The 487,587-nt window shown below is 44.5% G+C and overlaps 2 protein-coding genes across 3 annotated transcripts; one reads left to right on the top strand and one right to left on the bottom strand.

Moving 5' to 3' along the window:
- Nucleotides 1–298: 298 nt before the first annotated feature.
- MCMBP (minichromosome maintenance complex binding protein) lies at nucleotides 299–124,460 on the bottom strand. 2 transcript variants are annotated; one of them, XM_069239231.1, is made up of 16 exons: nucleotides 124,294–124,460; nucleotides 116,274–116,359; nucleotides 94,823–94,963; nucleotides 84,087–84,128; nucleotides 83,195–83,296; nucleotides 77,911–78,064; nucleotides 63,846–64,000; nucleotides 60,981–61,078; nucleotides 55,160–55,335; nucleotides 38,241–38,364; nucleotides 25,299–25,416; nucleotides 17,868–18,033; nucleotides 10,615–10,748; nucleotides 9,709–9,873; nucleotides 2,679–2,767; nucleotides 299–756 (listed from the first exon to the last, which is right to left on the bottom strand). In XM_069239231.1, the coding sequence occupies exons 1-16, from the start codon at nucleotides 124,349–124,351 to the stop codon at nucleotides 630–632; spliced, it is 1,935 nt and encodes a 644-aa protein (XP_069095332.1). In that variant the 5' UTR covers nucleotides 124,352–124,460; the 3' UTR covers nucleotides 299–629. The 2 variants fall into 2 exon arrangements, with proteins under 2 accessions (XP_069095332.1, XP_069095333.1); XM_069239232.1 differs by having other exon boundaries at nucleotides 77,935–78,064.
- Nucleotides 124,461–124,523: 63 nt separating this feature from the next.
- SEC23IP (SEC23 interacting protein) lies at nucleotides 124,524–340,923 on the top strand. Its single transcript, XM_069239230.1, has 20 exons — nucleotides 124,524–124,603; nucleotides 138,642–138,935; nucleotides 146,666–147,219; nucleotides 152,325–152,559; nucleotides 157,333–157,526; nucleotides 178,249–178,338; nucleotides 178,572–178,692; nucleotides 181,854–181,943; nucleotides 185,615–185,756; nucleotides 195,431–195,639; nucleotides 201,785–201,906; nucleotides 213,533–213,691; nucleotides 215,264–215,359; nucleotides 225,693–225,902; nucleotides 228,530–228,685; nucleotides 252,155–252,257; nucleotides 289,029–289,214; nucleotides 309,805–309,967; nucleotides 326,695–326,800; nucleotides 339,518–340,923. The coding sequence occupies exons 2-19, from the start codon at nucleotides 138,818–138,820 to the stop codon at nucleotides 326,774–326,776; spliced, it is 3,030 nt and encodes a 1,009-aa protein (XP_069095331.1). The 5' UTR covers nucleotides 124,524–124,603; nucleotides 138,642–138,817; the 3' UTR covers nucleotides 326,777–326,800; nucleotides 339,518–340,923.
- Nucleotides 340,924–487,587: the final 146,664 nt, after the last annotated feature.

Genomic DNA, 487,587 nt, shown 5'->3' with positions numbered 1-487,587 from the left:
CACATGCCTAACTTTCTTCCAAGGGCGGACCTACATTATGTTCCAGTCCCATGTTGTGCCGGGAGGTTATGCTAAGAGTAAGGGGCCAGAAGGAAAGACGGTGGGACAAAGGACTATGTGGTATGTCATCAATGCTGCTGTAGCCGCTTCGTGGCGCACCCGCCTCCCACGCTAATGTGCTGCAGTTGTTCTGAAGCAGAAAGGCGCACTCATCGCTAGGATGTTACTTCCTACTCTGAACAATTAAGTTTCATTTCTTAGGACCGTATGGAATATTACAGGCTTCAGTAAAGGAAAATGCACACAGTATTAAACTTTTAATATCAAATCAAGACATTTCGCAAGAAAAAAATACAAAAAAGCACCGAGAAGTTTCATAAAATCATCAGGTTTTTAGAGTTCAGCGTCCCAACCTCGTACGTGTCAGTTTTTGAAAGGTTGGAAATTTGATGAAGTTACCTTTCGAAACCAAAGGGGTTTCCCGAGAAAGCCTCTGTAAAAAAAGATATTTTGGTATAAAGGGCTCTAGAAAACCAGGCGATATGAATCTTGCGCTTTCTCAAAGTCTTTAAGATGCCCATGCAGCACAGGCTTAGGGAGAGAATGATGCGACAAACGCCGCTTCTTCCTCATGGCTCATTCCCGTTGACAATTCTCTGCTGGTCCAGCCGGCTTTTCCGTAGCATCTCCATCTGCTTGGCCCTCAGCCACCTCTCTCGCGACAGCGTGGTCTGACCTGCGCTCAGGGACAGCAGCCTAGGCAAAAATAACAGCAGTCCAATGATGAACCCAATCCTCACTACAGTGCCCTATGAGGACTTCTCCAAAGATAGCTGTATCCTTTTGTAGGTCTCCTTGTACAGACCTTTACAAATACCTTGCACTTTCAGTCCATGGCAGAAACAGACCCATACCAGTGTTACTGTCTCAGGTCATGTCTACACAACCCCATCATCCTACAAGTCACTGCAGAAGAGTTTCAAAGGACACATTTTCTTTGGATATTTTATGCAAATCCAGCAGTCACTAGCAAGTGATCTTTTGCAGTTAGGGCCAGTTAAGTAGCCTAAATGCCCACGTGTGATTAAACTACCCATTGATATTGCAGACTTCAATTGATTGGTTTCTCTAAGAGGCTGGCTTTATAAACTGTAAATCCATCAAACTTGCACCTAGTGTACAATTGTTAAAGGTTAATATATGCATATTATTCAAGAATAAAAAGTTAGAACCCCTCATTTTAGCCTTAATGCATGGATGGCTTACTCACAGAAAGTTTTAGCATACGAGTGGAGAGGGGGATGTCAGAGCACCATACATCCACCCTAGTTAAACACTAAGGGCCTGATTACAACTTTGGAGGAGGTGTTAATCCGTCCCAAATGTGACGGATATACCACCAGCCGTATTACGAGTTCCATAGGATATAATGGACTCGTAATACGGCTGGTGGTAAATCCGTCACTTTTGGGACAGATTAACACCTCCTCCAAAGTTGTAATCAGGCCCTAAATCACGAACGGCTACCGTAGCTCAAATTGTAAAAAAGTTGAATGTTTGACTTGTACTCCAAAATAAATAGAGTCCAATTAGGGACGCCATAGAACTACTCTTGGGATACGTGGGAAGACCATTCTTATGGAAGAGGAAGCATAACACAGAGTTTGTTTAATGCTTCGTTATTGGCAACTTCTCCCCACCCTGGTAGGACATTGCCACCAGGACGGATTCAACCTCCTGATGGACTCTGACGAAGGAGGGAGTTCTTGAGCCTAAGGATCCCTAAATTTATGTGCCCCAGGCCTGCTTAGGCTAAACATTAGGGCAGAAACATATTGGCTTAGAGAGATGGTTTGTGCCACTGTCCTCAAAATACAATCTTGTGTTTGTTTTCAGACATACCCGAGATCCCAATTACTAAAGGTGATATACCAGGGAAAGGCAAGGTATTTTTAGTTTATCTGGATCCCGCCATTGTCTAATAGATTTTTTTATTTTTTATCTATGAACTCCCTTCTTCGTCTGAGTCCATCAGGAGGTTGAGGGCACTCTGGTGGCAGTGTCCTACCAGGTTGAAGAGGGGTTGAAGATGATGAAGCATAACACAAACTTTGTGTGAGGCTTCCTCTTCCATAAGAATGTTTTCCTATGTATCCCGACCGTAGTTTGGTGACAACCCTAATTGAACTCTGTCGTACGCCTAAATACGGAAACTCTCAACCTTTTTACAATTGGAGCTACTGTACCAGTTTGTGACTTGGTGTTGCTCTTACAAAGACCAATTTAAAATCATATAGCCAACACAGTCTCACTTCTGTCACTTGAAGTCCAGAGTGCAGTGCTAGAGACTAAGACTCAATTCCCACTAAAGTTAAATGAGTTTTTTTATTCAAATGACTACTGTCCCAGGACCTTAAGCTCCACCATTTTGCAGATACAGATCTCACATTACCATGAACCAGTAATATGTAGGGGCTAGACCTCACCAGACTGTCATCTGCATTGTTCAAAGTGGCAGACCACACCAGACTTGTAGTGTTCAAAGCTTATACCTCAGTGGCTGCTCCAGGTCTATGTGAATTTTGGGAAACATCGGATCGCACTCAAGAGTACATCCGATCACCCATCCATGGAACTCAAGACACATCTATGTGACATGCAAAGACTTCTTAACTCACCTGGCAACAACCAGCATTCTGTGGAGGTCATCAGCTGTGATACTCTGGGGGTCGTACTTTCGCATTTCTACAAAATCATCCTCTACAGCCTGTAACAAGACCAACAGTGTAATTAATGATCCCGGATAGAAAGGAAGGATTATGTTACTAACAGTGTAAGCATCTGTTTGTGGCAATAAGTGCTGTAGATTTACATATGCTGCATACTTCTGCCATAGAGAGTTGGGTCCCGATGTGTACAAGTTGTTTTTCTTCGAAGTTGTGAGAGTCACGAGGTTAAGTGACTCCACCTTTTGGTGAAACTGCACATGGGCATCGACTCCATTGTTCGATTGTTTTCCCGCAGTCGGGTGAGAATGGAGTATAAATGTAGTGTTAGAAAGATGTCTATGCATATGAAGAGTAATAAAATCCTGCAACGGCCACAGGTGTATGGTGAGGTGGGTGGGCACATATGAATCTACATCAGTACATGCCACAAACACAGTAAGTAACAATCCGTTTGATGGCAGGTGTGGCTGTAGATACACGTTATGCACAGACTGGAAAGCAGTGCCCACTTCCTAAAACTGTGGCTAACCTGTAGGCATTGCAGTGGTCTGAAAAAGAGTACAGAGCACAGCTTGTCCAACATTTGCTTGTTGTCGTACCAAAACATCCACACAATGTCTAGTAAATGTGTGTGGATTTGACCATGTGGCTGCTTTGCAGATGTCAACTATTGGCATGCCACCCAAAAATGCCACAGATGCACCTATTTTATGTGGTGAGGGATCTCTAGGAGGTACGGGTGGAACTCTTTTAGCTTTAACATAGCATGTTTGGATACATTTAATTATCCATCTTGATATACCTGCTTTCGATATAGCCTTTCCTGTATGTGAAGATGAGAAAGCAAAGTGTTGTTTAATTTTACAAAAGTGTTTAGTCCTATAAATAGAGTACATTATGCATCCAAGGAATGTAGAGCTGTTTCTGCAACTGAATCAAATTGAGGAAAGAAAACTGGTTACTCAACCGATTGGTTAAGGTGAAAAGTAGAAACAACCTTTGGAAAAAGTTTTGAGTTGGTACAAAGGACTACCCTATCCTTTTGTATTTGGAAGAAAAGTTCTTCTAAGGTTAATGCCTGAAGCTCACTCACACGTCTTAGTGAAGTGATTGCTACCAAAAAAGCTACCTTCCAAGACAGAAACTGAAGTGGACAGTTATGGGACCGCCATTTGAACCCTTACCTAAATCTGGTAAGTACAATGTTAAAATTCCATATTGGTGCTGGAGGTACCCTAGGTAGAATTACTCTTAAGACCTTCCATAAGTGCTTTAGTAACAGGAATTTTGAACAATGTTAAATGCTGTCTGTTTTGTAGACATGCTGCTACTGCTGGAAGGTGCAGTCGTATTGAACTGTGTGCTAACCCACAAGTTTATAAATGTAGCAAATAAACAATATTTTGGATAGTTAAATTAAACGGATCAATTTGTTTGTTTTGACATTAAACAACAAACCTTTTCCATTTAGTGGCATAGCATGCTCTGGTTGTGGGTTTGCATGCTTCCTTAAGAAAGGTCATCACTTCTGGAAGCAATTGGAAGTATTCAAACCCTATGACCTCAGGAGCCAAGTCGTAAGGTTGAGTTCTTTGGGATTTGGGTGCTGATTTCTCCATGGGTCTGCGTGAGAAGGTCCAGGAGTAGGGGAAGCTTATCATGTGGAACTACTGAAAGTTCGAGCAGTGTTTTGAAACATGGTTGTTGTGTCCATGTGGGAGCCACCAAAATTAGTGTGAGGTCTGCCTGAGCTTCCTCGCCACAAAGGGAAGGAGAGGTGGAAAAGCGTAGGCTAATATCCCTGACCAACTAATCCACAAAGCATTGCCCTTGGATCCAGGGTGTGATAGCCTGGAGACTAAGTTTGGGCATTTTGAGTTGTTTGCTGTTGCGAACAGATCTATTTGTGGAAATCCCCACAGATGGAAGTATGTTTGTAGACCTTGAGGGAGGAGTTCCCATTTGTGGACTTGTGCTGCATCATGCTGAGTAGATTGGCAAAGTTGCTGTCTGTCCCCAGGAGGTGTTCGACTAGCAATTGAATGTGGTGTCCAATTGCCAAATTGTCTGAGCTAGACAAGACCACTGTAGAGAGTGTGTTCCCCCTATTTCTGCAAATAAAACATGGCTGTTTTACTGTCCGTCCAGACTAACACATCTTGCCTTGCAGGTGAATCAGAAAAGCTTTGAGTGCTAGATGAATGGCTCGAAGCTCCAAGTAATTGATGTGTAGAGCTTGATGTTTGGTGTCACACAGACCTTATATTGAGAGATTGTGTAGATGGGCACCCCAACCTGTGAGGGGATGCGTCGGCTGGGAGAGTGATCTGGGGAACAGAGTCTAGAAACATCCGAGCGTTTCACCATTGCAGAGAAGAGTGCGTGCAGCTGTCTACCAACACTAGCTTGTGTAACTGACCCTGTGCTTGAGACCAGTGAGTCACTGCACACTCCTGCAGCGGACGCATGTGTAGTCGTGCATATGGAACTATTGGAATACAATATGCAATCATGCCTAGAATTCTCTGAACTGTTTGTACCGGAATCTCCTGGTTGGGGAGTATATGTGTCAAGAGAGTTATATTATGAATCCTGAGAGCATTGGGGCAGGATAACCCTAACAATGTTTAGAACAGCTCCTAGAGGGCTGTATCAGAGATGGTCGGAGGTGAGATTTTTGTATGTTGGTGGTAAACCCTAAGTGGTGAAGGATATGAATGGTTGTTTGTGTATGGTAAATACATTGCTGGAGTAAACTGGACTTGATAAGCCACTTGTCCAGATAAGGGAAGACATGAATACTTTGTCAGCATAGACGTACTGAGACTACTGCAAGGCATTTTGTGAAAACATGAGGTGCAGTTGTAACTCCGAAAGGCAGTACCCTTGAACTGGTAATGCCTGCCTTGTATGACGAATCTGAGATATTTCCTGTGTAATTGATGTATTGGGATGTGAAAATAAACATCCTTTAGATCTGAAGTAGACAAGAAGTCTCCTTATTGTAACAGTGGTATTAAATCTTGGAGAGTGACCATATGAAAGTGTTCTGACAGAATGTAATGTATTATTGGTCTGAGAGCTAGAATTAGGTAAAGGGAGCCATCCTTTTTGGGAATAAAAGTATAGGGAATATACCCTTGTTCCTTGTTGATGAATAGGAACTACATCTATTGCTACTTTCTGAAGGAGAGCTATTACTTCTTGATTTAACAGTTGTAAATGTTCTACAGAGAGTTTGTTCTTTCTGGGTGGTATGTTTGGAGGTGTGTTGATGAGCTCCAGGCAATAACCATGTTAGATAATATCCCACACCCACTGTTCTGTTATGTTTTGCCAGTTGGGAAAAAATTGTTGTAGGTGTCCCCCAACAGGTGTTGTGTGATCGGGGGGGGGGGAATGAGAGAGTAACCACTCTTGCCTGAACAACGCATGGCTTTTTTCTGTGCCTTAACCACGCATGCGCTGAGCTACGCATATGCGTTGCTAAGGCACAGAAAAAGCCATGTGGTTTTCGGGAGAGGATGCAGTGAGTTAAGTTAAGTGGGGCTGGCGCAGACATTATGGTGGGTTGGGGTATTTCTATTTTGTTTTTTAAAGGGGCAGGTGTGGGGGATTTGTGTTTTTTTTAAGGGATTAGGGCGGGGTCTGTTTTTTTTTTTTGGAGGAGTGGAGGGAGTTTGAAGGATCGGGAGAGGACGCAGTGAGTTAAGTGGGGTTGGTGGATAGTTTTTAGCTGTGGGGCAGATTTAGAGCTTGTTCGGGGTAATTTAGTTTGTGAGGGCAGGTAGGGGGTGTCTGGATAGTTTTCTTTTTAGGGCTTTGGATGGGGGGGTGGGGGGGGGGGGGGAGGGTCAGGGTAATTTACTTAGGGGAGAAGGTTTTGGGGCTCAGGGTGGGTTGGGGCCATTCCGGGTAGTTTACTTTTTAGGGGTGGGAGGTGGGGGGGTCAGAGTAGTTTTGTTTTATGGGACGGGGATGGGGGTCAGGGTAGGGTTTTTTTTTTTCCTTTTTTTTTTAGGGTTCAGAGTTAGGGGGTGGAAATGGAGGGTCGGGGTACTTTAGTTTCTAAGGAACGGGGTGGGGGCTAGGATAGGTTTTTTTAGGGTGGGTCGGTCGGGCTAGTTTAGGTATCAGAGGTGGGGGCAGTTTTGGGCCTCTGGGCGGGTGGTGAGTTTTTGTGTGATAGAACCACGCATGCGGTTTCACATGCCATTTCCACACATGCCTTTACTAGGCATGCTTTTACAACAAAATTCGTTGTAAAGGTATGTGTGGCAAAGGCATGAGGGGAAACAACGCGGTTGTGGTTCAGACTGCCTTGTTAAGGCATGGGGTGTTCCGGCATTCGTCGTTCCATCATACAACCAGAGGTACGTATGGAGACACCTCTTCCTCGGAGTTGTTTCCCCTTATGAGCCTCTCTAAAACCCTCTAGAAGGGGATGCAGGGTGTTGTTGCCTGAAAGAGGTAGAGGAGTCTGATGTTGTCTGCTTATTGTTTTGTTTGAAGGCAGGTTTGCGAAAGGAACCTCGATTACCAGGAGTTTGAAGGGCTCCCATAGATTTAGAAAAAATTAAAAAAGGATGCTGATGTTGCTAACAAAGGTGTTCCTGATCCGAAGGGGAATACAAAGTGTTTGTTGAACATCATGTTTAAAACCTGATATACACAACCAGGCATGCTGTCATGGTAAGGCACTAGTGTTTATACCCCATGCAGCTGTATCTGTAACATCAAGAGCACATCTAATAGAATTATTAGATATTAACTTGCCCTCTTGTACAAGGTGGTGTCCTTTCTTCTTAAACTCTTCAGGGAGATGTTGAATAAGATCTTCTATCTCATCCCAGTGTGCTCTATGGTATCTTGTCAACAGTCCTTGGGTGTTGGCATTTCTCCAGTGGTTGGTGTTTGAACCCTCACCTTTTGCCAGATGCATCAATAAGTTGGGACTCTGTCTGGAGGAAGTACAGCCCCAGAAGTTTGGGAATTCGATTGTTTACGAGCATTGAAAACTACCAGGAAGTCTGGAGAAATTTGTCCTCTAATATAAGCAGGATCTGAAGGCGCAGCCTTGTAATTTTTTTTTAAATCAACTCTAGGCATGGTTATTCATGCACGGACAGGACCTTTAAAAATTTCAACCACATGACGTGTCATACCCTTTAACCTGAACAGATATTGAGATGCCCTAGTGGTGGAGGAAAGGGGTTTAAATAAGAAAGCATCCTCTATAGGGTCCTTGTGTACTGGGACCTGATGAAATGCAGCCACCCTAGTTACCAATTCATTGAAAGATGTGATGTCATCTGGTGGAGATGGCCAAGGGTCTAATGGTGTCTGCTGGGCGTCATGATCCCCCGATCTTCTATATATGATTGTAGAGATCTCCCGATTAGATCTTTAGCCTCAGTGTGAATGTGGTGGTGAACTAGGTGGAGGAGAGGGTGGTAAAGGTGGAGGTATTGGACTGGTGACCAGGTCCTTTCTCTGTATCTTGTGAGGAGGTGTCTGTACATGAATAGTCTCCTCAAATGAAGTCTGACGTTTCGAATGAGATGGTTTGTCAAGGATCCGACCAGTATTTGGTTGAAAATGGATTGTCTTGTTTTGGATCGAGCTTCTCTGCCATAGTTTGTAAGATAGGCTCTGGTGCCGAAACAGTTATTCTCGACCAAGATTAAAAACTTTCGATGCCAAAGAGGGCTTGAGTTCCGATGCCTATGTTGTCGGAACCAAAGACCGCTCTGGCTGGGTTGATGCCGAAACCGTCGGAGCCAGTTTATGGGTGGAGTCTTTAGGCTTGGCCTTTGGTGCAGAGCCGGAAGGCAGGGCATCCTTGGTAATTTTTTGGTGCAGACCATGGCCTGACTGTTCTTGTTCAGGCGAAGACTAATGTTTTTTGGCAGGTGTAATATGGGCCTTTGTACTCACTGCGTGCTGTGATGGAACTTCTTGTGTCTACAAGCTGGTTTCATTCTCAGAGTCCGATTCAGAAATCGATAAGGCCTCTTCTTCTGCCGAAGAAGCTTCATGGAACTCTTCCTCTGGCTCGATGTCTTGGAGACTGAAGATGTCCGGTGTCTCTTCTACTTCTTTTCACTGCATTTCTTTCTGAAACACCCAACGATCCTGCAGCGTTTTCTTCAATCGAAGCGATCAACAGGCCTCACAATTTTCTCCGTTGTGATCAGGGTATAAGCAGAGGTTGCAAACGGAGTGGAGGTCTGCATGGAGATATTAGGCGTGACACCTGGGACTAAACTGAAAAGGTGTCCGTTCCATCAGTAGCACATTTCTTATGCGTACTGAGCTATGAAATAATGGAGGTCCGACTCAGCAAGGCCCAAAGGTCAGGAATGAAAGTCATCAACCTGACAAAGGGAGATTTGCTTGTGAATGGGACGTGAACTAAAACAATACTGACGAGTATGGGATTGTAAGCTGTTCCAAAGGGAGCCAGAAACTGTCTCGAACTGACGAACACGTCCAAACCCGATGGCGGAAAGAAAACAATTTGACAATGGAGTCGATGGCCATACGCAGTACCACCAAGAGGAGGGGTCATTTTACCTCATGACTCTCACGACTTCTTAGACGAGAAAAAGCTTGTACACATCCGGACCCAACACTAGATGGCAGAAGTATGCAGAGTATGTGTATCTACAGCCACATATGCCATCGAAGACTAAATTACAGAGTGCCGTGAGGAGGAGTCTTGAATCAAACTGTATAAAAACAAACAAAAAAAAAGACTTGTGTCCTGGTACAACCTAATTCTACCACTGTTTCTGACCTATACATCAATGAACTAGCCAAACAAGGGAGCATGTAAGTCTACAGTACAGTGTGCCCTTGTTTCAGACCAGCCCTGTATTGAAACTTTGATAAAGTTTAGGACTCATACATTTCACATGTTGCTGCTTTAAACAGACAGTGTGGACGAATCCATAGGCCTTTTTTAAGCCTCACCCACCTTAGTCACCTCATCTGATATGCTGTAATCCATCAACCTCAATAAGCTGACATACATGCGGAACTTATTCAGCGTGGACGGCAGTACAGCTGCTAGAAGACTGACCATGTACTCTTCCATGTTGGGTGGGATAATCTGCGGCTGGAGATGTACCTGGCAATCAGACTTTGAAAAGGGAAAAATGCTCATTAATATTAAAATATACATTAATCTTTAATGACCAGTGTTCGTAACCATGCACCCTACCAAGCAGGATACAATCACTTCAGTGGCACATAAGGGAAGATTGATCACGCTTTCCACTCATTGGGCTGGTAACGTTTGGTTGGATGACTGCAGCCAGCTGTAGGAATGAACCACCCTTGAGGAAGGATCTGCATGGTACTTTCTCTACTGTTGTCACCAGACTTCCACTTGAGCCCCATAAAGCTGTTCTTGCCATACAAGTAGTGAGTTCCTTGATTAGTTATTTACAGTTTTAGCAAAATAATCTCTTAACAAGATTTTATAGACACATAATTGCCTTGAAGATTGTTAGTGACAGCTGTGGGCTACACAAATTCTCAACAACGTTACATTAGCAATGCCTTTCCTTCTCCTTATGTTTTCATTAGCTGCATATGTACATTTTAATCCCTTCCTTTGCCCCTAGTTCCAGGAAGAGTTCATTAATTCCCAATGCTGCTCTGGGAGCACCAGGAGGTCATTCAAGATTAGTCAAGAACATCACACAAATTTCCATGATCATTCTTCCAAACCTTAAAAGTCAGGTTCTCTCTTACTTGTAGAAATGTGCCTGAAAAAGTGTTACAATTTGCACGTTCCTGACACTTTGAAGTTGGATCTTAAATACTGCCAACAATGTTGTCATTTTTGCCTGCACAGCTTGAGATAACCCTGGCATACCGGCAGAAGAGATTTGCTCTCAGACGTGATCAGCACATTCACATTACTCCGGAATTCCATCCGGTGAAAGCTGAAGTCATAGTCCACCTTTTGCCACGTGATGAGGTTTCCAAGTGCTGTTATGTTGTGCACCCCTAAAGAAAGAACAGGAGCATTAGTGTCGGTCACCAGGACAATTTCAACCTAAAAGGGCAAAAAAAAAAGTAGTAAAGATCTCCTTGCGCCTTTTGTCAGCTTTTCAGACAAACTCTTACAGCTTCAATCCTCCACATAAGGTCACTGACAAAGGCAGCTCCAAACACCCTCTACTAACGACAGGCTCCCCACTGTTTACATTAAAAAACAGTCTACCATAGAATATGCAGTATTTTGATATCCATAGCTTCCATCACTGACCATGGCACCGACACCTCTTTCAATATTTTAATAAAGTGTACCAGAAGATGCCTTTCAGTCGGTGAATAGCCAAGAGCCCCATATTTGCATTTTTGACCATCTATTTGGCAAAGTGATGTGACTAAGGGTGGGGCACAGGCTGGGTAGGTCGATTTGCAGAGGAGAGCACGGGAAAGGCCACCAATCAGATCAGACAAATGCAATATCTGAAATCTCTCAAGCATTAGGATAGCACATATAACAGACCGCAGAGAAAAACATGTATTAGCGGAGACTAAATGGCAAGACAAAAGAGGGGTGTCAAAACCAGTGAACTGTAGAGCAAGGCAAACAAACTTCCACAGACTTCCAAATGCCAGACTCTGAATACTTCTATTGTTTGGAATGTCTAGCTTAATGTTTAGTATTAAGGTTTAAAGCCGATGCACACTAGACACCTTAGATGACATGTGGTTATTCCTAATCTTGGGAGATCAAATACAAAATCAGCAGACCACATATTAAATTCATTTGCAAGAAAATACATGTTTTTCTCTGTTGCTCCTGCATATGTTGGAAGCAAGTCAGTGCAAAGACTTTAGTAAAAGCCTTTAGTAACTGGGCAAATAATGCATGTTCCACATTATTGGTGTTGAGAAATAAATATTGATCAAGAACAATCTCCCTGGAACAGGCTACAGCCACTGGGGGCACCATGTGAGTAGAGCACGGAGAGTCCCAGATCCTGGAGGATGTATTGATAATAAAAAAGTCAATCATCATATCAATTGTAAACGGGCATGGCTGTGGGACATTTTGCTCAGAATGTTTATACAAGGAAGGATTCAGCTTTATGCTATCAAATATAAAATAACAAAATTCTGATAACAAAAATATTTTTAAAAATCCTGTAAAACCAGAGTCCATCACCAAAGACCTGCTACAGTAGGAGAGGTAAGGTGACAGGCTGTAGCCCCAAATCCTTGAGGGGGCACAAGTTGCAGAGATGCCACTGCTGGAAAAGGAGTCCTGGACTACAAAAGACTGTGATGCGAACAGGTATCTGGGTACTAAGAAGCACTACTCCAAACTGATAGGAAATCACAAAGATGTAGTCGGGAGAAAATGGGAGGAACCACTTTGGTGGAAGGGGATGTGGTCTTCAACCATTAATCAGATTTTCTTTTTTAAAGGCACACCAATGAACAGACAAGTGATTGGCTGCAGGATCTCCCCGGGTTCCAGGCCTTGACATGGCTGCAGTGAGCCTGCTGACATGTTATCAGATGATAAAACTGAGCACCTGGATGATCTTTTAGGGAGGGGGAACTATTGGTGGTATTGTGGTTCAAACTGAGTCACTAATAGCGGAACAGAGTACAGCACCTGGAATGGTGCTGGGCACGGAGATGGAATCAGTCACTACAGCTAGTTGTGGGGAGCTGCCCCTAGAAATTTTGCTGAAACACTGACCAAGGAAGCACTGATTACCATCCTTCAAAGCGCTAAGTGGAGAGTGTGATTTGAGCTGCAAATACAAGTAATAAAGCGATGATGGATCATGATGGCTAACATCTCTCTGAGCTGTATCATGCAACACTGATTGGGAAAGGTGTCTTCAGGGATGTAAAAAAAAAAAAAAACAGCTTTGGGGTGAAGGCCATTATGGTGTCATTTGGTTTCCCAGCAAGGCAGAGGGTGGTTTTCATTGGAAAGAATTTCTTGTTGCCACAAGTGAACTTAACCATGAACCTCTGGGAATTAATGGCTTACAGATGTTACAGGGTGACATGGAACTAGGGTAGCTGTCTGGCAATGGTGGCAGGGCAGTACCTTTGTATAACCGGTGATAAAGTTTTGGGATTTTTTTTTTGTCTTACATTGAGTATTGTTATTTCACTCTAAAAGTAATGTTTCAGTTTTTCAGGGCGTCATGTCGCTTACTATTCGATTCTAGAATACAGTGGATTTCAATTTCTTCATTGGTTGAAACTGGGAATTGTGTACTGTCCTATGTCTCATATTCATAAATGTTATTTATCTGCTTTACGTTGTGAGGGGGAATACAATTATTTAACTCAGAAAATAAAGGTGAAACGATTTAAGCAAACTATCATTAAAACGCTTCTCCTTCATCCGTGTGTCTGTATTTGGTAAGCTGCAGCCAGTTAATTTGCAAGATATTTTGGATGCAGATTCACCTTCTGAATTTCCACCTGGCGTGCACCAACCCTGCGTACGAACATCAGTTCCTTCCATTCCATGCTCAATACTGCACATCCAGAGCCCTGCACCCAACTCTTCATCTGTGTTTATCAACTCCAATAAATTTGTGTTAAGGAAAATGAAAATGAAAATGTCAAAGACCACACACTTCAAACCGTGCCAAGGCTGCAGGAAGCAGAGGTCTGTTACAAATCCACAACATTTCTACTTGTGGTGCCTAGGGTCTAGACACAACTCCCAAGTCTTGTGATAAAGGCTCCCTGATGCACCCAAAGTGCCACTTAGAGTGGGGGTGAAAAAATAGGGTAAGTTATCATCCAGCAGCGAACCTGCTCCAAATGGCAATGCTCCCACTCAGAGTTCCTGTCCTCACACAAGTCAAAGGCTAGAGGCAAGACTTGCTACAAACACAAGAACTACTTACCGCTTGAACAATCCTGATTTAAGGGGAATTTGTGCAGTCAGCACTCTAAGGACCTGATTTCCAATCTGGTCCCCACGAGCCGGAGCAACCTTGGCCATTTTCACTCTCAGGGCAGCAGTGGGCATGACGGACACTGCAAGGTCAAAATTACAAATCCAATTTTAGCCCTAGAATATTTGGGGAAAGAGCAACTTTCCCCAAATATTCCAGGGGGCTTATTTTGTATTCCAACTCCACTCCTGGAAATTTTGGGGAAGTTATAAATTCCCCAAGTATTTTTTAGGAATAGTTGAAAAGTAGTATTTTGAATGGCAGAAAATAGTCCCAGTAGGGCGCAGCTCAGAAAAAACAACTAGAATTACTGCCACGCTGGCAGATATAGCTCTTCTGGAAACCCAAACCGCAGCTTTTTAAAACAATCACACCTCCACCGGGAGTGCATTCATGCCCCACATAATGCCAGTGATAAGACATTGACTGGTAGAGCCCAGCCCCACGCGGACTGCCCTGTATGATATTTGGAGGGTGCCTGGGGACCACACTGACACCATTAGCCCACTTCAGCTTGGGCTATGCGGCTCCGTACAGTCAAGTGTGACGTCAGGTTTTTGGCGGTTACATTCCACACATTTCTTTCTTGGGTGCCTACGGATGCAGGGGAGCAGCTTCTCTACTCCAAGGGAGTTCTTATTGAGGATTTGCGAAGCACTGGCAGCTCTCCCAGTTTCTTGGAGGCTGCAGCAGCAGGACAGATCAGTTGCTTCCCGAGGGTCGGGTGCAGCAGGCTTCTTGTAGACTCCTTTTGTGCCCACACAGATCAGAGCATCTGGTATCAGGGGTGTCCCACAAATATTCAATTTAGGGAGTACTAAGGGGAGTGAAGGGTTGTAGCCAATGGGCTACTCACCCTTCGGGTCACCATAACCCCTAGATGACCACTTCCTGTGGGGAGTGGGCGTCACCTTGTCCAGCGATCCTAATTTCCACTAAACTAAAGATGGTGGAATTTCCTAATTAATGTCCACTTCAGGCTGGTCACCCTAGGGGGTTCCCAGTCTGGAATTGTGACACGCCTCCTTCATAGCTCATTTTCCCACCAGAAGGGGCCGGAGAGGAAGGGGGGTTGGCATCTTCCTTGGAGGAAAATCAAAAAATCAAATCTGCATGCCAAAGGCAGTGGAGTTCTTTGAAGCTCCTGCCCTGGAATGCAGGCCATCCTGTGAGGAGGGGCATGCAATACCCTAGCCCGGACAGGCTTTTGTTTCTGGCCCCTCAGGAGCAGAGGCTCTCACCCTGGGAGGTCAGATTCTTATCTGTTGGTGGCAGGTTGGCCAGAACCGGTCACGGTTGGTAGGTTTTTCAGGGGGGACTTCTAAGGTGGGTGCATGTATTAATAAATCCTTCACTGGAATCAGTGAGGGATTAAGAATACAAGATTTTTGATAATAAACATCCCTAGGTTTAGAGAAGCCATCATGTAGCTGGGGAACTCATTGACCAGTGTCCAGGACATGTATTTAAAATGGCTTCCCTTCACAATCACTATGTCTAAGAATTGACAAAGACATAGTAAAGGCATAATTGCTCATGCATATATGCCCTCGCCCTCACTGGCAATATAATGCACCCTGCCTTAAGATTGAAGGTCTGCTGTAGGAGTGACTTACAGATATTACAAGCAGTGTTGCAGGGGACATAGCACAAAAGTGTGTGCCATGTTTTTTTAAAATTTTGGGAGCACCTTGTCACGCAGCCTGCAATTGCAGCCTGCATAAGGTTGGTGCCGGGTCCTTAAGAGTACCACAAGTTGTGCTGCAGCTCTGAGGGTCCCTCTTCAGTACCCATGCCCTAGGTACCAGGGGTACCATTTTACTAGGGACTTATAGAAGGGCTGACGGCCACTAGTCACTAGGGGAGGAATACTGGCACTTGAGACCTCGTTAGCAGGAACCCAGTGGACTTCAGTAAAAGTTGGATCTACAAAACAGGCAAAAAGCAGGAGGGGCGTACTGCATCCAGAACCAAGCTCCCTACACAAGCCCCCCTCTCCCACTCCCCATCCCCAGGCAGACAGGCCAGGAGACTCCGCTAAACCTGGGAGAGTCTTCCTAATCTGTCAGGTGAGGAAAAGTGAGTGAGCATGCCGTATGGTTGCAGGGCCTACGCTACCTCACATCCTACTGCCCAGGTCATTTCCTTTGGGAAGCTGACCTACCTCAACAGTGTTAAGAACCCAGTTAGAATGCTCTTGGTTTGCTTTCTCCTTTTCTTTGGAATGAGAGGTATCCACCTCTTCTAACCTTATCTTAGCCAGGGCAACACCTAGCTTAGCTAAAGAGGCCACCCACAAATGGAGTAACCCCACAATGACCAACAGGGACAGGGGCCCTAGTTTGCTATTTGACATGAGGTCAGAACACCATTCCAAGGACAGTGCAGAAATAAAGGCTAGCACCCAGCAGAGGCCACTGACAGCTGTCAGTGCCCAGAACCACACCTTTATGTCTTTTAAATACTTTAAAAATTCATAACTCAAAAAGTACTCATCTGACACTGGTGATTTTTATCAAAGATTATTTGAACTTGTTATTTTTTTTTTTAAATAGTGCTGGATGTCTTTGAGTGCGCGCCGCACTTGCTGCATGAGTGTGTGCCTTACATGCTTAGTACCACCCTCTGATATGTCTAACTCCTCAACCACACTACCCATTATTTGTTGTGGAAAGCATGTGTTGAAGGCAATTGATGTTTATGAGTGGATTGGTGTTACACTATGCTAAATCCAGTAGACCGGTGTTTTGTTAGACAATCTTACAAATTACCATGGTAGGTAAGGACATACACATATAAATACATACATACATAGGCTTTAGTCAGCTGTCTTCGGTCACCTGCCGGTCTTCTGCTTCTGGTTGGAGGGAGTTTCATTTACACACTGCTTCCATAAATGATAGCATAAATCTATGAGACATGGGTCACTCACATCTGCTATCGTCTCTATTGCCTTTTAAATTATGACATTTATTCCAACATGTGCACATTCTGCTGGAGAATGAGTGCACTTCATTGTCAGGGATGGTATGCCAGCATGTTGGCTTTCAATTGCCCCATTTATGTCTTTCCTTCTCTTTACTTTAATATTTAAGGGCAATTTACAATTCCCTGGACAGTGCTACGAGGCTGTTCACTTGCCTTTTCTTTCATCCACAATATTCCTTGCCCTGTGCTGCTACTGCCTCTAAATAAAGTGAGATGATGGAATAGTATCTGTCGATAACAGAGGTTCTTCACCTACTCGGGGGGTCACTACTGTTTTGAAAATTAGATAATATTCACAGATTAAATATATACATAAAGAAGCAAAGTTTAAAATTGAAAAACTGTCTGTAAAACATTCTGCAAATGCGAAGGAATTTGAAATAGAAGGCTAAAAATTAAGTTGGTATCCTTAAATTGATTTGTGGGAGCAGCACAAGTACAGCAAACATAACATAGTATTGATGTTTGCTGGCCTCAATTGAAACCCTGGATTCCAGTAATGGTTCAGCTGGAGTCTACAGAAGTCTAGAGGTTAGAATTGCTGCTCTATAGTGTTCCATTATTTAACCATTCCAGGTGACCAGCATACTCCTTCTATACATGGTGGTTATAATGGAAATTTAAAGCAATGATACTCTAGGTACAATACCATCGCCAGTGGCTAATTTTATTTGCAAGCATATGCCAGCCTTGTTTAAGCAGCAGCACATTTCTTCCTACTTTTAATTCATCCTGCATATGTTGTTGAGCTTGCTTGTGTTTTATTGTGGTTGTGCATGTGAGTGAAAGCAAGAATGTGTGTGTGGGTAGAGGAAAGTATGCATGAGTGTAGAAAATGAGCAACAGAATGCATGAACAATAACTTAGTGAGTGCCTGAGCCCAACAACGACTGAAGAAGCATTTTTGAAAACAAGACATCCTGGCATCAACAACGTTTTTGTTTTTTTACTTTAACTCATTTGTTAAATATGTTTGGCTCATTAAGTTTGATTGTAATTTGCAATCACTAAATCAGGGTGTTGGACAACAATTGTACAAACATGTGTAAGCAAATTTCAATTCTTCTGCACAAGACAGCAAAATATGTTAAGACAAAGCACACCCTGTACATCTCAAGATCAACCGCTTTTCTCAAAGCACTGCACAATTCTTGCCAAGTCTGCCCAAGTATATTTTGCACCACCTCACCTAATGTGTCTAGCTGTCCTTGCTCCAGGGCAGTTTCATCCACCATGAGGGACGTGTTCCCAGCCAGCTGCAAAAGGCCGCTTACCAGGCGGTTGGCAGTGTAGTCTTTGCGCGGTATAAACTTCAACTCATTCATGTTCTGTATGGTCATTCGCAAATGGTAGGACTGCAAGAAAACACAGGAAGGTGAACCTGTACTCCAGACAAAGCTTTTGCTATATGGTACATGAAGTCTTATTTTTCCTCAATTAGAAAGCACCATTTGTGAATTTCTGAGAATGCGAAATGGCAGATGAGGTACAAGAAAAAAAGTGGAGCTGCTGGTGGTGGTTATGGAAGTGGGCTAACGCAGCCTTGCTGCAGGATAGAGGGAGTGAAAGTGGGGCAATGCTAGGTGTTCATCAGGTGGGATGGAAAATGTCACTTACCCAGTGTACATCTGTTCGTGGCATTAGTCGCTGCAGATTCACATGTTGTGCATAGTCCGCCGTCTGGTGTTGGGTCGGAGTGTTACAAGTTGTTTTTCTTCGAAGAAGTGTTTTCGAGTTCGAGACCGAGGGACTCCTCCTCCTTTGTTCCATTGCGCATGGGCGTCGACTCCATGTTAGATTGTTTTCCCCGCAGAGGGCGAGGTAGGAGTTGTGTATGTTAGTAATAGTGCCCATGCAATGGAATGAATAAGTATGTACCAACTAAGGTTTAAGTAATATATTTACAAATGTACAAATGTTGAAGATAACTTCCAAACGGCTACAGGCTCCCGGGGAGGTGGGTGGGCACATGTGAATCTGCAGCGACTAATGCCACGAACAGATGTACTTTGGGTAAGTGACTTTTTCCGCTCGGTGGCATGTGTAGCTGCAGATACACATGTTGTGCATAGACTAATAAGCAGTTATCTCCCCAAAAGCGGTGGCTCAGCCTGTAGGAGTGGAAGTAGTCTGAAATAAAGTTCTTCGTACGGCTTGACCTACTGTGGCTTGTTGTGCGGATAGCACGTCTACACAGTAGTGCTTAGTAAATGTGTGAGGCGTAGACCATGTGGCTGCCTTACATATCTCGTTCATTGGAATGTTTCCTAGGAAGGCCATGGTAGCGCCTTTCTTTCTGGTTGAATGTGCCCTTGGTGTAATGGGCAGTTCTCTCTTTGCTTTAAGGTAGCAGGTTTGGATGCACTTAACTATCCATCTGGCTTTACCCTGTTTTGATATTGGGTTTCCTCTATGAGGTTTTTGAAATGCAATAAACAGTTGTTTTGTTTTCCTAATTTCTTTTGTTCTGTCAATGTAGTATATTAGTGCTCTTCTGATGTCTAATGTATGTAGGGCCCTTTCAGCTACTGAGTCTGGCTGTGGGAAGAACACTGGTAGTTCTACCGTTTGATTTAAGTGGAACGGCGAAATAACTTTTGGTAAAAATTTTGGATTAGTTCTTAGGACAACTTTATTTTTGTGTATTTGAATAAAAGGTTCTTGTATAGTAAACGCCTGAATTTCACTTACTCTTCTTAGAGATGTGATGGCAATGAGAAATGCAACCTTCCACGTTAAGAATTGCATTTCGCATGAGTGCATGGGTTCAAAAGGTGGGCCCATGAGTCTTGTTAAGACGATGTTGAGGTTCCATGAAGGAACAGGTGGTGTTCTTGGTGGTCTAATTCTTTTTAGGCCTTCCATAAACGCTTTAATGACAGGTATCCTAAATAGTGAAGTTGAATGGGTAATCTGCAGGTATGCAGATATTGCTGCGAGGTGTATCTTTATGGAAGAGAAGGCTAGATTTGATTTCTGTAAATGTAGTAAGTATCCCACTACATCCTTTGGAGATGCATGTAATGGTTGAACTTTATTATTATGGCAGTAGCAAACAAATCTTTTCCATTTGCTTGCATAGCAGTGTCTAGTGGATGGTCTTCTAGCTTGTTTTATGACTTCCATACATTCTTGGGTGAGGTTTAAATGTCCGAATTCTAGGATCTCAGGAGCCAGATTGCTAGATTCAGCGATGCTGGGTTTGGATGCCTGATCTGTTGTTTGTGTTGTGTTAACAGATCTGGTCTGTTGCGCAACCTGACATGGGGTACTACTGACAGGTCTAGTAGCGTAGTGTACCAAGGTTGTCTTGCCCATGTTGGTGCTATTAGTATGAGTTTGAGTTTGTTTTGACTCAATTTGTTTACTAGATATGGAAGGAGAGGGGGAAAGCGTACGCAAATATCCCTGACCAGTTCATCCATAGAGCATTGCCTTGAGACTGCCTGTGTGGGTACCTGGATGTGAAGTTTTGGCATTTTGCGTTCTCCTTTGTTGCAAATAGGTCTATTTGAGGTGTCCCCGAAATTTTGAAGTAAGTGTTTAGAATTTGGGGGTGAATCTCCCATTCATGGACCTGTTGGTGATCTCGAGAGAGATTGTCTGCTTGTTGATTTTGGATCCCTGGAATAAATTGTGCTATTAGGCGAATGTGGTTGTGAATTGCCCATTGCCATATCTTTTGTGCCAGGAGGCACAGCTGTGTAGAGTGTGTTCCCCCCTGTTTGTTTAGATAATACATTGTTGTCATGTTGTCTGTTTTGACAAGAATGTATTTGTGGGTTATGATGGGTTGAAATGCTTTCAACGCTAGGAATACTGCTAACAGTTCGAGGTGATTTATATGCAGTTTTGTTTGCTGTACGTCCCATTGTCCTTGGATGCTGTGTTGATTGAGGTGTGCTCCCCACCCTGTCATGGAAGCATCTGTTATCACGTATTGTGGCACTGGGTCTTGGAAAGGCCGCCCTTTGTTTAAATTTATACTGTTCCACCATAGAAGCGAGATGTATGTTTGGCGGTCTATCAACACCAGATCTAGAAGGTGACCCTGTGCATGTGACCACTGTGATGCTAGGCACTGTTGTAAGGGCCTCATGTGCAGTCTTGCGTTTGGGACAATGGCTATGCATGAGGACATCATGCCTAGGAGTTTTAATACCGTCTTTGCCTGTATCTTTTGTGTTGGATACATGGCTTGTATAACCTTGTGAAAATTTTGAACCCTTTGTGGACTTGGAGTGGCTATTCCCTTTGTTGTGTTGATTGTCGCTCCTAAGTATTGCTGTGTTTTGCACGGCAGAATGTGAGATTTTGTGTAGTTGATGGAGAAACTGAGTTTGTAGAGGGTTTGTATGACATAATCTGTGTGTTGTGAACACTTTGTTAGGGAGTTGGTCTTGATTAGCCAATCGTCTAGGTACGGGAATATGTGTATTTGCTGCCTTCTGATGTGTGCAGCTACTACTGCTAGGCATTTTGTGAATACTCTTGGTGCGGTTGTTATACCGAACGGCAACACTTTGAATTGGTAATGTATTCCCTTGAATACGAACCTTAGGTATTTCCTGTGCGAGGGATGTATCGGTATGTGGAAATACGCGTCCTTTAGATCTAGGGTTGTCATGTAGTCTTGATGCTTTAGCAGTGGTAACACGTCTTGTAGCGTGACCATGTGAAAGTGTTCTGATTTGATGTAGGTGTTTAGTGTTCTGAGATCTAGGATTGGTCTCAGTGTTTTGTCCTTTTTTGGTATTCGAAAGTACAGTGAGTAAACTCCTGTGTTTACTTGTGTACATGGTACCAATTCTATTGCGTCCTTTTGTAGTAATGCTTGAACTTCTAGTTCTAGAAGGTCTAAATGTTGTTTTGACATATTCTGTGTTTTTGGTGGGACATTTGGAGGGAGTTGGAGAAATTCTATGCAATAACCATGTCGGATAATTGCTAAGACCCAAGTGTCTGTTGTTATCTCCTCCCAGGATTTGTAAAACTGACTTAGTCTTCCCCCCACTGGTGTTGTGTGAAGGGGTTGAGTGACTTGTGAGTCACTGTTTGGTTGTAGAGGTTTTTGGACTTTGAAATTTCCCCCGGTTTCTAGGGAATTGTCCTCCTCTGTACTGGCCCCGAAAGCCTCCCCTTTGGTACTGTCCCTGGTAGGTAGACGGTGTTGATTGTGAGGTGCTGGCTTGTGTGGCTTGACCCCGAAACCCCCCTCTGAAAGTTGTTTTGCGGAAGGTGCCGAAAGTGCCTCTGCCCTGCGGGGAATAGAGTGCGCCCATGGCCTTGGCTGTGTCAGTGTCCTTTTTCAATTTCTCAATTGCTGTGTCCACTTCGGGTCCAAACAATTGCTGTTCATTGAACGGCATATTGAGCACCGCTTGTTGTATTTCTGGTTTAAAGCCAGACGTGCGCAACCATGCGTGCCTTCTTATGGTTACTGCGGTATTTATTGTTCTTGCAGCTGTGTCCGCTGCGTCCATGGAGGAGCGTATTTGGTTATTGGAGATGTTTTGTCCCTCCTCAACCACTTGTTTTGCCCGTTTTTGAAATTCTTTGGGCAGATGCTCGATGAGATGCTGCATCTCGTCCCAATGGGCTCTATCATATCGCGCTAGGAGCGCCTGAGAGTTCGCGATGCGCCACTGGTTTGCATCTTGTACTGCGACCCTTTTCCCGGCTGCGTCGAACTTGCGGCTCTCTTTATCCGGAGGTGGTGCCTTGCCTGATGTGTGCGAGTTGGTTCTCTTGCGAGCTGCCCCTACCACGACTGAATCTGGTGGCAGTTGTGAGGTGATAAAAGCAGGGTCTGTGGGCGGTGCTTTATATTTTTTCTCCACCCTTGGAGTTATCGCTCTACTCTTGACCGGTTCTTTGAAGATCTGCTTTGCGTGCCTTAGCATTCCTGGAAGCATAGGCAGGCTTTGGTAGGTGCTATGGGTGGAGGAGAGGGTGCTGAAAAGGAAGTCATCCTCGACAGGTTCTGCGTGTAACGACACGTTATGGAACTCTGCTGCCCTAGCTACCACCTGTGCATACGCTGTGCTGTCCTCAGGTGGCGAGGGCTTGGTAGGGTACGACTCTGGACTATTGTCCGATACTGGGGCGTCGTATAGGTCCCAAGCGTCTTGGTCATCTTGGCTCATGGTGGTATGAGCCGGTGAATGTGACGGAGTCTGTGCCGGTGATGTGTGAGTTACAGGTGGAGGAGAGGGTGGCGGAGTTACCTTCACCATTTTTTGTGGTGTTTGTTCCGGAGTTTGAAACTCGAGTCTCCTTTTTCTCCTGATTGGGGGGGGAAGAGTGCTGATTTTCCCTGTCCCACTTTGTATGAAGTTCCGCTTTTGTGTGTGGTCTACATCAGTGGTCTGTAACTCTTCTTCAAATCTGTGTTTGCGCATTTGAGAGGACAGTGATTGTTCCTCTGTATATGAGCTGGCAGTTGGTTCGGTTGCTGGTCGTTTTGGCACCGAAACTGTGTCTCTGCTTGTTTTCGTCTCAGAGGCGAATTTTTTCTTTTCCGGCGTTGAGCTTTCTCGGCGTCGATCTTCCTCGGTGCCGCTGTCTCTGCGCTGAGCAGCTTGGGTTCCGCTGTCTCTGTGTCGATCTTTTTCGGCAGCACTTTCAGAGTCCCAAGATTGCTGCGTGCCTGTGTCTTGACCCGAGTCGGACGATCTCGGCACCAGTTCGGCCTTTTTCGGTGCCGATGGACGGTCACCTACTTTATGGGTTGAGCCATGGCCTGTTGGCAGTGGCGTCCCCTGGGCCTTGTCTGTTTTCTTGTGTGGTGCTTGCTTCGACGTCTTACTCACGGTTTCTTCGACATCGAATTCCTCCGAGTCCGATTCATGGATGGAGAAGGCTTCCTCTTCTTCTCCTTGTCCCTCGAACTCTCGGTGTCCTGTCGGCGTGGACGCCATCTGCAATCTTCTGGCTCGCCGGTCGCGGAGCGTTTTTCGGGACCGAAACGCACGACAGGCCTCACACGTTTCTTCCTTGTGCTCGGGCGACAGGCACAAGTTACAGACCAAATGCTGGTCTGTATATGGATATTTATTGTGGCATTTAGGACAGAATCGGAACGGGGTCCGTTCCATCAGTGTCGATGTTACACGCGGTCGGGCCGACCAGGCCTCGACGGGGGATCGAAATTTCCCCGAAGGGCTACCGGAGCTCTTCACGATTCGGTGTTGATTCTATTCTTACCCGATCCCGAGCGAAACAATACCGACGTAGTTTTCCGAAGTTAAGACTATCTTTCCGTCCCGAAACCCGGAGCGAAAAGGAACACGTCCGAACCCGATGGCGGAAAAAAAACAATCTAACATTGAGTCGACGCCCATGCGCAATGGAACAAAGGAGGAGGAGTCCCTCGGTCTCGGGACTCGAAAACACTTCTTCGAAGAAAAACAACTTGTAACACTCCGACCCAACACCAGACGGCGGACTATGCACAACATGTGTATCTGCAGCTACACATGCCACCAAACACTTGTTTTCACACACATTTTTAGGTTTCCTGAGTAACCGTGATCGCAAGATTTCCTCACTTAGAACACACTCTGAATACACCATAGTGCAACCGTCGCTGACTGAGATGATGTGGTAACCGAAAAGTTATACTGTCATACCACGGAGTAGGCTTCCTTTACCTACAGAGTAAGTGCCTCACCAACAGTGCAATGAAGGCTTCTGAGGAGCAGCCTCTCCTAATTAAACAGACCACGTACCCAGCAGAGAGCTACAGTGCAGTGATCTTCTACTTGCAGAGAGCGCAGTGTTGTTGCTGGCTAAGGTGAATTTTACTGGTAACCCTTGGTTCCCTTTTCAGCCGGACACAGACACTTTACTTCCAAACATGTCATTTCTGCTGAGTGAAGAAATAGGCAGAGAAATTAAGACATCTAGGTTGCCAATGTGGGATTCCAGAAGCATCAGACCTCTCCCCATCCACCCCAATGGCCTTCAACCAAATCTCACCTCTGATATCTTTAAGGGGGAAGGCCAGTGGCAGGAGCATTCTGCAGCAAGAAGGACTAAGCAATACCAGTACAAGAAATACTTGGAGATTGAATGGATAAATCAATGTGATAGTGAAGATACATATGCTTTTTTGATTTATTATGCATACAACTCTTAAAAAGCAAAAATTATTGGATAAACATGTCCTTTGCTACTTGAGCCTATTCCAAATGCCACCAGGAAAGGTTCGCATTCTCTACAAGACACCCCTATACCCCCCTCTCATCACATCTGACTGCACCATCATTATATTTGTCATTCTGTTGTAAAATATAACAGAGTTAACTGTGCTTTAGCCAAATTTGCCTTTTTAATTTTGCCATTTTTTGCTTTGCCCAAGTTTTAGGGAATTCAAATTTCGAATTGCCTTTTCTAATAAACCAATATCTCTTTTTTTGCTTTTGTCATTGTATTGCAATTCTTTCACACAATTCCTTACAGATGTTGTGATACTCCGCCATACCAAAAGGCGACCAGGTTTAAATTGGAAATGGATGCTTTAGGAAGCCATGTTAATCCTAGAAGCCATTCACTCTCTAACTCGACTGGCCACTAAAATGCAAAGATTAAAAATATTGTACTGGAATGACAATCTTACTGCTGGTACGAGCTGCTGAAGAACCCGGTACAAAAGTTCTGTAAAGGCACTATTCCTGGGACAGCCGCTCAGGTTCAGAGTAAACTTCCCTAATGGCAGAACATCCCTGCGCGAGTACCTGTGGGAAGAAAAGGAATGACAATAGGAGAACAGGGACAGGCTTCAGCCTACGACATATTACATGAGAAGAAATCCCGAGACAAATGTATTAAAGTTTAGTTCCATTAGAATAATTTTAGGGTCACAAAGTTGATTCTCTTTGTGTGCCCTCCCTCTGGCTATATACTCTGTGACCAGAAGCACTCCTGGGCACTTTATATTCTTCCACAGTGAAATTCATCAATTTGCATAGCTTACCTGAGTTAACCAGAGCGTGGGCACAAACTAATATACAGCAAGAAACCTTTACCAAAAGTTACTTTCCACTTTCAACTTTTGGGATCTTGGAGATGGCTAAGGAAATTACTCCCACCTGCAGTTTCACTCAGTCCATCAAATGCGATCACATATGGACGTCACTGCCATATGGTTGTATTCCCACATTAAACCAATTCCATCGTTTTTTCCTGACAAGACAAGTAGCCCCTTGGAGATACGCTGAACTGTGCACACTTAACACAATGGAACCTAAGGAATAGGGGTGCTAAGCACTAGGCTAAACTTCCTCTCATGTTTGGGTAACATCATTGACTTAAAGGACAAGGATTAAGATAAGAGTCTAAGTTTTATTTCATGAAATATAGCGAGATGCATCCCACAGAACTGCTGTTTGATAGAAGACTATAGAATGGAACAAATGCGGACTTGGTTGGTGTAATGAGCACAGCGATCCTTCTGTAGATCAAACTATCAGTGTGTGAGTTGCACATGGTGAGCTACAGCCCTAAAAATATAGGGCCTTTGCCTAGACCTGCAGAAACTACAGCAGTTGGGATCAAGTAGAGACTGAGCCATCCTTCCAAGACTACTGGAGAGATGCAGGTTGTCCAAGCAAATAGCTACATCCAAAATAGCATCCTTCATTATAAGGAGATTAGTTAAATGCAACTCACTCAGTGGTGAGAGGATTCTCATTAGGGATCTCTGAAAGATTTTGTCTTGTGAAGAGTTGTTTTGGGAACCACAGAACAATGCTACTTGGAGGGATTTATCTTAGCCCTTTGGCAATATACTCATGCTGTCGGGTGGCTATTGCCCAGCTGTGAAAAACAATTAAATGTGTATAGGTAAGACGAGGACCCATCTTTTGACAGTACTTCTTAGGCTGAGCACGAAAGGAGAGTCTCCAGTTTTCTCATGTTCACTGGGAAGAACCAAGGAAATGAATGGGCTACACCCCAAAACATTTGTTTACTGACTGAGGCAAGGCAAACATTTTTGAGAAACCACGATTGGGCATGTAGCAGGGTATTAGACAACAGTTTGGTGAAGTAGATGGCATGTGACAATGAAGAGCTTGGGAGGGTCACAAGAATGTGTTGCACTTCCTGCAATCTCATATTAGGACCTAGTTTGAGGATATTATGACTGGGAAGACACTGCCAGACTACCTCTGCACTAAACGTAATGCAGGTATAGCAGAAGATGAGACCAGATGCAGATCAGGTTCTGCGAGTGCTTCAGCTCGTCTTACTAGCCCTATAATTCTAGGTCTACCATATGGACTTTTTTTTTGTAATCATTTCAAGAAATAGAACATCACTGCCCGTGTGCAGTATCTAGGAGCATTAAGGATTAAAATGGTTTATTTTTGAGAAAGTAACCATACCATTACCTACACCCACTGGCCAATGAGGGAATAACAACTAGTTCCCGACAACAAACAAAGCCTCGATGTGATCTTTTACCAATACAACACATGCTGTTTCCTTTCCTCTTATTAGATGGTTTTGAGTGTCCTTCAGTGAATTATATGCTAGTCTTCATCTGGGAGCCCCCAATGTAGCTCCCTCTCCCATCTTTTCTGCCTGGGTGACCTCTCCAAAGAGAGGATTAAGAGAAGAAGTTTGTATACGTGACATTATGAGTTTGTCATGGTACCTCTTCAGCATTCATTTCTTGAAAACCATGAGGTCCTTTCACAGCTCCCTGGCTCCTGGACGGGTGCAGCACCCAATGATTCACTTGGCGATAGTGAAATATTCATTTCAACCTATCAATTTCCTCCACATGTAACAGTAAACCCACCCTCAAGTACGTGTCCTGCTATGCTTTGAACTCTCCACATTATCGCAGGGTGATATTAGAGTTGGCCAAAATGGATGCAGGAAAGAACGGGTAATTAATAAATTCCTCCCTTCAGACTGTGCTTGTCCCACATATCACACGTCAAAATGGCACAGAACTTTACTGATTAGTTCCTCTTGCATTCCTGCATAAGCAGATCACTCGGCTGTTTGCCTAAGCTGCACTGCTGCATCTATTTTGACAACAGTCTCTGTAGGCTCTGTCGCCTCTCCTCCCCAATCGCCGTCTTGTGCCCCTCCATTCTGGGGCATTCAAGTCTCCAGAGCATCTGCAGAAGGGGGAAGGCCTGTCGGTACTGTGATTCAAATGTGAACCATTCCCCTGCAAAGCCATACCCCCCACTCAAAGCATATTTTAAATATAAAATATTAATTTTAAAAGACCTTTTGCATTGACAATATGCTTACAAAAGATAACATTCTTTGTATTTGACATAGCCTTTTGTAATTTAAGATTACATTTCATATAGGCGAGAAAAAAGTTTTGGTTTTTTTTCGTTTTTTTTAAACATACAAGGGTAAAAAAAAAAAAAAAAAAAAGTGTTGCAAAACAGTATCTGTTAATTTGAAGACTACTAGAAGCTGCACTTTCAGGTCCATAAGTAAGGTTCTCCAGCTTACAATTTTATTTACTATCCATTAGGAGTAGTAAGCCCACAGTCAGAAGGAACGGTTTAAGAGAAAGATGCAGAGAATTGTGAGCAAACAAGGTTGTGTAAAGATGTCTTCCACTTCACTGCATCAGCCCTAGCTTTGTTGTGAATACAGCAATGCTGAAGTGTATACATAAACCTTTCAAGCCAATACTTCCTTAATAGACACCTTTAACAACCCCATCTTTCCATGTATGATGTCTATGCTTTCCTAGAAGTATGTTGAATTTCTCTTAAAATGAGGTTATACAAGATGCTATCCACTTGAAGACACAAAACAAAGGATTGGACTCATTTAATCTCCTTTGACGTCAAATGTAAGTAGAAACTTTTCAGCTGGAGGTGTAGACTGGATAGAATACTGGCAAATTTAGCTGATCAATTTGTAAAACAGAAAAACGGGTGCCTTCTTAACCAAACTTTACTACAGGGGAAAACTGCACAGGATTCAGTAATACAAGCTACCCTAGACCATATGGTTGTGGGAACTCAAATCTATTATTTAAAAGTACTAGTATAATTCACTATTGAAATATTAAGTTCCAAGAATTTCATATAAATTACATCTTTAATTATCACTTTTAATTTACAAAAACCTACAATACCATGTTGCACATTTGTAAGATCCTAAGGCTTTTTCATGACATTCAAGACTACATGTGCTCAGCAATTCATCTTCAACTCAATTTGGAGTGCATCAGGAGAGACCTTTGGAAATGTACTACTGCCAGCAGGTTGTCCCATTTGCTCCACTATACAAAGGAATATTTCACTTCTTGGCACAGGACAGGGTTAGTTTGCCATCCCAGGCTCAATTTCTGGCACTATTGGTCTTTCAAATATTCTTGCAATGTTCATATAAGGAAACTGAAATTGCTTCTGTGTGCAAGGGAACACGTCCCGCGCCAAACCACATTTGAACCTTGTAGGGCCTGTTATAGGCAGGTGTCTGACAGACCCTCACATGGTTTGCCTCTGGTGTCTAGGGTACTGTGAACTTGCACGGATGTCAAGGCCCCTCAAACTCTGACCCCTACCAAGGAACCAAACCTCCAACCTGTCCCGATTAACCAAAAGGAGGTGATGGGGATGATGCCCTATATCAAGACAACATGAATTCGTACACATATTTAGGTGTGGGGACAGTGGACTGGATATCTTTCTTACAGTGGGTTTAGTTCCCCACAAGCCCTTCAATGGAGGAACCACCTTCTTTTTAATGTTGTCTGCCAGAATGTGGCTGAAGTTTTTGACCAACAGCTTCCATCCATTGAAGTCAAAACAAATGTGCTGACCAAGGCCAAACAGGAATCTATCAAGCTTCTCCCTTTCAATTAAGCCCTCGCTGACCCATTGGTAGCCATCTGGGATAAGTGTTGCTCTTGCTCCCCCCCCCACCCAACACTAAATAAGCAGGCAACCAGACGTCACAGGTCTACCCTACGTTATACTGTCTTCTTGACCAAGCATTCAACACTAGAAAGCCTGGTTGTTCAGGCTTCAATAAGCAGACAATCTAACTCTTTTCCTAAGACTCGTCCTGATGGAAAATCTAAATGTATGGAGCTATTCTGAAAAAGAGTGTTGTCTTGTCATCCTAGCCCTTTGTGCAGTCATTGCTAGTTGTCTCCTAGGCAGATATTTACACACTTTGTTGGACATGGTTGGTGAAATTTTGCTTTTAACACTTCCGGTCACGGTCTGCAAGTTAAGCACAGATCAGCCAAGATAGCAAGGATGCAACAAAGTATGTGATCCTCTCTGCTTTGGAAACTACTGACTGCTTAGCCAGGACAGTCGGTGCTTTGGCCCCTTTTGAGTCTTTGAAAGGGGTTAAATGCAAAGACAACACCAAAGTCCTCCTCCTTTACAACCTTACTGGTGTCCATGAACATGATGGTGGTTGTGGTCACAGCACATCTTTGGAGGTTGGGGATGCAAGTCTTTCCCTACCTCAACAAACAGCTGTTGAAGGCAGGCACACTACAGTCAGTAGTAGGCCACCTCCAGACAACAGGGAGCCTCCTAACATCTCCAAGGCTCTCAATGAACATCTGGATCTCAGACCTTACTTCTCTGAGGAGTCAGTTCACCAGAGTACAATTTCAAGCCTTCCCCCAGTAAACATTTCATTGGACATTCAGGCTATGATCCACATTTTGGCCTTAGTCCTGGGGCTCTGAGTGGTTCTGAGATTTCCTGGCCTCCTTCATCCTACTGCCCAACTATGCCAGATTGCACAAACCGGCTTGGCAGCAGGATATTAAGTCTCTGGGCGCAGCACCAAGGGAACCTCTTAGATTTTAACCAGGTTTTGGGGGAGACTACAGAAAGCCAGCTGTGGCGGCTGCGAGACTACAATTGGACCACTGGCAGACCCCTCTCCTTAACCCATTCAGAGCCGGCTGTGGTGATGGTTGTGTCACTGTTGGATTGGGGAGGTAGTCTGGGAGAGATGGAGTTAAGAAGACTCTAGTGTTCGACAGAGGAAGGTCTCCACATAAACGTATTCAAGTTGAGGGCTATTAGCTTGGCGTTAAAAGCCAAAGGGAGTTTGATCCACATTCTCAGACTAGACCACCACCACGTGGTACTGCAATAAACAGAATGGGGTGGGATCCTGTGCCCTGAGACTTTGCACCTGTGGAACTGGCTGAGTTGACAGGACATCGCTCTAGTTGTAAACAATCTGGCAGGATCTTTGAATGTAAAGGTGGGCAAACTCTGCTGCCAATGCCTAGTGGATCGCAAATGGCAGCTGTACCTGGAGATGGGGAAGGGAATTTTCAGGGTTGGAGAGAACACTGGCTTAATCTATTTGCTCCTGCCAAGAACATGCAATGTCAGCAATTTTACATGCAGGCATTCCCAAGAAGGCTCTCTCTCAACGGTGCATTTCACCTAGAGTAGGGCTCAAATTCCTGTATGCATTCACACCACTACCTCTCCAGCCCGTGTTCTGAGGATCACGACCGACTGGCATCAAGTCATTCTTGTGGCTCTGCACTGGGCCAGTAGAGTGCTGTACCTGGAACTTCTAAGCATCTGTCCCCCAATCAGGCTACCACTTTTGGAGGGTTTTCAGTCCCAATAGCAGGGCAGGGCCCTGCACACAGATGTACATAATCTACACTGCCATACAAGATGGTTTAGCAGCAACAGATGATGTCCTACAATCTTCCTCTTGAAGTAGTGGATTTCATTCTAGAGGCCAGGCTTACATCTATGAAACATGTTTATGCCAGACGCTGGTATAAGTCTGTGGCCTGGTGTACTTCCCAACAGACATTTCAGGCAAAACTATGAAATGTTTTGCTTTTTGAGGTGCCTTGCTTTGCCACTGTTAACGTCTATATGTAGGCCCTTTCAGCCTTTTTGCATTTAACAGATCTACTTGTCTATATAGATATTCCCTGTTGTGATGGGTTTCCTTGAAGGTCTGGTTCATAGTTCCACCCATGCACTTTGTGAAGCCACAACAGGTTCTAAATTTAGTCCTCACTTTCTTGATGTGCACCTCATTTGAGCCACTGCACAGCTGTTCTTTGCATGTACTGAATTCTCACAGCAAGAGCCTCGACTGCTTGGGGAAGTGAGCTACAAATGGTCTGTTCATCCACCACACCACCTTTTTTTACTGGAGGAACTGGTGTTGTGAACTAGGGTAGCATTTTTGCCATAGTATGCAACACATTTTCATGATGGACAATTCATTACCCTTTTGGCATTCTTTAATCCACTTTACCCCTTTGCAGAGGAGGAGAGACTCCATTGCATTAACCGCAAAAAAGCTCTGAGCTTTTAAATTAATCATACTAATGACCTTTGCTTGAATGTTGAGCTCTACTTGGGGTTTTGCTTAGGCGAAGAAGAGTAAGGCAGTGCAGAAAAAGACCAGCAGAGGGTGTGATGTATTCATAGAAATACTACTGCCTTCGTAGTTCGGTCTGATGGCAAAAACCTCCTGCTGGACGTTTTGGCCTGAGCCATTCCACAGACTCTCCACCTTGGGAGGTACTGCTTTGGTAACTATTCACAAGATGAGAAATTGCAGTTAGAAGTATTCATAAGAATAACAAGTTATATAACTTTGGTAGTGCGCTTTCTTGTGAATACTCTAACTGCAGGTTTCATACGGACCTCTTCTCACCCTCTGGAATAGACTATTTTCACCATCCATAGTGTGATCCAAATTTAGGGCTTTTCAGTGTTTGAAAGCTCCGAATCTGAAGGTGCGGATGGAGAAATTGACTTCAGTATGTAGGGATGATGAACATATGTTGCTTTGGTGTCACTTTGGGGTCAGGATGAAGCCGACAATAAGTGACACAACACAACCTTCCGGCATGCGGAAGCAATGCTGAGCAAAATCTTGAGATCATTTCTGGGAGTATTCAAAATGTGAAGAATTTGTGATTAGCATACTCACCAGGAAGAGTGCTACCAACGGTAATTAACTAGCGCTTTTCAAAAATCCACTCAAAAGGACTTTGGGTAAATACTGCAATGCTGTGCAGATATTCTTTGTAGCTTCTCCCTGTGCCAACTTTAGGAATTATGTCCTCCAAAGCAGGTCAGTTCAACAGAGATGCTCCTGCATACTACAGTAAATTTAATCTGGGCACAGCAGTGATATGGCACATTTATACTGAAAGTGCCCAACTTTACACATTAGACACCCAGGTACATGAGTTTCAAGGTTCTACCTAGAAGTAATGCGGAAAATCTTATTTTTTACATAGCCTAAAACAGTCTACCTTCAGCATGTGCTGCAGCAAACATCAGGAACACAATGGCCGCACTACAGACATGCTTTTAAAATCATGTAAGTGGTGTAAATTTCCTCTACACTTTCTGGGCTAATTTCATATGTACATTACTTATAAGTTAAATGAACCAATAGGGGTTTCGCCAGTCTCAAAATCTTTTGTAGTCAGGGCATAAGCACTGGGTGGCAGTTCAGCAGCATACTAGTGATCCTGATAAAAACAAACAAAAAAAAACCCCCAAAAAACTAAAAAATAGGTGGACCACTCAAACAAATGCTCTGGTGCTCACTTATTTATGCTGTAAATTCTTTCTTGCAAATACTCCATCTTGGTAGGGATGGGTTGATCATAATGAGCACTACAAGTTCAATGTACGTAAGTGTCCTCCCAGGAGTGCATCCATTCAGTGATGTTGTAAATAAATAAAAATAAAAAATAAATCAATGTCTGTGCCAAAAGTATAAACACGTTACTAATGTCACAGCTGGATGTGCAGTCAGGAATGAGACACAGACTCCAATTTGCTGCTACACCACCTACATTGCATGCAAGTGAATTATTAATTAGGGTGGTTGATAGTCCACCAAAAATGATGAAGACACTAACTTGTTAGTTCCAATCAAAGAGGTCAGGAAACCCAAGCTCAACAACGTGTATGCTGTGGCCCAGAGCAGATAGGCTTAATTTAAGGGTAATGACTAAAGCATTCAGAAGTACAAAAACAGTTAAAAAGTCGAACACAAAACAAATTGAAAATGCCACTCCAATTTATAAACATAGAGAAGAGTTTAATAAAAGAAAATGAGACCAAAACAACAACAAAAAAACAAATAAAGGTAACTGGAGATATGACTTTAAAAGAATTACATGAAAAAACTGTCAAAAGGGGCAAAGCGCCAATGGTAGTCAATGGTCAAAGTTGCCAACTGCAGCAGGACCAGTCTGCCTAGCATATTTTCTCAAGTACAGCAGTGTTCGGATGGGGCGGCCTTGGCATACTGCATATATGCCTGGCACTAGCTAGCAAATGGGGATGATTCCTAGGCATTCCCTAACCAATACGGTAAAGGTTTTCAGGGGCAGTCTTACTCACTTTTTCAATAGTTCCTGTATGCCTTAACGCAAACAAGCTCAAAATAACATGAGGCAGGGCACTTTCAAGACAGCAAAATTGTTTAGCTACACTAAACTTGGGCTCAGGCGGCTGGGGTTGTGTGTTGGAGTGTCATAGGGAAATCACGTGTCCTCCCACATCACCTACTAAAATCCAGTTTGAAGCAGGCACGGAATCCACAACAAAACCCTGGACAGATGTCCGGTAGGGCAATAAGTAGGGTCCTTCAGCAACCAGACTGGGAATACACAAGAATAGTCTTGGCATCCTATCATCACTCTTTCAAGTACAACACAACAGTTAAATATGGCACAATAGACATGTAAACCAAATTCAACAGCCTGTTGTCAACAGGATGGACACAAACCTCACACTGAATATTCTGTGGTGTTCAAAGGGCCCGTCTATGCCCATTCAGGCCAGGCTATTTTTTGATACTGGTAGACATTTCACTCCTATTCTCATGCTTGCGCACAGGTTGGGAGGTGGCAGACACTTATGCTAATTAGCCTTTAGACAGTTCAGGCAAGTAAAGCTAATTAAAAGTGAATTTTCCTTCATATTTATAAAAATCCAACTTCAATGTTGAATTGAATTTTTAATAACTATCATAAATAGTGGTTGAATAATTTTTCTAGCTGGTCCGATTCCTGAGATACAGTATTAGTATATTAATCTGTACTCTCGTTTTCTGTGTAGGACAGCTAGGCCTGCCAAGGTCAAACCAGTTCAGGGCCTTGTCACTGTAGGAACATGGTAACATTAATTTTTCTTTATGTCCAACTCTACCTTGTGGTCTTCAAGACTTATAGGGGTGACTTTCTAATCTTTATAAGTTTTTCACCTGTTAAAAATGGGTCATTTCAACAGGTCGCAGATTTTTTTACCTCAATATTCAGTCTATAATGGTAGGACTGAAACCATGTTTTCCTTTGACACACTAGTGCTGCAGTCCACAGGTGAAATTTAACGTTGTCTCATGGCTGTATTTCTGCACAATATACTATGGTCTTACAGAAAGATTATGGTTGCCAATTTTGAGTTAGCCAATTTTGTCAAACCTTAGAGGTCAGAGCACTTGCACTGGAATCTGGTTCACAGAGTCCCAGTGCCCGAGTCAACACAGCAACATCAGTTCAGAAAAAAATGAGGATGATGATGCAGAAAAGGGAGCATGCACTGAGAGGATCTCAGCTTCCACCTGAAGCTGATAAGGACATAGAACCAGGCTTGCAGTTAAGCAGCAGGCAGGCGAGCGGGCAGACCACAGATGGCACAGTGGTGCCAGCATAGCATCCAAATAAGCTAGACCACACGTGGGACAAAGTACAAAGGTGGTAACATATTGCACATGATCACAACCTATCATCATCCAGCTAAGACATTCCGTAATGACATAAGCTCACTACCAGGAATGCCTCAGCCTGTGTAGAGTGACTGGCAGCTAGGACATACCAAAGCACTCTGGCCGACAGTCTTAGTCACCACAAATATGAGCCAGTAGTCCACTGGCACAAATTAAGTACTCTATCCACTAGAACAAGGTCTCCACTACCAACGTTCCTAAATCATATTAACTCGCAGTGGGTAGCAGAAAAATATTTTATGTAATCTTTCCCACCAAATGTATTACCTTCTTTGCAGTCAAACACTGAAGCCTTGTGATAGACATTTTTTTGAGGAAAGAGCATGCCCTCTCCTATATGAGGAAAGCAAATGTCTGCTGTGCCAGGAGCACAAATTCTGTGTACCCAAAAGAGAAGAGTTGCATCTCAAAGGCAAAGTGGTACAGCATGAGAAACTGAGAAGATCCACATAAAAATGTCCAAATGGCCGCTCTGTTGACCAAGAACTAGGAGAAAAAACGTGCAGCGTTGATATGCTGCTTCCCTCCCCATCTGAAATCCCTGCATTCCTGTGTTGCTCCCCCACCTGATCCACTGTGTTGCTCTAACTTTTTTTTAGATGTACATATTTCTTTTCCCACCTACCCACTACCCCTGAGCACCGCTGTTGCTCTCCTAGTTGTATGGGGGTTAAATGCCAATTAGTGAAGGTCCCTTTTTTTTGAGGTGGGAGTTGGGAAGATATGCAGGCTGTGCTGAGAAAGCCTAGCACTAATGCCCTCCTCCTTCAGCACTGGCAGTGCCACAGTGGGCACTCCCACATCCATTGTCCGGGGCAGAAGAGAGAACAAGGTCCACTGGATCGCCCCCTAGCACTCAGAAACTAGTGTGTGGGAGACCAGAAACAAAGTCAGTTTCCCCACCAGTACTGGAGGAGAGAATGCTACATACATGGGTGGGGAACCGGCTGACTACGCATGTTGTGCGGTTCCTGCATTGTTCACTACTGCAGAGTGCGCCATAAAGGTACGGCCATATACTAGCACATCAAAGTGAGCATGTTGTGCCACGAATACATGTCTGTACGCCGTTGCAAGGGCTTCCTTAGTTTATGCATCAGTTATGGTGGTGCCCAGGAGGGAAAGGCACCGCAAGGGAAGACTTGTGGGGGTTGGGGCTGCCAGGAAAGAGGCAGCTCCCCGTCAAAGAGCCCTACTATTTTTAAGTTTGATCTTAAAGTGTGCCTTCACATGCAGTGACTATCTTCGGATACCTCGCAGTACAGAGTTCATGTGTGCAGCTGAAGTAGGAAGGAAACAACAGCAAAGACAGAGAATTATAGTTTGAGTTACTCTCAACAGTGTTTTAGGACGCAGAGTCAGCAACAAGCATAATTCATCCAGTATGGAGGTCCCAGAAGGTTGCATGGTGCGTGTGCAACCTACAGTTGAAGGATAGCTGCAAAGCAGTCTCAGAATGGCACAGCCACTATGTAGGTAAGAAACTAGCGGCAGCCAAACAGAGAAGGATGACACACTTTCATCACCAATGTTTGGTCCAAGAAGAAACATATGAATATGCTTTCTGCTCTGCCTCTTTTCTGGTGCTCAAAACCCACAGATGTATTATGATTATGTTCAAATAAAATGTATTTATTCCTTTCCGAAGGAAAAAAAAATAATCCGTCACCGGTTTTGCCAAGAAATTAATTAATTTAGGAGCAGCTGGGCCCCTCACTGGTATACATTTTTTATAGTAACGCAACGTGTAATATTTAATGTGAAAAATATGTAAGCTGTAGGCTTATAATACTGCCTAACAGTAGACTGATTAAAAACATATTCTGTCTTCCCAATTAAGCATCTGGAAGCTGTGGAAACTGCTGTTTCAATGGTCATAATGGGCAAATATTCAGAGGTAAAATGTCAGCATTATGACGCATAGCATACCCCCAATCTGAGTGATTTACATTTGTAATGGGATTGCAGACCAATACATGATCTGTGCTTATTTTATGCATGAAGTAAAATGTACAATACCACGGGTTATTTCCATCACACTGAAAAGTAATTGGGGTTAGCTGGTAAATTTATTCCTAGCATTTCTGGCAATCTTACTGATTTAGATTCAAATATTAAATGTATGTAGCTAGAGTAACATGAAATGGAAAATATGCAAAAAAGAGGAACACATACATAGAGATTACAGAAAGGGGCTTTTGGACAGTCCCTTCCAGTCATTAGCTACTGTGGTTCAGCTGCATTTACACATTGTTTTTAAAGGTTTGTATCAGTTCGCAGCATTTCACAGATTTAACCTAATCTGAAAGGTAGCTCACATACACATTCTTAATTTCTCTTAATTTGTTTTGTGTTTTCTTTGCCACGTACCACCAAGATGCTCCATTTCCTTGTAGCAATCCCACACATTTTTGTTCACTGTTCCAACATGGAAACCAAGACTGCAAGCCAGCTACACTCTGCTGTGGGGATGTGAAGTTATTACATAAGCAAAGTTAATATATAAGCAGACTTGATTTACAACGCTAGGCAGGTGTGCTTCAGGCTAAGGAAAGCACTAATCAACAGGGGTGTAGGCACGGAACCACTTCTCAGGACAGTCCAGCAAGTTTAGTCAGCCGACTACTTAAGTAAAATTTGCAAGGAAGTCTCTGGTTGGGGAGTGGTCGCAATAGCTCAGTAGTAGGTGCTCATTTGCGGCACGCTTTCATTCCAGAGTCCCACTTGGCAAATGATATACAATACTCCTCAGCTTCACTTTTGCCATTTGTTTCAGAAAGTGCAGGATACTTACACAGTGGATATTAGGTGGAGAATGAGGTACTCTGCTGCCAGGCCGTCCCCCAGAAGGGCATGAGTCAAGAAGCCCAGGAGTTCTGCTCTCACCGAAGAAAGCTCAGACATGAAATTGGAAACCACTACAGAAGAAATTAAAGGATCAGATGAGTTAAGACTACTGCTTCAACAAAAATCTTAAACTTAATCATCTACCTTCCTTCCAATTGGTCACTTCTCCAAGTTGTCCACACACAGCATAATAAGGGTGTAAGGACCAATTCACTGATGCCATATGGGAAATCCAAATTCCATCATTTCTTTCACGGGTTGTTCCTAATTTTGGGACCACGCTCTAGTAACCAGTATTTGGTGTGGTTTTTACTGTCTAAAGTGTCACATAAATATAAAAGCTATAGAATTATATTTTGAGGCGCACCGGATGCCAATGTACCTTATCGTTTCAGTGCATAAGCATTCTCTATGTGACATTTAAAATGCCTTTGCTTTAATGAGACGCAAAATTGATGCTAGTAACTGACAAGTAGTTTGGCTGTAAAATTAACATGTCACAGTTATGTTTTCTCAAGGTAACCATCAATATTCAATAGAGAGGCAATTCATTCATGGGCACAATTGAATTTTGATTCATGGCATACCTGTGTAATGATTAATCCTATCTAAAATAATATAACAAATAATACGTTTGCTTTTACACATTTTAAGTTTATGGTCTAGAAAACTGGACTTCTCTTTGCAGATGTCCCCCCAAGTTTTCCCCTCATTTTAACTGCTAGATGCTGGCTTTTGCCTCGGACAGTGCACAGAAACCTGCTAACCAGGTTCCAGTGTCCGTGTTCTTTCCCCTAAAAACAAAATACTCAATTGTGTACAACTGGCACACACTTTAGCACCTCTGTTGAGTCCCTAGTAAATGGTACCACTGGTACATAGGGCATGGGTACTAAAGAGTGTTTTCTAAAGGCTGCAGCATGTATTATGCCACCCTAAGAGATCCCCATAAACATTACATGCAGACTGCGTGACATGGTGCAAATCATGAGTGAAAACATGACATGGAACACTCTGTGGGCCATGCAAAAGTCACTGCATCTAATTTATTTAAGTTACCCCCTACAGCAGGCCTTGAGGTCCGAGGGGGGCGGTAATTAATCAAATATCTACTTGTCCAGGGGACAGGCTGCTTCTTAAATCCACTTGTCCTGTAAAAAATAAAAATCTACTTGTTCCTTAGGTGACATGTAGTGCAGCGACAAGTTATGGCAGCAATCACTATGCAAAAGCTCTGATAATAGCCTCTCTGATTATGCCAGAGCTAATACTATAGTGGAGCTTGAATACCAGCAATTTCAAGTTATACTATAGCAATTTCCTTACTCTGCCACCTTTCTGCAGATCTACATACTGGAGCTGGAGGAAACAGCAAGTAATAGTTCCAGGGCTGGAGTGCTTTTGAGCCTGTGTAAACCTACTAACTTGCATGTTTTAAGGATTTTCACCAGCTCTTCTCTAATCTTTTCCCATACAAAGAAAAGTTGGACATTTACTCCTGACAAGGGCAGAAGTAGAAGTTCTTCCTGGGTTGGGGAAAAAAGTGGTTGGAGGGAAAGTGAACTTGCAAACGCTCAATAGATTTTCACATTAGTAAGTTTAAACGTGCAAATTTGCTTCTGCTAAAATACAGTTCACAAATATTTTCTAGGAGTACGATTTCCTGGTCTACATCTGTATATTCCTGAAACCCACTAATGCAAAGACATATACAATGGGTGTACTTGTGTGACTTTCTTTAAGAACTGGGCCCCAATCATGTCTGGCTTAATGAAGACATTTTGTTTTTATTAAAATTCTATTTCTCTCTCTAGCTAAGGGCTGGCTTTACTGTGAGTGATAGCATTCTGCTCTTCTACAAGGAGCATATTGGCACACAAAGTAGTTTTGTTCAGTGCCAGGAACTACCGTGGCAATGTGGGCTTTTTGATATCAAAACACTTTTTTTTGCCTTTTGCCAATGTTTGTTACGATGAGGGCCAGACAGCTCCCATAACAATAAAGTGTTACAAAAGCCATGTCAAAACAAGACACGCATTGACAAAACCAAAAGACTTAAAACTAATGTCGGATCCATTTGTTTTTGCCAGTGCTAGTTTATTGTCACGTTTCCCATAATCTTGTTGAAAATGGTTTCACTGATTTTCCATTATGAATATCTTTTTGAAATACTAGCATGCATCAACATTTTACTAAATTATGCTTCAAAGACAATGCCTAAAATGTCACAGTACTTAAACAAAACGTTTTTTTCTTAATTGCATTGTTTTCTGGACATTTTATTTTGAAAGCAAAGAAACATCAATCTTGCTTACAAGCTTCTGCAAACATCTGCATCAAATCAGGGAGCATTATACATAGTTTCATATTGTTAAACTTTTCAGACGTGTGTACACTTATTTTTACTGGCACCAGTATCAGTAGTGCAGTGTAGGAAGTTAGCTCTGTATGCACTATTTCAAAGTAAGGAATAATATGCACAGAGTCCAAGGGTTCCCCTTAGAGGTAAGATAGTGGCAAAAAGAGATAATACTAATGCTCTATTTTGTGGTAGTGTGGACGAGCAGTAGGCTTATCAAAGGAGTAGTGTTAAGCATTTGTTGTACATACACACAGGCAATAAATGAGGAACACACACTCAGAGATAATTCCAGGCCAATAGGTTTTTGTATAGAAAAATATATTTTCTTAGTTTATTTTAAGAACCACAGGTTCAAATTCTACATGTAATACTTTGCATGAAAGGTATTGCAGGTAAGTACTTTAGGAACTTTGAATAATCACAATAGCATATATACTTTTCAAATAAAACACATATAGCTATTTTAAAACTAGACAGTGCAATTTTCAACAGTTCCTAGGGGGAGGTAAGTATTTGTTAGTTTTTGTAGGTAAGTAAACCACCTACGGGGTTCAGGTTTGGGTCCAAGGTAGCCCACCGTTGGTGGTTCAGAGCAACCCCAAAGCTACCACACCAGCAGCTCAGGGCCGGTCAGGTGCAGAGGTCAAAGTGGTGCCCAAAACACATAGGCTTCAATGGAGAAGGGGGTGCCCCGGTTCCAGTCTGCCAGCAGGTAAGTACCCGCGTCTTCTGAGGGCAGACCGGGGGGGGGGGGGGGACAAGTTAGCACAGAAAGTACACCCTCAGCAGCACGGGGGCGGCTGGGTGCAGTGTGAAAACACACGTCGGGTTTGTAATAGGAATCTATGGGAGACCAAGGGGTCTCTTCAGCGATGCAGGCAGGCAAGGGAGGGGCTCCTCGGGGTAGCCACCACCTGGGCAAGGGAGAGGGCCTCCTGGGGGTCACTCCTGCACTGGAGTTCCGATCCTTCAGGTCCTGGGGGCTGCGGGTGCAGGGTCTTTTCCAGGCGTCGGGATCTGAGAGTCAGGCAGTCGCGGTCAGGGGGAGCCTCGGGATTCCCTCTGCAGGCGTCGCTGTGGGGGCTCAGGGGGGACAACTTTGGTTACTCGGAGTCGCCGGAGGGTCCTCCCTGAAGTGTTGTTTCTCCACCAGTCGAGTCGGGGTCGAAAGTCTCACGCTTCTGGCGGGAAACGCTTTTGCCTTTAAGTTGCTCCTTTGGAAACAAAGTTGCAGTCTTGGGTGAACAGGGCCGCTGTTCTCAGGAGTTTCTTGGTCCTTTTAGAGCAGGGCAGTCCTCTGAGGATTCAGAGGTCGCTGGTCCTGGGGAAAGCGTCGCTGGAGCAGTTTTCTTCCGAAGGGGGGAGACAGCCCGGTAGAGCTGGGGTCAAGGCAGTGGGTGTCTCTGTCTTCTCTGCAGGGTTTTTCAGCTCCGCAGTCCTCTTCTTCTTAGGTTGCAGGAATCTGAGTTCCTAGGTTCAGGGGAGCCCTTAAATACTAAATTTAAGGGTGTGTTTAGGTCTGGGGGGTTAGTAGCCAATGGCTACTAGCCCTGAGGGTGGGTACACCCTCTTTGTGCATCCTCCCAAGGGGAGGGGGGTCACAATCCTATCCCTATTGGGGGAACACTCCATCTGCAAGATGGAGGATTTCTAAAAGTTAGAGTCACCTCAGCTCAGGACACCTTAGGGGCTGTCCTGACTGGCCAGTGACTCCTTGTTATTCTCATTATTTCCTCCGGCCTTGCCGCCAAAAGTGGGGCCGTGGCCGGAGGGGGCGGGCAACTCCACTAGCTGGAGTGCCCTGTGGTGCTGGAACAAAGGGGGTGAGCCTTTGAGGCTCACCGCCAGGTGTTACAGCTCCTGTCTGGGGGAGGTGATAGCATCTCCACCCAGTGCAGGCTTTGTTACTAGCCACAGAGTGACAAAGGCACTCTCCCCATGTGGCCAGCAACATGTCTCGAGTGTGGCAGGCTGCTAAAACCAGTCAGCCTACACGGGTAGTTGGTTAAGGTTTCAGGGGGCACCTCTAAGATGCCCTCTGGGGTGTGTTTCACAATAAAATGTACACTGGCATCAGTGTGCATTTATTGTGCTGAGAAGTTTGATACCAAACTTCCAGTTTTCAGTGTAGCCATTATGGTGCTGTGGAGTTCGTGTTTGACAGACTCCCAGACCATATACTCTTATGGCTACCCTGCACTTACAATGTCTAAGGTTTAGCTTAGACACTGTAGGGGCACAGTGCTCATGCACTGGTGCCCTCACCTATGGTATAGTGCACCCTGCCTTAGGGCTGTAAGGCCTGCTAGAGGGGTGACTTATCTATACTGCATAGACAGTGTGAGGTTGGCATGGCACCCTGAGGGGAGTGCCATGTCGACTTACTCGTTTTGTCCTCACCAGCACACACAAGCTGGCAAGCAGTGTGTCTGTGCTGAGTGAGGGGTCTCCAGGGTGGCATAAGACATGCTGCAGCCCTTAAGAGACCTTTCCTGGCATCAGGGCCCTTGGTACCAGGGGTACCAGTTACAAGGGACTTACCTGGATGCCAGGGTGTGCCAATTGTGTAAACAAAGGTACAGATTAGGGAAAGAACACTGGTGTTGGGCCTGGTTAGCAGGCCTCAGCACACTTTCAAATCAAAACATAGCATCAGCAAAGGCAAAAAGTCAGGGGGTAACCATGCCAAGGAGGCATTTCCTTACATGCAGTGTGACCTTACAACATTTATTTAGAGTGCTCACCCTAATAAAGGCTTTGCATTAATGAACAATAATTAAAGGTACGGACAGTATCTTCATATGGACACAAATATTACCTCAACAGCAGACAGTTCCCTTCCCTGTAAACTGGCAGCCAAAGGGTTTGTGCTGCAGGGGGTTGGGGCTATTTGTCCCAAGGCCAAAATAAACATAAAACCTGGTTGTCCTTAACCCCAAACAATACATCCTGGGCATCAGGCTATAGGAATTCCACACCCCTGAAACCCTAAGGCAGGGCGCAGTATAATGTATTAGAGGACATATCTGCCTGAGCAGATATGGCCCTGTGATGTCTAGTTCAATTGCTAGATATTGTCAGTGAACAGGAAACCTATCTGAAGGTTTGTACCAGGCACTGGTCATTATAGGTTACCCTGCTACATAATGGCTTCACTAAAACCCATGGTGACTGGTACCAAGCATCTTGTCTTAATAAATCTACACTGATGCCAGTACTGGATTTATTATGACATGCGCCTATAGGGCGCCTTAGAGGTGCCCCCTGAAGATCTACTATCCCTCTGGTGTGCAGGCCGACTGGTGTTGACCAGCCGGTCATCACAGACAAGCTTCTGACTCCTGGAGGTGAGAAACAATGCCCACTCTGGAGGAAGGTGTTATCACCTCCTTCAGCAGGATGGCTAGTAAATAAGCACATCTGCGCTTGAGACTTCAAAGCCTCTGCACCCGTTGATATGCAACCCTGGCTTCCCCCAGACCTGGAGAATGCAACCCCTTGCCCTGAGGCCCATTTGGCACTAGGATAGGCGGGAAATTAGCTATGCAAATAGGAGTGTTGCACTACCACGCTAGTCACACCCCTGAAGTGGGCTGCCTGATGTGCAACACGAAGTAGAGGTTCCACCATCATGTTTTTGATGGAACTAGGAACTCTGAGACAGGGTTATGCCCAATCCCCACAGGAAGTGGTCATATAGAGGGTGTAGTCGCCCCAGGGAAAAGTAGCCCATTGGCTAATAATCTACATTCCTCTAAACACCCCTGAAGTGAGTATTTAGGTGCCCCTGAAAGCAGGAGCTCCAATTCATCTGACTGAAGGAGGACAAAGAAGAGCCAACCAATGCGAGAACTGTGGACAAGCCTGGACTTGTGGTGCCAAACTCTGCCTACCTGCTGCTGCTCCGACAATCACCCAGATCCAACTCGTCTTACAGCTGTGCATCTCCCAAAAGCTTCGGAGTGCTACCAGCACTTTGCAAACCAGCCAGCTTCTTCCCTGGATTGGAGGAACCGCTCCCTGTAATCTACGGGCTCTGACTGCAACGTCTGGTCCACGGATCTGCTGACCAACTGGTCCACCAACGCAGCAGTCACACAGAAGTTCACCATGCTCTAGGAGGACCGACCGATCTCCCCACACAGTTTGGAAACTAAGCCTGCCAGGAGTCTCCCTGCATCAATACCGAGGGTACCAGAGCAATTACAAGCACCAAGGCTTGTTTGTGTCTGGACTAGACACCACTGCCGCTAAAGATGACCTGACCGCCGAGGGACAATGGAACCGATGAGGCTGACCACAAGAGTGGCCCTTCCACCTCTGCAGATCTAGCCAAAACCAGTGAGCACCTTTAACGCTCAGGATCAGCCAACCAAAACCCTCTGCCCCTGAACTCCCTGGCCAACGTCCACAACTGTGCCCCCTTGCTTCCAGGACCCCGCCCCCTCCATGAACTGCGGCTCCTTAATCCCCCCTGGAGCTCCCAGACTTGTCCCCAAGCCCCCTTCCGCAGCCTGTTTCCATGTGCCCCGCTCTTCGGCAACTGTGCAGTGCGTAAGGCACCCAACCTGTCCAGCACCTCTGCACCCACACACCCCACGGCAGATAAAACTGAACTGTTGGAGTGCTGTTGGGTCAAGGTCACATGAACCACCAAGACCTAAAGAGGACCCGCAAGATACCATTGCAAATACCTGTATGCAGGACCTGTTCTTTTTCCATTGAAAAACATTACCACGTAAAAGCATGTGTGATTTACTTACCTCACTATGCAATGAAATATTCTCAACAGTGCTTACCTAATTCTGAATATTTTGGGTGACGACAATATGAAAAGTGCTGTATGTTTCTGAAACTGGTCACAAGTTTCTTCTTAGGTGTGTCTTATTTATTGACTGTCTGTTCAACAAATGTCTAGCACTACCCTCAGATAAGCCTAAACTCCTTGCCCACACTACCACACAAAAGAACATTTATGGTTATTACTTTAACCTCTGTGAGCAAATAATGGTTGTCTGTACTATCTGCATAGTGTACCCCTACATTGGTACTCTGCACAGATGGCCAGCTTCCTACATATGAAATATTCAGAAATAAGATTTTCGGACTGGGGCGAGATCTGTTTTGTCTTCTTAACAGTTCTGAGGATGGTTCTTTAAAGTTAGGAGGAGCAAAATGTCTACTTTTTGTATCACTGGTTTGACCTACCTAGAATATTGATTCTCAGCAGCGTTTGCTTTGCTGATAGGTGCTCAATTGGTTCAACAGGGTTCTTTTTACACTGTAATTTGTGTGTATATGTTTGTCTGACCTTTGGTCTTGTGCCAGTCAGACCCTGCGCCCCAAACCCCTCTGGGGTCAGCCAAGCCCTCAATCCAAATGGACACTGCATTCCCACCACCTTTTTTTCCCCAAATGTTTTCTGAATCCTGTTGGACTCTTGAGGAAGCAAGGGTATCACACTGATTTCAAAAGGCATTCTAGTGAGCCCAAGCACCCCAAACCTCTCCCACCCCTCCTCTTTTTTTTTCTTTTTTTATTTGACCCCGGAGTGAGGGTACCTTCTGGAACACTCCTCCCTCCCTTCCTCATAACATCCAGGGTACTCCTAACATATCTAACTTTCCTTAAAATTTCCAGAACATTGGGCAGAGTCCCTGACGTCCCAGAGTCCAGTAAAGGCAGCTGCAAAATTTGTCTTCATGTTGTGGCCAGCCTATCAGAGTGCAAGCTCCCACGCAAATCACAGGAGCGAGGTGGCAGATAGGGAGGGGGGTGGGGGGCGGGGGGGGGGGGGGAGAGACATCCAATCAGATCACTCTATTTGAAGTTGTGTTCCCACAAGATTAACAGACCAAACCGTATATCATAATAGGTAAAAATCTAGCTTTCTGCCTAATTTGGTTTAATTCCGTTCAGCTTTAGTGCTAAAAATCTCCCTTTGGAAATTGCGTTGGGAAACTGTTTTGGGACCACCTTTTTTTCCTTGGTCCCTGCTTGATGGATCACACTGAAAATTTCAAGGAAGGAGCTAAGAAGCTTAACTCGGTTTCTTAATTAAAAAAAAAAAAACATATCAGTGGCTGCCTATTGTCAGTGAACACAAACCAAAGTGTCTCAAATTTGTTTTCAGAAAAATCTGGGGAAAGCTTGAGTTCTAACAGACTTCTGGAAGCATTATGGATCATGAAATTGAAAGCAGCTGAGCTAGTATTGAATATTCTGTCTTATTTACTTAAATCACACTTTTCCAAATGCCCCTTTAGCATGGAGGCATTATCGACTGTTTTGATGCCATGGCACCCAAAGTAGTCTGTATATGGGATATGGTACATGCAAGATGGCCGACACTCGTACTTCTGTTTAAACAATGTCCTTGTAAATCCAATTCCGATTTAAATTCTATAAGTTAATTCAATACAGTGGCTTCCTCAACACCATACATTGACATAGGTGCACTTTTTATTTGGCTAAGGGAGCCTGTAACAAAATTGATTTTGTATGCATAGTATTGCATGTTTTTGTAACGGCATTTCATATTGTACATAATGTGGTTTTGAGTTACTGATGGCACGATACAAAGCACCTTTTTTGTAATCAAATGTACCTATTCATTTGGATTAATGTTGGATTAATGTTGCTAAGTAATATACAATGGTTCATTTTAGAAATACGATTTCAATGCAGCTTATGGAGATAGCCTTCAATGTACATTACCTTGCAGAATGTTTGAAACTTTCTAACACAGGGGGCATTTAGGGTTTGGAACTTTATTTTTTCCGTATAAGAGGAATTGGTCATATTTATTTCCAAAGAATAGTGTGCCCCTGGTTCCTCTTTGATATTACAGACGGAGCAGCAGACGCTTGCGCGTCCCCTTCTGTAATACTGATATCACTGGTGCACATAAAGCGCCAGTGCCATCATCAAAGGGGGGTTTCTGTGGCCTATTATAGCCGCGGGCGTAGAAGCAATAAATCTGTCAGGAAGTGCACTGTCAGTGCGCCCCCTGATGGCCACCTTCTGGTGAGGGGAAAGGACGTCCCCCCACCCCCCCAGACATCCCACTGCAGGTGGGTGCAATCACTCACTGCACCTGCCCGAGAGGTGCTCTATAACCCCTCCTAAAAGTGCAGGCGGTTTCTCGTCTGCACAGAAAGACAGCAGCTGCACTGTTTTTCCACATGAATGTGCTTTCCTAGGGCAGCGAGCGTTCATTGGTGCCTTGGTAGCAGCGTATTCATTATAGTGCAGTGCGTTTTCCTTGTTTACGTGGGCGCACCTCTTAAAAGGTGAGCCCGCGCAAACAAGGAAAACGTGCTGTATGTGTGATACACCCATGGTGTGCTCTGTTCTTTAGTTTCATTTCACATCATTTATATCACAGTTAATAGGTGCCATTGGTTCTGGGGCATCACAAAGGAGATTAGAGAACTTGCAACATGTAGGCTAGTGAAGTGAAAAGACTGAACATCGAAGATTAGCTATTTGATCTTTGTGAATAAACACCATGAAGAATACCAAGTTCAAGATGCTAGACTATTTGTGACTAAGATACTAAAACCTTTCTCCTAAACTTGGAAATAATTCTTGTTGAGTGCTTAGGGATCGACTCATAGCCAGTAGATAGGTTACTTAGTTGATGCAAGGCGGTACATAACGGGTATAATTGTCTAATACTAGGACAGTCTTGTTACGAATGAACATGTACAAATCTGAATGCCAATTGGACCGCTGTCAGCTCTAGTAAACTGATATGACTCATCTATTTGTTCCTGCATTCAGGTACCCTGAACAGACAAGTTGTTCAAATGTCATCACCAAGCTGCAAGTGGTGTCAGTGGTAATGGTCACCCACCACCAAGATTCCAGAAATGATTCACCGCATAAAAAAAAGTTGTTGTTCCACCATGAAAGAACTTTGGGCTGTACCAACACTACATCTTCCCACTGACCCATCACTTGTGACCATTGCTCGGACAGATATTCCTAAAGTGGATGCATATGCAGCCAAGCATATGACACTAAGGTGATGCAGGAAGACAATCTCAAACAGTTTCATGATCGTTCTCACGGTCAGAGGACATGAAGTCTGAAGAACAGGAAGCACCCTTTGAAGTGCCATGAACCTCTTTTGGCTGCAGACAGCCTTCATCAGTCACAGTTTAGAACTGTCCCTAAAAAGGGTTGCATTTGCTGAAGGCACAGATGGGACTTAATGGCATGGACTGCAACCCTGACCTGTGCAGGAGCAACAGTACTCTCAAGGTGTGTGCTAGGCATTGCTGATGACTGATGCTCTTTATCAATCGTCCTGACATGGAAAAAGATGAATTGCCCTGTGGCATAGATGCAGTGCGACCACTGCTAGGCATCTGATAAAGACCCTTGGGAGTGTTGACCCCAGAGAGTAGCAATATATTATACAGTAAACAGTGGCAGTGGCCACAGTGTAGTTATAAGCAAGACAGAGTTTTCATAGGAAAAACGGTTTTTGTTTTGCTAATAATTTTGGTGCTGTTTGACAAATGTTCACCAAACTTTCCTAAAAATGCTTATCCACCACTGCTCGATCCTGGAAAGCTTCAGGGTAACCTGTCAAGCCTGCGCACAGAGAAAAAGAGGCCTGGAGCCCCACAACACTTTACCCATCCCCATGCATTTTCAATGGGACAAATTAGACAACGATATAAGAAAAACTGTTAATATTTATACCAAATTGTGTCAGAAAGCTAGATCTTTAATCAGAAAGCATACTTTTTGTGACTGGTGTAATTCAGTTCAACTGTTTTGGAGAGGTCTATACATTTTGAACCTTAATTTCTCTCTCAATGGGACTCCCACAGGAGTCCCTGCATGAAAAAACATACAACAGAGCATTATGAATTGGTCGGCCTAGGTGGGTCTCCCATGGCATATCACTGACAGATCCAGACCAACATCCGTTGGTACACATATTTAACGTCAGTGGTCAGACTTATCACTTGGCTCACCAGAGAACTGGGACACACCACCCAGGACCCCCTACTGCAGACCCGGCAGTGCTGAGAGAGGGATTTAGGCTAGGTTCTGACATCCAAAGAATGGGATAGAGTGCTTTGTTTCCCACAAAAAGTATCATTAAATGCTAAGTTCCAATACATTCAATATAATATCCTTCACAGGGAGTACATCGCACTGACAAGTTTGCTCAGCCTCTCTCTGTCCTAGGTGTTGAGCACCGAAGGATGACATGATGCCATTACACCATTATCATACTTTAATTCAGTGATTGCCATAAGAGCACATAAAATGTACGATAACGATTAAAAATCACTAAAATCATATCAGTAAAAAGTTATTAAAAAGTCAAGAAAGAGCATAAAGTTTGCAGCAGATGGAAGAGGGTCATTTATGACGTTAAGAAGTGCTTAATATTTGGAGAAAACTAGTGACCCCCTATCCATAGTCCAAGAACATTATCAAACTCATAAAATCGTATCCAATTACAGGGTACAAACGAACTGCACGCAAGTCCCATGGCCTAATTTCTAACTAAATCTCCAAATATATAACGAGTAACCAGAGTCTGCAATTAAGATCAGTTGGGCTGTCAGATCTTAATACCCTCCTTACGATTCTGTAATCCCTAAAGCCAAATTTACAACACAGCGGCAGGCTCCATGTCATCCTATGAACATGACAGCACATTAAAAAATACAGGACATGATCTATAGATTCCTTCGCCTCAGGACATAAAGGCCAACTCAACTCTGGTTCGAGAAGGGGGCAATGCCATTTCACAGTAAATATTTGTAGTGGCAAGGTCCCTATATAAAAATTATTGTACAGAGTTCTGGTGGCCAGGGGCTCAATTGTATCCATGTTTTCTTCCAGACAGAGTATCCGTGAACATAAAAGCGGAGGTCAATTACCTCCCCCACCGCAACCTGTGGAATCTAGCAACCACATGGCTACAATACATCCCCCTTGAGCATATTATTGGATACATTATACAATGCCTCAGGGTGGCGCCATAAGTTCACACCCAATCTCAGTTAAGCAACGTTTGATGTACCCCAGCCACTAACGGCCACCGGGAGTTTTAATACTTCTTCTAGTACCACCAGATAGTGCAATAAGTCCTCAGAGTACCACATCCTCTTGTAGTACAGCAAGGGTCTGAGTTTAACTCTGTGGACAAGGGATCACATACTTAGATCTAGCCAGAGCAAGACAAAAGTGGCGCTGGCAGGGAGATTAATAAGGCAGCGTATGAAGCGATTCTCCACTAATGCCATGACGTTGACATTATTAACTGTATAGGGGCTCCAGCTACCCCCCACTCCCTCCCCTCCAGTTTAAAAATTATACATTTCCAAGCAGGGGATATCGTATGAAAACTGTCCTGAGAAGCTCTCAAAATGCCATCAATATAGTGCTCCAGCCCAAGGTTTTTGGATCTGAGGAGACCAGCCAAAGTGGTCGTTGAGTCATCCTAGGTATTCAAAGGTACAAACGCTCTCCAATAAAAAAATCATTAAAAACTGGGTGTGACAGACGAATGGCTGTGATTTAGTACCATATATTTGGTTTTGTTAAGTTTAATCTCTAGCCCTCCCTGTTTGCAAAATACACCAAACTGGTCCAATAGGTTTTGAATATCCATTTCGAAATCAGCAAGGTGTCGTCCCCAAGATGATGTGCTGGGACCTTCCTATCTGCCAAACTCCACGCACCATGCTGACATTGCTCCAGTACAGACACCATATTATTAATGAATAGCAAAAACAGGGTCAGAGATGAAACGCACCCCTGTCTTACACCCAGAGACAGTGTAATGGGGTCTGTTGACTTCCCCAGAGGGGCCACACCTAACCTGTGTAAAGATGTCCAAGTGAACTATCCTAATACCATGTACTAGATATTTCGGAACACCCATGTCAATCAAAACTTCCCACAAGGCCTCCCTTAGGAGAAGATCAAATGCAGACCCAAGGTTGACGAAAATTACATAAAGGTGTCCGCCTACAGCGTAACACATTTCCAGTAGATAAGTTGTAACTGGAGTGCTTGGTCTGTGGTATTGGTCCCAGCCCTGATCCCAACTTGCAAGGCAGTCAACACTCCATCTTTCATCCAAGCTTGTAATTTGCTCAACAGAATTCGACTTAACAGCTTCTGCGAGCCGTCAAAAAGACTAATAGCACGATAGTTGGATGGAAGGGACCTTAAGCCCTTTATGTAAGTACAATATACGTAGGATTGATCTCGGCCCCTGCCCAGGTTCATGGCATAATATGCCAGTCCATAATGTTGTTTGAATAAAAAGCGAGGTAGGGGCTCCAGATATCATTCCCAGCTTTGAACTGCCCAGTACCTTGTCCAACCAGGGCGCTTTCCTTGGGGTGATCCAATCTACAGCATTAGCAACTGGCAGCGATAGGGCAAAAAGTGCAATCAGACTGTATTTCTGGGACAGCCCCAGATGAAATGAGAATTTGTCACCCTCTAACTTGTTCCCCTTGGAAACCTGAACCTCCTGAAAAATAGGACATGGTCATATCAACAAGTGCCTCTTTAACAAGACTCACTACAATGTCAGCAGTTGGCAATATGAGCAGCTCATTCAACCCCGTATCACACGCATAAAGTCCTGTAAAATGATCAACCCAGGTGACAGCTGTTATATTGATACACAAAGGGGCAGCTAAGTCTGGACCATTTTTTGGCCAATATTTGCCGAAAGGAGCTATGTCTTTTCCCTTTCTTTGCAAGAAATAATGCCCCCCCATTTAGCCACTTCGTGATCTCACTTGGCTTTGTCTAGTGCAACTTTATAAGAGGCTCTGGCTTCCTGGATGACCTCTAGTCCCTCCTTCGATAATGCCATTAGGGCGCACCTAGCTAACCTATAAGCCCTGGTATAACGTTTGGCCTTGTGGCCCCATTTAGGGAGAGACTAGGCCACCACCATAAAAAGCTCCTTTGAGGAGCAAAACAGAGAATAGTGAATAGTCATGAAACCCTCCCCTGAGGTCTCCGTGAGAAAACTCAATCCCAGGGACAATACACTGCTTCCAAGGCAGTAGCAATAGCCTCATACAGCTGTACCTGGACTGTTGTGGGTAGAAGCAATAACACCATCTCAGTCTATGTCAGTTGCTACTTGGGAGTAATTCCCTATCAAAGGGTTCCTGTTCTTGAGAAGAAATGGTAAGGGCCATTGAGCACACTGAAAAGGTCCAGGGCGTAACGGTCACTGTCCTTTACAGGGACCACCTTCATATTAACAACTTCGATCACAACATACTGTTTATCAATATGTAGTCTATACGACTGCTGTCTACCTGCGCTGAAGGTGACCTTCACCTTTCGATCTGAGGGGGCGGGGTTTACGATTGCAGACTCTCAGACCATTATTGAGGGTAAATGCGTTAAGTTGCAGTGCAGCAGCAGACCATTTTTTTTATCGTTTGAGCTAATGCTCCGGAACTGCCCACACTTCGTCTCTTTTCCACTATCAGTAGCAATGTCAAGAGGCATGAAACTGCAATTAAGGTCACCAGCAACAACCCTAAAAACACCAGCCGGGAGTTAAGAATATGTGTGTTAGTTACATTGATAGCTGCTATGCTGGATGTGTTACCTTCATGCCTACAATACACATTATACAAACACTGGAAAACCTCATTAGAAAATTAAATTGCAAGAGGCAACAATACATCTGGAGATTCAAGTTTGATAACTTTGGAAATACATACCAAAGTGGTTTTCAGCCAGGTTGAAAGACCCTCCTGATGGTCTGACAATACCAAAAGAGAGGGTAGGACGATCATAGCTAGCAAACCCAGTCCGAAAATTAGATTTAACACTCCAAGTCTACTGGAACATACATATATCAAAATGGTCCTCAAAGTCACACCACTGTGGGCATGATAGTTTGTTTTTGATTCCAGCAAGGTTCTAGGAAAAAAAGCTTAGGGAGAAGAACTGCCTTAGACACAGTATAATTGCCAATGGAAACCCAAGGAGCAACAGAAACTGGGGGCTGGAGGCTGGTGGCTGACTTGATGCATATGTTCTGGAATTGCCCGGCCGCTGAGACCTTGTGGAGAGAAGTTACAGACGCACTGCAAGAAGTAACTGGTTGTGAAGGTCTGATTACAGCAGAGTGGGCATTACTAGGTCTTTTTAAGCAGAAGTAGCTCAGAGGGTGACCAGTCGCTTCATAGCTCTATCTTTACCAATTGCTCATCGTTCCATTGCTATGCATATAAATTATGGAGTGCAGCAATGGTGTGTTGCAACACTTAAATGGGGTAAGGTCGAAGCAATAGTGCTTAGGCAAGAGGAGGTGCAAGGTTTGTGTAGGATTCCTCCTGCAGCATCATGGTTTACAAACATTCAAAGAGGCCCTCACAGGCTTAGCTAAAGCCCACAACGTACTTCAGCCTCATGGTTTACAACGTCAACACAGTAGATACCACCACATTGCTGACTGTCAGCTAGCTCTCCCTGACACATCTACTTCTCACTCTCCCTGTTTGGCCAAACTATCAGGATGCGAGGAATGAAGGGGCAAGGTGAACATTTGCATGGCAGACTAGTGCCAGTGGTGGGGGAGTGGGGGGGGTTTCGGGGGGGGGGTTGAGGGGAGGAAGGGGTTTTGTCTCATTCGTGGTGGAAATGCTATTCTGGAAAGAGACTCCCACTGTCATGACAAATTGTTTGCACAAAATTGCTATAGACTAAATCTTCCTACTTAACTGATACTATGCAGAACCCAATACTACACAGAGAGAGTGTATTATGATGTACCATTCTGACAAAAATCAATAAAATTGGTTAAGGGAAACAAATTACTGGCTAGGCCCGCAATCTGGTTGGTGGTCGCAATGAAAAATAATGGTGTGGCTGCCATTACAGGACAAGGGGACTCAGTCTCAGAGGCCTGAAATTACGGCAGGTTGGGGATAAACTCCACCCCCCCCCATACCCTCCCCTCTACACGGGCTATAGAGAAGAAATAAAATGTCTGTCGTGATCCAGATGAAATACTGGCTGGCCCCACCCCTCCACCCTCCTCTCATCCCCCAACGCCCTGCCGACTTTACCTTGTTTTAAAGCGGTAATGCATTTTAAGTGAATTTATAAGTTTTTTTTAAACATGTTAAAATCTTACTAACTTCCTCACGTGTAACAGCACGTTAACCTTTGTTTTTTTGTTGATTTTTTTCAGGGACTATATATACACACACATACTTGCATCAAGAAAGTAACCGAACTAATGTGTTGGCTTACTATCAAGTAAGTAACCGTTTTGAGTGAAAGTTACACTACTTAGTTGGGTTTCATTATTAACTCCCAAAAGGCAAGCTGCAGCAGTGAATGTAATACAACATTCTACCTAAAAACATAGTATCTACACATAATAATCAACATACATGGACATTTATTCTAAGCCAACCCACAAACAAACTCATGCACTGTAACCAATTAAAGTCTCTGTTGCTGGGTCTTACATGGTTTACTCTCCTGATCATGAATGCTGCTTGGCAACAGAGGATTGAAATGCTGCACTCTGTGCATCTGGATGGCGTGGATCCGGGGAACTAACGAAGCAGGGGGGCTGTGTACACGCTGCTCCTCAGCAGTATCCATACACTCTGCAGGATTCAAGAGGGCCGAAGTGCTATCCCTGCGGGGAGACAAACAATCGGGAGTCTACACCAGCCGGGGCAGCCCTATACATTTCATGATGAAACTTAACATTAGGAAAACCAGTGGTGTTAAAAACATTCTCCCTTAATTTGCATGCGTCAGAAGTGTACGATTTCCTAGACAGAACACACTGGGGTTTTTTGTTGTTTATAAATAGACATTAGATGCACAGCAGCTGTAAAGAATGTGGAGTTTTATTCTGCAATGTCAAACTGTGCTGGTTGAAATCAGTTAATTAGGAAAAACATCTGGAATTAGCCTTAGATCTGTCCAACCAGACAACTGTTGTGGCAAATGTCATTGCAGATCAATAAAAGGCTATTTTTTATGAGCTGATCCCTGATGTAAGTTCATAATAAATTATCAAGTTCAGTCAGTTTCTTTTCATTGCCGGTATTTGGGTCATTTATCTTGCAAGTTATAGGTCTGTGGTTTATAATGCTATTGTTTAAAATAAACTATTGAGCATAACCAAATCTTTGTTTTTTGTTTACCCATGACATACAGTACAGATCTCCGTATACAGTGTTGATATTTATTAAGGTTAAAAAAAAATGCAGTCACTGTACATGCTATGTTTTTCTGACTTTTTCACTCCATTTTCCTTCAAATTCACCCTAGCATAAAGCCTAAATAGCCGACAATGCATGGTGAAAAAAAAGGTTGAACAAGTCCTCAGATGCCAAAGAGGTTTAAAAACGATCAAGACTACTGTACTGCACCAACTTTCCAACATGCACCGCCAATGGGACGCGTACATGTCCTTGTGACTACTTGTAAGAATGTTATGTTTGGAAGGCCTCAGGAATACAATCAGATAAAGTTACCTGTACATCAACTCTGGTGAATCCTCAAGATGATCTCCATTACACAAAGGTAAATTTGGTAGTAAACATGGGTTTATGACCACATTCACCGGTTTTATGCTTGCTAGAAAGATTCCTGGCAGGCGTAAACCAATTTATGTGTGTAAGATCTCCACCACAAGCTCACCACACCTTAGATGACACTCACTGAAGGACAATATCCCCCTGTAACTGTTGGTTTGCAGCTTATAATGTGCTTGTCCTGCAGGTAAATGCCACTACTGCTAAATAAAGCCTACTGGATGTGTATGCCAACCCTGCCTATTAAAAGTATAACAAACAACATTTTACGTCTTGAACCAACGCTTTCAGGGATTCTCGTTGCTTATTCTGTAAGGGACAAAAAGTGTCCATTGTGCTGCATAAACATGTTCGAAGGGTTAGTTTGCTAGTCTCTAGCAGAATCTACATACACTCCAGAGATCTGGATGCTGATGTTGACCGTGACGCGGAGATAAGAGGTCTGCTCAGATGGACAAATTCTTGTGTGGGTGGACAGACATTTCCTTTAGCAAGGAGTACAGCTGTTGCCTTGTCAATGTCAGCGAAACAAGAAAGATTAAGGGACATACGACTCAGTTTCCTGACTTCAGAAAGGTGTAACCAAAACAATGACAAGTTCATCCATAGTACATTGCCCATCTAGGGTGTATAACAGGAGAAAAAGCTTGGACACTGAGTTTTCTATGACAGCGAAGAGGTAGACTGTGGGCGTCTCCTTTTTCTTCTGAAAAGAACACTTCTAAGTACTTGAGTATCCATCTCCCACTCCTGTACTTGGTGTGCTACTTGACATGACCGCAAAGTCACTGTCCACCCAGATAGGTGCTCCGCTATGACCTGGATTTAAGACAGATGCCTCCTTGATTTTGGATGTAATACACAGCATACATGCTAGGACAGTCTTGTTTCGAATGAACATGTAAAAATCTGAAAGCCAATTGGACTGCTGTCAGCTCTAGGAAGTTGATATGACTTGTCTGGTGTTCCTGCATCCAGGTCTCTGGAACAGACAAGTTGTTCAGATGAGCTCCCCACTCCAAGTGAGGAATCAGTGGAAATGGTTACCACCCGCTGAGGCTCCAGAAATTCTTGTTGCTTCACCTTTTGAGATCGTACTGAACTCTCCAGCTGTACGAACACTAGATCTTCCCACTGATCCTTCGTCTGTGACCATCACCTGGACATAAATTCCTGTAGTGGAAGCGGGAGCAGCCGACCATATGGCACTAGGCCACTGCAGGAATTCATAATTTCCAATACTTTCCTAATCGTTCTCACTGTTAATGGACATGAATTATGAAAAATAGGAAGCAGCCTTTGAAAAGCCATAACCTTTCGATGGCTGCTGTAGGCTAGGTCATTCAGAGTTTAGAACTGCCCTTAAAAAGAGTTACATTTTCAGAGATATCACTTTTTGGCATGAACTGTAAACCCTAACCTGTGCAGGAGTGACACTGCTGGATGAGTGTGTGTTAGGCACTGCTGACTGATACTCTTTATCAGTCAATTGTTCAGACATGGAACAATATGAATTGCATTATAGGGCAGAAGTGGTGCAACACCTCTAAGTACTTGACAAAGACTCTTGGGCCTGTTGTGATCCTAAAGGTTAGAACTTTGAATTGGAAGCGTTGTCAACTTTCCACAAATGTGAGGTAGCAATGGTGTCCTGGAAGAATGGAGGTAAGAGATTGTTATAGTGGGCATACGAGATCAAAGGTATCTATGTGATCTTCTGGGCAGAGCAGTGGGATGGAATTCAACAGAAATGGTCTGACAAGATGTAGTGGTTTAGGGCCCAAAGGTCAAGGATAGGCTGTAGGGTGCTGTCCTCCTTTGGGAAGAAATGCACAGAGAGAACAAGCTTTGACCTCACTTGAGTGGGGCCACCAGTTCAATAGCACACCTTTACTGAGAAGCGTTATTTCCTTCTGCAGCAGTCATTGATATCCTGGCTGACTGCATAACAGTGAGGTGGAACGTTTGGTGATGGGTTTGAAACTCCAAGGAGAATCCTTGCTATACTACATAAAGGATACACCTGAGTTAGCCGCCCACAAACAAGTGTTGTGTGATTGGGGGTATTGTAAGTTAGGTCAAAGCTTTGAAGTGGAGTTGCAGTTTCCAGGGCCACCTCTGTTCTTCCTCGACCTTTGCCTCAGAATTATCCCAGGCATAGAACTTCTGTGCCTGTCCCTCCTAAAAAAGTCTGATCCTGCTAAAACCTGTAAGGCTGGCGTAATGTTACAGCTTTTGCACTTCTTTGTGCCGGCTACTACTGAAACCCATGATTAGCAGGTTGTGCTGGAGTGCCCCCATGCTGATGAAGGGTGATACCCTGAAACCGGTCCCAGGATGCTTGTTTCTGGTTCAGGAAGGACCTGGCCTGGCAGTTCAGACTGGACGGTTCCCATGAGGAACAAGGTCATGACTGATTTGCATATGGCTGGGTCCAAACTGGAATGGCATGGCAACCCAAATAACTGATGGATTAAACTCAGATATGTGACTGAGGTGAATGTTTGATTTGCTCTGTATTCCGTCCATCATCTGTTTTTGCCCATGGCTTTTGCAGCGTCTTTCTTGTTTTTCCAAAATAGTGTCCACCAGAGGTCCACTGAGGTGTTCTCCACTGAAGGGGGCATTTATTAGATGTTGCTCGGTGGGACGTAGAGACCATCAGCAAAGCAGGTCTACAGACAATGCTGGTATTGATCTCCTGTGAGGCATTGTCAGCCACATCACATAACGGTTGTTTACATTAAAGATTATCTTCTCTAACTGCCCTAGCTCTCTGCTGCATTTGCAGTATGCCTAAGCTTAACACTTGACAAGCTGCCCCACCTCCTCCCAATGGTGTCTCGTCTACCCTTGTGAAAAGTCAGACAGAACTGGTCTAAATGACACTGCCTTGCTTCCCAGACCACAACATGTTTTCCAGCTGCACCAATTCTGCAGTTCTCTTTTAGGTAGAAGGTGCACCTCCTGTGCCTCATGAAAATGATCTCTTCCAAGCTGCGTGGACAGCTCATGAGTCAGGAGATACACAACCCTGATGTAGGTTGGGTTTAAAGGGGCCAGCCTGTTTTTCTCCCTCAACTGTGGGTGTCACTACCCTAACTTTCACCAGCCCTCTGAAGTTCTCTGCTGTGTACTCAGTCATGCCCCAGAGTATCCGCAGGAAAAACACAGACCTTTGGATTTTAGAGACAGCTTTAACTAAGATGGCCTCCTCCTCCAAGACATGGAGCTCCACCATGTGGTGACCACCCGCTCTTTGAATGACAGAATAGGATTCTCACATCAACAGGTGGTGAATCATTCACTTAGGACTCAAAGTTCAATTTGTCCTCAGGGTCAACACTGTAGTACTGCCAGGGATCCTCCCTATCATATGGTGGGATTGGTTCAAAGTCGTGAGTCAGAGGGATGTAATGATGTTCAGGATCAGTCAGTATGTATGTGCACCAAGTGAACTCAGAGTGGATGGGGCAGAGCCTTTACATTATCCTTTGTCCTGGGTGCAGGTTTCCATGGGTACCCTAAGGCTTGCCCTTCCTCAAAATGTGAGCTCTCCGAGGATGGGATTAAGTGACTGCATGATCTGCCCAGAATCTTGATTGGCTGCCCACTTCTGAGTAATTCCTCTGAGGTCTTTAGGTCCGAACATTGGTGTTGATGTTGTAGGGATGTGATGCTGCACTTTATACTATGCCCACTGATTCTATCTCCTACAGTGGATTGCCTATTTTTCAAGGCCTTGCAGCCAGGACAGGTAGATTCTTATGGTCTCAAGATAAATAGAGATTGTAAACTCAGTGATGGTCCAACCAAATGAACTTGTATTTCAGTTGGGGCAAAATTGGAAGGATGTATTCTCCATATCACTCCCAGACTCACTCCTTCCCTCAAGTCATTAATCTACATCCTGGTACCTAGGAAAAAAATGCAGAGTCCCAATTAAATTTGAAGTGTTGCTGAAAGTGAGACTTCCTATGCTATAGTTAGTGATTTCAGCCAATGGAGTCAAACGGATATTGATTGTTGTTTCACAGTGCCAGTGCAGGAGAAGTATGACCAAACCAGATGGTGGGGGAGGGGGAACCAAACCAAATGTCAACCTTTATACTTGTGCATTGTGGGCTTCAGGTAAGGATCACAAAATCAAAACTTACATTTTGATGAAAAACAACTTTGACACATCCACATCCACACCCAACACTTGATGGCAGGAGTGTGCAGAGTGATCTATAGCAGCAAATTCTACAAAGTGGTATCCCCACAGAGGAAAATTGTGTCTATTTGCATAGTGGGTGTGAATGGGATACCAATGGGACTGTCTCATCACCTTCCCATAAATCTACACAGAAACCTAAGCTTGGAGCATCGTTCCATGCAGATTCCTGGGAATGTCTGTGAAACTCAGAAGCTAGTAAATCTACACTTCCATGTACGTATAAAGCTGAGAATGTAAGAGTGCAGATGTACTTTCTTTGTGAATCAAGCCTCAACCTTTCAACTACTGCAGAATAGTAGAGATCGAAAATGTGCCTTAATCCACACTCCTGTGCATACCACACAGAATGCCTCCCCCCCCCCCCCCCCCAAGCCCCAACCAACCGTATAACATATGATTTATGCATTGCTGCCCATTTACTGTTCCTTATGATGGATGATGCTGCCTTCCACGCCAAAAGAATGTTACACCAATCTCTGTCTCGTCTCAGAGGCAGGAAATTATCCAGGCGCTCACCTATCTTCATGGAGCCCACTCAAGACCGGATCTACTGAAAGAATACCATACACCTCCAATACATCGTTCACCTTTAAGCCATCCCAGTTATCATACACCTGTGCAGAGACAAGAAAACAATATTTTATTGTATTTGGGGGGGGGGGGGGGGGCACTGAAATCTGAGACTGAAAGATTAAGTATTAAAAAAATAAGACAAATGTAACATATAGACAGGGTTAACATTTCAAGTGTCTTGATAATAGTCAGATATAGGGCAAATTAGCAAGGACTGGTGGGGTGTTCTACCAAGAGAAATATAAATTAAAACATCTAGGTTGAAAGCTTAAGTTAGACAATACCATTTCAGCTGTTTCCCCCCCCCCAAAGGTTTTAAGCAAAGCCAAATATGCCACTTAGTTTCAAAGCCAAGAGCCGGAATGGCTGCTGGTTCTTCAAATTGTTAATTTTGTTGAGGGAAGTACAGGCATAATGAAAACTCTAGACCAAGGCCTAACTATATTTTCAAACATTTCTCAAAGTCCTTTCTTCTACAAAAACGTTATTAGATTAAACTAATGCTCTTCAACCTCTGAACGTCACGCTTGGGCTTTCTAAATAAATAATTTCAAGGTTTGACAGGTACACTAACAAAATGGTTAAAGGTAATAATTATGAAAATATGATAGGAGTTTTATTTCATAATGCATTTTAGAGTAATGTGAATACAGCCCTGCACACACCTTCAAATCGCTCATGGGACATAGGAACAGAAATCTAAAAATATACTTATTTTGGGTGGGATTGCAAAATTTCTCATCACCCTTTCTCCATGGTTAAACAGCTACCTACCAGAACTTGGGTAAAATACTAGCACATGGAATTTCACAGCTTCTGACAAATCTGGTTCATTTAAAGCAATCATGGTTTATACAGTCTAGAAACACAACAATGAACGTTAAGGGCCTTGTCTATATCTTTAGTGCCCACAGAGTGTGAAGCTGCCATCAATGGTTCAAAGTGATATGGCGAAGCCTTTTAGACCATGACGTTGGGATAGGAGTTCACTACTGCTGTAAGAGATGCGATTCTGAATGAGAATAACGTGCGTCCAACTGCTACACTTCAACGAGACAGAATTTAAACAGGGAACATGTTTCTATGAATCGTGGCCCATTTACTGAGGCAGGCATTGATATTGATCTACCTTAGCCATGGTGTTCCTTACAAAAGGAGTTTAACAGATGAGCATACTGTGGGAAAACATGACAAGTACAGTAAATGTGTATGATCTCTTTCTATGCAGACAATATACTGCAGTGCTTCAGAGATGCAGGGAGCAACTTTAAAAAGGGTAAGCAATTTATCTGAAAATGTTGGGCTTGTATCAGGCCTGAATTTGACTATGGTTAAGTCCTGCTTACACCTTCAGAAGCTGATGGACAGGTCTAACACTGCAGATCTTTCTGACCTGCTTCTTTCTTTATTTTTTAAAAACACTTCTTGTTATTTATTATTTATATAGTAAAAGAGCAAAGTGAAATCTATATAAAAAAAGAAAACACAAACTCGTTGCATAGGCATTACATTAGCTAATGAGGTGGTTTCCAATTGATCAGACTATTTCTTAGCAGTGTACCACAGATACAAACCTCTATCTGGCAACCTGACCAGGATCATAAGCATGCACAATCTACCTTTTTGAAGCATCTGCCTCTGTCAGCGGGGGGCAGGACTGGTCTAGCCAAAATAATAGTCCTGCCTCAGTTCATTTTCATTGTGACCCCAATAATTACCTAAAAACATATCTGATGGAAAAAAGTACCATATGGGTGGGCACAGATATTAAACATTAAGCATCTGCAACTACCAATGTCAAGGGTGAGCTAACAGCCCAGATTTTGAACTCCATTAACCGACTACCCAACTCTGGTGTGTGGCTAGGTGCTTTAAAGTGGAGGGTTATGTGAGACGGATACCTATCACCAAATATTATCGGAAAGTAAAACAACAGCATCCTTGTGACAAACATACTTACCAACGGACCCAAACAACATGAGGGACAAGGTGTTTTTTGGGGTTTAAAAAAAAAAAAAAAAAAAAGCTTTCTGTATGCAGAGGACTTAAAGGTCTATACTGATGAACATAAAGGTAAACATAGAAGTTCCAGTATCCAAGGCGGTGAAGTGTAAAATGCCAGGACTGCTTAATAACCTTATGGTACGTACAGCCTGATAGCTAAAGACGAAACCTGAAGACTTAGGAGTGTCTAGTTCCGATCAGGTGTACAAATTCCAGACCTCTTGCACCAGGATCAATACATAACAGGCTGTATCTGCAGATAATCAAGTCACTGGCAGATTTACAGTCAGTTCATCTCGGAGCTGAGCGAATGAGACATTTATGATAAGTGAAAAAACAGTCCATCTTTTAATCTGCTTTCCCCTAAAAGCTGACAGGCATCTAATTTCTGCAATACTTGCAGCTGCACTCAGAACATACTTTTGAAACTAGCCACCAAAATACAACTATCAGTGTGTACAATGGAAGAGCCGTAGTCAGTAAGAAATGGGGACTCCTGAGCACTATTGCCTACCTATCCACCAGGTAATTGTAGGTATAGGCATGTTTTACTGGTGAATTTTAGATTGTACTTCACTTTGGTTTTGATTTCATCAGAACAAACTAATAACTATAGGTGGGAAAAAAGGCAGGCATCACAACTACCCCTGCAAAATAATAAGAATCCAGACGGTATTGCACAATGATTGCAGAAGCCACTTAAAACAGCAATTCTTGTAGCACTAACAGCTATATTTAGTTTTATGTTGAGGTAATCTGAAAAATACACCCACTATACATTCACCTCCTTCATCATTACCTTACCTTTACCAAGCAGGCCGGCCCCTTCTCACCAGGAAGGGGGAAGTTAAGGTTGAGTGGAGCGGAACAGTTTGGCGTGACTTGCGGCTGCTGATGTGTAGGGGCTTCCTTCTCCAGCCGCTTTGTCTCTCCATAGCCGTGGTTTTCATTCAGGTTTCCTGTAGATAAATGAAGAGGAATATTTATTTATATATAAGCTACTTTGCTATAAACACTTTAATGAGACACCTCTTCCCACAGATTCCATATCCAGAAATACTACCGGGACCATCATTAATTTTATTCAGCTCTGAATACTGGGACATGCCAGTTACACTCCAATAGTGTGCTCATCGTTAGAAGCTACACACGCAGGTGACCGGGATGAGAGGAACACAGTATTAAGACCTATCTGACCATCATTCACTCACTAAGTTTGAACAGTCGATCAGTCTAACCTCATGTGACTAACACACCATTCACGTTAATTATTAAGCACAAAAATCGGTCAACATTCAGAAGCCGTTTGAAAATAAGCACCCTTAACGTGTCTACAGCAGTTAAGAAGGTAATGTGACTCCAGTACAGCTAATCAAGTACACCTGATTACTGTGCCAGGAGACTGCACCAGCTCTGTATCAAATCAAAAACTGCCAGTTTGGCAAGGGCAATTCAGGGTTGTGGTAACATGCATAGGCAAAGGGGTAACTGATGATCCATTTTCAAATAAAGCCCAGAGAGAGAAAGGTTTACAAATGGAGAAAGTTCAAGAAAGTTGCACATCCACCAAGGTGTTGGTGTGTCTGCAAACTCAACCTAAAATAAGACAATATGTTTCTCCTGACATCTAAAGAATTCCAATGCCACATCCAAGGAATCAATGGACTTTGTCAAGGTAGTAAAAGTTATAACTCTTAATTCTACCATCTAGAAAAAAGCTGAACAAGTAGAATGTTTATGGAAGGGTAGCCAGGTGAAAGACTCTTCTCACAAAATAAACATTACTGCATAGCTTAAGTCTGTAAACAGCACCTTTAAGAACCACAAGACCAGTTGCTCGCTATGTACTGCGACTATTCTAAGTGATGCAATGTTGGCTGTCGTTGATTAATTGAAACTGAATAAATAAAAAAGTGTTTACAAAAATGAACCACAAGACCTTATGGACAGATGACACCAAAGTGGAGTTGTCTGACTAATGCACAGTGAAATGCTTGTAAAAAACACAAGCAATGCATCTCACAAGAACCTCATACCAACTGTTGGGCACAGAGGTGGAGGGGTGATGATTTAGGCCTGCTTTTCAGCTGCAGAAACTAGACACAATCATGTAGGCCTCCATGAATTCCTCTATCCAAGAATAAAATGTGATATCATTCAACAGCTAAGATAGAAATGACAAATGATAATGTAACGGAACAATGATCCAGAACAGACGAGAAAACCTATGACTAAATGGCTGAAAAAGCGAAGAATAATGATATTGGAATGGCTACGTCATAGTCCAGACCTCAACCACTAGAGAAAGGCTACCATGGAGTTTATAGCTCTTTACATACACAAATGTCAAAGTAGAACAAGCTAAAACATGTTGGTTAGTAGGAGTGGGACAAAATGTGTCTCAGGCAATGAGGAAGACAAACACTCATAAGGCAGGTTTACCTCATGTTATTGAAGCTATAGATTGTGCCACAAGATTTTGAATCAGGGGTGGTGACACTTTTTATTTCTCAATAAAAAGTTATTGAATGTTGGCTGAGGTATTCCTTTAATGACAAACTAAAGTCTCCTGACAATATATACTGAGGTCCAGCTTATTTCATTATCCAAACCTGACAGAGATCTCATGATACTAGGATCATATCACCCGCTTGCGATTCTTAACACGGACTACAAAATACTTGCTTGGATATTAGCTGATCGCATGGCTCCTTTGGTTTTTGGTTCCTGCCCTTGTACATCCAGACCAAAACGGGTTTGTACCACTTCACAGCACCTCCTTAAATATACATAGGCTGTTCAGGGCTACGGAATGCCCTCCAGACTACTGGCACAGGTCTGGCTGTTAGGTCCTTGATTTGGAGAAAGCACTTGACTCCTGGTTATGGGACTTCCTCTTCGCATTTTTGCCCCGCTATGGACTTGGCCCCAGATTTCTTAGACTGGTGAGACTTCAATATACTCAAGCATTGGTGCACACAAAGGCAGGTCTACTGATATTGGACCCCATCTTGATACAGAAAGGCACCCGACAGTGTCCTTATATGCTGATGATTTACCTCTTTACCTTCGAGATGTCAATAACATCCCATCAGGTTTGGAAAGTATATTCCGGACATTGCAGACCTTTCTGGAACCAAAGTCAATTGGGAGAAATCCTGTCTATTCATTCTCCACCCCGGTCCAGGATCCAGCTTTCTCTCTTGGGGGGGCTTATCTCACTTGGCAGTCCACTATCTTTAAATACTTAGACATTTGGATCTACTGTGATCCTGTTGATATCATGAATCTAGTGGTTGCTCTGTGTTTCTTATTCTTGTGTGTGAGACCTAAGAAGCTGGACTCCCAGTAGTGTGGAACCAGTGAGCCTGTGGCTTGAGTTAGGCGAGACGTCACACCCCGCCACATAGCAACCACTAGATTCATTGGCCTATGTGTGCTCCTGGCTAGACGTCTCATCACGAGAGGTTGGAAGTCGCCACTGCTGCTAACAGTTGATGCCCGGGAAATGTCTATGCAGGCATGAGCTAATGCTTAGGGTGTGTCCCCGCCCCCTGAATCAGCTATAACTCCTGATGTCACCACACTGTGTTCTACTCCTTTCCCTACTTTTCTTACTCCCATCTATTGAGACTCTTATGTCTCACAACTTTACAATCTGCCAACAGCAGTCACTATCCCTAGCCCCTTTTTTCCACAAACTATGCTCTTTCTCACTAGTTCTCCTCCCATCATGTCTGCGCTGGGCCTTGTATATTCTGTTTTTGTTTCCTGTTATGTTTTGATTTCTACTCGTCTAGCTTGTTGTTTATCATGTTTACTTTGGATCTCAGGCCTTCATTACCCTTGCAATCTCCTGTAGTCCAACTGTGATGCAACATACTTTCCTGTTAACACTGATTATGGTGACTGTATTGTTCGGTTTGTGAATGTAACCTATTTAGAAAATTCAATAAAGAGATTAAAAAAAGAAAAGAAAAAAAAAACTAACTAAAATTTGCCTTTGGTATTCGTCACATGGTTAGTTTTATCTGCTGTTCGGACTTAGTGATCCCTTTTCAATGCTGTTCTTGCCCAGTCTATCTTAGCTCTTTGGTAAAGCAGCCTTTTTTTTTTTAGCTATTTGTATAGAAAAAAAAAAAGCATACCTGCCCTACATGATCCTTATTTCTCAAATGCTCACCTGACTCCAGTGAACATGTCAATGGAGGCTTCTTTGACAATGACAACCTAAGTAGGTTTCCTACACTCCATCTATAGAGGAAACCTTTGAAAATTGACTCTCGTGATTCCAAGGTTTTCACTTCTGGCATATTGGTGGATGCCTCCATACCGTGTTATGATGATGCACTTGGGGCATTGGCCAAGGGGGAACTCAGAGGTCCCCATAGAGAAAACCTCCACCCAGAAGGCTTTGGATGGAATTGAAAATGTTAGTAATTTTCTCACAAGAACCTTGAGTAGGTAGCTATGTCTATTAGTTAAGTGCCGTCTTTATAAATAGCTTTGCCTTAGTTGAACGGTTTTCCCAGATATTTAGTATTTGCTTTCAGTTTCACAAACATACGTTTTGTAGAGTCTCCCTTTCACACAATACTTGATCAAGCAGAAGCCAGACATTCCATTCCTTGCAGTACCGCCTCCCGCTGTCTACCTAGTAATTGTTGCCCACCCAGTGTTCCACTGTGTGTCAGTGAAGGGAGTTATCTGAAGTCTTAAGTGGACTGTTTTTAAGAATTCTTTCAGTGGTCCAGAATCGGGTTGGACATTAGCAAGAAGGTCATTCTGACCCAACCCAAACCGATAAGAGTTTTAGGAAAGTTTTCATCTAATACCCACATCCATGCTTTATCCTCAATCTTGGATACATGATCTACCTAGTTGTGCCAGTCCGATAGACCATGTGCAGATTTAGATTCAATAATCTTAAGTCTTTCGTTTTGCCTTTTAGAACCTGGACAGGGTCACTCTGGTCTTTAGGATCTGCTATAGATATCTACCATGGAACTTTCCTTAAAAAAATAAAAATAATTCAGCTTTCCTGAGTGAATTTTTTAAGTTCCCAGCTCCCCTCTGGTTTGGCCTTGATGATATTCCCTTCAGTTTTGTCCAAGTCTACCTTACAGTCCAACAATATGATAGATTCCCAAAATTGTCAGCAATTGCCACAATTTAGGTAGGTTAGTTTCCCAAGGAAATTTGGGAATTATGATCATCCCTGCCTTGTGCAACTCTCTCTAATAGCGGTTGATCTCACTGTACCTGACAAACTGAGCTGTAGGGTGGTCATACAGTCTCTTGATCCATCCAATGAAAGTTTCTGTTGAGCAGAATTCCTCGAGACATTTGGTCAAGAAAGTCACAAGATCAAAGGCATTTTCAATTTAGATCGAAACCACAGCACACCATATGACGAACATTGTACTGTGGTTGTTTTCTGAGGAGGTTTGGTTTAAATGTAATTCTTCCTGGTGGAGATCAATCATCTGCTGACATATCTGTGTACTCTGTCTGCAAGTATCTTTTCAAGTCCATCTTCAATAATGAGAATGGGTGATAGCTAGGCAGAACGCAGAGCCTTTAGGCAGCTTTGAGATCAAGATAATATGTGCCTGCTTCATCATGGAAGCACATGGTAATAGAGTTTTGTAATTTGTATGGGCAAAATGTCAACAAATCGACTTGTAATATTCTTCTGGGAAGTTGCTGGGTAGCAGGCAAGCCAGCAGGTTTCTTTTTTTTCTCTCTCAAGATTTTTGAAAGATCTTTGTTTTGACAACTGTTTGTGCTTGATGAAATAAGTCAATGACCTATCAATTTGTTGCACGGCTTAGAGGACTTGCATCATGCTCTCTAGCATAGAAACTTTCCTTTTTCTGCAAAAATTGTGTACAGGATTTCTGGGAGTTAAAGGCTTGAAAATTCTCGATTCAGTAGTCGGAAGACTTCCCTTCACAGAGCTAATATTTTCCTTATGGTTACTCCATGATGCGCTTTTCCAATTTTCTTTTAAGAGCCCTTTCAGATATATTCAGCTTCTCAAACGACCCACATGATTTCAAGCAGGAGATCACTCCACTTCTTCCTAATTTTTCCCCTTATTTCCAGGTTATTCCACATGTTAAGAGAAAAAGGCCTTTACTTGCACAAAGGAGGGAGCTTAGTTCTCCCACAAAACGTATGGATGCCACCAGTGATTGATTCAACACCGTTCATAGCTGTATTGTAGCTCCTTGGCGGACTAAAATTAGTTAAAGCACATAAATGTGTATGCCTCGGAGAGGAAAAGGTATAATCTCTTGTTGTGGAGTAATCCATAGATATTAGTTAAGTACCTATCTTCTAATATAGCAGGAAAGCTTCCCAATTAGGGGTGAATACTGTATGCGTAAATTTATATATATGCACACCTGGATCATGCCAGCGTCAGGCTTAAACTGCTCAAAGGAGAAGGGACTACACCAAGTCCAAATGCTTAAGGAAAGGAGATGTGGCCTCCAAAAATCTCAGAGGCCATCAATGCTGTACATTGGTCAATGTGCTTCAGGGATGGAATACATGGTCTCTCACTGACAGCAGTTTAGACTGTCATACCTTTTCAATTCTTGTCTGGATTTTCATATTTATCTGTGAGAAGTGAGTCCAGAAAGGCAACCACATATTTTTTTAATCTCAGATAGTAGAGCACTTTATACATTTCACCTGACTATTTCAATCACCCCCTTAAGGTGACTGCCTTGTGGCCCAGTCTTACAACAGCAGCAGCATAAACCCCAGTTCTATCCCTACATTCCCAGAGATCACTCTAAACACTACAAGTCAGCTGAAGATGTAGTACTGCTTATAGGAGAGCATTCATTCATATGGAGGTGGGAGAGGGGGAGATTTATTTAACCAGAAGTGAATTCTGATTTGGTCTATCCTGTTCCATGCTTTGTTTTAACCCTTACTCTCCCTTTTTGCTCAATTGTCACAATCCACCCAATTCACCTTTGAGCAGAAGTGGTGTGGACGGGATAGCCTTTGCATGGAATGATAACCTGTATACAGATCACAGAACAGTCTCCAATGTGATACACCTTAGGGAAGGCCTTTACTTTGTGCACAATAGCAGGGAGATGTCATGCATCATAGCCAAAAGCTTCAAGCACCAAGACCGAAATTCCAGCTTCTTCAATATCCTGGAGGGAATGTCCACATCTACTCAAAGCATGTATTTGAACTGGTTGCACAATTCTTAATGTGTGTCCCTCAGATTCTGTTATCTTACTGCAAGTCTTTCTAGATGAGGAATCTATGGAAAGTTATCCTTTGGAAGAACAAGTGACTTATGTTTGGTAATTATTTTCAGACAGATACTGTTTTCCTTTAAATTACTTTTCCTTTATATTACTCTCGGAGTCTTCTGAGGAATAGCGTTACCGTTTACAAGTGATTGGCAATATTTTTCCAAGTCCCCATGTCTACCTTACATCGGTTATGTGAAGAACTGTGTCAGCTCCAACATGGTGGGTGCCAGTGGCACATTTATGGATGCATGCTTCTGTCAATGTGATCCTGCCTGCACAGCATCCTTTTAGGAGTCATCCAGATACCCAATCAGCACTGTAAACATTTTCTGGATCAGTTTTCAACTCAGGTGATTTTGTTTTTAAAGAGACAGCTGTAGGAAGACCAGAGTATCCATCAGAAAAAAAAATGTCAGGAAGGGTAAGTAACTCACTCTCTCCAGCACTAGCACCTCAAGTAAAACGAGTAACCTATTGAAAATTTCCTATTTAGACAGGTGTATCTCATAGTAATGAAAATGTCACTTACCCAGTGTACATCTGTTCGTGGCATCAGTCGCTGAGATTCACATGGTATGCATGAGCTCGCCATCTGGTGTTGGGTCGGAGTGTTACAAGTTGTTTTTCTTCGAAGAAGTGTTTTCGAGTCACGGGACCGAGTGACTCCACCTTCTGTGCTCATTGCGCATGGGCGTCGACTCCATCTTCGATTGTTTTCCCCGCAGAGGGTGAGGTAGGAGTTGTACTATAGTAATAGTGCCCGCGCAATGAAAAATGTAAGTATGTACCTATTAAAGGATTAAGTAATATATATACAAATGTACAAAATTGAAGGTAACTTCTGAACTGCTACAGGCTTCCGGGGAGGTGGGTGGGTCCATGTGAATCTCAGCGACTGATGCCACGAACAGATGTACACTGGGTAAGTGACATTTTCAGTTCGATGGCATCTGTCGCTGTAGATACACATGGTATGCATAGACTAGTAAGCAGTTAGTTCCCCATAAGCGGTGGTTTAGCCTGTAGGAGTAGAAGTTGTCTGAAATAGAGTTCTTAATACAGCTTGACCTACTGTAGCTTGTTGTGCGGATAGCACATCTATACAGTAGTGTTTGGTGAATGTGTGAGGCGTAGACCAAGTGGCTGCCTTACAAATTTCTTGCATTGGGATGTTTCCTAAAAAGGCCATTGAAGCACCTTTTTTCCTTGTTGAATGTGCCCTGGGAGTAATGGGCAGTTGTCTTTTTGCTTTAAGGTAGCAGATTTGGATGCATTTAACTATCCATCTGGCTATACCTTGTTTTGATATTGGGTTACCTGCATGAGGTTTTTGGAATGCAATAAATAGCTGTTTAGTTTTTCTGATGTTCTTCGTTCTGTCAATGTAGTACATTAATGCTCTTTTGACATCTAATGTATGTAGTGCTCTTTCAGCCACAGAATCTGGCTGTGGGAAGAATACTGGTAGTTCTACCGTTTGATTTAGATGGAATGGAGAAATAACTTTTGGTAAAAATTTTGGATTAGGTCGTAGGACGACCTTATTTTTATGTATTTGTATAAAAGGTTCTTGTGTTGTGAACGCTTGAATTTCACTTACTCTTCTTAGAGATGTAATGGCGATGAGAAAGGCAACTTTCCAGGTGAGGAATTGTATTCCGCAAGAGTGCATGGGTTCGAAAGGTGGGCCCATGAGTCTTGTTAGAACCACGTTTAGGTTCCATGAAGGAACAGGTGGTGTTCTTGGTGGTATAATTCTTTTAAGCCCTTCTATGAATGCTTTGATAACTGGTATCCTATACAAGGAAGTTGAATATGTAGTTTGCAGGTATGCAGATATTGCTGCAAGGTGTATTTTAATAGAAGAGAAGGCTAGCTTTGCTTTTTGTAAATGGAGCAAGTAATTTACTATATGTTTTGGAGTTGCCTCTAGTGGTTGTATCTGATTATGATGGCAGTACCAAACAAATCTTTTCCACTTACTTGCGTAGCAGTGTCTAGTGGATGGCCTTCTGGCCTGCTTTATGACTTCCATACACTCTTGGCTAAGTTGTAAGTGTCCGAATTCTAGGATTTCAGGAGCCAGATTGCTAGATTCAGCGATGCTGGGTCCGGGTGTCTGATCTGTTGGTTGTGTTGCGTTAACAGATCTGGTTTGTTGGGCAGTTTGATGTGTGGTACTACAGACAGATCTAGCAGTGTTGTGTACCAGGGTTGTCTTGCCCACGTTGGTGCTATTAAAATGAGTTTGAGTTTGTTTTGACTCAATTTGTTTACTAGGTAAGGAAGGAGAGGGAGAGGAGGAAAAGCGTAAGCAAATATTCCTGACCAGTTCATCCATAGGGCATTGCCTTGGGATTGCTTGTGTGGGTATCTGGACGCGAAGTTTTGGCATTTTGCGTTCTCTTTTGTTGCAAATAAGTCTATTTGTGGTGTTCCCCAGAGTGTGAAGTAGGTGTTCAGAATTTGTGGGTGGATTTCCCATTCGTGGACTTGCTGGTGATCTCGAGAGAGATTGTCTGCCAGCTGATTCTGGATCCCCGGAATAAACTGTGCTATTAGACCAATTTGATGGTGGATTGCCCACTTCCATATTTTTTGAGCTAACAAGCTTAACTGCGTTGAATGTGTTCCTCCTTGTTTGTTTAGATAATACATCGTTGTCATGTTGTCTGTTTTGACAAGGATGTATTTGTGGGTTATGATTGGTTGGAAAGCTTTTAGTGCTTGAAAAACTGCTAATAATTCTAGATGATTTATATGCAGTTTTGTTTGATGTATGTTCCATTGTCCTCTTATGTTGTGTTGATTGAGATGTGCTCCCCACCCTGTCATGGAAGCATCTGTTGTTATTACGTACTGTGGCACTGGGTCTTGGAAAGGCCGCCCTCTGTTTAAATTTATACTGTTCCACCATAGAAGCGATAGGTAAGTTTGGCGGTCTAGCAACACCAGATCTAGAAGGTGACCCTGTGCTTGAGACCACTGTGAGGCTAGGCACTGTTGTAAGGGCCTCATGTGCAGTCTTGCGTTTGGGACAATGGCTATGCATGAGGACATCATGCCTAGGAGCTGTAGTATTGTTCTTGCTTGTATTGTTTGGTTTGGAGACATGTGTTGAATGACCCTGTTGAAATTGTGGATCCTTTGTGGAGTTGGCGTTGCTACTCCTTTTGTCGTGTCTATTATGGCTCCTAGATATTGCTGTACTTTGCTTGGCAGAATGTTTGATTTTGCAAAGTTGACGGTGAACCCTAGATTGTAGAGGGTTTGTATGACTTGATTTGTGTGGTTTGAGCATTGTGTGAGCGAACTGGTTTTGATTAGCCAGTCGTCTAGATACGGGAACACATGTATTTGCTGCCTTCTGATGTGTGCAGCGACTACTGCTAGGCATTTTGTGAATACTCTTGGAGCGGTTGTTAAACCAAAAGGCAATACTTTGAATTGGTAATGTATTCCTTTGAATACAAACCTTAGATATTTCCTGTGTGATTGATGTATTGGTATATGGAAATATGCGTCCTTGAGGTCTAGGGTTGTCATGTAGTCGTGTTTTCTGAGCAATGGTAACACTTCTTGTAGTGTGACCATGTGAAAGTGGTCTGATTTGATGAATGTGTTTACTACCCTGAGGTCTAGAATTGGTCTCAGTGTTTCGTCCTTTTTTGGTATCAAGAAGTACAGTGAATAAACTCCTGTGTTTATTTGTGTGCTTGGTACTAATTCTATTGCATTTTTTTGCAGTAGTGCTTGAACTTCTATCTCTAGAAGCTGTGAATGGTATTTTGATAATTTTTGTGATTTTGGTGGTATGTCTGGAGGGAATTGCATGAATTCTATGCAATAACCATGTTGGATAATTGCTAGGACCCATGTGTCTGTAGTTATTTTGTCCCATGCTTCGTAATATTGATGTATCCTCCCCCCCACTGGTGTTGTGTGGGAGGGGTGAGTGACGTGTGAGTCACTGCTTGTTGGTAGTGGTTTTGGGGCTTTGAAATCTTCCTCTATTTCTAGGAAATTGTCCCCCTCTATACTGGCCCCGAAAACCTCCCCTGTACTGTCCCTGGTAGGTGGGCGGTGCGGACTGTGAGGTGCTAGCTTGTGTGGCCTGACCCCGAAACCCTCCTCTAAAAGGTGTTTTGCGGAAGGTGTTATAAGATCCTCTGCTCTGCGGGGAGTAGAGTGCGCCCATGGCCTTGGCAGTGTCAGTGTCCTTCTTGAGCTTTTCTATGGCTGTGTCGACCTCCGGACCGAACAGAAGTTTCTCGTTTACTGGCATGTTAAGCACTGCCTGCTGAATTTCTGGCTTGAATCCAGACGTTCTGAGCCATGCGTGCCTACGGATGGTAACCGACGTATTAATGGTTCTTGCGGCCGTGTCTGCTGCATCCATGGAGGAGCGTATTTGATTGTTGGAAATGTTTTGACCCTCCTCAACAACCTGTTTTGCTCTTTTTTGCAGATCTTTTGGGAGATGTTCAATGAGATGCTGCATTTCATCCCAGTGGGCTCTGTCGTATCGCGCTAGCAGCGCTTGTGAATTTGCGATGCGCCACTGGTTTGCTGCTTGGACAGCAACCCTCTTCCCGGCTGCATCGAACTTCCTACTTTCTTTATCTGGGGGAGGTGCATCCCCAGAAGTGTGTGAGTTTGCCCGTTTTCTGGCAGCCCCTACCACCACAGAGTCTGGTGGCAGCTGAGAGGTGATGAATACAGGGTCCGTAGGAGGCGCCTTATACTTTTTGTCCACCCTAGGCGTCACTGCCCTACTTTTAACTGGCTCCTTGAAAATGTCCTTTGCATGGCGTAGCATGCCTGGGAGCATCGGCAGGCTTTGGTAGGAGCTGTGGGTTGAGGAGAGGGTGTTAAATAAAAAATCATCCTCTACTTGTTCCGAGTGTAGTTCCACATTATGGAATAATGCTGCTCTAGCCACCACTTGTGAGTAGGCTGTGCTGTCTTCCGGTGGTGATGGCCTAGTTGGGTATGTGTCTGGGCTGTTATCAGACACTGGTGCGTCATACAAGTCCCACGCATCCTGATCTTGGTCATCGTGGCTCATGGCGGTGTGAGCTGGCGAATGTGACGGGGTGTAAGTTGGCGAAGCCGGAGTTACAGGTGGAGGCGAGGGAGGAGGTGTTACCTTTTGTGCTGTTTGTTGCTGAGGAGTAAACTGAAGCGTTCTCTTTCGTTTGACAGGTGGAAGGGTACTGATCTTCCCAGTCCCCTGCTGAATAAAGATACGCTTTTGCGTGTGATCCACGTCAGTGGATTGCAGTTCTTGTTCAAATCTATGTTTCTTCATTTGAGAAGACATAGAATGCTCTTCAGTGTAGGAGCCAGAAACAGGGTCTGATGTCGCTTTTTTCGGCTCCGAAAACCCAGTCGATTGTTTTTTCGGCTCCGAGGTAACCTTCCTCTTTTTCTGTGCCGAAAATTCCTGGCCTCTATGGTCTTCGGCGCCACTGTCTCGGCGTCGATCCGTGTCGACACCGAACTCTCGGTGTCGATGCTTCTGTTTAGCACTCTCTCGGTCCCGAGGAGGCTGCGTGCCGGTGTCTCGACCGAAGTCGGACGATCTCGACACTGAATGGGCCTTTTTCGGTGCCGATTGTTGGTCACCGAGAATTTGGGTGGAGCCATGGCCGGTTGGCAGTGGCGTCCCCTGGGCCTTCTTTCCTTTTTTAAGGTTTGATCTCGACGTCATACTCACAGTTCTTGTAGAGTGTAGCTCGTCGGAGTCTGAGTCCTGGATGGAAAAGGATTCCTCCTGTTCCTCTTCTGTCTCGAACTGTGGACGCTCTTTTGGCGTGGACGCCATCTGGAGTCTTCTCGCTCGACGGTCGCGCAGAGTTTTTCGGGACCGGAACGCCCGACAGGCCTCACAGGATTCTTCGCTGTGCTCGGGTGACAGGCACAGATTACAGACCGAGTGTAGGTCCGTATAAGGATATTTGTTGTGGCATTCGGGGCAGAATCGAAACGGGGTCCGATCCATCGGCGTTGTCCTCCACGCGGTCGGGCCGACTAGGCCCCGACGGGGTGCCGAAATCTACCCCGAAGGGCACCGAGGCGCTTCGATGTTGAACGCGTCGTCGTATGTGTCTATCTCTAACCGGATCGCAACGATACCGTCGAAAATCTTCCGTCTTCAGCTATCTTTCCGTTCCGAAACTCGGAGCGACAGGAACACGTCCGAACCCGATGGCGGAAAGAAAACAATCGAAGATGGAGTCGACGCCCATGCGCAATGAGCACAGAAGGTGGAGTCACTCGGTCCCGTGACTCGAAAACACTTCTTCGAAGAAAAACAACTTGTAACACTCCGACCCAACACCAGATGGCGAGCTCATGCATACCATGTGTATCTACAGCGACAGATGCCATCGAACTGTAGATTTTGGCATCATATTTACATTGATATAACCCAAAAATATTTGGGAGACATTTTTTATTTCTTCTGTGAACGTTTTCAGCATTGTCTGGCATTCCTGTCCCACGCAAGGATGACTGACACACCCACATTGTAGAACTATCTTTCAGAGAACGTATTACTCTCTAGAACAGCATATTCTATTGTCTTACAATTATTATAGGACTGCCAGAAATCAATAACAGGCAGCACCGTTTCGAAGGGAATACTTAGAAAATGATTGCAGCACAACAATGGTGTCTGTCCAGGCTACAGATCTCGCACCTAGAGGAAAAGTATGTTCCTTTTCAACTGAAAACAACATAATACAGGTAACCCAACTGCTGTGTTTTAGCAGCTTTAAAACCAGCTTAGCAACACTCTTCTGCAGAGCCACGGAACTAAATATGTTTGCTATAAAACCTACCACCATGACCATAATGCACTGGAGCAGACCATTGAGTGAAGGACTGGAAATCAAGATGAACTGTTTTATACTTACCTACAAGTCCATAATGCAAAGCAAAACGAAAGAAAGGGCTACTTTACCCACACCTGTGAGTAATTACTGCAGTTATGAGCAAGTGCTTTCACAGGATGCGTTTTCCTTTGTTTATCCAAACTAGACCTCTTTACTAGTCTTTTTCATAGACTTGGGATATTTAAGCAACTAAGGCCATGCCAATGATACCAACTTTCTGCAACTCTGAGGTATTTTGAACTCTGGTGCTGTAGAGGTCGACGGCGGATTTTGTTTATTTGGGAGCTTGAGAAGTTTTAGGCATAGAGATGTTTAAAAAAAAATTAAAATCCCCTGGTCAAAAATGTTGACCTGACGAGCACACTTCTGGAACAGCATAGCAAGCATTACGTAGGGGATTTAAGATAGTGATGGTTCTTCTAAAGGCTTTTATTATCTGCCATGGCCAATTGAGTCAATTTGTTGTAGTCTCTTTCATATAAAATGTTTTTGCACAAAGTCAAAAGCAGGCTGTACTAGACATAGGATTCAATAACAGTTCACATATCTGAGTCGTTCTTTAGACACCAGAGTTCTTTAACATTTTGCACACATAGCCCTACACTCATTGTATTTACTTCATACTATACTAAAGAGCAAGATTAGACCACAAGAAAGCACAAAGCAAGGACTACTGCTTACTGCCACAGTAGAACTGGACATCACCTGCTGGATGTTCTTTCTGTTTAGTAGGATGCAGTTCCATGTCCTCATCCTCTTCGTAACTCCTCTTCTGGCGATTGGGAGTGTACGAGGTTGAAGGGCAGACTCTGGCTTGGCTGGAACTTGCATAGATGTGCGGTAAAAGGTTAAGAAAAATAATGTGTCAAAAGTCCTTTCTACCATGTGCCATTCAGAGCCACCAACTTCACCAATCACCGAATTTTCCACAATGATTAAATGCCATCTACCATTACCAGTCATACATCACAAAAGGCCCTACCACCAACACCAGTGCCATTGCCAAGTCAACAATCATCATCAGATGGAATGCATAATTCTAGTCTCAGTCAAACCCATTTCCACTTTTTACCAACCAAAGGCACAGCCAGGAATTCAGTGTATGTTATTTGCTGTTTTGACACTTCTGCTTGTAGATAATCCCTTATATTCATCAGTTTATTGGTAATTATCAATATTAGTTTGTAAAACTTGAACTCCTGAAGTATATAAACACTGTTAACTTAAACACACACATGCGGATACTTTGGGGTTCTATTGGACAGGTGGCCTTGTACAATAGAAATACAAGTGCTTTGTTCCCTTGTTCCAGTCTCGGTGCTGTCAATATGCACAGGGTGTGGCATGCCAGTCAAACCGATATCATGAGACAACAAAAAGACCCAATTTGGATGCTTTTCTAAAATAAATCCTGGTTGGGAAATAGATAGCTCTGGGTTTTGAGAGTAAAAATCAGTAAAAACTAAACGCTTGGACCTTTACTTGCAATTAAGGGGAAAGGTCTAGGACCCACCTCTGCAAAAATGCCTGGCTACCAAATGAGAAGGTTACTGATCAACCATGCCCCATCACCGGATTTGTCAACAATCACTAAAGACTCAGCCCTAGAGAATCCACTTCCTTTGACATAAAAATCACTGCCAGGCTTGTTCGTCAACAAGAAACAGGGCAATCCTAATGTAACTACACAAACATCAGGGATGTGGAATTCCTATCGCCCGACGCCCGGGACATCTTGTTTGGGTCAAGGGCAACAAGTTTTTATGTTTACTTTGTCCTTGGGACAAGTAGGCCCAACCCTCTGCAGCACAAACCCTTTGGCTGCCTGTTTACAGAGAGTGGAACTCTCTGCAGTTGAGGTAATGTGTTTCCAAAAGATAATTCTGATCGAACTTGTATTTATGGTTCATTATTTGAAAGCCTTCATTATTAGGGTGAGTGCTGTAAATAAATGTTTTAAGGTCACACTTCACTACTGACGTTGGTTCCAGTACAACAAAAAAAACAAAAAACGTGTATACACATGTTTGAAAAGTTTTTGCTATGAGGCTAAGTGTAATGCTCCCACAATGCTCTCTGATTAGATGCAAATGAAGTGACATTTCGTAAAATGTTTTGATGCATGCTAGTATTTCCCAAAAATATTTCTAATGGAAAATCAGTGTAACCATTTTCAACACGATTATGGGAAGCATGAAAGTAAACAAACACTGACAAAGCCAACTGATCTGACATATTTTTTATAAGTCTTTTAGTTTCATCAATGCGTGTCTTGTTTTGACATGGCTTTTGTAACACTTTATTGTTGTGGGAGCTACCAGGCCCTCAACATTGTAACAAACACTGGCAAAAAAAACCCAAAACGTTTTTGAACTCTAAAAGCTCACGTTGCCACCAGTGGCATAACAAAGGCCCCGCAGCCGCCCTCCAGGGGGCCCCTTCAGCACAGCACCTGCCCTGAGTGAGTCTGGAGAGGGGGCTCCTCCATGTTCTCTGCAAAGGGGCCCCTCCAGTTTCGTTACGTCACTGATTGCCACTGTAGTTCCTGACACTGAACAAAACTACTTTGTGTGCCAATATACTCCTTGTGGAAAAGCAGAATGCGATCACTCACAGTAAAGCCAGCCGAAAGAGAGAGAAATAGAAGTTTAATAAAAACAAAATGTCTTTGTTAACACCAGACCTAATTAGGGACCAAGACCCACATGTAGGTAGCTTTTTGCATGTCGCAAACAGAGACTTTCGCTGTTTGCGACGTGCAAAAAGCACATTGCGATGCACAAACCCAGTTTTGCGACTCGCAATTAGGAAGGGGTGTTCCCTTCCTAATTGCGACTCGCAGTGCAATGTAGGCTTGTTTTGCGAACGCGGGCGCAAACCAATCGCAGTTTGCACCCATTTCAAATGGGTGCTAACACTTTCGCAAAAGGGAAGGGGCCCCCATGGGACCCCTTCCCCATGGTGAATGTCACTGTAAAAAAAATTGCGGACCACTGCCTGCTCTGAAAAAACGAAAACGTTTCATTTTTCGTTTTTGTAATGCATCTCGTTTTCCTTTAAGGAAACGGGCTGCATTACAAAAAAAAAAACTGTTTTATTGAAAAGCAGTCACAGACATGGTGGTCTGCTGTCTCCAGCAGGCCACCATCGCTGTGAGGGCCGCCATTCGCAAGAGGGTCGCAAATTGCGACCCACCTCATGATTATTCATGAGGTGGGCATTTGCGAAGCCCTTGCGAATCACAGATGGTGTCAGGGACACCATCCTACATTCGGATTTGCGACTCGCAAATTGCGAGTCTCAAATCTGAACCTACCTACATGTGGCCCCAAATTCTTAAAGAAAGTCGCAAAAGTGCACCCCATGGTATATGTCGTACCCATATAAAATATTTGTGAACTGTATTTTAGCATGGGTAAATACGCATGTGTAGATTTGCTCATGTGAAAATCTATTGAGCATTTGCAAGTTCATTTTCCCTCCAGCCACTTTCTTCTCAACCCTGGAAGAAGTTCTAATTCTGCCATTGTCAGGAGTAAATGTCCAACCTTTCTTATTATGGGAAAATATTAGAGAGAAGCTGGTGAAAATCTTTAAAATATGCAGGTTAGTAGGTTTGCAGACTCAAACGCATTCCAGCCCTGGAACTATTGCTTACTGCTTCCTCCAGCCCCAGTATGCAGATCTGCAGAAAGGTGGCAAAATAAGGAAATTGCTACAGTAGGGATTGAAAGTGCATGTATATAAGCCCTACTGTGGTAGTAGCCCTGGCATAATCGGAGAGGCTATTATCAGAGCTCTTACATAATGAGATTGCTGCCATAATTTGGCGCCACACTACATGGCACCAAAGGGACAAGTAGATCTTTATACAGGACAAGTAGATTTGAGAAGCAACCTGTTCCCTGGACAAGTAGATATTTTAATAAATTCCACACCCCTGCAAACATGGGTATGTTTAGTAAATATATGACATGGCTTTTGAGAATTCATTCACTTGTAAATCTGTATTTACTTTATGGAACCATGTTTATCCATATCCATGTTTCAGATTCTAATGTAGGATGAATCAATACATTAGGCCATTTGTTCAAGTCAATTGCCAATAGGCATCCAAGAAGGGAAACGTACAAATAGTTGCAATAATTAAAAGTTCACATGCATTTTAACACGTATATACATAAAGTAATATTTAAGTAAAAGTTCACAAAGCTTTGCTTTGGTGTATGTATTGCCGATAGCCCAGTGCACAGTGAAAAGTGAAAAGTGAAGAAATTTAAAGTGCAAAATGAGCATAAAAGGCTGAGCGAGTATCTTAAGGGAGTATCTTGTATTTAATACTCAGTTTCCATGCGTGATCAGTCCTGTAATACATTCTATATTTCAACCCCTGAATGATAAAAAGGCAAAGGGTCCCTTCAGGAGGTATGCACAGCGTTCTATGTTAAGTCAAAGGGATCCGTCAGGGTTTTTCACCCAGAGTCATTGCCGTAGGAACCTAGATGGCAGCAGTATAGTTGTAGTTAATTAAGTCTCAGGACCTGTCAGCACTGGAGGGATCACCATATGCAGCCTGTGGCTCTACAGTAAAGATCTGTAGAACATATCCTCTCTTCACGCTGTTGAGAGTAAGGATGCTTTGTCCTGTGAGCACAAAGTGGCATGTCTGTAGCATGGTAAAATTAACAAAACGTCTTCCAAGACTAGTTGTGTAGTCAAAATGAGACCCATTACTCCAACTGTATTGTCTACGGCAAGATATCTGACATGGCTGCACAGTCCCTACTACCAGTGATAGCAGTCTTGATAGCGGTCTAGATAAGGATGATATGTGCACCACATTTGAATGGGGAAATCTCAGAACTCCTCTATATTCACTCAGATGTACCTTTTTCCTCAAACGGAGGCTGAAATCACAAATTTAATAACACTGCAATGATAGTGTAGTGGAGTTAGCCCCACAGTAACGACAGAGGAAAAGGTTTGCAAACCATGAAGGTTTAGAAGCAAATTAGTCAAGTTACAATCTTAAATTAAATCAGTCATAGATCAAGATTAACCCAAACACAGCACAAAAGTATGATCCAAGTAGTTCAATTTAGTAAAGGCAAGCATTCCAATATCAAGGCAACATACGCAAATCAAATGAAATCTTGTTATAATAAAGGAAACCACCTAATGCTAAGCTGAAAATGTGGGCAGGTCAAAGGTACTCCGAGGCAGCAAATATAGTATTGGAAGAACCAAATAAAGGCTCCGATTAGAATGAAAAGGAATGTACTAGCTCTCAAGAGTATTTCTAGGAGTAAATATTTAAGGATTGGTCTCAAGTGATGGGAAAAGATGTTCAACACCTAAGGTAGACAGGTCTCCCTAACTAACCAGTTTCACAAAGTAAAAGCATAAATTCTGTCCAGCCGATTCAGTAGTCAGGTTCCCAGAGTGAGGATCAATCAGAACCTAGTGTTCCTTCTGTATACAGTGTTGGCCTTCTTCTCACAAGTAATACAATGTCAATGTCTATCATCATGACTTTTGCAATAGCTCATAACAGAGTATTCACCTCCTTTACTCTATCCAGAGGCATATGCTGGGAATCATCCAAGCTAGTTTACTGCTACTTTATGGCCTTCAAAATGTAAGCTATACACAACAAGCAAAAATACCATGTTTGTTTAATGCCAGGCCTAGCTCTGTATACTGGAAGTAGCAAAATTTGCATTAGGATATTAGGCCAGGTCCTCATTTTCATGCCCATCTGCTCCACAAGGCAAAAGTCTGGAAATAACCATGAAAAGTTTTCATTATGAGAATTAAGCTGCATTAATTAGTTATTCATACCAAGATACAGGCTAAGGGCAGACAACACAAACAATACAACTTTGTGCCAAACCCATCAAATTAAGGATTTGCGTCCTAGGTTACTGAGAAAATCTGAAGCTTCCAGAATTGGCCAAAAGGATATTTCCTTCACCCACAGTGATTCTCCCGGTACCGGAACACAGTAGAAGGTCTGTCTCTCCAATGTGACAGTTTGTTTAGAGTTAACATCCACTTCCTGGTGAGGCTGGAAAACAGTTGAAAAATATGTAATCATTTATTAGTTTGTGTTTTTTAAAATATATTTGAAGCATCCTTTTGTGACTAAAGGCATTTGTATGGTACATGTTACAGACGAAACTGCACCTAGGTGCACTGAGCTCAAGTGCACAAGACACAAAGCTTAAAAAAAAGAAAAGAAAAAAAAACGCATAGGAAGACAGACTCATCTGGGATGACACCTATTAGCAGCACAGCACATGGATCTATGATGGCAGGAAACATAGGAGGCAGCAACAAAAAAAAATTACAAGAAAAAACAGCTGTGATAGGAATACTTCTGAACAAGAATATAGTCTTTGCTCCAGACATAAGACAGATGCTGGGCTAAAAATAGGTTAAAGCACAACTTGCTAAGATTAGGTCACTAAATACAGGCAAAATTGGGTAACTAAAGTAGGGTCTCAGACTGTGAAATATCACTTGATTAAAAAATATATGAATTGACCTAAAACAAAGTTTGAGGTCAGGTGAAACTAAGAAATATTTTGTAAGATTGATGTTCTAGGGAGAGAGAAAAATCCAATCATTTGTCCACAATGCTTTGGTGGCCTCCGGCAGCTTGTCAGTAGCAAATCAATACTTAACCACCCAGGAATCAATGAATCGTGCAGTTTAAAAAACAAAGTAAAACGGACAGCCCATACATGGTGAATAAGAAGAAAATGAGCACAAAGTAGCAAAAAACAGCATTTGGGTTTGTAGAACATGCACATGCATTCCAGGTTTATTTCATTCAGATCTTCTATGGCACTTACCCCACAATCTGCCACATCTCTGTATTTACCAAAATGAAGAACCTAGGAACAAATAAACAGGGTTGTAGTAGGAAACATTATTAGAAGATCACATCTGGCATTTGGACCATTTATAAAGACTCAAGAAGAGGTAACAAAATCATTTTCAATGATTTACTACATTAGTGTTGACCAATAGGAAGAAAGTAGCAAATGTGGAGATTGCAAAATGTGACCAGCACATTTAATAGAAATCAACCATACCAGTAGATTAAAAATGCCATATCTTGTTTTACTTGAAGGAAAACTTTGCAGGTTTCTCACTTAAGTGATTTCTGTACTTGCAGTCCTACGACCAATGCCCGCCTATCCTTTTTTAAATGTTGCGAGATATCCACCTGGTACATAAAAAAAGACCAGAAGACTTTACAGAGCAGGAAGTGAAAGCAAAGTAGAAACCTGGAAGTATGCATAGTGTGAGTTATTTCCTCCGAGTAGCCAGATGCTACAAGGCCTTACTCCTGTGGAATAATGGAGTTCACCACCTGTGTCTTAGGACCACAACACTACTGAGCTACAAGTAAAATGTCCAAGGACCAGCTTTTACCAGAGAATAAGTGAGAGCGAGAGGAGCCCCACCAGTTTTAATTCAAAGAATGTGGTATAACTTTTTAAATGCCCTAACAACAAAATGTGTGTGAAAATACTTATGTGCCATGGTTACTTGCAAACATTTTCCCAGGGGTCCGAATTGTTTGGTCTGTGATGTGACAGAGGGATGCATTGATACCAGCAGGGTAGTGGTCGGACGGGCAATGAGTGGGGTAGTGTTTGCTTGGGGGAGGGGGGAGGTAGTGTTGGTGGTATGGTAGCTATACAGGAAGCAAAACATACATCTAGGGTCTATTTATGAGAATGTCATGCAGTACAGCGCAGCATCACCTTGCTGCACTGTGTGGCAGGGAAACAGCAGAAATGCACCATATTTAAGGCAATATGAAGCATTCCTTTCTTTTCCCCTGCGCTGCCACCCTTTTGGCAGTCTAGCACCAACACAGGGTTGCATGCGGGATAGTTTTTGTGCAGGAAGGGACACCTTCTTGCACAAAAACAATCCTGAGAGGCATATTCCCCTGCAGCAAACATAGAAAGAGAAAGTAACGAAGAAAAATAAAAGATATTTCTCCTTGTTACACCTCTTCAGAGAAGGCGTTATCTTGTTGGCGCATTCACAGTTCTACAAGTTCTAGTAAATCTGGGAATGTGTCAAAAACCATGGAAGTTGCTTGTTAACACCCAAACACCACCCATGGAATGCCTTCCCAGGGACTTACTCCAGATTCATGGAACCAGTGGTGGCCTTCCATGGCTTCATAACTCACATGAAAGGTTTGCATTGGTCTTGCACCACGTTGCTTGGCGCAAAAGTGACGTAACACAGCTTATTAATAGGCCCATAGTGGCTAAACTACATAATATGAAAAAAGAAACCGTGGGACCAATCACGGTTTTCCCCACTTTACCAAACTGTGTGATCCTAGGAAATATTTTAATTTCACTTTTCCACCTTTTTTTTTCATTATTACATATAAGGGAACCACAAAATGCAGGACTTCAGGATGTGCGCTGTACAAAATCTACTCCTGTGTTTGATTTAATAAATTATATTGTTGTTCGTGTAGTATCGGAACCCAGGCCCCCCAGAGGGTGCTTATAACTTGCCTCTTATTTTACTGTTGGCATTGTTGTCAGGGTGTAGGGAAAATGTGTTTCTAAATTTATATTTGAAAATTATCACTCTTAAAATTATGCTTCTCAATGCACTGATATAATCTCATGTACTAAGGAGGAACGGCTCAGCATTTTAATGAAATACACATTTTGCATTTTAAAGAGACTATCATACTTTTACAGGTTTGTTAAAATTATAGGTGTTCCTAATGTTAAGTGGAGCAAGGCAGCGTAGTTGCTTCCTTTCTTTAACCGTTATATGAATGCTTATTTCTTTATTTGGCACTTCTGAATGTTAATGCTGAGTCGATTAAAGGCAGCCTAGCGCTGCCGTTGACTAGAGGGCTGCTTGTGACAGTCAGAAGGGCCGCATGCGGCCCAAGGGCCGTACTTGGAGTATCACTGGTGCATGTAAACATCACAGCAACATCTGCCGCCTGCACACTACTATGTGTTTAATAGCACATTTCCTTGAAAGGAACCATTCTGAGAATGACTTCCAATGGACAGTCACTGAGAAAACAGACAAAACCCAACATGACTAGAGTATTATTAGAAAAAGAACAATGTTGGGAATACAGATCACGTACCCACCTAACGTGAATTAATGACTGCATACCATGGACTCACTTAAATACCTTACAGTAATATTAAGACATCTTAAAACAGCGTGGACATAGATTTTGACCAAGCTGGGTATATAATGTCTATACTTGTTGACTTCGAGTTCCCATTACCACTTCTATAATCTCCCCGTGAGACAGTCAAACAGAAACACATGAAGTGTCAGTTTACCAAGGGTCCACAAATAGAAAAATTTACTTTGCCCCAGAAAATGATGCGATTATGTTACCAGTACCACACCAATGATGAAAATAAAGAATAAAAGAAATGTTACCATCAGTAATGCAACCACAATTCGTTTGAAAGTAATTCCGACAGAGAAATATAAAGCACTACCAAGGAAAGGGGATTATCAAAATAATATCACACATTGGCGCATTATAAGCAGAGTACCTGTCACACCTCTGAGAAGGGGTTTCTTAACAGAGAACCTTGATGGACATGCGCAGTGATACATAGTTAGCACGTTTTACCTCTTGCACATCTGTGGTTTAATGCATTTCACTGGTACTTTATTTCCCCTAAAGCCCTGCTGACGTAATACACATGCGTGGACATGCATTGCAGTACTTTCCGACCTCAGGGTTAAAATGACCAGCTTTTCCAATCCCTGTTATCGTCGGGGAGGTGACGGGGCCCAAGTGAGTGGTACAGGTGACATGACACCTTTGATGGAGTAAGTACAATGGATGCTTCTGAGAGAGAAGAACGATGGAAGGTACGAGTACTGGCTGTTTATTATTCATCCTTTTCTTTCGCTCCACTACATGTCTCCAGACATAACCAATATAGTGTGTGACTACAGGCGTGTGGCCCCCACCCCCACTCCTCTAACGTAGCATATTATCCTGATAACCCAGGGTAGGTTACATGCTTGTGATTATTATACCTGCATGATACTGCATCCTAAAAGTTTCACAGATTAGTGACTACAGGTAACAAGAAAACATTCATATCTGATTGTGTGTTATGTCTGAGAATCTTTTGTGTTCTGTGGTTCCTACCGCAACTATTCTGATTTTTTTTTTTTTTTTTTTAAAGGTGCTGTTTTGCTTACTGTTTGGGGTGATTATGGAACTGCACCACTGCAGTGCATATAAAGCTTGAAACCGGCAAGTCCATTGTTTATCTATGGCAGGACCCAGAAGGAGAATGTCGGGGGTGAGGGGACACTTACCCTTTACATGCTATTTACGTTATATGTTATGTAGTTGTTGTGACAGAATAGTGTTAGGTTAACGGACAACTCTAAATGTCATTTTTCAGGGCATATAGCTCATACAGTCCTGATGAAAGCACAAGCCCTATGGTCATTATACATTGGGGTTGAAAGATGTTGACTAATATATTGTTTAGGATCATTATCTCCGTAGGCCCCCCCACTTTCTTTTCTTTTTTTTTTTAAATCATACCAGAATACCACGAATAAAGGAATACCTTGGTGTTCTGAGGTATTTGTATTCTATGACCCCAGAAGGGGAATATCCAAAGTTGCCCTGGAATATGGTCTAACAAATAAATAAGAAATGATGTGGACTTGTTATGGTCAAGCCCTATACCTTGTATAATAGGATACCTTTTGTGGGACATACTAAGAATGCCGACTGTCACCTTACTGCATGGCACCAAAAGGGACAAGTTGTTTTCCTCTTACAGGAAAAGTAGATTTCTGAAGCATCTAGTCCCTAGGAGAAGCAGACATTTTATAAAATACTACACCCTTGCACAGGCATCTTCTTGCATGGCTCAGACATGATGTTCATGGAGCCAAGTTACAGGGGACTAAACAAACCTTTCACAGGGACAATGTACAGTTTACCATTCATTACCACCCGCACCCAAGAGTGGTATTTAAAAACAAAAAGCCATGCCACTGACTGAAAGTCACAAACAGCCAGAGCAGAGAAGTGAGTAGGCACCCTCCCCACAAGAGGTGCACTTTTTTGAGGAACCCGTGATCCAAGGGTGATGTTGGGGGAAAAAAAAAAAAAAAAAAAAAAAAAAAAAATCAGATACAGGGAACGCTTTGAATTTGCTGTTGCCTGTGAGAGAAATCAACTACTACATCTCCCATGCGGCACAATTTTCAAGTGCTGTGGGTAAACGCAAGACTATAGCTAATCCCCCAGTCTGCAAGCAGGGACTCTCTTCACACTATGCTTGACTGTTTTTAAAAAAAAATAATTAAAGAACATGTGGTGGGTTTAATACCCAAACATAGAGAACGGTCAGAAAGAAGTCTTAAATTGGGGCTTAACTTCCTCCTTTGCACCTTTTGGTTTGCATCCACAATAGCATGGGAATGGAAACTGCTTTTGCCCAAGTTTCTGAGTTCCATGCTGTTCTTTCTAATGATGAGAACTTTCCCTTATCTTGTACAAATTGTCCAGCAGCAAAGCTTAAGGAAAAAGTTCACAAGTCGAGTAAGTGAGCTGAGAGCCAGAGAGGCCTATGACAATTTGCCTACTGTGTCTGGATTGTGAGACCTCTGACAATTTTTTGAGAAAAGTGAATTTATTAACTCAAGTTTTAAACCATTAAATGATCGTTCACAACTCAGGGAAGTAACACTGGACAAAGTTTTAAAGTCTCACAATTCTGTTGTTGTGCCACATTTAACAACTGTAGTTTGTGCTGTCCGTTCTTTTCCTACATGTGCTCCATTCATCCCTTCAGCTCACAATAGTGCTGCAGCTGTTCCAAGTCTTTTAGCACTTTTACTTGGTCCAACCCCTCCCGTTTCATCTGATTTGCCTGCATGACATATAGGGTTATATATTGATTAGGCTGATCCAGTTACAGCGTTACATCCTGATTCTGGCCGATGTTCGTGCCTGTCTTCTGGCATGTCTGAGAATTCCTCTCAACTAAAAAATAAAGTGGTGCACTGGCTTGCTTCACATGTGAATATTAACACTGCTGTATATGAAAGGATTTTGCTTGTTCGAGAAATACCTGGGGTTGATCCTAGGTCAAAACACTGAAAGAAGTTTGTGTGGTTATTTTTTAAATCTGAAGGATTTACTTTTTAAACTTGAGCTTTGTGATACAAGACCTGACTCGACGCTTTTACTATTTGTTTCCAAATAGGCCCAACTTCTCACCCTCAGCAGCAAAACACAAAGTGGGATGTTTTACCAGCTCTGTTATTCAGTAGTGTTACTTCTGTTACTAATTATTTTGCTCCCCTTGAAAGTGACTTGATTGACGATCCAACCCTACAGCAGATTCCAGCTACTATTTAGTACACTTGAATGTGGTCTCCAACAAGCCTTCTTTTACATCCTGGCTGGATAGTAAGGTCCATTTGTAACACCTCGGTAGCTAGAACTTTGCTATTTCACCTAACCTGGCCTCAGACAGAAGACTTATCAAAACTTGATAGGGTTATGTTTCAGGAGAACAGACACCTCTGGACCTAGTTTAGGACTGCTTTACCAGTTATTTACTACCTGCTACACCTTTGTCTCGTGGTAGGGCCAAGGGTGGCTTTTGGTTCAAAGTTTCCTTAACACGCTGTGTGACTCCCATTAGATCTAATCATCATGGCATCCAATCATTTTCTGTTTCCTAGGATGGCAGTTTTCAATTTCATCTTTTTAAGATTTATAATGGGGGCTGGACCTGGCCTCCTCTGCGGTCACCCCAGATTTGTGTCTTCCTTTCTATGCTGAACCAGTTTTCTTGGCTTTTAGGACTCTGTGCACTTTACCCCTGCTAACTAGTGCTAAAATGCTTATGCCATCTCCTTAAAACATGGTACAATTGGACTACACCTAATTGGCACATATAATTTACTTAAAAGTCCCTTGTAAATGGTATGTACCCAGAGCCTGCAAAATAAATGCTACCTGTGGAATAAGGCACCCATTGTGCTGACCACTGAAGTAGCTTTTAAAACATGTATTTGGTCTTCCACTGACACCTGCAGTGAAGTGCATTTAAAACTGGCATTTCAACCTGACAAACCTTTTGCTAGGCTTAGCTCTTAAGGTTTTGACCTTCCTTTTTAACTCTTACATGTCACCCCTAAGTTAAGATCTAAAAGGCTCATGAAGCAGGGTGCATGTTATTTAAAAAGTAGGACATGAATTTTTAAGTTTTACATGTCCTGGTAGTGTTTTTGTCACTGTTGTAAGTCTACTTCTCCCATAGACTAACTCTGGGTTACCTTATTACATTTAATAATGTCATATTGGGGCCAAATAGAGAGATGGTGTACACTAAAATGAATTCTAATCTTAAATTCTCTTTAATAGAAAGTTTGCAATTTAAGCTACCAAAGTGCCATCTTTTAGAAAGTTAGCATTTTTTTGCCTAAGCCAAATGTGCCTTTCTGCCAGTATCTTGGGTCAGGCAGCTGTATGGCTCTCCTGTTGGGGGCTGTGCATTGCTTCCAGACACTAAGCCACAGGAGGTCTGGGAGTAGAGGGAGAAGGTCTTCCGGACAGGATAGTTAGGGGGAGGTGTAACCTACCCCGATTGTACTTGAAAGGGCTCTGCCTACAGCACACACAAGGGAACCTTGTTATAGAACACAGAAGAAGGAATCGCTCTTGAATATACAAGATATTTCAACAAGATCAAGCATTAGTTTTATACAGTTGAGACCCAAACACGAGAGCTCCCTAGAGCAGCCACTGAATGATTCAGTATGACAGAAAATCCTGAAAAACCACTGTAAGGTTTCAAAGAATGCCGGTTTTAAGTGGATCAGATTTTATGTATTAAATATGGTCTACTCAAGTCCTAATAGATTACACCGGATATATGCCACCACCACAGATGCACACCCTCACTGTCATGCTTTCTGAGGTGACAGCCATGCACATGTTCTGTGCCTGTCTCACACTGTGGTGAATCTGGGATGGCGTATCAACAGACATAACAAAGGTCTCGGAGAACACAGACTACTTCCTTGCACAACACTGCAAACTGTGGCACGAAGGGTCCATTAATGTACTTTTTTATTCACGATCTACCAAAACCCCTTAATATACATGATTATATTGATCAACCTCACTTGCCACACCTATGTAGTTGATACACAAATGATGGTCCTGATGACCACTACACATCAGGGCTTGAGGACTGTCACCGAACCCTAAATGCATGGTTTACAAGAAACAACCAAATGCTTACCACTACGAAAACATCATGACCCTTGGACTACCAACATATGACTCAAAGACCTCAACATGCCTCAATTCAATCAAGAGAGGGAAATAACCTATGACTATGCAAAATACAACTAATCCAAAACACTGCTGCAACTCTCCTTCTCCGCCTCCACCCGAGAGGGCAAATGACTAAAGTCTTGCAAGCACTTCCCTGGCTACCTGTTAGATGAGAAACATTAAAGGCGCTTGCATTGTTTAATGAGTCTTTCAAGGAGCTACCCTGTACCTAAAATGTACATTTAAGCAACACTATATAAAAATAGGACAGTGCGATCAAGGTTTGAATCATGAATCGTCATATCACTTTACTATAACAAAAGTATATGATGCACTTCTTTCTAAGTATAAGCCGCTAAGCTCTAGAATTGCTTAGCAGTAAAGATGTGGAAGAATTAAAAGTTAACAACATTCACTGTTCAGAAAAGAAGTGAAAACATGGACATTTTCTAGATAACCATAGCATAATTTTGAGATCGAACCTGGAACAATCACTTGTTCATGGACAGTCTACAGGTATTCAACAGCACGACCAGCAAACTTTACTCATGGTGGCACACAGTAACAACTTTCTATGCTTTCTAAGCTAGGAAGGGCCGATCTGTATCTAGCATGGGTATTTTATATTAATGTAAATCACATAACCCCGCTGACCACCACCAATAAGAATACTGTAACACACTGCAGTCATGCAACCAATTGGAATTCAACCAGTCTGCATAGTTTCCTTGCTTGACCCTTTTACACTCAAGTAAGAGAGAAACACTACAGTTTAGATCTAAAACCGCACATGCCAACAATCTATTCATCATCTTTTGAACAGGCATTAACTGAATGTCTGCCACATACTGATGGCTATTGGAGAATTCTAATTTAGTCCACCAGTCCACGTCTCACTAACATACTGTAACCTATTTTTGACAGCTCAAAATAAGCCATAAAGGATGACTGTAACAATGTGCATCCGATCAGATTTCCTGAACTCTCCCTCCAACCTATGGTTGTTAAAGAACAAACTCAGACTGGACAATCCTGCTACTATTCACCAGCTACCTGCAGTACAGAGTTTAGCATTATTCTCTGTTTCTTCTGCCCATCTGGCTGGGCATGCAGTAAAGAAATACCTTTTCTGTAATTCTTTGTCAGGCAGGCAGTTATTTTTCCCTACACCATATAAAACATATGCATTTAATGTATAGACCAGGTATTATTTTACCCACCTCAATGGTTCTCCAGCAACCTCAGTAGAAAGCAGCTGAACAAAGACAACCATGTCTTTCCAGTTCCAGCTCTAGAGCTGATCAGCTGTTCCTGCTGAAGCAGTGGTTTGCCGGTAGCCTATCAGGGGATAGAGTGCTTGGTTCTAGGTTACATCAATAGTAGCTAATAAAGCATTCTCACAGGCAATCTGCATTCTCAGATTGCAAGCAATTTCAAACACTTCAGCAGTAATCACCAGAAAATTGATTGTGCCTTAAAATTTTGAAATGCTACCTGCCCTTTTCTTTTAAGTGAGCCTGTATGCAATTACTATCCCCCTGCATGCCTCCCACCTCAGAGCGCAGCTCAGCTAAATCACTTGCGTGTTTGCCTTAATCCAGATTATTGTATTTTTGCAATTTGCTCACGCCTCATTTCAAAGATCACAACCTATACTCTAAAAGCAGCCACCACGGCGACCTAACGGTAACTAATCTCCTGTTGCTCAGCTATTTAAAAAAAAATAAAAAAAAATATGAGCAGAAGTGGACATACCCTTCTCCCACTAAAGACTATGTATAACTTCTATTAATTTAATGTACTACATAGAAAGTGGATTCATTGCATTGAATGAGTTCCTCAAAATTACAAGACCAATACCAATAACCAATATTAACTCCTAGGGTACATAAAACCTAATTTTGGGTTCTGGAGAAGTGTGCTGTGCCACGAAAAACACTGTCTCATCAGGGATAGTAAGTGCTATACATATACAATGGCAATACAACATATAACTCATGCCTCCTTGTCCACACAATTACTAAGACCCTAACACCAAGTGGTTAGGTAGTCGGCAATAGTACATAAAAGCTGCATGACAATTCCTTTATACTGTGCGACGTTCTTACACTCACGTAAGAGAAAACTGATATGCGTCCTGTCCACCCAGTCGTGTACCAGTCCACAACATTCAATCACCTACTGAAGAAGTATGGAAGAACTGGAAAGATCTGCCATAATACACTGGTCAACAGAAAGCTTTAATTTAGTCTACCATTTTAGGTCCCAACATGCTACACGCCATGACTGCTTCCGATTACCTCACACTGACAATGCAATAAGGGATAATATTAAAGTCTATGCTAGCAGATCTCTCTACCATCTCTCCATCCAACTGCACGCCGGGCTCATTTTTTCATTCATCACTCTGCTAGGCACTGCATCCTATAGCACAATATCTGCACCTCAGCGATCATTATGTACGACATGGAAATACTTCTCACATACGATGAAAACAAAGACAACAAACTTGCTACCACACACCCTACACAAAGTAGCAATCTACGCACAAAGCAAGCGCATCAGCACACCACAGAGGGCTAGTAAGCGATTTATGAATGGTGCAATACAATCGAGCTGCTGAAACAAAAAACTGACTTCCAGATGGGAGACAAATTTCAGGAGTAGGAAGGCTACCTGCTGAGGAATCTACATGCATCCACTTTTTTTAAAGCTGGTTGTTTGGATAAACGGCCAAAAGAGCTCCTTGGAGTTCTCATTCTTCGACTTCCTGAGACTTCGTTTTTTCCAAATGTCACAGGGGTATGGATTAATAAGTTTTCCTTCCACGTTTCCTTTAGATGTACTTTTTAAATAATTTTGTAACCGTAACAGATATGTTACTTGTGCAGCCAATAGCATCATCAGAACTGAAAGCTTCATTTTCCAGCTGATGTTTATGCAGTTATACCTTTGTTGCAATAAAATAACCCGCAGATTGCATACATTGAAACATCATACAAAAGGAAATTCTTATCCCCATTTCATGAACTATTTTAAGCATTTTCTATCATATTAACATCAGTGATAATGTGTCAAGCACTACATCTTAGGCCTACACATATGACAGTTAAGGGATGTCTAGGTCACATTTCGTCGCTCATATACACAAAGCAACAGTTTAAGCAATATATTTAAAAATAAGGCTCTGATCTTTCTGTGCCCAGTCCGTCAAAAGAACCTCACCCTGGCCTGTGTGAGAGAATCCACTGTCTCATAGATACCCATATAAAACTCTGGGTCAAACATGTCCTGCACCATGCAGCGGAACTTCACCAAGCTATTAGGCTTCAGGTAATGTAGTGGGACATCATTCAGTGACGGCACCTGCAGAGACAAAAAAAGAACCTTAAAGCAAAACTCAGTCATCAGGCAGGGACAGACAAGCGTGAGAAGAATCAAGAAATAGAACACATCCTCTGGCATCCATTTATGTTAGTAACCTAAATAAAGAAACTTACCAGTCCTGGTACCAATCTTCTTTGAAGTAAAGCAACTTAAATTACTTTCAGTTTTTGTATAGCACAACCAAGCATGGTTTATGGGTCTGCGTGATTTTTAAATGCTAAGTAAAGGTGCATTTCACTCACATGTTATAGTTTGAATCTATCTGAGCAATATATGTGTTTTGGGGTGTTTGGTGCAGCATTGCAAATCTTGCTCCATCAGGTCACTCAATACACATCTTGGTGTGTTTGATCAATGAAGAGAGCCCCCCAACACAACACAAAATTGAAGCACGTTTAATTTACAGTGATTTTGCATACCAAAAGTCTTAAATGTAAGAATAATAAAGGTGGAGGCGAGATTGACATGAGTAAACAAATAAGGTTCCTTTCACCATAACCAAAGGGTGGCTTCCCAGTGCATTTTTCTAAGTTTAAAGCTCATTTAAATTTCCCTTTGGGTGTTTTTTGCTGCCGACAAGAACACATCACAAAAATGCCTTTTAATTTCCACTCCATTTAGAGATGGTTTAGACACTAGGTTGACTTTTAACTAGTCCCATAAATTGTATCAAAACTGTTGCCCAAGTAAGTCATAACAGCTATCAGTGAAAATTCTGTCCGGTAGCCAGTCACATGAACACCATGATTGCCCATACACTGAGCTAAGGTTCAAAGCTGTTAGACCAAATAATTCAGTGGTAGTTGATAGCCTCTCATATATATCGTTCTTCATTATATGTGGGTGCCAATTTACCCCAAGCCCTCATAGCTATTACTTGTGCAAGAAGGTCACAGATTTTATACAGCCTCGAAAACTTGAAGTCTGTCAAAATAAATGCAGTAAATAAACGGATGGGTCAAGGTCATATTAGTCCCTTTGTTACCACATGTGAATTTTGCTAGCACATCACTTGTGAAACTTCCATCAAGCCATTTCAATGACGATTCAAAGAAATTCTTCATTACAGATTACATTATTAATTCCTCAGTATTTATGCATCTCACTACTACCAGCATCCTTCAAATTCAAAACAACCAACAATAAAACATCATTAAAATCACTAGCCATAATGAACACGTTGCTCGGGAATTGGCCCAAGAAATCCCCAAACTATGTTTTCCACACAGCTAGTTGGAGTAGCTCCATTTTACAGATTAGGACCGCCCAGGCTCCTCTAAAGAATCCCAGCAGTATCTTAAAGCAATAAAATGACCCTTTACAAATAGTATTGTTACTAAAGTAATGGTTCACTCTAATAAGGATAGAACTAAGAAAACATGCATGGACCTGGTAAGCATGGCAAGCTGCTGAAAAACTACAGCCATTAAAGTTGTACTCATCAATAACACAATATTCACAAAAACAGTGAAATTCATTTACAATCTCCAGAAAAGTCGGATCATTATCATGCCCTTCAAATGCTACCAAGTTCAACAGATGTAGTTCCCATTTGCAACATTAAGTCTTAATGTACCACCAACTTACATGGAATGTGGATTTGTAGAGCACAAACCTTAGCACCCGTGAGGGTAGTCAGGCACTGAGTAGGTTTGGGTTCTGCAAGTAGGAAATCCATAGGTGATGCAGCTGTCCTGATGTGCTGGGGGGAAGTCAATCAAGAAATTGACTGCAAGGTAAGAGAAAGCCCTACATCCTGCCTTGCGTCCATAGATATGTGGGATGTAGGTGAGTGATGCAGAGAGGAGGTTCCTGGTTGGTTGATGGAAGAGTAGACAGTGGATGAGGTAAGTTGGACCCTGGTTGTAAACAGCCTTGTAGTTGTGCGTGAGCATCTTGAACTGGCAGTGTTTCTGAATGGAGAGCCAGTGTAGTTTTCGTCGGAGGTGTGATGTGCGTGCAGCAAGGAAAATTGAGGATGAGTCTGGCGGCAGCGTTGTGTAAGGTTTGCAGCTTGTGTAGTAAGTGTGTAGAGATGTTGTAGTATAATGCGTTGCCGTAGTCCAGTCTGCTTTTGATGAGGTCCTAGGTGACCGTCTTTCTGGTGATAACAGGGAGCAGTTTGATGAATTTTTGAGCATGCAAATGATGTGAAAGCAGGCAGAGGTGACGGCGTTGATTTGATTTCTCATGGTGAGATTGATGTCTAGGATTGTCCAGGTTTCTGGTTTGGTCAGAGGGTGGGGCCTAGTTCCGTGGGCCACCAGGTGGAGTACCAGGGTGAGTTACTGTTGCCAAATATCAGCACTTCTGTCTTGTCAGCACTGAATTTAAGGTCGTTTTCTCATCCAACTACGATGGTCATGCACATTTTGAAATGACTTTCTGGTGTTGGTGTCTTCTGAGAGGGGTAAGATGAGTTGGGTGTCATTGGCATAAGAGATGATGTTGAATCAGTGGATATGAACGATACTTGCAGGAGGAGTCATGTATAAGTTGAAAAGAATGAAGCTGAGTAAAGAGCCTTGAGGGACTCCGCAGATAAGGTCCTTGGGCTCTGAGGTCAACTGAGGGAGCTTGACCCATTGCCTTCTTCTGGTCAGTAAAGAGGCTATCCACATGAGAGCTGGACCTTGATTCTGGTTTCGTGGAATCTGGAGAGGAGTGTGTTCTGGGAGACAGTGTTGAAGGTGGCTGAGAGGTCTAGAAGTATGTGTGCAGCAGTGTGGCTTTGATCTAGTAAGGTGTGAATGTCATCTGGAGGGCAGTCTCTGTGCTGTGGTTGCAGGAGAAATCTGACTGAGGGCTGTCCAAGAGTTAGTGGTGCTCAGGGCAGTCTAAGAGCTGACGTTTGATGACCTTTTCTGTAACTCTGGCTGGGAAGTAGAATAGGGAGATGTGTTGGTAATTGCGGAGGACTTCGGGGGCTGCAGATGTATTCTTGAGGAGCAGGGTAACTTCCATGTGTGATTCCAGGCATCCAGGAAAGTGGCTTTAGCAATAAAGATGCTGATGATGGTTGTGAATGACATGCTTGTCGTAGGTCTCCCTAGGTTGAAGAAGTAGTGGAGACATAGGTCCGTGGGGGCCCACTTTCCCCAAGTAGATGGATGACACAGCTGCTGTGTCATCGCTGGTCAACAGGATCCACTCCATATGTGGGGTGACCTTAGTGGTGGAAGTCAAAGGTGAGGTATGGAGTGGATGAGGGTCGAAGTTCATGTAGATTTTAGATATCTTGTCATGCAAGAAGTAATAGACTTTGTTGCAGAGTTCTTGTAACGCTGGTGGAGTTGGAGGCTGCCACGTGGTCGAATTCCATAACAAAAAGGTGAAGAGTTCTTTGTTTTTGTTGTCGCTGGCTTCAACCCTCTGGGTCAGAGCCTTCTTCTTGGTTTTTCAGTTTGTGGTGGCAGCTTCTGAGTGAGACCTTGTAAGCTTTCCTGGTGGTGGGCTCTTCTGAGGTTCTCCATTTTCTTTGTAACTGTTTACATCACCTCTTGGACTCTCAGAGTACGTTGCAGTACTAGCTTGGACGTTTGTTTGTCCTTTTCAGGTTGGCATTTGTGAGGTGTGCAAGGATGTTGGCAATGGGAAGATCCAGTTATTCAAACAGTCTGTGCTTCTGTTAGTGTGGAACAAGATAGGGTGGTGGATCTGGAGGGTGCAGAGTCTTGTGATTTTAGCCATTTTTTTTTTTCCAGCTGCAGCTTGTGGCGGATAGCCTCTATCGATGAAATGCATGCAATTGAAGTTTGTGTTGAAGTGTATGATGAAGTTGTCAGTCGAAGTGAGCAGGGAGACGTGGCTGATCTTGATTTTGTTGCTGGAGGTAAAGATGGGGTTCAGGGTGTGTCCTGAGGCATACGTGGGCCCTTTCATGAGCTGAGCGAGTCCGATATTTTGTAAGCAGTCTAGTAGTTCTATGGTGTTGGAGGTTGCGTCGTCATCAAGATGGAAGTTGAGGTCACTTAGGAGTAAAGGTCTTAGGAGTTTAAATAGAATGGGGTGAGGAGGTTACTGAAGTTGCTCTGGGATCCCAGAGGCTGGTATGCGAGGATCCCCCCCCTATGGTGGTGCTGCAGTTTGTCTGCAGCTTGTAATGTAGGTGTTCAAAGAAAGTACTTTTTGGGTCATTGGTGGTGGTGCAATTGATGGTATCTGTGGATGACTGCGATGCCACCACCACGTTTTGTGGCTTGGTCATGGTGCAAGATCATGTCCCCTGTTGGACTGGCGCTGGCAATGTCCGGGGCAGATGAAGGGTTGTGCCAGGTCTCAGTGAGGAAGATGAGGTCTTGTGCATGGGGGTGAATGAGGTCCCAGACCACAGTTGCATGCTTGCTGAGAGAGCAGGTACTAAGGAGCATGCATGGGAGTAATTGTTGGTGAGTGGTTGGAATGTGCATGGGTGTTGTGGAGTCAGAAGTAGTGCTGTGTGAGTGGGTGTGGCTGGAGGATGCAAGAGTGCGGCGGCAGGTGAAGAGGCAGTGTAACCATATGATAAGACCGTGGAGTCACAACGACAAACATCAAATAAGGGGAACTTGAGATATAAATTTTTGAAGAATAAAACTGCAACATCGCTAAAAGGTGACCTAAAGGCTTGGTAGACCAAGGTCAATCCAAAGTTCAGCTGACCGCGATGAATGGCAGGCCGGCTACAGGACTCATGCAGGGACTGCTTAAAAGTACCTTGGATGGAGGGTTGCATTGACGGCAAGGAGGCGATACTTCAGTTCCAATCCATGCAGTCTGAGGGATGCCACGGTGTTGAGCTAGACATCTGGCAATGCAATGTTCGAGGTGCGGCATCGAACCCTTGCAATGAAGGCGATGTGCTGTAGTCAAGCTATGCAGCTGGCGATTCGAAGGCGATGCACCGGAGCTGGTGATGTGTCGATCCTGAACCTCTCATTTAGCGAAGAGAGGTCTTCTACCTCAGCAACAGTAGCGATGTGTTGGCATCAACAGAGGATGGGGCAGTTCCAATTGACACAACAGTGTTGATTTTTGCAGGAAAACAGCTGCAGAGTCCCCTTTGAAAGCCCAGGACTGTTTTGGTACCTCTTAGCAGGACAGGACTCACAGTTGGCAGAGTCCTGCATCTCAGTGGGGTTGTAAAAAGGTTTGATGGCCCTCAGACTTCAGAACAGGAGCAAGCCAATAAGTATTTGGAGTCACTTAAGTTCTTTAGAGGGTATAGAGAGCATAGTACAGTCCTTTTCCCTCCGAGGTAAGAAGCAGCAGGCCAACATAGCAAAGCAGTTCCGCAAAGTGGCAGTCCCTCCTGGCAGCACAGCAGTCCTTCCTGACAGAATGTCCACAGATCCAGAGTGAACTGATTTGGGGTCCAATACTTCTACTCAGTTGAGTCTTTGAAGTGGGGAAACTTCAAAGAGAGGCTTTAGACGTGTACAAGGTCCATGCACTTACTTCCATGGCTCCAAACACTACAGGGGGCTAGGCAGCTCTCTGAGCGGGGACAGGCACAGCCCTATTTATGTGCGTCAGCTCCTCCCTCCCATCTAGCCCAGGAAGGCCCATCAACCAGGTGAATGACACCCCAGATCACAGTGTGTGCGACTGTCTACAAGGAATGAACAAAGCCAAGTGGTCAACCACCCCAGAAGTGTACTCCGAGACCGGAAGAGGCACCAAATGGTTAAAGTAAGAAAATGCCAACTTTCTAAAAGTGGCATTTTCAAACTTACAATTTAAAATCCGACATCACCATAAGTTGTGATTTTAAATTGTTAAAGTCCCGAGAAACCAAACTCAAAATTTTATATTTTCCCAATTGGAAATTACATTTTCAAGGTAATTTCCAAGATAACTCATGGGAGAGATAGGTCAAGCAGTGGTGAAAAAAAAAAATGTAATATTTGTTTTTCACTACCAGGACATATTAAACTTAAAAGTACATGTCCAACTTTTTAAATACACTGCACACTGCCCTTGAGGCTAGCTAGGGCCTACCTTATGGTAACTTACATGTAATAAAAAGGAAGGTTTGGGCCAGCCAAGTGGGTGCACTTGCCAGGTTGAAATAAACAGATGAAAACTGCCCACCAAGGATCTACAGTGGCAGACCTGAGATATGTTTAAAGGGCTACTGTAGTGGGTTGCATCAGGGTTGCTGGCCCGCTAGTAGCATTTAATTTACAGACCCTGGGCACATATAGTGCAGTGCATTTAGCAGTGTTAAAGGGCACAGAAACCTAAAGCCAGCAAAAATGGAGTCAGGGCCTAGCCAGGAAAATGGCAGAGAACACGGCGGTCAGTAGCGGAGCTGATTGCGGCGTTTGTTGGGTGAACGGCATGCTGCATGCAATGAAGAGGTCGGAATCGCTGTAGAAGCAGTCTTGGTGGGCTCTGTGGAATAAGGAGAGAGAGAGAGAGAGAGAGAGGGAAAAGGTTTCCTTACCAGCGTGTCTTTGGTGTTTAGGCCGCAGTAGGCAAGTCTACAGGTTTTCCCCAGAGCTGAGAGGGGGTGGGATGATTGGGGGCAGCAGCACAGAGGCAGCACCAGCAAGGAGACTTCGGCGTCCCCTTGTAAACAGCAGGGCCTCGACTGCTCGGTGGAAGGAACATGGAGACAAGCCCCAGATTTTTGGAAAGGTAAGGAGAAGATACAGAAGGAGCCCAAAGACAAGTGGAACAGTGAATTGGCGGGAGGACAGTTCTTCAGAAAAATCAAGGCAGGAAGCTGGATAAATACTCTGTGCGAGCGTCAGACAGAACAGAGCGGGGGGTCCCTTAGAGAATTCAGTCAGGGTGACTGGATTGAGGATACCCTCAAGGGAGTGAGAGCCACCCCCAGCCAAGAAAAATCCCAAACCTAGGCAGCATCCTGGGGGAGGAAACAAACAGCGACAGCAACCCCCCCCCCAAGAAGTAGCAGAGTCGCTCAGGTCCTTTTTTTAAAGCACAGGGAAGCTTATTTTGGACCTCAATTACACCTCAGTCCCCCCCCGCTTTCCGGTGTAGTGACAAGTAGGGGCATGGAGGATAAAAATAAGGAGGGAGTGGAGATAGGCTCGGCATTACCACCTCTAGAACCACATTGGTGAATTCAGGAGGGGAGGTGCCCAACGAATCTGAGCTTGGGGAATCAGTCGAAAATCTAACCACAACAGGACTGACAGAAGCCCCAAAACTGTTAATTTGCAAAACAGGCAGTTACCAAGAGCCCCCAAATGGAATAGGAAATGGAGACCTAAACCCTCAGAAGTCCTGGAGGTCTCAGGGTACCCATATGGATGACATTGGTTCACAGGTTTGTTCAATGGAGAAACTGTTGTAGTCCTTAGCAAAGGAGGTCAGGAATGGTTTCGCTGTGTCCCAGGCCAACCAGAAAGAGATACTAGAAGTCTGAAGGGTTAGCAGACAAGCTGGATGTATTGACACAAAGAACTCAAGCCTTGGAAGTCCAAGTAGAAGACCTTAAAGCAATGTCTATAAAGGACAGGTAAAAGGTAGACAAACTCAAGGTAAAATATAAAGAGAGCTTTGATAAACTTGAATCCCTAGAGAATAATGCAAGGGGAAACAATATCAGGTTGATGAACGTCCCGGAAGGGAAAGAAGGTGAAAATATTAAGACTCTAGTGGTTGAGTTATTGATACAAAGTGGTGCCTGGGAGGGCTCGGAGGAAACGCTGGCTTATGATATTTAGCGAGTGCACCAAGACCCGTTTCGGAAGCTTGCAAATAAAAATAAACTTAGGAAGAATCTTGTGAACTTTCATACTTACTGAATCAAATAAAAAGTACTGACTAAGGCTTTAAAGTTAGGAACGTTGAGTGGGAAGGACTGTTCCTTTGAAGTCTGGTCAGATATTTCTCATACGACCTCAAATAAACGGTGGGCGCCAGGTAAAAGGCTGGATGAATTAAAAAAAATTGGGGCTACAGTATAGTTAAAATTCCCCACTACTTTAAGAGTCACGATGGACAATAAAATGTATAACCTAAAAGATTGGTAAGAGGCGGATAATTTATTGGAGATACTTAGAAAACAGCTATGAGGGATTTTTAAGAACATGGTATCTTCCTTCTTGTCTCCTTTTTTCCCCCTCTTCCTTTCCTCTTCGTGGCTCTCTAACTGTGAGAAATACAATGTCCGCTCTTCTTTCTCTTTTACATTTAATTAGGCCCGACAACGCCCAATGGCTTCTCACAGCCAAACTGGAGCAGAGTTGGGTTCTCTAGGGAGGGGATTTTTTTTTTTTGTTTTTGTTTTTTTAAAGGTATGGAGAGCACCTGGTGGGCAGCACTGGGAGAAATGCAGAGGGAAAAAAACCAGGGGTGTGACTTGAAATATAAATCGGATCCCAGTGGGATTATATTACACACAAAATTTTAAAAAACAGGGAAAGTAATAGCGATGAATGATAAAGAATTCCAAGTCCTATCTTGGAATGTGAATGGTCTCTGAGTGAGGCCCAGGAGAGATTACATTTTTCAATATTTAAGGGACGCCCCGGCTCAGATAGCAATACTCCAGGGGTCACATATCTAAGAAGCAAAGAATCTCACGCAATTATCAAATCTCAGAGATGGGTGAAAAAGATGGTGTGTACAGATATGACTCATTTGAGGGGGAACCTGATTTTAATTAAGAACCATCTAAATGCCTCAATATGGAGTCAAATCAGAAGGGAAGGACAGATGGGTTAGAGTAAATATTAAAATCTTTCAAAATGCCTACACATTAATAGGCTATTATGGCCCTAATGAGGCGGACCGAGAGCCCTTGCAAAAAATGTGTTGAGAATTGTTGGACGCCCCATATCCAATCATAATATCAGGCGACTTTAATGGATTGTCTAGACAACTCACTGGATAAAATAGATCCTTAGGATGCCCAAAATCACAGACATATTAGATCAATAATAAAACAATTGGCAGAGAAAATCATGGTCGCGATTGAGGTTACACATTTCATAATAAAAAATATAAACATAATTCTAGGATAGATTACTTCCTGGTAGATAGGTTAGATAGGTTACTTAAAGGCGACATCAAGCACATAGTGGCCACACCTGTCCAACCATGCAGCAGTGGATTTGAAGATGAAATGTAAATCTGGTGCTCAAATAAGGAGGTGGACATTAGATTGTTCACTTTTAAATGACCTGGAGGTAATAGAAACCTTGAAGGCTAAAACCACTGAGTTTTTCTAATTTAATATGAATACAGTAGTGCTTCATGTGGTATGGGATTCGTATAAAGCTTTTCTAAGGGCTGCGCTGATTAGTCTTTCAGCCCAAAAGGACAGGAAGTATAGGAAGACAATACAGGAATTGGAGCAAGCCATCGCCCTCCTAGAGGGGAAAATGATAGAATCACAGATGCAGGAGGGGAGAGAGGCCTTGTGGAATGAAATCCTATTACAAAGGGGCTCTTTAGCAGCTGTCGTAGAAACTAGAGTGAGAGACAGATGGGAAGTAAGTAAATTAGAGCACTTTGAGTACAGTGAAAGTGCAGGGAAACGCCTGGCCTGGAAAATTAAGACAGATCTTGTAAGAAATGAAGAGAGATAAGATGCAACACTAAAGGGAAATTGTTGAGGAAACCTCAGACGTACAGGACTTCATAGATTTTTTGGGGTCACTATATACTGAAGATCCAACAACAATATCACCACTAAGACAGACTGGCTTGAAAATTTGCAGACAGAAAAACTTGCAGAGGTTAAGATGAAAGAGTTGGAGGAGACAATAACATCGGAGGTGTTGCAAGTTGCCAGCAAGGACAAAAAGGGGAAAGCGGCAGGAGCAAATGGGTTGCTTATCAAGTTTTATCAGGGGGATGAAGGAGATTATTAACTTGGTCCAACTCAGCTATTAAATGGTATCTTCAGAGGAGATATCCCCCTTCCAAAAATCATGGGATAAAGCAGTGATTACTTTGATACTAATACCAGGGAAGGATCCTTTGAAATGTGAATCATATAGACCAATCTCACTGTTGAATAATGATTATAAGCTCTTTACCAATATTTTGGCAAAAAGGCTGGGTAAGCTGGCGAGGAAACTGATCAGGAAAAATCTGAAGTTTTTTTTCCCTTTTTTTTTTTTTTTATATAAAGGGAAGGGATATGTATTTCCCATTTATTAATTGGAGCTATAGATTTGGCAACGGTAAATAAAGTCCCTCTGGCCGTAATTACCCTGGACACCATTAAGGCCTTTGACAGGGTGAACTGGGGATATCTAAACACCCCTTTGGTACATCGCAATTTCAATTTCCGTAGGGTACTTAGAGATATTTATAAGACCCCGACAGCCAGATTACTGCTAAAGGGGAACCTAACTACGGCCTTCAAGATTAAGATCACAAGGGGGACTAGACAGGGTTGTCCACTTTCCCCAGTACTGTTTAATCTTTATATTGAGCCATTAGCTCAGAAGATCAGGAAGGATCACTTAAGTCATTTGTTTATGCTGGCTGGGAAAAGAAAATATCGCTATATGGGGATGACATTATGATTTATAAAAGCAATTTGTGCTTCACGCTGGATAAGCTAGAATGTTTGGTGTCAGACTATGGGAAGGGGTTGGGTTAGGCAGTTAACATGTCCAAAACTGAAAATATGACATGGAGTGTAGAAGAGGAATATAGCCTGGAAAAAAAAATAATTAAGAAATAAAGAAAAAAACATTAATATCTGGGCATTACGTTTTGCAATGCCATGGAAGAAATTGCAGAGGTAAACCTTATTTGTGTTATGAAAGAGGTCAACAAGCTCCTATTAAGTTGGTCCCACCTCCCGTTATCTCTTTATGGAAGAGCAAACTAGATAAAAATGGCCATTCTCCCGAAAGTCACCTTCCTTTTTGATAGGATACCTTTGCATTTTAAGACCTAGATAAAAAAAAATTACAAACCAAAATAGACTCCTTCATTTGGGCATCTAAGGGAATTAGAACTGCAAAGAGGAAATTGAGAAGGAAATACGACAAAGGAGTTAAAGACTTTGAAAGACCCGTTATCTGGGAAAAGGGGGAACTAGGTTAAAGGCAACTATGTTGAAAGGAGTGGGAGGAGAAGGGTCACCCTAGATTTTTTTTTTTTTGTGTGATTGAAAGTTTTACAGGCTGCCACTCAGCTATGGGTCCAGATAAGGAAAACAATTTATCATACTATAGCATTTATGCTCCTGTGTGGGACTCTCCTGGAACACCAGAGTGCCTCAAGAATACCTTATTGCTTCCTCTAAAGGAGGCAGGCATCGTAGAATGGGGTCAGATACTCCAGAATGGGAAACTCTTGGGAGGCACTTGCGGCTAAAACATGGGGGTCCATATCAAATTTTGAATACTATAAATTACAAACTTGGGCCCAAGAGGTGTGAAGTCATACAAATGAGCTGGAGGAGTTGTTGGTTAAAAGGTCCTACCCATAAGAAATAAGTGCCGGCCTATTATAGTACACTTTTGGAGATTCTACATCTGTGTGTGTCTGTGAACTTTGCCCAACCGGAGAGGTCACCCGTCTATGGCTATTATCATGGCGCCTTCTCTACCAAGTGGTAAAACCAGCGTACCTAAGAAGAAACCATCTTTGTCCTTCACAGGTCTTATTACACTCCTAAGAAGACGGCTAAATTTAGAGATGTAGGGATTACAGATTTTAGAAAATGTAGCTTTCCTAAGGCAGATGACCTTCATATGTTTGTTCTTTGTCCCCACATTCAGAATTTCTGGGAAGAGGTTCTAGAGGTGCCAAATGAGGTATTACACCTCCAGTATGATAGGAGTCCAGAATTGTTTTTCTTTGGGTGGTCACCAAAGATAGGAAATTTCTATGGAAACAAAAGAAGTCTGCTGTTTTTTTTTTTTTTTTTTTTTTTTTTTAAATAGCGCTGGGTAGAAGGGAGATTTGTAAGCAATGGACATCTTCGAAAGCCCCCTCCAAGGCCGAATGCGGTGGTTAATATATGCAAGATGGACTCAAATCGATCCCATGCAAAGAAAGCTGCAAAGCTGTGGATACCTTGGATAAGGTGGCTTGAGAGGGGGCGGCTTTATGCCACAACATCTTGATTGCAATCGTCGGCTGATTAAAGTCATATGGGACGCGGTGATGGGTGGCTTTTACTCTCCGACTTCCGTTTCTGAGTACCTGGATCTTCTCGGGGCAGTCGAATAGAGTAAGATGTTGGAGCTCAGTATGGGAACATATAAGGCAAATGAGGACACCCAAAAAAAAAAAGGGAAGGTGTCAGAAAAATAGGAGGTCAGAAGGCAAAACATCAGGGCAACCACACCAAGGAAGCCAGGTCTAACACAAATGTTTAAAGGGAAAATATGGCCAAAAAGGTGTTAAAACACTTACTGTGGGTATCTGGTTGCCTCGGACCAGGACAAAGACAGAAGATCAGGCCAGCCGCAATGGAGCTTCAGTCTGATAAGGGACCAGGTGCAGCCCACTTGGAGCGGTACAGCTTGTCCTTGGTACAGGGGTTGCGATGCGAGGCTCTCTGTTGTGTTGAGCTAGGTCAGTTGAGACACCGATCAAGAGCTGCAAGTTGCTGCAATGCAGGTTTCTGTGTCGGATCCAGTAAAGTGGCCAATTAGGAGAGGAGATGTACTGCAGTGCAGGACTCAGAGTCATTAGACTTCAGTTGAGCACAGGAGAGTACACTTACTCTAATCAAGCGTCCAGGACTTTGAGGACAGCACTTGGTGGGACATGGAGGGAGTGGGTTTGGGGCGGCACAATCAGAACTTACTGCCACAAAGGCCAAGGGTGCCAGGTAAGGTTCAACTGAGTCTGGATGGGTGGAAAGCAGAGAAGCCTCTGGAGCCTTGTTGTGTCCCTGTAGCTAAACCAAGAGGTCAGCCAACTAACCATTTGATTCACTTCCAGAGTCCTGGGTTCAAGGCCAGCAGGTCCAGGTGTCTTTCAGAAAGCAGGGCCTTCCTCCTTCCAAGTCTGCTCAGGTTCAGGCGTGTTCGGATGAGATGTTCTGAGGTTGCCACTTTTATGCCAAGTGCCAGTCTGTCGGTGACACCCCCTTTATCCAGCCTTAAACTGATTCTGGTCAGTTCTTCCTTTCCTCATGGGTCTGGCTCCAGCCCGGCTAGTGAAACAAAGGGGAGGCAGGCCAAGGTGAGCTGCATTTGCCAGACATCTTTTGAAGTCCGGCAGGGGTTGGGTACAACCCCTCTTGGCCATTCTGCTCAATAAAGGAACACCATTCCCCAAAGCAAATGCTCTTTTGTTCCCTGTCTAGAAAAAATACACATCACACTGCAGGCGAGGCATTAACAGTCATAGGACCCGGGAAACTGGCAGAAAGATGTATTTGGTTTAGGCAGATAAATGTTAACTTTCTTATATTGGTATTTTTAAAGTAGTAATTTATAAATCAGACTTTACAATTAAAGAGGATTTTAAATTACAATTCAAACGTGTGGACAAAGTATTTCTCAAGCTCTTATCAAACTTAAGTTACCAGTTATTAAATGTAATAAGGTAACCCAGTTTTAGTCTATGGGAGGACAGCCTCGCCACAGAGAAAATAAAATAAAAGAATCGAGAGGTTTTCACTGTCAGGACATGTAAAATGTTCTACTTTTTAAAATACTATACATCCTGCCATATGAGCCTTTAGAGCTTACCTTTGGGGAGATTAAGAAGTATTAACAAGCATTTGCAATGCAATAGGTCTCGCATTTGCGTGAGTTAGCGCTACTGGCGTAAATTATCATGTATTTTATCGTTCAGTTTTGGTTTGGACTGTAGTGGATGTTTGTGGTGTGGGATTATGTGGGTTGTACTGGAACTGTTAGTTGTGGAATAGTGTGGGGTGGAATTGTGTATTATGGAGTGTATTTGTGTAGTGGAATTATGTGGCTTGGTGGATAGGTGTGAGAGCTGCACATAACAGACAGAAAGGAAGATAGAGAGGGAAAGGTAGTTTGTTTAGGAAGCGGTGAATGATCTTGAGACAGAAGAGCAGGACGTGTGTTTAGCCAGAGCTAATGGCTTTGCCAATGTTTTTAAGCTATGTTGCAGACCAAAAATCACTAGTTTGTAATTTGTGCACAGGTGATCTATGTGACCTTGATGCTCCTGGGCAGCCTTAGTGCGTCAAGATGTTCGCCACACAGGTCACGTTAGGGAGCGGAGCCATGGCTGTTTACAGCCAATGAAGATGCTCTTACTGGAAGCTAAAGGCACCTCACCCCACTGAACACAAAGGGCTTCACAGACAGCTGAGTAGTTTGGGTCCCACACAGATCTCACAAGGTTGCAGGGGTGGTGGGACAATGTACAACACACCAGACCCCACAGAGAGTAAGGTAGGTAGGGGGGCGGCAACACAATGAACTAGCTTGTGGAGGAGACGACACACATTCATGCGTCCTAGAAACCAAGGGCGGGTGGGATCTCACACAGGGGTGTAATATACCATGGAGCCAGCCCATATTTTTAGAAAACCCAGATCCGGCAAAGCAGGTGGGTTTCCATATAGGTCAAGTCTTACAAAAGATACATGTGCCCAAGAGAAGGAGGAGGGATCCGAAGATGGTGCAGGAGTTGCGTCATCCACTTCCACACGTTGTTTCAGGTAAGCACGTGCACTATCATATGAGACCTCACACTCTGCACTTTCCAGCCTCTGAGACAATAGGATGGTTGGTGCTGAACACCTTTAGCTCATCAGTATGAGCAGACCGTGCACGGGTCTCAGCCCCCTTCCGTAGACGCTTGCTTACAAGTCACATTTTACCTAGATAAAATCATGCTATGCCACGTTGAGATTTCATTTACCAAAACACAGCATGTCGGTATACTGAGGGGCGACTAATCACATCAGAGCTCCAGTGCTAGGTACCAAGAAGAGGCTTGTACCCCTCATGGGGGGAAGCTCAGACCACGTGGTAGGACTGGGGAAAGGTGGCACAGCTCTGGAAGCTCTCCTCCCCGGGAGTCTGATAGAGCTCTTTGTACTGAATGGAAGCTGGGCACAAAATTAAACTCGCCAGAGGTAGGGCGGCTCAAGGTCCATTTTAGAGCCATTAGGAGCATATGCTCCCTCTCCCACCCCAATCACAGCAGAGCCAACAACAGGAAGAAAAACAAAGCCAGCTCAAAAAAAAAAAAAAAAAAAAAAAAAACACACAACAACATCAAAAGGAAGAAAATCAGCAATATTTAGAATGAGGATATGGCGTAAAATCCATAGCTGCGGACTTTAGACCTGGGGAGAAGAGTTAGAGTCTCAGCGTCAGTTATCCTATGCCAAAAAGCACATTTAAATACATTCCAATTGAAACAATGAAATAGAAACAAAATGACAAATTCAGAATGCATGCAAAAGAACTCCTGTCGGATGAACGTGTAGCGGTATAGCGACACGTACATCAGAACACGAGCCAAAACAGGAAATAATTTAAAAAAAAAAAAAAGTTTTTACCTCTCACGCCCCAAAAAAAACTGATAAACACTGAAGGTGTAAGGAAACTGTACTTGGCCAGTGCTCCTCACTCAGCCAAGAACAGAAGTGATGTTTCGGCTGCGCAGACCAGTTAGGAGGCAGCAAAGAAGAGCGACGCTGCAGTCAACCTCTGGTAAGCTGGAGGTGGGATCAATGTCCTTTCACTGAACACAGCAGGCCTTGCAGACAACGCATGCGCGCTGCCCTAAAGAGGAAGGTTTTGCTTGGCAAAATGGTTATTTTGCCAAGTTGAAAAGGCAGTTGTAAAGCTGCACTACATGATGCAGTGGCAGGCCAGAAACATGTTTTCAGTGCTACTTTAGTGGGTGGCACAAAGAGTGCTGCAGCTTATTTGTAGCATTTAATTTACATGCCCTAGGTACACGAACTACCATTTACTAAGAAGACTTGTAAGTAAATCAGATGTGCCTAACAGGTTCATACTAATTTTACCACGTTTGGAGGAAGATCACAAGCCCTGTACCACTGGTTAGCACGAGTAAACAGCACAGAGTCATAAAGCCAAGAAAAAAAGTTTAGCAAAACCTAGGGAAAAGAAGTCAAAATATGGGGAAAATACCATGCAGAATGCCAATCCAATTGCTCAGCAATGCAGTAAACAGACTTGAACATTATGTGAAGTTGAATTATTTTTTCCATGCCTACCTTATGGAAACAGACACTGCCATATTTATTATAATACAGATTGAGCAAGCCTCATGTGCCCCTCGGAGCGAAGGAGAAGGCATGAAGATTAAGCATGATGTGTAGGAAGCTGGCTCTTTATATAGTGGACCAAAAAGAACTACAATGTGCAAAGAGTCCAAGCAAACCACAGAGGAATTACAGAGGCACAACGGACACCCCAAATGCTCTTTTTTGTGGTAGTGTGGGAGAGCAGTTAGGCATATCAGAGGATAGTGCTAAGCATGTAAGGAACACACACACACAATAAGTGGGACATGCACTCAAGAGAAATCTGACACCAATTTATAAAAAATAACATACTTTTATATAAATTTAGATATCGAGATCATGGGAATCAGGTGAGTACTTTGAGACAGGAATTTGTTTTGATTTTTCAAAAGTCAACAGTGCATTTTTCTGACACTGCAATTTTACTCTATGGGTAAGAAAACATACACGGCAAAGAGGTACTTCACAGCAACTTACAGACCAATCTTCTGGACTAAGAGGCAGGGTCCTAGGGCACATCAACAGGTCACCTCAGGCAGCACTGGGGTGCAGTTCAGCGTTGGTGGCCCATGTAATTTGAAAGGGATCAGTCCGGTCACAAATATGCTGAAGGGGTGAACTGAGTCTAGTCTGGGTGAACCAGCAAGGGCGTTCAGTTCTTGTGTTGTTTGGGGACATAGGGACAGCTGTGGTCCCGTTCTCCTCAGTCTAGGGCGTCCTGATGCAAACTTGGTTGGGATCGTTGGGTTTCCATCACCAGGGGCAGTCGCGGTAGAGGGGGCCTTCAGAAACAGGCTGCAAGCGTGGACTGGAAGTCCGGTCCAACCGAGCCACAAAGTGAGCTCAAAGCTCATTAGCCTGGGGGGGACATAGGGACACCAGTAGTCTGGGGCATCTGCGTGCAGTGGACCGTCAAAGCTCCATAACCGTAGGAGGTCACAGTGAAGGGGTGGGCTGCAGAAAGAGGCTGCAGACACCATCAGGAAGTCCTCAGCGAGCAAACTGGCAGCTCTCCCGGCTTTTTGGAGGCTGCAGGGACAAGTCAGTTGCTCCCCAAGGGCCGGTGCAGCAGGCAGGCAGGGTTGGTGCCAAGTCCATTGTGTTCCTCAGTTCTTGGGTCAGCAGGCTTCTTGTCACTCTTTTTGTGTCCAGCAAAGATCTGTATTCCTGGTATCAGAAGGTCCCCCAAATACTAATTTTAGGGGGCATAAAGAGGAGCAAAGGTTAGTAGCCAGTGGGCTACTTACCCTTGGGGTCACTACACTGCCCAGATGACCACTTCCTCTGGGGAGTGGGCATCACCTTGTCCCGGAGTGGCTGATTCCACTACAAACCAGATAGTGGAATTCTAAAGGCTGTGTTCACTTCAGGATGGTCACCCTAGGGGTGTGTCCATCTGCAAATACAACATGCCTCCTGCATAGCTAATTTTCCTGCTGGTCCAGGTGCGAAATGGGCCCGGGGGTCAGCAACTCCCTTTTGAGGGATAAAAGATCTGCATACCAAAGGAGGTAGGCTTCTTTGAAGCCTCCTACCTTGGAATGCAGATTTGCAGGTCATCCTCTTGGGAGGGGTGTGGAACACCCCTGCAGAGCAAGCTTTTTTTCCTGACCTCCAGAGAGCAAAGGTCCTTGCCCCTGGAGATTCAAAACTCATCTGCCTGGGGCAGGCTGGCTAGAACTAGTCAGTTAGCCCACCAGCAGTTGGTAGGTTTTCAGGGGCCACCTCTAGGGTGCCCTCTGGGTGCATGTATTAATTAATCCATCACTCAATTCAGGTAGGGTTTATTAATGAGATGTTGGACACCAAACATCCCCATCAGTGAAGCAATCATGTAGCTGAAGAACTCATAATAACCAGTGTCCAGCACATAAAACGGGTTCCCTGTTCACTTACTGGGTCTAAGAATCAGCTAAGACATAGCAGTGGCATATCTGCTCTTGCATATATGCCCACACATGTAATATAACGCTCCCTGTTTAAGGGCTGAAAGGCCTGCTGTAGGGGTAGCAGGCCAATGTTTAGGGGACATGGCACACAGGATGTGTCCCATGTTATGTTTTCACTTTTTGGGAGCACCTTATCATGCAGTCTGCAGTGGCAATCGGTATAAGGTTGATGCTGGGTCCCTTAGAGTGGCACAAGTCGTGCTGCAGCACTTAGGGACTGTCTTTAGTACCTATGCTCTAGGCACGACAGGTACCATTTACTAGGGACTTATAAAAGGTGCTAAAGGCCTGGTCACTTAGGGATCAAGTGACCAAGTGTCCTGTGTATGAGGAAGGAACACTGGCACTGGGGACCCGATTAGCAGGAACCCAATGCACTTGAGTCAAAGTTGCATTGAAAAAACAGGCAGAAAGTGGAGGGGCTTCTGCAACCAGAACCCATCTTCTTACATGATGCAATGCTATTGTTGGCTTACGTGCTGGTTACAAGCACACGATTTGAACACACTACAATATTTTGTACCTCAGTAGGACTACCAGCCACGGCCCGTCCTATAGGGCACAGGGGCCACACACCCCAACCTTTTGCCCCTCATTAAGAGTGCAAAAGAGTGCCTGTCAGGCCGAGCAAAGGTCAGCTTGACAGACCCTCTTCATGTTCAGATCAGGTAGCCAAGAGCGAGACATGGCGATTTGCGCAGACTCCTGGCTGCCTGAGCTGAACTTTGCTGGGCTGAAGAGGTCACAGCTGCTAAGGGTGTGACCTCCTAGGCTCAGCAAAGATGCCTCGAGTCCCTTCCCCTTGGTGACTAGGGGAAGCGTCACCGATTGACTTCAACCTGGTCACATCTGGTTTAAGCCCTGAAGGTCCCAGGGCGAGTGTCAATCAGTGACACCTAGTCACAGAGTACGGAGGGGTCAGCAGTCTCACTGAGCCCACCCACTCTGTGACAAAGTTGGGACTGCTGCCTTTCCTCAGTGGCTGACCTAAGGTCAGTCAGTCAGTGAGTGAAGGCAGCAGTCCCAACGCTCCTAGGACCTCCGAGCTGAAAGAAGAAAAAAACAAAGTGATTTTTAAATGAATGCTTGGTGCGTGCGTGTATGTTTGAATATTTGATGAGTGTTGTGAATGGATATGCATGTGTGAATGAATGTGAGTGTTTCCCACCCACTCCCCTCCTAAAATTACCAAATTAAAAAAATTGAAATAATTTCCATAAGGAATGTATTCCATATAAACAGTATGCTTGATGAGTGTTGTGAATGGATATGCATGTGTGAATGAATGTGAGTGTTTCCCACCCACTCCCCTCCTAAAATTACCAAATTAAAAAAATTGAAATAATTTCCATAAGGAATGTATTCCATATAAACAGTATGCTTGTTATGAAGGGACTTCCTAGGCCACTGACATGAAGATGGAGATATAACTTTCTGTTATCTCAGTAAACTTATTGCTCTTGCAGGTGATGGTGCTGTAAACGCTACTGCTACATAGGCTAGTGTAAGAAATTGGATTATTTTTTGGGGTTGGTGACACCTCAAGGACAAAAATCAGAACCCTTGTCAGGCTGAACCCGCAAAGTCACCAAATTAGTGTGAGCTCAACCTCATGGTAGCTATGGCACAGAGCAGACATACTTAGGGCAATGTGTACAGTATGTAAGCAGTATCAAAACAGTAATAAAGTCGAAATGCAAAAATAACATCTGAACAGAATTAGAAAAGTACAATTTAATAAACAAAAAATGGCAAAAATCCAACAAGTGGAACCAGGGATAAGATGTTTTTACGTTTTATGCAGAAATAGCTTTTTTTAAAGAAAAAGAAAAAAAAAAAAAAAAAGAAAAAGAGCAAAGCGCTGATGATGCTCAATTGTCTTTGTAGACTGGGACATAGGTGCAATTGGACGTTGACCACGCTCTAGTGCGGGAAGGATGCACCAACCAGATTTGTCCCGGTCCAAGATTTTATGTTCCAACTTATTCCTTAAAGCTCCATTTCACAAAATATTTACACTTCTAAAGCTCTCCAGGATCTCACAGGAGGTACTTAGGGACTCACAGGGTGTCAAGCAGAGGCCAACAGCAGGGTGCCATCCAGTACTATGGTTATCCTAGGTTTATTTTGACAGTCTGAACTGCAGTATTTACACTGCTACAGTAAGGATACAGTGGTATGCCTGAAGCCATGTCTGCCCTGCCACTGAAGTGGATGGCACAATAGGTGCTGCAGCTTACTAGTGACATTAAACTTATAGGTACATTTTGTACCATATACTAGGGAATTATAGGCAAGTTAAATACACCAGTTGGGAGCATGAGAAATTCAACCATGTTAAAAAGGGGACCACAGGCACTTTGCTACTGGTCAGGAAGGTAAAGTGCACACAGTTCTAAAGCCAGCTAAAAGGCTTATGGCAGAAATCTGGGGGTAAATCACGCAAACTAGCGTTATTTGCTACAGCCAGTATTTGGGAAAGTTATGCAACTACACCAAATACACCCATTGCACTGCCAGTACAGCACAGCTAATTATTTGCTAAGTAGATGTGGCAATTATTTAATGAGCTAGGAGTGAAGAGTTAATCGCACAAGTTTGCAATTTTACTACTCACTGTATCTCATGCTTTGTTCTTTTTCAAAGAAATAACTAATATTTTCAAAATAACCACAAGAACAAATTATAGGTTTGCACGCTCCTGCCTCTACTATTTTTATTTGAAATATTTTTCTGTCATACACTTCACCATTTGACTAAAACATGAAGAAAATGTATTGCTCTCTTCTACAAATCTACCAAGTACAACCCAGTTGCACAACCTTTTGCTGTTCAAGATCAGCCCCCACCCCCCCTAATTCAGTGGTCAGAGATTACTGAGCTCTAATGTCTTCACAAAGACAATTCTAATTAAATAAAGAGAACAAGGTAGTTGACTTAAGCATTAAGACTTATAATGTCTCAATGTTAAGCCCCAAATCATGTTTGTTTAAATTGCCACAACAGTCAAGAATCCCCCAAAGTCAAAGAGACAACCACCCACTGTGATATGCATGCATTGCCGTGGTCTTAAATGGATAATGTATTTTAAGTATCTGTTAATGCAGTAGAAGGAAAGCAGACTAGCAAGCACCCAAGGATAGCGGCTAATGAACAAGACACTTCTAGTTTTTCAATCGCTACTTACCCAGTTAACTGCATCATTCTCCTTCAACTTCTCTTTGAAGTATTCCGTCACCTTTGCCTGCCAGTCCAGATTTGGCCCATTCTGAGCTACAAAGATAATCAAAGGAATCAGAAGTATAGGAACATGAATTTAAATGCTTAATTTACTCACTACAATCTGTAACAGATTTTAAACCACTGCAAACATGCCATCTGATGAGAAACGTTATGAAAGAGGTTGAACAAGACAAAGTAGAGCTAGACCAACCTAAAAGTCAGGATAAAAAAAAAAAAGAAAAAAAAACACCACACAGGTGAGGAGCTTCTCATACCCACAGCTGATTACTCAGACCAGTTGAAAGACATGCGACCAACATCCTATTATTCAAAATACTACTCAAACCACTTATCAGGGTGTCTTTGTTTAGGGTGCTTTCATTAACAAAACAGGACTAACATATCATTTGCATGAGTTGGCAAAGCAAACCACTACTGGAGTCAGTAGTTAATCACAGCTGAGCTAATGAAAGAGAGATGGAAAAAAAAAAAAGGAGCAAACAGGCTAAAAACGTATGGCCCTGTAGATGCAGGGATATCATTAGGGAGAGGGGTGGAAGGAACAGAAAGCAGGGAATTACAATCAATCAAAAAATTTCTTAAGGGCACTACTCACCCGTTAGGGTCAAAGACGAGGTCTGGGTTTATTTTGCCAGAGGATGATCCCTGGTACAAATGTAGGCAGCCAGGACATTAAAAGAGAGCTGCTGAAAGAGACACTAAATCCAATTTGACCTGCAGTGCCCTGACTTAAGCCATTCATAGGGTTGCCTAAGACAAACAGACCAACACATTATTCCATACACTGCAACATATTTCACAACTGACTTGACTTCCTTCCTCTTCACTAGTCCAATATATCTAGATAGCCAATTTTAATTTGCATTCATATTTAAGAGCAAACAATTAACCTGGACATGGTTTCTTCGAGAGTACACTTTGCCACACTATATTTTCATGTTAACATGAATTGGCTGAAGCTGCAAACTTGGCTGAAATGTCTGAAAATATGGTGTTTGGGGTGGGGTCTTCTCTCAGGATATTCCACATTCAGGGCACACACTTAATTCCCACACTGATCCATGTTCAGGCAGTCAAGTCTGAAATCCTGTTATTGTCTGCCTCTCAAATTAATATTGTGTGATGCCCAGAACTGAACATAGTGTCATTGTTCCTCAATGACCCCCCTCATGTGTGGCTGACTACTAATGTTCACCTCCCCCAAACTACAAAACTTACTTTAAAGATATCCCCTAACACATTGAGAACTGCTTTATTATGTCAATGGGTCCTGCATCAGAAAAGATGAAAACAAGTTGGTCAAGGGATAAGCTGTTTGTTCCATAGCGAAGGTGGTGCAAAGTAGGTCCCAGAGGTGTATTCAGCTCAGGGAGCAGAATTTGTTTCACTCACTAGAGCCTGTATATTTGCCTCATCATAAAAATCACCTTTATCTACACAGATTTCAAGTATGCCTTGGGGTTGCCCATGATTTTATAGAACTATGACTTCAGAGAGGATTTCTCACATATTAAGCACACCGTTCAAAAATGGGTATTACATTAAAAAAAAAAAATATGTCTGGATGCATTGCAGAATTCTAAAGAGATTGCAGCGATCAACAGTGCAGCACACCAAATGCTGTACAGTGACATTCTACAGGTAAAAAGGTTTGTGGAATTTACTTCCAATTTTTTTCCTCTGTACCACCATATGTGTGTGCTAGACCCAGGAAGGTGAAAGGGCCACAGGGCCGCCAGGGGCTACTTGGCCCCTATATGGTGGTTGAGGTTGTTTTACAATGGTGTCCCGGGGCTCTGGAAACTGGGCCAAGAGCAACCCCTTCAGCACTCGATTCTCAGAGTAGGTAGGGTGAGCAGTCAAAGGCTTCTAAAGGAATTAGTGTGGAATGCACAAGCTCAGGGCCTAATCAAGCAACACAGAATAATTTCAACGCGCAGCTGAGTGATTATCCTTTAGGTAAAGAAAGTAATATATTTAATTGAACACTTGTTATTTCATTTTTATAGTTAAAAAAAAAAACAATTAGAACTAAATACATAACTAGGTACCATTATCACTGCTCACATCAACACTGCATCAATAGACTCAGATGAATCATTTTATGCAGGGGTGAGGAATTTAATAAAATATCTACTTGTCCTGGAAAAAAAAAAAAACTACCTGTCCCTTTGGTGCCATGTAGGGCAGCGACAAATTATGGCTGCAATCTCATTATGTAAGAGCTCCGATAGCCTTTCTAGTTATGCCAGGGCTAATACTCTAGTAGAGCTTGAATACTAGCAACTTCAAGCCTTACTACATCAATTTCCTAATTTTGCCACCTTTTGGCAGATTCACATACTGGTGCTGGAAGAAGCAGTAAGCAATAGTTCCAGGGTTGGAATGCCTTTTAGTCTGTGCAAACCTATTAACCCGCATGTTTTAAAGATTTTCACCAGCTCTTTAATTTTTTCCCCTACTGAGAAGGTTGGAAATGTATCCCTGACAACGGCAGAAGTATAAGTTCTTCCAAGGTTGGGTAATAAAGTGGTTGAAGGTAAAGTGAACTTGTAAACGCTCAATAGATAGTCTCATGAGCAAATCTACATATGCATATTTGCTCGTGCTAAAATACAGTTCACAAATATTGTTGAGGAGTACAATTTCCTGGTCTATTTCTGTAAATTCTAATGAATTTATGAAAGCCACTAATTCAAAGACATATTATGGGTGCACATTCGTGACTTTCTTAAAGAATCGGGCTCCTAATTAGGTCTGGCGTTAACCAAGACATTATGGGGGTCATTCTGACCCTGGTGGCCGGTGGCCGCCAGGACCACCGACCACGGGAGCACCGCCAACAGGCTGGCGGTGCTCCCACGAGCATTCTGACCGCGGCGGTTCAGCCGCGGTCAGAAGCGGAAAGTCGGCGGTCTCCCGCCGACTTCCCGCTGCTCGGGGGAATCCTCCATGGCGGCGGAGCGCGCTCCGCCGCCATGGGGATTCTGACACCCCCTACCGCCATCCTGTTCCTGGCGGGTCTCCCGCCAGGAACAGGATGGCGGTAGGGGGTGCCGCGGGGCCCCTGCAGTGCCCATGCCAATGGCATGGGCACTGCAGGGGCCCCCATAAGAGGGCCCCACTGTTTATTTCAGTGTCTGCAATGCAGACACTGAAATACGCGATGGGTGCAAACTGCACCCGTCGCACCCCTGCAACTACGCCGGCTCAATTCTGAGCCGGCGTCCTCGTTGCAGGGGCATTTCCTCTGGGCCGGCGGGCGCTCTTTTGGAGAGCGCCCGCCGGCCCAGAGGAAATGTTTGAATGGCCGCCGCGGTCTTTTGACCGCGGTGCGGTCATTTGGCGGCGGTAGCTTGGCGGACGGCCTCCGCCGTCCGCCAAGGTTATAATCACCCCCTATGTTTTTATTAAAATTCTATTTCTCTATCAGCTGGCTTTACTGGGAGCGATAGCATTCTGCTCTTTCACAGGGAGTATTGTGGCACACAAAGTAGTTTTGCTCAGGAACTACTGTGTCAATGTGTGCTTTTTGAGACCAAAAAAAACTTTTTGGAATTTTGCCAATGTTTGTTACAATGGTGAGGACCTGGCAGCTCCCACAGCAATAAAGTGTTACAAAAGTCATGTCAAAACAAGACACACATTGACAAAACCAAAAGACTGACAACGAATGTCAGATCAGTTGGCTTTGCCAGTGCTTGTTTATTTTTTCATGTTTACCATAATCTTGTTGAAAATGGTTACACTGATTTTCCATTATGAATATTTGTGAAATACTAGCATGCCTCCACGCATTTTACTAAATGATGCTTCAAAGAAATAGTACCTAAAATTTCAGAGTAATTTAACAAAACGTTTTTTTCCTGAACATTTTATTTTGAAAGCAAAGAGTCATCAACCTTGTTTGCAAGCTTCTGCAAACATTTGCATCTAATCAGAAAACATTCTGTGAACATTATAAGTAGCCTCATATTGTTAAACTTTTCAAGTTTGGGTACACTTTTTTCCCCTGGAACCACTGTGGAGAGAGGGGACCAAGTCAAAGAGTCACAGGGGAGTCCAGGAGTAGGAGCTACTACCCACCCAGCTGTGGATGCAGGAGTTTGACGGTGATGAAGAACAGGTCAGTAATGCAGCCCTGGAGCCGGAGAAGAGACCCTGACGGATGTAGATGAAGTCCCACACTGGAAGGAAGATTGCAGATAGGTGTCTGTGCAGGAATTCCACCAACAAGCCTTGGCAAACTCGTGGTTAGTGGAAAAGAGGTGTTGCTGTGGACCAGCAAGTCCACAGACGCAGAGGCAGCATCCAAAGAAGTCCCACAGGAAGGGGAAACAGGAGTCGCAGAAGGAGCCCACACAGCACTACAAAAGAAGATCCCACGCCGCAGGAGAACCATGCAGGGGGCTGTGCTTTGCAGGATGGAGTACTGGGGGCTGGAGCTACACATCGCCTGAAGATCCCTTGAAGGAGCTGCAAACAAGCCCTGGCAGCTGCAAGGGACACAGCGCACGGGGTACTGTCCTGCGTGGAAAGGAAAAGGCTTACATCCACCAAAGTTGGACAGCTGGCAGAGAGGACTACTCCGGACCATCACCTGTGATGCAGGATCCACACAGCTCAAGATGGCAGGAGATACACGCAACTGGTTGTCACTTGCTGTAGGTGCCTGTGGTTGCAGGGAAGTGACTGCTTCACTCCAAGAAAGATTCCTTCTTCTTCTTGTGCAGGCTGAGGAGTTGCAGTCTTCTGAGGATGCACTACCAGCGAAATGTTGCAAAGCTGGCAGGAGACATGGAAACAAAGTTGCAGAAGAGTCTTCTTCGTTGCAGCAGCGTTTGTCTGTTCCTGGAGGGTCCAGTCGCAGTTCCAGTGGCCAGAAGTCTAAGCAGAGGAGTCCTGCAAGCTGAATCTGAGGACCCACGAAGGAGAGAGACCCTAAATAGCCCTGAAATGGGGGGGTGGGATTGGTCACCTAACCAGGTAAGCACCTATCAGAAGGGGGCACTGACGTCACCTGCCTTGCCACTCGGATGTTCCCAGAGTTCCCTACCAACCTTGGAAACAAGATGGCAGAACCCAGGGACCCTCTGGAGGAGCTCTGGGAACCACCACTGGGTGGTGATGGACAGGGGAGTAGTCACTCCCCTTTCCATTGTCTAGTTTCGCACCTGAGTGGGGACTGGGGGTGCCTGAACTGGTGTGGACTGGATTATGCACAGAGGGCAACAAATGTGCCCTTCAAAGCAAACCATTGGTTTGGGGAGGCTACCCTCCCAAGTCAGTCACGCCTATTTCCAAAGGGAGAGGGTGTTTGCTCCCTTTCCCAAAGGCAATCCTTTGTTCTGCCTTCCTGGGCTTGATCAGATCAAGCAGCAGGAGGGCAGAAACCTGTGAGGGGAGGGAGCTGTGGAGTGCCCGGAATACCCTGTAAGACTAGTGGTAGCAATGCTGGGGGTCCTCTAAGGAGCCCCCAGAGTGCATGGAATCATACAACCACTTGCAACAGTATTTGGGTATGGTTCCGACATGTTTGGTACCAAACATGCCCAAGTTCGGAGTTACCATTATGTAGCTGGACATAGGTAGTGACTTATGTCCAGTACATGCATAAAATGGCTTCACCGCTCTCACAAAGTCCATGAAAATGGATCTGGAGTTTGTGGGGGCACCTCTGCTGGTGCAGGGGTGCCCTCACACACAGGTACCTGCACCGTGCCCTCTGGGCTGAGAGGGCCTACCATGGGGGTGACTTTCAGTGACCTGGAGTATGGACCTGTAGTGAAAACAGGTGCATGCACCTGTTTCATAGAGGCTGCAATGGCAGGCCTGCAGAACCTTTTGCCTGAGCTCCTTGTGAGAGGCAGAATAACTTCTGCAGCCAATAGGATCCCCTGGAACCCCAGTGCCCTGGGTACCTATGTACCATATACTAGGGACTTACATAGGGAGACCAGTATGCCAATTGTGGGAAGAAACTGGTACAATTTAGAGGAGAGAGCAAAACTATTAGGGGCTTGGTTAGCAGGATCCAGTAGACATAGTCAAATATACTGACAGCAGGCAGAAAATGGGGGTTACCATGCCAAAAAAAAGAGGGTACTTTCCTACACATAGGTGGTAAGCAGGTGACATACGGCAATTCAAAATACAAGATAACAATCCAGTCAGCCAGTTACAGGGCACAAAACAAAGGATTCAGATTGCAGTAGGGTATTTGTACACACCTAATGGCCTATCCCTTGCATTTCTCAGTCACTGTTAACGGGTGAAGCCCAATACTTAGAAGGGTCAGGTAGTGACATGGGAGGACTGGCCAGACACTAGCCACTCATGTTGTTAAGGCGTTGGCACATGTTATTTGTAGAGTATGATTCACTCTAGAGGGCATACCGACATTGAAAAGCAGAAGCAGCGTGGGATGGGACAAGGTGAAGAGCCAGGTCTTAAGTTTCGAGTGAAATTCAAGAACTAAGGGGGGAGGGGGGTACTCGGATGTACAGAGGTAGATCATTCTAGGCTTTGGAAGTGAGAGAGAACAGGACCCGGTTCAGCCTCATCACTTACTCAGCTATTACCCTGAATAGTCTCATCACTAATTGACCTACCACTCACAGCACAGTCAGTGTGCAGTAGTGTAAGCATGAGATCTTCAGCCAGGCATGACGTTCACCTGTTCGCATTGAAAAAGAAAATTCCGCAGGTGTGTACCTGCGATAGTGGAAACTGATGCACAAGTGAGTTGCAGAATAAATCTTTATGTGCATCCCTTGTGAATAATTAGGCACGGCTACGTGAAGAGCTATAGTTGTCATTTGTAGAGTTTACCTTTCGTGGTATTTTTTTTTGTTATTTAGAGGACACAGGGGGCAGTAAGCTTTGTGGCATTTTTCTTATTAGGAAGATACACGAGGAAAGGTTCTCTGAGTCTGTAAACAGGCAGATACTCGTATAATTTGTAGAAACGTTGTGGATCAGCATACAATACTTACCATACAGACCAGTGGGTGTGCCCCATCCTGAGCAGTTTCGTGCCATGCAGTTCTATGGGCAAGAAAGGCATTTAGGATAGGGTGTATATTTAATCAGTGAGGAAAACCGTAGACACTATTGATAATTATGTTATGCTTGGAAAATTGTCAAAAGAACCTAGAGACTTCACTATGAACCATACAATGCGGGAAACCGGAAGCCGCAAATTACGGACCAATATTCGCGAGGTAAGCATATTGACACAGAACATAAAGAATGTATGGGTCAATGGAAAAACAATCGTTAACTACTTTCGTCCACGATTAAAACAAGTGGTTAGAACGGGTACGGTGCCACTAAAAAAATAAACTGAAGTAGTAACCGGCTGCAGGTACACGAGAATATGAAGAGAATCGCACATTTGGATACAGATTCTCTGCCTCATCATAAAAGTATGAGGAAAAAACACGCTATACACTAGTAGCTGCTAAGCTGCCATCACTCGAAACCTCTTCCTACCTCGCCCTCACCTATACGAGTCTCCTGAGCGCCCCTTACGCCTGTCATAGTATGTGTTCATTCTCGTACCTACAACACATCCCAAAGTAACAATTTCACGCATCCCTGACACTAGTAACCCAACCTCCTGTCAAGTAGCTCCCAAAGACCCTCCCTACCCCTGCCAAGGCTGTCCCGCACACAAGCCCCCGCAGCTGGCCCGGTAGGCAAGCACTTATAACTTACACAAACCCAGCTCAAACTTCAGGCCACTCCAGCCTCGTACAGCAGAGCGCTCTTTCCAGAAGCGAAGTGCTGCTGAAGCCTCCTACGGTTTCCCTTCGCACTCACCCAAACAACCCGCACCTTCTGGGCCAGCTTTAGTTCCTACCTAACTACCCCTTGTGCAAAGTGCACCTTTTCAGACCCCAAATATCCCCTTACCAGGGTTCGGTACGTCCCTCCCAAAGAAGCCTGCTATCCGCACTCACCAAAGAAGCCCTGCACCAGGCTCAGCGGCGCGCTGAGCCAGTCTCCGGCAACAGGCATGGTACAGGCAGGACGGCCTCTTCCCCGAGCTCAGGCTGCTGGCGGGAAACAGACGTCACCAGCATCACCCCCGACCCCGCGCAGCATAGACAGCGAAGACATAACCGTATCATCACAGAAGGAGGACCACACGGACTCTTTGCGCTGCCATCTTGGAAGAGTATTGTATTGTGATTGAATTTATATAACCTTACTACAGCCGACGAGGTGTTGACGCCGCTCTGGAACAGCAGGTCAGCGGGAAATCCAGTGGTAATTGTCGATTGCTGTGATTAGTATTTTTCTCCTAAGGAAACCATTATATGTATTTACTCCAAGACAGAGCCATTTGTAAAACAATGAAGTATACATACTAAAACATTACTCCGTCGGAATGCTGAAATTGTTTGCGTTAATGTCTCATCCGATTTGTGACACTTATCAGATCTTGGCAGATGAGTTCCTGAGATGCACACTAAGAACACAACGCCCAGAATTCATAGTAATAGGAAATCCAGCAATAACGACTTAGGGCCCTTGATGATATGAAATAAGGTGTTTACCCTAAGCATAGTGTTTTAATATATTAATAAACAAATAGGACTTGTTCCTCGAAGTATATAATTTAGCATTGATATTCTCATTTATCAAATTGTACTGGTTTAAACAGAAAACCCTTAATTATACCCTCGCAACTATTGCATTTTGTGAAATGATTGAGCAATAAGTGTTTACAAGACCAAAGCATAATTTAATTCACCACCTATAAAAGAATTATGCAGTTTATTTCAAATGTGTAAGACAGTCTGGACAAAGAAATCTAAAACCATCTAGACAAAACAACACACAGAATTAAAGAGTGCATAAGTAACCCGCTCAACGTTGATCCAATTTGTTCCTCAATTAAAGCCATCCACGGTTCTTTATAAATTAGTTGTAGAGCTGAAAACAACAGTTTTAACTCTTCCAAATTTATGATGAAGTAATTCATTGTATAATTCTTTATTAAATCAAAATGAATTAAAAGTATACTTTAGTTTTGTGTTTGTTAGGCTTCTTGTCTGTTCAATATATACCTAATCTCTACAGAAATAATTTGGTAGCTTTGTACAATAGGTTAAAATTAAAGAGGCATACGTTATGTACTATGGAAGGGCAAATGGAATTGCAGTGTCAATTTTCATGCACATATCTTGCTACTCTGCTGTTGATGCTTTCCGTTACATGCATTGTCTGGACACGCACGCTGGAAACAAATGGACATTGACGGGTAGAGCTGATTTGCAATAGGAGAGTATGGAGAACGGGCAGACCTCATGCTATGCTAAGGCTAGAAGAATTTAGTGAATATAGCACAGACCAACTAATCTATTCATGTGACCACATTTTTCAGTGAGACTTGACCATCCACTTTAAAAACAACGACACTCACTCATCTACTCCCAAATCCTCCTTATTTGAGAATATCCTCTTACAACATTGCATTTGCCATCTCACAGAAAAAGTGTTGCTTTGCACCTGATATTTGCTAAGAAGTATCAATCAATCAATCAATCATTTGTAAAGCGCGCTACAAACCTGTGAGGGTCTCAAGGTGCTGGGGGGGGAGGTAGGGGAGCTGCTACTGCTCAAACAGCCAGGTCTTGCGGTGTCTCCTGAAGGTCAGCAGGTCCTGGGTCTGCCGCAGGTGGATGGGGAGGGTGTTCCAGGTCTTGGCGGCGAGGTGGGAGAATCATCTGCCACCGGCTGTTGTCCTGTGGATGCGTGGAACGGTGGTGAGGTTGGTGGAGCGGATCTGTCGGTTCAGGGTGTAGAAGGTGAGTCGTTCGTTGAGGTATGCTGGTCCGGCGTTGTGGAGTGCTTTGTGAGCGTGGGTGAGGAGCTTGAATGTGATCCTCTTGTTGACGGTGAGCCAGTGCAGGTCTCTCAGGTGGGCTGTGATGTGGCTGTGGCGGGGGATGTCGAGGACGAGGCGTGCGGAGGCGTTCTGTATGCGTTGCAGTCTTTTCTGGAGATTGGCCGTGGTTCCCACATAGAGAGCTTTGCTGTAGTCCAGTCTGCTGCTGATGAGGGCCTGGGTGACCATCCTTCTGGTTTCGGTGGGGATCCACCAGTGGATCTTGCGAAGCATGCGGAGGGTGTTGAAGCAGGAGGATGAGATGGCGTTGACTTGCCGGGTCATGGAGAGCGATGATTCCAGGATGAACCCCAGGTTGCGTGCGTGGTCGGTAGGTGTTGGTGCCGCTCCCAGTGTGGCCGGCCACCAGGAGTCGTCCCAGGCGGAGGCGGTGGATCCGAGTTTGAGGACCGCCGTCTTGTCCGAGTTCAGTTTCAGGCGACTATTCTCCATCCATTCGGCGACGGCCTTCATTCCTTCGTGGAGGTTGGTTTTGGCAGTGGCGGGGTCCTTGGTGAGGAAGAGGATCAGCTGGGTGTCGTCAGCATATGAGACGATGTTGAGGTTGTGAGATTGGACGATGTTGGCATGTACTGTGATACAATGCTCTTTCCAAGATGGCACCCGCAAATAGGGAGTTGTAGTCCCTTTCCTCTTTCTCACTTCACTAACTACCTGTCAATAAAGGACGGACTCTTCTCTATGCCGGCTCGCCTACACACCGACCAGAGAGTGAGATTCTGCTCTCCCGACACGATACCCCGTGTTCCGTTTTTACCGACTCGGTAAGTGAGGTTAGCTTTTGCTGCTAGCGGGTTCGGTTTGACCACGATTCGTTGCTTATATATTTTCGTAATTTTTCTTTGACATTTTTTTATAGATTGCAGACAGGAGGTGTATACACACACGCCTCTTGCATACATGCGAAGTTTAAGTACAATACTGAACGCATGCTTCTTTTTTCAGCTTCTAATACTTGGTGGGTGATATTTTGGATTTTCTCTTACGATTAAATTCGGGCCGCTGGCCTTACTATAAATCACTTTAACTAATAATTGATGTGGTTATTACTTTTATTAAAAATAAAACATTTTAATTGTTAGCTGGAACCCCTGGGGAAGCATTCTATTGAATACTTCCGCATCGCTATTACCATTGAATGGATTATCACACTGAGGTATGAATCTCTATATTTTGATTCACCTCTTGACAACTAAGGACTTTATTTTTAACTTATCCTTCGGAGATTTTGAGAGCACTGATATATCAACTTTATAATTCTTTTTTGAGTGAATGGCTCATATAGGTTGATCCTCGCCTAATCTCTTTTCACGCGGGTGTCATGATTAGTTATGCCTATTTCAATACTATAGCTTAAAATAGGACGCCTTATTTTTCATATTATTCTTGCCTTTAATCACTATACTGAAGTGTGGCTCCACGCATTAACACTCACGAGCTGTCACACTTATCAAACTTAGGTGTTCAGACAGTGATGTTCACCACAATGTCACTTGGGGTTTGGCGACGGAACTTGGCTAATAACTTGCCATAGTGTTATTTTTTATACTTAACACAAATTATATGTGTGTAAATTGGTCATAATTGTATCTTTCACAGTCCTGAGGAAGTCTATGAGATTATCCTCTCACAAGACGAAACACGTGTTGGCTGTTGTCTGTTTACCAGTATATAAGAATTTACTCCTAAAGAATAAACTGGATTTAAGCTAATGATTCCTGGTCTACAGTGTATTTGAATGATTGGAAGAAGACTTCATGTTATCCGAACACGGACTTTTGACCTTTTATTATTTCACGAGTGCCTTGGCGTTATTTTTTTATTATGTTTTGTTTTTCTTAGAGAAACATTGGAGGAGTGGGGAGGACCCTCCTGCCAGGAGCACCGTGCCCGTTATTGGCTGACTTACCAAATCATCTGGTGATTCGTTGTGAGCGCCTATTCCTATAAACCTTCTTCCCCCTGTCTTCTCTATACCTAGATGTTGAAGAGGGTCGGGCTAAGGGAAGATCCTTGGGGTACGCCATAGATGGTCTTGGTGGCTTCAGATCGGAAAGGAGGGAGGCAGACTCTCTGGTTTCTGCCGGTGAGGAAGGAATTGATCCAGTCCAGGGCTTTGTTGTGGATCCCTGCTTCGTGTAGGCGTGTGCATAGGGTGCAGTGGCAGACGGTGTCGAAGGTGGCCGAGAGGTCCAAGAGGATGAGGGCTGCAGTTTTGCCTTTGTCCAGCAGGGTCCTGATGTCGTCGGTGGCGGCGATGAGGGCGATCTCAGTGCTGTGGTTGCCTGCGGAAACTGTATTGGGATGGGTCCAGAGTGTTGTTTTCCTCAAGGAAGTGGGTCAGTTGCCTGTTGTCGATCTTCTCGATGACCTTTGCCGGGAACGGGAGCAGGGAGATGGGCTGGTGGTTTTTGAGGTCCTTTGGGTCTGCCTTGGGTTTCTTGAGTAAGGCGTTGATCTTGCCGTGCTTCCAACTTTCCTGGAAGGTGGCGGTCTCGTAGGAGCTGTTGATGATCATCCAGAGTTGGGGTGGGGGGATGATGGAGCTCGCTTTGTTGAAGAAGTTATGAGGGCAGGGGTCTTGGTGTTGAAGCTGTGATGGATGTCTGCGATCTTGCGGTGAAAAAAGGTGGCAAGGGAGTTGCACAGGTCTTGCGAAGGTGGGATGTCGTTGGAGCTGGGGTTGGAGAGTTACTTCACGATGTTGAAGAGCTCTTTGCTGTTGAGTGCGTTGTTGTCGATGCGTTCCTTGAAGTAGAATCTCTTGGCGGTCCGGATGAGCTGGTGGTGCCTGCGGATGGCGTTCTTGAGGGCCGTGTGGGTGACGGTTGTCTGTTTGTGGCGCCACTTCTTCTCGAGTTTTCGGCACGTCTGTTTGGAAGCCTGGAGGTCGGCAGTGAACCAGATGGCCTTTCTGTTGGTGCGGTTGTTGGAGGGTTTCTTGATCGGGGCGAGAGCATTGGCGCAGTCATCGATCCATTGCCTGAGGTTGCAGGGAGCTGTGTTGGCGGTGTTGGCTGGTGGGGCTCGGGCTGGTCTTCGGTGACCTTGTTCCAACTGCGGCGGGGTATCCGTTGCGGGTGATGGTGCGTGGTGGGTTTCTCGAAGGTGAAGTGGATGCAGCGGTGGTTGGTCCAGTGGAGTTCGGTGGTGTGGCTGAAGGTGACGTGGCTGCTGGCGGAGAAGATGGGGTCGAGCGTGTGTCCGGCGCAGTGGGTGGGTGTCGTGACGAGCTGTTTGAGTCTGAGGTTGGCGAGGTTGTCGAGCAGGGCGGTGGAGTTGCTGTCATTGTTGTTCTCGAGGTGGAAGTTCAGGTCTCCGAGGAGGATGTAGTCTGTAGAAGCAAGGGTGTGCGTGCTGACGACGTCAGCGATGGAGTCACTGAACTGTGTCTGGAGTCCGGGGGGGTCTGTAGATGAGTGTTCCTCCGAGGGTGGTCTTGGGATCGATGTGGATCTGGAAGTGCAGGTGTTCGGCGGTGCTGAGGGTGTCTTCGGTGTTGGTCGAGATCCTGATGGTGTTCCTGTGGATGATGGCGATCCCTCCTCCCGGTCTGTTGGTGCGGTCTCTGCGGGTGATCTTGTAGCTGTCCGGGATGGCTACCGCGATGTAAGGTGCTGAGGAGGGGTTCATCCAGATCTCCATCAGGAAGGCGACGTCCGGGGAGGATGAGTCGAGTAGGTCCTAGAGTTCAATGGCGTGCTTGTGGACAGGTCAGGTGTTGAGAAGATGCATCTGAGGTGGTTGTGTCTGGCTCTGGCGGGGGGGGTGCGGCGGTTCGGGGGCTGGTGAAGGTGCAGCTCCGGCAGAAGAATGGTCCATGGATGAGCTTCGGGGTGGCCTGGAAGCAGGTGGCTGATTGGCCGGCGTTGAGGGTGTTGGCGTCATAGCAGCGTCAAGCGACTTGGCGGTCACGGGGGCCAGGGGGTCTGGTGCTGCCCGCGGTCCAGGTGCGGATGGGCGCAGGCAGGCTTGACTCTGGCGCTCCTCTGGCACCATTAAGAAGGGGAGGTGGGAGGGAGGAGCAGCTGGGAGGCGGGAGTGAAGCGCGAATGAGCGAGTGAGGGGGGCGGGCCGCAGGGGACACAGCTGCGGGTAAAACGAAGGGGTAGCTGGTGAAAGGCAGGGGAAGGCAAAAGGAGGCACAGAGAGAGAAGCAGAAACCATGAAAGGCAAAAAGCAGAAAACAGTGAAGAAGGCCAAAAAAGACAACAGCAGACACAAAAATACTTACAGGCTCATCACTGGCCACCAGGGATGAGGCGCAGGCGGGAGCCTGCGAGTGGAGGAGGGCCTCGAACTCGCGGCAGCGGCAAGAGCCGGGAAGCAGACATGGGCATAGTCAGGAGGAGCTGCGTGGCGTGGGGAGCGATCCAACCTCAAAAACAGGTCAAGGGTTGCTCTCTTCACTGCACAGCGGCTGCCATTAAGAAGGGGAGGTGGGAGGGAGGAGCAGCTGGGAGGTGGTAGCGAAGCACGAATGAGCGAGGGGGACGGGGCGGCAGGGGATGAAGCGGCAGGAAAAACAAAGAGGAGCTGGCGAAAGGCAGGGGAAGGCAAAAGGAGACAGAGAGAGGGAAGCAAAAACTGTGAAAGGCAAAAAGCTGAAAACTGTGAAGAAGGCCGAAAAAGACAATAGCAGACACAAAGGCAGACACAAAAATACTTACAGGCTCACCACTGGCAACCAGGGAAGAGGTGCAGGCTGGAGCCTGTGGGTGGAGGAAAGCCTCAAACTCGCAGCACCGGCGAGAGCGGGGAAGTAGACACGGGCACAGTCAGATGAAGTTGCGCGGCGTGGGGAGCGATCTGACCTCAAAAACAAGTCAAGGGTTTCTCTCTTCACCACGCAGCAGCCGCCATTAAGAAGGGGAGGGAGGAGCAGCTGGGAGGTGGGAGTGAAGCGGGAATGGGCGGGTGCGGGGCCGCAGGGGACGCAGCGGTGGGAAAAACGAAGGGGGAGCTGGCGAAAGGTAGGGGAAGGCAAAAGGAGGCACAGAGAGAGAAGCAGAAACTGTGAAAGGCAAAAAGCAGAAAACAGTGAAGAAGGCCGAAAAAGACTACAGCAGACACAAAGGCAGACACAAAAGTACTCATCGCAGCTACTGATGATATTTGAATCATCCTGGACTGAGGAGAAACAGTGGCCCTCATCCGACTAAACTTCTCTGCAGCCTTCAACACTGTCTCCCATAACACCCTCTTCAGAAGACTCCATAATATTGGCATAGAAGAATCCACTCTCAAATGGATCTGTTGCTTCCTCAAGGGGCAGAATTCTAAGGGACAGGTTTCCACCCTTCACATCAAAGACCAAGAAACTGGATTGCAGAGTTCCACAGGGATGGTCACTCAGCCCCACCATTTTCAAAATATACATGACATCGCTCGCCACCATTATCCGATCACAAGACATCACCGTCATCTCCTGCACTGATGATACCCAGCTCGTCCTCTCTCCATCAGGCAGAAGAGCCACAGTCAGAACTGATTTCACCAACTGCATGACCAGGGTAGCAGACTGGATTTACATCAACTGGCCATCAGGGCTAGGGTCAACACCCTCAGACACACAAGAAATCTAGGGATCATCCTAGACAGGTTCAACATCACAGCTCAAGTCAATGCAGTGTGTACCTCCTGCTTCCTCATCCTACGCATGCTGCTAAAAATCTTCAAATAGTTTCCTCGGAACACCAGACTGATCATCACGTAAGCACTCATCACCAGCAGGCTGGACTATGGCAACACTCTCTTTCCCGGAATCTCAAAACAACTCCTACAGAGACTCCAGACCATCCAGAACACTGCTGGAAGACTCATACTCAACCTCCCACACTACAACCACATGACAACGCACATCAGGATGCTTAAAACTCAGCAAATTCAAACTTCTCACACAGACACATACAAAGCTCTATGCAGCACATGACCAGAATACCCGAATAGCCACATACACTTTTACCAACCCGCCAGACACCTATGCATCCTCATACTCACTCGCACACATTCCCGGCAACCACAAAAGCATAGCTGAAGATCGTTCACTCTCCTAAATCGCACCCAAGAAATGGAACGACTTTCCTCAACACATCAGCCTTCCTACGTCTCAGCGGTGCAGTAACACTTTTGGCCAGATCGTGGTGCCAGTGTATAATTCCACGACTGGGGCAGCCCAGTGTGGTCTAGCAATAGAAGACCGCAAGTAAGTCAGCCATCTCCTGTTGTCTGTTGTGCTTGCGAGGAGTAAGGGAGTGAAAATGGGCCACGATTATAGTGGACCCATTTGAGAGAGCGTTGTGTTGGCCGCTAGCACTGTGCTAAGGGCAGACACAATGCAGGAGTTGCGTTGTATGGCAACACTTCCTCAGTGCTTTGGTTGGGGCGCCGGAAAACAGACCCAGACAAGCCTGGTAGTTGTGCAAACAATGACCGTGTGCCAGGCTGATCTATAAACTGTGGCTACACTTTATCGTCTGTTCTGATGAACCCCAGACGAGACCAGAGCAGCGTGCAGGGGTCACCTTTTTATGTGTCAGCAGACAGGAAAAGCCTTGTATATAAGGGTGGACCTAAATCCCACTCTGTGTATATTGTGAGCAAAATGTATGTCTGACAGCTACTAATAGGGTTGCCAATTTTCCAAAAGAAAAATAACAGCCATTTGTTCATGTTTTAAGAGACTGCAAAGGCAGAGACATAAATAGAACTTCGTATAGTCAACTGTATTCATTTGTAACATAGGGGGTCATTATGACCCTGGCGGTCCTGCCCCGCCACGCCGTTGGCCAGACTACCGACAGCGTGGCGGTGCAGGACTGTCAAATTAAGACAACGATAGTGAACGGACTGCATTGCAGCCAGTTAATCACCTGTACCACCAGGGGGTGAGGGCCGTCTGGGCGAAGGTTGTCCACCTTCGACCTGATGGTCCACTAAACACCGCCCGCGGTATTTTGAGTATCCTTACCGCCAGGGATTCCTTGGTGGCATTCCTGCCACGAAATCCCTGGCGGTAAGGATACTGGCGACAGGAATACTAATTTCTGTTGCCACTACAGGACTCCCCAACTCCCCCCCTCCATGTCGGAGCCCCCCACCCCAGACCTCATCAGAAGCCACCCATCCTCCCAGGCAGCGACACCCCCGCCCTCCCAACCACGCATGCACATACCACACATACATACATACACGCACACACCCACACTCACTCATTCACATGCACACATGGCCACGACCCTCCCCCCGCCCCCGCATACACGCACACATGCGTCCACCCAACCCCGCATACACACAGGCACACAGACACTTGCACACACACGCACACACAAACACCCCCGCGCTCCCTCCATTCACCCACACATACATTCCTCATTCACGCACACAACACTCAATACCCGTCCCTCCCCTGTCAGTCGATCACCTTACTTGGTGGTCATCCGGGAGGGAACAGGGTCCATGCAGCCTGCTGAACCGCTAACGCCCGCCAACACAACACCACCACGCCCTCTACAATGTAGTAATACGGCGGGCAGTGTTGTGGTTGCGTGTCGGTGGCGACGGAGCAGGCTCCACTAGTCCGCTGACCGCCAGTATGGCTACTAGTGGCTTCCCCGCCAAATAATGGCAGAGAGCAACCAGCAGCCATAAAATGGTGGTCTGAAGACCGCCAACAATGGCGGTCATGTGGCGGACGTGACTTCGGCAGTCTGAGAAAAAGACCGCCAAAGTCACAATGAGGGCCCTAATCTTTCTGTTTTAGTTTACTTATCATTTTGGGACCATTAATGCAATTCTGGAGCACATTTTAAAATGCTTTCCTCTTATATTAGCTATGTAAGGTATATACTGATAAGGGGGAAAATACAGGATTCCTGTGGTTTTTCAAATTTTTGTACCAGCAGGATCAGTAAAATACAGGTCATGCTAGTAAAAACCCTGCCAAAGAAAAACTATTTGCCCTGTCTAAACAGAGTTCTAAAATGTAGTTCCCTTGACATGAGAACTGGAAGCACATTATCCATTCAAAAAGATGGCAAAAAGGTATGCTATAGGCAAGGCTGGCTTTTGGCCTGGGCAAGCTGAGCCTATGTGCAGGGCGTCAATCTTCCAAAGGACATAAGCTGTCCACCAGGTTTTTAACACCCTAACAACCTGCTTTCTTGTGCTCCCTCTCACTCAGTCCCTCCCTACTGCTGCCACACACTATTAGCTACCACCCCAACAGATAACTTGGCACCAATGTGAGTAGTTAATTTGTGAGTGATTCATATGAGTTGTTGGAGGTGCAGATATGTATGTGTTTTGAGGCGAGAACAAGTGGGGGGGACACATCAGAAGCTATTTAGAGGAGAATGCGGCTACTGCCCTGTCACCCCAGATACTGTGGGCCGCATTTAAAGTAGTTGTCCGAGGGAGGTGCATAGCCGCATTCATGGAAATTCGGAAGACACTCCTAAGGGACATCATGACAGCAGAAGCTGAGTTACGCACATTAGAAAAACAAAGACCAGAACACCCCGAGCTTCAAGGGGAGGTGGGCGAGGCCAGAGAGAAGGTAGCGGAGCATACTGAGAGGCTCCACTGCTCCGACTACAAACATTATATGGTAAGGGCCCATTCTGAGAGGGACAAAAAGGGTACACTGCTAGCGTGGCTGGCCAACCCTTCAAAGAGAGGGCCTCCCATCGTAGAGATCATTATCCCCACAGGAAACAGATATATACCGTCAAGAAGAGATCAACGTCATTTCCTAGAATACTACACCACCCTTTACACAAGCGTCAGGCAGGGGGAAGGGGAAGATATGCGATCATTCCTTGAACCTCTCCCACACCAATGCCTGACTGAGGAAGAGACAGAAGCTTTAGGAGGCAATATACAGGACACAGAAATCAGAGAAGCCATTGAGGGCCTAGCACAAGGGAAAACCCCAGGTACAGATGGACTCCCCATAGAATTCTACGCCATGTACATTAATGAACTGGTTCCTAAGCTGGCGCAGTTATACGGCACAATAAGAGAGACAAATTGCCTCCAAGACTCCACAAGAGAGGCTATAATAATTCCATTGCTGAAACCTGGCAAACCGGCTAATGACAGCGGAGCCTACAGGCCTCTATCCATGCTTAACTCAGACTACAAGAATCTTAGTCGCATAGTAGCAATGAGGTTGCTTCCATTTATGGCCTGCTTGGTCCACACAGACCAGGCGGGGTTCATCCCCACCCGGAACACTGCTCAGAATATCCGCCGGGTTATCCGCATACTTGAGGCTGACATACCAAAGAAAGGAACTGCGACAATCCTTTCAGTGGACGTAGAGAAGGCATTTGATAGCCTAGAATTGAAATACTTGTATGCAGTCATAGAGCATATGGGGCTAGGAGAGGGATTCATTGGAATGACGCAGCTGCTGTACACAGACCCTAAAGCCCGAGTCAGGACCAGGATTAATATTTCCGGCCAATATAGGGTAGAGAGGGGCACAAGGCAGGGGTGCCCTCTCTCTCCCTTGCTATTCGCGTTGACAATGGAGCCATTGGCTTCCCAGGCGTGAACTGCTACTTGGTACCAGAGACTAAGGTGCAAGGACTAACACCACAGAATAGTGCTCTATGCGGACGATTTACTTATGTTTCTACCGGACACTGGACCGGAACTAGAGGGAGCTCAGGCACTCTTGGCACAATTCAGCAGCTTAACAGGGCTACGGGTAAACTGGCAGAAATCCCATCTATACCCACTCTCTGTGAATAGCAGCCCGCCCGAAGGGCTGCGACATGTCTTTTGGGAACCTCGGTGCATGACCTACCTGGGAGTCAAAGTTTACCACGCCAGGGCTGATATACTAGAGGGCAATGTAGGTAGCGCCCTTAGGGCACTGAAGTCTAATCTGGGATTCTGGAAGACACTTCCATTATCGGTAGCTGAGAGGATAGCACTTATTAAGATGGTGGCGCTACCAAGACTCTTACACTATTTTGCGGTCTTGCCACTCTGGATCCCTGTCGCGCTTTTCAGGGAGCTGGACTCCTCAATAAGTGCGTTCATATGGGGGGGCTGGGAGATGCAGGGTGGCTCTCGTCACTCTGAAAAGACAGTGATCGGAGGGAGGCCTGGCGGTCCTGGACTTCGAATCGTATTACCTGGCGGCCCAATTGCAGTGGCTGACCCGGTGGACGGCAATTCGCCATCTCCAAATGGATGGAGAGCCCCAGCGATTTCTTCCCTCCCCGGGTTGGCTGGCCTTCTCTTTCGGTTCATTGGGGCTGACCCATCGGATACCCCGGAGGTCCGAGTCCTTTGTCTATGTTGGAAAAGATGCCTCCAGAAGACTGACACCAGCACGCATTACATACTTGATATCCCAATGACATGTCTCAAATGGATGCCCCATGAAGGCGACTGGGGGCGGGCCTGGCGGCTTGGGAGGAGGCAGGGGCCACACAGCTTAGAGACTTATACAGGGATGGAAGCTTGATGCCCTTTGAAGACTTCAGACAGGAGTATGATCTTCCACAAGGTCACTTCCTGCTGTACCGATCAGTCACCCACACCATCCATACACATTGGCAAATGGGAGGCGTGGAACCCGGACCTCACATGGCCAGCAGCTATATAAAAACCCCAGATGCAACATACAGGGCCATAACCGGCTAATATGGGGCAATCCGTAGTGGAGCAATGCGCCCCTCGGACGGCCTGCGAGAGAAGTGGGAGGTGGACTTCGGGATCCCGGTACTGGAAAAATCCTGGGAGCAGATACCAGAAAGAGCGCTGAAGGTGTCTTGAAATGCTAAGTTTTAACTCCTACACTTTTATGTTCTACACAAAGTATATCTTACTCTGAGACGGCTTCATGACCACCTCCATGTGGCAGACGCACAATATCCCCGCTGCGGGCAAGAAGCGGCAGACTTTATCCACATGATGTGGGCTTGTGCGAACCGAACCGATTACAGGGAAGAAGTGATGACATATGTAGCTGGGATCATAGACTGTGAAACCTCTTGCACGCCGGGCCACTGTCTCTTTTTGTTGGTTCCCTCATACCCCCAAGAACAAAGCCACTAGTAAGTTACAAGATCTTGCATACACCTTGGCCAAAAGAGAGATAACAAAGAACTGGAAGAGACTGCTGGGCCCCAATCTCCTTTGCTGGAAGGGGGAATTAGAGTGCTGGGCAGAATACGAAAGCTTAATACTACAAAGAGAACTCAGGCAGGGCAGGAGATCCCCCAAAACTAATGTGCGCTTGGGAACAGCTGGTTGCAACCCTGAAAGATGAGACTAGGATACCCCTTACTGAATCTAATGAACCTGCACCATCACCCGTCGCCTAAGGAAGCATTGCTCCTACAACAGGGAGAGAATTAGCCCACAGGGCAAATTGCCCACAAGCTTAGTACTACTGAAACCCTAAGTAGCACAGTGGAAGAATACATGCACTTGCACACATAGCACATAGCAGGCTATGGGTCGGGGAGGTGGAGCGGCATAGGAGGAGGAGGGGGCGTTAGAACATTACTACTCTACACAACATGATTATTAAATGAAACGACGAAGCTTTAACTTAGTCCTAGCAACATGTGAACAAGCATTAGAATCTGGCCCATTAGAGGGCAGGGAAATCGAAACACTGACTGACAGAAGCACCACATATATTACCCAGCCATGAAAGGTGGGGCAAGCGAAACATGCCTAATTACTATGTGATAATGATTCCAATCAATAAAGTTGCCACAATTACTAATGGTTGATTAAAACTAACAATTGCTATAGTGACAACTGTATAAATGTAGAGAAATGCTACAAGTCAGAGGAGGAATGTATTGGTACTAACATTTCAATAAAATCTGTTAAAAAAAATGTATGTCACAACTCTGATATTATCAGTAAATTACATCTGAAAACTAAAGGGATTCCCAGATGTGTTACTTTATTCACCACCAGCAGCGAGGGTGCTAAATGTCTTTTTGCCCGCGGCGCTATCTTGGCAAAGGCCGCCTCTGGCTGTAGGTGAAGGACAAACACAAGAAAAGGGAGGAAAGTTATTGACTAAGAAGCAAACGAGGGTAACAAAGAAAAATACGTGGCAACATTTGTAAACACCAAAAGAGGGACATTTAAAAAAAAATTTGAATGGTGGAATTAATTTTCTCTATTGACTTGTATTGTATGGGTGGGAAATTAGGTGGGAGAAAACTAAAATAAAGCCACATTTGGCTTTAACATTCGTGAATCTCTCGCCTGAATCCAGTGTGTTGGCAAGTATGATAAAGCCAACCAAAGGGAAACAATTAAATTATCCGTAGGCCATTGTAGGCAACAGCTTTTGTCTTATCTTTGTTTCCATGGCCTCTGGTTTAGTTTCTCTTTTACTTTTGACAGCTCCCTGAAAGCGAGGCTTGCAACGCGAGTTCGGACAGAGCCTTTGGAGACTGTCTCAAATGTAAGGTAGTGATTGGTTGGTCTGATGAAAGTGGGCGTTTCCCGGGCCGGATCCGGTTCCTGGTTGTGCTACTGACTGAGGGAGACGTGGAACATTGCTGCAGAGGAGGGCTGCCATGGCGGACCGGAGAACAGGCGTCAGCGGTGGCACTAACTTGCTCTTCAGCTCTGGACCCCCAGACCTCAGCTTCAACGTGCCGTTCATCCCCGTTAGTCGTGCGGGTCTCGTCTCAGGTGAGCTCTGAAAGCCAGTGTTAGAAAGGGAGATGAAAGGGGAAGAGAGTAGTGGGGGGCAACGGATTCAGATCTTAATGGGTGTCAGTGACTTCCTCGGTGGCTTAAGATTGCGAATTTTGTAGTCCGCAGTGCCGCACCATTAAGGGTGTTATGGGTAGCTGAGGGATGCACCTTTCGGGCATACAAAATGCAAGCTCCCCAGTTAAAATCCGTCCTTTTATACAATTCATGAACTTGAAGCACACTATAGTTGATGTGGGCATAGGAACGTCGGGGTAATGTGGGTCATGGTGAAGAACGCATTTTGGGAGATCAGGAGGTGCGTGATTAACCACTGGTAGTGTTAGGGATGTCAGTAGGACGTCAGTGGGGGTCATGAGGAGGTTGTTGTCATTGCAGTGGAGTATCTTGGTGAGATCAAGGACATACGAGTGAGTTTTTTTGGGAGGCCTTTGTAGCACGCCCAGTATCCTATAAAATTTGAGGGAGCTGTTGGTACTGGGGGCTAATGTTTTATAGTAGTGTTTCCCGACCTGTGGTCCGGGGACCCCTGGGGTCCGCGAAGCCTCCTCAGGGAGTCCGCGACTGTTTAGGAGATTGGATAATATTAACAGATTAATAAAGTGAATATAAATAAAGTGGCTACATGTGAAATCGAACATTTTAAAATGTACTGTAAATGTCAAGGAATTTGAAATTGGAGGCTAGGAAATTAAATTAGTATCCTCATACTGATTTGTGAGAGCAGTGAAGGTGCATCAAACTGAAAATAGTATGGACTATACATGGCTTTAATTGAATTTAGAAAAGCTCTTACCTTCCTATTAAAATTATTTAAAAAATCTTTTTATCTATATTTGTTTGCAAATTAAATAAAATGTGTTATCATTTGTGTACATGTTTGAATGCATGTTTCTGTATTTTTTGTGAATTGTGTTACGTTTCAAATCATCGACAATCTGTTGTCCAGGGTCCCCAGCTTCCATTAATAACCCAGTAGGGGGGGTCCCTGGATTCGAATAATGATTCAGTGGGGGTCCGTGGGTTCCAGTAATGATAAAGTGGGGTACCACAGAAGTCAAAACCTTGGGAATCGCTGTACCAGACAGTGCAGCTGTATGGTTGCAAACAACATATTGTCGGCGCTTGGAAAATGACCTCTCTGAAGGGTTACCCCAAACTTTTTGCCTTCCTCCTCTTCTTTTTCTGACCTCATTTTTGCTGGCTTAGGACTCTGGACACTTTACCACTGCTAACCAGTGTCAAAGTGCATGTGCTCTCTCTCTAAAAACATGAGATTATTGGTTGCTACACAATTGGCATATTTATTTATCTATATGTCCCTAGTAAAGTGCACTACATGTGCCCAGGGCCTGTAAATTAGATGCTACTAGATTGTGCCACCCACCTAAGTAGCTCCTTAACCATGTCTCAGGCCTGCCATTGCAAGGCCTTTGTGTGCAGTTTCACTGCCACTTCGACTTGGCATTTAAAACTACCTGCCAAGCCTTAAACTCCCCCTTTTCTACACAGGTCACACCTAAAGTTGGCCCTAGGTAACCCATAGGGCATGGTGCTATGTAGGTAAAAGGCAGGACAGATACTATATGTTTTACATGTCCTGGTAGTGAAAAACTCATACATTTGTTTTCCACTACTGTGAGGCCTGCTCCTCTCATAGACTAGAATTAGAACTATCCACATGTACTTGTGAGTGGTAGATCCTGATCTGGGAGGAGTGACCCTGTCATGTTTAGTATTGCCAGAATAGTAATTGAAAATCCAGCTTACTGGTGAAGTTGGATTTAATATTACTATTTTAGAAATGGCACTTTTAGAAAGTAGGCATTTCTCTGCACTTACTGCCATGTGTGCCTTACAGCCTGTCTCCAATCCTCATCTGGTCTGTCCTGGTTGATAGCTCCCAGCTCCCCTTGTGCATTCTACCCAGACAGCCATAAACAGAAGACACTTGGTCACATCTGCATTCATCTGCATACTGAATGGCTTTCCCTGGGCAGGATGGGTGGAGGGGCTCTCTTTTAAACATTTCAAAGGCCAGTGGCCTGCCCGCACACAAAGGACTTATACCCCCCCACCCACCACAGGGATACTGGCAGACAGGACTGGGCTGAAAGGGGAACTTGTGTACTTCAAACCCACTTTTTGAAGTTTCTCTCACTTCAAAGGCATTTTGGGGTATATAAACTGGGTCTCTGACCCCACCAAATCAGACACTTCTGGATATACACCTCCACTCTGTCAGAGGAACTGCCTGTTTGCCCAAAGGACTCATCTGAACTGCTTTGCTGAGAAGGACTGCTGCCCTGCTTGCTGGCCTCTTACTTTGACGGACGGACTCTGCCTTCCCCAAAAGTGTTCTCTAAGGGCTTGGATTGAGCTTGCCTCCTGTTCTGAAGTCTTGGGGACATTAAAGACTTCACCAGGTAGCTTTTAGCTAGTTTTTCTGACTTCAGGCACACCAAGAATGACTTCAGCGACGCCAGCACCAACGCCGCAGCTACTCCCGCTCTGTGGACATCATGCACGCAATGACCGGGGCCTGTAACTCAAATCAGACGTTGCTGCTACACCGCTGATGCCACGTTGGATCATAGTGAAGTTAACACATCACGTCTTGACGGAGTGAATCCATCAACCCCTGCCGGTTCACGAGGAACCAACGCATCACCACTGATGCTGCACCAGCTCCCTCTGCAACTGGATGGAACTGACGCCTCGTCCCCACCTGCATTGTAGTGCAGAACAGACACCTCATCTCCCCGGACACCGGAAGGGACGCACGCTGCTTCGGCCCCAGTGACGCCTCATCTCCCCGACTCCGTGTGATGTCTTTGTTTCTTCGTTTTAAAAAGGTACTGTACCTGGTGGTCCGTGGGACTTTGTGAGCAGCACTTGTTTTGTCAGATTATGGGGAGCAACTCAGTCAACGACGCCGTGATAGCCCCAGTTCGAGTTATTGTGTTTCTGAGCATTTTACTGGGATTTCCTCTTTAAAAATGTATAACTTGGCTTGTGTACATTGGATTTTCATTTTGACCTTATTTTATTCAGATATGTTATCTATTTTTCTAAACCTGTGTGATGTATTTTTGTGGTGTTTTCACTGTGTTACTGTATGATTTATTGCTCAAATACTTTACACATTGCCTTCTAAGCTAAGCAAGCTACCAGAGGGTGGGCACAGGATAATTTGGATTGTGTTGTGACTTACCCTGACTAGGATTGTGGTCCCTACTTGGACAAGGGTGTATACCTCTGCCAATTTGAGACCAGATCTCTAACATTGACCTTCCAAGAACATGGATGAGTTCGCATTCCGACTATGATGCCTCACCCTCCAGTTTTCAAAGAAAATATTTTGCACATTTTTGGGGTTGAGCACGCAAGCGCTTTGATCTGTTGTAAGAATTGTGGGCTTTTAACCACGCCCACCGCAAGCCCATCACTTTTACTTGTTCGCGGGCTTGCCTTTCAAAAATCCTTTGTTATCATTGGTAAATGCTTTGTTTGTCCATCCTTGGGGCGGTTTTGGTACCGCCTTGCAGACTGCCCCTGTTACGTGAATAATTGCACGATTACCAATACGTTTGATTGTGAGCAAACTTCTTTTTTGTTTTTGTGAATCTGCTCGTTTATGTCAACTGTTATACTTTTCATTTTTAATTTAAGTGACAAGAAAAGTCCAGTCAGGAATTTACTACGCAAATATCACTAACCCGAGCAAACGTGAGACCCATTGCATTGCAAATACTTGTTTCTTCTTTTTATTTATCAATACAACTTGGATCAGTAAACAAAATTAAATCCTAGTGTTATTTTGTAAACGCACAAAACGACATAGGTAGCCTGTTAGTGGCATTTTTTTTTTTTTTTTTTAAATACTCTAGCCATGCTGCTCAGCACTGGGGATACTGTTTGACATCTCTGAAAACTGTTGGCAAAGCCAATAGGTCCAAAACGTAAGAGACACTGGCCTTTTCAATGCTGGTTTTTTAAGATGACGCTGTATGGTTTAAACCAATAAAGTAATTAAATATGACCTAAGCAGCCACATAACAGCGACTACAACTCCCAAATTGCATTAGGATTTGAAAATGAAAGGCCATGACTGGAAATTAGTGTACCTGGTAACATGGAGTCACCTGGTAACCTCATAAATATGCATGACTAATTACGCAAAAGGAGGTCTCTGCAGTCCCCAGGCAAATTTGGAAAAGGTCTTGAGTGATGTGTATCATTTTCCAAACTGACCCTTATTCGCTGGTGCAATTATTCTTTTAGAAAAATGTTGGATTTTTGTAGCGAAGTTTCTGGATTTCAGTGCACTCTGCCCCTCCCATTCCATGTTGCAACTGTGTCGCATTTCTAAGAAACACGTCTATGTCTCTCAACTATGACATATTAGTAAACAACCTGCTCATCACAGAGCTGAGCTCACTGGCCCATCCCCATGTGGCACGGTTCAGAAATGAATACTCCAGGACTATTTATTGTCTTATTTTCTGCTACTAAACGTAACCTACAACATAGGACTACGTAAATACCAGAAACTAATGACCGTCAATAAATGAACATGCCGCAAAAAAAACGTAAGTGTGCCCTAAAATTTCCATTTGCCGCAATAACCTGGGGTTTCTCATTTTTCAAAAATGCTGTCACGTTGAAAGAACTTCTGAACTCCTGGAAAACTTGGTATCAGACCTCCCTAAGACTTTTACTGGAATCTTCCATGAATTCCACAAAACCAAAAATCCACTCTAAACATAATGCTAAGCATATCGAAGTCAATTAGCAACTTTTTTTTAACAATCAGGCACAAAATCATAAAAATGTCTCGGAATTACTTGTAAGTAGTGAAGAGCATGTAGAAGTAAAACGGGATATAGGGACATCTACAGTCCCTTGTGTTGACGCCTTCTGAATGAAACTAAACTAAAGGTTTTTTTAAAATCTAGTTTAAGACCCAGACAAAGGGACTGACCCGTAATCAATGTGGAATAGCACCTGAACTCTGGTTAAATCAATTCCTGACCCATGAGCATTTTTACACAACACAGCTTTAGCTTCAAAGCCGATCTAAGAGGCAGAGTCAAACTTGAACTCTAAGTTTATTACCTGTGTAACTGGGCGATTGTGAGGTCCCGAGATGTTCTTTTCCTCCCACTACCACCATCTCCATCTGATGTGCATTCAATGTCAGTCAGTTGCTCTCCATGTGAAGCATACAAGCTATAAAACAGTGGTTCTCAGCCTTTTAACTTCTGTGGACCCCTACTTTATCATTATTGTAACACAGGTAGCCCAAATGAATCATTATTGGAATTCGAGGACCCCCTACTAAGTCATTACTGGAAGCCGCGGACCACGGCCTAAACACTGTTGATAATTTGAACCGCAAAACAATACATGCATACAGAAACAAGCATTCCATGAAACACATAAACAAAAGATAACACAGTTTATGTTATTTGCTAACAAATATAAATAAATAAAAAAAAATAATTGGCAGGTTGGAGTTTTTCATAATTAACTAGATGCCACACGTTGTCCATACTAAATTGTTTGATGAACCTTCACAACTCCCAGGAATCAATCTGAGGCTACTAATTGAATTTTTAGCCTCCAATTTCAAATTCCTTGACAAGTACAGTAAGTTTAAAAATTTTCAACTGTACATTAAGCTGCCACTTTAATTATATACGCTTTAGTAATCTGTTAATATTATTTAATTTTCTAAGCAGTTACGGACCCCCTGAGGAGGCGTCACGGATCCCCAGGGGTCCCCAATCCAGAAGTTGGGAACTATTGGCCTAGGGTGGTCATCAAGGCCTTTGCTCATAGACAAGTTTCCATCAGACTGTGACTTAGCATTATTTGTTAAAGAAGATAAGCTTACATTTGACACATTTATTTTTCCACCTAATGTATCCACTGCTCAGTAGTTTGGTCTTTCTTGAACCCCCTGTCGATTATACTAATTGCACCATTTAGTGTCCATCTAACCGTCTGTTGTCATTTTTAGCAAACTTCCATGGTGCAGCGTCCTCTTATTGTCTTAACTTAATGCCCCAAACAGTCTTGCATTCTACAACCAATTTAGGTAAACCTAATAATTTTCACCTGGTATCTCGAATGCTTGGTAAATCTTCATGAATACATCTTTCATCGCTGACCATTTCGACCTTAGATTAGGCAATCATGGCTCTTTTCTACTGAATTCCTTAATGCCTTCATGCTGAATTGGTGTCTTAAAGTTTGCGAATCTGACCAAGTGTTGGTTTGACTGACTTGGATCAGCAACTTTCCTTTCTGGTGCCTCATACGGGTGCACATCTTGTTGACACTACCTTCAGCCGAATAAATCCAATGCTGGCTTAATGCACACCGCCTCCTGTCATGATCCGCTGAATCGGTGCTTGAATTCTTGATCCTCCACCAGGCCTAAACCCTACATCTACAGCTCTTTGATACCCACTAAGTCACTCTGACCTGGCTTCTTCCACTCTCAAGACTTCCTTTTTGGGGATTTCCTATTTTTGGTAGGATTTCTTACTTGCTTATTTTGTACTCCAAGAATTTAGTGGAGGGCTAAATGAATAGAAATAGCATATGCAGTAGCTACAGTTTATCTATTGTGTTAATTCAAAATGGATCATTTTCTGGTTTGAGTCAAATAACTTTTAAACTCTCAGAAGATATTTTTTTAATAGTTTTTTTTTTTTTAGCTCTTTATTAACGTTTTTGTGATATTATAGGTACAAGTACAATTATGTTCACTTAACTGTGATGATAATAAACACATACTACATTGTCACGTTTAAATTCAAAATGGATTGTGTAATGTGGTATAATTGTATCTCCACAGCTTTCTGGTTTGGAGACGAATAGTGACGTTATAGTGTCAAGATGCTTTGGCAGAGTGCTGCTGGGTAGTTACAAGAGTTTTTTTTTTTTTTTTTTTTAAATATTTTTTTTTAGTTTAATTGATTCAAAAGATGTGATCTTCACTTAGGTCGACACTATTGTAAACATAAGGACTGAGTTTATGGCTGCTGAGGTATATATAAGTTAAGGCATTAAAACACATATTTTGAAATAAGATTCAGGTGTGTGTTCATATGGATGAGTCTACTCTGGTTATGGTTCACTATTTTGTTACTGCAAATTGTTGCAGCTAAGCTGGTTTTCTGAGGTCTTCATTTCTGACTGTTAGACTTCAGACTATTGGATATTCAGGATTGTGCATTCAAATAAATAGGACGGGTTGTTGACTTTAACATGTAGGAGCAACTTCTAGAATTCTGCTCTAGTAGTGGAGTGGAACACCACTGCACCAGCCTTTTTATAAGTTTTCTGTCCTTGGCTTCCATCGATAGCGTCACAACCTGGACAAGAGGCTGCATGAAATACTTTTTTTATTGCACTAAAAAGATATGGTCTGCAGAGTCAGAAATAGTGGGAGGACCTTCCCGAATGCAGCACACTATTGTAAAATATGGATCTTAGGCTAGAAGTGTATTAACTGGGCAAGTACTTGCTGTTATAACAGATATCATAAGGAATTCTTACTACTTATAGTTACTTGAAAGGGGTATATGTTATTATTCCAAAGTCAGGAAAGTACAGGAATGAGTATTAGGTCAAGCCTTTTGTATAGGTAAACCATGTTAAACACCTTAATTTTCTGTTGTGTTTTGTCTCAGATGATGTTACAGAAGTCGGAGAGGAGGACAGCTTCCTGGGTCAGACCTCTACAGCCACCACCCATGCACCACCAACGTTTAGCTACTTCTCCCAGGCTCCTGGCAACAATGACCCTTTTGCAAGTATTGGTCAGCCTCCTTTGGGTCCCACTGGCCCATCTGTAACAAGCGCACCCTTCTCCAAAGCGCACACATCTATGGCTGTTGCGTCATTCAGTGGACAGACTATGCCTGCCTCACAAGTTCCCAGCATGCCACCTACATTGGGTGGGCCTTCTGTTCCTCAGATAGGGACTGGCACATATTCAACTGTATCCCAGAGCGTCTCCCAGAATTTACCACCTTCCTCGGCCATGACCTCTACAGGGTCAACCCAGCAGGGGTATAATCCCTATCGCCACACAAACCTGAGCAGCCGCGCCAACCCTTATATTACTCCTCCACAGCTCCAACATGGGCAGGTGCCCGGCCAGATGCCCAGCCATCCCTCACAACCGCCAACCTTTTCAGCACCCAGCCAAATGTACCACAGCGCTCCTGCTTCGATGCCACAGGTAACAAAACATTTTTATGACAGACCCGTCGCTTCATAGCCATTGCTTTACTATATTTACAATTCACCTCTCTTGAGAAAACATTGTGACCTTGCAAAAGGAAGATACTTTATTCCAGTAGAAAGCATTGATAATATTGAATATTATTTATGTCATTATGTCAAAAGATGACAGGTTAAAAGTGGTCATGTATATTATGTTAAGTGGCTAGCCACAAGTATAGCCTGTTGTCACTAATGCCGCAGTGAATTCTGTAAATGAGACAAAGAAGCTCAGGCATTAGGAAACAACGTTTTTTCAGGTTGCACCCGAAATCAGGATGGTCTGTGATCTTCATAAAATGTAAAGGGAGCTTGCTTCCTAGGTGTAGTATGACCTGCACTGAAAAAGCTAAAATTCCTGTCTCAAAACCTATTTGAATCTGTTTTATTGTTCTTGCGATTTAGAGTAGCTGTGAGGTAGGTAACCTAGCTAGAAATATTTGTGTGGCCTCACACACAGATCATGATGTCAAACGTTTACATTGTCTGTATTGATGGTTCAGTGGCGGAAGCAGTTTTGATTGTACTGGTTTTGTTTACAATTCTATACAGCTGTTGTTCAATTATGTGGAGAGTGTAGAAAAAAAGTACCTGAAAAATACAGCAAACACTTTATTTCAACATTTTAGTTGCTGGGGATTTACTGTCTGTTGTCTCAGGCCACATTTAAAATATAATGCACATCTCACTAAACATGGAAAGGATACTACAGAATGAAAAGGTGGAAAAATGTGTCACTAATTAATTAAAATGTGTGTAAAATTGTTGAGTAATCGTGTTGAATTGTTATACCAGTTAAAGTATTTCTTATCAAAATGAGACTAAGCTTGGGTTTGGTTGTGCTGCATTATTATTATTATTATTATTATTATTATAAATTGATTGTATCCTTGTTGAATTGATAAATAGGCAAAGTTGGAAAGCTAGAATTTCATCAAGTTTAATACAGTGTGTCTTTCATCTTTTCTCATGCCGGCAATAAGTGGAAAGTCTCTTACTACTTCCAGTTTTAACACAGTCCATATTTCTAAAGTCTCTTTGGAAGAATTGTGACTTTAACCCTTTATTTAAATAGTTTAATGTGGAACAGGTTCGTTCAAGCCTTACAGCACTTAATGGGGGAACATTTCTGACACAGATCAGGATAGTTTGTTAAATTTAGTCTAAATTAGTTGGTTTTTAGTTTCCTGTTCAGTTGTAAAACTAGACACTAGACTGAGGACCACAGGCCGTCGTTCAAAAATGTTGTACATGTCCATACATTGGCATAATGAGTGATTTTTGGAATCGCCAGCCCCAGCATCTTCTTACTGCAGGGCATTCCTGCTCCTTCAAATGTGCAAAAAAGCAAATTCAGGAATTGCTCTGATGTTTCGCATTGGGAAGTTAGGATTCTTTTCTTTCTTTTGAACACCACAAACTCATTCCATAGGTTCTTACAGTTAAGTCTGACAGATCACGCCCCCTTTTATCTATACCACATTTCTGTAATATCTAAGTGTTCCATAAATCTCTTGCAGCTTTTGTCACAGTTCCAACAGACTTGTCTGCTTTGGGTATGTAAGCCCGCTACAAATAAATAAGCCATTTCACTGGTGAAAAAAACAGTTAGAATTTCTTTAAAGTGACTTTAGTTGGTTTGATTACCTACACCAATCCACAGTGATCAAGCCAGACCATACCGAACACTTTTCAGAAATCCATTTCCCAGCCTTTAAAAGTAAAGTAATCCTTGGCTTGTGGTCCTTTAAGGCTCCACTCCCTGTATGGAATGTTGAAGCTTGTGTCAGTTGGTCTGAGGAGAGAATGCATCATGGAGCCTGAAGGAAAAGTGGTAAGAGCATGTGAGCTGTCCACAGATCCCCTTCAATGTGGGCATGTAACCTGTGGGGAAATGGTTAACAGTGAAGTGGGGCAAGATGCTATCAATATCTGCCCCTGCTCCATGTTGTTGATACCTTGCGAGTGATGGGATGGGGTTTCACCATTAGTTCAACTTCACACAGGGTATGGGGGAAACAATGGGATAGCCTCCTTTGCTATCTCTTCTGCAACACATGTAGTATGCAAATATCCAAAGAGAAATGGGGCCGTACTCTGGGTTTGCAAGGATTATATGTTTGAGATTTCATTTGTGGTCTCTGAGGCACTGAAAAGAGGTTATTGGGGGAAGCTGAGCTGTGGCAATCAGAAGGCTTGATGGGGAAAACGGCTTCATACAAAGTGATTATTAGCCAAAGTAGATGGATGGACAGAACACTCTTAATTTGAACTGTAGCACACCAAGAATAGTACCATTTACACTTGAAAGGAAGTTCTTCCATAATAAGTCTTCTTAGACTAGTGAATCTAAAAGGGACAAGAAAACATCTTTGGATCATGGGTGCTTTGCTGTTGTGTGGAAAGATGTGTACGCTTTTGCTGATCTGAAAATGTAAACATGCTGTCTGCTGGTCTCTGGATTGGGCAATGCTGCACAAGGTCTTAGCAGTAAGAAGTAGTACCACTGTGGTCACTTATCTTCATAAATCCAATAGGGGAGGCATTCCATTGTGATGTTGAGCATTTTGTTCTGAGAAAAACGCCTTAGAAACGTGGTTGGTAATGTGTCCATGAGGATGAAACGCCAGTAGTTCTTGCATACTCTCCTTCCACTTTTTTGCGTAGAGCACATCTCTCTCCACTAGACTGCAGTGCCCTCATGTACGGTATGCAGATGTTCTGTTGAAACTTGTGGAAAAACTCTACTGCACACCCACAAACACACACACAAGTTGTGTATCAATTTTGGGAACATCACTGATGCAACCAATTCTGCACTTTTATAGGGTTTTATGTGTTTTTAAGTACTAGTAGTTAGTCTTGGAAACTGTAGGGAGATGGGAGCAGTTGTATTAAGCCACAAATTAAACTGCTGGATTGGACTTCAAGTATAAGTTATGTTTTGCTCAGAAGACTGGATGTGAGTTCAGAGGCTTTACTGGAACTTCCAAAGCAGGGTCATGTTCTGAACAGTAGCCGTCACATTGTTTTTCAAAGTCATGTTTATCTTTTAAAGACAAATGTGTGTTATGCGTTTATCGTTTTTAATTAGAACACTGATCAACACTTGCAGTAGCCTAGTTTTTTTAGGAGATTGGAAATCTAAAGTGATTTTGCTTAATAGAGAATAATATTGATAGTACTAAGGTTGACAGTATAATTCAAGGTGGTCAGGTTTTTGTGGGATCATGTACACTTGGTGGTTCTGACCAATGAGCTGCTGTGATAACCACCTTTTTAGGGTCGAGCCTGCGTTGCATGCGCATGCGTATTGCAGCGAGACGCTTTAGTTATCAGAAAAGGGCTCGGAGCCCTGTCGACGTCACGTCAGTGTGTTTCATTGGTTCGTGGGCTTGCCTAGTAAAATCTGCTTGCTTCCATTAGTCGAAGGCACGCATACGTCATGCCTTTTCCGGTGGCTAGCCCTCCTCGAGCACATCGACCAAGTACAGAAAACATGCGAGGCTCGCTGTTTTCTGTCTGGCTCGTGGACTACTTTTTCTCTAATTTACTAGCGCGATTTCGCTTGGCAGAAGTCGAGCGCTTTACATAGTTAATTGCACTTTTTAGGGTTACGTACATAAATGCACTTTTGCTGATAGGTGAAAAGTCGGGTTAGGAGTTTACAACGCGATCAGCTCTAACATGAGCAAACGCAAGATCCGTTGCATTGCAAATGCTTGTTTATTATTGTTCTTTATTGAAACTTTTTCGTGTGTGACACGTTCCAGTGTAAATTATAAAATATCATATTAATACACAGAACAGGAACATATAGAATTACGGAGGACAGGATGCTCTACACATAACTACAGATCAACTACCCAAGTGTTCCGAAGGTGGGATTCCCCTGATAAAGCGAGACAAAGAGTGAAGAGTAATGGTAGGAACCCTGTGAGTGCGATCGAGCCAAAGTCCCTGTGCGCCTAAAAGAAATAACACCAATATAGACAAAGTCCCTACAGCGAGTGCTCCTTCAACCACCCACAATGATTTGTCAAGTAATGGTACAGCATTGAAACAACAATCTCAGAGATCTAGACAGTTCAAAATATAACATCCTCTGCTTGCTGGAGAAAAAGTGAACAATAAGAGTAGATCAAATCAGAGCAGTTTACAGAGGAAAAGTAGTGAAGTGAAGGTTGAAGCATTTGTGAAATGAAGATGACTGATATGGAAGATGGAGTCATTAACTGGTTCCGTTATTTTGTGACGTTTGCAAGGTGATTGTGATAAACCATTTATGTTTTGCATCTGGTAATGGTTGTTGCAGTGGTTAAATGTTGTTTGAGACCACCAGTAGGGTTAACTGAGACATGTAATTATTGCTTAGATGATCTGCTTCATTGGAAGGGTAACTGTGATTAATATGTATACTTTTCGGACAGGATTGACCCCAAACTCTGCCTACGTTGCAAGTGATAATATCACAACTGATAATTTGTTATCGTTTTCCATGAAGTTTGAAGTGGTTGTGGCTTCAAAAGTTATCTGAATCATATGAACACCTGTCCCACGAGGTTGGTCATTGTTTGAGGAACCTTTCTTCAGGAGAAAGCATACATTGCTGTCACAGCTATGTTTATCCAAAACATGCTTGTTTTGGTGAACAGTGAAACCTTTATTACTTTGAATTTCTCAAGAGATGGATGTAAGTAAGAACTAAAACTTCCCTGGCAGTGTCGTAGTTTCTTTTGAGTTTGGGCAGAACAATTCCTTTATGCTAGCACTGGCTGTGCTTCCCCAGCTCTCTCTGTTTATATATTTGACCATGCTTACATGAGACATTTAGTGGGATAGATGTTGTCATCACTTAACTTATGTGTTACTTTTTGGTGTTGGAGATGTCTAAATTGACATGCATCCTTCAATACCACTGTGGGGGCGCAGGGTGCGGTTGACATTATAAGAGCATTTACTTTTACGTTTTGTTATACAGCAGAGCACCTGAAAATCGTTTGTTTAGAAGTTTAATGTTTGAGAATTACCTACCCACTAATGTAACAGAATGTCTTTTTTCAGCCTTCTCACACACCTCCGTTGATGCCGCCTCCCCCACCAATGCAGGCACAGCAGTCCCAGCAGTTCCCAAGACCAGCTGGACCTTTGGTGCAGCCACCACCGCCTCTTTTTCTGCAGAACCAGTACGAGCCCATCCAACCCCACTGGTTTTACTGTAAGCAAGTGGAGAGCAAGCAAGTCTGGATGCCCTTCAGTGTGCTGGACTCCGTCACCATGGAGGAAGTATACAACTCTGGTAAGCAGGAGAAAGAACTTCTGCTTCCCTTGACATTCATAAATGACTTTACCTTTATTTTATGATTTTCATTATCTAATTTCATATTTGCATTGGGTTTGGCAAATCATTTAATAGAATTCCAATTAACAATGCAAACATTATGAAACAAACACAAACTTACATATGCCTATCAGCGCGAAGCCTGAAACTGTAATTCTGACTAATAATGAATTACTGGACTTGTATAGGACATTGAAAGTACCGTCTATAGCTTGATAATGTAGTGCCTGTAAAACTGTGCTTTTAATTGTGGATTCCTAATGACTAAATGCACGGTCTCTTGAATTTATAGGACTTAATCATAGTTGTTTCAGCTGAATGAATTTCACCAAAATGTATTCACTAAGCTATCATTTTTCTTTTCCGATCTGTTGTTTTTCATTGAGCATGGGGACATCCAGCACCCCCTGCACCACCTTATCATTCTCCCTTCTCCTCTCTGCTACTCTTACAAGCAAATACAGTTGTTCGTCTTGGTTACTATTAAATGCCTGTGCATGTATGTGTTTTTGGCTCTGATGCCGAGAGTGGCAGTGATCCTGGTCTGCATCATATTTTTTTTCGAGCTAAGGTGGAAAAGCCAGTTGGCTGGGATACCCTGGTCAGATCTTTTAATTTTTTTATTTTTATTTTTTTTACTCATCTTAATCCGTTCTTCTAAAAGCATAATTAATTGTTAATGTATTAGTGTGTGTACATCACTTTCTTTTTTCCCTTGTGTGGTCCAACCACCTTTCTGGGTGCTCTGATTGTATTATTTTCATAGCACTTTACAACCACTGGGAGATCATGAAGCTCTCCAGCTTGCATTGGAGTCCTGGTTACCCTCTTCAGTGCATGGTTAGAAGGGTATTGTTTGTATCCTCGCCTGATTGGGACACTCTGAGTGCGGTGTGCGAGGTATGATGAGGTGATGGAAGCATGGACTGTCAACTGTCGCACAGAAGCATGGGGTCTTTCAGAGATCATACGAAAAGTGGCAGTCGTGCATGTAGATTTTTACCATCTTTTGGATTAATTGTATTGTAAGTGGAAAGCCATTTTTGATGTACATCATTGGGGTCCGCTATGATATATGAAGTCCACAAATGGCACAAAAGCCTACCCTTAAGTCTTACTTGGACAGTTCACCCAGTGCCTCGCCACTGTTAAGCAACATGTAAAACGCTTTCTTTACACTTTAGATGAGCATTTATTTTTAACAGAAAAAGCTGACATGGCATGCTGTTGCCGTGTGGCACACTTCTGAATCTATCTTCTAAGCTGTTTGCCCAGCTGAGGAGGTCACACACACAGGGCTGTGAAACGTTTAGCCTGGCAATGTTCAGCTCAGGCAATGAGCTGAAAGCCCTCATAGTGCATGTAGAGTGCTGGGCTGCCTGACCTGAGCATGAGGAGTGTCTATCAGACTGACCTTAGCTCAGCCTGGCAGACACTCTTCATGTCTGCTCTTCCTTTAAGGGTGAGCCATTACTATTATTATTACAGTATGATACTGTGGTATCAAGTCAGGTGTTGTTTATTGGTAGTATTTGTTTTGTGCATAATATTGTTTTAATTTCAGCATTTGTTATTCTCTTGAATAGCCGTGGTGAGGGAGGTATTGGCTTTAGGTGGATGTGGGTACATGGCATTTCCCTCATTTTAGCACAAAGGGATTTTGGTCGCTGATGGCTATAAGAAGGCATTTTAACATTTTAACATCTTTTTATTGCAAGATATGCAACATGTAAAACAAAACATTGCAGCAGTAAAAGCAATAGTGACAAGTTGCAGCCAATCGGTCTTACAGCATCTAAACAATTCCCATTTCTCCCCTCTCTACCCTTGCTCATAGTGAATTCAGGAGATTACCGTAACATTAAGTTGTGGTCCACTCTGGTTGGCTATTGCCTCGCATTAGGCGGGATACATAAGCTACCTCGATAACCATTCCACTTCCCTCAGATTTTAGTCCATTTATTAGGGCAGCTCCTACTCTCGTACACCACCTTTTTATGCCAACATGCACCAGTCAAGATCAGTTTTCCAGTCTGTTAAGTGCAGTGGCTGGTCAGCCTTCCAAGTGCAAGCTCTATTATATTTTGCCACCAAGAGTCACAGAGTCGGCCAAATACGGTCCATACAGGTAACCTCCGACGTGCCCCAGATATTCAATAGGCACCACTGAGGGGATGGGCCAACAGTAGTTCCACACACAGCATTTAAACAGGTCACCCCAGACACCCAGTAAAGCTGCACAATTGGGCAGTGCCATAGCATATGATAAAACGTTCCCATGTGACCATAGTTTCGGGGACAGAGAGGTGAGGCCACATGGCCCATCTTTGCCAAGGTGGTGCAAGCGTAGTAACACCTGTGAAGGATTTTCAATTGGACTAGTTTGAACGTAGAACGGATAGCTACTTTGCATGGGGAAGCTAGGCCCTCCAGCCATTCATCATCATCATCGTCCAGTCCCCCTAAATCTCGTGTTCAGTGTTCCCGCAGGCTGCCAATAGTGTCAGGGATTTTATTAATGAGTTTATGGTAGGTGAGGGAGATTGCTTTCCTTGGTATATAGTGGGTCAATAGTCTATCTTCAATTGGGAAGGATTCGGGGAGGTCCTCACCTTTCATCAGCGTTGTGAATATATGTTGTTGATACAAACATTTCAACTGCTTTTTATGGTGTGGCTTGACAGTGCAGCTGTCGCAAATCAATTATGTAAGGATCACCATGGGAGGGGATTTGGCTCCGCCCAAGTGGTGGGAGCCAGGAGTACATGTGAAGGGTAAGAAGTGCTTCCACCAAAACATCCTTTTCCTCCACACACATGTGATTATTTTGTTTATTTACCAAGCTGCCTGAGGCGGAACTTTCAGGAGCACACACATGACACTATAATGCTCCCAAAGTGTCTTGGATAACTAGATAATTTATAGTTGTTTTTTTTCTCTGGCAGCTGCATAAATGGGAGTAGGGTAGTCATTAACCCATATGTAATTTTAGGTCTGACTTGAGAGTGCAATTGTCACCTGTACTTTTAACCTCCACCAGTATTAGTATACAGTTATTTTATCATACAGTTCTTTGCTTACCCAAAAATATGTGTCCAATCCCCATGCTTTTCTGCTTGTAATACTTCACATTACTATACATTATTTAAAAGGTATGCGTATTGACAATGCCAGTGCTTGTTTAACATTTCATTTTAGATCCAATGCTACCTTTCTTTTGAGTCTAAGGCGTTAAAATGTCAGACAAATTAAAGTAGAACAGAACCAGATATGAAGATGTGTTTGGGAACATTTAGTTTTTAAACAATTCACAGCAGTGTGTCAAGTAGACATTTCTTTGCTGTTCAGTTTCTTTGCATGGTTACAATGAAGGGATTTTGCACTGCTTATCTTTGTAGGTGCAATAGTAGGTTGGAGTGACGCTCAAAATATTTATATATCCCTTTCCTTGACACTAATCTGCTTCCCATTACCCGCTCCATTGATGTCCTGGGATTATGATCTGTTAGGACACTCATTGTGGGTATTGGTGATCATAGCAGACACTTGGAAATTGCCCTCGTACAATAGTTAATAAATATGTCTTTTAGAGTGTGGTTATATTATTAGAAGTAAGTGTGTGTGTGTGTGTGTGTGTGTGTGTGTGTGTGAGAGAGAGCGAGAGAAGATGAATTGAGACTTTAGCTCTGCTTGTCAGCATTCAAGCTATCTTTCTTTGTCTTTACCTAAAAAATGGTATCAGTTTAGTTTTCTTAGTTCTAGCTATAATTGGAATTTGGTCCGAACCTTTGCGGCAGGACTAGAAGGCACGTAGGTTAGTCCTTTGGTTGCTTTGAGGCAGATAGGTTGGGCTAGGCAGTTTGTAAGCTGAGTTGGCTTAAACTGGGTCTGTGTTAAGGGTAATTTATCAGGAAGAATTTCTAGTAGGTTGGATCAGACTGCTGTTAGAGTTGTTTGGAAGATCGTGAATCATATCATAGGTTGTCATTTCTTGTTCCTCTGCCCATTGAAACAAACATAAGTCTTGGTTCATTTTCATTTCCCAAACTTTCAGAGTCTCCTTAATTTTTATTTGAGGCTGTCTCATGGAAGTGTGCAGATGATAGGTAGCTTTGAAGTCCTAATGAATGTGTTTGCATTTGGAGGTTCTAGCAAGACTGAGAGCTTTGTCTCGGAAGTGTGTTAAAGTCCAAACAGGAGATGGAGCAAATGTGGAAGATAACATTTCTCTGGATAACAGGTGGGGGTCATTTGGAGGTGGGGTGGTGGTTATCTGAGCTCTGTGTGAATGAACTTTTGGTGGTACTGGTAGTGTGGTGACAGCCCTGCACTCAGTGTGAGAAGGATATATAAGACCTATGTGGGTTGTACCGAGCATTAGGGGGCCTGTATGACAGGACTTAAAAAGTGTTTGTTCTGGGATGATTGCTCTGGGGCACTTGGTCTTTTATTTGTTGTGAAATATTTGTTGAAACAATGTGAGAGAAGTCTGGAGGTGCAGTGTGATACAGTGTGGTTGGGCATTTAGTGGTTTATTGGATCATTTGGCCACTTCATTAGTTCTGTTATACATTGAGAAATGTCCACAACTGCAGAAAGCATTACAGCCATTTTACTTTATTTGAAGCGTGCTTTAAAACATTAAAACAAGTCCAGTGAGTAGTCAGTGCTAACATTCATATTAAACCCAATTTTGAGAGAACATGCAATAAAATGTGTTGTTGTTTCCAGTCCAGCCTGACCCTGAGAGTGTGGTGCTGAGCACAGATGGTGGTCGTTATGATGTCTATCTGTATGACAGGACGAGAAAGGCGGTGTACTGGAATGAGGAGGAGTCTGAAGTGCGGCGCTGCACCTGGTTTTACAAGGGAGACACAGACAGCCGGTTTGTTCCTTACACCGAGGAATTTAGCGAGAAACTGGAGGTATGTATTGGCTCTGTGGCAGATGGGTTCTTTTAGGGTGCAAGGAAAAACTTAGATTCTTTACATATGATTTGATTTCCAGTTTTAGCCAAAATATTAGGACTATTTGAAGCTATGAAAACATGTTTTCATACTGTATCTGATGGTGTAACTTTGTAATATTCCCATGCATTGCAAAACTAGGGTTCTTGCTTATCATGGCCTGCTTCAGAGCCCTGTTGACAACTTAAGGAAATCTGCTCCTATGGGTTTCTTCCTATGCATTTAGTAAATTCTGACTTTTTAGATATAAAAGAATCCTAGGAGTACACCTGTCTGGCAAAGATAATTTTATAATAAGATGAATGCTCATACTTCTAAAATATACAGATTTTCACCAGGTGTAACATTTGCATTAGTAAGTGATGTAGAAATGTGCATTTACACATTTAACTTGTTTCGTTCACAGGGATTGTTTTTATGAGCGGAGGAAACCGTTCCTCTGTCCCTCCATGCAATATGAGGAAAAGGGGCAGAGGCTTCTCACCTTGCCAAGCAATTACTACTTTATTTAACAGTAGTAGATTTACTTACATACTCTGTATAGGAAATGCTATCCACATTTTTTGACAATACCTTAAGAACTGTGAATTTGTGGGTGCACACTTGATTCTGCATGGTCTCTGTGCAGTACCTAATTTCCAATTCCCACTTTAGGCACACAACAGTTGAAATTCCACCACATTGGTGAGATTTTCACTATTAAAAGGTGTACTTTGCTCATTAAAAGTTCTTTTAGGCCTTAATCAATAAATGGGGATGTGGGATTTCAAACAGTTAATGCCTTTCTTTGGCCACCTATGGGTTTTTCCTAAACTTATGAATAAAGTTTAATGTGTGCAAAACAAAATATGTAACAGTTGCAGCATATAGCATACATTTGCATTTAGCATCGCAAGGAATGCTTGTACAGTAAAACGGAAAGAAACGGAAAGAAATAAAACTATACAGGAAAAAATGCTTCATTACTTTGTTGCCCCCAAGTATCCTCTTCACTATTAAATACATGTGTGATATCTGACCTGTCTGTGAAGTCATCAGCAAGTTTATCTTCCATTCCTAACATTTTCCTTCTAATCTCTTCCACAGTAGCCCCTACTAGTGTATCTTGCTCCCAGGAACTTATTGTAGGGCCTTTTGGGCTGTAGCCACTGAGTAGCAATCCAACGTTTAGCTAGTACTAGCCCCAGTGAGGAAAATTTATTTTGGAGTTTACTTTTTTATTAAACTTTGGGATAATAAGAAGACAATGTCGAACTGACATTTCAGTTGAAAATCTCCCAGTCTGGGTTTTCCAGTAAGTCTGCAGTTGATTGCAGCCAATTTTCATATGACAAAAATCATCCTCTACCTCTGCACATCGTAGGCAACCCTATGATCTAGTTGGATACATTTTGTGTAATCATAGTCAGTTTGAACCTGGCATTATTAGAGATGATTTGAACCACAGCACATGCCTACTTCCGTTAATTTTCGGCTAGAGGTGTCCTCAGGTCAGAGGTGTCCTCAGGTCTGTAGCCAGTCTCTGCTGGGCATCATAGGGTGTTTCAGTCTATTGTTTTTTAATGCGCCATATAATTGCAACAGGCTGTGGGCAATGTGCCTCAGTTGGAGTAGTGTCTAGATGTGCAGTAGACTATCCGATCCAGATCTTTCTCACAGTTTGTGCCAACTCGGCATATTGAAGGAACTCTCCTGCTCCTACCACCATAACATCCCCCTTTTTTCCAATTACTTACAGACCTATATTTACTTATTTTATGAATCTGTCCTCCTCCTCCCCCAAGTTCTTGCTTCCTCAAAAACCCCCAACAGCTTGTCTGGAAGTAAGTTTGCATAATTTTGTTAATCACCCGATCACCAAAGACCCGTAAAATGGGAAACACTTTTACATTTTCTTCCCAGCTATCCCCCCACTTCCCCCAAACAGCATGATTTGCAAGTAAGTGTGCATATGTTTGGTAATCAGATCACCAAACACCTGGAAAAAGGGGGAATGCTTTAAAAAGAAGAAAATCTTCTCAGTCATGCCCTGCACAGTAATCATGTATTGACCAACAGAGGGACAGTGCACAGGAACTCCCCTTCCCTTCATTAACAAGACTGGTAGCGATTCCTCTCATTCGCAACCCATCAGCAGCCTTCTTTCCCCAATTAACCTCAGTATTGCTCCACAGTGCAGCATGCTGCAGCTGTGCTGCCTTGTGGTACTGCTCCAAATCTGAGAGTCTGATGCCTCCTTCCGTTGCGTCAAGTTTGAGGACATCTAATTTCACCCTAGATTGTTTCTTTCCATCCACACCAGAAAAGACAGCAAGCATCTCTTATTTCTTTGAATGTGGAATTTTACATAACCTGTTCTGTAAGTGATATAGGCAAATGGCAGAAGCATCATTTTTGCTAGCGCATTTTGGCCTATGACAGTCGGGGGAAAGAGTCTACCAAATATGAACTGATTTCTGAAGTTCTTCTAATACCCTGACTAATATATTCATATTGTTTCCTTGGCATGTGCGCAACTTGTATGCTCAAATATCGGAAGTGATCAAGTCCCCGTTTCTGACCCACATTTGAAAATCTATCAGGAGCCACTCCCATCAACCTGCCCAATGGGAAGAGCACTGTTTTGTCATGATTTATACGTAAGCCGGACAGCTCACCAAAACTTAGTCAACCCATTTTGTAGCAGAGTTAAGAGTTAGAGATTCTTGTGGGTTACTGAGATGTAACAGAGTGTCATCTGCATACTCAAGATCTGCACGCAAGAGCTGAACGCATGGCAGATCATCTGGACTGGATGGTATGATGACTGAAGCTGGAACAATTGCCTCTGGAAGTCACCTTGCTAGCCAGTGAAGGGCACAAGAAGCTGGATTGTGCTCTCTAAAGGAACTGTCAGGTGGGGGAAAAAAACCTCTAAAATGTACCTGTACAACAACAGTCGGCAAGGGAAAAAAAATGGAAACCAGGAATCTGGGAGCGTTAAGACCTAGGCAGAAAGACCTGGAAGCAATCAGAAGACACGAGGAAGTAAAACCCCTTCATCTTAGATTGGTAGAGTTCCAACGGAAACACTGGATGGCAGCCATAATGAACTTGGAAGATGTAAGAAGCCTTGCACTATCAAGGCTGCGTAGTACAAGCCAGTCAGGAATCATGGACGCTTTTCTCTCTGGAGTGTTGACACCAGTATTCCCCTGCCTACTTCCCGACATCCCCAGTCCACCCATGCCTGGACAGCACCCTGATGGACCCCACCACCTTCTCTCCTCCGTTGGAGCCAGCATTCCCAGGTCAACGTGGGCACAGCCGTCTGCCATGCTGGAACCGAGCTGCCGGACGCGGTTGACAGACACATCTTGCTGCAACACCACAGCGCATTCCGTCGTACATGGACAGTGTGTTTTGTGTGTGTGTCCAGTTGTAACCTGTAAGTCCCACAATACATTTTGTAGTCTGATTGCTAGTGGTTACAGTGCTCAGGCGAATAGCAGGGGTGATAAGTGGCACTCCTCACAGGTACCTCTCTTCATCGTCCAGGTGGCAGATACTATCTTACATAGCCTCACTCTGGCATGGATTCAGCGTATAATAATTTGATCCAACCTTGAAAAGCTTTGTGCTGCAACTCCTCAAATATGTAATCGCAGTAAATTGTATCTAGAGCTTTTTTGATGTTGAGTGCTATTAATGCACCTTCTGTATTCATGTTGTACTGGCATGCAGCACATGAGTGAGCCTCAGAATATTCAGCATTGGACGCCTTCCTGGATTGAAAGCACATTGGTCTTCATTAACCAGGTTACCAATAACCGGACCAAGTTTGTTAGACCAAACCTTTGCCAATAGCTTAACGTTCCATTTTTATAATGGAGAGAGGCCTATACGAGCCCAGATGAATGGGGTCCCTACATGGCTTGGGCACCATCTCTTTAACCGCTTCCCTCCTCGAATCTGGCAGCCACTCCTAAGTTTTTGTTTCCTTAAACACCCCCAAACGCTTGTCTGAAAGTAAGTGTGCTTATGTTTTGGTAAAACGCTGGGAGGAATGTCATCCAACCCAGCGCTGTATTGCGTGGTATGTCTTTCAGTGCCTTGGTCCTCTGTAAGTCGTGGGAGATTGAGAGTAGCCAGGATCTCATCTTTGAGGAAATGATATGATCCCGGTCGACAGTAATATACCTGTACTAAATTTTGATGTATTGTGGATGTGATATTTTTCTGATTGGAAAGAGTTGTTTCATTCAGCCGAAGAAAGATCAAGATCTGAGTATGTGGGACTTCTCTTTTTAATAACCATGCACGTAATACACCCAGCTTGTCCCCCTCTCTATACAGCTGCTGCCTACATTATTAAGTTGCAAAGGCATCCAATGCATCGCAATTTTCCAGTAGATTAACAGTATCATCAGTGGGTTCACTCCCTTGCAAATCAGATGCCCTTCCCAGTTCAAATGGTAACTCTGGAGCAGATGTGGTATGCATATCTTTTTACTAATACATTCCCCCTACCCCATCTAAAGACCCCCTTGAATGCCTCCCACTCATTGGCCCTTGTAGAAGCTGACTACAAATTATTGTCAAAATACCTGTCTATTACTCCTGGAGCTCCGAGTGAAAATTATATTCTATTGAGCTTCTGTACTAAGTCTCCATAAAGGGACCATAGGTGTATTTGGGGTTAGGTTAAAATCAATGAATAGAAACGTAGGAACATAAATGAATCTATACTGGTATGTTGCTGCATTAGCTTTGGCAGCCATATCCCTTGTCACTATGCAGTCTAACCTGCTGTAGGTGCCATAAGTCAAAGAGTGATAAGAGTATTCACGATGAGTCGAATGAAGTTCTTGCCACAGGTCCACACAGCCCACTCTCCCCATCACCTCTGGTAATCCTTGTGTCATTGCAGGTTTTGTGTGCAATCTGGGTGAGTGCCTATCTAGAACCCCATCTAAGGTACAATTAAAGTTAACGGCCCACACAATTGGCATGTGAATTTAGGGCATTGGTATATCCATAAAAGTCCAAAACTAAGTCGCCATCATCTATACTGGGTGCATATGCATTTTATAAAGCGAATCTCTGAGCTATCAAGGAGACCATAAAGCAGTATATAGCCGCCTTCAATATATGACTTGGTATAACAGTGCAAGAAATACCATCCATCCATATAGACACCCCCTGAAGGGAGAATGAAAAGTAGATGAGTACATTTGTCCTTTTAATTTTTCCCATACCATATCTACTTCCTTATTATTTAAAGGGATTTAAACAATAGCCTAGTAGCTTCTGGAATATCCTGTATTTCTCAACATGGTTATTTAAACCTCTCACGATTCAGGTGGCAATTTTAAGGGTCCCTCTATGTCTAACAGAAAAGTGTGTTGAAAATCAGTGAGTATACAAGCATAATGGACAATGATTAATTAAGATAGTACATTTGATATATATTATGCACTGATTCAGATCACATCTGTTTGGCACAAATATTTGTGGTTTCAGAATCCTAGCAGTTAATACCTCTGAACTCTTCCCAACCCCCTACTCCTCCGGGTAAACACTAAACAAACCTCTTTGGAGTTTTCCCATTTCCTTCAACCCTAAGCCGTTTTCTAGCTAAGGTTACCCTTCCCTAGCAACCCTTACCAACAGCAGTCAGTTGTGAGTATATATGTGACATCCCAAATGTGGAGCATTACATTTATGTCATTTATTGTTCATCCTCAGTACCTCGTTTGGCTTTCTACATTACACTAAGTTAGTGCTTAACTATAAAGCTAATCAAGACAAATGAAAGCAGGAAGTCTAAGTCTTCATGAAACAGACTGTTGAACGTCTGGCTGTAAAAGTTGTTTCACTGCTCACCATGCCTTTGTTTGGCAATATTTAGAGTGTTGTGTTTAATGCTTAATTTTGTTGAGGAATATTGACAAGGTTAAAAAATGAATCCCACCAATTAATTAAAGAACTTGACAAAGGGTTAGAGATTCAGATGTTGGGATTTATTAGGTAATAAATTATCCACTGGTTAATTGAAAATGCATATTTCCAAAGAGAGTAATACAAATGTTTGACATGAAATACCTACTATACACATTAAAATATACCAGTTAATTAATAAAATATGTACTAATTATGAGAACCTGCATAGTAAATATGCAGGTATTTGAAAAGAAGGACAGTAAACTTCACACAAAACTGTCTACAGCACACAGCACTTCATGATCCGATCTTCAAAATCCTTGTTGATAATCATTACAGTTAAGCAGTTACTGAACGTATTGGTGAAAACTGCAATTGGGCCTGTGCCCATCTTACCACCAATTACAGTCTTATGTCATCGCTCTTCGAATGGGTATATGTGACAACCGACAACTGTCCTGAAAGACCACCTTACTCCAGCAAGACTAATAGGTGAAAGCCAAGTTTCTGCTTTATTTAGAGTCTGTCAGATGGTGCATCATACAATGAAGTGTCTCCCTACCTCCTCCTTTATCTGGATGTGTAGTTGACCTTTAGTAATTACTTGGCTTCAACCAGGATCTTTACCTTCCGATATGTAGTTAATATGGTTCTTCAGTTAAGGAACAGCTCTTGTCCATGGAAAAATGGTCTGAAGCATTTTTTGTGCTCTAAACTGTTTAATCTGATGGCTAACACACTTCTGCATGACAATCCACAAGAACAATGGCATTGACTGTTGTGCTGCATGCCAATTTATAAGATCTGATGCAGTGTGAGGAACACCATACTCTTTAATGAGGCCCATTGCTTGAGAGGAAAAAAAATACCTGTAACTGTAAATCAGTGTGATTCATGTGTTCACATATGTCCTACCTTCTTTCCCTTTGAGGCTGTTGGATAACTTGGTTTGTACACTAAGGTGAATGGGCTGCCTGGTGTACATTTTGTTATTCATTGATATACCGAAAGTTCAAAGTCTGATGATGGGGAATATTCTCAAAGCACATGAATCTGTGAGTGATATCTACTCTGAGAGATTTGTTTTAAAAAACGTAGGTATGCCTTGTATGCAAGGACCTCAAAGTTATCTTCTACTTGGTCTGTGTTGACCGGTGTTGTAGGCTTCTTTTTCTTCATACTTTAATATAAACTTTTCTCCTAATGCACAACCTTAATCTCAAAGAAGCAGCTCTACAGTTCATCCTGAAAGGTGATTTGTAATAAAATTTCATGTTGATGTTTTCGACAATCATGGTGTTGCTACCAACAGTGCTTTCACCCATGCAATTGACTGCAGTAGACGTTAGACTTTGAACTCAAACCTGCTTGACTGAATGCCACTTTGAAGAATTGAAACCCTGCTTCAGTCTAGCTGAGTTCACTGGAGATCTGAGGCAAACAGAAGGTGCCAAAGAGCTTATGTTCCTCATAACAAATAAAATAAAGTGGTGAGCCAAGTGAGAGCAAGAGGTAGAGCAATGCTGAGCTATGCAACAAGGCATGTGATCAAGCAAGCAGGCAGAATTCTGTACCAGTATATTCACTAACAGTGAGTGCTTTGCCAAAGTATTGTGCCAGTTTCTGAAGGCTGCATCTTAGTAGGATTAGGATGTGTGGGAGATAAGCAATGCCTTCTAGGAAGTAAACTCCTGTAAATTGGATTTACATTGTCAAGAGTGTAACTCAAGGGGGATCATGGCGGTCCACTAGTGCGCTGACTGCGGTCCCGATTGCGTTTTCTTTTTAGTTTTTTTCTACTTGCCTGGCGTCTGCAGCAGATGGGCGCTCCACATATTGGGGTCCCCTTTGACCGGGCAGGTCCGCTGCTGTTGCCACGCTGGATTCAGGCTGCCTGGTCCCTCTGCAAGCACAGAGGGCGGGCGGCTAGGCTGCACTTCCAGAGTAGCAGAGGCAGAGCCAGCCCAGGCTTGCTCCCGGCTCTGCCCTGCCTGCACAAGGATCCACTAGGTGAGCTGGCCTCTGAGCAGCTCTATTTGGGTGATTTGGATGCTTTGGAGCAGCTTTCGTCTCGGGCTCTTCTTTACCAGCCCTCCTGCATGACCCCAAGGTGCCCATCTGGGTCAGGGACCAGAACACGGCTACGAGGGCAGAAGTTGACCTCCTCGAAGGCTGGGTTGGACCATCCAGCTTCTTTTGCAGCTCCATCAGTATTACCTCCTCTGGGTGCTGGGCCAAGAAGTAAATGTGTGGCAAAAGGTAACGCCTCTAAACTTTCTATACCTCCAGATTTGCGAACTGAGGGAGGGGTTTCTATTTCAAACTTTCAAGCTCCATCTGACAAAATCATTGCAAGTTTTACTTCTAGGCAGCAAAAAGTTACCCCGTCCCTTAGCTCTTTCAAAAAAAATTTAGGCCAGTCCAGTGCTTCTCGGACAGACCCACTTCTTTGGTAAACAAGGCTGCAAATATGTCTTAATATGGCAGAAGCTCTACCCCCGCTGGTTTCGCTGCACAGCCTGGTTATGCAGGAGATAGGTCAGGATAATACATTATAGGGGTGGGGGGGGTTCTGTGCTTCCATGTGAGGCAGAGTCCAATAGAACTGATGTAGCACATACTGATTCCCTCCTCCAGTCGTTACTGCATGAGATGAGACAAATTTGCCATTTCTGAATCCAACCAAGCCACAATCCAGGGGCTCTGTGATGGTCTAGATGTGAAAATCACTAATCTTACAGAGAGACTAAGGGCTATGGAATCCTTTATAGGGGCACTACAGGCAGAGGTGGAGTTTAATTCTCATGAGGTTCAAATACTGAAACGAAGTGAGAAGGACCTGAGAGTGAAACTGGAATCCCTGGAAAATCACTGTAGGAGGAATAATCTCAGATTTTTTAATATTCCAGAAGGTATGGAAGGGGACAATATTAAAGACTTCATAATAGCCTTGATCAAAGACCATATCCCGACGGTGACCTCCCATGATCTTGCCTTAGAAATCCAAAGAGTCCATCAATACCCTTTCAAGAGAAATCCTAATAAGGAGAAACCTAGAAAGGTCCTGGTTAATTTTGCCTCATATCGAGTAAAGGAACTGATTCTTGCAGAAGCTCTCAAAGTCCAGGTTTTTCGGCATGAGGGTTGGTCATTCCTAATAAGATCTGATATGTCTAGGGCAATGTTAGATCGACGTTGGGAGCTCGGGGAGGCTTTGCAGGAGTTTTTTTTTTATAAAGTAGTTTTTATTATTATTTTGCAAACAAGTAGAATAACTACGATACAAACATTTAAAACATGATACCAACAGGCACACTAAACATGGTCAATCCCCCGTTCCAGCGACACGTACTTGAACACTAAATGAAAGGAAAAAGCAAGCTGCACACAATTCTACAGGATTGGCCTTGATGGATTATGTATTGCTCAGAGAGGGTGGGATAGGCGGTGGATCTGTTTCGATCCTCTGTGACGAGGTAGTTCTTGGTGGTATAGGGGAGGCCATTGTAGCTGCTTCCCACCTTCCCCATATCTTATTATATTTAATCGGACAACCTCTGGCCTCATATACCAATTTTTCCTGTGTTGCGCACCAATCCACTGCACGCCTCCACTTAATCAAGGCAGGAGCCCCTCTGGCCTTCCAATTCGCCACTATATCCCTCTTCGCCACCAGACAAGCCACCCCCAGAAAGGTCCTGTCCGGTCTTCTCAACCCAGTGTCTCCCATAATTCCCAGAAGGGAGGACAACGGTGATTTCTCCACATCTACCTGTAGGACACTCGAGACATCCTTTAGAACCGCACCCCAATAAGTCGCTATGATCGGACAAGTCCAGACCATGTGAAAAAAATCGGCAGAGGGATCTAGGCATCGAGGGCATTCAGCAGAGGATCGGAGGCCCGCTCTGTGAAGTTTAGTGGGTGTCAGATATGCTATGTGGAGGTAGTAGGTCTGTATTTGTCGGAATCGAGAGGCCATCATTAGGGCGCGGGGGCCATCAGCGCCTCGCCCCAATCCCCTTCCTCTATGGGGCCCACCCATCCCTCCCACTTCTGGCGGAGCAGTTCCAGGGGGCGGGCAGTGTTGGTGACCAGAGCGCGGTATATCTGGGAGACACCTCCTTTGCCAAGACTCCCCATTAGTGTCTTTACCTCCATCGGACTGTATTCTGGTATGGTGTCCCCTGCTTGTATGTGTGGTTGTAGGGCGTGTCGAAGCTGGAAATACTTATGAAATTGCGTCTTGTTTAGCGAGAAAAGTTTCTGGAGCTCCTCAAAGGATCGCATATGTGTCCCATTCGAAATATCGCCTGGTGTTGATATACCAATGGTGTCCCATTTATGGAATCCCTCTAGGCCCGCGACCTCATGTAATTGTTTCCCATGCCACAACGGTGTCTGTTGAGTGAGGCGTCCCCACCACCCTGACACCCTTTGTGCCGCCCGCCAACCCGCAAGGACCACCTTAGTTACATCAGGAGTATCTCGGGAGATCGGGCCACCATATAGGGCATCGAAAATCCGCGGGTAGCTCAGTGTGTGGAGCTCTAATCGGTATGCCGGGTCCGCCCATCCCCCTCCCATCCAATCATTGATCACTTGTAAGTACATTGCAAGGTGGTAATAGTAAATGTTGGACATGCCCAATCCCCCATCGTAAACGTCCCTTTGGTAGGTAACGAGTGCCAGCCGTGGACGACCGCCACTCCATATGAACTGGCGTGCCAACGTGTCCAGCCCCCGAAACCATCTCTTTGGGATGGGGTGTGGGAAGTTTTGTAAAAGATAAAGAAGTCTGGGGAGGACCATCATCTTATAAAGCGCTATTCTACCTAGGAGATTGAGGGGGAGGGTTCTCCAGCGTTGGAGGTCAGTCCTAATTCTCCTGATTGAAGGTGTTATATTAAGTTCCCAGGCTAATTCCGGGAGTAGTGAGACGTATATTCCTAGATATTTGAAGCTGTTTCTTTTCACTGGAATGGTGTGTTGCCAGTCCACGCAGTCTCGAGAGCGGTGGAGGGGGACCAGCAAGGATTTACTATGGTTTAGGGTCAGCCCAGAGGCCTCCGCGAAGAGGTTCAATACGTGTAGAACACGGGGGCCGCTCGTGGCTGGGTTGGAGATGTATAGCAAGATATCATCCGCATAGAGTGCCACCCGGTCCTCAGCGCAGGCGGGCCAAGACCAACCCTCAATCAGGGGATCCCCGCGTAATAGTATCGCCAAAGGTTCAATCATTAAGGCGAAAAGTAGGGGGGATAGGGGTCATCCCTGCCGGGTGCCCCGGCCAATAGGAAACAGGTCAGAAACCACCCCGTTCACCTGTACTCGGGCCGTCGGGTTGGAATAAAGCAGTTTTACCAGGCCGCGAAATTTTGCCCCAAGTCCATTTCTTTGCAGCACCTGGTCAAGGTAGGACCAGTCTACTGTGTCAAAGGCCTTCTCGAAGTCTAGTAGGAATAGTGCCAAGGGATTACGTGACAGAGTCCCGCGGTGTGCTAGGGCCAGGTGCAGCCTTCTAATACAGTGCCTAGTGCCACGGGTTGGCATGAAGCCACATTGGTCAGGGTGTACCAGCGAGGGAATAGCCTCCCTCAATCTTGCGGCCAGGATTGAGGACAGTACTTTGATCTCTGTATTCAGGAGAGAAATGGGCCGATATGCCGAACAGTGTATTGACGGGGGTTGCGATTTAGGGATTACCACAATGGTGGCTTGATCAATCCCATCCGGAAAGCGACCTAGTTTTTCGGCATCAGTGTACATTTCAAGCAAGTAGGGACTTAGGATGTCACTACATTTGCTATATAACTCTGCCGGGAATCCGTCTGGCCCTGGAGATTTGCCCGAAGACAGGCCGGAGATCGCGTTAGTAATCTCAGTTAGATTGAGGGCTTCGTTGAGCCTGTTCCTTGCCTCAAGGGAAACTCTGGGGAGGGATATGTCATTTAAGAGAGGAGACTCTATCTCGGTCATGGGTCAAGGGTGTTTTGCGTAAAGGCGAGTATAGTAGGAGGCAAAGCTTTGTGCAATTTCGGTTGGTGTTTTAGAAAGGGAGCCTGTGTCTTCCCTAATTTCGGGAATGACTCTGTTAGCTCGAGGGTGAGTTGCCAGCCAATGCAAGAGTTTCCCGTTCCCGTTTCCCGTTTATCTCCCCATCCATATATCCCTCCACATATGCTTTGCTGATTCTAGCACTAGGTGTTTAATTTCGTCTCTCACCAAGGTGAGGTGCCTCAAATTGGAGGCTGAATCGGAGATCCCACCTTGCCGCTCCAGTCTTAAAGCCTTTGCCTCTAGAGCAGATACTTGTGAGTCCCGGGCGCGCTCGCGGACACGGAGAAGATGTTTAGCGTGTCCTCTAAGAGTGGCCTTACATGCGGCCCATAGTGTGCCTGGGGACCGAACTGATCCCTGATTCGTTTCAAAGTAGTAACTGAGATGATTCCTAACCTCAAGGGTGTAGTCGTTGTCTTGTAGATACCAAGCATTAAGGCGCCACACCGGGCGTCTGGAGGGATCTGCCCCCCCGAGTCGGACCCTCACTGGTTCGTGGTCAGAAACTCCACGGGGTAGTATATCTGCGCCCGTGACGCTGGTGACGTCAAGGGTGGGCATAAAACCGAGGTAAATTCTGGATTGTGTCGGGTGGGTGGCCGATGTGTGGGTGTATTGACGTTCCCTAGGGTGCCAGATTCTCCATATGTCGCTGAGACCCAGGCTTACAGCCCAGCCCGTAAGACTCGACGCCCGGTTGGATCTGCCCGTGGTAATCTCGCCTGATACGTCTAGATTTGGATCGAGGACAGCGTTAAAATCCCCCCCTATTAAGGTGGCTCCCTGAGGTAACCCCGCAATTACCTGGCGGAGTGAAGTTAAAAAAGCTTCAAACCCTGCCGGAGGGGCGTATACGCTCACCAAGTTTAGTGGTGATCCGTGAAGAACTCCTGTGGTCACCACAAATCTGCCTTGTGGGTCAGAGTGCGTGTCCGTAATTACCATAGGTAGTGAGCGGTGGAGCAGGATAGCTACCCCTCTAGAGCCTCTGGAGAAGCCTGCGTGGTAGACTCTATCATAGCCTCCCCGTGAGAGCATGGGGGCACCTAGTTCCAAGGAGGTGGGTTTCTTGTAATAAGACCACGGAGGGGGAGTATCTACGGAGGGAACTGAATACCGCGGACCTCTTGATTTTATCTAGTAGGCCATTCACATTCCATGAGATGACCTGAGTCAATGAGGGCCAATTATGAGAAGCGTGCTTGCTATGTTATGCCGGGTGCCCTTCTGTAAGTCTGGGGATGACCGTGTCCGTTGCAACAGTGAAGTATTTAAGTAACAAAATAAACTTAATAGCACAATACTATCTAAACCCATGTCAAATCTTTTACCCCCCAACCACCCCCCACCCCATACTCCCTCCCCGGAAGCATCTGTCGCCCTATTACCCAACTGTAACAAAGCAGTCAGCTGGACTGCTGTGGAGTGGAGTGATGGACCCCTCCTTTTAGTCGGATCAAATGCAGTTAACGGCTATTAAGTAAGTCTCACAGAAAGTATATCGCGGGGGTCATGAGACCTCTGAAGTGTCACCTCCAATGGGCGCACATCCGGGATGAGAGTCTCGACCATGTCCCTCCGTTCCGTCAGAAGTTGCTTGTCCCGTCTCAGCCGAGTTCCGGAGATTGGCTCAAGTCAGTATCGTCCATGACCCGTGCTGGGTCTGGGTCCCGAGGACCCGGCGAACCGCCGGAGGCCCCCCCCTCCCGTGCATCGGAGGCCGAGGGTGCTCCACTGTTCGTGTTGGCGTTCAGATCTTTCTGCCTACCCTTTTTGGATCTGGTTCGTCGTCTGCTTCTCCGAGGCCCTTCCAACGGGGGGGGGGGGGCACCTCACAGGTGGGGCCACCCACCAGGCCCCGGGGACCCCGCCGGGCCACAGAGCCCTCCTCAGTCAGCCAGTCCCACGCCTCCTCCGGGGAGTCGAAGAAGAAGGCCTTTCCGGCCATTAGGACCTTGAGTCTGGTCGGGAATAATAACCTGTAGGCGAGTTGCATTGCTCTTAGCTTTTGTTTGACATGCTCATAAGATCGGCGGCGAATCTGCACTTCGCGGGTGTAGTCAGGGAATATTAGGATCTTGTGATTCTCCCATTGAAGGTTATCTGAGCTCCTGGCTGCCTTAAGGATCATATCTCGGTCTTTGAAATTAAAGAAGCGTGCAATCATCGGGCGCCTGGGGCCGCCTGGCGGTGGGCGTGGAGCGAGGGCTCTATGAGCACGTTCGATCGCGAACCAGGGCGAGAGGGATTGGTCCGGGATCCAGGTCTTGATCCACTGCTCCAGGAAATCGGGAGCTTTATCCTCTTCCGCGCCCTCCGGAAATCCGACAAAGCGCAGGTTGTTGCGTCTCGAGCGATTTTCTGCGTCTTCCGCACGGCGGTGTAGTTCGTTAGTACGGGTTTGGAGTTGGGCCACTTTGGTTCTTAGATCGGATAGTTCATCTTCGGTCTGGGAGACCCGGTGTTCTACCTCAGTGATTCGGCCCACCGCGTTTCTGAGGTCCTGCCTAATTAGGCCCATGTCCTCCCGGACTTCTCCGATCTTGGTTTCCACGGCGGTCTGCGATGATTGAATCGCCAGAAGGATGGCATTCACCCCATCCGGGGCTGGGCTTCCGCTGGCTGAGTCTCCGTCTCTCCGTGGACCTGCCGGTGCTGTGAACTGGTCAATCTTTTGCTAGGAGGCAGGAGGCTGTTTGTTCGGTTTATCTCTTCCCATCTTGTTACTCTGGTGGGGTCTCAGTGTTCATGGCGCTCCCCGCATTCAGGGACCACGGGAAGCACCACCCCGGAGTCACAGGGGCCCTGGGAGATGCAGACCCGACTGTGGGAGCACTATTCTTTATACGAAGCTCAGCAGGCTGGGAACTTTCGGTCTCTCCAGTCGGCCAACACGGGGAGCAAAGAGCGGAGGCCCCGGCAGCGGTGCTGAATCCTGCGGGCCACCGGATTCGGGTCCTCTCCCCTGGCACCGTCGAGTCCCCCAAGACCCAGGGGAACTCTTAGCACTCCGAGGCCTCCCCTCGGCACCCCCTGGGCATCAATTTCCCTGTGGCGGGGCCGATCCTGATATTCATCCTAAGGGAGCTCCTTGCCCGTGCTGTAGCCTTATGCACTCGTGGGGGATTTAGTGGATCCCTCCTCCCCTCGCATGGATGCCGCTCAATTCCAACCCTCACGGTGTCCGAGGAAAGGGCTTCTCCACTCCATGCCCCCGGGGTGTTGCCCGGACGACCCGGGTCCTCGCACCCTCCTCTCCTCTCTTCCTACCGGGTCGGGGAGCCCCCGCTCCGCTTATGGCATTTACCTCCTATGATGCACCGTGGTCCAGGTCTAGCACTCGCAGCGCGGTCTTGTGTCCGACCACTCTCCCAGAGGTCGCACACGCCTCTGTCTCCTTCGGGCACTGTGCCCTCCAGTTCGTCTGCTCCGATCTTGGGCCAGCGGGCACGCTATCCTCCCCTCGGGGGGCACCGCACCGTGCTCCGCGCCACCGTCTCCCTCACGACGGCATCTGCGATCCCGCTCCCCCCAGGCAGAGGCACGACAGCGGCCCAACTCAGCAGGCGCCTCACCTACCGGCAGCACTCCGATGCCTCCGGGAGTTTGGGACAGGAGCGCCGCTCCACTTCTTACTGTTAGCCCCTGCGGGGGCTCCGGTCCAGATTGACCTCGACTGAGGCTCCGGGTCTCAGTTTCGCCGCGGCGGCTCGAACCCGGCCGCCATTTTGTTTAGGTTAGGCGAGGTGCGGGAGGGACACAGGGACCGTTATGGATCGCTTTTCACATATCTGCATGCTCCCCAAGGGGAAGGGAGTCTACAGGAGTGCATGGGGTAGTGCCGTTAACCCCGCAGATCGCGGCAAAATCGGGCGGATGACTGAGGGGTCCAGAGCACTCTCAGAGTGCGACCGCCATCTTGACGCCCGAAGCCACGCCTGCTTTGCAGGAGTTTAAATCTTTGGGTGCCACTCTCCACAATTGAGGTTCCCCGCCACTTTGAGAGTAATGTGGAAAAACAAAATGTATAATTTTCATGATCCCCAAGAAGCTAAGGTTTTGATTGATCAGATAAAAGGGGAGAGCTAGCGGTTTGCAGAGGGCTGGGACTTATAGGTAGTATGAGCCACCCAATAAGGTTTCCCCAGGGAGGGTTTGGGGAAGGGCAGTGTGTTATTTTCCTTAATGATCCGATTGAGGTCACAATGGGTAGGAAGCAGATGGGGGGGGGAAATGGAAAATAAAATTGATTCCTTGCAGGATTGTATAACTGCTGAGGTCAGACAAGAGTTTCTTATTATTATTTGGATAAGGACATGATGATGCACTCTGGTAATATATCTAAACTTAAAATTTTGACCTGGAATGTAAATGGTCTTAGAGTGAGCAGTAGAAGAAGGAGAATTCTGGAGTTCCTAAGATTGTTTGATAGCCAGATCATTCTCCTGCAGGAGACCCATTTAAGATATAAGAAGTGGATGAGTATTCTTAGGTCACAAAGATGGATCATCCACTTTGCTTGTACTAATCAATCTTGCAATGTGAAAGGGGTCGTGATTATAGTAAAGAATAGCGTTCTAAGTCAGCTGACCGACATCAGTGCTGATCCTAGGGGGGGATGGGTCTTATCAAATATCAAGGTAGGAGGGCTCCAACACACTTTAGTATCCTATTATGGTCCCAACTTGGATGACCTGGGCCCACTTAGGAATCTTTATGAGCAACTGATCGGAAGAGCTCAGAACATGATAATAGCTGCTGGAGACTTTAATGTTTTGCTTAATCCTTCCCTAAATAGGTCTACCCCTGACTGGCTTTTAGTACACCTAATATGAGAGCGTGCTTACACAGTATAATGGAAAATTTTGGCCTGACTGATCCTTGGCAAAGCAGAATGGGACAAACCGAGGAGTTCACTTTCTGGAATAAGAAACTCAGGCATGCTTCCAGAATTGACTTCTTCCTGATAGACATTAAACTTTTAAATAACCTAACGGCAATTTCCCACCAGCCAAACCATCTCTCAGACCACTCAGCTGTTCAGCTGACTTTAAGTCTGTCTGACTCTCGTACCTGCACTAGATGGGCACTGGAGCGTTCTCTTCTGAGGGACAAAGATATTGTTTTAAAGTTGAAAAGGGACTGCAAGGAATATTTTTAGATCAACTTAGGTTCCGCTCCAATAGCAACGGTTTGGGAAGCATATAAGGCCTTGATCTGTGGAAAACTGATTTGCTATGCTGCTGTTAGAGCCAAGAGAACTAGCACAACAATAGAGACGCTTGAGGATAAACTTCGTACCCTGCAAGCCCAAAGACTATCCTCTCAGGGCGCAATAAGGCAGGCAAACCAACAGTATCAAATCCAGGAAGCCCAAAATTCACTCGAGGTCTTGTTAGAATCAATTGTGAAGAGTAGATGAAAAGCCAGTAAACTGGCACATTTTGAGTATGGCGAAGGCTGTGGCAAATTATTGGCTTGGAAAACTAGGTCTGATAACATTAGGAATAGGATTAACGGAGTAACACTAGGCGAAACTGGCAGAACCTCCTCAGAAGACCAAGACAAAGGAGAATATGTCAATTTTTTTTTCTGAACTATATAGAGACGACTGTGTGATTTCAGCAGAGGCGATTGAAGAATGATGGAAGGGAGACACATTCCCCAGGTTAGATTCAGTTAAGAATTTGAGCTTCAATCAATGCTTTCTCCCTTGCGAGATAGACAGTGTAATTGCCATTTTGAAAAATGGTAAAGCTCGCGGTCTAGACGGAATACCTGCCGAAGTATATAAACTTCTGAGAGACGAGCTTGCGCCAGTCTTGATCCAGTTAATGAACTCGATTCTTATAGATTCCTCTCTGGTCCCGTCCTCCTGGAATGAAGCTATTGTAACTTTAATACTAAAGCCGCAGAAGGATGCTAGAAAATGTGAGTCCTACAGACCTATTTCACTGCTCAATAATGATTATAAAATGTTTGCGCAACTGCTTGCAAAGAGGTTAGATAATGTGGTTAGTGATTTAGTGCATATTAATCAGAAAGGCTTCTTGAGAAATCGACATCTAGGGGACCAGACCCACGATCTAGTTGCTGCAATTGATAATGCATCCACTTTTAACATGCCTCTAACTATATCCACAATTGATGCTGCCAAGGCTTTTGACCGAGTGAGCTGGCTTTTCCTGCTGGCGGTAATGGACCGTAATAACTTGGGCGAACATTTTCTTAATGCAATTAAAACTATTTACAAGGCTCCATCAGCTTGGGTTCTGGTTAATGGCATTCTATCCCCACATTTTAAGATCGAACGTGGGACACAACAGGGTTGCCTTATCTCCCCTCTTCTTTTTAATCTTTATATTGAGCCCCTGGCTAGGAGAATCAGGGCAGATCAGAGACTTGCACCTTTTCAACACCACGGCTGGGCCCTGAAGGAAGCTCTATATGCAGATGATCTTTTGATATACACACAGAACCCCCAATGTGCTCTGCCAGCACTTTTGGAAATTATTGTTAGTTTTGGAGAAATTATAGGTTATTTAATTAACACAGATAAATTCGAAGTAATGACTTGGAATGGCCCTTTGGATAAGCCATTGGAGAAAGATGAAATCCAATATTTAGGGGACAAAGTGGTCAAGAATCCGGCAGAGATGGCTCAATTGAACCTCGAGCATCATCTAAGGGAAACAAAGAAGTTACTCCTTCAAAGGTCACACCTATGTCTCTCTATTTTAGGTAGAACTAATTTAATAAACATGGTGGTACTACCAAAATTCACCTTTTATCTTTAACTCTATCCCTTTATCTTTTAAAAGTGAATGGCTATGGCAATTTATCAGGGTATTGGTTAGCTTCATTTGGCCACATAAAAAAAACAGACTAGCATGGAAAAAATTGAGAAAGAAAAAGCTAGATGGAGGAATTGCACTTCTGGATTTTCAGCTTTACTACTGGGCATTCCAGCTGAAAAATGTTAGATCACTTCTTTATAAGGAGTATCTTTCCCCTTGACTTCAGGCTCTGATAGGGTGTTTGTGGGACCAGGGTACACAGTTTCTTTATAAATTTGGCCATCCCAAGTATTAAAAAAAAGTTAGACTAAAAACTATTTTTAATGCCTGAAGCATCTGGTATGCAATAAGAAGACTGGGTATCCCATATTACAGTGAGTTGGCCCCAATCTGGAATTCTCCCTGTACTCTGGTGTGTCTCCAGGATGTATTAGCTAAACCATTGATAGAGGGAGGAATTGTGCAGTGGGGACAACTAGTCAGTGGGGGCTCTGATAGCTCTTGGGAATACTTATTTGAAGTAACTAATGCTAAATTATCTAGGTTCAAATACGTGCAAATTAAAGGTTGGTTGCAAGGAGAACCTGAGCCTGTGTGTTCTACGGGATGGGAGAAGGAAATTACCAGCCCACAGAGCCAAAAGAAAGAGGTTTCAGAGTGGTATTGGGCATTTATGCAAGCTGAAGATGCATCTTGCCCACCCTCTACAGAGGGATGGGACCTGGTGTTTCCCACACTTGATCTTCCTTATCTCTGGCGGGCCTCCATGAAGATTCTCTGGTCTGTGGTTAAATCTGCCCCCCCCTGCAGCGGAACCACTTGTTTACCATATTTAGGGCTTATTAGACCCCTAAAAGGCTTGCTAGAATAGCTCCTCAAGGTAAGAGTGGTTGCCTAAAGTGTGACCTAGAGGGAGCAGATGATATTCATCTTTGGTGGCAGTGCCCAGGGAGTCATACTTTTTGGGAACAAGTGGGTAAGTCGATCTTGTCTATTATAAATAGGCTTAACAAGATAGCTCTTCCATTGGTTGTATGTGGGTTATATGAGACTGCCGAGAGGAGTCTGTGTGATAGATTAGAGAGACCTCTGACTTATCTTTTTTTTCTATTTGGTTCTGATAGCCCGGCGAGAAATATGTATTAAGTGGATCTCTAGTCTCCCCCCACTCATAGGGATTGGTTGTTGTCAGTTAAGAGAATTTCTGATTTAGACTGTAGTAATGGCTCAGATAGGTCCCTTAGAATGTGGGAACCCTTTTTAGTTTTTTATAGAACCATCTTTTCAGGCATTAGGCCAGTGTGAAATAATTGGACTTGAGTTTTGGTTTTGGTAAGAGTCCAATGATTAAGTCTTTAAGATCTAACAACTAGGAGGATGGGGGCGAACTCGTTCTGCCCTCCCTCTAAGGCTGATGGGGGCCCGCTTGCTACCTGAGCTCTGGTGGACAACCAGGCCGAGGTCCTGATCCGGAATGTTATGTGGCTTCTCTTGTTTGTATTTGGCTATAAATGAGGACTCAAAAAAAAAAAATAATAATAATTGGATTGACATTTAAAAATTGTTCATCACAGTAGGGGTACTTTATGTGTGGACCATTTAAAAAAAAAAAAAAAATGTTGGATTAACAATGATTGTGGCTATAAACAGGGCAGTACTACTGTTTATGTTTGGATGCATTGTAGGATCTGATAATCTTTGAGGGAGTCATGAGGATACTCAACCTAATGCTCATTGTGTTGGGCAGTTCTGTTCATGTATAATAAATTATTGACATTTATTGTCTGGATTTCAGTTTCCTGTATTTGGCCCTACTATTATAACCTTTGCAATGACCAGCCATTAAATTCGCTCACGAATGTCATATGAGTGTTCTTAAATGTTTTGTGTTGTCATTCTAGATTGAGTACAAAAAAGCTGTTATTGGTAACCAGTGGCATAAACGACTGGAGTTTGCCAGCGGAGAAACCATTGTCATGCACAATCCCAAGGTAACCTTACTGTATGTGTGCTTGTTCCCCCTCTAATAGAACTAATTTAGTCAGTTGACAAGTATGTAACCAAATGTTCACACTTGAACATGTATACGTTCCCTATGGTAGAAAGATCTCTGCTTTTCAAAAGACATCCCACATTTCATGCTTAACAATACCATCTTTCTGATGTCTTCGTGAAACACTTCATATTTGTAGAGCAGCACCAAAATTCTTCTTTTCTTTGGCAGGTTATTGTTCAGTTCCAGCCCTCCTCAGTTCCTGATGAGTGGGGCACCACGCAAGATGGGCAGACAAGGCCACGAGTCGTAAAACGTGGAATCGATGATGACCATGATGAAATACCTGATGGTGAGTAAAGCAGGATTTAGACTCTTTTCTTCAGTAATGGTGGCAGTGTTGAAGATGATTATTAGAACTATTCCAATCTACCGGCTAGTGTATGGCTGTGGAGATCTGCATACTCAATTCTTATTCTTCTGCCTCACACTGCTTTGCTGTGGCAATGTTAAGCAGTATGGCTCAACCAGTTGCTATAATAATGTGGTCTACTCCCGGCTGATTGGTGCATGGTCCTGAATATAAAAATTTATTGTTTTCTTTGTGTAACCTTTTTACTGGAGCAAATTGTATGCATTAAAACATCTGTAGGTGTTTTTCAAACATTCAGATATATTTGTCTTATACACAATTACATTTTCCTCCCCATTTAAAAAATAAAAATAAAAAAAGAAGTCAGACTCGCATAGTCAAGTTTAAAGGAGCCACTGTGATAAATGAATGTTGTGGCAGCTGTCAGGTAGGGTTTCCAGAAGGGCACTTTCGTTTGGTAGAGTCCATTCAGTGTTTCACACGTCTGTTCAAATGGCCTGTACCAGAAGGGATCGTTTGTTGATTGTTTACTACAGAGACCAAACAGGCCTGTGGCTCAGCAGAAAAATGTGTCTTCCTTTCTTACTAAAGTTGTTGGAAATGGTCCTTTTTTGCAGGGTTATCCCCAAAAGTGTTCCTTCTGACCTCCTGTGCTGAATTTAGTTTTTGCTGGTTTTAGGACTCTGGGCACTTTACCACTGCTGATCAATGCTACAGTGCAAGTGCTACCTTCCTAAATTGTATTAGTGATTGGTTGATCCATGATTAGCATATTTGATTTACTAGTGAGTCCCTAGTAAAGTGCACTTTGTGTGCCCAGGCCCTGTAAGTCAAATGCTACAAGTGGGCCTGCAGTACTGATTGTGCCATCCACACGAGTAGCCCTGTAAACATGTCTCAGACCTGCCACTGCAGTGCCTGTGTGTTCAGTTTTTTAACTGCCATTTCGACCTGTCCAGAGTATCCACTTGCCAGACACCAACCTTCCCTTTTGCTGCATGGAAGTCACTTTTAAATTAGGCTCGAGAGCCCCATGGGCAGTGTACAGTGTATTTAAAAGGTAAGCCATGCACTGGTGTGTTTTACATGTCATGATAGTGAAATACTACTAAACTCATTTTTCACTTTAGCAAGGCCTACCTCTTTTATAGGGTAACATGGTGATTGCCTTGAAATATCTTAAGTGTCATTTCCCATTGGGAGCAGATTGAGATCTGGAGTTTGGGGTCTCTGAAGTCACAATTTAAAAATACATCTTTTGGTGAAGTTGGTTTTTGAATTGTAATTTTAGAAAGTGGCCATTTTCTTGCTTAAGCGTTCTATGCTTCTGCCTGTCTGTGGAATACATGCTTAAGTCAGGATGACAGTTGGGCTGCTTGTGAATTCACTCTAGACAGACACACAAATGGAGCTGAGGTGTGCCCTGTATTTCCTGCTGAGTCTTCCTGGGCTAGAGTGGTGGAGGAGCTGACACTTGCACCTGATTAGGGCTGTGCTTGTCCTCACACAAAGCAGTCTCCAACCCCCTGAAGTGTTCCTGGGGCCAGGGAAGGGCAGGGTCTTTTGCACTTCAGAGACTTCTCTTTGAAGTTTGCCTACTTCAAAGGCAGAAATGGGTATAAGTACCAGACTTCTGACACCACATAGTTAGAATCCTTCTGGACTGAGGAAATTCTGCCAGGAAGAAGAACTGAATGCCGTAGGTGGGACACCCACTCTGCCTGTTGGTTTGTTGTTCTGTCCTGCTGCTTGCTACTTCTGCCTGGGAGTGAAAGGATTGGACTTTGCTTTGTACATCCTGTTTTCCAAGGTTCTCCAAAGGTTGGAACTGAGCTGGCCTCCTGTTAAGAAGTCTCAGGGACATCAAACACTTCACCTGTCAGTGCCTGGGCTCTCTTGCTGAGAGTCCTGACTTGCCAAGTGGTTCCAAATCCAGTTCCTAGGCTCTTGGAAGTGAGTTCCGGTGCAACCAAGAAGAAACTAAGCACATCGACTCTGGAGCGACTTCTGAACTGACGGCACTCTTTGACTCTGCCCCGCTGCCTGCACCGGAGCCATGGTCCCCACTGAGTGTAACGACCACAACCTGCAACACAGGCCCGACGAAGCACCTCTGAAGTCCCGCCACAGTGTGAGCCCCGAGTGCTGTGTCACAGTTATCCATGACATCCCACTCCGCAGCAGCATCCATGGCCCCTGTGGTGTGATTGCGATGATGCAAAGTCAACGCCTTGCAACTTGACCTACTGGATTATTCGACTCTGCCTTGACGTAAGGATTCAACACCTCTCCACTGCCCCCATCTCGTCTAACTTGCAATTGTAAAGAACCAACGCCTCACCGTCCCAGCCAAGCAGTAAGGAACCGATGCCTGACCTCCCCGGTAGCAGTAAGGAACCAAAGGCTGCACCGGCTCCAGCGATGCCTCACCTCCCCGACTCAGTGCAACATCTTTTTTTCGCGCATTGTTTTCCAAGGTACTGTTACCCGGCGTCTGTGCGACTCAATGACTGGCCCGCACTCCTTCGCAAGTGGCGTCAAACTGTTGGAAGCAACTCCGTCAAGATGCCGTGATAGTCCCCTTGGAGCTATTTTGTTTCCGAGCGCATACTAAGATTTAATCCTTGAAAATTTGTATCTTTACTTGTGTATGTTGGATTTTTTTCATTTTTACCTTGTTATACTCCGATAAATATTGGCTATGTTTCTAAACTGGTGTGGAGTACTTTAGTTTGTGTGTGTGTGGGCGTGCACGCGCCCCCAAATACTCTTCACATTGCCCCTGAGATAAGCCTGACTGCCAAGCTACCAGGTGGGTGAACAGGAGTTATCATGGCTGTGTGACTCCCTTACTCTGACTAGAGTGAGGGTCCCTACTTGGACAGGGTGCAAATCACTGCCAACTAGAGACTCAATTTCTAACCATTGTACACAAGTGTGATTCCTTCTTCCCTGGTTATAAATTCTGTAGTCCCTCTCCCTAGTTATAGTCCCTATGACCATCTCTCTTTGTTATATACAGAGCTCATACACACTTACTAGCCTCTCTCTGTTGGTTGTACATTGATGGTCAAAAACATTTCAGTGGTGAGCTTTTCTTCCTTGGCTTCCAGATAACACACACCTTCTTTCTTCTGCAGGTGAGGTCCCTGCGGTCGACCACTTGGTTTTCATGGTTCATGGCATTGGCCCAGTTTGTGACCTAAGATTCCGGAGCATTGTGGAATGCGGTAAGTCCAGTGCCCCCTTCTGTCTGATTTTATAGGGAATAGTAATTCTGACTCCTCATGTTTCCCAGGATTTGGTCCATAGATTTTTGCTGCATGAGTCTCCTTGATCTATTCTTCTTGCTGTACTGCAAACTCAACAAAAGTGCTTACGGTATTATTTGTTTTAAACTGAAATGCTGATTCTTCAAAGTATCATTCGCATGAACTGCTAACCTTCCAGCCCCTTTTTTCTTCTACCGATCTAAATCTGCCTGCTTGAAGTGCTTTTCAGAGGTAGTTGATGCTGGTGGACATGCCACCATGACTGTTTCATAGACCTCGTACTGATGACAAGAGTAAATCCTGTGAACACACAGCTCTTTTTGCCTTGACTTTCCATTCCCATTGTAGAATATTTAGCAAGCATCCATCTGTGGCTGATTTATTGAGTCATTTCAATTTGGAGGTGATTGCTACTTCTCTTCCTTGCTGGTGTTTGTCACTGGCCTATTCCTATTTTACTTCTCCACGATTTCAGTGTGTGCGAAACAAACTGATAAACAGCAACATTACTGGGGACTTATTAATCTTTTCCAATTGAAAATATTGTATTCAGCATTAAATATTAGTGGGAAATTAATGGTAACCCTAAAAAACAATGATAATCAAATATTTTGAAATAGTGGATTACATCATGGTTTTGTAAGGGAAATGAGTGGCCGGTGAAATTGAGCAAAGCCTTTTGTACTGTTCCACAGAAGAGACTTATAAACAGATTGAAGAGCCTTGGTATTGGCACCAGATTGGTACACAACATTAGTAATGCTCTGAAAGAAAGTGGTGGTAAACAGAAATATTGGAAAGCCAAGGGACCTTTAAATCATTAGGAAGGGAACGTTATTTTAACTGTATACATTAATGGCAAGCATTTCTCTGAGGTAACACAAACAGTTTTTTAGGCCTCGTCTGTAGTATTATGTTGCCTTTGCAGCATTGCCGCCAGTTTTGGAGGCTTCCAGGAATATTGTGTCTTGATTTGGTGACCTCATCTGGAGTTTTGTGACCAATTATGGAGGCCTCTTATTTACAAGAATATAGAGACATACCGGAGTCACAGTAATGTAAGCATAAATTCTCAGATGTAAGGTGGAATCTCATTATTTTTTTAACTGCACAGTGCAAACTCTCACAAGCTTTAAAATGATGACAGCAGACATATGTAAAGCTGGATGACATGTTGGCGAGAGCATTGTTCAGACTTCAAGTCATAATAAAGATTGAAGCAGGATGCTTAAACCTATTTGAAATCCATTAAATACAGAAATCCTAGCTAATGAATGGGACAGCCCTTGCAAAGAGCTAAACACACATTATTATCAATTAGGAGTAGCCAGCAGTAGACATTATTGCTCCTTGCTTTCTTTTTGGTACATTGTGTATGTAGAAGCAAACTGGAAATAAATTTAAAATGCTTTAGTCAGACCTTCTATGAAAGTAGCGCAGAGTGAGCAAGGGTAAAATTAAAGACCAAAGTTGGTGGGGTCTATGCGTTGAGAGTGGGCAGTGAAATGGTTGCTATTTATTTTGAGAGTTTTCTAAAGCGCTGGCAAGACCGAGAGGGTATCAGAGCGCTTTGCAACAGAATAGATAAGAAAGACCCATGAAAGGTCTAAGAATCACATTACAGACCGATAGTACAGGGGGTTGTCATGAACAAAAGGGTAGCGATCTGGAACTGGTAGGGTGGGGGGGTGAGAGATCCTTTTTGATGTGGAGGTTGGTTTAGGAGGTATTTTTTAACTTCTTGAAGACCTGATGGGAAGGGTTCGATCTGATGTGAGTGGGTAAGGAGTTCCATATTCTCAGAGCGTTGTTAGAGAAGGAGCATGACCGAGTTTTTTGCTTGTTGGATTTAGGCAGGAGGAGGAGGGAGGGAGTTTGTGCTTCTAAGAGATCTGGTTTGACCAGCTTTCACAAGTTTATTTGCGAGGTATTATGGTTTCCCAGTGTGAAGGGCTTTGTGTGTTAGGCAAGCAGTGCGGAACAAGCAACGTGCCTCGATCTGGAGCCATTTAAGACTCTTCAAGGCCAGGGAGATGTGGTCATATTTTTTTATTTACCGTCACTAGTCTGGCAGCTGCATGAAGAGTGGACCTCATAGGGGCGAGTCGAGATTTGGCCGTGCCAGTAAGGATGGAGATCCCATAGTCTAGTCTTGAGAGTACCAGTGCTTGAGTGGCCTGTTTGAGGTCATCCTGGGGAATGAAGGATTTGATTTTGTGTTTGTGTTTAAGGCTGAGGAAGGCGTTGTTCGCCTTCTTCTTGATGTGGTCCTGCATAGTTAAGTTGGAGTCCTGAGAGATTCCCAGAGATTTGACCGTGCTAGACAGGGAGAGGGTACATTTGAGAGCGTCTATAAATTTGAGCCATTCTTGCAGTTGAGGGAGTTGGTTTGATTTCAAGACTATTTCCGTCTTGTCATGATTTAATTTGAGATGGTTATTAGAAAGCCAGCAGAGGGCTTCTTTAAGGGTGGTGTTCAGACGGTGAATGTCATCTAAAGAGGATAGTTCAATATAGAGTTTTGTGTCATCAGCATAGAGATGGAAGGGGATATTGGCTCGAGCAAGGATAGTGGTAAGAGGGTCCATGTAGACGTTAAAAAGAGTGGGAGAGAGGACGGGTCCTTGGGGGACTCCTCTGGTAATTAAAGAGGTGGGTGAGGTCGAGTTGAGAAGTTTTACTTGTTGCGTTCGGTTTTGTAAGAAGGAGGAAAACCAGCGGAGGACAGTAGCTTCAATGCAGAGTCTCTTTTGGAGGGAGTCAAGAAGGAGTTTGTGGTCGACAGTGTCAAAGGCCGCTGTTAGATTAAGGAGAATCAGTAGGCAGGGTTGGTCGGAGTCAAGGGAGTTGTGGAGGTCATCTACTATGTTGAGGATGGCTGATTCTGTACTACAGCCTTTCCGGAAGCCTGATTGAAGAGGGTTGAGGAGGTTGTTGTAATCGATATGATGGGTTAATTGTTGGAGAACACATTTTTCAAGAGTTTTGGCAAGGAAGGGAAAGTTGGAAACAGGTCTGTAGTTATGGAAGTTGTTCGGGTCGGCTCCTGGTTTCTTTAGAATCGCTGTGATTTGTCCTAGTTTTAGGCAGTCAGGAAGCACACCGGTTTGAAGGGAGCTATTGATGATCATAGTCCATGTAGGGGAGAGGGACTGGTGGGTTTTTTTTGCCAAGAAGGAAGGGAGGGGGTCAGCTAGGTGGGAGGATGTTTTGGAGGTGGACATAAGTTTGGAGATGTCCGATACCAGGAGGGGTTGGAAGGATCTCCAGCTGGTGGGGGTTGACAGCTGCGTCCGGTAGGAGAGAGTGATTTCAGTTTTGTGGGGCCGGGTAGTCAGAGAGGTATGGAGCAGGGATAAAATGACTTGCGAGTTGCAATCCAGTTTTTTCCTTAACATTCTTTTTTTTTTTTCTGTGGGTAGAAAAATTAAATACACTGTAACAGGTACCAGGCATTGCTATTAAGTGTTGTAGACAGGCCAGCCAACATGGTCCCTTTACCTCGCAATTGGCAGTCTCGTAGTTAGCCGATCAATTTAGCGGCTAGGTTTCACTGTTCCTTGTGTCACTTTGTACCTTTAGCTTCCACTATCATGATTCACTGAGTGCTACTAATGCCTCTCTTGCAGTGGATGATTTCAGGATTGTGTCTCTAAAGCTGCTCCAGACACACTTTAAGAAGCCGCTGGAGGAGGGGAAGGTGAGCCGTGTGGAGTTCTTGCCTGTTCACTGGCACGACTCTCTCCATGGGGATGCCTCTGGTGTGGACAGGTCAGTGGGTTAAGGGGTTCTGCTCTTCTGAACTTGGATTTTACATTATTTCTTAATACTTGGTTCATTTTCAAAAATAACAAGCTACTGTAATATTGAGGACCAAAATATTGAGATGGTAAGTGTATACAAGTAAGTATAGATTTATTATTCTTAACTCGACATCTACGTAATTTGAAGATGCATGTAGTGTCATGGTTTACATATATTTGGAGATGAGTAAACATCAGTATATCTTATCATGTAGATATTTTGACCCTCTGTATTTTTCACTTCATATTATGCTGTCATGATATTTTTAGACAATATTTTGGTGGACTTTCCTTTATTCTCTATACTGTTACTCAGACAGAAAGGGGTTTACATTTTAATTTCTTACACAGTGGGTGTTGGGGAAGGGTATCCTTTTAATGGTGTGTTTACATTTGCTCTTCTCTGGGAGGTTACATATGGTATTTCTAGATGGCAAGCTGCTTTTTTTATGTCTGCGCTTTTGTGTGGTTCTCTGTGTTACTTTCCATGTGGAGATTTTGCCTACTCCTCTTTTGCTACTAGGTATACATGATATTTACCCACCAGTCCCACTGTGGTCCTAATAGTCGGAGGTTCAGCCTCTGTTGATTAACTAGACTAAAACGATTGCCTTGCTGCCACTAAAACGTGAGGTGGAAGTTATGCGCTGCACACATGTGCCTATCTGTTTTCAGCCTCCTTTTGGTTAATAGTGGACATCCATTTTTCTTCTGCTTTAACATATTTTTTTTTAGCTTAGTAACAAACTAGTGTGGCTTTTGCAACACTTCTGTCACTCACAGATCTGTGTCATGGAAATTGTATTTCAACAACTTTGGGTCTATGTCTTTGTCATGCCTATGCTACCATTTACTTAGCTGTAAACTGATGTTAAAATTTGGACAAAACGGTAATTGAATATTGCCTTATTCTTACATAGCTTTAGGGATGTCCTTCTGCCCTACAGATCCAGAAATCCTTTTGTTTCCCTCAAAGTATTGCTAGGGAATCACATTCTTGAGACATTCCATTCCATTACCTAGCCTGTGAAAGAAGGTAAATTCCTCTGAATATCTTTGTGCTCTGTATGATTATTCTAGTTCATGGCGCTTTCCTATCATGATATGCACACACATGTTGACAATATTATACATGAACAAGCTGGTAAACCCACTTTCATTTGTGGATGTATAAGAATAGATAGATATGTTACACTGTACTCTGGTGAGAGTCGTTATCACTCAATGGTACCCACATAGGTGGGAAGCAAAATGTGCATTCGGGCAGATTGACTTCACAGCACCATGTAGACCTCAAGTGATCCCTTCACTTGTATCACTTACTAGTTCCCAGGAATAGATTTTAATATCCGAGGGAACTTCTGCAAGTATGTCTGCTGGATGGGTGTGGCAAGGAAAGGGAAGGGACAGCTTTCTGATTTGAATTGGAGCACTCACAAACACACACTTTCACTCCTGTAGATTGCCAGCTTTTAAGTGAACTACACATTCACTACAAGCTTTCTTTGCAGCATGCTTCTTGTAGCATAGATGTTGGCCAACAGAACATGGTTCCTGGGCCTGCTGTCTCTTTTGTAGGATTCTCGTTACCCTTTCTTGCCAGTGCGTTTTTGATGTGGCAGCTCACTAGTCCAATTCTCCTTTCCTACAGTCACTGAACTTGATAGCCTCTTTTCTGATGACTTAGTAATCATTTGTGTTCCGTGAAGAGAATTGGTTGTTCATTTCAGACCAACAGAAGTGATTCCAGACCAGAAAAAAAGAGCAGATGAATGGAGGATCTCTTTTTTACCATTTGGGTGTTAGGAAGAACAATAAACTGTATTTTTCCATTTTCTCCCAGTAGCAATATCATTTGGCTGGTTTCTTTCAAGATTCTTTGTGAATATATATCTAGTTAGTCATCAAGCCTACATATTGTCCATGAGGACATATAGAAAAAGGACAAGCAGACCCACTCCTTATAAAAAAAAAAAAACACAGTTAAGTGGCATTTGGATGATTTATTAAACACATGCTAATTAGGAGACCTTACCAATCTGAATTTGGACATCAATGCTTTAGCCCATAGGGCCTTTGCCCCAGTGGGCTCTGCCTGCCTCAGGTGTTTGGTGTACTGGAATGTTACATTTCCGAAAATGATCACATTTGTTCATCATGGTAATGCATTGCAGGTTTGTTCAGCCAAGGGACCACTTTCAGCAAGGACTAGGAAGCATTAGAGGCACAAACCTCTTTCCTACCGTATGTTATTGTTAGGTCTCCACCATATTCTTGGAATATGCCTTCTGATCTTTTTCTGTTATCAACACCCTTTTAAATAGCGGAAAGAGCCCTTCACTCTCCGGATGGTGAGAGACGAAATCTGGTTCCCTCTACACTGAAATTTGACTTCTGTTCCTCTACTATGTGTGTTACTCTTGTTAGCCACCTCTCCTAAGCCTTGCCTTTTCAGTAAGTATTACACAGTGGATATTGGCTCCAGAACTGAAGTACTGATTGTAGACTATCTTTAAAAACCACATTCACTAGGTGTCGTGTTCATTTCACTTCCCTCCCTTTGGGTTATTGTGTGGGAATCTATGAAGTGTATAGCTCAAGGGTAAGACATGGGAGAAGGCACTCATTCTGTTACAATGGTTGTCATTCAATGAGATGATATCGCTAAACCCACCCGGTGTATTTGTTGCTTTGTACATTCTTGCTTATTTTATCTTGCATATGAAGAAGGAACAGGCAGGGGAGAGTGAGTGGGCGGGTAAAGCAAAAGGGCCTTAATGTTTCATATTTACACACATACCTTATTTACCAGCCTTTTGGAAGACTGATGACTGAGGCGAATGAGATATTTCATCTGAAAACATCTCAGGAAAGTCTGTGTTCGATGGCATCTGTCGCTGTAGATACGCATGTTCTGCAATAGCTCGCCATCTGGTGTTGGGCCGGAGTGTTACAAGTTGTTTTTCTTCGAAGAAGTCTTTCGAGTCACGGGACCGAGTGACTCCTCCTTTTGTCTCCATTGCGCATGGGCGTCGACTCTATCCTCGATTGTTTTTTTTCCGCCATCGGGTTCGGACGTGTTCCTGTCGCTCCGAGTTTCGGAACGGAAAATTAGCTAATTTCGGAAGATTTTCGTCGGTATTGTTGCGTTCGGGATCGGCGTACTTACATTCAACACCGCATCGAAGATCGAAGAGCTCCGGTGCCCTTCGGGGTAGTTTTTTCGATCCTCCGTCGGGGCCTGGTCGGCCCGACCGCGTGCTGAAGAACGCCGATGGAACGGACCCCGTTTCGTTTCTGCCCCAAATGCCACAATAAATACCCCTACACAGACCAACACTTGGTCTGCAACCTGTGCCTGTCACCTGAGCACAGCGAAGACACCTGCGAGGCCTGTCGTGCGTTCCGGTCCCGAAAAACACTCCGAGACCGTCGAGCCAGAAGACTTCAGATGGCGTCCGCACCGACAGCCCAACGGGAGTTCGAGGAACAGGAAGAGGAAGGTACCTTCTCGATCCAAGACTCCGACTCCGAAGGATTCGACGATACACAAACCGTGAGTAAGACGTCGAAAACCACACAGAGAAACATTTACAAGGCCCAGGGGACGCCACTGCCACCAGGCCATGGCTCGACCCATAAATTCGGTGACCGACCATCGGCACCGAAAAAGGCCCAAACAGTGCCGAGATCGTCCGACTCCGGTCGAGACACCGGCACGCAGCCTTCTCGGGACCGAGAAAGTGCTGGAGACAAGCCTCGACACCGTGATGCCGGTGTGGACACGGCTCGACGCCGAGACAGCGGCACAGAAACAGATCGACGCCGAGAGGTTTCGGCCCCGAAAAGGAAAAAAGTCACCTCGGAGCCGAAAAAACACGCAGACAAAGTTTCGATGCCGAAACAAACTGCAAGCGACCCAGCTTCAGGCTCTTATACAGAAGAGCACTCGCTAACCTCCCAAATGCAGAAGCATAGGTTTGAGGAAGAGCTACAAGCAACTGATGTGGACCATACGCAAAAGCGTATCTTCATTCAGCAGGGGACAGGAAAAATAAGCACCCTTCCCCCCATTAGGAGAAAGAGGAGGTTGGAGTTCCAGACGGAACAAACACCACAACCAAAAGTGGTGAAAAGAGTTACACCACCACCCTCACCTCCGCCCGTGATTGACGTTTCACCAGCACAAACTCCATCACACTCCCCAGCTCACACCACCATGAGCCAGGGTGACCAAGATCAGGACGCATGGGACCTATACGACGCCCCAGTGTCAGATAACAGTCCGGAGGCATACCCTGCGAAGCCATCTCCACCAGAAGACAGCACCGCGTACTCTCAAGTGGTGGCTAGAGCAGCACAATTTCACCACGTAAGCCTCCACTCAGAACAGGTCGAGGATGATTTCTTATTCAACACACTCTCCTCCACCCACAGCTCATACCAAAGCCTGCCTATGCTCCCTGGTATGCTCCGCCACGCAAAAGACATCTTTAAGGAGCCGGTTAAAAGTAGGGCAATCACACCAAGGGTAGAAAAAAAGTATAAGCCGCCTCCTACGGACCCGGTTTTCATCACTACACAGCTGCCACCAGACTCTGTCGTTGTAGGAGCAGCTAGGAAAAGGGCCAACTCTCACACATCTGGAGATGCACCACCCCCAGATAAAGAAAGCCGCAAGTTTGATGCAGCTGGTAAAAGAGTCGCAGCACAAGCTGCAAACCAGTGGCGCATCGCGAACTCCCAGGCACTACTTGCGCGCTATGACAGAGCCCACTGGGACGAGATGCAACATCTCATTGAACATCTGCCCAAGGACTTACAAAATAGGGCAAAACAAGTGGTTGAGGAGGGACAGGCCATCTCCAACAACCAGATCCGCTCCTCCATGGACGCTGCAGATACAGCTGCACGGACAATTAATACATCTGTAACTATCAGAAGGCATGCATGGCTCCGAACGTCTGGATTTAAACCAGAGATTCAACAAGCAGTTCTCAATATGCCTTTTAATGAAAAAGAACTGTTCGGTCCAGAAGTGGACACAGCGATTGAGAAACTCAAAAAAGATACGGACACTGCCAAAGCCATGGGCGCACTCTACTCCCCGCAGAGCAGAGGGAATTACAGCTCATTCCGTAAAACGCCCTTTCGAGGGGGGTTTCGGGGTCAAAGCACACAAGCCAGCACCTCACAAGCCACACCGTCCAGTTACCAAGGACAGTATAGAGGAGGTTTTCGGGGACAATATAGAGGAGGGCAATTCCCTAGAAATAGAGGAAGATTCCAAAGCCCCAAAACCCCTACTACTAAACAGTGACTCACATGTCACTCACCCCCTCCACACAACACCAGTGGGGGGACGAATAGGTCATTATTACAGAGCATGGGAGAAAATCACTACAGACACTTGGGTTCTAGCAATTATCCAACATGGTTATTGCATAGAATTTCTACAGTTCCCTCCAAACATACCACCAAAAGCACAAAATTTAACAACACACCATTCCAATCTCCTGGAGATAGAAGTGCAGGCACTATTGCAAAAGAATGCAATCGAATTAGTGCCAAACACACAAATAAACACAGGAGTTTACTCACTGTACTTTCTGATACCAAAGAAGGACAAAACACTGAGACCAATCCTAGACCTCAGAGTAGTGAACACTTTCATCAAATCAGACCACTTCCACATGGTCACACTACAAGAAGTATTGCCATTGCTAAAGCTGCACGACTACATGGCAACTTTAGACCTCAAGGATGCTTATTTCCATATACCAATACACCCATCGCACAGGAAATACCTAAGGTTTGTATTCAAAGGAATACATTACCAATTCAAGGTACTGCCTTTCGGATTAACAACCGCACCAAGAGTCTTTACCAAATGTCTAGCGGTAGTCGCAGCACACATAAGAAGGCAGCAGATACATGTGTTCCCATATCTAGACGACTGGCTAATCAAGGCCCATTCGTTAATAGAGTGCTCAAATCACACAAATCATATCATACAAACCCTCTTCAAACTAGGGTTCACCGTCAATTTCACAAAATCCAAAATTCTGCCACGCAAGGTACAACAATACCTGGGAGCCATAATAGACACATCAAAAGGAGTAGCCACTCCAAGTCCACAAAGAATTCAAAATTTCAACACCATCATACAACGCATGTATCCAACACAAAAGATACAAGCAAAGATGGTATTACAACTCCTAGGCATGATGTCATCATGCATAGCCATTGTCCCAAACGCAAGACTGCACATGAGGCCCTTACAACAATGCCTAGCATCACAGTGGTCTCAAGCACAGGGTCACCTTCTAGATCTGGTGTTAATAGACCGCCAAACTTACCTCTCGCTTCTGTGGTGGAACAACATAAATTTAAACAAGGGGCGGCCTTTCCAAGACCCAGTGCCACAATACGTAATAACAACAGATGCTTCCATGACAGGGTGGGGAGCACACCTCGATCAACACAGCATACAAGGACAATGGAACGTACATCAAACAAAACTGCATATCAATCACCTAGAACTTCTAGCAGTTTTTCAAGCACTAAAAGCTTTCCAACCAATAATAGTTCACAAATACATTCTCGTCAAAACAGACAACATGACAACAATGTATTATCTAAACAAGCAGGGGGGGACGCACTCCACGCAGTTAAGCCTGCTAGCACAAAAAATTTGGCATTGGGCAATTCACAACCAAATTCGCCTAATTGCACAGTTTATACCAGGGATACAAAATCAACTCGCAGACAATCTCTCTCGAGATCACCAACAGGTCCACGAATGGGAAATTCACCCCCAAATTCTGAACACTTATTTCAAACTCTGGGGAACACCTCAGATAGACTTGTTTGCGACAAGGGAGAACGCAAAATGCCAAAACTTCGCATCCAGATACCCACACAAACAATCCCAAGGCAATGCCCTATGGATGAACTGGTCAGGGAGATTTGCTTACGCTTTTCCTCCTCTCCCTCTCCTTCCTTACCTGGTAAACAAACTCAGTCAAAGCAAACTCAAACTCATATTGATAGCACCAACTTGGGCAAGGCAACCCTGGTACACAACGCTGCTAGACCTATCAGTGGTACCCTGCATCAAATTGCCCAACAGGCCAGATCTGTTGACACAGCACAACCAAAAGATCAGACACCCAGATCCAGCATCGCTGAATCTAGCAATCTGGCTCCTGAAATCCTAGAATTCGGGCACTTACAACTTACCCAAGAATGTATGGAAGTCATAAAGCAAGCCAGAAGGCCATCCACCAGGCACTGCTATGCAAGTAAATGGAAGAGGTTTGTTTGCTACTGCCATATTAATCAAATACAACCATTACACACAACTCCAGAACAGGTAGTGGGTTACTTGCTTCACTTACAAAAATCTAACCTAGCTTTCTCTTCCATTAAGATTCACCTTGCAGCAATATCTGCATACCTGCAAACTACCTATTCAACTTCCCTATATAGGATACCAGTCATTAAAGCATTCATGGAGGGCCTTAGGAGAATTATACCACCAAGAACACCACCTGTTCCTTCATGGAACCTAAATGTTGTCCTAACTAGACTTATGGGTCCACCTTTTGAACCCATGCACTCCTGCGACATACAGTTCCTAACCTGGAAGGTGGCATTTCTCATCGCCATTACTTCCCTAAGAAGAGTAAGCGAGATTCAGGCGTTTACTATACAGGAACCTTTTATACAACTACACAAAAATAAAGTCGTCCTAAGAACCAATCCTAAATTTTTGCCAAAGGTAATTTCACCGTTCCATCTAAATCAAACAGTGGAACTTCCAGTGTTCTTTCCACAGCCAGATACCGTAGCTGAAAGGGCACTACATACATTAGATGTCAAAAGAGCATTAATGTATTACATTGACAGAACAAAAAACATCAGAAAGACTAAACAACTCTTTATTGCATTTCAAAAGCCTCACGCAGGAAACCCAATTTCAAAACAAGGTATAGCCAGATGGATAGTTAAATGCATCCAAATCTGCTACCTTAAAGCTAAACGACAGCTGCCCATTACACCAAGGGCACACTCAACCAGAAAGAAAGGTGCTACCATGGCCTTTCTAGGAAACATCCCAATGCAAGAAATATGTAAGGCAGCCACATGGTCTACGCCTCACACATTCACCAAGCACTACTGTGTAGACGTGTTATCCGCACAACAAGCCACCGTAGGTCAAGCCGTATTAAGGACATTATTTCAGACTACTTCCACTCCTACAGGCTGATCCACCGCTTTTGGGGAAATAACTGCTTACTAGTCTATGCAGAACATGCGTATCTACAGCGACAGATGCCATCAAACTGAAAATGTCACTTACCCAGTGTACATCTGTTCGTGGCATCAGTCGCAGTAGATTCGCATGTGCCCACCCGCCTCCCCGGGAGCCTGTAGCAGTTTGGAAGTTACCTTCAATTATTTATATATGTATCATCTCAACCTTAAATAGGTGCATACTTAGTCACTCCATTGCATGGGCACTATTACTACAATTCAACTCCTACCTCACCCTCTGCGGGGAAAAACAATCGAGGATAGAGTCGACGCCCATGCGCAATGGAGACAAAAGGAGGAGTCACTCGGTCCCGTGACTCGAAAGACTTCTTCGAAGAAAAACAACTTGTAACACTCCGGCCCAACACCAGATGGCGAGCTATTGCAGAACATGCGAATCTACTGCGACTGATGCCACGAACAGATGTACACTGGGTAAGTGACATTTTCATTAGCCTATTATAACAGGGGTTCTACCTCTTAGAGCAAGCCATAAGTGCTGAACCAAGTGTCCATCATAAATTCAAGTGCACAAAGTTAGTGTTTAAGTGCTTTATTTCGGTCAAAGACCTTAAAAGCAGCAAAATGAAATATAATGAACATTACATCATCCATTTTCAGTGCAAAACAACAGTTCCAGCAGACACATTTTAAGATGGTAAAACCTTAATTGAAATCACACGTTTCCTATAAAACGTTACATAAAATAATGAGATAAAATGCATTGGTATTTAGAAACATTAGACCTATGATAAAAGAATGTCATTTTTTACAAATTTATAATAGGTGTATACATCAGGAATACTGCCCAGTAATTCCTACCCTAGCCTGCACCATGAAAAAAGACAGAACCATCCTTTCTTATTTCACATACAATTAACTATTGCTCTTCAGTTGAGCTAAGTTGGTGTACATGAAGTTTTCAGAAAGGAGCATTTGACAGTCGTTTGTATAACAGCTACATGGGCTACTCTATCACCTTTTGTATGCATTGCATTATTACTTAGATCTGCTTTCCAGAAGTAGGTTGAAATTTGGCCAGGCTTCCATGCTACTCTCAGGTATAGCTGTTCACTGTTCTTATCTTTCATGTTTTTCTAGGAAATCTCTTCGTTACTTTAGATTTCAGGAACATACATGGGTGTAAGACAAATATACCATTATGTTGATTTATGTTTTCTCTGTTCTCCTTTTGACTGGTTCTTGAAGTAATAAAAAAATCTGGTGTACGCAGCTTGCTTGAACTTGAGGGACCTCACAGGAAGTAATTTAGTCCTGTTCCAGTGTTTCGGATTTAATTCTTTCTTTATTTTGCATCACCAGGAGTATAAAGAAAATCTCCCTGCCAAGCATTGGTCGTCTTCGGCACTTCACCAATGAAACACTGCTGGACATCCTGTTCTACAATAGTCCTACCTACTGTCAAACAATTGTGGATAAAGTAGGATTGGAGATGAACCGACTGTATGACCTCTTTATGAGCCGCAACCCAGACTTCAAAGGTTCAGCCTCTGTTGCTGGCCACAGTCTTGGTGGGTAATTTCATGGCTATGTATTATCACTTCACCAATACAGTACTTTCCAACCTAACTACAGTGTGCCCTGGTCCTCGTCCACCAGCTGGGTGGGCCACCTCCACAGTTCCAGGTGAAGCTCGGGTTGAGCCTCCCCCTCTGTCCTCTCCCAGGAGGTCCACTATTGCCCCCCACAACTCCAAGTCCCTCTCTGCATTTTTATCCGTGCATACCCTGTGAAGCCTACTTTCTTCAGTCACTGTCCACTCCACTAGGTCAACTGTTCATTTGCCATGCGTTGGTGGTGCCGAACTTATCCAATGAATGGTGATACAATGCCTGGCAAGTACCAATCCCAGTTGGGCAAATCTATACCCCATCTTCCTGCCTTACCTAGGGAGCGACAAAAGGCCTAACACACAATGGCGTAATGTCTTAACCCCTTTTATCCATTGCACCTCCCGCATTATTGCCCCCTTCCCACCGAAGGGTCTCACCCCAATATACGGCTACCTCTTGCACCTGTGCCCTAGTGCGCTTCCATTCCCTGTCTGTGAGGGGCACTTCAGGGCCCCCATTCAGATTGTCTTGGGTGGACGTTACATCAGTCTGCCTGTCATCCTTTAGGGCAGCGTACAATCGGGAAATGAGGCCCCTGCACGAACCAGTGTCCAGTATCACCATCAGGGCATGGGAGTCGCTGAGTTCCTAATGGAAAGTCATCCATATCTGATGGACAGTGCGGGATATGCCATGTACTGTAGAAACTGTCCTGACCCCTCTCCAGTGTCATAAAAGAATAATTCAAAAACAGGTCACCTGTCCTCTGACCGCCTCCATCCGACCATTGCAAGACATCCATGGAGGTGCAGATGCGTATAAAAGGGTGCAGCCACCATGGAGGAAAAAGCGTAGCATACAGCGTTGTTTTGCTATACTTTAGACTGAGAGAAGACAAAATAAAAGGAATGCCAACAATGCAGCACTCCTAGTCTGAGTAATCATTTTTTTAGGGCACTTCTCAAGGTTCGTACAGGGAATACGTTTAGGTCAAATGCAGCAACACAAGTACACTCCTGAAAATAATCACAGCAGTAGGATAATAATGATCATAGAAGCAGACAAAGGAAATACACTACTTCAACCATGGATAATATATATATAGTAATAATTATATATTCATGCACAACGTAAAGCTAAAAATAAGAATTAAAAATGCATCACCATGAGGCTCGACAGTGACATAATCTCTTTGCCAGCTTCAAGTCATGAACCCAGATGACCGCAAAAAGAGAGAACTACCCACAATGGGAATCCAGGCAAATGCGCCCCACCCCCCTCCTGGAAATTAGTTCTGCCTAACCCCGGTCGTCAAGCTTCCTCTTCTAAATTTTAAACAAGCTGGAGTGGAGAATTATAGAAACTCTCCACTCCCATACAGTAAGTTGTTGTTCAAACGCTGGCTGTACCAGGTCAGTGTTGAAAAAGAACGGTTAGAGATTGGCCACATCCCAAGGTGCTCTCCCAAGACCGAACTGTTCCCTGCCATGCCATAAACATTCTCTGGTACATCCTTATGTCTCCCCTCACTCCTCCACGTTATGTCTCTGCTTTGGTGAGAGAGGAGCGAAAAACATGTTGCATAAGTTGTGCGCGAAAAACTACCTGCACCACCAATATGACGGTGATTGAAGCTAAGCGCAAAATGGAGTCAGTGATCAAGATGGAGCTGGTGGTAAAATACAGATCATTGCAGGTGTGCATTTCAAAACATTGGTGATTGCCTTTCCACATGCCTGGGTGGCCTGGGTCACTCTGAAGGGGGTACCTTCTGGTTGAGGAGGTCATCCTCAGTTACCAGCCCCTCCAGGAGTTTCGTGTCCCAATTGGGGCTATCTTTACACCACAGTGTGGCATACTGGAGGAGTCCGGCCAGTTAACATAACTGGAGGACTGGAAGCTGCAATCCGTCCTCTGCGAGGTCCAGTTTTAGGACTTCTAGTCTGACCCTGCTACCTTTTCCTGTCCACTCTAAAACACCAACTGCCTATTTAGATGCCTAGATAAGGAGTTTTGTAAGACAGATTACGAGTTCTGCTTAGTATAGAGACATCTGGGCAGCATCACTATCCCAATTAGTGCCACTCTGCCCATAACAGACAGCGGCAGGGTGTTCCAAAATGTAATGGATGCAGTTAGACCATCCACCACTCAAACCATATTAAAGCTGTATTATTGACTCTGGTCATGCGTTATTTGTATTCCCAGGTAGAGGAATTGCACCGTCTCCCAGGGTAGTCTTCCCTCCGGGAGATCAGCCTCCCCTCAATCAACCAAGAACACCAGGGGAAAGAGCACCATTTTGTGTCAATTGACATGCAAGCCTGACACCTTCCCAATGTCAGCCATACGTTGCAGGAGGCACTGCATCAACCTTTCCGGGTCAGTCACATATACTAGGGTTTAACTTGTGTACATCAACACAACGTGTGTTGATTTACCCACTTGTATTTCCGAGTCCTGGAGTTTGTTCTTCAAGTACACCATCAGTGGCTCCATGGTTAGTGTGAAGAGGAGTGGGGAAAGTGGCATCCCTGCCTCATTCCTCTCTTTAATCTAAACACTTATGATATCACCTATCCAGTATGCACCCTCACTCTGGGTTCCGTATATAAGAGTCACACCCACGACAAGAATCCAGGGTCCATCCCCATCTTCTGTAGCACTTCCCACAGATACTCTCAAAACAAAGTATCAAATGCTTTCACAATGTCCAGGTCATCCAGTGCTGCCTCCATTGCTGTGTCCTGGGTGATATCTATTACATGAGATAGCTGTCGTAAGCTCATAAGGGTGCACCTCCCGGCATAAAGCTACACTGCTTTTTGTGTGACTGCGCGGCCCAGATGCATCACAAGGGCTTTGACATTCACATTAAGCATGGGTAGTGGTCTGTATGATCTGGGGTCCCTTGGTCTTCACCATGTGTAGGAGCATTTTCCTTTTCATTAAAGCCTCTTGCATGTGTATTATTAGGGTAATGCCTGCTTTAGCTTTGTAGAGAGCTTTCAGGAGCCTAGGAAGTAAAGTGGTGCAATATGTCTTGTATTATTCTACGGAGAGGCCATCCAGCACCAGGCACTTCTCCCTCGCACAGTTCCTGTTCCAATTTCGTAAGTCCCAGTATCGTCCTACTTCTTTGTGGAATGGCTGCATTTTTTGGGCTTGGGTCAGCTGTCACCTGGGGAAACATACCAAACCCAGACATTTCGGAAAACTAGGCATCCAGGGCAGTCCAAAGCATGGATCCTATAAAGGTTTCTTACCCATAGTGCCCTGTAAACCACAAACATTGCCTAAATTTGCACATTTTCCTTGCATTTCTGTGATGTAAACTTTCCAGAATCCACAAAATTCCCACCACCCAGCATTCCCCCAAACCCCCCCGACTTATCCCGATTAAAAATGCAACCCCACTTGTGGGACTTGGCCTAGTGCTCCCGACAGGCACAAATTACACCAGGGTCAATGAGAGTTGCTCCACGAGACTCCCATTGACTTGGTTTGATGATTGCCTGTCGTGAAATAAATAATCTTAAAAATTCAGACTAGTGTCACACTCATTTCCATACAGCTTCCCATTCAGAGTAGCAGGAGAGATTTGAGATGCTCCATCTTTTTTTTCCTCAAACTTTCCTCAGGCAAGAGTAAAGGGATGGGGGTCTCACAGTCACCCTTGTCCCAAAGCATCTGGGACTAATATTCCCACTTTTGAGCTGATTGGGAGAGCTAACAAACAATTACTGCCAAAGCATCCTTTGCTATTGTGATAGATTTATCTGTTATCTCTCACCCGTGGGCGAGGTACAGAGCAACACACACTGCCCTCCCCTTGGATAAGGCAGGGGTATTGAAACTTTCTACCCCCTTCCTGTAATGGGGATGAGTGGTTAAGGCCACCTGCCCCACCACCTTCTTTGCAGTAATGAACCTTGAGTTGGGACATGTCAGATTACCTATTTCTCCTTTCAGCTCACTATTTTCTAGCAGTAAGACATGGGCCATTTGACACCATCTACAAGCTATCTCTGGCCTCCTTCACACTAAAAGTAATTAGTTTGAAGGGGGCCTGGCACAAGTATTGGCTAACCCAGCACCATTTATGTGCACCATAACAAGAGCTCAAACTGGACATGCACTAAAAAGAATGACATTTAGTAAAAAAAAAAAAAAAGTAAAATTAAAGCAGTGTTATGGATGACTGAGTATGATACTGGTTACAGCACAAAACCTAGAAGGACAAGAAATTGACCGTCTGTCTTAAAACTGTAGCCTTGCCTCTTCACTATGCTTTATCTCTCACCCCCACTATTCATGGTTTCCAACTTGAAACTTAATTTTGCATATATATTTTAGCACAGTATGTGGTGTACTATATATATAAAAAAAAAAAAACATACATAATCAAGAAACCCCCCACATACTTTTCAGGCTCTGATTTACATGCAGGGGGGGCATATCTGGTAAACGTTATGAATCATCGAGGAAGATGCTAAAGTCGGTTTGGAAAAGAAAGCAGACCTGCATAATTCTGATTGCAACAGAGAAGTTTTCTTGTGTAACATTCTACTATCTCAAGATCTTATGAAAGTTGCTAATGACGTATTCATCCATTCCAGATCCTAAGGTCCCAATGGCCTCTGATGTCTGATTAAATGACATTCACATGAGGTGAAGTGGGTCTCTCTGTGTATTTATAACACACCAGATAGTCTTAAGCACTGATCTCACAGTCCCTATGCCACCTCTAGAGCCCAACAGCGCATCATTCAGTTTTCCTTCAAAGTCTTAACATTGAGGGTTAGCAACAGCTTGCCAAATATATTCCCAGCTGTGTCTTGGATTGTGAGGATACTTTATCTATGTCAGCAGTTCTTCTTTCCTTTATCAGCAATGGGCCTGATACCGGAGTGCAAGCCACGTGAAATAGAATTATGGTTAGGACGTGTATTACGTTATTGTTCCCCATTGGTATTTACGGTCTCAAATTAAATGGTGGCTGCTGCACTTTTATCCCTCTGTAGTGTGTGTAGAAATGGTGTTATCAAAGGTCTCATCTACTTTAGAGGGGAGTAAAGTACTTGACCCAGGTTTTTCCTTCTTTACACAATTCCAGTGTGCCAAGAGGCACTATCTCACAAATTACCAAAGCATCTTTGCATTTTTTGATACTGTAACCTCCAATAAATCGTTCTTTACTCTTTTTTTGTATTGCATATTTGTGACTATTACATGTTTTGTTGTCACTTCTTGACGTTTGTACTTTTGTGGGATCTGGTATTGCAGTACCTCTACCCTGAAAAACAATTGTTAGTTGTTTTAATCTCTGTTCTCTCCTTTCCACCACTTGTGAATAATAAGAGGTACATAATTTTGGATGAATTGAGCATGAGTGAATGGATGACCATGCATTGCCAGATGATCAGTGATTCGAGTAAGGAACTAATGGATGGAGGATTTGAAGGAGAAAATGACGTGTCATCAGCTTAGGACCGTAGGAGAAGCCGACATAGGTGGTGCATTAGGTGCAGAAAAAACTTTAGAGCTAAAAAGGACAAGGTATGTGAGGAGAAATAGGAGACTGACATGAGCAGTTGGAGTGGCAGGAGGTGATCCAGTCTCATTTAGTTAATTGCTTTGCCAGTTAAGTGCAAGGAGGCAGAAGTAGCTGTCCTGATGGATTGGAGACTGTGTCAGATGCTGGCAAGAGGTCATGGAGGATGAGTATGGAGGCATAGCATGGAGTTTGCAGAATCCAGATAGAACGTAGAGGGTTATCAAACTGAAAACCAGATGTTGGAGCATCTTAAGAAGGGAGTTGAGAGACAGGCTAGTAGTTTTGCAGAGAAAGAAGAGTTCAAGATTATTATTCTTTTTAACATATGGCAACTGCCAATGTCAAGCATTGAAAAAGAAGTGGGGGGGAGGAGATAACTGCTTAAAGAGTTTTCAGAGATATATCACTTCAATATGGTGAAGTAGAGTGACAAAGGCAGAGTAAAAATGGTTTGCTAATTTAGGATTGAGACACGCTAAGTTGAGGAACATAGTAAACCAAAGTCATTGGCATGCCTTTTTAGTAAAGATTCATTTATCTCCACAGGTTCTTTGATACTTTTTGATATTTTGTCCAACCAAGAGGACTTCAGATTGGCTACAGACAACTGTCCTACACCGCATGCTGCCAATGGTCTTGGGAACGCTGATCCTCCTACTGAAAAACAGGTATGAGGAATTTTTGTAAGTGGAACCTTCTCTTAAATGTTAAAAGTAAAACAATACTTTTGCACATAGATATCACATGTGCCTTTCCCTACACCCTCCCTCTATTTTGTGCTTCAATGCACGAGCCACAACTCCCATTTCCGTAGCACAGACAAATTATGCCAAAGTAATCCTTTGCACCATGTTCACTTGAACGATCCAAGAATCTTTCCAAGGTTTATACAGCTCTATAAACTGCAGGTAATAATTGGGAATGAGATAAAATAGGAAGAACTGGAAAGCTGAAGTTACTTTTATGGACAAGCAGCACCCGGACTTCATCAGCTATAACTCGTTGCAGACCCAAGTGTGTCACAATGTTGTAACTGTGGGGTACTCTGGACATTTTACAGGACTCACTCTTAGATTTCCAGTGGAACCTTAAGTAAGTCTGTACCTGAATTGCCAAAAAGTTGTAACAAGAACTTAAATCTGAGGTGCTAAATCGGACTAGATCTAAATTAAAATCTAGACTAGTTATTGAGGTTGCCATTGAGGGCAAAAATGGTCCTGTCCATCATTTGACTTCTGTCAGCAAGTGGCTCGTCCTCCAAAGTCTCATATCTGTATTGTCTTGTATCAAGGACAGTAGACATCACTTCAGGGAACACAAGAACTCCTTTATTGGTACTGACTGAAGAATTCCAACTGTCCTGGGACTCAGTGCTTCTGTCTTTATTCAAGAGTGCCAGTCGCAGTGATATCACATACCTCACTCTGCACGAAAGTCTGGCCACAATAAGTTTATAGGTGAATGTGGTACCAGTTTACATCTTAATGGCTTTACAACCATTAGTTATTTCTCCACATTTGATAAATGTTAATTATTTCTTCACTTCAGAGTCCTGCATGTCTCTCAACACCAAAATGTGTAATGCATGTAATTGGATTGTGTTACAAAAGCAATGAAATCATCAGTACGTCACTGTGATCTACATTGTACCCTTTTTTCCCCAAAACATTAGAAGGGCAACAATATTTTAATTCTCTGCTAAAGTATTTTTTTAATAGCTTATGACTGAAACAGAATGTGTGAAGAACCTTTGTTCAGTGACTCAATTAAGGCGATTGTCTCAAATTACCATCGCCTCTATTTTGAAGTAGGAAAAGAAAATGGTTATATTGGGTTAACTCTTTTTATTGGGTATATTTTTTTAACTTTCACATACACCCACCTACATCCAGCGGCTGGTGGAGAAGCATAGAAAAAGGGTAGGAAGAAGGAAAGAAGGTGGTTAGAAAGAAAGAAAAAAACCTAAAGGAACAAGCAACATTATAAAGTGCACTGGTAGGTTCCCCACTCCACTCCCACAGCTTATCCATGCATGTTACTGTATCACTCGCCTATAGTAGATTATAGTAATTACCGTCCAATTTCATAGTTTCTCCATCCACAGACATTAGTGAATGTAGTATTCAGCGTACTCTCTGAGGCCTGTGGATGCTGCTTCTGAATGATCCTAACTATTCTCATGTATCTAGGGCATGAGAGTTTCCGAAAGTCACTAGCCAAAATGAGATACAAAGGCCCCATACTTTATCAAAGCTGTCTGCTTTGTGGTTCACAGCTGCAGAAATGTTCCCATCTCAAGTAGGTGACTTAGTTCAGGTCAGCACTAGGGACATCGGGAAAGCTCAGGCCAAACACTGGTAAAATGGTTTTGAAAGTGAGCATGATCCAGTGACTGCCCAACAAACTCTATTCTTTGGGTACTGTTATTAAAGTGATGAAATGTAAAATGTCCAAGACATATGTGAAGGAAATCTTCAGTTCTCATAAATACATGGAGGCAAAGATTATGCATTTACTTCTCCTATTCCTAAACTCTAGTTGTATAATAAGTTCCAATAATATGAACAGCAGTATTTACAAAATGGCACAACAAACAAAAGGTGACCTAGTGGTAAGGCAACTTTTATGATCTCAACCAGACAGGAGCCACTATCCTCCATAATTCTTGCACGATGGGCCATATACCTTAGTGTCAGCGCATTACTTTTTTCTTTTGCCTCTCTGCTTCGCTCCTGGTGGTATGTTGTTTCTTGCTCTGGCATCTTGCTGTTTCTTTGCGACAAAGGCTGCAAGCTGGAGGAGCTTAACTGGAAGATTAGAGCACTTTTAATTTGCAGCCCCATTCCTGAATTCTTCTCAAGTTTAGCAGCTGAAAAATTACAAACTGGTGCCTTTTAAATAGAAAAACACAAGGGAAACCCTCAATGGGCTCTCCCCAGCACAGCAGGATAGCTGATACTTCAGTATTCACTGCACTCGGGGAAACTCACCCCATAATGCTCTGCAGGGCATTCCTTTTACAACACATTTTTTCCCATAACCTTTGGTGGTCCTAGGACAATAGGGCCACCATCAAAACGTTCAGCACGATGTGCTCTTTCTGTCTAGCTCATCTTCTGGGTCCCCACACTAACCTCTCCCACCATTCAATGTCTTTTTAAGCTCTCTCTCATGGCTGGGAGTAGTTTATGTTCTAAGGGCCTTGTTTGTAATAATATTCTAACAAGCCTGCTATGTTTGAACATGTGTAATGCACTAAGCCGTCTAAGGACAGAATATATGGTTGTATTGCAATGCTCTCTGCACTTCTATTTTCATGTGGTTATGCCCTCTAGGGGTTAACTATAGTTACATGATCATGACTCTTCCAAATGCTATTTTTATTGTGGTGCCCTCTCGGGATATTCTGACCATTATGGTCTAATGCCAAGAGTATGAAGGAGTGCACAAACACAGTTTATTTCTGATAAAGGTTTAAGGTCCTGCATGGCTAAATACTTATAAGGTCGCAAAGGTGAGACCTATTGACTGCCAGTGCTTGTTAAAATATGTTGCTCTGTAGGAGTAATACAAACCAGAAGAAACAGCCTGTCACGTTAGATATATACCTGAACATTTCAAGTTGTCTTCTTAGTATCTCACCAATTCTAATGATTAACAAACCCAGTACTTTCATGTGTCTAGATTTTTCACATTAATCGTTATGCAAAACTATCATCCTATTCCCACCTCGCAAGCCATATAAAAAAGGTAGAACTTGCTTTTAGGGCTACTAATTACATTGAGTGGTCAACAAACGTCTGTGTTGTCACTTTACAGAATAATAACATATCCTACTAATTCATAGCATTCTTCATTCTGTTGCTAGGAAATTCCGTAAGAGTTGCCAAAAGTCTTTGGGTCTTATTTTAAGCAGTTGTAATTGTACCTATAGTCTGCAGTTCTTCCTGTTACAATAGATAAGGTGTTTATGCCAGGCAGTCATCGTAGGCAAAGGGCCACATCCCCATCTCATGGCATGTTGATGTTTGGCTAGTAAGAGTGCCAGCACAGTGAACATACAACATGCTATAGGCATGTCTTTAGCATGCCCTAAAAGTGCAATCACAGGGTCCGGAGCTATTTGCATATCAATCATTGATGACAGATCCATTAACACTCACCCAGTATTGTGCAACGCGAGAGCAGTCCCAGGCCAGGTGCACACCATCTGCGTTGGGCTACCCATACTTCTCACAATCAGCCTCTTCTCTGAGGTAAATGTTTGACTTTGATTGGTGTATAGTATGCCATATGTGAATATTTGTCATGGACTGCCTTCTGTTGGCCATTCATTGAAAACTTCTGAGTTTGTGGACAGCAGTATGTCTATTGTGCTTTGGTTATCTGTCTGTTCAGGCTTTGTCCCCTTTTCACTTTAACTGCTATTCACATTTTGGGATTAGTGGTCTCTGAAATAGAGCTTTAACACTGTTTGATTAGCTCCAGGAGCCACTATATAATGTCTGATAGTTGAAGCCCTTTAAGGTGGTCTTTGCAGAAAGCCACATAGTATTTGTTCAGTTTTAATCTGTGGTTCAAAAATAAGTTTGGCTAAGTTGTTTTATAAGGGGAATTAAATGGTTGGTTATTTAAGTGTATGTTAGTCAAATGCGTAGCCTTTGTAACCAGCCTGCGTAGCTGAAAGGTGCCATGCCTGAGATGTGCTGGTCACAAGATTCATTTCTTGTGTGGGATGGCTTGCTTTTCAGCAAGTTAGAGCATTTAGCAGCATGGGGCCCACTCTATAATTTCCACAACTTTGTGCTAAGAATGCAAGTTCAGAGTTCACTTGCCACCAGAGATGTCACATCCACTACTGTAATAAAGTACAATTTCTTGAAGGTAGGCGCTGTTGGCCAGTCAGCCATGTTAATAATGTCTTTCATGCTACGTCTGAGTGCCAAAGCTTTTTCTGCTATTGCACCTTTAGCAAAATAAGCACTGAAAGTAGAGGTATCAATTCCAGCCTCCAACACTTCCCATTGAGCCCATCTAGCAATAATAGTAGGAGAACCTGCCCCTAATGGCTTTCTGATGGATATCAGGAGTTGGTTCACATCTGCTGTTCTGGAAAAGAAGGTTATGATGCTGCCCTTGTATTGGATTTAGTCCTCCTTGCAATCACAAAGGTTACCCTTTTGAGAGTGAACATTGTGCCTGCCAAGCCCAAAGCACTCACATCTCAGACTCGGCTACAGGAAATCAGACAATGTAACTTTGCCAAAATCTCTTTTCAGAAAGAAATAAAACTTATTTGAGGGTCAAAATAAGAAAATGTGAGCACCAATTTCACATCCTTTAACAAGAATTATCTTTGTTCCTCAGGCAAGCAAAGCAGAGTGTCTCCCAACAGGTTACAAATTAAAAGCGGTCCTCAACCATCGATGAGTGTCCAGTTGAGATACCGGAGTGCACGAGAACTGAGATCACTACTTCCTCACACCCTTTTCTGACATTCAAGCAAGAAAATTTACAGCGTGGAAAAGTCCTGGTGCCATGGGATCCAGACCCCATCTTACACACTAACCAGAAGTTCTCCAGGTGGATGTGTATCTCCTACATGTGTGTGTCCACCCAGGCTCTGTGAACGAGAATCTCAGCTTGTGTTAAGACAAAGAAAACATTCAGTGACCAGGTGGTGTGACTGCCTCTGACAATTTGTCAGAATTTACTAATCCATGGCGGGAAGGATTGGAAAATCCCAAAAATGCTGTAGAAGAACCAGAATCCAGACCTGAGCTCTCCAGAGAGGAGTTACTATCCCCTTTCTTTGGACCTGGGCAACTGTTCATGTAATCATGGCTAATGGGGGAAGCACAAAGCTGCTTATCTTCCACCAGTCCTGGTGAAACACGTCCACTATCCAGTCATCCAGGTCAGGATGCCAGCTGAAGTATTTCGGAAGTTGGTGGATTAGATGGGAAGCAAAGAGGTCTTCCTTGCAAAACACTCATCTGCTTATGAGTGTCCAGAAGATAGAGCAGTCCATCATCCAGTTGCTGAAATTCCCCCAAAATCTGGTTTTCCACTCTACTACAACATTGGAGGTGCCTGTGAGATGGTCTGCCACAAATGAGATCTTCTTATCCAGGTTGTAGAGCCAAAAGTCCTTTGTTAGTCCTCCAGCACTCTGGAGTTGTTATTTAGTGGACCGTGGACATGGTGTCCATTCTTCATGGAATGTAACAGAATGTCTTGCCTTTCGCCAAACACTTCAAAGCAAAGGAGATGGCCAGAAGTTTGAGACAGTCGGAATTTAGCTCTTTCATTGACCACTGTCCTCCTGGAGACACCAATGCTATGGGCACTTTAGCCTTTGTTACTTACATCTTACTCTATAACCAGGCTCGGGCATTCATAAAGATTTTAGTGCTAGTCCAGGCCTTGTGTGGTCTAGCACTATTAGATTTCTGTCTCAGCCTCCCCTCAAAAAGGGGAATAGTTTAAATAGCCCAGGACCATCTGAAGATTAATGGGTGGCATTCAACCTCTGAAGTGATTGGTAATAGGGAGGGTTAGGGAAGATCACCTGGATGGTGGATGACAGGAGGCCTAGTAGATGCACTAGCTTGCACAGGGTAATCCTGTCCAGGGATAGAGACCTCTGTAACTTTCTCCTCCTAGTCATGATCTCTGGCTTTGGAAGGTGAAAGGTGACCGTTGTTAATTTGTTCAAGAAACCAAGAAGGGTAATGTCTTGATGAGGGAGTCTAGCCCAACATCCCCTCTTTGATCACAAAATTGAGACCCTGAAGAAGGTTTTTGGGCATTCCAAATGTGATTGCAGACATTCCTGCAGCAGATCCATAAGAAGGAGGTTGTTTGGATAAACTATCAACTTGACTTCCCTCGTCCTTAGGAACTCTGCCACATTTTTCATGAGCTTGGTGAAGCACAAAGGATCGTAGGAGAGGCTGAAAGGAATGACTTTGAATTAGAAGATACAACTGAGTCAGCAGATCTGAAAAAATTAGCAGTGAGCCCTGAAAATTGGAACTGTAATGCTTTTTTTTTTGGTTCTTGTTTTTTTTCTTCTTTCAAGTGTAACCATCCAGTCTTCATTCCACTGAAGAATGTCCCTGAGGTAATGAATCCCTCCCATCTTCAAATAGCTGTAGATCAACCAGCCTTTGAACTCCTTGAGATTAATTATCGGTTGGAGTCCTTTCTCTTTCCTTTGTACCTAGGTATTGTAGCTCAAGGAATCCCAGGGGGTATAGGGAAGATCTCATGCAGTCCCCTTTAGCTTCCAACTCCACAATTTCTGTGACCACATTCTATATGTGGTCATGTCCAAAGACTAGAGAGTGGGGTTGATGTTCTTGCTTTGGCGACCTAAAGTACTCTATGGTAAACCCCTTTGAGGTTTGAAGAACCCAAGCATTCTTTGTCAGAGTCCTCCAAACCAAAAGGTATTCCGCTAACCCTCAACCTAGTTTTAGATGGGAACAAAAGTCAACTCTTAGCTGTAATCCACCAGGGTCATTGTTTGCTCCTCTGAAATGCAGAAGCTTCCCTTGGCGGGGAATAAAGTCCCAAACCTGGGTTGGTCCTGAAACTGAGTGGAGTCTTGTGATAGACTGGCCTGTCTGGGAGCCTTGACCAAGCGGCTCCCTACATGGACTGGCCCAGGGGCTGTAGTGCCTCAGGCACTGTTCTCCTGACAGAGGAACAAAAGAAAAAGTTGATCCCAAAGAAATTGCTTATACACTTAGGTATAGCAAACATATAGGCCTGAGAATGGTCTTGCTTATTTATTAATTCAGAGACTTCTTGCGCCACATGTAATCATGTGCTAACTTACCAACAACTTGAGCAAGCTTATGGACAATTTAAGGACACTATATCATGCAAGAGCCATTTAGCACTTATATATATGCAGCATAGTTTTGTGGATTGGCTTATTCTGATGGGCATATATGTGTATATGCTTCAGTTGAACCCCTCATGTGTTAAGTATTAAAATAAAGTGACTGCCAATTGAGTCAATGTATGGTTTATAACTTGCCTGTACCCTGCAATTAATGCATTCATATATGATTTTGGATTACATACATTGTTAGAGTGAGATCTGATGTTGCTTATCTTTCTCCTAATGATTCGTTTTGGTAGGGCATTATCAGGTTAGTAATTGACCACCGTAGCCTTCTCATAGAGCTCTCCCATGATGTTCAGAGCCAGAATAAGAAGGGTCAAAAAAGGAAATCTGAAATGCTTAAGGACTCTAAACAAGTGGCCTGTAACTAATCACTGTGCACCCACAGTCAAAAGGCCCAGTCAGTAAACTCAATAAGGAACTTGCACAGTGTACTCCTGTCGTTACCATCATAAGGAGGTAGCTGCTGTATTCTGTGGAATCTCTTGAGTGAAAAATGCGGAGTAAGAGGCCCGAAGTCCTAAATAAGAGAAGAAAAACACAGGTATATGAGAGAGCTGCTCTGTGGCCCTGTGACCAATCAACAGCTCTCTGTCAAATGCAAGCAACTCTCCTTACGGTCTGCTTGTTGGCATCCTCAGATGGTGGGAGAAGTTCATCTCCGATGACTCAAGCATAGTCCACCCCTTTTGAATAGAAGCAAAACTGATCCAGCGCTGCAAATGAGGGCCTAAAGTATGCAAGTCACAGATGAGAAACTCAATCACAAGGTGTTAAGAAATGCAATCATGTTTTAAACAAGAGAAAAAAATACCAGGTGGTAGATAAAACTTGCAAGAAATTCCTTAGAGGTACTTATCTTGCTGCCAGAGCAGAGAGAAAAGAGGACCTCTCAGAGGAAACGGGGTGTGTGATGGAGGATAGAGGTTCTTGATTGGTTAAGGTCATGGGAGCAACCTTGTTGCTGAGATTTGTAGTTTTCTTACAGTTTGCATAGGGAATTGGGAAAGGATTTAGGGAACCCCACAGACACAGAAAGGGCTGGGGGCAGTGCATGCTTACCATTCCTAATGACGGAAGGCGGTAATCCAGCTCCTCAAGCTTGGTAATATTTTTTTTGTCAAATCTTCATTCATGCTCGACTGTGAGGAACGTGTGGCTCTTGGGCTGCCTCAATGCATAGATTGTCATCACTCTAGTCTTCCAGTGAGCACTGATCTTGTGCGTTTTTCTGGAGGAACAAATTACTTATTATTGGTGCAGACTAGCTATTCAGCAGGCAGATAAGCCCTTTCCTTCCACATGTCACAACGGCAAGGTGGATCTGTATGCTTCCCCGACTTTGGCTTAATTATGATTCTGCCCTAGTTCTGGTGCTGTGCCTTTATTCATATATAGGTGTACATACTGCTTTTGTGTCAATAAGTCAAAAAACAAACCCTGTAGTGCCTTTGGGGTCCAATCTAATGTAGCAGAACCAGAACCACTGACCGTTTGCATTGTATGGGTCCTTCCACAATGTCCTTTTATGCTTTCAAATGGAAAATGTTTGGCTCAGTGTGTCAAGGGAAGAAGATAGACCTGACAACTTGCCCAGAGGATATCGTACTACCTTATCTTCTTAAACTGCCTAAATCTTGTTTGCAACGTTACTCTTTTATAGATTGTTTCGCTGTCAATATTGCTTATTGCAAGTGTCCCCTGCAAGCATATTGTGTCATAATTCCTGTTTAATAAATATTTTGTTTTCTCGAAGTTAGAAGCTTACCTTCCTTCATGGAAATGAAATATATATTTTTTTCTTAGTTAATGACTCCTCCTTTTTGAGCCATTGCACAAGGCCAATCTTTGTCAGAAGATCACCGTCTATGTTAATGACTGAAAATGCAAAGGCCCCTTCGAGGAAGCACAAAGCAAATTCGAACCATTGATACTGGCTCTAAAGCACGTACAGTGGCGGGCAGTTTCCCTACAGAAGCATTTTTATTCATGACTAACTATGTTCTGGTTCTCCCTTGATGGTCAGTTATGCTTGGCATTCTATTCTGCTCTTGAAGAATATGATTGAAAATCCCATAATAGAGAAGGAAAGGTAATTTACTCTTCCATCAAAAATATTGCTTCTAGTTTGACAAACATCCTTTTCTTCTGCCTGGATGTCAGGATCTTAGGTAGGCTTTCCTCATTGTGATCTTCAGAAACAAAATGCCTTATAGACCATGCAGTGCATAATGGGACAGATACAGCTTTGGAATCCTTCAAAGAACAGGTTAAGTTTTTAATTATCCTCTACGTCTGTTGTCAAAATGTCTGGGATATCAACATTTCATCAAAAACATTTACATATAGGTATGTTAAAATGCTGCAGTTACAACGTTAACATTTACATTGTATTGTAATATACCTCTATGGAAATTACATTTACATCGCAAACATTTGGATCACATTTGATATAGCAGTGCATTTTACAGATTTTGTTATAGAAGCATTGCTGCCTGTTTTCAACTGTAAATGCAGTGTTACATTTCAATTGCTTATCACATGGTTTATATATTTTTTTTATATGGATCTAAAACTGAAAAGTATTCTTTATACCAATAATATTATTATAGAATTGTATAGTATAAATATATAGTAATTTAAGTATTGTAAATTAATTAATGTTTTACCCACCTTTGCCCCTATTTCACTATCCTAATGAATTAAAAAATAATTACCAATTTAAAAATAATACAATTAACATTATTTAATTTAGAGGACATTGTTAAAAAGAATTCTAGTTCTCAAATACAATATAATATATTCCATTTATATTACTACCCACACTTTGCACCGCAATCACTTAATCAACCCATTCATAGTTAGTGTAATTTGTTAAAATGTATGTAACATGTTAAATAATGTAAATTAAAATGTTAATGTAGTTTGATTTTTATTTTACTTAGCATTTTTTACTTAAATTGCTACCTGCTGATTGTGCCATATCAGTGTAATTATCCATTATTGAAGTGGTCGAAATTCAAATAAATGTGCAGTTATTTAACCATTTCCTATATCAATTCACAAAGGAACTTCTTTATCTTTTTTCAAATTACATTTTATTAAGGAATATGTTTACAAAGTATTTTCTTTCAAATTAAATTAATTCCCACCCTATCTAACCTATAATGAAGAACGCAATCGTTTACCTACATATACTCAGATTTATAAATTATTGCAAAAAAATGCAATATAAATGGGTCTGGGTTATGCAGTTCTAAAAGTGAATTGTAAATGAACCTGTTGTAGCCAAAATGGTCTTAAAGTGGACTTTGTGTCCACCCCTTCATCATGATTTGATGGCTTTCTTGACAGTCTCCTTTTCTTGCTTCTGACTTGCTTCTTTCCTACTTATTCTAGTCTTTTTCCCGTTTTACCGCTTGACACTACCATGTTTTGGTTGCATGAGTTGTATTTTTCCACTGCTAATGTCTGGATCTTGTCTTGCAGTGCATGATGGACTCCTTTTTCTCCTTCACTCTGTCTATCCATGCACATGGTTGCTCAGACTCCTCTTGTTTTTATTGAAAAAATTACCCTTCCCACCAACATCCGTTACCCGTTGTGCTCAGATGCTTTACGAAAAAACATTCCAAGATGTCTAGCGTGTGCAAACGTGCAGAAGCTATCTTGGAATGATTTTCCATAAATCCAAAGGAAAAACATTCCTAAATGGTCACTGCATATTCCTACACGCTTGCTTGCCATATTGCATTCTTTATTTACTTCAAGGACTAGCATTCCGATAGGCTTTGCATGGTTTCTCCTAATGTAAAAGCACCTAAAAATGGCTGCTTTGTGTGCAGCTATACAAAAAAGCCAGAAATAGTCCTCCTCTAGGCTTATTTTCTATACCAAATGTGTTCCAAAATATTGAAATAATTTTTTTGTTTTTGAGATTCTTCACATACATGGGGAGCTATCCTACTTTTTATGAATATCGAAGAGAGTGGCATAATGCAAAACTAGTTACAAGTAAGTAACGTTTTTCCTTTTTCATCTCCAATAAAACATTCTCTTCAGTACATGTAAAGTGTTGAAACTGTGGTGAATAAATTCCCTTGGTGCCAGAAACACTGCCTGTTTCTGATCGACACCCCATGTGAAATTTCTGTGTGTTTGATCCTCCAGCACCATCTCCTCTATCTTTGAAGATGTACTTGTTTTTATGGAACAAGGTTCACAATTAAACATACTATTGGCTGAATTTGCTCCTTTCATCACTACTACTCTCTTTGTACTACAGGCCTATTTGAGGTCCAAGTTTCCTATTGATATATAGATTCTGGCAGTTACTGTTCAGTGTATGTATCATGCTTAGTTATGTTCTCCTCCAGGCATCCAGTACAATACTTGATGACTCTCTTATGGTGGAAGCTGAAGATCTAGAAATGGAACATGACCAATCGCCGACTCTTCAAGAGACCCTGCAGTTGCTGAGCCTATCTGACTACAACAGCACATTTGAGCAAGAGAAGATTGACATGGAGTCTCTGGTAAAGATGATGTTTTCTATTTGTTACTTTTTCGGTCTGTTATGAACGAATTGTTACAACCCCTTAAGCATACAAGGTATTTATTTAAGACTTGTAACACAATATCATTAATCCGAGTTATAGTATTAATCATATATCCTTATATGCTGGTCAAATATACCAATTTGTCTTTTTCCTCTTCTTAACTTCACCTCACCCAACTCCCCACCCTCCCCTCTGCTTTCTCCAGGGAAATGAAGTGAAGTGAAGAGCAGAAGCAAAGACTAGAACAGTCACAATTAGGGTGGGCACAGATTCCCTGACAGGTAGTGGGACTAGTATATAGTAAATCTGTGAGAGGATGTTGATAACAAAGCCACCAGGACACAAACATCAACACAAATAGGAGTCCTGGAAAGTGGGAAGGGAATGGTGTGGCAGAAATGGACATGTAAATTGACACCTATCACAATGACAGAAAAACATAGAGGAGAAGAAATATGCACTTAAACTAGAAGGAAAGTACATAGACATCAGCATTATACCATTGCGAAAGAGATATGAACACAGACAAAATGACAATGGCATAGATAGTGATTTGGATACGGTGACACAAAATACAACATAAATGCTAAAATAGGATCAATGAGGCAAAAACAAAGCTTAGTGGAATATGCAAGTAAGGGAAGGGAGACATTTACTGTCAGACACACTCATTCAATCTTATCCTGTCTCTGCCCCCTTTGTTTCCTCTCTTTCCATCTCTCCTGTGCCTGCCCCCTTACCACTCGGGCAAGAAAAGAAAGAATCAGAACAAGTTTAAGAGTCATACAGAGAGCATCACTAGGATCACATTCTTAGATATATAGGGTGAGTTACAGGGAGACGGAAAAAAGGATAGGTAAACCAAACTATAGGCAGAAGCACAAATATAAATTGACTGCATCAGTGCCAAGAGTTCATGCATTTGGCAAGTGGTATGTTTTACAAATGCAAGCTAGCAATCGAAATTGGATACCTTAAATGTGTGTCATCATTCACTACACTAAGACTGCCCCTAATAATATTTGTCACTGTACAAGTCGTATATGATGTGTTGTGTCCAACTGGTTGCAAAAAGGTTTTGTGTTTCAGGGGTAGATGTTTTGTGAGTCATACGCACTGGCACTCACATTTAGATAGTGATGATAGTTTTCAGCAAAGCATCCTTGAGGTCTGTGTGATACAGTGCTTAGAGAAGAAACTCTGGATTTTGAAAATACATTCCCAGTTTCCTTTGCACTGACAGTATTGCGCTAGTTTGCGACAGTATTTGGAAAGCTTGTACGAGGTCCAGAAATCAGAGCAAGAATTGTGGCAAATCCTCTGGTTGGGAGGCTCAGCAGTGCCTTGAATAGTGAGGACCATGACTTTTTTGATCTTATGTGGACAATATCGGTGTCAGATGAACAGCAAGGTAAAGTTCCTGTATCATGCTCTTTGTACAGTATTAATTGAATTTATTTCTTTTTTTAATCCATAGGTTTTTCAAATACTGTGCCTGAGACTTTTATGTTGACCTTAAAGAAAATGTTGTTTGCTTTTCTTTCCTAGCTGATGTGTACCATTGATGATCTGAAAGAAATGGGCATACCGCTTGGTCCAAGAAAGAAAATCGCAAACTTTGTGAAAGAGTGGGCTTCGAAGCAGGTAGAAGCGTTATTTGGTGGAATTCTCTTTTGTGGCAGGGAATTTGCACACTTGAGCACATAGACTAATTTTCTTTATGAAGGTTTGGATTTCACTCTGTAGTCTTAGCCTTAATAAAAAAAATGCTTTGGGACACGCATGTTTAATGTCTATTTTTGAGTAGGTGTGGCCTATTCTTTATCAGTGCCTGTGATAGGATCTGGTGGTGGGCTTCCAGGTACCTGATGACCTCCTGTACATTTGAGGAGTTTTGAGAGTTTTTTTCTCAGTACTAGGGTGACTATGGATTTTGGGCAAAATCTGTTGGGGAAAGCCATTTACAATTGGTGTGCCACAGTCCTTGGATGATAATGCTGTGTAATTAAATAGCCAGGTTATTCATCATGGGGTCTCCTGTAATAGTCCGACACTAAAACCTCTGCCTATATTTTAGCTTGGCCTGTATAAAAACATATTCTTATGGATACTTCTACCTGTAGATTCCTCATCTGTTGAACCTCCTCCAGGCATCAGACTCAATCTGAAAAACTTCAAAGCAACAAGGTCGCCGGTAGAGGCCTCTGGAGTCAGTTGGCGCCAGAAGTAACGTTGTGCGATGCCACAGAGACCATAAAGCGCCTGCCTCAGTGCATCAATGTCAGTTCCCTTTTTTCCACACCTTGTACATGGATCTGTAGCTTCACTTGCTGAGGAATTTCCTCACCACATTTTCTAAAAGGGGTGGGGCTCCCTTCGGTCATGAGGGTCCTGGGAGCAAGAAGTTCATGGACCTGTGCTGGGGTGCCTGGGTGCAAAATGCTTTGGTCGGCTGCTCCTGTGAGTCAAAGGTGCTCACGGTCACACCTGCAGAGGTGGAAGCCTTGTCGGTTACGTCATCCCTCGGGAGGCAGGTTGGTTTTGGCAGTGGTGGTGTCTGGACTAGACACACAGCAAGCTTCAGTTGCGACAAATGCTCTGGTGCCCCAGGTATTGGTGCTGTGAGGTTCTTGAAGGGGCAGCGCCTCAAAGCTTAGTAGAAGAGGCTGAGTTGGTCTCCTGATCACACAACAACCTCTTCCTGGTTAATTACTCCCTCGGTGGGCCTGATGATCCAGCAAAACGACATACCGGGCTAGTGCGGTCCGTGCCTGCAGATGCAGGGAAGTGTCTCCTCCACTCCAAGGGAGATGCTGGCTGGTTGGGGCCCTCCGAGGCTTTTGGAGGATGCACAGCTGCAGGACGAGTCGAGTTCTTGGCATTTGTTGGGAATAGAGCCAGGCAGGGTTTGGCGAAAAAGTCCATAGCTGGTCCCCAGTTCTCATGCTGGTGCGTGTCTTCTTTGTCTTCCTTCTTCTTTAGTCAGTTGTATCTGAGTTCCTGGTGTCAGAGGGTCACCTAAATACTCCATTTAGGGGCGTTTAAGGGAGTGTGGGGCAGTAGCCAATGGGCTACTTACCCCTAGGGTAACTACACCCCCTATATGACCACTTCCTGTGGGAAGTGGGCATAACCCTGTCTCAGAGTTCCTAGTTTCACCAAAAACAATATGGAGGAACCCTTCGTTCGTGAAGCAGATCAGGCCGCCCACTGTAGGGGTGTAAGTAGCCTGGTAGTGCAACATGCCTACTTACATAGCTAATTTCCCTTCTGTACTGGTGCCAAATGGGCAACGGGCGGCATCTCCCAAGTATGGGGAAAGCCAGGGTTGCATATCAAAGATAGCAGGGACTTTGAAGTGCCTGGCCTTGGGATGCAGATATACTAGCCATCTTGCTGGAGGAGATGACTACACCTTCCTCCAGAGCAGGCATTGTTTCTTGCCTCAGAGTGCGGGCTCTCACCTCCACGGGGTCAGAAACTCGTTTGTGGTGGCAGGCTGGTCGATACCAGTCAGCCAGAACACTACAGGACTGGTAGGTTTTTAGGCGGCAACTCCAAGGTGCCTTCTGGGTGCAGGTCATAATAAATCCAATACTGACATCAGTATGGGTTTATTAAGACTAGGGCCCTCATTAGGAGTGTGACGGTCTTAAGACCACCACACCTTCGGTGGCAGTTTGACCACCGGCATAGTGGCGGTCCGACTGCCACATTACGACTGTGGCGGGGCCGCCACGGTCTGACCGCCGGCGCTGCGAGTTGACAGGCTGGCGGTCGTAATCCACCAGGGCAGCTCTGAAAGCAGTGCTGCAGATTACGAGTTCCCTTTTCACCAGCCTTTGCATGGCGAAAAGGGGCATCGGGGGCCTCATGCCTGCACTGCCCATGCACTTGGCAGGGGCCCCCATTGACAGCCCCGTCGCGCTTTCGTGACGAGTGCTGTTGCACCTGATGCACTGCAACATTGCCGCTGGCTTCATTACGAGCCGTCGTCAATGTTGTGGTGAGTTTTCTGCTGGGCCGAAGTGCAGAAACACTGTGTTCGATGGCATCTGTCGCTGTAGATACGCATGTTCTGCAATAGCTCGCCATCTGGTGTTGGGCCGGAGTGTTACAAGTTGTTTTTCTTCGAAGAAGTCTTTCGAGTCACGGGACCGAGTGACTCCTCCTTTTGTCTCCATTGCGCATGGGCGTCGACTCCATCCTCGATTGTTTTTTTTCCGCCATCGGGTTCGGACGTGTTCCTGTCGCTCCGAGTTTCGGAACAGAAAAAATAGTTAATTTCGGAAGATTTTCGTCGGTATTGTTGCGTTCGGGATCGGCATACTTAGATTCAACACCGCATCGAAGATCGAAGAGCTCCGGTGCCCTTCGGGGTAGTTTTTCGATCCTCCGTCGGGGCCTGGTCGGCCCGACCGCGTGCTGAAGAACGCCGATGGAACGGACCCCGTTCCGTTTCTGCCCCAAATGCCACAATAAATACCCCTACACAGACCAACACTTGGTCTGCAACCTGTGCCTGTCACCTGAGCACAGCGAAGACACCTGCGAGGCCTGTCGTGCGTTCCGGTCCCGAAAAACACTCCGAGACCGTCGAGCCAGAAGACTTCAAATGGCGTCCGCACCGACAGCCCGACGGGAGTTCGAGGAACAGGAAGAGGAAGGTACCTTCTCGATCCAAGACTCAGACTCCGAAGGATTCGACGATACACAAACCGTGAGTAAGACGTCGAAAACCACACAAAGAAACATTTACAAGGCCCAGGGGACGCCACTGCCACCAGGCCATGGCTCAACCCATAAAATCGGTGACCGACCGTCGGCACCGAAAAAGGCCCAAACAGTGCCGAGATCGTCCGACTCCGGTCGAGACACCGGCACGCAGCCTTCTCGGGACCGAGAAAGTGCTGGAGACAAGCCTCGACACCGAGATGCCGGTGTGGACACGGCTCGACGCCGAGACAGCGGCACCGAAACAGATCGACGCCGAGAGGTTTCGGCCCCGAAAAGGAAAAAAGTCACCTCGGAGCCGAAAAAACACGCAGACAAAGTTTCGATGCCGAAACAAACTGCAAGCGACCCAGCTTCAGGCTCTTATACAGAAGAGCACTCGCTAACCTCCCAAATGCAGAAGCATAGGTTTGAGGAAGAGCTACAAGCAACTGATGCGGACCATACGCAAAAGCGTATCTTCATTCAGCAGGGGACAGGAAAAATAAGCACCCTTCCCCCCATTAGGAGAAAGAGAAGGTTGGAGTTCCAGACGGAACAAGCACCACAACCAAAAGTGGTGAAAAGAGTTACACCACCACCCTCTCCTCCGCCCGTGATTAACGTTTCACCAGCACAAACGCCATCACACTCCCCAGCTCACACCACCATGAGCCAGGGTGACCAAGACCAGGACGCATGGGACCTATACGACGCCCCAGTGTCAGATAACAGCCCAGAGGCATACCCTACAAAACCATCTCCACCAGAAGACAGCACCGCGTACTCTCAGGTGGTGGCTAGAGCAGCACAATTTCACAACGTAAGCCTCCACTCAGAACAGGTCGAGGATGATTTCTTGTTCAACACACTCTCCTCCACCCACAGCTCCTACCAAAGCCTGCCTATGCTCCCTGGTATGCTCCGGCACGCAAAAGACATATTTAAGGACCCGGTCAAAAGTAGGGCAATCACACCAAGGGTGGAAAAAAAGTATAAGCCGCCTCCTACGGACCCGGCTTTCATCACAACACAGCTGCCACCAGACTCTGTTGTTGTAGGAGCAGCTAGGAAAAGGGCCAACTCTCACACATCTGGAGATGCACCACCCCCAGATAAAGAAAGCCGCAAGTTTGATGCAGCTGGTAAGAGAGTCGCAGCACAAGCTGCAAACCAGTGGCGCATCGCGAACTCCCAGGCACTACTTGCGCGCTATGACAGAGCCCACTGGGACGAGATGCAACATCTCATTGAACATCTGCCCAAAGACTTCCAAAATAGGGCAAAACAAGTGGTTGAGGAGGGACAGGCCATCTCCAACAACCAGATCCGCTCCTCCATGGACGCTGCAGATACAGCTGCACGGACAATTAATACATCTGTAACTATCAGAAGGCATGCATGGCTCCGAACGTCTGGATTTAAACCAGAGATTCAACAAGCAGTTCTCAATATGCCTTTTAATGAAAAAGAACTGTTCGGTCCAGAAGTGGACACAGCGATTGAGAAACTCAAAAAAGATACGGACACTGCCAAAGCCATGGGCGCACTCTACTCCCCGCAGAGCAGAGGGAATTACAGCTCATTCCGTAAAACGCCCTTTCGAGGGGGGTTTCGGGGTCAAAGCACACAAGCCAGCACCTCACAAGCCACACCGTCCAGTTACCAAGGACAGTATAGAGGAGGTTTTCGGGGACAATATAGAGGAGGGCAATTCCCTAGAAATAGAGGAAGATTCCAAAGCCCCAAAACCCCTACTGCTAAACAGTGACTCACATGTCACTCACCCCCTCCACACAACACCAGTGGGGGGACGAATAGGTCATTATTACAGAGCATGGGAGAAAATCACTACAGACACTTGGGTTCTAGCAATTATCCAACATGGTTACTGCATAGAATTTCTACAGTTCCCTCCAAACATACCACCAAAAGCACAAAATTTAACAACACACCATTCCAATCTCCTAGAGATAGAAGTGCAGGCACTATTGCAAAAGAATGCAATCGAATTAGTGCCAAACACACAAATAAACACAGGAGTTTACTCACTGTACTTTCTGATACCAAAAAAGGACAAAACACTGAGACCAATCCTAGACCTCAGAGTAGTCAACACTTTCATCAAATCAGACCACTTCCACATGGTCACACTACAAGAAGTATTGCCATTGCTAAAGCTGCACGACTACATGGCAACTTTAGACCTCAAGGATGCTTATTTCCATATACCAATACACCCATCGCACAGGAAATACCTAAGGTTTGTATTCAAAGGAATACATTACCAATTCAAGGTACTGCCTTTCGGATTAACAACCGCACCAAGAGTCTTTACCAAATGTCTAGCGGTAGTCGCTGCACACATCAGAAGGCAGCAAATACATGTGTTCCCATATCTAGACGACTGGCTAATCAAGGCCCATTTGTTAATAGAGTGCTCAAATCACACAAATCATATCATACAAACCCTCTTCAAACTAGGGTTCACCGTCAATTTCACAAAATCCAAAATTCTGCCACGCAAGGTACAACAATACCTGGGAGCCATAATAGACACATCAAAAGGAGTAGCCACTCCAAGTCCACAAAGAATTCAAAATTTCAACACCATCATACAACGCATGTATCCAACACAAAAGATACAAGCAAAGATGGTATTACAACTCCTAGGCATGATGTCATCATGCATAGCCATTGTCCCAAACGCAAGACTGCACATGAGGCCCTTACAACAATGCCTAGCATCACAGTGGTCTCAAGCACAGGGTCACCTTCTAGATCTGGTGTTAATAGACCGCCAAACTTACCTCTCGCTTCTGTGGTGGAACAACATAAATTTAAACAAGGGGCGGCCTTTCCAAGACCCAGTGCCACAATACGTAATAACAACAGATGCTTCCATGACAGGGTGGGGAGCACACCTCGATCAACACAGCATACAAGGACAATGGAACGTACATCAAACAAAACTGCATATCAATCACCTAGAACTTCTTGCAGTTTTTCAAGCACTAAAGGCTTTCCAACCAATAATAGTTCACAAATACATTCTCGTCAAAACAGACAACATGACAACAATGTATTATCTAAACAAGCAGGGAGGGACGCACTCCACGCAGTTAAGCCTGTTAGCACAAAAAATTTGGCATTGGGCAATTCACAACCAAATTCGCCTAATTGCACAGTTTATACCAGGGATACAAAATCAACTCGCAGACAATCTCTCTCGAGATCACCAACAGGTCCACGAATGGGAAATTCACCCCCAAATACTGAACACTTATTTCAAACTCTGGGGAACACCTCAGATAGACTTGTTTGCGACAAGGGAGAACGCAAAATGCCAAAACTTCGCATCCAGATACCCACACAAACAATCCCAAGGCAATGCCCTATGGATGAACTGGTCAGGGATATTTGCTTACGCTTTTCCTCCTCTCCCTCTCCTTCCTTACCTGGTAAACAAACTCAGTCAAAGCAAACTCAAACTCATATTGATAGCACCAACTTGGGCAAGGCAACCCTGGTACACAACGCTGCTAGACCTATCAGTGGTACCCTGCATCAAATTGCCCAACAGGCCAGATCTGTTGACACAGCACAACCAAAAGATCAGACACCCAGATCCAGCATCGCTGAATCTAGCAATCTGGCTCCTGAAATCCTAGAATTCGGGCACTTACAACTTACCCAAGAATGTATGGAAGTCATAAAACAAGCAAGAAGGCCATCCACCAGGCACTGCTATGCAAGTAAATGGAAGAGGTTTGTTTGCTACTGCCATATTAATCAAATACAACCATTACACACAACTCCAGAACATGTAGTGGGTTACTTGCTTCACTTACAAAAATCTAACCTAGCTTTCTCTTCCATTAAGATTCACCTTGCAGCAATATCTGCATACCTGCAGACTACCTATTCAACTTCCCTATATAAAATACCAGTCATTAAAGCATTCATGGAGGGCCTTAGGAGAATTATACCACCAAGAACACTACCTGTTCCTTCATGGAACCTAAATGTTGTCCTAACTAGACTTATGGGTCCACCTTTTGAACCCATGCACTCCTGCGACATACAGTTCCTAACCTGGAAGGTGGCATTTCTCATCGCCATTACTTCCCTGAGAAGAGTAAGCGAGATTCAGGCGTTTACTATACAGGAACCTTTTATACAACTACACAAAAATAAAGTCGTCCTAAGGACCAATCCTAAATTTTTGCCAAAGGTTATTTCACCGTTCCATCTAAATCAAACAGTGGAACTTCCGGTGTTCTTTCCACAGCCAGATACCGTAGCTGAAAGGGCACTACATACATTAGATGTCAAAAGAGCATTAATGTATTACATTGACAGAACAAAGAACATCAGAAAGACTAAACAACTCTTTATTGCATTTCAAAAACCTCATGCAGGAAACCCAATTTCAAAACAAGGTATAGCCAGATGGATAGTTAAATGCATCCAAATCTGCTACCTTAAAGCTAAACGACAGCTGCCCATTACACCAAGGGCACACTCAACCAGAAAGAAAGGTGCTACCATGGCCTTTCTAGGAAACATCCCAATGCAAGAAATATGTAAGGCAGCCACATGGTCTACGCCTCACACATTCACCAAGCACTACTGTGTAGACGTGTTATCCGCACAACAAGCCACAGTAGGTCAAGCTGTATTAAGGACATTATTTCAGACTACTTCCACTCCTACAGGCTGATCCACCGCTTTTGGGGAAATAACTGCTTACTAGTCTATTGCAGAACATGCGTATCTACAGCGACAGATGCCATCGAACTGAAAATGTCACTTACCCAGTGTACATCTGTTCGTGGCATCAGTCGCAGTAGATTCGCATGTGCCCACCCGCCTCCCCGGGAGCCTGTAGCAGTTTGGAAGTTACCTTCAATTATTTATATATGTATCATCTCAACCTTAAATAAGTGCATACTTAGTCACTCCATTGCATGGGCACTATTACTACAATTCAACTCCTACCTCACCCTCTGCGGGGAAAAACAATCGAGGATGGAGTCGACGCCCATGCGCAATGGAGACAAAAGGAGGAGTCACTCGGTCCCGTGACTCGAAAGACTTCTTCGAAGAAAAACAACTTGTAACACTCCGGCCCAACACCAGATGGCGAGCTATTGCAGAACATGCGAATCTACTGCGACTGATGCCACGAACAGATGTACACTGGGTAAGTGACATTTTCATTCTGCCCACCGGCCCAGTTGAAAACTCGTAATAGGGCCCGCGAAGGAACGGGCGCAATGGCATCCATCCCGACGTGGGACTAAAATAGTTTCCCCACCAACAGGCCATATTAGTGATCAGAAAACACAAAGGAATGTGAAAATTAAAAAAAGAAAAAAAACGGAATTTCGTTTTTTGTTGTTTTTTTTAAGGCACAGAGAGATTGAGTGATCTGTCCAGAATCCCAGGATATTGAGCCAACACCGAGACTCGATCTGGTTCCCCAGTTCCAGAGTCTACCGCTCTGGCCACAACCCACCTCTTCTCCGCTCTCCCTTCCTTCTTGAGTGGGCTCTCAGATTCTGTTATTCAATGAGGGATGCTGGCACCAGACACTGCAAAGAATTGAATCTCTAATGTAGTCAACCGTATGCAAGAGTTTTCATTAGCTGATGCACACACACGACCGGGACATACACTAAATCCACCAAGTCACCATTGAGGCTTGGCACATGGAATGTAGGAGTACGGTCCAGGTGCAGAATCACTATATTGTAGGAGAAATTACAGTGATTGGGCTACTTCAGTGTGCAGTGATGCACTGCTCAGAGGTCTGGTGAGTAGAGTAGCGTCCTATGTATTTCCCTATGACTAGACAAAAGCATATGCAGTCTCCACAAAGTCTGAAATATTATGTGTTATGAACGATAGAGCCTTTCCCGCTTCTGCCTCTATCGTCAGCAATTATTGAATCTGTTTTGGACAGGTGGACTGCGAGGTCTTCATTCTCTTAAGTGGTTCACTCGCTCCAGAAAACATTCTACGCAGGGGTACTGTACAGGCGCTTACTGTTTGTACTCTAGCCACAAGTGTGACCCTTTCCAAGTATGGGCATGCTAGATATTTCTCTTCTTCCATGGTCAGTGACAACAGAAGCAGTTTACCAATTTCAAGGTCTAACTCCAACCTTGTTGCTGCGAACTGCAGCAGTCTTCCTTCAAGCCCAGATTTAAATACAAAGGTAACAATGGAAGCCAGTAGTTATCAACCTTACAAGTAGTCATCGAAAGCCAGGACCAACCACTGCCCTCTTTAAAATGTTACACGCTCTATCTGGAGTGAGTGTCAAAGAATGAGACTTTGGTTGTAGATAAACTGAACTGTTTTGGAAAAGACATATTTTGCCAGCCAAAGCATACACCAGCACAGGGATAAAGGAGCTCAAAGTTCTGATCTTAGGCAGTTTGTCTGGGTCAGCAAGAAATTGAGTTATACATATCACTCAACTCATCATAGACCTATAGGATAGAGCTAAGAGCCACAGCATTCTTGGTGTTGCTTTCTTAAAATGCATGAAAACAACATGGAGGGAAACTACCATTTTGTATGGTGTCACATGCAGGAAACAATCCATAGTCTGTGGGGAAGGGTGAATACCCCAGTTGTACGGGACTCGACAGATTTTACTTGGGATGGCCAGCACTCCTCCTCTCCTCCAGTGGGACAGGTAGGAAGGCTAGTGCCTCTGCACTACATCTCCACCAACTTTACCATCTTGTGTTACTATATATGAGGGGAGCACTAGCCTCTCTTTACTATAAGAAGGGTTGTGGGTTGCATTTTAATTGGATATTTGCAATATTATGGAACAGTTCATATTAAGGCTCAATGACTGTCGAATCCAGTGTCTGAAAAGCTGTAATATTGCAGGCAGAAAAAAGAGGACGGGTAGTGTGTAACAGCATTCCTTGCCATGTGAGTTTCTCTTAACCCCTTTACTCATGCATTTCGCATATCGGTATGTGCAGATTCCTTTACAAGTATGAAGGCCATCTGAGATTCCAAGTGTTAAGCTTCTCACTGCAGTGGGAATGGGTCACAGGGCAGATGTAGTAATGGGGTGTGTGAAGGGTATTTACTCATTGTCATAGGCATCAGTACAACATATCACTTTATGTAGCTTTGTTTTGTTGGGAAGGGGAAATAGCGGTGAAGTGGGTGGCGGACTGGGTGTATACACACATCTGTTTTATCATGTTGAACTCTCTTGTCTTGTTTTTAGGAGCAGAGGAAAGCTGAGGCAGAAAACAAAGCAGCACAGAAAAAGGCCAAGGAAGAAGCAACACAAAGAATGAAGGAAGAGGAGGCTGCTCACCTGGTCCCTTCAGAGACAGGCCGGCTGCATGGACTGCCAAAACGGAAGCTCCCCGTTGGTGCCTCTGTCTCCTCTGTTAATGTGGACTTTGAATATTTTGAAGTTGGCACAGGACAGGTAAGGCCTCTGCAACTTGGCAGTGAACCTGAACTGTGGAAACTAATACACACAATCTCTCTGTAGCAATGCAGATTCCACAGTGGTCTTAGCCACACATTAATCAAGCAACCAATAACACCAATATGACCAGATGAAATGGGGGAGGACTTATAGAAAATGGGGACCTGAATCATTTGTAACATTTGAGGAGGTAAGAACCATATAGCAGAATAATTAAAGTATGACCGTTCCCTCAGATCAAATAGATATTGAACGCTGTGTCATTTTTAGATCTGTCATAGAATTATATCAGGAAACTGAAGCAGATATTCCGCAGAAAATATTGGCACTAAAATATAAATGAGTCACGAACTGCTACTAAAGAAAGGGAAAAGACTCTGAGTAATGCTTACATTGAGTAATTCTTGATTCTCCTTGGTCTAGTTGAATATATTACAGAGAACATACATCACTCCTAGGATGCTGCACAAATTAGACTGTAGTAAATTCTATATTTGGCTAAAATGTAATGCTACTGGAGCAACATTCCCGCTCATGTCCCTGAATACTGGAAACAAGTGTCAGGCAGAAATTGTGCTGCTAGTTGCAGTGATCTCAGAAGCTAAGTTGTGGGCCTACTTTTAAAACTAAAGTCAAACTGTGTAATAGCAGGGCACTAGTCACACTAGCTCTAAAATGGATGAGTCCAGAATCACCAAACCTGGAATGCCATAACAAAGGTGTAGGTGAATAGGCAACGGCAGAGAGGATCTGGTTAACATTCGTCTACATAGATGATGAATTATAGGAGAATTTGATACACTGGAGGATGCATATACAAAAGTCACTATAACCCCAGATCCATGGACTCTGTGAATAAAATATGAAGTCTGAATATAAATAAATGTAATGACCATATGAAATGGCATAGCATATTGTGTGTTATTTAATGAATGCATTGGTTTGGTCTAGAGACTGAAGGGGAAGGTTTGGATACCACACTCGAAAGTGTTGCCTTGAAATCAAGTTGATAAGACTTGTCTCTCTTGCCTCTTTCTAAGGGATTGCTCATACTTCCACGGGTGTCAGGCATGGATGTAGCTAATATTTGTAAACTGAGGGATGTTCTACCTTTTTTGCTGGTGGTTGGTCCCTATTAGTCTTGTTTCAGCATTTTAATTCCAATCTTTTTTTTATACATAATAAAAATGAAAGTGTAAAAAAACAATTTACACATATTAAAAGAACCAAAACCGTCCTAATTTTTAAAACAAGCCATCATGTTTTGTTTCGTCCAGTGGAGCCATGGATTTTTTGTAAACCGAATTATCATAGTATTAATGTATTACAGGCATCAGACAGACACCTGTATTCAAGTTAGTCAATTGCCATCAATTTACACCTAACGAAACATGAAACCAAGATTGAGAAAAGTAGAGCTGAGTAGAATGGCAGAATCTAGAAGGTATACACAGCAAGATACTTCACCATGCCAAACTCAGTGATAAGCGAAAGCACTTTTTCCTTAAGTGATATGAGTAAACACTAAAAGGAAAATACTACCAACATTGGTGCCCTCTGAATGTAGAGATGAGGTGTGTGTTAAGAGTGTTGCCATTTTGTTTTTCTTATATAAAATCATGTTTACTATATTTTTAAAACAAAACAATTTTAATTTAACCAAACAGTGTATATTGAGTTTTTGGGTTAATTTCAGTTGTAGGTAGAATTTAACTGACAGCATAGTATTTCTAAAGGCAAGAGATACTTTGATTCTATCTGAATGTTATGCTCAATACCAATGAATAGATATAACCTTAAGAGATTTTGGATGAAAATATGTGAGGTGGTTTGTCTTTTACTCTGAGAACATTTCAGAGGGCAGAATAGAAAGTACAGCCCAGTTGACGTATATTTTGCATAGTTAATGGAGTTTATCTCCTGTGAAAGTGCCCCACGAAAAAGTGTCTAGTCTTTGTGCACAATGATGGTAATTTGCATATACATTGTGCAAGCACTGAGTGTGTAAGCACTGGATTCGAGGAAAGCTAGAACCAACCATGTAGCCGGTCTGCACCTTATAAAATCCCCATCCCTCTCTTTCGATCAGAGCAGTCTTTTGTAATGGCAGCTGGAGCTGTTCATTTGATGCGACTCTTTAGCTTGCATTCATATTCATCTGAGTTATCAATGTAACAGGCACAGGCCCAAAGGAGGTTTATGGAAGTCCTATTATAGGATGCCAATCAAAACCATTCGATGTATCGCATTGAATTCTGATCATGAGCACGTTTCTTGTTCTGGCTTTTGGTGGTATGTCCTGTGCAGTTACTCTCGAGTAAGCTGCTGACCTTTTTTTTATTTTTATTTAGATTGAATAGCGTCAGTGTGTTGTTGCCTCTTAACTCATTTGTGTAGTTGATTTGCTGGCATGAAATCTATTATTCGTTTCGGTGACTTAATAGAAAGTGAAACCTATTTCAATGTTGCGCTTTGGCTTAGTATTTCCCAGAATGTGTGCCTTTTTGAGAAGCCCTTATACTAAGTGTTTTATAGTTGAAGCTACTCTACCATCACTTAAATTTCCCAGGTGCCGTATTTTCTCCTACTTTTTCTACCTCAGTGTTTTTGTTTTGTTTCCTCAGGTGTCTGTGGTTTACCAGGCTTTGGACTTTGAACCTGAGATCTTTTTTGCCTTAGGTTCTCCGATCGGCATGTTCCTCACTGTGAGAGGGCTGGATAAGATTGATGAGAACTACAGACTTCCAACATGTAAGGGATTCTTCAACATCTACCACCCTGTGAGTAAGGCACAGATCGTATTTTCCCTATAAAGTATGCAATCAATATGGGTGTTTGTTGTTTTATAAACTGTTCTTTGTACACTGATCTAGTGTTTTTGATTGAGTGCTGAACTGGAGGGCTAATAGATGAAACAAGGGTACATATCTGATGCTTTTCAGTTTTGATTCATAGTTCCTAAAAGGCAGTTGGCACTGAGCCCGTAACCTAATGCTGAAGTTAGGACACAATATTTACAGAAATAAAAATTTGCAGACTTTTGTGTTCAAGTTGATGGTTTGAACACCCTGCAATCTTTTTTTTTTTTTTTTTAAATAAACGTTATTTTTCATTGTTTCAATCAATATCAAAACAAAACACACAGCTACGTACCGTATTCATACTTTTGGGTTTACACATAATATGCACCTGGGAAGAGATACCCTAGCAACAATTACAGGCTGTGTCATTAAAGGAGGGTACTGCCTGCAGTATGGTGTCTATCTGTAGTGGCAAGCCCCCACGTTGTAAACATGGTGACCCTCTTACCCCTGAGCCATATCTAGTCTGAGTCATCTCCCATACTATCTGAAGTGGAATCCCCATCTGAGCATCTGGTTTGAGGAGTCGCTCGCCAAGTGTGCACCAAGTGTCCAAGTCCTCCTCCACCTTATCGTCTCCTCTGGCTAGCTTGAGATGTATTTCTTCTGCTAGCGCCCATTCCTTCACATTCCCCAACCATCGTGTTCTTGTTGGTGCACTCGTGCCCATCCATGAGAAGGCAGTTCTTCATTTTGCAAACATTAGCACTAATTGCAGAAGTCTGTGTGTCATTTTTTTGCCCTTTGGACCCCTGACATTCCCCAGGAGGCAGCTGGCTGCAGTTGCACGAATCGAGGAGCCCACCATTCTTTTTATTCGAGCAATCACTTGTTTCCAATAGCTCAGTACTTAACTACATTCCCACGGCAAATGTAAAAACACAGGGTTGTCCCTCCCACACCTTGAGCAGCTGCCCTGATGTGTGGCAAATAATTTGTGGAGGTCCATGGGGGTTAGATATGTCCGGTGGAGAAAGCTAAAATCTATTAGTTTGAAGCACGCATTGTGGGATACTGTATGTGTGCGAGAATTAATGCATGACCATTCTACTTCCTCTAAGCGCTCCTCCAGATCATTCCCTTTTTGTGCAAATACTTGCCAGACGGATGCTGTGGCACGCACCACCTGGGGGACTATGGATGGGACACCGGACCCCTCCATAAGGATTTAAGGGTAATCGACCCGCCGAACCCTGTCCGCCTGTAGGCTTGTCTCCCAATTGTCTTTGGGCACCAGCCAGCAGGCCGCATGTTGCAACTGTATGGCATAGCAGTAGAAGTCAAAACTCGTACCTCCAGGCCCCCATCCTCTTATGCTCTTTTTAAGGTCAGAAGTGCCACCCTACTTCTTCTGCCCCTCCCCCATAGGAGTCAGACCAGCATGGTGTCCAGTTGCTTACATACCATAGCTGGTATTGGGTACAGTGAGTTTTGCAGTGTTTAGGGGCATCTGGGGAGCATCACCATCTTTGAGATGGCTAATCTCCCCATCAACAACAGAGGCAGGGTGTTCCAGAACTCTATGGACTAACAGAGTCCTGCAACGATCCTGTCGATGTTTGTTTATTTAAACTCAGTTGTCTGTCTTTCGAGTGTGCCCCCTAATGCCCAAATATCTGAAATTGTCTATCTCCCATCAGAAGCCCAAATTCTGACCCTCTTGCCAGTGGATAAATTAGGCATTTGCCCTGTTGAGTTGGAGGCCTAAAAGGCCCCCAAACGTCTCCAATAGCTGGGGCACCAAAGCCAGAAGGAAGGACAGACAAAACCATGTCATTGTCAGCATACAATGCTGCGTGTCTCCAACCTGGATACCCCAATGCCACAAATCGTCACGGACCCAAATGTCTAAGGTCTCAATAGCGAGGGCAAATAGCGGTGATAAAGAGTATCTCTGACTTGTGCCCTGTCCCAGAGTCCACTCTTCTGATCTTATGCCCCTCACCTCACTCTTGCGCGTGGGTTAGTGTAAAGGAGACGTACCCATCAACAGATTGGGGACTGAATCCCATGACCCTTAGAACCTCAAACATGTACCCCAAGTCTACACTATCAAAAGCTTTTTCGAGGTCTATCGAGACCAGAACCAACTCGTCCTCTGAATCTCTGACCTCTGACATGATGTGCACTTGTCTTCTGAGGTTCATGCTGGTGTTGCGCCCAGGGATAAAGCTGCACTTGGCTTCATTTACCAACAGTGTCATATGGGATCAGCCGTGTCGCCAGCACTCTTCACAGTATTTTCATGTCTATATTCATGATGGTGATGGGTCTATATGCCGAGGGGTCCTCCTGGGTGCGAAAGGTTTTAGTAATATGCAGATTGCTCCCTCTGTCATGGAAGAGGCAGTGATTCCTTGTCCTGAGCCTTGAGAAAGACCTTGAGCAATTTTTGCATCAATGGGGTGGAGTACACTTGATAGAACTCCGGAGGGAGACCATCACTCCTTGGAGCCTTAGTGCGTGGGAGTGCTGTCAAGGCCGTCCAGATGTCTTCCAGACTTATTGGGGCTTCTATCTCTTCGACTGCTGGGTGTGGGGGGAGGGGCTTGTGGATATCTAACTTTTTTAGGAAGGAGACATATTCTTGGGCCTGAACTCTATGGTCTGCTGTGTACACCATTTTTAAGTGTTGTTTGAATACCACGGCAGTCTCTGCCCTTGTTGTTGCTCTCTGGCTGTCGGGCTACCGCAAGTGTAGTATCTGTGTTGGGGATGTTTCTCTTCTGAGTATCCAGGCCAATAATTTGCCTGGCTTGTCCCCTTCACGTTGAAGCCTCTACTTTTAACGGTTAAGGATATATTTGTTGAAACTGTCCCTTATATCTATGATTCTGCATTTTATTTTCTGTTCCTTATGTTGTGTTTCCTGATTTGTATGTATAGTAGTCTGGGTATGTGCAAGGTCAGCTTCTTCCCACTGTAATTGGGATTGTATCTGTCTGCGTACCCCATATGTAAGGACCATACGCACTTCCCCTGACCACCACCTTTAAGGTTTCCCATTCCGTAGCCCTATGGTCTGTGAATCTCCAGGTATTCTGTGACCCCCCCCCCCCCCCCCACCCCCCCCCCCCCCCCTGACAGGGCCTCCCTCCCCTCCGGGTCCTCCAGGATATCTGCTGGTAGCCTCCACAACCTAGGGCCTTGCTAGGTCCTCCTCCATGAGAAATGACAAGTGATTGGGGAATGGTCAGAAATGTATCTTTCTGATGGATACAACTACCTGTGGATTCCTCACCTCATGAATACTCCCATGGCGCCAGCATTCGACGGAAATCTTCTTACTAGTCTCTGCACGTCGACGAGGACGTCACTGTCTCGCACGCGACGCCGTCTGACGTCATACAGGCAATAAGAGGTCCTCGACGACGTGCGGACGTCAGTTCCCTTTTTTCCGTGCATTCGAAACGGTTATCTTCGAGGGAGCAACTGTTACTCTTGCGGTTACAGTGTATATCTTGCTGCGTACTCTTTCTCTGTGGAAATAATGTCGCAGAGAAAGTCTGGATTTAAGCCTTGTCGTGAGTGTGGAGGCAAGATGTCGGTGACGGATCCTCATTCCGATTGCCTTTGGTGTTTGAGCTCCGACCACGACGTCTCGACTTGTGATTCGTGTCAGCACATGAATCCGAAGGCCATTAAAGAACGCGAGGCGAAGCTGTTTATGGCCAAGTCAAAGGAGAAGCATCACAAGAAAAAGTCTTCTCCAAGACATCGGCGTCATCGAGACTCCCGGCGCCGTAGAGAATCTCGGCGTCATTCAAGGGAGGCTCGTTCCAGGTCTCCGGATCGGTGCCGGAGGACATGGGAGGTCAGCCCCACGGTGACGCCGCATCCTTCGACGCCGTTGCTCTCTCCGACGTCTCCAACTTCGCCTGGACAGGCGTCGGTGATTGAGGTATTGGAGCCTCAGGTGTTTTCTCCGGCGCAGACGCCGAGGCCGGCGTCGGGGTCGCCTCCGAGTCAGGCCCCCCAGTATCCGGCTTTTCCCACCCCTGGAGCCGATAGTTCCGCATTCTTGAATGCGATGTATGCCATCTTCCAACAGATGGCTCCAGGGGGTGCTCCGGCTGGGCCTTTGGCCTTTTCTTTGGGTGATCCTGCGCCTCTTCGGCCGGCACCCTTTATGCCCTTTCTCCCGTTTGGGAACGTGGGCTCGGCGCCAGTGTCGGCGCCGGTGGCCGCTCCGATGGCTTCGGAGGGATTGGCCCCAGGGATTTCCATCCCGTCGACGTCGAGATTTCGGCCTGTGACTCCGGTGGGTCCATCCGTTTCATCTGCTCTTCAGTCGGCGCCGAAGTTACCTGTGGCGCCGGATGCGGCGTCGGTGGCTTCGGAAGATCGGCGCCGATCTCCGACTTCGGCGGAGGTGTTGTCGACTCCGCGGATTGAGCAACGACTGCATTCAAGGAGGCGTGCTCTCCGGGTACTAGAGGAGCAGGAGTACCAACGAGCCCTAGAGGAAGGAGAGCTAGAGGACTCGGGTGATGGGCTGCGTGGACTGGAGTCGGCCAGTGGGCTGGACACTTCCCCTGAGTGGGACCTTTCGTCCCCGGGGGAATATACCGAGGAAGCTGCTTCCTTTCATACAGTGGTACGGAAGGCAGCTAGTTTTTTGGACCTGCCTTTGCCGGTGGTGGAGGCGAAACAAAACCTTTTGACAGAGGTGTTGCATCCGGCCTCAGCCGCGGCGGAGCCTCTATTACCTTTTAATGACGCTCTGCTGGATCCGGTTTTAGAGGTGTGGAAGAAGCCGGCATCTTCCCCAGCAGTTCACAGAGCCGTGGCCAGGAGGTATCGGACGGCTCCAACTGATCCTGGTTTCCTATCTAGGCACCCTACGCCGGAGAGCTTGGTTGTGCAGGCCTCCTGTTCGTCCAAATCAGCGCCTGGTTCTTTCCCGACGGTGCCTGGGGACAGAGACTCAAAAAAGCTAGAGGCGCAGTCGAAGAAGATTTTTTCGTCCTGCAGTCTGGCGTTAAAAGCCACTAATGCGACCTGTATCCTGGGGAGGTATATTCATGCTCTGATGGATGACATCTCCTCTTCGTTTACAGAGCTTCCCCAGGGTCTTTTGGATCTTGTCTCTGATGCCCAGGCTGCTGCGACCCAAATTATCCAGACGGGACTGGATACCACCGACTCGGTAGCCAGAGCAATGGGCACAACTGTGGTGGAAAGGAGACAGGCCTGGCTACGTAACTCGGGCTTTTCGGCAGATGTACAGTCCACATTGTTGGATCTCCCGTTTGATGGGGACAAACTGTTTGGGGCTAAGGCTGATTCGGCCTTGGAACGTTTTAAGGAGAGCAGGGCCACGGCTAAGTCGTTGGGACTTCAAGCTCCTTCTTCCACGGCCTCTTCCAGATTCTTCAGGAGGTTTCGTGGATTTGGGCGTGGCTCTTCCTCCTCTTCCTTTCGGGGAAGATATCAGCAACCTGCCTCTTCCCATCCCTATAGATCTTTTAGGGGGAGGGGTAGGGTCCGCACCAGGGGAGCCTCTCAGCAGCACTCTGCCTCTTCCTCATCCTCTGGCGGGGTGCAGCAGGGGAAGCAGCCTTAGGCTTCCACCATTTCCCACTCACTCCTCTCCTGTAGGGGGAAGATTACAGCATTTTCTCACCAAATGGGAGACTGTTACGTCGGACACTTGGGTTCTCAGTGTTGTGGGAAAAGGCTACACCCTTCCCTTTCGGGAGTTTCCGCCCCTCATCCCGCCCCGCCCTTCGTATTGTTCACAAGAACACCTCCTGTTGCTAGAACAGGAGGTAGAAGTCCTCCTTTTAAAGGGCGCGGTGGAGTTGGTCCCGGAGCAGGAAAGGGGTCAAGGAGTTTACTCAAGGTATTTCCTGATTCCCAAGAAGGATGGTCGTTTGAGACCAATTCTGGACCTGAGGATCTTGAATTGGTTCCTCAAGCAGGAAAAGTTCAAGATGCTGACCCTAGCACAGGTGCTTTTGGCGTTGAACATGGAAGACTGGATGGTGTCTGTCGACTTGCAGGATGCTTACTTTCATATCCCGATACTCAAGTCACACAGGAAGTATCTCCGGTTTGTGGTGGGATCGCAACACTACCAGTTTGCGGTCCTTCCGTTTGGTCTTACTTCAGCACCTCGAGTCTTCACGAAGGTGATGTCGGTGGTTGCGGCAGAGCTCAGAAGGAAGGGGATAGCAGTATTCCCTTACTTGGACGATTGGTTGATCAAAGCCAAGTCCCCGGAGCTTGTGTTGCGTCATCTGCAGTCAACAACCCAGTTGTTGTTCGACCTGGGCTTTTCGGTGAACGAGCCCAAATCTCACCTGGAGCCCTCTCAGCGCCTCCTGTTCATAGGGGCAGTACTGGATACGACATTGGGTCGGGCCTTTCCTCCGCCTCAGCGGATTCAAGATATTCAGGATTTGGTTCCAATGTTTCGAAATGGAGCGGTAGTTCCAGTCCTCAAGGTCCTTCGTCTGCTCGGTCTTTTTGCCTCCTGCATTCTGTTGGTCACGCATGCTCGCTGGCACATGAGGGCTCTTCAGTGGTGCCTCCGAAGGCAGTGGTCTCAACACAGAGGGGATCTAGAGGGTACTGTCAAGATCTCCAGAGATGCTGCTGTGGATTTGAAGTGGTGGATTGCAAGCAACAATCTTTCACAAGGAAAACCGTTCCAGCAGTCGCCACCAGTGGCCACAGTCATAACGGATGCTTCCACTCTAGGGTGGGGAGCTCATCTGGGGGATCTGGAGATCAAAGGTCTTTGGCCTCCAGAGGAACAGATTTTTCACATCAATCTGTTAGAGTTACGGGCTGTACGTCTGACTCTCAAGGCCTTCCTCCCTTCCCTTCGTGGTCAGTCGGTACAGGTCCTAACGGACAATACTACCACGATGTGGTACATAAACAAGCAGGGAGGAGTGGGGTCGTACCTTCTCTGCAGAGAAGCTCTTCGACTATGGTCCTGGGCAAAGGACCATCGGATTTGCTTGATAGCAAACCATCTGGCCGGAGTCTTGAACGTGCGTGCGGACAGTCTCAGTCGCCACTTCTCGGCAGACCACGAGTGGCGTCTCCATCCAGATCAAGTCCGTTTAATCTTCCAGAAGTGGGGGTTTCCTCGGGTAGATCTGTTCGCCACTCGAGAGAACGCGCATTGTCCGTTGTTCTGCAGCCTTCAGTATCCGATGCAGGAAGCGTTGGGGGACGCGTTTCAAATGACCTGGTGCGGCCAGTTGCTTTACGCGTTTCCTCCCATACCCTTGATTCCTCGAGTATTGAGGAAGATTCGCCAAGACCGGGCTCTAGTAATCGTAATAGCTCCGGATTGGCCAAGGAGGGTGTGGTACTCCGACCTTCTCCAACTCTCAACGTGCCCGCCGCTCCGTCTCCCTTTCAGGGCAGACCTCCTCTCGCAGTCGCAGGGGCAGGTTCTACACCCCAACCTCCAGAGTCTGCACCTACATGCCTGGAGATTGAACGGGGCAACCTGAGTTCCTTCTCTCTCCCGCCTGAGGTAGTGGATGTTATATTAGCGGCCAGGCGACACTCCACTAAATCTATCTACGCTAATAGGTGGTCTAAATTTGTTGCGTGGTGTGGAGAGAGGCAGATTGATCCTTTACAAGCTCATCTATCGGACGTTTTGTCTTTTGCTCTATCTCTGGCGCAGAAAGGTTGTGCAGTGGCTACCATTAAAGGTTATTTATCGGCCTTGTCAGCCTTCATATGTCTTCCAGACCAACCATCTTTATTTAAATCCCCTATTGTTATCAGATTCTTGAAAGGTCTTCTAAATCAATATCCTCCAAAGCCATTCGTTATGCCGCAATGGGATTTGTCCTTAGTCCTGACTTTCCTTATGGGGTCCCCTTTTGAACCTATGCATTCTTGCCCCTTGAGGTATTTGGTTTTAAAAACAGTCTTCCTGATAGCTATAACATCAGCAAGGAGAGTGAGTGAGTTGCAGGCCTTATCAGTAAAACCCCCTTATACAACTTTTTATGGGGATAAGGTGGTGTTGAGGACCAAGGCTGCTTTCCTCCCGAAGGTTGTTTCACCCTTCCATTTGGCTCAGGCAATTACTTTGTCCACGTTCTATCCTCCGCCTCATCCTTCCAAAGAGGAAGAAAGACTGCACCGTTTGGACCCAAAGAGAGCGTTGAGCTTCTTTATCGATAGAACAAAGGATTTCAGGCTGGAGGATCAGCTGTTTATTGGATACGTGGGCAAGAGGAGAGGAAAGGCAGTCCACAAGAGAACACTATCCAGGTGGGTTGTTCTTTGCATTAAAATATGTTACTCTTTGGCAAAGAAGGATCCTCCTGAGGGCATTAGAGCTCATTCCACCAGAGCTAAGTCGGCCACTTCGGCCTTAGCCAGAGGTGTTCCTGTGGTCGACATCTGCAAGGCCGCAACTTGGTCGTCCCTTCACACTTTTGCAAAACATTACTGTTTAGATTCTGAGGTTAGAAGGGACGGCCATTTTGCACGGTCAGTGCTGCAGGATTTCTTGGTTTGACCATTTAGGCACCCACCGCCGGGCGTGGTACTGCTTTGGGACTCTATTCATGAGGTGAGGAATCCACAGGTAGTTGTATCCATCAGAAGAACGAGTTACTTACCTTCGGTAACGACTTTTCTGGTGGATACATTAGCTACCTGTGGATTCCTCACGGTCCCACCCGCCTCCCCGTTGCCTTTATGGTCTTGCCAAGTAATCCTTGAGTGCGCTCCTCTTGATCTTTGAGGGTGCAATAGATGTATATATATAATATATTTATATATATATAGGTATATGTGTATATATCTTTATGTATATACTTGGTGTGTGTATATATTTTTAAAAGAAAGAGTTTTATATATATATATATATATATATGTACATTAAAAAGATTTACAGTTATTCATACAATGTGGTGTATTTTTACAATATAATGGATGTTGCTTTGTTCTTTCATTGCATTGCCTGGTTGTTCTCATGCACGTAAAAAATGATTGGTACTGACGTCCGCACGTCGTCGAGGACCTCTTATTGCCTGTATGACGTCAGACGGCGTCGCGTGCGAGACAGTGACGTCCTCGTCGACGTGCAGAGACTAGTAAGAAGATTTCCGTCGAATGCTGGCGCCATGGGAGTATTCATGAGGTGAGGAATCCACAGGTAGCTAATGTATCCACCAGAAAAGTCGTTACCGAAGGTAAGTAACTCGTTCTTCCAGGTGATTAATCTTCAGATTTTCAGGATGCCAGCTACCAGGGCTCTGTTGAGGTGGCTATATGTATTCTGGGTGGGAGAGTGACAGATGAATGCTATCTGTTTATGGTGGTGTAATATCCATACATCAGTGAGATCTAAGTTTTGCATCACCCCCCCATAGTGCTGTTAACATGTGGTTTTGTGCCCAGCCTTGGCAACAATCTATCCCAGTTGTGTTGGAAAAATAGACCCCCTACTTCTCCCCCCACCCCAGACAGTTAACAAGCATTTTTGTAGATATGTCCTCATTCCAGATGGCACCAGTTCCAACGTGGTCAGTGGGGGTGGTGTCACCGTCCTGGGGGATACCTGTGTGCAGGGCTTCATCCGTTCCCCCTTCCTCTGAGTGAGGTGTCTCATCTAGTTGCATCGTTCCATCTTCAACTATTGTCAATCTGCGTTTCCCCAGAGGGTAGAGATTAGGATTGTCTCTCATTGCCAGCATTCGCGAGTTGCCTCCTTGTGACCCGGCACCTCAGTGGTGACCTCTGCTGCGACCCGCAGGTGTTCCATGATCGCTCAACCGCAGTTCCAGGCACTCTCAGACCTCCTTTGGGTCATCGAAAAAGTGCACCTTCGCTTGGAAGATGGCTTTTAACGTGGCAGGGTATAGTAGCATACAACTTAGTTGCATGGCACGCAGTGTTTATCCCCTGTAAATATTTTCATCTGTTCTTGCACTTGTTTGGTGTAATCGGGGTAGATGACAATAGCATTATTCTTGTGAGGGGGAACCAACTTCTCCCTGGCAGCCCTGAAGATGCTTTTCCATTCCCTGTAGTTTAACAATTTTGCGATTATTGCCTGTGGCGGGGCGGAGGGGGGCACCAGTGCTTTGTGCACTCTCTCCACTAGGAAGATGTCTGATAGGCCTTGCGGTTTCAGTTAATTTTTTATACAGTTTTCCAGAAACTGCTCTGTGTATCTGTCTTCCACTTTGGGAATCCCAGAACCTTAATATTATTTTGGCGCAAGCGGTCCTCAGCATCCTCTGCTCGGTGCTCCAGTTCCTGAATGTCCGTCTTTATCTGGGCCATTTGTTGTTTTATGGACTTCATTTCGATCTGGAGCTCAGAAATGTTGGACATCACTGCCGTGACCTTATAGGCCACCTTCCTGAGCTCTCCCTTGATTAAGTTGACGTCTATGGCCACGCCCCCTATATAGTGTTCAAACGCCGATCTGGCTCCATGAATAGATGCTAGCACTTCAGCCCTTGCGGGTTCCGCTGTTTCTGCCAGTTAATCGTCAATACCTGGATCCCCTGAGTGGCGTGTGATCCTCTGCATAAACTTTAACTTAAAACTTGCACTTGTATAGCGCACTACTCACCCGTTAGGGTCTCAAGGCGCTGTACTCATACTGCTATGGAACCCCTCCTGGCTTTTCCCTGTGAGGTGCCCACTCCTGGGCACCCCCAGGGTGAAGCCAGGCATCCAAGCGCTGTTGGGGCCGTTGTGGAGATTAAGCAAGCTATTGCCCAGAGTTGCAGAGTGGGACCCATTAATTAGATTAGGCACCAAGGCGAGAATTATCTGGTCCAAGGGAATGGAGCCCAAGACCTGCTGAAGCGGGACTTGAACCCTGGTCTTGAGCCAGATCTCTGGTTTAGGGTCTGACGCTCTAACCATTGTGCCACACTTCTCCACTCTATAGAATGCCTCATCATAGTATATTGCGTTATGGTACTGGATCCATGGGACCGGGTAGGCTTGTCTTTGCCTTTGGTAAAGTTGTGTCCAAACTTGCTGAAAGATGCTTGACAGGTCTTGAAGTATGTGCTAGGATTAGGGTGAAGTGAGGTAGGCCGGCCGGGAGCACCGGGGATCCCGTCCTGGCAGTTGTGTTCCCAGGCCACGCCCCCAAATGTTTTGAAATTAACATACTATTAATTCTTTCACAGTTGATGTGCTTTGCTAAAATTACAATTACCACAATCCTTTCCTTACCTCCAAGTTGCTTGCAGATTGTGATTATGCAGTGATCACATTGTTTCTAACATTTTGAAGGAATGTCCATTTTAAACTTAAATTTTTAGTTCTTTGGGGTGGCGGAGGGTGAGTCTGGTCATCTCTCTTTCTATCTGGTGGCTTACCTCTGCAGCCAGCTTATGCTACAAGAGGCTTGATTTCGACGTGTGTAGATAATACAGCTCTTTGTGTCTTAGAACCAGAAGTCGAGCTTATAGTGCTATGCTTGCTGGTTTCGTTCGGAGCCACATTAGCTTATATGAAATCTTACACTATCCACACCCATATGAATCTTTGAACTTAGCCTGTTGTTGCAGAGAAAAGCAAAGCACTGTAATTGTAGGCAATGATCTCTAGACTCCCACAAATTGTCTTGTTTTTCTTGGCGTTAAACCATTTTGTCAATTTTGTGAACGTTTTCGCACTAGATGGAAGGCCTGGTCTTCAACTTACCTTTTTAACATACCACAACAGCTCTCTAATTATCCTATCCTTGTCACCACTGCTAAATAAAAGCTTTATATTTGCATTTTATAAAGAAGAAATAAAACCCTTTTGTCTACACCACTTTGTCACGTTTCCTAAATTATTCCCCTGTTTCCTGGAAGCACTACCTTTGATGGATAGTCTTACTTTATATTTTCCCCATGCAGAAAGCAGTTGAGACTAGCTGTGTCTGTGCACCTAAATATATTGATCCTTAACCAGATTCAGCAACATACAGACAAACACCTTTTTAGATGCTCCCAGGCAAGGTTCTTCCCAGGCTATAGCAAAGATTTAGTAGAGTTACTGATCCTATAGGCCTTGGATGACCTAAGAGGCGCAGGTGTTGGAATGCTGATTTTATTAAGGTTTGTCTGCAGCCTTCAACACCATTGATCATGACATCCTCTTTAAAACTTTAACTACTTTGGGTTTTTCTGGAACAGTTATTACATGTATTGCGTCCTTCCTATCTGACAAGACACAAGGTGTTGCTCCGCTGGCTTTTTTTCCCCTGAGAAAGCAGGAAAATTGTCCGCCTCTGTATATACGCAGATGATACTCATCTATGCACTACCCCTATCCTCTTTGAGCAGTCCCAGGTCAGTAATTGAATGTATTTGTGTGGTCCTTTGGTGGATATCTGTGAAATCTCTCAAGTTAAATCCATCAAAGACTAAAATTATTTTCTCTGAATCCCCACTTAGCAACTGGGCTGTTGCAACATGGCCACAGGCCTTGGGTCCACCAACTCCTTCAACTGAGTTAGTCCAGAATCTTGGTGTTTATATCAGCCGCAAACTGACTTCAGCCCCACATGTTTTCAGAGAGGTCTCCACCTGCTTTTACCATCTGCTCATCCCAAAATGAGTTTTTCACATCAAAAATTATGTACAAATAATTGTAAATTAATTTATGCAGTCAGCTCAGACTATGCTAACTCTGGATTTTCCTGCTAAATATCTACAAAGCCTGCAAATGGTTCTGAACACCAATGCATGCATATTTTCCCAAACTATAATTTAGGCTCATGCTCACCTGTCATGAAAGTCCCTGTATTGGCTGCCAAAACACTCCAGAGTTAAATATAAAATCTTAATCATTCACAAAGCAATCTACAACAGAACTCTCATGTGACTAAGTGTCAATTTTTCGTTTAGGCGCTTCACTCACAAACTTCGTATATATATATTTTTTTAATCCTATTTCCACTAGGTCGCATACTCTCACCTATGAAGACAGTACATTCTTGTGTGCTGCGGTCAAGACGTGGGACTTGCTACTGTCCAAGTTGGAGGCAGAAACAAATCTTCTCCGATTTAGAAAGCTGTTAAAGATGTAGTTCAGCGATTAATCAGCATTTCTTCCATCCTGGGTAGCCCTCAGAAAATGCAAACATTATTGTAGTGACATTTTATTTTAACTGATGCCAAGAAATTCTGTGTGTATGTGCTTAAACATATAAATAACACAAATAACGTGTGAGGAAGCCACTTATGTGGAAAATGTTTACCTGGCTACATTTTAGAGCGAAACAGAACCCTGTATTTAGTTAATTCTCTCCATGTTCACATAATGCTCCCTTCCCTATGTACATATTTTCTTATGTTTTTGTTTAATTCCATGGAGAAATGTTCTAAGACATCATGAGCAAGAATATTTCCCAAACAGCTGCTCATCTGTAAAACTGTATAATCTATCTCATGTGAACACAATTACTGTGCAGATGTGACATCTTCTGAAAAGATGGATGGGTTAGAATAAAAAGTGCTTGATTGATGAAGCCATTTGAAGCATGAATGTCTAAATGAGCAGGCATGGTTAAAATGTTTTATTTTTTCTAAATTCTTAAAAAGGTCTCCTACCTTTCTTAAAGGCTGAAGTTTGTTTTTCCCTCTACTGTCAACATAAATCCCACTGTACGGAGCCAGCTCTTTATATAGTGGACCAAAAAGAGGTACACTGTGTAAAGAGTCCAAGCAATCCCCAGAGAAATGACGGAGGCACAAATGACACCCCAAATGCTCTCTTTTGTGGTAGTGTGGGCGAACAGTTGAACATATCAGAGAGTAGTGTTAAGCACTCTCATAGGCAGTAAGTGAGACACTCACTCAATAAAGAAATACAAAACCTGTTTATATAATTTTAGATACCAAGCTCACCGGAATCGGTGAGTACTTTTTGAGCTATGAATTTTTTTAGAGTTCGCAGAAGTTGACAGTGCATTTTTCTGTAGCCGTAATGTTACTCTGTGGGAGCAAAAACATACACAGCAAACAGGTGCTTCACAGCAACTTACAGGGCCAATCTCCTTGATTTAAAGTAGAGGGCAGGCTCCAAGGCCACACCAACAGTACACCTGGGGTGGCCTGGTGCAGTGGTGCACTTCAGCGTCGGGTGAGAGTCCAGTCCGGGTGAACCACCAGGGGGGGTTCATTTCTTTAGATTCTTAGGGGTGTAGGGGCAAATGTGGTCCTGATCTTTTTGCTCTGGGGCAGACTGGTGCAGAGGTGGTTTGGACTTTTTGGGTTTTCTTCACCGGTGGTTGTTGTGGTAGAGGGGGCCTGCAGAAACAGGGTGCAGGCGTGGAATTTGAGGGAGGGGTGTCCAGTCCGACTGAACCAACAAGTGGGCTCTGGTCTCGCTGGCCTGTGGGGACATAGGGACACCGGTGGTCCTCTTCTCCTCGGTTTGGGAGTCTGGGTGCCGAGGTGCAGTCAACTCTAGATCTCCATCACTGGATTCAAGGTGGATGTCATCTCTGGAGGGCTTAGGAACTACGTTGACTCTCTCCTGGTTTCTTGGAGGTAGAGGCGACGGGACAGGACAGGTCAAGTCCGGTGCAGCAGGCAGGCTGGCAGGGTTGGGGCCAAGTCCGTTTTGCTCCTGGGTTCTCGGTTCGCAGGCTTTTCTGTCCATTCCTTCTTTTGTGTCCAACGAGGATTTGTTGAGGATTTGTACCAGAGGGTCCCGGAATTACTCAATTTAGAGGACATTAAGGTGATCGAAGGGTAGTAGCCAATGGGTTACTTACCCTTGGGGTCACTACACCCCCTAGATGACTACTTCCTTTGGAGAATGGGCATCACTCTTTCCCAGAATTCCCAATTCCACTTCCAAGATGGCTGAATTCCTATGGCTGTGTTCACTACAGGCTCATCACCCTATGGGTGTGTCCAGCCTGCAAATGCAACACGCCTTCTGTATAGCTACTTTTACCGCCTGTCCAGGTGCCAAATGGGCCCTCGATCACTGGCATCAGCATCTCCCTCTGAGGAGAGCCAGATCTGCATACCAAAGGCAGTGGGATTCTTTGACGCCTCCTGCCTTGGAATTCAGATTTGCAGGTCATCCTGTTGGAAGGGGTGTGTAGTACCCCTACCAGAGCAGATTTTTGTTCCTGACCTCCCAAGAGCAGACACTCTTGCCCCTGGGATCAGAAACTCGTCTATTGGTGACGGGCTGGCTAGAACTAGTCAGTAAGCCCACCAGCAGTTGGTAGGTTTTCAGGGGGCACCTCTAAGGTGTCCTATGGGTGCACGTATTAATAAATCCATCACTGGAATCAGTGAGGGTTTATTAATACGAGATGTATGCTCCTGTTGGGTTTTTGTTACTTCTTAGACATAGTAAGTGTGCAGTGAAGTCATTTCGAATACATGTGCTCGACCCTGGTTAATACGACTCCCCCCAACTACATGATGGCTTCACTGAAACTAGGGATGTTTGGTATCAAGGACGTGAAATGGGCTACTTCTTATTATGAGTTGCCACTGGTATGTGTTAATGGTTGTGAGTACAGTTGCCATCATAAAACCATTGATCAGCTACTGACATCTGAGCAGGTGGTAACTGATTTACAAAAGGGACACCATCTTGTTTCTGTCCCTCCACACACTTGGGAGCAATAGACTGTGGTAGAAGGACCACTGCCAACTCCTCTTGATGTTTGCCCAAACAGGATTTTTTTTTTAAGGTGACATCTATTCCTTTAACATGGATTGCTTAAAAAAAAGTTTTCCGCTATCTGCAGGTATGGAGGTTGGCTGCCACCTGCAGCCCTTTATCGCTGCGCTGGCTGCTGTTGTTGAGTGTCTAATGATTATTTGTTAGGTGGGCCATTTTGCACCCTCCACTCCTCTACCAATGGGAAATTTGCAATGTGAACTATTAGTCCTTAGTTCTAAGTACATATTGCAGTTCCATTTGCCAACCAGTCTGCATGCAAATTGCCCATCCCTGAATGGGATACACCTGGATCACAATTTAGTTGTGTTAGAGGAGGCAGGTGGTCACAGACACTGCACGTAAGCCCACTTTATCACTCCTGTTAGGGAGCTGATCATCACCTTTTTTCAGAGCCCTAATGTCCAAGCACACCACTGTTAAGAGTGGAAAAAACATGTTCAAAAGAGAGAACGGTGGAGAAATACTAAAGTGTCTCTTCTACTTCATCATTTCACCTGCTACGTAGATTACGAGATTCTTGTAGTTTTTTTTTTAAATGGCTGAGACTAATGTGTTCCTCAAGGAAATTAAGAGAAGTTGTAGTATAGGGGCCCATTTCACAGTGTACACTGTTGAAACCTGTACACAATTGGGTTGTTTCTTTTCTGCACCTTTCGAAACATGGAGTGAAAGAATTGGGATATGCTGGTGCATTGCTGTATGGATGAATACTGTTGGACCTGACATCCTTGGTGTGCTTTCCCCCCAGCTTTTTACCTTCCAGCCTCCTGTTTTTGCTGTCTTTGTTTTTCTGACTTTGACTGCACACTTTATTACATCTACACAGTGCTAAAGTGCAGGTACTTTCTCCTTAAACTTGATAAAGTTGGCATACACCCAATTAGCACATTTAATTTACTTGTAACTCCCTAGTAAAGTGGTACTACATGTACGCAGGGCCTGTAAATTAAATGCTAATAGTAGTCCTAGAGCACTCGTGCCGCCCACGTAAGTAGCCCTTTAAACATGTCCCAGGCCTGGCATTGCAGCCTTTGTGTGCAGTTTTAAGCTGCCACTTCGACCTGGCAAAGTAAACCTTTTCCCAGGCCCAAACCTTCTTTTTCAGTACATATGTCACCCTTAGGTTAGGCCCTTAACAGCTTACAGGGCAGGGTGCAGTGCATTTAAAAATTTAGACATTTACTTTTAAGTTTCATATGTCCTGATATTGGAAAACTCTTAAAAAAAATATTCACTACTGCAAGGCCTACCTTTACCATAGGATAACATTGGGTCACCTTATTATTTTTTAAAAGTGATAACTTTCAATTGGGAGCAGATAGGAATATCATATTTTGTCGGAGAAATTGTAATTAAAAAAACTCGTTAATGGTAAAGTCGGATTTTATGTTACAATTTTGGAAATGTCACTTTTAGGAAGTTTTCTTTTTCCTAACCTATAAGGTGCATGCAGCTTGTTCCTGCGTCACATGACTGGGTGTATTTGACAGCTAGACTTTATTAATTCTTCCTGGACAACCACACAGTAGAAGGATTAAGTGTGCTTGGATAGGCCATCACCTGGCAGGTCCTAGACCCTTGGTGTGGCTTTAGTTGAGCCCCTCTCCAAGTAAAAGGAGAAATCTTGAAGTTTTGGTTGCTTCGTAAATAGATCTGTATACGCCAAGATCTTGCTGCCCATGCCGCCCGCCAATCCGAAGTTCTTGTGAACCCGACTCTGCGCCACAGTGACCGCCAACCACACCCGACAGCATGAGAGCTACGCTTGCCTTACAGCATCGACACCTCGCTGTGACCGCCAACACAAAGCTCCAGCAACAACCATCTGCAATGTCTGACAGGATGTCTGCGCTACATCCACTACTGTCTGCTGTGGCTAGCCTGCCCTTCGCGCTACATTGACGACCATCCACAGTGCTCTTCCTGCTCCTTGTGACCCTTCCACTACGAACAAAACTCTTTAAGTTGGACTTTTAAGGTTACTTTTTCAGCAGGACTAACCTGATTACTGTATCTGGCCTGCGCTCCACTGCGGTCAGCCTGAGCTTATTACTTTCACCTATTCTCACAAAATCTGATAACTGTGAGTAGCTCTTTGGACTTTTAGCCTCTTAGCTAACCTGAAATCTTGACAATTGCTTAACGCCGGTTCTACTGATTGGATTTTTGTCGTTTTGGGGTCAAATCATTTATTAATTTCTGTGCGCTCATCATCAGGACTCTGAGAAGCTTGAGCCCGATGGGGAAGTTAAAATTGGGAAAACACAAATAGTGACCAGAAATTAATTTACATTATATACTGCATTTATACTTTTTACATGGGCCTAAAAGAAAGAATTGTGAAAAAGGGATCTGAAAAAAAGACAATTTCAGAGTTGTTACGAGGCACCAGAAAACAACAGGAATAATGCCTCTGGGGGGAGCTAATTATAGGAGAAATGAACTTGGAGGCAAAAGCACTAGTGTCACATTAGCTGTATGTGAAGAAGAGGTCCAGAGCTAAAATTGTGCAAGGCAGATAGATTACCTGTGTGAGCAAGGCGGGAAAAGGGGTGGGGGTTTAACTCTGTGTCCAGTAAGTGACTAAAAGAGGAACTTCCCACCCTGTAAATATGTAGCCTATACCTGGGAAATATAGAAATCACAAAGATAGCCCAGGTTCTTGCTGCTGGTGAACTGGAGGCTTGAAGTCCTGGGAGAAGTGTGGAGCACACAGTATAGACAATAAGGACAACGGGTAATGTGACCGCGGGCCAGCACTGCTATAAGTAGTTCCTGGGTTAGAGTCATGGAACTGGTGGAGGGATGGAGCCCCATAGCTAGCACAGATTGTCTGGCAGAAGCTGTGGCCATCTTTTATCGACCAGGAATGTATAAGAGCTTGGCAGCCATCTTGAAGTGGGGTCTGTAAGAGGAGAAACTGCCACGGGCCCCTTTGCCTAAGGAATAAGCTGTGGAATCGGGGGAAATCCCATCAGGCAAAACGAATGCAGTGAAGTGCTATGAAAGGTCGCTTATAAACAGAATGTAAAAGCGAGGGAAAGGAAGGAACAGGTAAGCATTCACAAAGGAGAAATGAACACTGATAAACTGAAAAAGCACTGCAAACTAGTTTAAAATAATAGCCCATAATCAGATTTTCTCACAGTAGAGTTGTCCACTGATTACGGACAAGCAACAGGGTCCGGCTCTGCAAGCTAATTTGAATTTAAACAAGTATGTTCTCATAAGGTAGTCCAACAAATACTAACTACTACCAGAAAGAGACTTTGCAAACTGGGTGAATTTAATTGAAGCACTTCTTCACAGTAGAGTTGTTAAGTCCTCATGGCGATTTGGACCAGTTCTTATGGTGTTTAATCTCAAGATCCATTTAAGTTCTTACCTATTGAGAAGCCGTTTTAAGTTTCTTCCTCTTGCCAGTAAGGAGATAACTGAGATGATCAGCCATTGCATGTTGTATTTGGTGTGTCCAGCTTGAATGAAGTGTGCTACCAAAGCAGTAATGGAGATCTTGCATCTTAAACGGATCCTGTGTGGACATAAGCGGATCTTTTTTTTTCCTGAGTAGTCTGACCAATATACAGGACAACATATTTGCATACACCACACTATTTTAATTGTAATTAGTGAGTTATCTTAGAGTGATACTGGAGTAAACAATTTAATTTCTATGGTAAACGGTATGACACTGCAGCTGCCATATGTGTAATGTCCATTTATAGGTGACAGACCCCAAAAATCAATGAGACAGCTTGAATTATTTTTTTAGGAGGGTATGTAGGTCACAGCCCAAACTAGGTAATCTTTCAGTTTTTTTTTATTCCTCTTCAGTAAGTAATCATAGGAGGTTCAAGAGTAAGATCCCTTGCTGTTAGTACATTCCAGTTTTTCTTTATATATTTACTGACAAAAATGGAGGCTGGTGGAAAAGAGTCTGGTGTATGTGATTTCTTTTGTCCTTATAATTTACGTCTATTAGTCAGAGTAGTAAAAAATAAAATAAAGATCCAAATATGCCACATAGGAGCAGTTTTAGGTGGAAGTTCCTCACTGCTCCTTTGGTAGAAGTTTATTCTATCCTTAGACACAAAAGACAATCATCTAAGTCTTCTCCCTAATTCTTAATTATCTTAATTGATTTCTGGCAACATTACCTTTTAGCCTTTGAAATTAAGAGGAACATTACTGGAATATTTACTGGAACACTACTGGAGCAGTTCCCTTGGTGCACTTTTCTGAAGTATGATCTATGAGGTCTTAATTGGGTTTTTAATCTAGTTCTAGTCTCTCTGATTAACCCATTGTTTAATGCATCATAGATTTGTGATGCTGCAAGTCATAACCACAGTGGTGCTAAACATTTCAAGCATTATTTTTGTACAGCGTGATACCTTGATATCGGAGCCTGGTTTCAAGATGCCGTCTTTCTCGCTTCTGTTCATGCCTCAGTTCTTAAGGAGTTTAATGAAATCTTGAAATTAATGTTCTGTTTTCCAGTCACTGTATTGGAATGGTTGGTAATGCACAAGAAAGGGAGAGATTTTGATGTACAGAGACACAAAAACCGAAAGACATTTGATCTGAACGCTCCATAGAAATGCTTCAGTGGGCCGGTGTCCTCTAGAGAACCTTTTCTGATGGCTACTTCTACCTGATGATTCATCACTTGCAGAACAAACCCTAGGCGTTCAACTGGATCCAGAAAACTTCAAATCTGTTAAGTCGCAGGTAGTGCTGAATCCAGTCAAAACCAATAGTGACATCTGGTGACCTCATTGAGGTAATGAAGTGCCTGCCCGGCACACTGACGTCCGTTTCCTTTTCTCATCACCTTCAACTCGGATCCAGAGCTTCTTTCTCTCTCCTCCCATGAAATCACGGTTCAAACCCCGTAGAAATTGTGAGGAACAGATGTCCATCACGGAACCCCCACAATGTCTCTCCTCCATCACAAAGGATCAAAGACCTTCAGGAGATGGTTTCATCTTTCCAGCAATGTGCAAGAGTCCCAGCCCTGAAAGTCCTAAAATTCCTAGGTCTGCTGGTTTCCTGCATGCTCCTGTTTACGCAAGCACATTGATGCATGAGGGCCCTGCAGTGGTTCCTCCACAGGCAGTAGATCCAGTGTGGAAGAGACCTGTCAGACTCCATCATGATCTCTGCCTGCGTAGTGGTGGAAGTGTCTTGGTGGGGGAACAAAGGGAACCTGAGGTGTGGGATGGGTTGCACTCCTCCTCCTCCTCCTCCTCCTCCTCCTACTGTGACCATGATACTAACCAAGGCTTTCACCCTAGGGTGGGGAGCTTATCTGAAGGATCTGGACATCAGAGACCTCTGATACCCAGATGAGCAGGTTCTCCACATCAACTTACTGGAACTGTGGGAATTCGGCTGGTGCTCAAGGCCTTCCTCTCCTTCATCTTAGGCCACTTTGTCCAGATCTTGAAGGACAACACAACTGCAACGTGGTACTTAAACAAGCAAGGGGTAGTATTCTCTCAATTCCATCCTGGAAGCATTAGGACTGTGGTGGTGAGCCAGATCCCTTGGTGGGGTGCCCAAGACCAGTCACAATCACCTAGCAAGCTTTTGAGCGCCTGAGAAAACAGCCTTAGCCAGTGTCACCTTGGCAATCCTGAGTGGCGTCTTCTGCTGGAAGTAGTCCAGGACATCTTCGCTAGTGGGTCATTCCTCAGTTGGACTTTTTCACCTCCTTTGAAAATGCTCAAAGCCGGCAGTTCTACACCCACCAATATCTATTAAGGGGAGCCTTGAGGAATGTGTTTTTTATTTGAGGTGGAACTTTCTGCTGCATTACGCATTTCCACCATTCCTTTGATACCTTGAGATCTCAGAAAGATTTTCCAAGATCGTGTCCAGTTCATTCTGTTTGCCCTGAATTGGCAGAGACGGCTATGGTGTGCAGACCTTTTTCACTTCTCCATGTGTCCTCCGCTTCGCACTCTGCTCAGGCCGGACCTACTCTCCTAGTCGGGGGCATGGTTCTGCACCCTGGTCTCCAAGATCTACATGCTTAGACATTGAGTGGGAACAACTGAGCTCCTCCCAGCAGTCACCGGAGGTGGTTGATGTAATCCTATCTGCATGTCGGCCCTCCACTAAGTATGCTTGCTCCTGCAGATGGGGCAACTTTGTTGCATCCTGTGCAATCAAAGGTGTGGATCCTTGCAGGCAAAACTGTCTCAAGTGCTGCAATTTGCGCTTTCTCTTGCTCATAGCCGTTATGCTGTTAGCAGTGTCCAGGTATATTTAGCTGTCTTGTCTGCGTTCCTTTGTCTGCCGAATCAGCTGACAATGTTTAAATCTCCTGTTGGGGTGCATTTCTGCAAGGGTTTAACCAACCTCTTTACTCCAACTCCGTTTGTAGTTCCCCAGTGGGATTTGAAACTGGTTCTTACCTTTTATAATGGAGAACGCAAACCCCTCTCCCTGAGCCTTTTCATAGTTGTACCCTTTGTATGTTAACACTCAAAATGTGTTTTTGGTTGCTATCAATTCTGCTAGAAGGGTCAGTGAGCTGCAGTCCCTTAGCTTTCGTGCACAAATCACTACCTTCTTTCTAGACAAATTGATGTTGAGAACCCAGCCTGCTTTCCTTCGAATAGTGGTGACCCCCCTGCCATCCTGGCAAATCTGTCACCCTTCTAACCTCCAGAGTATCCTATGAAAGAGGAGGATCAGTTAGATCCTAGGCAGTAGGTTATCTACTACCCAGACCGCATCAAATATTTCTGTTTGGAAGACCAGCTCTTTGTTAGAGCCAAAAAAGGTAAGGCAGTACAAAAGAGACTTCTATCTCAGCAGATAATTCTCTACATCACAACCTCCTATGCCTTAGCCAAGAAAAAGCCCCAGAAGGGATAAGAGCCCATTCCACCAGGGCTAAAGTGACCACTTCTACACTTGCTAGAGGAGTCTCAATTGCAGAAACTTGTAAGATGGCAACGTGTAGGATTCCTTGCACACCTTTGCAAAAACACTGCTGCTGGGCTTTGGACGTGTGTTTTGTAGAATTTTCTTGTCTAACCATTCTTCCTGGGCAGGGTATTGCTGTGAAATCTATTCTGCAGGTGAGAAATATGCTGGTAGAGGTGTCCATCAGAAGAAAAAGTTATTTTCTTGCAATAACAATCTCTCTGGTGAACACTCTACCTGCAGATCCCTCACCAACCCACCCGCCTCCCTGCTTGAAGGATGAATTATAGGGAAAGTTAGTAAGGTCCCATGGTCTTTGTTTTGGTACTGCAGTCCTTCATTGATGTTGATGTCATTCTGTCCGCTCGCTTCGAAGAAACAGAGGGAAGATGACGTTGGTGCGTCTGGGTGGGCACTTTAGGGCCTTGATGCTGTTGCCTGCTATCACTTCCGACATCAACTGGATCAAGTGCCCTCTACCGGCCACTGAGCAGCTTTGAAGTTTTCTGGATTGAACCTCATTTATTCCACAAGTGAGTAATTTGCAGGTAGGTAGAGTATCTACCAGAAAGATCATTGCCACAGGTAAGTTACTTCAGTCCTTGCTGTCAGTGCTTAAGTAGTTAACTGCTAGTTTTGAAGCACAAAGAGCAAGGACTAAGAGAACCTAAATCACCTTGAAAGTAATTTTCTTTTCAGTTTGTTTTAATTTATCTCATTGCATAACCGGTGTCCAAATTCATAAAAAGGTTGAACAACTATGGTTTTCTTTCTTTTTGGTAGCTGGACCCTGTGGCTTACAGACTTGAACCAATGATTGTTCCAGACTTAGACTTGAAACCAGTTCTCGTTCCACATCACAAGGGCAGAAAACGGCTTCATTTGGGTAACAGCACCTTTCTGTTTTTATCCTTTTCCTAAATCTCTCTCTCATGAATGTATCCTTGTTGTTAAATACAGCCTGGAAACTGGAGTATTTGTTATGATGAGGCTTCTTTTCAGTGAAAAATGACTTATGACTTTTGCTCTGTAGATCAGAAGTACTTAAACAATACGATCTATTACATTTATTACATACATGTGAACTTTATCCTGCAGTGCATCTTACGTTCTTGTGGCCCTCCATGTATCAAAACCTGAATATAACTGCTGGTTGTTCAGTCAGGGAGTGGAGTGAGAAGTGTCTCCCTAACTTACTTTACAGTACACAAAGATATCCTGCAACATGCAAACAATAGACTTTAAAAATTAAGGTCATAATGAAAGAATGAAAGTCCTCTGGGGGACACCTTATGGTTCTGTTTTAAGAACTCTCATTCACTCTTAATGGCATGCTTTATCATTGATACTCATTCTGAGCCTTATAAACCCAGATGGACTCAACTATATTCCAAGGAGCACTTTTCCTGCTGGGGTCTTCTAACACAGTGATTCCTAACCTGTGGTCCGGGACCCCTGTGGGTCTGCGAAGCCTTATCAGGGTGTTAGTGAGTGCTTAGATATTTAACTAATATTAACAATAATGAAGTGTATATAAATAAAGTGGTTACATGTAGAATGTTAAATGTTCTGTAAATGTCAAGGAATTTGAAATTGGAGGCTAAAATTGTAATTAGTATCCTCTGATTGATTAATGGGAGCATTGCAGGTGCATCAAACCGAATATAGTATGGACAAAGTGTGGCTTTAGTTGAATTTAGAAAATGTCTAGCATTGCTATTAAAATGTTTATTTTTTATTTTTGTTTGTAAATTAAATAAAATGTGTTATTCATGTATGTGTTTGATGGAATGCTTATGTTCGATGGCATCTGTCGCTGTAGATACGCATGTTCTGCAATAGCTCGCCATCTGGTGTTGGGCCGGAGTGTTACAAGTTGTTTTTCTTCGAAGAAGTCTTTCGAGTCACGGGACCGAGTGACTCCTCCTTTTGTCTCCATTGCGCATGGGCGTCGACTCTATCCTCGATTGTTTTTTTTCCGCCATCGGGTTCGGACGTGTTCCTGTCGCTCCGAGTTTCGGAACGGAAAGATAGCTAATTTCGGAAGATTTTCGTCGGTATTGTTGCGTTCGGGATCGGCGTACTTACATTCAACACCGCATCAAAGATCGAAGAGCTCCGGTGCCCTTCGGGGTAGTTTTTCGATCCTCCGTCGGGGCCTGGTCGGCCCGACCGCGTGCTGAAGAACGCCGATGGAACGGACCCCGTTTCGTTTCTGCCCCAAATGCCACAATAAATACCCCTACACAGACCAACACTTGGTCTGCAACCTGTGCCTGTCACCTGAGCACAGCGAAGACACCTGCGAGGCCTGTCGTGCGTTCCGGTCCCGAAAAACACTCCGAGACCGTCGAGCCAGAAGACTTCAGATGGCGTCCGCACCGACAGCCCAACGGGAGTTCGAGGAACAGGAAGAGGAAGGTACCTTCTCGATCCAAGACTCAGACTCCGAAGGATTCGACGATACACAAACCGTGAGTAAGACGTCGAAAACCACACAAAGAAACATTTACAAGGCCCAGGGGACGCCACTGCCACCAGGCCATGGCTCGACCCGTAAATTCGGTGACCGACCGTCAGCACCGAAAAAGGCCCAAACAGTGCCGAGATCGTCCGACTCCGGTCGAGACACCGGCACGCAGCCTTCTCGGGACCGAGAAAGTGCTGGAGACAAGCCTCGACACCGTGATGCCGGTGTGGACACGGCTCGACGCCGAGACAGCGGCACCGAAACAGATCGACACCGAGAGGTTTCGGCCCCGAAAAGAAAAAAAGTCACCTCGGAGCCGAAAAAACACGCAGACAAAGTTTCGATGCCGAAACAAACTGCAAGCGACCCAGCTTCAGGCTCTTATACAGAAGAGCACTCGCTAACCTCCCAAATGCAGAAGCATAGGTTTGAGGAAGAGCTACAGGCAACTGATGTGGACCATACGCAAAAACGTATCTTCATTCAGCAGGGGACAGGAAAAATAAGCACCCTTCCCCCCATTAGGAGAAAGAGGAGGTTGGAGTTCCAGACGGAACAAACACCACAACCAAAAGTGGTGAAAAGAGTTACACCACCACCCTCACCTCCGCCCGTGATTAACGTTTCACCAGCACAAACTCCATCACACTCCCCAGCTCACACCACCATGAGCCAGGGTGACCAAGATCAGGACGCATGGGACCTATACGACGCCCCAGTGTCAGATAACAGTCCGGAGGCATACCCTGCGAAGCCATCTCCACCAGAAGACAGCACCGCGTACTCTCAAGTGGTGGCTAGAGCAGCACAATTTCACCACGTAAGCCTCCACTCAGAACAGGTCGAGGATGATTTCTTATTCAACACACTCTCCTCCACCCACAGCTCATACCAAAGCTTGCCTATGCTCCCTGGTATGCTCCGGCACGCAAAAGACATCTTTAAGGAGCCGGTTAAAAGTAGGGCAATCACACCAAGGGTAGAAAAAAAGTATAAGCCGCCTCCTACGGACCCGGTTTTCATCACTACATAGCTGCCACCAGACTCTGTCGTTGTAGGAGCAGCTAGGAAAAGGGCCAACTCTCACACATCTGGAGATGCACCACCCCCAGATAAAGAAAGCCGCAAGTTTGATGCAGCTGGTAAAAGAGTCGCAGCACAAGCTGCAAACCAGTGGCGCATCGCGAACTCCCAGGCACTACTTGCGCGCTATGACAGAGCCCACTGGGACGAGATGCAACATCTCATTGAACATCTGCCCAAGGACTTACAAAATAGGGCAAAACAAGTGGTTGAGGAGGGACAGGCCATCTCCAACAACCAGATCCGCTCCTCCATGGACGCTGCAGATACAGCTGCACGGACAATTAATACATCTGTAACTATCAGAAGGCATGCATGGCTCCGAACGTCTGGATTTAAACCAGAGATTCAACAAGCAGTTCTCAATATGCCTTTTAATGAAAAAGAACTGTTCGGTCCAGAAGTGGACACAGCGATTGAGAAACTCAAAAAAGATACGGACACTGCCAAAGCCATGGGCGCACTCTACTCCCCGCAGAGCAGAGGGAATTACAGCTCATTCCGTAAAACGCCCTTTCGAGGGGGGTTTCGGGGTCAAAGCACACAAGCCAGCACCTCACAAGCCACACCGTCCAGTTACCAAGGACAGTATAGAGGAGGTTTTCGGGGACAATATAGAGGAGGGCAATTCCCTAGAAATAGAGGAAGATTCCAAAGCCCCAAAACCCCTACTACTAAACAGTGACTCACATGTCACTCACCCCCTCCACACAACACCAGTGGGGGGACGAATAGGTCATTATTACAAAGCATGGGAGAAAATCACTACAGACACTTGGGTTCTAGCAATTATCCAACATGGTTATTGCATAGAATTTCTACAATTCCCTCCAAACATACCACCAAAAGCACAAAATTTAACAACACACCATTCCAATCTCCTGGAGATAGAAGTGCAGGCACTATTGCAAAAGAATGCAATCGAATTAGTGCCAAACACACAAATAAACACAGGAGTTTACTCACTGTACTTTCTGATACCAAAGAAGGACAAAACACTGAGACCAATCCTAGACCTCAGAGTAGTGAACACTTTCATCAAATCAGACCACTTCCACATGGTCACACTACAAGAAGTATTGCCATTGCTAAAGCTGCACGACTACATGGCAACTTTAGACCTCAAGGATGCTTATTTCCATATACCAATACACCCATCGCACAGGAAATACCTAAGGTTTGTATTCAAAGGAATACATTACCAATTCAAGGTACTGCCTTTCGGATTAACAACCGCACCAAGAGTCTTTACCAAATGTCTAGCGGTAGTCGCAGCACACATAAGAAGGCAGCAGATACATGTGTTCCCATATCTAGACGACTGGCTAATCAAGGCCCATTCGTTAATAGAGTGCTCAATTCACACAAATCATATCATACAAACCCTCTTCAAACTAGGGTTCACCGTCAATTTCACAAAATCCAAAATTCTGCCACGCAAGGTACAACAATACCTGGGAGCCATAATAGACACATCAAAAGGAGTAGCCACTCCAAGTCCACAAAGAATTCAAAATTTCAACACCATCATACAACGCATGTATCCAACACAAAAGATACAAGCAAAGATGGTATTACAACTCCTAGGCATGATGTCATCATGCATAGCCATTGTCCCAAACGCAAGACTGCACATGAGGCCCTTACAACAATGCCTAGCATCACAGTGGTCTCAAGCACAGGGTCACCTTCTAGATCTGGTGTTAATAGACCGCCAAACTTACCTCTCGCTTCTGTGGTGGAACAACATAAATTTAAACAAGGGGCGGCCTTTCCAAGACCCAGTGCCACAATACGTAATAACAGATGCTTCCATGACAGGGTGGGGAGCACACCTCGATCAACACAGCATACAAGGACAATGGAACGTACATCAAACAAAACTGCATATCAATCACCTAGAACTTCTAGCAGTTTTTCAAGCACTAAAAGCTTTCCAACCAATAATAGTTCACAAATACATTCTCGTCAAAACAGACAACATGACAACAATGTATTATCTAAACAAGCAGGGGGGGACGCACTCCACGCAGTTAAGCCTGCTAGCACAAAAAATTTGGCATTGGGCAATTCACAACCAAATTCGCCTAATTGCACAGTTTATACCAGGGATACAAAATCAACTCGCAGACAATCTCTCTCGAGATCACCAACAGGTCCACGAATGGGAAATTCACCCCCAAATTCTGAACACTTATTTCAAACTCTGGGGAACACCTCAGATAGACTTGTTTGCGACAAGGGAGAACGCAAAATGCCAAAACTTCGCATCCAGATACCCACACAAACAATCCCAAGGCAATGCCCTATGGATGAACTGGTCAGGGATATTTGCTTACGCTTTTTCTCCTCTCCCTCTCCTTCCTTACCTGGTAAACAAACTCAGTCAAAGCAAACTCAAACTCATATTGATAGCACCAACTTGGGCAAGGCAACCCTGGTACACAACACTGCTAGACCTATCAGTGGTACCCTGCATCAAATTGCCCAACAGGCCAGATCTGTTGACACAGCACAACCAAAAGATCAGACACCCAGATCCAGCATCGCTGAATCTAGCAATCTGGCTCCTGAAATCCTAGAATTCGGGCACTTACAGCTTACCCAAGAATGTATGGAAGTCATAAAACAAGCAAGAAGGCCATCCACAAGGCACTGCTATGCAAGTAAATGGAAGAGGTTTGTTTGCTACTGCCATATTAATCAAATACAACCGTTACACACAACTCCAGAACAGGTAGTGGGTTACTTGCTTCACTTACAAAAATCTAACCTAGCTTTCTCTTCCATTAAGATTCACCTTGCAGCAATATCTGCATACCTGCAAACTACCTATTCAACTTCCCTATATAAAATACCAGTCATTAAAGCATTCATGGAGGGCCTTAGGAGAATTATACCACCAAGAACACTACCTGTTCCTTCATGGAACCTAAATGTTGTCCTAACTAGACTTATGGGTCCACCTTTTGAACCCATGCACTCCTGCGACATACAGTTCCTAACCTGGAAGGTGGCATTTCTCATCGCCATTACTTCCCTAAGAAGAGTAAGCGAGATTCAGGCGTTTACTATACAAGAACCTTTTATACAACTACACAAAAATAAAGTCGTCCTAAGGACCAATCCTAAATTTTTGCCAAAGGTTATTTCACCGTTCCATCTAAATCAAACAGTGGAACTTCCAGTGTTCTTTCCACAGCCAGATACCGTAGCTGAAAGGGCACTACATACATTAGATGTCAAAAGAGCATTAATGTATTACATTGACAGAACAAAAAACATCAGAAAGACTAAACAACTCTTTATTGCATTTCAAAAACCTCACGCAGGAAACCCAATTTCAAAACAAGGTATAGCCAGATGGATAGTTAAATGCATCCAAATCTGCTACCTTAAAGCTAAACGACAGCTGCCCATTACACCAAGGGCACACTCAACCAGAAAGAAAGGTGCTACCATGGCCTTTCTAGGAAACATCCCAATGCAAGAAATATGTAAGGCAGCCACATGGTCTACGCCTCACACATTCACCAAGCACTACTGTGTAGACGTGTTATCCGCACAACAAGCCACAGTAGGTCAAGCCGTATTAAGGACATTATTTCAGACTACTTCCACTCCTACAGGCTGATCCACCGCTTTTGGGGAAATAACTGCTTACTAGTCTATGCAGAACATGCGTATCTACAGCGACAGATGCCATCGAACTGAAAATGTCACTTACCCAGTGTACATCTGTTCGTGGCATCAGTCGCAGTAGATTCGCATGTGCCCACCCGCCTCCCCGGGAGCCTGTAGCAGTTTGGAAGTTACCTTCAATTATTTATATATGTATCATCTCAACCTTAAATAGGTGCATACTTAGTCACTCCATTGCATGGGCACTATTACTACAATTCAACTCCTACCTCACCCTCTGCGGGGAAAAACAATCGAGGATAGAGTCGACGCCCATGCGCAATGGAGACAAAAGGAGGAGTCACTCGGTCCCGTGACTCGAAAGACTTCTTCGAAGAAAAACAACTTGTAACACTCCGGCCCAACACCAGATGGCGAGCTATTGCAGAACATGCGAATCTACTGCGACTGATGCCACGAACAGATGTACACTGGGTAAGTGACATTTTCATTCTGTATTTTTTTTGTATTGTTTTGCGGTTCAAATCGACAATGTTTAGACCTAGGTCCCTGCCTTCCAATAATGACTCAGTGGGGGGGTCCCCGGATTCCAATAATGGTTCAGTGGGGGTCCCCGGGTTCCAGTAATGATAAAGTGGGGGTTCACAGAAGTGAAAAGGTTCAGAACCACTGTTCTAACATATAAAAAGACCTTAAAAAACCCAGGTATCCCTCTTAATAGCAGGTGTTATTGGTATGGTTAAAAATATGTGTTAGGTTTCATTGGGATGTAGTATCCCTACACCCTAGAGGTCCTGGGGGATGTACATCGGGGCCTAAAACAATACAATGTGTCAGGGTAGAGGTACTCTGACCCCATGAGGTTTATTAATGGGTGTCTGAGGGACCCCTTATGACTTTAAAAAGGTTAAAAACCCATTTTTTGTCACAATCGTGGAGTAGCACGCTCAGAGCGGTCCCCTGTGTAACGCTACGACAGAGTCGCAAACCCTGCCGAATTTTTTTTTAATAACAGAAAAAAATACACATTCGTGCACCCACTCACAGACCCACTAAGGCACTCACACACCTGCTCACAGACCCCAGACAGACACTTGTACACCCTCTCAGAGACCGATTCAGTCACTCATGAACCCACTCACAGACTCATTGACACTCATACAGTCACTAAAAGACTCAGACACTCATACATCCACTCACAGACCCACTCACATTCTCACACCCACTCACATTCTCACACCCACTCACAGACCCAGACATAGTCATGCACCCACTCAGACCCACTGACACTAATACTCCCAGTCAAATCTCCATCAAGACACTCCTGTACCCCCACTCAGAGACTCATACACGCACTCACAGACCTAGTCAAGATCTCCCTCACCCACTCAGACACCCACTCACATACCCACTGAGACAGTTATGCACCCAGGCCTAGTCAGACTATCATGCACCCTCTTACAGCTACACTCATACTCTCACTCACCCACACACAGACCTAGTCAGTGACTAAGCACCCACTCATAGACCCAGTTAGACAGTCACACTCCGAGGCTTACACACACACACACACACACCCACTCACAGACTGACTCAGACCCTCACGTTCCCACTCACAGACCCACTGAAACCCTCACGCAACCACTCACAGACCCACACAAATACTGAAGCACCCACTCACAGACCCACTAAGACACTGATGCACCCACTTTCACACCCAGACAGACACTCTCACAGCCACTCTCATAACCAGATGCATCCCCTCACCCATATTCTCACCCAGAGAGAGACAGGCCGTGGCCAACTCCCTCCGCATGGGGTTGGGTGGTTTTTCCGGAGTTGGTCGCAGTCCAGGCCTAGCAGCCAACTAAGCGTGGTGGTGTTTGGATTAACGTATAGTAAGAAAAATTACTTTACTTTAAAAAAACATAGAAATTGACTGAAAAAACAAAGGTTATAGGGACGTTATAGTTGGGAAATAGAATTTAAAAAAAACCCATAGAAGTTCACTTAAAAAAACAATGGTTACAGGGATGTTATAGTTAGGCTCACATTTTAAATGTACAAAACCATATTATTTCACTTGTTATAGTTAGTTATCTCAAGTAACTGTAACTCGTGCCCTAAGGTAACTATAATGCGCGCCCTCGCCATGCACTGCTAATTACCCCACAAATTACGGCACTTATGACATCTTTGATACCATCATTAATTAATAATATATATGTAATATTTGCACTAAACATTTTGACGGAAAAACTGCATACGGGAGATACAAATTAAAGTTACGTTGGGGTACAAATGATAGTTACTTGGGATAACTATACCAGGTGCATTTATGGTTTTGTACATTTAAAATGTGTGCCTAACTGCACCATCCCTGTGACCTTTGTTTTTTTTTCTTTAAGTGAACGCACGCACGCACACTGTGAGAAAGTAGCCTCTTTCTAGCCTTGTTACCCCCACTTTTGGCCTATTTGTGAGTGTATGTCAGGGTGTTTTCACTGTCTCACTGGGATCCTGCTAGCCAGGGCCCAGTGCTCCTAGTGAAAACCCTATGTTTTCAGTATGTTTGTTATGTGTCACTGGGACCCTGCTAGCCAGGACCCCAGTGCTCATAAGTTTGTGACCTATATGTATGTGTTCCCTGTGTGATGCCTAACTGGCTCACTGAGGCTCTGCTAACCAGAACCTCAGTGGTTATGCTCTCTCATTTCTTTCCAAATTGTCACTAACAGGCTAGTGACCAATTTCACCAATTTACATTGGCATACTGGAACACCCTTATAATTCCCTAGTATATGGTACTGAGGTACCCAGGGTATTGGGGTTCCAGGAGATCCCTATGGGCTGCAGCATTTCTTGTGCCACCCATAGGGAGATCTGACAATTCTTACACAGGCCTGCCAGTGCAGCCTGAGTGAAATAACGTCCACGTTATTTCACAGCCATTTACCACTGCACTTAAGTAACTTATAAGTCACCTATATGTCTAACCTTTACCTGGTAAAGGTTGGGTGCTAAGTTACTTAGTGTGTGGGCACCCTGGCACTAGCCAAGGTGCTCCCACATTGTTCAGGGCAAATTCCCCGGACTTTGTGAGTGCGGGGACACCATTACACGCGTGCACTATACATATGTCACGACATATGTATAGCGTCACAATGGTAACTCCGAACATGGCCATGTAACATGTCTAAGATCATGGAATTGTCACCCCAATGCCATTCTGGCATTGGGGAGACAATTCCATGATCCCCCGAGTCTCTAGCTCAGACCCGGGTACTGCCAAACTACCTTTCCCGGGGTTTCACTGCAGCTGCTGCTGCTGCCAACCCCTCAGACAGGTTTCTGCCCTCCTGGGGTCCAGCCAGGCTTGGCCCAGGAAGGCAGAACAAAGGACTTCCTCAGAGAGAGGGTGTTACACCCTCTCCCTTTGGAAAAAGGTGTTAGGGCTGGGGAGGAGTAGCCTCCCCCAGCCTCTGGAAATGCTTTGATGGGCACAGATGGTGCCCATCTCTGCATAAGCCAGTCTGCACCGGTTCAGGGATCCCTCAGCCCTGCTCTGGCGCGAAACTGGACAAAGGAAAGGGGAGTGACCACTCCCCTGACCTGCACCTCCCCTGGGAGGTGCCCAGACCTCCTTCAGTGTGCTCCAGACCTCTGCCATCTTGGAAACAGAGGTGCTGCTGGCACACTGGACTGCTCTGAGTGGCCAGTGCCAGCAGGTGACATCAGAGACTCCTTCTGAAAGGCTCCTTCAGGTGTTGCTAGCCTTTCCTCTCTCCTAAGTAGCCAAACCTCCTTTTCTGGCTATTTAGGGTCTCTGCTTTGGGGAATTCCTTAGATAACGAATGCAAGAGCCCATCAGAGTTCCTCTGCATCTCTCTCTTCACCTTCTGCCAAGGAATCGACTGCTGACCGCGCTGGAAGCCTGCAAAACTGCAACAAAGTAGGAAAGACGACTACTGCGACCTTGTAACGCTGAGCCTGCCGCCTTCTCGACTGTTTTCCAGGTGGTGCATGCTGTGGGGGTAGTCTGCCTCCTCTCCGCACTAGAAGCTCCGAAGAAATCTCCCGTGGGTCGACGGAATCTTCCCCCTGCAACCGCAGGCACCAAAGAACTGCATCACCGGTCCTCTGGGTCTCCTCTCAGCATGACGAGCGAGGTCCCTTGAACTCAGCAACTCTGTCCAAGTGACTCCCACAGTCCAGTGACTCTTCAGTCCAAGTTTGGTGGAGGTAAGTCCTTGCCTCCCCACGCTAGACTGCATTGCTGGGAACCGCGTGTTTTGCAGCTACTCCGGCTCCTGTGCACTCTTCCAGGATTTCGTTTGTGCACAGCCAAGCCTGGGTCCCCAGCACTCTAACCTGCATTGCACGACCTCCTGAGTTGTCCTCCGGCTTCGTGGGACCCTCTTGTGCAACTTCGGGTGAGCTCCGGTTCACTCCACTTCATAGTGCCTGTTCCGGCACTTCTGCGGGTGCTGCTTGCTTCTGAGTGGGCTCTTTGTCTTGCTGGACGCCCCCTCTGTCTCCTCACGCAATTGGCGACATCCTGGTCCCTCCTGGGCCACAGCAGCATCCAAAAACCCTAACCGCGACCCTTGCAGGTAGCAAGGCTTGTTTGCGGTCTTTCTGCACGACTCTTCACGACGTGGGACATCCATCCTCCAAAGGGGAAGTTTCTAGCCCTTGTCGTTCTTGCAGAATCCATAGCTTCTACCATCCGGTGGCAGCTTCTTTGCACCCACAGCTGGCATTTCCTGGGCATCTGCCCACTCCTGACTTGATCGTGACTTTTGGACTTAGTCCCCTTGTTCCACAGGTACTCTCGTCTGGAAATCCATCGTTGTTGCATTGCTAGTGTTGGTCTTTCCTGCAGAATTCCCCTATCACGACTTCTGTGCTCTTTGGGGAACTTAGGTGCACTTTGCACCCACTTTTCAGGGTCTTGGGGTGGGCTATTTTTCTAACCCTCACTGTTTCCTTACAGTCCCAGCGACCCTCTACAAGGTCACATAGGTTTGGGGCCCATTCGTGGTTCGCATTCCACTTCTAGAGTATATGGTTTGTGTTGTCCCTATCCCTATGTGCCCCCATTGCATTCTATTGTGACTATACATTGTTTGCACTGTTTTCTATTGCTATTACAGCATATTTTGGTATTGTGTACATATATCTTGTGTATATTTGCTATCCTCATACTGAGGGTACTCACTGAGATACTTTTGGCATATTGTCATAAAAATAAAGTACCTTTATGTTCGATGGCATCTGTCGCTGTAGATACGCATGTTCTGCAATAGCTCGCCATCTGGTGTTGGGCCGGAGTGTTACAAGTTGTTTTTCTTCGAAGAAGTCTTTCGAGTCACGGGACCGAGTGACTCCTCCTTTTGTCTCCATTGCGCATGGGCGTCGACTCCATCCTCGATTGTTTTTTTTCCGCCATCGGGTTCGGACGTGTTCCTGTCGCTCCGAGTTTCGGAACAGAAAAAATAGTTAATTTCGGAAGATTTTCGTCGGTATTGTTGCGTTCGGGATCGGCGTACTTACATTCAACACCGCATCGAAGATCGAAGAGCTCCGGTGCCCTTCGGGGTAGTTTTTCGATCCCCCGTCGGGGCCTGGTCGGCCCGACCGCGTGCTGAAGAACGCCGATGGAACGGACCCCGTTCCGTTTCTGCCCCAAATGCCACAATAAATACCCCTACACAGACCAACACTTGGTCTGCAACCTGTGCCTGTCACCTGAGCACAGCGAAGACACCTGCGAGGCCTGTCGTGCGTTCCGGTCCCGAAAAACACTCCGAGACCGTCGAGCCAGAAGACTTCAAATGGCGTCCGCACCGACAGCCCGACGGGAGTTCGAGGAACAGGAAGAGGAAGGTACCTTCTCGATCCAAGACTCAGACTCCGAAGGATTCGACGATACACAAACCGTGAGTAAGACGTCGAAAACCACACAAAGAAACATTTACAAGGCCCAGGGGACGCCACTGCCACCAGGCCATGGCTCAACCCATAAAATCGGTGACCGACCGTCGGCACCGAAAAAGGCCCAAACGGTGCCGAGATCGTCCGACTCCGGTCGAGACACCGGCACGCAGCCTTCTCGGGACCGAGAAAGTGCTGGAGACAAGCCTCGACACCGAGATGCCGGTGTGGACACGGCTCGACGCCGAGACAGCGGCACCGAAACAGATCGACGCCGAGAGGTTTCGGCCCCGAAAAGGAAAAAAGTCACCTCGGAGCCGAAAAAACACGCAGACAAAGTTTCGATGCCGAAACAAACTGCAAGCTACCCAGCTTCAGGCTCTTATACAGAAGAGCACTCGCTAACCTCCCAAATGCAGAAGCATAGGTTTGAGGAAGAGCTACAAGCAACTGATGCGGACCATACGCAAAAGCGTATCTTCATTCAGCAGGGGACAGGGAAAATAAGCACCCTTCCCCCCATTAGGAGAAAGAGAAGGTTGGAGTTCCAGACGGAACAAGCACCACAACCAAAAGTGGTGAAAAGAGTTACACCACCACCCTCTCCTCCGCCCGTGATTAACGTTTCACCAGCACAAACGCCATCACACTCCCCAGCTCACACCACCATGAGCCAGGGTGACCAAGACCAGGACGCATGGGACCTATACGACGCCCCAGTGTCAGATAACAGCCCAGAGGCATACCCTACAAAACCATCTCCACCAGAAGACAGCACCGCGTACTCTCAGGTGGTGGCTAGAGCAGCACAATTTCACAACGTAAGCCTCCACTCAGAACAGGTCGAGGATGATTTCTTGTTCAACACACTCTCCTCCACCCACAGCTCCTACCAAAGCCTGCCTATGCTCCCTGGTATGCTCCGGCACGCAAAAGACATATTTAAGGACCCGGTCAAAAGTAGGGCAATCACACCAAGGGTGGAAAAAAAGTATAAGCCGCCTCCTACGGACCCGGCTTTCATCACAACACAGCTGCCACCAGACTCTGTTGTTGTAGGAGCAGCTAGAAAAAGGGCCAACTCTCACACATCTGGAGATGCACCACCCCCAGATAAAGAAAGCCGCAAGTTTGATGCAGCTGGTAAGAGAGTCGCAGCACAAGCTGCAAACCAGTGGCGCATCGCGAACTCCCAGGCACTACTTGCGCGCTATGACAGAGCCCACTGGGACGAGATGCAACATCTCATTGAACATCTGCCCAAAGACTTCCAAAATAGGGCAAAACAATTGGTTGAGGAGGGACAGGCCATCTCCAACAACCAGATCCGCTCCTCCATGGACGCTGCAGATACAGCTGCACGGACAATTAATACATCAATAACTATCAGAAGGCATGCATGGCTCCGAACGTCTGGATTTAAACCAGAGATTCAACAAGCAGTTCTCAATATGCCTTTTAATGAAAAAGAACTGTTCGGTCCAGAAGTGGACACAGCAATTGAGAAACTCAAAAAAGATACGGACACTGCCAAAGCCATGGGCGCACTCTACTCCCCGCAGAGCAGAGGGAATTACAGCTCATTCCGTAAAACGCCCTTTCGAGGGGGGTTTCGGGGTCAAAGCACACAAGCCAGCACCTCACAAGCCACACCGTCCAGTTACCAAGGACAGTATAGAGGAGGTTTTCGGGGACAATATAGAGGAGGGCAATTCCCTAGAAATAGAGGAAGATTCCAAAGCCCCAAAACCCCTACTACTAAACAGTGACTCACATGTCACTCACCCCCTCCACACAACACCAGTGGGGGGACGAATAGGTCATTATTACAGAGCATGGGAGAAAATCACTACAGACACTTGGGTTCTAGCAATTATCCAACATGGTTACTGCATAGAATTTCTACAGTTCCCTCCAAACATACCACCAAAAGCACAAAATTTAACAACACACCATTCCAATCTCCTAGAGATAGAAGTGCAGGCACTATTGCAAAAGAATGCAATCGAATTAGTGCCAAACACACAAATAAACACAGGAGTTTACTCACTGTACTTTCTGATACCAAAGAAGGACAAAACACTGAGACCAATCCTAGACCTCAGAGTAGTCAACACTTTCATCAAATCAGACCACTTCCACATGGTCACACTACAAGAAGTATTACCATTGCTAAAGCTGCACGACTACATGGCAACTTTAGACCTCAAGGATGCTTATTTCCATATACCAATACACACATCGCACAGGAAATACCTAAGGTTTGTATTCAAAGGAATACATTACCAATTCAAGGTACTGCCTTTCGGATTAACAACCGCACCAAGAGTCTTTACCAAATGTCTAGCGGTAGTCGCTGCACACATCAGAAGACAGCAAATACATGTGTTCCCATATCTAGACGACTGGCTAATCAAGGCCCATTCGTTAATAGAGTGCTCAAATCACACGAATCATATCATACAAACCCTCTTCAAACTAGGGTTCACCGTCAATTTCACAAAATCCAAAATTCTGCCACGCAAGGTACAACAATACCTGGGAGCCATAATAGACACATCAAAAGGAGTAGCCACTCCAAGTCCACAAAGAATTCAAAATTTCAACACCCTCATACAACGCATGTATCCAACACAAAAGATACAAGCAAAGATGGTATTACAACTCCTAGGCATGATGTCATCATGCATAGCCATTGTCCCAAACGCAAGACTGCACATGAGGCCCTTGCAACAATGCCTAGCATCACAGTGGTCTCAAGCACAGGGTCACCTTCTAGATCTGGTGTTAATAGACCGCCAAACTTACCTCTCGCTTCTGTGGTGGAACAACATAAATTTAAACAAGGGGCGGCCTTTCCAAGACCCAGTGCCACAATACGTAATAACAACAGATGCTTCCATGACAGGGTGGGGAGCACACCTCGATCAACACAGCATACAAGGACAATGGAACGTACATCAAACAAAACTGCATATCAATCACCTAGAACTTCTTGCAGTTTTTCAAGCACTAAAAGCTTTCCAACCAATAATAGTTCACAAATACATTCTCGTCAAAACAGACAACATGACAACAATGTATTATCTAAACAAGCAGGGAGGGACGCACTCCACGCAGTTAAGCCTGTTAGCACAAAAAATTTGGCATTGGGCAATTCACAACCAAATTCGCCTAATTGCACAGTTTATACCAGGGATACAAAATCAACTCGCAGACAATCTCTCTCGAGATCACCAACAGGTCCACGAATGGGAAATTCACCCCCAAATACTGAACACTTATTTCAAACTCTGGGGAACACCTCAGATAGACTTGTTTGCGACAAGGGAGAACGCAAAATGCCAAAACTTCGCATCCAGATACCCACACAAACAATCCCAAGGCAATGCCCTATGGATGAACTGGTCAGGGATATTTGCTTACGCTTTTCCTCCTCTCCCTCTCCTTCCTTACCTGGTAAACAAACTCAGTCAAAGCAAACTCAAACTCATATTGATAGCACCAACTTGGGCAAGGCAACCCTGGTACACAACGCTGCTAGACCTATCAGTGGTACCCTGCATCAAATTGCCCAACAGGCCAGATCTGTTGACACAGCACAACCAAAAGATCAGACACCCAGATCCAGCATCGCTGAATCTAGCAATCTGGCTCCTGAAATCCTAGAATTCGGGCACTTACAACTTACCCAAGAATGTATGGAAGTCATAAAACAAGCAAGAAGGCCATCCACCAGGCACTGCTATGCAAGTAAATGGAAGAGGTTTGTTTGCTACTGCCATATTAATCAAATACAACCATTACACACAACTCCAGAACATGTAGTGGGTTACTTGCTTCACTTACAAAAATCTAACCTAGCTTTCTCTTCCATTAAGATTCACCTTGCAGCAATATCTGCATACCTGCAGACTACCTATTCAACTTCCCTATATAAAATACCAGTCATTAAAGCATTCATGGAGGGCCTTAGGAGAATTATACCACCAAGAACACTACCTGTTCCTTCATGGAACCTAAATGTTGTCCTAACTAGACTTATGGGTCCACCTTTTGAACCCATGCACTCCTGCGACATACAGTTCCTAACCTGGAAGGTGGCATTTCTCATCGCCATTACTTCCCTGAGAAGAGTAAGCGAGATTCAGGCGTTTACTATACAGGAACCTTTTATACAACTACACAAAAATAAAGTCGTCCTAAGGACCAATCCTAAATTTTTGCCAAAGGTTATTTCACCGTTCCATCTAAATCAAACAGTGGAACTTCCGGTGTTCTTTCCACAGCCAGATACCGTAGCTGAAAGGGCACTACATACATTAGATGTCAAAAGAGCATTAATGTATTACATTGACAGAACAAAGAACATCAGAAAGACTAAACAACTCTTTATTGCATTTCAAAAAACCTCATGCAGGAAACCCAATTTCAAAACAAGGTATAGCCAGATGGATAGTTAAATGCATCCAAATCTGCTACCTTAAAGCTAAACGACAGCTGCCCATTACACCAAGGGCACACTCAACCAGAAAGAAAGGTGCTACCATGGCCTTTCTAGGAAACATCCCAATGCAAGAAATATGTAAGGCAGCCACATGGTCTACGCCTCACACATTCACCAAGCACTACTGTGTAGACGTGTTATCCGCACAACAAGCCACAGTAGGTCAAGCTGTATTAAGGACATTATTTCAGACTACTTCCACTCCTACAGGCTGATCCACCGCTTTTGGGGAAATAACTGCTTACTAGTCTATTGCAGAACATGCGTATCTACAGCGACAGATGCCATCGAACTGAAAATGTCACTTACCCAGTGTACATCTGTTCGTGGCATCAGTCGCAGTAGATTCGCATGTGCCCACCCGCCTCCCCGGGAGCCTGTAGCAGTTTGGAAGTTACCTTCAATTATTTATATATGTATCATCTCAACCTTAAATAAGTGCATACTTAGTCACTCCATTGCATGGGCACTATTACTACAATTCAACTCCTACCTCACCCTCTGCGGGGAAAAACAATCGAGGATGGAGTCGACGCCCATGCGCAATGGAGACAAAAGGAGGAGTCACTCGGTCCCGTGACTCGAAAGACTTCTTCGAAGAAAAACAACTTGTAACACTCCGGCCCAACACCAGATGGCGAGCTATTGCAGAACATGCGAATCTACTGCGACTGATGCCACGAACAGATGTACACTGGGTAAGTGACATTTTCATTTTAGTATATCTGTGTATTGTGTTTTCTTATGATATTGTGCATATGACACTAGTGGTACTGTAGGAGCTTCACTCGTCTCCTAGTTCAGCCTAAGCTGCTCTGCTAAACTACCTTTTCTGTCAGCCTAAGCTGCTAGACACCCCTCTACACTAATAAGGGATACCTGGGCCTGGTGCAAGGTGTAAGTACCCCTTGGTACTCACTACAAGCCAGTCCAGCCTCCTACACACACACACATAAATAAAAGTGGAACTACTCTGCGTTCTTCACTGCACTGATAGGCCTGCAGAAGGTGTTGAACTCACGTGCAAAATTCAATAATGATACCAGGTTAGAGGCCGGCCTGAGCAAGACAAATATTGTGTTCTTTGGTAGAGGCAATAAGTACTTTAAAATGAATTGGTATTCTGGTGATCATTTGTTGTGCAAGGTCCGCAGGTACAATTGTCTTGAAGTCTGGCTCACAAATCTATCATATATCTGCATATTTGTCTTAAAGTAAAAGCCTCCTCACTGTCCTTTGCCTTGAGCATATTAAACTCAAAACTCCAAAGTCATAAAGCTGGTAAAATTCTCATTCAGGTTAGATTTTGTTTGCCTATCTTATAGTCTATAGCTATTGTGCCCATCCCAATAGGCTGGTTTCCATGCTTGACTTACTACAATGATAACTACTGATAGAGATTTTCTACCTACCATAATGTTCAATGCACATTGCCTAGAATTTAAACTAGTAAAGGAACACCTAATCAATCACTCAAGCTATTTGTAGAGCGCAAACCTGTTAGGGTCTCAAGGCGCTGAGGGGTGGAGGGTTGGGGAGGTGGGGGTGGGGGTGGGGGTGGTGCTTCTGCTCCTGCTCCAACAGCCAGGTCTTGTGGCGTTTCCTGAAGGTCAGTAGGTCCTGGGTCTGTCGTAGGTGGACGGGGAAAGAGTTCCAGGTCTTGGCGGCGAGGTGTGAGAATGATCTGCAGCCGGCTGTAGTTTGGTGGAGCGAAGTTGTAGAAGGTGAGTTGCTCGTTGAGGTAGGCACAATAGGAAGACAGTTACAAGACAGACACAATACTTACGGCAACCACTAGACACCAGGGATGAGGTGCAGGCGGGTGGTGGAGGGCCTCGAACTCGCGGCAGGAGCGAGGGTGGGGTAGAGGGCACGGACGCAGTCAGGTGGAGCTGCGCTGCATGGGGAGCGAATCCTGACCTAAAATCAGGTCAGGGGTCTAATCTGTAGAGTTCAATTTTTAAGGTGCTGTCATAAACTATGTCATGGTAAACTGGGCACCGTAAAGGCATCTCTACACATACCAATTCAACCAAGCCTTAAATATTTTAATTTAGCCTATGTGGCCTACAAATGGATTCCGTTTAAGCCCAGAACATTTCCCACTTGTTGTTTAATGCAGCAGTAATGGCACAACTCGCTTTCATTTTATGAGCAGACGATTTCCTTGAAAACTCGCAGCTCAGGGCCTGTAATATTCAGACTTCTATAACAGTCTATCACAACATAAATATCTCTCAGAAATTTATAAATTGCAATGTAGACAGAACATTATTGTTATGAGATTCTGATAGTGATTCCCTAAGAAATAGACTGTAGTTTGAATTTTTTTCATTTCAGACTTTGCCACTACAAGAGTCACTGTTGCACTTTCTATTCTTTTGGCCCACCATAAACCCAGAAAAGCAAAAATTGACAAACCCTATATTCCTGGCCAATGGAAACTTTGAAGATTTGTCTGAACTCCAAGAATAGGACTGAATTAACATATTATTTCTCTTATGTTCAGAAAATTGTTAAATTGTATTCTGAATATCACATAGAGGCCGTTTTCTGGGACAGGTCACTGATCTGAATAGTCAGTAACTTGCCATTTCACATTCTGCTTTAATATGTTGACTATAATTTATTAACTTTGTTATTCCAATCTATTCTAACACATTGGACACTTACTTACTAATCTTAGTTAATCTATACGTTTAGAAGCCAATTCGCCTTATATGTTGTTTTGTCACAATTTTAAACAATCTTGTACAATAAGTTGTGATAGAGACTTTTAGCAACAGATTCCCCACCTTTTCAATATTCCTCAGTCAGACGAGATCCAGAAACTTTTCTGTAGTACATGTGCCTACCCGTGTGTACCTTGTGCCTCCGGACTGATGCCGTTCTGCTCTGTAAACTGTGTGGAGCCTATATATGAGCCACTTCTGCTCGCTGACGTCAGTTCCTTTCTTTCCATGCCACTGGACTCTGATCTGGAGCTTAGTCTTGTCTCTTAGAGACACTTTTACCTATGATTTTTCACCAAATGTTCTCAATGTGCTAGGGATGTCACCGCCTAAAACAACAGGTTTAATGCCCTGGAGGGACTGTCGCAAACAGATGTCTTTGACGGACCCCCACCAGGTGTGCCTGAGTTGTTTGGGGTGAAGTCATGACTCCAAGATCTGCGGAGACTGCACATTAATGAACCTGAAGGTTATCAGGGAAATTGAGGCAACACGTTTGCTGTGAAGCACAAGAAGCCTCAACATCTGGATCGCTCCAAATTCAAGTCCAAGGCTCAGTCCTGTTCCCAGAGTGGCTCTAGAGGCCGGTCTTTGGGCTTCAGATCTTCAGGTAAGCACAAGAAACAGAAGAAGTTGAATTGGAGTTCTCCTCCTTCTCACCCTTTCCACTCATCTGATGAAGGGCATGGGTGGCGCCAACGATCCTGTTCCCATTCCCAAAGTTGACTGATTTTGGAGCCAATTCCACAACTGGTTCCTGCATAATCGAATTTTGTGGCCTTTAGCCATGGTGTACCAGATCGAAGAGTTCAGCGCAGCTATGCTCCGGTTCTTCGGATCTGTGGCGACTCCCTCGATTGTTCCTTCAGGCCCAACAAAGTCATGAGCCCCCCCACCCCTCTGGATTACTGCTGGTGGATTCGGCCTTGGCACCAGCAGGACTGTCTGAGCCACTTCTGCCATCGCCTCCTGTTATGATGACACCCATGACCAGAGTGGGCCCAAGTACAGTGACGCCAGTGCCGATTTTGTGCCTGAATTGTTGGCTACCATCTTTCTTTCTGATGCCAGTCCGATTTCGACAGCGCAACTAATTCTGACTGTGGTCTCAGCGTTAGCTTTACCTCAATGCATACCAAAGTCTCTCCACTGCCTCTTTGGAACTGAGTTGGAACGAATCAGACAGTGATCGTGACCAGAGTGACGAGTTCACTCAGCCCTATACAGTCAATATTTGGTATGAGGACCTGCAAGATGCTGGTCGGCTAGCTACCTCCCCAGAAATGGCCCTTGTGTCTTTCCCCCAGGACCAGCCTTGAGAAGAATTGGCCTCCTGTGCAGTGAGAAGACATCGGGGGAGGTATCACCATGGAGGTGAAAACAAATATACTGACCAAAGTATTGCTGCATGGTCAGGGGCGTGGGCTAAGCCTTGTAGCCATCCTCTTGTAAACCGTCAGATTGACAGGCGCCACCATCCTGCTCCGGGCAACCCAGCCTTTTTGTCCCAGCACCCCTCTCTGGATAGTCTTGTGGTACAAGCTTCCACTAGCTGGACTAACCCCATCAATGTCCCAGCCACTCCCCTGGATAGGGAGTCCAAGAGAGTGGAGACATTCGGGAAGAGGTTATTATTAGTTTGATGGCATCTGTCGCTGTAGATACGCATGTTCTGCAATAGCTCGCCATCTGGTGTTGGGCCGGAGTGTTACGAGTTGTTTTTCTTCGAAGAAGTCTTTCGAGTCACGGGACCGAGTGACTCCTCCTTTTGTCTCCATTGCGCATGGGCGTCGACTCCATCTTCGATTGTTTTTTTTCCGCCATCGGGTTCGGACGTGTTCCTGTCGCTCCGAGTTTCGGAACGGAAAATTAGCTAATTTCGGAAGATTTTCGTCGGTATTGTTGCGTTCGGGATCGGCGTACTTAGATTCCACACCGCATCGAAGATCGAAGAGCTCCGGTGCCCTTCGGGGTAGTTTTTCGATCCTCCGTCGGGGCCTGGTCGGCCCGACCGCGTGCTGAAGAATGCCGATGGAACGGACCCCGTTCCGTTTCTGCCCCAAATGCCACAATAAATACCCCTACACAGACCAACACTTGGTCTGCAACCTGTGCCTGTCACCTGAGCACAGCGAAGACACCTGCGAGGCCTGTCGTGCGTTCCGGTCCCGAAAAACACTCCGAGACCGTCGAGCCAGAAGACTTCAGATGGCGTCCGCACCGACAGCCCAACGGGAGTTCGAGGAACAGGAAGAGGAAGGTACCTTCTCGATCCAAGACTCCGACTCCGAAGGATTCGACGATACACAAACCGTGAGTAAGACGTCGAAAACCACTCAGAGGAACATTTACAAGGCCCAGGGGACGCCACTGCCACCAGGCCATGGCTCGACCCATAAAATCGGTGACCGCCCGTCGGCACCGAAAAAGGCCCAAACAGTGCCGAGATCGTCCGACTCCGGTCGAGACACCGGCACGCAGCCTTCTCGGGACCGAGAAAGTGCTGGAGACAAGCCTCGACACCGAGATGCCGGTGCCGACACGGCTCAACGCCGAGACAGCGGCACCGAAACAGATCGACGCCGAGAGGTTTCGGCCCCGAAAAAGAAAAGAGTCACCTCGGAGCCGAAAAAACACGCAGATAGAGTTTCGATGCCGAAACAAACTGCAAGCGACCCAGCTTCAGGCTCTTATACAGAAGAGCACTCGCTAACCTCCCAAATGCAGAAGCATAGGTTTGAGGAAGAGCTGCAAGCAACTGATGTGGACCATACGCAAAAGCGTATCTTCATACAGCAGGGGACAGGAAAAATAAGCACCCTTCCCCCCATTAGGAGAAAGAGAAGGTTGGAGTTCCAGACGGAACAGACACCACAACCAAAAGTGGTGAAAAGAGTTACCCCACCACCCTCTCCTCCGCCTGTGATTAACGTCTCACCAGCACAAACTCCATCACACTCCCCAGCTCACACCACCATGAGCCAGGGTGACCAAGATCAGGACGCATGGGACCTATACGACGCCCCAGTGTCAGATAACAGTCCGGAGGCATACCCTACAAAGCCATCTCCACCAGAAGACAGCACCGCGTATTCTCAAGTGGTGGCTAGAGCAGCACAATTTCACAACGTAAGCCTCCACTCAGAACAGGTCGAGGATGATTTCTTATTCAACACCCTCTCCTCCACCCACAGCTCCTACCAAAGCCTGCCTATGCTCCCTGGTATGCTCCGGCACGCAAAAGACATCTTTAAGGAGCCGGTCAAAAGTAGGGCAATCACACCAAGGGTGGAAAAAAAGTATAAGGCGCCTCCTACAGACCCGGCTTTCATCACTACACAGCTGCCACCAGACTCTGTCGTTGTAGGAGCAGCTAGGAAAAGGGCTAACTCTCACACATCTGGAGATGCACCACCCCCAGATAAAGAAAGCCGCAAGTTCGATGCAGCTGGTAAAAGAGTCGCAGCACAAGCTGCAAACCAGTGGCGCATCGCGAACTCACAGGCACTACTTGCGCGCTATGACAGAGCCCACTGGGACGAGATGCAACATCTCATTGAACATCTGCCCAAGGACTTACAAAATAGGGCAAAACAATTGGTTGAGGAGGGACAGACCATTTCCAACAACCAGATCCGCTCCTCCATGGACGCTGCAGATACAGCTGCACGGACAATTAATACATCTGTAACTATCAGAAGGCATGCATGGCTCCGAACGTCTGGATTTAAACCAGAGATTCAACAAGCAGTTCTCAATATGCCTTTTAATGAAAAAGAACTGTTCGGTCCAGAAGTGGACACAGCGATTGAGAAACTCAAAAAAGATACGGACACTGCCAAAGCCATGGGCGCACTCTACTCCCCGCAGAGCAGAGGGAATTACAGCACATTCCGTAAAACACCCTTTCGAGGGGGGTTTCGAGGTCAAAGCACACAAGCCAGCACCTCACAAGCCACACCGTCCAGTTACCAGGGACAGTATAGAGGAGGTTTTCGGGGACAATATAGAGGAGGGCAATTCCCTAGAAATAGAGGAAGATTTCAAAGCCCCAAAGCCCCTACTACTAAACAGTGACTCACAGGTCACTCACCCCCTCCACACAACACCAGTGGGGGGAAGAATAGGTCATTATTACAAAGCATGGGAGGAAATCACTACAGACACTTGGGTTCTAGCAATTATCCAACATGGTTATTGCATAGAATTTCTACAATTCCCTCCAAACATACCACCAAAAGCACAAAATTTAACAACACACCATTCCAATCTCCTGGAGATAGAAGTGCAGGCACTATTGCAGAAGAATGCAATCGAATTAGTACCAAACACACAAATAAACACAGGAGTTTACTCACTGTACTTTCTGATACCAAAGAAGGACAAAACGCTGAGACCAATCCTAGACCTCAGAATAGTAAACACATTCATCAAATCAGACCACTTTCACATGGTCACACTACAAGAAGTGTTACCATTGCTAAAACTACACGACAACTTTAGACCTCAAAGACGCGTATTTCCATATACCAATACACCCATCGCACAGGAAATACCTAAGGTTTGTATTCAAAGGAATACATTACCAATTCAAGGTATTGCCTTTCGGATTAACAACCGCACCAAGAGTCTTTACCAAATGTCTAGCAGTAGTCGCTGCACACATCAGAAGGCAGCAAATACATGTGTTCCCATATCTAGACGACTGGCTAATCAAGGCCCATTCGTTAATAGAGTGCTCAAACCACACAAATCAGATCATACAAACCCTCTTCAAACTAGGGTTCACCGTCAACTTCACGAAATCCAACATTCTGCCGTGCAAGGTACAACAATACCTAGGAGCCATAATAGACTCAACAAAAGGAGTAGCCACTCCAAGTCCCCAAAGAATCCAAAATTTCAACAACATCATACAACGCATGTATCCAACACAAAAGATACAAGCAAAGATGATATTACAACTCCTAGGCATGATGTCTTCATGCATAGCCATTGTGCCAAACGCAAGACTGCACATGAGGCCCTTACAACAGTGCCTGGCATCACAGTGGTCACAAGCACAGGGTCATCTTCTAGATCTGGTGTTAATAGACCGCCAAACTTACCTCTCGCTTCTATGGTGGAACAACATAAATTTAAACAAAGGGCGGCCTTTCCAAGACCCAGTGCCACAATACGTAATAACAACAGATGCTTCCATGACAGGGTGGGGAGCACACCTCGATCAACACAGCATACAAGGACAATGAAACGTACATCAAACAAAACTGCATATAAATCACCTAGAACTGCTAGCAGTTTTTCAAGCACTAAAAGCTTTCCAACCAATAATAGTTCACAAATACATTCTCGTCAAAACAGACAACATGACAACAATGTATTATCTAAACAAACAAGGGGGGACACACTCCACGCAGTTAAGCCTGCTAGCACAAAAAATTTGGCGTTGGGCAATTCACAACCAAATTCGCCTAATAGCACAATTTATACCAGGGATTCAGAATCAACTCGCAGACAATCTCTCTCGAGATCACCAACAGGTCCACGAATGGGAAATTCACCCCCAAATTCTGAACACCTATTTCAAACTCTGGGGAACACCTCAAATAGACTTGTTTGCGACGAAGGAGAACGCAAAATGCCAAAACTTCGCATCCAGATACCCACACAAGCAGTCCCAAGGCAATGCCCTATGGATGAACTGGTCAGGGATATTTGCTTACGCTTTTCCTCCTCTCCCTCTCCTTCCTTATCTGGTAAACAAACTCAGTCAAAACAAACTCAAACTCATATTAATAGCACCAACTTGGGCAAGGCAACCCTGGTACACAACGCTGCTAGACCTATCAGTAGTACCCCACATCAAATTGCCCAACAGGCCAGATCTATTGACACAGCACAACCAAAAGATCAGACACCCAGATCCAGCATTGCTGAATCTAGCAATTTGGCTCCTGAAATCCTAGAATTCGGGCACTTACAACTTACCCAAGAATGTATGGAAGTCATAAAGCAAGCCAGAAGGCCATCCACCAGGCACTGCTATGCAAGTAAATGGAAGAGGTTTGTTTGCTACTGCCATATTAATCAAATCCAACCATTACACACGACTCCAAAACATGTAGTGGGTTACTTGCTTCACTTACAAAAATCTAACCTGGCTTTCTCTTCCATTAAAATACACCTTGCAGCAATATCTGCATACCTGCAGACTACCTATTCAACTTCCCTATATAGGATACCAGTCATTAAATCATTCATGGAGGGCCTTAAGAGAATTATACCACCAAGAACACCACCTGTTCCTTCATGGAACCTAAATGTTGTCCTAACTAGACTTATGGGTCCACCTTTTGAACCCATGCACTCCTGCGAAATACAGTTCCTAACCTGGAAGGTTGCATTTCTCATCGCCATTACTTCCCTAAGAAGAGTAAGCGAGATTCAGGCATTTACAATACAAGAACCTTTTATACAACTACACAAGAATAAGGTCGTCCTAAGGACTAATCCAAAATTTTTACCAAAGGTTATTTCACCGTTCCATCTAAATCAAACAGTGGAACTTCCAGTGTTCTTTCCACAGCCAGATACCGTAGCTGAGAGGGCACTACATACATTAGATGTCAAAAGAGCATTAATGTATTACATTGACAGAACAAAGAACATCAGAAAGACTAAACAACTATTTATTGCATTTCAAAAACCTCATGCAGGAAACCCAATATCAAAACAAGGTATAGCCAGATGGATAGTTAAATGCATCCAAATCTGCTACCTTAAAGCTAAACGACAGCTGCCCATTACACCAAGGGCACACTCAACCAGAAAGAAAGGTGCTACCATGGCCTTTCTAGGAAACATCCCAATGCAAGAAATATGTAAGGCAGCCACATGGTCTACGCCTCACACATTCACCAAGCACTACTGTGTAGACGTGTTATCCGCACAACAAGCCACAGTAGGTCAAGCCGTATTAAGAACATTGTTTCAGACTACTTCCACTCCTACAGGCTGAGCCACCGCTTTTGGGGAGATAACTGCTTACTAGTCTATGCAAAACATGCGTATCTACAGCGACAGATGCCATCGAACTGAAAATGTCACTTACCCAGTGTACATCTGTTCGTGGCATCAGTCGCTGTAGATTCGCATGTGCCCACCCGCCTCCCCGGGAGCCTGTAGCAGTTCGGAAGTTACCTTCAACTATTTGTATATATATCATTTCAACCTTAAATAAGTACATACTTAGTCACTCCATTGCATAGGCACTATTACTACAATTCAACTCCTACCTCACCCTCTGCGGGGGAAAAACAATCGAAGATGGAGTCGACGCCCATGCGCAATGGAGACAAAAGGAGGAGTCACTCGGTCCCGTGACTCGAAAGACTTCTTCGAAGAAAAACAACTTGTAACACTCCGGCCCAACACCAGATGGCGAGCTATGCAAAACATGCGAATCTACAGCGACTGATGCCACGAACAGATGTACACTGGGTAAGTGACATTTTTATTACCTTTGGTAACGCTCTTTCTGGTGGAGACTGTCTAGCTACAGATTCCTCACCTACTCTTCCATATTCCCCTTTCTGTCTTTGGACTCTACCTTTAATTTGATCCTAAGTATGGGAATGTGCTCCCTCTCTGCCAATGTGCTTTTGGTGCTCTGCTTCTGAGGGCATGGATAAACATGAAAGCAACTAACGTCAGGATGCAGGAATGGCACCTATGTAGGCCCTGCATGTCATTTCCAGAGCGGAACAATATCAATGTGGAGCTGGTGGCACTATGGAAATGTTTGCAGATCCAGTCTGATGACTGGGGAATATTCAAAAGGTGAAGTATCTGCCGCTATATAGAGTCTACCAGAAAGAGCATTACTGCAGGTAAGTATCTAGTTTGTTATTACTTCTACTATTTGCAGTCTTCCCTTGAATCCCCCATTTTCTCTTAGCAAATAGCATATTGGTGGAACTGCTAGGGTAAGAAGTCAGTTTGCAGAACATCTCTACTTGGCATGGATTCCCTGAAGAGACCCATTAGACCTTCTTGATCAACTCCAAGGTGTTATTCAGTTGCAATAGTTGAAAGTCTTCCCAAATTAGGGTCGTTCTAATCCGCCCTTATCACAGAATTGTTTTGGGAAGACAGTAACTTCCCATATTTAATACTATCATACTTTGGTGACCAAATAAAATGCTACAATATTGCAAAGTTCTTGCAGTTGTGGTTTGGTAGAAAGACAATTGGGTTTCAGGAATGCAGAGACTGTATGAAACCATTCTCCACAACAAATGGCTCCCTCTCTCACCTGCCACCTTGCTGCCATGCTTTTTTTGGCAATGTTTGACAGGCAGCCAGCAAAGCTTCTCTGCATGTTTCTAACTCGCTCATTAGATAGATGGTATCTCACGCCCCGGATTCCAAAGCACTCCTAAAAAAAAAAGCTGAGTAATCATCATAAAGCTTCTTACCATCTCCTATAACTACTTTATTAGCCAGCTGTCTGCCAACAGTGTAATTTTGCCTCTTGTCAATCTGGCTTTATTCTTTTCCAGACTACAGTGAAACCTTGTGTCATCTTTGGATTTCACTGTCAACGTGCTGAAGTCATACCTGTTTTCTCAAATGCTCACCTTATTCTGAGCCATTCTGGACATGGTTTGGGTTTGTGACTTCCCCTGAAACGAGAGTCCAAGACAATCAAGTTATGATCTCGATCTTTCAGTCTTGGTCCTGCATTTCAGTGAAGTCAACTCCAAGCCTGCTGGGATTGATGGCCTCCTGCATCCAGCTGGTCGACTTCCTCTCTGGAAGGAAACCATCCTGCTAATTTGAATGGGTATTGCCTGTCTTGTCATCACTTTGGATATTCAGCTGCTTCTTACCATCTTTTAGGCATTCTCACTATTGTCTCCATGTCCTGTAAGTGAAACTGCAGCCCTCATTAAAACAGCCAGCTAAATCTGATCCATCTAGAGTTCATCTCTGCCACAATTGTTTTTTTTTTTAATTTCAACAAAGTAGTGGTTGCCTGATCTTGAAAATTATTTCCCTTGCAGAAGTGTAGCTGACCCCTTTTCTCTTAATGCATAGAATACTTTCTTTCATGGGGAAGGAAGATATTTTGTGTCCAATCTGTAGATGCCACTGACAATAGACTAATTGTATGTGCCCTTTATTTGCCAACATCGAAAGCGGGGTCCTCCGTCAACACTGCTTGGACAGGTTTTGAGGCTGGCATATCATTTATTTCTGTCTCCTATTTATGTTTTTACACATTTGAATGTTACTCCCCCTTGAGCAGGTCTGTGTATCCTTACATTGATTGAAAGGTAGCTTGGTTTGCACACCTAGCACCACTATGGGCGTGGTTACCACAAGATTAGTGTCCTCTGCTGATGGCAGTTGTGCCTCAGCCACTTTGAGATGCTTTATAATGACTTGCATGTTGGCTTTTAAATCAGCTACTTCTTAGCTGGATTTGGCCTTCAATTGAGGAAGATTGTGTGCCTGACGAATTTGCCAAACTCCAATTTAACATTAGCAAAAATGCTTTAAGATTGTGCTTAGAGTGTGGGGTGAGTACTTGGCAGCCATGCTTTCCTCTGTAAGAGCCCACCTCACAGGCCACAGTTCTCCTTTTGAAAAGGCTGTGTCTTATTGCCTCCAAATTTTGGGGTGATTGTCAGTGGACTTTCGAAACCCAGAAAGAAAGTTTCTAAACCTTTAAGGCTAAAGGGAAAACTGCCATGTCTCTCTTTCTCATTTCCTGCTGAATTATGCTCATGAGGACAATTGTGTTAGGAGATAGGTAAAACCTGTCAGAGAACCTTTTATCTACAGATGGTACACAGAGGACCCCTGGAGACCCGAAATCAGAATGCACACTCAATTTGTATTTTACGCTATGAATGTTTATTATACGCTATTCATCTTGAAATCGTATATATTAGAGTGATTGTAAATATCCTAAATAATTTGGCTTAGGTTAGATAATCCCCAGTAGCATTTCAGGGTGCATCTCAATCAATTAGTTTGTTCCCTACCTATTGTACAACTAGCTGCTTTACAGCATATTTGTCTCATGTCAGTTATGCGAGGCAGCTTACACCAATTAATTACGTGGAGAATGCAGACGACCCCCCGCACCAAGCAACTCCACTTCAGTTAGGTGTAGTCCTGTCTCTTATTGTTTAGGGCCACCACCAGGTTTGAATTTTAGTTTAGACGAAGCTCTGCCTGCATTCAGACCGGCTCAGACAGCTTCTCCTTTGTCTTAGACCACCCACGCGTGGTGTGTTACTTCAAAGAGACTTTCTCTGTCTGTTGCTGGGCCACTGACTAGACACTTTACTGCCTATTTCCTTCTGCCGTCTTTGCCTCTTTCTTACAATCTGGTTTCTACTTTCATCCTTAAAGGGGCATCAGTGGGCCCACACAGCCTCATCACCTTGTTGTTGTCTCAGTGGGATAAGGAAGAGTTTTGAGCCCAAGTTGGTGAGGTTCCACAATGCCTTCTACTTTGCCATGGGATAAAGAAAGGTATTGCTTAATGTGTTCTTGCCAAATGGAAGGCTCTTCTATATAGAATACAAAGGTTGCTTATTACAAACTTTTGTTTGGGAAGATGGCATTCTTGATTACAATAGCATATACATGTTGGATGAACAAGACTCTGCTTAAGAACTTCATGATGATTTATCATTGAAGTACGATGGTAATGAGTACTCATCCTTGGTTTCTTCCTAAAGAAGTCTCAGAGTTTCACAATCTGGCCATTTAGTTCTTGTTCATTAAGAATACTGTTTATAGAGTTTAGCCAAGATAGTGGAGTGAGCAGATGCTGTCTGCTTGCTGCTGATCGCTGAATGCTTGACTTCTTAGGGGCTGCTCTCAAGAGTGCTGATGGTGGCTGGTAAAGCTTGGGGTTGCCAGATCTACTGTTGGAGGACCCTTATGTGCTACTTAAGATGCTAGTGAAGAGCATGGCAAGTGCCTGGTAAAACCTGAGATGGCAGGCGCTTGCTTGGATCTGCATTGAGATTACCGGTGCTGAGAGTGGTGGTGTCGCAGGAGACCGCACACGGTTCTTCCCTGGCGAGCAGTGGTGTCGAGGAGACCCGTGTGGGACGACATTGCACTCAGGTGAGCCATCTTGCCTTGTGCCCTTGTGGGGCCCTTAGATTGGAGGTGCCTTATGTCAGAACACTTATGGCCCCGCAGGGAGGTAGGTAACGGGCAAGGCCAGTCCGCTGGCGTTGAGGAGAACTGAGGCACCTGAAGGTAGTGTGAGCTGCGATGGGGATTGGCCTTTGGATTAGGAGAACCTTGAGGGGGACATTCTGGAGCCCACACTCTGAGAAATGTGGACTGATAGATAATACAATTGCTTCCAGACCCCTAGGAGTGATAAATGAAACATACACTGCACCTGGGCTTTTGATGAGAAAGTAAGATAAATCAGCCCTATAGCGTAAGACGTGGCTAATTCACACTGATGACAGTAAGAGACTCATGCTGTTTGCCTGCAATCAAATAAACAAAGAAGCTCAAGCACAATAGGTACACAGGCCTAAAGCAGATATCTTTGGAAAGCAACAAACTGAGTTGGTATTCATGCCCAAACTCTCAAAAAATACCTCCTCCAATGACTGGATAAAAATTGTGCACTGAAAGGCCAAATGGACTTAATCAGGTACATGCGACCCTCGCTGAGTCTTCTCTGGATGAAATCCCCAGACTCAAATCTAAAGCAGTTGTCGGCCGCAGCTATAGCAGACAAAATGTCAATACAAACAGGACTTACAAAATTTTCTGCAGGGCTTCTGAAAAGACCTTAGAGAAGAATTGGGGAAAGACATTGAATGCAGCGCCATGCATTTTAAGACTATGCAGGGGTACAAGATCGACAAATCAAGCAAGGATGTAGATCGAGTGGGGTTTAGGTTAGCAGAGGTCAAAGCCCGCACTGAAAAACTGGGATTTCCAAGTGATCCCCCTCACTCCTGAAATTCAAAGTAATGGAATGCTAGAAAGGACAGCCACCTTTAGCCAGATAACAGAAGATGAGTGTTTGCTGTAGGTGGGCTTATCCCTTTGATTTATTGTTTGACTACTCCCGGGCAACCCATCATGTGGAATACCATAGAGAGTTGGCAAAAATAATGAAGATCGATCTTGGAGAGGACAGTTCCGATGCAGGAGGAGAGGCAAGCTGACAGTTTTGCAAAGCTAATCAAAGTGGGGGGGAACCCAATTGGAAGCAACAAAGGACATGAGGCAACAGATCAGGACAGAAAGACAAGAGTCTGGGCAATCTGCTACCTAAAACTACACCAATAACTATGGTGGTAGTGTAGATGAGAGGAGGCAGACAGGACAAACTACTGCCTTATGACGAAGGTGGGTGAGAACCGTGTAGAGAAAAAATGCTGTTGATTTCTACGGGCAGTCAGGGGGTGGCAGGATAGTAAGACTTTAGGCTCAAACCGTTTTTGTTTGTAAACAGAGCAGTTTTTTGCACATGGGACACGAATAGATGGGCTGAGTGCCTGAAGAATAAGGCGTTGTATCAGAATAGGGCAATCATAACAGGCTCAGATATAATTTTGTGACTTTAATTCATCAGACTACATATTAGTCAGACTTTTGTATTTTAAATGTTGGCAACTGTTGATGGGAATGGTGGTGGGGGCAAGTTTATCATTTTGGCAAACTGACAGGGCACTCCCATACACGAACAGCGTGCTGCAGACTGGAGCATTTAAAGCAGGTTGACTTAATTTCCCAGTGTCAAGGTAAGCGTTGATACATGACACAAATATCTACTAGGTCACTGTAGTAATGGGGAAGATAATAACATAATGTGAACTGTCTCAGCTTGACTGTTAAAAATAGTGCAGTGTTATGCTGTTTGCAAGAATCGTACACAGTAGAATCAGCATAGAATGTGACATTCACTACCCTACTGTGTATCACTCTTCAGCCACAAGTAAAAATAATGTTTGTATTTATTTATTAAACAAGGTCTTCCCTTTGTGACACACACATTTAAAGCTAATAGAGACCGACCATATCTCATTTTCTGAGGCAAGTTGTGTGGTAAGCTGGGTAAGAGATTACTTACTATAGCCGCATTGTACATCCCTAGCAAAGCGCAAGACAGCTGTATAATCACATAGCGCATCAGGGGATTGTCCACAAAGATATGGTGAAGGCAACAATATCTGAAATACATAAATCGGGGAGCAATCCACAGGTATGCGCTTCCAATAAGCCTGTAGTATTAATACTTTTGATTATCAATTTCTGCTCAAAGTTTCTAGCAGTAGAATGGAAAGGGTCCTGCAGGGCTTGATCTATGTAGATCAGTTACGTTTTCTATATTCCAGACAGACAATCATCATCTAAAGGAAGGTTTATTTGGTTCAGAATGTATAAAAAGTTAATATTGTGGTGATTCTGGCATCCCTAGACACTGAAAAATCCTTAGACCGAGTCGATTGATCCTATTTATGGAAGGTTATGGAAAAAATGGGGTTTGGAGTCCAATTTTTTGTAACTATGGTGCTTGCACAGTATAGTTCAATAACAGTTAGGATCATCCGGAATGGCTCTCTGTCAGAGACCATACCGGGCTGCCCAATACCACCCCTTCCCACTCTTTGCTTTAAGCATTGAACCATTAGCAGATCGAATTCGTAACAGGAGGGGCAGTATCACTTGTGGAGGGGATGTGTAAAAAAAAAAATATATATATATAACTTTATGTAGAAGCTGTCCTTTTGACATTGGGGAATCCTGAGACATTGTTGACAGCAGTGGTTGAGCAAGTTGTGGAATGCATGCAAATCTCTGGACTAAAAATAAATATGGATGACAGAAGTTTGAACTTAATGCTCTCTTTTCAAGAAATTAACCTCTTGAAGGCATGACTTCAATTTAGATTGGCACCTGTGCAAATAACGTATTAAGGTATATGGATTACAATCCGGGTGGACCATCTATGCCAACCTAATTATCTACACCTACTTATGGAGATAAAACAGGAGATGGCAAACTCTAATGCTGTACTGGTGAGGGAGGGTAGGAGATATAACGATGAATATTCTGATCAGAGTATTATATTTGTTTCAAGTTCTTTCCATAGATGTTTAGAATGTCTTTTTTGACCAAACCATTGGGATTTCATTGGAGGGGAGCAACAATCTAGGGAAGCAGAGGGATGGCTCTCCCCAATTTCAAAATTTACTACTGGATATCCAAGTAGAAAATTGGCACAGAATGGTAAAAAGCTAAAAACAGAGAAAATCTGGGCCTACCAGGAACAATTAACTGATGTATATCTATCATTACACAACTGCAAAGATACATAGAATGCACCTTATGGCCTCAGATTTCTGCTGTTACAGATGTGATATTGCTGGATCTACATTACACATGGTGGGATTCCCAATAAAATGTGCCTTTCTGGTAAGTGGTGGAAAAAAAATATTTTAGGCTTCCAGAATCCCTTTGACATGACAACTTTGTTGTTAAGCATGAGACCAGATGGCTTAGCCTGCATGATTAATGTAGAATAGTAGGCTGCATTGCAATATTTGGGCCGACAAAACTTTGGAAAAAGTAAACCAGACTGTGGAATGCTCTTTCTGTGGAGAAGCTCATTAGCAGCATCGAAAAGCGCATTAGCAGCATCGAAAATGCCCTCCTCAGTTTGAAGTGCTGTGTGGCAAGTTGCTCAGCCATTTCTTAGTGGCTGTCCCCACATTTTACTGCTGCCACAGTGAAATGCAATGAGTCTTTTCTCCTGAACACAGTAGAAGAAGGAGGAATGCTCCCATGGATAGGAAGGTGAAACAAAGGGAGTTGAACTAGGTAGTAAAGGCTTAGTGGATGCACATTGCCATCTTGTTCGGGGGACGGAGGAGGAAAGTTAAGGATACGCAAGAGGGAATAAAGTCTGTAGTCATTTCCTTTGTATCTGTAGCATATTCTATGTATATATATTCTCTCACAATTGCCTTTGATAACGTGTGGTTTGTATGATATGGAAAATACTAATCTTCTACATCCTTTGAATGTTAGAAGGGCTGTTAAGTTTTACTGAAACAGAATCAAACATTTGAGCGATCTTGTCATTTCCCCATCAACTATTGCCCTATTCGAAGTGGCTTTCCAACTTCTAAATCTTCTGTCTCGAAGTGGCTTGTATCCTTTATGATGTTGTGCTATCAGTTGTTTAATAATACTTTGCTGGGGAATTCTTTGGGTCCTTCAGTTATGACAAATAAGCATGCATTAGGCTCAAACCTCCTCTAGATGGGAGAAATGTTTACATTGACTGGACGCTGTTGTGTTACTTTCCTTCAGCAAGGGGGAAGTGATTGTTTATACATTGGTTCTCGTTTCTAGAATCATACTTTGAGAAGAGCCTGAAAGCAATTTTATTTCTAAGTTCTTTATCAATAGTAATGTTTCGTTTTGGTTAACCTTTTCTTAAAGGATGCGGTTAAAGAAATTAACTTTGTGCGCTATGCCTAGATCAAACTTGTAGCTCCTCCGTTTATCTTCTTAATAGTCTCCTGATGGAGGATTGCCATTCAACAGTCAATTGAGTTTAGCAACCATAACAGCTTAGGAACAGAATACAATCCAAGTGGACAAGCTATAAGAACCGAATTATGGAGATAAAACCAGACTTAGGGAGGTGGGAGAATCTGATGCTGTACTCGTGATGGAGGATAGGAGCTATAAAGATGAATATTCTGATCAGAGTATTATATTTGTTTCAAGTTCTTCTCATAAATGTTGAGGATGTATTTTTTGACCAAGCCATTGGATTTGTTTGGAGGGGAGCAAAGTATCAGGTAACATCGAGGCTACTGCACCAATTAAGGGAAGCAGAGGGATGGCTCGCCCCAATTTCAAAATGTACTACTGGGCATCACAGTAGAGAATCGGAACAGAATGGTAAAAACCTGAAAGTCATGGAGTACATTAGATTCAGGATGTTTTAGTCAAGCTGGGCGGGGCCCAGTTTGTCAAAATGCAGTCCTAAGATATTTGACTGAGGTATTACTAACAAATATGCTTGATAAAGATGGTAAATATGCAAGCCTATTTTGATTCTAGTATCAAGGAAAGCACCATGGGAGCTGGACTGTTTGACCAGTTAGGCAGAAATTATCCTTACCACAAGCTCAAAGCCTTTGTAAGACTGAACAAAAAGAAGCTGCTGGCAAAATAGCAAGAATTTGGTGTGGTTTTCCGGTTGTTTAATTTGAGTTTATATATAGCCATCCAAACCTTTTTGACTTTCAGACAGTTCAGCAGGCACAGTATGGTCAGCTGTGAGCGTGCATGCATGTGCATGGACCTCCATCTGGTAGCTAATCGATTTGTCACACCTTTAATACACCAATTCATTGCATCGGTTTATAAATTCCAAGGAGTTCCAGCAAACAATTCATACAGTTAGGGCTCTTTGGCCCTACGTGCACACTGCTAGACATGATGGTAAGTTATAGAGTTAGAACATGTGGGAACCTGCAATCCCTGTATAGACGTCCATTTGTAATTTCCTTATTACAGTTTAGTAGTGACATCGCTAGTCATCTTTAATAGTGAAATGACATAGCTTAGTACCTGTAATAAGTAATTACAGCTGAGCTGTGATGTCATAAAGTCTGCTGCCAGTTCATGGGAGCATAAATAATGCTGCACTTCAAACAACGAGATCTGGTCTTTCATTGTTCTTATTTATTTTCTGTTAAATGAAGAGTGACCAACAGAAATTAGATATGTATGGCAATATGTTTATTTATTTTTTATTGTAGGCCATTACTGGTAAAATAGAATACCTATGCATGTTTGAACACATTCTGAGTTATAGTATTTTTTAATCTGACTGCCATGTTTCATTTCACACTACAGATTCCGTTTTTAATCTTCAAGTCTGTAACCATACAATCTTTTTCATATGATAGAGCAAGACACAAAAGGTTCTATACGAAATCAAATAACCACTGTTGTATGTTAAAAGGATATTGTAAGACGCCTCTTAGTTCTATGAACCCTATTAAGGAACTCTGCCTTCATAAAGGAGTTCTGCCTTCATCCTTGTTTGTCTGTATAATTATGAACTGCTCTGTGACTTGCCTAATCTTTTTAATGTCCGGCACAGATAATGTATCTCCTATACCATGTTCATTCCTTCGAATTGTGTATTATTTACAATCTGATTCTTGCATGTTCTTTTCTGCCGGACCTCTGCAGAGCTGAAAGAGAGCCTGACTCGAATGGGCACAGACCTGAAGCATGGCTTCATAAGCTCCTTGCGCAGTGCTTGGCAGACGCTGAATGACTTTGCCCGAGCTCATAAATCCTCTTCGCAGCTGCAGGCTGAGCTGGAGAAGGTGGCCAACCAGATTAAAGAGGAGGAGGAGAAGCAAGAGCTTGAAGGTAGGTTGAATATGGGATTAATTGATGGTTTGAGCAGCATCCTCTTAGTTATTCACATAATTTACTTTCATTTGGTCTATTCAAAGAGAGCCCCTAGCCTTTTCTCAACTGATCAATACCTTCCTTGTAAAGTAACTTCTGGTATTTTATAGACTAAGAAGTACCTCATTGTGAGGCAACTCTTATCATTTTTTTTAAATATTTTACATTTACAAATGCAAATACTCAGCCACTTTTACAGTGCCCCTTTATTTAGAACGTAAATTAGTCTGTAATAAAAAACTCATGGATATAGGACTTAATTCCTCAGATCTGTCCTGTGTATTCATTGAATGTTCTTCAATATTAGTTGAGATGAAATTGGTTTGGACAGAATGGAAGAAACCACAAAAAATCCTCAAAACGTCTAAAAGTCTTATCCCTCTTCTGATTAAGTATTAAGCTTCCTCATGTCTTGTTTGTGCAGCATGCCAGCCATAGTCCTCGAACTCATTCTTACAACTATATTACTGTTGTGTCCCACACATTGGCTTTCCAGGATCTTACTACTCACCACCTACTGGTAGAGTCAGTCTGTAAAGGAACTCTGCTTCAGTGATCGCCATTGAAGTGTCAGTGGCCTAGCCTGCCTACCGTGGCTGCTCCTTAGTATTTTACAGTTCCTCCTCAAAAGGGGAATACCTACCTTTTTTTCCCGGGCCGTGCTCCATAATTGACATCCATGAGGCCCCCTTGTTTTGGATTCTGAAAACTATTTATGTACTTAGCCCACTAAAACAAAAAGGTGAAAGCACACCTGACTGAACTGCCTCCAAAAGAGGTAATTTGGGTCTTAATCTTATGGTCTTCAAGCCTCAAGTCTCCATTTTGGACAACCAGCTTTTCTGGTATTAGTCTAATCTAGCTCAGAACCCCTGCCTCACATCTTAATTTTTTGCAAGCTCAGAGCCCTAGCATGTTTAGATCTTTCATTTCAAGGTGTTTTTGACACATCATTTCCATACAAAGTAAGAGGCTATTGACTGTTGTGTATTAACTCATAATATGTTTCAAAGATACTAACTACTAGAGTCTAGGGCCCTTTCTGGAATCCTAGTACTCACAAATGTTATCTTGATTGAAAGAATCATTTGCCAGGCTGCTTTTTGTTCTGTATCTGAAAGTGTTTGGTAAGAAGCACTGGCCCAGTCGATTATTTTGCATCCTGCAGTGGTGCTGTGAATCCTAAAGACGTCCAACTAGAATCCTAATAGTTTGTTTCAGTACCTGGGCCTGTTATGCTAGGTACAGCTATTATTCCTTTTTGTTTTTGTCTTCCATGTTGGTGTAGCTGACTGTTTTCAGTCCAGTTAATTAATGCTTTTAGCTTCTTAAGAGGTGTAGAGTGAAACCCCAAAACCAATAACATTTGCACCGTTTTTCCTTGTTTCGGAAGATAACTAAATATTTAGTTCCTCACCTGATTTTGTTGCAGGGTTTGCTTCTTCTCCATCATTGTACCTTTCATAGACTGTGTAAGCAAGTGCCCCTTTATTACATGATCACCCCAATGTTTTGCCTGGTACATGATAAATTTTTGACTGAAAGAGCCCTGGGTTCCTGCTAGCCAGGTCCCCAGTGCCAGATCTCTTTCCCTAAAGCTGTGCAATTGTTCCCCGGTTGGCAATACCCCCCAAACCCCCCTCCATAAAACCCTAGTAAATAGTACCCCAGGTACCTAGGGCATGGGTACCAAAGAGGGTCCCCAAGGGCTGCAGCATGTATTGTCACCCTCAGGCACCCCTCACCTAGCACAGACTGCCATTGCAAACTGCGTGTCTTGGTGCAGCTAAAAGGGAAAACATGACATGGCAATCAGCCTGTGTGCCCTGTCCTCTAACGTTGCATGAAATATATATGTCACTCCTACAGCAGACCTTACAGCCCTAAGGCAAGGTCCATTATATTACACGTGAGGGCAAATCTGCATTAGCAGATATGCCCCTGCTATGTCTTTGTTGATTCTAGTGAGTGAACAGGGAAGCCATTTTAAGTACATGTGCTGAACACTGGTCAGTATGAGTTCCCCAGCTACATGATGCCTTCACTGAAAATAGGGATGTTTACATCTCGTATTAATAACCCCTCACTAATTCTAGTGATGGATTTGTTAACATATACACCCCGACGGCACCTTTGAGTTGTTCCCTGAAAACCTACCAACTACTAGTGTGCAGACTAACTAGTTTTAGCCAGCCTGCCAGCACCAGATATACTTCTCACTCTTGAGGGTGAGAGCCTTTGCTCTCAGGCGATCAGAAACAAAGCCTGCTCTGTGGGAGGTGCACACCCCACCCAACAGGGTGACCTGATAATCTGCATTCCAAGGCAGGGTACTTCAAAGAAGCCCACCACTCTTGGTAGGCAGATCTTGCTTTGCTGAAAGGAGGGATCCCGACCCCCTAGGCCCTGGGGCCATATGGCACCAGGACATGTGGGAAATTTAGCATTCAGGGAGGTGTGTTCACCTCTCAAGTCAGTCCGACCTCTAAGGTGAGCTGCCTGATGTGGCCACAACATTTAGCAATCTGCCATGTTGGTGTTGGCAGAATTAGGAACTCTGGGACAGGGTTAAGCCCACTGCCCATAGGACTGGGTCATATAGGTTGCGTAGTGACCTCAGGGGTAAGTAGCCCATTGGACACTACCCTACACTCCCCTAATGCTCCTAAATACAGTATTTCGGTGAGCCCCTTGCACCAGAAAAGCAGATTCCTGCTCACCTTCAAAGAAGGACACTAAAGAGCTGCAAAAGCAAAGCCTGAGGTACAAGCACCTGACTTGGAGCCGGCCCTGCCGGCCTGCCTGCTGCGCCCTTTGAATTGCGCCACAGTCTTGTCCTCCAAACTGTTGTGGCTCCAAAAGCCCAGGAGGACTGCCTGTCTTCAACAAACATCCAGGAACTCTCGTGGAGCAGCAGTGCTGCTCCCCTGCATCTTGCAGACACCCCAAGAGAACTGTGAGGACTCCGGACTGCTGAAAACTGAACACCTGAAAGCACCACTGCACCTGTGCCGCCCAGCCAGAGTTGAAGTGGACTAATGTGACAGCGTGGTTCCCCGGCCCTCCAGAGACAAAGCCCACCTTGGACTTGCCAACTGTGGATTCACCACCACCCCCTACAGCCTCTACCTGCAGGCCCCCTCAACCGCGAGTGCTCCGGTAGAGCAACCAGACACCTCAAGACACCTCTGCACCTGTCACCCCAAGCCCATGGGGAAGAGGACCTAAGGTGTCCCCACATCCCCAAACATCTCAAGATTGGAACCCACTTGTTGGGTCACCTTGACTGGACTCCCATTCTAACCCTGCAGCCTCTTTTCAGCCGGACCGATTCCCATTGACTAACATTGGACATCCGACGCCGTACTACACCTCTACACCTTGTCGCCCGGTGTGGCCTGCTGGTGTGGTCTTGACCCTTGCCCAATACTTAATTTAAGTCCTGGAGATTGGTCCAGTAAATCGCTGTACTATACTTGTATGCAATAGTTGCTTTTCCTTTGTAGGATAACATTGCCGTGCCTGAAAAATGCAGTGTCAACTTTTGCAACCTGTAAAGATTTTTCTTGCAAAACGTACTTACCTGATCATATTGATTATATATAGGTACTTGTTATTTTTGTAAACTGGTGTGGATCTTCTTATTGAGCCGTGTGTCTCATTTATTGATTGTGTATTTGCAGATGTGTAACAATTCTCTCTGATAAGCCTAAGGCTGCTCGACCACACTACCCCTTAAAAGAGCACCTTGGGGTTGCTAGCACAAGCCCCTATCTACTAGCAAGAGAACCCCTGGACTCTTTGCACAATATCTCATTTTGATATATCATATAAAAAGCCAGCTTCCTATAGATTCACATGCTTGAGTTATTCTCTGGTGTCAGGCTGGGAACCGTCTGTAAGCTATAGGAATACAGCAGTGTCTATGTGTACAAACTGCACAACATTAAAACAGTCATAGAATAAATGTAGTCTCTCCACCTGTTTCTATGACCCAAACTACAGTTAATAAGGTGACACAGCTCCACTCTATCACACAGGCTCCATTGCTCATGCCTAGTGAATGGATGGGATTCCATTCTTTATTTCTTCTGCAGAACAATTTTCTCTATAAATTTCAGACTTCTTTCTGAGCTTATCATACCATCGCCCCTTCGTGCAGAAAGTGAGTCGTTTTCCCCGATTCTTGTTTGGGTGACTGACTCCAGAGAAAGCCAGTGCTACAGATACTCCTTCGAAACAGAAGAGCCATTGCAAACCTTGTCATATTTATGGGGCCAAGAAGCTTTATATGGAGGGCCTTCACACAAAATGATTACTTTTTCTCCATAGGAATAGTCATTGTGCTACAAAATGCAGTATATGCAAGATAGTCAGCTCCAGGTCCCTTCAAGCCAGAGAGGGGTGATTCCTATTGATACTAAGGACTACCTGTCCTCATGGTGAGTTTCCGGAAGCTGGAACATCCTCTGCCCAACTCAAGGAGTTTTGAGGCCATGTGCCTCATTTTTGGGCAGTCTGACTCTGCTGGAGTGCCTTCAGGCCCAGCAGAGTTAGAAAGGGCCCTTTTAAGGTTCCCCGCTGGCGGCATCAGCTCTGAGGGGCACCAATAGATCCAGTCCTGGATCCAATCCTGACTTAGGTCGTACCACTCTGACCTTCCCCCATGCCTTTTCCTATGCTGAGCCCCTCTTCTATGGGCTGGGTTATGGTGAGTGATAGGAGCGGCGCTGGACCCTTTAGAATTCCAGCTTCAAGACCCTATGGACTTGCGTACAGACTTGGTGGACTGGATACTTCTCCTGTTACTAGCATGCTTTCTCCTCCTACCGTGGCTACGGAGGAGGGAGTGTCTTATTCTATGATGGTGAGAAAAGCAGGTGAGGTCTTGGACCTGGAGTTGCATTCTATGGCAGTCAGGACTAACCTTGTTGCAGAGAGGCTTAAAACTGGAGCTTTCTCCTCCGAACCCATGCTCCCTTTCATTGAGGCCCCCACGGATGTTCTAATGGGTACCTGGTCCAAACCCAGCACAGGGGCTCCTGTTAAGAGGACAGTTGCCTGCCGCAAACGCTGCACTCCGAACAGCCCATGATTTCTGACGCAACATCCCACCCCTGAGTCCTTGGTTATCCAAGCCTCCACTTCCTAGGGTGCGTTGCCTTCCATTACCCCTGATAGGTATTCCAAAAAGCTGGACACACTTGCGCAGATGATTTTTTCTTTCACCAGCCTAGCATAGTGGTCTGTGAACACGGCAGGCCTTTTGGGCCGTACTTCCACTCACTGTGGGATATGGTTGGGCAAATGCTGCCACAGGTCCTGTAGGAGGCCCAGGGGGTACTCCCTCAAGCAGTTGCCAATGGGAGAGACTCAGCAAAGTTCACCATCTGTTGCAGACACGACCAACTCACTAGGCAGAGCTGTTTTGTTGACAGTGGCCATGAGGTACCATGCATGGCTGAGGACATCTGGCTCTTCAAGGGATGTCCAGGCTACTTTGAGGGACATGCCTTTTGAAGGTCTCTGTCTCTTTGGAGACAAGGCAGACTCTGCACTTGCATGCTTCAAGGATTCTTGAGCTACAGCCAGGTCCTTGGGTCTCGCAGTGGTCCCTCCTCCCCTTCAGTCTGCCTTTCGTTCCTTTCGTGGCTCCGGAAGTGGCATCCAACCACATGCATTCCTGGCCAGCCACCAAGCTGTGTATGCTGCCCAGCTTCAGAGTGGCTGAGGATTGGGATCCACCAACCACCCCACCCACCAACCCCCCTTCCTGCAACAGCCTCTAAGCCTTCCCACCAAGGGCCAGTCATAGGCAGGATCTGCCATTATCTGCTCCGCTGGCAATCCATCATGTCAGACAAGTGGGTTTTGCAGATAGTCTGAAGGGTCTGCTCCCTCCCCTGAGAGACTACTCCTCCATCCATGCCACCATCCGATGATCGGATAACAGAGGATCACTTATCTCATTTCTGCAAGGAAGTAATGGCTCTCTTGGCCAAGGGAGCTATAGAAAAGGTTCCTGTGCCAGAAGTGGGTCGTGGTTGCTTTTCCCGCTACTTTCTGGTATCCAAAAAGAACAAGGGCCTCCACCTTGTCCTAGACCTTCGATCCCTCAATCTCTTTCTCAAGAAGGAGAAGTTGAAGATGCTCACTGTGGCTCAGGTTCCATCTGCCCTGGAACCAGGAGACTGGATGGTAATGTTGGACTTGCAGGACAATTAGTTCCACATTCTTGTTGTGCCTGCCCACTGACGTTACTTGCGGTTCACAGTAGGCCATGAGTAGTTTCAGTTCACTGTGCTTCCCTTTGGCCTTAGCAGCGCCCCTTGGGTGTTCACCAAAGGGATGGCAGTGGTCACAGCTCATCTCCCCAGATCAGAGGTTTCAGTCTTCCCTTATCTTGAAGAAATATCCTGCATTTCCTGGGATTCACTACAAATGTGACAAAGTCACCCCTGACTCCCTCTCAGACTTTCCCTTTCATCAGAGCTGTTCTGGACACAGTACAGTTTCGGGCTTATCCTCCCTAGGGTCGAATCCAGGATATTCAGGTTATGATACAGTTGTTTCAACCTCTATCCTGAGACTGACTCTGAGGCTGCTGGGCTTCATGGCCTCATGAAACCTGCTGGCGACACATGCCAGATGGCATGTATAGGCTCTGCAGTGGGATCTGAAGCTCCAGTGGGCACAGCATCAGGGTAATCTCACTGACATGGCCAACATCTCGGAAGGAACTGTGCAAGGTCTGCATTGGTTGTTAACAAACCACGTTTGGATCAGAGTCAGATCCCTCTCCCTTCCCCCAACCAGATCCGACAGTAGTGACAGATGCATCACTCCTGGGATGGGGTGGACATCTAGGAGAGGTGGAGATCAGAGGCATCTGGTCCCCAGTGGAGTCAGGGCTCCACATCAGCCTGTTGGAGCTCTGTGCGATCCGGCTAGCATTGGAGGCATTTCTTCCGTCTATCAAGGGAAAGATGGTGCAGGTGTTCACGGACAACACCACTGCCATGTGGTACTGCAACAAGCAGGGCGGGGTGGGGTCGTGGACACTTTGTCAACAGATGTGGCCTCTGGACGTGGCTGAAACAGCAGGCCATATCCCTGAGGTCCACATCTGGCGGGCTCTCTGAACACCATAGCAGACAAACTCAACCGAAAATGCATAGTGGATCACAGATGGCGTCTCCATCCGGAGGTGGCACAAAGTCTCTTTCAGCAGTGGAGAGAGCCTTGGTTAGATCTGTTTGCCTCCACAGAGAACGTGTAATTTTTGTGCATTGGAGTTTCTAGGGCGACAATTGCTTGGAGGCGCTTTTCGTCTCCAGTGCAACTGAGGCCTCCTGTATGCCTTTCTGCCCATACCGCTTCTGCCTAGAGTTCTCAAGAAGATCAAGAATGACCAGGCCCAAGTAATCATTGTGGTTCTGGACTGGGCACTGACAGTCTGGAATCCTGAACTGTTGAACATGTCCATCGATCTTTGAATCAGACTGTCCTTTCAGGAGAATCTTCGGTCACAGCAGCAGGGGAGGGTTCTGCACCATAACCTGTCATCTCTCCGTCATCTTGTGTGGAGATTGAGCAGCAACAGCTTTTGACCTTCTGCCCGAAGTCTGTAACGTAATCTTGGAAGCCAGGCGCCTGTCCAGCAAAACTGTATAGGCCTGTCGTTGTGAGAAATTAGTGGCGTGGTGCGAAGACAAGTCAGTTTATCCCCTTTCTGCCCTTCTTTCAAAGGTTCTCTTGTTTATACTTTCTTTGGTCCAGCAGGGCTCTGCTATAGGCACTCTCAAGGGTTACTGATTTATCATCTCTGTGTTTTTGAGGTTGCCTGATCAACCTTCTTTGTTTAAGTATCCAATTGTAAATAGGTTTTTTAAAGGTCTCACTCATATCTTTCCTCCACCCCCATTCATTATGCCCCAATGGGATTTGAATTTGGTTCTGACATTCCAAATGTGCTCTCCATTTGAGCCTCTCCACAATTGTCCTCTCGGGCTTCTTACTTAGAAAACAGCCTTTCTTGCGGCCATTACATCTGCCCGCAGGGCGAGTGAGCTGCAGACATCGTCATCTAAGCCACCCTATCTTTCCACCTATACTGACAGGGTGGTGCTTCGCACACAGGCCTCCTTTCTTCTGAAAGTGGGTACTCCCTTCCATGTTGGCCAATCCATCACCTTGACTACTTTTTATACACCCCACATCCTTTTAAGGAAGAGGAGAGACTCCATTGCCTGGACCCAAAAAGAGCATTGGCATTCTACCTTAATCGTACGAAAGAGTTCCGGGTGGATGATTGACTCAGTTGGTATGTGGGTGAGTAGAAAGGTCAGGCAGTGCAGAAGAGAACCATCTCCAGAGGGGTCATACTCTGCATTAAAATGTGCTACACACTGGCTAAAAAGAAACCTTCTGAAGGTTTGTGTGCTCATTCGACCAGACCTAAAGCTGCAACCACTGCGTTAGCAAACTGAGTTACAGTCCTGGTTATCTGTCAGGCGGCAATGTAAGCGTCTCTGCACATGTTTACCAAACACTACTGCCTGGACAGTCAGGTCCGTAATGATGGGCGCTGCAGGTCCTTCTGGTATGATCTTGGTTTGCAGACCCATTTCCGGGATGGTATTGCTTGGGTATCTATTCTAAGGTAAGGAATCTGCAACTAAATGTCTATCAGATGGACCAGTTACTTTCCTTCGGTGATGCCTTATCTGGTAGCGACAATATCTAGTTGCAGATTCCTTACTGACCCACCCATCCTCCCTGTTCTGCAAAATAATTTCTAGGGAGAGAGTTTCCTCTTTCAGGCCTTAGTTTTGATGCACCAGTAGTCCGTGTTCTTCATGGCTCTGCACTTCTAGCGTGAAAAGAAACTGACGTCCGTGCGCTGGGGTAGTGACTAAATAGGAGCTGCAACATTATGACATCATGTGTGCGGATGACACTGGAGACAATCAACGCCACCTATCAGCGCAAGGGTACTGCTCAAGAAAAATGTCCAGATCCAGACCGACGCCTGGAGAAATTCTAAGGTAAGTAATCTGCAACTAAATATTGTCTCTACCAGATAAGGCATTACTGAAGGTAAGGAACATGTCCTTCTATTCAAGTTCATTTGACAGCTATATAGATGTATAGTGGTGATGTTTTGAAGAGGATTACAGTGAATTGAAGTACCACACCTCTGCTCTGTCAAAGCCAGCAGAGTTCCATGAAGATCTGTGTACTCCTGGGGGTCGGATCAGGCTAGGTAGCCAAGCCGTCGGTGTCACCAACAATAGCCAAGAGCATCTTCTTTAGCACTGCTCACCACCTCAAGCGGCGTCTGCCAGAGAGACACCCCAAACAGTCCAATAGTTTAATCATAAGTGACTCGATGATCTACCTGTCATGCTAAACAATTTTCAAGAGGGGGCAAGAAGTCTCAAATTACACTGTTGCTTTTCCTCACTGGCACCATATTCTGTTCAACTTCCTCATCCCCAAACACAAGGCTGACTGAGTTATCCAGCGGCAATGGTAGCAGCACAGTACCTGTGATAGATGTGTCACAGTAAGAAAATAACTTAGCACCTGTCTTGACACATTAGACATGCAGCGATTAGTGCGTTGTTTTAGTTTGCTGTTGATAACCAGTGGTGATCCAGAGAGTTTTCTATGAGCTTAGCTAAAGCTGTGTGACAGTCGTGGGGTCAGTTGCGATATTGCAGACCCTCTGAAACACACATCTCCTAAAACTGTTGAATCATATGCTTGGCCTGGTGCTACTGAGCCGCAGCCCTGTAGTCCCTATACCCTTTCATGAATATCCGTTGACATGGACATTGACTCCACAAGTTCAGATGATGATTAAAGTTCTGAATAAGGGGATGACCGAGAAGAAGACCAGGGTGATTTTTCACAAAGTCTTGCCCCTCAAACCAATAGTTCACCAGAATGCAGAGCTTGCATACCTTCTAAAGGAACCAGTCAAGGCCTTCCACCAAGTGACTCTAGCTAACGACATCAGCAAATTCCATTGACTTATTGTCCATGCTGCTCAAAAATGTTAGTTCCAGTACAGATGGTTGTCAACTCAAGCTTACAAGATTACACCTAGAGGTCAATATTGCCTATTGAAATCTTGGACAGTCTTTGGAAAACTGTCTCTCTTGCATGAGGAAAGTCTAGCACTCCAACATTAGTGGCTCATATAGAAAAGAAATGTAAGACCACAGATACTTCTCTAGCTTGTAGTTTAAACCAAATAAAGACTGACTGACTGACTCATCTCAGCAACAACAGCAGCACTTTGTCGCTTGTGCAACCCTACTGCTCCTTGTGCTGTGCCTTCTGGATAGGAAGGGCCACCGTTTGGATATAAAGGTCACACATGGAAAGGCAAAGGTTGCCAGAGAGTTCATTGACTTATAATAGGCAGCTATATCACAAACTGTCTCACCCATTGGATATGTTATCTGAAGATTGCTACTCCCAAGCAAGGACTACCTTGAGTGAACTTGCATCTTCAGCTCTTATCCATGATTCCCTTGATGTTTTTTCACCAGATGTGGACTGGAGCACTTCTGGGGCAATATGGATGGCTCGGTAACACTTATTTTAAACCTGAAGGACAATCTAAGGTTTTATACATACGTTTTGCTGGGGAATATGTCTTTGGCACTCGTCTGTTAGAGCTTACACGGATACTGCTGATTCATTATGCACTCTACAGAATGGACAGATTTTTTTTTACAGACTGCCCAGTGGTCAGGGAAATGGTTACCACCATCCATCTTACTTTTGTCATTACAGACAAGCCTATTACCCGCTACAATCTTACTCTCAAGGCCGACATTTTCAGTCACCCAACAGATCACAAAGAAAAGATGCAGTTGAATCTTCTGATAGAGAAAGAGATCCGTCTTGCTGAATTTTCTTTTGAAATAGCTCTTTAGTTTACAAGAGGTGGAAAAATGGTGAACATGTCAAATCGTACAGGATTTCAGTGTTTTACAGGATTAAGAATGTTGCAGTACAAGTGAGAAACAATGAGCGACCAAACGAACAGGTGAGCCATTTTTAGAACAAATGGATGCCTGGCAATGTATGCTGTCAACATTTGAATAAGTAGCATCATCTGGCTCCAGCTGAACCGGACTATTCAATGTCTGGTGCAGCTCTCTTTGCCCGGGAACAAAGCTACAACGACTGAAGAGCCCTCGTCGGGGCACAACCGGTGTTCGGTTGCTTGTGTTCCAGTTCATGGAGGAACTGGCCTGGCAGTTCGGGCTACACTGTTCTTATTTGAGCAGGGTCACTACTGATTTGCATATGGCTGGGACTAAACTGAGATGGCATGATGGGCAAAAGAACAATGGGTTTTAATATTACTCCAAGTGATTGCAATAAGTCTAACCAATAGCAAGCATTCGCATCACCTTTTGTGTGTTTGCTGTGTTGTGTGTTAAGTGTTGGCAGGAAGCTAGCAGATTGAAAAGGCTGGATTGACTTTTCCTACTATCAAATTTAGTTTCGGCGTTTCTTTCCTAATACTACGTCTTCTATTGAGCAATCTTTCCATAATGTTTGTATTAAACATAGTTGCCCAGTGCTCGAATATTGCTAAAATATTCAGTCAAAGAATGTAAACCCATTGCATGCGTTTCTTACCGTTTGGCCAAGTACACTTTTTTCAGGGCGAACTTTACAAGCAACAAGAATGCACATGCTTCAATAACAGCCCTAGACTGATAGTGCCACATTGGTCACGAGTAGAGATGGTATCAAAATTCAATTTGAAAAAGTCTCTCTCCATCTTTGTACTGAAGGAATGGGTCCCTTCAACTTAATGCTTTATAAACTGGCTCTCAAAATAAAGTACAAATGTGAGGGGAGAATCCTCAATCAAAAATATCCCATTAGCACATAAGATAAAGAATCTAGTTATGGACTTCATGTAATCTTTTTTTTTTTTTTTTATTATTATTTTTTTACATATTTCCACTTTTTTAAAATTGCTCTGGAGTCCGTGGTGAATATATGGCGGGGCTATGGCAAGGTCATGTGCCTGCATTGATCAGATAAAATAGTAATTAATTGATTATAGATGGAGCCTATGATGAGGTCTCGAGAGGAAATCATGTTGGTGCTCCATTGCTCCTGATAGAGCATAGTGCATTTACAGATCTCTTTACCATGCATAAATATCTCTAACCTACCTCCGTGAGGTATGTGTAAACTAAAGTCATGAGGACTATCGGGGGAGGGTAGAGCGGGGAGTGAGACGTGCACAGCTGTACCTCATACTTTAGTGGAGAGAGGGCGTTCCCCTTCTAGGGACCTAAATCCAGGAATGTGGTTTTATTGCAGTTGAGTACCTGACAAATTCAGTACTTAAACCACATTGTTTTGTGTTGCTTTCTAACTGCTAGCTTCCCAGTCCGAGTTCCAAGAGACTGTCAAATCCTTAGAGACATTATTCACGGGCATGCAAGAAATGATCACATTTAAGCATTTTACCTCTCACTTAAATGTGCAAAACTGTCATATGAAACTTCCTCCAGACTTGATCCACGCACTTCAGTTTTCACGCTGGCCAGCTTTTATTGCTTATGCTGATGAACTTGGCTTGAAGAATGACGCTTATGTCCCGCAGGTTACGATTGCAAATCTATCAAAGAGGCTTTATTTACATACTTCTCGAGCAGAGTTGTCTTGTTGAGATTCACTTGCGACGGACTGAACCTTTTATTTTAGAATGTAATACTGCAATTTAGTGACTATTTCTGCTCTTAAATGAATGAGGAATTATGCTCTGTGGTTGGACTTAGAAAAAAAAAATGTAAACAATTTTATTTATTGGTATTTCAAATAATACATATTATTATTCACATAGCCATAACATGTTACACGGATATACACTCACTTTTCCATACCGTCCTTAGGTGGCTGGTTTATGCATTATAATATCAATAACTCAACGTAACCTTTATTACAATCCTTTATTCAGTCGTGGTAATTCGCAGCGTAGGTGTCTAAGGTGCCTCAAATTCTTGGTGGCTTGTTTGTGAGACAGGGAGTCATTTTCCACCAACTGCATCTCTGTGAGCCTGTATAACAGACCTCCCTTAGTGAATAAACCCAAAAAAGAGAAATAACTAAATAACCAAGTAACTTGCCCAGGAGTGTTAGACACAACTGTGTGGTTGCCACCGCCAGATCCCCGCACAGCACACATTCCAACGGGCTCCCCACCTGTTAGTGTCAGGGGAGGGGACTCCATCTGGGGAGGGAGAGGAGAGAACGTGAGGTGAGCCCGCGCCCGGGGGAGGCCCCCACCAAGTGCGTGTGTCCGCAGGGGGGAACTGAGAGTTAGTGCTCATCCTGCCCCCCCCCCCCCCCCACAGACCATGTTGAGCAAAGGCCCCGTCAGAGTTATCATCTGTGGCTGCATCTAGAGTTTCCCAGGCGTCTGCCACCTCTGCCCACATGGGGGCCATCGGTTGCTGCCTCAGTCCTCTCATTTCCTCTCTCTGTAGTGCCCTTTTCTCTGCCCTCGCCCAGTGTGTAACGTCCGCTTCCCATGTATCCAGTCTAGGCCCATGTTTATTTTTCCAAGCATTTGCCACTCTATTGCGAACTAGCACCAATACCAGGTCTGTGAATCTGTTCCCCAACATTTCAGAAGAAGGCCTACCAAACAGACCCAGCAAGCATACAGCCGGCCTGTTTTCCAGTTGCCTGTCTAAGACATTGTTGAGCCGTGCAAGTACTCCTCCCCTTCCCCTAAGTATTGTCTTAGAATTGGACATTCACAAGTCATATGACAATGGTCAGCATCAATCAACTGGCATCGGGGACAATCCCCTATCAGCACTCCATATATCCGATTCATTCTACGTAAAGTAGGTCCTATGGACGTAGTTGTCCTATATATACTTCAGGTGTATATTGCGTGAAACCTTGTGTTTATATGCTACAGTCCTAGCCCATTCGGTGTCCGACATACTTCTGCCAATATCTGTGTCCCACTTACTCACTTAAGCACAGTCCTGCTAGCGACATTTTAATCATCCCATTCAATGCCCTGTAAATACCCATGACCAGATGGGATTTGGAAAGTGTGACCCAGGCCATGGTGGGGAGACTTGACGAACGCCACAGCAGCCTTTAATACCCGGTATATCACACTCACGTTGCCCTCTTTAAGATCCCTCAAATCATGATAGATCTGAATTCCCAGATATCGTAACATTCAGAGGCCGAGAGTACATCCACCGGGCAAGAAAGTGGGCATGACACCCCTTCAATCATCGGGAACACACATGTCTTCTGTCTGTTGAGCCGTAGGCCCGAGTGTCCACCGAAGTCCTCCAGCAACTGGAGCACCTGAGGCAACACAGCATTCCCATTCCATAGATAGATAAGGACGTTGCCTACATAAATGGAGATGATGTGTGGGACCCCAACTCTGAGTATGTGCCACTCCCGGCCCAAGGCTCTGGAACTCTCCACTAGTAGTTCTATAGCTATGGCAAATAGTAAGGTTGAGAGCAGGCAACCCTGTCCTGTCCCCCTGTAGATATAGCTGCTGGTGATCGTGCACCCGGTCTTGACTCTTGCTGTGGTATGGGTGTAAAGTAAATTACCCATCTCCCCTATCTAGACCCCAGCCCCATTCAAAGCTTCACAGCCTCAAGGTAATCCCATCGTACTGTGTTAAAGGCCTTTTCTAGGTCCACCAATACGATCACTGTTGCTGGGTCTGGCAGGTACAAGTCATCATACAGTAGTGTGTAGAGTCGCCGTAGGTTGTGTGACCTATTATGTGCAGGAATGAACCCATTCTGATCGTTGTGAATGAGGGTAGGTATATGTGGGAGCAATCTATTAGCAAGCACTTTACCGAGCACCTTAAAGTCGGTGTTAAGCATTGAGAGGGGGCGAAAATCAGCAACAGTCGCCATGTTTCTGTTTTCCCTTGGAGAGGAGTATCACCAAGGCTTCCCTGGTGAAGGGGCGAAGGGTGGCAGTTCTCCCTTCTTATAGGCTTCCGTAAATATCTCCTCGAGTCTTGGCGACCGGGCTCCCATGAATCTTTGATAAAATGCAGGTGGGAGGCCATCCGTCCCCAGGGTTTTCCCCATCACCAGGGCTTTGATAGCGGCCAGCACCTCCTGGGCATCCACCGGCACCCCGAGATGCGTGCTATCTGGTGCAGTAAGTGTTCTCAGGTGCAGGCCCTCCAGATAATTGTGAAGGGAGCCCACATCCTCTGGCGGTGGTGAGCTCTAAAGGGCCAAGTAGTAAGATCTAAACACATCATTATTGTGTGTCGGCGAGTACGGTCCCTAGATGTCAGGTGTGTGATCGGCGTGCCCCTGCCCTCCGGTTTAATCAACCAGGCCAATAGCTTCCCCTCTTCTTCGTGCACCCTGCTCCTGTATTCTTTATAATCCTGGCACCAAAGGCGCTCTAGTGCAACACTGTGGGCTTCTTGTCATTCCAAGAGCTGTCAGGGAGCCTCTGAGTCGACCCTCAGCCCTGATTCCCACTTATGCAGATCTGTATCTATGCGGAGAAGGTCTGCTTTATATGCGGAGAAGGTCTGCTTCTAGCTCCCTCTGAATCCCCCACCGTTTGTTTCAGGCAGTGGCCCCTGACTACCACTTTCAATGCCTTCCACTCCACCCTCCTGGTAGAAGCTGTCCTCGAATTCAGTGTAAGGTATTCCATCTGCTTGACTGCTAAGGCGCTCTGGCAGACCTCATCTTCCATGGCTTTAGGTGACAGATGCCATGTCGGGATCTGTGGGGGTTTCTCCAGTGTCTGCATCGTTGGTATCAGAGGGCTATGGTCGGACACTGTGTGGCCCAAATACTCTGTATGCACAAAAGCATCGCTGAGGCCAGCAGAGCAGAGCAGAGCAGATCATATGATCAATCCTAGTGTGTACTTGGTAGATGGGGGGGGGGGGGGGGAGTAGTGTGAGAATTCTATACTGTGGGGGTGTTGAGTCTGCCATATGTCCCACTTAGACCACCCCAGTGTCAGTCCCCTTGCCACCCTGAATGCTGCCGCCCCCTGCACAGCATCTACAGAAATAGCCTTGAAGGGCACTCCCGCCCATACCCACACCAATGCTCTCCGCGCATATGCGGATTAGGTGGTGGCAAACAGTTGCCCCCGCCAGCATTTTTGGAGGCGGTCGGCCTCTGCCTTAGTGAGGTGGGATTCCTGTAACATAGCAATGTGGACCCCGCTCCTCTTCATGTATGTCAGGATTTTATGGTGCCTTGACGCTGTGCCCATTCCCCGTATGTTTCAGGACATCAGTTAAAGGTAGTATCATTGTTTGCCTTGTATCTACTATGTCTCTTGTCCTGGGTTCCTGATCTTCCCCCTGTAACCTCCCCGCAGCTCCAACCCCACACACCAATTACACCAATTACATACTTTAGCATCAACAATAGCAATAAAATTCCAACCCCCAACTTCCTGTCTCCAGAGCAGTTTGGCAACGGCTGACTGCCCAAACCTATAAAGTCAGTCTTTGGCATTCCATTATCTTCATCCTGCTGAAGCAGTCCAAGGGCTAGTGGGGAGTGAGGTTGCAGTGGATGCCAGTAGCGAGTCGATTTTTGATGGTTTCTGGACCAGCCCAGGCCCGTGTTTGATTTGCCATTCCCGAGTGAGAGGTGTCATCCTCTTAAGAATGTCCTCTGCTGTTTGGGGTGTCACATGTGGGAGGTCTTCAAGCACACTAGCAACGGACTCAAGGTCGTATGTGTCCTTTGTCTCACGAGCATCAGTGAGGTCATTTCTGTCCTTATCAGATGTGGGTGACTCAGTCAGGGATGCCGCAGCCTGGATCGCTGCTTGCTTTCCCTGGCTTGCTTGCATTTGTGTTGGCCTCATCACCTTCTTGTTGCGAGGCTGGTCCTTGGAGCAGTGTCTTTCTTCAGGGTATAGGCTTGGTGGGCTCATTCATTCCCATGCCGTCCATGCCTCTTCAGGGCTCAGACAAAAATGGGTACAGCCTTCCCTTATTATCTTTGATTTCAAAGGAAATAAGGCATAACAGAGCCCTTCTGTTCTTTAGGACCTCTTCACCTCCATGTAAGACGCCTTTTTAGCCTGCACTGCTGCCGCATTGTCAGCGAACATGTTGACTCTGCTGTTCTCCACCCCAAAGGGGCCTGCCTCATGCGGTCTCTATTATAATCGGTCCCGGTCTTTGTAGTGCGGTAGCTTGGCCATGACTGACCGGGGGGGAGGGTCTTCCTGGTGCAGGAGGTCTGGCCGGGACTCTTTGCGACATTCCAGTGCGAAGAATGGCGCGAATTGTTGCTTGCCCATAAGAGATTTCATCTAGGGCTCCAGGTAGACCACCATGTCTGCACCCTGGACCCCCACTCCAGGAGCCCTATAATACGTACATTGTTGCGCCGGCTTCTGCCCTCCGCGTCTTCTGCCCGATGCTGTAGCTGCTGTACTCTGTCTGTGAGGTGGGCAAGGTGGGTCTGATGCGCACGGTGCGATGTTCCCAGTTGTTCAGTTCTTCCTCTGTGTTTTTCACTCTATCACTCAATTTCCGGTGGTCGGTTCTCAGGAAGCCCAGCTCGGCCAACACCTTCCTGATCTCTTGCCGGAGGGTGTTCTTAGAGTCGTTAATCGCCTTCAGTATCTTTTGCAAGGTATCATGCATTTGGGGAGGTTGGGTTGCCAGTTGCGGCATCGGTGCCTTGGCACATTGCCTGTTTTCTGGGCTTAACTGCCCGTGATCCCTGAGGCTTAGGGCATTGTTTCCTTATTAGATTTGCTCTTGAGGGCCTAATTGTTCCCAGTCACTATACTCATGCGTGCGCCGGGTGGAGACCTCTTGCCACCAATGTTAGTTCCTCCCTCCCTTCCCCCTGCCGCTGGGGCTCCAGGCAGGGAGGGGGTGCCGACACAGCGGCCGCACCTCACACCTGCTCCTGTTGCTTGCAGCCTTTCAGTGCCACCACAATACCACCATCTTGTGCGGCACTTCTGCAGCTGCCATCAGTTTACTCCGTCGGGTGCTCAAATGAGGGGGGGTGCTCGCTGCCATCCCTCTCCGGTTGGCTCAAACACCCTCTGCTTGCTGACACCCACACTGCGTTGCTGCATCAGGCACAGCCCTGGGAACCTCAGGATATGTTAAGGGCTGGTCCGGAGCTTCACATTTACGCTGCCGCCATCTTCGGCGGCTAGCTCTGCCCCCCACCCCTGTGGTTGTACCTTTTTATTGATCATTCTTCAGCCCCTGTCTTAAAATGATGTCCAAATGTTAACAGTATTGTGATATCCAAGATCACTAAGCATGTGAAATCTAGAAAGCCCCTTGATAAACAACTGCTGCTGCAGGTAAAGAACTTCTGTTTTGTTTTTTAGATTTTGGAAGTTTTCATTGGATCCTTTCTTAGACTATACTTCTGTCTTAATGCCATCCTGTTGGTTTCATCAGCTCAGAAGCAGGATGCAAGTCTAGTCGTCTCATGGGCTGATGTTCAAATACTTGGCAACGGTTTGGGGTAACTTTGTCCCCTATTTAGACTTTTCCCTCATAGCTAAGCCTTATACCATTATGGCAGAATAACTATTATCAACATTTATAACTGTTACCAACATGCATTAACTGCATTTTTTGTTATTAGTGTGGTCTTAAAGTGCTCTGAGGGCACAGAACATTCTGTTAAATATATTTTGTTCACTCTGAGATTTTTGTGCTTGTTTATTTTGTAGTTTAGTTTTATGAGCACATACAAGGCCATGGAGGGGATCAGAGTGCTTTACAAAAATCAGTTTAGAATTGCAAATTAAGTATGATGTCAAACTGGAAAGATGTTTGCATGAAAAACATAAATATATTGAAAATATGGTACAGGTATTTAATACAGCATACATCCGAGCAAAGTGATGTAAGTATAGTTGCAGAATGGTCCAAGAATGGAGAGTACACCACTGTGGTTCTTATGGTAGCCAATAATATTCCTAAGTTCACTGGGGTTGAAAACGAAGCCAAGCAGGAGCAGTTCCAAAGCGAGAATGCATTGGCTTGGCCCCCTGAAACGATTAGCAGTGTGACAACAAGGATCAGCACAGGCATGGATCTGTAAGTGTTGAACTGCACCTAAGATACCAAAGGATAGTATGCAGAGCCGGGGTGTTGATAATACTTGAGAAGAGGGGGTTGCATTGTGTCAGGAAGAGAAATCAAACTTGCAGCATGCATTCTGCAGCAGGCATGGGTCTGAAATACTTTTGATTGCGAGACTAGTCCATGCTGCGCCGCTTTTGCCTGGTTGAAGGTTTGTGACTTACTCTGTACATTTTGGCACAGAACTTCATCTGGAAACCAAAGATAGCCATGGCTTGCAAGGCATATAAGATGCAAATTGTATGTTACGTTGTAGATTACTTGTGGGTACAGCTGGATTTGAAGAAGGACTATGGGTTGGTGGTGAGACAACTGACCCTATAGTTGGTAGAGTGGTTGGTTACAGAAGGTCAGCGATTTTGTGACAGATACAGGTTCTAAAAGCCTGATTGCTAAGAAAATCATTAGGTTGAGAGAAGGGATGACTGGTGGGATTACCATGTAAGAGTAGATTAAAGGATGTAGGAGCGAGACCTTGACTGCCAGTCTAGGAGGGATAGACTAGTCAGTTCCATTAAGGTGAGAAATGTATGTGAGTCTGGCACTCTCAAAAGGGTGCTCCAGAGGTCTATGGACTTCAAGGGAGATTACCAGACCACCATGACAAGGCCCCAAATTAAAGGCCGAGGGTGGAGCATCGATAGGTTGGAGAGACACAAAAACAAACTGGGAGAGGGCCGAAGACTTAGGGAGGTATTTAAAGCAGTGGCGCTCCCGCCCCACCACACCAAACTTTGTTTCCCCACTCTGTTTAGAGTTGGCTCAATTTGCTCTGCTGTTGGCAACCTCTTACCTGATAGCCTGCTTGTCAGGTATCTCTAAATATGTTGGTAGATCTTGCTGAGGTATAGTACATGGTGCCTGGGCAAAGGCTAATCGGTTAGGATACAAAATGGGAAAACCAGAGTGAGTTCATCCATAGAGTCTCATGCCCTTAGATTGCAGTGGGCTGTAGGTACACATTTGCTGAGACAGCAAATGTATGTCCAAAGGACCAGTGAGCACCTGACTAGGCTAGTCTGACCTGGCGTTGAATCAAAGTGAGAACCGACTGGTCTGCTGAAATCTTTTTTAAATCCTCACTGCCATTTCAAGATGTCTTGGGAACAGGAATTGATGAGAGGGTGACAGAAGATTAAATGTAGGTCTATGGTGAATGGGTGGCCAGGGGAGGGGTGGGATTTTCTATGGATTTTGGAATGCACGGAACAGTGTCTTGTGCATAAGTTATCTTGTAGCTCTGTCTTCTGTTATTGCATTCCGTGTGTCCAAACCACCTGGACAGCAGATGACCAAGCATTATTTTTAATGTAACCACTGTAAAGATAATCACTACTGAATATGTTTTCAAAATCTGTGCATTCCTAGAGCAAAAGATTGTAGAGAGTCCGGATTTTCCCAAAGAGGAGGAGCTTCCTGTAAAGATTGGTCAGCTTAACGGAGGTCGCCGCATCGACTATGTGCTGCAGGAGAAGCCCATTGAAAGTTTTAATGAGTATCTTTTTGCTCTACAGAGCCATCTATGCTATTGGTAAGTTCCACACTTCTCCTTGCTTATCTAACTTGTTTACAAATTTTACTTACTAATGAACTGTTCCCTTTGCAGAGTCTGTATATTTAAAATAACTCTGTCACCTTACTTTGATGCTGGCACTTCTTGTCATGCCGTAGTTGCAGAAGAGCTACTCTTCCATCATTTGATCTTTATTACTATCCTTAAACTACTAAATATCTCTGCTTGTATGCCTGGATAACTGTTATTTTATGGAAAATTCTGCTCAGCATTTCCCTTTTTTGTTATATTTTCCTATAACACGATGGAAACCTTCCATTGGAACTTAAAAATGGCTGCATACTTTGACGCTTTGTGGCAGCCAAGGATTCTCCAAATCTGGAATGGAGCATAGGAGCAGTTTGTCCTTGGGTTCATGTTTAACTCTGAGTAGAATCCCTAAATAAGGTTCTGCACCACATTTACAGTCTTTCATTTGACTTTTGTTTTGTGACTGGTAGGTTTTGCAATGTGTCAATTTTTCCCTCATTTTTCTTTTTGCCCTTATGAAGACCATTTCTGACAGAAACCTTATTTGTGTAGGAGACCATGGTGAATTTAACTTCACTTCAACATTGATGTTTCACTATACATCCGTAGGGGAAGTGTTTTCTCTTTGGTGCTGGCGCTAACAATGTAAACTTGTTGATTATTGTTGCAAGATTGGTGAGTCAAAATATTTTTGACACCAAGTAGGTATTCTGTCAGTTTAATAGGAACAGTACAGCAATGTGAAACTTGAGGACATATATATTTGTCAGTCCTCCAAGCCACCCAATAAACTGTTGAGGGCTTGGAGGCTCTCTTTCCTATTTCTTTGACTTTCAGAAGTTCCCATAAAGTCAAGACGTTCCTGATGTTTAAAGGGGAGGTCTCATCCTAAACCCTTGACAATAAGGGAGGCTCATGACTTTGAGAGATTTTAGTCAAGAGAACATGATATCAGAACTCTCACTTTGACACAAGCCATAGCTTCTAAGCCCTACCATACTATAGGATTTATAGATCGCTTGGTGACCCACAGGCATCCCAGCGCTAACTAAGAAATCGAGCCCACTCCCGGCCACGGTACGAATTGTAAATTGGATCATTATTTCATAAAGAACCACGTTTTAAGGAATTTTTTTAAGTGAAGCTGTTTTCCAAGGCTCAGATGGCCAAGGGGAGGGAGTTCCAAAGCTTGGCAAGGTTATGGCTAAAGGACCAACATTCACTCCTTGCTGTTCTAATGAAGGTATGGTACGAAAGTGAGCATTGGTGATTCATAAGTCTTTTGCACGTGTAAGGAGTAACAAGATGGCGTAAGATGGGCGGCTTTAAAATCAATTCTTTGAGCAAATGGCTGCCAATAAAGGTGCACCCAGCCTTGTCTGACTGATTCCGACCTGAGGGTTGAAAGCAAAGTGCGGGCAGCAGCATTTGTAATTTCTGAATGACTTCCTTGGGAGCCCCAAGGTAGAGGGAGTTGCCATAATCAAGTTGAGATAAGATCAAAGCCTGGACAACAAGCCTTCTGGTGGACTGGGGAAGTAAAGGCAGAATTTTGTGTATCACCCGCAGGATTCTGAAGCAGCTTGATGAGTTTGGTGGGCTGGGTTTCCATAGGCAAGGTTTTGTCTAGCCATATTCTCAGACTTTTTATGGCTGTCCTGGGAGCCGGTGTGGGTCCAAGACAGGGCTTGTTGAGGAGAAGAATGACTCCCTAAAATCATTAGTTCTGTATTATCTCCAAGTTTGAGCCTGGAATTATTTATTCACCCATCACCTCACTCCAGGCACAGTCCCAGAGTAGGAGATGAGAGGGGTCAGAGGTGAACAAGAAAACTAGCTGGGTGCCATCCACATAACAGACTAGGGCGGTCCCAAAAGGAGTTAGAACATTCACCAGGCGTTGCAAAGTAGAGATTATTAGTGTCAAGACATGATGCCAGAGAACATTGAAACCAGGCTTAGAATGGCGGCCATGTCAGTCAGCCATGGTGACACATTTTTGCAACGCCAAAAGTATGTGATGGCTGAGGATACCAGAGGGGCATAAAGTTGAAGACAATGATGTACGAAAACATCCATGGCACCAGACAACCACTACAGAAATGTTCATGCTGCCTAAACACTTGCAACGCCAAGAGGACCAATAGAGTCAGGAGGTCCTATATGGTGAAAAGGTCCCATGCAGCAACAAAATCTTGAGAAGATAGGAATGTCCTCAGTCATGATCGACTATAAATTTACAAGGAGTCAGAGAGAGGTCAGTGTCAAGACATGCAGGTCACTAAGTTGGTCACAGTGTTGAGAGAACACCTAATAGGTGAGGAATCATTGAGTTGTAAGACACTGTAACATCAGAAGTATGTGTTGTTAAGATGCTTTTCAACATCAAGAAAGCCACGAAGTTGGATGAATCATGGTGTGTTGTTGAGGTTAAGGTTAATATCATTACACAGGTGTTGCATTCTTCGTAGAACATTGGAATGTTTGGAGCTCCATTGAAGACAATAGAGTGGCTCCAGGCTTATTCTGGTATAAGACTTATGTTCCACCATTACGTTTCTCATTATGTTTCTCCCTTTTTTATTTGGAAAATTCTACTCTTAATGGGTGGAATGTTCTAATAGTCTTATAGCTCTTATGCCTTCAGCTGTACTGGTTGTTAAAGGCCCTTACACATATTATATGACCTTTCCTGCAGCTCTGCTTAAGGTCCTTTAACAACTAGTATAACCTTCGTCTGTTGGCTATAAGGCTACATTACAAACTCTTGTTCCTTGTATCTTACGTTCTAGTTACACATTCGGAGATGCTCTGAAGCTTGCAGACAGTTGGAGAGTTGCTACTGAAGAAGCTACACAGTCTAGGGTTGCTAATAAAGAACATTAAAAGTACAGGTGGCAGGTGCACTTTGAGAAGCAATGCTTCACATGGCATCATTAGAGCTGCAAAATAATAACTTAAGAATATATGTCCTTACAGTAAGACATACACATTTGAAGTACAAATTAAGTCTTTGGGGCTATGTGAATTATGATGCAATCATTTATTAAGACAATGGCATACTTCAAGATCTTATGAAAGAATCCTCTAGATTTGCCATGTCTGTGGCTTCCATGGCTTAAGCAAGAAGCCAGTCATCAAAACTCCAAACGGTAGTCAACTGAGCTTTTTTAGGAAATTAATCTTAAATGCTATTCCCCTGCGGACATAAATGGAAAGATATTAAATATACTTTTTAGTCCATAGTCTCAAACTTCTATTACAAATGGTTCTTTAGCATAGGATCTGAGTCAGAGAATGGTCCACCTCATTGGAGAAGCAGTGTCAAAAGTAATTTAACCTCACCCTCTTTTTAGGATTGCCATTGGAGGTTAAGCAACAAGCTGGAGGTTTCCTTTTGTACATAGGGCTTTGTCTTTTAATGCAGTGACTGCAGGCTAACATAGTCTAAGTCCATTCATTAAGAACTCCATATCATGTCTCCCATCTAACTTTTGCTTAATGAGCATTAAGGCAAGGCTTCTTTCCACTTGGTTAAATGCATCATTGCTTTTTCTGTGACTTTTGCGCACTAGCATTAGGTCAGTCGAATTGGTTAGATACGTTTTCAGGTGCTTATAATACACTTATGTTGTAAATACAGAGTTCTGCCTTGACCTGATTAATAAGACTGATTAATAAGACTGTGTTGCTGAACAATTTATCTAAGCTGGCTAGATCAGCCTTAAAAGCGAAGCATGCCTTTGGCGTTTCCAGATGTAGGTAAAATATCTTAAAAGAGGAGGCTCCCACTCACACTGTCAATTTTAGACCTTGGACTGTACCTTGAGAGCATCTGCCAAACATCAGACAAAGAGGTTGAAGCCAGACAAGCCTAGAAATAGCAAATAATATGTGGTTGCACAGCCAAGGGTTATATAATGTAAAACACAATTTAAAACTTAAGTTCCCATGAGGAGTAGATCTTTAATGAGATAGTGCTAAGCACGGCTGAAATAAATGATGCAAAGTTGAAAAGAAGCAGCACAAAGTACACCTATTTACATTATATAGCTTAAGTGCGACATGAGGAGACTAGAGATGTGTTTCCATATCTGTTTGTAAATTCCATGTTGGGGGAGGAATGGAACAGCGGTATCACTAAATGATTCCGGTGAAGAGGTGAAGGAGGAAGGAGAGCAATGAATAAGAGCTAGTGGCAGATTGAGGAGTGTCTATCTCATAAGTCTTGGGTTCATACAAAGGTTTGTTGGCCACTCCTAAGTGAAAAGGGAGAAGAAAAGATGACACCTTTTTTTAGTTCAATATGACTGACTTTACTAATTGCTGATTAAATTGTTACAAATTCCCAGAAAGCCAGGGAGGCAGTGTTCTCTACAGCCCCAGGGGTGTGGAATTTATTAAAATATCTACTTGTCCAGGGGACAGGTTGCTTCTCAAATCTACTTGTCCTGTATAAAGATCTACTTGTCCCTTTGGTGCCATGTAGTGTGGTGCCAAATTATGGCAGCAATCTCATTATGTAAGAGCTCTGATAATAGCCTCTCTGATTATGCCAGGGCTACTACCACAGTAGGGCTTATATACATGCACTTTCAATCCCTACTGTAGCAATTTCCTTATTTTGCCACCTTTCTGCAGATCTGCGTACTGGGGCTGGAGGAAGCAGTAAGCAATAGTTCCAGGGCTGGAATGCGTTTGAGTCTGCAAACCTACTAACCTGCATATTTTAAAGATTTTCACCAGCTTCTCTCTAATATTTTCCCATAATAAGAAAGGTTGGACATTTACTCCTGACAATGGCAGAATTAGAACTTCTTCCAGGGTTGAGAAGAAAGTGGCTGGAGGGAAAATGAACTTGCAAATGCTCAATAGATTTTCACATGAGCAAATCTACACATGCGTATTTACCCATGCTAAAATACAGTTCACAAATATTTTATATGGGTACGACATATACCATGGGGTGCACTTTTGCTACTTTCTTTAAGAATTTGGGGCCACATGTAGGTAGGTTCAGATTTGAGACTCGAAATTTGCGAGTCGCAAATCCGAATGTAGGATGGTGTCCCTGACACCATCTGTGATTCGCAAGGGCTTCGCAAATGCCCACCTCATGAATAATCATGAGGTGGGTCGCAATTTGCGACCACCTTGCGAATGGCGGCCCTCACAGCGATGGTGGCCTGCTGGAGACAGCAGACCACCATGTCTGTGACTGCTTTTCAATAAAGCAGTTTTTTTTTGTAATGCAGCCCGTTTCCTTAAAGGAAAACGAGATGCATTACAAAAACGAAAAATGAAACGTTTTCGTTTTTTCAGAGCAGGCAGTGGTCCGCAGGACCACTGCCTGCTCTGAATTTTTTTTACAGTGACATTCACAATGGGGAAGGGGTCCCATGGGGGCCCCTTCCCTTTTGCGAAAGTGTTAGCACCCATTTGAAATGGGTGCAAACTGCGATTGGTTTGCGCCCGCGTTCGCAAAACAAGCCTACATTGCACTGCGAGTCGCAATTAGGAAGGGAACACCCCTTCCTAATTGCGAGTCGCAAAACTGGGTTTGTGCATCGCAATGTGCTTTTTGCACGTCGCAAACAGCGAAAGTCGCTGTTTGCGACATGCAAAAAGCTACCTACATGTGGGTCTTGGTCCCTAATTAGGTCTGGTGTTAACAAAGACATTTTGTTTTTATTAAACTTCTATTTCTCTCTCTTTCGGCTGGCTTTACTGTGAGTAATCGCATTCTGCTTTTCCACAAGGAGCATATTGGCACACAAAGTAGTTTTGTTCAGTGTCAGGAACTACAGTGGCAATCAGTGACGTAACGAAACTGGAGGGTGCCCCTTTGCAGAGAACATGGAGGAGCCCCCTCTCCAGACTCACTCAGGGCAGGTGCTGTGCTGAAGGGGCCCCCTGGAGGGCGGCTGCGGGGCCTTTGTTATGCCACTGGTGGCAACGTGAGCTTTTAGAGTTCAAAAACGTTTTGGGTTTTTTTTGCCAGTGTTTGTTACAATGTTGAGGGCCTGGTAGCTCCCACAACAATAAAGTGTTACAAAAGCCATGTCAAAACAATACACGCATTGATGAAACTAAAAGACTTATAAAAAATATGTCAGATCAGTTGGCTTTGTCAGTGTTTGTTTACTTTCATGCTTCCCATAATCGTGTTGAAAATGGTTACACTGATTTTCCATTAGAAATATTTTTGGGAAATACTAGCATGCATCAAAACATTTTACGAAATGTCACTTCATTTGCATCTAATCAGAGAGCATTCTGGGAGCATTACACTTAGCCTCATAGCAAAAACTTTTCAAACATGTGTATACACGTTTTTGGTTTTTTTTTGTACTGGAACCAACGTCAGTAGTGAAGTGTGACCTTAAAACATTCATTTACAGCACTCACACTAATAATGAAGGCTTTCAAATAATGAACCATAAATACAAGTTCGAACAGAATTATCTTTTGGAAACATTACCTCAACTGCAGAGAGTTCCACTCTCTGTAAACAGGCAGCCAAAGGGTTTGTGCTGCAGAGGGTTGGGCCTACTTGTCCCAAGGACAAAGTAAACATAAAAACTTGTTGCCCTTGACCCCAAACAAGATGTCCCGGCGATAGGAATTCCACACCCCTGAGCCCACATATCTACAGTCTATTTTATCATAAATGAAGCAACCCCTGATATGAGCCTTATTTGAAGTCCTCAAATATCATAGTGTTATTCTTCGGTGACCCACTTAGGATGGAAGCAGTGCTAGACTTTCTAACGCTTCTCTTGGTTCTCTCCTCTGTTTCTTAGGAGCTTGGTAATTACAACATTTCTTTTATCCTGAATTTGATATTTCAGACTTGAGCGCCCTACTGTAGCATATAAACTTTGTGCTTCAAAGTATTTCCCTATAGCTTTTTTCATGTTCAGAATCTGACCTCTGTGCATCAAGTGGGGACCCTTCTTGGATTGCGGGGGATTTGAAGTCTATTTAAGACCCAGCACACATTGTAATCCGAAGCTCAGGTTCTGTTTCTTTCCTAGTCTTTTCCTCATTGGGAGTTAGGGATGCCTTGGTATGATTTTGGAAGCTACATGTATTTCAGTTCTACCTCTCATTTTTAATCCAGGAGAGGGCCTCTGCATTAGGACAATAGTTTAGGGTTTTAATAAACTTGCCAGTCTGCCTCCTACTATTTTTACTGTTGGTTTTATTATCCACATTCATCTCACTGAAACTTTTTGGAACGCCATCAATCTCTGTGTGATTGATTTCTGGAAGGTTTTGCCTATCGGCTTGGACAATGATGGGCTTAAACTAACTGGAAAACTTATCAAAACATTGGCCATTCAGGGGTATCATTATTGATCTCGTTCCTCACTGATGTGTAGAGTTTCTTTGAGAATGTGATGCCTCATGTTCATTTACAGGTGCTTTGCATTGCTTATCTTCTGGTACAGAATGTGATGAAGATTTTACCAACTGTTCCCCAAGTTGTTGCAGTCAAACCAGGTAGATTTTCTAAACCACAAAAGTAAATCGCAGCCTTTTTTAATTTTTTTTTATTTCTTTTTTTTATTTAAAAAACGAAAACTGGCAGGTGTCGCTCACCTCTTACACTGAGTTACTCTTGTGTGGATATGAGTCAGATAAATTTGTCTGAAAACCCACTTATGCAGTTGATTTTGCACAGCCTCACCCCAAACCGTGAAATCAATATACATGTTTATTTTGCAAAAAACATATACATTATGTACTATTTTTTTTTAATTGGGTAAGAACTTTGTCTTCAAGGAGCCCAGCATTGGGGATGCCTCTCTAACCGCACCTCTATATCAAGGGAGGTACTGCGGGCTGTACAGTGATTGACGGCAGATCACACCCTGACGTGTGCACACCTTTTTGCCTGTCCCACGAAAAGCTGATGGACACTGTCTCTGGCCTGGAGAGTTCACCTGAATGAAGTTTAAATCGGAGGCCTCTCGTCTCCTTTGGAGCAGCATCACCAACTCAACTTTTAGAGCTCTGCACTTTGTCTGGCTCACAAGGCCTTTTAGCTTTTCATCAGAGGCAAGTTAGTCCAAGTTCTAATGGCAATCCCAACAGCCATGTTATAGTGTAATAAGGACGGCTTTGTGAGGTCCTCATGGGATTACCCTTATGGTCCATCATCTTGCAGCTCCCTGAGTGTAAGGGAATGTGAAATCAGCAGGCATCATCTTGACGATCACGAGTCCAATTTCTATCTATAGAGGTGGCTCTGGGCATCTTCGCTCAGTGGGGCTTGCCTTCAATAGATCATATCTGATAGAGATTTCTAGTCACAGATTCCTTACCTTTTGAATTTTCACCAGGCTGTCTGACTGGACCTGGAAATTTGAAATTAACAGTGCCCCTGCTTGCTGGTAGGTTTCAGCAATTAGCTCTGCGTGGCATTGTCCGTGATGGTAGTGACGTGCGCAATGCCTATATAGAAGCCACCCCAGGATGCTGATGTCAGTTCTTTTCTTTACGCGCCAGTCAGCGCAGATACAGCTACCCCGTCAGTCACTTTTTGACTGAGTTTTTTTTTTTTTTTTTTTTTTTTTTTTTTTACTTTTGGCAAAGCCCTTTTGAGACCATTTTTCCAGGTGTAGAAGAAATGTCCTCTAGGGATGCGGGCTTCAAGTCCTGCAGTGGCTGTCACCGACCAGTGTTGGTGACGAACCTGCACCGTCTTTGCCTCGAGTGCGACCACAATATTAAGACCTACTTCGACAGCCGCACATTGAGCCAAAAAGTCTTGAGGGAGCACTCGCTCAAGTTCCTGGCACTCATTGTGCAATGCCACAGTGGTCTCCATCTGGGTCGAGAGTAAGGTCCCGGGATCTGTCGGGTAGTCCAAGATCGTCATCACCCTCCAAGTTGTCGGGCGACTTGGGTAAGTCAACCTCAAGAAGAAGAGTAAGAAGTTGAAGATGTCTTTGACTTCACCCCCTCTGCCGAAGTCATTCGATGCGAAGAGGGAGCATTGTCATTCAAGGCCTGGCTACAGGGTTGATTCCCACCCAAATCTGTGAGTGTTATGAGGCCATGCACATCAAATTGGAGCAGCCTGTTCCCTCCAGTGCGCCTTCATGAAGGTCCCACAGACGGCTCCGGCACTATTGGGTCCCTTGGATCCGCTGATGGATCCGTACTGGTGCTGGCCGTACCACCTCTACCTTCCCCTGTGCCAATCCCAATGCAGATGATTGCTGTACCACCATCATTCTCATCCCTGACATAGAGCTAGAGGGGCATCGGCTGGCTCTGGTGTAGACTGGGGTCATGCTTCCCAGATGAGATCCTAAGCCCTAATCCAATGGGCTTGGATTGAGGAGTTGCAAGGGTTGCTGGACCATGAAGAATACCAGCCCCTAGATCCCAATTTGGACTGGTGTGAGGACCTGGCAGACACCAGCGGACTGGATACTTCTGCAGATACTGGCATGATCTGTCTTGCTTCTGTGGCCAAGGAGGCAGGAGCCTCTTTCATAATGGTGATAAGGAGGGTCACTGAGGTCCTTGACCTTCAGTTGCCTTCAGTGGCAGTCAGAAATAACGGCTTGATGGAGGTGCTTCAGCAGGGAGTGACTCCCTCAGAACTGCTCCTCCCATTTAAAGAAGGCCTCACGGATATCCTGCTATGGTCTTGGTCCAAATTCTGCTCAGGGGCTCCTGTGAACAGGACGACTGCCCACTGTCCCACCCCAGGGAACCCCAGTTTCCTTACCCAACACCCTACTCTGGATAGCCTCAACCTCCTTTGTAAACCCTGACACATTTCGTACCACCCCATTAGACAGAGACTCCAAGAGGCTGGAAACCTTATGCAAGAAAACATTTTCTTCCACCAGTCTGGCACTTCGGTTCACGAACACCTCGTACATTTTGGGCCAGTTACTCCCATAAACTTTGGGATACGGTTGCTCAGGTGCTGCCAGCAGTCCCAGAGGAGGCCCAGGCTGTACCCTCCCAATTTATTGCTGACTGGAGAGATGCAACGAAGTTCGTGATTCGATGTAGACTGGACACCACCGACTTGCTAGGCAAAATGGCTTCCTCGTCTGTGGCCTAATGACTCCACGCCTGGCTGAGGATGACTGGCTTTTCAGGGGATGTCCAAGCAGCGCATCGTTTTTGGACATGCCCTTTGATGGCAGTTGTCTCTTGATGAGGAGATGAGGCTGATTCAGCGCCAAAGCTCTTCAAGGATACCATTGCTGCTCGCCAAACCTAGCCCACCTTTCTTGGCCACGGAAGGGGCTTCTAAATGTGTCTTTACCTGCCCAGCCGCCACAACATGCAAGTCTCCCAGTCTCTGTGTGGCCAGTGGCGGGGTACCCACAGACCTCGTGGGTCAGCTGCCAGAGTTTGGACCAGCCCACTATTCCCCGACAGGCACAGCTTCCAAACCCATTTAGTTTGCCCTTATTCCATCACAGGCACCCAGTAGGAGTCAGGATATGCCATCATCTTCCCCACTGACGGTCTAGAACATCAGACCAGTGGGCTCTCCAAATTGTCCGAAGGGGCTTCTCCCTCCCTTTCGTGACCACCCCTCCACCCTTGCCACCCACGTGCGACTGAGGACCACCTCTCCTTTCTCCGCCATTTAGTGAAGACTCTCTTGTCCAAGGAAGTGGTAAAAGGGATGCTGACCCCAGAAGTAGGTCGTGGTTACTATTCCTGATACTTTCTGGTGGCCAAAAAGGACAGAGGCCTTCGTCCTATCCTAGACCTGCGGCCTCTCAACTTCTTCTTCAAGAAGAAATTTAAAATGCTCACGCTTGTTCAAGTGTGGTCTGCCCTAGATCCGGGAGACTGGATTGTAGCATTAGACTTGCAGGATGCTTAATTCCATAATCCCGTCCTGCCTACCCACAGGTATTATCACAGTAGGCCACAAGCACTTTCAGTTCACTGTACTTCCCTTTGGCCTTATCAGCACCCCTTAGGTGTTCACCAAGGTGATGACGGTGGTTGCACCTCATCTGCAGAGATTTTGGAGGGGGGGCAGTCTACCCCTAGCTTGACGAATAGCTGTGAAAGGCGGGCTCACGGACAGACCTCCTGCATTTGCTGCGGTTCACTATAAATGTGCCAAATTCACACCTGAGACTCTCTAAGATGCTCCGTTTCATCGAAGCTATTCTGAAGACAGTGCAGTATTGGGCTTGGCCTTCTGAATGACGAGTCCAGGATATTCAGGCTATGATACTAATGTTTTAGCCTCTATCCTGGATTTCGGTGATACTGACTTTGAGGCTGCCTTACCTCATGGCCTTAGTGCATACTATTTGTGACACGTCACAAGCATATGCAGGCTCTGCAGTGTGACCAGAAGTTCCAGTGGGCGCAGCATCGGGAAAATCTCACCAACTTGGTCCAGATCTCAGAGGGATCTGCAAAAGATCTGCTCTGGTGGTTAATGAACCATGATTGGAGCAGCAGTATACCCATCTCCCTTCCCCAAACAGATCGGACAGTGGTGACAGATGTCAGTCCTGGGATGAGGCAGCCATCTGGGAGAAGTGGAGATCAAAGGACTCTGGTCTCCACTGAAATCCAGGCTCCACATCAACCTACTGTGATCTCTGGGTGATCTGGCTGGCATGGAAAGCCTTTCTAACCTCCATCAAGGGAAGGCTAGTGCAGGTGTTCACGGACAACACCAATGTCATGTTGTTCCACAACAAACAGGGCGGAGTGGAATCGTCGACATTTTTTCAAGAGGCCCAGCATATCTGGAACATCAGGGCATATCCCTGGTGGTTCAGCACCTGGTGGGATCTCTGAATCCCAGAGCAGACAAACTAAGCTGAAAATGCCTTGCGGACCACGAACGGCGTCTCCATCTGGAGGTGGTGCAAGGTCTCTTTCAGCAGTGGGAAGGGCCTTGGTTAGATCTGTTTGCCACCGTCGGGAACGCACGTCAGCAGTTCTGCACGCTGGAGTTTCCAAAGCGGCTTTTGCGCAGACACTTTTTGTCTTGAGTGGAGTTCAGGCCTCTCTTCCGCTTTTCCTCATATACCACTCCTGTCTGAAGAAGACCAGGAATGACTGGGTTCAAGTCATCCTTGTGGCTCTGGACTGAGCCCAGAGAGTTTGGTATCCAGTGCTTTAGAGCATGGCTATCTGTCCTCCGGTCAGGCTGCACCTTCAGGAGGATCTTCTGATGCTGCTGGAGGGCAGGGTTCTCCATCTGAACATTACAACATTCCACCTTCATGCGTGGGGATTGAGCGGCTACAGTTGGAAGCTTTTGACCTTCCACCCGAAGTCTGCAGTGTATTTTTAGTAGCCATGCTTCCCTCTACCAGGACTGTACATGCTTGCCACTGGAGTACGTTTGTGGCACGGTGTGCAGAGAAACAGATTAAACCCTTCTCTGTTTCTTTCTCTCAGGTCCTTCTCTTTACTCTCGCTCTTTCTCGCTCAGCAGGGCTCTGCACTGGGCACTCTCAAGGGCAATATGTCTGCCTTCATGTGGCTGCCTGATCAGCCATCCTTCTTCAAATCCCCTGTTGTCAACAGATTATTGAAAGGGTTACAAAACGTTTCCACCTTCACCCTTCATCATGCCTCAGTGGGACTGTAATATTTTGCTCACTCTTCTCATGGGTGCTCTCTTTGAGCCATAATTGTCCCCTGAGGCTTCTTACCGTAAAGATGGCCTTCCTTGTGGCAATAACATTAGCCTGGAGGGTCAGTGAGCTTCAGGCTTTATTATAAAAGCCTTCATATCTGAGCATCTATCCAGACAAGCTGGTGCTGCGTACTAGGGCCTCTTTTCTACCGAAAGTCATCACCCCATTTCATGTAGGCCATCCATCAACTTGCCTACTTTTTACTCTCTGCCATATCCCTCCAAGGAAGAGGAGTGACTCCTCTATCTGGACCCAAAAAGAGGGTTATCGTCCTACCTTGACTGCATGAAAGTGTTCTGAGTGGATAACCAACTCTACGTGGAATATGCAGAGCGAAGAAGGGAAAGGCCATACAGAAACTGAACCACTCCCATTGGATCATGCTCTGCATTAATACATGCTATGCATTGGCCAAAAGGCAACCCCCTGAGGGTTTGCGTGCTCATTCCAAAGAGCAAAAGCTAGGACCACTGCGTAGCACACGAGGTTCCAGTCCTGGACGTTTGTCAGGCAGCAACATGGAACTTTTTTCACATGTTCACCACTTATTATCACCTGGACAGTGAGGTCTGCTGGGATGGGCACTTTGCCCATTCAGTCCTGCAGGACCTTTTACTCTAAAATCTGTCTCACAGAACCACCTCCTGGGAGGTATTGTTTTGTTATCTACTCAAATTGTAAGAGATATGTGGCTAGAATTCTCTATCCGATTTAACTGGTTACTTACCTTTGATAACGCCTTATCTCGTAAAGACTCTATCTAGCCACAGATTCTTTACCACCCCACCCGTTCTCTCATCTGCGAGCAGATTATAGGGTCAGGGTGGTTTCCCATTTCGAGGCCTTAGTGTTCTACACCAGTGGTCAGTGTTCTTTGTGACGCCGTGCTCCTCGTGTGGAAAGTCATGAAAAGAAACTGATGTCCGCACACTGGGGTGGCACCTATATAGGCACTGCGCACATCACTTCTAACGCAGATGACACCAGGCAGAGCTTATTGACGCCACCTACCAGGGGACAGGGGTACTGCTCACGACAAATTTCTAGACACCTGGAGAACATTGAGAAGGTAAGGAATCTGCAGCTAACAAGTTTCTAGCAGGTAAGGCGTTACCAAAGGTGAGTAACTTGTTTTTAGTAGAACTTCTTTTGCACCAAATGATACTTTGATGTTCATCTATATGGGTGTAGATTTTTTGTGTTGTCGATCCTGTATAGTTCAAACTGCAAGTGCATGCAAAGGCACATGATTAAATAACATTCTCACTATTACAGTTTATGAATGCCCTTAGTACCCATGGGCATGCAGGACTCTAAGAAATCTGTATTACATAGCACGTCCAAATGGGCGGACCGGAGATGGTGATAACCTCATAGTCCATGAGGCAATATGTCTCCATAGAGAAGTTTTGAAAAAACATTGAAAAATACAGCCAGTAAGGAAAGGCTGACTCAAAAATGAGGGATCGAGATTAGAATTTAGGAAAACCATTACATTTTATTACAAAAATGTTAAAGTACAATACAGAAAGGTAAGTTCATATATAGTAGTAGAATTACATGGAAATCTTTTGCCATGAAGGCTATCATAGAAATAAGTAAGATTAATGGGCAACTCTGAAACGTGCAGCAAAATGAGTAAGACATCTCATGGAAAGAACTCACCCTCAAATCCAAGGGTTTATGTACAGTGTTCTTGCATAGAAGTTGCTAAGAACAGCAAAGCCGGCATGGTATGATCATTGCTCCTTCAAATCGCATTTTCACAGTTTAAACGTCACATAAATATCACCTTACCACTAACTCACTACACGAATATTGATTCACCCCTTCTGACCTAATATCCTTAGATGTTAGAACAAACTAGTTACATAAACCACAATGAACTCTTCTACATGAATGCAATACTGCGTGCAAGCAGAAGGACCTTGAATTATGGAGGATTTCTTATATCAGGTTCTTTACAAAGAGTAAAATTCAGAAATAAACAGTCCACATCTTGCTACACTATTGTCAAGCAAGAAACATAAACACAGACACAGCATCCAATTTGAGGCCTAGGGCCTTTCCAGTCTGTACCTTTCATTGCACTGCATTTCTAAAGGTTCTGTGGGCCTCCCATCTCAGCGACAGGGAAGGATTCAAGCATGGGAATCTATGAATGATTGCAATACTGGAGAACTACAGTTACAGGTAAGTAACTTATTTTCTTATTCGGTCTTGTTAATAAAAGGACATGCAAGCATCTCACACAGGGATGTCTCTTCTGTTTAGGGTGTACCATCATATCTCTAATGTTGCAGATACGCTTAAATAAGAACAAAGGTTGTTCCAATTTGTTGCAAATCCTGTTCAGTACTCGCCAATGTTTGGTATTGATCTTCTTATCCTCGGTGGATAAGATGCTGGGGAGAAGATGATGACACGTGGTTCAGTTACCTTCAAGTTCATAACAGTTATACCGTCGACAGATAATCACCACTCAGACAGGATTGCTTTTTGTTGGATAGGCAGTGCTTTAAATGGGCCGGTACTCACAGGTACTGAGTACCGGCACTACTTATTTTTTTCACTCTGAGTACCGGCACTTCTCTGCTGCCAAGGAGAGTACCGGTACTCATGAAAGGTAGGCTCATTAGCTGCTAGTGCTGGTGAGCACTAGGCTCTCAGAGTTGAACCCGCCTCTGACAGCAAAGGTGCTTCTGTCGCCCTAAACTGACCCGCGCTGAGCTATTCAGTGGTGATTATGTGCCTAATGTCTGGGTATTTACAATCACGCTGTGTTTGTCAGAACAGGGTCCATTCAGGCCCTGTGCTGTCAATCACATTTACAGACTCGTGTGCTTTTGTGTAAACACAGGAATTGAGGAAGCCCCGCTGACAGTGACAACTAAGAAAGCCATGGGAGGAAAGTTTAAAATGGCTTTGATCCCACCTGAGTCTCTTGAACGGGGGTCTGCTTATGTATGTGTGTTTGCCTGCTGGTGTGTGTGTGTCTTTGTGTGAGAGAAAATCGAATGAAAGAGAGAGAATCGGGGCATTTTAAGGAGGACTGTGTGGAATGCTTTGGGTGTGCGCCTCTGCATGTTTCTTTCTGTGTGCACGTTCAAGAATATATAGTATTGTGCAAAACGACAGCAAATATGTATGCCAGTAAGATAAATAGCGTTGTGTTTCGCTTACATTTCGTTTAACGAGTTAACTTGTTTTGTTTGTTCAAACACATTTCTCATGGGCCTTGGCATGTGCTGCAACTGGTATATAAGTCAAAGTATCCCATGTCTTGCTCCTAGCCCCGCCCCTAGCCCCACCCACCACACTACTAGTATATGTTAATGAGTACCTGCATTTATTTTTTCCCATTTAAAGCACTGTGGATAGGTATATTTTAGCTATACAACAGACCCACCGAGCCAGAACTGTGTGAGTGCACATGCACGCAAGGAGCCTTTACTAGTGGCATCCGCTTGCTTTACAAATACCAAGAACACGGCAGGGCCGACTGAAGAATCAAAAGCAGCCCTGACAGACAGACGTGTCTGTCTTCTCACACAACCTCTCTTTCTAGCTACCCATTCTCTCTCTTCTCCCCTCATTGATCGCTTTCTCCCTACCTTCCCTCTCTGTCTCCCCGTGTTTGCTTCTAGTTAATCCCGGAGGATCTGGGGAAAGTGACAGAGGCACCAGGAGCGGCGCTGACCTTTCTTAACCGGCTTTACCCCACTGGGAAAGTGCTTGGTGGACCTCTGTCACTATACTAATGCTGTCGTGCGATGAGTCCATAGGTACATTGCCCACCAGAGGGCAGTCTGGGCTCACTTTTCAGGAGTTAAACATAAGTATAATTTTTGGCCGCGTTTGTTCTTGAGCTCCTACTGAGACAAGATGTGCAGTGGAAGTATCCTATATTAACCTTGATCCGCTGTCAATGTAATTGGACTTATTCTTGATATTGTTGATGTATCTATGTTGCTACTCTTTTAATTGTGATGGTAAAACGGAAACGTTTGTAAAAACGCTATTTTTCAACCTTCCTCCATTTTCCACCAGGGAATCTGAAGACACTGCTCTTTTACTCTTGAAAGAGATTTACAAGACAATGAACGTGAGCCCCGAGCCGACGCTGCACTGACGCAGAGCGCGCCTCCACACGCCAGTAAGTGTTGTGCACCCCCGACTGTCCAACTGTTCAGACTTGACTAGAGGGATTTTGTAAAATTCGACTGGTTTCACTGTTGACTTCGCGTTCCCGTTCGTTAAAAGTATTTAATCACTGGTTCTTACCATCACGTGGCTCGTTTTAAGTTTTTTGCTTCGATGCGCTTAAACGGTATTTGCAACACAATTACCTCGACTAAATGTCATCGGGCCAGCAACCTCGGAAATCGCCTGAGTGTAGGAAGTGCGCTGCAGAACTTTCAGACCCAGAGAGAAGAGCCTTATTGCTTCACAGCGACTCTCAATAACGCAAGCGTCGGAGTCCCCAGGCTGTGATAGAACCGGACCTGTGAGTGCAGCTCATCTCGCAGAGGTCTTAAAATATGTGTATGCCAAGCCCCCTTGACAATTTTTTTTAGGGGTAAATTCCCTCAAGCTCCAGTACACCCCTCCCCACCCCCCCCACCCCGAACTTCAGTTTCTGGAATGTGGTTTGCAGGATGGTCGACGACCATTCCCGCCACCAGATCCTGTGTGGCAAATCATTTTTTTGGGTGGGTAAATAATATTAAATAATAAATAAAATATGTGAATAATATTAAATGCCAGTGACCGACTGTGTTCAAACTAAACGTCTTCAAGAAAAGCTTACACATAAATGTTCCGTTCTGCTTTGTTTTCAACGCACAAAACATAATTTTCTTAGCAAATTTGGATAACATATTTCAGAACCAATGCCTCTTTTTCTGCAGAGGTGGTCAATTTGTGGATGGATTCTTGCTACTGCGTTCCTCGGGTTGTGCTCTACTTCTTGTCTCGAGTGGTACTTGTCTTCAGTACAGCAAAATCAAAGAGCCCATCTCACATGTTCTGCTCCCATTTCTGCTCATCAGATTGTGAACAGGCAAGCTCTTGTGGGCAAGTGTTAATGAATTCAGCACATCCTCAAGTTCACCATCTATGTTTCGGACTTCCAGAGCTTCCTGGTGTATTATACAAGGGGTCCACATAATATGCCACTTTTAACAAGTTGACTTTTAAGCCTGCCCTTGCACCACACATTGAAGGACCACCCTACGTGTTGATTCCAACAGGTTTTTCCCATTTTAAGCTGTGGATTAGATTTGATGGTGAACTGAGGTGTCAAAGAGGGGTAACGTTTTAAACTTCTCTGCTGCTATTTCACCAAGCTTTGTCCTGTCCACATAGGAAATTGCTGGAAGAATCTCCTTTTCTCCATCTGTAAACAGCTTTTTAGGTCGACTGCACAAGCGCTTTGACCTGTTGTAAGTATTGTGGGCTTTGAACCATGCCCATCTCACGCCCATCACTTTCACTCGTTCGTAGGTTTGCCTTTACAAAATCCCTTGATATCATTGGTAATTGTTTTACATTTGTCCCACTTTGGGACGGTTTTGTTACCGCCTTGCAGACTGACTCTGTCCCATGGATAATTGCACAATTGCCAATATACTTCAGCATGGGTGACCTATTTTTTTTCTTTTGTCTCCCCTCTTCGTGCTCCATGGCAGCCATGGCTCTCGCAGCTCCATAAGCGCAAACTTCATCAGCGGTATTGGTGCGCTGGTTACATTGTTTACACTCTTTACCTAATCAGAGTCATTTCATTTGGCTCTCCCTTTCACGCTCTGTAGCTTTACCAAAAATTCTTATAATTGATGAATGCTTTACTAAAAAACACAGAAATCTGCAATGCGTCTCTCCCGGCACAACGGGAGAGCTGATAATACAATGTTCACTGCACTCGGGAAAAGTCGCTCCATAATGCTTTGCAAGCATTCTTTTTCCAAACATTTTTGCCCATAGTCTGTGGTGGGCCTCGGACAATGGGACCACCACCAAAACATTCAGCATGACACACACCGTTTAGGTCATCTCTGGGTCCCCATGCTAGGTTAATGGGGACCCCATAATAATAACCCCTCCCACTATTCAGTCCCTTTTTAAGCTTTCTTATGGCTGGAACATTTGTTTTACAGCTTGAAGTAGTTTGTGTTCTAAGAGCCTTGGTATTGCAGTAGGCCTGCTAGGTGTGAAAATGTGTAAGGCACTATGCTCTCTAGAGGCTAAGTATATGGTTGCACTACATTACTTTGTGGGATTCTATTTTCATGTTTTTATGACCTGTAGGGGCTAATTATGTGGTTGTGTGACCATGTTTCTTACAAGTAATATTCTTATTCTTATTATGGTGTCCCTTAGGGGCTGTTCTGAGCATTGCAGTCTACATACTGCAATATTTGCTGCACTCAGTCATTCCATAATGCTTTGCCGGGCATTTTTTTTACCAAACATTTTTGCTCATAACTCAACCTGTGTTGGCCCTGGGACAATGGGACCACCTTCAAAACATTCACCACAACTTGCTCTTTATGTCTAGATCATTTCTGGGTCCCCACACTAGGTTAGTGGGTACCCCAAAATGAAAACCCCACCCTCCAGTCTGTGTCTTTAACCTCTCTCATGGCTGGAACATTTGTTTTACATGTGAGAGTAGTTTGTGTTTTAAAGGTTTTATTTGTAATATCATTGCAGTAGGCCTGCTAGCCCTGAAAATGTTTAATGCAATACTCCCTCTAGGGGCTAAATATATGGTTACCCTGCAATACTTACAATCATTTTCTTTTCATGTGGTTATGCCCTCTAGGAGCTAACTATATGGACTGCTAAAGGGCCCCCCCTCTTGCAGTGCCCACGTCTGCCACCATAAGGAGACCCTGTGCCAGCAGCAAAGAGACCGCTGGCCGGCTAGGGCAGCCTGGGGTGGACTACCCAGCTGCCCCAAACCAGTGGAGGCATGTGGATGCCCAGGTGGGACTGGTCACCCTCAAGAAGTAAAAAAGCAAAAGAGAAGGAAAAGCTTTGCGAGGCCGTGTAGCAGCATGAAAGGAATGGGACCAGACTTGCTACTTCAATGTGTACTCTTCCCTAGAGGAAGCACCCCATAATGCCCTGTGGGGCTTGAAATACACTAAACTTTCGAGCTATCTGTGGTGGCCCCAGGACAGCAGGGGCTCCACCAAAAAGGGAAAGAGTGCATGGTGGAGCTGCAGGAGTGCAGCAGCTTCCTTCCAAGGAAACCAAAAGGCTTCTTAAAATGTGACCAAAGATAAAAGAATTAAAGAGATTATGACCCCTCTGGCTTTGACGCTAAAAGTTAAGAACTCCATAGGTTGGACCTTTTTCTCTACAGCTGGTAGTGCATCACCCTTTGGGGGCTGGGTCCATGGCTGCATTATATGTGCTCTGAAGATGGTTAAGAAGGACAGAGACACATGGTTAATGTTTGAATAATGCTTGATTTTAAAGTGTTATGTCCAGTGCTTTATTTATAGGTATTATTGATAACATAATGAGTATTCCAGAAAGGCTGCACTGCTTTATTAATTCTCATATATGCACATGATTTCAATACTGTACTACTATGGTTGCAGTTGGATTATTGCTACTGAAGTCAGTGACAGAATAAAGAATTATGACATGGAATTCTGTATTTGACTGGTAACATTGACCTGGTGTAAAGTAATAGCCCATATATGGTTAGGTGCTGAATTGTACAAGGAAGGGGGTACTGTGATTTTTGGGGTCATGACCCTTTAGGGGCCAAAAGTAATGTAGCCACAGGTATTTGCACCAGCCTTATGTATATTTATAAATTACTGCCAAACGAATTTCCATCATTCTATTGTATATTTGTAAATTAATTGGCAGTATTAGGTAAGTCTGTGTGTAATGTACTTTTCCTTTTCTGATGAAAAAATACAGACTGCACAGTAATTTGCTAAGCGTTATTATTGCATGTCAGCAGGTGGTGATTACTAGCTCAGGCCACCTCCCTGGAGTAGGCATTGGATTGCTCTACTTCTGCATCCTGAGAGAGTCAACTGATACCATGGGTTGTTTCTTTCCCAGTGAATGTGGACCTATTACTTGTGCAGGCTACACAACTAATGGCCCGCTTCCTTATAAACAATATGACAGGAGCTTATAGGAGTCATTGCCAGCCATTGCAGACGACCCCCAAAGACACCAGAGACAAGACTTTCTGGAAATTACTCAGGACGGTCAGTTGGTTTCATACCAGGTCATTATAGCTTCCACTGACTCAGCAGAGTTGGCTGTAAGGAGGTTTGCCATGGTATTTCCCTCTGTCATGCTTCCTGATCATTGATGCCGGATACACAATTGAGGATCTGAAATCTTCCTTTTATTGATTGTGCTCTTTTGCTAAAGATGAGATGGAGCGTATGAAGAAGTAAACTGAAACCATGAATGGAGTTGATTTAGAAGAGCGCAATAGATTTTACAAATCTCATAACAGACGTTGAGAAAATGGGTGCCAATAAAAGACGGAGGTTTCGATTCCTGTTAGTGATTCTACCACCAGGAACAACAGTCCTTTTAGCAGAGGTGCCCAAGCAGAGGAAGATGTCAACAGTTGCAATAGCAGCCCTCTTTGTTGGAAAATAGTTGTCCCAAACTAAGCAATGATTTCCTTGCCTCCTTTCCTCTCCTCTATTCCGATTGGAGAGTGTTTCCAATCCTCTTGCTAAGTGGAGTCTTACAGCAGATGAAAGGTTTCTACAGATCCTTCAATATAGATGCATCATTCAATTCAAATTCTCCCGCCTCCATTTCCAGTACCTGTGCTAAAACACAAGCTGCGTTTAAGAAGAAAAGTCACATCTCTTCTGTGGAAATAAGCATTAGAACTGTTTCCTCCCTCACTTTGTGGAAAAAGGCACCTAATCCAAATATTTTTTGGTATCTGAAAGTGGTCACATGAAGGAATTTCAACTGATTCTAAACCTAAGGCAAACCAAAAAAATGCACCCAAATTCAAAGGCTCAGAATGTTGTCCTTGCATCAGATGTTTCCACAACTAATGACAGGAGATTAGGTGTGCTGGGTGGATTTAAACAATGCCTATTTTAAACATCCTAGTGGCGAAGAGACAATTTATGCAAAGCTCATTACCAATACCAGGTCTACCCCTTCTAATCAGCAGCAAGAACATTTTGCAGCTGCATACCTATAGTGGCAGCTCATCTTCACAGGCAAAGGATTTACATCTACATTAACCTTGATAATTGCTTGATTAAAGTTTACTTTGCATAACAAGCTTATTCGCACTTTAACATCACTTCTCAGCTGTTACAGCATCTTGATCTTCATAACAACAGCCACAAATCAATGTCTCTGCAAGTTGTTGACTATCTGTTAGCAGTTCTAAACCCAAGAAAGGGAGAAGTGCCCTTTGGAGGACGTCTATCTAACATATTGCTGTAAGCTCTCAACTTCTGCAACAGCCTTGTCTTATGGTATGTGAAGTCTCATCCATGCTGGGTTCGATGGTCATGTCCATCTGTGTGGTACCCAATGCACACCTGGAGACTCCTCCAACAGTGCATGGAAGATCATTCTGCGGATTGCAATGACAGCTAGGAATATAAATTGATCCTAGTCACCCAAGCCTAGATATCCCTCAAATGTTGGTGAAAGAATACTTCTTCCTAAAAGTAATTCCTTTTTTTCAGGACCTGCCTTTTGGAATTGTTATAATGGAAACATCCCTGTGGGTATCGGGAGTCCATATACAAAGTCTGTCTGTTCAAGAGTTGTGGTCAGACAAACATAAATCTTCTGTGACAGAAAGCACTACATCTGTCTTTCCTATTGTCGATAACAAGCAGGGTGGCACCAGATCCCAGAGCCTCATCTCTGTAGGTACGAGCTGTTTGGCCCTGCTCTTAGCAAGGAAGTTATCCAACCAGGCAGTACACTTCTCGGGTACCCAGATCTGCCTAGCAGATCTGCTAAGCAGATACCCTGTCAACACCCATGAATGTGCATTAAGCTACAATATCTGGCAGGACAGTTTTCAGACTGGGGCTTTCTCCAAATAGACCTTTTTTGCCACAAGGCAAAACACATATTGCCCACGTTTTGCCTCAAGAGTATGAGAGCTGGGATATATCCGTTATGCCCTTTGGTCCACCAGATTTCTTTATACTTTTCCACTGCTGCTATTGAGCCCTGCAGTGTTGATGAATCTGAAACGGTCCAATGCCATGATGATTCTCATTGCTCCTCAGTAGCCAAGACGGTGGTGGTTTCTAGAACTGCTTCACCTGTCACTAACACCAACAGGAAACTGCAATGCTGGCTGAATCTTCAGTCGTGAATGCAAGGGAAGATAACTTCACCCCAACATACAATCCTTGAATTTGGCAGTATGGTTGCTGAGTTCTTTTATTATGGTCATCTATATGTACCTCAGGATTGCAAGAATACTCTTAAAAAAAAAAAAAAAAAAAAAGTCAAATGTTCCTCTGCTAGAAGTTTCCACATATTTGAATGGGATGGATTTGTAATTTGGTGTCTTCAAAATGATCATAACCCAGTTGCCTGTCAAGAAGATGTCGGTGTTTTTTAACTTCTACATTTGACAAGATCAAATCTCCAATTTTGTTCTACAAATGTTCACATTGCTGCCATGATGGCGTACAGGAGAGGACTTAACCATATGTCATTCTTCACGATTCTAATAGTTAAAGGCTTGCTGGAGGGTTGCTCCAAGACGACGGCCTTCTCTCCTATAGATACTAAATGAGGTGCTGTTCAAATTAATAGCGCACCCATGTAGCCAATGATAAGGCCGCATTGCAGCAACTTTCCTCAAAGGTAGCTTTGTTTGCATAAGTAACATCAACTAGGTGGATCAGTGAACTTTAGGCGTTGATGACAGTAGAACTTTTCAGTCTTACACCACAATAGAGTAGTGTTACGGGCACACCCTACTTTTCTACCTAAGGTAGTCTGATTTTCATACAAATAAAACATTTCTATTCTGGTATGTTTAGTAACCCCTCTACTCCAGCAGAGAGATCTCTCCACTCACTTGGTGTTAAGAGAGTTTTGGCATTTTACTTCTGTGGGTAAAGACATTTGCAGAACGAATCTGCTTTTCCTCTGTTGTAGACCTTGCTGTACTTGGATGACATATATGAAACAAACTATAGCTAGCTTGATGGTTTCCTGTATAGCCTGTTGTTACCAACTAGCTAACAAGCCACTTTCTGGTAGACGGTGAGCACATTCTGCACGAGGAAAGGTGGTTACTGCTGCCTGATTGAGAAATGACAGCCGCCTTTAGGTATACACTTGCTATCCTGTTCTATGTGTATGACGATCCTACGATGCAGAATAAAATGTTACTTGTAACCTAGTTTTGCATATTGTGTGTTCTTATTAGTCATAAACAATTCTTCTTTCTCGTTTATCAGCATTTCCAACAATAAATACTTTAGTGATTTAGACACTGTCTTCCAAAAGGAAATGAGTTTCCGTGGCAAAGTGTCAGTACGATACATGCTGGGAGATGGAAGCTGATGGTTCAGTGAAGGCCTAGTCTATCTTTTTTTTACCTTATGGGCACTTGACCTAGCAGGCACTCTTTTCCTTAATTTTCTCTTGTATAATACAATGATCTAGAGGTTCCTGTTATTAATGCAACATATTTTTCAGCTGGGTGCTGTAATGCAGTCTTTTTAATGTTTTAAATTATCTATTCTAGAGAGAAGCATTCAGTAAAAGCTGGCCTGTCTGTATACTTTGGAGATGAGACGTATTTTTTGAATTTTGAAGTGTTTATCTACAGTTCAAGTTATACTATAATGAAAAGATTAAATTTCTGTTACAAGTTCCTCACAAGTAAGAAGGAATATTCTTAGTTTATGACTTCGGTTAGGATCTGTAAGTACTATTTCCCTATTTGGTATCCCAGGCGCACCTCACACCAGCCTCCAAAATGTAAGAGAAAACAATAATATTTTACATTAAAAACATTTTCAGAGGACATTCCGTAAAACACATTGTACTAGTTTTATGTTTCTTACCTGAAGGAATGTCAAACGGAGGGATATGCATTTTAGATAAAATCATTGTGCTGAGCAACTTTATTTGGAAGCCTGTGCTGACTCCTTACTGCCCAAGCCGAGGGCTCTTTCCAACATGTCTGCTTGTTTAGTACGTTTACCTCGGGTGCCTGTTAGTACATTTATTTTCTCGAGTAATCCACGACCTTTTTGCATCTGAGAGTTTTGTCCTGCGAATTGGCCTCTCGCACCACCTTCCGAGGTTAAGCTTGTGCCAAAAGCTGCCTCATTCAGAGAGTCCCTTTTACTCATTTGCCAGTTATTTGAAGTTGATTCTTACCACATAGCCATTAAGTGCTTTGGGCCTGGAATCCCCATGCAGACCTTCTCTAGATGTGATGGTCTTAAAACTAGGCCACTCAGGTATTACCGGTACTGGGCCACTCGGGTATTACCGGTACTGGGCCACTCAGGTATTACCGGTACTGGGCCACTCAGGTATTACCGGTACTGGGCCACTCAGGTATTACCGGTACTGGGCCACTCAGGTATTACCGGTACTAGGCCACTCAGGTATTACCGGTACTGGGCCACTCAGGTATTACCGGTACTGGGCCACTCAGGTATTACCGGTACTGTTCGCAATCTTAATTCCCTTCGTATTGATTTCAAATTATTCATTATTTTTAAGGTTCACTCAATCAGTTGTCATTATTCTTTTTGCATTTGACTTTTGGACATTACAATATGGTTACAGCAGATCAAGGAATAGGCGAAGGAGGGTAAAGAAATAAAGTAGACACACAAATACAGAAAGGTGAAACGAAAAACGGGGCAGACACAGGAAATGTAATTTAAAACAAAATTGTTCTTGCTCCAATCTTCGTTTTAAAAAAGAAAGAAATGGAAGGCCTGCTGGGTAGAACGCCAAGATTGGTAAAGTCCTGTGATATTGTTAACGTCCATTCGGAAAAAGATACGTACTTTGGTCCATTGGGACTCGAGGTTGCTCTGGCGAGTATATCCGGATTGCAAGAGACAGCATAAGTAAGCTAAACGTATGATAAGGGAAGTCTTTTAGAACAGTTGGAAATATCTACAGAAAACTTAGTTGTTAATCCATTCATTTTGCCTTGTTCTTGGTGACGAGAATGATAGTGATGCCTTGGAAATCAGGTGTAGCCTGAGGAGACCAGTTGTGCTGAGATGGGCGGAAAGTGAAAGTTTGTTGCTACATGTGGAGGGCTGAACCCCGTCACAGCTTAGATGCAATGCTGCTTGTCATACCGTGCAATGGTGAGGGGGCTATACCTTTCCCTAGCGTGGAATTAATATATCAATATGAGAATCCCTCGGAATGATTAGAAAATATATGTAATCGTCTGCACGATGGGGGTAGTTGTTGAGGACTTCTGAGGACGCGAAGACGCCCAGAGAGTTGAGTAGAGCTCAAGAATGGCAGACGTGTATTGCAGGCCATTTGCTGATGACTTGCAGAAATTAATATACGCTGTGTTAGATACACCGATTTTAAGCAGTACTGTATCGCAATAACATCAATTGAAAGAAATTAGGAGACAGAACAGTTCAGAACTTAATTTTGTATTAATGTAGATTGTGCAACATGCTGGTGTTTATCCTTCTCACTGTAGATGGTTGGATTACAAATATATAACAGAACTATCAGTGCGTGCTCCTAATAGCAAAAATATGAGAACATGTAATGCTTGTATGGAAATGTGCACTTGCTTTAGTTAATCAGAAATTAACAAAGTGTGTATAAAAACAAAGAATAGATGGTGAGTTTTTAAAACCACACAACCTCTTCTAGTTTTGAAAAGGCCTTGTGACCCAGCATAGAGCTTGAACCAGTCCTTAAGAATGCCTGGGTGTACTGCTCTACCGAACAGCACGTTTCTTAGTCCAAAATGCTGTTCATTATAATGAGCAACAGTGATTGTTCGGTGGTGGCCCCTATACACTTCTTCATAAGACTAAATGGAATTTCAAGTCGTAAATTCAGCTTTAGCGCTGATCAGAGTGACGCTAATGACTGATCGCATTTCTAAAGTGCTCAGGAACCCAAGGGGTTTCCCAGCGCTGGTCTTATGAAGTCCTGTTAACAAATGGACTGAACTTAAGCTTTTCGAGGAGTCAATAAGTCTGTCAGGGAGGAACAACCCCTTGCCTATGCAGCTGGAATTTTGAGATTTCAAAGAGTCCGGGATTTTTTGCTGCAAAGATCTCGGACATCTTAAATTTAGAAGAAAGATCGTCTGATGCCAGTTGGAGGCATTTAAAGGCATGGTAGTCAGCCTGTCTTAATGCATCTACGAGAACCATAGAATGGCTATGCTGCATTGTACACCGTTTTTGATATTTACTTTGCGTTGTTACTTTACTGGTTGGTGGTATTGATTGTTGCTGTCTGTGTGCTACTGCCAAAGGTAAAACGTTCCTGCTCAATTACACCGGAAACGTGTTTAAAGCAACAGCTTAATGTTGTTTGGTTTTGTGCCTCGCCCCAGCACGCTTGCATACTTGTGAAGGGATTGCTGCAACCCCAGTTGCTGCAAAACCCCATCAGAGCACTGCATTAGGACCCAACCACTGCTTAGACACTTTCAGAGCCAGATTATCACCTGCCACTTCCGTACCAATTTACGGCACAGTGCTTTGTCCCCTTAAACCACACTACCAACCATGCATTACACTATCTCCCCATTCCAACCAACACCTCCAAAGCAATGCTGGGCCATACTACTAATCCTGCACTGCCATCTCTTTGTCCCATGCTACCACATCTAGGACAGTACTGCCCTACTACAGTACTGCATAGCCACCACTGACCTACAATATGTCCAACCCTATCCGCACCACCTTTTTCTGCTGTCACCACCTAGCACAATACACTGCCTCCTCATTGCAGCACGTTAAGACACACACGTCCATATTTGAATCCTGCCACATAAAACAGCCCTACCAGCATCATGCACAGCAACAGTCTAGCACACATGAACTTCACAAACATCCCAATAGAGTAGCGCCTCGGTATACCCCAGCATCCGCACTATCTCCTTCACCATTACGCTGCCATCCCACCTCAGTCTTACATTTCTGCCAGCCGAGCATTCCTAGCCCACAATCCACAAAAAAAGACACTACTGCCCCCCAGTACTCAACGACTATCCCGTAATCCCACTACCACCCAGCAGTGTTGTTTCGCCTAACAGTACGACAATACCTCCCTATAGATACACTACAAGAAGAGCTCCACCATTCGCCATTGCTGCACTCCTCCTGCCCAGCATTGGTCTCTCAACACACTGTGACAAACTACCACTGCATGACACATCAATAACAGCCCACAGCAAGAGCCACTCAGAAGCCTCTAAACTAAGCTGAAAAACAAAAACGTCATGCTTAATTCACAAAAGACTTTTCCTAAAAGAACCTGACCTATTAGATTTGTTGAAGTGTAGTACCAAAAAAGTATTCTACTTGAACCAGAAAACATTACTTTCCAAAATTCAGATTTGAAACACCTGTCAGGTTCCGTGTGAATCGAACCAATGCCTCCAGATTATCAGAAAGAGACTTTCATATATATATATGTGGATTTAATCAGGAAAGCAGGTATTGAAGTCCTTTAATTCATGTTTGGTATTATCCAGGTTTCCATACAGTCGGATCTTCTTCACCAATTAGCATCCTTGTCTATGTAAGTAATGGCCAGGGCAGTGCATCATGTTGTAATCTTCAGGGCAGCCACACGGATGGCTCCACCCATATTTTGTATACTAAGTGTGCTTTGGATGCAAGTTACAGTGCAGGTACACTCTGGTACACATCTTTTGGGTAGGTCGTTGGAGAATCTTTACTTGCTGCATCACTTCAGTTGTATATGATTTTATATCCTTCCATAGAGTTTAGAAAAATGCTTGTATAGAAGTACTCCGCAAAGTGTCTCTTCTATTACTGGTCCTACAACAAACCTTTCTCATTTCACGAATGCTCCTTGTATATCTAGAAACATGGTGTAGATGGAGAGAAAATTAACAAAACTAAAAGACGTTGATGTGTTTTGGAGGTGGAATCAGCGCTCTGGATGGGACGAACTGGTGCCTAGATCTTCAGATGGTTACTTATTGTAGTGACGTGTGTTCTCAAAGTCCACTTTCCACCAAACTTCTGTTCATCTAGCGCAAGGAGAACCTCGTACAGTACCTGATGGATGTCTGATGAATCTGGGACAATTTCATCCAAAGCCGACATCACTGATTTTGGCTATATTATTGGAGAAGGAGGGGGGGGGAGGGCGGGGGCGGGGCGGAGGAGGCATTTTAAGGTCCATGAGAGCGGGGCCTAAATATAAACCTGTGAATATGTGCCCACACTAGCCGTAAATCGCAAATTAGTAGCATGTGTTCCTCAACACATGGGCTTTATTCTGTGTTCAGCGTAATCTCTTTAAAAAAAAAAAAAAAAAGTAATTCTGTTTTTTTGTATCAGGACCCTCAGTTTTAGTGAACAGAGAACAACATCATTTGCCTTTGCGTGGGCAAACAGTTGCTCAATATTGAGTATAGGAAGAATAAACAGTCCGTCTGCACCTGACACTTAGACAGTGTCCCAGCAGCAGCATATGCTTTGACCAATGACCACATATTATTTCAAGTACAGTCAGTGTCGTTCCATATGTGGGCTATGTTAACTTATCTCTTTTTTTGTAGTGTAGAAACATGAGTAGCGTTTATCTTGTGTTGTGATGTTTGTTTTAAGAAGCAGTTATTTTCCTCTCTTTCTTCTCCTTTTAGATGTGGCAGTCAATCCATCTCCGTTGCCAAGAGGATCATTTTTTTAAATGGAGGAAGTATTCGCGTCCGTGTAAAACTGGCGGTGCCGAAGAGTCGCCTGTAGTCTGTGCCTCCAGAGTTGACACCGGAAATCAACACGGCCCTCGCTGCTGGCTGTGAACCCCGGACTGCGGCAGGGATGCAATTAAAACCTCCTCAAATTCAATCTGCCAAACTGAGGACACCCGCCTGGGATCCGCACCACGCGCCGTATCCATTCTGCTCCAGGCTGATGCCCAGCGTGGGTGTCGATTGGCTGCGTTTGTGAACCAGAGCAGTGTTTGGAAGGGAGATTCCTGGGTGAAATGCATTTCACACGTGTTTTTAAAGTTTCATTCCGGCACGAAATGTGTTAACCTTCAAACTATATGCGTATAAAATTATATTATTGAGTATGTAACTTCAAAAGACTTCACATTTCAATGAACTGCCCATCAGAATTTTTTTATCTGGGTGACGCTGCCTCGTGGCGAAGGTGCGCAGTGTAATATTTAGAAAGGGCCAGCTCCTGGCGCCCTCGCCTCTTGGGCAACATTAAAACCCAACATCGATCTTTGGAAGCCGTCTTCCCCATGTTTTTGTCCAAGTACCCTGTGTCCATCTAGTACAGAAGTACTTTTGATTTGTTATTCGTTCTCGAAGCTTCCGAGCACTGCCAGAATCATCGACCCCAGTAATAAAGGGAGGGGGGGGGGGGGGACACGCATTTGTTTGTACAACGGTACTCCTCCACTTGCTGAGGTAGAGCGGAGGTGCCTGTTAAACGTGTGCCCGGTCACTGATGCTACAACTGAATTTGTAAGTTTCCGGGTAGGTTTACACCTTCGCACCCTTTTGAGGAAGGAGTGGTCCACCCTCTGCTTGCTGGCAGCCGCCACCTCCACGGCCTTTGGTTTCTCGAGTAGTGTTTGCACGGCGGCCCTGCGCCCTCCCGCCGGACGAGCCCGCAGCGCGGCGCGCAGATGGGAAGGAGGGCGCTCCCGCCTCGGCTCTGGATCACGGCCTAAAAAGAATAGTTTTTAATGTTTCATCTCAAGCTCGGTGATGCGGTTAATGTAGACACGTGTGCACTCTAATCAGCCGCCACTTAGAAAGACCAGTAATGGGAAAAGGCCGATCGCTCTTGCAATCCCCCTTCTTGTTTTTCTTAGTTTGATTTCTTAAGGCTGCGATTTATTTACTGATTATTACGTATATGTGTGTATCGGACTTTAACTGGCTGCTGTTGAATTTTGCATACCAGCATTAAGCAGAAACTTTCAATCTGAATACATTGGTGCCAGATCAGCCTCTTGCCCCTGGCTCACCGGTTTGGAGTCGGAAGCGTGAAATGTTACTCTGGAATGAATAAATTGTAGGAATCTTAACCATGCACTTGGCCCTTTTACTGTGTAGGAATTAGTGGTGAATAAGCAGCGGCCCCTCCGGGTGCTGCACTGTGATTGAATTTCCAAGCGAGGCAAGGTGCTTAGCGCAATAAACAGAATACATAATAGAGGGACGAGTCTTTTTCGTTCTGGATTATTTTTTGATGCTCCTACCATTACAAATATCCTCTTACCCACGCTGTTGCCAGTCTTGTGTGTTGACGCAATACTCTGTTTTGTAGTAGTTACATTGTACAGGTGTGCATGCCCCTCCTCGATGCCTCTCTATATTCGCTCTTGCCCCAATCAGTATCGATCCATAACACTCGAGTGTTCTGATTTTATCAAGTCAGATGACCCGTCCTGTGCTCTTTTTAACCCTCTGCCCCATAAATAGTTACATATTCCACACACACTCCAGTGGGTGCCCTATGACATGCTGAGGTGAGATAAGAGCAGCTTGCAGAGATCTTACTGTGCCAGCGCTTTTCAGGGGCTAATAACTAACGTTGGTGGTTAATGCACCTAATGACGAGATCTGTGATGAGTCTGATTACAGTTTTTACCTATGATAAAGTTCAATAGAGGGTTAAAATTGCTGCTGCAAAGCACAACGTGCAACATTCAGATCATAGATTTGGATTTAATGTAGATAGCTTAGTGGGTTACTGCTGTTGTTACAGGGATCCTTTTTTACTTTGAGTACATAAGTTACAAGCCTTTAATGTAAAACATTGAGCGACAGACTGGCACCTAAACACTGCACACAAATTGCGAGGCATACATGTAGAACTTTTTTTTTTTTTTTTCCTTCAATCTTTCGTTATTCTGAAGTTGCTGAAAGGCGTTCCTTTGGATAGTCGCAAAGTATTAATAGCATGACACCCAAATCATTGTTACGTTTCAAATACTGAATTTATGGGGCACATTTACTAGCACTTAATGCCTGGTTTGCATCACAAAAGTGATGTAAACCTAGTTTGATGTGTTTTGGGGTTTACTTTCCAGCGCAAATTACAAAATGTGGTGAAGAGTAGCCCTAAAGTAACACTTTGTGCTACTTTGCGTCAAAGAGGCCTACCATGGGTGGTATATGGATGTTTCAATGCATCCATCCAGGGATTTTGACATAACTCCATAGCTAATAACTTTGGAAGGCAGGGATTTGCATAAAAAAATTGGTCCTCCTTTACGTGGGTGGAAAGTTGGATAAAAGATTTATTTTCTTCAAACCGTTCCAACTTTAAATGTGTGCTGTACAGTGCAGTACATATGCAAAGTAGTAAAGTATTAAACTTTGCCAAAGCATAGAATTTATGCCGAAAGGATATCCTTCCAGTATTGTACCTCTGCTTGGGTGTGTGCATTGGTGCAAGGCAGCCTAAGATACACCAGCACTAGCAAAGGGAGTAGTAGCACCATATGTTAGTAGTTATGCAGTTGTGCTCTCTCCTTTTCATGCGACACAGCACAGCAACTTTGGTTACAGTGCTCTGGAAAACTTAATAAATCTGCCCCTTAGTTTCTCCAGATCAAACACTCTTAACATATAATGCCTACCAGTATAGATGACCTGTAAACTAACATTCCTTATACACTGAGTTATCCACTTGCATGACTCATTGTCGCCGTATAATGTGTTTGTGATGTAAATTCTCTGACACTGCATTTTGAGTAGTGCTGGAAAATAAACACAAGAGAGGAGGCACCATTGGCGGGTAGTAGCGAGGAAATCCACGAAGGAGGACATTGGTAGACGTGGCATCAAAGATTGTCACACGGAGCACCACCAAGTCTAAAGCAGGCCCAGATCACCTGAAAAAAGATATGATGGAGGGACTATTACTGTTTTCTTCAGGATTGTTCAGGGTCATACTAAAGTGGGCTCCTAAGTGGTTCAAAGCTTTTGCTCAGCAGTGGACAAACTTTCTCATCAATGTTCTAGAGCAGGAGATTATTTCATCTTAATTGAACGTCTGACCGAAAAATGGAGGATGGTTTAAGTCACCCCTAAACATTAATACATAGATGCTGTCATTGGCTAGCTTGATTTTTAAACAAAGTACCCATCAGCGGTGAGGTTCCACTGCGATCATTGTTGCTTTTCAGTAGCTATGTAGGCCTTTATCTCATCCAACAAGATAATTTTGGCTCTTACGCTGACTTCACAAATAATCATAATTCAACTGGGTAGCCTCCAGTTCTGCTCTCCAATTGAGGGATGGATTGGTGGCAGGCCGAAAGTGAATGAATGCCACATTCCTAAAATTATATGCAAACAAAACTGAACTCTTGACTTTGAGCACCAACCCTTTGCGTTATGATGGCACCCTGTGGCCCTCCGACCTAGGGAACCGCCCACTTACTGATCAAAAGAAAACCTGAGTCCTTGGAGTTCCTATAAGTTCTGATCCACGTTACATACCTGAGTGGGGTCATACCTTCCCGTTTTTCGATATTCTGACTAAAGTAAATTCTCCCTTTTTTACCTGTTTAAAAAAAAAAAAAAAAAAAAAATTGACAGTTCTCGCTGCCTTGACACGATCACGTTTAAACTATTGTAATACTCCATTCCACACTCGCCAGGGTTATTGCCTGGGAAAGTTCAGCCTATCTCAGACCCTGGCTGACCATGGTATTTGCACGTTCTGCAGATGTGATCATATCACAAGGTCACACATTTGTCTGCACAGACTCCGAAGAGAGAAACATATACCGACCCCGTTTATTGCCCACAGGGTATTTTATGGGCTCAAAAATTAGAATTAAAAACATCTGGACCTGCTTGCTATTTCGCCCCACGTTTGCTGTTCCATGTGCAACGAGTGAAGAAGATTTGAGTTGGCAGCTGATCCTTCTGTCATTTAGCCTCAAGTGCTGCACCTCATTATCCCTGAATATTAGATCACTACAGAAGCATCTAGCTTTTAGATGTGCCCTGGCAGCCTGTTTATTTTGGTAATTTTAAAGGTTGCTCTTTGTCCTCTCAGTTTTAGCTCCTAAGCGTCATGAAACCTTCAGATGTCACTTTGTACTCTAAAAATAAATAAATAAAAAATGTTTTGGACTTAAAGTCTCTCAGTCCGTCATAAGAAAGACAGTCCTCTTCCATTCACGTAACATCCTATCCTCATGCCACATTTTTATATTTGTATCACCACATCCTTGAAGACTGATCAGTTTTCTGTGTAATACGTGCCTTGAACAGAGCGCTTCTTTGAATTTAAAACTGATTCAAACCCCTTCACTTTATCATCATATTTACTAACAGCTAGTGCTTAATTTGTGCTTGTTGTTTCCGGTGCTGAGCACCAGCACTTATTTTTGAGGGCCGGGCTTATTCTTCGGCCTCAAGCATTTGCTGCGAGCAAAAGACACATATGGGAAAGACGGATGAAGGGAACAACGAAAAAGCGTCACAAAGGGAGAAAGTAGAAAGCTGCAAGAGTGAGCTGAAGGACGGGGAGTGGCTGTAAATGGATTGAAGAGGCCCGAGATGGCTTCAGGATTACGCTGCCTCAGTATTCCATGTTCACACATTTAATTGCAGAGGCCGTGAGTTTAAGTGGGGGGCTTTGGGCACCGGCACCTTTTTAAGTACAAATTAAGCACTGCTAACAGCATGCTGTCCCAGAAGTGTTGTGGCATAAAAGACTCATACCTAATGTTGTGGGCTCACGAACATCCCAAAGGAGTCTGTGATTTTTTTGCTCCGATGCACTCAGGGGCCACCCGAGAGTGAGAAGCCAAACATTCCCACCAGGAAAGGAAGGAGATGCAGTTGCTTTCTTGTAACTACCCTGAATTTTCTTTCAGCCATTCTTCCAGCGGAGTTGGAAGTTCTTGATACTCTAAAAAACAAAAGAGCCTCCTCCAAACAGCGACCATAGTGACGCTGATTCTTCTTCTTTTTCAGATGATCCTATTTCAGTTAAAGAAGCTCCCATCGCCACAAGTAAAGGTTTTTCCTCCATTGAGCCTGGTGAGGAAAAGGCTGCTGGTGTAGAAGGTTCTGGCCTTCCAGGCATGACTTAGGTTGCCACTTGGCCAGTTGTCTATCAGCACCACCGGTATTTCACTCTCCTGGCCCGTACGAAAATGAGCAAAATCACGTAAAGCTGGTATTTTATTGCCCTTATCTGTACATACCTCAAACAGCAAATCTAATGAGAAAACATTCTAGAGCTGGGTTAACGTCGCCTGCCTAATAATGAAAGTAAGCAGCCAGGAAAGTCATGTTACAAATGAACACATTATATTTTGTCCTATTTAATATCATGTCCCTTTGTACCCTCTTAAAACTCCAACAAGTGGCCAGTACTTTTCTTTTGGAAAGTTTGCAACCCTATGTATAACCTCTGACAAATCTCAACAGGGGTACTTCTGCAATTGCAGCTCGGGCACCTGTGCTAGTCCAGGCTGTCTACATCAGCGACTCAAGTCTCTAGCCTTGGACTCAAACTCAAAACAAATGTTGCTGTGCAGACCCCATGACCCCAGAAGGTCCTGCCCCCTGCATTGATATGGGTGCTGCATATGGTGACTGACACTAGTAGCACTGACAACAAGTTTGATGGTGATCTTTCTTCAACTACTTAACATAATTAAAGTGACTAGGTATAGGATTTCCCCTCTTTTATCTGGTGATGAGACCTCAGTCGTGGCACTTCCTAAATGTAAGACCATCTAGAGATGGAAGAAGCTTTCTAACTCCGACCTTGATGCACTATATTTCTGATGGATACTTCTAACTACAGATTCTTCATCATACAATGTCCCCAAGTGCCAGACTGGATCCAGAGACTTTTGTAGCAGTGTGCCCACATACCGCTGAGTAGTTTTCCGTGTGGCTCCACACTTCCCAGAAAGTGATGGAGCCACAAACACCACCCTGCACTCTGATGTCCGTTCCTTTCTTTCTGTGTTTTCTGACACAGAGCCTGAGCTTTGTTCTCAACTTTGTTAGTTTTTTAACAACGGCAAGGTGATCCGTAAATCCATTTGAACCTATTGTCCAGATGGACAGTATAAAGGGATTGATGCCATTGGCAAAAACATTTTTTCATCTACCAGTTTGGCACTGTGATCCATAAGTGCAGTCTGTCTGTTGGGCTGCTACATACATGCCCATTGGAACATGGCCAGTGAGATTTTGCTGACAGTTGTGAATGATCTGAGGACCTCTTTGGCTGGGACCACACAGGACAAGGCTGAGTATGTTTTGCACACCAGTTTGGGCTCCATAAATTGCATTGGCAGGGCAATCAGTACCAGTGTTGTCCTTTGCAGACATGTCAGAATGAGGTCAGCCATATTCTACTGCAATGTACAATACTCACTCTTGAGCATGCCCTATGTTGATCTCGTAGCGGAGAGAAGGTGGACTTGGAATGCTTTAAAGACAGCAGAGCTTCAGCACACTTTTTGGGACTGTTCTTACCTGTTGAGCAATTTATACATGAGTTCTGGAAAATCATCCCCAGTCCTTTTGGGTCTTTGGAGGCAGATCCAGCATGCAATGCATGTGTCACCAGGAGCACCATTCCTGCAGCTCTTCTTCCCCTGCTACAACGGCCAACAAACAGCTTCAATTTGCTCTTTGTCCCCCTGACAACATCCCTAATATTTCTCCAACAGCGTGTATTTCAGCAGAGCTTCTGTCCATCCTGCTACAGGAGTTGGGCAAGTTGGTCTACAATAGTCCCATAGAGAGGGTGTACCAGAATTGAAGCTAGATGTGGGTTGTTATTCCCCTGATTTCCTTGTCCTGAAAAAAGGCCGGGACCTCAGCCCTGTCATGGACCTCTGACACCTGAACGCCTTTTTGTGGAAGGGCAAATTGAAAAATGCTTTAATTGGCCCAGATCCTACCTGCTTTGCAAGTGAAGACTGGTTGGTGTGTCCTTTGACTTGCAGAACATTTGTATTCATGTACTTGTCCATGAGTCCCTTATGAGTTATCTGCGGTTCTAGGAGGGCAGGAGAATTTTCAGTTTTCCCTGCTCCTATTTAGCCTTCCCAATGCATTTCAAGTGTTCACAAAAGTGATTACAGTGGCCTCTGCCCATCTTCGAAGGTCAGGAGTTCCTGTATTCCAGCTGCTCAATGACTAACTGCAGAAAGTGGACTTGTGGAAAATGGCAAAACTTTTGCCATTGTTGGATTTAACTATAAACGGACAGAAGCTCCACCTTATCCCCTTACCGAGGCTTCCTTACATTTGGGCAATCCTGGGCAGAGTGGAGTTCAAGGCATTTCTTCAGGAGTAACAAGTCCAGAACATTTGGGCTATGAACCCAAATTTTCAGACTTGATCCCAGATCCAGATGGGGTGGCTCTGAGGCATCTTAGCCTCATGCATCTACCTTGTCAACTATGATTGGTGGCACATACAAACCCTGCAGTGGAGCCTGAAGTTCTAGTGGGCCCAGAGTAAAGGTCGCTTTTTTGTCATTGTCCAGGTCTCAGAGGACACTGCTCAAGATCTGCAGTCATGGCTGGCCAGCACTATTTGTCTTGTGGCAAGCCCCTCTCCCCCACCCAGAGCTGTCACTGGTGATGGACGTGTCACTTCTGTGCTGAGGGGGTTCATCTTAGGGTGGTGGACATCTGAGGGCTCCGTCTCCAGTGGAGGGACAGTACCACATCAATCTACTGGATTTGTAGGCCATTCATATGGCCCTAAAGGCTTTCCTACTGTCCATCAAGGGGACACTGGTGCAAGTTCTATTGGACAGCCCCAAGAGAGATTGAGCAAGTGCAAATTGACTACATTCAATCTGCCCCTAAAGTGGTGGATTGTCATCCTCCCCACAAAATGCTCCTCCATGAAATCCATTTATGCTGATAAAACAAATTTGGGACCTGGTGTGATACCCAAGACACTGACTCCTTAAATGCAAAGCTGTTGGGCGTCCTTTTGTTTATTTTATCTTTAGCCAGCAAGGCCTTGAATTGGGTACTGTAAACGGTTATTTGTTGCCCTTTTGTAAATTACCTGTTGTAAGATTTATTAAAAGTATCTCTCAAATGTTCCCTCCCAAGCCATTTGTGATGTCATGGTGAAACTTGAACTTGGTCAAGATATTCCTCGTGTGTATACCCTTCAAGTCTATCCATAGCTGCTTGCTTGTCCCGTGACCTTGAAGTCTGTCTTCCTCATATCAAATTAATCAGCTTGTTGCATGAGTGAACAGGCAGTACTGTTGGTGCAACCCACGTACACAGTTTTTTTTGTTGTTTTCCTTAAACATTTATGATAACACAACCATTGTATCCCATCTAAGAGGTCATCACTTACATCTTGTGCACCGACTAAAGCGTAGGAAGTAAAAAATGCATATAACATTGCACAGTATAGCAATAAGAAAAGTCAGGGCTTCACAAAGCACAGTACAATGTCCAATGTTCCGAGACCTCCTGACAAGCACAATGAGGAATGAAAAAACATATATCAATATAAAGCTAAGTGCAGAAAGATTGAGAAGAAAAAAGACAAATAGAAAGGTGGGAAATAAAGATATAACCAAAAGAAGAAAGCACAGAGAAACAATTCAGCCATCAAGTCGTCAACCTAACTGCAGATCGTGAGGGATGGCATGGAAGAAAAGCGTAGCAATTTGTACTCTCAAAGAGAAGTATCTAGTCGTCCGATGGCCTGAAATCCTCGGACTCCAAGAATGTGCGCGGTGGGGCCCAGATGTCTCTCAGCCTAGATCCCTCAGGCATCAGCTCCCAGTATAACATTAGCTGTTCTTGACAGAACGAAGCATCTTGCAGCCGCTCGCGACAACGGAGAGCAGGACTACGCCCCCAGCACATTGCGACCCTGCGCTTAACCAGCAGCAGTCCACTAATCTCCTGTGAGTGAGGGGAATCTCCGCCACATAACCCAAAAGGACAAGTTTAGGGGTATATAACAGTTTGAGATCGGTCATCGCCTCGATCGCCTGCAACACTTCTATCCAGTATTCGCACAGAGCAACACAGCTCCACGCTAGATGCAGAAAGTCTGCGTTAGGGGACCTGCATCTAGCACAACACGCATCAGCACGCAGACCCATATTTCGCAAGCTACAGGGTGTGTAGTACAAACGATGTAGGAACTTAAAATTAATAAGGTGCAGTCTGTAGTTAGGGGACAGCTCTCATATGTGCACAACATTTTTGCCACACTTTATCAGGAATGGTCTTGCCAATGTCCATCTCCCAGCGCACTTTAGCTTTAATCGCAGTCTCAGGTGCCTCACTCTGCATACAAGCATAAAGCTTGGTAATAACCCTGCGTGGGGACCGCGTTTGATACAGGAGTTCCAGCGCCTGGCACACCAGCTGCATCACATGGAAACAGGGGAAACGTGCGCGAAGCATCACGCTGATCCTAAGTACATAGAACCGGTGGAACGCAGTATCTCGCCCGTCCCTAAGCGCCTCCTCCAAGGAAATAAACACTCCATCAAGAAACCACGCACCCAAGGCGGCCAAGTTAGACTCACAAGGGAACTCACGCACACAGGCTTCTCCTGACAGCTGCATATCTGCAACATCCAACACCGGCATCGCAGGTGCAAAAGGCTCACGTACATTGGCATGTCGCAACAACGCAGTCCAAGCTCTCGCCGTACAATTCACAGTATCAACCTCACGCGGTCGGGGCCTAAAGGGGCTCCCGAGCACCTGCGGTAATCAGTCAGGCCACACAGCATCACTTTCAGGTGCCAAGTGAGGCAGGTATCTAGTGGGGTGCAGCCAAAAGTGCGCAAAATGTGCCCGAGCACATTGATAATAGTCCGGAGCAGCCAAACCTCCCATCTCAAATGGAAGTGTCAATATTTCCCACAATATTCTGGGCTGTCCACCCGCCCAAGCCAGTTTTATCAGGGCGGACCTAAGTCTCTGCAGAAAACCCACGGTTAAGACAAGAGGTAGGTTGACAACAGATATAAAAATTTGGGCAGAAGGACCATCTTGGCTATTGCAATGTGACCCGTCAGCAAGAGCGGCAACGAGTGCCACATCTCCACCTTGTCCTTCAGCCACATAATCGCCCTGCCGTAGTTTGCGGACCAAAGCGTTGCTGCGTCCCTACTCAGCCAGACACCTAAATAACGCACCGGGCCATCATCCCAGCCAATAGGGTATTCAGAGGGGAACTGTGCCGTAGCCTCAGAGGCAACACCACTGACTTGGACCAGTTGATGGCAATCCTGGAAAACCGTCTAAAGCACACTATTTCATCTAGCAGGGCATTGAGGTGACGCTGCGGATCGCGGACATATAAATCATCTGCATACATGGAAATTAATATTGGACTCCGTTGAAATGCCAGGCCTCTATGGTTATGATGTTGTCTCAAGCGCACCGCCAGCAGCTCCATTGCTATTTCAAAAAGCAGCGGAGAAAGTAGGCAGCCCTGACGAGTGCCCCTAGCAATCGAAAAAGGGGCAGAGATAGTCCCATTTACACGCAACCGAGCAGAAGGTCGCGAGTACAGCAGACGGATCAGCTGGAGGAATCTGGCACTCAGTCCCACCCAAGCCAGCAGAGCAAACATGTACGACCACGCCAGAGAGTCCAAGACCTTAGCATCTAGAAACGCTGCTTCCGCACGATCGTCTGGATCGATCGTACTGGATACCGCAAAGTATGTATGGGGATTGTGTAAGGTAGAGCGGCTCAGCACGAAGCCGGATTGATCCGGCAGCACCAGAGTCGGAAGCAAAGGCTGCAAACGAGCAGCTATCATCTTCACCAGAATCTTATTATCTATATTAATTAAGGAAAGTGGCCATTATGAATCGCAACTGCTCGAGTCCTTCTCGGGCTTTAATATAGTCACAATGAGAGCCTCTCGCAGCAAAGCAGGGAGGACCCCGGTCTCAAGCGCTTCCGCGGAGCAAGGATATCCGCATATTCCTTATAAAAGGACAGAGTTAAGCCATCTAGGCCAGGTGCCTTATCGCCCGGCAGACTACGAATGGCCTGGATCACTTTGTTCACCAAAAAAGGGACATCCAGATATGTCCTATGAGAATCCTCAAACCACAACTGGCTAATATCTGTAAAGTAGTAATTTGCCGCCGCAGAGTCCAACCCAGGAGGAAACGCGTAAAAGTCTGCGTAGAAATCAGTGAGGACACGCCTGATCTCCTCAGTGCTGGTATAACGCTCACCCGTCATCTCTGCAATTTAATTACTTGCCCACAGCCTGCGAAGCATATTTGCCAGCGTACAGCCAGCCCTCCCCCTCGTCGTATCTCCTCGCCACGGCGTGTCTCCCCAGGAAGCAAACCTCACACAGCGCCGCCACTTCATACCGTGTCATCGTGCCTCTCATGGCAGTCAAGAGGTCCCCGGACCAGCCCTCAGCTATAACGTTTTTCCATTTCAACAAGCTGTGCCTCCAGATCCGCCAGTTCCTGCTGCAACACCCTCAGCACACCATGCTGTTTAGAGAGGCAGATACCACGAATCCCCACCTTCAAAGCCTCCCACAGGGTTCCAGCTGAGGTCACCAACGACCGATTTTCTGCAAAGTAATATACAATAGCGTCACGGATCTCATCTCTAAATATCTGGTCACGAAGTGCACCGTGAGCCAGTCTCCACATAAAGGCACGCCCAGGACCCCCACTTACAGCAAGCTCCAGCAGAACCGGCGAATGATCCGACAGGGTGCGCGCCATATGCTCAATCAACTGCGTCCAAAGTTCAACATCCCTGGTAACTAGCCATCGATCAATGCGGGACCAACTACAATGAATGTAATTGACACAGGTGCCCTCCCTGGCAGCTCCGTGCTTTGCCCTCCATATACCCACTAGAGCCCCCTCAGCCATCACAAACTATAGGACTTTAGCAGCCACTACATGTTGCGGCCGAGCCAGGCTTTCGCGATCCGCCACAGGATCTAAGATCACATTGAAATCTCCCCCCCACAGCAAGGGCCCAGTGCTCAGTGATCCAATCAGCCGCCACACTTCCCCAAAGAACTCAGGGTCATCAGTATTAGGCCCGTAGATCTATACTAGTCTACAAGGTCTGTCCAGCAACATACCACACAACATAACATAACGGCCATTAGGGTCCGCAATAACCTTTTCGGTGCGCCACTGTAGCCCTTTTCGAAGCAAAATTGCCACCCTTCTAGCATAGCGCGAATACATTGCGACATGACACTCTATAATCCAGCCCGCTTTTATCCGATGTTTGGTGGCCTCGACCAAGTGGGTCTCCTGTAACATGCAAATGTCAATCGCATGGTGCTGTATAAAGGCAGACAGCAGTCTCATCTTCCGCCCATCATTCAGTCCGCGCACATTCCAAGTAAGGCAACGCACAGGTGTCACTTTCTGCTGTGCCATTTCAATATCCAATCTGAGCACACATCCTCCCATACCATCACAGCTAAAGCTTCAACAGCATGCATAATAAGAAACCGCAAGGAAGGAAGAAGGAAAGAAAAAGTGAGCCAGAAGCAGAACATTCCCAAACCCCACCCACACTGACCCCCAAAACGAGTCAGAGCTAGGTGAGGGGAAATAAACAGTTAAAAAAAAAAAAAAAAACACTTACCTCAATCCCGCCTCTGACACCACTGTGCCGCTCCTCTGCTGCAGGCAACGGCTCCCAGCCTGCCCTGCAGCCAAACCTGGCACTGCTCAGAGCAGCATCAGGATTGGCTGAGAGCGACCAGCTAGGGCACTCCCAGGCAGACTGGGAGGCAGTGCTTGCTCTCTCCAGCCGGCAAATAAGTGTTGGAGAGAGCCTACTGCACATCTGTTTTTGGTTGGCCCAAGGTGGCCGGCCAAACATACATGTGCACTGAGGGGGAGTACTGTGCACTCCCCCTCACTGCTCATCACCCCCGTGGCCCCGCCCCTTTACAAGAAAACTATAATAAACATGGTTTATTATTGTTTTCTTGAAGAGGTTTTGCAGCTGCCGCTGCTGGCAGGGGGGCAACACTTCTCTGCCCTAACAGAGGAGCCGCCCCTGGCCTGCTGCATTCTAAAACTGACCACAACCAGCATACCTTGATTACAAATAATTACCGATTTTGTACCAGTATAAATTATATTTCCATATATGTGTCCATTGCCATTGCCTCAAGGAGTACTGTCAACGTCCTAGCGTATAGTGTTATGGCGTATGATGCCACTACAGCTGTATGCTCAGCTTTGCTGTGGTTCCACTTGGTTGTGCGTCGTGAAAAATATTTCTGGCTTAAATTAGACACTGAGATGGAAATCAAAATGTGTGTAATTGGCGAAGTTCAAGAGCCTTTGCCTTTAGTAGTTCCATACTTTCTCGTCACGTTTTCTGGCGTGTTTTGCTTCCTACCCTCTTTCTTGAGTCACATTATCTGGCGTCACAGTTGACAGAGTACATGCTATCTGCCCGTGTACTTAGAAACTGATTCTGCAAGTATTAAGTGCTCTGTGGTTGACCAGTTTCACTTGATGTCTTTTACGTGAGTCGCAAATCCTTAAACGAGCATTGAAAGGCCTTCGAGGCAGATGAGACGTTTGTCATTCTGCTGAAGCTTCTTCCTCCATTCGTGCTACGGGGACTGAACGGCCACCTTTTATCTCACTGGACTGACGCTGCCTCTTCGGACGCCGATGACTTGCCGTTAATATCGATCAGCAGTACTCCTGCTGGGAGGGCGCGGGCTCTGGGGACGGATAGAGCAGAAGGCACGTTACGCACATCAATCAGCCCACTGCTGGAACATGACGGACATCAGAAGGCTCAAGTTTGCGACTAGAAAGCCCGAATGTTCGTGACTTTGAGTCGGATGCTGAATGACACGGGCCTTAATACGGGCACAGATGGCGAGGGCTGCTCTGCGCCACGCAGGAACGTGTCCCGGGCGCCCTGCCAAGGTGGCGCACTACAGGAGCGGCCTGGGGTTCCTCGCGACAGGGATGCCAACAGAGAGGGCTGTTTTCATGGTTTATGGATCCATACTCCAGAAGCAGATTGTGTGATGAGCAATAAAAAGCTGACAGGAAGCCAATGCTTCTCTCCTTTAATTATAATATAGTGTATGCAAACAGATTTGCATAAATGAATTATAGTCCGTGTACTCCACGGCTTAAGAAAGGCAGCCTCAAATAAGCAGACAATCTAAAGGAAATCATTGTTTGGGTCGATTATATTAAGTTACATTCCTTACACCTGCACACCCTGGGTTAGCCAGCGCCCTCGTATATGTTTAAAGCCGTCAAACACAACACAGTGCTTAATTTGTGCCTCTAGTTTCCGGTGCTGAGCACCAGCACTTATTTCTGAGGGCCGGCGCTTAGTTTTCTGCCTCAAGCATATTTACTGCGAGCAAAAGACACGTGGGAAAGACGGAGGAAGAGAAAAACGAAAAAGCGCCAGAAAGGGGGAAAGCAGGAAGCTGCAAGAGTGAGCTGAAGGGGCAGAGGGTGGCTTTAAATGGACTAAAGAGGCCCGAGGTGGCTTCAGGATTACCTGCCTCAGTATTCTGTGATCGCACTTTTAATTTCAGCAGCTGCGTGCTTAAGAGGAAAGCTTTGAGCACCGGAACCTTTTTATTTACAAATTAAGCACTGACACAACATGGACATCTACGGAAGGCTAAGTGCAGGAAAGCTGAGACCACCACAAGCTTAAGGTAGGAGAGCACCAACCAGGGAGGAGACGTCGCTGAAACGCACTAACTGAATCAAAAGTGTTATTTACTCAAAGGCCTGAAAGGGATAAGTTTCCCACTCGTAGTATCATGGCATCTGCATGCCCTGATGTCCCGCACATGCGCCTTTTCTTGCACGTGTCCTCTGACGTAGTCAAGGAAGGTCCCGCGATACCCTCGTTAGCAGGTGGTTGTAATGGTGATAATGCCCTCTGGCTTTCATCCTGGGTGTCTGATTCGCCCCATTGGATGTTGTTGATAGAGCCAAGTGCAAGTTCCGTCGCTCACACGGTGTAACTAATATACATGACTTTATTAACACAAATAAAAACGTACACCTTTTAATGCAGCCGCGCAACCTATTGGATGAAATGGGGAGTATTGTTTTTTCAGAACTCGTTTGTTCACTTTCAATTAAGGGAGTGATTGTTACTCATTTCTATGCAGATCATCCTGGCATCTATCGTGTAGAACGCATTAAGGGTGAATTATGTATGCCGATTTTCGAACCCGGCTGCTGTTAAATGGACTGACAACGCTTTACAAAGTGAAGGATTTAGAGATACAAATTGAAATCGGTTAAATGGATTTTTGCATTAATAATGTAATCTCATTACTATACTTTGAATGAACATTAGCATAGCCGTTCCCTGCGCAAAATGCTCGGGGTCTTCAAAAGCCTTATGAGATTAAAAATATCATCCATCTGTGAAGACCCTGACCAGGGTGCGGCTTGAAAGATGCCCTGGGGATGAGCTGATGCGTGATGCGTTGAACACCAAGGGTTGAGGCCCACAGGGCTTGTGGTCTTAATTTTTTAAAGCTGTGGTGTGTCGAAATAACAGAACTGCATTGACAGATTCGTTATTTTTTTTTTTAATCTTCAGTCCTGTTTTTTCTCTCAAACATGTTGCAGCGTTTAGTTAGTACATGTACCGTATTTTTCAGTTTTTTGTCTGGCCATTACTACTTATTGCTTAACTGGCTACTTCCGTATCACTTCCGGTGAGGTTATCACACCTGGTGCACGAGCACAGCTACGGAAAGGGGAGTGTTTCGACCGCCTCTAAAGGCAGAGCTGGACTTAGGGCCAGATGTAGGAAAGTCCCAAATTGTGACTTGCAATTTGCGAGTCCCTGCGACTCGCAAATTGCAAGTCGCAATTTGGGATGCAGAAAGGTGTCTCAGACACCTTCTGCGAGTCGCTATGGGGTCGCAAAGACCCACCTCATTAATATTAATGAGGTGGGTCGCAATTTGCGACCCCATAGCGACCCAGGGCACTCACAGGGATGGAGGCCTGCTGGGAACAGCAGACCTCCATGTCCGTGACTGCTTTTAAATAAAGCAGTTTTTTTTTTTCAAAGTGCAACCTGTTTTCCTTTAAGAAAACGAGCTGCACATGAAAAAAAATAAACCGAAACCTTTTGTTTCGGTATTTTTCAGGGCAGGTAGTGGTCCATTGGACCACTGCCTGCTCTGAAAAATTATTATTTGATCCAGTCACAAAGGGGAAGGGGTCCCGTGGGGACCCCTTCCCGTTTGCGAGTGGGTTACCATCCACTTCAAGTGGATGGTAACTGCGAGTCCATTAGGAATTGCATACCACTGCGACTCGCAAATAGGAAGGGAACACCGCTTCCATTTGCGACTCGGAAATGCATTTTGCGAGTCGGTTCCGACTCGCAAAATGCATTTCTACATAGCAAAGACGCATTTGCGACTCGCAAACAGCGATTTTCGCCGTTTGCGAGTCGCAAAGTCTTTGCTACATCTGACCCTAAGCGTGCTCTGGAAACTCAGCAACTCCCCACACACCTCTCCTCCCACACTAGCTTTACTCTAATGGTGTGTGCCTTATCATAAATAAGGGGAACACGCCACATGGAGGAGAGAGCAAGAAAACGCATGCATTGCCATAGAGTGCTGAAAGTGAAAACAAACTACATGCAACTGAACAGTGGAAGGATACAACTTATCCAATCATTTTAACATGAAACTGAAATGCTCTTTGGTGCTGCAAACGCAGGAATGGGAAAGAAAGCCATTTTGAACCGGGAGCAGGGAAGTTACATAGACAATAAAGTCACCCAATCATGAGCAAGGGACTGTTCTAGAAGGGGGGGTGTTGGGGACTCTACATATTTTGAAACAATAACTCTGACCAAAAGACAGTTACCCCAGGGTCTAGCCAGAATCTATAGGGCAACAAACCTTCACTCACACAAAGTGGCATGCTTCATCATCTGGTCTGCATCTTCAACAATTACTAGTAGAGTCATCCGAAGTGCATAAATGCAGAGCTATTTAGGTGATGGAGTGTTTTTTTTGTGAGCCCTGTAGTTGACAGCGGACTCTTTATCCTCTCTTTGAGAAGAAACCTACATTCTTCTATTTTGATTCACACAGAGGGTCAAAAAGATGATACTGTGTCTAGGTTGGTCACTTAAGTCTTTATGAGTATCGCTCTGCACCAAGAATTAAAATCAGGAAGATTATGTAGGACTCTGCCCATTTTTTCTACCACTTTATTTATTCCCTATACCAATCATGGGCACTCATCAGGACACCTACCCTAATGCTCTGAACCCTACTCTGGTCCATGTCGAAGAGTATGATGTGAAAGAGGCAAAAAGAGAAAATTAATCTGGTTACCTGGACCACATTCCTGCATTCTCGAGCCTCCTGCATTCTCCTTGTTCCTGTAATGGTGTAATGTGTTTTAATCAGCAGAACACTAGTAACCAGTGGTCTCAATATTTGGGGAACCTGAATAAAGCACCCTCAAGAACTCTTATGGGGACAGAGGACATGAGCTGACCATTAAGGGAGCATGGCAGACCGCTAGTGCTGTAAGCAGAGATTAACCAATGTCATTCACTGGGTGGGAATTGCTCCTGGATGATATCTCGCGGAGCTCCTTTTGGTAAGTGAAGGAGTCCCGTCTTAAGTTTCATTGTGATGGAAATAAAGGTGTATATGGACTCAGGGCAAATGGTTGCTTGTTAAGTGATTAACATTTTGTTCTCCTGTAATATCAGGGTCAGGAAGTGACCGATGCCCCCCTTTCGAGTTGTGTAGGGAAGCAGTGACACATTGCCAGATGGCATTCCTAAGCAGCAGACTATTTAGGCCGGGGAGCGTGATACTCCTATGGATGCTCCCAGCTGACACTCAACGTCTTCATATGAGTTGAGACTTCATCATGACGTGGACTCAAAACATTTTAATATGTGTAGGCATCTACTGATGTAGCACGGCACAGGTTACCACAACACAGGGTGCAAGGTGTTTTGCTTCTTTGAGGTTCCAAGAAAATTTGCTCTTGGCAGTGCCATGATGGGTGCCCTGGCTGCGCTGTCTGGGACAGTGTCTTTCCAACTTTTCCAGCCATAGACATTTTCTGGGAAAGTTAAAAACAAAGTTCCATACAACATATGTCCTAGTAAATTCGAAGTGTTCCTGGGGGATTTGAGTGACTGATTTACTTCTTCTCTGTGATGAATGTGAGACTGCCAGTTTTTTCAGGTCTCCTGCCTGGGAGGTGACCAGTCGTTTGCATCGGATCTAATAAGCAGCATCCACTGCTGGCCTGATTCCTGACAGGCTGAGGTGTGGCTTTCATGCTGCGGTGGACGCCAGGCAGGGCCGAACTTAAGCTTCATGTTAATGCCGTATACCGTGCTGGTGAATGGTTGTTTTATAGCCAGGGGCCTAGCTTGGTCAGTAAGACTGGTGGGGTGTGAGCTTCAGATTTCCCAACAATCGCGCTGGCATATAATGTTAATACTCTAGTACATTATACGACACGCAGGGAGCATGAGAGGGACTTAAGGGGCAGTGGAAAGGGAGCGGACTGAGGATTGGCAGGGTTATTAGGTGAGAGAAAGGCAATTTTTTTCGTAAAATAACCAACACAGTTGAGGAGATTCAAAACAGAGATTAGAGTGTGTGTATGTGTTTTCCGTATATGCAAAAATCTGAAATCCGAGGGACACCTCACCATACCAAACTGAAAGCCCCTGTACCCACCCGTTCATCAGAAGGTAAACACATTGGGGTGGGGGGGTGCAACACCCCAAGCTCCCACCGCAGCTACGCCCCTGTGTATAGCTAAATCGACATAACAGCGGCTAAATCCAAGCAGGGTATACCAGTCTGAATGGACCTGAAACCGGACATATTTCATGGTTTAGTGAAATATAAAGTTGGCCAATGGGAGAAAAGGTTTGTTTAATCAGACAAATCAAAACTCAAAAAATATTGTAGTGCCTTCCCGTAAGCACTAACTTACCATGAAAGATAGACAGTATGGGGATGAGGATACTAAAGCTTATGTCTTCTATTCAATGTTCTTTTAATTTAACACAACACATGACCTCAGCGCCGCCTTGCTGATCACAACTCCTGTTTCCACCAACCTTTCCATGGCGAGGACCTTGCCATGGAAAGGCTAGCGGAAGCACAGTACTGGGGCCCCCCCTGCACAGCACCCTCGGAATGCTCATTGTCTGCCACCAGCATGACAGCAATATCCTCCCCACGACTTTAGCAATAATACGTGTTGAACGCCAAAGTAGTAATGACACCCTTGGTTCCTGGATTGGGGGAACAAAAATAAAATAGGAATTAAGGGGTCACAATAGAGATATCCTGACCCCATGGAACTGATGGAGGAGGTCTCAGAGGGGACCCCTCATGGGTAAGAAATTGCCCACATTTTTTGGGGGGGCACGTGATAATCCACAGATCCCCTGTGGCCTGAGCACAGCACCTGTGCTAATCCGTGACCGATCCATACCCAATTAAATAAAATAAAAAGTACAACCACTCACAGACCCATTCACAGACCCACAGTCACTCACACACGCACTCGCGGATCCACATAACCACTACCACACCCACTCACAGACCCACACGGCCACTCACACCCATTCACACACTCATTCACACACACACACACACACACACACCCATTCGCACACTGACACATCCACTCACAGACCCACAAAACCAGTATCCCACCAACTCACAAACCCACAGATGCCCTCACGTACCCACTCACACAGCCACATACACACCCATGCAGCCACTTACACACCCACTCATAGACCCACACAGGCACTTAGACACTCACTCAGGCACCCATATAGCAACATCAGATCCCTGGATCCATCACGGATCCTCCCACATTATAACAGGCAGACCCCTTATTTGGCTGGGGATCCATGTAGGATCCATGGAGCCGAGCGAGTTTTTTTTTTTTTTTAAAAAGGATTTGAAATAAAAAATAACCAATTTTGGGAAAAGGATTAGCTCTGAAAACAGCCTTTTTGTTTATGATAATTACACATAGAACAGGGTAGTCTTTTAAGTTGTTGAGGAACATCCTGTTGCCTCCATCTGTGAAATAGGCTCTGTTCTTTTGATCTATTCCTTCCATATTGAAGTGTAAGTTGTTATGGTATATGGAGCCCATGTTGTGGTCTCGGAGGCATGCAGAAACAGTTTTATTGACCGGTTTCCTGGATTTCTCTATCTGTGGGCAAAATTCGATTGAAAGCTGCCACTTCAGTCTTTGGCAAATGTTGGAAAACACCAAGGCAGTTTATGGGAAAAGTCTCATTAATTTACCAAAGGACTACTTCATTAGGATTTCCAGTCCTACCCCAGTATTTGTGCCTAGGTCATTGCCACCACAGTGCATAATCATGAGGTTAGGATGTTGGCTATCCACAATGCTTTCAACCAAAGATAGCAATTGGTGCCCCTTTAGCCCTATCTGGCCAACCAAATTAATGTCTACATTAGGTAAAACAAGGTCCCTGTCAATGCCACTCTTTCTAGCACTCTCTCTGGCCCAAAACATAAAACTGTGTCCCACAATCCAGACTCTGAACATTTTAGAGACAAGTAATAGTACCTCACAGGAAAAGGCTGCAGCAGAATGAGGCAGTTTTGAAGATGAAGAGCAGTTAAAATGGAGGACAGCAATAACACAATAAAAAAAAACATATTTGATTGGATGGTGGAGATATTCAGGGAATTAAAATTAGGTAGTGACTTTAGGAAAAAACATAATTAACTCTGTGACTTTGGGAAATTACAAAATGGTATGTTGTTTGTGATATGCTTGAAATTGCAAACAGACAACCACACCTTCTACAGTTAATGTGAAGCTAGTATGCTGTTGAAAGAAAGTCTGGTGAATATTTGACCTACTGGTAGGCAGAGACAATTGGAAAATAGTTAGTATGGACACTGAGCTAAAAGAGTGTTGGGGGGAGGGAATAAAAGACTGCTGTGTGAAACTGAAAAGCAGACTGTTGTACAAAAATTGGTCAATAGGGAGTGAATTTCTTTTTAACTGAGAACATTTTACAAAGCACAATATAAATGAAGCGCATTGACAGCAGATTGTTGAATGATTTCACAGACTGTTGTATGGATCCGCATATCCACCACAGACCACACAGGAGAGGGCACGCTGAGTGCCGTGGTGGATCTGCACAAAAAGCTACGTGATCAGGCTTCACAAGAAGCATAGAAAGGGTTAACAGTGATTATTTAGAAGTAGAATGAAAAAATTGAAAGATGAAAGGCAGTCTGTGATTTGCTAACTATAGCAGTATAAGTGAGTGCACAGAGGGAGAGGTAGCCATTATTGGTACTTTTCTCCTGGAGTAGAGGAGGATAGCCATATTTCTGAGATTTGCAGTGGACAGATATATGAAAAGATCTTAACATAAAAGTTGCACAATAGCAAAGATACTTTACATGTATGTGAATTATGTTGCACTATAAAAGAGTATATTTAAAAAAACCTATGAGTGTATAGAAGCAGAAAAAAAATGTGTAGCTTTTAGACACTATGATAATAGTCAAAATAGAAGGGAGCTTAGATAAGAACATTAAGTAAAAATTAGTGAGCAGCAAAGGAGGAAGAGTAATTGCTACAATGAGAATATGGTTGTTTTATTAAGCCAGTCAGGCAGACCCTTACGCACCCATTACACTCCTACAAAAGCGCTTATGAACCCACTAGTCATATAGACAGATGTTCACTGACAAACTCAATAACATACCTATAAAAACAATTCACACAACCAAACATTTACCTATAAATCCACTCACATAGTCATTCACTTACCCATGCAGACACTCTTACCCAACTCATTTACCCATACAGCTGTTCATGTACCCAGCACTTAGACCGTCAGTTATGCATGCACTTACACACCCATACATCCAGTTATACACCCAGTCACCCACCTCTACTGCCATAGCTACTCACATACTTATTTACAAAAGCATAGAGCCACTCACGCACCCAGTCAGACAAGGACAGAGGTACTTACACATCCAATCACATACCCACACATCACTTATGTATCTCCCATTAACATAGCCACTTGCACACACAGTTACACACTCAAACACCCACCAACACAGCCAGTTACCAATCCATACAGCCACCTACAGCCATTTATACACTCATAGAGTCACTAACACACCCAGTCACACACCCACACAGCTACCTACACATCCAGTGACACCCCTATAGAGGCACTCATACACTCACTCACATATCCACTTAACCACTTACTCATATACCCATGTATACACCCATACTCAGGCACCGAGCCTGCTACACACTGACACAACTACTTATGTAGCTACTTACCTGCTTATACTATGTAATGTAAGGGTATGTAATGTAAAGGTAAACATATTCTTATTTGCTTTTCAGATACCTACTTATGTTTAAAGAGGATTGGAAAATGGAACGTTGAGGTAAAAAAAAAAAATTATGCTTGTTGACAGCATCCATAAATTAGTGCAACTGGCAAATGGCATTTGGTACGAGTGACCATGTCTTCCAGTTTTTCGTGAAACAACGGGGATGGTAACCATCTGGTCAAGCAGTAAGGGTCCCACAGATGGCCCAGCTACTGATGATGATGCCCCACTTTGGTCTTTTCAGTGAATTTTCAAGGTTTTTTAAAATCTATTTCCTAACTATAACATCCCGTAACCTTTATTTTTTTCGGTGAATATATATATATATATATATATATATATATATATATATAAAGATATGAAAAAAAACAGTGACATTTACCACTGGGTAGTTATTGTTAGGTCAGCCTTTCTATAGGAAATGCCTCTTTTGTTTTGCTAATATCTTTTGCCCTGTTTGATGAATGTTTACGAATCTTTCCAGAAATGTGCTACTTTCGACTAGATTGTGCATAAAAAGTTTCAGGATGATCTGCCATGTGGGGGCTGAGAAAAAAGAGAGGTCCCAAAATTTAATGTCCCATGCATTTTTCCATAGAATTCTTTCAGAAGCGCAAGCGTAAAACTGCTAAATGTAATTATGCCAAATTTGGCAGGAAGCTAGCTTTTTCCACAAATTGTGCTTTTTGTGATTTACTGTCAGTGATTCATTTGAAATGTCATCAGTGATGCCATAAATGATGTCATAGTACATGTCATGAGTGTTGTAATAAGTTAGGTGTTGAAATACGAGCCGAAGGTGGGTTCCAATTAAATGTTTATTTTACGATACAGGGAAAAAGCGGTGCCGACAAACAAGCGCGTCTGTATCCACTGTAGTCTTTCCCAACTGTCATCACCAACCTTCTGTTTCCCGGCCAACCCCCAACATTCTATAATGTACAGTCCATCCTAATACCACACATCTTTTTCCCAACAATTGTTTTGGAAACAAAACAAAAAAATAAAAATACAATGAATTAAAAGGGGTTTAAAATACCATTAGTCATGGATGACAAGAGATACACAATTTCCAACTATACCATTATATATAGCACAAAATAACAGTATGTATGTGATAACTAGTTAGTCGCATAGTCATGCAAATAAGCTGGTGCCTTCCTATTTCTCTCACTACGTCGTAACAAACCCTTCTCACAACCGCCATCACTTCTTTGAATATTACTATCCAGCTCATCAGGAACACTCTCCATTAGGTATCCATTACACCCTTCAGAACATCCATCATCATTCCTACATATAGACAACCGTCTCACATTCCAGATTCTGCTATCATCCAACTCAACAGCACTCCTTAAAACTTTAACAATCTTCTTCGGCTCTGACCAACGTGGCCTTCCCTTATCAACATTCCCAGGCAAATTAACTCAAACACTTTGTCCCACCGACAACTCACAACCACTAGATTTCACATCATGGTCAAATTTGGTGGGCAACTGATAAGTCCACACCAAGACTCTCATCCCTTCATCACATTCCACACCAAATTTCACTTGATTCTTTTCCATCAATCACCACAGAACTCGACTGGTAGATGGTTTCCTTCCTCTCAACAATTCGAAAGGCATTTTGCCAGTCCCAGAATGGGGAGTCGCTCTGTACGATTTAAGCATGTCACGTACAGATCCTTTCCATGGGATGCCAGATTTTAAAGCCAACTGTATTGTCTCTTTAATCACCCTATTGAACCTTTCCACTTGGCCATTCAAAGACCGATTATATAAAGCAACTCTGGCATGTTTTATTCCATACTGTGCCAAGAACCGTGACATTCTCATAGAAGTGAATTGTACTCCATTGTCTGATACTAATACCTCTGGTACCCCTTCCCTGAAAAATACATTCTCCAAACATTCAATAACGGTTTCCATAGAGATCTTGTTCACAAATTCCGCCTCAGGCCATTTGGAAAAGTAATCCACCAAAACTATAGCTTAAGCTTCCTTAGGTGGTAGAGTGGCAACTGGCCCCATAAAGTATATGCCTAACTTCCTCCAAGCCCTATCGGGTAACTCCACAGGAATCAAAGGTGCCGTGCACACCTTCGCGTTTATATCACTCTGCGCACAGATTTAACAATTTCTCACAAACCTGTCGATCATCGCATTAATTCCAGGCCACCAGAAAAATTCTTTCACTTTCTGTTTATTCCTTGACATGCCACTGTGATCAATATGACTCTTCCTTACAATGACTTCTCATAATCCTTTCGGAGGAACAATTCTGTCACCTCTCAAAATCACTTCACCACAAATGATAAGCTCATCCTTCAACTTCCACATGGTAGCACTTTCACCTCTCAACATACGTTCAGCAGGCCAGCCATTCAATATGTAACACTTCACACTTTGCATTTCCTCATCTTTTGACTTTTTTCAGTCCCATTCCAGTTCCGTCAAAACTCTTTGTTTCACTCCTTCATGAAGGTCCAAACCAGGCAGTACATCCTCATAAGTAAAAGCAACATCGCACTCCACTTCAACATTCTCACCATCAATTGGCAACCGTGACAACCCATCAGCCACAACATTGCACTTTCCAGGTATGTACTCCGTCTAAAAAAAATACATTTGTAACTTAGAAGCCAGTCTTGCAAGTCTTGGTGATAGTTTCTTTCCTCTAGCAGGACGTAAGATATTCACCAACGGCTTATGGTCCGTTCACAATTTTTTTTTTCCCCAGATGTACAGTCGTAATCATTGCACAGCCCAAGTTGCAGCCAACATCTCCTTCTCGATTACAGAATAGTTTCTTTCAGATTGCGAAAGCGTACAGGAAGCATATGACACAATCCACTTTTCATGACCTTTCTTCTGAGAAAGAACAGATCTTATACCATAACTACTAGCATCAACAGAAATTTCACAATCCACATTATTTACAAAAGGTTTCAAACATGGAGCTTGCAATACTTCATGCTTAATACCTTTGAAACAAAAAGATTGATCTTTACCCCACACAAACAGGACATTCTTTCTCCACAGTTTCCTTAAACACTCTATTTTGGTTGCATCATTTTCTATAAAACGAGAATAAAATTCTGTGAGACCCAAGAATGACATCAAGTGCTCCTTGCTACCTGGTTCAGGAGCATCCATAATATCCTTTACATGACCTACTTTTGGATGAATTCCTTCATGTGAAATAATATGGCCAAGGTACTCTACTTCTTTTTGACCAAATTTACATTTCTCCTTCCTTATAGTCAGACCATTTTCCTGGAGTATGACCAAAACGTTCTTTAATACCTCATCATGTTCAGATCTATCCTTACCATAAATCAAAATGTCACCTTGGAAAACCCTTGCATTTGGTACCCCACTGAAAATTCTTTTCATCTCCCTTTGGAAAACAGCTGAGGCACTAGCAAGACCAAAAGGCATTCTTCTATATTGAAATGCACCTTCAGTCGTTATGAATGCATTGTAATGTTTAGAACAGTCATCTAGTTCAATCTGATGATAGCCACTGGAAAAATCTATTGTAGAAAATATCAAGGCCTGATTCACAGGTGATACCAATTCCTGTAAATTTGGCAGAGGAAATGTGTGAACTCAAATAGCTTCATTCAAGGACCTCAAGTCGACACACAACCCAAGATCACCATTCGCTTTCAAAGAAATCACCACTGGCGAAATCCAATCTGAACTCTCGATGGGCTCTATAATATTCCTTACACATAAATCTTCCAACATTTTTCAAGCTTAGCCCTATAATTCACAGGCACGTTATGCCTTACAGGAGCAAAATTATTCTGTGCTTGAAACCCTTAAGTTTACCTAAAGATTCAGAAAATACTGTTGGGAAACTTTTATCCAATTCATCATAACTCAGTTGCCATTCTGAATCGTATCCAACTACAGTATGCACTGGAGACATTCTCGTTGAATCAATTTTTTTTACCCAACTTCTTAAATGTGGCCAACCCAAAATTAACTGTCACTTCTCAGCCACATACAATTTACCTTCACATTTCCTCCCTTGAAAACTGAATATGTACATTGACATAACCCAATATGGGAATTTTGTGCCCTGTATATCTACCAGGGTTCACATCCGTTGGTAACAACTTTCTACCAGGCAATAATTTCTCAAACACATTCATACTTATAGTAGTGAACCAAGCACATGAATCAACCATTACCGTTACTACCATTGCACCAATAAATAGTTTGCACGTAGGTAATTTTGAAGAATTACACTCAACATTGCTATCATCCTCATGAACACTCAAAACAATGTCTTGAATCCTACAATCATCCAGTTCATCATGCTCAGATACATAACTAATACCCCTTGTATTGTTTTTGCATACTTTGTTGAAATGACCAATTTTTGGGCATTCATTACATATTTTACTAAGAGCCGGACATTTCTTAGAATTAGCTAAGTGGTCCCCAGCAGCACAGCTATAACATTTCTTTGCACTATTTTTTTCCAGTCCAATTTATTCTCAAACCCCTTAGATTCCTTGTTCATGGAACTGACAGCGATAGTTCCCGGTTCAGGGTTATTAAAACTCTTCCTGACAGTTTGAACACATTTCTCCGATACTTCAATAGTCCTTGCCACTTCAATTGCGCCTCTCAACGTTAGGTCACCACTACATGACCATAACGTCTTCTGTATTTTGCGAGATTTGATCTTTATTAGTAGTTGGTCTCTTAAAACCTGGTCGTAAGATATTTGCTCAAATTTGGAAGTGATGGCTAAACCTCTAAGTGCCACCAGAAATTGATCAATCGATTCATCATCCTGTTGCATTCTTGAATAGAACTTATACCATTCCAATATCACATAAATATTTCTGCCATAACGTCCTTGCAGTTGTTTCTGGTATCCATCCACTTCCCCAGCATTATCAATCTGCGGTAGGTTCTTAAATTCACGTAATCAAACTGCGCCAGGTCTGTGCTTTAATAATGCTAAATATCTTTCTGGGGAACATTCTTGATCTTCCAAAACCTCCACGTATGCCTCAAACATATCAACCCATAATTCCCCTTGAATGGGTGGTTCACCAGGTTCCGACAAGAAGAATGGTGGAGGTTGAATGCTCGACATTCCAGTTGAAGAGGAAAGAAAAAAAAATTTTGAAAAAAGAAATGTGCTTCCTTCCTTCCAAAACACTTTATTGCCACTCAGAATAGCTGGAAATGTATGAAGCCGTTACTGCAGCAAAATAACACACAACACTGAGCTTCTTCAAAAGTACAGTAGGACCAATTTAAAAAAAACACTCTGAGTGCTTCAATACATTACTATGGCAACATAGCAACAAGTGTGCATAAAAGGTATCGGTGGCAACTTGCCAAAGCACGAACATACCTTAAAAATGGCTTTGCCAACTCGGAAGAAAAAAAATTCACAACGGGTACTAGCATTGTTATGGTAACCACGCTGTGCCGCGTATGATGAAGGCACTCAATTAAGGAAAGGAGAAAAAAAAAAACTACAGGAAATTAGGAGACACACCCACCAGGTTAGACATCAGACGACGACACACGAAAATGAAGCACTCTGTGTCCGTTCCATCAATGTAAACGGCAACACATCCAGTAACGGCAAAACACTTCACGATCTATAGACAGCGCAAAGAAATGCCAGCACTGCTAATAGGCTCCCGCTCGTCGCCACTGTTGAAATACGAGCCGAAGGTGGGTTCCAATTAAATGTTTGTTTTACGATACAGGGCAAAAGCGGTGCCGACAAATGAGCGCATCTGTTTCCACTGTAGTCTTTCCCAGCTGTCACCACCAACTTTCTGTTTCCCAGCCAACCCCCAACATTCTATAATGTACATTCCCCTAAATGTACATTCCCCTGACATATTCACCTAACTATAATGTCCCTTTAACTTTGCTTTTTTAGCGAATATACGCACACATATGTATATTTTATATGAGAATGTCACGGTTCTTGGCACAGTATGGAATAAAACATGCCAGAGTTGCTTTATATAATCGGTCTATATATATTATATACACGGTTGCCACTACATAGTTATATGTGAATCAGAGTTTCCATAGGATGATGTTCTTTGTTTTACTCAAAACTTTGGCACATTTGACGAATCTTCATGAAACTTTCTGAAAAAAACTTCATCCACCTAAGCTCTTTCTTGGAAAGTTACATGGTTATCTGCTCAGTGGGGATCGAGAAAAGGTGGGGGTTCCAAAACACTTCCCCGCCCCCCATCAAGCATTTTCCACAGCAAAAATAAGACAAGGATTCAGTGAAAACAACTGAACAAAATTATACCAAATTATGCAGAAAGATAGACCTTTATACCCAGAAAGATTTTTTTTTATATTCTGTAAATCTCAGTTCGAGAAATTATGGTTCAAAATGTATAGATCTATTGAAAGTTGATCCCACAGGATGCCCGTGGATATCCTGTTAAGTGCAAATTAGAAAACTAGAGCCATCTGATTGGCCACAAGTATTTTTTACCCCCATCGCCCGGTTTGCTTCAAGGGGTTCATGGTACCCCAGGAGCTAGCAATCAGATTGGCTGAATGCAACATAAAAGCAAATGTTGTGGCCTCATTATAGAACATGGGGGTACAGTTCCTGTGTTCTGAAACTTGTAAAAAATTAAGATATAAAGGTATTGGTGTAGGGATACCCTGAATCCGTGGCCCTTATGGGGGTCCTGGTTGGTACCCCTGGAAATGGCTCTTTGAGATCCAGCAGGACTCCAGAAGGAGCCTTAGTGGCCTCCCAAGTGATCCTGTGGGACTCCTGCAGGACCAAAAAAGTACATGGGGTGAGAGGTTTGTGGCTGGATGAACACTTGTGCGGATGTTCACCACCCGTGCAGGGCATGCCCTAGGCACCAAACACTGCAGCTAACCCCCGGCTAAGCACCTTTTAGGATGCATGGCAGGTGATTAGCCTCTTACAGGGGTTGGGAACAGGGCCTAGATGCGCACAGCTGAGGGCTGGCCACAAACATATTGGAGTAAAATAGTACTTTATGTTGAAAAAGCATTGAAATTCACTGAGGAAATACAAACTTTAAAGTGGAGTTATACATGAGGAATGTACTTAGATTTAACTTACATAAGTGTAACTTGTACTGTTGTGATGCTCAGCTTATGACTTCAGGTTTTAGATCACTGATCCTCATGGATAGATCTACACCAAATTTCGTAGTTACTTAGCATAAGCAACTAAGATCTAGCATGACACTTTTCCTGCACTTCCTTGCAGAGGAAAATTGTTGAAGAAGGGGTGGGGGGGCAAAAAGATGTATTTACGTTTTTCCTGTTTTAGCTCTCTTATGAAAATTTGTTTGCAGCTACAGTTTTTGAGATTTTAAAATTTGAAAAGGTTTCCAGTTTAACTTGAAAGAGTTAATGGTTTTGTGTATCTTGCTGCTTGGAAAGCTATTGCCCATTCAGGCATTTTCTCTGTCTGAGTCAGAATTCTTACAAAAAAAGACTATTTTACAGAAACCTGCAAAACTATGGAAAAGCTAAAATCTTGTGGCTATCCATTTAGACTTCTGAGGAAATCGCTCATGAGAGCCTGGTATAATAACAGGGAAGCCGTATTGCAAATCAGACAAAGGCCCAAACAATCTCAACTAGTAATTGTTTCCACCTTTGGCACCTTCCCAAATAAAATCAAGAAAATGATCTTCAAACTTTGGAATTTACTAACAGGAGATCCCCCGTTGATTGACAAGTCACTGTTTGTATTTAAGAGATGTTCCAATTTCAAAGATTGACTGGTCAAAGCATATGATGAGCCAGGAAACGTCCTTAACAATGCATCCTTAAGGAACTAGACGTTTGCCATGCAAGCGTAACTATGCTTGCCTGAAGAACGCAGAGCTTTTTCTGTGCCTTAACCATGTATGTGCTGAACTACGCATATGCGTGGGTAAGGCACAGAAAAAAGCCATGTATTGTTCATGAGAGGACGCGGAGGAAACAGTGCAATAAGTGGGGCTGGGGCAGGGGAGGGGGTGGGTAAAGGGATTGGGGTGGGTGAGGGGTCGTGGACAAGCTGTTTTTTTAATTAACGGGCGGGGTAGGGGTTTGGTTATTTTTTTTAAGGGCTTAGGTTGGGGGTGAGCTATTTAAATTTTGTAACAAATTTTTTTTAGGGGCGGGAGTGGGGAGTTTGGGTATTTTTTAAATTTAGGACTTACCTGGTGGTGGGGTAGTTTATTTTTAAAGGAGTGTGGGAAGGTTTAAGGAAGAGCAGGAGGAGAGGGGAGAGAAGGGGAGGAAAGATAGTCAGAGGGCGCAGTGAGGTAAGTGGGATTGGGGAGGGTTGTTGGGTAATTTTTAGCGGTGGGGTGGATTTAGGGCTTAGGGTGGGTGGTGGTTTCGGGCTACTTTAGTTTTTAGGGCCAGCGGTGATGGCCGGAGTATTTTCTTTTTTTGTTTTTTTAGGGCTCATCAGGGCAATTGAGTTTTTATGGGAGGGGGTAGCGGGGTTGGGATTATTTTTTTTTAGGGCTTAGGGTGGGTGGGGTGTTCAGGGTAGTGTACTTATTAAGGTGGGAAGGTTTAAGGACTCAGTGGGTGTGGGTGGGGGTGTTGGGGTAGATTAGTTTTATGGGGCAGGGGTGGGGGTTAGCGTAGGTTTTTTTTGGTGTTCAGAGCGGGTTGGGGGGTCGGGGTACTTCATTGTATAGGAGCTATGGTGAGGGTGTTGGGCTAGTTTTTTTTTCTAGGGCTTAGGGCAGGTGGGAGTAGGGGTAGTTTATGTATTGGGGTGGAGGTAGTTTTGGGCCTCAGGGTGGCTGGGAGGGGGTGGCATAACAGAATCACGTATGCTATTTCTCATGCGTTTCCACACATGCCTTTACTAGGCATGCTTGTTCGTGGTTCCAACCACGTTGTTAAGGCATGCATTGTTCTGGCATGCATGGTTCCATCATACAACCATTGAGCCCTCAACACCAATTATCTAATAGATGTTTCACCTAAGACCCATCTTAGGCCACTACAAGTGCAATAACTGTGTAGCCTGTAGTACAACCAAAATGGTAAAAAGTTTCAATAAAAATGGTGTCCAGAACTCTGTAAAACACTTCCCGAACTGTAACATTACTAACGTAATCTACTGCATTCATTGTCCATGTGGCCTCCCATATATATGGGGAAAACAACCCAACTAGTAAGGAAATGCATTGTACAATGTCATTCAAAGGTGATATGCAAAATACAACACGCACATATGGTTGAACACAATTTAAACATTTGGATAAGGATATTACATTGTGGGTTGGTTGTAGACATTGTCAAACCCACAGTAAGATCCTCCAATGTAGATCGTATATTGACGCTCAAGGAGAATCTCCTGCACTGTGGTATACACGGTAGTATGCATGATATGTTTTTTAATTCTTTTCCACCTACTTTGGATGTCGGGATCAATCACCTACCATCTTTGGGAATGTCTATGGGTGATATACTAATCTTAATTTTTTAACAACACTAGATGGTTTCTATCTACACACTTTGATGAGTAACATTCTCTGCTCTGCTGCTCAGATCACTGCAGGTGTATTTCGAAAGATACACACCAGTTTGGTCATTATATTATACCTACGTCTTCTTTTAATGTTCATACGGTGTCTCTCGTCTTGATTTAAGGATTATAGTCCTAAATATGGTCTTGTGAATGTTTACGAAGTGAGGCCGAAACATCAACGCTCAACCCATCTTTCTTTTGGACAATTTATAATAAAGTTTTTATTTTGATCAGAAGACAAACATTCTCTAGATATATGTAGAAAGTAGATACAAAGTATGTTGTCATATGTCAGAAAACTCTGAAACTCATATTATGTTGTAGGAGACATTGTCAATGTATTATGAAGCATTATTTGTTTTGAACCTCTATATTTATCTTACCTATTGTTTGATTCAAATACAAACTTAAATAATGAATACACCTGCGTGTATGATTGATTTCTTTGTTTCAAAAGCATATCATGTAGATTAAAACACAATCAATTGATGTGAGGTGTCATTCCTAAACATTACAAAGTAACAATAAAAATGTTTGTGTAGTAACATTATTTTCAAGTGAATCCCTTGTTGGCAGCGTTAACTACTCTTCACTAATGTGGTGACACTCTGACAAAGCGAGTAGGCCTGCCCTATTGATAGTAACACCTCTTTAGATTGTGATATTACAGCTTTCATAGGTGTGGTTATTGTGGTTATCAGGTTGAGGACCCCCAAGAGGTGTAACATTCTATGAGGGTGCTACCAAAGCTACTTGCAGCTACCTGATTGTATTTATGTTTGTAGCTATTGCATATTATTTATTTTTGTGTGTGTAATAAGAGTACTGTTCCTTTTTATAAGAAAAAAACATTGACTAGACAGTGATTTATTGAGTGCTAGAGTTGTGTGCCAGAGAGCTAGGGTGATTAGCCCACTTCGCCTCTCCTGAGTAGTCAATGGGCTTCTTTGCGTTGTTCTCCTGAGAGAGACAAGTGCTATAATAGGGTACTTGGTTACCAGTAAGGAGAAAGTTGCTGACTCATTATGTGGGAAGAACACATATCCTTCCCGATTAATAATACAATTTCTTATGGCTACTAATTAGTATCTTTCATCACCACCCCATCATTACCTTAATACACTGTATACATTGTGAATATTTCAACATTCTGTAAAGCGAAAAAGGACCCTTCCTGTTGCCTCTCAGAAGTTTGAAGCCAATATATGTGTACCCAGAATATAGTTCTATACTCCTTAGTGATAATTCTAAATCAGCTCTTTAAGTTCTGAAAGATAATATACAAAATGACTTAGATCCATAGAATACTTTTCTGAGTTTAATGTCCAAGTGCACTTTCAAGGAAAATAAACAATCTCTAATGTTTCTAACAAGTCAAGGTGCTAGCTTCAGCAACAACGTATCTCGATTGCCTAGAAAGGACACTGTGAATCACTCATACCCAACATGTTCAAAAGAGCTACCACCATTTCCAAACAAATTGAGAGTTCATTGAATTCATGGGAATTGTCAATAGGGTTCAGGCGCCAATACATAGTACACCAGAACAGCACTGCAGTACCATAATAATGGAAGTCTGTGGGCTACATTTGTGCTAATTCACAATGAGCATCTAGAGGTTCATGCTACCTCTAGATTACAAGAAGACGTATGGAGGCAGGTGCTCCCATAAGGGACTGGTCCTGCAAACAAGCACAGAAAAAAAGCCATAATAACATATTGACAAAGAGCCTCCTGATATGTAACACCACATTACAAAACAGAAAGCACATCAATGGACTCGGGGAGCAGATGAGGAAGCAATACTAAAAGAGTTGCAGTAGATGACTGAGGAACATCTCCAAAGTTGCCTCTAGTTTGTCTAGGAAAACTGACCATTTTTTGCAAATAGAGTAGTTGTAGCTTGGGCCCTCACTCAGCTGGCACCAAGAGAAACCTAGCAAACCTGCACATTTTCGAAAACTAGACAACTAGGGAAGTCAACGTGTGTGTAACTTGCATGGCTCTCACTAGCTAATTCTACCCAGAAGCTCTTGCATACATCAAACGTTGGTAAAAAAACACACACATTTTCCTCACAATGCTGTGAGTGAAAGTTCTGGAATCTGCTGGGAGCCACACACTTCCTACTACAATAGGAATGGATCAAACCAAGGTCAATGGGAGTCCTCTTGCAAGAGCTCAAATTGACCTTTGTTTGATCCGTTCCTGTCTCAGGCACTAGGCCCAGCCACAATGGTGGCATAGCATTTTTATCAGCACAAGTGGGGTAATGCTGGATGGTAGGAACTTTGTGGGCTCCGTAAATTTCCATCCCACAAATGTAAGGAAAATGTGTGATTTTAGGCAAAGTTTGAGGGCATTGTGGGGAAGAAAACAGCATAGGATTCACACAAGGCACAACACTCTAGAATCCCCTGGTTGTCTAAGTTTTAAAAATGTCTTTGGTTAGTTGGTTTGCACCACAACACAACCCCAAATACTGCAGCTACCATTACTGCTTATATATCAATGTAGCATTTTAGGGTATTTTGTGTTGTGGTCTCTTGTCCCACCCACATAAGTGGGGGGTACCATTCTTGTCGGGAGGCAGGTGGGAAAACAAGGTGGTAGAACATTTGTAGCTCCCTGCAGGTTCTAGTGATTTTCCTCACAGAAATGTGAGAAAATGTGTATTTTAATCAAAGTTTGAGGTTTGCAGGGCATTATGGGTACGACAGTGTTGTGTGATGGGGTGTGGCCAATGCGAGAGGGCCAGACTGGATGGGTGGGGGGGGTGGGGTGGTTGCCTTTAATCTGCCCTTGTGCCATGGAATTCTAAATGGTACCAAAACAAACAAAAAGAGGGTGCGGCCTATACTGGCATTAAGGTACACTGCACCCCACCCCAGAAGAGGCAATAGTGTCTTTCTACCACCCCCCGGGATAGATACGAGGTCTGTCCCAATTGGGGTGGTTGCCCCACTGGCACCTGGTGCGGGGGGTGCTGGTAGATGGTCCAGCTGACACCAAGGATATTGATATAAGAAAGTGGTACAAATGTTGCACTCTGGGACTGGCCACACCCCACCCCAACTGGGACAAATCAGTGTCAAACCCCCGCACCACTTTGTTTGGCCACAAATGCAAAATCCTTGGTATCAGGAGGACGTTCTAATCTCCCGGGGGACATATTTGGAGGAACTTCCCCACTTGGTGCAAACCTCCTACCTGACCCCCTGGGGGCAGAAGGTCACTATAGCCCCTTTTGCGGCAGAGTATTGCTCGATGCCAGGGTACGCCATACCCTCCTTTTATTTGTTTCACCTCTGTTTTGAAATCCCTGGTGTAGTAGAAATTCTGCCCCCTCAGTGGCGGTATGGATTGTGGGTGAACATTCCTATCGTCCCCCGAGGACAGAAAGTTTATTTGGGCTGTAGGGTTCGTAGAGAGCATGGGCCCATGTCCAGAGGGGATGCTCCCCCCAAAAACATTGCATAACTTCAGTCCCTGGTAGATTGTGGGGATGTCACATTTTTTGGGGTGGGAGCATGGCCATATTCATGGTGAGCAGCCACCATCCCTACATTTTCTTTAAAAAAAAAAAAAATTCTCTGGTGTCTAGTTGGCTTTCTGCCCCCTGTGGGGGGGGGGGGGAGATTGGTGATAAGTGCCCCATCCACCCCTCAAAGGGAGTAGAAAGACTGTTGCCGCATGTTATGGGGTGGGGCATGGCCATGAACATTGCGGACTGCCACCACCCCTGTACATTTTTAAAAAATAATTTCCCTGGTGTCTAGTGGGCTTTCTGCCTCCCCCAGTGGACAGATTGGAGGTAATCATCCCCATGCACTCCCAGGGCGGTAGAAAGGCTGATGCTGCATTTTTTGGGATGCAGATGCTGCATTCTTTTGGAATGGGGGCATGCCCGTAGTCGGCAGCCCCCACCAATTTTTTTTATTTCCCTAGTTCCTAGTGAGCTTTCTGCCCCCCCCCAGTGGTGGGATGGGGGTAGATTGAGGGTAATTACCCCCATCCGCCCATCAGGAGGACAAAAAAAATGGTGCTGCTTTTTTTGGGGTGGGGTCATGGCCATGCCCATGGTAGGCAGTTCCCACCTCTGTACATTTTTTTGTAAACTCATTGGCGTCTAATAAGATTTCTGTCCCTTGGGGGAAGATTGGGGTAATCATTTCTGTCACCCCCCTGGCCTCTCCAGGGGGGCAGAAATACTGAAACCGCAGCTTTGTGGTTGGGTGCATGGCCATGCCCACGGTGGGAAGCCCCCACCCCTACTCCTACTTTGTTTTGGTTTTCCCTGGTGTCTAGTGGGTTTTTGACCCAATGTCAAATTGAGGGTAATCACCCTATCTTCCCCCAGTGGGACTGAAAGACTAAAACATTTGATGCTGGTAGGGAGCACAATGCCTTACCTACAGGCCACTCCTCCATGTCCCTGGTGCCTAGTTTGTGAATCCCTGCTTGGGGATTGCCTCTTGTGCTGATCCCCGAGCATGGATCCACTGAGAAGAGATATCACTGGAAAGGGAAGATTCTTCCCTTTCCAAAGATACCTCTCCCGAAGCAGGGGGCCGAGCACTGATGCAGTGAAAATAAAATGAGCCCATCGGCTTATTTTACTTTCACTTTACTGTAATGATTCCAATGTGCCCTGCGGGCTGTTCACCTTAACAGTAAAAAACATAAAAACACTCAGGCTGCTCTTCCCAAGTAGCCCAATGTTAAAATAAAGACATCCCTCTGGTGTGGAGCACTTGGGCCTTTAAATGCCTCCCCACTGTCGGCCAATTTCTGTCACCCATACTTAAGGGGTTAAAGAAATGTTATATGGTAATGTGAAGCATGACAAGTAAATAGCATGAGAATAGATATGTATTTGAGAGGAAGCACAGAATTGTAAAATAATAATGGCGTAGGTTAAAAGCCCATTGACGGTTGCACTGTCATGCCAGACCTTAAAATCTATGTAGGTTAATGACTGTCCTCTTTCCATTTGTGCTGCTGCCAGAGAAAAACAACATAAATTTTCTTGTTATCTAAGACAATTTAATAGCATTCCAGTATCATGGGTGTGCTCCTTAAAAGTCTAGCTTAGGCAATTTGATAAGTAAGTGAAATGATCACAGCTGCATGGAGAGCAAGCACTTTTTGTGGAAACAGAAAACTTGTGCCCAATCAAAACCTGTACCGATTCCCAACATGTGGGCAGAGCCAATGCCCCTCTGGGGTTAATTGTCTGGTGAAACCTGCACTGTCATGTCAGACCATAGTCAGAAAGCTTCAAAGTGACCTATATTTGCAAATCAGGGCAGTTTGAAACTTTTATAGAGAGTGGTATAAGTGTTTTGCAAGTTATGGGAGACTGTATGAATTTGTGCTTACTACAGGCAATAATTGTAATATCAGAAAAAGCAACAGGAAAAATCGACCCACAAGATCAGAAAACAGGTCCACAAAGAGCCACAATAATGGCCCATACACTGACCTGTCAGACAAGCCTGTTGGACTTTGCCTGATTCCCCTGTAGACCAGTCTGACCCTGTAAAAAACTTATTTGCACGGGACTCTGCTTCTAGTGTGAACTTTGTCCAAACTGGACAAAACTCTGGACATTTTTATAAACGAGTCATATTATGAATACTTTAATTTACTCTTCTAAAGAACAAGTCAGTGAATCAAAGTTATGTCAAATTGAAAAATATCTATGTAAACCTAAGTATTATGAAAACATTACTGATAACCGGAAGACTGGTATGTTTGAATATATCCTGCGGGCTCTTCACTGAGTTATCAAAGTCAAACACCCACGTTGGCTTACACTTCTTTGCACACATGGGATTGCATGTTGAAAACTGATTAATGCTTGATAAATGATAAAGCCCAACATGTTTTCTATGTAAGGCAGATACAATCCGTGCTCTGACATGCACTGTTTTGTCATAAATGGTGTCATTGTAAATGTTGCAGTGATATTATTAATGTTGTCATGGGACATGTCATTAGTGATGTAAAATATGGGGTAATTAGCTACACATAGATGGGGTGTGAGCTATGATTACCTTAGGGCACAAGTTATAGTTATTAGAGATAAAGAGCTCCGTTTAGAGCCCAGTGGGTATTGCACACGCCACCCAACGTGGAGCACGACCCGATGATGAGGTATGTCACCTCAGTTGGTGAGAGTCATTGCACCATAAAAATGGATAGTGTTTGGATGTAAGACTGGCTTGGAGATTGGCTCAGAGATAAATGCACAGTTCTGAAACTGTTCCCATCAGAATGGCACGCCATGTTTTTTGAAGAGTATTAAAGTTGAGAGGAAGTGTGGTGGACTGCAAAAACTGCTCACTCCCTCTCTGATTGTAGACGGTGCTATTTTATGCTCATATTATTACTGCCTCGGCTAACGTAAGAAAAAAAATTAGGAGGGGTCAGCATCTCAATGACTGCAAGGAGTTTGCTTTTTATGTTACAGCTCTTCAAGGAGAAACTTTCAAAGTACAGTATGATTTCAGGCAGGCACGATCTTTCACTGTGTTTGATCGTTTGTGTCTGTCAAAACATTCCAAATAGAAAAGCACACCTTTAAATCTTATGACCACTCACTAGCATATATGTGTCTATAGTGTCCCTTTGATTTAAGGTATGGTAAGTGTATATACTGAACTCCATATACTAACACTATTTGAAAAACAATAATTGAATAACTGAACACAAAGCACTGTTCTTTGATGTTAAATAGAAGAGAGAAGAATAAAACCCCACTGTCTCTGAATTGCATAATGTGCAACCAGGAACCATGCGTACAAATCCTGGCTTTTCCACTTGGCCAAACAGTGTCATCCACGGCTTATCACTTTTCTTCACTATGGATCATTTTCCTTAACCAGCCAGGCAGAAAGTGCATTGAAGTAACTCAGTACGGGATCTCCTCTAAAATACAGTTAATGAAATAGAGAACATGACAAAGTGGCACATTTTGGATAACTGGTGTCATCGTTGTCAGGGCTTGAAAGTAATCTTGAATGTCTTGCTTAAAAAAAATAATACTTTCAATAAATTGCACTCAATTCAGTGGTGTAATCGCATGTACTTAATTGAAACAGAAAATGTTGAAAAATGCATTCTTTTCATTTTATACCCTTTATCACATACCTTCATGCCATTTGTTGCCTGATCTACGTTTTTGAGAGCTTCTCTAGTGCTTTGGGTCTTAGAGCCATGATAGACCGCTGGCTCTGCTCTACAGGTGGGCGAGTCCAAGAATTCATGGTAAGAGCCAAGCCAAGCATCCAGCTTAGTTCTAAGAGCCCACATATGAGCTGAGCCCAATTCTCCTACCCCCACCAAAAAAGCAGCATGGAGAGCGCTTCAGAGTTCAGTGCACCATTATCCCAGTGCATGTGCTCGCCCCACCTCCATCGTCTCCCACCCATTCTAAGTGCACCATTGGGAGGGTTGTTCAAAGCATAATTCAGCAGCTTTGAAAGTGATGGTGGGGGTACCAAGAGAGTGGCTGGCATGTCACACCACCCGTAAGTTTCCAGCTGAGCCAAGTGCTCTGTAAAAGACATAATTTAATTTGCCTATGAGCTCCTTAAGGGGGAATCTAATTGCCCTATTTAGGCCAATCACTGGCAATTTTCACACTGTCCAGACATAAGAGGGTGGTGATCGAGAGGGTAATTAAAAATTCAAAGCGCCTCTGCCTTCACAATGGCTTACAAGGGTTGCCCTATTTGAAAAAGGAAAATACTGGCCATTTGTCCATGTTTTAACCTTTTTAGTGCGGGCGTCGGCCACTGGCCGACGCCCACAGTCCCTTCATGGTGCGGGTCACGACCAGTGGCCGACACCAGGGAGGGGGTTAAAAATCCTCCGGTGCAATGCACCGGAGGATTTATTATTTTTTTTCTTTCCCGTCGGAGACGCGGAAGAACTTCCGCGTCTCCATCCCGCCCCTTATGACGTTAGCGCCCCGCGAGGCGCGCTGACGTCACAGTTTTTCCCCACCGGAGAAGAAGAGAAGCAGGTAAGCGTTCTCTTTTTCTCCAGTGGGGAAAAAAAGGCCAAAACGGCCTCCCCAGATGCCAGGGAGGCATCGATGGAAAGGGGAGGTTCTCCCCTTTCCATTGATGCCTCCCTGGCAACGTTTCCTGGCCATGGATCGCAGCGCGGCTGTGATCCATGGCCAGGAAACGCCCCTAGGCACCAGGGATCTTCTTTGGGGGGGTCGGCCCCCTTGTAAAAGGGCCGCCCCCCCCCCCCCGGGGGAAATATTTTTTTATTCCCACTGTTTTGGGGGCCGATCGCGCCACCCACAATTGAAAAAAATATATAAAAACAAACAAAAAAAAGAAAACAAAATGGCGGGGTCGGCCCTTAGAACATGGGCCGACCCCAGGGGCAAAAAAAAACGTGTAGTTTTGCCTGGGGGGGGGCGATCGCCCCCCCAGGGTAAAAACAGGAAAAAAAAAACAAATTGTTGGTGGTCAGCCCTTAGGGTGACCATCAATGGGGCCATTTTCTTTTTTATACATGTGTGCTTTGCCAAGGGCAAGCACACATGCATAAAAAAAAGGTTTGTGAGATGAGTGTCTTGTTTTCTCTCTCTCTCTCTCTCATATATATGTGTGTGTATATATATATATATATATATATATATATAGATATATATTTCTTTTTTTTTTTTTTTTTCAGGACAAGCATTGCAGCGCCCATGCGCTGCTTTTCTGACTTGTTGGTGTGTATCTGGGCTTCTAACAACGCTCACCTCACGCCCATCACTACCACTCGTTCGTGGGCTTGCCCTTCAAAAATCCTTTCATTACATTGGAAAATGGTTTACCTTTGTCCTTCCTTGGGGAGGTTTTGTTACCGCCTTGGCTATCGCTCCTGGTACATGGCTAATGCACTTTTGCTGTTAGGTTTAACTGCGAGCGAACTTCTTTTCCTTTTGTGTATCTCTTCACCTGATGCTCATGGTGGCCGTGGCGCTGTGAATCGGCTCTCTTATGTGAAAGAGTTTAACTTTCAATTATCAATTTATGTGGCAAGAAAAGTTGGGTTAGGAGTTTATAACGCTAATAGCTCTAACTCGAGCAGATGCAAGACCCATTGCATTGTAAATGCTTGTTTTTCTTTTGTGTTTTGTTTTATAATGGTGAACAATTTCACCGCACTCCGCGAGGACCGTGATCAAGACTCCTTGGTGAGTTGAAACACGTTGGTGGTTATTGACTGCAATAAAATACGCGTTTATTTGTACCTCGTGGAGTGCGGTGAAATTTTTCGGCATTACATAATTTCTAGATTGGTCTTCTCTGTCACTGGGCACCGGCAGTGGAGTGTGCGTCCAGCAACCCTTCAACCACTTTGTTTCTAAACATATATATATATATTATTATATATATATATATATATATGCAACACAAATTGGTTAAAAGATTGTTGCGCTGCGCACTCCACTGCCGGTGCTCAGTGATGGAGGAGAGCAACCTCGAAAATATTTTGTGAACAAGAATCTCACCGCACTCCACGAGGTTCAAATTGACATGTTTTATTGCAAGTATAAACAATGAAAGAAAAGAGGGACTCATTTACTGTGATCAAGACTCCTTGAGAGTCGAAACGCGTACGTGGCTGTTGCTTGCTTATAAAAGATGCCAATTTGAACCTCGTGGAGTGGGGTGAGATTCTTGTTCACACAATATATATATATATATATATGCATGCATGCATGTCTTTTCTGTAGTGGCAGTTGCCATAAAGTAGCTGAGTGGATTAGTAAAGGCAAGCGTTACCTGTGCTTTAAAACAAATGTAATGCCAGGGGGACTATGGAGATATGAGTGGCACTTTTGCTGGGTAGTACTAAGGGAATTAGAAGAGGAGGTAATGGGAGGCAGAGCACCAAAAATGACTGTTGCACAGGGTGTGTGGTGAGGTGAAGTAATACATTCTTTTTTTGTTTTTTTCAGTGTTTTTAGAGAATCTGCAGAATTGGAGAAGAAGCGAAGGTAAGGTGACAACATTTCCTGTTGTACACAACAAACATACCCACAAGCAATTTTGTGACTATCTGCCTTCTACGTAGGCTAGTAATTTCGAGGGACAGTTTAGCCAGTTGCAGAGATGGCGTCTCGTTGGATGACTGCTGATCAAGCCCTAGCTCGGGTTATGGAGGACAGTTCTGATGTAGGCTCAGAGACTGAGACAGCGGACACTGAGACAGCATCTGAGGGAGAGGACAATGGGGCAGATTCTGGGAGTGATTTTTCAGTCGGCGGAGTCCCATCCGACGACACCTCTTCCAGAGAGTCTGAAGGAGACAATGACGACATCGTGCTGTCCCTTCGCAAGCACATTATGTGGACAATTTCTATACAGGAGTAGAGCTGTTCAGTGAGCTTTACAAAGCTGGCACTGTGGCCTGCGGTACAGTTCGTTGTAACCGCAAAGGATTCCCGCAGGAGCTTGTTTGCAAGAAGCTCCAGAAATCACAGAGTACTGCATTGCGTTCTAACGAACTGCTCGCAGTCAAGTTCCTAGATAGGCGTGATGTATACGTGCTCACTACAATTCATGATGAGAGCACTTCTCCCATCACGGTTTGGGGTCAGATGGCCGAAGTCCACAAGCCCATCTGTATACTCGATTACAATAAGTACATGGGTGGAGTGGACAAGAACGACCTGGTTCTTCAACCATACAATGCGTGTCGTAAAACTCACACTTGGTACAAGAAACTGTTTACCCACCTGATTCAGATGGCAACATATAATGCGTATGTTGTTTACCGTCAGACAACCACAGGAAGACTCATGACTTTCCTTGACTTCCAGTTGTCTGTAATTGAAAGCCTCACTGCTGTTACAGAAGAAGCAGCAGCCTCCACCTCATATGTTCTGGAGGATGTGGCAAGGCTGCAGGAGCGACACTTTGCTGATCACATACCTAAAACATCCAAAAAGGATCGTCTATGTTGTCGCTGTAAAGTGTGCTCGAAGCATGGAAAGCGGCAGGAAAGTCGGTATTACTGTCCCCAGTGTCCATCACAACCAGGCCTCTGTATCCCTACTTGCTTTACGTTGTATCATACTAAAGCAAAGTTCTGGGAAATCGACTGAGGTTGAGCTGCCGTTGGGTAATCCTTTCAGTGGCAGTGCATGGATACCGAACGTCCATGGGCCACTGCTTCGTTAGGCAAGGAGCCACAGAATTTTACTTCATCATGGACTTCCTTTTGGCGTGGTCGGTGTTCTGTTCAATTAACATGCATTATATTCCCCCTACTGCATATACTAGTGGACAGAACATATGTCACATTGCCACGGAGTACCCTTTCTTCACCTGCATGTCTACCTTACTTTCAACGGTAGATATGCTCTCTGAGTTCGAGGAATCACTTTGTACGGCATAATTGGAAACCCCCAACTTGCTTCCACAAACTAGTATAGGTTCACTTGGCTATTACACAGGATTAGCCAGGACTCTGATGAGAACAGAGACATGGATGGGTAAGGAAAGCTTATGGTAGGAGTGCCTTCACAGGGTTATTGCACAGGTAGAAGGCAGATAGTAAAGGTAGTACAGATGTACATCATCTACACCTATGGATTCAAACCCATTGGTGCCATCCCAGCACTGAAGGAGAATGACTTGTATAGGTCAGTGTTTGACCTGCTTTTCATGTTCATCCTCCATCGGAACTTAGTAGATGTTCAGTTTGCTGTATAAGTGCATTATAGTCACATCACTGCACATAATGTTGGCTGGGACATATGCTACGTTCTCATGGACTCCCCTATGTACCAAACACTACCTTTTTTCATAGCCTATGACCTTCTCTTTAGGGAACATCATGAGAAATCCCCAGCATGTCTCCCTTAGTTTCAAAGGTAGATATGCTCACTCAGTTCAAGGAATCGCTTTGTATGGCATACTCGGACACCCCCAACTTGCATCCACAAACTGGAAGGAGTTGGGATTTAGCACAGAGAGTGCGTTAAAGGCACATGAAAAACATGTCTTCCTGAGCCTCAAGTGGCTGTCACAGGATTCATTAGTAATGGCTCGTTACGCATGCATTTGGTAATGTTAAGGAAGAAGGAGGCAGTTACTTGACAGGTGGTAAAATGTAGTCAAACTTATTCCGTTCTGTGGCGTGTGAATGTGATGGGCCCTTGTCTGGCAGCGGTAAGTTAATGTGAGTGCAGTGATTGGTTGGATTGGGCCCGTGGCTGGCGATATGAAAGGGTTGTTTGTTGTGCGTGAATGGCGTGTGAATGGACCATAAAGAGGTTGGTGCCTGGACGCGGCTTTATGGCCAACCTTCAGAAGGCTTGGTTTCAATATTCAGATACTTTGATAAGTAATCATGCTTTGAAACCATAATTTGGTGCTAAAACCAACCAGTGTGAGTGGTGGGTTAACTTTACCAAACTAGTACCAGGGGAGTCCAAGGGTGCAGGACTTGCGTGGCTCTCACCAGTTTTCCTTCACCCAGAATCCCCTTGAAATCACAAAATGTGCTTAAAAAACACATTTTCCTTGCATTCCAATGAGCAGAAGTCCAGGGATCTGCAGGGATCCTCAAAATTCCTACCACCCAGTGTTTCCCCACTTGTCCTGATAAAAACACAACCCCGCTTGTGTGCCTGCGCCTAGTGCCTGCTTCAGGAATGAATCACTCCAGGGTTAACAGTAGACCTCAAGCAAGGACTACCATTGACCCTTGTGTGATCCATTCCTGTCGCAGGCGCTAGGCCTACCCACACAAGTGAGGTATCATTTTTATCGGGAGACTTGGGGGAACGCTGGGTGGAAGGAAATTTGTGGCTCCTCTCAGATTCCAGAACTTTCTGTCACCGAAATGTGAGGAAAACCTGTTTTTTTAGCCACTTTTTGAGGTTTGCAAAGGATTCTGGGTAACAGAACCTGGTCAGAGCCCCACAAGTCACCCCATCTTGGATTCCCCTAGGTCTCTAGTTTTCAAAAATGCACAGGTTTGGTAGGTTTCCCTAGGTGCCGACTGAGCTAGAGGCCAAAATGTACAGGCAGGCACTTTGCAAAAAACAGCTGTGTTTTCTGTCAAAAAATGGGATGTGTCCACGTTGTGTTTTGGGGCATTTTCTGTCGCGTGCGCTAGGCCTACCCACACAAGTGAGGTATCATTTTTATCTGGAGACTTGGGGGAACGCTGGGTGGAAGGACATTTGTGGCTCCTCTCAGATTCCAGAACTTTCTGTCACCGAAATGTGAGGAAAACTTGTTTTTTTAGCCACTTTTTGAGGTTTGCAAAGGATTCTGGGTAACCGAACCTGGTCAGAGCCCCGCAAGTCACCCCATCTTGGATTCCCCTAGGTATCTAGTTTTAAAAAATGCACAGGTTTGGTGGGTTTCCCTAGGTGCCGACTGAGCCAGAGGCCAAAATGTACAGGCAGGCACTTTGCAAAAAACAGCTGTGTTTTCTGTCAAAAAATGGGATGTGTCCACGTTGTGTTTTGGGGCATTTCCTGTCGCGGGCGCTAGGCCTACCCACACAAGTGAGGTATAATTTCTATCGGGAGACTTGGAGGAACGCTGGGGGGAAGGACATTTGTGGCTCCTCTCAGATTCCAGAACTTTCTGTCACCGAAATGTGAGGAAAACTTGTTTTTTTAGCCACTTTTTGAGGTTTGCAAAGGATTCTGGGTAACAGAACCTGGTCAGAGCCCCGCAAGTCACCCCATCTTGGATTCCCCTAGGTCTCTAGTTTTCAAAAATGCACAGGTTTGGTAGGTTTCCCTAGGTGCCGACTGAGCTAGAGGCCAAAATGTACAGACAGGCACTTTGCAAAAAACAGCAGTTTTTTCTGTCAAAAAATGGGATGTGTCCACGTTGTGTTTTGGGGCATTTCTTGTTGCGGGCGCTAGGCCTACCCACACAAGTGAGGTATCATTTTTATTGGGAGACTTGGGGGAACGCTGGGTGGAAGGACATTTGTGGCTCCTCTCAGATTCCAGAACTTTCTGTCACCGAAATGTGATTAAAACTTGTTTTTTTAGCCACTTTTTGAGGTTTGCAAAGGATTCTGGGTAACAGAACCTGGTCAGAGCCCCGCAAGTCACCCCATCTTGGATTCCCCTAGGTCTCTAGTTTTCACAAATGCACAGGTTTGGTAGGTTTCCCTAGGTGCCGACTGAGCTAGAGGCCAAAATGTACAGGCAGGCACTTTGCAAAAACAGCTGTGTTTTCTGTCAAAAAATGGGATGTGTCCACGTTGTGTTTTGGGGCATTTCCTGTCGCGGGCGCTAGGCCTACCCACACAATTGAGGTATCATTTTTATCGGGAGACTTGGAGGAACGCTGGGTGGAAGGAAATTTGTGGCTCCTCTCAGATTCCAGAACTTTCTGTCACCGAAATGTGAGGAAAACTTGTTTTTTTAGCCACTTTTTGAGGTTTGCAAAGGATTCTGGATAACAGAACCTGGTCAGAGCCCCGCAAGTCTTGGATTCCCCTTGGTCTCTAGTTTTAAAAAATGCACAGGTTTGGTAGGTTTCCCTAGGTGGCGACTGAGCTAGAGGCCAAAATGTACAGGCAGGCACTTTGCAAAAACAGCTGTGTTTTCTGTCAAAAAATCGGATGTGTCAACGTTGTGTTTTGGGGCATTTCCTGTCGCGGGCGCTAGGCCTACCCACACAAGTGAGGTATCATTTTTATCGGGAGACTTGGAGGAACGCTGGGTGGAAGGACATTTGTGGCTCCTCTCAGATTCCAGAACTTTCTGTCACCGAAATGTGAGGAAAACTTGTTTTTTTAGCCACTTTTTGAGGTTTGCAGAGGATTCTGGGTAACAGAACCTGGTCAGAGCCCCACAAGTCACCCCATCTTGGATTCCCCTAGGTCTCTAGTTTTCACAAATGCACAGGTTTGGTAGGTTTCCCTAGGTGCCGACTGAGCTAGAGGCCAAAATGTACAGGCAGGCACTTTGCAAAAACAGCTGTGTTTTCTGTCAAAAAATGGGATGTGTCCACTTTGTGTTTTGGGGCATTTCCTGTCGCGGGCACTAGGCCTACCCACACAAGTGAGGTATCATTTTTATCGGGAGACTTGGAGGAACGCTGGGTGGAAGGACATTTGTGGCTCCTCTCAGATTCCAGAACTTTCTGTCACCGAAATGTGAGGAAAACTTGTTTTTTTAGCCACTTTTTGAGGTTTGCAAAGGATTCTGGGTAACAGAACCTGGTCAGAGCCCCACAAGTCCCCCCATCGTGCATTCCCCTAGGTCTCTAGTTTTCAAAAATGCACAGGTTTGGTAGGTTTCCCTAGGTGCCGACTGAGCTAGAGGCCAAAATGTACAGGCAGGCACTTTGTAAAAACAGCTGTGTTTTCTGTAAAAAAAAATGGGATGTGTCCACGTTGTGTTTTGGGGCATTTCCTGTCGTGGGCGCTAGGCCTACCCACACAAGTGAGGTATCATTTTTATCGGGAGACCTGGGGGAACATAGAATAGCAAAACAATTGTTATTTCCCCTTATCTTTCTCTGCATTTTTTTCATTCCAAATATAAGAGAGTGTGTAAAAAAAAATGTCTATTTGAGAAATGCCCTGCAATTCACATGCTAGTATGGGCACCCCGGAATTCAGAGATGTGCAAAAAACCACTGCTCCTCAAAACCTTATCTTGAGCCAATTTTGGAAATGCAAAGGTTTTCTTGATACCTATTTTTCACTCTTCATATTTCAGCAAATGAATTGCTGTAAACCCAGTATAGAATGAAAACGAACTGCAGGGTGCAGCTCATTTATTGGCTCTGGGTACCTAGGGTTCTTGATGAACCTACAAGCCCTTTATATCCCCGCAACCAGAAGAGTCCAGCAGACATAACGGTATATTGCTTTAAAAAATCTGACATTGCAGGGCAAAATTACAGAGTAAAACATAAAGAAAAATGGCTGTTGTTTTCAGCTCAATTTCAATATTTTTTTATTTCAGCTGTTATTTTCTGTAGGAAAACCTTGTAGGATCTACATAAATGACCCCTTGCTGAATTCAGAATTTTGTCTAGTTTTCTGAAATATTTAGCTTTCCGGGATCCAGCATTGGTTTCACACCCATTCCTGTCACTAACTGGAAGGAGGCTGAAATCACCAAAAATAGTAAAAATGGGGTATGTCCCAGTAAAATGCCAAATTTGTGTTGAAAAATGTGGTTTTCTGATTCAAGTCTGCCCGTTCCTGAAAGGTGGGAAACTGGTGATTTCAGCACCAGAAACCCTTTGTTGATGGCATTTTCAGGGAACAAACCACAAGCCTTCTTCGGCAGCCCTTTCTTCCCATTTTTTGGAAAAAAACTAAATTTTCACTGTATTTTGGCTAATTTCTTGGTCTCCTCCAGGGGAAACCACAAATTCTGGGTACCATTAGAATCCCTAGGATGTTGGAAAAAAAGGACGCAAATTTAGCGTGGATAGCTTATGTGCACAAAAAGTTATGAAGGCCTAAGCGCGAACTACCCCAAATAGCCAAAAAAGGGCTCAGTACTGGGGGGGAAACGGCCCAGCAGCTAAGGGGTTAAGACTTTGCAAAGGCAATGGTGGTATACTTATATAAAACTTCATAGAAAATCAGGCTTTCATTTGAAGCAAGAACTTTCTTTGTTTTCTTTAGTTATCTGTCAAGTATCATTATGGCAGCTTTAGAGTAAATTTTTAGGGCGAGCGTGTATTCTTTTAGTATTCTTCTGATGGCTTAAAGCGATTTCATTTGTTGGTTGCAGTGTCCTTTAAAAATTCTTGCTCGCTAGTGGTCAGTTCTGCCTTTTTCTCCCTCCTTTTTCTGTTTCAGAGCAGTGCCAACTACTGTATTATTCAACTTTTGTTTCTTTATCTGTTGCTGTGACCACTATTTTTTATTTCTTTGGTGCTCCCCTTTCACTGTGGGTGTTTTAGGTTGGTAGCTGCCTGCGTTTTATTGCAGCATTCCGTTCCTCCCATCTCCTCCCATGTCGCTGACATTTGTTTTGGCTTTATTCCAGTGGCGTCCTCCTTTACCTCTGGCTCCTAAAATAAGCTTATTTTACAAAAGAAACACTCAGTCATTTAGCTCACTGCTCATGAAATCCACAATATGCTCTTTCTGGAAGAATGTAGCTAAGCCTAGAAGCAATTATGTGAAACTTGCTTAGCCTTGCATTGCATCTTGAGCCTCTCTCTCCAGGGCCCCTTCCTGCCAGCACTCACAACCATGGACAGAGGGCATTGCTTATCTCCTTTATTGGGGTCATAAATCTTCTCAGGCTGCTCTGCTCCTTGAAATGTTAGGCAAGAATGGTTGAAAGAGTTTTCATTCTGTTAAAATTAAAATAAAATACCTTTCCAGCCTTATTTTCCAATTTCTGTTCAGACGTTTACACAATGCGAGGTAGTGCAGTCACATCATCTCTCATCAAGGGCTTATGATTTCTGATGCTCTATTGGCCTTTTACAGCACCGTATGTTGCAAATTTAGCAAAACGCTACATACATTAAATATGGATGATTGAGCATTAGTATGTTCCAAAGTATATTTATTGTGCCTTGTTGCTAGCTGCCACTCTGTGCTCATGTCGTGCTCTGTTTTTTATTCCTAAACCCAGATTGATTTAAGTATTAAACACACACTTGACCCTGTGGCATTGTTTTTACATGGGATTTATATGATTTATGTGTTATCAAATTTATGTGCCTTACTGGCCATTCAGTGATAGCAGATTCTTGTATATAACTGGCAGAAGTACTATCCCTGCTTACATTTCACTTATTTTGACTTGCTTTACTGGCCCTTGTCAAATGCAACACCACACAATTCAATGCCACTCAATTCCACACCACTCAACATAATTCCACTCCAAACCACATAATTCCACTCCACAACACACAATTCCACTACACACCACATACACCCAATACACACAACAAAATTCCACATCATGCTATATAATTCAATACCACCCCACAGCAATCCTCTTCACACCACCCCACAACACATACCTCTCTGCATAATTACACTCCATGACACACAACCCCACTCAACATAATTCCACTACACACAATACCATATAATTCCTATCCACATAATTCCAATACACATAGCTCCACTCAACACCACAAAATTCAAGCACACACAATTCAAAGCCAAACAATTCCACGCCACACAATTCCACTCAAACCCACATAATTCCACTCCACACCACATAATTACAATCCACATAATATAATTCAACATCATTACACATAGTTCCAATCCAAGCCACTCCACATGAATCCATACCATGCAACATAATTACATTCCAGTGCTATTAAATGTCAACGCTCCGAATGGCAAGGTTGCATACTCTTCAACCAAACCCTGGCCTCTTTAATCCACCGCCAGGCACTCTGTGCCCCTTTAGCTCTCTTTTGTGGGTTCCTGCTTTCTTCCTTTGTGAGTTTATCATCTTTCACTTCCTTCGTCTATCCCCTTTGTGCGTTTTTTTCCTCTCATGCGTGCAGAAAATGTCTGCCCACTGGCAACCTTCGGATAAAATTAAGCACTGGGTGCTGCCCCTCGTTCACCAGGTCTGTGCATCTCCAGTGTCTTAAGGTGAGTTGTTTAGTGTGTGTGTATATGTGTGTGTGCATGTATGCTTCCTGCACCTCTTAGCCTCAGGAAGCTATCAGGGGGTTATAGCAGCAGCTGGAGGTGTGTCTCAAAGTGCGCTCATATGCTTCTTTAATGCATTCCTCAATGCTATGTTACCAAAACTTAATCTGCACATAAAATTCCCCAAAACCCCACAGGATTTGCATCAAACTAAATAAACTTTCTACCAGGTAGCCCAATTTCCACGTCTTTGGCTGCATTGATGGGACACATGAGGCAATCTACAGGAATCGAAAAAATAGCCATTCAATGAACATTCAGGTCATTTGCAATGCCTCCCACATCATGACTGATTTAGTGGCCAGATACCCTGGTAGCCCACATGATTCATATATCTTTATGCGAGATGGAATGTACACAAGACTTCTTGCTGGGGAGTTTGGCGAAGGATACCTACTTTGTAATGTAACAGAGAACAATGCTGCATATCCTATAAGTGGTGTCACAGATAACAATAACTAATATCACACTCCTGTCATTCTAGGAGACAGTGCATATGCAGTGCGGTCCTTCATCCTGACACCGTACCTCAATCCTGCCACTCCAAGTGATCGGCAATGCAATGTGGCACACAGGAGGACACGAAGTGTGATTAAGAGGACCTTTGGCCTGCTGAAGAGCCACTTGCAGGGCCTGCATAAAAGTGGGGGCACACTCCAATACAGTCCGAAAACCTCCTGCAAGATTGTGGCCACATGTGCAATGTTGTTTCACATAGCTACAACAAGAGGCATACCAGTGGAACCCACAGAGATGGACTCCGATGAGGATGACGACCCCTTGCTACCCCTTCACCCAGCAGACCGAACCAGAGCAGCAGACGGCAGACGAAAACGTGCTGAGATTACGCACAAGTATTTCTGATGTAAGTAATGACAACACCATGTCTTGTTTCTTTTTTGCTACAGGTATCACATTTATTGCCTTAACTTCAGGACAATTATGTGTTAATAGTACATAGGTATTCCAAAGACACAATCAGTTCCCAATTACAGTGTCATACTATTAACATCATAGTATCAATGAATTGATACAAAATATGCAAGGCCCTGAACTTCTCCACATTAATTTTTACATCCACACACTCCGATAGAATGCTCAGTGGGCTCAACTGTACATCTTGTTGAAGTTTCTGAGACAGTACTGTGTCTGGAAGTGCAATGCCTAGGATCCATTACGGGGGCTGTGACTCTGCTGAGGCTAGAGAGCTCCTCTCTATCCCCACCACCCAGATCACTGTTTGCAGCACTCCGGGCTGTCTGCATTGTCTCCAATACATTGGAGACTTTCACCAATCCTCGTGCAACCTCCTGACTGCAATGTGCCATTTCCATTTGCATGCCCACAGCACGTTGTGATTTGTATTAGTGAGCTGATTAACAGATCTGCTGAACCCATCCAACCTACCCATCAATTGGTGATGGCACCTAGTGGTTGACATGCTCCTGCTACATTACTGTGCAGAATTTCTTAATGGTATTGATGGAGTGTGATTAAAATCTAATAATTAACATGAGAAGCTTGCAATATAATGCTTAGTGAAATTGCATAGAAAATGTAAACGTTGACGCATGCGTATGAAATGTGCCCACGGGGAGTGGCCACCATTGTATTTGATGATTAATGAAATTGATTAATAATTAAATATTAATGTACTAATGTATGATTTTGTATTAGTATTAAGAGTTATATGTTAAGGTTTTGCTAATTAATCACTAGGCCTTAGTTAGCATGAGTCGGGGCCTAACTGCCCGGTTTCATATTAAATGTGTTTTTCTAACGTGCAATGTGCTGACTTGCTGAAGGATATGAAGCTGTACTTTTCCAGAAGTTAGAGATGTGTGTGTAACCATAGTAAATCTTCTCATGAGAACCCGACTTGCTCAAGGAGACATTCTTGTGGAGCGCAACAGTGTAATTCGCAACAGGTACAAGGTCATTTAGACTAGGGAAGACAATGGGACTACTGACTTGAGTAACAAATGTCATTTATTCCTCACCTGACATTCTACTCGTTGGAGGCGTGAAACCCAGGAACCAATAAACTACGTGAGAACTGTTATGGGGTGACAATCGTAATGAGGTGACCGATGGACTATTGGATGGAGATAATGATGCACCAAAACTTGACCAATTGGAAATTAGAGACTTGTTCGACAATTTTAATATAACCGCATGACCCAAGGAGAAATCAGCTATTATATGCCATTCCTTTGCCTTAGCCATTACGTGCCTTTTTACTATCACCCAGCCACTTTGTTACTCTGCTTAAAGACTTTGCTGTTTGACTCTTCAAACCATCCTCACCTTTGCCTAGCCCGTACTATACTTTTCCTCCTTAAGAGGGAAATGTCCCTTATTACCTATCTTGCTGAACTTTGCTGTGTTTCCTGGCTCATGGCGAATCAACTGATGTCCTGAGGACGAAGACTGACTCTGTATGCTGACTCATTACGGAGGGTAACTATATGATGATGAAATTGTAATTGTCTGTTTGCCTTTTCTTTCTAGGTACTAACTGCTTCTTTTGATAGAGACCATAGATAGATGTTTTCTAAATTGGTGTTGCTAAATTGTTTTGCATGAAGCCCAACATGCTAATGCTGATTCGAGATTAGTTGAGGAGTTCACTAAACGGACGCAAATAGACAAATGACTGAATCTATGCTTTGTTGAATAATGCGCTAATGATACTCTGCTAAATTTTATCCATGTTGACGTCGTGCTGTGTTCTAATGTTCATGATTTTTGCTTTGATTAAATCTTATTCGAGTTGCCATATTATGACATACTTGATGTGTTTTCTGGTTTTGAGACTAATAAACTTACTGATACAATTGTAATCAATAGGGAATAAATATCATAAATCTTACAAAATATTGTGTGGTTATTCATGACTGAAAGGTCATGGTGTGTTTCAATTTTATTGACGTTACTGATTACTTTGATTGATTTGCTATTGTGAATATTGATGAGGTTATGGATTTATTGAATTGACATGTTGATTAGTTATCTCGTCTTAAGGAGTCTTCAATCAGGGTCAAAAGATTCATCGGCCTGAAACGAGTCCCAGAGTGAATAAATTATCTAGATTGGGACGCGTTACCAGCATTTGTCTTCTACCTTAGGTGTTCTGCTGTAGCTTTCTGTCCCTCATGCAGCTTGCACGTGTTGTGATCGAAAGACACCAACTGCCTGTTCATTCATCTCAAGTGTTTGCATTGTAGGCGCTGCGCCTTCAACATGGATGCCTCAAGACCACCAAACAGAGATGGGCCCTCACCTTCCTCTGTGCTCTGTCTGCCTTCCTCACAATGCCTCATGAGGGGAGTATACTGCCGCTGGAAGAGGGACTGCTGTCTGTGGGTGTGTCTACCATCTGAAGATGGTGTGTATATATCTTGTAATTCATTGGAGTCCTGAGTAAACTCAGGGAGGGGTTCCACTCATGCCCTGCGTCTGGGTGGTGCTGGTGTGATGGACTCAATGATGTTGGTATCAGGCTGTGGCTGTCTTTTGTCATTCCCCCCTGTTTCAGTTTCTGCTGCTTCAGGTGCAGGAACATCTGCAACAACAATGTGCAGCATGTCATTCATGATGTTCTTTTTGCGTGTGTCATTTCACAATTACTTTTGTGTTAAACATTTTCCCTGGCATAGTGTCTCTAATTGTCTGTTGTGTTGTCTCTCTGTTTGGTTTTACACAATACTGCTATTTATGTAGTAGATACACTTTTTGGATATGGCATTGTTGTGTTGAATGGAAAATGTGGCATGCACTGTTTCTCAAGGTGCATGGTGTCATTGCAATTTTCTAAGGCACATATGTACTTGCACATATGGTGCTTCAAATCATTACTGCCCTTGCCCTTGCTGGTGCCCGATGTGCCTGAGTTGTCTATGTCAGTTAACTCCACCATGCCTTCCAAGGGGGTGGACGGTGTCTGAGTGGATGGACCACCACCAGCGCTCCTTGCTTCCTTCAGCCTGCTTGCTACCCTCTCCTTTGCACATGATCGTAAGTCGTATCAGAGCTTGCGTATCTCCTCAATTGTATGCTGCGCAACACCCACCACGCTGATTTTGGTCTAGATGTCAGTCCACAATTTCCTTTTCTCACTTTCTGGGACATGTAGTGAGTTCTTCCCAAATAACTGGTCATGGTTCTTGACCACCTCTTCTATGAGCACCTCCAATTCCTGTGCACTGAATTTCAGTTTTCCTGTTCTCCCTCCTATGTCCTTGCTACTTCCATCAGTGGCCATTGTGTTCTCCTGGTCCTGGCTTACACTCCTGAGTGCCTCCCTGGTGCTCTGCTGAGTCTAGCTGCCTGCTTCTGTGACTGTGGCTTCTGGTAACAGCATGCACTGACTTGCTTCCTGGTTGTGATGTCGTCAGGCTGCTCCAGAATACAGAATTCACCATTTGCGATTTCCAAATACCGATTCACAATTTTACTGAATCTCTATTTGCGATTGCACATTTTTGGAATTCGCAAAAAAATCTGTGATTGCCTTGTTACATCGCATATTACAAATCCCAAATAGCGATTTGGTAAAAATCGCTATTTGGGATTCACAATTGCGAACTTTCATACATCTGGCCCCATGTTTCTTACAACTGCTATTTTCATTATGGTGTCCTCTAGGGGCTGTTCTCAGCATTACAGTCAAGATTCTACAATATTCTCTGCACTTGGAAACTCGTCCCATAATGCTTTGTGGGGCAATCTTTTTCCAAATTATTTTGCCCATAACTCACTGCGCAATGTGCTCTTTCTGTCTAGGTCATCTCTGGGTCCCCACACTAGATTGGAGGAACCCTAAAATAATAATGTAAAAAATATAATAAATAATGGCAATATTTTCATTTTTCGCTGAAGAGAGAGGAAGAAGGTTAATAGAAGTGCTTTAGTTATATGCAGGGGCACTAGTATTATGTGCCAGAGAGGACCAAATTATGAGGCAGGGTTGACCAATTTATGTGGCAAGAAAATTCCAGTTATGCATTTATAATGCCAATAACTCTAACTCAAGAAAATGTGAGACCTATTGCATTGCAAATGTTTGTTATTTAAATACTTTCTTCGTTCATTTGCTGTTTGAATTAAACACTGACAAAGGGGAATATTCCTGAATTGCATAATTTGTTTACCAGCCAGGACATTTTATTGGCACTCGACAATCTATACACACATACATATTTGTATGTCTGTTTATGCGCGTGTCCTTGTCTGTGTGACTATATATGTGTGTTTAAAATATGAGTGTAAGTTTTCGAATACATATATTCATATGTATATTTTCGTGAGTGTGAGTAGGTGAGCACTTATGTGTGTACTTCTATCACTTCTATAAGTATTTTGTGCAGATACATATTTATATGTGTGTTTGTGTAGTGTACGGTAAGTGTGTATGAATTACGTTTATGTGAGAAATAACATGTTTAAGTATTTATATCTCTGTATGTTCAAATATCTCTAGATATATTTGTGTGTGTGTTGTGTGTAACTGCACTGTTACATAGAAAGGAGCCATCACTTTCAATGTACTTTGATATAAAAACAAGATGTGAGCACTTGCTATGTACTTCACCCTACCCTGTAGAGACCGAAGCAAAATTGAAAATCAGTATTTTTCACGAGACGTTGAATCTGTACACCTTTTTTAATTGACAAATTTTGGTCTCTTCTGTTGCGTTTGAAATACTTTTGCCTTTCACCCCCCTGAGCACTAGTTTTTTTTCACGAGAAGTGGGTGAAGCCACAAGGGCATGGATGGCTACCACGCAGTCAAGCTGATAAGTGTTCTGGCGGATAAGTCTCCTTGCCTACCCATACTGTATGATCTTGAGTACACTGTCCCTTAGTTCCTTAACTGACTAGAATCTCATTGAAAAATGTAGGATCCTACAAAAATTGATAATTGGATTTAAATAAATGCCAATCCGTCCAGTGTCTCCACTCCACTTATGTGCTGGTTAAACACATTCACACTTTTTCTTGACTTGTCAGAAGATCACAGAAGTCAGTGTTTAAGCACTAGAATGCAGAGTGATTCGTAATAATGACACCCATTCTGCAGAGGGTAAGACCTGGTATGTATTCATCTCTCCATGCTGCTCTGCTCACACTCACGGCCGGCTTTAGCACTAGTGGACCCTGGTGCGACAATCTTTTTTGGCTCCACCCCCATAATACCTCCTCCTTGAATTTCCTCACTACCACTGGGCAAAAGTGCCCCATATCTCCCCATAGCCCCTCTCTCACCTACATTTCATTTGTTTTCAAGCTCTGGTAAAGGCTGTTTTAACTACTCCACTCAGCTATCAACATAAAACACAGATCTGTTCTGCAGCAGGGATATTAACCCTCTGTGCTACATTATGGTGAGTCAAAACCCCCACTAAACAAAACTCTGATCTCTCTCTCTAACAGGAACATTAATCACAAGTATCATCTTTACATTTCTATTGCTCCCTGAAAGCGGTACCCACAAAGATGCTTATAAATTGTAAGTTCTTGCATGTGGACTCATTTTTCATCCTTCCCAGGAATCAAATGCTCAATGAGGTCGACGGACCTGTGGACCCAGAAAGATGTGAGGTGAACCATCAACAATTACTTCAACACCACCCATAATGTAAACACCATGACCAATGTGGCCACTGCAAGAAAATTCCAATCAGGAATATGGTTTAAAGATTTATTACACACACAGGCCCTCATTACAACCCTGGCGGTAAATGCCACCTACTGCCGTGCTGACACCCAGCAACATACCGTGATTGCTGCGGTAATTCATCACAGGTATTATGACCCACACATAGAAATCCGCCACTATACAGACACCCACACAAGACCGCCAGACCAAAGGTCAGTGATAAACTGGCGATAGCCAAACCCACACCGTTACACCAACAGGAATACGCCCACAGTATCACGACCCACGAATCACAGCAGCGGTCTTTCAGTCGCGGGAAACCATTGGCGGGTACATACATCACGCTCAAAATACACACACACTTACAAAACGACACCACATTGGACAATTCAAAATATACACACCTGACACACATACACACACCACACCCACACACCCAATCCAATATAAAACACCCACCCACATTACCCACAACCTCTTACAGTGAACAAAAAGAGAGCAAGCAGAGAGAGACAAGCAAGGAGCACCCACTCAATCAGAGGCACAGAACACCATCACCCATGCACCATTCACGCACATCACAGCATACACCACAACACATCAACCCACACATCCTCACACATATCACTCACACCACATCCATGGCACCCCAAAAACACCCCAGGTTTTCCAAGGAGGAGCTAAGGGTAATGGTGGAGGAAATCATCTGGGTAGAGCCTCAGCTATCCGGATCACAGGTGCAGCAGATGTCCATTGCAAGGAAGATGGAGCTATGGCGGAGGATCGTGGACAGGGTCAACGCCGTGGGACAGCACCCAAGAAAAAGGGATGACATCAGGAAGAGGTGGAACGACCTACGGGGGAAGGTGCGTTCGTGGTATCAAGACACCCGACTGCTGTACAGAGGACAGGCCGTGGACCTCCACCTCCTAACAACATGGCAGGAGCAAGTCTTGGCGATCATGCATCCTGAGGGCCTCGCAGGAGTAGCAGGAGGACTGGACTCTGGTAAGTCAAATCTTAACTACTTTATCCCCCCCACCCTACCTGCATGCCATCACAAACTCCTACCCCTACCCTCACCCCCATCACTCCACCACCTCACATATACCCCACCATCACAACCCACCCATCCCAATACCAAGCCCTGCATGCATCAACAATGCATGGACACCCACCATAGCCCTGCATGGACACCCATCACCCCAGCATGCCCAGTAGAGAGACTCACCCAACCCACAAAATCACCACTCACACAAGGGCAAGCAGACAGGGAAATCACAATCATAGGTGGAAACACACCCATGCACAATATGGCCCACGCAGATACATTAACAATGCATTTGCATCCCAACAGGACCCCTACTCCACGTCACCGGAGAGGAGGTAGCAGCTACCTCCAGTCCCCCCCCCCGAAGAGGCCCACAGTGACGACAGCAGCTCTGCACACCTGGATCAGGATGACCAACCTGGCCCATCAAGGGCCTCTGGACAGTCGGTTCCCGTGCCACAGTCCCAAGCCACCACAGAGCCTCCCCCCTCAGGAAACACCAGCACAGCACCCACCCAGCAGGCCCATGCCACTGTCCCCAGGACACGTAAATTAGCAGTGTGCCCACCACTACAGGGACCCCAAGCAACCCCACAAACCCAGGACGATCAGGGACCTGGGGTCAGTGGCAGTGGGCACACAGTTATGGGCACAGAGGCACAGGACAACATGGAAGCTGGGAGGACTGCTGTGCGACAGGGGGAGGACAGGCCCATGTAATCCACTCTCCACGAGGCACTCTCCAACATCCTGGGAGCATACCACCATTCCCAGGAGACAATGGGCCAGATACTGGCCAAGTTGCAGGAGACCCAGCGGCTGCAGTAGGGACAGTACCTGGGGATCAGGGATGACCTAACAAAAATATACACCATCCTGGTCACCATTGCAGTGGTGCTGGCTGACATGGGCAAGACCATGAGGGAGGCAGTGGCACAACAACGGGCACCTGACAATAGCAAAACCAAGGAACAGCCTACCACCTCCGCCGGCGCTAGTGGATAGGAGGCCCCGCCACAGGACCAACAGGCCACCAGCACCCCAACCCCTGCAGAAGGAGAACCACCCCGCAAACGGTCCCCGCGATCCAGGCGGAAGACAGAGAACATTGCCAAGACTCCGCCAGGAAATAAGGACTCTCCTGATAGTCACCCCTCTGTCCCACACTGTTACCCTGTCCACCTTGAACTGCCATTGCTCCCTTTCCTATGCCCCCTTGGACAATGCACCTGTGATACCAAGAGACTGGACATTGGGCTTTCCTCCACCATCACCCCAGCCCCTTGCACATACCCCTATACTTATTATAACCTAAATGAACAGCCTTGAAACAAATACCAATCTGGAGTCAGTCTAATGATTCACAAAAGATTCACAAATGTATTAGTACAACATTATCAACGCATTGCAACATATATGTACAGTGAAATATACTACAGGATGGCCTTTGGTGGGCAGCAGTACATATAGCAGGAGCCAGAATGGGGCACAGAGATCTGAAAATAGAGAATCCAAAGGGAACAGTCAGTGGCCATAGACATAGGGTAAGCAGCTGCCTTGTACAATGTCCAACAGATTACTGAAATGTTAAGTGGAGTTACAGTCTCTTACCTGTGTGTCACTGGAAGTACTGCTGTATTATATTTGTTCTGTTGTCCACATCTTCTTCCTCTGCCTCCTCTTCGTCACTGTCCACAGGCTCCACCGCTGCCACAAAACCATCTCCAGGCACATCCTCCTGCTGAAAAGGCATCTGGTGTCTCAAGGCCAGGTTGTGCAACATGCAGCATGCAACAATGATCTGACACACCTTTTTGGGTGAGTAGTACAGGGATCCACCTGTCAGATGGAGGCACCTGAACCTGGCCTTCAGGAGGCCAAAGGTTCTTTCTATAATCCTCCTTGTACACCCATGTGCCTAATGTTCTTGTAATCCCTGCCCTTGTTCTGGGATTCCTCACTGGGGTCAGTAGCCATGAGAGGTTGGGGTAACCAGAGTCACCTGTAAATATAGGGTGACAACGGTTAGACACACACTAACCCTTAGGGGCAATCCCATACCCAAACATCAACATATACTTGTTGGGGACCTTTGGCTCACCTATTAGCCACACCCGGTGCCTCTGGAGTTGGCCCATCACATATGGGATGCTGCTATTCCTCAATATAAAGGCTTCATGCACAGAGCCAGGATATTTGGCATTCACATGGGAGATGTACTGGTCTGACAAACATACCATCTGCACATTCATCGAGTGATAGATTTTCCTATTCCTGTAAACCTGTTCATTTCTCCGGGGGGGACAAATGCTACATGTGTACCATCAATGGCACCAATGATGTTGGGGATATGTCCCAGGGCATAAAAGTCAGCCTTCACTGTGGCCAAATCCTCCACCTGGGGGAACACAATGTAGCTGCACATGTGTTTCAGAAGGGCAGACAACACTCTGGTCAAGACATTGGAGAACATTGACTAAGACATCCCTGATGCCATGGCCACTGTTGTTTGGAAGGAAGCACTTGCCAGGAAATGGAGTACTGACAGGACCTGCATTAGAGGGGGGATTCCTGTGGGCTGGCAGATAGCTGACATCAGGTCTGGCTCCAATTGGGCACACAGTTCTTGGATTGTGGCACGATCAAGTCTGTATGTGATGATAATGTGTCTGTCCTCCATTGTCGCAAGGTCCACCAGGGGTCTGTACACCGGAGGATGCCGCCATCTCATATTCTGCCTCAGCGGTTGAAGCCTACGGAAACGAACGATGAGCAGAAGGTCATATTTCCCCATCTGTTGCACTAATGTTGATTAATTTAATTTGCAGAAGCAGTATGTGAACTCAAGAGTCAGTTGATGTGCCAATGTCTGCTGTGATGCAGTTAGGTGCCATGCCCTGTGCCCTCCTGAAATGGCAGCTGCTTGACCTGTAAGGAGGGACAAGTGGAAATGAGGTAATTGCGCTGGCATTGTGCGCCGTCGCGATAGGCAGTTGATGACCGGCACGCAACTTTGCATTGGTTATTATTGGGCCCTATGGGTTCCAGGAGCCAATGACGATTTACGCCGGCGGTGACGGTACACACCGCCACGGACGAGACCGCCATTTTCTAACTGTTCACTCACTTGCTACCTGACCTTCAGAAGGAGAGGACCTACACTACAAGTGCTGCTGTGACCTGTGTCTGGAAGCAACAATGGCTCTTGTGTTTGGGGAAAGGGCCCCTGCCTTCACTGCAGAGGAGTTGGAGAAACTGGTAGATAGGGTCCTACCCTAGTACACATTACTCTAGGGTCTCTTAGACAAACAGGTGAGTACACTGTGAGCATGATGCATTGGTCCATGAATGTTTGGAGTGCTGTGGATGTAAGCCACATGTTGGGGGGTGCTAAGGTGTTGTGGCCAGAGTGCAGCATGTAAGGTGGTCAGTGTATGTGCGTCAGGGCATGTGTGGGAACTGGTGGGCAATGAGTATGACGGTCCGGACGGGTGAGTAATTTCCTTTTCTGCTGTCTTTTCCCTCCAGGTCAGCGCCCACCAGAAAAAGGGTATTTGGTGTGCCATCGCCAAGGAGGTGCGGACCCTGGTGATCTTTGATAGGCGGAGCACCCACTGCCGCAAGAGATGGGAGGACCTGCGCTGCTGGTCAAAGAAGATGGTGGAGGCCCAGCTGGGGCTGGCCTCCCAACGTGGAAGGGGTGCCCGTCGCACCAAGACCCCCCTGATGCTCCGCATCCTGGCGGTGGCCTATCCGGAGTTGGATGGGCGCTTGAGGCCATCACAGCAGCCATAAGGGGGTGAGTACAGATTCTGAAAGCTGACTTTGCGCGCATTAGGAGGTAGCTGTGGGGGATGTGGGCTGTGGGTGCCCCTAGGCCAGGGCGGTCATGGCAGGGTAGGTCCCTTGTTGGGCAGGCTCTGGAGATCTCTTACCCCAATGGTGTAAGTGGCCATCTACTACTGAGCAGGGTCCTGTGGGTTACTGGTGTGCAGATGCTGGCGTTAGGCATTGTACCCCATGGGCTGGTGACTATCTCAGTAAATAGTTGGGCATGGCCTACTGCATAGGGCTGATCCCTGTGTGTAGTGTATGCCAACTGTGGTGTTGTTGCTGACATTGACCAAGTGTATCCTTTGTCTCTTCCCCCCCCTTTTTGTTTTGTCACCCTGTCCTTGTGTGCATTAACATCATCTGGCAGAGGAGCAGAAGCACCGGTGATGGAGGGAGCTGCATCCCACATGGGCCTGGAGGCCGAATCCACCGAGGGTGAAGGCACCAGTGGGACGGAGGGCGAGGGGAGCACCACGATGGGAACAGGATGGGAGACCACAGACAGCAGCGACACCTCCGATGGAAGCTCCCTGGCGGTGGCGGACACCTCTGTGCCCACCCCAACAACAGGTACAGCCGCCACCCCCCTCTACCAGCACCGCCCTCACAGCAGCCCCTCAGCTTGTTTCCCGTGCCCGCTCACCCAGGAGGGTGGGCATCTCCTTCGCCCCAGGCACCTCAGCCCTGCCCCCATGCTGCCCTCAGTGAGGAGGCTATTGACCTCCTGAGATTCCCTCACTGTTGGGCAGTCAACCATTTGTAACGCCATCCAGGGTGTAGCAGGGAATTTGCAACAAACAAATGCATACCTGGAGGGCATTCACTCTGGTGTGGCGGCCCAACAGAGAGCATTTCTGGCTCTGGCCTCAGCATTGATGGCAGCCCTTGCCCCTGTGTCTAGCCTCTCCCCTCAAACTTCCTCTACCCAGACCCAATCCCCTCAACCTCAGCCTATCCCAAGCACAGCTTCAGACCAGCATTCACCCAAACCACCACACAAAAGTGGCTCAGGCAAACATAAACACCACACTTCATCTCACAGGCACTCACACAAGCACCATGCCCATGCAGACACACCAACATCCACTGCCTCCAATGTGTCCCCCTCCTCCTCATCGTCCACCTCCCTCCCAGTAGCATCTACACTCACACCTGCATGCAAAACATCTTCATCCACTACATCCATCACCAGCACACCCATCACAAAACAGCCCTCACGAGCAGTCACCACCCCCACAACCATGCCCACATCCCCTGTGTCCTCTCCCAGTGTGTCTGTGACCCCTCCTCCCAAAGTACACAGATGCAAGCACCCACCCACCCAACAGCCATCCACCTCACAACAGCATCCAGCCCATTCACCTTCACCCAAACTCAGCAGACAGGCACCTTCTACAGCCACTCCCTCTTCCTCCACTCCCAAACCCTCTCCATCTTCCCGTCCCAGAGTGTCTAAAAAAAACTGTTCCTGGCAAACATTGACCTCTTCCCTAGGCCCCCCCGTCCCTACCCTCAGGCCAGGGTGTCCAGATCCCAGGCCAGCACCTCAGCCACCAAGTCGGTGGACGCTGTGGTACAAGCAAATCCCAGAGGATCAAAGGGTGCACCCGTGAAGCCAGCCAGTGTGCCACCGACCCCTGCAAAGGACCAACCCATACCACCACCTGCCAAGGTGAAGAAGGGGCCAGCATGAGGCACAGCCAAGGAGCACGATCCACCCAGCAAGGCCTCCTCCAAAACTCCATCTGCCAGTGCCAAGGTCCCAGCAGCATCTGCCAAGGTGAGGAAGGGGCAGAAAAGCCAAAGCAAGGCACTTCAGGCCTCGGAGACTCCAGGTGAGGGTCTGGTGACCACCATCTGAACCGACAGCCCCGTCACCTGTACCGCGGCAAGCACAGCCGCAAGCACCACCACCTGCACCGCCACCTGCCTCGCTGCTGCCACAACAACTGTCAGCAGCAGCATCCCCAGTGGGCAGCTGTCCGAGGCTGCAGGAGACGGGCTGGTGCCTCCCCCCACCACTACCAGCACCTGCACCACGGCCAGCACCGCCAGCATCCCTGCCGCAGGCACTGCCGCAAGCACCACCACCTGCACTGCCCCGCCGTGCCACAACAACTGTCAGCAGCAGAATTCCCAGTGGCAGCCGTCCGAGGCTGCAGGAGACGGCCTGGGGCCTCCCACCACCACTGGAAGCACCCCCCACCAGCACCAGCACTACCATCAGTTTGCAGCCTTAGTCGCCGCAGGATGGAGTTTGGCCCTGCCTCCATGGAGTATCATGCTATCTGTTCCCTGCAAATCTCGTGCCTTAGACACCCAGGTTGGGGAATATGAACTGCTACACCCCAAGTGCTGCATCACTGGGCACAAAGCCCCCTCCGGAACCTGTGAAGAAATGCATCCACTCACCCAGTCCTTGGCAGGATGAAGCACACTGGGCACAAAGCCCCCTCCAGTACCAGTGGAGAAATGCATTGACTCACCCAATCCTTGGCAGGATGAAGCACCCTGGACACAAAGCCCCCTCCAGAACCAGTGGAGAAATGCATCCACTCACCCTATCCTTGGCAGGATGAAGCAGACTGGACAAAAGGCCCCCTCCAGAACCAGTGGAGAAGCCACCCAGTAGAGAGACTGTGGTCTTGGACTCCCCAGGAACAAGCAGTGGGCAACCTTCCCACTAGAGAGACTGCTGGCCTTGCACTCCCCAGGAGCAAGCAGTGGGCAACCCACCCACTAGAGAGACTGTGGCCTTGCACTCCCCAGGACCAAGCAGTGGGCAACCCACCCATTTGAGGGACAGTGGCCTTGCACTCCCCAGGACCTAGCAGAGGGCATGGAACCCCCTCGAGGAGCAATGGCGTTGTACCATCTTCCGGCTGAGGTGCCCCCCTCCCCTTCCCCGTCCCCCTGAGGTGCCTGTTTGATTATGACCTGATGGCCCTGCAGTGTTCTCTCCGTATTGAGGCAGGAGTCAAGTGTGGGCTTGGCCCATGATTTTTGGCCCAGTGGGCAACGGACATTTGCAAAGGACAGTGTACGGCCTTCTGTACATATTGTAAATATTTGTATATACTGTTTTTATATTCGTTAAGTATTACTGCATATTTCAAAATATCACTGATTTAACTCAATTCCTTTTGACCTCGCGTTCTTCCAGGGGGTAACGGGGTGTAAATGTACTGTTGTTGCATGTGTTTGTGTGTACGGTGTTGGGGGTGGGGGTGTTGCGTGTGTGTGTCACTCTCTTTTTCCTCCCCTCTCCCCTGTGTGCTAGGTGCAGTACTCACCGTGGTCGTCGTCACCGGCGCCTTTGATTTTCCTCCTGTATGAGGAGGTAGACCAGCATCGGCAGGACCTGCAGCTCGGGCTCCATGGCGTCCTGGTTTTTCGTTGATTGTCGAGAGGTGAGTGGTTTCCCTTCCAAAGACTGGTTCCGCCGTGCTTTTGATGTCGTTGGTACTGCCCCGGAAAAGCTGGCGGATTGGTGGGTTGTAATGGATTGGGCGGTATATTGTCTACCGCCTGTCTGCTGGCGGTGACCGCTGCAGTGTTTGTTGCTACCGCCACGGCGGTCGAAGTGTTAAAGTGGCTGTTTATGTTGGCGGTTTCCACCGTGGTCGCGATCCCATTTTTTTTACCGCCGGCATGTTGGCAGTATTACCGCCGCTTTAACACCAACCGCCAGGGTTGTAATGAGGGCCACAATCTCTAAGTCATGTCGACAATGTGCAAAACCAAGTTATAGGGATGCATAATCACCATGTGTTGCCTAAGGCGACTAAATAAATTCAGGGATACTAACATTAATAATAGTAAGCATTTAAGAATGATACAGAAAGTCAATAGAAATATATGTGACACAGACATCACACAGTGCTCAGATTGCACAATCATTAGTAAGTTGAATTTAGCATAGTCAATAATCTTTGGCTGGGCACAGGTCAACCCTACAGCTAACCAAATTTGGGAAATACATGTGTGGAAAGGAACACATGGGCAAAATACAAAAATGCAAAAAGGACAAACATAATTTTGAAAAAGAATAGCTCCGGCTACAGGGCACTAACTAAAGAAAATTAAAATAAGCATCAGCATAGTTGACTTTCTAATCTAAAAGGGCATTTAAGGGGCATTGACAAAAGGCGAAGATGAAGATACCTCTCCAAGGGATAGTGCATTAAGGGAATCTTCATGAGCAAAGCATCTGGTCAGCTAAGCATCTGCAAGCATCAGGAAACCAAGGCAGAAATAGGGCTGCTTCTCTGAGCAAAGTTTGAATATCCAACTCTATAATTAATCCACCTGAAAAAAACTAGATTTATCAAAGGTGTCAGTTCATATTACATTGAAGGGGCATTATCCAATTACAATCGATCACCAGACTCCAGATCACAACAATCTAACATTTTCCCAAGACTGCCATGGGGACATCTTGTTTCCGTGTGACACCAAACAGGTTGAAACATTTGTATACAATCTCAGTCCATGTTCCTGTACTATAACAACTCTCAAGGCCAAATGGGAATAACTTTCCACAGATAGACAATAGACTTTTTACAAAAGGATTTTGTTTCTCATGGGAGCGAAATCTAATAGAAGACTTCATGTGATGAAAACATAATTAAATACCTTTACATGATTGTGAAATGCAAGCTCTGTAGGCCTCAGTTATGCTCACACAAGGAGAAAATATAAAATGCATTTGATTAATACGTTTCTAGTGAAAGATATATAAAATGCAAACCTACGAATTCATCATTAATAATACTTCATCAGTATAAGTAACACATTTTCATGTAAAATTAGAAAATCTTTGTTATTGCATTACATTAAGTATAGCTGAGAACTGCATTTTCTCACATGCACATTTTTTTAAGTAATTACTCTTTCATTAATCACAGGAACAACAGTTTGGCAGTCCTGTGAGCTCCACGCCAATGGTCTGGTAGAGCGGACCACCGAATTGTGTGTTTGGCAGTCGTAGAAACAGAAGACCGCCAGCACCACCAGCCAGCACAGGCCGCCATGGTTACCCCAAAGCACAAACAGACTGTGTTTCTGCCAGACTCCTTACAAGGTTGCACACCGCCAATGTAACCCACCAGGGAGAACTAGCGGAAACGTACTGTATAAAGGGAGACACTTGCAGACAACTTTACACGTCCAGAGCCGCCGTGGTGCCCTTCGCCATTGTCATGCCGTTGCTCATGCTCGCCAAAAGACAACAAAAATCAACATCGCCGTGGATGACAGCAACCGTAAGTACACCCACCTACCTGTATCATTAATCTGAAAAACAGCTTGTAGCGCCCGCAGGGACATCAATGGGGGTATGCCAATGGCAGCAGGTACACATCTCAATCTACACACACTCACTGACGTACAGCAACACGGACACCTACACACTCACAATACGCACACTTTGGCCTGCACACTCAGACTGCACTGCAGCAATACACAAATACACACTGCCACACAGCTCAGGCACAGGGACACTGAAGGCTACAACCATTGTCATACACATCAACAACACACACACAGCACATATACAAATAGAACTCACACACTCCCATTCAACACTGGCTTGGGACTGTCCACACATACAACACACATAACTATCGATGTGGCATGGAATACATACAATACCACCATGAAACAACCCTGCTGCGGACTCACCAATCACACCACAATGGAAGTATAATGGCATACACAATAGATAGAGAAACAAATAGAAAAAATAGACAAAGCACCATACCAACAATACCTGCACAGTTGTGGTGGGAGCATCAGGAGCGTACACGGAAGAAGGCTGCTCTGGGGCACGTCATGTTGAACAAGCCCCTCAAACATGGACAAACAATAGCAAAATCAGTTGTCATGCACAGCTACACAGTGGGGAAGGGCAAGTCAACAAAGCACATACAACTCCTACACCATGGGATATACCTCTACACATACTAACTGTAAGGGGCACACACCTAAATGGACACATGCACACCTAAATGAAAAGCAACCTAGCACAAATGAACACACTCCATGTCTGCTCTAACAAAATTGCCCACATTGGATAACACAAAAAGAAATACTTACCATACCAAACAGTACACAATGCCATCAGAACAGCATTGCGTACACACACACATATGCCTAACACACTACATATACCTTTCCCTTGGGGGACAATGGCACTGCACACAAACTCACATACTGCAGACACCAGCATATGGAGCAGCAAGCAGGCTCAAACACACACAACTGGAGGCACACAACCAAAGCCACTCAGGAACAAAATAAAGCTAGGAACGGAATTGCAGGACAAAGGTGTACCCAACAAAGTCAACTCTTTGAGTCCACCAGCAATATAAGCAATAGCAGTGTTTAAAGGCAATTAAGCAGTCAAATAAATGTCCAAATCATGGCACAGTGTTGTGCCCAAACTTGACTCCTAACTACCATGTAACTTCCATAGTAAGGGGCATCAAGGGGGAAGAAGGCACCTCAGTGATTATCCAGGGGTGGGGTGGATTGGGATCAGATTTGGGAGGGGAGGTTTGGGTTTGGGAGAGGTCAGCTTCTTTTTGTGGGGACGAGGAGACATTGGAGATGGTTGAGGACCTTTTGGGTGTGGTACAGGGGGAGGACAGGGGTATGGTTTAGCTCACAAAGAAAACGTTTTTTGGACACACTGGGACGGTCATCGGAAGGGGGTCGGGATTTGGAGGTTGAGGGAGTGGTTGTCTGACGTGTAGTTGTGGATGTCTTGGGTGCGTGCTTATGAAAGGTATGCTTGTGTATAGTGGGTATCTATTGGGTGGGTGAGTGAAGGTGTTTATGTTTCTTGGACTTAGAAGGTGGAGGTGCTGGTGGATGCTATGGTGGGTGGGTGCGTGTCTGTTGAGATGGTGACTGTAGTTTTGGTGGATGTGCTGGATGTAGGTGTATCAGTAGTTGTGGTGCCTGTGGGTATGGTGTTTGGGGTGGATGTTTACGGGTCTGCAGCGGTGGTGTCTGGGTAGGATGGATGTGGTGGCTGTGTCCATGACTGTTGCTGTGGTGTCTGTAGGTATGCTTGATGTTGTGTGTGTGATGCTGGGGGTGGTGGGGTGTCAGGGAAATTAGTGACTTGCAGTTTAAACAGTTGGATGTTGTTTCTGTGCTTGCCAGTGGTGTGTCTTGTGGTGCTTGTGTTTGTGTTCGCTAACTTTGTCTGTTGAGGTGGGTGCCTGAGGATCTGTTTGTGTGCTTTGGGTAGGTAGGTAGGTGAAAAGGGGATTTGAACTGGGAAAAGGGAGGTGGAGGGGGTTTGGAAGGTGGGGGGTTACTGTCTACCATCATTGTGGAGGCCAGAGCCTGAAAATATCTCTTTAGGGCAGCCAATTCACCATGAATGCCTTCCTGGAATACATTGGTCCGTTGGACTTGACCTGGCAATCCCTGGATGGCATTCACGATTCTTCTCAGGAGGTCAATAGCCTCCTCACTGAAGGCAGCAGGGCTAACAGGGGCCTAGGTGGAGGTGCCTGCGGCAAAGGAGACACTCACCCTCTCGGATGAGTGGGCATGGCCAACTGGGTGGGGAGCAACAGGGAGGTCGGTGATAGAACAGGGGATGGCGGACAAGGATGGTACGGTGGGGTCCCCAATGGGTCTGCCGCTACTAGGGAGTGGCCATTGGAGGAGGAATCTGATGGTGAGGATGTAGATCCCATCACCCCCATGGCACTCCACTCACCCTCCAGTCCACTGTGTCCCTCTGTGTTGGTGGTATCTTGACCCGAGGTCCTGTGGGCAGATGCTTCCCCACTCAGCTGTGCCCCGTCTCCTTCGCTTGCTGGTGCTGATGCTGCTAAAAAAAAAAGAGAAATAGGGTCGCAACATGTACCTGATAACACTTCAATCACAACTCAGAGTAACAAACAATACCATCAGGTCAAGTAGGCCCCAGCAAAAACATACACCTAAGTGGCACATACATATGCCATGAGATATGCTTGCATGCCATCTGGATTTCCCAAAGTTACCCACAAGAAAATCAGGATGTCAACTACTACAGTTGCATGGTGGAGGTCTGGCAGACTCCACAACCGTATTAAGACTAGGCGGCCTCTCCATCCCCAGTGCTGTGGCACATGCAGCAGACTCCAATAAACTTGTAGCCAACAAAAGTATCCTATTGTAAAGTACACACCCATATTCACACACAAGTTTGTGCACACATCCACTTTGCACTTTTGTGATGTAGCAATAATTTGGGATGAAGCCAATTAAATCAAGCTAACTCTGATACAAAACTGCAAAATCCTAGAGTACTGGAAAGAGAAATACCCATGTCATAATGGACACATGTCAACAATGCACATATCTACAAGTGACACAATAAAGTCAAGGAGGTACTACAGAGGGGCCTTATATGTGTCAATGAAAAGAACACCATTGATGTCAGCTTCAATATGCCATGGAGTAATGTCTCAAGGATGCACACAACAAAGAATCAGTAAGCCCAAGGATAGTCACCACTAATGACTGACTCCCATGATAATGACATCTGAGTGTGTTAGTAGTACATATCTGTCCCTTGAATGTTGTAGAGACACATAACTCTCAACCACATACAAAAGGACTCCAACCTGTTTTCCAGTGAGAAGCAACATCACTACCAACATCTTGGACATGCCAAACACGGTAGTTAGCTGTGGATGAATGCATGTACCCAAACACATGTGATGTAACATCAATACATGACACTCCATGCTGCATGACAACAGTCACGAACGATCCTCAGTCAACACACATGTACAATAAACTCTTTAACATGATGCCACATCAAGGGAATAGATAAAAACAGATTGGTCACACAATCCTGGGCCACCTGTCCTATCCCTCATTGCTACAGTGGTTCTACATGCCAAATGACATACTATGACACATGAAAGTATCTGTCAGACAATATACAATGTCAACACACTCCTGTTTGTGAAGCCATTGCGAATGTACCATTCCACTTACAGTTTTCCAAGCACATATATGTGAGGGGATACAGACATTATACCATTAACATAGCTGGGACATGCCTAAAATTTCAGATAATGAACATTTCCTAAAGGGAAAAGGACACGTGCTGACATGTAGTCACAATTAATGTTGACAGCAGTCGCAGGACATGATTCATGCGGGGACATTCCCCACTTACAAAGGGAAATTACTTCTGCAAACAGTTATCTCGGTAAGCCATGTCACATATATAATGGGCACCAACACAGCACAGACTGCAGTGAGGCACCAGTATCCACCATTTACTGAGGATAACTTGCTTTTGGGTGTCAGATGTTGTCACAAACATATGCACAGACATATGGCAGAGGACAGTGATCCATAATACAATTACCTTTTTGTCTGTGACATTCAGGGAAAGTGATTTTTGGCTCACAAATAACATCCACTACAACAACAAATAGTACATGAATGAGGAGTGGATGCAGCCATTGTTGGACCCTGCAGAGTGAGTGGTTTGTGAATGACCCCATAGTTTGTACTAGGCCCAAGGTTCAGAAGGCAAGGTACACCAGTAAGATACACATGACATGTCAACATAAACAATCTTCCAAATACTGTGTGACACATGGCTCATTTCTAATTGTCAGGGGGAGCAGTCAGTATTCCACACAATCACCTGGCAATGGGACAAGCAGTAATTTTCTGTGTACTCACCCCCTTGTGGCTGCTGTGCTGCCCTCCTACGCCCATCCAGCTCCAAGTAGGCCACAGCCAAAATGTGGACCATTAGGAGGGTTACCCCGCCCACGTTGGGAGGACAGCCCCAGCTGAGCCTCTGTAATCTTATGGGCCTAGCATCTCAGGTCCTCTCACCTCTTTCTGCAGTGAGTGCTCTGCCAGCTGTGGACCCCCAGGGTCTGCACCTTCTTAGCAATGGCATTCCAAAGCCCTCTCTTTTGATGGCCACTGACCTGCATGGATGCACAAACACAAGAGGAGAAATTATGTCCCCAGATCACATACAAAATGGCAGAGTCACATACATGTCAGTACACATTGCAATGAACAATCTGTTTTGCCCAAAATGCCCAAGTGAGGCACATACCAGTCACTGAGTACATGGACAAGACTACAAGCATTTCCCAATCTGCAAGCCAAACCACCACCCCGCTCAGGCCCTCCACTAACTAGGTTGTTCAACTGATATCTTGTGGGATATGTCCTGGCATGATGTCCGAGATTTAAAAAACTGTGGGACACAACACAACTCTGTGGCTTCCGATGCCACAGCGACTGCAGCTCCATGGCCATTACTACAAATGTTGGCAGACATGGGCACAATATAGCGTATGAGGAGGGAATATATGGTGAAGTACAGCGAAAAAGGTGGACATGAGGCACCTACCTGCTGTTCTGGTGCACCATAGAACTGTCCATACAGGGGTAGGACCTCCTTCACCATCTTCTCCAGCTCCTCCGGGGAGAAGGCAGGGGCCATATCACCTGATGGACGAGTCATGATTGCTGCCAGAGGCGGTACACAGCAGCTCACGTCTTTGAGATCTTGCTGGCAGCAGTCAAGTGAGGGATTTTTCAGAACATGGCAGTCACGTCCGCCACATACCGGGCTGTCACCGCCAGCAGACACAGCCATTGGCCCTAGACCGTTACTGGCAACAACATTTGCCTATGGTTGTGTCCAACGCGGTTGCAACTGCCTACCGCCATAATGACTTCTGCCAGCGCATGTGGGTGGTTCATAGTGTCTAGTTGAGTAGGTCAGGCACCTGCCATTTTTAATGCATTTTATGTTATATTTGGCTAATAAAAAATGCGTGATAACTCCGAAAAATGCTCTAAACAACTGATAAGTGCTGGTCTTGTCCTCTCATGTATGTCATTCTAATTTGACAGCATCTTTGTATTCTGCCAGGCACATGTGGCAAGTTTGTATTGGCCACAGGCAGCCCCACCGGCCATTTTAAATTAGGGAACTTATGTCACATTCCGAGTAGGATGTGTCATGTAAAAAATAACTGCTGTTCCTATAGATGATGTGTACAAATTTGTGGGAAAGCAAAGGGGAAACATGTTAGTTCTGTGTAATTGACACTGGTAACGTGTACAGAGCATCATGTCATTAAATCATTGCATGCCTTGTCACAGTATTTCAATAGCTTGCATTATGTGTGTTGCAATAAATAAATTGGATGATGGCTATACTTATTTCTTGTCTAACAAAGGTACCCAGGGAGGAGAAGGATCAGACATACTCCTGTCTACTGTCCACTGAGAGACTCTCAGGCCATGGAAGACAGACACATCATCCAGATGTACCATCTGAATCGATAAATAAATGTGGCTCTCTGCCATCAGTTGGAGCCAGATCTACTGCCTGCCATTTCTCATCCAAATAGCATACCACCCATTGTACAGGTTATGGCAGTGATGCACTTCCTGGCCACGGGGTCCTTCCAAAATACAGCGGCCCTGTCTGCTGGATGTCCCAGTCTATGTTCAGTCTTGTTTTGAAGGATGTACTCTATATCCGGTTTCCTCAACGTTAGGATATCGCCCATGGGAAGGCTGACTTCTATGGTCTGGCACACATCCCACATGTACACATGTACACATGTTGCCTTGGTTCCATCGCATGGCATTGAACAAGTCTGTCGGAACAGGAAGAACTTCCCTTTCATCAATGTCCAAGTTGTTTGTTTGGTGGACCTCTACATTTCACAGGTTTGTGCCCGTTAACCAGGTTCATTCCATGATTACTTCATCATTTGGAACAGTGCAGTTCCACAGCTGATGTCATAACTGTACCCAGAAACTGTCTGGATGGTTGGTAAGTCACATATATCATGTGTGTTTGTATCAAATGTGTGCTGCTGAAGAAACAATGAGAGTGACTAATTGTTGCACATATGCCCCATTCCATTACAGGGCGCTGTGCATACCCAAACCATCCATGGTGGTTGACTCCAGTGAGGAATCCAATTACGCCGGGGGAAGTCTGCTTCAACGATGCCCACGGAAGTACATGGTGTGTTGTGGAGCGGGATTTTAGGCTCCTGAAAGCCATATTTAGGAGCATAGACAAGATTGGTATGTATGATCATTGTGGCCTGCTGCATGCTCTACAACATTGCCCTGAGGAGGAACATCCCATATATACCAGATGAGGGAGGGCCAGCAGTGCCACCGGTGAGAATCCTGAAATGCCGAGAGAGGATGGACAGTGATGAGGAGGAAGATGAAGACTTGCGGGCAGATCTCAATAATCAATACTTTACTTGGATGTGTGTGTTAATATGTTATTCCTGTGATTGTTTAAGAAACTGTAGTTGACAGGATGTGTTTAGTAGGGTATGTTTTTCACAACGGACAGGGGATCTCATGCCATGCAGTGTACAGTTAAGGTGTGATTGCAAATTCAGACAGAAAAAAGCTAATACCATTATCTTCTTTTTTTTGTGTCAGTCTTATGGAAATGTGGAAGGATCTACTGAAGTCTAATATGAGGGAATGGTCATATGTATGTATTTTTCCACCCAAACTCCTTGCATTGTGTTTTATTCAGGTCTCTTCACCATGCCATCCTCATGTGGGCATTTCAGAGTTGTGACATTGACATGTGGAAGTTGCTGTCCTGACATATGAAATGGACATGGATTGATCCAGGTAATGTTGGTCACAGATCTGGGGTGTATAAGTTGTTTGCCAAAAGCAGCTATAACAGTGGGTGGGTGGAAATCTGAAGTGCACAATACACTTGTTTGATGTGGTGTGTTGATCCAGTTGTCTTGTGTGTGATCATATGGCCTTGAAACATGTTGTCATCCAGTGCAATCTATGCATTCTCCTTTCACATTATGTTGACAATGATCCTGTATGACCTGTATGTAGCTGTCGAAGTGTTTCCTCACACTTTCACACTGACATAGGTTTGTATCATACCACCAGGTGCTTGTTCATTGTAATAGGACGGACCTATGATTAAGGACTGTTGTACTGCCCTTTTATGTGTCATGGCATCTGCCAAGTTGGTGGATCTGGTTTTGGTATGTGATAAGGCTCAAGCTGGTGACAACATTCACTAATCTGTTAGAGTTGGAGTGTACCGCGATCTGTATCTTGGTCCCTCCCAGGTGGGTAAACTTACTCTGTGAGTTTACAGGCAGATGCACATTGTAATAGGGACACTGGCCTGGCTCTTGGGGTTACTGGGACTAGCCTTCCTTGGACAACAGTCATGTTACTTCAACATATACACACAATATACATGGGTCATCCTCTCAGGTGAGTACAGTTCCATTGCAAGTTCACATACAGGGATACTTGGACAGATGCACAGTGGGCTGATGTTTTGCATTAGGTATCCAGTGCCTCCTGGCGTTAGCATTGCTGTCTGTGCTGTCCTACACACAGATTATAGAGGTTTGTCATCCTCTCAGGTGAATCCAGTTTAATGGTTAAGTAGAGGTAGATGGGTCATAGTGGCAGAGGACAGTGTTGTGGCTGAGTAGAGTGAGAGTACCAGTGCCTACTGGCCTTAGCATTTTTGTCAGTGCCTGTCATACACACAAACTATACAGATGCCATATTTTCAGGTGAGTACACTCCAATGAGGAGTTTGTAAGAAATGTTAATTTTGAGTAGGCTATACTATTCTGGTTTTAGTAATGTTGGGACAGGGCCCACTGAAAATTGTAGTGGTGTCAATCCCTGTACTACACCCACTATACAGATATGTAGTTCTCCCAGGTGAGACTACTTCACATGTTAGAGACCAGACGGGGGGTCTATGGACAGGTGGACACTGGACTGTTGACTGGGGTGACAGTGAAGGTGGCAAAAGAGTAGCAGTGAGCATGCATGCCAATACATTTTGGTGGCATTTTTATTGTCGTGACTTATCCAACTCCACTCCACCAGATATTCCTGTCAAGCCCAGGGGATGACCTAAACTTTATCCTCCCATGATGTGAGCTGTAAGCGAGGAAGTAGGGGACCAACACCAGTCTTCTGGAGCTGCAGCTGATGTCTGGATGCCATGGAATGGACCTTCTCTCTGAGGTTGGTCCATCTCTTCCTGATGTCGTCCCTTGTGCGCAGGGTTGGGCCTACAGAATTCACTTTGTCGACTATCCTTTGCAACCTTTCCATTTTCCTGGCGATAGTAGTGTGCTGGACCTGGGTTCCAAATAGATGTGGCTCTTCTCTAATTAGTTAATCCACCATGGCTCTTAACTCATCTTTGTCGAAATGGGGCTTTTTCTGGGGTGATATGGTGGTGAAATGAAATAATCAATAATGAAGATAGGTGATGGGAAATGAGAAGGTGACGGGGAGTAAATGAAGCAGAGGGGTGCAAATGGGTGTGTTGAGGGAGTGAGATATTTGCTGAGGGAGAGATGAAGGGGGTGCCAGTTAAATTGGAATTGATCTTTTTTGGGCGCTCTTGATGTATTTTGCGTGGGAGTTGCAAAGGATTGAGGTGTGTGAAGGGGTGTGCTTTGTAGAGTGGTTTCTAGGTGAGTTGGGTGTGTGAATGCGTGTTAGCTGTGTTATTTTTAGATTCATCTAATGTGGTGTTGTGTAGTACTGTGATGGCCGCGAACCGCCGTGGTTCAGACCACCATTGGAGGACCGCCAGGGCATGCCCGTCACTGCAATTTTGAACTTGTAATAGGTTTGGTGGTTGGTTGATGGGCTGGCGTGCTGGTTATCGATCCGCCTATTTCCCACCCTCCGATGTACTGGTGGTATTGTTTTTTTGGATGGCTTTTGGCGGTCCTGGCTGGGTAACTTGTAATACGGTGGTCTGTATGACTGCCAATATGGCAGTCTTTTGGGGGCTGCCACTACGGCGGCCTGGCGGTCCTACCACCAACCTCATAATGAGGCCCTAAATTACATTTTAACATCAACTTTATCCTTTTAGCATGTGATTTCATTAAAAAGGCAACTAAATTGCACATTTAAAGTGCATATTAGTGCAGATTTATGCATTCGTTTTTCTCTCTTTTACATTTATGAGCTTAAACTTGCGGGACAGAACTAAAATTTATGCTCTATCATATCAGATCATAATTGAATATACATAAAAAACAACTAATACTTGCTACCCAAACCACTCATAACTTTGAGGGCCTGGAATAGTAGGAATTGTCACTGTTGTTGGAGACTGATGATTAGAAGTTATATTGGTACTGTCATTGGCAGCAGGGGTAATGGGTGCTGCATTCGGCAGTAACCTCTGGAGTACAGCTCTGGCATGTATTTCTTTTTTTTTTTTTTAGATTGAGCTCAAATCGTATTTGGCTCGATAAGGTCCATGAGGACGGCCAGGTGAGCCAAAGCCAGGCGGGAGCCTTCAATGGGTCGCCCACCTCCTCTCTGCTCTCCCCAAGGCTGTCCACACCCCTCCTCCGCCAGCCATAAATTTAGAAATATGTGTTTAAATGAATTCTCTTAAGAGTGCAGGTGTATAAAAATTAGCTCAGCCCATCATGATGCCGCGTCAGACCTCCATGCAGTAATACACTGTTTGCCATTGTTTCATAAATCAGTATCCGAGCAGTAAACAAGCAGCTTCCCTGCACCAGTAGCTCTGCCTTCTCATAATGTTGCAGGGTTTAATACCAGGTTTGCGCGAGGTGATTAGAATGGGCGGGATGCCGGGCCGTCTCCTGAGAGGCGTCGGTGCTGAAGGCATCCTTCTCTTGCTGGTTTTCGCCACAGAACGCCTCTGACATATCTGCGCTTCAGCTTCTTGAGAAGTCAATAATATCTCCTGAGGAAAGTGTTTAATGAAAACTGGAAGTAGACAAATGAAACGCTAAAAACAAAGAGTGAAGGGCAAACAGCAAGGGGAAGACGTGACCTACAATGCCTCTGAGATGGAGCCTGCTAGCGCCCCAGATCCGCATGTCAAATATGTGCCCAGAATGCCTTTGGATACAGAATGTTCAAACATGACAGCTTTCGACGAGAGCCTTTTTATTAAGACGCACGCACAATCCTATGACCACACTGTGTATGTGAGCTCATTTGAACCTTATCATGATGGACTTCGTTGGCTCAGTACAGAGCGAAGCGTCTGTTTTTTTCTACCCCTTTTGTGTAAAGTACATTCATTTCACCCGATATTTCTATGAGTTAGTGCATTATTCTAGACAGCACAGCTCAGAAACAGAAATAAATACTGGTTACAATGATTTCCTGTTATGCAAGTCAGAATAACAAATGGTGACAGAGAGAAAGAAAAGATATTGAAATGGTAAAGAAAAAAATAAGATGGAGGCAAATAAGGTGAGACAGCATAAAAGAAAGAAAGTAAAATGCAAATAATGAAAGAAGGAAGAAAAAGGAGGCACGAAGGAAAGAGGGTACAAAGGGACACGGGAAATAAGGAAAAATATGTAAAAGAAGAAAAAGGAAGGCAACAAATTAATAGAAAAAAATGAAAGGAGAGAAAGAAGGAAAGCAGTAAAATATATTGAAATAAAGAGGATATGTGACATGAAAGATGGGCGACTGAAGGAAAGAATAGATGAAAGAATTAATGGAAGGAATACAAAACGAAAACATGCAAAGAAGGTGTGAAGGAACAACATGAGCATGATAAAAATAAAGGGATAGGAAGAAGGATGGAAAGCCAGAAAAAGGTCAGCTTGAATGAGAGAAGAATAGACAGGAGGAAAGTAATGCCTAAAAACAAAGGAAATACAGTACTGAATTTGTGCTTGTTGTTCCGGTGCTGAGCACCGGCACTTATTTGTGAGGCTTATTCTTATGCCTCAAGCATTTGCTGAGAGCAAAAGACACATATGAGAAAGAAGGAAAAACTAAATAGCGTCATAAGGAAGATGGAATGGACGAATGAAAGAAATAAGCCAATACTTGTAAATGTGTAGTTTGTACCCCTGTTCCTTTGAAATCTTTCTGTAAGACTCGTAATTTTACACAGAGCTCTGTAAATTTGTCTCCACGGGTATAATTCCCATGGCACTTCAGAGAAAGAGTTGGTATCACTCAATTTGCTTGCACATTTATTGCACATTTATTACCATATATGTGTCAAAGGGGGGGGTATTTTATTTTTTCTGGCTACTCCCTTGCACTGCAGGCACAAAAAACAGTGCTGTTTTTGCCTCTAGAAATCATATCGTGAAGAGCTATGCCATCTCAGCGCTGAGCTGAGTGCCTCTTCTTTTGTGCTTGAGGCAGGCCAGGCTCCAGGGATTTTTACCTGGATAGGCCAAGTATGTATTCGGGTGGGCCACAGTAGGCCCAGTTTTGATCACTTCTGGACGTAGCTTCCAACCCCTAGATTACGTCATCTCTACTTCTAAACAGGCACCATGGTATAATAATACATTCTGTGTGTATGTAGAGGGTAGGGTAGTGGTAAATTGAGCTAAGGTTAATTTGGGGGTTTAGGGGTGGGTAATGGTAAATTGAGCTAATGGTCATTTTAGGGTTTAGGGCTGGGCAGTAGTAGAGGGATGTATAGGTGATTTTAGGGTTATGGGGTGGGTAGTGATAAAGGGATGTAAGTATTTTGTGTGTTGTAGTCTTAGTTTTCTTCTATTACATTATTTAGACAAGCGCAGAATACAAATGATTTATGAGTTTAGAGTGTAGGACTAAAACAATGTCTGTGGTTACATGGAGGGAAGTTGTCATCCTACACCCAGGTGAATACTTTTAGTACCCCCATATTTACATGGATCTTAGATAGAACTGCTGGAATTGGGATTGAAATCACCAACTCTCCAAGCTGCAATGCCCCTGTCCTTTGTGCCGGAGTTTGGGGACACCTTATTTTGTGGACGTGTTAAAACCTCATTTCTCCCATCTCCGACAATAAAGTAAGAGGAGTAGGGACGGTAAGCAAGAGTAGGTTAACAGAAAATCTTCAAGAACTGGTAGCAAAGCAGAGACTCAAAAAATTGAGGTGTGCAGAAGAAAATCCTTGAGATCAAACGTTAGGGGTCGTCCAAAAGAAGTGAGTGAACCCTTAGCAACTACAGTCTACCTCCAAAGGCTCCTATGCCATGAAATCCAGATGTCATGTAATCATAATTTTCAGATAAGGCTTATGAACAAGATGTCACTTTTCATCCCAGACTGAAAGCTGGTTGTAGGCAGTGTAGCACACAGCCATTAGATTCATGGTAGGTCACTCTGGGTTAATCTTGCCTTTAGTCTATTTGTGCAACTACATAAAACACAAAACTTTGCAGTGATGTTGACTGTGGATTAGAGACAAAAGCAACTCACCACCACAAGCAAAAGGCCTGCAAAGGGCTCACAGGTCAGCCTACGTCAACTTTAGGGTGATGCCTCTTTCACAAGAGTTGGTTGCCACTTGTGAGAAGAAATCAAATGCTGTGCCCTTAAACTGGATCTATGCTCCATCTTCTAGCTTCGAGTGACCACTCCAGCATACAGTTAGGTACAGTTGGTGACCACTGATTCTGCATTAAATTAGCTTTGCATTTCCCCCAATCATAGTCTAAAAAACCTGAATAAAACATGCCTGTTCTACTAATGATGGTGTGTCATACTTTTCACTGCTAAACTCCAATTTTCCTTTGGTAATTTAAGTTTGAGAGGTGTGTCCCAAGGTATATTAGTTCTACCTATTTCTACACTGGTCGTAGCTAAGGATGGAATACTCATGGGTATAAAAAGGGCTCTGCATCCCCTGCAGCACAGGAGGGCCCCCACAACCCTTCAGAATGCCCTGTTCATCCCAAAATCAATGCACAGGTGTGAAATATGGGAGGTTAGGGCCCCCCATCATGTTCTGCAAGGGAACTCTATCATTTTATGTTATTCCACTGGGAATGATCTGGCTGTATTAGGGTCCAGGCGATCCCACCACATCAGTCTCCCAGCCCACTGCTGTTGTGAGAAAAGTACTCTGTGTTCTCATGTCACAAGACCTCCAGTACTTGAGGAAAAACTTAGGGTTCGGCTAGTGAACTTGGAAAAAAAAACGTAAAAGGCCCCACTTCCAAGGGTTTTCATCTCAAGTATCCGTCAATGGCTTTTTATTGTCCCGGGCGTCAGGAGGGGAGGAGTACGGCCAAGAGGTCTCATAGGGTGTTATCTCCGAGGGCTGGGCCTCTTTGGCCATCAGCACTTGGATCGACCCTAAGCTAAGCCAACCTGTGTAATCAATATCTTGCAACATATTTTATCCACAAAGGGTGTCACTGTCATTTATTATGTCACATGCATTGCAGGGTTGTTATTTCAAGGTCCTCACATCCACAAAGGACTAGGGGTAGCAATGCTAAGCCCACCTCTTTTAAAAGGAGATGCTTGATTGGGTCTCATTTGTGACAAAGACCCTGTCTCGATCACGCATTTCCAGTACCAGCAAACAGGAACACAATCACCACAACACGTAAAAAGTTGGCATAATGAATCTGGTGCATTTTGTGTTGGCAATTATGCCATGACCGGGAAGGCCACGAGTCAAGTTTGGGTGAGCCTGGCCCACCCGCTAGAACTGGGCCTGGTTTGTGGTGTTTCAATTTCGTACATATAACACTTTGGGGATCATTATGACCCCAGTGGTCGGTGGTAATGTGGCGATGGTACCGCCAACGGGCTGCAGATAAGAATCTTTAGCCCGGCGGCTGCTATTGTACCGCCTCAGGCATTGCACGAAAACCACAGCGGTAGGCCCTATCAGTGACAGGGAATTCTTTCCCTGTCACTGATAGGAGGGCCCTCCCCCTCCAACAACTCCCCAGATGCCCCCCTCCATCACTCTCCCCCCTTCCAATCTCCCCTTACAGACACACATGCAGACATGCACCACGCATACACACACCCACTCACTCAGGCATACATCCATTGATTCATGCACACATTCGCGTCACATTCACACAGACACACATTCACATATCCATACTTACACGCATTCTCATACATGCATTTACGCACGCAAACAGCTCTATACATACAATAGCATTCATGCACACACACACACTCATGCACCCCCCCACACACACACACTACAGCCCGTACCACCCTCCCCTGTCGGAAACCCGACTTACCTAAATCCAGAGGGTCTTCCGGCAGGGGACGGGACGGGGCACTGCTACCGCCAGCAGCACCCGCCAGCAGAACACCACCAGGCTGTATTATTTTTCATAATAAGGCTGGCGGCGGTCTACTGGCGTGGCGCTTCTGGTGGTAGCAGTGCCACCTTAACGCCATCCGCCAGAATTTATCCATTTTACAATAAATCATTTGGGTATAACCAGTAACAGTAAGATAAAGCATCTCCAGCAGATATGTATTCCAGTAGTCCACATATGAACACAAAGTACACTCATGTTTACAATGGCGACAACTTACATTGTATACAACTGAGAGGGAGACTTAACCATGATAGCTGGGTCTCCCATAGTATCCAGTTGCAGGACATGAGTTAGTGGAGAGCTACAAGCAGGTTCTGATAGCCCCAAACCGATCAACCATTCATGTCAGAGTAAATGCAGCATATCAAGAAGATTTATCTGTTCTATTATTTACTTTTTTTTGGCTTAATTCAGAATAACAATTGGTGACAACAGTAGGTTCAACAAATACAACCAGAGCCTATGATTATGATCTCCCTCATGTTTCGTTTCCCTGCTTCCATCCCACCTTATCCACTCAGATACCCCTGCTCCTGGGGACAAATCCATGCAGTAGTTTAGGCTTCCGGTACTCTGCAATTCCCTATAACCGGATTACAGACCACCCCCTCACCCCGTTTTTCTATTTAACATGCTTCTCTAGGCCCTTGGTTCGCCTCCTGATTCACCCTGCAGTGTCGTAATTTAGGGAGCATGGTCTCCCAGTTTCTTTTGATCTTCTTGAGAAATATGTACACAACTTGTGACATGCCAAAACTAAGCTGGATACTCTATGTGTCTGCTGGATTTCTTGTAGATTTATCAAAACTGTACCAACGTTATAACAAATCGAATAATCAGCATTTTTAATGGAAGCTGCTATTTAACCGTAAAAAATATATATTTAAAATCAAGATTTCTATGATGAACTTGACTTTTGTTTTCCAGTTGGGTTCATTTCTGGATAAAAGTGTTGAAGACCCACTACACAGACCAGTAGGCAATATGCAGTGCATAAGGAGAGACAAGTACCGGATATCAGGGCATGAGCCTGACAAACAGGCCCTGCCAGCATCAAGTGTCAGTCTTCTGTCCATCTTCTTCCTTACTCAGAGGGATCTAAGGTATGAATGGCAGGGCCATAAACTCCATACACAAATCCAAAAGGTGTATACATTGAGTTTGATTTTAGATGGACTGGGCGCTGGGCATGGTGACAGGATGCTTTACTTCCTAACGCCAGCTGTATAGCCATGTGCCATGCCACATGCACTGGGTACGAGTCCAGAAGTGAGTGTAGGTCATGACAGCCATGCTCTGCACTATCTGTCTAGTCTCACAGTGTCACATGACACTGCACATGATACGGCAAAGGACTTTTTGCAAACGGAATGCCCTTTGTGCAAGGCTGGAGGCGATATGCCTTCGTTTATGGGCCACAAGGTAGGATATGTCATTCAGAAAACATAGGAACCCCATTGTAAAGATTAAGTAAGGGTTATGTTTGAAGTAGTTGGATGTCCTAACTGAGTTAAAACAGAGTTGGTGCCATGTAGTATCTATGATACATACCTAAATCTTACACACTTGCTTTGCACTGTTCATGATCTCACACATCATAAACATCACAAACTACATACTCGCTGACATCACTTGTTACATTATCTGTCACACATCATATTTCTTATGGCCACATCCTGCGTCCAGTGACTCTCATATGAGTCTATTGCTCCTGCCCTTCGGCTTTGCCCTGCCATCCCTTTGGCCATACTTCTGCATCCAGAGCTCTGTCCAAACCTCAGAGTTTACTGTGCATGGCCTATGGACAACCCAGGGGCATAGGTTCGGGGTAGGGGAGGGTGTGGTGAGCCATACCCCAAATAAATGCATTCTTGATATGTAGTTGGGTCTTGGGGGCCAACTTTGGGGCCACTATGTCTGTGTTGATTTTTTGTGTTGTGCACCTTGATTAAAAGACAAAACAGTGACCTTTAGGAGAGAGAAGCTGAGACAGAGATTCTCATGTGGTGGTTGAACTTCAAAGTGTGAAACTAGATAGCTTGGAATCAATACTAGCCTCCCCTGGTGTCCAAATTGTGGGAGCCTAGGCAAACATTTAATTTCACATAGCCTCCTTCTCTTTATTATAACACATGAAAGCATTTCTAAATGCTTGAGTTCAGGATCCGCACTGCACAAGCATCTCTTATGTTTGATTTAATAGACTGTATTGTTGCTCCACCCATACTAAGTATCTAGATGATGCTTAGGGTTGGCAAGACTACTGACTTGTCTTCTAGTTCACTAACTGCATTTTTGTTAGGCAATTAATATTTTCAAGTTTATTGTGTACTAAGGTGAAATGCTCCTTCATATTAAAGAAATACACTTTTTTTAAATGTTGAAGAGCATGTATCCTATTTTTACTTTCTGTTGCACAATACACATTCCAAATGTTTTCATGGCTTGGCTTGTGTGGTGAATGATTTGTAAAATGCGAGGCCAGGAAACATGGAGCCTTGCCTACATGCACCTTTGTGACAACTCTACCATCAATGCTTCTTGTAGCAGCAACAAAGAAGATTGCCTGCAGTGAAAACAAATTTAAAGTAAGTGATCCCAGTGCAGGACTCTAGACCACTGTGTTTTATATGACCGTAGTCATGAGTTCCTAGGGAGAATTACCAGGCCTGCTGGGACGATAAGCGTAGCTTGAAGGACGGTGTTATGGGTGTGACATCTCCCAAATGTATACTTGCTCTGGTAGTTGGGTCAGGGGTCTTCATTTGGATCTGCTATGTCTGTATCAATTTTTCTCATCTTCTCATTTCAGTAAGAGCTTTTAACTTGACTTGCTCTTTTTTGGTTCGGACACCGAGATTTCCTAATATTTCTCGCAAAGCAACACAGCAAGACATCTTGCAGTGCTGTGTGAAAGGACAGAAATGCCCTATATTTGCCATTGTATGGTGTGTTCCTGTCCTGTCATTGTTCTAGTGCACTTTTGACTGCCTGCATTGCAGGCAGCATTGTGTTTGTGCAGGAAAAGACCCTTTCCTGTTCAAAATATTTCTCTGAGGCCTCCTACTCATTGCGCCTCCCCTGGGAAGGTTTAACATTTTGATGCATTCCCAGGTCTCCCACTCATGGTAAATTGGGGAATGCGCTGCCTTGCGTTACTCCGGATTTAGCAAGCACCGCCAGGCCACACAAGGTGGCCTTGCGTGGCTTGATAAATCTGATTTTAGTGTTGTGTTGCACTTGTTCTGTGCACATGATGGAAGGACAACACAACAATTTGTTAAATCTAGCCCTGAGTATATATACTTACTGGTTTAATAAAAAAATACAAAATCCACACCTATAGAAGTACTTCTTGAATGGGTGCAAATTTACTACTTTTTGGAATTCTAAAAAATTGGCAGTAGTAGGATGGGAGAGCTGTTCCAGTTTCGATGTGATGAGATGAAGGCTTGCAAATAGTCTAACCAGTAGCAATCGCTTCAGGTAGCATTGCAACCCATCATTTTTCAACCACTGTGTCACTCTAGATATAGACCTACCGAATGCAGTACTGACCCTATTCCTTATATAACAGTCCACCCCGAATCTTGGTCATATCACCCATCCACCCTGCAGCCCACTGTTTTTGTAAATGTGAAATTTGAGATTCACACTCCCTGAATTTCACTGACTAAGCTGCACCTCTAGGCCACCCCCCAGTGGGCTCTGGTCAGTGATTCTTGGCCATGCCCTCCACCCAGTTACCCTTACGTTATGGTCCATTTGATATCTGTTTTTTCTTCTGATAGTGAATTCATGTTGGCTAACAATAGAGCGAGGTCATATCTCAAACCAACCCCCTCTGATCAAACAGGTTTAAGGTAGAGACCCTTTCTCTACTCCCAAGCCACATAAAGAGAGGTCATAACCAACACCTCCATTCCTCTAGAGTCAACGATTTGGAGACGAGGGGAGCATTATAACACTCTTAATCATCGGACAACCCTGCGTGCGGGCATCTAAAGTTACCTGCCTCTTTGCCCAGTGTGCCCAAAATCAGTCCCTTTTCTTCAGTGAAAAACCCTGTTCTAATCGGCACAAGTTCGTAACTGTTGGGGCCAAGGAAGAGATCCATTCTAAACAAATCTCACAACGCGCCAAAAGAATTATCAGGAATAACAATGTTTTTTTTTTTTTTTTTTTAAAGACATTACCTTTCGAGTCAGTTTTCCTTTGCTTGCTACTCTAAATATTATCAATGGCAGGCTTACCTCCACCCCGCACTTATCACCTGCTTGATTTCCTTACCCACATTTTGCCAGAACCGACTCATCATTGGGCACTGCCAGAACATATGAATGTCATCTGCTCTTTCCTCACAGCAACGAGGGAAAATCTTCTTAGTGCTCCCAGGAGCAGTCAACTTGTTTGGCGTCCAATAAATCCTATGCAAGGTGAACAGATGATGTTTCTTTAAGTACGCAGATTTCACCACGTCCCATAACATTGTCATAGATGCTTGCAAAAGAGTGCTAACATCCAGTGGAAGAAGATCCTTTCCCCACTTCTTCTCAGGCAATGGGGGAGATTCCTCCCTTGCTTCTATCAGCATCCAGTACCAAAGAGCAATCTCCTTGCAATGGGTATGTCTTTGTGACAATCTCTCCTCCCACACATTCCGCTCTTGCCCACACTCTTCCTTTGGTAACATACTCACCCAACTTGCCAGTTGATAATACTTGAATTTTGAGAGGGCACCTCCTAATCTGTCACTACGTACTGGCCAGGGTAGCAAAACATTGTTCTCCAGGTACTTACCCCACTTCTCCAAACCACTCTTCTTTAAGGGGATAGATAGTTTGTCCTGCAGAAATTCCGGGGTACCTGGTGAACCCGAGACTGGTGCCAATCTACTATAATAAGATATTCCTATTAATTTCTGAACCTGGAACCATACTTTACACGCCGCCCCTAAACACTTCAACCTTATCTTCTTAAAGAGCTTTGGGTGACCAAATTTAAATAAAAAGTGCTCCCCTGCTTCCTGAAGATAACTGGTCATCGCCCTAGACATTGGGGTAAAGAAGAGACTCTCATTTATTAAACCTCTCACATTTTTGACCTGAAAGGCTAAATAATACTTCTATAAATCAGGACTCGTTAATCCTCCATTTCTCTTCCTCTTACATAATTTTGTTCCATGCAATGCAGGCCCCTTTTGATGACCAAACAAATGAGGTTAATTATCCTTGTAACTTTTGGAACCAAGCCTGTTTAAATTCTAAGGGGATCGTATTAAACAAAAATGTAAATTTAGGTAAAATAACCATCTTCAAAATATTCGATCTCCCAATAAGGGAAAGAGAGAGGCCCGTCCACACCCTTAGAAGCTTCTTGGTTGCAGCCATTGTCTTGTTCAAGTTAACCTGAGGGATATCATCCAAATTAGCCTTACCCTGCACCCCAAAGTACCTCATTTCCTTCTTTTTCCATGGGCTATTATGGGTGATATTCCAGCACTTTATCTCTGTTTTTGTTGGTTTACTAAATACCCAGATACCTTTCCGAATGCCCTTAAAGTTAATAAAATATTTGGTAATGAAACACCTAAATCCCTTGTAAATATCAGTCATCAGCGAAGACAGCTACTTTCTTCTCCCACCCCTCATATTGGAAAGGCAAAATGTTTACATTCTCGCTAAACATAACCCCAAGAGGGTCAATATAAAGATCAAATAACAAAGAGGAAAGTGGGCAACCCTGACGGGTGCCCCGTCCAATACGAACTTGCTGAGAGAGCTTGCCATTAACCAGCACATTAGCAATAGGATTCTTATATAAAGACCTTATTGCCCTGGTAAAGATTTCTTCAAGTTTTTACCGATCAAGAACCATATACAAAAAAGAACAATTTACCCGGTCAAATGCCTTGGCAGCGTAAAAGGTGAGCACCGCCAACGGTAAATTCTCCTGAGTGGCCAGGTTGATAGCCCCCAATAAATCATGCATTAATTTAAAAAGTTGTCGACCTTTAATAAAACCTTTCTGGTCCTGATGAACCAATGATGCAACCACCGTCTCTAATCTTTTAGATAATATATGTGTAAAGATATTGTAATTTGAATTTAATAATGAAATTGGTCTATAAGAATCACAATATAATGGATTTTTATCTGGTTTCAAAATCAAATCAGAGTTATTGTTGCCTCATCCCAGGAGTGAGGCAAATCTCCGCCCTTAATAAAGATATTATTGAGTAACTCAAGTAAAAAAGGAGCTAGTTCATCCTTAAGTAAAACATAAAGTTCATTAGGCAAGCTATCAGTTACTGAAGCTTTGCCCCTTTTTAAACTCTTAATACCCTCATTCAATTCCCTTGTATCTATCTGGACACCCAGGTTATTTTGGTTATCTTCATCTAAACAGGGAATTGGACATTTGTCCAAGAAATCTTGGATTTGTTCCCTTGTAGCTTCAGAATACTCTGTATATAAATCCTGAAAAAAAGATGAAAAGGCCAGCTCTATTTCATCATCTCTAAGATACATGTGGTCTGTGCCTTTATCCATAATTGATGTAATTTTATCTCTAGTTTGCTCTACTTTTGCTTTCCAAGCCAAAAGCTTACCACACCCTTCCCTATAATCACATTGGGCGAACCTACTACTCTCCCATTTCCTTCTAATCTTTGTCTCCAAGAGAAGATCTCCTTATCTGGTCCTCCAAAACCAATGTTAACTGATCAGCTAGACCATGTGCCTTATTTTGGAAATTCAGTATCTCTATCTCCAAACGTTTTATCTGGGTTTTCTCAACTTTATGCCTATAAATTTCCATACTCAGCTGACCCCTTATATATGCTCTATAGGTATCCCATACTTTGTGGATAGTGGTAGACCCATAATTTAAATCAAAGAAAGCATTAGTCTCCTTCTTTAGTTTCTCAACAGTCCACTCCTCCAAAAGCAAGGCACGGTTTACCGTCCATCTTAAATTAAGCAATGGTTTATCAAACGACAAATAGAGCCTCACCGCCGATTGATCTGACAAATGTTCCGGGGCACTTTCCCACATAGACTCCTACTCACAAAAAAAAATATCAATCCTTGAATAATGCCCATATTTTTTATTATGAAAAGTGAATTTTGGTCCATTACTGCCCTTCCATCTCCAAATATCCATTAAATTCAGATCCTCCATCACCTGCTTCACCCACATTCTTGTCTTAGGGGTATTTGCTGTGTTACTCCTAGTTGATTTATCCAAAATTGGATCCAAAAGAGCATTAAAATCACCCCCCAAGACAATCTAGAGTCTAAGAGCTGATTGTAGAGCTCCTGGAAATACTCCTGGAAAGGGTCTGGATCATTTGTATTAGCACCATAATACCCTGCAAATGTGAGGGGGGACACGGCGGCCGGCTGAGCAGGCTGGTCGCGAGCTCACGGAGCCCGGGCGGTGTGCACTGGATAACTGCAGGAGTTTTTAGTTTCATTTGTGAAAAAATACTTGCTGCATACATAAGGTGACCTTGTGGGGGCCTTGTTTTTTGTGGAGCAAGAGCTGGTGTGGGGGCTCAGCTCCTCGGTTTGATCACGCTGGACTGCGCGACAGTGGCGGCGGCAGCTTTGGGAGGGGGCGGGCGGGGCACACACACACACACACACACACAAACACACACACACAGACTCATTCTTTCACACACAGACACGCATGCTCATCCATTAACAACACTCATTCCATTCAAACATGCACGCACCAAACATTCATTTTACAAGATCACACACATTCATTCTTTCACACACACACGCACGCACATCCATTAACAACACTCAAACATGCACGCGCGCACCAAACATTCAATGTAAAACATAACACACATACATACACACACACACACACACACACACACTTACCTTTAGCCTCCAGGTCCCAGGAGGGCTGGGACTGCTGCCTTCCCTCATTGGCTGACCTGAGGTCAGCCAATGAGGGAAGGCAGCAGTCCCGGCCTCGTCACAGAGTGGGATGGGGTCAGTGAGACTGCTGACCCCACCCCACTCTGTGAAGAAGTGTCACTGATTGACACTCGCCCTGGGCGCTTCAGGACTTAAACCTGAAGCGCCCAGGGAGAGTGTCAATTGGTGACACTTTCCTCGTCCCCCAGGGGAGGGCCTCGAGGCACCTTTGCTGGGCTGAGGAGGTCACACCCATAGGAGCTGTGATCTCCTCAGCCCAGCAAAGTTCAGCTCAGGCAGCCAGGAGTCTGTGCAAATCGCGCATGTATGCTCCTGGCTGCCTGACCTGAACATGAAGAGTGTCTGTCAGGCTGACCTTTGTTCAGCCTGACAGACACTCTTCATGGGGTGGGGGGCGTGGCCCATCCGCCCTAAAGGACGGGCCGCCACTGCTGCGCGAGGAGGAGGATGCGGGTCACTGGTGGGAAGCAGAGACCTCCAGCACCGCCCGTGTGAAGGGGCGAACGCGTATCACGGACCACGAGCCTGGGAGCCAAAGTGGGTAGACCCGGCTGGGAGTCTGTCAGCTCGTTTGCAGGAGGAGGCGAACGCTGACCACAGCGTTGGAGTGTGGGCAGACACGGTGCAGGATCTTGAATTTGGAAGGAGTTTTTTGGTCTGGGTTAACTTCTGAAGTCCCGGAGGCGCCGCTAGAGAACTTTTCAGGTTTGGTGAACAGATGGTTGGTTCTCCGGAGGTTGTGCATGACGACTGGCTGGGGGGAGAACGCTACACGATGCCCACCAGTCGTTCTACACAGACTTTGTTGCCCCCACTTACTTTTTTGGTTTGTGGTAAACAACTTAAAGCAATAGAGGGATATCAAAATACTTTGGTAGGGCAGGCAAAAAGAGGCTCCTTTGTTGAATTGCAGGGTGCTGACTTACAGAGGTTTTTATCGAAAATCAGGGGTGGTGTTGCTGAAGGGAGACAGGGTCATAAAGATCATGGCATGAATAATTCGTCCCCTCTTAGGCCACTGAAATTGGTCAGAAAGAATCAAGGGAAAACGGTTATAATTTGTTCCCCCACCGATAGAGCACTTATTCAGAGAGACTCTAAGTCCCCTCCCATTACATCCTTTTTTTAGCTTCCCCCATCAAAGGTTGAATTTGTTGTGGACACCCCCGTTCAGACGGGGGGTCCAGCCTGTGGAATGCAGGTTATAAGAACTATTGAGAGAACTACAAAGGGAACCTCAAGAGGGGGGTCGGATGGCACAGAGCCAGACCGAGTCTGCAATACACACTGGGCAGGCGTCTGCGCTACTGACACCTCGGTCTTTGAGTCAGGAGTCCCAAATGGACATGAAGAGTCTTCTGCTATCATTAAAGGAGGAAATAAGAGGGAGATTTTTGATTTCTGAGAGTAACCAGGAAAACATTTAAGAAACTTGTGTGACAATGACGAGAGTGGCGAATATGGAGGTTGCATTTCAACAGCTTGATAAACAAGTAATCTCGAACAAACAAGAAATAAAGCAGTTAAGAATAGGTAAGAAGGCTATACAAAAGAAGCTTGAGACTCTGGAAAATAATAACAGAAGGAACAAACTGCGGCTGTTAAATGTTCCTGAGGGTGAAGAGGGGGACGATATAAAGAGATTTGTAGTAGCATTAATTAAGGTGTCAATTCCGGCAGTGGGTTGTCTCAATTTGGAGGAAGATATTCAGAGAGTGCATCAGGACCCCTTTAAGAAAAATCCAGCTAGGAAAAATTTGAGGAAGATTTTGGTCAACTTTGGCTCCTACTCCATTAAGGAGAAGATTTTGCTTGAGGCTCTCAAAGCGAACAGCTTTTGTAAGGGTGACAGGACTTTTTGCATTAGATCAGATATTTCTAGGGCAACACAAGACAGGCAGTGGGAATTGGGGAAATATATGCAGGACCTGAGGGCCATTGGGGCGAGTGTACAGCTTCGAGCACTTAGAATAATGTGGGACAACAAGATGCATAATATTAGGGATCCAAATGAAGTCCATACCCTCTTGGAGCAAATGAAAGCAGCTCGCTAGATATGTACCTTTTCTTCTTCTCTTGTCTTTCAGCTGCCCGGAGCTGAGTGGGCTTACTAGGGCTAATCTTAGTATTATCCCAATGAGAATAGGGAGGGTTCCTCAGGGTGGTATGGGGTTTGGGGCACTAATGTGAGGATGTCAAATCACAGGGTGCGGGTGCGGTTGTGGGAGCATGTGGGAGAAAATTATAAAAAAGCCCTCCTAGTGTTTAGTTTTCGACATAATTTGTTTAGCGAGTCAGGGTACAGGTTTTTGGAATGTATAGAATGGGCCCAGTTCAGTTGAAGATTTTAACTTGAAACGTGAATGGTCTCCGTTAGGGGGCGTAGACAGAAGATTTTCAAATTTTTGAGGTTGCTTGAAGAAGAGGTGGTGAACCTCCAGGAGGCTCACCTGACACTAGAGGAATGGAGCAGCGGTTTAAAGCTGTTAACATGGGTGGCTCACTGGGTTAGTTCCATCTAGCCATATACAGTTAAAGGGGTTGTGATTCTTTAAAAAAACAACTTAAAAGTAGAGCTGGGTACCTTTTAGCGTAGACCCAAGAGGGAGGTGGTTGGTGGTAGAAGCTAATGTATATGGATGTCTATTTTTTTTTTTTTGTAAACTGTTCCCATATTGACAATCATTATGAATAGTAAATGTCGTATTATGCATAGTGGGTGTCATAAACTGTTCATGAGTGGCTATTGATCATGACTAACATATGGGTTTTTCGCGGCGTGACAGGCTTTATAAATCATTTGATAGCAAACCATGTGTTGAAATTTGAAAGCCCAGTGTTGAAATATTTTTTTTGGGCTTAAAGAATTTCCGTCCTGGCGCATCCCTTTGGGTTCAGGTATTATTTTTTTGCCCCCACATGAAAAAAAAAATGTATTTTACAATGTGCGTTTAAGAATGCGATTTGGGGTTCTCAAAACAATCACTTAATAGCACCCAAATAATATTTTTACAATGTTATAAGCCAAACAGATTTCAGTTGTTCCCAAACTGGATCGGATGGTAGACAAACTATTGACTGCCTGACTAAAAAAACAGCTTGTCAATCAAACAAATTAATTTTTTTGGTTTCGATTTTTAGTTTATGGTTGGCCCTAGGTTCCATAACATGTTGTGACAAGCCTGCATGGAAATGTTAACTACATGCCTCAAAATGTATTCCTCTAATAGATTTTGACCTTGAAGTCCAAATTGCACCATATTTGGAAACAAACACGATATGTAGGGACACGTTGAAGCTATATTTGAGGTAGAGACGTCAAATGGTTCCAAGGTTATTAACAAAGCAAAAAAGACCCTTTTCTTTGGACTTATAGTCTCAAGCATAACAACAGGAGTATTGAGTCATCTGTCTGCGTCATGATCTGGAACATAGAGTCGACCATTATTAGAATTCGGCACACAAGACAAGGGAGTATCTCGCGTGATATCATTATTATTATTTTTTGTGTGAATTCATCTGGATTTCATGTATGCTGACAAAATCAGTGGTTTAAAAAAAGGGTGGGCAATGTCCAGTAAGCTTTTTAGGTTTTGGATCATAACATCAATTCCCTGAATTTTGTTTGTGACAGAATATATTTACATATCCTTTCAATTGTGGATTGCGGCTTGGTTAATGATGATACATGGCACATACCAGTACCTAAAATGGGCTGACACTAACTGATGCTAGTTCCAGCACTTACAAATGTTTCCCCTGGAGTCCTACCCTTTGACCATGGAGGGTACCAGTACTCATAGGGACAGCCAGACATGATCAGTGATGTGTTAGAGATGCTTAAGGGTGCATGTCCTGTTTAGGACGAGACTTTCAGAGCAAAGCGCCTCTATGGGCCACTCTAACAGCTCAGTGCGAGCCGCCCTGCCCTGAGAATCTGCTGAATTATTCAGCAGCCGCTTATTTACATTTGGAGGGCTACTCAAGCACTGAGAGGCATGATGAGGTTGAGAGCTGGGTCCACAGTCTAGGCCAAGTGCTATATGTCACATAGAATATATGATCTATGCCTGTCGTGTGTAATGTTCTGCCCAGATAGGAAATCGATATCAAGGTGAGACAGTCAGCTCATAGTGGAAGATGGGACACCAATGGGTATCAGTATACCAAAGCACACAGAAAGTTTATTGTAGCTGTGTGTCTCAGTGAATTGGATCCGTGTGTAAGTTTTGTGCCGAGGACCCACCCCTGGTAAAATGCTACCCCTAGCACAATGACAGTGATTCTTGGGAAATTATGAGCATCTTTGACTTGATGCTGCTCTGTGGTGATATGGTGTCACTGGCATAACGGTGGTGATTGTTGGAAAATTGTGGGCATCTGTGGCACATGTTCACCCCTGGCATAGTAAAGGGATGCACCCCCGTTATAGTGTATCTTTTACATTGCATTGCCAACATGGATACTCCTTAAAATTCGATAGTGAACATTACTTCTGAAATCACACCTTCGTAAGTCAGCACTTTTCAGGACACTGCTATGAATGTAAAAGGTAAGTTATTGAGTAAATATCTATATATCTATATAAATCCTTCCTTCACTCTCAGGTTGGCCCTTGAGCAGTTGGTGCACGTTGCTGGGCGAGAGATTATGACGAACAACCAAATACCTCCAACCAGTAAGGAGACACGCACTCGGGAATGTCCAGTTTTAATGTAGGGGTGCAAGATAGATACATAAATTTAGAATCTTAAGTTCTCAAAAACTACTGAATGTATTTACACCAAATCACAAACAGCATGCTTTCTGGACCAAGATCTAGCTTTCAGCCAATTTTGGTGTAATTCATTTCAGCAGTTGTTACTGTAGTACTTCTTAAATAAGTCTGTGGAAAATTGGAAAATGAATGGGGATTTTGTGTTACGTGATAACACCCTCCCCTTTTTTTCGGTCCTTCTTGATGGATCACCCCAAAACTTTCTATGCACAAAAAAGGCAAACAAAGAGCACTTTTTCAGACATTTTCGTGAAGATTCATAAAACGTCATCAAAGTTATTAGCAAAACAAAAAAACACATTTCCTATTGAAATGCTGATCTGTTTACCTGTACATGAGTCAGCATTTCCATAGAAAGAGTGTTTGTTTTGCTACTAACTTTAGCACTGTTTGACAAATCTTCACCAAACCTCGAAGAAAAAACAAAGGTCATCCACCTCAGTTCCTTCCTGGAATGTTTCGGGGTGATCCATCAGGAGGGGTGCTGAGAAAAAGGGAAGGTCTCAAACCACCTTTTACTGCTTGGATTGTTAGATGATACAGAAAAGAAATTGAATAAAATTACACCATGTTTGGCAAAAAGCTAGATCTTTACTCAAAAGCATGACTTTTATGATTTTGTGTTAATCTACTCAGCCATTTCTGAGAAATTAAGGTTAAAAAAAATAGAGATATCTAGCACCGTGTGACTCCTATGTGTGTCCTGGGGTCTTAAAATTGAAAATAAAGCATTCTGATTGCCTGGTCTTGCACGGCCAAGACCGGTCCTGTAGGACTAAGAGCTCTAACTAGCTGGCCTTACATGAACAGAAATAGTGTGTCCTCCATTACAGGACTCGGGCACTCAGTCCCAGAGTCTTAAATAATAATTCAAAACACAATATATCATGACCCCTTAGCCCTTGTGGGTTGGGGGGAGGGGTTGGAGCCCAAAGGGACCCTCCCTGGGCCAAAATTACAAAAACGTGGTTTGGTTGGGTCGCTGCACTCCCAGTGTACACCTGCGTAAGTCAGTGCAGTACTGGTGGGAAAAAAAATCAATGTGGGGTAGGGGTGTGTGGGGTTTTGTCCACCTGCAGGGGCTTTGGTTGCCTGCATGGGTTGGGTGAAAGGCATGGCCATAGGTCAGTCCCTGAAGCCAAACCCCCACTGCACATTGAAGGCCGTGTGCGCTAGTGGTTGGCTGCCCACTTTGAGGTTGGTGCAGGGCCTGACTTATGGGGATTGGGCCATGAGTCAGATTTTACTTTTTAAATTCAGCAAAAAAAACAAAGTTTAAAGAGAAGTTATACGTAAGTAAGGTAGTAAGATTTTACCTTATGTTTAAAAAAACCTTTGTAATTACCTGAAAAAAACAAAGCTTAAACTAAGACTTATACAGAGGTCTTCAAATAATAATCAAGAATTAGCAAAGATGATAGGTCTCACCTTCGTGATAGCTATTGGCTTTGCCAATGTATTTTAGCGATGTTGTACAGCAGACTGGCTGCAGTGCAGAATGGCTAAATGTTAGAAAAAAGGTCTGGCATTTTGTTGTGGTGCTTTTTTCTCCCCTTAGGGTAGGTGGGGAATGGTAACACAGACAATGGGAGGCAGGATGAGAGGCAAGGGGCGCATGGACAACAATGGCAATGGGCAATCAGATATGGGGAAAAAGTGCTGTAAGTCAGCTAGCTTTGGCTGCATTATATTGCTGTTTTTTATGGTCGAATGCAAAGCTGGTGTAATCTCTTTATGGCTTGTAAACCACGCCCATGTCAATTCCATGAGTTTGGCTGGTTCGTGGGCTTGCCTTTTAAAATGAGCTTAATTTCATTTGTGAAAGGCATGCATACATCATGCCTTTTCCGGTGTTTAGCCCTCCTCGAGTGCACCGACCAACTACTGAAAACATATGATGCTTCATGTTTTCAGTATGGTTTCTGGACTACTTTTTCTCTTTATTTCGCAGCGGAATCTAGCTGGGCAGTAGTAGAGCGTTTTTCATGACATCAACCCTGTTACATGGATATTTTCACTTTTTCCGGTTACATGGCGCCCAATTAGCTAACGCGTGTTCACTGCCATTTACGTGTTGCCCTTCTCTCTCTTTGAATGTCATTTACTCTTCTCGCTTGAATATTTCTATTGTCTGTACCTCTCTATGCCTCTGTCTGTTCCCCTATCTGGCTGTTACTCTGCCGGCCTGTCTCAATCTGGCTCCTTGTGTATGTATATATATATATATGTTCCCATGTGTTTATACCTTTCTTTCGCTCCAGCCGTCTGTTTCGAATTGTTGGCCGTTCTCTCCTTAATGCACAGTTCCTGCATATATCGGTCCTTTCCTCTCTGAATGAACCTATCTTTGTTTCCATCTCTGCCTCGTCTTGTAATTCGTATTTCACTTTTTTTACTAAGATCTGTAAACCCTTTTCATCTCACTCATTATCGCCCTTGTGTGAAAAGTGTTCTTTTTTTAGCAGTTAAGAAATTTATGCTCTTTGTCTGTCACCTCTGGTTAAGGTTCGTTCCTTGCCTGTCTCCCTGTCTCTGGGCCCAGACCGCAGCAAGAATGCTCTCTGTAATGTACAGCTTCCACCCCTATCTTACTAGCACCGGCCGGCCCACACATAGTGCTTTTTTACCCCCTCCCAAATGCCCCCCCCGCCACTACACTCTCGCATTCCTGAAGTGCATATTTACTATTCTCACTGCACTTCCACTCGGATTCTGAGATATGGTATGCAGAGGGCCAAAGTACACAATTCCTGCATCAAAGGTCTGTTAACAAAGACGTACTTTAAAACACCTAAAAAGCGAAGGTGTTATGACGACGGTTCACGAAGGAGGTGTTTGTGTGCTTCAGTCAAATTTAACAGCATATTTGCTTGCCACAGTGTAAATGCCGACCAGACTGACACACATGTTGATGTAAAGGTAAAGTTATGTTGCTACAGATAACACTGCTTACTAAAATAAGAATTGAATGCACTTTCTCCTATCAAAATACAGCCATTTGCATTGACTGTCTGCTTCCCTCATCTCTTCTCCAGTGCTTAATTTGTAAAAGAATAAGGGCCAGGCCCGAATTTGTCTCAGGAACCCTCCATCAGCCTTTCGAATGCCAGGATCGGCAAATATGAAGGTGGTTTGTCTTGAATTCACCTCAGTAGTCTGTATTCCATCAATGTCCTTCCTCCCCCTTTACCGCATTCCTACAGGTTCTTTTTCCTCTTTGCTTTCTCTATTTCATGCAGTTTTTCTGTATTCTCTTCCACATTTCCTTCTCTCCTTCAGTGTCAAAGACTAATGATTGACAATGAGTCCGATACTCCAAAAAAGAATGTCGGTGGCCTGACCTGTAACCACCAGCTCAAATTTAGCAGTACCCCTTCTGCCAGTGATGCAATAATATGTGCACTATTTTCATTGTAAATATATTTTAGGTTTTGTGAGGTGTAATGCGTAAGTAATGGACTGGTCATTCGGCCACACTGGCTTTTTCTCAGTTGGATGCAGGCTCAGGGCTGCTTTCAGAGCAGGCCTGGCTCATGGCTTCCTATCCCCTGTTTAGGTCAAGCGCGCAAGCACTCTGATCTGTTGTAATCTCTGTGTGGGCTTTTAACTACACCCACCCCACACCCATCACTATAACTCATTCATGGGCTTGCCTTTCAAAAATCCTTTGTTATCATTCCTAAATGCTTTACATTTGTCCCTCCTTGGGGCAGTTTTGTTACCGCATTGGTAAGCAGTTATCACTGTTACATGGATAATTGTGCTTTTGCCGATATGTTTCACTGTGAGTGAATTTCTTTTTCCTTTTGTGTCTCTACTTCGCATTCATGCTCATGGCGGCCGTGGTTCTTTGAATCAGCTTGCTTATGTCAAATGTTATACTTTTCATTTTCAAATTATGAGGCGAGAAAAGTCCAGTTAAGAATTTACAATGCTAATAGCTCTAACTCAAGCAAACACGAGACCCATTGCATTGCAACTGCTTGTTCTTATGGCGAACAACACAGACAATGGGGGGGTGGAGATGGGAGAGAAAAAGCAACAAAGATAATAGGAGGTTGGGAGAGAATAAGCACAGACAACGGGAGGGTGGCGGTGGGAGACAAACAGCAACAAAGATAATAGGAGGGTGGGAGAGAATAAGCACAGACAATGGGAGGATGCAAGCGGGAGGGAGTAAGCAACACGGAGAATGGAGAGGGTGGAGGCATAAGGAAATAAGCAACACATTCTGCAGGAGGATGGGGTGGAAGGGAAGAAGTCGAGCAGAAGAAAAAAAGCAAAATAGTACCTGAATCACAATCAGTACTTGGTGCATGTACCACATGAAAGATGACAAAGTGACACCAGGATGCGCTGGTCAACTGCAAGGCAGTAAATAAGAGTGAAAATGAAGCCAATGAATGGTAAGCAGTGGGTAAGTTCCAAGCCATTTTAAAAACATTTAGGCCCTGATTACGAGTGTGGCGGTAAAATCACCATCCGTGGGAATGGCGTGCTTCTCCCTGACTGCCAAATCGGCAGTCCACCCACCCAATTATGAGTTAAATGGGTGCATATAAGAAAGATCATCATGGACCCGCCGTCACCGCCGTGAAATTCAGACCACAAAGAGTGGTGGTCGAGGTTAATGAATATGTCTGAGGGCAGACCGCCAGTTTCACCACCGGTCCAATCACAATGTACCTTGCTGCCGACGTGACACTGCTGGCCAAACCTCCACATCTGAGGTGGTGGAAAAGGAGGGATAAAACGCAGAAACTCACCTTCAATCACCTGCACACGTCCTCTGCCGTTGTGAAGCCGATCATACACGTCATGCTGTTGCTGCTTGATGACCGCCAAAACCCACACCATCATGGACGCAAACAACAGTAAGTCGTCATCACACCTGTTTCCATTTACTTTCCAGTTAACAAATGCACAGATAGGTACAAGGTAACGTTCAAGGGGGCCCTGGGACAAACTATTTTGTGGGAACCTGTCCGGAACAGCCAATAATGTTTGCTCCCAAATCACCTCTCTGATGCCGTCTTTGGCTAGCTCACTCTACACAGGGACACTCCTTCAAAATTTAAATGTGTACCCCCAAATTTGACAGAGACAGTGATGTGTGTCTACAAAACAGTAACACAGCAGCAGGTCCACATCAACATCACAGCCAGTAATCAATGTGACACTCTCCAACTTCTCACAGGCTAAGCTCAGTATTGAGAGACAAGAAACTTAAGTAGGGATGTTGCATGAAACTGAAACACACTTTCTATGCTACATTACTGCAATAGACTCACACACATCAGGCACCCCAAACAATCCTATTTGTAAAATGCTATAATTTATAATACACCTAAGAAGTAGTGCAAGCCCACCATGGAAACACTGTGTGCAGAACAGGTTCGTCTCAACCAGGGTGCCCCCTGAGAGTGTGAGTCCCTGGATGAGACCACTTTTCCCATGCCCTAAAATGTCTCTGTGCACGGGCTCCCTGGCTTAAAGTATAGCATGGCAAACCAATAGCATCATCAAGTGCCATGCATATGTGTGCACTGTGGAAGTGCAAGGTATGTGAACAAACACATCAGTAACTGTATTCCTCATATTCCACTAAAGTAGGTGTGAGCTACACACAAACAATTGACACGTCACAAAAAGAAGGCAAAAAGCCATGTCAACCAACCACCCTCCAAGTGTGAATAAATAAATGACTAACTTGCACACAATCAACACATATCCAACATACATCATAGGGAGAAGTGCAAGACAAATGAGGTTGACAGACTAGCTGGGCTCTTTACCATTTGAAATACCACACAAAAAATGTCTGGCACAATTTGGAGACATCCGACATATACATATGTGCAACAGTGACCCTTAACTTATTTGAGTCCTGTACTGGTCACATTGATCACCATTAAGGGGGAGAAATAACACACCTGAAGTCCCACAACCCAATGCCGTAAAGCACACAAATTAGGTGGGGCAAATGCTCATCACCATAATTAATGCCTGCCCAGAAGAGCCTACCACCAACACAGGCCATTACAATTTGTGCATGTCCATTACAAAATATACCATAAACATATGTGGAGCATAACCTGCCACAATGTGCAGACACAATTACATTGTATCACAATCAAACTGTGGATGTTCCCAAAAGTAGCTAGGGAAAAGTAAAACAAGGCCCAATGTGTTCCAGCAAAAAAGTATATGGTGCTGTTTGGATGTAAAATTGGAACAGAGGCATCATCTTTTAAACATTTCAGAGTTGTGACATTTGTGAGTATATGGTGCTGTTTTGATGTACAATGTGGACAATGGTTGTTCCTGGGTTTGACATACACAGACCTTTGGTGTAAAAATCCTGTGCTAGGTAAGGTTGCACAGTGATAAGGTGGAAGTAATGATGAAATGTGGTCATCCTAATGCAATATGTGTGCCATCAGGTGCTACAGCAAAATGTTGTGGTGGAGGCAAAACATGCTATTCTCCGTCCAGATTGGCTAAATCTTGATTGACTGTAGCTGTTGATGTGTCTCATCCTTGTAGGGCACAAATTTTGTTGTTGAAATTCCACCAGACACTGGGAATCTGGTTTGGAATGACCCTGTGATCAGACAATGTAGTACTGCCATGTGTATGTCTTCTGGTGTTATTGATGAGGGATTACCTTTATGGGCTAGGTGAGATGGCTCCAGCTCGTGACACAGACCAATTAAAGTTTGCCTGTTCACAATTAAATAGTCAGATGTATTCCCTCCTTCCTGTTGTGAATGTCTGCACAATAAATTCTGAGCACTGTTCAATATTATTGGTGTCATGTTTGAATTGCTAAGTTTCAACACACCAACCCACATCGCCGGCCACATGCTTGATCCCATCATCTCCTCAAGCGCCCACGTCACCTTCAACCACACCACCGTACTCCACTGGACCGACCACCACTGCATCCACTTCACCTACAAGAAACATACCGAGCACCATCGCACCCAACAACCACCCCGCCGATGCTGGAGCAAAGTTACAGAAGACCAACTTACCAACATCCTCGCCCAGAACCCACCCTCCGACCCAGACACCGCCGCCCACAACCTCACTCTGTGGATCAACAATTGCGCCAACACCCTTGCGCCACTCAAGAAACCCACCGACAACCAAGCCAGAAGAAAAGCCACCTGGTTCACCGACGAGCTCCTAAACTCCAAGCGTGACTGCTGGAAACTAAAAAAGAAATGGCTCCTCAAACGCACACCTGACAGCCTCACAGCCCACAAGGACGCCACCCGCAGACACCACCAACTCATCAGACAAACCAAACGATCCCACTTCAAAGACCGCATGGACAACAACGCACACAACTGCAAAGAGCTCTTCAGCATCGTAAAAGAACTCTCCAACCCCAGCGCCAACGTCAAGGACATCCCTCCATCCCAAGAACTCTGCAACGCAATGTCCACCTTCTTCCACCGGAAGATCACCGACATCCACGACAGCTTCAACGCCGCTCCCACACCAGTTCCCACCCCCGAAAGCTCCACCTGTGCAAACCGCCTGACCTCCTGGACCAACGTCAACGACACAGAGACACGCAAGATCATGAACTCCATCCACTCAGGATCTCCATCAGACCCCTGCCCCCACCACGTATACAACAAGGCCGACTCCACCATCGCCCCCCAACTACGGAAGATCACCAACATCTCCTTCGATACAGTGACTTTTCCGGAAAGTTGGAAGCACGCCGAAATCCGCGCCCTCCTCAAGAAACCGGAATCCAAGGAAAAGCCCTCGACTGGATCATCTCATTCCTCTCCGGCAGAACCCAGAGAGTCCACCTCCCACCTTTCCGCTCCGAGGCCACCGACATCATCTGCGGCGTCCCCCAAGGCTCATCCCTCAGCCCGACACTGTTCAACATCTACATGGCCCCCCTCGCACAAGTGGCCCAACAACACAACCTCAACATTCTCACCTATGCCGAAGACACCCAGCTCATCCTCTCGCTCACCAAAGACCCGCGCACAGCCAAAACCAACCTCCACGAGGGAATGGAATCCATTGCCGAATGGATGAAAAGCAGCCGTCTGAAACTCAATTCGGACAAGACGGAGGTCCTCATCCTAGGACCCACCCCCTCCGCCTGGGACGAATCCTGGTGGCCTACCGCACTAGGAACCCCACCGACACCAACCAACCACGCACGCAACCTGGGCTTCGTCCTCAACTCCTCCCTCACCATGTCTAAACAGGTCAACCCAGTCTCCTCCTCCTGCTACAACACACTCCGCATGGTCCGTAGGATCTTCAAGTGGATCCCGACAGAAACAAGAAGAACGGTGACACAGGCCCTCATCAGCAGCAGGCTAGACTACGGCAACGCACTCTACACAGGCATCCCAGCAAAAGACCTACTATGCCTCCAACGCATCCAAAACGCCTCCGCCTGGCTGATCCTCGACGTACCCCGCCGCAGCCACATCTCCTGAAGTACTGGGTTTTTCAGAACCCAGCGGTGCCAGGGAACACACCCTAAGACTTCGAGTCCTTCCTGTTTCAGACTACAGAAACACAGAGTCTTCTTGGTGAAGTCAAAGATCTTGTTTATTGGCTGCAGCCAGCAACAGGTATCCTAGAAGTACAACACAGTGTATATTCTCAGGAGACTGCTCTCTTTGCAAAGCTAACCTTCTCTTTTATACAAAATATTATGCTTTAGGCAAACATTCCTTATTTTACAGTTGACCATTCACATATTTTCACTACAAAGAAATAGCAAGTTTATGATGACAAGCCCATATTTCAGTTTGTCCAGCCCTCAATCAATTACTCGGCAAGGCTTAGTACTTTCATCAGATATCGACGGACCCCCAATATAAACGGGCACCTCCTCCTTGTAAAGCAAGTCATAAAGAAAGAAACAGAGACATGTGTGTGTAAGATTAGGCATGGTTTGTGTGATGAAAGGTTTATGATGTGTTGTGCCTTGGTACTAATCTCATTCGGCCACTGGGAAAGAAACAGGCTGAACAGGTTTGGCTTCAGGCAGTGGAGTCAGCTTGCCCAGGTCACAGAGGAGTCAGCAAAGGTGTACGTGTCCTTCAGACTCGTTTTCAGCATTAGACATTGGCCTATGTGAGGGCAATCACAAAATGGCTGTCGTTTAAATGGAACACGAGGGTTCAAGACGGAAACTCTGATATTCGGGTGATTTCGTTACCCGAATATGAATACAATGCTTGTGCATACTATTCTGATCATTCCCGGTCTGCTGATACCAAAATCGTTATGATACGACGATGTTTATAACACGGGTCCAGAATTTTCAGTACCACAGACCCTCCTTTTGCCCTTACATAGGCAATAACCTATACTCACGCTAATCTGAGTCCAGGTCTTTATTCATAAAGTCGTTGAGATGTTGCTGTAGCATCATCCTATTACTTAGCTCGTCCCTTGATACAGGTTTCCTTACACACGATGTAGCACAGAGGCCACATATTGCAGGAGCACACTGTACACACAGACAGGACAGGAAAAGAATGGCTAAGATCATCCCAATGACTATCAGAGTCTTCCATCCCCAGGCGGATATAAGCTCCCAGAACCACCCCATCAATGACCAATCTCCTTTATCCACGTGAATAGACTCGGAGATCTTATGCAGTTTGGAAATGGCCTGGTAGACTGTTGGAGCGTTATCTGGGATGAAAACACAGCAACTTGATTGGATCCCTTTACATACCCCACCTCGGTCTGCAAGTATGACATCTAATGCGACCCTGTTCTGAAGAGTCATAAGGCGATCCGACTGGAGCTCAGCAGTCAAATTACCAAGGGCACCGGCGGTTTCAACTACCGTGGATTCAACCACCTTTGTCAATTGCCTTATGTTCCTGCTGTTAACCATAGGGCCCCAAAACGGCAGAAAACCCTTTACGAAATCTCCAAATTCTTGTCCTGTAGTGTCTTCTTTACTTATGACACCTCGAACTATCCTTGTCTTATGGTAATCTGCCGCGGCCGTGTAGGTGGGAGGTAACAGGAATGAAACAAAACATGTGCCTGAGAAGTCAGGGGGCAACCATGTATAGGCTCTATTATGGCAGATGAAATAGGTACCCTTAGCTGCTAAGAACGAAGGAGAAGTCTGAGACGCAAAAACATATGTTTCAGTGCAGATACTTTTCCCTAACTGAGCTCTGGGATTCTTGCCATTACCTTGCAGACATAGGTGACCCTGATGGGGTACAATCCAAATCGGGGAGGATCTCTTTGCTCGCTGGTTCCCACTCAGAGTAACTCCATATCCTGTTATGTTCCATCCAATATATGCTAGTGTCTCATCTCTCGGGATAGTCTCATAGGAAATATCTTCCCTAATCATATCTACTATACCCTTAGCTAGAGCACTATTCTTAGGATTATCTTTCACAGAACGTAGGGGGTTGGCTTCATACGCGTATATGAACACCGTTCTATATGCCCACACAGAACCATTATGGCTGAAAGGCAGGACCAGATAAGGGATACCTTTATCAGTAGTATGAGGCATAAGACCACACACCCAACAGTTAGTTGTGTTCACTACTAATTGGTGTTGGTGTAGAAGCTGAATGAATGAATTGTTGGCAAACTCTAATCTTCTGGCAGACTCGTGTTCAGGCAGGGGGTGAAAAGAATGCGAGGAAACAGTAGAAGGAGGTATGGGCTGTGTAATGGGTGCAAATGTCACTTGAAAAGAGAATAAAACATATCCTATTAAAAACGTCATTACACTAAGCAACATGAAAACACATAATATCAAAAATCGTTTCTTTGTCATTATTATACCCATTCTGGCTTTAAAGTCCATCTGTCTGGCAGGTCTCTCATTCTTGAAAAACTCCATCCTCTCTAATTGCTGCTCGTGGTGGTAGGGTGTTCTATGCTAGGGAATGCTTCTGTCAGTCCAGGGCAACTCCCTTAGACTGACCAGAACTGTCGACCTAACGTCTTCAGCTGCACTCCAAAGACTTGGGCAACCACGACCCTACAGCTGAACCCAGATGGCGGTTCAAAAAGAAGAAAAACAAAAATAAGAAAGTTTCTCAGATGAGAGAGCCGCACTTTAAAAAAAAATAGCAAAGGAACGGGAAAAAAAATTATTTGTCCTTAGTTCTTGGTCTCAAATTATAACGCCTTTTTCCAGGAACTGTATGGTTCTGGAACAAGAGTTCAGGCTCTGTAGTGTTCAATCGAATTGACGGTGGCACAGCTTCTTGCAAATTATTGTCACTTTCTCGTTCAGAAATTGTTCCTTTTACACATGCATCGCTAAATGGCAAAAAACGAGGCACAGTCTCAGTCTCAGAGTCAGCGATCCCCTCCTGGACCCATCGGTCGTGCGGTAGAGGAAAAGGGACCCTCTTGCAGTGTACGCCGTGGATCCAGTTCTTTTTCCCTTCCACTCGAACAGCTGATCTTGTTGAGAGAAGGACGAGGTAGGGGCCGGTCCAACGGGGCTGGTCATTCTTTGTCCGCTGGAAGTTTTTGACCAGCACCCATGATCCAGGATCGATAAGATGTCCTGGAGCTTCAGAGACCTGAGGCAGAGTATTGTGAACCTGTTGGTGTAGAACATGCAATTTAGCCGTCAATTCATACAAATAATCAAGCAGTACAGGGTGTTCGATCTCACTGAATTTTGTTGGTCTTGGCACTCCCCATATGTTGGCCGGGCGGCCAAACACGATTTCATAGGGACTAAGTCCCACTCGCGAATGCACAGTCATTCTTGTTGATAGGAGTGCTAGAGGCAGAGCGTCAGGCCATTTAAGACCAGAGCTCGCTTGTATCTTTGCCAACTTCAGTTTTAGCGTGCCATTATAGCACTCTACTAGTCCAGCTGATTGGGGGTGATTTGCAGCGTGGAATTTTTGCTGGATACCTAGCCCTTTACATACTTTTTCATCACTCGACCCACAAATTCACTCCCATTATCACTCCAGACCATTCTCGGCATTCCAAACCTAGGGAAGAATTCTTTGACAAGGGCTTTAGCTGTGGATAAGGCAGTGTTGTCTTTTAAGGGATATGCTTCTACCCATCTTGAAAAAGCACAAACAACAACGAGTACGTATTTCAGATTGTTGCACCTTTCCATGTGGATGAAATCTAGCTGCAAAACCTCAAACAGATACGTTGGAGGTGCAAAATGACCAGCTGGAGTTGGGGTTCCCCTACCAGGATTGTATTTCAGACACACCATGCAATTCTTGACCACATTCTCTGCACATTTAGGAATTCCAGCATTTTGCCATACTGGACCCAACAACTTACAAATCCCTTTCACACTGATATGGGCCATTCCATGAGCCATTGTCACCACTGCAAGCACATACGCATCGGGTAACAACCATCGCTGATGTTCTGACAAGTCAACCCAACAACCATTTTCATCCAATTTACCCATACTTTCTTTCCACACACTCAACTCTTTCTCTGAAGCTTCAGCTTGAATAGACTTCACACCCTCTATCGTATCTTCACATATTCCAACGTCACCAACCCATCTTGCAGGGCCTGCAACATACATTCGATTCATCACATCTTTTGCTGTTTCTTTTGCGATTTCGTCAGCAAATGCATTGCCACGACCGACATCATCAGTAACCTTCTTGTGTGCACTGCATTTCACAATCGCAACTTGTAATGGCAAGGTCAGTGACTCAAGAAGTTCATTCACCAACTGACCATGCTGAATTTTAGTTCCATGCGAAGTCAGGAACCCACGTTCTTTCCACAATCGTCCAAAACTATGGGCCACACCAAACGCATACTGGCTGTCAGTATATATGGTCACTTTCATTCCTTTCGATAACGCACATGCTCTCGTAAGTGCAATCAGCTCTGCTGCTTGAGCTGAATTATGTGGTATACGTGCAGCTTCAACAATCGTATGCAAAGTTGTGACAGCATATGCTGCAGTCGTATCACCATTCGGAAGCTTGAAGCATGAACCATCCACCCATAAGGTACCATCACACTTTACAAGAGGAGTATCTTTAAGATCTACTCTCCCTTTCGTTTCTTCTTCTGTCCTAAGAAAACAATCATGTTGTTCAACATCATCTGTTTGTACTGAAATTGGCAATAACGTGGCTGGATTCAACGTATTGCACCTCTTTATGTGCACATGACTCGCTAACAGTGTCAACTCGTAACCTGACAATCGAGCACTAGTTAAATGCTGTGTCTTGGTCCTGTTTAACAACGTGTCCACTGCATGTGGAACCATCACAATCAACATATTATTCATCACTAACCCAGCAGACTGTTGAATAGAAACAGCTGCGGCCGCTGTGGCTCTCAAGCAACTCGGCAATGCTTTAGCTACCGGATCCAAAGTCGACGAAAAATATGCGCATGGGCGCTGCTTGTCTCCAAAAGACTGTGTCAGCACTGACAATGCACAACCCTCTTTCTCATGAACATACAGTGTAAAGGGCTTACTGTAGTCGGGGGTACCCAACACAGGAGCCGAACACAATGCATTACGCAATTCGGAAAAACTTTTCTGACAATCTTCAGACCACGGAACGGGGTTTGGTGTAGGTCAATGCTACCAAAGGTTTGGCCAGCAAAGAAAAATTTGGTATCCATTGTCTGCAGTATGATGTAATGCCCAAGAAAGCACGTACTTCTCTCTGTGTCTTTGGCACACTCAATTTTGCAATTGCCTGAATTCTTTCTGAGGTCAGTTTCCTTCCCTCCTTCGATAAGAGATGACCTAAGTAGGTCACTTCTTGTCGACAATATTGCAGTTTTGAAAGGGACACTTTGTGATGTAAATCAGACAAATGACGCAACAACAACAAGGTGGCTTCTTTACAAATCTCTTCAGTATCTGTAGCGACTAGCAAATCATCAATGTACTGAATAAGGGTAGCGCCGTCAGGTAAAACAATTGCATCAAGCTGTGTTTTTAAAGACTGACTATATATTGATGGACTTTCACAGTAGCCTTGTGGAGCGTGTTTAAAGCGGAAACTTCGGCCTCCTAAACTGAATCCAAAAATATCCCTGCTCTCCTCTGCAATCGGGATGCTGAAGAAAGCATTCTTTAAGTCAATCACCGAGAACCAGGTGGCGGAAGCTGGAATCATAGTCAATATGGCAGTGATATCAGGAACAACTGGAAACTGTGGCACAACTATTTTATTTACCTCTCTAAGATCAATCACGAGCCTGTAAACAGGTGGCTTAGAGGGGTCAGTACGTTTCAAAACAGGCAAAACAGGACTATTACAAACGTTGCCTCTTGTCTCTTCAATTACATCTTTTTCAATTAAATCATAAATGATCGCTAGCAACGCCTTTTCACCTTCACTAGGGATCTTGTATTGTTGAATGCGTGGTAATTTAACATTGGCTTTCAATGTCACAACATAAGGCGGTATTTCCAACAGACCCACGTCATTTGGACCAGTATCCCAAATGGTATCAGGAAGAAACGACAATTCGGTCGGAAGTTTATCCTTCGACAAATACATTGGAGAGACCAATTTCCTACCCAGTGTAAGTTGTACTCCCGAAGGAGAACAATATAATGTTGCATACAATCTTTTCAACAAATCCAATCCTAACAAGTTTTCACCACAACCTGTCGTCAGAATAAGGGGTGCTTCCAATTCACAAGGTCCAACAGAAAGGGACATAGGACTAGAAATCGGGTTCCTAACCGGGGCGCCAGAAAAACCTACTGAAACATTCATCTCGCCAGACAAAGGTGCGCCAGGGAGTTTTGAGTGCATAATAGAACTCTTTGTAGCACCAGTATCTAACAGAAAAGGCTCCGACACACCTGAGGCAATCACCTTAACATAAGGTCCATTCTGATCCACTGGAACTAAAAAAACTCCCTCTCTTCGTCTATGGCTGTCCTAGCAATTATTACCTTCCAGATTCTCATCTTCTGCATAGTAGTCGTCAGCATAGTACTGAGCCGTCCTACCAGACACGTTATGTTGCTGGTCAAAACTTTTCATTGAGTTTTGAGACGGAAAGGAACGCGTGTTCTGGGGGAAACTTCCACGTCCTCTACCACCAGGAGCTTGTTGAACACCTCGACCTCTTGCGCCAGAAGCACCATTCGTACGCTGTAACAAAATAGGACAACTATACTTGAAATGACCCTCTTCTTTACAATATGAACACTGATTGGGACCTACAGGAACACGTGGTTGAGAAAACTCGAACCTTTGCGAGTTTCTCTGGAACTGTTGAGGTTGCTGATAGTTACTCTGACCACCACGTGGCGGATACGCCTGTTGTAAAAGAACCTTCGTCTTTAATTCTTTAGTTTTCTTGTCTGCTCTATCCTTCTCATCTTTATCCCTATTTTCGTAGTACTGTGCAGTAGCCAATATTTGTGCTGAAGAGGAAACAGCCCAAGAACTGAAGAACCAGAACCTTATGGGCCTGGCGGCGCAGGGTACGCCTGAAATCTCCTTGGATTCACCTGCCTCAACTAACAGAGACACGGGACACTCTGTCAGGCGTAAAAGATCAGATTTTATTAGCTGCAGCTAGTACAGTTGTCCAAGAAGTACACAAGGTATGTTCTCAGGAGACTGCCACTTTACTTTGTGGCGCACAATCTTATATACCGTATAAAAACCATTTATTAACTACATACACTCCCAGAACACATAGAAAGGAGCCAGTAAGAATAATGTAAAGATAGAACAGAGCCAATAGAAATGTCGGAAAACAAGACAGCACCAATAGAAGGAATTGGAAAACAAAGTATCAAGTGACTTAAGGTTGCCTCCCCTCCAGCTGTGTTTGTCACCCCTCCCTTGAACTAATTCATTAACCGATCCACAACGAAGTTGCATGTGGTGTGATAAGTTTGTGTGCGTTTGGAGGACAGTTGTGAAATGAGAGAATACTAGCAAAGGACAGCGAAGGCCAGACGATAAGATAAGATCGGCGGAGAATAGTGTGAGCCTACAGATAGTTGAAACAAGGATTAGAAAACCAGACAGGGATTAGTGTACTCGGTCAGACCTTAATACCAGCCTTGTAAAGATAGAGGCAGAAGGCTGTTTTGAACACCATGTTGCAGAATAAGCAGAAAAGGCAGAATGGACTTCGTTCGCTGTGCTGCCTGAGTGAAGGCAACATAAAATGGCGGCGGGCCACAAAATGGCGGGTCGATACGATCGTATTAAAAATCGAATTTCCTCAGACCCTCCTTTTGCCAGAACTCAGGCAAGATACACAAACTCATGTTAATCTGAGTCGATGTCTATGGCCATGAGGTCATCAAGCTGTTGCTGTACCATCATTTTGATATTCTCTGCTCTTTGTGACTTGGGTTTGGGAATACATGCAGTAGCACATAGGTTGCAGATGGCAGGACCGCAGTGCATACAAAGACAACAAGAGAATATAAAAGCTAAAATTACTCCAAAGAATGTCAATACCTTCCAACCCCATTTGGACAGTAATCCCCAAAACCACTCTGAAAAGGACCAATCTCCTTCGTCCTGATGAATCGACTCGGAGATTATGTGTAACTTAGAGATAGCTTGGTATACTGTCGGAGCGTCATTAGGTATGAAAATACAGCAACTTGATCCGATCAATTTGCATACTCCACCACGGTCCGCAAGAACAAAGTCTAAGGCAACACGGTTCTGCAAGGTCATAAGACGATCAGCCTGTAGTTCAGCTGTAATGTTACTTAAAGCTCCTACAGTGATGTCTATGGTGGTTTCTACGACACGAACCAATTGCCTTATATTTCTGCTGTTGGCCATTGGACCCCAGAAGGGAAGAAATCCTTTGAGGAAATCTCCTCCCTCTTGTCCTGCTGTGTCTTTCGAATCCACAATCCCTCTGCCATATCTATTTTTATGATGGTTCGCAGGAGCGGTGTATGTAGGGGGAAGAAGAAAGGCTATATAACAAGTACCAGAGAAATCAGCTGGCAACCATGTATAAGCCCTATCGTGGCAAACGAAGTATGTACCTTGAGATGGTACTAACGGCAGTGAATTCAGGGCTGAATAAACATATGTATGGGAACATAAACTTTCTCTTTGTCCGGTGTTTGGAGTTCTACCATTTATTTGCAGACAGAAATTTCCTTGTTGGGGTATGACCCGTATCGGAGGAGATTTTCCTTGCTCAACCTTATCATTGAGGCTGGAAATGTAATTAGTTATGTTCCAATTGGTATATGCTTTTCTTTCATCTATGGAAGCTTCACTTTTTTCCATGATTTTAGCCATAACTACCATTCCTTTTATCAATAAACTATGACTGAAATCTGAACCAACACTATGTGAACTGACAGGTTGTTTAATTTTACTTTGATATGCATTATTGAAAATGACAAAATAAGCCCAAGCGGAACCTTCATAGGAGAATGGAAGAACTAAATATGGCATTCCTTTTTCTACCGTATGTGGTATGAGTCCACACACCCAACAGTCAGTTGTATTGATCACTAACTGATGTTGATGTAACAACTGGACGAAGGAATTGTTAAAGTATTCAGTTCTTCTGATGAGTTCATGCTGGGGAAGAGTGTGAAATAGGTGCGGAGAGATAGTAGAAGAAGATGTAGAGGTAGGAGAAGAGACAACTTTTTGCTGCAGAGTAATAATGATCCAGTTTACAGATGCCAAAAGAATACACGACAATATAATGACGCATAGAGCAATACTACAACGACTATATATTTCTTTACAATTATTCTTTACATTTTTACTTTCTCTTTTATCTAATGTAGCCTCCATCTTTCTAAGTGGATGCTCACGGCAATCTTCCTCAATCACTGTAGTCACGATTATCTACCGTCCTATGACACTGTGAGGTCCTGCAGGCCTATTGCCACTTACTCAGGTCGTAACTAAGACTCCTACCGTGACCCTGCAACCGGGATAGAGTACTACATAGGAGAGAAATTTACAAGTTCTTTGGTCTTGGTCTCAAATTATAGCGTTCCTGTCCAGAGGCAGTCTGGTTTTGAAACAATGTTCCTGGATTTGTCGTGTTCAAGCGACGATGCGATGGTATTGCTTCTTGAAGGATGTCGTCGTCCTCTTTCTCAGAAAGTGTTCCAATTAGACGCGCATCACTGAATGGTACAAATTGCGGAACTTTCTCACTTTCAGAGTCACTGATGCCTCTACGGACCCACTGATCGAAAGGCAAGGGCAAAGGCACTTTCTTGCAGTGCACGGCATGCACCCAGTTTTTCTTTCCTTCGACTTTAACTGCTGTTCTTGTGGTCAAAAGAACCAGGCGTGGCTCTCTCCATCTGGGCTCCAAATTTCTCTGTCGTTGGAAATTTTTCGTGCAGACCCAGTCACCTGGTCGGATGGAATGACCTGGGTCTGTGGAAGCCTCTGGTAGAGCACTCTGAACCTGTTGATGAAGAACACGCAATTTAGTTGTAAGGTCATGCAAGTAGTCAATCAACATCGGGTATGGCAAGTCTGAGTATTTCTTAGGGCGAGGAACTCCCCATACATTAGCTGGGCGACCAAATATCACTTCGTAAGGGCTAAGCCCCAAACGAGAGTGTACTGCTGTTCTGGTGGACAGAAGAGCCAATGGTAAAGCATCAGGCCAATTAAGTCCTGTGCTAGCTTGCACCTTAGCAATTTTAAGCTTCAAGGTTCCATTGTAGCATTCTACTAAACCAGCCGACTGTGGGTGATTCGCCGCGTGGAACTTCTGTTTTATGCCAAGACCTGGACAAACTTTTTGCATGACTTGACCCACAAATTCGCTCCCATTGTCACTCCAGACAATGCGCGGCAAACCAAACCTAGGGAAGAATTCTTTCAAAAGTATTTTGGCAGTTGATAAAGCAGTATTGTCCTTCAGAGGGTAGGCTTCTACCCATCTAGAAAAAGCACATACTACCACCAGAACATATTTGAGGTTGTTGCATCGTTCCATGTGAATATAATCGATCTGCAACACCTCAAATGGATGCAAAATGACCTGCTGGAGTTGGGGTTCCCTTTCCCGGATTGTACATCAAGCAAACAATACAATGTTTTACTACATTATTTGCACACTTTGGGATCCCCTCATTTTGCCACACTGGAGCCAGAAGTTTACATATTCCTTTTGCACTTAGGTGAGCTGGACCATGTGCCATAGTAACTACAGGTAGTACATAAGCATCTGGTAACAGCCAACGTTGATGTTCTGATAATTCAACCCAACATCCCATCTCATCTAACATTCCTGTACTTTCCTTCCACTTTCTCAACTCATTCTCCGTAGCCTCTCCTTGAATCGATTTCACACTCTCTACTGTATCTTCACACATTCCCTTTTCTCTTACGCAGTTTGCGGGACCTGCAACATACATTCGACTTGTGTTGTCTCTGGCTGTCTTTTTCGCTACCTCATCTGCAAATGCATTTCCTCGACCAACATCGTCCACAATCTTTTTGTGTGCACTACACTTCACGATCGCTATCTGAGTAGGCATTGTAAGTGACTCAAGAAGTTCAGTCACTAATTGACCATGTTGTATCTTAGTACCATGGGAAGTAAAGAATCCTCTTTCCTTCCATAAACGCCCAAAGTTAAACGCTACACCAAAAGCGTATTGGCTATCAGTGTACACGTTTACTCTTTTTCCTTTGGATAACACACACGCTCTAGTTAAGGCTATCAATTCAGCTGCCTGAGCTGAATTATGTCTAATGCGTGCTGTCTCCACAATCGTATGCAAAGTAGTAATAGCGTAGGCTGAAACTGTATCTCCATTCGGGAGCTTGAAACAAGAACCATCTACCCATAGTGTTCCATCTGGATTCACTAATGGCGTGTCTTTTAGGTCAATTCTACCCTTAGTCTCTTCTTCAGTACGGAGAAAACAATCATGCTGTTCAGAGACATCTCTCTCTTCTGGAAGAGGCAACAAAGTAGCTGGATTCAGGGTATTACATCGTTTGATGTGTATGTGACTAGCCAAAAGCGTCAGCTCATATCCGGACAACCGAGCACTCGTAAGATGCTGCGTTTTTGTCCTATTTAGTAAAGTATCCACTGCATGTGGCACCATAACAATGAGAGTATTATCTAGCACTACTCCAGCAGACTGTCGAATAGAAATTGCTGCTGCCGCTGTCGCCTTAAGACAACTAGGCAATGCTTTAGCTACTGGATCTAATGTAGCTGAGAAATATGCGCATGGTCGCTGTTGATCTCCAAAACGCTGCGTTAAGACTGACAATGCACAACCCTCTCTTTCGTGGACATAGAGCGTAAAGGGCTTACTGTAATCAGGAGTACCCAATACAGGAGCAGAACACAAAGCAATACGCAAATCAGTAAAACTCTTCTGACATTCGTCAGTCCACGGAAGAGGCTGAGGCGTATCTTTTAAAGTTAGCGCCAACAGCGGTTTAGCCAATAAAGAGAAACTCGGAATCCACTGTCTACAATAAGAAGTAATGCCCAAAAAAGCACGTACCTCTCTTTGTGTGGATGGCACTGACATTTGTGCAATTGCCTGAATTCGTTCGGGGGTCAATCGTCGTCCCTCCTTTGACAAGAGATGACCCAAATAAGTCACCTCGCGACAGACATATTGTAATTTAGAAGGAGAAACCTTGTGATTCAGATCAAACAAATGACGCAACAGTGCAACAGTCACGTTTTTGCAAATCTCCTCTGAATCAGCGGCAACTAATAAGTCATCCATGTACTGAATGAGAGCGGCACCGGACGGTAAGGAAAAGGCATCAAGATGACATTTTAGAGCTTGACTGTAAATAGAGGGACTTTCACAATAACCTTGAGGTGCGCGTTTAAACCGGAAGCTTCGGCCTCCGAGGGAAAAACCAAAAATATCTCTACTCTCTTCGGCGATGGGAATACTAAAGAAAGCATTCTTTAGATCAATAACTGAAAACCAAGTCGCTGTAGAAGGTATCATCGTCAACAGAGCAGTGATATCTGGGACTACAGGAAACTGCGGTACGACAATCTTGTTTACCTCCCGAAGATCAATTACAAAACGATAAACAGGAGGCTGAGAAGGAATGAATGGTTCAGGCTTTTGATACAACCTCTGAAACTGCGGAGGCTGTTGAAACTGAGGCTGAACATAACGAGGAGGATAAGCCTGTTGCAAGAGAACTTTAGTTTTTAATTCTTTCGTCTTTTTCTCTTGTTTTTCCCTTTCTTCTTTGTCTCTATTTTCATAATATTGTGCAGTAGCCAATATCTGGGCGGAAGAAGAAACTGCCCATGAACTCTCGGAGTCTTTTAGCTTGTGTGATAGTTCAGGAAGCAAGTTATATACGAACTTATCCACAAATAATCGCTGTCCCCCTTCTGTAGCCATATCTTGACCACTGTGATCAATGAATGTCTCCTCGAATCGGGTAAAGAAATCGGAAACACTTTCATCTTTCTTTTGTTTATATACTGCTAGCTTATCCCAATTAACTCTCAAAGCAGGCATCATTGTTTTCATTAATGTAATAATCCTACCAGGGAGTTCTGAGATCAAAGCGTCGGGCTTTGCACCACCTACTTGACCTCTATCTGCGGCAATAATAGCGTTCCAATCGCCGCCTAATTCTTGAGCGTGATCCTCTCTACGAATTTTAGCCCATATTGTCTGTGGAACTACATTTCCCATCAACATGTCAATATATGCTAGATTCATAGTACATGCATCAACTGTTTGCGACAACTCTTTATAGTAACCAGCAGGATTTTTGCGTGGATCTGGTAGTGACTGTTTAAGTGCTAAAACTTCAGACCTTTTCCAGGGGACATGTATCCATATGCGCTGAAAATGCGCAGGAATAGCTGGATTAGCACCTGCTGCTGCAACTTCTTCCTTCCATATTGGAGAAACCTCTCTCATGGGATAGTTTTTCAGTGCTGTCCTAACTGAAGGATCAGAATCGGGAAAAGTCTGTGAGAACAATAGGGATCTGAAAGAAATAAGTGTTCTGACAGCGTTTTCAACCTTAGGACCCACAATAAGTCCTTTGTCAAAGTCAGCCTGAACATCTAACAGATCCTGTGGGACCGAACCCAAATTCATATCCTCCCATTCTTTAGCGAGAGTATCGCACATAACTTTAAAAACATATCTCTGCGTAGGTGCATTCCATTGCAGAAAGGTGGACATAATATCAGACGTACTATATTGGGGACCCTTCTTGATCCATCTACAAGCAAGTGAGTCCAATTTTTCTCGCTCTTCGGAGTCTGGGAATTGACTACGAGACTGTCTTCGAGAAAAAGCTGGAGACACGTTTAAAGCTTCAAAGAAAGGTGATAAGAGACCAGAGACAGTATCTGCAAATCGCTTACGCATAGATGGAGAATTTGACATAAGGATAGGGGACAAGGTATTAGGTGAATTAACTAAAGGAGCATTAGGAATTGCCAAAGGAGCAGAAGGCAAAGGAGTTAAAGGCAAAGCTGGCATAGGCAATACTTGAGGAGGCAAATGTGGAAAAGCTGGAGCAGGCGGAAGCACAACTGGCGGCTGAACAGGCTGTAACATCGGGGGTGCATTAGCACCTTGTACATAGGGCGGAGGCAATTTCAATAAGTGGGACATTAAGGAATCTTCCTCAAAATCTTTTCTCTTATCAAGGGAAGAGACAGGCAACGTCGGATAGCATTTATCTATTGCCATTCGACGCTGTCTGTCTGAAATTTCCATTGCATTATCTATTTCATCATCTTTGAATTGCTGAGCAGCCTGTATAATCGTCATTCCCTGTGTTTTCCTATCTCGTTTCGCTTGTTTAATTTCTCTCTGTTTGGCTTCCTTACGCCAAAGGCGAAAAGAGTCAAACATTGCCGGCCGGGCTTTTCTTTTAAATAACGTTGCTTCTAAATTATCTAGCACATCAGTTTCGAAACTACCATTTTCTGGCCATTTTAAAACACCATCTTTCTTTGTATATCGGGTCCATGTCTTATTAAAGGCAATAGGACCAACCCCATGTTTAGAATAGAGCTCATATGTGGGAGTTCCAACCGAAGGAATCGGACAGGAGTCCTCAAGTTGGGAGTCCCTATTACAACCAAAGCAACAAAGTTTTCCAAACTTAGTCAGACCAGACATCTCACGATTTTTACTGGCTGTTCACAAACATCAAGGGGGTAAAACTTTCAGTTTACACAGCACAAATGCACTTACCCCTCGGCTTTGGCCACTGCAATGGCCAAATCTAAGGACCTAAGGACAAAACAAAGACCAAAATTTGTGGGCGCGACCCACCAAATACTTAACTAAGGATGTCTTCTTACACCAACAGAGGCCCGTCTATCGTCTCGCTTTACCATACATCATCAAAGAAAGGGCCAAGGCAGGGCGGCAGTCAGGGCAGCAGTCGTCAGTAGCCGTCAGGAAGGAGTAACCGCGCTGAAAAAGACCTTCGGACCACTTCGACATACAGGGGTCGCTTGACGTGGCTCGCGATTCCTCCAGAATTTTCTTGCGGGGTTCCTCACGACCTTCAGGCAGAACCGGTACCGCTGAAGCCGCCCCACGTTGGGCGCCAGTTGAAGAACCAGAACCTTATGGGCCTGGCGGCGCAGGGTACGCCTGAAATCTCCTTGGATTCACCTGCCTCAACTAACAGAGACACGGGACACTCTGTCAGGCGTAAAAGATCAGATTTTATTAGCTGCAGCTAGTACAGTTGTCCAAGAAGTACACAAGGTATGTTCTCAGGAGACTGCCACTTTACTTTGTGGCGCACAATCTTATATACCGTATAAAAACCATTTATTAACTACATACACTCCCAGAACACATAGAAAGGAGCCAGTAAGAATAATGTAAAGATAGAACAGAGCCAATAGAAATGTCGGAAAACAAGACAGCACCAATAGAAGGAATTGGAAAACAAAGTATCAAGTGACTTAAGGTTGCCTCCCCTCCAGCTGTGTTTGTCACCCCTCCCTTGAACTAATTCATTAACCGATCCACAACGAAGTTGCATGTGGTGTGATAAGTTTGTGTGCGTTTGGAGGACAGTTGTGAAATGAGAGAATACTAGCAAAGGACAGCGAAGGCCAGACGATAAGATAAGATCGGCGGAGAATAGTGTGAGCCTACAGATAGTTGAAACAAGGATTAGAAAACCAGACAGGGATTAGTGTACTCGGTCAGACCTTAATACCAGCCTTGTAAAGATAGAGGCAGAAGGCTGTTTTGAACACCATGTTGCAGAATAAGCAGAAAAGGCAGAATGGACTTCGTTCGCTGTGCTGCCTGAGTGAAGGCAACATAAAATGGCGGCGGGCCACAAAATGGCGGGTCGATACGATCGTATTAAAAATCGAATTTCCTCAGAACTCTCTGAATCCTTCAATTTCTTACACAGCTTGGCAAGCAAATTGTGCACAAACTTGTCGACGAACAACCGTTGACCACCTTCTGTACTCATATCTTGACCACTGTGGTCGATAAACGTTTCCTCAAACCTGGTGAAGAAATCAGACACTGTTTCATCTTTCTTCTGCTTACACGCAGACAATTTATCCCAATTCACACGCATCGCAGGCATTAAAGTCTTCATGTAAGTAATGATCCTAGCAGGCAGTTCTGCTACCAAAGGCTCAGGTTTGGCACCACCTACTTGTCTATCATTTGCAGCACTAATATTAGCCCATGAGTCACCTAACTCTTGTGCATGATCTGTATGGCGAATCAATCCCCACAAAGGCTGTGGAACAACATTCCCAAATAACATATCTATGTCGGCTAAATTCATAATGCATGAGTCTGCAGTCTGTGATAATTCCTTATAATACCCTGCAGGGTTTTTACGGGGATCAGGCAAAGTCTGCTTAAGGGCTAAAACTTCAGCTCGCTTCCATGGAACATGTACCCAAACACGCTGAAAATGAGCTGGGACAGCATCAATTTGATTAGCAACATCAGCCGCAAGGGCGTCCTTCCATACCGGAGGGACTTCTCTCATTGGGTACTGTCGCACATTTTTTTTAACAGAGGAGTCATGTTGGAACAATGACTGAGAAGGATCCTTATTCCTAAAGGACAACAACGTCGCAACTGCTGTCTCAACATCCGAACCCACAATCGTGCCCTTTGCAAACTCAAACCGTACACGGCACAAATCAGGCGGATTTGTTTCCAAATCATTATCTTCCAATTCCTCACAAAGGAAAACACACATTTTCTCAAAAACGTATCTTTGTTTCGGTGCTCCCCATTGACGGAAGACATCCATAACAGACTCTACATCGTATCTTAAAGGGTAAACAACCCATTTACGCGCCATACGGTCCAACATTTCTCTCTCTTGAGAATTAGGCAGTTGACTACGCGACTGTTTACGCTCCGAATCTGGGGTCACACCAGACGACCCAAAGAGAGGAAATATAAGGCTGGCAACAGTATCTGTCAGTCTCTGTCGGACAGAAGGAGAAGTTGGTGAAAGAACAGGAGGAAAAACAGAGGGAAGCAAGGCAGACGCAGAAGCAGAGGCAGTATCAGGAAGAACACCAGAAGAGGCAGTCGATGTAGTACATAAAGTCGCAGGAGGTACAGATGGAGCAGGTAGAGAAGTCGGCGGCCCTTGAAGGGGCTGCGCCATAGTAGTAGGAGCCAACTGAAAAGGAGCTGGCGGCTGTGGAAGAACCTGAGGCACAATAACCGGAGGTTGCACAGCTAAAGTTTGCGGGGGTGCTGTAGCATTCTGCGCATAAGGGGGTGGCGAACTCAACAAGTGTGACATTAAAGGATCTTTCTCAAGTTCTTTTGCTGCATCTTGCTGAAGAAGCGGAAAAACTGGATAACATTTATCGGTCACCAATTTACGTTGCCTGTGCAATTGCTCATTCATCTGTTCTTCTTCATCATCTTTAAACTGCATGGCAGCTTGCATTATCGAGATACCCTCTTCCCTCTTATTTCTCTTTGCTAATTTAATTTCCTTCTGTTTGGCTTCCTTACGCCATAGGCGGAAAGAGTCAAACATCGCCGGCCGGGCTTTCTTCTTGAAAAGTTTAACCTCCAGATTATTCAGAATCTCTGTGTCAAAACTACCATATTGGGGCCATTTTAAAACACCATCTTTCCTGGTGTATCAGATCCATACTTCATTATATGTGAGGGGGCCTATGCCATGTTTCACATATAGTTCATAGGTTGGAGTTCCAATCGGAGGAACCGGACACGAGTCCTCAAATCGGGAATCCCTATTATAACCAAGACAAAACAAATTTCCATATCTGCTAAGACCAGGCATCTTCGCTCTCTAGTCTAGCTTCAAACTTCAAAGGATTATCGAATACGATAGTCTCGTGAATACACAAATCCCTCGGCTTTGGTACTTGCAAGTTCCAAATCAAAGATCCCAAGGGGATACCAAACTAAGAACCAAACTAAGGACTGGGAGACGCTCCACTTATACTTAACTGAGGTATCAATGATGTCACCAGAAGACTCTTTTATCGTTTCGCTTTACCAAATCATCAAGGGTCCAAAACAGGGCGATAGTCAGGGCAGCAGTCCTTCGTAGCCGTCGGAAAGCGGGGAACCTCGCAGCAAAGACTTTCGGACCACGTCGACATACAGGTGTCGATGAAGTGGCGGCCTCCCTCCAGAATTTTCACACGAAGCTCCTCACGAACCTCTGGCTTGGACTGGTACCGCTGAAATCACCCCACGTTGGGCGCCAACTGAAGTACTGGGTTTTTCAGAACCCAGCGGTGCCAGGGAACACACCCTAAGACTTCGAGTCCTTCCTGTTTCAGACTACAGAAACACAGAGTCTTCTTGGTGAAGTCAAAGATCTTGTTTATTGGCTGCAGCCAGCAACAGGTATCCTAGAAGTACAACACGGTGTATATTCTCAGGAGACTGCTCTCTTTGCAAAACTAACCTTCTCTTTTATGCAAAATACTATGCTTTAGGCAAACATTCCTTATTTTACAGTTGACCATTCACATATTTTCACTACAAAGAAATAGCAGGTTTATGATGACAAGCCCATATTTCAGTTTGTCCAGCCCTCAATCAATTACCCGGCAAGGCTTAGTACTTTCATCAGATATCGACAGACCCCCAATATAAACGGGCACCTCCTCCTTGTAAAGCAAGTCATAAAGAAAGAAACAGAGACATGTGTGTGTAAGATTAGGCATGGTTTGTGTGTGATGAAAGGTTTATGATGTGTTGTGCCTTGATACTAATCTCATTCGGCCACTGGGAAAGAAACAGGCCGAACAGGTTTGGCTTCAGGCAGTGGAGTCAGCTTGCCCAGGTCACAGAGGAGTCAGCAAAGGTGTATGTGTCCTTCAGACTCGTTTTCAGCATTAGACATTGGCCTATGTGAAGGCAATCACAAAATGGCTGTCGTTTAAATGGAACACGAGGGTTCAAGACGGAAACTCTGATATTCGGGTGATTTTGTTACCCGAATATGAATACAATGCTTGTGCATACTATTCTGATCATTCCCGGTCTGCTGATACCAAAATCGTTGTGATACGACGATGTTTATAACACGGGTCCAGAATTTTCAGTACCACACTCCCACCACCTGAGAAACCTACACTGGCTCCCCGTGGACAAGAGGATCACTTTCAAGCTTCTTACCCATGCTCACAAAGCACTCCACGACACCGGACCAACCTACCTGAACAACAGACTCAGCTTCTACACCCCCACCCGTCAGCTCTGCGCCGCAAACCTCGCCCTTGCCGTCGTCCCCCGCATCCAACGAAAGACCTCCGGCGGCAGATCTTTCTCATACCTCGCTGCCAAAACCTGGAACACGCTCCCTACCAACCTGCGACAGACCCAAGACCTACTCACCTTCAGAAGACTCCTCAAGACCTGGCTCTTCGACCAGTAACAACAGCAATCTCCCCCCCTCAGTGCCTTGAAACCCTCACAGGTACATAGAGCGCTTTATAAATTCAATGATTGATTGATACAATCATAAAATAATAAAAAATTGAAGAAGTAAATCATGGTGAATTAAGCCATAGCTGGGGTTGCTACATTGTTTGGAGTCCAAAGTCCAAAATGCTGCTGCCAACAGAAAGGTAGATATGTCCAGAAATAGTCCACAGTGTGAATGTGTTACACAGACTGGAGGAAATTAGGTTTAAGGTTTTTTGGTGGTTGAGGTCTTGCCATCCTCACCATCTGGTAATTTGTGTGTATGTCCCCACTTGGCAGTGCTGGGGGGATACACAGCTGCAGGGACAAGGGTGTCTGAAGATGTGTCTTCCTCTGGCAGAGCCTCCCTTCCTATGGCTGCAGCAGCTGTTGATGGTCCAGATGTTTTGTGTTTCTATCCATCCAATGGCCGCTGTTATGGTGCTATGCTGAATGTGTACTGCGGCAGGGGACCACCAGTACCACTGTATTTTCGTAATTGGCTTGACAGTAACATGCTGCCCTGACGGAGTACATATTGCCAATATTGCAGTTCACTGCTTCACTGGTGGTACCCACTCATTGACGCAAAAGGCAGTTCAGGCTGCAGGCATCATAATAGGGCATGTGAAAGAGCGCCAACTTGATGGTGTACTTGGCACCCCCAGCACAGTGGACTGGTGGTCCAACTGCCAAAGTCATAATCGGGCCCAATATCTCTTTCAAGCAAGAGCGCATGAAGTATCTCAGGCGAAACCTAAAAGCTACTATTTAAAAACACACAAATCACAGAAATTCACTGGTTATCCATAACTGATCTAAATGTAACTTGCACCGCTATAATGCACTGCTTCTTACATCATTGATAATATCATATATATATATATATATATACATATGTGTGTGTGTATCTAGAGAGAGTGAGAACCCTGACAGGGACAGAGATAGTGAGAAAGATACTTTGTGTACATTAAGTACATATTACAGACATAATATTGTCATAGTCTTACATTATTTCCAAATCATTTAATTCAGACATACATTAAAAACATGGTATTAAACTATAGAAATTTGAAAACAGTTTTTGACATCAAGTACCGTTGTGGAGCATTAGGTCAAGGCTAATACATTCAAGGTAAGAATAAATGTTTACTTTGGGTTTGCTATAGTGTATTTTTAGTGCTTTTGTGTGGTATTGATGTGTTTTTGAGGGATTCAGGTTATTTATGTTTAAAGTGGCTTATTTCCTTCATGTGGTTTTCTTTTTAGATTTTGAACTGCATTTTGAAGATGGGACTTCTTTTTAGATTTTGAACAGCATTTTGAAGATGGAGCCGAATGCCGTTTTTCAGAGTTGTGTTGACACAGTACTTTTTTAAAAAAAGAGGGTTATTAGGAGTTTTGTCTGCCTTGAAATGATTATACTTTACCTCTTATGCTTTAGGTTTCTGCTTTTTTTTTTCTTGTTTTTGGAGTCTATTTTGGTTTTTTTTTAGGGCATTTCCTGAAGTGTTCATGTTTTTTTTTTTTAAAAAGGGGGGTTTTAAGTGGTTGACAGTGTGGATTACCACGATGAAAAGCCACCTTTTTATTTTTTCAAAAGAGAAATTTCTGAGAGTGTTGTCTCTGCAAAGTGAATTATTTTCCCTTTGTTTGTTAGTTGTCAAGTGGATTTTGTTTTCTTTTCTGGCCCATTTCGATAGATAGATGGATGATTTTTTTTCATTTGAAGGACCTGCCTTGAATCAAAAACCCTAAGAGTCCTATGAAAGGAAAAACAAGTCAATGCTTATTTTAATTTGTGAGTTTCTAAATTGTATGTTTAATGTTTTAAGTAGAGCTTTGTACTGCACTTGGTGACATTTGTTATACTACACGTTGGTGTTTGAGAATTTGGGTGCTTAAAAAAATTGCAATGCTAGTAATTTTCTTAGTGGATGAAAATGTTGAATTTTTTGTAATATTTCAGAGTAACTGCTACCATTTCAAGGTGGCATAAAACTGACATGTTTGCAAATAGTCTACATTTATAAATAGCTGAGCTTGATTTTGTTTTTTTCTGGAACATTTAGGGTTTATATTACCTGCAAATGCTTGTCTCATTTCCTGGAACCTCAGTTCCTATACAGAATGTTCCTGGAAAATGTAAGTTCTGCAACTGTATTTTCCTATAGTTGATACATAGGAGTTATGCCATTCCACAATGGCATTATTTGTCCTTGCTCCACCCGTCACAATGCCATGTGGCAATTGAACTATAGTATTTGATGTAATGGTGGTCTTCTGTTACCCAACTTGTTTAGATGGCCAATCCACGTCCTTTCAAAATAATTGAGGAAATCTGCCATTTTTTCTTATTTTGTGTAGTGTTCACTTTGTCACAGTGTCCAGTAATTCTAAACAAAGAATGATTTTCTGTGGTTCAATTTTGTTAGTTTTGAATGTTACCCAATTTAAAAATTCATTGTTTGCCTCAGTGCTGTTCTCTGGCTGTAAACTATAGGTTAGTTGAGTGTTATTGTCTTGGATCATTCCATGAATAGTATAGATTGTACCATCTATCATCCAACTTGTACTTTGTTCAAGGAAAAGAAGACATTTGGTAGCTGAAAAAAATGCATATTTTGCAACATGTGGAGGTATGTTCAGACTTCTGTCTTCTAATGTAATTCCTCTTCCTGTGCATTTTGCAGTAAAGAAAGGACATATTTCCTGTGAACCCCTGGTCCAGTAAATCTTTATTCACAGCAAAAAGCCTTTGTTAAAGAATAATCTGTTTCCTGTTCTTTATTAAAAATAGTTCACTTAGTTGTTGTGCTTCATTTTGTTGGACTTTTCTTATTGAAAAAAAATATTTCTTTATTTACAAATAAACTATTTATTAAAATAGTAGTTCAAAGGTACTATCAGATTCAAACCAAACATGTTTTTCAATAAAATTCTGCAAATTTCAAAATACTTGCTTTGTTTCTTCAGTGAAAAGAATAAAAATAAATAAATTGAGAAGCACCTTACTTTTTGTTTCATATTTTAGTTAAAAGCATTTTTTAAATTATTTAATAATCAGTGTTCAGTGGGTTTTCTGGATATTTTGCCCCCTGTGTCACTGTAACTGCTGCACCATTCAAAATGTGGCTCTAGTGCCTGCAAGGTAACTGCGCTTGTGACCGCTTGTTCAGTAGTGACATATAGAATTCATTGGTGCTCCTTGGTTTCCTAGAGCTTTTGGCTCCTGTGCCACTGCCCCTGCTGCACCATCCAAATCCTGGCCCTAGTGTCTGCAAGGTAACTGCGCTTGGGACCACTTGTTCAGTAGTAAAATATAGCAGTATGCTGTGCTCAGTGGGCTTCCTAGAGCTTTTGGCCCCTGTGCCACTGCACATGCTGGACCATCCAGATCATTGCCCTGGTACCTGTAAGCTAACTGCACTTGTGGCTGCTTGTTCAGTGGCAACATATAGCAATAATTGGTGGTCAGTGGGTTTCCTAGAGCATTTGCCCCTGTGCAACTGCACCTGCTGCACCATCCAAATCGTGCCCTAGGGCCTGCAAGGTAACCAAGCTTCTAATTACTTGTTCAGTGGCAACATATAGCAATAATTGGTGCTCGGTGAGTTTCTTAGAGATTTTTGCCTGAGTGCCACTGCACTTCCAGCACCATCCAACTCATGGGCCCTAGAGCCTGCAAGGTAACCACGCTTCTGACGTCTTGTTCAGTGGCAACATATAGCAATAATCAGTGCTCAGTGGGTTTCCTAGAGCTTTTGGCTTCTGTGCCGTTGCACCTGCTGCACCATCCAAAGCATAGCCCTCAGTGCCTGCAAGGTAACAGCACTTGTGGCTGCTTGCCTAGTGGTAACATATAGCGTTTGTTGGGTTTCCTAGAGCTTTTTGCCCCTGTGCCATTGCACCTGCTACACCATCCAAATTGTGGCCCCTAGTGCCCGTAAAGTAACTAAGCTCGTGACTGTTTTTTGAGTGGTAACATATGGCAATAATCCGTGCTTAGTGGGTTTTCTAGATATTTTGGCCCCAGTGCCACCGCACGTGCTGCACCATCCAACTCATGGCCCTTAGTGTCTGCATGGCAATTGTGCTTGTGACTGCTTATTCAGTGGTTACATATAGCAATAATCGGTGCTCAGTGGGTTTCCTAGAGCTTTTAGCCCCTGTTCCACTGCACCTACTGCACCATCCAAATTGTGGCCCCTAGTGCCTGCAAGGTAACTGTGCTTGTGACCTCTTGTTTAGTGGTAATATATAGCAATAAACGGTGCTCAGTGGGTTTCCTAGAGCTTTTGGCCCCTGTGCCATTGCACCTGCTGCACCATTTAAATTGTGGCCCCTAATGCCTGCAAGGTAACTGCACTTGTGATTGCTTGTTCAGTGGTAATATATAGCAATAATCAGCTCTCTGTAGGTTTCCCCAGAGCATTTGGCCCTGTGTCACTGTACCTGTTGCACCATCCAAAATGTCACCCTAGTGCCTGCAAGGTAACTGCACTTGTGACTGCTTGTTCAGTGGCAAGATATAGCAATAATCGGTGCTCAGTGGGTTTCCTAGAGCTTTTGGTCCCTGTGCCACTGCACCTGCTGCACCAACCAAATTGTGGCCCTAGGGCCTACAAAGTAATTGCGCTTGTGACTGTTTGTTCAGTGGCAACATATAACAATAATTGGTGTTCAGTGAGTTTCCTAGAGCTTTTGCCCCCCGCACCACTGCACCTACTGCACCATCCAAATCATAGGCCCCTAGTGCCTGCACGGTAAATGCGCTTGTGACTGCTTGCCTCGTGGTAACATGTAGCAATAATTGGTGTTTGGTTGGTTTGCTATAGCTTTTTGCCCCTGTGTCACTGCACCTCCAGCACCCTCTAAATCGTGGGCCTAGTGCCTGCAAGGTAGCTGCACTTGTGGCTGCCTTTTTAGTAGAAAAATATAGCAATAATCAGTTCAGTGGCTTCCTAGAGCTTTTGGCCCCTGTGCCACTTCACTTGCTACACCGTCCAAATCGTGGCCCTTTGTGCCCTGCAAAGTAACTGTGCTTATGATTGCTTGTTTAATGGTAACATATAGCAAAAATCAGGTTTGGTGGGTTTCCTAGAACTTTTGGCTCCTGTGCCACTGTACCTGCTGTACCATCCAAATCGTGGCCCCCTGGTGCGGCAAGGTAACTGCGATTGTGACCGCTTGTTCAATGGTAACATATAGCAATAATTGGTGCTCAGAGGGTTTCCTAGAGCTTTGGGCCCTGTGCCACTGCACGTACTGTACCATCCAAATCCTGTACCCCTAGTGCCTGCAGGGTACCTGCACTTATGACCGCTTGTTTAGTGATAACATTTAGCAATAAACTGTGCTCGTTGGGTTTGTTAGAGCTTTTGGCCTCTGTGCCACTGCACCTGCTGCACCATCCAAATCGTGGTCCCTATTACCTGCACGGTACCTGGACTTGGACTGTTTGTTCAGTGGTAAAATATAACAATAATTGGTGAGTGGTAAGTTTTGCAGAGCTTTTGGCAGCTGTGCCACTGCACCTGCTGCACCATCCAAATCATGGCTCTAGTGCCTGCAAGGTAACTGCACTTGTGCATGCTTGCTTAGTAGAAAAATATAATCGGTGCTTGGTGGGTTTCATAGAGCTTTTGGCCCCCGTGCCCCTGCACCTGCTACACCATCCAAATCGTGGCCCCTCATGCCTGCAAAGTAACTGCACTTGTGACTGCTTGTTCAGTGGTAACATATAGCAGTAATCGGGCTTGGTGGGTTTCCTAGAGCTTTCGGCCCCTATGCCACTGCACCATCCAAATCATGGGCCTTAGTACCTGCAAGGTAACTGGGCTTGTCACAGCTTGTTCACTGGTGACATATAACAATAATTGGTGCTCTGTGGGTTTCCTAGAGCTTTTTGCCCCTGCGCCACTGCACCATCCAAATCAGGGCCTGGTTCCTGCAAGATAAGTGAGCTTGGGACTGTTTGTTCAGTGGCAACATATAGAAATAATTAGTGCTCCGTGAGTTTCCTAGAGCTTTTGGCTCCTGTACCACTGCACCTGCTGCACCATCCAAATCCTGGCCGTAGTGCCTACAAGGTAACTGCAGTTGTGATGGCCTTCCTGTTGGTAACATATAGCAATAACCAGTGTTCGTGGGTTTACTAGAGCTTTTGCCCCCCTGTGCCACGGCACCAGCTGCACCATCAAAATCATATCCCTAGTGCCTGCAAGGTAACATGTGGAACTCATTAATATCCAGTGATGTGTGTGTTCCATACGAGACACAGTTGAGGATGGAATACACAATTATTTTGTTGGTAAGCTTTCATAAAAAGTGCGTTTAAACTTATCCAACTCTCCAAAATGAGTTGCCACAGATGTCATAAATAAAGCACATGCTTTACACATCAAAGTGAAAACCAAGCATTGTTACATTGTGCTACAATGTGACTGGCTCTTTTCCTGTGAAAAGATCTTATACTGTGTTTGACAGTGAATGGGGCATAAACAGTGTAAATTGCCCAAGTTCGCCATATGTTGAGCTGACCCTGAGTCTGAAATGCTGTTTTGTACTTTGTTCCTAAAAATGCAGTTTCACAAATTAAATAAACTCAAAAAAGAAGAATTTTGCAACAAAGTGGAAACGTTTTCTGCAGAGGAAGGAGAAGTTACATTTTGAGATGGCTGTCTAAAATTAATGTTTTAATAAAGGTCCTAAACAGGCTCCATTGAGAAAGGCTGCATTCCTCTTTTCTATACAGGCTGTCACTTTGAAGTCAGCAGAAAGCAAATGAAAATAATGAGGCTCTTAGAAATCCCCGCTTGACATTTGACCTTGGTCTTTAAATGCCCAGAAAACGTGACAGATACAAGAAGAAGGAGATTTAAAAGCCAGTTGACAGAAAAGGAGTTTGTAAAGTATTAAATGAACACAGCTTTCTCATTGGGCGGGACAAACTGAACCTGGGGAGCCTAAAAGAAATCAAGCCAGCAAATGAGAAGGAAGAAAACGTGAGTTACAAACCACAAAGCCAATGGCAAGCATTGGGCAGAATGCATTCTTATGTCAACTTTCTGAAAGTCCCCAAGATATCTTTAGCGTAGGCTGCGACCTAATAACAAGAAGAGTGTTTGCTTAAGAAATTACCAGGATGGCCTGCAACTGCAGGATTATGACGAGGACAGAATAAATATCTCTGCTTAAAGGTCTGTTCTGACTTTTTTTTGTTATTGATTTCCTTTGATATTGCATCTCTGTTTAACACGTTCATTTTCTTTCTTGTCAGCTATAATTTTAGATTTATAGCATGCACCACCTTTTTAATTTATGGATTGAATGAACTATCTCGTGTACAATCAAATAAAGATACAATTTAAAAATGATAGTTGCAGCATTTTTTCCAAATACATTTGGAAGACGTGAGCTCTAACGTGACTTGAATGAACATTCACCTTATCCTATGTATCTTCTTCCTACTTTGAGTTTAATTTTTTTTTAATCAAAAGTGCGGTTGTGACTGTTTCTGTCATAAGTTTCATGCTTTGCATTGCAGATGCCTTTCGTCTTTTTGGAGATTATTTGATTGGAATGTTTGTTGACAGTTTCCATATTACTTTTCTCCATCTTGTGATGGCCCTTATTGTATAAGTTATGTTATTTTCCCCTTGCTAAAGTTTAGTTTGATGCATTGTTTTTTGCTACTGGAAGCAAGAGTGTCAATGATAGTGTAATTTAATTCACATCGTTGTGTGTGCGGTCTGTTATGTCTTCTAGCAAGACCGCAGGATGTTTTCATTGTAGCACGTAAATGTATGTTTTGTTTTAAATTATTTTGTATTGACACGAGGGACCAAGGCATTAACGTCTTCATTCCTGTTGTGTAGTGGAGATGCAAGAAAGTGTTGGGAAGTCAAATACTCAAGTTTGGGACCACCATATATCCATATAGTGCAAACTTGGACCGAGGGCATTAGAACGCTTTACAAGAAAGACAGATTACCTTATACATTTGTTTTTTATGCAAGAGGAGATTAAAGGCCTGATTTAGATCCTGGAGGAGGGAATTACTCTGTCACAAATCTGACAGAAATCCAGTCCGCCATATTACGATCCTATTATACCCTACGCGGATCCGGATGGGATATACGTCACATTTGTGACAGAATATTCCCTCTGCTAGGCCCTAACTGATTAACCCTGAATCGCGGGATGTTTAGCTGAAGCTGGCACTCAAACCTGGTTTCCTAGTTCCAAAGTGGGCAGCTTTAGCAGCTAGACCCCAACTCTTCCACACAGTGAAGGGGGCAAGCAGACAAGAAAAAGGTAGGGAGCGTTTTCTAATCTCTTGCACGTTGTATGTGTTATTCCTACTGTGTGAGTCCAGCTAAAAGGTAGCAAAGATGTTAGTCACTTAATTTGGTGATTGACATAGGATTTATTTAATTTGGTGGCACCATATGCAACATTTTGCCTCAGAGTATATTCTTTCTAATTTATAGTTCAGACACAAGTCATTATTTCCTGCTATTGTGTGTTTTTAATTTCTTGAACTCTAAAAGCCCCCAATTACCTCTTAATGCTGCTCTTCCCTAAACGCTACACAACTAAACCCTCCCTTGAACCTGTCAAAACTCCATTACTCTACTCTTCCATAAACCCTAAAAATCCTTTATTACCCTTTAATGTTACTGTTCCCTAAAGCCTAAAAGTCCTCTTACCCCTTCCCCACTGTAAATGCGCCTCTCTATTTAGCAGGCAGATGCACCCTTTGCCCATGCTCTCAGTATATTTAGCCTGGTACTTTAAGGAACAACATTTTTTATTATTTTATAGCCATAACTTTTTGTTCTATCTACTTTTTCCCTCACAATATGTTTCCTGAGGGAAACTTCCTGAAAAACGCATTAGGAACAATGCAGACGTTTCCCATGCAAGCGTAACCACGCTTGCCGGAACAAGGACTGCCTTTTTCTCTGCCTTAACCACGCATGTGCTGAACTACGCATATGCATGGTTAAGGCAGTGGATCGGGAGAGAACGCAGTCACATAGGTGGGGTTGAGGCAAGGTTGAGGGGTAGTTTTTAGGGGTTGGTAAAGGGCTTGGGGTGGGGGAGACGGGTTGGTCTATTATTTTTTTTGGGGGCGGGATGGGAGGGTGTTTGGTATTTTTTAAGGGCAGGGCTTAGGGTGGGTGAGTTACGCAGGGTTGGGGGTAGTTTTAAGGGGAGGGGGTGAATAGAGGACTTGGGGTTGGATAATTTTTTTAGGGGCAGGGGTGGGTGGTGCTTTTTTTTAGGGTGGATCAGGAGAAGGCGCGGTCAGGTAAGTGGGGCTGGGGCAGGGTTGGGGATAGCTTTTAGGGGTAGGGTGGATTAAGGGCTTGGGGTGGGGGTTGGGCTGTTTATTTTAGGGGCGGGGTGGGGGAGTCTGAGTCGTTTTGTTTTTAGGGTAGGTGGGGGTGCAGTTGTTTTTAGGGGAGGTGGGGGTTCAGGGCAGGTTTGCAGTTGTTTTTAGGGTAAGTGGGGGTTCAGGGCAGGTTTTAGGGCTGAGGGTGGTTGGGGGTGTCAGGTAGTTCCGTTTTAGGGGAAGGGGTTGGGGTAGTTTTGCTTTTAGGATGGGTGGGGGGTCAGTTAGTTTTGTTTTTAGGTGGGTGAGGGAGTTGGTTGTTTTTAGGGTGAGTGGGGGTGTTGGGGTAGTTCTGTTTTTAGGGGGAGTGGTGGGAGGTCGAGGCAGTTTTGTTTTTAGGGGTGGGGTGGGGGATCGGCATAGTTTATTTTTTTTAGGTGATGGTGGGGTAGTCAGGGTAGTTTTTGGGGGGTTGGGGTAGTTTTGTTTTAGGGCTAGTGAGGGGTTAGTTGTTTATAGGGTGGGGGATCGGGGAAGGTGTTAGGGCTCATGGTGAGTGGAGGTGTAAGGGTAGTTCAGTTTTTAGGCGCAGTGTTTGGACAGTCAGGGTATTTTTGATATTAGGGGTGGGGCGGGGGGGTCAGGGTACTTTTGTTTTTAGAGGCTCTGGTGAGGGCGTTGGGGTTGTTTTGTTTTTAGGGGTCAGGGTAGTTTAAGTATTAGGAGTGGGGTACTTTTGGGCCTTGGCATGATAGAACCATGCATACCGTTCCACACATGCCTTTACTAGGCATGCCTTTACAACAAAAATCGTTCTAAAGGCATGCGTTGTAAAGGCATGTGTGGCAACAACGCGGTCGTTGTTCTGACCGCGTTGTTATGGCATGCCTGGTTCCCGCATGTGTTGTTCCATCATACATTGGTTTTCTGAAAACTGTCTCACAGGTACATCCAAACTCTTTAGGGAGTCTCAAAGAGAGACAGTGGTTCATTAAGTTATTTATGACACTCTGCACCTAGTTCTCCAGAACAGTGCTAGTCCCTAAGTATGAAACATGAAGAAACGATGATGACACATGATGGAGCAGAGCTGCATCTGATATTTAGAAAGGTAAGCAGTTCTGAGGTTAGAACCAGCAAAGCACTAACAAACCGTCAGGGATGTGGAATTCCTATCGCCCGACGCCCGGGACATCTTGTTTGGGGTCAAGGGCAACAAGTTTTTATGTGTACTTTGTCCTTGGGACAAGTAGGCCCAACCCTCTGCAGCACAAACCCCTTTGGCTGCCTGTTTACAGAGAGTGGAACTCTCTGCAGTTGAGGTAATGTGTTACCAAAAGATAATGCTGTTCGAACTTGTATTTATGGTTCATTATTTGAAAACCTTCATTATTAGGGTGAGTGCTGTAAGTAAATGTTTTAAGGTCACGCTTCACTACTGACGTTGGTTCCAGTACTAAAAAAAAAAAACGTGTATACACATGTTTGAAAAGTTTAGGCTATGAGGCTAAGTATAATGCTCCCAGAATGCTCTCTGATTATATGCAAATGAAATGTCATTTAGTAAAATGTGTTGATGCATGCTAGTATTTCCCAAAAATATTTCTAATGGAAAATCAGTGTAACCATTTTCAACACGATTATGGGAAGCATGAAAATAAACAAACACTGACAAAGCCAACTGATCTCACATATTTTTATAAGTCTTTTAGTTTCATCAATGCGTGTCTTGTTTTGACATGGCTTTTGTAACACTTTATTGTTGTGGGAGCGACCAGGCCCTCAACATTGTAACAAACACTGGCAAAAAAAAAAAAAAAAGTTTTTGAAATCTGAAAGCACAATTTGCCACCAGTGGCATAACAACGGCCCGCAGCCGCCCTCCAGGGGGCCCCTTCAGCACAGCACCTGCCCTGAGTGAGTCTGGAGAGGGGGCTCCTCCATGTTCTTTGCAAAGGGGCACCCTCCAGTTTCGTTACGTCGCTGATTGCCACTGTAGTTCCCGACACTGAACAAAACTACTTTGTGTGCCAATATGCTCCTTGTGGAAGAGCAGAATGCGATCACTCATAGTAAAGCCAGCCGAAAGAGAGAGAAATAGAAGTTTAATAAAAACAAAATGTCTTAGTTAACACCAGACCTAATTAGGGACCAAGACCCACATGTAGGTAGCTTTTTGCATGTCGCAAACAGCGACTTTCGCTGTTTGCGATGTGCAAAAAGCACATTGCGATGCACAAACCTGGTTACCGAATCGCAAAACGGGCTTGCGACTCGCAATTTGGAAGGGGTGTTTCCTTCCTAATTGCGCCTCGCAGTGCAATGTAGGATTGTTTTGTGACCGCGAACGCGGGCGCAAACCAATCGCAGTTTGCACCCATTTCAAATGGGTGCTAACACTTTCGCGAAAGGGAAGGAGTCCCAATGGGACCCCTTCCCCATTGTGAATGTCACTGTAAACATTTTTTCGGAGTAGGCAAATGAAACGAAAACGTTTCATTTTTCGTTTTCGTAATGCATCTCGTTTTCCTTTAACCCCTTAGCTGCTGGGCCTTTTCCCCCCCAGTGCTGAGCCCTTTTTTGGCTATTTGGGGTAGTTCGCGCTTAGGGCTTCATAACTTTTTGTCCACATAAGCTAACCACGCCAAATTTGCGTCCTTTTTTTCCAACATCCTAGGGATTCTAATGGTACCCAGAGTTTGTGGTTTACCCTGGAGGAGACCAAGAAAATAGCCAAAATACAGTGAAAATTTTGTTTTTTCCAAAAAAATGGGAAAAAAGGGCTGCCGAAGAAGGCTTGTGGTTTTTCCCCTGAAAATGCCATCAACCAAGGGTTTCTGGTGCTGAAATCACTATCTTCCCACCTTTCAGGAACGGGCAGACTTGAATCAGAAAACCGAATTTTTCAACACAAATTTGGCATTTTACTGGGACATACCCCATTTCTACTATATTTGGTGCTTTCAGCCTCCTTCCAGTTAGTGACAGGAATGGGTGTGAAACCAATGCTGGATCCCGGAATGCTAAACATTTCTGAAAACTAGACGAAATTCTGAATTCAGCAAGGGGTCATTTGTGTAGATCCTACAAGGTTTTCCTACAGAAAATAACAGCTGAAATAAAAAAATATTGAAATTGAGCTGAAAACAACAGCCATTTTTCTTTATGTTTTACTCTGTAACTTTTTCCTGCGATGTCAGATTTCTGAAAGCAATATACTGTTTTGTCTGCTGGACTCTTCTGGTTGCGGGGATATAAAGGGCTTGTAGGTTCATCAAGAACCCTAGGTACCCAGAGCCAATAAATAAGCTGCACCCTGCAGTTGGTTTTCATTCTATACTGGGTATACAGCAATTCATTTGCTGAAATATGAAGAGTGAAAAAGAGGTATCAAGAAAACCTTTGCATTTCCAAAATGGGATCAAGATAAGGTTTTGAGGAGCAGTGGTTATTTGCACATCGCTGAATTCCGAGGTGCCCATACTAGCATGTGAATTGCAGGGCATTTCTCAAATAGACGTCTTTTTTACACACTCTCTTATATTTGGAAGGAAAAAATGTAGAGAAAGATAAGGGGCAATAACACTTGTTTTGCTATTCTGTGTTCCCCCAAGTCTCCCGATAAAAATGATACCTCACTTGTGTGGGTAGGCCTAGTGCCCGCGACAGGAAATGCCCCTAAACACAACATGGACACATCCTATTTTTTTTATAGAAAACACAGCTGTTTTTTCCAAAGTGCCTACCTGTAGATTTTGGCCTCTAGCTCAGCCGGCACATAGGGAAACCTACCAAACCTGTGCATTTCTGAAAACTAGAGACCTAGGGGAATCCAAGGAGGGGTGACTTGCGGGGCTCGGACCAGGTTCTGTTACCCAGAATCCTTTGCAAACCTCAAAAAGTGGCTAAAAAAAACAAGTTTTCCTCACATTTCGGTGACAGAAAGTTCTGGAATCTGAGAGGAGCCACAAATTTCCTTCCACCCGGTGTTCCCCCAAGTCTCCCGATAAAAATGATACCTCACTTGTGTGGGTAGGCCTAGCGCCCGCGACAGGAAACGCCCCAAAGCGCAACGTGGACACATCAAAATTTTTGGAAGAAAACAGAGGTGTTTTTTGAGAAGTGCCTACCTGTAGATTTTGGCCTCTAGCTCAGCCGGCACCTAGGGAAACCTACCAAACCTGTGCATTTCTGAAAACTAGAGACCTAGGGCAATCCAAGGAGGGGTGACTCGCGGGGCTCGGACCAGGTTCTGTTACCCAGAATCCTTTGCAAACCTCAAAAAGTGGCTAAAAAAACAAGTTTTCCTCACATTTCGGTGACAGAAAGTTCTGGAATCTGAGAGGAGCCACAAATTTCCTTCCACCCGGCGTTCCCCCAAGTCTCCCGATAAAAATGATACCTCACTTGTGTGGGTAGGCCTAGCGCCCGCGACAGGAAACGCCCCAAAGCGCAACGTGGACACATCAAAATTTTTGGAAGAAAACAGAGGTGTTTTTTGAGAAGTGCCTACCTGTAGATTTTGGCCTCTAGCTCAGCCGGCACCTAGGGAAACCTACCAAACCTGTGCATTTCTGAAAACTAGAGACCTAGGGCAATCCAAGGAGGGGTGACTCGCGGGGCTCGGACCAGGTTCTGTTACCCAGAATCCTTTGCAAACCTCAAAAAGTGGCTAAAAAAACAAGTTTTCCTCAGATTTCGGTGACAGAAAGTTCTGGAATCTGAGAGGAGCCACAAATTTCCTTCCACCCGGCGTTCCCCCAAGTCTCCTGATAAAAATGATACCTCACTTGTGTGGGTAGGCCTAGCGCCCGCGACAGGAAACGCCCCAAAGCGCAACGTGGACACATCAAAATTTTTGGAAGAAAACAGAGGTGTTTTTTTAGAAGTGCCTACCTGTAGATTTTGGCCTGTAGCTCAGCCGGCACCTAGGGAAACCTACCAAACCTGTGCATTTCTGAAAACTAGAGACCTAGGGCAATTCAAGGAGGGGTGACTCGCGGGGCTCGGACCAGGTTCTGTTACCCAGAATCCTTTGCAAACCTCAAAAAGTGGCTAACAAAACAAGTTTTCCTCACATTTCGGTGACAGAAAGTTCTGGAATCTGAGAGGAGCCACAAATTTCCTTCCACCCGGCGTTCCCCCAAGTCTCCCGATAAAAATGATACCTCACTTGTGTGGGTAGGCCTAGCGCCCGCGACAGGAAACGCCCCAAAGCGCAACGTGGACACATCAAAATTTTTGGAAGAAAACAGAGGTGTTTTTTGAGAAGTGCCTACCTGTAGATTTTGGCCTGTAGCTCAGCCGGCACCTAGGGAAACCTACCAAACCTGTGCATTTCTGAAAACTAGAGACCTAGGGCAATCCAAGGAGGGGTGACTCGCGGGGCTCGGACCAGGTTCTGTTACCCAGAATCCTTTGCAAACCTCAAAAAGTGGCTAAAAAAACAAGTTTTCCTCAGATTTCGGTGACAGAAAGTTCTGGAATCTGAGAGGAGCCACAAATTTCCTTCCACCCGGCGTTCCCCCAAGTCTCCTGATAAAAATGATACCTCACTTGTGTGGGTAGGCCTAGCGCCCGCGACAGGAAACGCCCCAAAGCGCAACGTGGACACATCAAAATTTTTGGAAGAAAACAGAGGTGTTTTTTGAGAAGTGCCTACCTGTAGATTTTGGCCTCTAGCTCAGCCGGCACCTAGGGAAACCTACCAAACCTGTGCATTTCTGAAAACTAGAGACCTAGGGCAATACAAGGAGGGGTGACTCGCGGGGCTCGGACCAGGTTCTGTTACCCACAATCCTTTGCAAACCTTAATAAGTGGCTAAAAAAACAAGTTTTCCTCACATTTCGGTGACAGAAAGTTCTGGAATCTGAGAGGAGCCACAAATTTCCTTCCACCCGGCGTTCCCCTAAGTCTCCCGATAAAAATGATACCTCACTTGTGTGGGTAGGCCTAGCGCCCGCGACAGGAAATGCCCCAAAACAGAACGTGGACACATCACATTTTTTCATAGAAAACAGTGCCTACCTGTGGATTTTGGCCTCTAGCTCAGCCGGCACCTGGGGAAACCTAGCAAACCAGCACATTTTTGTAAACTAGAAACCCAGGGGAATCCAAGATGAGGTGACTTGTGGGGCTCGGACCAGGTTCTGTTACCCAGAATCCTTTGCAAACCTCAAAATGTGGCTAAAATACCACGTTTTCCACACATTTCGGTGACAGAAAGTTCTGGAATCTGAGGGGAGCCACAAATTTCCTTCCACCCAGCGTTCCCCCAAGTCTCCCGATAAATATGATACCTCACTTGTGTGGTTAGGCCTGGTGCCTGCGACAGGAATAGATCACACAACGGTCAATGTTGGTCCTTACGTGAGGCAGCTGTTGACCCTGGGGTGATCCATTCCTGACACAGGCACTAGGTGTAGGCACTCAAGTGGGGTAGTGTTTTTATCAGGACAGGTGAGGAGTCACTGGGTGGTAGGAATGTTGTGGATCCCAGCATATTCCTGTAGTTTGTGTGACAGAAATGCGAGAAAAATAGAGTTTTTTCTCAACATTTCAGCTTTGCAGGGTATTCTGGGTAAGAAAACTTTGGGGAATCCACACAAGTCACACCTCTGTGGACTCCCCCGAATGTCTAGTTTCCAGAAATGTTTGGGTTTAGTGTGTTTCTCTATATGGCCGCCGAATCCAGGACCAAAAACACAGGTGCCTGCCTTACAAAACCAGTTTGTTTTGCCATAGACAATTTTGATGTCTCCACAATATGATTTGGGTGGTGGAATTTGGGGCTGAACTAAATTGGTGAGCTCCCAAGAGAGCACTCTCTCTCTGCTTGCCGCCGCATTCACCTGCTCTCTGGGTTGGCCTAACCCACTATTACCCAGTTGCACGAACAGCTTGCGAAGGGACAGCAGGACTGTCCTCATCACCTCCCTCATAATGTACTGGAAGAGGAGTTTTCGAATGGGACTCCTCTGACTGAAAAATCACTCCCAGAGTCTGCGCCATTGTCCTATCCCTCAGATGCTGTCTCAGTATCTGATGTCTCAGTCTCTGATCCTATGTCAGAGCGGTCCTCTATAACCCGAGTGCAGGCAGCAGTCATCCATCAAGATGCCATCTCTGCTATTGGCTAAACTGTTGCTCTAAAACACTAGCCTACGTAGACAGTCACAAAATCGATGGTGTGTGTGAGATACGTGCAACAGTAGAGGCCACCTTACCTGCGCTTCTTCCCTCAATCAGCACGTACTTTCAAGACACTCAAAAAACACCTTGTCACATACCATTCGTCACAGTCTTTAGCACCTCCTGCGCCCAGTCCAACAATCATTATTGGTGCTCCCACTCCCTCCTCCTCGGATTCCCTCATTACCACCCAGCAAAAGTGCCCTTCATCTCTCCATAGACTTTACTAATGTACTCAGCTATTTACATAAAATACAGATGTGCTCTTTGCAGTAGGCATATAAACCTTCTGCGCTTCTTTATGGCACTAAAACTGCCACTAGACAAGTCGGACCCTTTTCCCCCCAGGGAAACCACACACATATTGACAAAAGTGATGTATATATGACAGCCAACCACCTGAAACTCAACTCAAGCAAAACCGAAATAATCCTCTTTGGCCCTCACCAAAAAAACCTGGGACCCCCCATGGTGGCCCACCACGCAAGGCCCTGCACCCACCCCCGCCAACTACGCACGCAACCTCAGCATCATCCTAGACTCCTCCCTCTCTATGACCCAACAAATCAACGCTCTTACCTCCTCATGCTTCAACAAACTCCGTATACTGAAAAACATTAAAATGGATCCCCACAGAGACCAGAAAAACTGTCACTCACGCACTCATCAGCAGCAGGCTTGATTACAGAAACGCCCTCTACGCCGGCACCACTCTAAAACTCAAGTGCAAACTACACGCATCCAGAACTCAGCAGCACGACTCATCCTCGACCTCCACCGACACGAACACATCTCTCCACACCTCAAATCCCTCCACTGGCTCCCCATTGACAAAAGGATCACCTTCAAGATCCTCATCCTCACACACAAATCACTCCACAACACAGGCCCTGCCTACCTCAACGAGAGTCACCTTCCACACCCCCACACGAAACGTCCGTTCAGCTGACCTCTCTCTCGCCTCTGACCCCCGCATCAAACACACCACCACCGGGGGCAGATCCTTCTCCTACATTGCACCCAAAACATGGAACGCACTCACAACCCACATTCGCAAGACCCAAAACCTACTTCTTTTCAGGAAGGGCCTCAAAACCTGGCTTTTTGAACAGTGAACCTCCTAGCCCCTTTCCCTCCCCCCCGTCCCCCCCCAGCGCCTTGAGACCCTCACAGGTGAGTAGCGCGCTTTATAAATCTCTTTGATACAGATCTACCAATATATATATATATATAAATATATATCTACATAGATATATCTATAGATATATCCATGTACCTAGATATATCTATCTACATAGATATATATATATAGATATATACATATATTTTTTTTTAGTTGTTGTATGGTTTCCTTGGGGGCCAAAATGGCCCCCAGGGAAACCCTACAACATCTAAAAAAAAAATTGCCACGGGCGACCCCCTGTCATTTCATTTTTTTTTTTATTTGATTTATTATTATTTTTTTTTTTTAAATCCCCTGGGGGGGGGGGGCGCGATCGCGCCCCCCCCCTCCCCAGGGGGCACCTACCTTTTTATTTTTTTCGGAAAATTATCCGGGGGGGGGGGCGGCCCGTTTTCCGGGGGGGGGGGGCTGCCCCCCAAAAGTGAAATCCCTGGTGTCTAGTGGGGTTTCCTGGCCCCCGATCGCAGCTGTGCTGCGATCGGGGGCCAGGAAACCGTTTCAGAAGGCCTCATAAGAAAGGGGAGACTCTCCCCTTTCTTACGAGGCCTTCTGAAACTGTTTCTGGCCCCCGATCGCAGCACAGCTGCGATCGGGGGCCAGAAACAGTTTCAGAAGGCCTCGTAAGAAAGGGGAGAGTCTCCCCTTTCTTACGAGGCCTTTTCAAAATGTTTCCTGACCCCCCCGATCGCAGCTGTGCTGCGATCGGGGGAGCCAGGAAACCTGAAAGTGTTTCCTAGCCCCCGATCGCAGCACAGCTGCGACCGGGGGCCAGGAAACACTTTCAGGAAGGCCTCGTAAGAAAGGGGAGTGTCTCCCCTTTCTTACGAGGCCTTCCTGAAAGTGTTTCCTGGCCCCCGATCGCAGCTGTGCTGCGATCGGGGGCCAGGAAACACTTTCAGGAAGGCCTCGTAAGAAAGGGGAGACTCTCCCCTTTCTTACGAGGCCTTCCCGAACGTGAAAAAGGCCGTTTTCCCCATGAAAGCAGGAAGCGGCCGCAAGGCTGCTTCCTGCTTTCATGGGGAAAACACCTTTGCAACGTCAGCGCGCCTCGCGGCGCGCTGACGTCACAAAGGGGCGGGTGGGGGGCGGGGGGAGACACGGTAGCTTCCGTGTCTCCCGAGGGGGGAAAAAAAATAAAAAATAAATCCTCGGGTGCGACGCACCCGAGGATTTATTAATGCCCTTCCTGGTGTCGGCCACTGGTCGTGACCCGCACCAGGGAGGGTGTGTGGGCGTCGGCCAGTGGCCGACGCCCGCACCTAAGCGGTTAAGGAAAACGGGCTGCATTACAAAAAAAACAACAACAAAAAACTGCTTTATTGAAAAGCAGTCACAGACATGGTGGTCTGCTGTCTCCAGCAGGCCACTATCCTTTTGAGGGCCGCCATTCACAAGGGGGTCGAAAAATGCGACCCAACCTCATGATTATTCATTAGGTGGGCATTTGCGAAGCCCTTGCGAATCACAGATGGTGTCAGGGACACCATCCTACATTCAGATTTGCAAATCTCAAATTGCGAGTCGCTCTGACTCGCAATTTGTGGGTCGCAAATCTGAACCTACCTACGTGTGGCCCCAAATTCTTAAAGTCACAAAAGTGCACCCATGGTATATGTCGTACCCCTATCAAATATTGGTGAACTGTATTTTAGCATGGGTAAATACGCATGTGTAGATTTGCTCATGTGAAAATCTATTGAGCATTTGCAAGTTCATTTTCCCTCCAGCCACTTTCTTCCCAACCCTGGAAGAAGTTCTAATTCTGCCATTGTCAGGAGTAAATGTCCAACCTTTCTTATTATGGGAAAATATTAGAGAGAAGCTGGTGAAAATCTTTAAAACATGCAGGTTAGTAGGTTTGCAGACTCAAAGGCATTCCAGCCCTGGAACTATTGCTTACTGCTTCCTCCAGCCCCAGTATGCAGATCTGCAGAAAGGTGGCAAAATAAGGAAATTGCTACAGTAGGGATTGAAACGCAAGTATTCAAGCCCTACTATGGTAGTAGCCCTGGCATAATCAGAGAGGCTATTATCAGAGCTCTTACATAATGAGATTGCTGCCATAATTTGTCGCCACACTACATGGCACCAAAGGGACAAGTAGATCTTTTTACAGGACAAGTAGATTTGAGAAGCAACCTGTCCCCTGGACAAGTAGATATTTTAATAAATTCCACACCCCTGCAAACCATTGAGTTTTGCAGTGCATTGAGATTGATAGCTGGTCAGAAACCCGAGGCAGGTATTATTTTCTTCAGGTATGACAGCTATTCCCCCCAGACTTTAGGTCCTTTCACTCAGAATACCCTAAATGCCCATCCGATACCTTACACAATCTGCTGTGAGGGAGAGATTTGTTTAGTGCATGCAGGTTCTCTTCATCTGTTCATCATTTCTCTTAACGACCTCAGCCTAAAAGCTGAGAATAAGGGGTTGGTAAAACTTTTATTCTGGCAAAAATGTTTTGCACAGTTGATAAACAACTTTGTCTTAGTGCAAAATATTTTCCCTGAAACAAAATAATGCACCCACGCCCCAAAAACGCAGGGTTCTTTTTTTCAACCAGAACTCCTGCTTTACAGAATTTTCCCTCACTTTTGTAAAAATAGCAACAGCTTGTACAAGTAAGCAAAGTTTGTGAAATTTTGAGCCCGACATTTACCACAACGGCGTTGCTTTGTATGGCGTTTTCTTTCTTGTAAAAAAAAAACCTTCTACAGCACCTTTATTATTTGCATTTAGGCCCTAATAACGAGTTACTCGGAACAGCATCCCCCGTGGGAATACCGTTGAAATCAACGTCAAATTTACCGCTGTCTCTGAGCCTGTAATTATTAGGTCGTCAAACACTGGACGCGATAATTCTGGGCTGGAGTTCCTGAACCCAGACACACGTGAGGAGCTCGGTGTCTGCGGGCAGCTATTGTGGCCAGCCCCCACGTGCCCTTATAATTCAGCAGAAAGAAACTGCTCTCTGCTACTTCCTGCCCTACCTCCACCAAAGAAAACAAGCATTTGCTTGAGTTAGAGCTATTGGCATAGTAAATTGATAATCGGACTTTTCCTGCCACAGAAATTTATCTACCCTGCCTAATAATTTCATCTTTTCCTGCCATATAATTCCAGTGGCCCTGCATATAACTAAACCACTTCCACTAACCTTCTTTCTCTATCTGCAAAAAAAATGAAAATTTTGCCATTTAGCATCCTCATTTAAATCTGCCTAACGGATAATTCCAGTAGAATACCACTTTCACCACCCCACCATCAGAGTTGCTGGCTGGCTAACACAATTCCTAAAAAAAAGACACAAAACAGTTGCAGAGAAAAAATAAAGTAGAAGGAATACAACAGACAAGAGGAAGAAAGAGAAGGGATTGCAAAGAAATAAAAGAAAGAAGGGAAACAAAAAACAAGAAAATGAAAGCAAGAGAAGAAATAGAGCATATGAGTGAGGTAAAAGAAAAAAGCGAAGGAAGCTAGCGAACAAAAGATAAAGAGGAAAAAATAATGAAAGAAGCGTGAAAAGAAAAATGAACATTAGAGAAAAACAAAAGATGGTGGGAGAAACAAGCAGAGAAAGAACCAGGGCATATATGTACTGACACATTTCCCAGAGACACAGAATGGGAAAACCACTTTGACACTTCGGTCCCGAGAAGAAACTTGTAGCTTCCACATACAGACGGGAAAAAAGGGATTAATAGTGAAACGAGAATTGACAGATAAAGATAAGAAAAACACTGGAGAAAGGAAGGAAGAAAGATCTAAAGATAGGTAAAACAGGCCCTCCCAAATAAGAATATATTTAATTTACTCCTCCAAGCCCTCAACCATAATTCAGAGTGTGGAACCACAGGGGGCACTGCAGAACAGCAGAAGGGTGCATTATTAGAGTTGTATGTGAACCCCAATTTAACAATATTGGGGTGCTTCAAATCAGGGTTGGGGGTATAGACAGAGCTCTGTCCCGGCCCAGTGCTGGAATAACAGAAAGGCAGCGGTCAAGTAATGAGAAACGGAGCACTGTATAATTCCTGGTATTGGAACAATGGAATGCTGCAGGTTATGGTTGAGGTGCACTGACAGAGTTGTATGTGGGCTGCAGTGCTGGAATAGTAAGGGACACACAAGGTCAGAAGTGAGATATGTTAATGGAGCTATGTGTAGAACCTAGTATTGGTGTGCCATTGCTGCCGAGTGTTAGCCTAGAGATGCCCTGGTGAAGCTGTGAGTGGGACCCAGTATGGGAGTGACATTGCCTCCGAACCACAGAAGTGAGGAGTCCTTGGCAGTGGGACTGAATATTAATTGAGCTGCTGTAATGGAACTGTGTGTGAGTGGGGTCGCAGTTTAGGAAAGGAAGTGACCTCGCCGAGGGGGGAACCGAGGTGCAATGATGGAGCTGCGCCCAAGGTCCTAGTACTGGAAAAGCAGAGTGTACTGGCTGTAAGAATTGAGGTGCTCTAGCAGACGACATGTGTGCAGTTCTGGCACCGCTGAGCGCTGAGGGAACTGAGGTGCATTGATGGTTCTGCGACCGAGGGCCCAGTACTGGAACAGCAGATTGTGCTGACTGTAAGAACTGAGGTGCTCTGGCAGATGGTGTGTGTGGGGTTCTGGCACAGGCATGGCTGAGGGCTTGGAGTGTGTGAACTGAGGTGCACTGATGGGGCTGCGCCGAGGTCCTAATAGTGGAACAGCAGTGTGTACTGACTGTAAGAACTGAGGTGCTCTGGCAGACAGCATGTGTGGGGTTCCTGGCACAGGCAAGACTGAGGGATTGGAGTTTGTGAACTATGGTGCACTGATGGAGCTGCGCCCAAGGTCCCACTATTGGAGCAGCAGAGTGTACTTGGGCTTGGAGTGTGTGAACTGAGGTGCACTGATGGGGCTGCGCCGAGGTCCTAATAGTGGAACAGCAGAGTGTACTGACTGAAAGAACTGAGGTGCTCTGGCAAACAGCATGTGTGGGGTTCCTGGCACTGGCACAGCTGAGGGCCTGATAGAGCTGCGCCTGAAGTCTCAACACTGGAGCAGCAGAGTGTACTGACTGCAATAACCAAGGTGCTCTGAGGGACAGTGTGTGATGGGGTTTCTGGCAAGGCTGAGGGCATGGAGTGTGCGAACTTGGGTGCACTGATGTAGCTGCGAGTGGTATCCCAGTGTGGAGCAGAAGTGAGCACTGACTCTAAGGGTTGCGGAGCCATGGTAGAGCTGACTGCCTAGGCCATATGCAGTTACAAGCTCTCAGCACACAGGCAGGCACACTTGGTAAAGAAAATCCAAGCCAAGAAAGGGCGGGAGCCAAGCAGCTGAGAAAGGGTGCAGAAAGCGCATGAAGACCAAATGTATCCAAGATAACAGCCTGATTTATAGGCTTGTTTACAGTTAAGCTCAGAGGAAGAATGCTCTGCAAATGAAAAGGGAAGCTTCCCTAGGACAGGAGCAGGAAAATAGGCAAACCAACGTCCCCTCCATGCCAGATAAACAGGACAAAGCGTAAATATACAGTAGTGGGTCCCTGCTCCCACACAGAAGAAGGAGGGACAAAGAGGCATGACTGATCACTAGCAAGCAAGGATTTTTAAATGACACTGAAACAAACAAATGAAATAGCTGGAAGCCCATAGAAGAAGTATACTTAAAAGTACACAAGAGGTCGTACGCTTACGCTCAACCTAAAAATGTCCCTGCTACATTTACCACCTACTTCAAGCAGGAGGTAAATGTCTATGGATTGGGCCTATTATTTCCTCCCGAAGGGGGGAAAAGATGTAGTATTGGATTCAGTATTCCTGGGTCTGCATGTTCTTGCCCATTCTGGGGAAAAAACTAATGATTACATTAAATCATGGGGAGATACCAGCTAGAAGTGTTAACACTAGCCCAGTATCTCCCCACAGAGTTAACAGGAAACTCTTAGTGAGGGCCTTACTGAGTTACATCACAACTTCACCCAAATCAACAGAAAAAACAATTTTAAGGTAAGTGTAATTTAGTATTATGGTCACAAATTCATTATGTGATTAGTGAATAATTTACACAACACACTTTTGTTGAATTTAGGATTAGGAATAATAATAAAACAATTAATTTAAAATTGAATCAAATAAGGATTGTTAGAATTAAAATACCATCTATTAGTTGAATATGTTTAATGTAAAATAAAATCAATAACATTTAGAGTTATAGTAAGGGTGAGAGTTAGTATAAAATTAATTGAAAGAGATTTAGATCTAGCGGCAGTGAGGCGCAGCCACCAGTGATGGCTTTTGCATTAATATCCTGGAAGCAGGCAGCTGTGCATCAAGAGGAGTTTTTGAAGGGGTCTGGTGAAAGAAAGGCAGCGGTGCACCGTAGCGTCAATGGTGACGGATGGGAGGCTCCCCAACTCCCCGATTTTAAAGGAGAAGGCTCCTTGTGCTGTTAAGATATTACTAGAGAATCTGTTACATTTATACCTTATATATTACATTTTTTTACAGTCTTGACACAGAGCCATAGACTTTTCAGCAATGGCTAAAAGCCTTGACTGTTATACTTACAGAAAGGGAATGTCATTGTTCAAAAAACATCATGGAATATCAAATTGTTAAACACATTTCTAAAAGGCATTGCTTTGTGTCTTCCAAATATTACACCATTTTATGCCAATGGCAACTTTAAAATTATAACTACATTTTTATGTTTGTGTTATTCTGCCTCTTCCAGAATGCATTCGGGGACGGCGGGGAAACAAAGGCACACAGCAATTAATGTGCACCGTGTTGGATGGGGTCCTTTACCACTGATGCCCTGTGGCCCTTCACACTATGGTTCTACAAACTGGACTAAATATACCAATAATGCATTTGACTCTCACGTAACAAGGGTGAGCAGTTCAAAGAAACTCATATAGGTGGTGTAAGGGGTGGAGACTCAGAACTTAACAGAAAGGTTTAATTTTAAGCA

The sequence above is a fragment of the Pleurodeles waltl genome, chromosome 6 (genome assembly GCF_031143425.1).
Source record: "Pleurodeles waltl isolate 20211129_DDA chromosome 6, aPleWal1.hap1.20221129, whole genome shotgun sequence".
In the NCBI taxonomy this organism is placed as follows: domain Eukaryota; kingdom Metazoa; phylum Chordata; class Amphibia; order Caudata; family Salamandridae; genus Pleurodeles; species Pleurodeles waltl.
The sequence above is the reverse complement of the archived record's forward strand: the minus strand, read 5'-3'. Positions and strand labels throughout refer to the sequence as shown.

Bases quoted from the DNA above. Each gene is read 5' to 3' on its own strand.
- MCMBP (XM_069239231.1), bottom strand. From the start codon at position 124,351: ATGCCTGTTGCCGGAGACTGGCTCAGCGCGCCGCTGAGCCTGGTGCAG. The intron at 38,365-55,159 runs GTAAGACCCAGC...TTTCTTCTGTAG, and splicing joins TGATCAGGAGAGTAAACCAT to TGGTTTCCAATTTCATGTCT. The intron at 2,768-9,708 runs GTGGGTGAGGCT...GTCTTGTTACAG, and splicing joins TATCAGATGAGGTGACTAAG to GCTGTAGAGGATGATTTTGT.
- SEC23IP (XM_069239230.1), top strand. From the start codon at position 138,818: ATGGCGGACCGGAGAACAGGCGTCAGCGGTGGCACTAACTTGCTCTTC. The intron at 152,560-157,332 runs GTAAGCAGGAGA...TGTTGTTTCCAG, and splicing joins GGAGGAAGTATACAACTCTG to TCCAGCCTGACCCTGAGAGT. The intron at 178,339-178,571 runs GTAACCTTACTG...TTTCTTTGGCAG, and splicing joins TTGTCATGCACAATCCCAAG to GTTATTGTTCAGTTCCAGCC.